The following is a 458691-nucleotide window of genomic DNA, read 5'->3' as shown; positions in this document are numbered from 1 at the left end:
CAAACAGAACAAAAGCAAACAAAGCACGATAGCTCCCTGGGGACAGAAGACTTATAAACCCTCCAGGATTTACGACCAACCCCTTCAGGACAGCAGCCAAGTGTCCCATGAGGTGGTGCTGCACCAAAGAATGATCTGACAGGTTCCAAAGAGTCAAATGCACAATATTTTGCAAAGCCATAAAATCTTGCAAAATAACAAAAATACAATAGATATAAACTACAGGGCAAGAGTACAAGTGTTCGCTTTAAGAGCTGGAACCATGCAGGTGAGCACCTGATAACTGGATCCTCACCAGAGTTTGAACCCTTCGGTACACAGAAGGGTTTTCCCCAGAAATTTCACAGACTGAGTTTTGATAGAAGTACACTTGCCAGATCCTCAGAAGCATCACCCATTCTCCAGGTGTCTGGAGAGAACTGCAAATGGCTCTCACGTAGTTTGAGCTGGTTCTCCAAGGTCTCAGGGTGAATTTCACCAGATGCAACCAAATCGGGCGACTCCCAGTGGGACAGAAGGAACCCAAAGTTGTGGGTAAGCAGAGCTGCAGCAAATACTGAGGAAACAACATAACAGCGTAAAAAATAATAAACATCTTTTTTTTTCTCTTGCTTTTGTTTTTTTCTTATTCAGATCAGCATAGCAATTAAAGAGAAGGTGAAAAACTCACCATTACTGAACATTTCATCATCTGTAAGCCGAGCATCCTTAGCATAGAGGACTCCAAAGTTAAAATTCACCGATCCCTGGGAAATAAAACCAAATATTGTATAATAAACAGTCAAACAGCAGACATAAAAATTTGTTTCCTCTAAGGACTTTCAGGTATGTATGTATCTTTGCATACATCCTACACATTAGAACATACACTTTATACCATCACCTGATACATAATATTTTACCTTTAAATTTTGATAGTATAGCATGAATTTTTAACTTAAATTGGCGATCTATTATTATTAAGTTGGTACTGAAAGTTATTTCTGCTGTCACATTCAAAAAAACATTTTTTTTTTTTTTTTACTGTAATGAGCAATTGATTTCAAAGTCATCACAAGCCCATCAAAATACAAAGCTGTATTCACTGGGCGGGTCTGTGAGCTAGAAGTAGTTAGGCTTGTACTTCCCTCTTGTTCTTCCAGAACCGATAAATCCTGTCAACAAAACCAGGATCTTTAGCCCACTGCTGTGAAAGATTCTACAAGGATGATGGTTTGATTTGTGTTTACAAGTTTTGATTTGAAATGGCCAGTTCAATGGATAAAGACAGTTTAAGTAGTATTACGTTACTATTATTATTATTTCTATTATTATTTTTACTATTACTACTTCTATTATTATCACCTGCTACTGGAAGAAACAAACCAGTCGTACCTATACTTAATTACTTTTATTTCCAGAAAATAACAAAGAAAAAGAACCAAACCAAAAAAAGTCACTTCCTACCTTTTATATCAAGGGATGAAAAATTTCTCTTGGGCTCTTCTCCAATTTATCAAGACTCATAGCACTGAAAGGCAAACAAAACAGTGCTTTATAGAAGGGCAAGTGCACATTTCAAGGCTGAACCACCAACCGATTGCAGTGACAGCAGTTACAACATGAATCGTTCCGAGAGCCTCTGTTAAATGCAATGTTCTGTGGAACTGCCATTTCTTTCCCAAAATACTAACTTCCAACACTTCCTAAACGTATTTGGTATTTTAAAACAACAGAAGTTAGTGAGACACTGTGTGGAGGTCAGGTTTAAATTTATTTCCTTCTAAAGCACAGAGCTCTGTTCCATCACCCTTCACTTCGGCTCTGCACTGAATCACGGTGAGCATTTGAGGAGTGCTCAATAACCAATTCTATTTCTCTCTTTTTCTAGTTCTCTCTATTCCTAAATAATTAAAGACAAGTCAAATTAAAAATGACAAGTTCAGCATCAAAGTCACACTTTTTCCCTTTGTCTGGTCAAGAACAGGCTCTAAATCCACTTAGTGCTGCCTGCAACGACTAAAACGTGCAAAACCATTTTTACATGTTTTATAGGTTTATCATAAAAGCCATGGAACGCAAGCTCTGAATTACAGGAAAAGGTACACAGTCAAATATCTAAAGGGATCACTTATTTGTAAATGCATACCTTGACAGAGATCGCACTGAGAACGTTTCTGTGGGACTCTAAGGGAGACATATTTTCTGAGTACCCTGTAAACAAGAAAAGCTAGGATATATTACAGGACATACCCCCTTTTTCTACATATTCAAATAGGATTTTTAATAAAAAGAACTCAGTTGGAAAAGAAAGAAGAAAACCAAGGTCATTTTACTCAGCTATATTTACTCCCGATTTAGAGAAAAAAAAAAAGTCACGGGTGCTGCAAAGAAAAAAAAAGTGAACCATAAACGCCTACAGTACAATTTTAAAACAAGTGCTTGGATAAAAGAATCTCATGGAACGTGAAGTAGAAAAAAAGTGAAACCACTATCAGACCTGCCTATTTTCTCACCTTTGTACAAGAAAATCCTAAAAGCAGTATAAAGTCACTGCCTAAAACCGGTCATGGGATGTAACCAAGAACAATTTAGGCATTTGCTAATCTAGACAGAAACCTTTTCTGGATGCTAGTGTCAAATCACAAGTTTTGTCTTTCAGAAGCCCGACAATGCTGGAAAGCACTTTCCCTGGGGCTGGGGAGGGCAGGGGCAGAAGGGGATGAGTTTGCAGATCGCACCTGTGCCATCGGAAGGATACAGCCCGCCTGCTCCCTGCGCTGGGCATTCTCCCGGCCATCTCTGGCTTTACCGCTCAGCGCCGCTCCATCCGTTTGCATGGCAGAAAGAGCCTCGAGCACTAGCGCAGGCAGCAGCCCAGTCATTCCGGCGATATCGCAGCGCTCTCTGCTCGCAACGCCCAACACGCGGCGGAGCCGCCTCCGCCCGCAGCACCGGCAGCAGCCCGAGGGAGACGGCCGCAGCTCGGGGGCTGCTGCGCCTCCGCCAGCCTGAGGGCAGCCGCCCCACCGGGACCGCGGGAGCGCCCGGCGCCGCTCGCCCGGGGCGGCTCCTGCAGCTCCCGGCCCGCGGCAGCAAAGCACCGCCTCGCCCTCCGCCATCGCTACCGCTTAGTAAGGCCGAAGAACCGGGCCGACGCCCCTTCCGCGCTGCTCAGCTCCGTGCGGGCGGCCAGACGGAGGCTTCGCCCCTCCGGCGTCGCCGCCGCAGCGCCGTCCCGCGCGGGAGAGGGGCCGGGAGCCGCCTGCGCACAGCCCGGCGCGGCCGCCTGGCACGCCAGCCACTCATGCGCCGCGTCAGCCGTTGCGTCACACGCCTCGCCGGCAGCAGGGCCTGCCGGGAGTTGTAGTCTCGGGCTGACAGCCACTGCTCCGTCCTCCGCCACCGGGAGCTGCAGTCCCTCCCGGGCATCAAACGGGTCCTTCGCCCCTGGGCGGGGAAGGACCTGAGGCAGCAACGCTCCTCCCGAATGCCCTCTCTTTTTCGCTCCAACTCTTTTTTCCTTTTTCACTCTGCTTTTCACCCCTTCCCTTCCCTCTTGTGGTCCTGATTCCTTTCCTTTCCTTCCCTTCCCTTTTTTCTATTTCTGATCTTGGTTTTCCTTTCTAGCTTTAGAATAAAAAAGCAGCACTAGAAACTTTCGGGCTACCTGGGAGTAAAAAAAACCTCCAAAACGAAAATGATGTAAAGAAAACTATTTATTCCCTGGGAGCCTGAAATTTTCTACTGCTGCACATGACATAGAGCTTTTATTCCTTCTTATAGAGAGTTGATATTTTATACTTACTTTACACAGCGCCCCCTGCCGTGTGCCCCGGAGACCTGCAGGGAGAGCGCTGCGGCGTCCTTCGGTTCTGTTTAAAGAAACTCGGCTCAATTCGGCTTGGTTCGGCTCTTGGTCTAAACTTGTTTCAGTTCGGCTCTTCGGCCCAACTCGGCACGGTGCGGCTAAACTCGGTCATATTCAGCACATTCTCTAAATGCGGCCAGTGTCGGCTCCACTCGGCTTTTGGTTCCAGTCGGCTATCATCGGCTCTTGGTGTAAACTCGGCTGTTTTCGGCCACACTCGGCTCTTCGGGTAAACTCGGCTGTTTTCGGCCACACTCGGCTCTTCGGCTCAAGTCGGCTCTTTTCGGCAACACTCGGCTGTTCGGCTCAAGTCGGGATTTTTCGGCCATCCTCGGCTCGCTGAGGGCGGGAGAGCGGGCATGAGAGGACCCCGGCGCAGACAGGCCAGGTTTACCCAGATGCCTGTCACAAACCCGCAGAAATACGCCCGCCCGCGGCGACGCTGAGCCCACAGCATGTATCGGATACGCTTCAAACGCCACAGAAAAATCCGTCGGGGCCGCCATGACGTCGGTATTCCATGCAGGCAGTTCACTTACACCCACCGGGGTCCTCCACTTCCCCGCCATCTCGAGAAGGTCAACGAAAAGTCCGAGACACCCGCGACACGCCACTCCCTACATGGCGGCCTCTCGCCTGCCTGCCGGCGCACGCCTGCAGTACCGCGCTCTGCCCACAAGGAGGCAGCACTGCCGCCCGCCCCAGACGGGGGCGCAGCGCGCCTCGGGGTTGCGGGCAGCGACGGCGGCAAAAAAGAACAGGGGCGACCCCAGACAAAAACTGCTCTGAAATAAATGCCAAAAACCTGCCTCTTACCCGACCAGAACCAAACAAACCGCCTTGCTTTAAAATCCTATTAAAATCAATTTGATAGTCCTATTTTTCGTATTTATATTCACATGCATATTTATAGTGGACATTGATGTAGCATGTAATTTATAAAATATATTCTGTCTATTCCTACTGTTTATATTTATTTATATTTTGTGGTTTTATAAATATCTTTCTATATTTATTGTATATTTCTATGTTAAAAGCATGATAGAAATGTAATTTTAATTATTTAAAATAAAATTCCCATACTAACTAAATAAATACAAAAAAGCTCTATTCTTTTAAACTATATTGAAATATTTTTATATTTATAGCTTGCATGACTATATTCCCATTTATATTTATAGTTTATATTTAAGCATTATATTAATCATGATATATAATATGTGTCCTATTCAAATAATAGAAATAAATTATTTTTTAAATTATGTACCATATCTACTGCTACAACTTATTTTATCTTAGATTTTTAATTTTATATTAGCCTTTACCTATTTATGATCTGTTTCTATACTTAGATTTCTACCTTTATATTATTTGTATCTATCATTTTTGTACTAAAACCCCTGCTTTTGCCAAATAAAAAACAAAACCCCCCTTTATGTTAAACTGCTTTAAAAAACTTATATCAATATGGTGTAATATATAACAAATGATAGATATGATAAACATAAAATTGATATAAATTTATTTATATCTATTTCCTATAATACACTATAATAAGATATATACAGTATTACTTGTATTATGGATCCTCTATGCAGATATTCATTTATGTTATTTTGTATTTTAAATAATTTAACAATTCTCTATATATTTGAAAGACATTTATATATTTATACTTTGGTTGCGATTTTTTCTGGGTGTTTTCCGGGTCTTTTCTTGCCCTCCTTGGAATTGTTTTTCTGGGTTTTCTCTGGGTTTTTCTTGCCCATCTTGGGGGTTTTTCCTGGGTCTCTTCATGCCCATCTTCGGGTTTTTTTTCTGGGTTTTTTCTTGCCCGTCTTCGGGTTCTTTTCTGGGTTTTTTTCTTGCCCATCTTGTTGGGCTTTTTTTCTGGGTTTTTTCTTACCCATCTTCGTCTGTTTTTACTGGGTTTTAAGCCAACATGGGTACATTCCATGTCAGTACATACAATATAACCCGGCTGAGGATTTTTTATTCTAACTTTAAAAATGAGTTGCAAAACCTGAAAAGCAAAAGTCATATACACAAGGTTAAATCCAGTCAGCATGTGCCCACACATGCAGAGACGAGCAGACACAGACAGACACAGCCACGTGCTCTCACACACACTGACACACTCTTGCCACTTACACGCTCACTGCGGCCCTTACCTGAGACGCTGAAGAACGTGCTGTGACACATCTTCTGGCTGCTGCTCCTTGAAGTAAATGGCAGATCCTGGGGAAATCAGCAGCCTCGGGGACCTGTGAGACAACAGGAAGGGTCAACGAGTGGCTATCTGACAGCTAGGACTTGTCCCCACTCTGGACCAATAAATTATCTACCCAAAATCCCACAAAAGACAGATGAACAGTAAAGCTTTTATAACTGTTCTACCTAACTGTGACTACGTGCCAGGGCAGGGCAGCTGCGTTCGTAAGTGGCACAATGTAAGTACAGACAGTATCAGCTGAGGCAAACACTGCAAGTGTACACAGGGTGTAAGTATACACAATAAAGGGTAACGCACTTACATGCTGTATAAGTACACACAGTACAAGCCAACATAGGTACACAGAATGTGAGTACACAACGTATAACCCAACATAGATACACATGGTATAGGTACATACAACATAAGCCACCACAGGTACATACAACACAAGCCAGGACTGGAGATAACTTCTGGAAGATGAATTCTTGAGACCTACATCCTTTGAGAAGATGGAACCGAGAGAACCACTGCAGTCACCTGAGGAGGTGCATCTGAAACAAAGTCAGGACAAAAGTCAAAGGGAGGCAGGATAGCTTAAGAGCTCCAGATGCCCTGTGTCCATCTACAAATCCCATCTAGAGTCCAACTACACCCCACATTACACATTCCAAGTCCCCGGGCCCTCTCCTATCGCACCAGGCTATGCGGCAGGGCAGAGCAGCCCCGGCACAAATGTGTGCTGACACCCGTGACACAGGACAGACAGGACAGGACACACAACGGGGACACAACAGGAACAGAAATCTCCTGGCAAGGAAAATGGCTGCAAGGACTGAGAGCATGCAAAAGGAGATGACTGAGTTCAAACTGACGGTGAGCTGATGAGGCTCAGAGAACACTGCAGGAAGAAGATGCTAACTACTGTTCTTGGAATCAATCATTCAAAGATGGATGCCTAGGAATCCTATGGTCAGAATCCTCTGCCTGCCCTCACATTCTTTCAAGCCCTAATCCACCATAATGGATCCAGGTGGGGCACAGCTGTCCGTACAGCTCAGAACAAGACCTGACAAGACATCTGACTGGATGCTTCCAAAGACAGAAGAGAGTCTGATGCCTGTCTGAGCTCCCGAGTCAAAAGTTCTATGGCCTGGGTGCCAGGCCAAGGAATGCAGAGATCACAGATGCTAACAATGATGCCAAGGTTTCTGACAGGCCCCTCAATGTGCTAAGGTAAAAGACAGGAGATACACAAACAACACATAATGCACAGCAGACAAGTGACACCAGACACACCGGGACTGCTCTGCCCTGAACACCTCAGCACTGTGATCAAAAGTGAGACTTGGCTTTCATGGGGCCTAAGGGGCCACTTCATGGACACCCCCCCACCGCCAAATTGGACTCAAAAACCCTTCCCAGTAATTCCCAAACCAGCACCCTGCCTTCATCCCCTCTGTGGGTCATAGCCCTCTACTTATCTCTCAGACATCTGGCGATGCCAGTCCGTGCCAGGTGCAAAGAAAGGCCACCTCGTCAGCTGGGAAGGTCCTGCTGTCACCGGGCCGGTGTCTCTCAGACAGCTAGATTAAAGAGAACCAAACATCAGTGCCTGATCTTGGCACCCCATCGGCCAAAACCCCACCAAGTCTGCTACTCACCCTGCTCCTAGGAAGGCCCGGCACCTGCTAACTCTGACCCTCTGCCATGGATGCAATGCATCTGCACCTGAAAGAAAGTTAGAACATGTGTCAAACACCACTCACAAGCTGCAAACACCTTAGGTCCATCTAGGAATAGCATCTAGAGCCCAAGTACAGCCCCCATTACAAATTTACACTCCCCAGGGCTTGTCCCATTGCAGCTGGCCATGCGGCAGGGCAGAACAGCTCCGGCACCCATATGTGTGCAGACACCCGTGACACAGAACGTGACAAACAGGGGGACATCAAACACCACACATCATGCTTGTGGTGAGGGCCTCGAGGGAAGAAGGCAAAAGGGACCCCAAAGACACACTAGGGAACACGGCACACCGGAAACCACGACACAAACCAGAGCTGTTCTGCACTGCCCGCCTGAAAGCTGCCATCAAAAGTAGAGCCTCTCCCTTTAGCTGTCCTAAGAGGCCCTTGGACAAGTTTGCTTTTCCCTCCGCTAATTTTTAAATCTGTCCCAAGAACTCCCAACCTGCTACACCCCCATCTCCAGGCCGTGGCTCCCAACTTATCTTTTGGATGATCGGTGATGGGAATCCACGTTGCACCTGAAATGAGTCTGCTTCAGAGAGCCTCGTGATGGCCTGTGAGCCTCTCGGTCAGCTACAATAAAGAAAACCAAAACCAAAGAATGAGTCCAGAGTTATGCGGGCCAAATCCCAGCCAGTCAGCTACTTGCCCTCTCCTGAGTGTGCCTGGCTCCCTCAGGCTCCAGCTTCATCCTGATTCCAAGGCTGTGGCCTTTATTAGGGCTGGCACCTGGGTTAGAGAAAGGCAAAGTTAAATGGCATTCCTGTGAGTGCAGTGGATGACTCTGTGTGCTCTAAGACATGGGAATGCCTCTGCTAGAAGCCTTGTGGGGGGGGCCCTCAAATAAACAAATAAACACCCTTTCTCACCCTGCTGCCTGCAAACCCCCTCCCAAGAACTCCTAACTGGATACCTGCTCACCCTCCCTCTCCCACTCACAATCCTCAACTCACCTGAAGCCTCAATCTCAAACATCATCCTTGACACTGGGCAGATCCCTCTTGTGACACAATGAATCTGATGAAAAAGGTGTTGTTCTTGAGAGCTGAGCAATAACAACCACTTCTCTCCACGGCTCACCTTGACTGCTAATATCCAGATTCACTTCCTAAAAAGAAAGACAAAGAACAGAGCTCTAACAGAGTCACCATGTACACTTCTGCTCCACAGACAAATGGGGCCTCACCTGCTCGGGGGAATCCCCTCACACGGGATGGGGCCCTCTGGCCCAGATTTAATTCATCTGAATCTGAAAAAAACGTTAGGACAAGAGTCACACTGTTGCAGGACAACTGAAGAGCTCCAGATGTCCTGTGTCCATCTACAAATCCCATCTAGAGTCCAACTACATCCCACATTACACATTCCAAGTCCCCGGGCCCTCTCCTATCGCACCAGGCTATGCGGCAGGGCAGAGCAGCCCCGGCACAAATGTGTGCTGACACCCGTGACACAGGACAGACAGGACAGGACACACAACGGGGACACAACAGGAACAGAAATCTCTTGGCAAGGAAAATGGCTGCAAGGACTGAGAGCATGCAAAAGGAGATGACTGAGTTCAAACTGACGGTGAGCTGATGAGGCTCAGAGAACACTGCAGGAAGAAGATGCTAACTGAATGATTGATTCCAAGAACAGTAAAGATGGATGCCTAGGAATCCTATGGTCAGAATCCTCTGCCTGCCTTCACATTCTTTCAAGCCCTAATCCACCATAATGGATCCAGGTGGGGCACAGCTGTCCGTACAGCTCAGAACAAGACCTGACAAGACATCTGACTGGATGCTTCCAAAGAGAGAACTTTTGACTGGGGAGCTCAGACAGGTATCAGAATTGCATCTCTGGCCTGCGTGCCAGGCCAAGGAATGCAGAGATCACAGATGCTAACAATGATGCCAAGGTTTCTGACAGGCCCCTCAATGTGCTAAGGTAAAAGACAGGAGATACACAAACAACACATAATGCACAGCAGACAAGTGACACCAGACACACCGGGACTGCTCTGCCCTGAACACCTCAGCACTGAGATCAAAAGTGAGACTTGGCTTTCATGGGGCCTAAGGGGCCACTTCATGGACACCCCCCACCTCCAAATTGGACTCAAAAACCCCTCCCAGTAATTCCCAAACCAGCACCCTGCCTTCATCCCCTCTGTGGGTCATAGCCCTCTACTTATCTCTCAGACATCTGGCGATGCCAGTCCGTGCCAGGTGCAAAGAAAGGCCACCTCGTCAGCTGGGAAGGTCCTGCTGTCACCGGGCCGGTGTCTCTCAGACAGCTAGATTAAAGAGAACCAAACATCAGTGCCTGATCTTGGCACCGCATCGGCCAAAACCCCACCAGTCTGCTACTCACCGTGCTCCTAGGAATGCCCGGCACCTGCTAACTCTGACCCTCTGCCATGGATGCAATGCATCTGCACCTGAAAGAAAGTTAGAACATGTGTCAAACACCACCACACAAGCTGCAAACACCTTAGGTCCATCTAGGAATAGCATCTAGAGCCCAAGTACAGCCCCCATTACAAATTTACACTCCCCAGGGCTTGTCCCATTGCAGCTGGCCATGCGGCAGGGCAGAACAGCTCCGGCACCCATATGTGTGCAGACACCCGTGACACAGAACGTGACAAACAGGGGGACATCAAACACCACACATCATGCTTGTGGTGAGGGCCTCGAGGGAAGAAGGCAAAAGGGACCCCAAAGACACACTAGGGAACACGGCACACCGGAAACCACGACACAAACCAGAGCTGTTCTGCACTGCCCGCCTGAAAGCTGCCATCAAAAGTAGAGCCTCTCCCTTTAGCTGTCCTAAGAGGCCCTTGGACAAGTTTGCTTTTCCCTCCGCTAATTTTTAAATCTGTCCCAAGAACTCCCAACCTGCTACGCCCCCATCTCCAGGCCGTGGCTCCCAACTTATCTTTTGGATGATCGGTGATGGGAATCCACGTTGCACCTGAAATGAGTCTGCTTCAGAGAGCCTCGTGATGGCCTGTGAGCCTCTCGGTCAGCTACAATAAAGAAAACCAAAACCAAAGAATGAGTCCAGAGTTATGTGGGCCAAATCCCAGCCAGTCAGCTACTTGCCCTCTCCTGAGTGTGCCTGGCTCCCTCAGGCTCCAGCTTCATCCTGATTCCAAGGCTGTGGCCTTTATTAGGGCTGGCACCTGGGTTAGAGAAAGGCAAAGTTAAATGGCATTCCTGTGAGTGCACTGGATGACTCTGTGTGCTCTAAGACATGGGAATGCCTCTGCTAGAAGCCTTGTGGGGGGGGGGGGGCCTCAAATAAACAAATAAACACCCTTTCTCACCCTGCTGCCTGCAAACCTCCCCCCGCCCACAATAACTCCTAACTGGATACCTGCTCACCCTCCCTCTCCCACTCACAATCCTCAACTCACCTGAAGCCTCAATCTCAAACATCATCTTGGACACTGGGCAGATCCCTCCTGTGACACAATCAATCTGCTGCAAAAACTGTTGTGCTTGACACAACCTGGAATTTCTGAAAGGTGTGCTCCTCCTAAAAACAATTAAAAACAAAACAAGAACAAAACCAGAAATTACAAAGGTGCTTTAACACCCCTAAACACAAAACCCAAAATTGTGAACCTACATACTCCCTGGATTCCATGCTGTTTTCTTCACAGTCTCTTCCAAGCCTCTGCTGCTTTAGATGCCCAGAAACACCTGCTGGAAACAAGCTGAGATGAGCTGAAAGAGCCTCTTCACTGAAATGAGAGGAGAACTCCTACCCCAGCACATCCCAGAGAGGGAATGAAGCCCCTCAGCCAAGGCTGGGGTTAATATACCCCCGATGGTGCCCGCCTCTCGTTCCCATGGCACCCACGAAAAGGGAGGGGGCAAATCCTCCCAGGTGTAAAAGCCCTCAGAACAGCTGCAGCTGTTTGGCCTCTCGACTCAATCAGGGGAGTAAAGGGCTTGTTATAGAAGAAAACTCTTCACAAAAATAACAGTGCTTTCTTTTTTGCAACAGCTACTTGGAGCAGAAGAACAGAAAACTGGTAAGACATAAAACTTTGTGGTTAGGTAGCATAGCTGGATAAATTGGGTCATTTGCTGTTAACTTACATAATTATTCTGTATTTAACCAAAGCCATCTAATAAATTCACACCCAAAACTCCAGCAGCCCAGCTGGCCCTACCAAATCTGTATGTTTATACATACAGTAAACAATACCAAAATCCCAGTAATACCTATGAGAAGTCTATGAAAGAAACCTATTGAAATTAATCCTACCTGAAATACCATCTATTCCTACCTGAAAACCCATCCAGAAAGTTAGCTTCACTCAAAAAACAATTTACACAGAGTTAATAATACCAAGAAATAACACACCATATACCACCAATGAATATAATAGTGAAGGAAAAAAACCCCACATTTTAAATTTTTTTTAATTTAAACTAACTTCTTTTATCAGCTAGAACAAAAGATTTTGCCAGGACTGTAACAACAACTCCTTCTCCTTCTGAAATGTCCCTTCTACTTCCCAAATTCCTTACAACTTCTGAGTTTAAATCCAAGCCAAAAGCAGAATTCGTGCACCTGTGCATTCAATGCTCCTGTCAGATTCTCTCTTTCCCTCCACATCTTCTTACACTTTCAGTCTTCACGCTGTCCTGCTGTGATGAGTCTGACAGAAGAACAGGCACATGTTAACAGAGCATTTCCCTCCCCAGAGCCGGTTTCCTCAGCGCATTTCACTCAATCCCAAGCCTGCAATGATGCACGCTCACCTGAAGCAGGGGGAGAAATCTGTAAAGGTCACTAAATACATAAAAGCGCATCCCCATTGTTCCATTACTCAGCAGCCCATCCGGCCAAGGTCAGAGCTCGCTGCCCACCGAGGACACGGCAACCAGCAGGGCCCTTTCTCCCACTCTCCAGCACGGACCTGCGAAGCCAGAGAGGAGTTTACAGAGACCGGGAGCCGGCGGGACGGGACGGGCGCCCGGCCCGACCTTCCAAAGCTGGCGGCAGCGAGGGCGTGGAGGGCCACGGCCCCGCTCCGCCTCCTGCGCCGCCTGCCCGGGGCCGCCCCGCCGGGATTGGCGCGGTTTCGGGGGCTGCAGCCCTGTTCCGACGCCGCTCGCCCGCCCCTCGCACTTCCTTCGCTCGGCAGCCGCGTCCTTCCGCCGCCCCCGGCACCCAGCGGCGAGAGGCAGGGCGCTGGCTCGGGGGGTGCAGTACCGCCCTGTGGCCACAGGGGGGCAGACTTACCAGGGTGTGCTATTTTCTCCGCCTTTTTGGCCGCCATTTTGAGAAGGTCAAGCGAGTCCGAGACACCCGCGACACGCCACTCCCAACACGGCGGCCTCTCGGCTGCCTGTCGGCTCACAGCTGCAGTACCGCGCTCTGCCCACAAGGAGGCAGCACTGCCGCCCGCCCCAGACGGGGGCGCAGCGCGCCTCGGGGCTGCGGGCAGCGAAGGCGGCAAAAAAGAACAGGAGCGACCCCAGACAAAAACTGCTCTGAAATAAATGCCAAAAACCTGCCTCTTATCGAGCAAGAGCCAAACAAGCCCCCTTGATTTAAAGCCATGTTTAAATAAAAGTTTTATTTCTATTTTTCATATTTATAGTCACACGCATATTTATAGTGAACATTGATGTAGCATATAATTTATACAATATATTCTGTCTATTCCTATTGTTTATATGTATTTCTCTGTGTTTTTATAAATATCTTTCTCTATTAATTGTATAGTTCTTATATAGTTCTTCTATAGTTTAAAACTACATTTCTAAAACACTTTTATTATTTAAAAAAAATCCAATTCTAACTAAATAAATACCAGAAAACCCTTCTTTTAAACTATACTGAAATATTGTTATATTTAGAGCTTGCATGACTATATACACATTTATATTTCTAGTTTATATTGATGCATTATATTTAGAATATATATAATATGTATCCTGTTCAAATAATAGAGATAAATTATTTATTAAATTACGTATCATATCTACTGCTAAACCTTGTTTTTTCCTTTTTTTTTAATTTTTATATTAATCTTTAGCTATTTATGATATATTTATATACTTAGACTTCTACCTTTATATTATTTGTATTTATAATTTTTATACTAAAACCCCTGCTTTTGCCAAATGAAAAACAAAACCATCCTTTATTTTCAACTACTTGAAAAATACTTTTATAATTATAATTATCATATCTATAATTTGTTTTATAAGTATAGTACATCAATTGATATATCTATTTTATATCTATTTCCTATAATATACTAAATAAGATATATACAGTATTACTTGTATTATGCGTAGTATCAATTGATGTTATTTTATATTTACAATTATTTAAAAATTTTATGTATACCTGCATATATTTGAAACACATTTCTATATTTATATTTGAGTTGGGTTGTGTCTATATTTATATTCTCTATCTACATATCTATAAATATACACAATACTCTAATTAAAAAAGATAATATCTTATTGTAACATATAATAACTTATGTTACAAGTAAAATTTTTAAAAAAAGATCAAATATATAAAAACAAGAGAGGTTTATTCCCATTTCCACACATCTGTTTTGTTTAAATGTAGTTATAATATTACATTAGAAATCCAATTCCTAAATAAAATTACAATACAAAGAGCATTGAATTGCCAGCAATATCTTCGAAAAACATCAAGATACCTCCAACAGCCAAAAATCTGCCAGCCAAAAAACCACAAAACACTCTTTTCAATAACAAATTCTCATCATATCAGAAAAATGGAACCAAGATAAAAGAAAACCCTATAGAAACACGCACAGCAAATTACAACAACTACTAAAAAAAGAAATCAAACCAACCTACTAAACCCCAAACAGTGCCACTGACCCAGAAGGTTACTAAAAAAAAATAAACAAAATTCTACCTCTACACTAACTCAAAGAATAACCAATCCTCTGTAAAAATAACAGCCGAACTACTTAACGAAATAGAAAAAATCTCAAGGACTAAAAACTAAGAAAACAACTACTCAATACTACATGAAAAGATCCACCATATAAATACCCATATTCCCAAAAAAAACCCGATGAACAACAATCAAATACATGAAAGAACAACAACAACAACAAAAAACAATCAAAAAAAAACCAACAACAAAAAAAGCCCCAAAACCGAATAAACTTTCATTTTCAACAAAAAATTTATACCTAACTGAATAAACCCATAGTGTCTCAAGCTATCAAAATAAAAATAACACCTAGAAACAAACACAAAGACTAAAGACAAACGTAACCATAAACAATGTCTCCCAAATTACCCGCAACCATAAAACATACACTACAATCAAACAAACCAAATAAATAAAAGCCCTGGAAGACGATAAACACACATGCAATTCGCGAGATTAAAAACCCGCTGCTATGAACGACACGACGCTACCTCAAAAGCCCACCGAAACAAACACTACCCGCTCACGCCAATAAAAGCCACCTCAACAGAATTAAAATCCGAACCGCTGCTTCGCGCTACGACCCGTAAAAACCATTGCGCGCCTTTCTAAACATAATACCCCGGCAAAAAAACCATATCCGACTACGAAACCCAATCCGAAACGAACCTTTATCATCCCCACCGGCACCGAGAACCGCACCACTCAGGAAGAACACCGTAGCCCTTAGCGTACCCCCGCTGCAAACCGAGCACAGCGATGCAATCAATGCCTTCAAAGCGCCTCCGAACCGCGGCACCGCCCCAGCACTGCGAGCAGCCGAAGCCCGCGCTCGCTGCCGGCCCCGGACGGAGCGCGGCTCCCGGCAGGAGAGCGGCTCCTCCGGCGGCTCCTCCGGCACGCGGGGCCGGCGCCGGCCCGGAGAGCCGCGCCCGCTGCGCCTGCCCGGCGGGGCCGGCACCGGGCCCGGGGGTGGCGGCGGCGCCCGAGCCCCGCGCCCGGAGCGGCCGGAGCGGCCGGCACCGCCCGGGCCGCCGCAGCAGCGCCCGCGCCGCCTCTGCCGCCCTTGGCCGGCCCGGCGCGGCTCCCCTCGGCTCGCACCGGCGCGGCTCCGCCACCGCCGCCCTTGGCCGGCCCGGCCGCGCCAAATCCCCCGTGCGCCCCGGCAGCTCCCCGGGCCGTGCCAGCGCCGCTCCCGAGCGGCAACGTTCCGGCCCGGGCCGCGGCCACCACAAGCGCCCTCCCATGCAGCGGCACGGCCCCATTGCAGCCCTGCAAACGCTGCCACAGCTGCAGCTTCCCGCAACCGAAGCCCGAAACTGACGCCGCAGGCGGGGCTCGCCTCCCTTCAACAAGGGCAAAGAAGTGTCCTCTCCCCTTCACGTTCGTCCCCTACGAGAGCACAAAAGAAGGGGCGCTCCTCAAATGAAAGCCTTCGACTGATGGCAAAGGGCCATTTCCACCTCCATTCAAACCCTTGAAAATGAGGGACACCACGGCTGCCCCCTCCATTTCAACCCTAGGGTGATGAAAATGGGGTGGCTGCCTTCAAACCAAACCCATAACACCACAAGAATACTTTTCCCATTCCCCTTCAAATAGAACGCAGGGATTCCCTGTCACCCCCGGGATACCCCCAACAGCCTGGAAAAGGCAGCTTTTCCTGCAATCAACGCCCTTAAAACCACAAGTGAAGAGGGATCCCCTCAGTTCAAACGCAGACAATAATAGAAGAGGAGCTGCTTCCTTCTCCTTAATCCCTTTCGTCCTCATAAGCTCCATTTCTGCTCCTGGGGAAGCGGGGAGGGACTGGCAAGATGAAATTGCAAAGGGGAAGGACAAAATTCCCCGCTCCAAACCCACACGGGCTCACCTATTCGGCTGCTGCTCCCCGGCACAAAGATTCGTCCCTCGGCACCTCCTTTAAGCGATGCTTGGACGTATCCAAGCGCGAATCCGGGTGTTCCCCTCGACCCTGGGAGAAGCTCTCGCAGTCCTTCCGTGAGACAGCGCCGGGAGCGCCCCATAAACCCCTCCACTCAGCAGCTCCATGCAAAAATGTACAGAGGCAAACTCTCCCCCCGTTAAAACCGCCTCGCAAGCCACCCCGCTCTCGCTCACACTGGCTCACCCCCACCTCATCATCCTCACAGCTCCAGCCACTCTCATGGGCTGCTCCGAGCCCTCATCATCCTCACACCTGGGCTGCTCCGAGCCCCATCATCCACGGGGCACATCATCACACCCCTGGGCTGCTCCGAGCCCCTCATCATCCTCACACTCACACCTGGGCTGCCCGGCCTCATACTCACACACACCTGGCTGCTCCGAGCCCCTCATCATCCTCACACTCACACCTGGGCTGCTCCGAGCCCTCATCATCCTCACACTCACACCTGGCGCCGATGCCACTCCAACAGCGCCTCTCCCTGTCCAGCACACAGCCCGCTTCTCACAGACACAGAGCAAACAGAAATCCGCTACGGGCCTTGGCTTTCCTTAGTCCGTCTGGTTCCACAATTCAAACACGTACGTGCACTGATGGCATTGAGGGAAAGCTTTCCAGTGCAGAAAACTATCATTCTGCTAGCACACTTTGATTAACCCTCAGAAAAAGCAGGATCAGCGCCAACTCCTAAGACCCCTTGGGACACCCAATGCAGCAGACGTCGAAAAATGGGAAAAGTCAAGCTTGGAGTGGAGAAAGAGAATACAAATACACCAGCCTTTTAAAAAAGCCTTCACACAGCAATAGTGGGAACCAGTCACATTTCTTCTTTCCTTGCTTTCTGTAATGACATAAATATGAAGTAAAAAAAACACATGAAACACAAGGCAGAGCTGGGAATTTACAGGTCTTTATTTGGCACTCTGGATGACAAGCGCCTCTTCCGGGACTGCGACACGATTTGGGGACTGGCAGAGAACGGAGGCAGAAGGTGCCAGAGAGCCCTTTCTATTGCCTCCAGCTCCCGCAGCTGTTCTGATGGTTTCGGGGCACAGCTCGGTCCATTCCTAGATAAAAACGCTAGGGCAGTATCTTCAAAACTGCTACCCATCTCCACTCGGAGTTTTCTGCATTCCTGTAAACAATGAGTGGATAGAGAGGGTTTCTCCCCAGATGAATTTAGAGACAAATTCCTATTCTTTACCAAGACCTATAAAAACGAATACCTTGACAGGTTTTAGCATTCTACACCCACCCCTCCCTGAATTTGGTGGCAGCTTTGGGTCCCTCTGGGGCACGGCCCCCAGCGTGACGCCCCTCGCCCGCCCCCCGCCTGCTCCTGCACCGCAGTGGGGCTCCCGCTCCTGGGGACCGCGGGGTGCCCCAACGGCATCAGAGCCCCGAGTCTTCACCCCCTTTCCCTGAGCCCCAAAGAAGGCACAGAACGAGTCCGACTGCCCCGGACAGCAGCGCAGCGCTTCCTCCAAGCCCTTTGCACACGTCCATCCCCGCAGAAAGGGATTCTGCTGCAACAAGAAAGCGGGGCGGCTCCCAGAAGGGCCGAGGTTCCTCCCCAGCCTCGCTGTCCCGGGCCAGGGGCAGCGAGAGGGAGCGGCACAGACGGCGGGCACGGCGCGGCACAGAGCGGCGGCCGCTCTCGGCGCCGTGCCGGGAAAGCCGCAGCTCCGGCGCTGTCGGGCCGGGCATTTGACCGGCACGGGGGGATCCGCCGAGAGCCTCCGGCCCCGTGCAGGGACTCCTGCAAGGGCCGAGGGACGCCGGGCTCCGGCCCTCGGGCCTTTATTCTCCGGCACCCCGAGCCCCGCGGCTGCGCGGCGAAGACGGAAAGGGGGCACGGGAAGAGAGCAGGGCATGAGAAAGGGCGCCGAGGGGGTCGGGCTGTGGAGGAAAGCTGCACGGGAAGGGAAACCCGGGAAGGGGGAAGAGGGAGGGTGGAGGAGGGAGGGTGGACAGAGGACGGAGACAGGGGGAACAGAAGGGAGTAGCGGGCTAGGGACAGGACAGGTAGGAGCCGGGCTTGTGGGGGGAGAGGGAATGGGGGAAAGGGAGCGAGAGAAGGCGAATACGTTGAGAAGGAAGGAGGGGTAGAGAGAGGGACAGGCGGGGAAGCCTCACAGAGCCCCGGCTGCACCCCGAGCCCGGCCCGGCGCCTCGCCCTGCCCGGGATGCTGCGCTCGGCGGAGCTCGGCTCGCTCCGGAGACACTCGGCTCGAATCGGCTCTGTGGCTAAATTCGGCTGTTATAGGCTAAACTCGGCTCTCTTCGGCCGCATTCGGCCGCATTCGCCTCTTCGGCGCGCCTCGGCTCGCTTCGGCCGAACTCGGAGCCGCTCTCCATGCGTTCGGCGCGCCTCGGCTCGGCTCGGCTCCCTGAGGGCGGGCAAGCGGAGCCGCCTCACGTTAAACTCGCCCGGCTCGGGGCTCTCCTGCTGCCGCGTCCCGCGGGCGGCCCGCCCATCGCACGGACACGACCGGGAGCGCGGGGCGGCACAGGGGCTCATTAGGCGGTGACCGCACTCGCGCTAATTAGCGCGCACGAGAGCAGCGGGCTCGGTTCGCCTGAGCTCGGCTCCGTTCAGGCAGCCTCGCAAGCCTGGCCTCGGTTCGCTCGAGGCCGTCAGGTTCGGCCGGTCCCGCCTTGCTTCGGCTGAGCTCGTTCCATTCGGCCGAAGGCGGCGTCGTTCGCTCGTGTTTTTACAAATATCTTTCTCTATAGATTGTATATTTCTATATTTAGATTTCTATTTCTATAATACTTTTATTCAAAATAAAGCTCCCATCTCTAACCAAATAAATATAAAAAAAACCTTCTTTCAAACGATATTGAAATATTTTTATACTTAGTATAATTATACTCCCATTTATATTTATAGTTTCTTTTGATGCAGTGTATTAAAAACTATATACAATATATATTTTATATAATATTATACATTATAATATTATAATATTATATATTATATATAATAATTCAAGTGTGCTTTATTTCAGTCTAACATCCCCACAAAATTCTTCTCACATCTCCCAACCCTGAAATCTTAATTTTCCCTAAAGCTTCTCATCATTAGCAATTTCCAAGTAACATGGTATTTTTAGAACATTGAAAAAATTTCTATAAATGTATTTATTTATATTATGTATCATATCTACTGCTACAACTAATTTTTTCTTATGTTTTTAAACTTTATATATATATATATATATATTTATTTATTATATATTCCTATACTTAGATTTCTACCTTTATATTATTTGCATTTATAATTTTTATAATCAAAACACTGCCTATTGACAAATAAAAAAACCTGATTTATTTAGCTATTTAAAAATATTTTCATGTTTATAATTTTTCTATTTATATTTATAATTTGTTCTATATTACATGAGAACACACCTGCTCCTGCACCCTCTCCTGGGGACCTTGGGGTGCCCCAATGGCATCAGAGCCCCGAGTTTTCACGCTCTTTTCCTCTGTTTAGAAACTACACTGGAACTTTTTTCTGGAAAAAAGACATTACCTAAATCCTGTCCCCATGTCCCAGACAGATAGATATTCAGTTATTAGTTGGCTGGGCAGCAGTTTCTTAAACAGAATGATAAGATGTGAACATTTTAGCTACAAGCAAATAGGCAAATCTGAACAAGGTACCGATGGCCAGCCACTCAAGTAATTTTGAAGCAATTTTTTAAACAATAAAATACTGCTACCACAAAAATAAAGCAAAAAGCTAACTACTGGCTAAGAAAAAATTAACTTTTGACAACAACAACATTCCAACCACACAGGCTTTTTCCCAATATCATACCTTATAACTACCTCTCTTGGGAATTCTCATCATGTATCCCAAAAGGAATAAATACCTTAGAGCGTCCTAAAGCAAAAAGTAGCACACATGAGCTCCTCACACTCCCGGCAGTGCACTGAGCTCCTCACACTCCAGCGCAGCGTGCACTGAGTGTGCAACAAATTCTGCTCAGTGAGGGTCTGCAAACAAAGGTTCAACTGATGAATTGAACTGATTTTAAAGGGAGGTTTTGTAAGTGCTGAAGCACAACAAAGAACAAGCAGAAACAATTCTTAAATAAATCTGCAAGTTTTATTTAGCATATATGCGAGTGATTTCCACCCTGTGGCTTCTCACTTTGATTGGTCTGTAGGTTCAGGAAGATGACAATGCACACTCTGCCTTCCCTGAGCCCCCACAGCAGCTGAGCGCTGCTCCGTGTGCTCAGATCGTCAGGAGCTGGATTACACGTACCCGGACGGACTGGAACTGCTCTGCTGCAGATTCAGGAGACGACGGCAGAGAGGGGCTGGCCGAGGCGCCGTCCGAATTCCATTTCTGTGTGACGAGAAGCGGTTTGTTCCCAACAGCTGCAACATCCCCGGCTCGCTTCCGTGGTGAGTACCGATGGCACACAAATGGCAGCCCGAGGAAATCGTGTTCTGGGCTCTAAGTGGCTGGGACAGGGTCTGATGTTTTGTTTTGTATCTGTATGACGATTAGTACGACAGGGCTCTGAGGGATGACATGGCAACACAGAATTAAAAACTCCTCGATAGAATTACATCGACTTCTAGGAAAAGACAAAAGCCTATCACCCTTCTGAAATCTACTTTTAATCCAAAGCACACGGATTGTCACTATACTGCACCTTCCAGCTTTTCAAAGCAGCTTACTTCTGAAGACCAGGAAACATTGATTTCTACAGAAACAATGGGCAACCCCCAGGCTAATCTAAGAGCTACTGTTTAATAGGGGATCTGCCAGCATGCCAGTCCAGCTTCAAGTGCACTTTATTTCAGTCTAACATCCCCACAAAATTCTTCTCACATCTTCCAACCCTGAAATCTTCTTTTTTCCCTAAGGCTTCTCATCATTAGCAATTTCCAAGTAACATGGTATTTTTACAACATTCAAAAATGTCATGCTGGACTGTGCTAGAGAGTAATCCACAAATACACAAATATAAGCTTAGCAAAGTTTGAATTGACTTGTCCAGAGAAAACCCTACAAGTGAACACCCACACCTGCCTACAAAGAGCTAACAAGCCCCTGGCAGCTACCAGCATCAAAGCACAGTGGATGTTTCTAATACAGGGTAAGGATAACAATATCATCTTTTGTTCTCTCCAGCTTGTTTTCCCTGTAGTCATATTTTGCTTCTTATGATTGTTTTAGTCTCTGTATCTTCTTGGACAGCACCGAGCCTGACGACAAGGATACGAGAGTCTTTCCCTGCCATACAGAGAGAACCAGGAAAACAGTTAAAAAAAGAACAGGGTAGTTTGAAATTCATACTTCCAATGAGAAGCAGCACCTAGCAAACAGAACAAAAGCAAACAAAGCACGATACCTCCCTGGGGACAGAAGACTTACAAACTCTCCAGGATTTACAATTCTAACGACCAACCCCTCCAGAACAGCAGCCAAGTGTCCCATGAGGTGGTGCTGCACCAAAGAACGATCTGAGATGTTCCAAAGAGTGAAATGCACAATATTTTGCAAAGCCGTAAAATCCTGCAAAATAACAAAAATACAACAGATACTACAGGGCAAGAGTACAAGTGTTCACTTTGGAAGCTGGAACCATCCAGGTGCGCACCTGATAACTGGATCCTCACCAGAGTTTGAACCCTTCGGTACACAGAAGGGTTTTCCCCAGAAATTTCACAGACTGAGTTTTGATAGAAGTACACTTGCCAGATCCTCAGAAGCATCACCCATTCTCCAGGTGTCTGGAGAGAACTGCAAATGGCTCTCACGTAGTTTGAGCTGGTTCTCCAAGGTCTCAGGGTGAATTTCACCAGATGCAACCAAATCGGGCAACTCCCAGTGGGACAGAAGGAACCCAAAGTTTGGGTAAGCAGAGCTGCAGCAAATACTGAGGAAACAAACATAACAGCGTAAAAAATAATAAACCATCCTTTTTTTTTCTTTGCTTTTGTTTTTTTCTTATTCAGATCAGCATAGCAATTAAAGAGAAGTGAAAAAACTCACCATTACTGAACATTCATCATCGTAAGCTGAGCATCCTTAGCATAGAGGACTCCAAAGTTAAAATTCACCGATCCCTGGGAAATAAAACCAAATATTGTATGATAAACAGTCAAACAGCAGACATAAAAATTTGTTTCCTCTAAGGACTTTCAGGTATGTATGTATCTTTGCATACATCCTACACATTAGAACATACACTTTATACCATCACCTAATACATAATATTTTACCTTTAAATTTTGATAGTATAGCATGAATTTTTAACTTAAATTGGCGATCTATTATTATTAAGTTGGTACTGAAAGTTATTTCTGCTGTCACGTTCAAAAAAACATTATTTTTTTTTTACTGTAATGAGCAATCGATTTCAAAGTCATCACAAGCCCATCAAAATACAAAGCTGTATTCACTGGACGGGTCTGTGAGCTAGAAGTAGTTAGGCTTGTACTTCCCTCTTGTTCTTCCAGAACCGATAAATCCTGTCAACAAAACCAGGATCTTTAGCCCACTGCTGTGAAAGATTCTACAAGGATGATGGTTTGATTTGTGTTTACAAGTTTTGATTTGAAATGGCCAGTTCAATGGATAAAGACAGTTTAAGTAGTATTACGTTACTATTATTATTATTTCTATTATTATTTTTACTATTACTACTACTATTATTATCACCTGCTACTGGAAGAAACAAACCAGTCGTACCTATACTTAATTACTTTTATTTCCAGAAAATAATAAAGAAAAAGAACCAAACCAAAAAAAGTCACTTCCTACCTTTTATATCAAGGGATGAAAAATTTCTCTTGGGCTCTTCTCCAATTTATCAAGACTCATAGCACTGAAAGGCAAACAAAACAGTGCTTTATAGAAGGGCAAGTGCACATTTCAAGGCTGAACCACCAACCGATTGCAGTGACAGCAGTTACAACATGAATCGTTCCGAGAGCCTCTGTTAAATGCAATGTTCTGTGGAACTGCCATTTCTTTCCCAAAATACTAACTTCCAACACTTCCTAAACGTATTTGGTATTTTAAAACAACAGAAGTTAGTGAGACACTGTGTGGAGGTCAGGTTTAAATTTATTTCCTTCTAAAGCACAGAGCTCTGTTCCATCACCCTTCACTTCGGCTCTGCACTGAATCACGGTGAGCATTTGAGGAGTGCTCAATAACCAATTCTATTTCTCTCTTTTTCTAGTTCTCTCTATTCCTGAATAATTAAAGACAAGTCCAATGAAAAATGACAAGTTCAGCATCAAAGTCACACTTTTTCCCTTTGTCTGGTCAAGAACAGGCTCTAAATCCACTTAGTGCTGCCTGCAACGATTAAGACGTGGAAAACCATTTTTACATGTTTTATAGGTTTATCATAAAAGCCATGGAACGCAAGCTCTGAATTACAGGAAAAGGTACACAGTCAAATATCTAAAGGGATCACTTATTTGTAAATGCATACCTTGACAGAGATCGCACTGAGAACGTTTCTGTGGGACTCTAAGGGAGACATATTTTCTGAGTACCCTGTAAACAAGAAAAGCTAGGATATATTACAGGACATACCCACTTTTTCTACATATTCAAATAGGATTTTTAATAAAAAGAACTCAGTTGAAAAAGAAAGAAGAAAACCAAGGTCATTTTACTCAGCTATATTTACTCCCGATTTAGAGAAAAAAAAAAGTCACGGGTGCTGCAAAGAAAAAAAAAGTGAACCATAAACGCCTACAGTACAATTTTAAAACAAGTGCTTGGATAAAAGAATCTCATGGAACGTGAAGTAGAAAAAAAGTGAAACCACTATCAGACCTGCCTATTTTCTCACCTTTGTACAAGAAAATCCTAAAAGCAGTATAAAGTCACTGCCTAAAACCGGTCATGGGATGTAACCAAGAACAATTTAGGCATTTGCTAATCTAGACAGAAACCTTTTCTGGATGCTAGTGTCAAATCACAAGTTTTGTCTTTCAGAAGCCCGACAATGCTGGAAAGCACTTTCCCTGGGGCTGGGGAGGGCAGGGGCAGAAGGGGATGAGTTTGCAGATCGCACCTGTGCCATCGGAAGGATACAGCCCGCCTGCTCCCTGCGCTGGGCATTCTCCCGGCCATCTCTGGCTTTACCGCTCAGCGCCGCTCCATCCGTTTGCATGGCAGAAAGAGCCTCGAGCACTGGCGCAGGCAGCAGCCCAGTCATTCCGGCGATATCGCAGCGCTCTCTGCTCGCAACGCCCAACACGCGGCGGAGCCGCCTCCGCCCGCAGCACCGGCAGCAGCCCGCGGGAGACGGCTGCAGCTCGGGGGCTGCTGCGCCTCCGCCAGCCTGAGGGCAGCCGCCCCACCGGGACCGCGGGAGCGCCCGGCGCCGCTCGCCCGGGGCGGCTCCTGCAGCTCCCGGCCCGCGGCAGCAAAGCACCGCCTCGCCCTCCGCCATCGCTACCGCTGCGTAAGGCCGAAGAACCGGGCCGACGCCCCTTCCGCGCTGCTCAGCTCCGTGCGGGCGGCCAGACGGAGGCTTCGCCCCTCCGGCGTCGCCGCCGCAGCGCCGTCCCGCGCGGAAGAGGGGCCGGGAGCTGCCCGCGCACAGCCCCGCGCGGCCGCCTGGCACGCCAGCCACTCATGCGCCGCGTCAGCCGTTGCGTCACACGCCTCGCCGGCAGCAGGCTGCCGGGAGTTGTAGTCTCGGCTGACAGCCACGCTCCGTCCTCGGCCACCGGAGCTGCAGTCCCTCCCGGGCATCAAACGGTCCTTCGCCCCTGGGCGGGAAGGCCTGAGGCAGCAACGCTCCTCCCAATGCCCTCTCTTTTTCGCTCAACTCTTTTTCCTTTTTCACTCTGCTTTCACCCCTTCCCTTCCCTCTTGTGGTCCTCCATTCCTTCCTTCCTTCCCTTTTTTCTATTTCTGATCTGGTTTTCCTTCTAGCTTTAGAGTAAAAGCAGCATAGAACTTTCAGGCTACCTGGATAAAAAATACCTCCAAAACGAAATGATTTAAGAACTATTATTCCTGGACCTGAAATTTTCTACTGCTGCACATGACATAGAGCTTTTATTCCTTCTTATAGAGAGTTGATATTTTATACTTACTTTATACAGCGCCCCCTGCCGTCTGTCCCGGCGCACTGCAGCCCCAGCGCTCCCTGCCGTGTGCCCCGGAGACCTGCAGGGAGAGCGCTGCGGCGTCCTTCGGTTCTGTTTAAAGAAACTCGGCTCAATTCGGCTTGCTTCGGCTCTTGGTCTAAACATCCTTTTGGCCAACGACTGGTAAACTCGTCATTAACATTCTCTAAATGCGGCCTGTCGGCTCATGGCTTTTGTTCCACGCTTCACTCGAACTCTGTCGGCACACTCGCTCTTCGAATCGTCCAACTCGGAATTATCTCACTGTCGCCACACTCGGCTCATGGCTCCAACTCGCTTTGAAAGTTATTCGGCCACACTCGCTCTTGGCAAAACTCGCTGTTTTCGGCCCCACTCGCCTCTTCGGGCAAACTCGGCTGTTTTCGGCCCCACTCGCCTCTTCGGGCAAACTCGGCTGTTTTCGGCCACACTCGGCTCTTCGGGTAAACTCGGCTGTTTTCGGCTACACTCGGCTCTTCGGGTAAACTCGGCTGTTTTCGGCAACACTCGGCTCTTCGGCTCAAGTCGGCTGTTGTCGGCAACACTCGGCTCTTCGGCTCAAGTCGGGATTTTTCGGCCATCCTCGGCTCGCTGAGGGCGGGAGAGCGGGCATGAGAGGACCCCGGCGCACAGAGGGAAGGTTTACCCAGATGCCTGTCACAAACCCGCAGAAATACGCCCGCCCGCGGCGACGCTGAGCCCACAGCATGTATCGGATACGCTTCAAACGCCACAGAAAAATCCGTCGGGGCCGCCATGACGTCGGTATTCCATGCAGGCAGTTCACTTACACCCACCGGGGTCCTCCACTTCCCCGCCATCTCGAGAAGGTCAACGAAAAGTCCGAGACACCCGCGACATGCCACTCCCTACATGGCGGCCTCTCGGCTGCCTGCCGGCGCACGGCTGCAGTACCGCGCTCTGCCCACAGGGGCAGCACTGCCGCCCGCCCCAGACGGGGCGCAGCGCGCCTCGGGCTGCGGGCAGCGAAGGCGGCAAAAAAGAACAGGGGCGACCCAACAAAACTGCTCTGAATAAATGCCAAAAACCTGCCTCTTATCCGACGTGACCAAAACAAGCTCCGTTCTTTTAAATGATATTTAAATAAAGTTGATATTTCTATTTGTCGTATTTATATTCAAGTGCATATTTATAGTGGACATGGATGCAGTATGTAATTTGTACAGTATATTATGTCTATTCCTTATACTATATTACGTCTATTCCTACTAATAATATTTATTTATCTTTTGTGTTTTTATAAATATTTTTATGTATTGATTCTATATTTATATTTTTGAAATTCTATTTCTAGAACACGTTTATTATTTAAAATTAAAATCCCTTTCTAACTCAATAAATACAAAAAACCCTTCTTTTAAACTATATTGAAATATTTTATATTTATAGCTTGCATGACTATATTCACATTTATATTTATAGTTTTATTGATGCATTATATTCATAACTACATATAATATGCCTCTTTCCAAAAATATACGGAATTATTTTTAAATTATGTACCATATATGCTGCTACCCCTTATTTTTCCTTATATTTCTAATTTTTATATAAATCTTTAATGTGTTTATGATGTATTTCTATACTTAGATTTCTACCTTTATAGTATTTGTATTTGTAATTTTTACACTAAAAGCCCTGCTTTGGCAAAGAAAAAACAAAACCATCCATTATTTTAAACTACCTTAATTTTTTTTATCTTTATATTTATCATAATATACAACAAATGATAGATATATCACATCCGTGTACTATATTTATACCTACTTTATATCCATTTCCTATAATATATTTTAATAAGATATATACAGTATTATTTGTATTATATATTGGATCAATTTATGTTATTGTATATTTACACTTTATTACTAATTTTTTATATATCTGCATATAGTTGTAATACATTTCTATATTTGCTTTTTTGTTTGGGTTGTATTTCCATTTATATTCTCTATTCATATATCTCTATACATACACAATGCTCTATTAAAAAATAGAATAACTAATTGTAACATATAATGAGTTATGTTCCATGTTAAATTTTAAAAATTGACCGAATATATAAAAATAACGTTGGCTCATTCCCATTTCTACACATCTATTTCTTTTGTTTCAATATAGTGAGAGTTATAATTGTATATTTAAAATCCAATTCCTAAATGAAATGACAGAACAAACAGCATCAAATTCCCACCAATATCTTCCAAAAACATCGAGACACCTCCAACAGCCAAACAAGCATCAGAGAAAAAACAAAGAACACTCTTGTCAATAACAATTCTCATCACGACCGAAAAATGGAACCAAAACAAAAGAAAACCCTACAGAAACACACACAGCAAATTACAAAAGGTACTAAAGAAAAATCAAACCAATCTTCCAAACTCCAGACAGTGTCACTCACACTGAACGTTACTTAAAAAAAAACGACAAAATTCTACCTCTATGCTAACTCAAAGAATAAAAAATCCTCTGTAAAAATAACTTTTAAAACCGAACTAATTAACAAAATGGAAAACATCTCAACCGCTAAAAACTAAGAAATTAACTACCCTAGTAAAAAACTCTTTAAAAACCCACCATATAAATACCCACGTTCCCAAAAAAAAAAACCTGGTAAACAATACTGAAAGACATTAAAAGACAACAACAACAAAAAAGAAAATGAAGAAGCCACCAACAAGAATAATCCCAAAAACCAAATAAGCCTAAATCTGCAACAAAAATATTATTCCCAACTGAATAAACCCATAGTGCCTCAAGCTATCAAAATAAAAATAACACCTAGAAACAAACACAAAGACTCAAGACAAACGTAACCATAAACAATGTCTCCCAAATTACCCGCAACCATAAAACATACACTACAATCAAACAAACCAAATAAATAAAAGCCCTGGAAGACGAGAAACACACATGCAATTCTCGAGATTAAAAACCCGCTGCTATGAACGACACGACGCTACCTCAAAAGCCCACCGAAACAAACACTACCCGCTCACGCCAATAAAAGCCACCTCAACAGAATTAAAATCCGAACCGCTGCTTCGCGCTACGACCCGTAAAAACCATTGCGCGCCTTTCTAAACATAATACCCCGGCAAAAAAACCATATCCGACTACAAAACCCAATCCGAAACGAACCTTTATCATCCCCACCGGCACCGAGAACCGCACCACTCACTACCGTACCTAGCCAAGCGTACCCACCTGAACCAACAGTAATCTGAAAGCGCCTCGAACCGGGCACCGCCCCAGCACTGCGAGCAGCCGAAGCCCGCGCTCGCTGCCGGCCCCGGACGGAGCGCGGCTCCCGGCAGGAGAGCGGCTCCTCCGGCGGCTCCTCCGGCACGCGGGGCCGGCGCCGGCCCGGAGAGCCGCGCCCGCTGCCCCTGCCCGGCGGGGCCGCACCGGGCCCGGGGGTGGCGGCGGCGCCCGAGCCCCGCGCCCGAGCGGCCGGAGCGGCCGGCAGCCCGGGCCGCCGCAGCAGCGCCGCGCCGCCTCTGCCGCCTTGGCCGCCCGCCCCCGGCGCAGGCGCGGCTCCGCCACCGCCGCCCTTGGCCGCCCGGCCGCGCCAAATCCCCGTGCGCCCCGGCAGCTGCCCGGCCGTGCCAGCGCCGCTCCCGAGCGGCAACGTTCCGGCCCGGCCGCGGCCACCACAAGCGCCCTCCCATGCAGCGCACGGCCCCATTGCAGCCTGCAAACGCTGCCACAGCTGCAGCTTCCCGCAACCGAACCCCGAAACTGACGCCGCGGGCGGGGCTGCCTCCCTTCAACAAGGGCAAAGAAGTGTCCTCTCCCCTTCACGTTCGTCCCCTACGAGAGCACAAAAGAAGGGGCGCTCCTCAAATGAAAGCCTTCGACTGATGGCAAAGGGCCATTTCCACCTCCATTCAAACCCTTGAAAAGGAGGGACACCACGGCTGCCCCCTCCATTTCAACCCTAGGGTGATGAAAATGGGGTGGCTGCCTTCAAACCAAACCCATAACACCACAAGAATACTTTTCCCATTCCCCTTCAAATAGAACGCAGGGATTCCCTGTCACCCCCGGATGCCCCAACACCTGGAAAAGGCAGCTTTTCCTGCAATCAACGCCCTTAAAACCACAAGTGAAGAGGGATCCCCTCAGTTCAAACGCAGACAATATAAAGAAGAGGAGCTGCATTCCTTCTCCTTAATCCCTTTCGTCCTCATAAGCGCTCCTTTTGTCCTGGGGAAGCGGGGAGGGACTGGCAAGATGAAATTGCAAAGGGGAAGGACAAAATTCCTGCTCCAAACCCGCACGGCTCACCTCTCGGCTGCTGCTCCCCGGCACAAAGATTCGTACCTCGGCACCTCCTTTAAGCGATGCTTGGACGTATCCAAGCGCGAATCCGGGTGCTCCCGCCGACCCTGGGAGAAGCTCTCGCAGTCCTTCCGTGAGACAGCGCCGGGAGCGCCCCATAAACCCCTCCACTCAGCAGCTCCGTGCAAAAATGTACAGAGGCAAACTCTCCCCCCGTTAAAACCGCCTCGCCCCGGCAAGAGCCACCCCCTCATCATCCTCAGCAATGGCCTCCACACAATAAGGCTGCTCCGAGCCCCATCATCCTCACACTCACACCTGGGCTGCTCCGAGCCCCTCATCATCCTCACACTCACACCTGGGCTGCTCCGAGCCCCCATCATCTATTTGTCATATTTATATTCGCTTTTAGATTTAGAATTTATATTACTGTATAATATTTATTATATTGTATATTACATCTCTTCATGTTACTTACATAGATTTCTATTTCTATTTCTTTTTAAATTCATAGTTTAGTATTACATCTTTAGATTTTTATTACATATTTCTCTATGCCGATTTAGATTTCTATAGTACTTATATTATTTAAAATAAAACCCCTGCCTCTAACGAAAGAAAAACCAAAGACACCCCTTTATTTAAACCACACTTAAAATTTTAAAAATAATTTTGTTTGTCATAATTCTATTCAGATTTACATTTGTAATTTTCATTTATTATATTTATAGATATCTTATAGATTGGAGAGAATACCTTTTTATATAATAATAGATATATTCTTCTTATACAACATATTTCTTTTACTTATATTTACGTATATTAAATATTTCTCGATATCGATATATATATAGGATATAATTGGATTTCTATTTTTATACCTTTTATGAAATCTCCAGCCTATACCCCAATAAAAGCCAAACAATCCCCAATTTATTTAAACTAGATTTAAACATCAATCCTGTCACGGCTGCATTGCACAGCAGTGCCCCGAGCTAATCTGACACTTGTTCATCTCCTGTACCTGAGACTGAACCCGCTCACCTTGATCGCACCTGGCAGAACCATTTTCGTACCTTTTCCTGGCATTTCTTGGTTTTTTTCTTGCCTTTTTTGTGGCCTCTATTGCCTCTCTTTCTTGCCTTCTTTCTTGGGGCTTTTACTCCCTTTTTCCTTGACTTTTTCTGGCATTTCTTGGGTTCTTTTCTTCGTTTCTTCTTGCCTATCTTGGGGGTTTTTTTTCTGTTTTTTTCTTGCCCATCTTGGCGGTTTTTTTCTCGGTTTTTTTTGCCCAACTTGCGTTTTTCTTTCTGTTTTTTTCTGGTTTTTTCTGCGGAATTTTTCATTCCCATCTTGTTTTTTGTTTCTTTTTTTCTGATTTTATTTCTTGCCCATCTTGGGTTTTTTTTCTGTTTTCTTTTATCGGGGTTTTTCTCGCCCATCTTGTTTTGTTTTTTCTCGTTTTTTTCTTGCCCATCTTGTGGATTTTTTCTGGGTTTTTTCTTGCCCATCTCAGGGTTTTTTTCTTGCCCATCCTTGGCTTTTTCTGGTTTTGTTCTTGTTCATCACGGGTTTTTTTCTGGATTTTTTCTGATTTTTTTTTTCTGGGTTTTTTCTTGCCCATCTTCGGGTTTTTTCCTAGGTTTTTTTCTTTCCCAACCTGGGGGTATTTTTCTGGGTTTTTTTCTAGGTTTTTTTCTTGCCCATCTTGTGGTTTTTTTCCTAGGTTTTTTCTTGCCCATTTTCAGGTTTTTTTTCTGGGTTTTTTCTTGCCCATCTTGTTGGGCTTTTTTTCTGGGTTTTTTCTTGCCCATCATCGTCTGTTTTACTGGGTTTTAAGCCAACATGGGTACATTCCATGTCAGTACATACAATATAACCCGGCTGAGGATTTTTTATTCTAACTTTAAAAATGAGTTGCAAAACCTGAAAAGCAAAAGTCATATACACAAGGTTAAATCCAGTCAGCATGTGCCCACACATGCAGAGACGAGCAGACACAGACAGACACAGCCACGTGCTCTCACACACACTGACACACTCTTGCCACTTACACGCTCACTGCGGCCCTTACCTGAGACGCTGAAGAACGTGCTGTGACACATCTTCTGGCTGCTGCTCCTTGAAGTAAATGGCAGATCCTGGGGAAATCAGCAGCCTCGGGGACCTGTGAGACAACAGGAAGGGTCAACGAGTGGCTATCTGACAGCTAGGACTTGTCCCCACTCTGGACCCATAAACTTTCTACCCAAAATCCCACAAAAGACAGATGAAGAGTAAAATTTCTATAACTGTTCTACCTAACTGTGACTACGTGCCAGGGCAGGGCAGCTCTGATCGTAAGTGGTACAATATAAGTACACACAATATAGGCTGAGGTAAACAGTGCAAGTGTAAACAGAGCGTAAGTACACACAATATAAGGTGACACACTTACATACAGTATAAACCAACACAGGTACACACAATATAAACCAATATAGGTACATCCAATGTAAGTACATATAGTATAAACCAACATAGGTACATACAGTATAAGTACGTACAGTATAAGCCAGCATAGGTACACACAATAGAGGTACATACAACATAAGCCAACATAGGCAGATACAATACCAGCCAGGACTTGAGATAACTCTCTGGAAGACGAATTCTTGAGCCCTGTACCCTTTGAGAAGATGGAACCTAAGGAACTGCTGCAGTCACCTGAGGAGGTGCATCTGAAAAAAAGTCAGGACAAAAGTCAAAGGGCTGCAGAATAACTTAAGTGCTCGGCTAAATTGGGCTGTAATCGGCTAAACTCGGCTATTGTCGGCTGCATTCGGCTGGATGCGCCTCTTCGGCGCGGCTCGGCTCGCTTCGGCCGAACTCGGAGCCTCTCTGTGCGCTCGGCGCGGCTCGGCTTCATTCGGCGACTCGCCTCCGCCGCGCGGCTCGCTCTTCGGCGACCGGAGCCGCTCTGTGCCGGCGGCTCGTATCGGAGACTGGCGCTCGGCGGTCGGCTCGCTTCGGCCGAACTCGGAGCCGCTCTGTGCGCTCGGCGGCTCGGCTCATTCGGCCGAACTCGGAGCCGCTCTGTGCGCTCGGCGGCTCGGCTGCTTCGCCGACTGGAGCTCTGTGCGCTCGGCGCGGCTCGCTTCGCCGAACTCGGAGCCGCTCTGTGCGCTCGGCGCGGCTCGGCTTCATTCGGCTGAACTCGGAGCCGCTCTGTGCGCTCGGCGCGGCTCGGCTCGCTTCGGCCGAACTCGGAGCCGCTCTGTGCGCTCGGCAAGGCTCGGCTTCATTCAGCCGAACTCGGAGCCGCTCTGTGCGCTCGGCGCGGCTCGGCTCGCTTCGGCCGAACTCGGAGCCGCTCTGTGTGCTCGGCTCGCTTCGGCCGAACTCGGAGCCGCTCTCCATGCGTTCGGCGCGCCTCGGCTCGGCTCGGCTCCCTGAGGGCGGGCAAGCGGAGCCGCCTCACGTTAAACGCGCCCGGCTCGGGGCTCTCCTGCTGCCGCGTCCCGCGGGCGGCCCGCCCATCGCACGGACACGACCGGGAGCGCGGGGCGGCACAGGGGCTCATTAGGCGGTGACCGCACTCGCGCTAATTAGCGCGCACGAGAGCAGCGGGCTCGGTTCGCCTGAGCTCGGCTCCGTTCAGAGCGCCTCGCAAGCCTGGCCTCGGTTCGCTCGAGGCCGTCAGGTTCGGCCGGTCCCGCCTTGCTTCGGCTGAGCTCGTTCCATTCGGCCGAAGGAGGCGTCGTTCGCTCGTGTTTTTACAAATATCTTTCTCTATAGATTGTATATTTCTATATTTAGATTTATACTTCTATAATACTTCTATTATTCTAAATAAAAACCCCGTCTCTAACCAAATAAATACAAAAAACAACCTTCTTTTAAACGAGATTGAAATATTTTTATACTTAGTATAATTATATTCCCATTCATATTTATAGTTTCTTTTGATGCAGTGTATTAATTATATATAATATATGTAAAGTTCTAGAAATGTATTTAAATTATTATTTATATTATGTGTCATATCTACTGCTACAACTAATTTTTTCTTGTTTTTAAACTTTATATATCTGTATTTATTTATGATATATTCCTGTACTTAGATTTCTACATTTATATTGTTTGTATTTATAATTTTTATAATAAAAACCCTGCCTATTGACAAATAAAAAAAACCTGCTTTACTTAGCTATTTAAAAATTATTTTCATGATTACAATTTTCATGTTTATATTTGTAATTTATTCTATATTACATGAGAACACACCTGCTCCTGCACCCCAGTGGGGCTTCCTCTCCTGGGGACCTTGGGGTGCCCCAACGGCATCAGAGCCCCGAGTCTTCACCCCCCTCTCCTCTATTTAGAAACTACACAGGAACTTTTTTCTGGAAACAAAGACATTACCTAAATCCTCTCCCCGTGTCCCAGACAGATAGATATTCAGTTGTTAGTTGGCTGGGCAGCAGTTTCTTAAATAGAATGATAAACAAGATGTGAACATTTTAGCTACAAGCAAATAGGCAAATCTGAACAAGGTACCGATGGCCAGCCACTCAAGTAATTTTGAAGCAATTTTTTAAACAATAAAATACTGCTACCACAAAAATAAAGCAAAAAGCTAACTACTGGCTAAGAAAAAATTAACTTTTGACAACAACAACATTCCAACCACACAGGCTTTTTTCCCAATATCATACCTTATAACTACCTCTCTTGGGAATTCTCATCATGTATCCCAAAAGGAATAAATACCTTAGAGCGTCCTAAAGCAAAAAGTAGCACACATGAGCTCCTCACACTCCAGCGCAGCGTGCACTGAGCTCCTCACACTCCAGCGCAGCGTGCACTGAGTCTGCAACAAATTCTGCTCAGTGAGGGTCTGCAAACAAAGGTTCAACTGATGAACTGAACTGATTTTGTAGGGATGTTTTCTAAGTGCGAAGCACAAAAAGAACGAGCAGAAACAATTCTTAAATAAATCTGCAAGTTTTATTTAGCATATATGCGAGTGATTTCCACCCTGTGGCTTCTCACTTTGATTGGTCCGTAGGTTCAGGAAGATGACAATGCACACTCTGCCTTCCCTGAGCCCCCACAGCAGCTGAGCGCTGCTCCGTGTGCTCAGACCGTCAGGAGCTGGATTACACGTACCCGGACGGACTGGAACTGCTCTGCTGCAGATTCAGGAGACGACGGCAGAGAGGGGCTGGCCGAGGCGTCGTCCGAATTCCATTTCTGTGTGACGAGAAGCGGTTTGTTCCCAACAGCTGCAACATCCCCGGCTCGCTTCCGTGGTGAGTACCGATGGCACACAAATGGCAGCCCGAGGAAATCGTGTTCTGGGCTCTAAGTGGCTGGGACAGGGTCTGATGTTTTGTTTTGTATCTGTATGACGATTAGTACGACAGGGCTCTGAGGGATGACATGGCAACACAGAATTAAAAACTCCTCGATAGAATTACATCGACTTCTAGGAAAAGACAAAAGCCTGTCACCCTTCTGAAATCTGCTTTTAATCCAAAGCACACGGATTGTCACTATACTGCACCTTCCAGCTTTTCAAAGCAGCTTACTTCTGAAGACCAGGAAACATTGATTTCTACAGAAACAATGGGCAACCCCCAGGCTAATTTAAGCACTACTCTTTAATAGGGGATCTGCCAGCGTGCCAGTCCAGCTTCAAGTGCGCTTTATTTCAGTCTCACATCCCCACAAAATTCTTCTCACATCTTCCAACCCTGAAATCTTCTTTTTCCCTAAGGCTTCTCATCATTAGCAATTTCCAAGTAACATGGTATTTTTACAACATTCCAAAATGTCATGCTGGACTGTACTAGAGAGTTATCTGCAAATATAAGCTTAGCAAAGATTGAATTGACTTGTCCAGAGAAAAAACCTACAAGTGAACACCTACACCTGCCTACAAAGAGCTAACAAGCCCCTGGCAGCTACCACATCAAAGCACAGTGGATGTTTCTAACAGAGGGTAAGGATAACAATACCACCTTTTGTTCTCTCCAGCTTGTTTTCCCTGCAGTCATATTTGCTTCTTATGATTTTTTAGGGATATCAGGTATCGGTTGTGCAGGGTTACGCACTGCGGAGGGATCTCTCGGTGATGCGGCCGTGCCCAGCTCCTCAAGTTCCGGCAGAGGGAGAGACGCGGAAGGATGCATGCAAGGTGCTGCAGTTTTTGCCCGCTGTGGTGCTGTGTATAGAGCCGGTGGTGGAGGAAGCGGCATGACCCTGACCCTAACCCTAACCCTGACCCTAACCCTAGCCCTTACCCCGCCCCCAACCTCACCCGAGGGCTCAACCCCACCCCGGGCCCCACCCCGAGGCCTGAACCCCACCCCGGGCCCCACCACGAGGCCTCAACCCCACCCCGAGCCCCACCCTGAGGCCTCAACCCCACCCCGAACCCCAATTAATCTTAAAATGAACCGTAACCCTTATAATTACCCCTTAAAATTAACCCTAATTTTTAAAATTACCGATTAAAACAAAGCCTTATCTAAGATGGCGGCCCCCACATCGTTACGTGATTGTTTTCTAAGATGGCGATGGTCACGTGACTTTGAGCAAGACGGCTGCGCCCATGATGTCACGTGGTGTCCGGTAAAATGGCCGCGCCCTGGGGTAGTTTCCGGCAAAATGGCCGCGCCCATGCCGGCACGTGGTTTCCGGCAAGATGGCCGCGCTCGTGCCAGCACGTGGCTTCCAGGAAAATGGCGGCGCCCATGCTGACACGCGGTTTTCAGTAAGATGGCGATGCCCAGCCGAGCACGCGGTATGGGGACAAGATGGCGGTGCCCAACCGAATGATGCCACTTCCGGCAATATGGCGGCCGCCATGACCGGATTTTTTTCCTCGATTTCTGCCGTATTTTTTGCGCTTTCCACTAGTTCCCGGTGGCCGGAATGCTGCTCCGGTTCGCGTGCGGCCAGGGGCGTCGCGAGGAGGGGCTTCTGGGGCGCAGCGGCGGCCTCTGGCCGCGACGGCCTGGTGACAGGGGGCGGCGCCCGGGGCAGGGGCACGGCGACGGGGGGTGGTGTCTGGGGGCAGTGCCGCGGGGACGGGCAGCTAGGGGCGGGGCAGCGCCCGCAGGCGAGGGCCCGTAGACAGGGGGCGGCGCCCAAAGGCGGGGGGGCCGGAGACGGCCGCTTTTACGACAGTCGCGCTTTACGGCAATTTTACGACAGTTGCGCGTTACGGCCCCTTTTACGACAGTCGCGCTTTACGGCAGTTTTACGACAGTCGCGCTTTACGGCACCTTTTACGACAGTCGCGCTTTACGGCCGCTTTTACGACAGTCGCGCTTTACGGCAGTTTTATGACAGTCGCGCTTTACGGCCCCTTTTACGACAGTCGCGCTTTACGGCCCCTTTTACGACAGTCGCGCTTTACGGCAGTTTTACGACAGTCGCGCTTTACGGCCGCTTTTTCAGTTCCTATGTTGTGTCCAGCCCCGATCCCAGACCCACAATGATGACAAGACCAGGCCCAGTGATTTCAACTCTTTCACCACTTCACCCACAAGCTTTATTTTACTGCCAGCTCTCTTCTTCCAGCTCCAGCTCTGTGTTGCTCCAGCTTCACATGGCAGCATCTTGCTCTTGGCCCCAGCTCGGCAACAATTCAGCTCCCGCACGAGCCTCTGGAAGCCCACCCCACCATCCATATCCTAGCCCTGCAGTGATTTTAGCTCCCAGCAGTCCCCAGCATTGCCACCCTGCATAGTTCTCCTGGTGCCAGAGCCGTTCAGTTGCCTTTGCCATTCAAGTGCCACCCAGCAGTCATTCAGCCACAAATTCAGCGCCCCCAAGAGTGCTCACCGGCGCAGCAATTCCTAGGATCGCGGTTGGCCAAGCTTGAGCCCCTTTCCTCCACTGCTGTTACATCGTCCAATACAGCCCTGCATCAGTAAGCTACAGTGACTCGGCCAAGAACAAACAGTGTCAGACAGCTTATTGCTATTGTGTTAAAGGGCAATTTCATCCACAATTTTGTAGACTAGGAGCAGCCAGTGATTCGCTTCGCTTTCACCACAGCTTATTTCTGCCAGCTCTCTTCTTCCCTCCTGTTGCTCCAGCTCACATGATCTTGCTCTTGCCCAGCCGCAAAATCAGCTCCCCACAGCCTCTGGAAGCCCACCCCACTCCATATCTAGCCCTGCAGATTAGCTCCACGGAGTCCCGTCACTTTGCCACCGCATTAGTCCCTGGATCCAGAGCGCGTTCAATCTAGCTTGTTCATTCAAGGCCACACGTCCACTAGCCACGGTTCAGCTGCCCTCATCCCGCATACTGATCGCGGGGTTTTAGGCCAGCAGCCTCTCATACTGTTCTAGTACAATCCACCCTGACATCAGCCAGTGATTCGGCCAGAAACGTTCGTACTAATTTAGTTGTTAAGCCATCAGCCCACAATGATGACAAGAGCAGGCCCAGTGATTTCAGCTCTTTCAGCTCTTCACCCACAAGCTTTATTTTACTGCCAGCTCTCTTCTTCCAGCTCCAGCTCTGTGCTGCTCCAGCTTCACATGGCAGCATCTTGCTCTTGGCCCCAGCTCGGCAACAATTCAGCTCCCGCACGAGCCTCTGGAAGCCCACCCCACCATCCATATCCTAGCCCTGCAGTGATTTTAGCTCCCACCGAGCAGTCCCCAGTCACTTTGCCCACCCCTGCATTAGTTCTCCTGGATGCCCAGAGCCGCGTTCACAGATCTAGTGCCTTTGCCATTTTCATTCAAAGTGCCAGCCCAGCAGTCCACTTCTCAGCCCCACAGAGATTTCAGCTGCGCCCCAAGAGGTGCCATCACCGGCGCAGGCAGTATCCTAGGATCGACGGGGTTTTCAGGCGCAAGCTTGCAGCCCCCTTCTCCCACTCCACACCTGCTGTTCTACTATCGGTCACAATACCCAGCCCCTGCATCCATGTCACAGGCCTACAGTGATCTCGGCGCAAGAACAATACAGTGTCAGTACAGGCATTAGATTGCTATGATGTGTTAAGCTGCAATTCCAGTCCCACAATGATGACAAGTGCAGCCAGTGATTCGCTTCAGCTCTCCCACAAGCTTTTTCGTCTCGTGCAGCCCTCAGTTCTATGTGTGTGCAGCCGTGCCACAATGTGACAGGCGCCAGTGATTTCAGCTCTTTCAGCTCTTCACCCACAAGCTTTATTTTACTGCCAGCTCTCTTCTTCCAGCTCCAGCTCTGTGTTGCTCCAGCTTCACATGGCAGCATCTTGCTCTTGGCCCCAGCTCGGCAACAATTCAGCTCCCGCACGAGCCTCTGGAAGCCCACCCCACCGTCCATATCCTAGCCCTGCAGTGATTTTAGCTCCCACCGAGCAGTCCCCAGTCACTTTGCCCACCCCTGCATTAGTTCTCCTGGATGCCCAGAGCCGCGTTCACAGATCTAGTGCCTTTGCCATTTTCATTCAAAGTGCCAGCCCAGCAGTCCACTTCTCAGCCCCACAGAGATTTCAGCTGCGCCCCAAGAGGTGCCATCACCGGCGCAGGCAATATCCTAGGATCGACGGGGTTTTCAGGCGCAAGCTTGCAGCCCCCTTCTCCCACTCCACACCTGCTGTTCTACTATCGGTCACAATACCCAGCCCCTGCATCCATGTCACAGGCCTACAGTGATCTCGGCGCAAGAACAATACAGGCATACAGGCTTGTTCTATGTGTTAAGCTGCATTCAGTCCACATGTGACAGTCAGCATGATTTCAGCTCTCGCTCTACCACAGCTTATTACGTCTTTGCAGCCACGTTCCTATTTGTGTGCGCCCGACGACCACATGATGACAAGTGCAGGCCCAGTGATTTCAGCTCTTTCAGCTCTTCACCCACAAGCTTTATTTTACTGCCAGCTCTCTTCTTCCAGCTCCAGCTCTGTGTTGCTCCAGCTTCACATGGCAGCATCTTGCTCTTGGCCCCAGCTCGGCAACAATTCAGCTCCCGCACGAGCCTCTGGAAGCCCACCCCACCGTCCATATCCTAGCCCTGCAGTGATTTTAGCTCCCACCGAGCAGTCCCCAGTCACTTTGCCCACCCCTGCATTAGTTCTCCTGGATGCCCAGAGCCGCGTTCACAGATCTAGTGCCTTTGCCATTTTCATTCAAAGTGCCAGCCCAGCAGTCCATTTCCAAGACCCACAGAGATTTCAGCTGCGCCCCAAGAGGTGCCATCACCGGCGCAGGCAATATCCTAGGATCGACGGGGTTTTCAGGCGCAAGCTTGCAGCCCCCTTCTCCCACTCCACACCTGCTGTTCTACTATCGGTCACAATACCCAGCCCCTGCATCCATGTCACAGGCCTACAGTGATCTCGGCGCAAGAACAATACAGTGTCAGTACAGGCATTAGATTGCTATGATGTGTTAAGCTGCAATTCCAGTCCCACAATGATGACAAGTGCAGGCCCAGTGATTCATCTTCACTCTCACCAAGCTTATTTGTTTGTGCCACCTTTCTATTTCAGCTCCCACTATGCCAGCTTTTCAGCTTTTCACTCCACCACAGCTTTATTTTACTGCCAGCTCTCTTCTTCCAGCTCCAGCTCTGTGTTGCTCCAGCTTCACATGGCAGCATCTTGCTCTTGGCCCCAGCTCGGCAACAATTCAGCTCCCGCACGAGCCTCTGGAAGCCCACCCCACCGTCCATATCCTAGCCCTGCAGTGATTTTAGCTCCCACCGAGCAGTCCCCAGTCACTTTGCCCACCCCTGCATTAGTTCTCCTGGATGCCCAGAGCCGCGTTCACAGATCTAGTGCCTTTGCCATTTTCATTCAAAGTGCCAGCCCAGCAGTCCATTTCCAAGACCCACAGAGATTTCAGCTGCGCCCCAAGAGGTGCCATCACCGGCGCAGGCAATATCCTAGGATCGACGGGGTTTTCAGGCGCAAGCTTGCAGCCCCCTTCTCCCACTCCACACCTGCTGTTCTACTATCGGTCACAATACCCAGCCCCTGCATCCATGTCACAGGCCTACAGTGATCTCGGCGCAAGAACAATACAGTGTCAGTACAGGCATTAGATTGCTATGATGTGTTAAGCTGCAATTCCAGTCCCACAATGATGACAAGTGCAGGCCCAGTGATTTCAGCTCTTTCAGCTCTTCACCCACAAGCTTTATTTTACGGTCTCTGTGCCAGCCCTACAGTTCCTATGTTGTGTGCAGCCCCGATCCCAGACCCACAATGATGACAAGAGCAGGCCCAGTGATTTCAGCTCTTTCAGCTCTCACCCACAAGCTTTTTTTATGCCAGCTCTCTTCTTCCAGCTCCAGCTCTGTGCTGCTCCAGCTTCACATGGCAGCATCTTGCTCTTGGCCCCAGCTCGGCAACAATTCAGCTCCCGCACGAGCCTCTGGAAGCCCACCCCACCATCCATATCCTAGCCCTGCAGTGATTTTAGCTCCCACCGAGCAGTCCCCAGTCACTTTGCCCACCCCTGCATTAGTTCTCCTGGATGCCCAGAGCCGCGTTCACAGATCTAGTGCCTTTGCCATTTTCATTCAAAGTGCCAGCCCAGCAGTCCACTTCCCAGCCACACAGAGATTTCAGCTGCGCCCCAAGAGGTGCCATCACCGGCACAGGCAATATCCTAGGATCGACGGGGTTTTCAGGCGCAAGCTTGCAGCCCTCTTTTCCCACTCCACACATCCTGTTCTACTATCGGTCGCAATACCCAGCCCCTGCATCCACGTCACAGGCCTACAGTGATCTCGGCGCAAGAACAATACAGTGTCAGTACAGGCGTTAGATTGCTATGATGTGTTAAGCTGCAATTCCAGTCCCACAATGATGACAAGTGCAGGCCCAGTGATTTCAGCTCTTTCAGCTCTTCACCCACAAGCTTTATTTTACTGCCAGCTCTTCTCTTGCACTTCCTGCTCAACATCTTCACGGTAGTGCCTCACAATACTACTTCTGCTTCTCAGGACGGGATCTTTGTTTTAGCTCTAGTTCTTGAGCTCAGATCACAGTCCTTAGAGCAATTTCAATTCCAACCATGCAGGTCACCTCCCCGCTCCACAATCCCTATCCCAGCCCCACAGGGGTTTTACCCCAAACCGTACCATATTTCTGTCTCCTCCAGCTCTGCTGCCTCAGCTCCAGTTCCTCAGCTTCCTACTGGCTGCAGCTAAAAGCCGCTCATGCTTCTCACTGCACCTTGGGGCTGTTGATAAGGCCACAAATCAGTTACTGCCATCGTTTCAATATTTCTAGAAGCTGTCGCATCCACCCACCCACCTCAGTGGCATCCCAACTCTGGGGACACTGGAGGCCTGAAGCTCAACATCCACCTTCCCCCTCACCGTGGCTCTCAGGCCAGCACCTGCACAAAGGCCCCCTCACCTCCCCTCAGGCAGCTCCAGGGGCTGGGAATAGCCACTGAACTCCCCATCCCAAAGTGCACCCTTGGGCTGGTTCTTGGGCCCTAGAACCCTCTGAGCCCCCACACACTCAGCCCCTCGTTGGTACCACAGGGCAGGGGCTGGGAACCCCCAGGCATAACCTGCAGGCCCTGTACTGCAGCTCCATGCCTTCCTCCCAAGGCATTTATCTAGCCCCAGCACTTCCACTACTCCACATTGTTTTGGGCCTGACTCATGCCAAAGTCATTATTCCACACCCTGGGGTTTTATGTGCCCACTGCTCTCACAACTGGTGTTCCAGCTCCAGTCCCACAACCCTTACCAAATTAACATGAGATATCTAGTAAAGAAAACAAATCAAACCAAAAAGATGTAATAAAACGAGCAATAATAAAATAACACAATAAAGAAAACAAAATTACAAGTAAAACCAAACTAAAGTAATAAAAATGCAAAAAGCAAGCTTTATTCCTCGTATTCTGAACATTTCTTTAAATCCAGAAACCGCGAAACGGCTACTTCCCAGCCCCCAGTGACAGCAGGCGGTCCTGCCGCCCCCCCCCGCGCCACTCCAGGCCCCACACCAGCCGCCGGCTACCCGAGCCACGCAGGGCGCGGCAGAAAGAACTGGACACGGCCGGCCCCCAGATACTACCGCAGGCGTCGCGTCCGTGCTCACCGGCGCTCCCCGGATCAGCTGGCGCGGGGGGCCCGTCCTGGCGCAGCGCCGCTCCTCAGATCGCGCATCCGCAGCTCCCGTCGCTCCCAGCTTCACCGCCGAACTGACGCCATTGCCGCCCCAACGCACGCTATTTATGCCCCAGGGCCGGAGTAGCCAGCCAATCACAACCCGAGGCAGCGCCTGCCGGCTCCACCAATCCTAGCCCGCCCATTCCCGCCGCGCTCGGCTCCGTGACTCCCCGCGGTCCCCTCAAGTGCTGCGCCCGCCGCCGCCATTGCAGTGGCCGCGTCAGCCTGCTCCCCGCCGCCTGCCCGTTTCCCTGGACCAGAACCTGATCCCGACCAGGACCTGAACTGGAAGCTCCCGGCCGCCCTTCCCGTCCGCAACAGCGCCTGCCGAGGCAGCGAGGACACTGCTCCGCCGGCTCCCAAAGCGGCGGTGGCGAGAGCGGGGCCAGTCTGAGGGGTCGAGCCGCCACTGAGCCGGCTGAGATCGGCGGGACCGCTTCCGGATTGACAGGGCGGCTGTGATTGGACAGGGCGGACTGAGAAAGGCGGGCCGTGATTGGCAGGCTTGGGAGCCGTCAGGCTGAGGCCCCTGGGAGCGTGGGGCGGAGCTCGGGCTGCCCGAAGGGCTCGCAGGCGCCGGGGGTCCCGCTCGCGAAACCCCCGTCCTCTTCTCCGGCCCTCTCTCGTGCCCAGGTCCCGGCGAAAAGACCCCCGCAGAGCCCCTACCGGAGCGCCCCATCGGCACTCGGGGCAGGGGGCGGAGAGGAGTGTAGCCCGGGAGGGATTCCGGGTCGTGTTTGCGACAGCAGGGCGGACCAGGGAGCGGCGGCGATTTGGTGAGGAGAGGGCTCGGGAGCGGGGAGGGCGTGCAGCGCCCGCTGCGGGCTCTGGGTGCCTCTTGTACCGCAGTGCTTCCACTTCTGCGGGCACTTGGCCTGCCCCGACTGGCCGAGATCAGCACCCTGGCCAAAGTTAAGTGCCCGCGTCCCCCTGCCCGCCCTCTGCCTGCTGCGGGCCCGCTGCTCACCCTCGTCGTCGGATGTTATAGATGATGAAACAATATTGGCTTTCACATTCATAGATTAGCTTTTTGCATTACAAGTATTTTGATATGGTAAAACTTATACTTACTTTTAACTGCTTTGTATAGTAATATGCCAGTTTATGTATGCACTGTATATTTCATATGAATAGTAGCGTGATAAATATATCGTAGGCTTTAGCAAAATGTTAAAATAGAAACTAAAATACTTCTATGTAGCTAAGTCAGAAAATGGTGTAAAGCAATTATTCTGTTTCTTATAACTGCAGACTGCCCCTACCAAGTGATAAGATAATAGTGACAAAAAGAGCTTAAGCATCCAGGAAGCATCTTTCGACTCTTATCGGTGTTATCAGGGAGTGTGAAGCAACAGGATAAAACTACAGGAAGAAATAAAATATGTAGACCTAATTTACAGAACGTTCTGCAGACAAGTCAGAGGTTAAAACCAAACAAGAGAGTTCCTGGAACATCAAAAAGTCAAAGGAATGTTTGAATAATGTGTAAGTTAATGAATATGCGTGTAACCTCAGCAATGTAACAGTATATAGTGAACATGATTTTAAGCTACCTCTGTGCTCTTTGGCTGTGTGCTAAAAGCATCCCAGTGCTGGACTATTTTGTCCTTTTACCCTTTATTAAACTTGTAAAAATTTTAAAGAGTGAACTCTGTTTATCACATCAGTGAAGCTTAAGCTGATCTGCATCCAGGTGTTTTGGGACCTGCTGGGGGAGGCCATTGAGGTAAGTGTGGGGCTACAGCAGTGGAGGCCAAGTAGTTCAACACCACAATAGCATAATCAGCATCATTAATTAATTTTGTGTTCTTCATGCAAGCCTCAGCCTTAAGAACAGCCTCTACTAGGATTAATAATACGCATAGTAAGTGTTACTAGTATTAATATTTAGGTAAGAATTGTTAGTGTTAACACTGGTAGTAAGTATGTTAGCTGGTGTTTACTGTGAAGCTCTGCTCTCCCACAGTATGACAAGATCCTGAAGCTGTCCTCGGGTGCACAGTTAGGTGAGCACTGCTGTCCTTACCACGATCCCCCGATGGAGCCATGCTCCAGAGACGGGCAGCAATGAATCTGCAGATGCCTTCCCAAGGTGACAGAGCTCGCCCTCTCTCCCTCCCATCTGCAGTCAGGGGATGTGAAGGCAACCATTGCTGTCCTCGGCTTCATCATCTCCAGTGCAGCCAAGCACAGTATAGACAATGAGTCTCTGTCAAGTGAGCTGCAGCAGCTGGGACTGCCCAAAGGCAGGGGAGGCCCTCAGGGTGGCTCCATGAGCCAGACCTGCTGGGATGTTGCTGACAGTTCCCAGCCCTGCCTTCTTCACACCCAGATGGAGGGCAGGCTGCCTGCTGTGCTGTCCTCCATCACCTCCCTTCTGTACCATCAGTTCCTGGGGGCTCCTCAGGTGCTTTGGTGAGGTTTGGCAGCTGCAGGTCTGGTGTGAGCAGAGGGATTCTTCTCTTGTCTCCCCTCATAAGCAAAGCATGCCAGCCAGTTGTGCTGTTTTACATGTGACTGACCCACAAAATTGCAGGAGACTGAGGACTTGTAACAGGTGCAGGACAGGTTCAAAAGGAACTTGGGACAAAATCTCTGTCTTTGTCAGTCCAAAGGGACAGCAGAGCTCACATCTGCTCACAATAATCCTCTGGAGCGTGGAGCAATGTTTGTATGGAAAGATGACTGGGGGTAAAATCAGTGGAAACAGAGAAGTTACATTTGTATCCTAACAGGAGCTATAATGGGACAGAAATTTTAGGGTAAAATACAGGTGCTGATCCCAGGATGGAGCTGGGTTAGCATGCTCCACAATGATTCCCCATACAACCATAGGGACCTGCTAAGGGGGGTGGAGTGGAATGGTGCACCACAACCAGGCTCTGCCAAAATCTTTGCAGGGGCAGCAACTCCATGGTAGTTTGAAGCTTATTAACTGCACAGCAAGGGCTATTTGGCATATGTAGGAACACTTTCCAACCTAGCGTCTGAAGACCAATTTAGAGGAGGCACCTCTAAGTCAAAAGCCAGCCAGACCTTATGGTCTTAGCACCATTCATTTAGAAGAAATCCTGTGACATTTGCAAATTTAAGAGGTGACACCCCCATTCAGACCATGGCTCCTGGGTGCGAACAATAGCTCTTTTCAACAGCAAGGAAATCTGCATGCCCTAGTGTCTCAAGGTCACTTCACGTGAGAGTCCAGAGACCCAAATCCAGCCAGAGTCCTAGTTCCCAGAAAACTTCTGTATAAGAAATCCTCCAAAGTCTGCAATTCTAGGAGTGGAAATCCTACAGGAAATACGAGGCTTCAGGCTCTAAATGGGATCTCTTTCCCACACAACGGAAAACTCAGCAAGCCCTTCTGGCAAGACCAGTTCACAGGAGGCCCACAATTCTCAAGGGCCAGGCTTGAGAGATCCAACTCCATGGAAGCTTTAATCTGAGAAAAATCCTGTGATGTTGGTACTTTTAAAAGGCAGAATGGCACATTTAGACCCCGGCTGATGCTTTGGAGAAATCATTATTTACACAGTAAATAATGATTTCATTCCAATGTCTGTAGGTCACTTTGGAAACAGCCCCTGAAACCCAAGACCAAGAAGAGCCATACTTCATGGCAGCTGCCATCTGGGAGGAATCCTATGACATTTGTGATTCAAGAAATTGAACCCAAAATTTCAACAGCTGATATGCAGATGCAAAAGACTGCTGTTTTCCTGAGATAAGAAATAGTTCAAACTTAACATTCTGAAGGAGTTCAGAATACACATCCAGGATTGCCATGCCCCCCAAAGTGCTACCTCCTGGAAGATTGTCTCTATGGTAAACCCGGTCACACTAGAAATGTTAGGAAGCAGAATCCAAACTACAGCACAAGCACCTGTAAGGAAAAGGTACCTCTGTTCATAAGATAGAATAACTTCCACCCTAATGTTTCAGAGTAAGTTGACATCAGGGCTTGTGGGAGGCCAAGGCCACCTACACCTTTACTTCCTAGAACCGCTGGTGTCAGGAATACTGCCATGTTTGCAGTTTTACAACTGGAAGAAAAACTGGCACTGGGTCGGGGGGCGGCAGTACTGGTCTCTGTCCACAAGGTGGCAGCAGTGCCGCCGGGCTCAGGCCGATGTACATTGGGGGCAGGCAGACAAGTCCGGCAAAAGTTGCCAGAGAACCCTTTCTATTCCCTTCAGCCCCTGCAGCTGTTCTTATGCTTTCAGGGCACTTGATTGGTTCATTCCTAGATAAAACTTATGTCTTTATTTTCAAAACTATTACCCATCTCTAGTCAGAGTTTCCTACATTCCTGTATACAAATGAGTGGATAGAGAAAGGGTTTCTTTCCAAATGAATTTAGAGATAAATTCCTTTTCTTTGCCAATACCTATAAAAATGAAAAACTTGACAGGTTTTATTATTCTACACCCACCCCTCCCTGTGAAATTTCTGGCAGCTTTGGGTCCCTCTGGGGGACAGCATCCAGCATGATCTCTCCTCATTCACCACCCACCTGCTCCTCCACCACAGTATGGTTCCTTCTCCCAGGGACCTTGGGGTGCCCCAAATGACATGAGAGTCCCGAGTCTTAACCTGCTTTTCCTCACCCCTAAAGAAGGCACAGAATGAGTCAAACTGACCTGAACAGCAGCGTGGCACTTTAGTCGAGCCCTTTCCACACGTACATCCCCCCAGAAAGGGACTGCTCCACCAAGAAAGGAGGGCAGCCCCCAAAAGGGATGAAGTTCCTCCCCAGCCTCACTGTCACCGGCGAGAGGCAGAAATAGGGAGTGACAGCAGAGAGGATACAGGAAGAAAAGGAAGAATGGGGTATAGGATGAAACTGACCACACACCCCCCAAAAACCAAAGCAACAACAAAAACAACAAAAACTAACAAACAAAAAACCACACCAAAAAAACAAACAAAACACTCTAAAAGAAAAAAGCCAAACAAAACACCCCTGGGATGGGTAGCATGACAGAGACGGATTAAAAAGGAACAGGGACAGCAAATGGAACACGAGGATTCTGTGAGGAACAACGGCACAAGGAGCACCACAGAGCCACAGAGAATAGAAAGGAACACAAGTGAGGCATGGAGGAGGACGGAGAAAAAGACAGAGTGCTACACACACAGCAAGGACAGCGCTACAGAGCCAAAGAGGGAAACAAGGACTGAGAGAGGAAATGACCATGGCAGGGGCAGGTGAGTGGGGGGAAGGTGGGCAAGGCGCAGCAGAGGAATGGAGAAAGAGCGGCATGGCCAGCAGGTCAGAGGCTTACCAAGAGAAGGGTACAATGAGGGAGAAGGGCTGGGCCGCAGCTGCAAACAGGTACAGGACAAAAGGACAGGGAGAGGGACAAAGAAATACAGTCACATCCAGGACAAAGGAAAAAGGAGAGGAAGAAAGGAGAAATAAAGAGGCGGGCAGGGAGGGAGAGAGACAAAAAGTAGAGGAGAGGGATTGAGTAATATTTACTGAATAAATATTGAGTATTTGTTTCTTGAAAGAAAAACAGAACAAGAGAGACTGAAAGGGAATGGGAGGGGGAAGCACACAGGACAAGAAAGGAACACCAAAGACACACTAGACAGAGAGAAGGGATAGAAAGTTGGATATAAGGCTGAAAAAAAACAGGAACAAACCCCAGGCCTTATTAGAGAGTGTGGCTGATGAATGTGTCAATAAACCATGAACAGAAGTGGTTACTGTCACAGTTCAGCCTCATTAATTATCATTTGTCTCTCGGCAGGGCCATAAACTCCCTGATAAAACATGAGGGAAAAGCTAAATGGTTGATGTGCTCCATCTTTCTTGGACTTGGTAAGCAGTTTTTGTTATTGGGTTGGACCACACATACACGAAACACACTAGAGTATGTTTAAATACAGTATAAACACCAGCAAGTTTACTTATTTCCTTCCAAGAGAACTACAGAAAAGTTATACTCAGTGGCACGGACATTCCAAATACTAGGAGTGTCTTTCATGAGAAAAAAAGACATAAGCTGAAAGAACTTGCCTCGGAGTAGATCAAAAAGTTCATTTAAACTCTGTACAGTAACCCGAATAAGCAGGCCAACTTGAAATTTGCAGGAGATATGTCTGTTAAAAAAAACTGAAGGAAAAAACTGAGGAAACAGCTGAAGCAAATTAATTTAAAGGTCAATTATATTTTGTAAGTCTCTGCATTTTTATTGGATATAACAAAACAGCCAGCACCACCACCACTGTGAAAAAGCACAGACGAAACCCCCATGAAATAATAAAAGATAAAGGAATTTGAGTGTAGCTAGAAAAAAATTAACTTTTTAAAAGCTAATCTATTTGAGACAGGCTCTACCTACAGACTTGTCCAAGGAAGAAAACTAACATTTATTGCATCAGACACAGATATATATATAACATTGCTCTAAACTGGGGAAAAAAAAAAGTGAATTTTACATTTCAAATGCTTTGCAAGCAACATTAAAAGTTAACGTGTCACAAGAAATTGTTTCAGCTACCCTCCCCTTCCACAAAAATCTTTTTATCTATAAGCCCTAGTAAATACATTCCATGGTCCCTCCATTAGGGGTGCACCTGTAAATTACTACAGTGTGATAAACAGAAGCAAATGGAGAAAAATGAGACACTTAAGCTGCTATATGTGGCTGTAGTACATCATCACAAATAGCTCAGTAACTTTTTATGCTTGCTGATTACTTGACCACAGTAGTTCTAATCTTGGCAACTGGCCACTGCCACTTCTACCAATGCAAGCTTGCAAACAAACAGATAACCTGAATCTTAACCATGTTCTCCATTGGTCATCTTTGCTTGAGAATAACTGGAGTCCAAATACCACCTGCAATCCTTTTTCAGCTCTCAGGAAGAGGCTAATAGACCTCCATATAGTGCCAGCTTTCTCTTTGCACAGGCAAAAAGAACTCAAGCCTCATAAAGCACACGGTTAGGCAAGCTAAGCATTCAGATGGCCTAAGTACACTCGAATATTAGTTGAATTGCTAAACCCATGTAAAAATACATTCTAAAATAACCTCTTTAAAGGGGATCTTCAAAGTTGGAAGACTATAAATAAACAAGAAACCAACTCCCTGCAGACTCAATCAGGGTTCTCAATTCCCAAGAGGTTCTTAGTCCTCCTTCATGATACATTTGACACAATTAGTACACGGTGCGAATATACTGATACATCACCACATTATTAAAAAAAAAAGAAGTTGCATGTGCAGGTTTCTATCCATCTCCCCTTTCACAGACTTACTGGCAGAGGTTTCAGTTACTTCCCATAAAATTTCTTATTCAGAAGAAAGATCAGAAGATTGACGTTCACTTTTGCTCTGTCGAACAACTTCATGACAGCAACACCTTCATACTGCAGCTGCAAGAGATCCTGCCAAAGAGAGGATCTTAATGAGTGAAGAATCGTCAAGAGCTGACAGAGAATGTATAAGACCCTGAAGTACAGTAGATCTTAAGGAATATCAACAAAAAAGTACACAGCATAACATAAAAAAGCAAGAGACATATTAAAGAGCCATTTTTACTGTGAAGAAAATAGTCATTCTAAGCCATTAAAGGTCTTGATTATTTTAAGCAGTGGGTTTAAAAAAATTACAAAAGAGAACAGAAATAGAAGACCAGCTATCTCCAGCCTTGTCATTTGCACAGTAGCCATAAACATTTAGAACATTAAGGTTTCCTATGTGCCTAATTCTATCATGTACCCATGAAACATTACAACATTCCACAGTGTCCCTTTCTAAAAGCTTTAGGGGCCACAGATCTCAGGGAAGTAGCTTACAGCGCTTCAATCTACGGCACAAAAAGAAATGGCATCCCAGTCAGTATGCATATGATGTCGATTCAACCTCTCAGGTGTTTATGTGGGCGGTCTTTCTAGTTATACTTTGCTTTGTCAGCAATGCACCTGCACTGATTTTATCTCACTGATTAAATTCTTTCCGCAACCCCACTCCTGCAAGTAACACAGTGGGTAGGTGTGGGCATATGGGTGGACGTGTGTGATGTTGTATCCCTTGTGCTGTCCTCTGACAACATCTACTCTATCTGCAAGGCAGCGCTACAAAGGCACAGTGGTATAGTAAACCATGTGACCTTGGGTAGCCCCACAAACCAACAAGTTAATGATCAGCTCTGACAGATTAGGACCGGAACATACTAGGGGAGTGTTGAAGTGAAGGGAGAGACTCATCCTTGTTGATTCAGCATCTGACTCCGATTTATTAATCAACCAGGCACTTTTTATAACAGTGTTAATTCACTTCATGCATATTGCAAAACCTGAGCTCCCAATAGGCTGTAGAGAAAAATTCAGCTCCTCCTTTTGTTTACAATACCTGAAGTTAGTTTATTGAAACCAAGATCAGTGTTCTCACCATGATATGAAAAGTTCTCAAAACCTTCATATCTGTTCCCAGACCGGCCATCTGTTCCCAGTAGCAGCCAAGGACAGAACGGTCTGAGAATCTTGTTGTTTATATAAAAGGTGGCTGAGAACCTAATTATTTACAGGATCAAGCCTGGGAAAGGCTGCTTTACAGCAGGCTTCTATCTTTCCCTCAGCTGAGTACCTTCATGGCCTCTTTCTTTCAGCCATGCTTAAACCAGGCTCTCCACACGGGAGCCCTCAAAGCAAATGAAAGGTGTGAGGCAGCTGTCCATCCCAGCAGCCAAGCTGGCATGGACTAACTGCAATGCATGGTGCTATACTGCGCACAATCTGTTTTGAAAGGCCTGAGGCTTCCACAACTAACAAACCTAAAGAACACCAAGATGCACAGGGAGTGGGGAAAGAAAGGGACAGAGACACCAGGTGTGAAAATACTGGCATGAGAAAAAGAACAGGGAACCGTGAAGTCGGCATGCCTGTTGTGGTGGCCTAGGTAAAGGCTGACACCTAAGGTGAACACTTAAGAACCGGAAACAAATGGGTAAGTGTAGAGTAGCAGAAAGAATACCAATACACAATGACTGGCTGAAGCCATCACACACAAGCCTAGGTGCCACAGACTCCAAAGCTCTCTGCTGTAGCAGGAAATTGTTGAAAATGCAAGTTTTTGTTTTGTGTGTGTATGTGTATACATAATTAAGAACACAGACCGACATCATGCTTTCATTAGCAAATAAACAAAAAGCAGTTTGTATGTGTTGCATCTGTTTCATCTGCAATAAATGGGTTATTTTTGAGAGCATTATTCAGACCATTTAGGCAAAAAATGTGTCACTGCTATTGTGATGAAGAGACTGGCATGGGAACTTACACGAGACTATTAAACAGGACAGTTCTTACCTGATAATGTAACATAAACGTTTCCATCTGTACACCCATGAATTTTGCTTTAACCTCAAAATCTCCCACTTCTTCTGTTGGACTGATTTCAAAAATCACGTTTTTAAACCTATGAAGTTGAGAAATGACAAATCACAGGGAGGGAATATATGAGATGAAACCTGAAGACAAATTTTTAAAAATTCTCTTCTTAACTCTTTATTCTATTATCCCCATTTGAAATGAGCCCATACAAGCCAAAGAGACTCAATACAACAATGAACAGAAGCCTAGCAGATTCTATGTCCGGTAAATCCTATCTTCACAGAAGCATAGCAGGAAACAGGGTCATTTAATTTAGTTTGAAAAATCTAAGCAGTCTACTTTAGTGCCGCATATTTATGCCTCATTTAGTGCACCGAGCACAAAGTATGACTCAGAGGTGAAAAAATTCTAGTAACAGCCAGCTCCTCTATATTCCACACAAGACATGCCAGCTTCTCAAGGCTAGCAAACTACAGCTGGAAAAACTCAAGCTAGCATAAAGCTGACTTTTCAGCAATGGAAGCTGTTAGGCATAATAACAATTCACCCAAGGAGGTACCCTCCCATAACTGTGGAGGTGACAGAGAAGCAGCTGGGGGAAAGACGATGTCATGTTTAAATCACATTACACTTCTCAATCAAAGAATTGCTTTGCTCCAACCAGAAAAAGAGAACTGAAGAGTGATCACTATGCAAGGTGTCTTGGCCCTAGGGATGCCAGCCTAGGTCATCAAAGCAACTTTTCCAGCTTCAATAACTAAGTCTACCAATAACACTAAAATTCAAATAACAAAATTGCGAGACAATGTCACACAGCCTCAAACAGATCTCAAAATTTCTGGTCCTTGACTATCAGCACCTAGACTAGTTCTAAGAAAAAGACAGGAATTCAGCATACCTATTTTCCTTTTCCTCCAAGAAGGTTATTTAGCTCTAAAGAGTTTTAGATACTCACTGGTTACCTTGCAGGTCCTCAATCTCTAAAAGCACTCCCTTCTCATGAAGTCGAGCTGCTGTGTATTTCAGAGAAATCTTTTTACTGTTTTTGCCTTTCATCTCTCGAGGTTTCTTGGAGACTCTGGGGAAAAAAGACAAACCAAACAAATTAGAAGGTCACAAGTAAAGACTGCAGTAAATTTTCAATTCTATTTGAAAGAGGGCATAGAATCAGTACAGCTAAAGAACTGTAACTAATGATAGATAATTATGTACTTCTACTAGTCAGTTTACCCACAAAGCACTGGTAGCCCAGATCAGATCCTTAATTTTCTACTATTTACCGCTAACATTTACGCAGAATAATAATAATAATAATAATAATACCAAAGTAAACAAAAACCAATTAAAAAAACAAAACCAAAAAAATTCCACCCAAAACCTAAGGATATGATACTTCACAAAAAGCAATACCATCTCTCATTAGGCAAAATGGGGTCTAATGACAACTGACATGGAGAAAAGCTGAGACTACTCAGAAACTTGCTTGTATTTTCATTGTGCAAACAAAAAGGGTTCACATTCTCACATCTGACTGGAGAAGACAACAACTTTTTTTTCCCCCCCAGAAAATCTAATTTGTCTAGCACTGTAACAACTGACTTCAATTGGCATAGAAATGGGGACAATTTGTGATCAAGGGTTTCCTTGTAGGTAACTATGTTATTTTCATTCTAATAAGGATAACAGGACAGACTGACTGAGCAGTGTCTATGTGGACAACAACGTTTGTACCACTGGACTCTCCACACTCTCTTCTCCCAAAGGGAACAAAAAATCTTTCAAGATTGTCTTTTTGACACCATTCATGGCAAGGGCCTCACCCTGTATTTTCTTACTGCTGCTGAGACCCTTTTGCTAAGACTATTGCTGTGGGAAAGAGCTTGGACAAGGAGCTTTGAGCAGACAGCATCATGGTTCTTCTTAGCAACACATGCTTTATTGTAAGAAGCACCTCTAGGGCCATGGAACCACCTGCTGCAGGTCATGAGGATCAAGACCATCTAAGGAATATGAAGGTGTGGAAGTCCATGGACCCTGATGAGATGTGTCTGATGAGACGGGTCCTCGGGGAACCAGTGGAAGAAGTGGCTAAGCCACTATCCACCATGTATGAGAAAATGTGGCATTCCAGTCAAGCTCCTATCAACTGGAGAAGGAAAATAAGGAAGATACAATCTGTCTCACTTCTGTGACTGGCAAGGTCCTCCTAGAAACTGTGCTAAGATACATGAAAAACAAGGAGGTAATTGGTGACAGCCAATATACCTTCACTCAGGTGCCTGGCCAATTTGGTGATCTGCTACAACAGGGTTAATATACCATTTCTGGATGAGGTTTTCAACTTCTTCTCCATTTCTGACTGACAATCATCTACCTGTATTTGTGGAAAAGCATTCAACAATGTTCCACACAACATCCTTGTGTCTAAACTGAAGAAAAAGGGATTTGATAGATGGACCACTTGACAGATAAGGATCAACTGGATGGTCACACTCAAAGAATTGCAGTCAACAGCTTCCTGTGAGGGTGGTAAGGCCCCGGGACAACTTGCCTGGGAAGCTGTGGCTACCCCATCCCAGAACTGTTCCAGCCCAGGCTGGATGGGGCTTGGAGCAACCCGGTCTAGTGCAAGGTGTCCCTGCCTATGGCAGGGCAGTGGGAACCAGATTGTCTTTAAAGGTCCCCTCAAAACCAAACCATTTTATGGTTCTACAGTTCCAAGATACTTACTTGCCCTTGCTGGCCAAGTTATCCAAGCAGGTCTTTATGTAACTTTTGTAATAATCTACTTGTTCTCCATAAAAAGTAGCTTTGGAGTTCAAGGCACTGTATGTCTGCTGCAGCTTCACTAGCTCCGCCTTTCTTCTCTGACGGTATCTACGCTGATTTCTGATATCCTACAGCACAAAGAAAGGCAGAGACTTAACAGTGATTTGTGCTCTCCAGGTGCTCAGAACCAGAGCCACTGAGTACTTGAAACACACAATCTGATTTTGCTTCAATGCAAGGCTTGAGCACTCACTTGCACTTGCCCCAGTTTAAGTGTCACAGCTTTTTCTCTGTTATGACTATTTGTGGAACTAACCAACTCTACACAGTTGCACCTTCTGTGGCTTTCTCAAACTTTAGTTCTGTTCTAGTTGCGATGACCAGAGTGGGCACTGAAAGCTCATGAGATAAAAGCTGTAATTCTGCCAGCACTGGAAAGTATCTTACAAATCGAGCTCAACAACCATAGCAGCACACAGACTTCATTATTTTTCTTTGTTAGACAGCGTTTAAGCATCACTTGCCTTAATATCTCAACAAGAAAACACTGCATTCATTGACTGATACTTTAATTTGTGACACGTATGATCTATAGTACAATTAATTCTTATCAAGTCCCTAAAGGTGATTATTTAGTTGGTTTACTTACGTAACATTTTCCAAATAGTTTTTCAGTAAACAATGTGATGTAAAATATATTGTCACTGTAGCAATATACAACAGTACTGGATCTCTTTTGTAAGTTTTTCATAGCAACTCCCCTCATAATTTAGGGATTCTTTAACAGGCACATTTAAATCAAAATAACAATTAGGATGTCTTAGAGTTATGAGCAAAACTTCTTTGAGTGACTAAGCTTGTAGAGGCACTACTTGAATTAGTGAAATAGAGCAGAAAAACACATCACACGTCAGGACCTCCCTTCCAAGCTATTAAATTTTTTCTTAAAGTATCTGAGAACCAGGCAATGCAGTTGTTTGAGAGAACAGAAACTCTGTATAAAAGTAAAGGACTTTCCACATGCCAAGAGGTGGAAATGCTGCAACAAAAGGCATGATTTTTCTCTATAAATTAGCTACTAAAAACCTTACTCTCCCTCTGAAAACTCATGCCAGTTTCACAAAGCTGGAAACTGGGAAAACTATCATTACTAGGAAACCATCAAATGGTATACCTTCGCAATGTCATTGATTAGTTCCTGGTATTTATTTTTGGCATTCACTGGCCCCAGTTCTGTCAACTTCTTCAGGCCTGCCTTGATTTTTTCTTTTTTTTCTTGGAGATTCAAGTTGCCATCTTCCTTTACAGAAACAGATTTTTTCATCTTATCAGGAGTTTTAGCATCACGAATGGCCCGTTTCTGCATAGCTCTATGATGCTCTGCTTCCTAGAAGAAAACAAAAACCTGCAAGTTCATAAGCAGATCAATTACAAGAAGACAAAAAGAAGCAGAGACAGATTGTCTGATCTCTGGCCTAACACAGGATAAAGAGTTTTTGCTTGGTGATTCCTGTACTGATTCAAATGAACATATTTTGATGAACACATTCTACACGTGGGGACCAGGAGAAGGCTATCTATCATCTAAAGTGGTCTTCTACATAAACAGTTTCTAGCAACTGGTGCAGGAGTAAGATTCACACGTACAATTTACTTCCACTGTACACCCTCCTGATTATCTTAACACTCTGCTCTATCATCAGTGGAGACAGCGTCACCGCAATACTTAAACGGAGAATCTCACATATATCTAGATAGATTATGATTTCCAAGTCTAAAACCAGCACAGACAAACAGCATCATACTTGCTCTGAGGTAGCTGAAGTTTCCAAAATTTCAGTCAGCGTCTCCCCTGGCTGGAAGCGGATTACATCAACAATTAAACGTTTTGTGCTGTAAAGAGATCAAGGATAATAGAAGAAAAAAATTTAAATAGAAAGACCTTTAATACTTTTCTGTTCTGCAACAATACCAATGCTACTGATTTATTTAAAGTCAGATTATTACTGGATAAGTACTCAGGTAGGCATAGGCTAAACTAGACCAGAACCCTAACAAGCACTTTACTTTTTGGACAGTGCGTTACTGGAAACCAGTTCCTTGAAAGGTTCCTCTCTGTAATATGAACAATTTGCTTCCCAAAACTTCTTCAAACAGCAAGGAGGCTACCCCATATATTAGAAGGTAGCCCCAGTACTGCCAGGTGGACCACAGAAACTGCATTCAAGGTGAATGATAACGCAGGTAGCAGCAACAGCCCATCTGTGCAACCAGAAAAGCTCTATAATATTATCCATTCATAAGCATGCTTCAGTGATCTATAACAGGTATCAAAAAACTCAGAAGGATTATTTTCTTATGTGGATGGGAGACAGGTAGATCTCAAGTGCAGCCCGGCAACAGACAGGGTCATTTCCTTGATTTGAGCTGAGATTTAATCACAGTCGGTGTCCACTGTGAAGCACTTCTGTCCTTAAGCCACACAATAAAACCAAATAGCATCTCTGTAGTCTAGCTGGAATTATTTTTGGAATCACAAAAACTGCATCGCATACACACCTTCCTCATCATCCACAACTTAAACGACTACCAGTGCAGCTGGTAAATCTTTACTTTTGAAAACAATGTGACCTTTGTCTGGTGGGTAGGAAAATACTGATGTATCATTTAAGAAGTCTGGTTAAAGTTATTTTTGGAGACAAAATCTTTTCATGGGAGATGATTTATCTGCCTACACCTAGTACATGCTGAGCAAAGATTTTTCAAACTGCCATCTGAGCAGGAATGCAGAAGAGGAGGTAAGCATGCTTAATGATAATGACGTCAGGTCACTGCTTTGTACATCTCAGCAATAGGGATTTGCTTAAAACCAGCCAAGAGTCACTGCTAGTTACAGGTTTTCCAGAATACATATTCTGGCAATAATAAAATTATTATTGCGGAAAGAATTTAATCGGTGAGATAAAATGACAGCCCATTGCTCTCTTTCCTTTAGGTTATAAGACCTATGCTTCTCAAAAAGGCTATAAGTCTTCATCAATTAAAAGTCATGCCACAGCATGGAAAAGGACATGACTACAATCTCAGTGTATCTGGAGTAACAGACCCCCCACATTTCCTTAAATTATGCCTCAATTCTCTCATTTTCACATGCTGATTAACTGGTAAAATTCCAGTTGCTCCTTCTTTTAAGTAACATATCAGGTAGTTATCTCCTACTTACTTCAAAAGAATTGTTCTTGCATCCATCTCTGCATTCTCATCACCAGGAACGTCAAATTTATTAGTGAGTGTGAGAGAAACCTCAGTCTTTGCTAGCATTTCCCTGTTGGGGTCATTAACATTGCCAGAACTTTCCCCTGCCAAGCAGAGAGAGTTTATAGATTAAATCACATTCTTTACCTTCTTGACTGTTAGGACTTCGTAATTTTTCCCATAACAGACACAGAGAAATTTGACTGATTCCTATACTGTCCAAAGGACACTTCAAAACCCAAACCAACTTTTAAAGACATCATCTTGAATATATCAGACTGTATCTTGAATATCAGACTTTTTCATAACAAATCTGAGAGAACGCACCAGCCAGAAAAGCACCACAAAGTCACCACTTTGAATGCCTTAAATATTTACATGCATTCCACACTCTATCTCAGTATCTCACTTAGAAGAGTGGCTTAACTGCCAAAAGTAGAAAACAAAAATGTTATGATGCCCATATGTCCATGTCCTCATCAAAATGCATGTTTCAAGGTAAGAGCAAAGAGCTTGTTAGCAACTGAGCCTATCATCATCTCTTGAACTAAGTAAGCTATCCCATCAAAAAGAAATTTTCTTCCTCTAACTGCGTATGAACTTTCACCAGAACAATAGTTGGTAGCTTTCCCCCCATTTTTAAAGGGTTGCAGAAAGATCTGACATATTAGCCACAGTGAAACAATGCACATAGGAGAAATGAAATGGGGAAGGAGGGCGAGTTCTAGCTAAACCCATGGTCTCTGCTTGTTCAGATAATGCCTCTTACAGTTCTTTGCCAGTGCTTGGAAGAAAATGTGCTTGCAATCATTCCTTTAGAAGATTCTAACCTTTCTGATCAAGCAACTTCAAGGTTAGTGTTTGCTGTCAGAGCATCTTCTCCAAAAACTGTGCCTGGTTTGCCTCCCTCCCCTCTGCTAGACTAGAAACTTCAAATAACTGCAGCACAGAAACCAATGAAGGAGAAAAACTTGTGCATCCTTCCAGTATGTGTTACATCCTGAAGCAGTAAACTGTGTCTCAGGTTTCCAGAACAGTTTCACAGATTAGCAGTGTTAGTTCCTTCTTCCCCCAGCCAGAAGAGAATAAAATTCTATTTTCCTTATGGAAAGTAACTCTAAAGGAGGGGAAAAATGTTACCTGTCCACATGCCAAAGACTCTTAAAGGAACACATGCTATTTAATACATTTATTACTGCACTCTGCAAGGAATACCTACAGGTCTCCAGTAAGGACGGATCCTTGCAAACAAGCTGGAACAGGGACACAAGCACAGAGAAATGGTTCCAGTGTAATGGAACAAAGAAAATATGTCAATATCCATCTGTCTTCTGGAAACTTCTAGAGTGGGATGAAGTGAGGTGGGTGGGGAGAAGAGAAAGAACCCCTGTTTTTTTTTAGGGCAGTAAATTATGCAGAGAAAATATACTGCAACAAATCTGCAGCTGCTTTTTAGAGCACGTCCTCCCGAAGGACCTGTGATGATTTCTTACTGTTTCTTTACTGCACTTTAAGTCATTTCAGGTACTATCACATATCACTTTAGCAGAATAAACTAGACCACCTATTAAAGACTCAATTGTAGGAACCTCTCCGAGATCATCCAGCAGCTCGTGAATTGGATCATTGTGCTCAGGAGCAATTGCATCTTGATGGTCTAAGAGCAACTAGATGAATAGAAAAAAACAATTACATTTTAACAATATATCCTTTTCTAGACAGTAGAATTTCATTACTTTAGGCTGGTATCTTTTAGAAAAAAATCACTGAACTCCAAAGCAGCAATGTCAATATTCAGAGCTGCATCAATATCACAATATTGACAAAATCATGACAATAATGTGAAAATACTCAAATGCTTTCCAAAGAAACTTAGTGAAGCTGTACCTAAACTACTATATTCAATAAACCAACAAGCTCTCACAAACTACAATCATTACAACTTTCGGCCTTGTATTTGGTACCTTTGTGTTTCAGACAGAAGCAGCATTTTCTTCACAAACACTGCTTATAAGGAGCAACTGTGACTAATGCATACTTACAGTGTGTGTGTTGATGATTTCACCGATAGAAATATAAATTACTGGTTTAGTGAGAGTCACCAAGTCTGAATATTCATCAATGTTAAATTTATCCTGCAATTCGGGAACCTCACAGGCAGCCTGAAAAAAACGTCTTCAGAACAAAAAAAGGAGAGAACACTCAGTATGACTCTGAGATATGTCAAGAGTATTACCTCCCTGTGACAAGTTCAAGCATAGACTCTCCCCTTTAAACTATGGTACACTATGGCATACTACAGTTTGCAGCTTTAGTTTAACACATCAGAAGCAAACTAGTAAATTCAATCATTGATACTGGCCATGTTGACATTTGCTCATTTTCAAAATTGACAGAACTGCCTTCAGTGATCTCATTCTCCTGCCTCCACTGCATTATCATCCTTTGCCCCCAACTACCTCTGGTTACCCTTTTTCCAAAAGACAGGAAATATCACAATTCTTAAACAAAAGCTTGCTTCAACTACATGAATAGCTAAATGCCAACCTGCTTTATTCCTGATCACCACTACATTTTCATGTGCAACCAGGGTTCACACAGGACAGAAGAATGTATGTCCTGTCCAAAGTACTGTAATAAGCATGCGCAAAAGCAACCTTTATTTTGGACACTTTAAACTCTTGACTTTGCAATCTTATGAAAATAGAATTCATTGTTCATAAATCCCAGGTATATATTTTATCTGCCATTGTCACTGATGCTCGTGGCAGTCTGGACTGAAATCTCTTTTATTTTAAATAGACTGCATATTTGACAAAGACAGAATTTTCCATATTCTAAATTTACTGTTTTCCCTTTTTACTTGCAATGTTACCCTTCTACAAACTTCCCAACTTAATTAGCTACGTTCTTTTACCTGAATTTCTGGTATGACTGCAACAGGTATTCATTAATGATGCTTAGATGAGCATTGTCTCCCATGAACATCTTATTGGATGCAGCATGCTGTAACATCTTTGCAATGGAACCAAGGTTTCTGCGTTGATCTGTCGTCAGCTGACCTCCAGCTGAAAGGTCGATGATGTCGAATGCATCTGGTGCAACAATAGCTGGATTCATGTAGCGATAATAGAGTAAGTTGCCCACAATCTGGGAAAGAAAGAAGAAATGTATCAATAAACAAAAGTACAGGACCCAACCAAATTTCATTGAAACTACTCTGTGTTTAGATAAATTATTTTCCTGTAAGCTTCTTTCCAACACAAAGGTTCTGCTGTACAGAAGCACACACCATCCCAAAAGATCTACAGTGTTAAAAAAAACCAATATCATAAAGATGCAATAGGGCAGTCAACACAGAGGAAAGCCTGAGCACCATCAGTCACAGGACAATACAGCAGCAGATATTCCTATGCGTAAAGATTTAGAACTGCAACTTACAAAAATGTACGGATAGGAGATACTGTAAGTTACCAATGAACTACTGATATGAGCATGAGAGAGTCTGTCAGGAGAATTAAATGCAACTGAATTAGCCTAACAGAGGGCAGAATGACCACGATATAGAGGAATCTGATAATGAAGTTTCAGTGTGGATCAAGAGCCGATTTTTAAAGAAGCATAACGCACTGGCTGCCATCTCTGACAAAGAAAAAATAGGGAAGAAGAACGGCACACCAAGAAAGTAAATTGAGGAAATGATTTTCCATTTCTTGTCCAAAGCCCTTCTCTCTTTCAGAATAAAAGCCTTCTTCTATACCCAGCAAGATATTCTGGCACAAACCCCTAGTTAGTGAGAAGCCATTTAATCCAGAAGTAAGAAAATCAGAAGTACAGAAAACAAATGGCATTGGATGCTTTGAAAATCCAATTTACCTAGTCAAATGTGAGCAAAGAACTACAAATAAAGATTATCACATTATCCATATGCTCACAGTATTCTTCTACCCTGTGCTGGATATTTTGCCAAAAGCAATTCTAGCAAGGAAAGGTATTAACTCACCGTGCTGATTTAAAGCAAAAGCTCTCTCACCACATGCTCATTTGCAGAAGGCCAGGTCACTGAACCTTGGCTTCACCTGCTTTTCATGTGACTAAAATGCATGGAAGAGATTGGGGTCTGAACAAACAGGTGAAAACACAGAGAAAAAACCTAGCCATTGGTAAGTCCCAGAAATTAGTAACTGGTTTCAGTCAGGCCATGTTTGGACAAGTGTTTTATGCAAGCCTCTGCTGTACTCTCACAAATTATGCTGTGGGATGTTAACAGTCTGCTGACCATTAACAGTCTGCTTACTGCCAGTAAAAAGAAAAAAACATCCATGAAAGAAATTGAATTAATGACATTTGAACTTGTGGGGCAAAAAGAACAGTATATTATATGAGAATCTTCAGTTGCTAAAAAAAAAATCTACAGGTAGGTATTGCACGCAACTGCAGTTTTGACTTTCATGTGGACAGTTACATTATTTCCATGAGGATTAACAAAATCTGCAGTTTTCCACCTAAATTTACAGATGGAAGAAATTAATTCACCTGCATAGAAAGAACCGATGTCTCAGAATGGGAAAGCACAGAACTAGAAGAGAGAAGAAAACAGCATTCAGATTGGTAATTATTTTGTAATGAAGCAGAGGCAGAGAAGCTTAAAGAGACGTTGTCAAGTATTCTAATAACCAAACTATATATTGTATTAAAAAGTAAAGCATTCATGGGCATAAATTCAGAATTTCCCAGAAGCCACAAAATCAACGAAATTTCAACAAAAACCCCGATGCTGTAGTCATCTAAGAGCAGCTAATATTAGGATCCATTTAGTTCTCCAAACCAACTGAAATGCAAAATACAAAACTGACCAGGCATCATGGGAAGCAATTCTACATATTGCCGACAAAATATCCCAGTGTGTTCCAGATGGGGCATTAAGAATTTGGCACACAGACTTTTTAACTTGTCTCTTTAAGGAAGGAGCAGCAGGCAGTGATCACACTAGTTAACCCAAGGTTTATTTTCTAGGAGCAACAGTAATCCCCAGGTCAAGAAACCTAAAGGTCCAAATGCCCAAGATACTAAAAACAAAACAGAAGCATCAGGATACTTCCTTCTAAACAATGCATTACATCTCAAGCGATGTGTATGAAGCTGACGTCAATAGCCTGATGTGAAATATTTTCTATCTGTAGAGGTAAATTAATAGGTTTACATGCGCTCCTCTCCAAACATACACCTAACAAGAGAGAAGAATGAGATGAGCTCGCCACAGCCAATTCGGCTGGCAATTATTTACAAAGGTGTATAGATCCTCACCTTCAGAAGCTCATCCTCACCAGCATCAGGAAACTTCTCATGCAGGGAGTCTTTTAGGACCTTGGCAATGAAACGCATTCCATACCTGAGAGAAAGAAAAGGTCAAATAAGACTGCTGCAAGCATGAAGACACCAACAACTTCACAGGGATAACAGTGGTGCATCAGACTCACGGGATTTTGTCCACTGAACTAATAATGGCAGATAGGAACTTGTCTGTCACTGTCCTCATGTTTCTGATTGAGGCATCCAGGCGCGTCCTCACCTCTTCATGACTTAGGGCTTGCTCAGGAGTAACATCATATGGCAGTTTGCTATTTGAAAAAGTCAGACATATAAAGGAGAGTATTAATCAGGCTAGTACACTTCAAGAACCTATAGCCTGAAACATATTCACTGCCAAAACCAGAAACTTATTTCACTTTGCTGCAAAAAACTATGCACTGCTTTTAATTAACTTGTTTGGCACCGTCAGAACTGAAATTCTTTTGCTTTTACTTCCTTTACTTTCCCTTGTGCTGGCCACTGAGAGAAAGACCCGGCTAACTCAAAATTGAATCTTTTTTACAGCATGCACACCAGGCAAAAAAAGCACTATTCATTATACATAGTGGTACTTCAGACTGCAAATTGGTGAAAATTAAAGCTACACATTTGAGTATTAAGATGATGAAAACTTTGACACAAGCAGAGCACCATCCATAAAATCAATATAACATGCTGCTGAAGGAATGGTTATCCTTTTTTCAATCAGCTGAAACTACTGCATAGTATTCCAGTGAGCACAGACAAATGATAATTCATAATGGTGTATCCTAAATCTCATGTATAGAGAAGAATCTGAATACACATCATCACTTCCATTTTTACCATATCCAGAATTTTGCATAAAGTGTGCAAATGTATACGACTGCTTTAGATATGGAGGAAGTCATTCATCTGTATGGCTTTTGCTTTTTTTTTTTTAATACATTAAAAAATCCCAATAACACAACAAAATCCTCAAGTCCTAGCAAATCACAACCACCGAAGAAAAAGAAACCAGAATGACACAAAATCACATAGCTGAATATGAATTTGCCATCAATGGCTGATATTAATTAGAAAGATGTTAAGACCAAGGAGAATTAAACACAATGTGATGGTTCCTGCCAGCAAGAGCGGCTTTGTGTGCTTGAGAACAGTACATGTTTGCACAGGCCAAGCATGACATGAACAGGGACTGACATGGAAACAATTCCCAAATACATTTTCTTACAATACATTATTTTACCTTAGAGGGCATCTCATAGCTAACTATCAAGTTAACATAGGAAAATACCAAAGAGCACTTCTTTCTCCATAATTTAATGACATTCCTGTTCAATACTCTCAGCACCATAACCAGAGTAAGAACTTTAGAACTCTCAGATGAAAGCTGTCTTGACAAGACAGTTGGCAGATGCATGCAGTGGAGCCAAGGAGGCAAGTTTTGAATGACTAACTGAGCAATGCAAAGCAGCTAAGCAATGTTTAGAAAAATACAGTATTAACAGGTCCCATACCTGGCCTCTCCAGTTTGAGATTCCATCTGGTTAACCCAAGACTTGTAAATATCCACAGGATCAGTTTTGATATTAAGTGACTTGTCATCGATGATTTCCTTCACAACTGGTGCAAGGATCTGCCTCAGGGCATTTTGACCACGGGCACCACGATTGAAACTTACCACCATTTTAATAACAGTAGGATTCCCAGTCACAATTTCATGTATCTGGTCTACTTTTGATCTGAAGAAGAAAGAATCCATATGAAATTTTAGGTATGCATAACTCTGTCACTGCCTACACTTCCCTGGACTACTGTTTCAAGCATAACTTTGGGGGTGGGGTGGTGGGGGGAGACACACATGTTTTTTAGAAGTTGTTATTTGTTTCAGGGCATCTTCATGCTTAAAAAGCATTCCCAAAAATGCTTGAGGGTAGTTCCTTAAAAAGTTCATTGCATATTCTTCCTCACAGCAAGTTGTGCCACTCTGCATTGTTAAGTCATGTAACTCAAACTCACACTTTGAGTTACAGTCATGTAAGTCGTGTAACACTGAGCACCTAAGGCCTAAGCAATCCAACAAAACATGTCTGAGGACAGCCAGAGTTTCTAACACTGACAGGAAATAGAAATGCCAAACAACAGAGATTTCAGACTCCTCATTAGTTTTTGTAAATCCAGGCAGCTTAGATTTAGCTCTCTCCCTGGCTCCTAAAGCCTGAGTTTGCACTTTGTTGGACATATTTATAAAAAGACACTGGAGAATTGAGATTAGACTGAATTTTAGAATGACTTTGCATCAGATCAGAAGTAGCTGCCATGTTGTGAAATCTTGATTGAAGTGAAAAGCCTTCATCTTCTATTGACATACTTGATTCTTCTTTGATAGACTACATTAATAGATATGAAATGGGAAAAGGACAGTGAAGGGACAGCTTAGCATTATCTGCATATAAGCACTAGACTTCACATGAAAAGGTGCCTCATTTTCAGGAACTGCCAAAACTGATTCAACAGCAAGAATGTGCCGTATGCTACCACATACTTGATCTCTTCCTGCAGTGCTGTTTGGAAAAGTCGCAACAACAGGTATTCCTCTCTTTGATTGGATGCATAGTTATACAGCGTGAAGATGACAGAATCCATGAATTTTGTGGATTTGTTTTGAGGCATCTGAAAAATCAGCTTGGCCAAGTAGGTTGGGTTAGTCTACAACAACAAGAAAAATTACTTAGTGTACATGTCCCCCTGGTGTTGCTAAAAAACGAAGGTGGCTCAAAACAGTTGCTGGCTGGAGTTGATTTTAAAGGTCTTTTTCAACCTTACTTACTTCTATGACAACTACAGTGCACAAGCAAAGACTCTGCTAAGACATATCACCTTCTATGACAAAAGGTTACCGAGCAGCGTAAGAAGTTGCTTACCTGAAGTAGGTAGAACAAATGCTGATAGGCTTCCAACTTTTCTCTCTTTTCTTTGCTCAGTGCTTTCAAACCTCCCCTTTGCTTGTTCAGCATCATCATGTCAGAGAGCTGTTCCTTGTTCTTCTTGGTAAGTTTTTTGCTATGAGAAACAACATCCTGGAAAGAAAGAAAAGGTACAAGATTTCACTCTGAGAAGTTTCAAACAAGAAATACTGGAAAACAGTTGCATCTGAGAGCTAGTTCTCTTGGATGTGGAAATGAAGGGTCAAGGAATGCCTGGGGCTATAAAAGTGAAGCATTGTTTGCTATGGCAGCAGTTTCTCCAACTGGAAGCATATGTTCTGCTTTGTTCCTGACTTTGTGAATTGGTCTGAAAGTCTAGATGGGCTAGTCACTCTTGGTAGCAATGACGATCAGAGCTGGTAGCATTCTGGCGACACTTGTAAATATTTTCCTTTTTAAAACTGGGCTTACAGTTTACAAATACTGTTCTATATTCACCTAGCTCACTACCTCCACATATTCTGACAGCAATAGCACTTTTCACTGCAATCATCAGCCCAACCACTGCAGCTTACTTCTAAGATAAGTATCACTACACCAATTGAGATTTTGCGCTCAGAGAAGCCTAGTGTAATGAATTCAGGACCACATGAAAAGTTGACCAATACTTCAGCTTGAAGAAAAGACAATGCTGTATCAGCAACAGCCCCTTTTTTTTTTCTTTTTTGGAAATGAATCACACTAGCCAAGCTTAGATAGAGGGCACTTCCTTTAACCAACAAGCAACCGAGCCTCACAAGCATGTCTCCTGCCTCCAAAATTACAAAATCACCCCCTTGGCTGACAAAATTACAAAATCACCCCCTTGGCTGAAAGCTTGTGGCATGTGACTTGTTTAACCCCAAAGGAGCAACAAAACAGTCTCAAAGCCATTCAATACAAAACCTGTTGCATTTGTTAGCTCAAGATAGTCTTGTTGCCTATTTTAGCTTCAGGACTTGTTTCTTCTCCTCCTACAGTTTTCTTTCTAGGGATACATACTAAATCAGTGGAATTAACTAAGAACGTACTGGGAGTAAAAACTAAGTCAGGGGAAATGTTTTCCACTGGGTCTGAGCAACCAACATCCAAGGCCAGGAGCTCTCCATGCCAACTACCACTGTGCTCAATTCTATGTGTAGCTGGTCTCCCAACAACATATTTCTTACCTGCAATGTAATTTTGTTTTTCACTAGCAAACCAATTTTGATGTCCATGAGATTGAGGTCATTTTCCAGTTGCTGATTGGATCGGATCAAGGTTACAACTTCTTCACGGAGTTTCATTAGCTCAAGCTCCTCCTGAAAATCTTGGTCACTCTGATCAAGCAAGTGGACAAATTTCCGAACCACAGCCATAGGTGGATTTTCAGCATTAACTAAAAACAGGAAAGAAAATAGACTACACTAGGGGATGGCAAACAGAAGTACATATATGCCTTATCTATGTTTAAACAGCACATCAAGGAGCACCCAGAGTCAAATTAGTACCCTCTTGTCTAACCAGCTTCAGACATTTTAATTCTCCTGTTTTGAGAAAATTGTAAGAGAACTAAATTGAGAACAAAGTATTAGCATAGGGTAGTACACACTGTCAGAGCTAACTGCAAAGCTACAGTTCTATTTTTCAGCAGGGAAAAAAAAAAAAGGCAGCTAGAATCAACTTCTCCTTCAGCCTCAAGAACTACCTACACCCTGCACTTCCCTATCAACTTCATCCCGACTGCTCCTCAAAACTGTCTTGATGTTATAGATCACACAGCCAATATCATAGTGGTTGACAAGAAGCTTGATGTGACCCAGCAACGTGCACTTGCAGCACAGAATGCCAACTGCATCCTGGGCTGCATCAAAAGCAGTGTGGTCAGGAGGTCAAGGCAGGTGATTCTCCTCCTCTACTCTACTCTAATGAGACCCCACCTGAAGTACTGTGTTCAGCTCAGGGGCCCCCAATATAGTAAGAAGGATACGGAGTTGCAGGGCTGAGTCCAGAGGAGGGCTACAAAGATGATCATGGGCTAAAGCATCTCTCCAATGGAGACAGGCAGAGAGAGTTGGGGAATCTCTTCTATGAATCTATGATCCCTCACAAACAGAGATTCAAGCCACAGCAGTTTTATTCTCTTGGCAATACTTACTGAGGGTTTTGTAGTCTTCTCGGGCTTTGTTTGCTCGAATAAAGGCTTGGATTTTTACGACATCATTTATCTAGGATTTAAGAAACAAAAAAGCACTTGACATCATTCTGGAAAGAGTACCAAAGTCAGGTACAGAATATATTTAACAAGGTAGCCTCTTACGTGGTTTCTGAAATACTGCAGACGATCTCTGTAACGTCTTCTGGCTTGATACATCCTGGTCATTGATTGAATCTATTGAAGGGTAACCAAAACACTCAGATTGAAAACTTATCTATGAAGCTCACTACCCCAAAGGCTTACCAAAACAGTAAGCAGAAAACCTGCACTACCTTTACTACTTGGTCCTTTTGTGCACGTAGGTAATCCAAACGGGTTTGATATGCCTTCCTTTGCTTGTAGCCACGCCATTGAGACTGAAAACAAAACAGGCACATTCACTTTACTTTTCTAATTGAACAGAAGTAATTGCAAATCTGAGCTTCTTTGGGTTCCTCAGCTTCCAACTGCCCTTTTGGCTAAATGAAACATGAAGGAGATGTGCTTGTCTTATCAAGAGACACTGTGTCAAGCATTAACTATTCTCCAAATGTAATCATGAGAGACTTGAAATTACACCATGAAGAGCCTGGGCCTTCTGAAGCACAATTAGGGGTCAAGGATACAGTGAAACAGTCAAATTGATAGAAACTGTTCTACATAAGGATCATGTGTTAGCTGCTGCTGCTGAGAACAATGGTGTAACAGTTCAAGCTTTCCCAGCAGACCCACTGCCATTCACACTTGGGAAAAGAACTCAGGCAAGGGGTTGGACTACACTTAAACAGAGAGTGTGTTATTTTAATGAGCTGAGAGTGGGTGTGGAGGTTTTGTTAAATATACAGCAGAGTATCTGCTACTTAGGCAGAAACAATTGGATATATACTGCTGAAATAATAAAATGGTAATAGGGTTCAAAGCAACTGTTGCATTTGCACATAATTCAGTTACAACATCACAGAATAATTTTTTTGTCGCTGTCCTGTAAATGCACCTGATTTCATGCTGAATTATGCAGCTATCCTCCAAATCCCTGGACAAATTTGAAGAAAAGCAAGAATACTGAAGACCATGTTGTTTCTCCTTAATTCATGATGAATCACAGCAGCAATGCATCTCATGGCACTATCACCATCAACACATAGAACACACTTCATATTTCCTCACTCCCGAAACATTGAAATGTATAAAAAAATAACCGTTAAAGTTTCCTCAAGTAACTTTTTCTCTCTCCAATTCTATGTGATTACTGGATCGATTATATATGACACCTAAAAGCAAATAATACACCAAAACTCACTGGAGAAGGAAATGTTTTTAGATAAGTTACAATATGAGGCAAAGACAATTGTGTGCTGTAATTACTTGAATTGAACAAAACTGTTAATAAGCTTGTGTACAGAAAACAACTGCAGAGTACAAGTTCCAAACAGAATTAAAGGGTATCACTACCTGAATGCAAGTGATTGCTGGGACTTGCTTCTTCAAAAAATTCATTCTTGAGTTGAATTCCTGGCGAACAAGATACCCTCGACAGCAAGCCTGAAGTTTCATAATCAGGTTCTCATTTGCAAGCCACAACTGTTCTCGGTTGTATGCTGCAGTGACTCCAGATATGGTGCTCTGATTTAATGTTATGATAGGAAGAGAAGCCAGAAAAAGAAAATGGAAATACAAAAAAAAAGGATGTTACATCAGCTTTCCATACTGTGCTTACAAGAAACTCCAAAGTTGTGTTTCAAAAAAAACAGTTACATGACGATCCCGTACTCTCTTAGTAACAGGATAAATTTTCATTAAATAGGACAAGGAGTTGTGACACACACAATCTGATGATGCCTAGCAAATCAAATGAGTTACTAAGTGAGTTAACATGACTATGGCATTGAAGCATTCTATCTCAGAGCTGCATTAAGGGTGGGAATGGTGAGAATGTCAACTTTCAAGAGAAGGAGCACGCGTTAATCTATTACTCTACCTGTATCTCTTCCCGTGACAGCTGAGTGTCATTTTGCACAAATTCTGCTGGTTCGTCCCATCCTCCCTCTTTGGTCCGCAGGTTATGATAATAATGATAGCCTCCTCTCACCCAGTGTTTCACCCACTCGCTGCCATTGCCCCCTGAGAGCAGAAACTGCAATTAGAAGTCTGAAACACTGACAAGTGTCTTACCTTTCACACATACAAATTTTACAACCAGGAAATTTCCTTTATAGATTATTCTTTCTCCAAACAAGGAAAGGGATGTTTCTGAATCCCTAATGACCTCATATGAGAGCTACCTAAACACAACGCATTGTATAAGTGGAGAACATTATACTACTCATATTTAAAAAAAAAAAAAAAAAACACCTTATTTCACAGAGCATCCACAGCTGCTATCTACAACACAGAATTTTTTCCTAGGGGCTTTTTTACCTCTAGTTCCAATTCCATGTACAATAATCTTGCATTTATTTCACTAATAGTTAGCTACTTAAGGTGTACCTGCCGTCCTTTTCTTAACTTCTGACAATTCTTGCTGGTACGTCTCAGCACATTCTGGAGTGACTCCGTACAGCCCAACATCAGGTGAACGCAAGGCACTCAGGGTCTGGCTAACGTCACCATGATCTACCGCTTCATTAATGGCTAGAATTCCTAAGGAGACTTGGATAAAACCAGAAAGCAAGTTAGCGCAGGGTCTCAGTAGCTCACAGCAAGCACAGAATGGCAGAACAGAGCAAGGCAACATGAACACACCCTCATAGCTGGGCTGTATGTAAGATATGCAAATTTTCAGTGTACATAAACATGAAACATAAATAAAAAACCAACTCGAGGACTTGCAGTATAGAGGCCTCTTCAGTACAGAGTATCCAGCCATGCATGAAACTGCACCTGACAGCATGTAATGGTGTGCCCAAAGTCCCAGTATGGTGCTGATTTATCACCAGAAGTTTTCAACATACACAGTTACAGCTCTCCTCTGATGTCTGTTTCAGTTAACAGAGTTTCTTCTGGCAGAGCCAGTCACAACTCAACAACCAGAGCAGTAATTACTTAATTGTTTCTGCAGACAGAAACAAAATTGTTATAATGACTGGGAAGCAACAACGGGTGGACCAGTCCACCTGCCAACTGCGTTAAGGAGCAAAGGTAAGTATCACTGACGGGTAGTACTCTTTGTATCCAAAAACCATGTGAGTGTTTGTCTGGTAATATCTAAGAGAACCAAGACAAGACAACAGTACCTCGCACAAATAAAAGGTAATGCTCACCAGAAAGCATCATTTCAACAGTGCATGTGAACACTCTCACTTCTAACCAACCACCCACAGACACACACAATTAGTCGCAAATGACAATCAATTTGAAAAAGATTGGTCCAACAAGGTAACGTAGTCTAATGGTCACATGCAAAACTGGAAAAAAATGCATATCCCCCCACAACAGAAGAAATTTAGTATTTGAAGAATCTGACATTCACTCCTCAAAAAACCACACCTGCACCAGAAGCCTGTAGGCTCTTCTGGTTTCCTTTGCCACATGTATATGACATTTCTAGCCCTCAACTTTTCCTTAAATAAGTGGTATTTGGCTGGTAGTGGGGATTAATTGCAATACTGTGCGATAATACTTACATCTCTGGGACTCCTCAGTGTCCTTGTTAGCCTTATGAATCCCATCCTGAATTTCATCTAGCCAAAGTACAGCTGTTTCATCCTGTGTGTCCTGAAGACAATACAACAAGAAAAATATACAATATCAGGAGAAAAGTATCACTATTTTTGCCAAGTAAGATAACCTACATTCAGAAACAGCCAAAAGAGTAGTTTTCCATAACAGAGAGAAAAATAAGTATTTCAGTCTTCCTAACTAACTCCAGCACAAGGATATAATGTGGATTTGTGACTGGCAGAGACTACTATGGCATTACCAAACTCAACACTTTCCCTGGACAAAAGAAATTCACAGGAAACAGAACAAACAAGAAATTCTATCAATAAGAATCACTCTAATAAGATGAGCAAACACAAGGCCAGGGACTTAGTGCCAGCTAGTCCTAAAGCCATACTAGCTAAGAGTATATGATTTTCCAGGAAGTTAGTCCTTCAACAGAAGGACTACAGAGAGCTGCTGATTCACATACATGTGCAGAAACTAATAAACCTTTTGGTAAGGTCACATCAGGCTGCTCATTTCCCTGCCCACAAAACTTCACAAACCTGTACAAACTGACAAAGCAAAAAGCATCGTATGTGTTGTGGATGGGTGTACACACACAGCAGTCAAAGCCATGTTTTAAATCTTTATTTTAACAGATGGCCTGTCAAGGAACAGTGATCACACAGTATCCTGTATTTTGGCTGGGAAATCTAGCCAAATGAGCTAATGTTACATGCAGAAATTTGAGAGGAGGAAAGGGACAAGTGTTTTGCAAGTCCCAAAATATACACAGAGAACAATGACCCAGCAGTTGCCAAGCATAAGCTTCTCTCCACCCACTGGTCCTTCCTGTAGGTAACTACCAAAAGAAATGCTAAGATGCAACTACCATCCCTCTGACAACTTTTCTCATACAAACAGAACATAGGAAACCTTTAGTTCTGGAAGGGAATAATAATCACAGTGCACAAAAGAACCACTATTTACAACATTCAAGGGCTTTAAGGCCAGACTTAAAATGAACATTTCCTTATGTGCTTTCCATATTTTAACCATTGTTTTGGCAGATCTGAAACTAACTGGCTAAATGATACTTCATTCAAGAGCTTAACATGACCTTCATAGACAGATTTCATCTGAAAGCCAAACAGTCCCACAAGAGTACCAGCAACGGCAAAATTCCTGTCCAGGATGTGGGGGAGAATCATCACTGTAACTATACTTTACTATGTATCCACAGAAGTCAAAACCATGTTGTGGCTTCTCTACAGTTTTACTGCTGCAAGGCTTTCTGCAAGATACACACAGTGTAACATACTATGGAGTCTACTGTTTTTTCCCCTCTCATCTCTCTCATCAGAAACATGCATGATATAGCACTCCTCAATCAAGTAAGCAACTGAACCACATCTTCAGGTGAACATTAATCCTTCTCAGCCCCAAGGTATAGAAATCACTAGTTCATAACAGTTGACTTCAGATTGTGGTTATTTTCCCCACATAGTTACTGTATAATATCATCTTTCTATTTCTGGAATTATTCCCATGCTGCTGGGAGAAGCCCTTTATTTATCTTATGTCTAAATAAGGTAATTTCATACCAACCCAGAAGTTACCAGCACAGTCTGGCACAAGTTTAAGTACAGGATAAAAAGATTTCATTGTTTCATTCTGACTCAGCGAGAGGAAATGCTTCAGCACAAAATGAATCCTGAGGAACATTAATCCTGTCAAGACCCTTGGGAAATCAGAATAGCATAGTTTTCTATTGTCATCATACTGGTTTACCTTTAGTCAAAAACAAAATGTTCAACACAATCCAAACCTTAGCCTCTGTACAAAATTGTGCATTGCTACTTGAACAATGAGCTCCACAGCAGAAAAAAGAAAACAAAACACCCTCAAGTCACTGAAAGCAGACATCTGCTACTTCTCTGTAAATAGATACGGGGAAAAAAAACCAGTGTCCCCTCCCTACTACCCAAAAATCAATTGCATACACACACCTGCACTTGTCATCCTTTCTTATACCTTGATGAAAGGTGTAAGATGAAACTTGCTCTTCCTCTCTTCATCTTCACCTTTCAATTAGTGAAAACTGCAACTATGTACATGTAGGTAGAAGATCCTTGGCTAATGACAACTTCAGCTCAAAAAAGCCATAAGCAATGGAAGTGTCATCAGGTGAACAACAGCATATATATTTTGCTGGTAGCATGTATGTATGTTGTTGCACATCTTTTTTCTAATTTATCACTTTACAGATTTTTCCACTTCCAGAAACTTTCTTTTTTGCCATATATATAACTATACTTAAGAGTACATTTAACACAGAACATGAGAATAAAGTACTTAAGCTTGCAGAAAACTTGCAAGCAGAAGTTCAGTACTCCTGGAATGAACATGGTCTCCTCACAAAACCAGATAATGAATATTATGTTTTCCACAAAAAAGATACGTACCTCACTTGGGACCCGAGTTTAGCTATAGCAAGCCACCATGTGCTCTTAATATCCTTACACCCATCTCCACAGTTCACAGATTGACACTGCTAGCTGAAATCTCTTTCTGATTGGTTAAGATCAGTTGAAGGTATGCAGAATGCCCACTTCTCCATTGCCAATTTTGATTCCAGACTTTCAAGACCAGTAACATTACAGCAACACTAATGCAAAGGTCTTTCAAAAGGTGCATTTAACTGCACTCACCTGCGCTTTCTCTCTCTTGGCTCGAAGTAGTGTATCTTGGTAATGCTGTGCTACCTTTGGGGCTACACCCTCCAATTTTGCTGCAGGAGTCTGTAAGGCTTGAAGAGTCTTCTTGGTGTCCCCTTCATCCAGAGCTTCATTAATAAGACCAATTGCCAAAATCCCTAGGGAGGAATGCAAAGGGGGAGGAGAAAGACAAAGTTCCATTCTTGGTTAACAATAATCACAAGCATTGCTTCAGAACAAAAGTGCAGTTAGTCCTTCCTAAATCAAGTAACAGCTCAGAACCACAGTATTTTTTCAACAGAAAACATTATGTACTAGCAAATAAACCAAAGCTATTTCTCCTCTCCAAAGTAGTTGTAATTCTTGAGCACTGCAATCAAAAAAATAAAGTTTCAAAGGAAAAAAAAAAAAACACCTCAGGGAGACCACATGCAGAGACAAAACTGAATCCTCAGACACCCAGCTCAGAGCTTCTAGAAAGCCCAAATGGCCAGAGTTCACAATATTCCAAGGTTATGGCTTGGAAAGAAATCTTCACATGAAACTAAGGCCCTGCATGGAATACCATTTAAAAATACAGTAACCTTGTATTTTAGAAAACTCTTTCATTAAGGACATATGTAGTATCAGCTGTATTATCACAGAAGTGGATGCTATTCAAGTACAGTAAAATTTACTGTTCAGCAAAATAAAGACCTTACAGTTAGCTAAATGCAAACAGAATCTACATCTATAGCAACTGATCCTGAAAATCATGAAATAACTCAGGTTGAGATGAATCCCCGAGTTCATCAGATTCAATTCTCTACTTATGGTTTGGTTCAGTGCAGAACAAAGAACTCTTTTAGATAAAAGAAAGGAGATCAGTGTGGGAATCTCCAACTCTGCTTGTATTCAAAGATTGTGACTCTTCAACACAAGACTCACAAAACAGAAGTTGATTAAAAAAGTAGAACACCTTGGGGAAGAGTTTACATTTGGATAGAGTAGAGATCAAGGAAGGATATATGCTGAGGACATTGCAAGAACTGCACCATAAAACAATGGCATGGTTTCTATCAAAAAACAGATACGATAACTTAAGAAAGCACACATAAGAAAAAAATACACTCATACACACACACACATTTATATACAATCACAAAGCTTGAGGACCTTCTCTGACTAATTTAAGTTATTCATAGAGAGAAGATAAACGTATATAAGGGCATATACGAAGCAGACCAACGAATTAGGAAATTTCCCAGGAGAACAATTTACGTCATTATAGGACTTTCTGCAGATTTTCTTACAGGACAAGGAGCGTTAAAAGAAACAGGATGTTGGGACTACACAGACTTTTAGAATTCCACTGTAACCTCTTACACAGAAAGGAAAAGATACTATAAAGATACTATAAAACTAGCACCGGTGTGCGCACCCGCAATGCGGCGCCCTGTTTGTGTGGTTTTAACAAATCTACTTAGGTGACCCAAATAGGAAACATAGTGTCTATTTGGAGATGCAGAAAACAAGTTAACCAAGACAGCAAGCTTTTAATTTAAAAGTTAACCCTCTCTAGAGTATAAGCTTTGCAAAGTGAAACACACCAAGTACAGAAACAAGGAGGGGCAGAAGACACCGGCTTGTCTCAGTGTACAACATAAACTTTATCATCACCTCCACACTTGTGACAAATCTCTCCCGCTTCATGATGCAAAGCTCCAAGCCTTGCTGAGATACTAAATATTATAAAATTATAAATATTACAAATATAGCTTCAAAGTTAGAGTCAAACTCAGGAGGCTCTCAGTACTGGTCATAAACAAAAATGAAGAACCCTTAATGAAAACAAGAAAAAAACCCACAAAATTAAACCATACGAAACATAACATCACAAGGGTCTAATGAAGAATAAGTTTGTTTAACTATACTATTTTCAAGGACTCCTCTATCTCCACTCTGGATTTTACGTCAACTAATACTGTCTTAGTGCAAGAAGAATTACTCCAGTTTTCTCTTCTGATAAAGTTTTCATAATTACACTCACACCCAGTCTTTTATCACTGTTACAAGACCATTATTAACATAAATACTACTGAGAAACAGAAAGTAAAAAACTTGAAGGGCTAGAAGCATAGAATTATATTAACACTCATTGACCATTTTCAGCTTGCAACAGTAATTTTTTTCCTTCATGAGTATATAATTTTCAGTATTCACACTTGCTGCATAGAGTGGTTTGGGCTGGAAGGGACATTAAAGATCACCTAGCTCCAAGGCCCCTTGCCAGGGGCAAGGCACAGCTTCCACTAGGCCAAGAAGACTACAGACCAGGCTGCTCCAAGTCTCGTTGAACCTCGCACTGTATATGTATGTATATACTACACCTCTCCCTTTCTCTTCAATATAGGACTACTGACCAATGCGTGTAAGTGAGTGCAATGCATTAGTGGTGATTCCTCGAGCACACCTTTTATATGATTGCAAAGAAACAGGCTTCCATGCTTCAGGTCAATAAGCCACCTAGGGAAACACTGAGCAGTGCGATTGTAGGGCGTAAGACACATGGTACAGTTGAAGGATTAACTTCAGAAGCATGGTCACTGTGAGAACTCAAATATCATTGTCCCTGCACCCAGGGAGCAGGAGTATCACCAGTGATCTGTGTTAGACACTTGCAACTTCAGAGAGTTTTTGGACATCTTCTGATTACAGAGCTAAATTACTGGCAACTAAACCAGGGAATGAAATACTGGGAAGGTAAAAAGACCAATGCAGATTAAAAAAAAACAAACAAAAAAAAGAATAAAAGAAAGAAGAGGAAAACCTGAACAGGGAAAAAGTAGCCATCAAATAAAAGGATAAGACTTCAAGAAAAATCTCTTCTACTGAATGCAGCAAATTAGGAAGAAGGATGGAGCACTCCAAGACAAGGCTACAACTAATTGAGAGATTTTGGTAATACAGCCTAAAATTGGGCAACTGAAGCAAAATGAGAAGATTCTAGACTAATCCTAGACGCTGACAGCAGACAATGCATTTCCAACCCAAAAAGAGTAGAAATTTACACTGGAAGTATTAATAAACAGCTTTGAAATACTGACATCAATACCACAAACAACAGACTGCCTGATCTCTCCATCAACAAAAAGTCCTGCAATCATGACTTTCATATTACAGAACACCAAGTCTTGTTCACAACTAAGATCTTCCTAGATATCTAATGCATAACACAACTACAAGTCAATCAATAACTTTTTGGATTGACATCTAATTTTAGCACTCCTTATAAGCTACAATCAGTCTACCACGAATTGAACAGAAAAACCTACTTTCATGTTCTTCATGCACAACTTTATTCACATGATCAACACATGACTGGATATCATTCCATGTGATAAATTCATTTCCTTCTGCACTTCTTTCAGCTTTCAGCTTCACCAAATCATCAATGTATCTGTCAGAAAACAAAACCCAAATCCAGTAAACATGACATTGCAACAATCTGCTCAGGGAGCACACAACCCAGCACTGAGAACTGCACACTAAGTGGGAGAGGTAACATGAGAGTTGAAACTGAAAATGGGGAGAAAGAGAAATGCTTGTGTGTGTGAAGGATATCAGCACAAATGTGAAATAGGTTCAATCAGACAAAACTGCCAAACAGAAAAAAAGCACTGAAATGCTGAGTATGAGTCCAGGGCAAAGAAAATGGGTGAGCTGGCATAAGTACTAGTGACAACGTAATGGTATTACAGCATGATTTTAATGTGAAATCCACAAGACAGCACAGGAATCAGACCAATAAGAAACAGTATTCGCAAAAACAAGATTCAAGATATAGCAGAGATTAAATCCATACTGCAAGAAAGAATGTAGAAATCATGTAAAATTTAAGAGAAGGAACAGAAAATTCATGAAGCCACAGAGCACCATCAAGGATAGCTACAATTCCTTTAATTACTCACCTCTGTGAGTTCTCATCCTCAATGTTTGTAAGACCTGTGACAGGACTGCTCAGTTGTTTCCACACTGTGTTCATATCCCCTGAATCCAAAGCCCTGTTAATCAGGGCCACAGAAGACAGCATCTCTACAGCAACAGACAGTTCTGGATGGGTGAGGTGACCCTGCATACAAAGAGGATAACAAATTAATTCTATTCACTCTATACAAACTATTGCTGCACACAGAGATCAATGGAGTAGCTGTCAGAACAGACATGTAACAAGGCAAAGAGACATCCTTTAAGACAACAAAGTAGAAAGGTGAGTATCATAAACAAAGCTCGATCACTAAGTAAGAGACTGAGGTAAAGTCTTACAAGGCCGATCAGATCAAGATCAAAGGATTAAACCACATCAGAACAGACTGAACACCAAAGCAGTTCTGGGAAGACTCCAAGACAGGTTTGTTCCAGAGAACGCATTTAGGAAGACAGACAAGGTGGACCCAGTGACCCATGCCAACTTTCAGAAATAACAGAGAAGGTGATACTTACTTCAGGGCTCTGTTGCTGTAAGGTGGCCAGCTCCCTTTGGTAAAGATCTGCAGCAAATGTATAAACCTCTGGTAACTGGGCCTCTGGATTCATCATTTCTGCCACAGTCTTCTCAGCATCACCCATTCGAATTGCTGAATTAATTTTGGCTACTGCTGCCAGTTCTAGAAATTCAAAGAGCATAAAAAAATGAGGAAGGCAGACAGCTGAGACTCCCATAATACTTACTAGCACTTTCATTTTACTCAAATACTTAACTAGAGAAAGAATAATACCCAAACTGCAGGGAAAGAGCCAAACTCTCAGATCCATACACCTCCTACACTAGTTAGCTAGTCTTCCATTACTGAAGACCATTAAAACACACAATGTTCATATTTAATACTAGTTCACCTTTTTGTCTGGTTATCAAGGGACTGTTTTACCATTTCACTATTCTGATAGTAAGAAGCCTCAATGCAAATTTTTGGATGGGTGAATCATACTGATTTTCTCTTCCTTTCTACCTCTATCCTGCTCAAGGCAGTAACACAGGCACTCCATATTGGGTACATGCTGGCTAACTTAAAACACCACAAGAAGGTAAACAAATGTGGACATCCATGCCTAACAAATAAGGCACTTCAAAGGCAGCTACCTACTTAATTCAGCATTTGCTATTTTCCTCTTGTATTCTAAATCCTCTCTCCTCCAACCTCTGTTACTCTCCTTTCTACCTATCACAAAGTAAATTGCTCCTGGACAGTAAGAGAGCTCGGTGCAGTCTCAGAAGCATCTATCAAAAACCAATCAGCAAATTATTGGCATTTTATTTGCTACCTGATATTTGGAAACAGTAATGGTTCTATAGCTCAATGTGAATGATCAGCAGATAAAACTATCTTTCACATCTCATGGAGCAATCCAGATTTTCTTCACAGATCCACAGCATAAAAATTCATAAAAGTATTCTATAAAAAGAGGTTATTTAAGATGGATGCAAAAATTCAATGTTTCTTAATTCAAATTAATGTTTTAATGCTGTTATCTCCAGCCACATTGTAAGAGTCGGATAAAAGACACTGCAAATAATTAGGGCAACCAACTCTCTTTCATGTTCTTAGCAGCTGTAAAATACTTAAAGAACATTCACAATGACCATTCATAATAAACCGAAATACTGTGCTGCTTCATTTTCTTGATCACATCCACAGTGACTTTGCTACAGTAATTTCTGCTGATCCTTACTTTGCTGGTACTGCTGCGCTGCCCTGTTAGCAGCATCCACTCCCAACTGCAACTCTTCCTTCTGCAGAGGACCTGCAAGGCCAGCCTAAAGAAAAAACAGAAACTGTAAGGGTGAAACAATGTCAAGTTCATTTCAATTACCTCAATAAAAATACTCCACTTGAACTTAAACCAGAAAGAATATACGTATGGAAATATGAAATTGCTCACCAGATTCTAAGTTCAGGTGTTGAAAGATTGTATATGTACAATCTGATCTTTTTTATATCAGAACTGCAGTCCCATGGACATAGCAATAAAAGGCAAGATTGCTTCCAAAGTGATAACATACTTAAGACAAAAGGCACAACTTTGAGGGAAAAGGCTCTCTGTACATGAGCTGGTTGCTGGAGTGAGTCTAGCAATTGTGCAGTTTGGCATTAAACAATCCATTAAGTAATGTTGCGTTTTACCTCTGAGCAACTATAGAGTTAGCAGAACATCAAAATGGAGAACATGCAGCATTGGCTTATACATACACGCTTCTTGGACTATTATGATATTACACAAATACAAATAGAAAATAAGTAGAAGGACTTTAATAACTTGGGTGGCATCACAGAATCACTGAAGCTGAAAAAGACCCTTAGGAGCACTGAGTCCAACCATACACCTAATACTGCCAAATCCACCACTAAACCATGTCCCTAAGCACCACGTCTTCAAGTGGTGTATGATAGTATTCTCCACAGTGAAAGCAGTTCAGGCTTATCTGATAGGTGTTTATAAAACACACGTATTCACATTATTTAGGCACTGACAATAGCAAAATGAGGGAGGACACACCTTAATTTTAATAGTTCTATACACACACAAGTTGGCAGTTTAAGGTTTGGTCTATTATATGTACACCTACATACAAAAATTATACTGGCCTTTCACATGCAGAGATAAAGCCTAAATAATAGGCTTACTCAATGCTTTCATCTCTTAACACTGACTTTTTCTAGACAACACTAAACCGTAATGCAGGTATATACCAAGTGATTAGTACACAGTTGTATGGTGAAAGGCAGGGAAAAAAACCTCACAAATCAGGGTAATCTATACTTTTCCATACCTCCTGCTTCTGTTGTCTATCACTCAAGAACTGCTTGAAATACCAATCGCAATTTTCTCGTAGCAATTCTCGAAGTCCCAGGGCTGGTGTTGCCAAAGCTTCATACAGTGCTAACGCATCTCCTCGTTCCAAAGCCAGGTCAATCTTTGATATGGCTGCATGTGCTAGCAACAGTAAAACAGAATCTTGAGAAAGTGCCATGGTTTACACAACCTACCACTCAGAAAGAAATACTCTTAGACCTGATAGACAACAAGTTGGGTATGTAATCCAAAAGGAACACTTCCAGAATCAATTATGAAGTCAATTATGAATTATTAGCCTGAAAAACAGGCTATTAAATGGCATACACTATTCAGAATGAAGAATTGAAGGGCTCAGCAACATGGACAATCCATTTCCAAAAGGAAGGGTTACAGAAGTCGTAGTGAATTAAGCTTACAACTATGTACTAATAATGACTAAAAAAAACAAAACAAAACCAAACCAAAACCAGCTAACAACAAGAAAACCACACAACTGAAGAAAACCAAAACACCCCACCACTAAAACAGCCCACAAAAACAAGGGAACTTCCTTGAAATTTTGTCAGCATTACAGAAAAAGAGGAGCACAGGTATCATTTTGAAGTATTCTTTTAATTAAGACTATTAGTATAACATTACACTTACTGTTCACTTTATTGATGTTTCCCTGAATCTCAGCTTGAGTCAGAAGTTCTTCATACACATCTCTCTCTCTATCTGAACTTTCTGAGGCAATCTGAAGATGAAATAAAAACTAATCAGGGTTTCTACAGCTTCCTTCTCCCTTACAGACCTTCTAACTGAAAAGGTCAGGAAGGGTAAATGTTGACCCATATAGAGCTGAGATAGGCCACACATACACTACCTCTACACATGCAAAAAGAAGCCCTAGACATAAACACATTTGGAGTAACTATAGTCAAACTCTGATACAGACAGCTTAGAACCACATCTTATTTCAATCTAATGGCTCTACTGAACACACAGTAGAGCTCCAGAACACAGAAAGCTGTACACAGAGTTAGGCATGTATTATACAGTATTCTAAAGCAACGTGGACCACTTCCAGCATCAGTCAGTTTTGCTCATCATTTCAATGTTAGAAAAACATATCTGTGAAAACAGAAGTATGCACTCCCAACAAAAAAACGTTGACAGGAATTCTGTATCTATGTGGCCCATATTTCAGACAGCTAAACAGACTAATGCAGTTAACTCTTGCCTGTTTCCTGCAAAAAGATAGGTTACTGGGGAACGTAACAGAATGCCAGGAGGAGTAAATCCACCTAAGACCACATATACATGACCTTAACACACATTCAGCAAATTCCCCACAGTTTACATTGCAATACAACATAGCAACGCACACAAATGGTTTGAAAGAAGAACTGAGCTACCCTATTTTTAGCATTGTCCATCTTGTCTTGCTTTGCTCTGTAGAGTGTGGCTTGGTAAGTGGATTCCAGTTGATCATCCAGATTTATTAGCATAGCATTAGGGTTCTTCATTGCTGTAAGAGTGTCAGCTGGAACCTGACGGTCAATTGCTTCATTAATGGCAATGACAGCAGCATGCACTGAAAAACAAGCCACAGTCTGCCACTTAGTCCCAAACAAAATAGCACTGTTAAAAATCAAGAAATCCAGAATCCCTTATTTGAAAAGAGCAGAAAAATCATCTGAAAATTAACTGGAAAGCAAAAGAATTATCAAAGTATATCTAATTTCATCATGGTTTTGTGTTTTGAAAAAAATAGCAGCCTAACTCCTAATTACAATATTTTAAGTAGTCAAATCATCATGCTCCAGAAAAAAGAAAAATACTCAAGGGAAAGAATAAAAACATCTTCGCAGTTTTCGAAAAGGCCTATCAGAAAGACTGTACTAGCCTTAAAACCTGCAGCATTAAAACCAACACTTAAATGATCAGCTGATTTGAAAAAATCAAACAAAATGCCATTTTTCCTTACATGCAGCTTCATCCACAGAAAGTTCATTTGCAAGAATTCCTCCAATCTTGCTGAAGGCAGGCATCTGAATGCCATACTTCTCCAGTTCAAGCCTCATATTACTGATTTCCTCCTCTGAAACATGTTAAATTAGTGTTACATGGCATTATCATTAACAATCCATTAGCACTGTTGTACTAACTGCTGCTAAAAAAAAAAATAGGACAGCTACAACAGATGACAATTATTATTTAAATAATACTTTGAATGTAACTCAGTAAGTGAAACAAAATAAATGAAAATGCTAAGACATTTTGCACACTCTCCTAAAATCTACATTTCTCCCAGAAACTCGTAAGGGAGTATTCCATAGCTTTTCTTATTAGAAAACAATGCAAGAACTCTCATGAGGAGCTGGAAACCGACTCCATTCTGTGGTACCTCAACTGTGGTTGCCAACAGGTCAGGAAAACACACAGGCAGTGTGTTTTCTTTTTCCCCACAAACAGGCTACACTGAGAGAAGCGAATGCAGTGCGTAAACACATGCGGTTGCTAAATATCATACAATTCTAAAAGACAGATGCTAAATATCATACAACTCTAAAAGATGGATGCAAGGCTTAAGCATCTTACCACAGAGACAAAAGCGTTCAGACATTGTTATTTGTGAAATAAATGTTTACAGTACAATAAATGAACCAATGACTGTCTAACTGCCTGTCTTGGAAGCTGGCAAATTAAGTTCTTTTTCTTAAATTACTGAAACTCCTCACAGCCATTAATTTATGATTTTATTTACATTAAGAATATCACAGCAACAATCCTTTAATTGACTTAAACAAGCGTTCAATAACTGATCTAGAAGGATATGAGATGAAGGCAGCATACGTAAGTGCTGGGGTTTTTTTACCTGTAAAGTCTACCTTGCCATACAAATCCTGAATCTGAGGGGCAAGACCCAGTTTAAAAAGGTACAGGCTAGAAAATAAAAGAAGCAAATAATTAGAACTAGGCATTTTTCCTTGTGGTTCTAGCAATGATACAGTTTTAGGAGATACAGATTCAAGGAGAGGTAAGCCAATATAATAGCTCATAATCACCAAGACAGTGAGCTGACTCTTCTCTTCCCCCCTTAGTGGAATGTAACTATGCCCACCACTATGAAGTCTTCAAAGAATAACAGAATGGTTGAGGCTAGAAGGGCACTCTCAAGTTTGTCTTGTTGAAGCTCCCTTTTCAAACCAGGTCACATAGGATCAAGTTCCCCAGGATCATTTCAGACGGCTTTTGAGGATCAAAAGAGTGGAGACTTCACATTTCAGAGCAACCTGTGCCACTCTTCGGTCAATCTCACAGATAAATGAAGCAGAATTTCACAGATAAATTTGCTGATGTTAAGAGGGACTCTCCTGTGGTTCAGACTATGCCATTTGCCTCTTATCACATCATGGGTCATCACTGAGAAGAGCCTGGCTTCTCCTTTGCATCCTCCCTTCAGATAGCTGCACACATTGTTGAGATTCCCATGGCACTATATGTTATATAAGCTGAATAGTCCCAACTGTCTCAGCCTGTCCTGATAGGAGAGATCCTCTAGTCCATTAAGCATCTTAGTGACCTTTCCTTAAACTCTCTCCAGCTGGTTTGTGTCTCTCTAATGCTGGAGAGCCCAGAACTGGACACAGGACTGCAGGTGTGGCATCTCTAATAGTGAAGTATTCACTAGGCTGATTTGGCTCACTAAAATAGGGTTAATGTATTCACTTGCGGCCTGATGAGAAATGGAATCGCTACAAAGGAGGGATGATCCCATACAGCTGCAGAAACATGGGTCTGGGAAAGAAAACCAACTCCTACTTTCTGCCTGTCATGCTAGCTCAACACAGATCACAGAATCACAGAAAGGCGTGGCTTGGAAGGGATCTTAAAGATCATCTACTTTCAACTCATCCCCCTGCCACAGGGAGGGACACCTTCCACTATCCCAGGCTGTTAAAGTCCAACCTGGACTTGAACACTTCCAGGGATGGGACAGCCAAAGCTTCTCTGAGTAATCTGTGCCAGTGCCTTACTATCTTCTTGGTTAAACGATGCCTAGCTCTGCCTCAGACAGCAGAGAGGGTGGGAACCAGAATGAAAAGGTAGTAATATCAACATACTTGACTGGCTTTTTTCCTTTAGAATCTGATTTGGCCCCTGCCATAGGCAAAATATTGGCTTAATTGATCTTTGCTGACCTGATGAGATTGTTCTGCTAGAAGACTTGCCGTCATCCAGCCTTCAGTTCAGCTGTCTGTCCTGTCACGTTTCAGCTTTGCAGAAAGATTTCAGAAGCAATCAAATTTCTGTCTAGTATTCCTTACCTGAGTGCATGAATACAATAGATACAGCGTGGCATGTTCTTGCGATCATAGATATCTGTTGTTTCTGGGTAGAATATCTAGAGATAAAACAAAGGTAGCTGTCTGAATTATATTCAATCTATATAGCCAAATCACATCAGCTCAATTCTTCCACATTACACTAGAGAAACAGCTCATGGAACACAACTCTTCAAGCTTCTCTGCCCTGGACCGATGTTTCTCCTAATGAAGTGTCAATGCTTCCTTTTGTTTCCAATGCACAAATCAGAGCTGTCCTTTTCCTGCCTAGTTCTACATATGTGAATGGGCAGAACCTTTCTTTTGTGCGTACACCAAGATACTGACTGGGTCATGAGGTATTAGCAAGAACCTCAGTGAAAGTCAAAGGATGAAAAAAGACTTACAGGAGAAGAGAGAAAACACAATTTTGTTTGGATTAAATGTGGTTGAGAAACAAGAGGAGAGACAGTTTCAAAGGGAAACTGGAAACCCAGACCAGCACAGAGGTGCTCTGCATACTATATTTTCAGTTAGCTGGACCCAAAAGCTTTCAAACACAAAGCCTTCCAAGTTTAACAAATGGCATTTCAACTATTTCAGAAGTCCTGATTTATTGTAACATAATAAAGTATGTTATTTTCCAGATATTTGAAGGTTCCTGGCTGTTGCCTATGAGAACAAAATAGCACTGCTCTTTCTGTAAAGGCAAGAGCAACTGAATGACCCTTAATTCCACAGCATCAGTTCGCTGGCTGTTCTGCATGGTAAAATACTTAAAGCACCAGTATCTCATGTAAATGTACTGAACCCCAACTTAGTTTCCTCAACATCTTCTCACACATTTACTTCCACCCAAAGCCTAATGCATCTGAAAAATCTTACCTCATACCTGGCACTTGATGCCTCTCCGTCTAAATCCCTCATTTCTTTTCACCTAACCACCCTAACAGCATATTCCAGTATTTTCTAATACCAAATGTGTTTCTGTAAGATCATCATAGATCCCAGGAAAGCTCAACTAGTAAATCACAAGTTATTTAAAAATCTTTGCCAAAACAAAAGTGTTCAATTTGCAAGTACATATGCAAAGAAAACATGCATCAACTTAAACTACACAATGCCAGTTTTGATGAGACTATGCATAACATGGCCACAAATAAACTTGACTATCAGCCCAATGCTACCACAGTTCCATGCACTGTCAGGCAACTGTGTTTATTAGCTCTGAAAAGTTTATCTGGCCATTTCTCTAGTCAAGTCAATCATTTATACTTGATTAAGCCATATCAGGAACATTTTCAACTTGACGTGAAAATTTAACAGGAAAGACTAAAGAAACAGAGAACATAGTATTTTCTGTTGTGCTGCTACGTTTAGCATTGACTTCTAAAAAAACTTTCACAATCAAACTGTCGCTGCTCAAAACAAGGCAAGAACGACATATTGCAGATATTATGCAAGATAAGTAATATCAGGGATATGGTACACAGGGATAAATTATTTTGCTCCTAGTCATTCTCACACATGTAGCAGAATAAAATCTTTCAGCAAGTTCTAGGAGAGAGTTTCTATAGGGACACAAATCTAGAAATTTAAGAATTAACTAATGTAAGTGTACTGATTCTTTTTGTAACAGTAAATGTTTCCACAGAATGCAAAGCTTTTCTGAGATTATTTATTTATTCGTATGTACAAGACAGAAGTTACCTTGGGGAGGCCAATCTCAGACATGGCATTCAGCCATTGGATCACATTATCTGTGTGTCGGAAGTGGAGACCAGTTGCCTGAAATAAAAACAGGCAGAAACAAGAGGGAGGGCACTTAGAAACAAAATATCACAGCTTTCAAGAATAGCAATGAGTTTCATTAACACAGATAGTGAAAACAGCATTTTTGCAGGAAAGAAGTCCGAACTCTTCTACAAACACTCATATTGACCATTTACAAGAAATTATTTTACCTAAGTACAAGCTTAGATATAAAGGTAAGAGTCCACCCACCCCCTAATTTAACCATTGTTCTAGAATGAAGGCAGAGTTTCTCAGGTAAGACTAATATAAATTAACTTTACGCTTATTTTCTCACAGTATTTCCATGCGTACATATTCCCATTTTAGATGTCTACCTAAAGAAGTATCCATGGTCAACAGTACTCACTTTATACCTAGTCTGTTCCCTGTCATAGATTTTCTTCACAGAAACCACTTTAGGGGAGAAAAAGTTTCCAAGTTTTGCCAGGTAGACTCCATTTCTCAATCCTTCTTCCAGCTCTGTTGTGGCAGGAAGCTCCTCATTCAAACAAGCCTCCATCCATCTGAAAGTGCAAAAACAACAAAATTTGTCATATCAATACATTTCTAATTTGTGAACAAAATCCCATGCCAAACAAGTCTCATGCTGCTGCTGCTCTCATACTCAAGCACACCATTCACTTAGCACTAGGGGTTGAAAACAGATATAACACTAACACAGAGTGGCATCATTAAAATGCTAGTCAGTAATACTTCAGAGAAAATATTAAGGAGAAGAGTTCAGAGTTAATCAGCCAGAGTTTCAAAAGTAATTAAGACACCATCTCATCTTCATGTTTCTGCTTCAGCCCACGACCTAGGTTGCACTGGTGTACAGATAGTGTGGCCAGCCAGTCCTTTTAACTAACTTAACTTAAATCTTCCCCTTGTACCGGTTTCTCACAAGCATTTCTTTACTCTCATTAAGTATTTGCTAGTTATTTCAGGACTTTGTGTCACTTACTCAAGCTCTTTTAAATCTCACAGAGAGGTCCTACAATGTTCACAGAATCACAGAACGGTTTGAGTCAGAAAGGACCTCAAGGCCTTTTTCATTCCAACCCTCTGCTATAAGCAGGGACACCTTCCACTAGACAAAGTTGCTCAGACCATCCAAGACTGGTCCTGAACACTTACAGGGATAGGGCAAGCCACAATTTCCTGGGCAAACTGCTTCAGGTGCCTCAACATCCATACAGTAAAGATTTTTTCCCCTTATATCAAATCTAAACCTACCCTCTTTCAGTTCAACGATGAGGTTCTTAAGTCTATCTTCCTATATGTCTTCTCCCATCCTACTATTACGTTTCAAGAACAGGGGAAAAAACATGGAACAGGCATTCTTCTCCTCATAACTCATTTTCCCTTATATTGCTACCTTTCATCTCATCAAATGGTATCACAGATCTCATGACAAAAATAAAGACTACAGCAAAACATTTTGAAAAAAATCACTGTTCTCAAAATAAAGGTGCATCTTGATATTTTTTCTGTACAAGCTACTGGAGGCTATAACCTGCAAGCTCAGCTACAATTTCACCTGAAGATGACCGGCTACCTGACCACTCTAGTCTCTAAAAAAGGGACCTGCACAACCACAGGCCATTTTCTAAAGTGTCTTACTCAGACCATGCCTCACTTGCAGCTGAACTCTAAAGCTCTTACAGGACTTGGACCAAATAAGATCACAGAAAGGCGATTTTCAAGACAACAGGGGTCCAAAAGAGCAACAGTCCGTAATACAAAACAGAGCTGACAGTATAACGTAAACAAAGTTAATAATTTGGCTTACAGGGATTATAAACCCACGCTACTGGCACTGATCTGAAACACAAGCAAGTAGTTGATCCTGCTGCAACCCAATGCACTTTAAATCCCAAATGAGACACCACTGCACTGTGGACTGCAGTCTGAGCCCAGGAAAAAGGTGGGGCTTGCAACCTAAAGCAGGACCTGGAAAGTAGTGTTTACCAGGAAGAAAAGGTTTCTGGAAACACCTGGAAAATATCTATACATAAAATACAGAAAGAAACTCAGTTCTTCTTAAAACTACTGTTTTTCCAGGTTTTGCCGCTTTCCTCTCAAAACTTAGTTGCTCTTGAATATTAAGTTCTAGAAAGATGCACATACTAACTGAATATGTGATAAACATGACATAAGTTTAAAAATTCTGGACTATTATCAAAAAGATACTGTCACTTGCATGCCACAGACCATTAGAACCAAAGATTCCTGAGAGGACACAGAGCTACTCAGATGCTGATAGAGTCCAAATCATAGCAACAGTTTTCACAACACCTTCCCAACTACCTTACCTGGAAAACAAAAAAAAAGACCAAAAAACATCCACTTTCTTCACACTAGAAGACCTAAAGTAAGTAGAAGGGACATGTGACCAAACAATTTAATTAGTACCTTGTGGAAGGGCACAGAGGCAGTGAGTTTTGTCTGTCTCCATAACGAAAGATAAATGGCCCATAATTAGAACATAAGCTATCTCAATGTACTCATACCTGTTTCAACAGGTTCTTAGGTGGGTGTTATTATAACTACAAAACCAGAGCAATTTACATACAGTAATGTTCCTGCTTGGTGTAGCATTCCTTAACCATTTGCTAAGCCAGAGGACAAAGCTATGTTTTCAGAAAATATCATTCAGTACCTTTTATATTTAAAAGCTTACATACTTGTATTAAAATTAACACCTGTCATCCTTAAAAGGCAGAAATACATGTGGAATTTCCAGATGAACGATACAAATACATTTCTCAATGAGCAGGGAACCCACGTGATGGGCAACAACCTCTACTCCTTTTTGACATCAGGCATTAGAACAATATGCCATCAATAAGCTTTTTGCAGAAACTTTCAATTATTTTCTGCTACTTCTGCTACTTGTTTCCACTATGCTCCCTCCCTCTCACCAGTACAGAAAACAATGTTTAACCCAGAATTGGTTTTTCAATCAAGTTTCATCACATGACTGCATAGACAGTACTGGACTTACAATTTTACTGAAGCTAGCTCTAATTAAAGTAGTAAGTGCACCTTTTCAATCAGTTAGTCATACTGTTACAAAATCCCCCTCCTAGAAAAAGATTCTTGAATACCTACATGCAGCTACTACCATGAACTGCAATTTAGAGCCAGGCTCTCCTGACAACACATGACAACAAAAAGGTAACATCAGGTATTGTTGGGCAGTCAGTCTCTCAAGTAACATTGTCTTCAAGCTTTCAAAGGAAACTCTGCTTCATTACCAAGGACTGGAAAAAAACAACATCATCATCTCAACTAGCAACTTTTTTATTCTCCCACAATCTGGCGTTATTGAGAGTTATGACAAATTTACACAAATGTGTCCTTATGTTTGAAAAGTATCGTAGGTGTAATTCAACCAGATCTGGAGTTTAGACACAGCAAAAACTTAACACTGATCATGTGGCATACCTTTTGCTCTTTCATTTGTGAAAATGTTGAGTCCGGCTAAACCTGAGACAATTTAAATAGTGTGGAAAATAAATAAAAAGCCACTCTTTTCCTCTCGGACTGATTATAGACAAGCCTGAGGAAGTATAACTAGCAAACCATCTCTCTGGAAACTGTTGCAAATTGAATAAACAAAAATACTAGAGTAGAAAATTTTAAAAATGGAAAAAGCCTCTAAAGAAGGCTGCTCATTTCATGACAGGACTACCATGCAGTATGTTCCAGCGCAAAAAGAAAACAGAGCAAGACATACAAAATACAGAAGGCATCAATAGCTGAAAAAAGTGATTTTATCCACCAATGAGGAAAGCTCACTTCTTGGTCATCATTAAGTAACAATAATTTCCAAGTAAAACTAATTATTTGAAGGGGCCAGAAATATAAATAACATTTTCTAACCTTCATTTCTCCTACCATTCCAAAACACAGACCTAGCCAGGGACATTTTTCAACTCTGAGATGACTCAGTGGCTCACCACACCATCTAAGTCTGCACCTGGTAGTCAGTTCCACTGTGCAGGCCTCAAGAGTGACATTATATCACTTCCAGCAAATAAGAACTCTAAGAATATAAAGTATGTAACCTTGACACATCATGCTGAAGAATAACTGGTACGATCTGTATCAGTACCAACACTGTTGGTTGAAGCTCAGTTCCACATCACATTCTGCTTACTGAATACCTCACCAGTTGCATTAGCAGGAAAGCTGCAAACAGAACCTCCATGTAAACTTCTGAGTCACTAGCTTGAGAGCACTGGCCACAGAGCTCCTGATCACAGGTCAGAATCATGTGAGTCTTCTCTTGGTAAGCATGTCAGTGCCACAGCAGCGCTTCTTTGCTTCCAGAGTTCCCCTACCAACCGCGTTTCGGAAGGTCGTTGTCTTCTTCTTTAAGAGGCGTATGCTCCATTTCCCCTGAATGAGGAAACGGAGGGAGACTGGAGGGGCACAGAGCTCAACTCTCTTTCCAGGGCCATATATGACTGTTAGTCTCCGATCTTCATAACACTGTCTGTATACCATACCAATGTATTTTAATTAGGAAAACAAGCCTACCTAAGCTTGTGCTTTACCAACAGAGTCAGACTGCCTTAAACGTCTCCTTCTCACAACCACGAAATAGGCAGGCTATTTGCCCAAAATCACATTCTTCAAAGACATTTTCAACACGTGATTTCCATGCACGTGCTCAGACTGTGAGTACAAATTCTTGAAATGAGGTCATTTTTGTGCACTTTTGAAGTGCCTGGAGCATCAATAAAATCAATACTGGAAACCTTTATGGTATAACTCTGCCAAATATCACAGTGCTAATGCAAAAGTTCCTAAAGTTGTCTAGTCAGGGCTAAAAAAAAAAAAAAGCATAAAACATATAACAATAGTTTTGCTCACAAGAAAATAAATGAAAAAATTGTTCTTGATCTGCCAAAGTTGGTATGAAAACCTTCAGCAGTAAAGACCCAAACATATTCACATACTTCAGTTTTTGGTAGTTACTTAGCTAGATTCACAATTTCAGGACAGCTACATTTTGAGCAAGAAGGACCTGTAACATGATCAACCTGTTTCTGTGTTGAAAACTACATTTATTTATGTGGAAAGTAGTTTGTTTCACAGGATTTCTGACATACAGTAAATAATATAAACCTCCTTAAGTAATAGTTTGTGATAGCATCTTATTCTTCATGTGGCTGCTGTAACAGGAGAATTTGGCAAAAATCTTAAGAGTGGCAGAAAACACACAAGAGGACAGAGCTCTGACAAATGGAGTTTCAGTGATCACAGTACAACCATCAGTCAGAAGCTGGAAATGAGACAGTGAATAATGCTAGCCTGCCATTTAATTCCTATTACAAAAATGACAAATTATGTCACACAATGACTTACAGCATACTAAGCATTCCATTCAGAACAACAAAACCTCAATAAAGAAAAACTGTCTCCCTTTCCCTAACTCCCCAATGGATTTGCTCACCCTCAGGGTCCATATTTGTATAATACATCAATTTTTTTTGTCCACCTTGTCTAGCACCCAGCACTGACACCATTTAAAGCACTATCATCTTTTGCCTCAGAACTGATCCTACAGAAACAAGGCTCACAAAAGAAGACTAAGGGACACCAGCATGTTTCAGACAGCAGGTGTCCTATCTAAAGGAAGGTACCAACAATACTTATTTAGAATTCCCTCTTCAAAGATCATAATCACATCCCAGGGAAGGGTGGAGGGAAGAGAAGCACAGGAAGGCTTTCACAGTGGTGCAACGACCAACACCCTGGGAAACAAGATCATCATCAAGAGATACAATGTTCAAGATCAGTCTGTTAAAGACTTCCAAAGCATGTAAATCCAAAATCACACTTGTTAACTCAGAGGACTTTGCTCATATCAGTATGACACATTGTCAGGTACCTTTACAACCATTAAAATTACACCAGTAATTACTATAAAACTATCAGGATTGTAAATTGACTTATTCTATTGAGCAAGATGTGTTTACTAAAACACATTTCACTGCTGATTGGTCTATTTCTAACCCTCTCTTTCTCTACCAAAAGCATCATTCTTAATTTCACTTTCAACTCAAACAGCTTTGAAAAATCTAACAAGCCGAAATAGAAATTTAGAGTTTTGTTACTTGCCTTAGAAAAGAAAAAGCTCTTGCTCAAGCAGGAAAAGGATGTTCAAGCTATCCACCCAGGAGAGGGCCATTACACCTGGCCCAACAAGGATCAGGAGGTCCAGGAGCTGCTGCCCTGACATGGAGGGTAACCAGTCATCAAGTTCTTCTCACATCTTCTGCACACCTTCTCAGTTGGCAACCAGATGGAGAATTTACAGGTTACAGATAAGGATAAACCTTTCCATATCCTTTGACAGTAAACAGCGATGACTATCTCTGTCCAGTACCACCTCCATGATTCACCAGCATTTGTTCACTACGCTCTGCCTTCAAAGGGGGTCTAGCAAAACCAAATGCAAACATGCTGGGATCTGGATGACCAGCAACTAAACCAGGCATTGTTAAAGAAAATTCATTCCAACTGTTGCACATCGTGCCTTCACATCTAGATGCTTCTGTTTGTGATCGTTTAGCCCTTCTTCTAATGCAATTCCCCAGAAATGTGCCAAGGAAAAGATGCATGGCCGCTGTAGCACCACAGCAGAGGAAAAAGCAGTGAGAGCAAAAGGCAGCGCCTTTTTTTTTCTTCCCAACAGTATCTGCATTAACCACCCAAAAGAATGTACAAAACTATGGCTTAAAAACTTTTTCACTGCTTACTACTGCAACACCACAGATATGGCATTTTTTTGACTAACCATACTATTCATTTTATTGAAAGATGAGAGCAAGACATAATTGAGTAACATATGTCAGATTTTTCCCAGTGATTGATGTACTCTTCCTGGCAACATGCAGCTGAACCAAAGACAGTACTGATACTCTGTCATTAAAATCTTTCCCTCTACTACTCCCTATCCCCTTAAAAGTAAATATGAGGTTCCTCTTTGCTTCCTTGCAAACACTGCCATAAACCTGTTAAAATTCTCTTAGCTGCTCTTGCTGATGAGGATACTGCTGCTCTTGCCATGTCTGATCAAAAAAAGATTGATCATTTGTCCTGGAGAGCTTTCAGATGAGTACCAAGCCCACAGTCAAGAGGAACATAATTATCAAACACACAGAAATCTTCTTCAAGATAATTGCCTTGATCATTTAGCATTAGAAACTAAATAGGCCTAAATGCCTGGAAGCTACAACATCACTGAAGTTATGACTCCTCAAGACCAACTTGATTTCTTGTAAAGAAGGATTATTAAGAAGCAGTTCACAGTACTTAATAGCCAAGAACTGTTAGCAACATCTGTTTGCTTTGGTTATTTTGGGCTGCTTTCTCCTTACATTATACACAGTACTCCTTCAGAAAGCACCGTCCAAAAAGAAAAAACCTGGTCTCTGAACAAACAGCTGTTTCTTTCCTCCTGGCCTGCTGTTCATTACCATTTCCAGTGAGTCATAAAAGAAGTATCTGAAGTGAGGCAAAGATGGTGGTACTCCACCACTGTCCTTTCTGTACCTCTCTCCACCCGCTTCTCAGAAAAAATAGTCATGAATGTGCATTCCAAGTCATTTCCAGTCCAGACAGCCACTCCCTGCAACTGCATGAGGTCACACGAAACAGAACAGGATCTGTAGAGAAATACCTCAAGTCCAAACAGGACCCGATAAAAGCCCAAATAAAGCAGTAAGAGCTAAGTAGAAGTTACTTCAACTTATAACTAGTGATAATAAAATATTGTCTATGAATACTCCTGGATTACAATCTAACATGACACTTGCATTTTGTCTGAGAGAAGCAGAAAACAAACAAAAAAACCCACCACAAAACAACACATATGAAAAACCAGTTCAAACAACCAACCCAAAACCAGTATCTGACCCAATCTCCAAGTGGAAACATTGATGAAGGATATTATAGTAAAACACCCTGACTCTTAGAAAAGGACCACAAAAATCAGGTTTCAGACTGCTTCTGTTCAAGACAAATATACCCTTACCCTTCTGTGAGAATGAGCTGACAACAGAACAGAGTATATTTTTGCAGTTTTATCTGCACTGCCACAGCTTTTCTATTCAATTACTGTGATTTGGAGAGAGGGAAAAACAAAAAAAAAAAAAACAAAACCAAAACAAAACAAAAAGTAAAGCAATCCAAACAAACAAACAAGAGAACATGGAAAAGAAAATTTGAAGTATTAAACAGCACTTTTCAATAAAGCCATTTTTCTTCACATAGCACAGGAATCCCTCTATTCACAATCTTCATTTTAACTCCAAATTTCATTTCAGTCTTTCACAATCTTGAGCAACTTAGGGAAGCAGAGTGTAACTTTCTCCAACTAGCAAGAATTAATTCCTGTTTCACAAGACTGTTGCACATTATTAACTGAAAAAACTACTAAATAACAATAGAAAAACAGTGACAGTCAAAAAAGACCAATCAAACAACTCTAATAATGCTTCTGATGTATGCTCATTAGCAGACAGGTCTTGCAAACATCTATAAATTGCCATAAATAGAGTACAGAAGTGCCCAAAGTTACATTGCACATGGGCCATCACATCAAACAGATGAGACATTCAAACTTTTCTATATTTTTTACTTCAGTACAAAATTAGGTGCTAGCCAATTATTATCTTCCTGACTTCTAACATTTAAAAAAACCCACTTTGCTTCTAGATGCCATATCCGTTGCTCGGTTAAAGGGCTAGCAAGCCTCTAACAATGCTAATCAGCATGTTGTTAACCACATGATTTTACTTGTCTTTATGTTGTAGAAGAAAAAATAAATACAAACTACAGTGTTTGAATGCAATACTATACTGTAATAATATAACATGATTACAGGGAAGAGGAGAGGAGTCATCAACTGCCGCTCTTCAGCTGCCTCTCACCCTGCCTTGGCTACCATCACCTTTACAACATCCACCTTTCCAGCTTCTGAGTGCGACACAGAGTACAACAGCTACCTTCCTTGGCTCTTAGGTCCTCCTCTTCTCCTTAGAGATATCATTTTCAATCTGACATTCTCTCGCCATGAAGAAAGATTATTAGCCCTCTCACAGCTCAGAGGGACTGTAATCAATAGTACAAGAAAAAGCCACAGTATCTAATTCAGATGCTACGTCTCAGTTACACTACTGGCAAAGAACTCAAATATAGAAAATCTCAGATCAAGGGCATTAATTTCAAACACACTGATCTCTTATAGTTCTTGTTTCATTGCTTCTGCTAAATAAACTCCTTACCAACAAAGCAGCCAAAAGCCCTCTTCTAGACTGCACTAGTAGCAATAAACAAAACTCGAAGGGCAATTTACAAAATAGCCTCTCAGGAAGGAAGAAAAGTTCCTGGAAGTAGACAGTGAACTCAAGCCTTTTCTCTCCCTTGTATATCTTAATTATTAAACTCAGAAGTCTGCTCCCCTCCTGGAGCAGATTTAATCTTTAACTCTTACGTTAAGTGATATGGCCTTCTCTATAGGAATCAGGAACTCCCACTCACATATACATGAATAGCCTGTATGCCACTAAGCAAACATGAGTTATGGGTTGGATAAGGGTTGAGGCTCTCCAAGCAGACCTTCCACTTGAAAAATACGTGCTCCTACTGCCAAGGTGGATACAAGGAAGGCTGTACACCACCACTTGCATTTAGAGCAGCACAGCTGTTTCTTCATTCTTTACAAAACATACTGGCTACCACTAGGCATTATTTGAAACATCTCAATGCTCACCCTGAGCCAAGAGTGAACACTTCTTTTTTCTGACAACGTGTGGCAAAAATCAAATGCCCAGCTGCTCAATCTCATCAACATCAAGACAACACTCAGAAGCAGAGACAAGATCACTAAGAACTTCGGAGTCAAAGCTGATTTATTTAAAGAGTAAGTACCCACGATTAAGCAAGAGCTAGACGAAAATATTAAAGCTGTTACTGTAAAATGTATTTTTGCCTGAGGTGGTTTTTGGGTTTTTTGCAGACCTGAGCATGGAATTCAAGTGAGAATCAGCACCTCCTCTAGCATTTACTCCAAGGTTGAATGCAGGAAGAATCCACAAGTGAAGGATCTGGGGCTCCTTCAAGCTTGGACAATTACTACAGTGCAACTCATCTCTTCCTGTTTGCCCCGCATTTGCTGGTAGACTTTGGATTCAAAGGGAAGGAGTTATTTTGAAACACAGTCAGATCTTGCTTACTACTTCAAACTTCATTCAAGTCTGTACGGAAGGAAAATTGTCTACTAGTAACTAAGCAGTCTCTGCGAATTTACAACAGTGATAACTCTCATAAAGTGCCTAAAGGACTACAGCATAAACTGCGTGCTCCATGTCCCTTCAAAAATATACTATAAATTCTTGGTAAAATAAAAGTCCTGGAATTCAATCCTTTATATTCTGCCAGTAGAACTGAGTTTGAACTTGTACAAACTCAGTACTTCCTCCTCAGTAAAGTCACTACAGCTGAACATGCCTGCTGTGCTAACACAGATTTACACAAAATTCATCACACAGACAGGGAAAATAAGAATAAAAGTTATTTCAATATTTTAAACAAAAATCAGAAAAAATCTAATTCAGCAGGATTGAGTGAAGAGTAACACTCAGGAAAACACAACAGACCATATAAATAAAAGATGAGAAACAAATGTCAGCAGCACAACTTCAAGGTGACAACTCAGCAAAACTCTACTATACCATAACATCAAGAAAAAGCAGATACCGTGCAACAATGTATGATACTACTTAATCCGTTGGAGTATACAAAATAATCATTGCACTTTTTCTAAGTATGCCCGCTAAGGCCCTGTTGGAAAAGTTTTCTCTCTTTTGGCAGTGAACTTCCAGAAAGACACTGAGTACCCAGAAAGCAGTCCGAGCAACCCAGGGAAAAGTACTACAGATCTATTAAATATATGGATGCATGGAGAAATATGCAAGAATTGAGGTCTCAGTGTGCAAGGAATATACACTGTTACAATTTAAATTTGTAAAAGGTTTCAGGTAAGGGGAAGGGAATAACTGTTTTTCATGTGCGCTGCTAAGCCAGGAGGCAATAGTGCACCAGACATATACAAGTTAGACGACGGGACACGATGCCTTTGGCTTTAGAATTAAGAGTTAGACAGGGTTAAGGGATAAACGGCTTTTTATCTCGGTATCTAGTAAGGATTTTTATGGTGCAATAATTCACCAAGGTGGAATAGACCAAAATGTACACACGCAGTAGATCACATATACAATTTCACAGACTTTGTAAATTAGTATATTTAAAAATTCTGCTTCAATGAGAGGTTTAAATGAACAGTGTGACATTTTCTTATCTTCAAGTATTTTCCCCCAGATGGACTTAATTTTAGTTTACAGGACATATTTTAGAGGGAGTCTTGGTTTTTCAAGATACCATAAGGTTTTCTGGCCTCCAAGTGCAAGGCCTTCAGGATGTTTGGTCTTCTGGCTTAATAGAATACCAGGATTATGCTAAGACATTAGGCTTAAAGAATTACAAGTATGCATGTTAAGAGTATTGAGAATATATAAGTGATATATAAAAAGAAAAGGTAAAAAATCATCATAGCATCAGGAGAACCCATCCAGTGCTAGAATTAAGAGAACAAACAGCTACAGAGCCCTTGTCATGAAGTCTTTGAGAACCTTAGAAATACACATCAGAGGTCAGTTGGTTTTTTTGGAGAGGAAGGCAGTTTCTTTGATTTTTTTGATTGGTTGTTCTTTCTAGCAAAACTATATAGCCACTAAGAAACCGAGACAAGAGGTAAGATGCATCCAAATTATTCCCTGTACCAAAGGTCACATCTTCTTTTAGAGCACCAGCAGTTTCAAAATCAATTATTCTCACCTCTTTGCTTCCTCCAGATGACAAAGGTATTCATAGGCTACATTCTGGCGTCGCCTTTCATCCATTTCCTCCGCTGTTAACCTCTCATTATCCAAGACAGCTGAAAATAAACAAAACACAGCCCTCAGATAATTGAAGATTGAATGTAGTGGAACAGGCACATCAAAAATCAGATCCAACCTCTCCCACAGAAACTCATCACAGTTGTTTTTCTTTAATTCAGAAAAGTAAGGATCTAATGACTTGTTCTTTACGAGCAAGAGAAAACTCTCCATTTCCTTATCCTTGTCACATAATTTGCCAGATTCCTTCTTCCTGATTTCTCAAATTGACTGCATCCCTCTAACAATTTCTTAGAAACAATCCTTTATTTTCTTATTTTCTTCTAGTTTTGCCTTTGTCTTCCTCAAAAGCCCATCAGTGACCACTTGTCTCCTCACCTATCCTCCAATTTTGATAGCAAAAGATTAATGAAGGACACAAATACGTATTCACTCATATAATCCCTTCTATATCTTTATAGTCCACCTCTAAAACAAGGTGGAAATGCTACTCACACTCCCTATAAGGAAGGGAATCATTCAGATTCCCAACCTGCATGCCATTTTAAGACCATGCTGAAGATCTACATAGGGGTAATATGCCTTAATCTTCCAGATTCTGTGTGTTCAAAGCCTCAGTGAAAAAGTCTTCTCTTCCCATACTTACATCTCATGTCAAAAAAAGAAGAAAAACCTACAGATTTTAGGTTTTATGAACCAATTTGACAAAGAGGAAATATCTCATACTGTTATTAAGCAAAGGTTAGCTTATACCTAAAATAACTTCAACAACAATCTGCAGTGCACTTGTGAGACCCCAGCAGGAACACTGCATCCAGGTCTGGCGTCCTCAGCACAAAACCTGCCAGAGGGCAACAAAGATGCTATGGGGGCTGGAACCCCTTTCCCAAAACGGTAGGCTGAGATAGCAGGGGTTGCTCAGCGTGGAGAAGGCTCCAGGGATACTTCACTGTGGCCTTTCAGTACTTAAAAGGAGGCTTATAAAAGGAAGAGGGCGATACTGATGGGAGAAGGGGGAACAGTTTGAAACTAGAAGTGGAGAGATTTAGACCAGATGATAGGGAGAAATTCTTGAACCAAGAAAATAGTGAGGCATTGGCACGGGCTGCTCACAGCTGTGGCGACTCTATCCCTAGAAATGTTAAAAGACCAGGTCCGACTGACTGCCGCCTACAACATCGCCCCTGCACAGCACCACGTTTTCTTCCGCCGTTGATCATTTTTGACGCAGTATCGTAGCACAGGCGAGCCCGCGCGTCGTACGCCAAGATCCCCCCTCTCCACAGCAAACCCAGGACAAGGCAGTCGTGGGACAAGGCGAGTCCGACGGGAGCGGTGTTTCGCCGGGCAAATGGGGTGTGGTCGCCAGAATCGGCGGGAAGGCGGAAGGCAGGGCCGCCCCCGCCCCGCCCGCGGCGGACATCTTGGGCGCGGCGCAGGGCTCGCCCACGGCAGACGACGGCGGCACAGCCGCGGGACGCCCCGTCGCTGCTCATCCACTGCCTTCTCCCAGCACTCCTCGCAAGCACTCAGGAGGACCGTCGAGCTTCCGCGAGCTCCCGCGCGGCACAGCGCCCATCTCGCGGAAGGCGCAGCTCGCCGGGGCCCGCGAGGAGAGCCGGCGGGGCGCACCGCGCCCGCGGGGCAGTCCCGGAGCCCGGACCCCGCGGCTGCCCCCATGCCTGCGGTGACCAAGCCTCCCCTCCCAGCGCTGGACGCTGGAAGGCACGGACAGCTCGGGCGGGGCGTCGCTTGGCGGTCACGCGGATTCCCAGACCCCTGGGGTCCCGGTACTCACAGCCATAGTGGGGCCGAGACACGGCCAGCCCGTCCACGTCCTCCGCCGCCATGGCGCTGCGCTGGGCCGAGGCTAGCGGGAGCAGGGCGCGGCTGTTCCTCTTCCTGTGCACCGGGTGTGGCGGAGGAGGAGTCGCCCCTCCGCGCTCTCTCTCCCTCTCCCCGCCCCGGCCGCACCCTAGACGCCCCCGCCACCTTCGGCCGCCGCTGGAGCGAAACGACGAGTTGCGCAGTTCCCCTCCGGCCGGACCCAGCCCCCAGTCTAGCTCGGCCCATCCCGTAAACCTGACGGACCCGGCTCGGGCGCCTTGTCCCTCCCTCTCACAGGGCCAGCGCCCTGGCCCTGAATCTTCCTGTTAGCCTCATTCCTAACACCCAGCTAAGCTCTCAAACTCCGCCGGCATATGCGGCACAACCCAGGTCAACCTGGTCATGACCCACGTCTTACCCTCTCAGCCCTCCCAGCCCAGCCATGTGCGCCCAGCCCATGTGAGCCCCACTGCGTGCGGTGCAGCCTCATCAGCTCAGCCCCCACGGCCCGGCTGCCTCCCACATGCTGCTTTGCCTAAGCCCTCTTGTCCTGCCAGGTTCCCCAGCTGCATTGCCCTTCACAGTAGCAAAACCTGGCCTTGCTAGAAGCAGCCATGCCTTTCCATCTAAGCATCTCTACTGACCAAACCGTGGTAACTCACCTGAAATGTCAGCCACAAGTGGAAGCAGGGTGCCCAAAAACAATAGCAATATCCAGAAGCACTGCCATAGGAGAATCATGCCCTGAAAATTTCCTTCCCCTCAGTACATATTACTGTTGCTTTGCCTATTTCTTGTTCAAGGGTCAGAGCACTGACAATGCCAGCCACCATGTATCCATTTTAATTAGTTCCATGAATTTCAGTGCCAGGACATACATTTACTACCTAAGCCCATATTAAGTAATTTAGAAGACCAATAGCCTCTGTTAGGAAAAGCATCACCAGCAGGTAAGAGACATCCTTCTGGCTGTGGATTCAGTTTCAGCCTCCCCAGTACAAGGAAGACATGGACATAATAGAACAAGTACAGTCAAATTGATTAAGGGTTTGGAGCATCTGACATATGAGGAGAGCACAAGAGAACATGCCAAGAATCAGTGGGCAATGGACTGAAAAATATAAAAAGTCCCATTTCAACAAAATAAAAAATGTTTGTATTCTGAAGGTGATCCAACACTGGAACAAGTTACCTGGAGTTGTGGAGTCTCTGCCCCTGGAGACAGTTGAAGCCTAACTAGGCATAGTCCTGGACAAACCCACTTGAGTTCACCTGGTATTGAGGAAACAAGGTGGGACTAGAGACTTCTAGAGGTGTCACTTCCAAACTCAATGATTCCATGAGCCCATCAAAAAGTACATTTACTTACTATATATACTTAGGCAACAAGCAATAGGACAAGAAGACATAGTCTAAAGCTGTGCCAGGGCAGGTTTAGGTTGGACATTATGAAGAATTTCTTCACAGGAAGGGAAATTGGAATGGGCTGCCAAGGAACATGGTAGAGACATCATCCCTGGAAGTGTTAGAAGAAAGATTGGACATGGCACTTAGTGCCTCAGTCTAGTTGATGAGGTGGTGTTCTATCATTGGTTGGACTCAACAATCTTAGAGAACCTAATTGATTAAAGAAAGACATAATTCAATGGTTACAGAAATAACTACATTGGGGAATGCCAGACATAAATTACAAAACAAAAAGTTTCATAATACAGTTAGGGTTCTATTTATTAACATTTGCATTACTTCACATGTGGCCACTTGGAAGTTATGCAATGAGAAAACATTCAAAATAATGTTTATATGTAGACTGTGGAATGCAGAATTTATTTTGTTCCCCCTAAAAATCTCGTAACATTTTTTGCACAGTGCCACAATCCTCTCTCAAAAACATCTTATTCTGATAAGAAAAATAAAACACAATTATTACATATCATGAAAGAACCTTTCTGAACCTCTTCAAGGTTGTAGTCAACGGTACCTCTAACAGCTCCCCTGATTTAAGATTTCTGGTGTTTGTTATTGACTCTGCAAGATGTTTTTATTAGGAGCTGTGTATTTATGTCTAATTTATTGCCTTTCCTGTTCCTTGTTTTTTTTTTTTCCCTTAATATTGAATGAGCACTAGTCAGATGGCTCTGCAAGTATTATAGAGATACCTATTTTTCTCTCATTTCAAAATCTGAGCAACCAATTATGTAAAAAAATCTTTTAAGTTTTTGGTCTTAATGACTAATCACTAGGCTTCCCTAAGGAAACCAAAATCCTTTAAATAAACTAGTGTTATCTGTTCTTTTGCAGGGGTTTCCGGACGAAATGTTTACTGTGATATTTATGTCAAGGATGCATAACAAATTTCTAGCCCAACCCCCCAGTCTTTATTATGACGCTAGAAGGTTTGTCAACAGAAAGACGATAGTTTTATTATACTCATACATGATAAACAATAATGTTGGGGCTCCCAATTTACACATAAAGCTGTACAGCTAAAGATAGTACGTGCCCATATTCTTGCTACATTTCAGACCTTATTGTGGCAAGCTGAACCGAACAGAAATTAGATGACCCTTAAGCTAAGCAATCATTTCTTCTAAATGAAGAAGAGTAAAAATGCACATAGCGAAAAACACTGTCAAAAATTGGGGGGGAAATGAAAAAGAGGCTGCTAAAAAATACTTTATTTAATAACTTCATAGTTTTCAAACTAGACCGTTTTGAAGTTTTGAAGACTACCTGGCATACGACAGGAAGTGAAGGAAAGCAAGATATAATAAAGAGAGAAAGGTAAAACTGGCATTGATAAAACACTGACAGATAACCTGCGAAACCGATAAAGAAACCTACTGAGGCATACCGAAACCAAGCCTACATAGAAGGCTGCGAGTTTGCTGTTGTCCTGAATTGGGACCTCTCGAACAGGCACTTGCCATCACAGCCACTCACGTTACTGCACCGTCCTCCTGCCGCGAGCCAAAGCCAACGCGCCTCTGGAGCGGTCGGGAGTGAGCGGCGCCACGGCACCCCCCGCGCGACACCGCTTACGGCGACACCGCTCACGGCGACACCGCTTACGGCGACACCGCTCACGGCGATACCGCTTACGGAGACACCGCTCACGGCGCCCCCTCCTCACGGCGCCCCCTCCTCTGGGCACCCCTCTCGGCACCGCTCACGGCGGCACGCTTACGGCACCCCCTCCTCGCGGCGCCCTTGCTCACGGGCTCACGGCGCCCCTCACGGCACCGCTCACGGCGCCCCACGCGCCGCGCTCCGCCGTTCCGCCCTCCCCGTCTCCTCGGCGCCCTCCGCCCGCCGTTCCCGGCGGCCCCCGCGCTGCTCCCGGCAGCCCGCGCGGCTCCGCGCGGCAGGATGATCCACGAGCTGCTGCTGGCCCTGAGCGGGTACCCAGGGGCGGCCTTCACCTGGAGCAAGCGCGGCGGCCTCCAGGTGTGGCATGGCCCTGGGCAAAGCCCACCCCGGCTCCCGACCCGCCTGGTCCCTGCCCCCCACCCTGCGCGGCCCGTCCGTCCGTCACCGCTGTTTCCCCTTCCAGGTGTCTCAAGAGCTGCCGTTTCTGCATCCCAGCGAGACCAGCGTCCTCAACCGGCTCTGCCGCCTCGGCACCGACTACATCCGCTTCGCCGAATTCGTGGAGCAGTACACGGGACACGTACAGCAGCAGGTGGGGGCGCCGGGCCGAGGTATTTCCCGGGAAGAGCGCGGCAGGTGCTAGTAAGACCAAGCTGCCCAGGACACAGGAGTGGCCCGTGGCCCATACGCGCGCTCGCACCGAGCAGAGCTCCAGAAAGCTCTCTGCGATGCTTGTAAGGGAGGGTAGAGAGCAATGAAGAATGAATCAAATGTAAAATCTTATTCTTGGGGACGTCTTGTAATAATTTCTGACCACAGCAGACTGGCCAGTGTTTGTCAATTGAGCAGAATGCTCATGACTACCTCCTCATGATTTTCGAAGACCCTTGAGATCCAAGAGGCATACCTAAGTGAAAAGAAGCACTGGTATCAGTGGCTCCCAGCACTTTCATATGTCCACAAAAGAGCTAAATATAAGTCTGCTCAAGTAACTCTAATTGTGATGAGGTTCTATTTGTTTTTCTGATCACTTTGTGGTGAGCTAAGCATTTCAAGATGTTCTGAGCACTGACTACTGCTGTGATACTGCACAGATACTACGTTACGCTTCAGAGTTGTGTGAGGATGCTGATGCAGATTTTATTGTTTGGTTTCAGGATCACCATCCATCTCAGCAAAACCAGAGTGGATTGCATGGCATTTATTTGAGAGCCTTCTGTACAGGTCTTGATTCAGTGCTGCAGCCTTATCGACAGGCACTACTTGATCTAGAACAAGAGGTAAAGGAGAGAGATACAGAACAAGAGGCTGTAGTGCTGCTGACAGATTGTGGAAACTTGTCATTTCTGCAATTAATATATGAGTAGTAGTTTCTAAAATTAAACAAGGTATTTTCCTTTCCACGTTAGGGATGCCCTCCTCTGAGAATTATTCCTGTGAGATGCCATTGTAAATTACTTTTCATCCTATTAAGTATTGTCCCCTCTTCCTTCAGTTCAGTAAAGGCTTCATCTTTGTCTGCTGTCTCAGACTATTGTGGTTTCTGTTTTCAGTTTTAGAGGTTTTGATTAATCTCTACTAGACTAGTAACTGTCATACCTTGGGTAGTGTCACCATCCAGTGGTTGTGATAATTAATCTTCTTTAATTGCTTTATCTTTATAGTTTCTGGCTGACCCACATCTTTCCATCTCACATGTTAATTACTCCTTGGACCAGGTATGTCATGTTATTAAAGAGGTAGTGTTCTTTGCTTGCTCTTATCCCTCATTGAGTCTATCTAATAAGAAAGTGGGTGGATAAACGAGGCTTATTCCATCATGTCATGCCATTTCTGTCTAATGCCTCTACATCTGTAGTTCCTTAACCATGCTCAGAGGATCACCTGCACTTCAACACAAAGCTAAGATCCTCTACCTTGACCCTCACACATTGCTCACTGACTGTGTTTAGCCTGAACTACTGCTGGAATATAGTAACTTTGTGCATCTTGGCCCAGTGAAGGGAAGACATACTTCCTGGAGAGTTGCATGTCATGTTTCTAATTTGTGAGGAAACACAGATAATAGTTTTATTAAATTATTGTGTTCAGCTGCTGTCCACAGTTACTCAAGTACAGGTTTTTTTCTCTCTTCCTTACATAACAACCTAAAGCAATATTTCATTTCTTGTTCTGCAGTTTCAGTTACTCTTCCCCTCTGTAATGGTCATGGTGGAACAGATCAAAACTCAGAAGGTAAAGTAAAATTGCAGCTAGTTTCTCTTAACAGATTTTCTCTTTAACTGACAAAGTAATTTCTGCCCCTATTCCAGACTTCTAATACTAGAAAATAATGTAGTTCCAGTAAGGATGCCCTGTTACTAGTTCCACTGTAACTATTGAGACTATTTTACAAATTCATTTACACTGTATTTGAATTTTTCCCTTATCCCATAGTCTTTGATGTGCTGAATTTTATAGGACAGTATGCTCAGTAGGTTGGAATTTTTCTCTTCTGAGACTGTTTTTTCTGGCTGTTGCCTGAAATAAAAAAGACAGAGGCTAATGTTTTAAGAATCCAGAGATGCTTACATTTTTTTAAGGGAAAGTATTGAGAGAAACTTGAGTGTAAAGCCACACATAGAAGACCTTTTTCATCACTACATGCAGCATGTTACACCTTTCTTTCTGCAAGACTGTGAAGGCATTTTTTTGTTAGCTGAAAGTGTATTGCTTAAATGTATAAAAAGGTCAATACCTATCCAAATAACAGACCTAGTGTAACCTTTTCTTTCTCCAGATTCATGGGTGCCAGATATTGGAGACAGTCCACAAACATAGCTGTGGGGGGTTGCCTCCTGTTCGCAGTGCTCTTGAAAAGTATGTAGATCCAGTAAAACTATTACTTCATTCTTCTGGAGTTAGTGTCAAAGTGTTTCTTACTTGTTGAAACAGTACATGCAAAACAGCCTTGGTATAAAAGTAGAAATAGCATGCAGGAGAAAACTGTCACCATCCTCATTATTTATCTAAAGCAGGCTTCTGGTGAGAATTAAGGCTAAGGGCTTAGGAAACTTCAGACCCAGGTTTTTCTTCTTTTTTGTGCATATCACTGATCTCTGATCTTTGATCCTTCAAAATTATAAATGTGACTCTGTGAATGTTCTGATATTTGTATGTCCTTATGGAGAAAGTCAAACCACTTAAAATGTCCTTTGAGTAGAAACAGCAACCACTGCAGACTTATACCTCTGGTATACTAGCAGATTTCCATGGAGAAGCCACATATTCACAGGATATGTTAGCTTAGTTTTGCACCTTCTAGTTTTGTCCACCCTTGTTTAAAAAAAAAAATATATATATATATAAAATACCACATTAGGCATTTAGTACTTTCCATACTCCTTGGCTGACCAACTGGACTTTCTGGAACAACTTACAATGAGGTTTTCATTATTGTGTGCAAAAGCCTGACTGACTGTTTCACATGACCTCAGGATTCTGGCTGTGTGTCATGGAGTCATGTACAAGCAGCTCTCTGCCTGGATGCTGCATGGATTGCTACTAGACCAACATGAAGAGTTCTTTATCAAACAAGGCCCCTCTTCTGGAAATGTCCCTAGCCAACCTGAAGAAGATGACGATGACTTAGGAATTGGGGGTCTTACAGGAAAACAGCTACGAGAACTGCAGGACCTGGTAAGATCTATGAGTCATAACTTGGCATCTTTGGTTCTTAGTGAACTAAAGATGTGTATTGTATTCTACTTTGGTGCGAGCTATGCTAGACTATAATGAAACCTTCTAGGATGGTAAAGTGAAATAATACTGTAATAGGTTGCTGCTAGGCCTAAGGGGCAGAGACCTATTGTTTGGCACAGCTGGATAACTCCACGGCAGAAAGCCCTATGGATGGAATAGACGCTGATGTCAAGTAGTGGGAACTGCTGCATGCCCACTGCTCTTGACTGACTGGTTCCTCATTCCTTATGGTCAACACTGTGATCTGTTTAGCATAGGCAATGGTGATAGTGTGAACAATTCAAGAAACAGGGTGTGGGGAACATGGCTGTTGATTTGATTTGCACACTTTCTATGGGCACCTGGGTCAGGTGCCTTTCTTGTACAACCATTAGCTGTGCAAATGTTACATAACAGGTTAATGCTGCTGACATTACTGGTAAAAAATGTGTTATGTGAGAGTCAAGGGACTGCTAAGCAAGGGAGCAACCTGCCGGCAACTGGTGAAATGTGGTAACACTTCCTGTAGATGCTATACAATTAGAGTGCCCTTTTGCAAAGCACCTTTCTCAATGGAGTAGTCTTCCACACTGAGCATTTGAATAGTGTCTGAATAGAGGATAGTGTGGAGCAAGTGTGGAGCAAGTTCAACTCAAAATTTACCCTCTAGTGAGGGTAAATCTACCCTATGGTGAGAAAACATTTCATGGGCACTTATGGAGTTAGTGTGGTACATGCAGCTTTGCTGTAACTACACAGAAACTGTGTTACATACTAATTAGGTGCCCTGTGCCAACAGTCTCTGCTGAAAATGGACTACACCCAGAGAAAAACAGGGAAAAACTTTAAAAGGCAGTTAGTGGAAAAATCTGTTACTTCACTATATTGGATAAAGAAAGTGAAAATTGTTCAGTCTTCTAGGTTCATGGTGGAAATTGCAGACTAAGCAACTTCTTTCTTCAGTATTATCGACTAACAGCATTGGCAATTTTTCAAAGAGTAAAATAGGAACTCTGAGTTTTAGTGGAATAGATCAATGAAATACTTGGGTACTGCCTCATCTAAAAGTGTTGCTAGAATCTTAAGAATTGCCAACCTGTTAACATCAATATACAAATTATTACTGAATTTTCCTATTGAAATAAAGAATTTTGTAGATGGCAAACATTCTCAAAACCGTGGGTGATTTTTTTCTGGATTACGGAGCACTGAAACTAATTCTGCAGTAACAAGAAAGCCAGATGAGATTATTAATATTGCATTCATGAAGGAAGATCCTGCCTCCATACCTGGAGTTTCTTATTAACATTCAGAAAAAAAATTAATAACTTACTGTATTGTTCTAAGACAACTTTCACAGGAACTGAGAAAATTGCCTTATCTTTGCTAGTAATCCTTTGGATCTTTATCCTATTTGCTTACTAGTGGAAGTGTTTATATTTGGCCTGTATCACAAGTGTTCTAACAGTGTTGAAACATAGGAATGGGTGTAGGGGAGGATTATTTTTGGTAATGCCAGTTAACATTTTTATGGCAGCAAAGGACTGATGTTATGCGTTTGCAATAACACTCCTTTTTCTTATGTATCATAACCCTTCAATACAGCCAATTTGTTGCAGTTCCACAGAGTTTTAACTTTTTTTTTCCCCCTTCTGCTGCACTCTGATGGAACCAATATCTCCAGGGAGATCTGCTAGCATACCAGAAGTATAAGGAAGATTACTGGCTTAGTTAAATGATACAAATCAGTTCTGCTACCTTTCTGCTTACTTCCAAAGCTCTTAAATGCCCCCTTCACACACATTCCCCTTTATACACCTTTTCTGTCTGGTTTCCTGACACTGTTTTGCACTTGATTTTTGTTTTCCCTGGTGTCTCTGGCAGCGCTTGATTGAGGAGGAGAACATGTTAGCTCCATCTCTAAAGCAGTTTTCTTTGAGAGTAGAAATGCTGCCTTCATACATTCCTGTACGGGTTGCTGAGAAGATCCTCTTTGTGGGAGAATCTGTTCAGATGTTTGAGAATCAGAATGTTAACCTGACCAGAAAAGGTAAGGAACATCTTTCTTGCAACCTTTGCTCAGTTATGAGTAACTGACATGTAGTTTCCAAAATGCCACATTAATTAATTCCTCAACAGTCACTGACTATTGGCCATTATTCTTCAGACTGTATGGATAGTTGTGCCGGGACAGAGCAGTAGTCCCAGTGTTCTGCTTCTGATTGATTCCAAGGGAGAGGTGTAAAAACAGGATGAGTAGATTAACACTTTCCAAACATAGTCTCTAGGTTTCCAGCAGCAAGTTACTATGTGATTTGCTCTGCGTAAGGCAATTGCAAAGGCCTTGATTTCTTTTCAGTTTGCATCCCTCTCCCTAAAGACTGCAAAATGACACAAAGGCACATCTTGCTCTGTATATATTGCAGAATGGTGTCATGGGATTAACTTGCATCCACAAACATGAGAGATTCACTTGCAAGGTAGTCCCAAAGTTGCTATAAAAGACAAATTATATGGAGCCTTAAAGACAGCAAGGGAGAGAAATTTCTAGGTGATAGTTCACTTTGAGAGCTTGAAAAGTTTACATTGAAGGTGGTTTGTGAAATATATTTCTACGCCAGTGGGGGAGGACTGCTGTGGTGGCACTACCTTGAGCATACCTATGCAAAAGTACTTCAATTACTTGAGTGACATTACAGAGAACAAAGGACCAATTCAGGTGGACTGTTTTCTTGCAGTAGCAGAAGCGGGGGGGGCGGGAAATTTGTCTTCTAGCTCAGTTGGTTAAAAAAACACAAAGTCCCCAAGTTCAGGCAGTAGGATAGATTTGAAAGAGGCAGGGGTAAGGGAAGACCCAAACCAGCTGGGTAATGTTGCAGAAAAGTTTGTGGGTTTGAAGATCTAGCTCAGTCCTCGAAAAAGGGCTTTTAGCAGCAACCATTTATGTAGAAAATATTTGGGGGTTTTACTGATACCACAGCACTGCCGAGGCAAGTAAATATACTGCAACTGTACATGCAATAGTAATGTTATACCTTTGTTCTTGTACTTTAAAGCCTCCTCTTCACGTTCCTTGCCAGACCTGAAACAGTGCTGCCTGGAGAGCCTTTCTGTTCCTCTGTTCTGTCTGCACATCTCCAAATGGCATCCATTTTTACTCTCTGAAATTCTTCTCATTGCTGCACAGGCTCCATCCTAAAAAACCAGGAGGACACTTTTGCAGCAGAGCTACATCGACTCAAGCAGCAACCGCTTTTTAGTTTGGTAGACTTTGAATCAGTGGTTGACTGGATACGGAGCACCGTTGCTGAGGTGAGCATCCTAGGAAGGGTAACTACTATGCAGGCTGAGAAGCTCTTTTGTTAAGGACTTGGAAGAAGAGGGCTCGTCAGTGCCAGTGACTGAACAAACATTTCAGTGGTGCAGCTGTTCTAACTGGTCTCAGAACTTCTAGTCACAAAAGGTCATTAACAAATACTATGCTCTTTCATGAGGGAAAGAAGGGAGTTAATGGTGGTTTTTTTTTATTTCACTTGAAATTATTTCAGAACTTTTCATTTGCTTTCAGCATAATAGAGGGCATCTTGCTGGGCACATGCTTTGGCAGTTTTTAATCTTTTTTTCACTTGGGGCAGGGAGGAGAACCTAAGAAAAGGGGGAGGTTAGAGAATCAAGAACAAAGCTGGAGTAGAACTGGTTTCATAGAAATTTGCATTCTTTTGCCACAGGTCTTCAGGTTTCTTAGGCAGAGTTTTTGCCAATATATATCAAGAATTTTAACTGGTAGCATGAACTGCTACACAGGACTCTGACTGTGTTCTGTTGTAGTTTATATAGTATTTTGTATAGGTGCTCTTTTTGTATGCATCGCAAGTGTTTTAAGACAGCAGCTACTCTTCTCTCTGAATGGCCAAGATAATTCTGAGGGGAGATTTCTGTTGTTTCATTTGATTTTTGTATTTTCACTAGCATCTTTGGAAACTGATGGTGGAGGAATCGGATCTACTAGGACAACTGAAGGTAATGCAACTGCTACTTTATTTTTGCTAAAGCAGCTGTTTCTTCTCTTCTTTGTTTCTTTCTATTAAATACTTTGCTGCCTTACACTCTGGGCTTTCTTCATTTAGGTAAAGCTGTTTTCACTTTCCAGTCTCAAGATTGGCCAGGTTCTATCACTGTATGCTCAAAGACAGAGTTAGAGGGATGTGTACTTTGCATCTTGAAGCAAACAAACGCAGCGTAGACTTTTTGGTCAGTGAATGAAATTCAGAGCTGTGTTTAGAAACAGCACTTGTCCAAATAATAAAAATGGGTGCAATCAGCTAGGATGCTTAAAATTTCTGCTCAGTTTTTAGTATGTTAGGTACAACAAACTTATCTCCACAGATTATAAAAGACTTTTACCTTTTGGGAAGAGGTGAGCTGTTTCAGGCTTTCATAGACACCGCACAGCACATGTTAAAGACACCACCTACGGCTGTAACGGAACATGGTGAGTGTTGCTTATTTGCTAACCAACTGGCCTCATTGTGGTATAACAGGAAAGTGGTAAGCCATGTCCAGTACAGAAGAGTTCTGTCTTAACTCTCTAGTTTTGAAACTACAGCACTTGTGAATGAGAATGTCCCAGAAAGTGAGTGAAAACAATCTCTCAGAAACCTTCTAATGGCAGGTATTTGAAACTGTAATTAAAAGAAAAGAGTGTCAATAGTGCATCAATTTTGTCTTTTAGGACCAAGAGTAAATAATTAATGGGTGCAAAATTAGCACTAGCTGCATCATCTTGTGCTGATACATCTTCTCTTGTTGTCAGATGTCAACATTGCATTTCAGCTGTCTGCTCATAAGGTACTGTTAGATGATGACAACCTTCTTCCTCTTCTTCACTTAACCATTGAGTATCATGGAAAGGAACATAAAGGTATCTACTTGCATTTTTAGATGTAAATTAAGAGGAGAGATGGTGACCTTGTTCTTAAATTGATTACTTACCCTTCTCTCAAGTTAAAGAAATGCTAATTTTTACCCTTTACTGCCCTATGTGTTGGCCTAGACTACTTTGGCTCCTCTTAATTCTTTTCTTCCTCTTTTCCTTGCCATGGTTGCACTGACTGAGAAGATGACATAATTCAGCACCTTATTTGTTTTTAGATACTTCCCAGACTCGTGAAGGGCCTTCTCGGGAATTATCTCCACGTGAAGCCCCCACATCTGGATGGGCAGCTCTGGGCCTTTCTTACAAAGTTCAGTGGCCACTGCACATTCTTTTTACTCCTGCTGTTCTCGAGAAGTAAGTACTAGGTGTGGTCTTTTTATATTCATCTGTATGTTCCCTGATGTGAGGCATTCACTAGTGTGTTGGGGGATTTTATTCTCTATGGAGAGAAAGACAGAGCAATTGCTCCCTGAACCTTAAAATGGTTCATTCCATTTACTCGTATTGAAAGTACTTGTAATGACAGTAAGACCTGCAAGATGCTGACAGATCTGCATTGATTTACAAACAGCACTACTTTGACAGTGTTTTCATTGACAGCTCCCCTCCTTACACTGAAACTAACTTCATATTTTTTAGGTCACTAATCAGTACAAGCAGAAATCTTGCTCTGCAAGATGTGCCATGGGGCACATGGGCCATGACCTGACTGGCCCTAACTATTGGCAGTCACCGCCTGTTTCTTTTTCCAGTCTTGCATTGTTACATTCTCCAATAACTCCAGTAGCACTGAACTCCAGTACTCCAGTAACTCCATTTTCCAGTAACAGAGGAAGATTTTAGTCTTAAACAACTTTGTACTTTTGGTTGTAGGTACAACGTTGTGTTCAAATACCTGCTGAGTGTGCGACGAGTTCAGGCTGAGCTGCAGCACTGCTGGGCTCTCCAGATGCAACGTAAACACCTAAAATCTAATAGAACAGATGCCATCAAGTGGCGTCTGAGGGATCACATGGCTTTCCTTGTGGACAATCTTCAGTATTATCTGCAGGTCAGTATAACAGAGAAAGATAAATTGTATCAGTTAATCAGAAACTGGGAGAAATGCATGGAGGGAGCACTGAAGACCTATCTCGAGTTTCTGATTCCTTGTACCTTAAGGAAATCAGGATTTCCTTTGCAAGTCTAGAGATTCCTCCAGACTACTGCTCCAATTACGAAGTCTTTGGACTTGTGAATCAGTGAAATGGAGGAGTTCTTTAGTAGCTCTCTAATGCTACTAAATGTTTGTGAGAAACCACTCATCTCTGAAGGATCATCATTAAGATACCATCCTGGTTCCTTCTCTAGCCTCTAAGTAAACTCTACTTTGAGTGAAGTTTTGGGCTTTTTTGTTTGGTTTTTAAAGAACTGAGAGGGAGCCTGGATTTCTAAATTCTCCACAGTAATGTGGCTGAGCTTTTGTACTGCAGCCTTTGCCCTAAGATTCCGAATAGTATCTCCCAGTATAAAATTCAGAAATTACTACAATCAAATACCTTTGTCTACATGCTAGCTATATACCTTTCCTTCGTTAAAGCTATATACCTTTCTACTTAGATATTACTTAGGCATCAAAAATTGTTGCATACCCCACATTATGTACTGCTATTGTATATAATTCATTGATCAGCCAAAGAGAAGGGGATCCTCAGCCTATAACATAAAGGTAGCAATAAGGAAAGTAAATTTCTTATTCCAAACTTCTGGCTGGTCTGAAGCGCTCCCAGTTCCTCAAACCACTAATGAGGTATCTTCATATACTCATCAGGTCGATGTACTGGAGTCTCAGTTCTCACAGCTTCTGCAGCAGATAAATGCCACAAGAGATTTTGAGAGTATACGATTGGCTCATGATCATTTCCTAAGTAATTTGTTGGCTCAGTCTTTCATCCTTCTAAAACCTGTAAGTAGGTCTTGTTTTCACCTTTTTCTACCAATTTTCCAAGTGCCCTAAGAAACACACCTTTTTTAACAGATATGACAAATCACATCTTTAAAACAGATCAGTGATAATCTCCTGCAGACTACAATTCTAGGAGTTAGGCAGGTATAAACTATAACTGATAATTGAATTAAGATCGTCTATTTTACAGTTGGTGAGTGTGAATGCTGTATTCCTGGCAATTCTAAGTCAAGCTTATTTCAGTGTTCAGTTAACTTTAATAATTTGTATTTTATCACTATGTTTTTATCACAGGCTATTTTATTAAAGAAGAACTAATGAGCATAGTGCTGGGAACTGTATTCCTGAGGGATTCACAGATATGGGTTAGACTAGGAAAAATTTCATCTTCTACTTAAGAGAAAAGATTAGTTGTGATGTTCCTGAGTGGACTTAGGGTGTTTTTAATTTCATTTAAAAAAAAAAAAAAGTTAGAAGTATTTTTATAAACAGCATCACAAAAACATCTGCAAAGAAGGTTAGTTTCAATGAAACACAACGTCTCTGTGCTCATCTATGAGGTTATTATAGAATAAAGATGTCAGAATAGTAATTACACAGTCAGATAACTGATACAATGGAAATTCCTAGTTTAGTGAACAGTGAAAGAACCACAGCTCTTGTTGGTCTTTATCCTGCCTTCTTAATCCCAAAGCTGCAGTGATGACCTGCTGGTTAGATAGAGAAGCCAGTGTTCAACTCCTGTGCCTATCTGGATGGTTAATTGCTGTTTTCCCAGAAAAGTCAGCAAAAGGTTGTGGGAGGGGCAGAGGGGAGATGCAGCATAACATTTAAATCCTTTTTCCATAGAAAACTTTTTTAAAATGCTGCATCAATATCTTCCTGAATAAAAAGTACAGTATCAGAAACATCTTTGTTATGAATGCTACAACTTTTCTGCTTTCTCTCTGTGTATGAACTCTGTTTCAACTATTAACTTGTACTTTTTATTCCATGTAGGTTTTCCACTGCTTAAATGAAATTCTGGATCTTTGTCATAGCTTTTGTTCTCTGGTCAGTCAGAATCTGGGTCCCTTAGATGAACGGGGAGCTGCACAACTCAGTATTTTGGTGAAGGTGAATTTGTTTCTGTGGATCTGTTCTCCTCCCATGCAAACATTTTAACTAAGCAGTTTTCTTGGCTTTAAAAGTTCTAGAAGAACTGTGAGTGTAAGCCAAGACCCTCTATGTAAGTGCTTGTAATTATTTTACCTAATCAACTTGAGTTGGAAATTCTGTGTGCACAGAGAGGCAGAATGAGGGCAGATACTGGAATAGAAAGGAGGCAGAGGTTGATACCTCTACACCTCCTTTTGTATAACTAACATCTAGGAGTTCTTGTGGCTCACAGCTTACCTTATCCTGGACCACAAGCATTGCATCTCTTGTAGTGATTCTCTTCTTCAGGCTGTTATAGGACTGGGTAGGCAGAAACAGAGATGAGATGCTTGTTTTCCTTCTCTTCTGAGAAGGCCCAGAATTGACATTTCCAAATTTGTAGGGATTCAGTCGTCAGTCATCACTGCTCTTCAAGATTCTCTCTAGCGTTCGCAATCATCAGATAAACTCCGACTTAGCTCAACTGCTGCTACGCTTGGATTATAACAAATACTACACCCAGGCTGGAGGAACCTTGGGCAGGTAGGAATATCTTGAGGGCTGCTTGTAGCATTATCCTGAGGTACTTGAAGTACAAAGCCATTTTTTATTGATGGCTTCTAATTATTATGACTTACACTAAGTGTTGATAAATACTATGACAGAAAAATAACAATAATAAATCAGCATATGGTAATTTTTGGGTTTCATATGCTTTCTTCCCATTGAGTTTCTTTTGGCAGAAAGTTGAACAAGCTGCTAGCTCATATTGGCCAGAAAATGCTGGTGTGGGTTGGTAAAGGGAATTACTTTCAACATGTAGCTAATATTGTACCTTTCTCTTGCAGTTTTGGAGTTTAAGCACTGAAGGCCTTTGCTTCAGGCTGTGACTAGTGATGCATCAAGCACTGGAGACTGGCGCTCTTGGACAGTTGCAGAGTTTGCGCTCAGATTTTTCTTTGTAGCCGGCTTTTGCCTGATGAAATGCTGTTTCACAGGGAATTGGCAGGAATTGCCTCTTATCTGAGGCTGCCCAGCAATTACAGAAAGCTATTCTATTTCTTCAAGAAATCAAAAAAATATGCTTTCTGCAGCCCTGCATATACTTATAGGTGCTTCCAGGGAGGCAGTCTGAACCTCTTCAGAAAGTGAAAAACCAGAATTAGATGTCTGGACTCTTCAGCTGGACTGTGTTCCACTTCAAGTTTGAGTATGGAGGAATTAATCCTCTTCTAAGTTTTGGCTGTATTCAGAAGTTCCACTTGTGTAGTAAGCTGATTTACAGTACACAATGTCTTCTAGTCAAACACCACCAGATAAATGAAACAACAGTAGCAATTTTCAATTGAGGTGAAGGGGGAGGGAAAAAGAAATATTTTTTAAGTCTCTAGTGCACTAGTCTAGTATATGTGCATAGATCAGGGAGACACTGTGGGCTTTCTCTGTACAATTTAATAGTTTATGTGCTAAAATTACACTTGCCAAGACAGGAGCCTTGCCCTGTTTGAGTGGAAAGGGCTGGCAGGAAAATGGTAAGGAGATGCTTACCTGGGATGTTCACCTGTGCTATTCTCATTCCAGACGATTTAGAATGCTACTAGTGACTACCCTACTGAACCAAAATAAAAATATCTTGTCGTGCAATTATATGGAGTATTGTCAATGTCTGCACCCTAGTGAAAAGGGAATATGTATGGCATGGTCTTGTCTGTCACTGAAGAGCGTGATCTGGCAGGAACTCTTGCCTGTTACTAAGATTTCCTAGCCTTGCTATAATGAACAGACCCTTGAATGACTGGCAAAAGAGAAGCCTCCAGTCCATCACTAGGGTGTTGTAGCAGGTTTCCCAATTTGAACACAAATGCTGCCAGGAAACCAGCCTGCCCCTCAAAGGGTTGGTATTTGCACACAGCTGCAGCTCACACTGAAGTTACATGTCCTTGGGGGGAAAAAATCCTCTCTGCTCACTCAGGAAGACACAGTAACAACAGCCAGCAAGTATAAGACTTGGCACCTTCCACACATTACAGTTGTTTATGGTAGGTCTGCACCTGATGCAAGGTTTAAAAGCCCTTGACCATGGAAAAAGCTAGAAAGCCAGAGAAAGTGTTGAAGGTTGGATGTGGGATTTATAGACCAACACAGTCAACTGTCTGAGCCATGAAATGATAGAAGAAGGAATACACATTGAGAAAAACTTTACACTTTTGAAGCAAGGGACTAAAGATTGTATGAGGATGGAGGGAGGGCTTCAGCCTATAGCACTGTTTGTGTGAAGAGCTTTTGCCTTTATACCAGCTGACCCCTAAGATGTGAATGCAGACGCTCAAAAGCAGATGATTTATCCCGTTACCATTTAAAGATACACACCGTTTACATACTCTTTGTACCTCTTGTGTCTATCTCTAGCACTCACTTCAGCAGCACCTTAATGAAATTAATAGAAAATAAAAGCTGGAGCAAACTGGAGGAATACATGGTGGTATTCTTGCCAACAAACAGAAATGCTATGGCCCTGAACTTCTGCTAATGGAAAACACTCTTTCTCTGTAACTGACTTTGTGTTAGCTCAGGCTTTACTCAAAGCAGAATATTAGTGATATTTAGCTCAGAGAAATGTAAGCATTTCTTTTTTCTCTGCACTCCTTTCCTGAAGGCATTGCCCTGAGTAAGTTTAGATAAATGAGGAGTACCAGCAGATACCACAAGAGATCAAACATTTATTTAATCATAAAAGTCCAGCAGATAAAACTATATACAATAATCCATGCATACTGCCCAATTCACAAACATTTAAAACCTGTTTAAAACACAGTCTGCACAACAGTTGGACAGCAGGGCAGAGTTCACTCAGTGAGGGACATAGTCATGTTTGTATTTTGGATGCTGCTTGTAGCCTACTCTCTCCCCAGCAATAAGACTCTGGATCACCCACTCTTGTGAGACAACAGGCAGCCGTAAAGCTTCTGCACACTTCAAGACACCAGCTGGGCAGGAAAAATCAGTCACCACCACATCATAAACACCCAAAGCAATATCTGTACAGGAGGAAAGACAGGCATCTGTCAGGTGAAGAAAGGATTTTGCTCTGCAGCAGAACATCATAGAAGCACCGAATGCTAAATTATTTGATTTGAGAGGGACCTTAAAGCTCATGTCATTCCACCCTCTGTCAAGAATGCGGACACCTTCCACTGGACCAGGTTCCTTCAAGCCCCATCCAACCTGGCAGCTCAGTGTGTTTTGCCACTATGAACCACTCTTATGTCTTCTCATTCCTAGGCACTGAATTCTCTTTGTAAAAGTTAAGACACACCTACAGCAGCCCTGCACCTCACAAGAAAATATTCCTTTTAGTCCAGATAAAAATAAGGGGAAAACCAGTAGCCAGAAGTATAGGCACGACCCTGAGTCCTGACCTCAGGCTGTGAGTGCTAGGGCCTACATCACATACGGAGAGGGAGAGACAGCCCAGTTCAGGGGGACAAGAGAAGCACAATTTGAGACACCAATTTCCCCCTTTCAACATAGGCTGGAAGCTGATGGCTTTTGTCTGAATTGCTGCAGCTTCTCTGCAAGACAGGTGTCCTAGATGTAATCTATATACAGATTATATTTGAGTAGTGAGCATTCACCCTTTGCCTGCCTTTCTGCTTACAGACAACCTTGTAAACCATCCCACATGGTTTTAAACCATACTAAAGACCACAGTGGCATAGGACTCCCTGAGAAACTGGCAGTGAGTACCTTTGTTGTGAGCACGTGAGTAATGCTGTTTAACAGATGCTGCTCCCCCTGTCATGAGAATTTCAGACCACAAATCCAGGAAGTTCTCTTGCTGGTCTGACACCAGGAGAACCTTCAGGTTATGGAATGGGTTTTCTCGTGGGTGCCTGTAGAGTGAAGAGAAATGCAGACTGGTAAGAATATCCAGTAGCCTCATCACCTGATTTGCTCCCATGTATGTTTTTTTAGTATTTTGCACACCATGACCCTCTCTTACCACCCTTCCTGAAGTACTTGGACTGACTATCCTTTGTTTATAGAGACTAACACAGAGCTAGACAATATTGGTGGGGTATGTGCGCAGCAGCCTATATCCAAAGTTAAACTGAGCTCCTCCTAATCCTGAGCCACCTTTTTTGTGCACATTCAAATTACTTCCACTTTGATGGGGCTGAGCAGGAAGACCTCAGTCTCCTGCCCAAAAGTCTACAGTTATCTACAAATTTGTGTCTGCCCCTCAGCTTGTCTAAGGAGTCTGACATCCTCTGTCATCTCAGAACAGGCTAACTGGATTAGACTCCACAGAAAATGCAGAAGGTAGCTTCAAAATGTATCAAGGAAAAAAGAAATTAACATAGTATTGTTCTCCTTTATCCATTTCTGAGCAATTAGAGAAATTAGCCGAGGGTGTGGGAAGCCTTGTCTGAATTCTGCCTTCCTCATGACTGACACCTTCCTTACTTCCAAAGAGACTGGTTTTTGTGTATATGGCACCCAAATGTACCTTGGCATTACAGGTCATTTTAAGTCCAAAGAAAGAGATGGAAATGCTGCTCCTATATGGAAGGGAAAGTATAGGGAGTCAGTACTCAGGTCAGCTTCAGTATCTATAGCTATTCAAGAGCCTCCCAAGTGGAACAGGTCTCTCCAAGAGTCTGTAGACTCAGATCATGGTTATTTGGCACTCACCATTCTAGCAATTTTTGCTCCTGGAGGCTATATCCAGCTGGCAAAAGGTAATTCCGATAATTTTGAAGCTGATTAGCATGACAGCTATCATGGACCCAGATATGAGACACGCAAGGGATCCCTCTGGCAAGGCACAGCAAGTATTTCTGAGTTCGACAATGCTGGTCCGCAATTAAAAGACACTGGTATGCTGCATTACACTTCAGGGGAGAAAAGAAGGCATGTAAACAGGAGGCAATGCTTGCAAAAAATCCCCCCAAATTATCCTGATGCTAAACAGGTTAAAGAAGAAAACAACTGAAACCTTGATTTTTCACAGCCATATTATGTGAAAGGTGAATTAGATAAAGCTAGTACCAATTTCAGAATCTGTTTAATCATATCCTATTCCAAGCTCTGCAGTTGCTCTAGGCAAAAACTAGTAGTTTTTGTATCATAGCTCTTTTCTAGTTCACACAAAGACCTTTTAGTCTGAGACTCAGTAAGTCACTAGACAAGTTTGCTTCCTCAAGTAAGATGTTCCAAAAACAATTTACCCTCTTTATTAAAAAAAAGTAAAAGCCACACTAAATTACAGCAGTTGTCCAAGTAGATCTGGTAAGTGAAGAGCTCACCTATGGTGAGACCACTCCAGATCTCGAGTACTTCATCCACTCCCAGGTTCTGCAGTATACCAAAAACATCAGACATGCCGAAACAGGTCCAGCCAAGGACCACTAAGAGGCCTGGGCACTGGAGCACCTGACATACCAGAAGAAGCTGAGAGCTGAGCTTGTTAAAGATCAAAAAGGGAAGGCTTGGGTGGTCTTTGTAATGCACATTTATGACTGATATGAGGGTAATACAAAAGATGCAGCCACACTCTTCTCAGTGTTATCCACTCAAAGGACAAGAAGCAACAGTTACAAACTGAAATACAGGAAATCCTTTCTTTTTCCCCTATTTGGATCAAGGTGCCCAGAAAGGCTTTGTTGTTTCCATCCTTGACAATACTCAAAACGCAACTAGACAAGGACCTAAGAAATCTGCTCTATTTGAACCCACTTTCAGCAGAGCAGTTGGACAAGATAAGCTATAGAAATTTCTTCTAATCTCAACTATTCTGTGACTGTTCTAGATTAGTAAGTGAACCCTTACCTGGGTTTCATTGAAGTCTTCCAGGATATAGCCAGCTCCTGCTCGCAGCTGTTGTGCTATGTAATGTTTATCATACGGAGTCATCTCTAAAAAATCTACAGCAGAAAGTTCAATTTTTGATTATAATCTATCTGCTTATATTCCTGCATCTTAGTCTACAAAGCCTTCATCTATTCCAGTAAGGGATCTCAGCTATACTCCCAAGAATTTCTAGAGAAAATCATTAAAAGAGTCAAGGAAAAAAAAAAAGGGAGGGGGGGCAGCAGAAAGGGCAACAATACACCAGTAGCCAGGTGAGCACTTTGTCACTTCTTTGACTCCATGAAACATGACACCAGCAAAGGCTAACTGGAGCAATCCATACATGCTTTCATGTTCTCTGCTTGCCAGCACTATCCTTTAGCTCTCAAAACCTTCCTTCTTACATTATACTATTCTGACACTGATGATGTCACTAATTTTCACCTTTCTTAGCTTGCTGAACAAGCCTATGATCATCATCAAGGTTTGTCACATCTTAGGCCACAAGTTGGCTAAGTCAGAGACTGAATCTTAGGTCCTTTCTGGAAAGGATTAAAGAGCAAATGCCTGATCAGACAGTATCCAGCATTTTTCCTAAAGACACAGCATCTCACTTGAAAATGCAATGGGTAAGATTTGCCTCACCTTCTTCCTCCTCACTGCTCCCAGTGGGACCATCTGATGGCTTCTGGTGGTCGACCAATTTGTCACTTGGTGTTGCCATGGTGAGAAGAAAGGCATAGCCCAAAAAGAGGGTCTTATTGTGGGGCAAGGGCCCATGGTCACTGTCCAGTACTGGGGGATCTGCAGCATTTACACCTTCACAGGTGCTTAAAAACTCTCCACCTCTCACAGCCCCTGCAGAGAGACAGAAGCACCATGAGTCTTCAAAGATATGTCTTACCTGAGGAACCAGTTCAACTCAGATATTTTACTGCAGGAGACACAGAGAGGCAGGATTGGGCTACAATTACACTAAGCTAGGTAGGGATCTTTTATCCTTCTGGATCTTCAAATCAAAATATGAAGGACTAATGGGACAAGTTTGTAAGTCTTAACAGCATCCTAAACAACACTGACTGCTGTGAGGGGTCCCTTTAACAGCTTTCAGGACTGACTAAAGAAATAAGAGAGAGACCAACCACAACATTAAAGTCAAAAGGCAGAACTTAAAAGACGGCAAGTAAATACTCAGACTACGCTGAAAGTATCTCTGGCTGCTGAATGCATCCAGGGAGAATCAGCCTCAAACCATGCAGGGAAAAAAAAAAGCAATCTGATCTACTTTTTAGTTATGGAAAGCGGAAAGATAATTACAGAAAAAGTAGTGCTGAAAAAACTAGATGAATTCAAGTTCTCACCAGAGTTTATCATTGCTGACTTGCGGCCACGTTTCACTGGGGATCGTTCATCTTCAGAAGCAAGAAGTTTCCTTTTCCCAGACAGTGAGACTGGTGGGACACGTGGACTCTCCTGCCCTTTACGAGTGGGAGTTGTGCTGCTGCTGGAAGTGCTGGGAGAACCAAGGTTACTACGTCGCTTCCTCTTCCCCTCCACCAGATTATCTGCAATATAGTATGCAGGAATTAGTGACGGGCTGTCACCAAACTCCACAAGCTTTCAGCCTACCTATCTGTACAGAAGTGGCAGAACTCAATAGTACCTTGAACATACATGCCACCACCCTCTGACAGAGGAAGGCAAGAAAAAAAAATATATCTTTCTTCCCAAGTCCTGTATCCTGCTTGTCTGCTTTCCTCTCAGTACTGCTGGGACTTTATTATCAAAGCAGCCATCCACCAAGTTTACTTGAAGTACAGCAAGCATCACTGTACTTGAAGCAGACCACTTTCCACAAGCAAGTCAATACCACTATGTCTCTGAGGGCAAACAACAAAAGGATCTCAAAAATCTCACTATAAAGTACAAAAAGCATCACTGAATATCCAAAAACATTTAAATATTGGCAATTCAGATCAGGCACTAGAGTTACCTCAAAGGCACAAGACACAGAATAGCAGTCAGCAGCTCAACAGCACCTCTCCTTACCAAGACTGATGTCAGCTGCTTTGGTCACAGGGGTGACAGGTTCATAAGGACCTAGCCCAAACTGCTCCCGCAGCTTATTTCCTTGTTCCTGAGACAGGATAACAGCCATTCGTTTATACCACTTCCTCTGGCCTTCCTTTTCAATGCAGTAGTATAGCTCTCCAGACTCCTTCCGGTGTCCCTTCACCACACCTGACAAGACAGCAACTAACAGCTGTTAGCCAACCATACCCAGGCTTCTCATCCTCCTGGAACAAGCACCCATTCCCCATCACATTCAGCAACTCAAAAAACCAAGTATGAAACTCAAGCACTGCTCTTACCTGCACTGAAGTACTCGTCCTCAGAGAGTGCAGTCACCTCTGTCTCCAGTGGGATAGGATCACAGAGCAAAATATCTTTTCCTAGCACATCACAGTCATATCCGTCATCAAAGCGCAGCTTGTACTTTCCTGCTCCAACATCTTGGGTAATTGTCCCCGAATAAAAGTACCCATTTGAGGACCACTTTGCTACAACCTTGAGGCCCACAAAGCTGCTCCCAGTGGATGAGTCTGCACAGTCCAAAGGAACAGTCACCACTTGAAACGGGATTTCTGGAGAGTCACTACGGCGTAAGGCACAGAAGCCAGAAGTGCCAGATTTCTCTCCTCCATCTGGCAGGCGAACTGAACGAGTACATGATTTCTGCTCAGGTGATGCTGTAGTTGAGAGATCCTCCATACCTGGCAGTCCAGCTAAATCTCTGTAGAAAAAAGCAGCCCCATATAAGAGAGGGGAGAAGAAAAAAAAAAAAGACAAAAAAAAAAAGACAAAAAGCATTCCCAGAAAGATCTGAAAAAACAATTACTAAGTACTAAGTATTACTGGAGGAGGTGCTTGCAGTTGTTATATGGTATGACCAGAAACTTCTGAAATACTCAGTACTCCTTTTCCTCTAGGACATTAAGACAGAAGTTCCCTATTCTCTTTCTTGCAATAAATTAAAGTTACAGTCTCCATTTTCCAGGGTACCTTGTTCCTGTTGTTCGAGATGGTGGGCGTCCTCTTCTTCCTCGTCCTCGAGGTGTCACAGGTGCTCTGCCAGCCTGACGAGTGCCAGGCATACAGTCCTCCTCTTCCTCACAAGGCAGTGCTCCTGTTTGGCTAACTCTGAGTGGCGATGCAGGCTGACCAGCTCCTTTCCTAGGGCTAGAGAATTTATGAGTTAACTGTTTTGAGGAGAGAAGCCAGTCCACTAGGATCCTCCCATTTTCTTGACCATCACAACACATCCAGAATTTTGCCTCTTTGCTGCAAAGTAATGGCTCACAAGAAAACAAGCTACTCCTCCAGGAAGAACAGATGCAAAAGCAAATACTACCTCCTTAATTCTGTTCATCAAGCCAGATCTTTTTCAGAAAAGCTTTTATTTAGGGCTACCCTGCTTCACACTCACAAGCCAGATACCTGTTTCTGCAAAACATCTCTTCCTCTTTTCCTAAGACTCTGCACTTACCTCAATTTTCCTAAGATGCCTCTGCCAATGGGTAAAGCAAATTCTCCGGTTTCTGTCCCACACACTTTCCCTTTTACAGCTCCAGTTCCTCGCCCTGAGATGCTGCTGCTGTGTGTGGCAGAGTGACCACTGCTTCCTCCACTGGATGTACGGTGGAGACTTGAGGCCTTAGATGAGAAAGAGCTGACATCACCAAGGTCCCCTGAGGTCAGCGACGAGCCCCCTGCAGTTCTTGAAGGGGACATGTCGGTCTCACATTCCTGGCTCTCCACTACAGGCTCCTCAGTTTCCTTAAAATAAGCAAAAAAGAGGATTGTCTAAGATGATACATGTAGGAGTGACAGGGGGTCACGCACAGTAGGGACGGACAGAGACGAGACCTCTTTGAAGCCAAGTTGTATAACTTGCAGTTTATTACAAAGGGCGTGGGTGCAGGGCCCTGCTGCGAGCTGCCAGCCGCAGCTCAGAGCGGGGCCGAGAGAAGAGAGGCTTAAAGTGTAAGAGAGTCAACGGCAAAGGTTTAAGAGTGGAGAGCATGTAGAAAGGAGGGGGTGAAGAAGTGCAGAGGGAAGACAAAGAGACAAAGAAAGAAAAGGGCGTGAAGAAGAGCGCAAGAGCAAACAAAGAGATAAGGGAGAAGAGAGATAAGAAAGCACGAAAAGAGAGCAAAGTTCTCGTTACAATACAATAAACCATCTTCAGTGTTGAATATTCAGATTCTCATTAACCAATCTACTACAGCATGCATATCTTATAACATTTCTACACAACTTATAAGAATCACTATATTACCATACTACCTTTATGTTTTAAACCCTAAATCTTATTCTTTGGGCCCCGTCTGCCAAGCTGCAGGGCTTGCTTGCAGAGGGAATTGTTTCCTCCAGGGAAGATAACATTCAGCTGGTTACATCATTGTTTTTCAGCAACTAAGGTATCTCAAAGGTTGTTTTCATTTCAATCTCGCTTATAGTTTCTATATTCTCAAAATCTTTTGTCAGGCAGTCATATTTAAAAGGCTTTCTTTTTTCATCCTCTCCAACAATACAAGTGCTAGATCCTTTACAGTCACCAGTCCAAAGTGCAGACAAGCTGACACGACATTCATGAAGCTGATGACAGCCACATAAACTCCAGTCTGGGCCAATCCATGGTAGACAGTGCATCTCTCACTACATGTTTGCAGCTGCTCTGTATCAAGAAGTCTCATTAAGATCTCAGTCAGCAGAGTTGAGGAATGCTTTCAGTGCAGGTAGCACAGGGCTGCAAGTGCAAGCTGTATGTTGAGCTCTGGGGGGTGAGAGCCCCAGGCAAAAGGTCGTGGGACCTGGACACTGGGAGGCACAGCAGGAACAGAAAACCCCCAGACCTTCCTGCATTTTTCCAGCTTAGACTGTAAGGGTAAAAAAGCCCAGGGTGCCCTTTGTTTGAAGTTTCTCCTTGGAGGCACCAGCTCAGGTGTTATTGTTATTTAGTTATTGCAACAAGATTAAATTATTTTAAGGATCCAGATGTCTGAGACTCTGCCATGGGAAACCTGGGGTCCAGTCCAGGGTGAGGAGACCTGATCTAACTGTGCGAGTGTGGGGCACGCAGGGACTCGAGCAGGGCACCCATCAGCTCTGTCCACTGTGAAGGGGCCTCAGCCCCAGCTCAGGTGGTGACAGTTGTGACTGCAAGAGTGGCTCCTGGATGCCTGGACAGGGAAGTTTCCTTAGCAACAGGGCAGAGCTCAGCTTTGTATCCAATTGGTCTGGCTTTGAGTAATTCCCATCCCTCTAGAGTGTGAGACTGCAACAAATACATGAGACATTAGGAGCTTTGGGTTGCTTATAATCCAAGATCAGCTTCAGACAGCTTGTCATCTGGAGTTACTAAAGCTTTATGGATATAAAAACATGCATCTACAGAACAATGATATCAAGTGTTGGTAGGTAAAGCAGAAACGGTTATATGATTGTGATTACACCAACTATGTAAGCATATTTCAGGACGCTTAATTCTCCATTTTTATGTTACAGTAAGTCTTTTGTTGAGTTCTTTGGGACTTGAACATGTCTTGAGAACACATGGCATGAAGAATACCAGCATCAAAACCACAGTTTTTGCTGTTCACTAAATGGCCTGCAAGTCTGCTCATGAAGAAAGCCTTGGCATCACAGCACACAGATTTGTTCATTCAACTTGTTTCCTGCAGTCATAACATGCTCTCACTTTAACTACTTCTACTTTTCAGCAAGTATCTCATCCCATTTAGCCACGAAAACAGGAACTTACCTCAACTACCTTTCGTTCCACCTCTGCACCATTGATGTAGTAGACGTCTGTTATAACACGTGTAACGACAGTGCGCACTTCTCGAATGGTTCGCACGTGGCGACGCTGAACATGGCCTTTGGGTGGGTGAAGAAGGTTGAATTCCTCTTCTCCCTGTAATAAAGAGGGTACAGTAAAATCAAAACAGACCACAATAAAAAGCAAACTATTTCTGAGTAGGAGTACCTCTGCAGTACAGTTTCCTCATACCATGCTAAAGTACAGGAGTAGGGAACCTTTAAGCATCTTGTTACAAATTAATGCAACACAGGAGACCCTAAACAAAGGAGAACTGAATGCATTCTGCTGACAAGTAGAGGAAGAGAAATCACAACAGTCCAAGGAGGAAACAGCAAACTTGTTTAGCACGGCTTCTGATACTCTTTGACTCAGTAGACTCCCACATGTATCACATCAATCTTGCACTGTCTTTTTATGGCCCTGTTTATCTCCTATTTCCCACAGGACACATTAGTCTTAAATGATGTTTAGCAAAAAATCATCTTTCTAGTCTTTCTATTGATAAAAATAATCAACCAACCAATCCAAACTTGTCACATTTTTCCAGAAAATACATATGGAGACATTTGCTTCCCAAATTCATGCTGTCCAATGAGTATTGCTACCTTAACATTTGATTCAGGACAGCTTGTGACTTTAACATTTTAAAGTGGCCCCTGGCCTTTTTTTCAATAGAGAACCAACTGTTAATGAATCTACTAGCTGAAAGGACACTTTAGGGTCTGTCCTAAAGCAGTTAAATACGGGCAGCCCTCATCCCACCTGACTGCGCAAAGAGTCCGTGTCATCTCCAGAGGTGTTGACAAGCTTTTCCCCGCTCTCGTCGGTTTGAATGTTCACATCTTGTTGCCCAGGTTTTTGCCCAGACATACTGGTTCCTGTTTCCACCTGTCTACAGATTTCTTCTGATGTTTGTGTTGCTGTTGTAACAGTTGTTGGGGTAAAAAGACAGTCTGCTGTAGTTTGGATCCCTTTATCCTTGATGTTTTCCCACCTCTCTTGACTTTGATCAATTTGAACAGCCTTACTTTGTTTTCTCAGCATTCTTCTCCTATCTTCTGCCTGAGTGCTTGCAACATCAGTCTCCATAGACTCTCCATCCTCTGCACCAGAAGACTGCTGATGGCAGTCCTGCTGCATCCTCTGAGGAATTAGGCTCTGTCCACCACTGCCGTCTGCCTTCTGTTGTTGGTACTGCCAATCACTAGGATTGGTATGTAATTCAGCATCTTCTTGTGTGCCCGGAAAAATTAACCGATCCCCCCTGCAAACCAGTTACACACAGATCAAAACTACTGATTTAGAAAACAAGACAACCAATATGCTGCCACTCAAGTAAAAACAGTATTAAAAAACCCCCACCTTGGCAGTCACTCAACTGCTTCTTACAATTGCACAAAACTCAGAGAGTTCAAATAATAAAAAAATCTTTCAACACTTCTCAAGTGATACATAGGGTGGTAAAACATATGGCTGACACTGTACAGAACTAAGTGCTTTTTAAAATACAGATTTTCTTGCTACACTACACACATTAGGCACCAACTATGCAACTTCCCAGAAGCATGTCATCTTGAAGTTACTTCAGGCTCCTCCAGTGCTTAACTGGCTTGAAACTGATAATCACAGGTAGCAAGAAGACCCAGCAGCATAAACACAAACGCTGTCTAATGTTTTCATTAGAATTTGTCTGCTCTGCCAAAAGTACTGCCTCTGCCAGGTACTATATGGGACACTATACTGATCCAAACTAGAAGTACGTATATGGCTTCCCTTGGGTACTTGAGGATTTTGAGGAGTGACTGTTCTCCCTTCTGGTTGCGCCTTGCCCAGCGCTGGAACTCCCTATTCGTTATGGTCTTTAATGTAGCTGTTGAAATTCAGGTTACTCTTTCTACATAGATCTCACTGTCCCATCGAAAGACAGAATGGAAAACACTGAAGAAGCAGATTTCTATTTCTAGTTCTCCAGGCGGCACCCTCCTCACTGTAACATACACAGCTGTACAGTCCTTTGGAAGGGGGACAATAGCAACAGCAACAACAAACCATCAAAACTGGTCAGAAGATCTTAGAGGAGACAGAAAAGATATTTAAACAGCCTTAAATATGGTGTCAATTTTCTCAAACCCAAGACTTCACTGAAGTATATTAGTCTTCTGGGATCACATGGCCACTCAATCAAAAGGTAAGCCTGATAAGCAAGCGAGACACAAACATACAGATTTAGTATACTTACCCCATTGTCCCCAACCTTCTAAGTCACCCAAAGAAAATGGCTTAGCACAATTTCTTTGATGTAGAAAATGCACACCTGAATATAAATCCAACCAGGACTGGCAGGCAAAGACTGTGAGGAGTTACCTAAATGGAGAAGTGGAAAGACCATGACCTCTGGCCTCATCCTCTCGACGAACTTCACAGACACGACTAAACACAGATGATGCTTTCTGGGAGCTAGCAGTGCAGATTTAAGACAAACAAACAAACAAAAATGCATCAGGAAGTGAGAAAAACCCTCATACAGCAAAACAAGAATTCTCTAGCTCCTCGTGAGAACAGAGTATTGAGCTTGTTGACCTACACAGCCACAGAATGACTGATATGATCCATCTCAAAGATCAAGAATGAAGCTGCAATTGCACAAGCATTACTGTCATTTCTGAAGACACCCTAACAGCCAAGAGCAATGGAACAGTTCCAGAAACCATTGTGTGGAAAACTGCAGCACCATCAAGAGTTTCAGCATCTAGTGCCTCTGGTACCCACCAGTTAGACCCTTTATGGCTTACTTCTCAGGAATTTCATGGCACCGTAAGAATATTGGGAATTACAGTCATAAAGCAGACCCTGAGAGTTCATATTCATCCCATACCTATAAAGGTAACCCATCCTCAACCAGAGAGAAATTACTATCACCCATCCTCAGCATTGAGGCATGATTACCATCTAACAAGCAATCCTGTAACAAAAGATACTGACTTTATTCCTATGTTTTCTCATTACTTCAAAACACTACTCTTCACTCTGATTACTATAGGACACCATCTTTCTTCCTACTGAGATTCCTGTTAGTATTTACAAACATTACTTCCTGCAAGCTAAATCAAGCAATGCTAGACCTTAAATTTGAGGTAAGATTGATACATACAAATCAAAAGACCAAGGGAAAAATTCAATGTTTTGGTCAAAATGTTAACCTGTGATTTCTGTATATCCATGAACTGATTATGAGTTTCTATCAGCTTTATACCAAAAAGACAATTCTCCTTCAGAACTTCTAAGGTTCTTGGCAGAAAATTGCACCATGAAAGACAGCAGAAACCCATATATTTGAAATTTAGGAGACGGATAAGGCAGACTTGCATTCTGGACTGCACAAGACATGAACTTCTGGCTTTGACTACAATCTAATGGAGGCAAAATGCTGACATTGGTAGGAACCACAGAGCCCATAATGAACAAACAAGTGAGGTTCCCACTGTGCCTATGCAATTAAAACCTGCTGCAAGAGCTATAGACTTAATATCACATCTACTGCTAGAATGTTCCTTGCTTCTGTGTCTCCTAATTTTTTTTCCCCTACAGTTGATAATATGTGGAGAAAGGATCTACCCAGACCTTTGTATTAACTCTGCCCAGCAAGAAGCCCAGTTACCTAGCAGCAGCCTCAGCAGCAGCAGAGGATCCATCTTTCCTGTCACTGGCTGCAGGCTCTGAAACAAGAAGGAAGGGAAGGATGATTTTGGCATCATCTAAAAGGACTCTCTCAACCTTTCCTAGCTCCATACACTCAGTGAAGAGAGGTTGAGTAACACTGGACAAAGGATGCCCAGGCTTCCCCATCCAACTTCTCAGAACAGACCTAAATTTCTACAAGTTTTAGACTATTAGACTGAATGCCACTGTTCTGGTTAAAATCCTGTCAAACTTTTTTTTCCAGATTATGGGCAGGTCCAGAGAAGCAACAAATATGATGAGATGAACTGGAGAATGGCTCCCACAGAGACAGGCTGAGAAAGGTAGGCTTGTTCAGCCAGGAGAAGAGAAGGCTCCAGAGACACCTCATCGTGGCCTTTCAGTACTTAAAAGGAGGCTTATTTAAAAAAAAAAAAAAAAAAAAAAAAGCTAAAACAGTTTTAAATTAAGAGACAAGAGATTTAGATTAGATGTTAGGAAGAAATTCTTCCCTGTGAGGGTGGTGATGCACTTTCACATGTTGCCTGGAGAAGCTGTGGCTGCCCCAACTCTGGAAGTGTCCAAGGCCAGGCTGGATGGGGCTTGGAGCAACCTAACCTAGTGGAAGGTGTCCCTGCCCATGGCAGGGAGTGTTGGGACTATGTGATCTCTAAGGTCCCTTCCAATCCAAACCATTCTATGATTTTCTTATATTTTTTTTTTTCCCCACCCAACACAATCAAACTTCGCTTCCTATCCTGTATACCGTTGCCACTATACATCACAATTTGTAGTCTGCTGGAAATACCTTTCCTCACAACAGAAGCCTCTCCTCTCACTTCATCCTTGCTTAGAGCATTGCAGAAACAGAGAAACAAATTTAAGTGACACTGACCAAAAAGAAAAATGAGAAAAATTACAGGGACTCAGAGACTGCCTTGGGGAATGCCATAGAGAGGTTCTGAGTTAGGGCTGAGATCCAGTAGGACTCATACACTTCAGGTTTCATCCTCTTACTTTCCAAGCTGAACGGCAAGGACTCCTCGCTCCCATCATTCACAGGGGTCACAAGGTTCATTCGCAGAGAAAGTTTTGCATCCAACTCAGGAACCACACCAGACTCTCCTTTCTCATATACTTCTGACACATCTGCTGATACCACTGCACTTTCCATGGTGACATCGTTGGTCCGCATTGTGCCCTCTGCTGTAACATCACTGGTTGCTATAGTGCTGTCTGGGCAAGTATCATCCACTGAAAACAGAAAAACAAAAACAAGAAACAAGAAGTAGCTACAGTCATTCACATTGCTGGGGTTGAGGTCTTAGTTTTGGTTTGAAGACACTTCATTGCATGCATTATTAGTAATGCTGCAGTAGTGGAAATTCTAGAGATCTGAAGCATGAAAATTCTGTAGCAGAGGTATTATCCTTAGTTTATGACAGAATAATTTACTATGATCCAAGCAGAACAGACTTCTTTTTATCTAGCACATGCACGGTGCTGTTTTGTAAACCTAGCAGAGAAAGTTCTGATAAAAGATGATGAATACTGGAATCTTCTTTTGGTCTAAGCTCTTTTGGAACTCAGAAGGCTCTCTGACATTCTTTAATGGAGTTGTATTCAGGACCACAGTGAGTGCAAGGAAGACATACTCCATACCACTCTGTACTCAGGGAGCAAACACCTTCACTAGAGACTGAGAAAACATGACAAGGAAACTGTAGGGAAGGGATAAGCCCTCCCCCATTGAAGGGGAATGTAGCAATTTTTTGCCAAGGCAGGTTTGAGTTATCCTAATGCATACTGCACCAAGAATCAAAAGCTTCCAGGCTTTCACTGCAGAACACAGCCATTTGGGTCAAACTCACCAATTGGTGTGCTGTGTCTCCTGGGTCCCATTTTGAGATGGCCAGTAAGAGGTGGTGTTATGCTAGTTAAGGACTGAATGACATCACCTTCCTTCGGCAAAGTAAAATGAAACTGGGTTCCTAAAAGACACAGAGCACCAGAATTAGAAATTTAGAGGATCTACTTTAGTTCGAGTATCAAAAGCACATATTCACTGTGCTGTGGAAATAGGAAAAAGCATAACACTGGTGCTGTATAAAACCCCCCTGAACAGCTGCTGTAACTGATAATCCTCACATTTTATGTGAAAAATCTCTCCCAGTGAAAATCTAGACTGTGGTCAACTGAATGCAGTTGCTCACAGGTGCTAGATAAAAGGGAGACTAAATATCCTAACATGAAGAGGACTTCTACAGAATGCAGCTTTGCCTCACAGATGCTCAGGATTTTCCAAAGAAGATGAAAATGAGGTCAAAAACAGAAATGAAGATTAGGACAAAAATGAACTGGAAAAGCTACATGTTGCCTGAACTGATAACCTAAAATGTACTCAGAATGATGGCTGAGGTGGCCTATCTCATCAGGGAAACCATGCCTTGGTGGATTTACTATGTGCAGATGTTGCAGGATTTAACAAATAAATAAATCAAAAACCTAGTAAAACACTCTTTTGCCTTATTCCATGCATTTACTTGCAAACTTTCAATGTTATAGAGAAGTAGCTTGCATAATCCTCTCATAGAAAAATGTCCCATCAGCAAACAATTATGTATCATCTGTTTGAAAACTCTGAAAACCATCGCCTATCTGATTATCACAAGCTTTAAAGACATGGTTGAGCAACTGCAACATCCTGAAGACCAACCCAAGAACTTCACTGTATTTTTGCAGTGGGTAGGTACCTTCTAGCACAATGGTACTCACACATTGTAAGGCAAACCGCCCCTCCTCATGAACAGTTTATGAATGCTTGCCATATTATGTCCTAGAGCATGTCACCATTTAAAAAGTCTTCTATCTAAGAACTGAAGCAACTCAACTGAATATTGATTTAGCTACCACAATCCCTTCTAACCTATAAATCCACATTTGGCAGGCTAGTAACAAATGATCACTAGAATTTATGAACTGATCACCAGTACAGGTGATGACCAACAGCATATTCTAATTATTATACCAAGGGATACCATGAAAGGGAATACAAGCAAGCTTTCAGAAGAACTGAAAAAAATGTGAATGCCTCAACTAAAATTTTAAATGTTTTCATTCACATTGAAGTCTCAACTGTTCTATCAATGAAAAGAGTTAATCAAAACTCTTAATAAAAAAAAAAAAAAAACAAAAAATCAAAACTCTTAAAAAAGTTAATCAAAACAGTTAAACTTTTCTTACATTCTTATGACCATCAACCTGTAACAGATTCAGATGATCCATTTGGAATTGAATATGGCAAGGGATGTCAAAAACAAGAAGGGTTTCTCCAAGAACATCAGCAGCAAAAAGAAACCTAAGGAAAATGTGGGTTTGTATCACAGACATATTTTATGAAAAAATCCTTTTGCTAGGATCTTTTCTCCTGAGAAACTGGGAAGCTTCAGCTCCTCCATGTTTTGCTGCTTTGGAATGTGATTTGGACAATTGTTTACCCAGCATGGGAAATTGTTTTTGCTTGATGACCAATGACAGCCACCTGTATCGAGGCTGTGAGCAGTCACAAGATTTTATTATCATTCTTTTCTATTCCTTTGCTAGCTTTCTGATGAAATCCTTTCTTCTATTATTTTAGTATAGTTTTAGTATATCATTTTCTTTTAATATAATATATATCATAAATAAATCAGCCTTCTGAAACATGGAGTCAAGATACTCATCTCTTCCCTCATCCGGGGACCCCTGCGAACACCACCACAGGTTTGCAGCTCAGTGAGGTGGATGCCATGGTGATGAAGAATACAGAGAAGACGGAGTTACTGAATACCTGCTTTGCTTCAGTCTTTACTAATAAGCCCAGAGGCACAGAAACCCAGATCCTGGAGGCAAGAGAGAGAGTATAGAGAAAGGAAGGCTTTCCCTCAGCCAAGGATGATCAAGTTAGAGATCATTTAGACAAATCTGACACCCACAACTACCCATATGGGCCCTGACAGGATGTGCCCATGAGTGCTATGGGAGCTGGCAGATGTTACTGCTAAGCCACGCTCCCTCATCTTTGAAAGGTCATGGAGTATAGGAGACACCTCAGGACAGAAAGCCAGTGTCACTCCAGTCTTCAAAAAGGGCAAGAAGGAGGACTCAGTGAATCAGGCACTGTTGCACCTCCGTCCATGGAAAGATGGAACAAATATTCCTGGTTGTCCCCATTAAGCACATGGAGGAGGTTATCAGGAGTAGTCAGCACGGATTGACCAAGGGGCAATCACACTTGACCAACAAGATTTCCTCCAGTGACGGAATGACTAGCTGGGGAGATGAGAAGAGAACAGTGCACGGTGTGTCTACACTGCCTTCAGGAAGACTTTTTTAAATTGTCTCCTGAAACATCCATATAGGTAATCCCAGGAAGTGTGGTTTGAATGAACAGACAGCAAAGTCAATAGAGAACTGGCTGAACAACAGAGCTCAGAGGGCTGTGATCAGTGGCACGGAATCTAGCTGGGAGGCCTGCAGCTAGCGGTGTCCCCAGGGGTCACTGCAGGGTCCAGCCTCAACTTATTCATCAGTGACCTGGATGAAGGTACAGAGTGCACCCCTAGCAAGCCCCCACCTAAAGTTTGTGCTTACTGATTTATGCTTCATAGTTTGTTGATAAGGGATTAGACTCCTAAAATATTTATTATGAAAATAATTATTACAATAACAAAGCTGCTTTAAGAGTAGAGGGATGCTCTACAGCTCTTCATACCTTAAGGACTGAGTGATGTCAGGAGAGCAAATACCACTCTACATACTTTTTCCACCATGCTTCATGAGTCTGAAGGCAATTAAGTAGAGTAGGCCAAAAACCTGAACTCTCTCCTAACACCAATCAGCCCTTCAGCATAATACAAATGCATAAAACACAAACAAGAATTAATTTTGGAATTAATTTTCTTTAAAAATTTGCTATTAGTTCCCTTTTAAAAGCAAACACAGCCAACTGTGATGTGCTTAAATTGCATTTAGGTTTGTCTAAGAAAAAAAAAACAAAACATTTTCAGTACAGTATGAGAGGTGAAATATTATCCAAAGTCAAACACAATTCTGTTTATTCTCTCTTAAAAAGGAAGTTTTGGACTGTGAAAACTGTGAAAGACAATACTGAAGTGGAACCTGACATTTAACCTTGTTATGTAACTGCAGCTATTTCTCTTTATCATCATTTTAGCAGTGTACTGCCAAACTTATTGTTGTATTTAATAAACCCTATACTCTTTTAAGTTTGAAGACCAGAACTGTTCTCCTGACTATGCCAAATTGTCTTAAAAAAACTGTGTTTAAAGATGAAGCCAGCTAAGAGGCACAAACAAAACAAGTGTAATATCCCACATCTTGTATAATGACACACAGCATGTTAAATTATTTTAATGGGTCACGACAATACCTACTGAGCCAAAGCTTACATGAGAGTGAAAAGCCATTCCACTTTAAAAAAAATCTCAAGAAAAAAATTGCTTTACTAGCTTCTAGCTCAAAGTTGTTCTGTACACCCCCACAAAGAAAATTCTCCACTGAAAATGAAGGAAAAAGAAAAGGAGACCTACAAAAGGGAAAATACTGACTACACATACTCTATTCCTTTCAAGGACCCTGCTGTTGTTGCTTCTTGAGTGGGGGAGAAGTCAGAAAAATCCCTGAACATTGCCAAGGTCACAGCACTTTCAGTTCTTCAACCCACCCTGCATTTCTACCTTAAAGCAGTGAGAGTCAGGAATGAGAATTACACCACAGGGGAAACCAGCAAAGTCATGTTCAGCATATAACACAGTAAGGTATAGTGCTGCTCAACGTGCATCCAATAGCAGTGCTCCCTGAAAACACTGAGGATTGTATACAGCTGTCCTTGACATTACTCAAAATATACACCTGTGAACTACTAACCTAAATTCACTTACCACTGGAAGGACTGGGGGACTTAGAAGTTGCCTTCTCCTGTGGCTGCATTTGCTCCTCTTGCTCCAGATTCCTTGTTGTAACAGTATCCTCCATATTCTTCTGTACGGGATTCTCATGCTGAACCATGTGTGTTTCAAACCCTCTCTCTGGAAGTGATGGCTGATTGCTTATTATCACTACCTGTCCCACTTCTGAACAATCGGGATGGTTTTTGGCACACAATGCCACTTCTGACTGGACATCACTCTTCAACTTTGGAAGCAAATCGTGTTGTTCCAGTAACTCCCCTACAGAAGGCTTAGCTAAAACTTCATTAAGCTTTGCCTTGTTGGTAGTCATTTTATCCATACTCTTTGCCTCTCCAGCATCAAAACTGCAACCTTTCAAAGCTGCTTTTCCCTGACATTCTGATCCAACCTCTTCTAATTCCTTGGCTACATTTTTGCTATTTTTATAAGAATCATTCATTTCTTTATCTTCATGACACTGTCCTTCCCTTTCAAGAATAAACGTATGAGAAAGTGTTATATTAACAAGAGACCTATCTTCCTTTATTTGCTTCTCTTTTATTTGCAGTTTCTTTTCTTGTTCTTCACACTGAGTCTCAGGAACTGCCTCAGGCTTGGAAGCCTCTTGAGCATAGGACAAAATCTCAAGCAGACCAGACTTGTCTGCAGCAGCCTGACTTCCAGAAATACACTCAATCTCCCGATGAACTGTAGAGGCTAATGGCCCCTCTTCTCCAACACCTGCACTAACAAACTGTCCTACAGGCATTCCTGCAGTCTCTACATCCTCCTTTTTTGCTTTTTCACAATTTTCAGAGGGTGCTTGATCATTTGCATTCACTTTTAGTTTTATTTTATCATTGTCCACAAAACAGAGTCTTGAGTCTGAGGCCTTGCATTCAGAAATCCTCTCTACCTGTGTGGTCTCACAGTCTTGGGCCGTGTTCAGAGAGCCTGAACTGACGTCTGTATTTGTGGGCTGGCTACATGCACTTGCAGAAAGCATCAGTTTACAAGAATCAGGAGGTTGTAACACAGAGTCGTCTGTAGACATCTTTGACAAAGCATCTGTAGATCCAGAGAGATCTCCTGGTAAGCATAAAGGGGTTAAACCAGCAGTTTTTTCTTCTCCATGCTTATTCTCTGGACTCTGAGTTGGAACAAAGATATCCTAAAATGAGAAAAGTGGGACATGGAGTATTAGGGCATCCCAAGTAGGACTGTTTATTATTCCTAAAAAATTACACTAGATTATGGATCAGAGCAAGTTTAGCACAAAACTACATATTAAAAAACAATCAATGAAAACAAAAAACATCCAAAACTTTTTTCTCCACACATTTATGAGAGCCATAATTGGTCTGGTTTTGCTGAGAAAAATTATCACCAAGAATTACTATTTAGTGATCTTTGGCAAAGTCAGACACAATCCTTGGTATCTTTCACTACCAAATCACAAAATACAGGGCCAGTATGGCAAATTAGTAGCTATTTTTACTCGAACCACCAAGGGTTTCAGAAAGAGCCTCTATGATATCTATATTATATTAACACAAATGCTGTTTTCAGCTGAGGAGAAGCACTGCTTCAACTAGTGAAGCTTCTAGCAAGTTCACGACATTCATAATATTTAGGTATAAACCCACAAACTGTCTGTTAAATACTTTTGAATAATTATAATTTCCAGAATCAAAATACACAAAGGAAACAACAGCAAGAACAAGAAACTTGAAAAATGCAGTAGACAAATTCTAGCTTTGTAGAATAAAAATACTTTATTATGGAACAGCTTCCCTTTCTCCACAAAAATTATGCTAAGGTCTTGCCCAATAAAAAACTAATTTATGATGCAGTTTGAGATGCAGGATGGCCAGTTCAGCATAAGAAGGCAGCACAGTCAAAGTCAACAGCGTCTATGTTTTGTAACTCACTATGCCCTCTTAAGCTGTTCTGCATTTTCTCTGCAGGAAAAACTGCCACACAGTATAACTAATAAATAATTGCAACTGGTGGGAACAGCTTAGTAGGGAAGCTCAACATAAAAGAATAGAGGTTGACTGAAACACATCTTCTGCCTCAGCCATATAAAAACCTCAGAAAAGCTATATACATGGACCCCTACATGAGAGAACTCTGGTTGTGATGGCATAGCTAAAGATCCAGGAAAGAAGGTTGGAGCACTCTGGGACACTGGAGTTGAAGCCTGTGGCTGAGCAAGAGGTCTTGGAGGGATACAAGGGACGGCCACCTCCACCAGCATATCTCCTTTCTGCTTTTGCATCAGCTCTCTTCCATCTGCAGGGATAGATATATCCATCTGTTCATCTGGTTTAAATGAGCAGAAAAGACATTAGCACTAAATTCTTGTGTTATGTCGAAGTTTTTAACATCTTATTAAAAGATTTGTCTTCAGTGGTGTATTCAACTTTGTAAAATCTTGTCTGCAGCAGCATTCTTTTCGTAAAGGGAAAAAAATCAACAAAAATATCTGTATTCTTACTGTCAAAGGGGGAAGCAAGTGTTTTGTTACAAATTCATATGACTATTTTGCTACAGGTCTAGAACTTCTACAATTAAAAAAAAAGTGTTTGCAACTTATAAAGAAAGCATTTTTCTGAGGTATTTCTTTTCCTTTTGCTATCTTTATTAAAATTCAATTACATTCAGACCCCAGCTAAGAAAATACCTGTTATAACAGTATTTCACATTCTGTGACAGGAATCTCTCAGAAAGGAATATTTGATTTTGTATCATACTCAAAACCTGCAGGCATGGATATCTTATCCTTGATGGTAAATGTGTGCTTAGAGCAAATATTTAACCACCAATGTATCATATAGAATAATTTCTCTTTAGGCAACACAATTTAGGACACACACTTGTAGCACATGAAAGGTTTTACAAATATTGTGGAAGTTGTCTATATTAAGGTAAAATAACCTATTATGATGCAATTCTTATCTGTCCTTCCTATTGCCCCAACAGTATAGACTTAATACAGGTTTCTGCCTGTAGCAAGAATGGCTTGTTCCTAAAGAAGATAATTGCCAGAAGAAATCTGTATGCTACACAAAGAATTTCCGATCTTTTAAATGAAGGGTCACTAGTCAACAGTACTCATTTGATTATGATAGCTATGCAGGAAATATCAATAGCAGATAGAGAATCCTAAACAACAGAGTCAAAAATACAGATCTCCATCTACTCCTTCACTGTTCTCAGTTCTACTTTATTCTTTAAACATAATTTTAACGGATTTTGAAAAGGCTGCAAGCTCTGATAAAACCAGTGCACTAAAACACAACCACAGACAATATGCAGAAAAGCTTTACCTTCTGCTTTCCCCTGTTCAGTAGGACTGCTGGGGACAAGGGCACTGGCTCCAAAAGAAACAGGAGGAGTAATAACCAGGCCTGAAGAGACACTGCAGACCAAAAGGAAACAAGGAAATGAAAACCACACCTTACTAAAAAATGCATTAAGTTCTCCTATCAAGCTCCAGCATGCCACAATACAATTCTTCTCATGAAAGGCAAGCGTCAGGTGTTCACCAGTAAGAGACTAGTGACAGTCAGGGATCAGATGGCCACCATTAGTTCATTTTATTGCAAAATAAGGCCATGCTCCTCTCATAGTGCAAAAATTAAAAACACTGATTGCTTAAAATCAAGCACAAGTCCTTGAATAATGAAGAGAGTAGGGGGAATGCACTACTGCAACAAAATTCTTGAAAGAGCTCGGGGATTTTTCACTTACGTGGAATCACCCTCCTGTACAAGGAATGCCTGCCCAGAGAGCTGCAGGACTTGCAGACTGCGGGCAGGGGTGCACGCCAGAGAACTTCCCTCTTCCACCCTGGTTATCAGAGAGCCACTCCCTGAAGTTACTTTGAACAAAAGAAAACAAAGACAGAAATACAGCCAAAAACCACAGTGATCAGAAAATTCTGAGGAATTAAACTCATGCTATTGCACAGCTCCTTTTCAGATAGGCAACAACAAGCTGATTTTCAGAGCTGGTGAAGGACTGCACACGAAAGTTCAGTATGTGAAATGTGAGCACAAAATAGTTAAGATGAAAAAGAAAAATCTGAATAGATTTTAGACTGTACAAGTGTTCCTACCTGGGACTTAAAAAAAACCATCCCTAATGGCTCCAATACCAGCACACCTGATCCAGCACTAAAATACAAATACAGGCAAGGTTCTTGTAAGAAAGACACCTTGCACTGACCACTGACTTGGCATGAGGAGAAGAATGTTACTGAACCTTCTGGATACAGAAGGTTCATTCACAAGATCAGGCCAGAACAGACCCCACTGAGCAGAAGTTTGCCTATACTGCCTACACTACTTATCCACACTGGATAAGTAGTGTTACTTAGGCAACAAGTACAAAGGCAGAGCACCATTAGTTTCAGAAGATGGTAAAAGTTGGGTTTTGGTTTTGCTCTTCGAGGGGCGCAGAAATAAAGGAAATTTAATGTATTTAACAAGCCAGTAGCCATTCTAACAGAAAGTGATGTTTAGATATTGTTCCATACTATAGTGAATGAGGCTGTGGCCTTTTATTTCCATAGTGTTTTCAATTTTAGCAGTAGTTACACGAAAAATACTCACAGTGCTCTACACCCTAAAACACTAAATGTCTGTGAAGATCAAGTAGGTATGATGTTTATAACTAGCTCTGAGATGGACATTTTGGTTCTGCTTGTCTATTGTTACCTGTTGCATGATTCTCAGGAAACATCTCTTCCTGTGTTGACAAGATATCTGGCTCCTCATGACCAGAACCAAGGGATTCCTCAGTTTTACTGGCACCACTGACAGGCGTTTCCTTTCTGATGTGCTCTTCTGCTTCCTGCAGAGTTCTGAAAATGCAAGACACAGTCTCTGACCTGAGAAATTCAAAACATGAAGACCACAGCATTGTAAAGGAAAATCTATCAATAAGAGATAGAAGGTGTTCACTCATGTATAACACAGGGGAAAATAGGAAAGAAGAAAGAAAACCAGCTTCTCCTGACAAAATACCACCTTCATCCTTGATAAGTTATACTTCCAGAATAGTTTTTCACATTTTCCACCAATCTAAGCAATGCTTAAATGGAATGCAGATGTTCTACTGACTTCTAGTCAATGCAGTCTAGGTATTTCACTTCACCTCTTGAACATAATTTTGTAGCAAAATACAATAATACACGATGAACTAAATATTATATAAATTTTATGCCAGAGAGAATCAATACTATTCAACAAATTGAAGTTTCACACTTAAACACCGTTAAAACAAAGCTTACAATAGCAAATATGCAAAAGCATCCTGGAATACCACCACTTAGCCTCCATATTTCTCCTGTGCAGCAAAAGCCCATGCTACAGCAATTAAGTTATTTCACGATAACTTCTGTGACTCAAAATGAATTATTGCTTCTAGTATATTCCAGTCATACCATTTCAGGAAAATTACTGGCATATTTTATTATGCCATGAACTTGCCCTTAAAAACAAACCTATCAATATCTTTGTGTTTAGGAGTTTGACATCACATCTTTTCTCACCAGGGAATACTAAGAGCACTCCTTAGTCAGCACTGCCACAAGAAGGCCTCAGCAGTATGTCATCTTTCCCTTTACCTTTCTCTTTTGCCTTGAACCCTCTTCCATATCTAAAAATCTAGTTAAAAAACTGAACAAATCACCTTCTAGAATGCCCACAAACTGCCACAGCATATGTCGCAGTTGAGACAGCCACGCTACACAGCATATCCTCATACAATTTCAGAAAGCTTCTACCCATACAAAGTAACACCACACCACTTCAGAAGGCACCCACAGGGGACGAGGCTGGGCCGCAGCCCCACTGCACTCCCAATTACCACAAACTGTGTGCCTACAGCAAACAACCTACAGAAAAGACAGACTGCTTTACCTTTCAGACTTCTCTGCTGGGCTTTCCAAAGCAGTTTGTGCTTCTGTGCTAGAGTCAGTTTCTAAGTTGTCTGCACAAAATTCTAGAAAGAGAGATAAAAGAAAAATACCTGGATTAATATACAAATAAGAAAATGTAGGTCTGTAATTTACACAAATACCAAGGCAAGCCTTATAGTTAACAAAATTAATTTTGAACGATCTATGATAAAAAGAAGGAAAAAAAACCAAAACAGGATGAAGTTTTTACCAGGGAGGGAATTCAGTATCTGATTGTCTAAATATTTTGGAAATCAATTAGGAAAGAGAAGTGAAAGAATCATTGAGAGCACTTGGACAGGTACAAGAAAGCAAATTAATTAGTCCAAAGGAAAGAGGGGGCAAAATTCTTTGCAACTACCAGTGAGGGGTGAACTAATTTTTGGAAACTACTAGTACCGTATTTCCTGTCAAAAAACGATAACATTTAAAGAAACTAGACAGAATCTACATAGCAGCAAGAAGACATCTATGATCATTTTCACTTACCATATTTAGACTCATTCTTAACAAGTCTGGAAGAAACGACAGTGGGTCCAGAGTGGAGCTGATGCCTAGCATCTCCCTCACTGGGCACCAAGTCACTCTCAAAGTCCTGGCTCTGCGACAGCTCTAGAACTCCAAACTGGACCTGTGACATGCCTGTATCTAACATCAGACATCCATTACAAACATACATAACAAAAAGAAAAAATCAAGGGCCATCCATCACTTCTACAAGGGCAAAAGATATACCCTCTAACATGCAAAGTATTTAGGCTGTTAAAATATGGTATCACATAATTAAAATATGGTATCACAACAGGGACAGTGGCCATTAACTCAAAAATCTGTATTAATCAGCAAGGGCTTATGTAATGCCATTAGGAGCTGCAGCAGACTTTCATTCCATGAATAGAAAATAATCTTGATAACACACAGCCTGTGTCTGAAAATCCTCTGATGACAATGACCATTATGCCAGTTCATAATAAGGCTCCATTTCCTAATGATCACAATGCATCCCTGCTTCTTCTAAACCATCTTCAATCTTGAAGATCCATTCTAACAATAATAAATCAACCTTCTTTTCGTTTTGTTTTTTTTTTTTTCCAAACACCAAAGCATACAAATAAACTTTCAGAAAAGGATGCCAATTTCTGACTTACTACTACCGGCACAATTACCCCTGGTGAGACAAGTGAGTCAGCTCAACTGAAAAACTGCACAGACGGTTGATCCAATTCCGAAAACCCAAAAAACCGACCTGAAATGGGTTAGTTACCTTCTACACACGGCGAAGAAGCACAGTCCTCAACATCACCTTCGCTTCGTTCCCTGGCCTCTCCAAGGGCACTGCAACAGAGAGACTCGCTAACGTCGCGCAGGGGTTCCAGCAGGCCGCCTCCCCGCGGCTCGTTCCGAGGGGTCACTTGGCACCGACCAGGCGCTCCAAGCCCTCCGCACCGCTCGTCCTGGCCGGGGCCGAGCACGGCCGCTACAGCAGCGAGCCCGCCTCTCGGCCTCCACGAGAGAGACTGCAGCAGGCCAGAGAGGCGGCGGCCGAGAGCCGCCATCTGGCGCGCCCCACGTACCTGCTCTCCCGGTCGGGCGCTGGAGACTCCTCCGCCGCGCAGCGTCGCGGTCCAGAGGCGCTCGGGCGGCCCGGGCCCTCCATGGGCTCTGCAAGCACAGCGCCGTCAGCGCGACCGCGGTACCGGACCCACCGTGACCCCGCGCCCCGCCCTTACCTGCGAGTCGCTCCCGCAGCGCCCGGCTGCCAGCAGGACCGCGGACGATGTCCTGCAAGAGAGAGGCGGGGACCGCGTCAGAGCCGGGCCGGGCCGGGCCGGGCAAGGCCGAGGGGTGCTGCCACCACGCCAGGCGCTCACCAGCACGGGGCTCGGGCTCCGCCAGGCCGGCAGCCGGCGGGCCAGCGCGCCGAGCCTAGCCCTCTCCGCGTCCGCCTCCGCGTCCGCCTCCGCGCCCTGGGGCTGCGAGTCCTCCACGATGAGGAGGGGCGTGCCCTGCTGCGAGAATCCCGGGTCCAGCTGGCTGCTCCCGCCGCGCTCCATGCAGGACGCCGCAAGCTGCGGAACCGGGCCGGGCCCTACGCCGCCCGCCCGTCCGCCGCCCAACCCAGCCGCACTTCCCGCCGCCGCCATCTTGCCGCGCGCCGATTGGTGCGCGCGACCCGTCCGCCCCGCCGTTACCGGGGAGACGGTGGGGGGGGCGGACCGGCGGGAGGGCACCGAGAGCGCCCCGGGGCGCCGCCGCCCGCCCGGCCTCGCCGCCAGGCCTCAGGAGACACAAAGAGCCTCGCGCCTTCCGTCCGCGGAGCTCGCTCCAGGGCGAATGCATCGACCTCTCGCGCATGGCGGGCCAGGGGGCGGCGGAGGTCCGGACCGGGTAGTGCCCGCACGGTGCCCTCCCGATCCCCTTTCTTCTCAGGTACAAAGCAGCCCCGTGCTCGGGCTCCCGCACGGACCGAGCATCGCGTACCCCGAACAGCCACCATCGGGTATGTCCTTTCTTGGATATCACGGGAGAGTGAAATCCTGTTAATTTCCTTGTGTTTATATGACTAAACGGTTATCTAAGAAGCCTTAGATGTGACTGTATTGTTGTCTTTCCAGCATTCACCTTCTTGCCTAATAAACAGTGAGTTCGAATAGCATAATTTAAATCTACTTTTGCAAGTTCTGTTTTTTAATTTCTGCACCTCTCTATATTTTATAGATGAAAATTCTGTACATTTTATTTTACAATTTGTTGTAGAACCAAAACCACAGAATCGGAAAAAATGGTACCTGACCTGAAAGAAACTCTTATTGTGCAACGTTATAGATAAAAGGTTGTACATAGCAAAACACTGTAAATATGAGTATGTTACAAATTTTGCGTGTAATGTGAAATCCAAGTTTGCACATGCATGTTAAGAACATTAAAAAGGCTAAAAATATTTGCAATTGCTACACAGGAGGGATGCTTTAGTGGCTGATTGTTCAAATCCCAGAAGATGCTCCTTTGTATATTAGAAGATACTCTAGCATGTATATTAAGCTGTATTATTGAAATGGGTTTTTTTTAGAAGTGTTAACAATTACCTTACAAAATTCACAGCGGATACTGAAGACTAGAAACAGTAAACATGCCAGCCATTTTCTCAAAATTCCTTTCAAATTCTTGAAAACTTTGATAACAAATCCTCAGACAAATTAGGTTTGTATCTGGAAGACAAGGAGAGGAGTTACCAGCCTACACAGATCGCTAAAGACTGTGGGATTGATGGGGGTGGCACGGTCGGGATGGACGGAGACCAGAGATCTCTGCAGCCAGGTCTGGAACTTGCGGTTCATTGCAAAGGGTGCAGGGCCCTGTTGGGATTTGGGGTTTATTGCACAGGGCCTGGGTGCAGGGCCCTGCTGGGATTTGGGGTTTATTGTGTTTATCTACCTGCTGAGAGCCGCCAGCCACAGCTCGGAGCAGGCCCCAGAGAAAAGAAGAGGAAAGCGTAAGAGACTCGAAGGTAAGAGAGTAAAAGGCAAGAGCTAAGAAACAGGAAGCAAGAGTAAGAGGTAAGAGCTAAGAGCATAGAAAAGTAACTAAGTTCCCGTTACAATACAATAAATCATCCTCTGTGTTAAATATTCTAATTCTCACTAGCCAATCTAGTACAAGATACAAATCCTATAGTATTTCCATACAACTTATAAGAATCACTACATTACCATACTGTGCTACATTTTAAACCCTAAAAACTCCTTTTTAGACCCCTTCTGTCAAGCTGGCCGAGTCTGCTCAGACCCTTAGACCTGCCTGCAGGCAGAGGGTATTGTTTCATCAAAAGGGGATTACCTTCAGCCAGCCACACCATTGTTTTCTTGTTCAGTAACTAAGGGATCTCAAAACTTGCTTTCATTTCAATCTCGCTTATAGTTTCTATACTCTCAAAATCTTTTGCCGAGCAATCATATTTGTAAGGCTCTCCTGTTTCATCTTCCCCAACAAAAGACAAGGTGCCTACTGTTGGTCTGATACCTTGTGTCAGAGCAACAGGACATACGCGGCAGAGTAACAACTTTACTATAGTAAGTTGTATCTATATGGGACTCTCATAGGCAAACTAGGGAAGCATAGAGGTGATGAAGTTTCAGTAAGGTAAGGAAAAAACTTGTTTGTATTCATCCTCAGAAAGTAATAATCCTCAGTTCAAAACAAGTACATTTAAGTGAAGGTTCAAACATTAGCATGCTGTTCCTAGTCCACTGTTTTCTTTAATCACTTTGGTCACAAAGTAAGTACACTTATTAATCCACAAGCAATCTGAAATTGAGAGGTTCTAGAAGTACTAGAAGGAAGTTTTTTGAAAATGGTCAGGAAAATGGACAAAGTACAATGCAGGTAAGAACAATTTTATATAAAATTAAATAACTGCACAAATTCAGGAGGGGGCTGCTGGGCTGTATGGTTTTTCTGCAAAATAAAGCAATGGGGACTGTAGTGCCTCACAGAGCGAGTCAGTGTCATTCTGCTGCCACAAAAAAAAAAAAAAAAAGGAGCAAACAGCATTATACTTGTGTATAGTATGCAGACCTTAGATGCATGAAGTAATTCTTTTACTCTCCACTGGTATGGCATAAGCTAAGCCCTGCATCTAGTGAGAAGATGGCAAAAGAGTTGGCTATCATAATATTCTCCAGATAGAAAAAAGTTGATGGCAAATAATTTGTTTCTTAATATTCACAGTTTAGAGGACAACTGAATTTGCTTTCATGAACTGCAAGTAGGTGTAAATTAAAGACTAAACAGAAATAAGCAAAAATATTTGAAAAGTAAGCCTAAAGAAGTTCTAAAATTTATGCCATTTCTAACATTTAAGTTGGGGTTTTTTAAGTAAAACAAATGGGTATAGTTGATCTTGGTCTGAAATGGGAAGTTGAACTACATTATCTCCAGAATCTCCTTCCAGTCTTTTTTTGCAATTCAGTACTTTTATATGAACCAGAATAGGACAAAATTGAAAACTCAGTCCAGATGGACAAATTTGTAAATGCCAAATCTGTGTGTGTTTTAAAGCTGACTGCCCATTATTTGTGTCAAATTTGTAATCCCACTTTTCCCAGCTTTATTATGCTATGAAAATAAATGCTCTGCTTTGTTTATAATATACATGTCTTCATTTAAGTATTTTTCCTCAGCAGATAGCCTTTTATCTGAGTCTAATTATAAACTAGGAACAGGGCATGACTACCTTTGTCTAAGAAAGAATAAAAGAGCAAAATGAATCTTTGCTTCCTTTTGCTTCAAACAAAACGTGTCCAACACCAGACTTCCAATGATTGAAAGGATGGTGACTGTCTGATTTTTCATATTTGGAAGATTTCTCCAAATTTCTTGTATCTTACAGAATTTGCAATAGCACGCTGAGGCTGTAATTGGTTTTCATCCAAAAGCTCCTTTCCAATGCAAACCACTAACTATGGGAGCCAATAAGAAGGACTGCTACTCCTCATTCTCATTTCTTGCACTTTGAATCTGGTTCTCCATGTCCCAATGCAGCCCCAAGCCTCATCTTCAAAACAGTGTTCCTAGAAAAAGGACCAAATTCCAGATCCTGATTTCAAATGAGAATTAGTTACAACAAACGAAGATACTCAGCAAGATAGCTAAGCTTGCTAAAAGACTAAGGATGCTACTTGTATTTGCAAAACTAGCTTTATGTTTTGTGCTGTGTCTTGCAATTATTGTGATGCAGACGCATTTAAAAGCTTCCCGGCCAATTTCCGTACGCACTGTTCTCTGCGCCATGACTTTAGAACTAACAGTGCCTGGCATTGACCGCTGTCGTGGGCCATGAGTCCGGCCCGTCGAGCTACCGACGGGAGAGCCACCACGAGCCGCCGGCAGGACACCCACGTCCCCGGGGGAAGCTGAAGCGACCGCCGCCTTCCGCAGTCGCTCCCGGACTGCGCGGAGCTCCTCGGAGCGTCCCGTCCCGTCCCGTCCCGCTCCGCCGGGGCGCCCCGAGTGCAGCGGCCGCGGCCGTGGGGGGCTCCCCAGCGCTCCCGGGCCCCGCCGCAGGGCTGCTCGCTCTCCCTACGGCACTCTGCGGAGCAACAGAACTCGGGTGATGAACACGGCGGCAGCCAGACTCAGGCCGCTCCCTTTAGCTGCTCCGGGCCGACGAACAAGACTGACGTTGCTCCGCTGACATCAGGAGGGCGCCGCCGGCGGGACCGGCCCGCGACCCGCCTGCCGCCCCTGTACCGCCCCGCACCGCCTCGGGCACCGCCCTCCGCCCCGGGCACCGCCTTCCGCTCCGCCCTCCGCTCCGCCCCGGGCGCAGCCTTCCGCTCCGCCCCGGGCACCACCCTCCGCTCCGCCCCTGTACCGCCCCGCCCTCCGCTCCGCCCCTGTACCGCCCCGCACCGTCCCAGGCACCGTCCTCCGCCCCGGCCACCGCCTTCCGCTCCGCCCCTGTACCGCCCCGCACCGCCTCGGGCACCGCCCTCCGCCCCGGGCACCGCCCTCCGCTCCGCCCTCCGCTCCGCCCCTGTACCGCCCGCACCGTCCCAGGCACCGCCCTCCGCCCCGGGCACCGCCCTCCGCTCCGCCCTCCGCTCCGCCCCGGGCACAACCCTCCGCTCCGCCCCTGTACCGCCCCGCCCTCCGCTCCGCCCCTGTACCGCCCCGCACAGCCTCGGGCACCGCCCTCCGCTCCGCCCCTGTACCGCCCCGCACCGTCCCAGGCACCGCCCTCCGCCCCGGCACCGCCTTCCGCTCCGCCCTCCGCTCCGCCCCTGTACCGCCCCGCCCCGCCCTCCGCTCCGCCCCTGTACCGCCCCGCACCGTCCCGGGCACCGCCCTCCGCCCCGGGCACCGCCTTCCGCTCCGCCCTCCGCTCCGCCCCTGTACCGCCCCGCACCGTCCCAGGCACCGCCCTCCGCCCCGGGCACCGCCTTCCGCTCCGCCCTCCGCTCCGCCCCGGGCAGCTCCCCGGGCACCACCCTCCGCTCCGCCCCTGTACCGCCCCGCACCGTCCCGGGCACCGCCCCGGGCACCGCCCCGGGCGTGGTCCTGCCCCCTCCGGCAACTGCTCTTACCGGTAACGCAAGGTATATGTGTCCTTAATCTGTCGAAGGCTGCCCACACGAAAGCGTTCACCACATGAATGCCACAAGAGAACGCTCAGATATTCCATCATGCCAGACGGGGCTGCGGTTGCCAGACCAAATTAACTTCGCAAGCGTTCACTTTATTTACATGCACATCACTTTCTCTGAACACTAGCAACCTAGTCAATCGCACAAAATGCACCACGAAATACTGCAATTAAGTTATTTCATTACAAGCTGGGATCGTGCAGTTTGTCTGCACCTTCTTCTGGAGAAATGTTGAAATGAGTGCTTGACTTAACTGAGCAGGAGAAGTTGTGAAAACACACACAATTATGGTGGAAAGTGTGGCATCATCATTTCTTTGCAGTGTTCAGTAAGGCTGCAGGCAACCTACATGGACAGTTTAGTCTGCAAAAAATGTCAGTAATGTCCGATTTTTTAGACTTGTACTTTGCCTGACCATTTCAGCTGTATTATTTTGACTTTAGTTATGTGGAAAGATGAAACAAAGAGGTACAGATTCTCGACAGTTTGTATTCAATATTTAATTGATTAAAAATCACCTTGGCATCAAAGAAGGACTGCCATAAAAGTACAAATTAGTACCTTTCAATGCCTGATAAACATGTCTTTTAATTCCAAAGCTGAGTCACTTGATGCGAAGACTATACCTGATAATTTCATCGGCCCTTATATCCTGGCCTTGATCAGAGCTTTGTTCCAAATTGCACAGGAGATAGTATCTTGCCACACTTTCTGTAAGACACAAATGGGAGGAATAGGAGTAGTACTCTGATTACCCACGGGATTAAACAGAAGCAAAAATGTGGTTTGGTCAAACTGAAAGGCTTAGCCCTCTGTTTCTCCATCTTACAACACATTCTGGAAGTGTCAGTATAAACAACCATAAGACTCCATCTGTATATAAAAGCATTATCAGTGCTGGTTTCTTGTGCTCCATGTAGGGATGGCTGTGTTCACCACAGGAGATCAAGACCTGAACAAAGTCCCTTTAGGTAGTCACCCAATTTTTCGCTGCTTCTTAGAAATGTCACAGCCAAAATGATACTATATTTCACCACCGTTAAGGGCGTTATCCTCTCTTGGGTACTGTCACAGGTCTCTGATTCCCTGAAGTATTTTTATTCACTTGGAAATTTTTAGCTGGCAAGCACAGGAAGTAATCCTTCCAGGCTGAAGGACTGAGGAATTGAAATCGTGTAGATTGTTCTTCTCACAGTATTATGAAAATCCTTTTTGCACTATTTTGATCCTACTTTCTAAATCTCCTTTTATAAAGGTCATTTACCTGTGACTCGTTGTCCTTCCGTTTGAAGTAATCCTTTAGTCTGCTTTTGCCACTCTCCTTCTGTGGTGTTTGTCAGGACCTCTAATATCTGCATTCAGCACAGTCAGCTTTTGATTTTCATGATGGTGCCAGCTACTGCTGCAGTGCATGAAAGCAGAAGCTTACACCATAATTTCTATACAGTTCTATTATATGGTTCTGGAGTGTGAATTTACAGGGGAAAGGAGGAACTCAGTAAATTGGAAATACCGAATTTGACTGTCTCATGCAGTGCACACACACTGAGGATACAAGCCTTTTCTACTGCAATTCTACCATGGCCACAGATATCTCTGATTCACATTAGAAAGCAACAGAAATACCATCATTCTATTAATTGATGGTACAGTAGAAGAATGCAAATGGATCACATTTGCAGAACTAGTGTTTTAATTGTAAAGTCTTCCCCAAATAGTCTCTGTTTGGATATTCTTTCTAAGCTTCCACTCCAGTTTGCATGTCTCCTGTTTCATTTCTCCTTGGCAGAAAGCCAGCTGGAAGAGCATCTCTGCACTGCAGTGAAAAGCTGCAGCTCTGGAAAGCTACCATGTCAAAAACAAGCAGCAAGTACTAAGACTGAATCACCAGAAAACAGAAGGTACTTCTATCAGCTGGTATGAAAATATCTGAATATTTTTCACCTTCATGTGTTGTTGTCATGTTTTCCCTCCATGATCTACAATCCTACTTTCATGACAGAATTCAATGTACTAGCACTAGAATTTATTTTCAGGTTTACTAATTTATTCACTTATTTACCTGTTCAGTGCAGTCCTCTAAAACTAAATTATTGCTGCGACGCAGGTTACAACACACAGAAATGCATGAAACCCTTGTGATAAAGTAATTCTCCCTCTTTACAAGGTTTAGTTCATAAAATTCATAGCCTGTGGTGTCACCATAGTTTAATGTGAAAAAGACCAGTTGCATCATCTCCTAATTTATCTAAAACCTTTTGATTTAAGATTTTAATTTGAGAAAACTCCATAAGCTAGTAACATCAGCTGTAGCCTGCAGAGATAATTGTTTTATATTTGTCTCCCTTTCTGTGGTTGGTTTCTTTTCCTGACTATCTTTTGTCAGAGTCCTGTGACACTGTAGGTCCATATATGATTGCCAAAGTGCCAACTTTCTGAACCTTATGAGGTTTCAACTGCAGTCTTGGTGGGCACAAAAGAACGAAAGAGAGCAGGATGCTGACTTCTCTGCCCATCAAGTTTATAAACTATAGCTCACCTGTGGAAATCCTGTGCACTGCAGGGCAGAACCTGACACTGGTTTAGGAAACACTGCATATTATTGCTGACTTGTGTCATTTAATAATCGCTGGATCGCTTTTCCAGACAAGGACATCAGCACAGGGTGGTTCTTCCTTTTTTGTCAGGAAAGATACGAATTTTTCTACCTGAAACTACTTTTTGGTGGCTCTCCCTTCATCCTGTAGAAGTCTCATACATTGGGGTTGCTCAGTTTTTGCACATAACATGATAGGATCACCAGGGTTAAAAGAGACCTTCAAGATCACCCAGTCCAACCATCCATCCAGCACTACCACTGTAACCCCTAAACCACATCGTGCAGATACAGATCCAGATACCTCTTGAACACCACCAGGGTGGTTACTCCACCACTTCCCTGGGCAACCTGTTCCCATGCCTGGCCACTCTGACAGTGGAAACACTAATCCAGATCTCTTATGTCTCAGCTTAAGGCCATCGGCATTGAACTTCTTTTCAGCAGTGGCTGGCCAGAACTGTGAGCAACAAGGACTTGTGCCCAAAGATATGGCCTCTCTGGCCGCCCCAGATAGTGAGAACTCCTGCAGACACCATGGCCTGCCAGTACAGTCATGGACAGCTCACATCAGCTTTGCACTGGCAGCTAGCAAAGCTCAGATTGTTCTTGTAGCTCATGGGTCTGGAGTCTGGGAAATCCCATTATTTATCCTTGGAGATACACTTGCTTTTAATTGAACAGGTTCTTCTTAGAAGGAAGAACCACCAGGAAGGGACCTGCTCATGGCCAAGCAATGCAGAAGAGATAAGGAAAGTGAATGATAATACCAAGCCTTGAGTCTTTAGAACTGCTGTCTTCTATGGCTTTATTGCGAGTATTGGAACAACTCAACACCAAGCATTTAAGAATCTCCGTGGATTTCTGTATTTAAGTGACTAAATTCTAAACTAAACTATAAGCCAACACCGCTTCGCCCTTAGTTTGTTCTTTCAAAGGTCTGAGCCCCGCTCACGGTTTTGAGCATCCGAACTGGTCGCTGTACCGCTCTGTCCATCGTGACGGAAGGAACTAAGACCCTGCGCCGTAGCGCCGGCGAGAGCTCACCGGCAATCGCCGTGCCGGCACGACCTGCCTTGGGCGGGCAGTGCGGGTGCAGCAGGTCCGGGTCGAGACAGCGGCAGCGGCCGGGGCAGCCGGGGCCGAGCGGAGTGGCCGGGGCCGAGCGGGTCCGAGCGGGTCCGAGCGGGGCCGAGCGGGGCCGAGCGGGGCCGAGCGGGGCCGAGCGGGAGAGCCCCAGGGCGGGGCGAGGGCGAGCTGAGGCGGGGCCCGGAGGGGCAGGCCACGCCCCCTCCCGCAGTAATGCAGGACCACGTGCCAGCTCGGCCAATCAGCGGGGGATTCGGGGCGCTTTAAGAGCCGCGCGCCAGTGACCGCGCGCTGCAGCAGCGGCCGCGGCGTTGCCATGGAGACGGCGGCGGGGCCGGTCGCCATGGTCACGGCGGCGCCGCCGGGCGGTGGGCGGCACGCGCTGCTGGCCGTGATCGGGGAGATCGGCACGGAGCCGGAGCGGGGCGCGCTGCGCGGCGCGCTGGAGCGCGGTGAGCACTGCGGCGGGGGCCGGGGCCGGGGCCGGGCGGACGCCATCCCTGCCCCGAGGGCCGCGCAACTGCGCGCCTGCCGCGTCGTCCTCTGCCGCCGCCCGGGACGAGGCGGAGCTGCCGGTGCCCTCCCCGCCCTGCGGCATTGCCGTCTGGCCGCAGGGCTTCATCCGACTCCTCCCGGAGGGACGGCGGCGCAGGCCCGCGGGCGGTGGCTGCGGGGAGGGTCGAGGCGCTGTCGGGACCGCGGGGCGGGGGCCGAGGCTGAAGCTGTGCGGCCCGGAGGGGCCCGGGCGGGGCTCGGATCCCCGGCGCACTGCGGGGCCGGTCTCTGCGGCGTCAGACGGCATTCCGTTCTTTTTCTCCCCTGATCATTGCTTTATATGCATTAGTGACTTGTAACTAACGCAGTTTTCGAACGTCTTAAAGCTTAAAGACATTTCATGGTTCTCTTTCCCCTCAGTCTTTATTTTATTAGTGCTTTGGAAGATTGCATCTTATTTCCATCTTACCCCAAAATTCTGTCTTGTTGGAGGAATTGTCTTGCTGCACTGTTCACTGTGGTCCCAGGGACGGCTGTGGACAGGGTCCCTTGTGGTATGGCCTCTCCCTGTCTATAGAGCAGCTGCATGGGCCAGGGTGACACACAGTGAACTGCTTCAGGAATTACACAATTCAGGATAGGTCTGCCATAATATTTTTCTCCTCTGTTATCAATATTTTAGTAAAATCCTGAGGTCTTGGCAATGAATTAGTCTTTGTATATTAGACACAGTGTTGTTTAGAAGTAAGGGGGAAGAAGGTGCTGAATGACAGTTCTTCCCTTGTGGCAGTTTCTGATAGTTTCTGACCAAAAGACAAAGGAGAGCTGATCAACCACATCAGGACCTTAAGGGAACCTTTGTTCTAATAAGCCGCTAGTACACCTTTGAGAAATAAAGTAACAGCTTTCTGACTCACCTTCACTCTTCCCCTCAGCTCCCCACTTCCAAGGCACTTTGGTTTGAAATAACAGTCATAACTATTGGACAAACTGTGTTATTCAGAGATAATTCTGTGACTGTTTTCTTCCCAAGAATCAGCATTACTGCAGAACAGATGGACAGTGCAATTTAAGAAAAGGGTGGGTGCAAAAATGTCAAATATTGTCCAATTTCTTCACTTCCTGATTCACTTTTCCAGCTATCTCTGTTGGCAGGCCACTTTGTTCATGAGGAATATTTCATTCCCTTTTTCAAGGGATGGCTTCAGGAGTGGTAGATCTGATTATGACCATCTGGCCTCTGAAAGACCTTCTTTGAAGGGGCCCCTCTTGCTTCCTGCCCAGCAGGATGATCATCTTCGCTTGGCACTTCACTGAGCTGGTGTGCCAACCTACATCCTTATCCATTGTCTGAATCTTTGAAATGGTGACAGATCAGACTGGGAACTAAAGGATTTCACCCTAATTCTGCAGTCACATGCCAGAGAACTCCCATTGCAGAGGAAAAACCTGCTGTTTGACACATGAATTGTAACTGCCACAGTAGAAATAAGTTCTGCAGTTGGCCTTGTCTGACTAGAAACCTGCTGAAATTCTGCCAAATGTAAAAACTTCTTTCATTTGCATCGGAGAGAGCCATTTCAGCAGTATTAGTAAGTTACTGGCAGTAGAAGTGAATCACTCAGAGCTGGAAACCCGGATTTCAGTCTCTCCTCTTAAATGGAATAGCACCTCCAGCAAGTTAGAGCTTTCCCCACTGTGAAATGGGAGAATGACCTCTAGTTAAAATGGACCAATATTTGCAAATTGAAAGATATGAAAAATGAGAATAGTTAAAATAACAGCAATCTTGAGACCTGTCAATAGTCAGTATATTATGATGTTGTAGAGAGCTGGACTCTTGATTGAGGGAGTTCAAGCAATGTGGAAATGATGATTCCTACCGAAGTGTTAGCTGCTGTAGAGGGCTCATGTGAAGGTAGAACAGGTTGCTGAGCAGTGAATATAAAATGGATGAAAAAGCTAGGGTTTGTTTTGTGTCTGTTCTGTTTGCCATGGCACCCTGTCTGCAGAAAAAAAACCAAAACCAAAACAAAACAAAAACCACAAAAAAAAACCCAAAGAAAAAAAAACAACAAGCAAAGAACAAAATCAACAAAAATCCAACAAAAAAAAGCCACAAACAAACAAAAAACAAACAAAGATTTTTTTCAGTTGATAAATCTCTTACCCTGACTGATATAAAAAGTATGCTTTTCCAGACTTCTTTCTATACCTTGGTTCAGAAGAATACAATAGTGGTTACAGGGCATTATAGGAACCTGCTCGTTTCCAGGTGTAGAGCTTTGTAGGCTGTGACCTTGTGAATCTGTGGGGTATCTGAACAACATTTTCCTCAAAATACTGTCTAATAAATACTAGTTTTATTTTTCTGTTACTGTGTTACTTTTGTCCAATTTTGAAACAATATCCAGAAGACTAGATCTGGTATTGGGGAGAAAGGCCAAATCTTTTAAGCAAATTACCTCAGCAGGAAATAAAACATTCACAAGGGCATAAAGAATGAGATTGAAAACTGATGAGTCACATGGTCCCTTATCTGGGCTTTGCATTTGCAAAGAGCTGGAATATTTACCCTTATTGTGATACAGTCTGCACTCTCATGGTAGAGGATTCTAATCAAGGCTCATGTGCCATGGAGTGATAAAGTGAAATTGTGACAAATTTATAGAGATTATAGGTAAATTCAGACTACCTGTAGGAAAGAAAATGTTGAATAAATTGTTGCAAGTATGAGAACAAGTGAGATAATTCCACTCTTCCCTTTCTTGCTCTGAAAGAGCACCTATTCCTTCTGCAATCTAGAGGATGTAGCAATGCCTCAAATAGCACTTATTGCTGCAGTAGGACACAATGACCATGACACAGCAGCTAGTCAGCAGGATTTGCCCTGCAGAGTGCCACCTTGTTCCTGTCCGGGTCAGAATGCTCATGAGTACTGCATTAAGATTCTCTTACACTGTTTGCTTAAACAATTATGCTCTCTTGGAGCGTAGGATAGGAAAACACTTTGTCCATCTTCTTGCTCTATGTGTTTTGTTTATTTGTATCCCATGTCCAAATTGAAAGGGTCAGTGCTGGTAAGTTGTTTGGTTTTCTGGGTTTTTTTTTTCTTTTTTTTTTTCCCTGAAGGTCAGATGATTTAATGAGGAGGTTTTTGTACAGTCTGAAGTGAATGCTGTCAGTAAATAAGCATAATAAATAAGCTTTGTTACTCCGCTGTGTCAGCTGTCACCAGAAAAAGAAACTAAGCTCAAAGTTTTTTTAACTGCTGTAGATTCTACAGGCCTTGAGACTACTGACCTGTGTGATGCAATGCCTACTGTGTCTTGGTATGTGTAGAAAGCTGGAGTGTGTATCCTTGGGGATCCTCTCCCACCAGTGGCCAGCAAAAGCTGTTGGACAACATGGAGAGCTAGAACTGCAGTAAATGGGAATGATATCTCCATGGAAAATTAACGTGGTTACTTTGAAAGAAAGTAGATAATAGAGGCAATAAAACTTTGTATTTTATGCAAGAGAGATGGTGAAAGAACTCTTAGTGAGGACTGCATTAATAAATACTGGAGCTGAAATTCTTGTTTCAGTTAACCTTAGAAGTCTGTGGCATTGGCCTTCAACGTCTGAACATCAGCAGGCATCAGCACCAGATGCTGGAGTAGGGATTCATAGTGATATCCTGCTTTTGTTCATTGTGGCACAGTGTAGAAGAGTCACACCATCCAGGAAAGGTTGCTCCCTACTGGGGTGTGAAAATCTGTGGTCTGTAGTGTTTGGTGTCCTCCAAAATGTGCACCTGCTCACACTGAGGTCTGAAGGTGACTTCCCCAGTATGGCTTGGTGCCACTTGCTGTGGGAGCAGAAGCATCTTCCTGTTGTGATATGAAGGCTTCTAGCTGGCACAGATTATAAAGATTAAAGAACAGACTCAAATGGTCTCAGTGGGATCAGGGTCTTTGAAGGAGTGATTAGGCAGTGCGACTTGGAGGAGTGGGAGGCTTTTGTGGCTTGGAGGATGCACAGGCTGTAAGGGCAAAGAAGCTGATGTCTCTGGGCTTTTCAGCAGCAGAACAATGCAGTAGTCCATCTCTGCCGGTGACCAGTGCTGGAGAGTGCAGATGTAAAACTAACATCATGTATTTGTTTGGTTAAGCGGTAGTGTAATTCATTTGGCCTCATCTCTTGTTGGTTTCCCTTGCATGAAGTCCAAGTTGAATGGAGACTTGCTCACTGCATGTCCTTCATGGAACACTTCATTTCTTCAGGAAGAAATGTCTTATGCAAGGTAAGTATCTTATGGTCCTCTGCTTCTGAAGACCTTTTCCATCCTAAGGATGCTCATCTAGTAGAGCATCCCTGGTCTTTGTGTGTCCTGCTCACCTTTCTTTCTCCACTTCTGTTTCTGGAGTAGATGTAATGACAAGGACAGCTTACTTTTTCCTTTTTTTTTTTTTTTTAAACAGGAATTCGTTCCTGGAACATTGATCCTCTGTACTGTGATCTGAATCATCAACTGCGGCTCTTTGTAAATCGACATCTGGCTCAGTTTTCTTCTGAAGTCAAAGGTCAGCTTTTTGGTTTATATGCATTAACTTCTAACTCTTGTTTTGAGTCTGGGAAAAAAAACCCAAAAACAACAACAAAGAATAAAACTGATTGTGATTCAATTAGCAATTTGTTTGCCCAGGATTCTGCAGGGCTGAATGCGAAAGATAAACAGTCTTAACAGTGTGTTGGATGCAATTAATTTACCTTAAAATTACAGACCTTACTACTGAGAATAGAAAAGTGTGCAGCTTTAATGCCTATTAAACTAGTTAGAATCTATCTATCTATCTATCTATCTATCTATTGATCTACCTATCTATCTATCTTCTGTATCTTATTCAGATGGCACAAAGTAGTTTACTTCATAAGCTATTTATTATCAGCCCCTTCCTCTGAGGTTTTAAAATATGTTTTCATATGCACAAAAGGTGTTGCAAGTAGTGTGTAAGAGTAGCCAAATGACCTTTTGGATTGGTCTTTTTGAAGCTCCATTTCCTGAGAAAAATGAATAAGAGCATTATAAAAATGGCACCAACCATTAGAAATTGGGCTTTCTTAGCTTGTGAAAAGCTTGAACTCTGTTTATAATACTTTTATGTAACATATGTTAAGTTACTATAAGAAGCACAGATGACACTTGCAAAACCTAGTTTATATAAGACCATCTTATAGTTCACTGTATGTTTTACACTCTTGTCAAAGCTTCTGAGTTTTTTCCACTGGGGAAACTGTTCTCCTAATGGACAGCTGTGAAGGAAAGTACCTGGACTATTCTCAAATGTGCCACTGACTGAGAGGTCTCACCTTCTCTGTGACTTTTTAACATGGAGATGGAATTTTTCTCTCCTTGCAAGTTGGAGTGTGCATGTGTGTACACTTATGGGATTAAAAAAAACAAGTGTGTGAAACATATAATTTGAAACACTCAGCAGATCTGTCTCAATTTGAAGTAGCTGTAACAGGGCCTATAGTATAAATAGACTAGAGCACTAATAAATTACCATGAGTATAACATTTGCCCAAGAATTCTTATAAGTCAGAGTTGAAACATCTGGATTAATGTTAGCAAAATGTTTCCTACTCACTTCCCCAGTGTAGTCCCCACGGAGCAAGGGGTGACGAATGTGCCCTAGCTTTGTTCCTGAGGAGCAAAAGATGATGAATGTGTTGGCAGTCTATGAAGGGGTTTCTGTGGTGGATCTGGGCAACTGCAAGTCTGTTAACCAACTGTCAGACTTACTGAGCAAAACAGCAACTAAAATATAAGGCAGGATTAGTGTCTATCTTGGAAGACTCACCATTGGTTCTGCAAAGGGAAGTTCTGCTTTTCAAATGTGTTGTAGTTCTTCAAAGAGATCAGCAAACATGTAGATGAGTGATTTAGTCCACCAAGCAAAAATATTTGGGAAATCTAAGTCTATGAAATCTGTTTAAGAAAGCCTCAATGGCTTGGCCACAGAATTAGGGGCCAGGCTTTGGTATGCAGAAGTTACTGACAGAAGGACGGGTAATCAGAAGCTTTTCTTGATATGCACTGTGTGTAGAGACTTGGTCCTGAACTGAAAGCTTGAAGCTTAACCTGGTGTTAGTCATGCTGCCCTCTTCTTTAAAGCTTTATTTATTTACACACCTACAGAATTTCCTGTGGGACTATACATTCCAGCTAGCACTACATAGTGTCTGTTTCCTCTGGTACATTTCTGGGAAAGGAAAAGCGTAGCTGCCTCTCAGCTGCTTCTGCTTCCGACGTACTTAGCATGAGAGATGTGAGAGATTCTGGTCTGGGGATCCTAGTAGGCATGGATTGACCTGAGGACCAGAGGTACAACTATAGGGGCTCCTTGGTTTGTGGCAAGTGTGAACATCGGGCACTCACAATTTCTCTAATAAATCTCCCTGGCAGCCCTTAAGGCCAGAACAGCCAGACAGAGAAAGGCTTTGGGATTAGGGGGGTCTAGAAAGAAGCTTTGCCTCAAGTCAGATATTTGCACATTTCCTGTGTGGACCCATGCTTATTCAATAAGCATAGATTTTGAAATGCAGCAAGATGATCTGTCAGAGACAAAAGGAATGTGTGTGAGAATAATAGATACAATTTAAAATGTGTTAAGCAGCTGTATGGGATTGAGGAAAATAATGACAGTGTACAGGAAGATTGTGTAGGAGATAATGTATCTTGAATGCTGAATGCTGGGATTATCATGCTATAATCCCAGGATTTACTTGATGGTGGTAGATCTTGAATGCAGACAGGTTTCTCTCAGTGACAGCAGTAAGCTATGGTTATGGCATGGTTTGTGGGGAGGAAGTGGGAAAGACTGCTACAAGAGAAATTTCAGGTCACAACTGATAATACAATCTAGAAGAAGCTTCTTAGTCAATCTTAGATCTTGTACAAGAAATTATATTTTGCATAGGCTTGGTCTGAATGCTGCAGTCTCCCACCATTGTTACTGTTAAAAGTTCATTATCTCTAAAATATATTTTAATTTCTTTCAACTACAGAAAAGAAATATTTACTGAATGTGTCTGGCTCTATTTGACCTGCAGAGCCTAGTTTTAAAATGAGATATCATTAAAACATCTACTAAAGTTGGTAAAAGCAGTGTTTTTATATATGGTCTTACATGGTTTTGCTTTTGTGCTAAGACACCTCCTCTGGACATTACACATCCTCAGAGTTCTTAAGAAGCTGAACAGAATTTTCCCCTCAATATTCAGCAGAGGAGCTAACAGAACCACAGCAGCTGTGAAAAACTGATTCCTTCACAGGAATGATGCTTCCCATGAGAACATGGAAGATGGGCCTCATGTCGTGCATCTGATGCCAGTATAGTGATGCTGCTTTGGCAGGCCAGGGAGTTGTCAGCCTTCATCTCAGTTTGCTGCTGTATTTCAAACTGTTCCTTTGTTCCTACCAGTATTTTGAGCTTCTCACTGTGACACCCAAAAGGCTATGCTGTGAAAATAAGAAACCAAAGCCCTGGTGAGCTGTTTTGAGCTTTAGCTCAGCATAGGTCCAGCAAACACCAGTTTCTTTTGTTTGTGCTGTTCTGCCCAAACGTTGTTACTGACTGAAGGGGCAGGGGGGAGCTAAAATTAATGTAAGTTTGGAAAGGTTTTTCCTGTGTTTTCCGCAGATAGTTAACTTTCCAATTTTGCGAGTTTCTTAGCTCAAAACTCCTAGAGTTGAAATCACCCCAATTGTGAATTAACTGGTTGCATTTCTAAAGTTAGAACTTGCCTTACTAAATTGTTACTCTTGCTTCTGAAACCAGATGCTGTGGTTAAATGTTGCTGGCAGTTCACGGAATTCAAAATGTTGAAACACATGTGGAGGCAAAAAATAACTGGGTTTATCCTGGACCAATCTTTGTTATCCTTCGAGGACAGAGGAGGGAGAGCACTGAGCTGAGCCACTCCTGCTGTGCTGTCTGCCATATAGGATATCCGAGGGGTCAGAATCTGTTTGAATGGACCTTGAGGGAAGATTAACCCTTGAATTTGATAGAAAAGGAAAATAATGATGAGATCTTTGGGAAAGGGTTGGGCCTTCCTTCAGGACACAATATAAAACAAGCATATTTTGGGTTTTTTTTTCCTTTAGTACTTTGTGTCTTGGTGGGTGTGATTGGTTTTTTATTGCCCTTTAAAATTTACCTTTTGTTTGTTACATTTTAAAAAAGAAATGTTGAGCCTGGGCTGTGCTTATGGTAGTAGCTTGGAAATAACTCAACAGTTTTGATTTCTTGGGCCTTTTTTAAATGGCTTTGGTGGAATACATTCTGAATTGATTTGAAATGGTGGAGTTTGCTCCAGTGATGTTGGTCCTCATCTACAGGACTTTTTAGGATGGTCAAGGTGGATGACACCTAAATTTCTGATGGTTAAACGAAAAAAAAGATCTCTGAACAACACAATAGGACAAGGACACATATTTCTTTCAGATGACCTGATCTCAGTGTTTCCTTCATAGTTTTGTAAACTAAGGCCTATTCTGGATTTTGTCTGCCTTCACTTTGACAGTAGCTAATGTGGAAATTGACAATGACTATTTACAATGTTATGTGCCTTCAGGTAAGTGAATGGTTTGAATTTGACTTAATCCTACTTCCTTGCCTCTGAAATTTTAGTGAGTACTAATGATTCTGTCGAAAAATCTGCAGTAGACAGACTTCTATAAAGAAAATTCTCCTGGGATCACTGTTATAAAGATGGCATTTGCTTGCATTTTTATTCCTATTTCATGGGGATGAATAATTCAAAGTGATTATTGATTTCCCTTCCTCCCCTCACCACATCCCTACCCCCTATTTGTTTGTTTTCCCTCTCTGGCTTCATCTGAGCTAGATCTTTGCAGGAAAGCATGTGCTGCAGTGCTGATCTTATAATACAGGAGAGCATAAACTCAGGAGGGAATATGCCTGAAATGAATGTCCTGTTTGATCCATGTCTGAAGAATATTTGCATATTTCTCAAATTTTTCCTTTTTCTTAACTAAGCAGATTACAAGCAGAAAGTGTCTAGAAACCATTACATCCTAAACACGCACACAATTTACTAGCATTAGTTTGTAGGGACTAACATTTTATCTGTTTAAATTTAAAATATACCTGAAAGAGCAATATCTGTTCTGTAATAATGGCATATGGTTATTTCTGTGGTGTCTTTGCATTAAGTAGCAACTAGATCCTGTCACTGTTAGTTTTTTCTAGAATTTTCAGCTTGTCTTCAAACCTGGATTCATTTTGAGAGAAGTCTTCAAACAATGCCTGTTAAAACTGCCTGAACCTGACAGGTAATGGGTTCTACCGCCTCACAAAATGTGTCAGAGCTGTTTTGTATTGCTTACGTAAAAATGTCTGCATGTCTACATCTTGGTTTCCAATTCTAAATGTTATACAAAAAAATGAAGCACCTCTGGTGGTTTTATGAACCTGTGGTATGGGTGAATAAAAAATATGCCTCTTTTTAGGCAAGTCATGTCTAGTCAATGTCACAGCCATGTAAACATGGAATTATATACAGAGTGTTGTCAACCTTCCCAACTGTATGTTGTCTTGGCAATTTTACTTGTGCCACTGCCAGTACTAAATTCCACTCTGCCCTCTCCACAGCCTTCCTTTTGGTTTCTCTGCCAGCCTTAGCTCCTGCCTGCCATTTAGCAGCACCTACATTATGATGCCTGTTGCCTGTTGCCTCTCTCTTAAGATTCTGCTGTGATTTTTTTGTCAGAGCTGTCCTACCTTGTCAGTAGAGCATTGCAGCATTTGCTGCCCAAACAACAGGCAGGGCACCTGATGTTATTTGTGCCTCTGGAATGACACTGCTCTCCATAAGGGTGTTAGCAGCCTTTGCACCCCTGTGCAGGCCTTGAAGACAGAGTTAAAATAGCAGGTTCCCAGGAATCCATTTTTGGGGCAGCTGGTACCTTTTCCAACAGGCTGCTGTCCGGTTCAGGGCAAGAATGGGATCTGAGGCAGTTAAGCATGACTGGAAGGAGAAAATACCCTCTGCACAAAGAGAAACCTTGCACTAGGATTTGGCTCATGTAGCTCACATTGCCTTGGTTGCATTTCTTTCTTACTTCCAGTGGCAGACCTGGCTTGTCCCTTCTCCTTTGCTCTCTGTGTCTGATGGGCAATGTGGGAAGCTTTGGTTGTGACCAGGGGTGCCTTCATGTAGGCTGAGAAGTGCAGCCAACTCTAGCGCTGGCAGAAGGCGTGATAGATATGTGCTGCTTCTTGGAAATGCCCTGGGAGAAGTCTCTTCTTTGAGCTCAGTGTAATTAGGAAAACACTAGGGTTTGTCCCAGCGTCACTAAGCAATCACTGGGATTTGATCCTGTCCCCCTCACTCTTGTGCCACCCTCTGGGTGCTGAGGAGCTGAGCTGCACTGTGCAGGAGCACACTGCTGCTCTCACTGTGCTCTGGGATTCGCCTCAGTCCCTCTGCTCCTGTTCCTCCTGGCCTTTTGGTACTGCTCGTGTTTGCTCCAGTTTTACAGCCTTGATTTATAAACCTCCTTATCCTTTCCACTGAGAGTTCTAGACAGGTCATCTTCCGTTGTTTTCCCTAAAGGTTTGCAGTTGCTGAGTTAAATTAGGATCACCATTTTTAAAACCTTATTTTCTGGGGCAAGAAGGACCAGAATGTTGCCACTGAAAACTCACAGGGTTCCTGAATTTGTTTAAAGTAGGAATTGGAAAAGAGGTTGGTAGCAGGTGCACACAGTCTCTCTGGGCCTGCATTAGGGATGCTATTACCACAACAGTAAAACCTTACTTGAAGAAGAAAATGATACAAAACTAAATGGATTGGATGACTTGAGATTCCCACCTTTAAACTTTTAAAATTCCACATTAGGGCTGTTAATTCTCAATAGCTCAGATAATAAACACTTCTTGGGCCCTGCAGCATCAGAAAGATGAAAACATCATTCTCCAATTAAGGAAGAAAAGCCTAAATATGTGATTGTATTGTAATAGACAACAACAACAACAATAATAATAACAATATACAACTGTACCTGCAAAGCTACCTAAAAGAATAAAATACTTTAGGTATTAAAGGTTACTTTAAATAGAACTACACTGACAATCAAAGGGTTGTCACAACATTTCAGAAATGGTTATTTAAAAATAAGAAAACTTGACAAAAGTGGGAAACACCTTTTTGGTCAGAATTTAAGCTAACATACAGATTAAAAAGATACATATACCTGTAAATAAGAAAGGAGATAGGAAGACTCATTGAACAGTTGCAGAGAAAGATACAGTATTCAACAAAAATGAGTCCTTTAAATGCATCCTAGTACAGCCTGTAGAAAAGAGTAAAAATTGCTGTAAAAATCACTGTAAAAATTGCAGAAATTAAGATAGCCAAGAGAATTTGGGGAGTGATTTGCCAAAGACTTGAACAAGTCATTGGTTCATTTGTTTGATTGAAAGCAGATAGCGTGTGGAATCAGTAACTGGATAGTCTAAGCAAAGCAATCTTCCAAATGCAAACAAATCCTTGTGCTTCTGGGCAGTTTTTTCTGTCCTGTGTGCTGTCTGCTCTTGGATGTGCTGTGATTGCCTTGTGCAGTGAGAGCTTGAAAGCTGGGATGCAGACTAATGGAGAGGTCAGTAGGACTCTGCATTTCACACAAAGGTGTGGGGAAATAAATATATTTTACTCAAAATAATATCTGGGCTATGTCTGGGTCAGGCCATGGTTATTCTTTATCCCAAGGTTCTCAGAAGATAGTATATTCTTGATTAGAATATATTTTCTTATTAAAGCCTTTGGCCTATAGTTTTTTAGAAAATCAAATGTTTTTGAGCTTGAGATGGTAGGCAGCTTGGAGTTTTCGTTTAGAGAAGCATGATCTTTAGACTCACTGTAAGACTTATGCTTTAGCTGTAGTTCTTGATATCTCATACATCATAAAAACATACAGCCTTCATTTAAATAAAACTGTTTTAAACATCATAGTAGAGAAAAACATGGAGACATGACCATGGCATTTGAAAATAACAGAAAAACATTTCAAGAACTGGCTTTTTATATTTATGCTGGCCTAGGGAAAGACCCTGTCTATAGCTTATTATTATTTATGATCCAGGATATTCCTGTCAGTGTGATACTGGCTAAGGTGTGTAGTCATTAAATAAGTGTTCACATTTTTAACAATTTAATTCCATGTTTAATTCCATATCCTAGTCAGAAAGGAACTACACCTAACATCACAGGAAGCTTTGTGGCCTTTTCAAAGCCATGAGGACAGGGAACAGCCTAAAGACAGGGTCTTTGTTTAAAACCATAGTTGTCAGTTTGACAAAATGGAAAAAAGTGGTTTGAGGCTTTTTAGCATAAATAGGGAAACCCTCCCTGTCTCTTTCTAATTCAATATGTAAAATAAATCTATCCTTGGATCATAGAATAACAGTGTCTTTAACCTTTCATGTTTGAGTGGTTGTTGGAGTTGAACCTCAAAGAGCCTCATCTTAGCAGTGGTCCTGGTGCCTGCTCTGTGAGGTTCCATAACTGTCAGGTGAATCTCCTGATCTCCTAAAGGACTGAAGAAATGGAAATTACCTTGATCATAGCTCTAGGTCTTCCTGGTAGAAGCTCAGTGCCCTTTTTTCAGGAACTGGAAGAGCCTTGAAGATAGGTGAGTGCTTCCCTTACTAGTTCCCTTTTGCTTCTGATGACTATTTTTAGGTTTATTGCTAAATGTTGTTTTCTTTAAAAGCTAAAAAGAAGAGATTATCTGCAGCTGCTATCTGATCATATGAAGGCAGTGGGGCTGCCTCAGAGAACATGTGTGCAGGAGGCTTCTTAGGCCACTTAAATAACAGGTGCATGGTAAAAGCCGCAGCTACTTTAAGAACCTCTTCAGTTTTGAGAAGTGTTTTGCTGGTCAAACAGTACACAAATGCCAAGAACTGTGCTTTGTGAAAACCACCATACCTTGTAAATTACTTTTGCTTTGTAAACATCCACTTGCAATGTATAAAAATATGCATTTCAGTTTGCTGGGGTGTGAACATGTAACTAAGAGTGGAAAGTGAGAGGGGAAACTAGAGACAGTAGATGCACCTACCTTCAGACATTAATTTCATAGAGATAGCTGTTTCTGATGTAAATTCTCAATAGCAACTGGACGATGCAAAATTTTTGTGACATTAAGAAGTATTTTGAAGCAAAAGAAAAAAGAGCACGACATATTGTTGAAAAAATATAGTTTCCTTGTAAAATAAGATCATGGATGGAAGATAACAAATTGGTCTGTTTATATATTAAAAAAGTTTTAATGCGTTTAAGGATATCCAGCTAGTTCATACTTTAAGTTGTACTTGTGTGAGTGTTAATAGGAAGGGATTTTGAAACAATTACTAGTATCAGGAAATGTCCTGATTAGACAGTAAAATCTAATTTTGCTGCTTGAAATAGAATATATCAATATTAAAAAAAAATCAATGCAGAAAGAGATCATGCTACTCCAAATATCCTGCTAGGGGCTAAATTTGATCACTGTTGTAGTGGGTGTAGAAATGGAAAAGGCTTGTAGAGTTGTGTGTCATTGTATGAAATGGCCTGGGGTATATGCCCTTCCTGAGTGTGCAATGGGAGCTGCCCTTCTGGAGTGCTCTGAAAAATCTGCTGATGGCAGTGCAGTTTCCAGTGTGGGTCAGTTCCAGAGCAGACTGTGTGATCCCCTCCCTTCCTTCCTGCACCATTGGCACTGCTCTCTGAAGTGACAGACATATCGCAGTGTTGTGGGTTCATTAGAAAAGACCCCAAGAACTGCCTAAGGGGTGAAATTGTCCCTGGGCTACCCATCTGGGGCAGTTCTTGCACTGAAGTGGATGATGTTAACTCAAATATTAAGAAGCCTAGCTTATATGAAGCAGTAATAGCAAATACATCCTCCTGCTTTGTCTTCAGCACTCCTACATAGCAGCACCTTTAAGGTAATATCCTTTGCTCACCTGGTGCATCTTTAAACTTAAAAAGGGGACTGCACATTTGGTTTGCAGTCATCTGCATCCCCACCTCTTTACTTGGCTCTTTACTTCTGACTCGTTTTTTACTTTGACTATGCAAAACTCTTCAACTAGTGTTATACTGGTTATAGTGGGATGACAGGTACAATGGGTAGTGATAATGACCCCCTCTGTTTCAAAGAATGTCCATTGTAGTGCACAGGGGACCTATAGTGTGGAGCTATTTTCTTCATAGTTTGTCCTTTGAGAATATTTTAACCTTTGGTCTTTTTAAAATATGATGCAAAGTTACCTGTCCAAAACATACAGAAATTTAAGATGTTTGATCCAGTGCATTGATTTTTCCTCAGGTTTACAGATATTTGCCACTGATTGATGTCATCTGAAAGCTAAAGAAAGGAAGGTTCTGATTTGGGGTTTTTTAAACTTTTAAAACTTAAAATTCTGTGATATTTCTATTTCTGAGCATTGCATCGTGTCTGACAGTCCTTCCAAAACCACTGAGGGAGACCTGCTGTGCAGCTGACAGGCGATCTCCAGCTTTCACATTAATTCTGGAATCTAAAGTAAGCCAGCATCATGTGTAAAGCAAGCAGGGCAGTGAGAACGATTTCAGTTTTTGCTGTGGGGAAAAAATCAAAAAAATCACTATTGCCAACTAGCACACCATGAAGTAATCTGTATATTCCAATGCTGGACTGGGATGCCTGCAACCAGCAAAGGAGAAACAAGGAGGCACAATTATTTGCAAGTGCCTTGGAGCTGATGCTGATTATGAAACAAGTTGCGAGGTTCTCAGAAAACAATGTAAACATTTATCTGAAAACATGCTGGAAATAGGTCTCCAGAGGTTGAATATCTGGTATTCTTGCCTCACTCATTGGCATTCATTGTCTGTCCAGTGTGGTCCAAGCTCACCACTGGCCCGTGTCCGTGCATGAGCAGCCAGGTGCTGGTGTGTGGTGCCAGGCACATCTGTCCCATAGCAGGGGTGCTTCGTGTCGCTCGTTTTTAACTGGAGGAGCAGCTCTGCAGCTGGAGTCCGACGTCAGGTTCCAGTTTGAGACAATTAAGCCGAAGGCGCCTAAGGTGGGATGGAGAGCAGCCCTCCGGGAGCCCGTGAGGACGGAGAGGCCCGTGAGGCCCAAGAGCGATGTGAAAAGCGTTCTGGCAGCGCCGAACCCGTGTTGGCCGGGCTCTGACCTGTGTCGGGTATTTGGGAGCGCGGGCCGCGGTTTGACCCTAGTCGGGTGTTTCGCAGCGCGGGACCGGAGCTCGGTGCGCGCCGTTGCCCGGAGATCGAGAGCCGGGGCCTCTCCGGGCCGGCCGCGGAGCAGCGGAGCAGGCCAGGCCGCCCGTGGGGGGCCGGGGCCGGCGCTGCGGGCGCTCCGCGGCGCGCAGAGGGTTAAAGCGTGCGCTCGGGTGGGGCCGCGGCGGCGCCTCCCCCCTCCGTGACACGGCACCGCTCGCCGCAGCCCGGGCCGGGCCGTGCCGTGCCGGCGCATCCTCCGCGCTCAGCGCAGCCCGTCGGCGTCGCTTCCCGGCAGGATGGTAGGTGCATCTTCCTTCCCCACCGGCCTGGGGAGAGCAGCGAAAGGTGCCGGGGCGGTCGGGAGTGAGGAGCCCCGGTATCGTGGAGGTTGCGGGATGGAGGCGGCGGCGCTTTGTTCGCGCTCGGATGCTGCTCGTTGCTTTGGAAGACGTTGGTCGGCCGGGGAGGACGGGCCCTTCTGGGGAGGTAGCGGGGGATGTCGGTGACGGCAGGCGGACCTGTCCGGGCTCTGCGCTCCTGTGCGCGGTCCCGGTGAGCTGCTGGGGCTGCGCAGCCCCGGCAGAGTCGCAGGTGAGCAAACGCACCTGCGCGGAGCGCTCATAGCGGGTGCGGGTTTATTGCCTTGGAATTTGGGGGGTTGAGGGGGATTAGTGACAAGAGGGGAAGGTGACTGCGGATGGAGCTTGGAGTTTCTATGATCTGCGGACCTTCCCCCTTCTCAGCTGTTTGTGCTCGAGTATAGGAACAAAACCCAAATTCCCCAGCTGCTCAGCTGTTTGCTGCGCTTGTGTCCTTAGCTCAAACACAGAGAAGAATGTATGAAGATGGGTTTAGAGAAGAATTTGGAGAAAGTATTCTGCCTGTCAGGAACGTAAGGAGTCCTGCATCATTATGTTTTATCCCAGTATAGTTTTCTGACCCTGAGGATGGTGTGCTGCTGGAGAACGGAGGAGGTGGTACAAGGCATCTCACAGATGCTGCCTTTGGGCAAGGCTTGGTAAAAGACAGCATTAGCTTCTGTATCACCGTTCAGCTGATGCTGGAATGAGGCTAATACCAGGCAGGAGGGGGGAGGGTTGTTAAGGTGGACTGTCGCGCTATCGATTTGATGGAAGAGAGATACAAGGCCTGTCTTCTTTTGCAATTTCTCTGTCCTTTGGTGCTGCACACCAGCATATGAGTAGTCTTGAAGTAGCTGAAGTCTGACTTCAAGCTTCACAACACTACATGCTTCCAATACAGGAAACCAAAAAGCATCCAAATGTGTCCAGTAGGTGGGAGAGAAAAAAGGGAAGGTTCCCCTAAAATGTGAGTCATGCAGCCTTTCTGTGGCAGCAGAAGGAGAAGATGTGGCCAATCTTGGAGCTGATTTTCATCCTAGTAGGCTATAAGCAGGGACTTTGTGCTTAAGAAGTGAGAATAACAAAATGCTTTCTTTTTCCTAGCAGTAGTCCTTTGTCATCCCTCACCTTGCTGGACTGCCCTTGTAACACAGAGGGATAAGGGGCCAGCTGTCTCTTTATCATTAGCTCTCCTGCATTACCAGTGGTACTGTGTGATGATGATACTGCTGCAGTCACAGACACATGAGGTTCTATTTTAATAGGGTATCTCTGGCATTCGTTAGTGTCGCCACCAGCAAGCTTCTTGGTAAAAGTGTTAAATTATCTGTATGCTAGAGCTGAAATGTGTTGAAGTATTTCAAAACATGGCCTCTTCTCTCCAGGGTTCAGAACTAGAGGAGCAAGAGCATGGTTTGGCACTTTGCATAGACTTGGGTATGTGACCGTGAATATCTGTCAGACACTGTTGTTTTGGCTAAGAGGGAAAAAGAGAACAAGCAAAACCTTGTAAATCAGGGAGGGAGCAATGAAAAGAAGTCAGTAGAGATACCAACAAAAGCTTTCTTAATATAGAAGAGAGGGGGCTGCGAGCGATCAGACTGGGACTGTCAGTGATTCGGGAGGGGAAAAGGAGGGAGCTGTAATCACTGTGTCATTGATCCTACAGTGAGCTCGGAGGGGAGGAGCATGGCTGCTGCACACTCACACACGCAGAGACACACGCACACACACACTGCGGCAAATTCTGCAGCTGGTGCCTGCTGGCTTGTGACTGCAGAAAAAACAAGCTCCGGTTCAAATTCTCTGATCTCAGAGACGAGGCTGTTTCTATTCCAAGTTGCTCTGGTTCCGCTGTGAAAAGCCCTGCAGGCTGGGCATTGTTCCAGAATGACGGGAATTCCTCTTTCTTCTGATGGGGTAGGGGCCCTTTTGCTGTGTCAGGTCAGTACCCTCTCTGTCTCCTTGATGGCTTCACACTGGTTGGCTGCATCCAGACTCTGTTTCTGTCCTTACAATTTCTCCAGCAAGTAGTTACTGAGTTGGGACACATTTTTTTCTCCTCTCCTTTCCTTTTCTGTGATCTGGCAAGGCCAGGCTGTGAGACCTTCTGCCCTACTCCCATTCTGCAGATAGCGAGATGTGTAGCTTTGCAGTAGTTTCTTTCCTGACAAAACAATCTACCTCTTGTCATGTCCTTTTGCCACTCTTCGTCATTGTCTGTCATGCTGGCATACCTGAGTCACATCTTCAGCAGGTGTGGTGGTAAAAGGATGGTAGACTGGATCACAGGAGCATGGTGAGCAATTGCCAGCTTTTTGGTGAAAGCAAGGAAGCTGCATGTATGTGAACAAGAGGTGCAATGTGTCTCCAAGGGGCATGGCTGGACACCAGGGGAGGCACAGAACAGTAGTTCCTCAGCACGAGTTTCTGTGGGATGTGACTTGTGCTCTTTGTACATGGTCAGACACAGACCTTCCTAGGTAACTTCTGGGATGCATCTTGCAAAGGAAGAAGAAACTCAGAAGCAGATAAAGATGCAGTAATAGATTCTTGTGATAGGCGTCTGAGTACAGAGATCTTGGTGGACGCTGCTTCTAGCAGAGCCCAGGGTGCTTGCGACAGGCATTATCACAGACTTTCCACTGCTCCTTGATGGGCAGAAGAGAGGGCCCTCCAGACCTTGAGAGGAGATGCTATGGGAGCAGTTCAGGTAGTCTGGTTAGTACACAGAGACCCGACAGTAGCAGCTAGCTTAAAACACAGGGAGTATCTTCCAGCCTGGTAGGCAAAAGTACCTGGGGAAGAAGGGCAGCTGATAGAGACCCTCCATCAGCCCAGAAACTGTGTATGGAAGGAAGGAGAGCAAGCTATGTGTAAATGAATGCCTAAAATTTATTCTGGGGGGAATTTACTGAGGTGGAAAAAATATTTATTTTTCTTTCCCCCTCAAAAATCATGAACGTGGTGGACTCCAACACCAGCACAGTAGCTGTTGACAGGAAAGATTAGAGAAAGTATTGAGATAGTTTGGTTCTAACTTCTTAGTTTGTATTATTTTTTTCTCCATTCCCTTAGAGGTGCTTGGGTGCACAGTATGAATTCCTCTTACAAATATACCTTCTATATTTGCCGTAAACACTTTCCTTCTAAAACATTGAAAATGTTTCAATTAAACATTGGAATTAACAAGCTTCTGCCAGTTTTTTGCGAGCTGGTGGAGCAGGCAGGGGATCAGGGTCAGTGCCTCCATGGGAGCAGTGCGCACCTGCTTGTCCTGCACTCCACCTCGCACACCAGCTGGCAGCACGTGGCTGTCCCTGAGCACGCTGCCACTTGCACAGTTGGGAGCTTTGGCTCACAAGGGGAGCTGAGAGTAGGGCAGTGGACAGCAGGGAATGTGGAGGAAGCTGGGATTATGGTGGTGGAACAGAGCAGGGTGGACACACAAAAAGCAGCCTTCATTAGTTCATGCTTTGCTGTGCCTCAGCTCTGTGGCTTTTTACCTTTGCTTCACACTAAAGAAATGGAGATAAATTTCTACATGTGGTGACTTTAGATCAGTTTTCTTCCTCTCATAGCTTCCTCTCCTGGATCTCAAAAGTTAGTATTGATGGCACAGTTAGTTATGTATCCAGCTCTTCAGGAAGTTTCTGTCCTTCTGATGCCTTATTCACAGATGAACATGAGCACTAATCTCCTTGGCCAGCAGGTTCTTAGTTCTCCTGAGACAGCCCTTGAAGTCTTGCTCAACCGATTTCTCAAATGCATAGAACATTACTGGGTTGACTTGGTTTTTTGGTTTTATTTTTTAATGAGGAATACAATTTGGATTAATTTCTGCGTTTCTGAAAAGCAGCATTATCTCAATATCAGTATTTGGAAAGATATTAGTGAGCCCTTTCTTTCTTTGCTTTTGAAAGTAAAGGCTTGAATATTTCCTCCAAGAAGTTGAAGGCTGAGAATCACCAGCTAAAGGAGTCTTGCAAATCACAGAGGGGCAGGATTCAATATGCATATCAGTTATCAATACATAGCTACAAAGCTACTGAATAACATTTGTCTCTCTTTGCACATGTTACTGTCACTCATGCACCTTCTTGCGAGGCACTGAAGTCTTTGGCAATGTGCTAGAACCTACCTCGGGGCTGTAAAAGTTCAGTGCTGTTTTTCACAATGTGCTATAGCTACAAACAAACTGTGTTTAAGAAGCATGGCAGCATAACTGGCTTCCTCTATTGACTTTCAAGCTGAGAAATTCAGTTAATTGCTTTTTCACTTTGCTAACCTTTTATTTCACTGATATCACCTGTCCATTCTCTATTAAGCTTCAGTGTCAAAATTTTAAGTAATTGAAGAGAAAAACTAGAAGGAAAAGACCATTAGTAGCTCCCTGTTGAAAATTGTCTGAGGAATGTCGGTGTGTCCTCAGAAACTCCAGATGTTCTTAGAAGAGAAATGGGCAAGAAGCCAGTGATTTTTCTTCTGGGTGACTAGATTTATGTTCTGAAAAGCTTGCTTAAAATGGACTAAGAGGGGTAAGTTAAGTTGCAGCACATAGACAGAAATGCAGACACTACCCAAGCCATGTAAGAAGTCAATGGCCTCCATCAAAAATTACTCCTTTGCACAAGGGTAAAGCATTGGATAGGGTGGCTCTCTGCGCCTTTGATCCACGTAGCGTCTTTCTGAAGAGTCAGCTTGCAGGCTGGTAGGTATAATATGTGTTTTGGCCCAGTTCTTGGTTGCTAGATTTATGTGTCAGTTTCATTTGTTACGGCTTTTCTTTCTTGCTGTTGGTTCACACTCAAAGGCAAAGACCATTGCTAAGGAAGAGGGAGGCATCGGAGCAAGAAAGGCTTCCATGCCCGCATGGATGTGAGGGAACTGAACAAGTACGAGGCCCTGAGAGAAGCATTTGTGGTGATGGAAGCCTCTCTTGGTCCTTTTTATTCTCCCTGGTTAGTAAGTTCAGTTCCTGATTCCACTGTGTAATCTGCAAGCTGAAAGGGACCTGTCTAGATGGGGTGGCATTGGGAAGCAGGGGCTCCTGAGGTGGAATAAGACTTGAGTGAGCTTGTTTCAAGCAGACTGGTGAGAGGCAGTGGCTGAGAGGACATAACGAGGGGAGGATGGCCTGGACTACTCTGCTGGAAACCGCCTTGGCTGCTTGCAAGGCCCTCTCCCTTCACTTCTAAATGGACAGGCCCTGTGTTTGCTGGCACAATGGAGAGGAGACCTTGAAGTTCTCCACTTTGAAATAACTTTTTGTATCATATTCATTATTGTTGTACTCCACCACAAACCAAATCCCAGGAACACAGACCACGCAGAGGATCTATCAAGGGTCACCTAGATCCAGGAGTGCAAAGTCAAGATGCAACAAAGAAAGCTGTTGGCAGAGGAGAGCTGCTTTTTCTCAAGGGCTAGCAAAATGCAGTCCTGTGCTTCACCAACCACCTCAGCCACTTGGAGTTCACAGCTGGTTTAATATCTGTATCTTCATGGGGGCTGACATCCAGCAGGTCATCCTAAAAACAAGCAAGAGAGAGAAGAAAAGCTACTTGGAATGAGACTGTTAATAGTATGCAATAGGGATGAGGTTTAAAGAGTCCAAACAGTTGCTGTAAGTCAGAGGCAGGACTCTCTTACAAACATATGGCATCTCAGGAGGAAATCTCAGAGTTATTTTCCTGTGTGTGCAGTCATCCCCTCTTTTATACAATTAAGTTCTCCCTACCTCAGGCAGTTTATTGTCATATTGATCAGCTGAGGAAAAAAAAACCGATAAATAGAACAGATCATCATGAGCTGCTGTGCCTCCAAGCCAGTCAGAGTCAGTATTACCCAGATACTTCTCAACCAAGAGAAACATGCAGTTTTCTTCAGTCTGTGCTATGTTCTTGTTGTAAGAGCATGTGTTAAGGGATGCATATTCTTATAAAAATTAAGAGATATTAAGCTATCTAACTTCATGACTTACAGGAGTCTTCATCTCTGGAACATGGAACAGGATATCTGCCTCATGCCAATGGGAGTGGTTTTATGGAACTTCTGTTTCAGGGACTTCAGCAACTCCTAGCTGAAGTCTAGCTGACACAGGAATGGGAAACATTAGTTTGGTTTCCAAAGGGATCAGCTGTAATAAGTCTGTCAGGGCTTGGTGGAGTGAGGACACCAGATACGAGGGTGTCTTAAGTTGTGTTCAGATTTTCTTTTGTGGATTTAGCTGGACACATTTAAGAAGTCACAGCTTCAGCTGCTCACAGCTGGAGGCCATGTCTCTGTGCAGGGCTTCATTCCTGGTTTATGTGAATGCCACACACTGTTCCTCAGCAGAAGGATACAAGGCCTACATGAGTCAGCAAAGCTGCTGCAGGGAACAGAATATTTTTGTGGCCAATCTAGCAGCTGACAAACTAGGTAAAACTGCTCACCTTATCAGTTGTCTCAGTGGTAGTATAACTTCCAGTTGCAAGGCAGTAAAAATATGAGAAATTATTTCCAAAGTGAGTACCTGCATCTTCAATTAGTGGTTCTAAAATGGCTGAGCTATCAAATTGCTCCTTAGCATAAGAGTGAGACAGTATGTGCAATTAGGGAGCAAAGAGATGGTTGCTATGGTTGACATGGTATAGAAATAGAGGTTGCCTGGGAGAGGAGCTCTAGATGGCATGAAAATACCACAGGGAGGAGGGAAGATGGGAAGCACAGGCAAGTGGTTAGCAGAAATATCTCCTGGGATGTGGCAAGTGCCCACAGCCTCCCACACCTTGAGGAATATTTCATTTCCTTCTCTGCCCTGCTGCTGGTTCACCTTTGTAGTAAATGCCCAGGAGGCAGTCAGTCATTTCACAGAGCCTGCTCTTACCTTAAAGCATGAACAATTCTCCTGGCTTGCAGTAATGGTATGGGAAGGTGAGTTATGAAATATCTCCAGCATTACACATAAAAGGAAACCTGAGAACACTTTCAGATTCCTCAGCCCTCTTCATCCTGACAGATTCAGCAACATTTCTAGAAACCAGATCTTGTTCTCCTTCACTGCTGCCTGGTCCTCCCAGAGATATTCTTCTTTCTACTGGCTATGTTCTTCCTTTCTCTGTCTATCCTAGTATGGTTCTCAATTAATTTTACTTTTTCACTCTGTTCCTGTTGAAAATCTTTTTTTTCATTTGTGGAGCTATCTTGCTGACACTGTCTCCTTTCTTTAGCTTCTTAAACTAAGTTCTCTGATTGCAGAGTTCTGCAGCTCTTAAGGCTTTTGCTCTGCCTCTGAGCTGTTCTGAAGTTTGCTTTTTGTGTCCCAAATCAGATGCTCTCTTCTTTTGTGGTGTTAGTACCTCACAGCTCCCCTTACACTGAGGGAGCTGGATTGCAGCAGTGTTTTGTGGGAGTGTATCTGTGACTGGTTGTCCTGTTTGTCCTCCTGGAGACAACTGTGCGGTGTTGTGGTTGGAAGCTTGAGGTAAGCCCTCAGAGGAGCTCAGAGTGCGTCACGGCTCTGCTCTGGCTCCCTGGTGCTCCTGCCCGTGCTGAGTGCTCCTCTGCTCAGCACTCCTGTCAGGGCTGGCTGTAAGCCCTGCCGCCCTTTGGTCCAGGTGCACAACAGCAGAGCGGAGACCCTTGGTGCATGTGTGGGCATCGTGTAGAGAGGCTGCTCCTCTACCTTCTACTCAGCTTCAATGTCACTGGAATATGAGCAATAGTGGTCAATATGCCACGTGTACCCCAAATTCCCCTCAGTCTGCAGCTGGGATATTAGCCGAAGCCAAAGCCAGTATCTGGAGATTTGCCCTTGTTAACAGGCATGAGTTGGTGTGGGTGTGCATTCAGTCTGAATAGAATGCTTTGCTTCATAAAGATGTTTGAATTATCTTCCTTCTCTCTGCACACTGCTTTGAGCTTTCCTGTGCTTTGTTTATTCAGTTCCTCCAGAAAAGGCACATCTCCTATTGCAAATCCACAGGACTTTATTTCAGTAGTGCTGTGTTTTTAACTGTGTGACTTGGTATCTCAGTGTGAAAAATCATCAAACACTATTTTGAAATATTCATAAAAAATAAAAACTCTTACATATAGTAATACCTTCCTGCTTAAACACCATTGACTTCCCCTCCTTTTCTAGGTGCAGTTTAAAATCCCTCATTTAATGCTCTGGTTGAATCTGTGGCCTGTTTGGTGATGGTTTCAACTGCTCCACAGGCAGCATATGGCTCTCTTCCCTGGCCCTCCTTGACAGGGGCTCAGCACTTTGCTGCAGTTTCTTGCCTCCCAATTTTCAGATTATTTTCATATTTCTGTTAAAAATATGTTTCCCTTTGCTGGTACACAATGAATTTCTCAGAAAATCACTAAAGATTCCCTTTAAGGAGAAAGATTTTTTTATTTAGCTATTGACAAATAAATATTTCTCTATTTCTGCGGCGTGTTTGAAGACCCAAAAATAGAAAGTATATAAAATAAATCTTAACAGTAGATTTTTTTCAGACTATGAGAGGCAGAGCACTTGCTGCTAGACCACAAAGCACTATCTGAAGCCAGAGTCTCATCATTCTCAGATGCTGAATCACACCAGCAAGCTAAAACTACAGCACTTTCCCAATAATCTTACGAAAATAAGCAGCTACTGCAGCTATCACATGTTGTGTCAGGAGGGAAGGAGGCAGTGAGACAGCCCTTTTGCTGTGATCCCTAGTGATCTGCCTAAGCCCTTTGCTCTGCTCATCTCTGGAAAAGCAACAACAGCTGGATGTGCCCAGGATTTCTGGGATTGCTGCATGGCCTCAGGCTCCAGAAGGCAGTGGTCAGGCACCAGTGTGCACAGCAGCCACCCACCTAGGACTCAGAGTGTCTCTTAGCCTTTGCTGGGGGGTTTCTGCCAAGTTCTACCTGTATCCCTCACCTGATGTCTCTCTCCTTACCTTGCCTGAGAGTCTCCTCTCATCTGGCAAAACACTGCCATTAAATGGCAAGGAGGAACAGAGGGGGACTTGTCCTGTCATTGTGATAAACACATCCAGGTCTATTCCTGGGGTGCCGGAAACTGCGTTCGAGTTCCTGAGCTGGAACCAGCTCATGAGGACCTGAATGGTGAATCCACAGTTGTTGGCTATGTACTGGCTGCCAAAGCAGACTTGTGTTTATTTTTTAACACCTGAGCATACCTCACTAGCTGGCAGAGCTCCTAGGTGTGTGTCAGCCAGAGCTGGTCCCACCTGCCAGCTGTGCACTGTTCAGGCTGTCTGCTCAGTGCTTCCAGCAAGGGCACGCTCACTGCTTTCCCACCTGCCAGCTGTGCACTGTTCAGGCTGTCTGCGCAGGAAGGAGCTGTGCAGTGTGATGGTGCTTCCAGCAAGGGCACGCTCACTGCTTTCCCTCGCTGCTGGGCGGCGTGGGGCAGCCCTGCTCTGCCACAGCGGAATGGGGCACAGGGCTGTGTATGTGCGCAGACCCTGCCCAGAGCTCAGTGCAGAACCTTGTCTGCTGTTCCTCTGGCCTTTACAATCTCCCACCAAGGAGCTGTGGCTTGCCGTACTTGGTACAGTCCTGGAGTGCTGGTGAATGACTGTGTTGTTTCATTCTCTGAATGGACACCATTTGGGGCTGGATCCTTTTTCTTCCATTGGCACTGAAGAAACTGCAGTTGGAGGCCTCACAGCCTCAGAATGAGAGAGACTGTTACTATCTCTGTTATTATGTAATTTCAGAGTGAAGGAAATGGCAGTCTTTCAGCTTGCAATAGCTCTGCAAATGCATACACTACAAGAACCCTATGCATGGTTTCACTGTCTTCAGAGATGGATTTTGTTCAGTAAACATCAGGAAGACCACATGATCCCAGGTTCAGCTCTTTGCTGAAGTGTAGCAAAAAGGTACTGAGCCATAGCAATATCTAGGATCTTCTTGTTAGAGTATTTTCAACAGTGTCCCCTTGAAGAGGGATGTTCATGTCAGCTAAGACAGCCAGAAGTGAGGTAGAGTTGGTTTTTAAACACTGTAGTTTGTGAGCCTTGATAACATTTTCAGACTCCAAAACTTCTGTATTTTTTATCAGTGTATTATTGGTGTTCACTTTACAGGTAGAACCTGGCCTGATAAACCTAAATAATTTTAGGGACAAAGAAGGGGGGAAGGGTGTGGGAAGGCCTAAGAGAGGTAATGAGGGATAAAGAATGCATCTTGGGTGGGAAGGGGCTGATTCCTATATGGTCAGACAAGCAGTCTCCATCCTCTGGATGGCAAAGATGTGGGAGCTCTGCAGCCCAGATTTGGACCTGCTATCAGACAGGTACACAGACTGGTAAGTGAGATCTCTGCCCTGAGTTTTCTTTTACTGGCTAAACAGTCCCACCTGACTTCTCCTCTCATTGAGATGTGCCAGTCCTTTTGGCTGCTATGTTCATTCTGATTTGTTGTACTGGTCAGAGCATCATGACTGATTTCAGCACTGTCACCTGAAAGTCACCCAGTGCTCTCACCTAAGGCATCATTTCACAAAGGTGAGAAACCGGGTCCTGCTGCCCTGACACTTGATCTCTGATTTCAGCATGGTGAGCTCTAAGTGTGGTTCTTCCAGTCATGATTAACAGAATAAGACCTTTGAGATTTGATGGTCTGAAAGATTAAAGAAAATAACAAGCAGCATCTTGCATAGCCATCCTTGACAGCTCTTCAGACTAGCTCAGAATTTATTCTGCAGCTACAAGGGCTTTAGGTGTTTCCATTTAAAGCAGCAGAACACAAGGATCTGTGCTGTCAGCATGACCTCCTTTTCTGCCTCTACAGCCATCTGTCTGTTTGTAGGATCATCTCTCTCTCTCAAGCATCCTGTTTGTCACAGTTACCCCAGTGCCCTGTCCTTTCTTCCAGCCTAGCCTGACCTCCACAGAAGAGACCTCTCTGCCTGACTGCTGAGCACTAAACCCACAGCATCTGCTCCCCTGTTCTCTCCCTCTGCCTCTTTGCAGGTGCAGCCCTGAATGGTTAGTTCATATCCACTCCAGAGCCATGTGGCTTTGCTCTTCGCTTGCTATCCTCTGCCATAACCAAAGAAATTCTACACTCAAGGGACCATATAGTCAGAATATGTTATTTTGAAGGGACCCGTAGGGATCACCAAGTCCAACTCCCTGCTCCTCACAGGTCTAGCTAAAATTAAACCATGACTAAGAGCATCATTCAAATACCCCTTGAACTCTGATGGGCTTGGTGCTGTTGGCAATTCCCCAGGGAACCTGTTCCCATGACTGCCCACTCTCTTGGTGAAGAACATTTTCTAATGTCCAATCTGAACTCTGTTGATGCAATTTCATTCTATTTCCTCATGTACTTGTGCTGGTCACCAGAGAAGGGAGATCAGCAGCTTCTCCTCTGCTGCCCTTCTTCAGAATGCTGTGAACAGCAACAAGGGTACCTCAGCTCTTCTAGTATGTGAGCTACACATAGTAATGCCATGAGTCAAAACTACTTAAAAGACAGACATCAAGTTAGCAAACAAATATATGGTCATCTTTGTGTGGCATTCAGAGGTAAAGTACAAGGGCTTCATGATTTCCACTACTAAATACAAAGTTGATCAGTACAGTAGTGATGAAGAGACACGGAGATGGCTAAATTTATAGATGATGCAGTTACTGACATGTAGGAAAGTCTGTGAGGAACTTCAGCAACTAAATTGCACAGTCATGGTGTCCATTAAATTCATTGTCAAAAAAAAACAAAGTCAAGCACACTAAAGAAATTAAACCTTCTAGACTCCCTAAAAGCACTTAATAGTTTCATGGCAGGGTGGAATTTGGATTTCACTGTGTATCCTAACTGAAGATCTTTATTTGGTGCAAAGCTGATCTTAGGTTATGTTATGATGCATAAAAAATAGGGTGGGGAATAATACAGAAAATACAATAATGACACCCTGTGAATCTTCTGTGCTCCTTCTTGTATACTTCTGTTCTTGCTCATCCTAGTGGCCATAGGGATAGATGATAGCAGTTCCTACGGACTAAATAAACTCTGCTCCAAAGAAACCAGTGGTAAAGACCAAGGGCTTTCTGCCTTGGTGGGGGCATGATGGATGGAAATATTTCCTGCAAGTGCATGTGCACAAGGATCATTGCAGAAATCAGAATGTGCCTGAATACACAGAGTGAGGGTTCATACAGAATGAGAAACACAATGCTACTGAAGAGAGGATATTTATTTAATGTAGCAGCTTCTGAGTATAGTTGGAGAGGGGTCAGGGATCCCTGACAGGGTTGCACAGGGTCAGGGATCTGTGTTCAGAATGTATCTGGAGATGAGCTGTGTCCAGATATTTGTTCCAGGTAAATTGAAGACAGCAGTCTTCAGGAGCCTGAGAAGGATATTCTTGAACTGGTCAGTGGAATGGAGGGATTTTCTCATTTGCAATGCACACATTTCACTGTGATGGAGCTCTAATAAGGACAAATGCCAGGAAGTGACCTGAACAGCATACTTCAAGCCCCCATATCTGCAATGTCAGTCATACCACTACACATTCCTGGTGCATATGGTTTTTGGCAGTGAGAGGAATGATGTGCCAGGCTGTGTGTTTAAATCCTCTGTCTGTGCAGCTGCTACCACAGGCTGTACAGAGAAAGTGGCCAGCAAAAGGCTTCTCAGCCTGAAAAGCACTTGGATTCACAGAGCCCTTAGCCGGGCATGGGCTGCCTTAGGGCACTGTATTGCTGCCTTACTCACAGTTTGCAGCTCAGCCTGGAGTTCATGTGCTGTTCTGTTTTGCCTCTGAATTTAGTTAAAAAAGAGTTTGGGGTATTGGCGTGCATGGGTCCATTGGTATGGAGGGAGTCCATGTTTCTGGAAATGGCCTATCTGTACAGCTCTGCTCCTGGATCGTTCTGAGAATCAACTGCTGCAACTGAACAGAGGGAATCTACCCTGCAGTATGCCAGGAGCAAAGTTATGGAGGGCTGCAGTGCTTCACAATGTCACAGAATTGGCTAACTGTAGGCTGGAAGGGACTTCTTGAGATTGTTTAGTCCAATCACATTTGTTTAAGAAGGGTAAGCGAAAGCAGATTTCCCAGGCCTGTATCCAGTTGTGTTCTTAGTATCTCTGGAGATGGATGTTCCACAACCTCTTTGTACAACCTATTTCAGTATTTTACCACTCTCATAGTAAAAACAGTGTTTTCTTGTGTTTAGATGAAATTGCCTATGTTTTAATTTGTGCCTCACATCCTGTCACTGAGCACTACTGAGAGTGCCTATCTTCCTCTGCTTCATTCCCTCCCATCAGGTATTTATTTATTCATATTGAAAATATCCCCCCCCCAACACACACACACTCAGCCTCACCTTGTAAGAAAAGAATTTAGTCCCTTAATCATCCTCACAGCTCTTCACAAGACTCAGTCGTTCCCCATCTGCCAGCAACTGCTGGCCCTGCAGCTTGAGCCTTCTCTTTCTTGCCCATCTGCAGGGGCCATTCCCCGGGGGTGAGGGGCTGCCAGCAGAATGCTAACAGCCAGGCTTTGTTCACAGCCTCAGCTGCCTGGGCTGGGACCATGGCATGGCACTGAGAAGCAGTGTTTTCATGCCTGTTAGTGCTGCAGCTGGCCCTGCCACCAGTGCTGCCTGGCCGGCCAGCAGCCCGCAGGCCGTCCCCCGCAATGGCAGGGCCTGGAAAGGTGGGCACAGGTGGGCACGGTGACCACACTGCCCAGGAGCCCTCCCTGGCGTGTGGCACGAGGCAAGGCTGCTGGTGGTGGTGCTGTGCTCCACACAGGGTTCCCCGGGTGATGTGGGTCACCACTGCTAAAATAATGTCTGGGCTGTGCAGGCACCACGGTGGCAGAGGCTGCGTCACTTTATGCCAGTAGCAATGTTGACTAATGGGGGCAGATCACTGCTGTTCTGGATGCCCTGAGCAGCAGGACTGGAGATCTTGGCATGGGAGGGCTGTGTGGATGCTGCACTGTGGATCCATGGAGATCCAGGGTGCTCCTTGTCAGCTCTTCTGGGACATCAGCAATGCCCTCACAATTATCATTGCCTCAAGGATTACTGGGGCTTTGTTTCTTCTGGCTGCACAGAATGCCCCAGGCCCACCTTCCTGGGCCCTCCTCCCACCTTCCCATGCCCATGGCTCACTTGCAATGTCCCTTCTGGGCACAGGAACTTGCTTCCCAGTGTCTCCAGCCATTCCACATCAGTGCCAGAAATGCCACTGAACTCAATGCATTTTGCACAGTGATGGTTTGGTTTTAGTCCAGAGGGGTGATTTTTAGCCAAACTGAAAAACAAGTTCAGAAAGCAGCTAGAGATGCTGAGTACAAATAATTCTGCTGAGACCTTAGCTCTCTTTGGGCTGAAAGCTACCTTCTGGGCTTATCTGTCTGATTAATTGCTAGAAAAACATTCCAGTAAAGTGAGTTTGATTTAAAGCTATGCTTGAATATTGACCTTCCATCCTTCCAATCCTTTCCATCCTTCCACCAGATTGATAGAGCTATTTTAGAAGAACTGAGATCTGCCTAAAAAGAGGCAATGGGAGGTTGTGGAGGGTGGAAAGAACATTGTCAGGAAGCAACAGTTGTCTGAAAGATGCAAAATAAAAATAGTTGTTCATTTTCAGTGAAGATCTATGGACCTCCAGTCTACATGAGGGATTAAAACCTATGAAAGTCTTAAAGCCTATAAATTATATATTATATATTATAATTATAATTATATATTATAGAACTTAAGTTCTAAGTGTCTTGGCTTTTTGAGTGGATGAAAGGTCCAGAGGTAGGTATGAGCAAAGACTGTAATCAGAAAAGGTTCCGTGCTGCCTGCAGTGACCAGGGAAGCGCTGCAGGAAGGTGCTGTATGCTGTCCTGCATCCCAGAGCTGTCTGATGTGGGCACGCAGCAGTGCCTCTGCTCCTAGCTGTCAGTGTGGCAGACACTCATTACCCTACTGTCTAATAATTTAATGGGGCCCTGGAATTTGGGTAGCATTTTGCCAGATACCTATACAATGCCCATGGCAAGGTGAGCACACAAATTGCTTTTTTGCATTCCCAGGATCTTGTTTGCTCTTTGGCTTCTCTTTTTTTTTTTCTCTAAATATATAGAGAGAGCAGAGTCCTGTCTTGTTTCCTATTTGTGCCTCTGACAGAAGAATGAGAATTCTTGTTGTCTAGGTACTTCCCATAGCAGCAGTTTAGGAGTGCACATTTGGATTAAACAAAAATGCTTCATTAAAGAAAAAAACTGTTACAAATGAGTGGAGACTTGTTACCAGTGAGAGCTGAGTTGGCACCCACTGACGGGCTCACAGAGCCCTGCCCTGGCTGGGGTTGGGACAGTGCTAGAGACACCTCTCTGTGGGAGCTGCAGTGAGGCAAGGCACTTGTGTCTGGAAGGGGATCATTTGTGTGTGCCAGTGTTTACAGACACAGCCAGCTGGCACAGGCAGGCAGCTCAAGGTGCCTGGTTCTGTGGACTTCTGAATATGTTGGAGCTGAGCGTGCTGATCCAGAAGCAGGATTTCTTTCCTTGTTGTTGAAAAGAGTTTGTTCTGTTTTATGAGACTTGGGTATCAAACTGGGTCTTGAATACAATCTGAAGCCTTGCAAACAAACCCATGCTGAAGCGGAACTTTTGAGGCTAAAATGTCATTAGCTGGATGCTGTCTCAACAGCTTCTCTCATCCTGTCTAATCCTTTTTCTTTCCTCAGGCCAAAGAACTCTCCATCACCGGAGTGACACTCTGGACACAGTGATCCTGGTAAATCCTAATGTGGACAGCGTCGTGTCCGAGGTAAGGACCAGATGTGCCATCCAGTTCTCTCCACATCAGCTCTCCTGCCCTTGCTTGCAATGGAGGTCATGATTAGCAACTTTGTACCTTCTGGAGAGTGCAAACCTGCTGCCAGTCTGCTGCAAGGTGTGGTGAAAAGGCCAGGTGTTCTGGTCTTGCCAGTGATCAGGATATACACAGTAGCTCTGGTGTGACGTGCGGCTGTGTTGGGCAGGCAGTAGCAGTGTCTGCCCTCCTCAATAAGCAGCTTCCTTGTCTGTAGAAAACGTAGGGTTTGGCTATTTGTGAATAACGTGGTCATCGCCTGTCATGGGATTGGGATTCTGGGTGCTGGTGTGCAGTACAGGTGAAATCTAATGGCAGCCCTCTGTCTCATCTCCTGTCTGGATAGGTCCGCTCCCTTGTGTGTGATTCATCAGCCCACAAACTACTGATCCTCTGTGGTCAGAGCTCAGACCAGGAAGGAGACTTGGTCCTGCAGACAGGGACCTTCACTTACCAGAAGTTTGCTGAGATACTTTCGGATCCGGAGGTGAGTGTGAGCCGTAATCCAGCACATCCCTTCCTGTTCAGAGTTCACGGTAGAATAATGCAGCCTGTGCCCTCCTTCAGGGTAATCTTCAGGCAGATTTGCAGACAGATGGGTTTGCAATCCAGCAAAAAATTGCATACTAAAAATAATTCATGTTATTTTCTTGGGAATCTTGCTTTAACTCTCTGTCTTAAGTTTTCCAAGGTGCAGGCATGGGTGATTCCTTTAAGTGCTCAGCTTGAAATAACCTTCCAGACTGGCTCTGCAGGGGACAAATGCCCAAAATTTCTTAAAGTGGGTCTTAACATAACTGTGGGCAGTTTCCAAAAACATTAAGAATATCAAAAGAGAGCATGGCTCTATGCATTGATTTTCCACGGGCTTTCAAACTATTTCATGTACGCCCAATGTTTCCCATTGGTAAAGTGCTCATGGTACCTTCAGTATTTCTGCATTAACTGGCTGCAATTTTTTTTTTAAGTGCTGTATAGGTCTCAAAGCTCTATTTGACCTTTATTTGTCTGTGTTTATCCCATTAGGTCACCCAGATTCTCAGCAACTCTGATTCAGATACCAAGACCTCTCTTACTGTGTCGTGCGTGGGAGAAGGAGCCTGGAGCAACCTTGGGCATCCTCGATTTCAGGACATTATTAATCTGAAACTGAATCCTGATCCAGTTCTGCCAGAAATGGATGGGGTGTCTGAATTTGCAGAATATGTCTCTGAGACAGTTGATGTACCGTCTCCATTTGATCTCCTGGAGCCACCCACCTCAGGGGGTTTTCTGAAGCTTTCTAAGCCCTGCTGCTACATATTCCCTGGGGGAAGAGGTGATTCTGCTCTCTTTGCTGTCAATGGGTTTAACATCCTTGTGGATGGCGGCTCTGAAAGGAAATCATGTTTCTGGAAGCTGGTAAGGCACCTGGACAGGATTGACTCAATCCTGCTCACCCACATTGGTGCAGACAACCTGCCTGGCATCAACGGGTTGCTGCAGAGGAAAGTTGCTGAGCAAGAGGAGGAACAATCCCAGGGCTCTACCAACTACAGTGACTGGATGAAAAACCTAATTTCTCCTGAGCTAGGGGTGGTTTTTTTTAATGTTCCTGAAAAGCTGAAGATGCCTGAAGCCTCCATGAAAGTAAAGAGGAGCATCGAAGAAGCGTGCATGACACTGCAGTATCTCAACAGACTGGGCATTAAATCAGAGCCTCTCTACAGGGTGGTGAGCAGCACCATCGAGCCCATCACACTCTTCCACAAAATGGGCGTGGGTAAGCTGGACATGTATATACTGAACCCTGTCAAGGACAGTAAAGAAATGCAGTTTCTAATGCAGAAATGGGCTGGCAATAGTAAAGCAAAGACTGGCATCATTCTTGCAAATGGAAAAGAAGGTGAAATTTCTGTTCCCTATCTCACATCTATCACAGCCCTAGTGGTATGGCTACCAGCCAGCCCAACTGAGAAAATTGTAAGGGTTTTGTTTCCTGGAAATGCTCCTCAAAATAAGATATTGGAAGGTCTTGAGAAACTCAAGCACCTTGATTTTCTGAGGTACCCAGTGGCTACTCAGAAAGATATCACCTCTGGAATACCTCCACCTGTGCTGAAGCAGACCAAAATTAAACAAAGAACTGACAGTAAAGAGAGTCTTAAGTCTTCCCCCAAGCCATCTGTGACAAAGCAAGTCAAGAAGGAAGAAGCAGTTGAGGAGGGGATTAAGGAAGTAAAACCAGAAGTTGTAAAGGATGCTAAAATTGAAAAAAAGGTTAAGGAACACACAGAGAAAGTTCCTGAGAAACCTGTTAAACATGAAAAGATAAAGACAGAAATAAGTGATGCTCTCAAAGCTGAGAAAAGAAAATTGGCAAAAGACAAGGTTGGAAAAAAGCATCTCAAAGAGAAAGTATCCAAATTAGAGGAGAAGAAAGACAAAGAAAAGAAAGAGATTAAGAAGGAGAAAAAGGACTTAAAAAAAGATGAGGGAAAGAAAGATGAGAAAAAAGATTCAAAGAAAGAGGATAAAAAGAAAGAAAACAAACCAGAGATCAAAAAAATTCCTAAACCAGACTTGAAACCATTTACACCAGAAGTAAGAAAAACACTGTACAAGGCAAAACTTCCAGGCAGACTCAGAACTGAGAAGATCAAAGTAAAACCTGAAAAAGAGCCTGAAAAGGTACCTGCTGACCTTAAGACATTACCAATGGAGAAGGCACCTGTACAAGTGGATCCAGGAGAGACATCCATGGTGGAACAGAGGTTGGTCCTGTCTTCACCAGAAGATCTTACAAAGGACTTTGAGGAACTGAAGCATGAGGAGAAAGGGGCCTTGCAGCTGACTCAAGAACGATCTGATATGGAAGTTAGTGATAAGATTATGGCAGCACCTGAAGCAGAGATAAGAGACTCTGTTGATATGACTGGTCAGAGTAACCTTGAAGTGGATCTGATTTTAAAAAGAAAGACCCCTGACCAGGGAGTAACTACTATTGGTATGGAAAAAGAATCATCAGCAGAGGAACTGGCAGTCCATCACTGGGAGCTGAGGGGAGGTTCTGCTGAAGCAATAGAGGATGAAAGAAAAACAGTAGATGAAAACCACGACATAAGATACTGGGGGGGAAAAGCTGAGCAGGGCAAGGACATCGAGGTGTTTCCTGACAAAGAACACCTGCCATCGCATACAGACCTCTTGGCAAAAGGTGCTCAGCCCCCAGTGTTCAGAGAGGAAGAAAAGGAGGAAGAGGAGAAAATCTCTTTGGACAGAAAACAGAGGGAAGCAGAAACTTGTGAAAAGTATATTGAGGGGACACAGGTACAGGAAGAGGATGAGAAGGAAAAGAGAGAAGATGTGATAGAAAAGGCAGAACTGGAAGAAAAGGAAGAACAGCATATGAAAGCAGAGGAGAAAATGGAGAAGAATAGAGAATTCTGTAGGCTGAATCAGGATGATAGGGAGGAAAAACTGTTTACTATTACAGAGAAGGAAAGAGAATTTAGTTTCATGGATGAGAAAACCAAGTTACTTGAAAAGGACATAACAAAGGAAGAGTCATATCTGAGCAGCCTGCCAGTCCCACCAGGAGCAACAGCAGAACATGTTTCTTATATCCAAGATGAAACTATCCCTGGCTACTCAGAAACAGAGCAGACCATTTCTGATGAAGAAATACATGATGAACAGGAAGAGAGGATCCCACACTTGAAGTATGATGTCAATGCCTATAACATATCTGTTCCTGACCATCCAGGCTCTTTTGAAGCAGTACACAGAATACAGGCCATGCCTCCTGCTGACCTTTCTGCCAAGGGCTATGCTGGGCAGGAGTCTGAAATCCTGGCATATCCTACAAACATTGTGGCAGCACCTCTAGCTGAGGAGGAACACATATCTTCTGCTACCTCCATTACTGAATGTGACAAGCTTTCATCTTTTGCAACATCCGTAGCAGAGGATCAATCTGTTGCGTCCATAACAGCACCACAGACCGAAGAGACTGGGAAAAGCTCTTTACTTCTGGACACAGGAAACAGTATGCCCTCTTCTCGGACTGAAGCAACCCAAGGTCTCGACTACGTTCCCTCTGCTGGCACCATTTCTCCCACATCATCCTTGGAGGAAGACAAATGCTTTAAATCTCCACCCCCTGAAGATTTCCATGCATTAGCAGAAGGAGAGAGGAAAGTGGAAACTCAAAAAAAGGACCTTCATGAGGAGGCAGAAGATGAAGAAGATGAAGAAGATGGGACTCCAAATATTGAGATGCCTGATAAACTCAGAGGGCATTACAATGCCCCTGTGTTTGTTCCTCCATTATCCCCTGGTAATGTGATAATCAGTGTTCCCACACAGGGGATGCCCTTGTCCACTGAGGAGGCGCCATTTTCCCAGGCTGACTCTGCAGAGGCTGAAGAGCGCTGCACCAGCCCCGATGACAGCACAGTGAAAATGGCCTCTCCCACTCCCTCCGGCCCCACCAGCGCAGGGCACACGCCCTTCCACCAGTCTCCAGTGGAGGAAAAGCTGGAAACAGTAGATTCAGATCTGTTTGAAAAACAAACGGACGCTGCTGCCAAGAAACTGGAAGGCCAAAGTCCTGTTGTGGTGAAGGGAGCCAAGGGTGAACCTCTCAGGGAAGATGAGGCATCTGTGGCTAAATCCAGACACGAAGGAGAAGTGCCTGGGCCTGTGCAGCACGAGCAGGTTCTGAGCAGCGATGTTGCAGCGTCTCCTGAGGAGGAGGCTCAGGAAGCACCAGCGAGGAGGGACGAGCTGCCCTGGCTCTCCTACCACAAGCAGGACACGGTGGTGATCGGGGAGGACGAGCAGCCTCCGAGCACGAAACCAGAAAAAGAGCAAGCAACTAAAACCGTGACAGAAGGGTTAATGGGATTTCCAAAACACTTGTCCTTTGAGCCATTTGCAACCACAGGAGCTTCTCCAGGAAATGTGGATCTTCCACAGTTCACAAGCCAAAGCAAATGTAAAAATGGCAAATCTTTGCAATTTTCACCAGATGGCATCAAATCACCTTCTTTTACAGAAGAATGGATTGGTAAAGAAAAATCCTCAGATATTTCCAAGACAATTACTACTGAAGAAGGAAAACTGCTATATTTAACAGGAGACACATCAGAAGAAGAGAAATCTTCTCATGCTTCTGTTGAAGATATTTCCCCAGAAGAGACCAAATCCATTTCTCTCACTGAGAGTTCCAGTAGAAAAATCTCTTCAGATGTTTTTATTAAAGGACTTTCTCCAGAAGAAATCAAAGCTCTTAGTTTCACAGAAGAGATATCTGCAAAAGAAAAAACTGTGTCCAAGTGCACTGACAAATTCTCTTCAGAAGCTGTGAAATCCACATATTTCATCGACCAGAGCCCAGCCACACATGAAAAATCACTGGAAGTTTCTGCCAAAGAACTGAAAGAAGCATCAAAATCTTCTCCTTGCCCAGAAAGTAGTTCAGTTAAAGGCACATCACCCAGAGATTCTTCAACTGAAGAAATGTCTCCAGATGACAGCAGTTTATTTTCTGCATCAGAAAAGAGCCTGTTGAGGGGAAGAAATGCAGGCTTGGACTCTCAGGAAGTATCTCCAGATGCAAAGAGCTTTCATTTTACAGAACGTAGCCCAAGTGAAGATAAAACATGTTCACACATTTCTACTGAAGACATAAAATCTTGCAAGTTCAAGGAAGCTCAAGAAAAAAAATCTCCGGAAATGGATAAGTTTTTCATGAAAGATTTAAGTTATGAGAAGAAAGTGTGGTTTCCAGAAGAGGTAGAAGAGGTCCCTGTTCAGGGAACGCGGCAGAGATATGACAAAGAGAGGGAGTGTACATTCTTGGATGAGGTACCAGAATTTGAAACAAAATCCCTTCCTAAACTGGGAAAGGAGGAGAACCTGCCTCCTGCCTTGCCTGTCAGCCATACCTGGAGAGAGGCAGAAAGGGAAGCATGGGGTTCTGCCTTTGGGTATCTTGAGGAAGGCAGAGACAGTGGGAGAGGAGAGCAATTACCCAGTGAGGAGGATGAGGAGCTTCACCATGCTGAAGACAAACCCATGCTACTGCAAGCAGAAACTGAATGTTTAAAGATGGAGTCGTTTGATTACAAAGAAGACACACAGAAGGGTGCCCAACCTAAGTCAGAAACAGGGAAAGTGGATGTGATTCCTGCTGACATCACTGTCCCAGAAAGAGCACAAAGGGAAGGTTCTCCTCTATCTCCTCAGTATATCCCTGGTGAGGAAAATCAGGCCAAAGCTTTAACTGGAAACAAAGAAAGTCAAGAATTGTTGTTGACCTCTAAACAAGATTGCTCCTGCTTAGACAACGAGGACAAAGCTGTCCTAGATATCTATGCAAAGTCACTAGACCAAGCTGTAGCATTTCCCCTGTCTGCAGTGAGAAAAGAGACAGAGGCACCTCCAGGAGCAGACAGGCCCTGCAAGTTAGATCAGTGCAAGCCACATTTATGGGAGGATGTCCCATCAAAGGCATCTGAAAAGAAATCAGACATCAGTGATTTGTATCAGGAAATAGATTGCAAATACAAGTCAGATAGCAAGCAAGAGGATGACTGCAAATCCACTGAGGGTCTGTATGACTCTACAGGAAGAAAAGAGCAGAGAGCAGCAGCACCTTCTCTGTTGCAATCTACAAGAGCAGCAGAATATATTGCAGAGTCCACAAAAGGGAGTGCTGAGCTGTCAGGGCAGTGTGCACACTCCCCTCCAGCACAAGGCCCAGGTCAAAAAAGCAGTGATGCTGTTGGCAGTGCTGGCGCTGTGGGTGCTACCACCCAAGAGGTGTACCCTGCAGAGACCTACTCCAGGAGCTCCCCTGGGCCTTATTCCTATGAGGAAGGGGTCTGCACACAGAGAGATGATGACACTTCCACAAGACAAGAACCAGAAGAAAGAGAACCAACTCCCTACCCTGATGAAAGAAGTTTCAAGTATGCTGACATCTATGAGAAGATAATTGTGTCTGGAGTGGGACCCTCTCCCTTCACAGCCATGGGTGCACACAGCCCAGGTCACACTGACAAGGTGCCAGTGACAGCACTGAACTCTCAAAAAGGTCAAAATTTTCATGTGTCTGCAAAGGAAGAAGAGTCCTGCCTTTATACCTCAGCTGAGAAGGAACTGTCTTCTCCAGCATCCCCTAGGGATAAAGCAGATTCAGTCTTTGACTATAGAGACATCCATGAAAGATATTTGCCCTTGTCTGAAACAGGGAAGCCTAGGACATCAGAAGGACAGGAAAAACTGAATGTGTCTTCTGCTTTACCAGGAGAACTGGACTCTGCACTGCATCCATCATCTGCGAGCGCAGCATTTGCCTCTCCCACCGTCGCAGCTGACACCTTTTATCAAGGAAAATCATCTGCCTATATGGATGCTGGTTGTCCAGATGAGAATATCATTTTGTCTAGCCAGGAGCAGGTATCTTTGTCCCTGAAATCTGAAATCCCAAATCCCAAAGATACATACTATGAGAAAGCAGGTCGAGGGGAAGAAAGTGCAAGTGACTCAGAGCTAGAAAAAGGTGCTAAGGAGAAGTCTGAAAAGGAATCTAAACTGCACAGCCCTGCTGAAGCTGCAGGCACCGTCTATACACACATCTCAGCCATCAGCAACTTCCCTGTCTCAGACCCCTTCCTGCAGAGCAAATGTCAGGAGCCCCTTTCACCCAGCTCCGCTGCCTCTTCTCCCTCTGGTCCAGGCTGGCAAGAGAAATATGAAAGTAGGGCGACTGCATCAGCTGCTGTTGTGGAGACATATGTCGCTGGTTACAGTGACGTGCCAGACATGCACAGAGATGAACAAACTTCAGAAATGTGCCATGATTCTTCACAAAAGATAGAGGTTGGTGAAAAATCCACAAAGGAATCCCATTTCTGGGTAGCAGATTATCCAAGTGCAGCAGTGGCCTCCGAGTGCCAAGAGCAAGCCATATACCTGAAATCTGCTTCCAGCAAACAAACAGAAGTATATGAACAGAGCCCAAGGGTAGAGAGCAGAGGGATGGATAGCTCTTCTGGATTTGAAACAGCCAGCACATTCAGACATAAGCAAACCTCAGTAAGCCATTTAGGGGATATTTCTCTTTCTTTAGAGTCTCCTTGTGCTTTGCTGTCAGCCCAGGGAAACAAAGATGAGTACTTGGAGGTTTCTGAGAAAATCAGCAGCCTTGACTCATCTTTTCCTAAATTCTCACCGCTGAGTCCATATGAAGAAGACAAGGTGTTCTCCAAAGGTGTGGAGAAAGAGTCTGTGACCCAGCAGCAGCTGAAAGATGACTCTTCAAGCCTGTCAGAGGAACCCTCATCTGAGGCCACCACTCCTGTGATACAGGCTACAGCAGAAAGTTTCTATTCCCATATGCTTTCCACATCCACAGGTGCAGGAGTGGAATCAGGTACAAGGAGTGCTTGGGATGTGTCTCCACTGGTTCCAGATAATGCTGTGAAAATACATACAGCTGAAACCAAAGACTTTGTCTTTGCTGAAGAACATGGGTCTGCATTTCCCTGTGGCATGAGTGACCACACCTTGCCACGCAGAAAAGAGTGCCAGGGCTCAAAGCCCACACCGTTCTCTGCAGAGCAAGAGCAGCAGCACTGTGGTAGCAGCCCAGAGCAGAAGGCACCGTTTGCAGAGCAGCCGTTGCCTCTGAGATCTCTCCCTGATGTGCTGGCATCATTTTCTCATCATCAGTACAAAGATGAAACCACAGCTAATGGTCCAACAGAGGTGAGCACTAGTCTGCCAGCTTTCCAAAGCACACACCATGCAGCAGAGGCAAAAGATGAAAAAACATGTCCTGATTCTGACAGCAGTTTTTCTCCATGCGCGGGCAAAGAGGAAACAGAGAGGCAAAGCCGTCCTTCCTCTCTGATGTCCCCTGAAAACAGTTTCCAGCCATTTTTCCCAGATGTGCAGAGGGGTGAAAAAGCAGAGGACTGTGGAGACGCTTCCCATGACATGGAGACCCATTTAGGAGGCAGTTCTGATTGCGGACAGAAATTTTCCGCATGTGAATACAAGCAGAGAAAGGGAGAGCTCTCTCCCTCATTCATCAACCCGAGCCCCCATGAGCTCTCTGAAGACAGTGACCTCTCAGAGGAGGAGGGTCACCCTTCAGTGCAGGGGAGACCACCCCACACTGGCAGCAGTCCCATGCAAAGTGCCACAGTGGAGGAAACCCCTCCAACATCAGTGAGTGATTCTGGAACCTCCCAGTCAGACTCCGATGTCCCTCCTGAGACTGAAGAATGTCCATCCATCACAGCAGATGCCAACATGGACTCAGATGAAGATGCTGATTTCCTCCCAGTGGACAAAGCTGTGGGGAATGCTCATCATGCCAGTTCTAGGTCCAGCCATGATCCTCAGCCTGTTCCAATGGTAGATCCCCATCCCCACCCTCCTCACCCTGATGTCTGCATGGTAGACCCTGATATGTTGCTAAATGAGCAAAGCATGAGCAGAACTGATAAAATTTCCAAGAAAGACATAAAAGAAAAGAACAAAGGTGTGAGGAAGCCTTTGAGCAAACCCAAATCTTCCTCACCTGCCCGAAAATTAGATGTGAAAGGGAAACGATCACCCACTCCTGTGAAACAGTCATCGGACAAATCTCCAAAATCTGTCACTGCCAAAAAAGAAAGAGATGGAGGAGAAAAGCCCAAAGCACGTAGTGCGCTGATGCCAGAGGATGAGTTATCCCGGAGTAGTCACAGCAACCCTGGCAAGAGCCTTGTTAATGGCATCAAAACAAATCCCGGTAAGAAATCCTTCCTGAAAATGCATTATCTCTATAGGTCCAACGCCAAGAAAAGCACTAGGTTAAATACAGCAGAACAGAGAACAGATCTTCCCAGACAGGCATAAAAAGTTATAAGCAGTGATAAGGTTGAGATGTACAAAAGGTTGATATGAAAGTGCAGTAGAGTCCTAGGAGCAGCAGCGATTCACAGGGATGGCAGGAAGCCAGGATGGACAAAGACTACTGTAATGACCTAGGATAGCATACATAGGCCATCAGAATGGGGGAGGGTGTGTGTCTCTGTGTTTAAGCAAATGTAGGTTATTGACAAAAATTAGGACTAAATATTAATTGGGATGACAACTCTGCATAAGTTAATAATGGAGATTTTTGGTTCCCTCCCCCAGAAAAAAGCTTCTGATCCTAAAGCTTTCCAATCCCTCCCCCCAAAAAATAGCAGAACTTCCTTTCCCACCCAAGACCTGTCACAGCACTGGCCCAGAAATCCATCCAGGTCACCTCTGAGCAGCAGAGCATGGATAAGTCTCAACTTCACTGCTGCAATGGAAAAGTCTTTCTGGAATCCACTTCCTTCTTTGTTAATCTGTTTGTCCCTTGCCTCTTGTTTCCTGTTTTCCAAAGCTTCCAATAGTCCTAAGAGCAGTTTGTCAGTGCCTATGGGTCCACCTGTCTACGTGGACTTGGCCTACATCCCCAACCACTGCAGTGGGAAGAACACAGATCCAGAGTTCTTCAAGCGGGTTCGAGCATCTTATTATGTCGTGAGTGGGAATGATGCAGCCAACGGAGAGCCAAGCCGTGCAGTGCTGGATGCACTTCTGGAAGGGAAGTCTCAGTGGGGAGAGAACCTGCAGGTAGGTCATGTTAATGTAAAGCGCTGTGTCACGCTTTTTATGTCACAAGTGCTCAGAGGAAGATGGGTATCACATACCCAAGGGAGTACACCGAGAGGAAGCAAATGGTACTGGGCATATCCTGTTTTGCAGTCTCAGCAGAGTAATTGCTTGTACTGATAAGGAGGAGAGCACCTGCAAAATGGTATGAATAGAAGCAGATATGTCCTCTTTTCCACATCCTCCTGAGGGAAGGAAGCATTGAGAGATCATACACTCATCCGTACCTACTGCAGGATGAGCGTATCCTCAAGCAAAATCAAACACCAACACAAGCTGAATTTTCATCAGTGTCCCACACCCAGTGGCATCTCTTGCTAGCCTGGCTTGCTGAAGATTTTTCTGACATCAACTTACTAATAGAGCATTTCAACAAGAATGTTCTGTAACACAGTTCTTATTTAGGCAGGCTTGCAGGACACCCAGGTGGGCACTCCTGAAGACATGTACAGAAAGGTATAAATGTTCTTCCAGATGAAGCAGCCCCATATTTCACGGTCCCTGAGTTGCACGCTGGGTCAACGGGCACATAGTGTCCATTAAGAGTGACACTGCCAGTATTGTTTCTTTTCATACTGAAGGATCTTTCTGAGGCTGTTTCTGGAGCTCCAGAGCTCTTCCCTGCACTGCAGCCATTCTCATCATTATGGTGTCAGTGCTGCCAGTTTGCAGCCAGTTCAGAGCCCCATTGTGCTGGTACTGTATAAAATAAAGCTCTGCCTCAGAACCCGACATCTGAAAGACACTAAATAGAACAAGCAGTACCAAGGGTACAGTGTTCCAAAATTAACAAGAAATTTTAGCCGCAGCTCCTATGGGCATTCTTTGTTACTGCAGTTGTTCTCAATCATCCCTGCTGCTTTCTTTTCCCAGGTGACATTGATCCCAACACACGATACTGAGGTAACACGAGAATGGTATCAACAGACCCATGAGAAACAGCAAGAGCTAAACATCATGGTACTGGCAAGCAGCAGCACTGTTGTGATGCAGGACGAATCTTTTCCAGCCTGTAAGATTGAATTCTAGATCTTCCACATTTTGTGTTCATCCATTGATTCTTCAGTCACCGATGCAACATGAGAGACACCATCTAATCACAGTCCAGTTCTTCTCTGGTTTAGTCCTCTACATGGTTCCCATTTGTCAGGCAATCGGGTATCCATCTTGCTCAGCACTGGATGCCGTGAGGAAGAAGTGCAGGGCTCTGTAATTTTCTGGACTGAGCTAAGAGTTTGTGCAAGAGCAGTTGCAGGCCAGGGGCACTTTCACCTTCCCTGCTTTATTCTGCTGCCTGTACAGTTTCTGTAGACTATCTTGGCTGCCTTGCTGCTGTGAGAGCTTGTTCTACTCTCTTCCTGGCTGCCTTGCCATTTAACCTGTAGCACCGTGAGCCTCACCTTTCTGGTGAGGGCTGAAGTGCTGCTGCTGCATGCAGAGTGCATGGGAGGCAGGGGGCAGAGGTGAAATCTAACTTGCAAAGAAATTGCACCAGGGAGACGAGGGAAGACAAAACCCTCTGAACTGTAATGTGACAATGAAGGTCATTCTTCCATCTCCCCTCCTAAGCATACAGGAGGTGTTCTGGGCAAGGGGACCTGTGCTCCTACTAGGCACGACCACACATGCCAGCTTGGCAAATTTGTGTCCCAAGTACTCACCTGTGGCATCCTGCAGCACCTGTTTGCTGTGCTCAGGGAGCTGGGATGAAGGATCACGGCAGTGGGAGGGGAGGGTTCAGCACATTCCTAACCTGCTAACTTGAGCTTTGCACACACAGCAGCCAGCTGACTCCTGCACACCAGCTGTGTGGCAGGAGGAGGCACAGCGAGGCTGTGGCGTAAACAGTTCCACACAAAGAGCATCCAAACGCACAACTACAGCCCCCTCAGCAGCAGAAGGGCTGAGGAAGCCTTGGCCACGCTTGGCCCGGGATGTGGAAGAAACCTCCCTGTGCCAGGCCGGTGGCGAGGCAGCTGAGGGCCTGCGGGGAGGCTGGGGCCCTGTGGCTGTGCTGTGCCAGCCTGCACGCAGCAGCCAGCTCCTCGCTGCCTGTGTGCCAGGCTCCAAGCCTTAGAGTTGTGTTCAAGCTTTTTGTTGTCCCCCCAAGTGTCCAGGATGTGGGGAATACAATTGTGGTGTGAGGGAAGAGAAGGCCCTTCCCAACATACTCGGGAAAAAGTAGTTTAGCAAGCGTAGTCATTCTCAGTTCCCTCACACTGTGGCAGGGATGTGTTGACAGCGCAGGTGAGGTGCTGCTCATCCGTGTGGTGCCACCTTGCAGCTTGCTCCCCGGCCTGTGCATCGCTGTGGGTGTCTGTCCTTGCTCTCTGACGGCCTGGCAGGAGCAGGAGCGTGTGCAGTGAGTGCATTGTGGTGCTGAAGAGCCACCCAGACCCTCCTTGGCACACAGACCCATTTCAGTGTGGGAGACACGTTCTCCCAGCAGGGACTGGGGTGTTCAGGTGCACCAAGCCTGCAGCATCCACGAGCCTTTGCCACGTCCCAGAGAACTGACAGAGGCTCTTACCACAAAGATAGCTTTTCTGTAAGACAAAGAGAGTGGCAGCAGGCTGTGCTCTGGGAAAGAAGGAGTGAGATGGAAAGCTGTGCTGCAATGGTTGTTAGTCAGCACAAAGTATTTCCATCTGCTGTGACACCCACTGTGCTTGGCCCTGAGCAGAGGGCTGACTCCACCATGAGCATCCTCGGGCCCTGTGTTGCACTAGCCTGGGACACTTCAGTCACGGTGCTAGCTTTCTGGCAGGTGACATGAAGAAAATGCTGCTTAGAAACCTGCTCCTAGCACTAAAATGGAGTTTCTAGGGAAATGGTCTATTTTACATTTTAATTTATATATTTATTTTTTTAACTTTAAGCTGCATTTTGTGTTAATATTTTAATTTATACATGTTAACATGGTACCATGTGCTTTTAGTGTCAGTTCAGAGGTTTTCTCGGTACAAATACTAACATGCTGCAATTTAAACAAATGAAAAGACCATAGAGAACTTGTGGGCAGCAAAAATGTCTCTGCAAGGCGGTGTCTAAAACCCAGCAGCTGTGGGACAAGGCCTGAGGCCAGCAGCCTCCCCAAGGCACAGCCAGCTCTTTGGCTATGGCCCCTGTTAGGAGCATGTGAGCTTACTCAGGGCTTTAGCTAATTCCTGCCCTGTGCTGTGTTCATTTTAACCATGGAATCACACTGTGTCTGCCAGCATAATAAATGTCATTCTCTGCACCCCGATGGGGTCAGCATTCATGAATGTTGGTTCTGGCAACTGCAGGCACTGAAACACCTGCCCCTGCCCCTCCCTGGAATGCTGGGGGGCTTTGCCTGCTGTGCTTTGGGCAGACCCTGGCCCACTCGCCGCGGTGGCAGCTGCAGGATGCCAGGCACCAGAGGCACAAGCATGGCCCTCACTGGCTCCTGGGATCCCTCTGCGTAGCTAGATGTAAAAGCTAATGCACTAACTTTAGATAGACACACACATGAATGTTTTCTCAATTTTAAACTTGAAGCAGTTCTGACTAAGCAGCAGTAATAGTGAGGCTTTGTGAGGTACCTGCATCCTCCAGGCAGGAGTGTGGCCACTGGTGGATTCCAGGAGGAACGCTGCCCTCCATGCTCTGCTCCTGCCCTCTGCAGCTCTGCTGCTTAGCTACCTTTATCCTACACCAGTTTGCTTCCCTGTCCTCAAGGCTCCACATTTTTTTTCAGTTTTTGTCGCAGTCTGTTCTGCCTTGAGCTTCTCTCACTCCCTATCTCCCTCTCTCCCCCACTCCCTTCCATCTTAAAAAAACAATGGGGAAAAAAGACTTAGGAAAATGCTGATTCATAGAGTCTGGCCCTGCTCAGGCCACAGGAGCCAGCACGACCCACCTGGAGCCGGAGGTAATACAACACTATAGAGAGAAACAGTTAAACTCTGCTTTTGCTTGTTTCTGCATGTGGGCAACAACGCGTAATCTTCCTGTATGTAATAGGTAAAAAATACTATTTTAAACCTATAATTAAAAAAAGTGAACGTCTTAACTGTATTGAAATGGCATCTTGTGCTCCTAGCTTCTTCTATGCTAAATGTTTTAAGAAGAGAGCCCTGATTCTTTTCTTCAGCATCACATTTCTATTTGAATTTAGTTCCTTGAGTTCTGTCCTTTTGCCCATTTCCATGTGAAACACTGTAACTAACTGCTGTCAAGAGAGGAGCCCAACACATTAAAAATAAAGCCACATTAATTGCGAATGAGAACATCTCCAGTGGTTTCCAGCTGTTCTTTCCGTGAGCCCACAGCCGTGGCTGCTGTGCCACCCTCCCATGCCTCCCAGCTTAGGCGAGCCCCAGCTTTTCCAGCAACACCCCACCTTCACCAGCAGCTGCTGAACTCTGCTGTGACCTGGAAAGGGACATGCACACAAGGGCCCAGAGCCTGCCCGGGACAGCCCCTGGCCCCAGCAGGGTAACTGGGTCCCTCCTGGGGCACATCTGGGACAGCTGGCCAAGGGCTGCGGGGGGAAAGCAGCTCCTGATAATGCAGTGAGGAGCCTGGCGTGGCCTGTCTGCCATGCAGCACCATCCCTCCTCACAGTTCCAGAATCATGCATTCCATTGCGGCCCTCCACCCGTCCCTGCACTTCTTGGCAATGGCAGCTCTGCCCAGCACTGCTGGCACTCTCTGAGCTGCAAGGGTCTGTGGCAGGCAGCACACCTGCTGGCATGGCACCTGGGCACAGACATGCCAGGGACTCCATGCCTGACCCACTGCAGCAGCTGGGCTTTGGCACCTCTGCAGAACTTCAACCTGACCTCCAACAAGGGAACGATCTTCCAGCTCCTTACCAGAAAACTGGGACAGCTGCTGCTCTGCCTGTGGTGGAACGCAGTCAGGAGAGGCTGATGCCCAGTTAGTTCTGTTCCTGCCTGCCTGTCCTCAGAAGGAAAAAATGGCACAGGTGGGTGCTAGGAAAAAAGAAAGCAGATTCTGTGCTACAGTCCTCAGGAGAGAGGCCATCATTGCCCCAGACCACACCACAGCTAGTGCAGGCCCTGGTGGGGACCTCAGGGCAGCTGCCAAACCCGGTGCTGATGGGAGGAACCATGAACTGTTACCATAAACCAGGAACTACTTCCACACACAGCTACTTTTCAAGTAAATGACACTGTCTCTGCTAACCAAGGTCCTGTGACTGCAGTGCATTTCCCCAAGGCGTGCAGTGACGAGCACCAGGCTCTGTAGGGGTCAGCACCTGAGGGCCACAGCCCCACCCCAGAGGGCCCTTCTCCATGCCCCCCTCAGGAATGAGCCCCTGCAGCAGGCGCTCGTGGGCCCTTCGTGGCAGCCACGCTGCCCTGGCACTGTCCCCAGACAGGAACACACAGGTCCTGGCAGGAGACGTGGCTGCCAGAGCAGTGCTGGACACACCATTCCAGTGTCCTCATTCTACCACAAACGCCCCTGAGACCTGGCAAGCCAGGAGCTCTTCCCCAGTAGGACCAGTTCTCCCATGTAGGAAAAAGGAGGTTTTTTCCCTGGCCTGGAGCCTGTGCTTTTCCAACAGGTCCGACTCCAGCCACAGCTGCTCTTCCAGGACAAGAGAGCATGAGCAGGGCTCACTGTTCCCAGCACCTGCAAGCTTTGGCACATACACACTGCTGCCAAGTCAGCATCAGAGACAGAGAGACATTGGACCCACAGCATAGATTTACTGTGAACACACATTGTCACAACACAGCATAGAGATCTTTGGGCACAGCTTCACAAAAACAGAGATCCTAGCTACAGACAGACACGCAGACTTGTCCATAAATACAGGAGGAGTGGGAAGCACAGCCCCGGCCGGCACTCAGGATGCGGCAGGGACACCCGTATCAATCTTGCCCTCAGGCTTGTGCTCACAAGGCATTTACATAAATATCCATTAAATACTTTTCATTTTATATAATAAAGATTTCTCCTTATTGGTTTCTAATAGTCCTGAATTATCAAAATAGCAGTTTCTTTTAATCTCTGTCACCAAGACCTCAGAGCTGTACCCTGCCTGATCCCTGGGGACAAGAAAAAACAACTGTGTGTATCTTCCCTGCACACCTCTCTCAGGCTGGATGCCCAGGCTCCTGCCAGCCCCAGTCCAGCAGGGAAACATCCAAGGCCACGCCAAAGGGATATTTCCTTGCAAGTGGCAGTCAAACCTGATACCTCACTACCCTTCTTTTCCACACTCATTCAGAATGCTTTCTGCTTTTGCTAGTTTTCCTACCATGGACTCTCTGGACCTGATTTTGGTGGCCAGCAGTGGGATTTCGGAGAGGAAGAAGGAAGAAACAGAGGAGGTTGGTGGTTGTGATGGATCTGATTAATTTGGGCCCAGAATGCCTTTCTCTGAAGGCTGTGGGCCAAAGGGTCAGGAGGAACTGTCCTCTTTGGACTTACCACCCTAAAAGCCTTGGCTGTACCAGTCCTCTAATGCTGCTGTCCCAGTGAGCACAAAGCCCTTGGGACACCAAGGCAGCACCATGTCCCTGCTCCATGAAGGTGCCATGCCAGTACCCAGACTGCATTGTTGTTCATTTAACGAGGCAAGCATTCTTGCTGAATGGCAAAGAGCTGGCTTGTGGAGGAGCAAAGCAGTCTCTTCCACACCACAGAGCCCTGTAGCCCTGGGACGTGGCTTCTTCTCTGCTGTGCACCGCCAGCTGCGTGAGGTGCCGTGCAGGAAGTTGGGCTGCTTTCAGGCTTAGAAGTGCTTGCAGTGTGCTGTCCAGTAAGCCACTAAATTTGCTGATCCTTCTGACACAGCAGCTGCAGTTCCTCCACATTCTTCTCAGGAGTCAGTGGCTGTACCTGGCACAGGTGACCAGAGAAAAGCTGGTCTGACAGAGCACTGTCCCCCAGCAGCTCCTTGCCTGTATGCTCTGGGTCCAACGTCTCTCCCAGCAGCTCCTCTTCACAGGGCACCAGGATCTCCTTGGACAGATCCAGGCCAGTCATTCCCCTGAGAGACCCCTCACCTGGCTTTGCTGTCTCCCCAGCCAGCCCCAGGTCAAATCCTTCACCACACTTTGGGTTTCCTATGTTACTTGGCTCTAACATTTCCCCAGATGATTTTTCTTCATCCCGCTCTCCCATGCTCTTCTCTTCTGGGTTAGCATCCTCCCCTGCCAGCTCCTTCTTGCACAGCTCCAGAATCCTGCCTGGCTCTGGGCCCTTATTCCAGATCAGGGTCTCTGGGGCACTTGGCTCTGCTGCTGGCAGCCCAGACACACCCTCCTGCACGTCAGGCTCTCTGCGTGGAGCTTGACTCTCCTCCTGCTCAGGGGACTGGCTGGTCAGCTGCTCCTCACTTTTTGGGGGGCTGATGGAAAGTTTCTCAGTGAAGCTGAAACGAGCGCAGCTGTCCACAGAAGTTGGGGAGGATGGGCCTGCACTGGAGACGGTGCTGGAGGGGCCACTGCTGTCTGCAAAGAGGAAGAAAAACCTTAAAACATGTACCTGGTATTTTCCCACCCGAACTGTCACAATCCCACAGTTCTGCAACCAAGAGGTGAGGGCTGTCTATATGCCGTGTGACCTGTCAGGGGCTTGAAGCTGGTCTTGGACATTTCTGACAGTTCAGCTGATGAAAACCCAATCACACAGAGTACACTGCTACCTTTTAATCCAGTGCTATATGTTGGCATACAGCCAAGAGCAGACTGTTGTTACAGCACAAAATGTGAAGTGTGATGTTTCGCTTCAAAATGCAAACCAATTTATTTCATTCCCTTACTATTACAGAACAATCCCAGCTTCAACTCGCTCCTCCTGGTTCCTGATACACACAGTCCCTGAGTATTGAGAGTCAACACTAGAGAAAGAAATATTGATTCTCTACTAATGCTTATTCTTGCCTTATATTGCACAATAAGCAAAATTAGAGCAATACCTAGATTGTATCTAATCCAATAAAGGAGGAGAATGAAACCACTGTTTTCAGCCAGACTGGTTTCCTGGCCTTGCTGACTCCACACCCTTCCCTCCCTGCCCGCTGCATCTGCCCTGACCGAGTGCGGAGCACACTCACACCAGGGGGGTTTGTCCGAGCGCGGGCGCAGCGGCAGCGACGACGACGACAGGATTCTCTGGGACATAAAGGGGTCTCCTGGGATCTGGCTCCCAATCATTGAATCAAACAGAGCTTCAGGGAAAAAAAATACACAGATCAGTAATATTCCTACAGACATAAAGGAACGGCTCATAGCCCAGCAGTCACGAGCGGGTGCTCTGGGAACAGCTAAACACCAGTGCCAATTCAGAGCCATGCCAGCCCATCAGGTCCTGGGAATCTGAGGCTAAGATTTCCAGAGCTGGAGTCAGTGTCCTCATCAGCTAGAGACAGACCTGACTGATTATTTGCCATGTAAGCGGCCTAGGATGGCTCTGAGCTGGGTCCCGTGGCTCATTCCTGGGCTGGAACACTCTGGGACAGGCTCTAGGGGCTGCACTGCTCTGCAGGGCTGTCAGGCTGATCTGTCCCAGGAACGGGAAAGAGCAGGCGTGCTCCTTGCCCTGCCAGAGCCCAGGCAGCGAGCAGTACCTGCGGTGGAGTGGGCGTGCGACTCGCTGCAGCTCCGGCACACGGCCGTCAGGAACTCGTTCACCTGCCGCAGAGACAGCGAGTTGTGCAGCGTCTCCAGGGGATAGATGGTGGGAACCATGGAGCAGCCCTCAAAACCTGCAAAGAGACCACGCAGAGAATGAATAGAGGAAACAGCAGGGAAAACCCATGCAGGAGCAGTCATGGCTGAAGGAGCTGGGCACTCTGGGAATCAAACAACAGGCACACTCAGGCCTCAGGTCATCTCTTCTAACCCAAGAAAATCACCACGAAGCAATCCCATGCAAATACAGATCTGAAAGCAAGCACCTGGGTACACATGGAGGGGAAAAGAGGAAAAGTATCTGGCAGCTGCCATTTTTGCTGCTGAGCCTGGGACACTTAAAATACACAGCCATGATGGAGAACTTGTCACACAGCTTGGCACAGTGCCCCCTCTTACAGAAGCCAAACAGAATCGAAGTGGTGCCAACAGAATTTCCATTAAAGAGGTCCCACCGCTGGTGACCCCTGGCTGGCACAGCCCCCTCTCCCCACAGCAGGGAGCACACACTGCAGCAGCCACAAGGAGCCACAGAAACTCCCTGTCACAGCAGCCCCCCATGCACCCCGACACGCTGTGTCCAAAGGAAGGGCTGGGTAATGAATTATTTGTCCCTTTAACTAGAATTCACTGCCAGCAAACCCAGAACGAGCATAAATAGGCATCTCAGCGTGTAATAGACACTTTCTCAAAGCTGAGCTGCATCACAACCATTCAGAATAAATCCTTTGCTGCTCAAGCCAGCAGAGTATCATAGCAAAGCATCTTCCCCTTCATCTCAGCTTCCTGTAAGTGCCTTATGGAACCAAGCCAACCTGAACTGTCAGAGGAGCAAGGAAGAAACAGATGAGTCCGTGGGTATATGGAATGAGGCTGCCCCCTGCTCTGTTTAATGCCTCTCTCAAGTTTAATGGCCTCTCAACTCCTCAGGGTTGGGCTTCCCATTCTGTGGCCCCCCAGTCTCCTCCAAGGACCTCAAAAAGACTCTGGAAAGAAACTGTGTTTGCTTCTGCAGAGAAGGAAAAATACTTTGAAATGCAAAAAGTAAGAGAGTTCTTGATGCAATCTGTAGCAAGATGTCTGCCCACCACACCAACAGGACAAAACTGACCCCTGCAGCTTGGCAGTACCTCAGGAGAAGCCCTGGAGCACCTGTTTGTGCACTGCAGACAGTTGTTCCAGTCACCTCCAGGACAGGCTCTGCTCCAATATCCTCACCTAACCCAGGTCTGCAAGAGGCAAGGAGCATGAGCCATGAAGGTGCTCACTGCAATAAATAACAGTTGGTGGAGATAAAGAATCCTCCAGAGAGTTCACAAGGTTACCTACGCCACAAAGGACCTACAAACCTAATTCAAGACAAAAAGGATAACAAATCCTCGGCTAGGATGAAGAAACATAAGACACAGAAAAAAGACCACATTCTTGTGTGTGTTGCTGAGAAGTCCTGAGAGTGGAAGTGCTGAGCAAGGAAGAATGAATGTCCTCTATTTTCTCAGAGGCCTCCTGGGAGACAGAGCTAAACAAAAAAGGTGAGGGCAAATCTTAAAATAGTCACGGGACATAGTTGTGGAGCAGCCCAGTTTGAGGCTAATGTCATTTTACAACAGAATCTGGTCTGAGAGGGGCCAAAGTTGGCTCAGGTATTGGGGTCTCCAAAGAAAAAAGGAAGTTTAAATATAAGATAGGGCAAAGCAATGTTACAAGATACACTGGGGGCACCAATGGGGATCTGAGTGCTTGGGCTCCCCTCTAGTAAGATGAGGAAATCAAAGGTCCAGCAATAAAAGAAACATTAGACACTGACACACAGCTGATGTGAAATCACATACCTGTATCCCCAAAGTGCCAGGTGCCTGCTCATGCAACTCTGCCCAGCGCTGTGGCACTGCACCACTCTTGAGCAAGCAGAGTAAAATGGCCAAAGTTTCCTCTTTCAAGGTGGAGGAGTACTGTGTTCAAGGAATCCTTTCCATTTGTGTACAGGACCCCACTCCCTGCACACCTCCCTGGACCTGCTGAGCTGCTGGGGAAGAGGCCAACAGTGGCTCACACCACCAGGGCACAGCTAAGGCAGCAGCTGCCACTACGGATCACAGTCCCGATGTGTCTCCAGTGAAGGCTCCAACCACTGCTGCACCACACACATTTAGCAAGGATTCTCACCTTTGGGAAAGGGCAAGAAAAACAAAATGTGACAGGAACCATCCTTGACTGTCAGTTACCCTGTGCTGACTGTGCAGCTACTGCTGATGCTCCCCCAAAGTCTTTCCTGGGCCCTGAAGGGCAGGAGTCTGTGATGCAGGCAATGGCACGAGAAACTGGACACAATTCCACCCATTTTGTACCAACATCCAAGAGCAGCCCACAGAGGAAGTTCTGTGTGCCAGTGTTCTGCTTGCCAGTTCTTCTGGACTGACAAAGCACTTGTCCAGTCTCAGCACAAACAAAAGCACTTGTCAGGCTCCTCTCTGACATGCATCATCAATCCACCCCTATTCTCCTGGACGAACTTCAACATGCCACATGTATATTGTATATGAAGGATCACAAGTCTAGACAGCACATACGACTGTCTAGTCATGGGCTCCAAACATCAGGGACCCAGAGCTCAGAATTGCTATGGACATCATCTGTCTCTGCTGTATTCTCGTTTCCCCTTGAACTCAGTTAAGCTCCCAACATCGCCAGGTACTGTGGTACGGAGCTTGGAAAAAACCCACTTCTGTCCCAAGTACCTCAACTCACGCCATTAGAAACCTTCTTGCTCCTGGATCTACACAAAACTGTGGTCCCCACCCCTTCCCTCAGGCCACTCAGACCACTATTACAAACAGCCTTCCCAGATTTCTAATTTTGCAAATTTCTACCTCTTCCACCTTGTCTCAAGTGACAATGGTCAGATCAGAGCCCACTATTTCATATATGAGTTTGGGGCTGTTTCCCTTTGTAATTTAAATTCATTTACACTGGACATCACCACTACTTTCCTGCTCATCATCACAGGACTGCTGTCTGTCCACAGCTGACCTTTGGCTTCAGTACCAGTGGGATTCATTACCAATATGAACTTACTTCACACATTCTTTATCCCAGCTATGACCACACAGGTTCCCAGACATTCCTTCAGGGCTCCACTGTTGATTTTTCCAACTATGGATGCCAACTGCATACTTTTGACTCACTGATTCTATCTCCTAATTCATGTTTCCTTTGTGTGGATAGAAGTACAGTGGAAAGCCAAGAGAGGACAGAAGAATGCAGTTTTCACAAGGAAGAAACCTGGGCTGTCAACCATGTCTGCTCTGAGAAGAGCCTCAGCAGGAATCCCAAACATATCAATGAACTGTGGGCTTGCTGATGGATGGGAAAACAGCATGAACTCGATGCTGGATATTTGATTTCCAGCTGGGAGGGCTGCTGCACTGTAAGGAGTTGGGAGCACCTAACGCCTGTGTTGGGGCAGGACGCAGCCCCCACCAGGTGCTGCGTCCAAAGCACTGAGCTCATTTTCTCTCCCCACCCAAGCTCACAAACAGGGCCAAGACTTACAGCAGGGAAAGCTCAGCCCTTGCTCTGGAGCAGTCTGCTGTGATCCAGCATCTCTTCCCTTGAAGCAGCTCTTGCTCCTCTTTAGCATTTGTTGCCAGGAGACCAAGGAATTGTCCTAATTACATGTGAAAAGCAACTAACTGTCTCCAAATCTGTCTGCTTGACAGAAAGGGCCATATCAAGGGAAAAACAGACGTAAGAAAAATTCTCATCTTCCAGGCTCTGAAAATGCTTGGTCTTGCTGCTTCACTACATGGAAGGCTGCACTGTCTGTGCCCTTTCCACCTGTGGGTCTGAATGGAAAGAGGGGTCCATGCATCACACCACACAGCTCAGCAAGCCACATGCTCCGAGCAGCTCCTATGGTGCAAGTAAACCTCAGCAGCCAGCCCCAGCTCGCTGCCTCCTTCAGGGAGCAGCAATCTTTCTGCCTTTATGAGAAGCACCAAGGCCTCCATGCATCAGACTCCCCGTCTGTGACAGAGGCTGAAAAACACCAGAGAAACAGCAGCAAGCTTTGATTGATAACATCTGGGTTCAGTGCTGAAGTTGCCTACCTCTTCCCACCAGAGACAGGACACACTGAGAGGCCCTATCAGGCAGGAAAGATGCCATGCAGTGCAGCCACACAGAAGCTCAGCTCTACCCTGTCTTAACTCAGTCTCTCTAGATACAACACACCCAAAAGCACTTGCTTCCCCAAAATTTCCACAGCAAGTTCACTCAGCTTGTGACCAGCTGCAGCACCTCCTTAATCTCTTCCTCTACTCTCACTACCCACTTTGGTTCCTCCATTACTAAGGGGGCACTCTGTGGCAGCTCACCAAGAGCTGCACAGAGCATCCTGCCAGCGGGGCATCCCATCGATAGCAGATCATCAGCTCCCTGAAGGGAGCTTAAGGCTTACTCTGGCTAAAGGAAGGAGGCAACAAACAATTGCCAAAGATGGAAAGAGCAGTTACAGCCACATGGGGAGTGGAGGCTCTGTGTGGAAAGGCTCCTGCCTAAGGCTCCAAAACTGCTGGTACAAAAGCCCACACAGCTTGCTGGAGCAGCAGCCTAGAGACCTTTGGGATTTGGTGAGGGAAACACTTTCCTTTTTCAGAAGCAAAGCATACTTTGCACTCTCAAGCAGACAGTGGTCCCTGCTCAGCTACAAGAGCATGGGACAGAGGCAGCTGCAGCGTGCAGTACCGTAAAGACACTCCAAGTCATCCTGCCCTGAGATCAGCCAGCTCCTGAAGAGGCGCAGGTGGTAGGAGCACTGCTGCAGGTGATGGGCTAGGGTGGCATCCAAGGAGATGGTCCGGCTCGCGGCACAGTCAGAGGAAAAACGGCGTAGCAACTGGGCAACGTGCTGGTGCTCCAACACATCTGGAGGAAAGGGGCCATAGAGAGTGAGAGGAGAGGGGCAGGTACAGCTGGGGGACAGAGAAACTGCGGAGATGTGGGCAGGGAGCTGCCAGCACCAGGGCCGCTGGGTGAGAAGGACACACGCCACACATTAAGCCAAATCCCTCCCACAGCGAGCAGGTCAGGAATGCCCGTGAGAGTTCTGTTTCCCCAGTGACACCAGGGCAGACCAGACTCCCACCCAGCCCAGGCTTCGCCCAGCTGCAGCACAGGGCACTGCCTGAGCGCGAGGGCTCATCTTTGTAAAGGAAAGGCTGACAAGGGAATAAATTTCAGGACACATTCCAAGTCCAATGCAGTTCAGGTCTGGCTAGATAAAAGGATCAGGCTCATGGCCAGATTCGCCCTTCCGCAGCTCAGATGAGAAATCCAGAGGTGCCAAGACTGCCAACAGTGTTTGAGTCCTGCATCCAAGCACAGCCAGGCACATCAGCATGGGGACAGAGCAAATGGCCCAGCATCAAATCAGCAGAGGCTGTGCAAGGCACTTCAGGAACAGCAGGGTCTGACTGAGAGCAAAGTGCTGAGAGTGCAGCAGAACAGAGGGAGCACAGAAGCACTGACTTTCCTTGTCTTTGAGAACAGCCCTGTGCAATCTTCTGTGATAGCCTCGCATAGCAGACAAGATACCAGCATGCAGGCATGCCTTCTCTCTATACACAGCCTCAGGACTCACGTCACCCACCCAAGACTTGTGCGACCAGGGTATAAACTATCTGGCCTGATGCTATGCTTGACCACTACCGTGGTTCACCCATTCCATTTCACCACACAGAGGCAGCTCTCCAGAAACAAAATCCAGACTCAGAGCTAGGAACACTTTTTGCATTCAGTTTTTTAAGTGCTTCATGGGGTAAACATCCCTTCTGCTCAAAGTAGTGCAAATCCTAGACCAAATATCCCTGATTTTGAGCTCTCACCTGCTGGACCCCTGTCTTTTTTTCTTGATTAAGAAGCTCTTTGCCATCAAAAATACTAATTGGGCTTTTGGGAGAAACATGATGCCCAGTTTAACCAGATTGTATTTGGAGCAGGGGCAACTGCTTTACAGCGTGTCTTACACAAGGCTGGAACTTAGTACAACCTTTGCAGGAAAGATAGAACAACACACCCTGCTGACATAGACCATATGAGCTCCAATGCTGTCCAGACATACAGACAAACCAAGCAATTGGCCACTCTGGGAAAACCAAAGCCAAGCAAACACAGAGAATAGGCTCCCTCTAGTTATTTGAAACAGTAAAGCCACAGTGACTTGTCCTTTCCCATTTCATCCTTCCCAAAACTTTCATTTTCAGAACAGTCTTCTGAATTTCATTCATCTTCCAGATTACACCAAGCAGGATGTCTTCATACTCGCAAGCTGCCTTGATCACATCAGGCAGAAATACTTGGTAGTGTTCAGTGATCTCCTTTGGTTCCAGCTTGTCTCAGCAGCAGGAGCCATGCAAGAGGAGGGGTGCTGCGAAACCTCTTTAAAAGTATCTGTGCAAGAGCTGGAGAGTAAACACTGGTTCAAGGCACCTGCTACAGCAGGGCTAGTGGCCTGTAACCTCACAGACTCACACTCTGGTTGTCAGGCAAGTAGCAACATGGAGGAGAGACAGAATTAGCAGAAGCTCTGTCCGACACCTGTCCGACACCTGTCACCAAACCTTTCCAGAGGGACAGGCAGGGTGGGATGGAGCAGGTGATGCCACCCCAGGTAGCATGATGCCCATCCCCTCCCCCAAGCCAGCACCTCCACCAACAGCAGACGAGTCAGAGCTGTGGAGAGACACATTGCACAGGGTAACGTCTGCAGGAAAGGAGAGCCCACCTGTGCCAACATCACATGCTTGGAGGAACCACAAGACCAGCCTAACAGAGATGTTTCACAACAGGAGGCTACCAGCACTCCTGACATGACGCACCAGGTGCACTTCCTTCTTTCCCACCGTACACGAGGCACTTCCAGGTGACACACAGCTGTCCTAATGTTATTCTTGTTTTCATTCTGTAAATCTGCAGTGTAGGAACTGAGGACCTAAGCTGCTGATGCTTCATGATATGGAATGAGCATCAGCCCCCAGTCCAGTGGTATTTTCCCCCTGATCCCCACCCTCCCAACAAGGAGCACGACAAAAGGCCTCAATGTCACCGCAGAGTTAAAGGCTACTTTAGCAGCACACTCACAGAGCCATGGCTTCTGCCTCTTCCCCTGGGACAAGAACACCTCAGGGAAAACAGAGGCACCACTGAGCAGCAGCAGGGTATGAGTGAGCACATTAGTCACAAGGAGACAATGGAGGAAGGTGGAGCATGTTTGGACACCAGATACACAAACACAAAAAAACCACAAGAAGGCTGAGAGGAGAACGTGTGCAGAGAAAAGTGAACGTGAGCATGGGGTTAGAAGTGTGAGGGAACATCAAATCCAGAAAGCAAACATACCATTAGTCGGATGCTTTGCAAACGACACAGAAAATCGTTTTACGGCTGGCATAGACAAGAGCTCTGAGGAAATAAAAACAGATCATCTCAGTTAACAGCCTGCTTCAAAGGATCTCCCGACCTTCATACACCTGATTACGCTTTCAGGTTCGCCTTCCTGACCCCCACAACAGCTGCCCCCACTGGCACTGCTGTGGCATTCAACACTCTGCCTGTGGGCCCACCTGAAGCATTCTGCATCTGCCCAGCCCTCGCACCACCCTGCCAGGGTCTCCCCAGCACGCACACTCAGCCACACTCAGTCAGCAGCTCACAGCTTCCCACCACAGCAGGCTCAGCCGGTGCAGAATGCAGCCAGGCCATGCTCACAGCCACCAGAGCACACGTCCCAGCCAGCAGCAGCACCACAGCAGGACTGTTCTCAGCATTCACCTCTGCCCAAGGAAAACAAACACTGTTCTGCACAGGGACTAAGCAGTCCAGCAAAGGTACAGCTCAAAACAACCTCTTAATGCAAGCTATATAGAGCTATTTATGAATTTAAAGGCAAATCACCTGAGTAGGGAAGAAGGAAAAGACCCATGAAGACAAGCCTCTACAGTTCTCTAAAACATTTCAGTATGGGGGAAGCTTTGGGATACACCTGGCAGAGTGGTCCTCAGGCTTCTCCTGGCCATGCCCAGGCCAGGCCGAGCTCTCCCATACAAATCAGCCATCAGAACGACTGTGCAAGGACAGACATTGTGCATCCAATGGGTGCAAAAAGATAGGCTTTAAAGGACATGGATTGGGCTCCACATGCACACACACACACACACAAAAAAAGGCTGGAAGCTTTGCTTTTTTCCCCACACTGGAAATTCCTCAGCTATAATGAAAAAGAATGGCCTGGATCAGACCATCTATATGTGGGATTTGATGTGAGACCCCAGGCAATCATACCTTTTACTGCTATTGGGGATCTTTCAGGAAATAGTAGAAAACCCTTTTATTTCTCTTTCATGTTTCATGCATCCATACTCCCTAGTGCACAGGATGTGTATGTCTACACCCTTCATCAGTGCACCAAAGCATGCTCCATACTCCCAATGTGCTCCTACATGCAGTGGCTTGGCCAAATAACGTATCTAAAATCAACTCTCACTGGAACTTCCTCCTCTAGTGTACCAGCCCTAAAAATTGTTTTTCTTTCTTTAAACTCAACAAACAGCATGACAATCTTCCCTACACGTGCAAGCCCTGGAAAGTGTCTGTCCTGCAGCTGCAGTCAGCTGGTGACCATCTCCAGCTGACCCACACCTCCCCTTGCCCTGAGGGCACAACAACTGAAATGGCACTGACCCAGTTTGCTGGATCCCTGGCTTCAGGCAAGCCAGCCTGTAACCACAACCATCCACGGACCTTCCCTCAGCTTGAGGTTCAGAAAACTTCCTGCTGAAGTATTCCTTAGCCCTCCTCCAGGCTCCAAGCATAAAAGACTTCAGAAATAAGGGCCCTTGAAACTTCCCTGGAAAAAGGCAAGTTTACACTGGTGAAGTACTGTATGCCACACACTGCACCTTGAAGTGTCACAGCCATGAAAAAGTACCAAAGAGTTCACGCAAAAATGTGCTGCTTTTCAATGCCATTAGTCTAAAGAGTGTGGAACAGGTCTTAAAACAAATGTTCTCCAAGAGTCTGCTGTAGCTGCAGTGCCACTGACTGCAACCATGTGTAGTGATGTTTGGATTCAATTCCATTGTTCAGCACTGCAGTAGTGCCCACTTAAGTGAAAACATGCAGATCAAGGGCTCATTTCACATTCCAAACTACTTTCCCCAGAAGCTAAATGTCCTTCTGCCTTCTCCTTGTTTTCCTAACACCTTCCCTCCAAATGCCCTTACTGCAGCAAGGCACTGACAGCACAGGGTCTCAGGGCATGCCAAGGAACATGAAAACAGAAGCATAACATCAAGATTTATAATTCTGAGCTGTGTTAGACACATGCTAGGCAACTAAGTTTGCATTTTAGGTACTTGAGGGTACAAGTGCATCTCAGCACACAGAGATGCAGTTGGGATTTGGTGAGGGAAATCACTTGTCACTGAATTTAAGCTTAGCAGGAGTCCATGGCCTCAAATGCCTGTAGCCTGCTCCAGGCATGTCCTGCTACACAGCCCACAGAGGCACAGAGCCCAGCACCAGGACTGAGCAGGGTTCTGTGCCCAGCTGGACACACAGCAGGCTCTGATGCTTTACCCTGAGAATCAGAGCTGCCTTGGGCTCCCACTCCTTGCAGAGTCAGGAAAGAACAGCTGCCAGGGCCTTTGCTGGCCTTTTCAGAGGCTCCACTGTGACTCATATCCTGGTTTTGTGCCAAACACCATCAGCTTATTCTGCAACCAGAGTAGCCAGTACTTGCTGCCTGGGGCAGCTCAGACTGGTACACTGGGGCTGAGAACACTCCCATGTCACCCTCCCTGCCACCATCATTCACAGCCCAATGTGTGGCTGGGAGTGCCCTGAGGAGGGGAGAACCAGCTCAGCTTTCTCTTCTACAAGAAAAGCAGCACACGCAGCTAGGGTACATAGTGGCACCTACAGAGTTCCAACAGGGATGAGAATTGGACAACATCTTTCCATCCTGATTTGCTAGGCCATTTTCCTTGCCTCAAAACTGGACAAAAATCCAGATGAACCAACCTCATGTCTTTCCCAAACTACTCCCTTAATCCTCTTCCCCCTTTGAAAACCAGCAATGTTAATGTTCCTTACAATCTCAATAAGAAAGGCACTCAGAATCTGCATTGAGTAAAATATCAAAAAGATAAGACATCCAATAGAGACAACCTTACATCCATCCATTCAAATGCTGGGAAACCTTAGGTGGATTTCCAACCTTGTCAGAGTATGCTGTGCAAACCCTGCCCACGGAGCTCCCCAAATCAGTGCCCCAACAAATGGTATGTGAATCGGTACTGAAGAGTTTGAGCGAGTGTCTTTCCTAGCAGGACCACAGTGGACACTTGCACTTGTGCATGACACCCTCCAGCTGCTCCAGGGCAGCCCAGCCTGTCCCCTGTGCCCCAACTTCCCTGCAAATAACAACGCTCTGCTGCTCCCTGCGCATTGCACCGAGTGCTGCGGGCAGGCCAGGGTGCAGCTGCAGCACCTGCAGCCATGGCATGGAGTGTCTGTAACCCTGGTCCCAATGCCTTCACCACACTGGCTTGCTGACCTTCCTGGCAGTTTTTGCACAGCTGCACAGAAACCAGACTTTCCAGTACTTCATCTGCAGTACTTCATCCACGGCAGCTCACTCATCTCAGGCGTATTGCCCTTGGCTCCAGAGAGCTCCCTCAGACTGCCACGTGCTCAGCCTCTCTCTAGTGCCCACCTTAACCATGCCCAAGCACATCATTCTGTCTTTGGGATGGCTCCACCTTCCATGGGGCAAGGATTACTGCCCCAAAAGAGCTTCATTTTAGCATCAGCAAGATGATCAAGGTAAGCAAGATGATGTGATCTGCTGGATTGCCCTTCCAGGACAAACTGATTTAATATGTGGACCAATAAATTCCCCTTCACAACAGCCAACTACTATTAAAACATCAGACCAAAATCACGCCCCAGCAATACCACACATGAGCCTAAAACTCCTCTCACAATGTTAGGTCCCTTCTGTCCTAGCAAGAATCGTGATTTCTTGCGGCATGGTAAAATTTACCACTGTAGATGTGATGAACGCATACATTGAACTGTCACTGTTTTCAGCAGTCCAAGCCTGTGCCACAGGCACATCTTGAGACACCAGTGTCCACAAAGTACCGCCCTGCTGCCAGGGAACACACATACCGTCTTTGTATGTCAGGCTGCTGGCAAACTTTTTGCCATGGCTGCGTGCGTAGTCCTGGAGGTTGGGGGCACTGGAGGAGCCTCCCAGCACAGTGGTGCTAAACAGCCCGGTGCACTGTGACCCTGGAAAGGCAGGGAAGGTGTTAGTAACACATACCCACTGCATGCAGCGACAGAAAAGCAGGGTTAGTCAAAGGATGAAGGATGAACTGGCCACTTCACAAGCAATTTCAGGAAAAAACATGACGCCTGGAAGCACAGGGAGGCCATGTTCTCCATTCTAAATTCCACAGTGCCAAATGCAGAGCAGGTAGCCCAAACCTCAGCACCAGGGAAGTTCCTAACTTCATCCAGAGGTTTACTTCCATTTGGCTTTCTTGCCCTCACCTAGGGGAAACACCTTCACCCCTTTTAGTCAGCAAAGCCAAAGCTACACACTGATGCCAGAACACTCAGGATGCCAAACCACTGATGTTCATGTCACAGAGGTTCATTGCTCTTTGCCCTTTCTCTTTGGAAAACTCCTTTTTGTGCAGAACACTGAGGAGAGGAAAGAACTGTCTGATCTGTGGATCAGCCAGCGTGGATTCGTCTCCAGTCAAACAAGCAGAGAAAGTACTGTGACCAGAGGGCTTGTTCTCACAAGCTTTCCTTCACAGACAGACTTTACTCCTCATGGCTCACTGCTCCAGCACAGGAGCAACGGGCCCACCAAGAGCCTTGCAAGCACCAGATGTGCACACAGCATGGAACTTGACCTACCCAGAGTCAGGGAACACGGCATGCAAGGTGGAGGGCAACCTCCTTCCTGGGGCTTTGCCTTTGCTTCTCCAAGGCACAGTGCTCTGAACACTGACTTGGCTTCCCGTGATATTTAGTGAACGCCAGGCATTTGAAAGAGGATTCTTTCAACTGACTGAGGAAAGCAACTGTGAGTCGAGACAAAACCTCATTATGGGCCAGACACAGCCACTGATTGGCTGTAGATTCCCTGTAAACAGTCCTGCTGCTGCATTCTGTACTGACTGCTCAAACCAACATTACTCCTGCATACAAAGGGCTTCCAGAAACAAGCAGATTGATCTGGTCTGCCACAGCAAAAACCTGCAACACAGAACAGTGCAACTGTTACTGCTCTGAAAGAGAACCTGCCTATACTGGAAACTGCTCTTGATTCTAAAATATGGCAGCATAGCATGATTTAGGTTGGAAGGAGACTGAAGCTTCTTTCCCAACACCCCAGGAGGACCAGCTCAGATCAGCTTGCTAGGGTTTGTCCAATCAAGTTGTCCTCCAAGAAAGTAAATTTCACAATCTCTCTGGACCCCTGCTCTAACATCTGGCACATTCACGGTGGGTGAAAAATCTGTTCCTCCTAGCTAATTGGAACTTCTTGTGCTGCAGCTTGTGTTCATTGGTTCTCCATCAACAACCACAGGGCTTTGGGGATAGTCTGTGTCTGTTCTCTCTGCAATCTCCCATTTAGGTGCTGAAAGAGCATTAAGGTCTCCAGTCCCCACAAGCTCCAATCTGAACAAGCACAGCTCTCAGTTTTTCCTCCAATGCCATGTGCTCCAGGCTTCTCACCCATTTCCACTGCCTCCCAGTGAGCTCACAGCCCTGCCATAGCCCAGGGAGCCCAGGGCAGGACAGCAGAGCTTCAGGCACGCATGAGAGGTGAACAGAAAGAGCCAAAGCCCTCAGCTGGACAGCTGTGCTCCAGCTGATGCAGCCAGGCATGCCTTCAGCCTTCCCTGGTGTGAGGACACACTGCTGCTTCACATCCACTCATTGCTCTTGGGGACCCCAGCTCTGTTTCTGCAAAGATCCTTAAGCCAGAGCTTCTTTGGAGAAAACACAGAGATCCTGAGCATTAAAATGTTCTTGTATAAACTCAGGCTGAGCTGAGGACATCTGTTCCTGGGCGACCAAAAGGGTCCTTGTGGCAGTGAACTGCAGCTGGGGCCCCACTGTGACCCTGCTGGTGGCTTTCCACAGCACAGACCAGCACATACGTGCCCTTGGACTTAAAGGAACTCTTGCCTGCAGAGTCACTGATACACAAACCTCAGAAAATTTTCTCCTAAATGCTTTAAATTGATGCAAAGTGCTCACTCAGCATGAACTGGAATCTGTTGGAATGAAAATGAAATTTTGTCATACATCAGACAGGACGATGCTCCCAATAGCTCTTCCATGGTTTAAAAAAAAAACAACAACGAAAACCACCCAACAGATGCATTTACTGGCAGATAAAAATTGAACTTTTTAGGACTGTATGTCTTGAGCAACCTTGTGCTGTTAATCATTAAGCTAGGGATACCCCAGTGTTTCTGCTCTCCTGCTGCAGACAGAGGCATTAAGTCAGAAGAGAATTTACAAAGATGACTTTATGGACAACAGCAATTGTCTACAGGGAACTCCACAAGACCACTGCACCCAAGTAACCACACACACACACACATCCTAAAAACACAATGGCCATTTGGATTTAAATGTAGCAACACTTGCTAGGAATTACTGTACGTGCTGGATATTTACGGTGCATGTAATTGTCACGTGTTCATTCAGTATGTCAGATGTTTATTAGTCATTCTTGGTTCCCCTCTGGGAATCTCAGCACAAGGCTTTGTGCCACTGGCAGTGTACCATCTCTACTGCTCAAATAGCCAGCAGTGATTTTACTCCATTTTGAAGGGTTCTTGTAAGCAAAGAAAGGTACTGAAACATCCCTAGGCTTTTCAAGCTAGAAGCACATTCACTATGGCAAACAATCCACAGCACTGCACTTGATGCTGCCCAGAAAAACCTGTCACACTCCAAAGCACAGACAAAGCAAGGTGCAGCCACCTATTTTCAAAGAAGGAATTACATTTTTTTAAATTACAGTAGATGCACCATTCTGGAAGGTATAGCAGCAGGGCAGAGCTATTGCAAGAGCTCCCTCGTGCTCCCTCTGCTCCTGCATGCCTACACATGGGAGCTTACACCAGGACAGATATTCCATTTTCCAGAGAGAATGACAGCCAGGCACTGACTGACAAGGTCAGGCAACAGGAGGTGTGCTCAGCTTCAGAAAACTCAGAAACAGCAGGTAGTGCCTGAATGAACCCCCCTCATAACCCCCCAAAGCTGCTGAGACAAGTATTAAAGCTTCCACAGTTCTGTATTATCTCTTAGAGAGAGAACACATTTCAAATCATAAAGGGGCAAGAAATTAGATTTCTAAAAAACAGGCAGGAAAAGAATCAGGAAGATTCCTTGAAGATCTTGACTTGTACAGGTAAAGGGGCACGGCTCTTCCTAGCAGGCCTCAGGTGAACAAAAACTCACAGAAACACAGATATCCTAATCACCAAGTGTTGTGCAAGCTGGTGGGGTACAACAGGTCTTTCCTGCTCAATCCTTCTGTGCCTGCAGGACACTACAGAGGAGAACCATGGCTGGGCTGGAGGTCTATGGCACAGATCAGATCTATCAGCTCCTGCTCAAGGTTTTGTCCCTGCAGAGCTTCACAGGTAGAAGAGCAACCAGCACAAGCTTCCCAGCAAGGCACATGAAGCAAGACTCTGAAATCAAACCTGCCAGGATCATATCTCAGATTTTGTTGTGAAGGAAAAGTAGTACTGTACAAAGGTGTAGAAAAGCAGTGGTCTTCTTCTCTATTGCCAAAACAGACATTCCTCAAAAACCTGGAAAAGGCCCTAGTCCAAGGGCTGTAATAACTGCTTTCCAGAGCCCAGGCCTTCTGGTAGTCGCACATTCAAACAGTAAAACCAGTTTGCAGTACCATTTGATATACCCAGTAATTCTCCAGCAGATGCACTCCTTGAGTATGTGCCATTTCAGAAATTCCCATATTCATCCATATGGACTCACAAAACAGCTACGGGTTTCTTCAAGCCTAAGCATGGCAGTTTGTCACAGCTCACTGAATCTCACAGTGGCACCAGAAAAAGCAGAGATAAGTGAAATAACACATTCAAAAATTACCCTGGCCAAGGATACTGTCCCTTTATGAAAATAACGTACATCAGTCATTCCTATTTAGATTTTTCCAGCTGGTTGGACGCATTAGCTGGCAGGCTCCAGGGATACCTTCTAACCACTCAGAAGAAAATACTCTTTCCTTCGTAAGAATTAGATTCCAAAGAAGCTGCCCATTCAAAAGTGGCAAAGAAGTGAGCAGGCCTTTCAGTAGTCTCTTAGCTGCAGGTTTTCCATATAATAGATTGATGAGTCAGAACTGCTGCAAGTCTGCAGCCATGCTACAATGCTAAGATGGTTTAAAGAAAAAGAAAGTGGGCGTGATTTGGGCATTATCACCTCCTCTCCTCAAGACACAGGTTGCACAGCCATCTCTGAAGCTCATGACAGCAAAGACAGCTTTTCCAGTTTCAAAACGGCTCTTGCTTTAGCAGAAATATTTCAGGAATAATTTCAACTGTTCAGACATAGTTTAGGTTAAGATGACATGGAATAAAACAATCAAGGACAGAGATTGTCAAATGCCCTGAAATATTCTCTTCCACTGGCTGCCACAAGACGACGGCTGACCAAGGACTTCGGCTCAATTAGAGAGCTATCAAACATTCTGTATGTGACACATCTGTTCCATACAACAGATCTTTATGAAGCAAAGGTAGAAACGGAACAGTCTCACACGAAGAACAGCTTTGCAGATAAACTGATGTTTTGTAGAACAGAAAGCTCACAAGTTCTCACCTAAAATCGTCTCTTCCTTTGAGAAACGTAACAAATGAGAGCAACAGAGAAGCAGAGGCAAGCCTGCAGGTTTGCAGGCAGTTTGCCCTGTTGTTCCTGTACTGGAAAGGATGAAAAGTCCATCTTGTGCTGCTAGCAGCTGAAGAAGTTTGTACAAAAGGTACCGACTGAGACAGTCTCTACAGTGGTCTCAACAGCAACACTGAGAGAAGACACGAAACACACAGAGGCATACAAGGAACTCAAGCCAGATGTGTATGTGGAGACACAGACTAATGCCCATGGAAATAGAGTCACAAGCAAGTAGGCTGGTTACAGGTCAGGTACAGTACCTAATCCACTTTGCTTCATCTCAGAAGACTGCCTGGAATAAGTGCTGAAGAGGCGATAACCTCCTGATTTAGAAGAAGATTCAGACAGCACCTGCAAAGACACAGTGTAAATAATCAGCACCATGCTCCAAGTTACCCACTGCTATCAAAGCCTTTAAACATCAGTTGAAGGTAAAGAAATGGATACTTCTTCCTTAAATCACCATTTTCAAGAAGCACAAAGGTAGTCATATGCTAGGATTGTGATAATGAATGCTCAATTGTAATTTCAAGATTTTGTTGGATTGTGGAACAATGGAAATCTGTAAAGTAGGACAGGACTCATGTAGTGAGCATCTTTTCTCCCAAGACTCTTTCTGAGATCCTTGGGACTCAGACTTCCTTCTTTAGCAGCAGGAAATCATATCCCTTTTAACTCAGTATGTGCCTATCACAAAGAGCCTCTGAGTGCTGCACATTGTGAGAAACATACAGTGATGGAAGACAGCTAACAAATACGTCAAACATTAACTCTGCTGTTTTCTGGTTCAGAAAACTGATGGCAAAAATGCCTGTGAAATCCCTCTTAAAGGAGGGACAATTCCAGAGCACTCTGAAGGTAACAGTCACCTGCTGACTGTGACACTGGCCTTGTGAGACAGAACAGCCTGGAAGGAGAGATGTTAGAACAGTAAAATTAATTTTGTTACTTCACCAAATCAGTGAATGGGACAGTTCTAAGCCCTGATAGCTTAAACACCCTGGATGAATCCACCAGTGAGCAGGGACCCTCATCAGCATGAGATCTTAGATGGGATGGAGGAATGTGAAACATGGAGCTGCCTTTGTGAAAGGCAAAGACTGGAGCTTAACAGAAGGCAAGATGTCATCACAGCTTGGTGGTGAGGTTGCATGTAATCTTATACTGGCTACACCAGTGCCTCTGTAGAGCATGTAATCCAAATAATGCTAGTGTTTCTCAAGCATTTCCTTACTTGCTCTTCAGTTTCTCTGGCCTGTGTTCCTGTCCTTCCTCAATGAGGAAGAGTTTCAGAGCTCTGCCCTCCACAACATCCCTCTTTGCCTTCTGCAGATCCTTTCCCAGAATCAACTCAGACTCTGGCATGTTAAAAGAAATGCCAGGAAACCAAAACCAAGCAAAAGGCCTTTGCAAGAAGCAGGGCAGGCACCAGGAGCACGGTTACCTCCATGGATCCTGTCTTGCGGCTCCTGACCAGCGGCGACCGGCGCTGGATGCTGACGGGCTCCGAGGGCTGCGGGGACTTCTGCCGAGCGCAGTCTGCCTCATCGCTGCCCTTCTCACGCGAGAGGTCCTCCAGGCTGCCTTGGTCTGCCTTCTTTTCCTCGTTCTGCCGTAAGGAAACACTGCCCTTGTGTCCACAGGCACGGGGCCTCTGCCCGCGCTGCCCCACACCAGCTGCAGGCTTGGAGCTCCTGCTGTGCCAAGCTCAGGAGGCACTCACAGTCCCACAGCCACCCTGACAGACCCAAACGGGACAGACACAGCGTGCCAGCTCCCTGTGCACACCACCAGCAGGGCCAGACAGAGCAGAACAGCGCCCAGGTGTCCCCTGGGGCTGGCAGCTCCTGCCCAGGTGTCTGCTTACCTCTGCTGAGGCCGGTCGAAAGCCAAACCCCGTGGGTATGTTCCTGTCCTCCTCACAGCCTTTGACACCAGGGCTGAAGTGCAGCTCCACATGGAAACGCTCCTCTGAAGAGGGGTCCTGTGAACACATGTCACAGGGAATAGGTAAAGAACAAAACCCAGTTAATCCTACCATCAGCCCAGGCCAAGGTCCCACCCTGCTGTGCTGGCCAGCACGCATCCCAGGCCCATCCCTTGGAGGGAAAGCAGAGGCAACAAGCACGAACAGAATGGCTCCAGGTTTGTCCCAACCAAAAGGACAGCCCTCATCAGCACCCAGCTGAGCCATTCTGACTGTTGCTATTTTGAGACAACAGCCACAGAGGAGTATAACACAATCAGGCTCTATTTATATATGTACACACACATATCTCCCTAAACCCCAGCTCCTTCTGACCCACTCCTGCTGCAAACCCAGCATATGCCCGCACAGGGGGAGACTGGGTCCCCCCTGGACCTTCAGTCAGGCTGATCCAAGACTTAAGCAACTGTCTCCAATAATAATTTTTCATTAACCTTTTTTAAAGGAAGACAGAGTTTTTACAGTATCTGGCACTAATGATATAAACCCATCTTGGCTGACTGACACATCCACACCACTCATGAGAGCTCTAGTCACATATTTTTTGAGAAGCATCACTTCTAACATTAGAAGCTCACACCAGCTCTGTGAATACAAAGCTCTAACTCTGTAAGGTGTGGGCTAAGGGGCTGCTCCCCTCACCACTACAACCTCCTGCAGCACAGACCCAAGTCACAAGGTCTGATGATCAAGACATGCAGTTTGGTGGCAAACCTACTTACAGCCAGCACCCTCAGCTCCCACATTCTAGCTGTTTATTAAATGATTCTCTTTACTTCCTGAAGATACCAGTTTACATTTCCCTAACTATACCAGCACACTTTCAGAATAAAAAATAGTTCACAGATGTGGAATTTCTGGATATTTTCTAGATATATTTCAAAAATACAAATCAAATGTCACTCAAATATATTTATTTTTTCCTACTGCTAACTTGCAATTAATACTTAAAAACAGCAAATAATTTTGACTAGAAAATGCTTTAAAATAGTCAGTATTAATTACATAAGTTGGGTATTATGCTCAGAGTATTACTGCTCTTTCTGCTTACATGCAACAAGCATTAACTAGGTCACTGCCTCCCACACAAACTAAAAACTAGCAGTTGTGTTAATGATCCATCCATCTTTGTCCACAAGCAGCAAGAGCTCAAGTTACAGACTTCCAACTGAACTCATCTCTGAGGACTGCCTTGCAACGGGGCAGGAAGCATTGTATCCTACTGCTCTATCCCTCACCTTGTTGTTGTCCTCGTAGAGCATGATAACAATCTGGGTCATGTAGTTCAGCTCTGAGATAGCACTCAAATAGTCCATGGCTCTCTTCCACTGCTGGTCTTTGTTTTCCTGATGTATACACACAAACAGTCGCATGGGATAAGCAACAGCAGACACCTTGCAGCATTCAGTGAAATGGGACTGAGAGAGCTCCTCTCTCCACAAGGTAACATTGTCAGGACAAAAGCACCTTGCTTAACTTGCATGAAGAAATGAGCTTGCCATGTGGTGGGGTGCCTGCAGTCAGGAGCAGCTGCACAGAGGGAAGCCACAGCTGCCCAAGCCGCCCTTGGCAGATGGGAGCTGCAAGGCGCTGACTGGAGACAAGCAGAGCCCACAGCAGGCTCCCAACACAGCCATTCTCAAACTACAGAAACGAGCACGAGGGATGAGCTTGTGCTAAATAAGGGACCAAGTGAAACGCTGTCACCTGACGCTGAATGAAAAATGTGGAGACAGGCTGAAGCCCTGGGCTCCACAGAGCAGGGCAGCCCACCCTTCACTGCCCCCCAGCACTGCCACGAAATGGGCACACCTGAAGTGCCACCCATGATGCTGTGGAGTGAATCACCACGTTGATGGACATGAACTGAACCCTCCATTACAAAGAACTCAGATGCAGCCCAATATCCCTGTGTTGGCAACACAGCATCCTTGGGCACCCGAGTCAGGGAAAAGGGAGCATCTTGTTCAGTGAGTGATTTAGAGGCGCTTTTCTGATCACTGTCTACAGATATGCTAAGCTGCCACAGACACCAGAAATCATGTCTGTAAAGCAAGCCCAAACTCTCAAGGCATTTTAGACCACGCTTAAAAATGGGAAGGTAAATCAAACAGTCTCTTTAAAGCAGAGCTTTTCTCAGGGTCTGCATACCAAATCATTCAGGAAGCAGGTGAAGAGAGAGCAAGTGAAGGGTAAGCTGGATGAATTAATCTCTAAAAACTGTCATCTGCCTCTCTGGTAGAGAGCACATCCTGTGAATTTGCAACCTTGAGTTGCTTCCCCTGTAAGAAAACTGATTTTATTGACTTAGAATTGATATAAAGACTACAAATACAGGACTAAGCTCTTAAAATAAAGGGTTGAAGGAAGCAGGAAGGAAGAAATTCAATCATCTCCATTGCCTCATACTGCTCTTCTCCTAGGCAAGTAAGCGGTCTGCCCAGCTGAAACTAGCAGGACAGATCTTGGAGAAAACATGTCTCTGTGCAAGCAAGGAAGGCACTGAGGAAGAACAATCCCCCTACAAGCCAGAAATGCAGGAAGCTGCAGCATGCAAACACAGCAGAGATGGAGCTGGCCCAATGCCACTGATGCACAGCATTCGTGGCAGAGCTGGCTAAAGGGGCAACCTACAAACGTACACTGTCTGCCTTGGAAAAGGCTACTGGAAAAAAGCAGGGAGGCTTACTGTGTGAGCACTGTGGGACACTTACATCCAGAAGGCCCCCGTAGCGGAAGATGCTGAGCAGGGAGTGCACGTGGCTCTCACTGGTGAAGTACAGCCGAGTGCGGACGTGGCGACCCGGGGACAGAACTCCTCTTGAGTACCTAAACCAAAACCAGCCCACAGTCACTCACCTGCCAATCAACTGCCATCTGTCACACATCACACTTCTGTACACTGAATGCAATGACACAGCGCCACACTGAGAAATGTCAAAGGCAGCAGGACAGAACAAACAATGAGAGTGCTGGGCACAGGAGCAAAACATTTTGTGAAATCCTAATGGAGACACACAGTAGGTAGCTCATCACTCTACAGTGGCCCTGTGCAGGGAAATGCATGGATGAGGCATCACCATCCAGCTACAATGGGTACAAGCCTTTGTGGCCCTGCACTTCTGGTATTCTGTCTCAGTGTGCCTTCTCCATCTGCCTTCTAGTTCTGGGAGCACCAACATGCCTTCCACCTGGAGTCCTTCAGTGTGTGCTCAGCACCTCCTTCCACAACAGTACACTCTTCTGGCATGGGAACCACCCCTGCTCCACAGCTGCCCTCCCCACTGCCAGCAGCATGCAGCACAAGCCTTACAACGGATGTAGTTTGTTGACAGACTCATCTTCATGAGTTCTCTGTAGGTCCAGCTGGATCTTTTTAATGAGAGGAAGACAAAAGCCAATAGCAATCTCCAGTTTCTCCTCCTTATTAATCCCATATTCCTGCAGGAACAAAATAACAGATACCCTGAGCCCTGGTTCTTTGCCAGATCCTCACATAAAAGGCCACTTCAGTCCGCAGCACCACTGGTTAAGCAAGGACAAGAAGAGAAATGTCACTCAACACTTTTCACTTTCTTTTCCCTCACGTATTGCAGGGGGTAACAGAGGACTGAGACTTCCAAGAACCCCAGTTATGTCTGGACATGACTATCACTATCCTCAACAGCTGAGAGTGCAAGGACCATGAGCGAATCTCAGATCTCATGACACGCAAACTTATACCCTGAGCTAGCATGAGCATTAAAGCAACAACTGCTATTAGCAAAGATATAAACTGCAGTGCTGCACTGAAAACAGCCAGACTGCACATCACCAGCAACACTGAAAAGGTTTAGACCACTTCTGCTCTACAGGGGCAGCTGGACCTTGCTGGCAGAAACTCATCCCATATAAAGTAAACTTTGTCAGAAGCAACTCAACATTGGACACAGAACAAGTCCTAGTTTGACAAGAGTAACAAACTTGTCAGAACTTTAACACAGAAATCTCCCTTCACTTCCACAACCCTACATGTGGAGAGGATGGAATGTTGCTGTAGCACACACACACAGCTTGGAGCTGTGCTGTGATGCACTGCAGCAAACATGGAAAAGCTGCTGCATCAGCTGCTCATTACTCTGACCCTGCCAGAATCCTCAACCAGTAGCTCAGCCCTGCCACATTTCAAGTCATAAATGGTTCTGGCCTTATACAAACACTGAGACAGATCTGAGAAACACCCTACTGTGACAGGCTGCCTTGGCAGTTAATGTGCAAGAGAATCGAGACAAAACACAAAGGCAAAGGCTCAGAAATTGGTGGCACAGGCATTGTCATACAGGCTCTACCTGGGGTATGATCACATCTGCCAGGGCTTTGGAGAGCTTGAAGAGTTCAGTTGTGCCTTCCAGTTTCAGTGCACAGTTGTGCTGTACATCATACTTGATGCAGTCATATATATCAGGGATCTTGCTGATGTCATAGCGCCCATTCTTCATGCGGAAATCTCGCTCCAGCTTACTCCAGCGTTGCAGCATCAGTTCCAAAGTCTCACTGTGGTACAGCTGCAGGTCTAAAAAGCAAAGAACAGCAAACAACATTCACATCCTAGAGCCACAGAATCACAGAACCCTGGTTATTGCTGCAGAGATTTCAAGGGCCAGCTGTGACTGAGTTCTCCCAGCACGAAAGGGCTCCAATTCTTGTGTCACCCACAGGAATCCTAGTCTGGAAAAGTCACTGGAACTGTTGCAGGAGTTTTAACCTGCAGCAACAGGCTACTTCTGAAATGCTTGAGAAAAATGAAACCATTTGCCTAGTTGCTTAGGTCTGCCATACATGCACATATAATTTCCTTTACATTAGAGCTCTCTTTAACAGTAATTGAAAGCTGAGCCTTCCACATCAATAAGCACATAGCGAATTACACTTTACAGTTCCTTTGCTACAGACAATCATAAGCCCTAATGGTATTTGGGAGCTCTGAAGATGTAACAATAAATTAATCTTTTCCACTTCTGTTGCTCACCTGCAGATTTTGGGTCCTCCAGACGTTTTCGTATCTGGGAGGTGAGATTCTCAATCAGGGTGAACACCTGGTTACAGACCTCAACTGGGTTCTGGATAAAGGTCATGGAGTTGAGCAGAGAAGCACTGCCTGTAGGTGCTAGCTGAAAGAAGATTCCAGCAGACATTAGCCAGTCTTCACAAATGGGGAATGAAGAATGTCTGTCTTTTGCAGCCATACTGCTTTCTGACTTGGGACAAAAGCTGTGCTCCCAGCTGAGCACAATAAGCTGGCCTATTCTTAGGAGCAGTCAGGCATCTTAAAATCTTCCTCAGGATCAAACTCAGAGGGAGCAAACAACTGCTCCCATTAGTCTGGACCTCCCTCCACCTCCAATATCCACTCTTGTCTCATTTTGCTTCTGTGCTTGAGCAAAAGTGCTTCATTTTAAGTAGTTCTTTGAGATGATAAATATGTTCCTTAAAGGATTTCAGTCCAGTAATCACATTTCAGAGTCTGGGAAAAACAGTATTTTGGGGACTTGCTGGAGAAGCAGCAATAGTGCTTTCACTGGTTGTTGTGCTGTATGCAGCGCATGCTCTCCACTCTGCAGCCATCAGAACCTGACAGGACACACAACAATTTGTAACCAAAAGGGCTGCTCACGTGTGCATAGAGCACGGATCTAGAATGCAGTGAGACACAGTCCCTGCCCACAGCAGCTGGCATTGATCTGAGCAGCATGCAGGAGCTCCTCCAGCACACTCACAAGAACAAAATGAACCGGGAATTATGAAGGGAGAAAAAGGCACCATGATCAGTCCTGAAGGGGACAGCAGAGCAACACTGAGGACTGTCACTCCAGGAAGGACAAGAGCTATTAACCTGCACACTTCCATACATATCCTGCCATTTTGACCAGAACTGATCTCAAACTAACCAAACCACTGTCCACATACCAGACTTCACATCAAACCACTGCAGCGATGCTATTCTCCTTTCAGATACAGGGAGCAATGAAGCCACACTGGTGCTTTACCTTTTCATAATCCTCTTCACAGAACTCAGCATCCTTCTGCATGATTTCATGTAGTCGAGCCTTCACTCTGTGCTGACAGCTGCTAAGAGAATCACTGTCACTGTCCAGCAGACCATTCATGTTGGCACTTTTCACCATCTGCACCAGGATGGGGGTCAGCTCTCCTTCCAGGGCCAGCAGACCCTAAAATCACACCACATAGGACAAGATTTCAGCAACCAAGCAACAAAAATTCTGGTGGTTTCATGGCCAGAACTCAGGCAACTTAAGCGAAATCTCAACTGTCATTGAAGGGCAGTTTTACAGCAACACCCCCTCCAGTCAGAGATGACTCTGGCATGGTTCTAGAGCTGTTCAAGCAAAGGACAGCTCTGCCTGTGGCAGCCCCAGATTTATCCAGGCAACTATTGAGCAGGCTCAACTATCAAGCAGCTCAGTTTGCTTGAAAACACAGTGAATGCTCCAAAGACCAGCTAAGGCCACCGCAGGATTCCCCTTGGCTTTAGCTGCAAATGAACCTGTCTCCACCCTATACCTCACCAAAGACATTTCATTTCCCTTTTAAATTCAGCAGGCAAGGAATAACCCTGGGCAGCCACCCCAGAAACATTCATTCCATAGGCAATCAATACTCAGCAGCACAGCTGGTGTGCTCTAAGATCAACCATCAGCAATAATCCATATGTAACTCCTTCCTGACTGAGAGTCCTGTCCTGGACAGGACATTAAAGGTGACAGGTGTGTGCAGATACACCAGATGTTCAGTACTGCCCCATACACCTGCTATTAGCCCAGTGTACCCCAGTCCATCCAACACAGAGGAGGAAAACTCCTTCCTCATCACCAGAGGTTTTCCTTTAGAACTGGCATATTTTAAGAGTAATGAACAAATGGATGCCCAAAAGAGAAGAAAGACCTTTGCAAAAGCTGCTGCTGTCATCTGAACTCTCCCCTCATCCGAGGCGTAGATCTTGAGATCATGGCGATAAGTGCTGTGCAGCCTGAGCAAGCCACAGCCAGGGAAACCAGCATAATCGCCTGCAACCAAGGACAACTCAAGATTTATATTCTCACACCTGCAAAATTACCAGCTGAATATATTGGTTTACACAAACAAACTTTATTGTAGTAACAAAGTTATGTAGAGAACCAGTCACTTGCATAGGCAGCATTTATGCTGCTCCAAAATAGACAGTTCTAGCTAAACACAAGGACTAGAAATGTAACAAAGTCATTGCTTAACTTGGGAAAGTTCATTTTGAGGAAAAAAATGAGCATCCCCCAGTTAAGTCTGATGCTGCCCAAATTCTGCAGCAAACTCTACTGAACACCCTGTAGTAGTTCTGATAGCCTGAATACCCTGGTGCAGAATGAAGATGCAAAAAAAAAAAAAAAAAGCACTTCCTTCTGCTTAGTTTCTGCATGAGAGCAAATCCTGCAGCCCTCAGAACTGCAGGGAGGGTGGTTCAGCAAGGAAGTTTCCAAAGCAGGTCCTGTACGGCTACAATTACTTTGTGGCACAAATTGCCAGTTTATTTCTCATGTCTGAGTCAACCACAAGAGTCAGATCAGAAATGGAGGAAAGTAATTCATGAAGCTCTCGAGTCTGACCTCCAAAGACAGTGCAGTGGTCACTGTTTGCTGCTACCTGGAATCCCAGGGCAATTCTGCACAGTACCCAGTCACACTGTGTGACAAGACAGGAACACTAACTACTCCCAGCTCAGAGCGCACAACTCAGAGAAACACCCTGACAGACAGGCACCAGCCACAAGTCAGATGTATGTCTTGGGAAAGCTGCCAGGCTCTCCCAAGACACACTGAAGTTTAACAGCAGACCTCTTGGGTCAGCTTAGGGATCTGGGTACAAAACCCACCTGAATTATTTATCCCTACCACGCCAACTCAAAAGAACAAAAACTATCCCAGAGGCTGTATACAGCCACAGACGCCTGAGCAGCCCTCGCCTGGGCTGGGCAGGACCAGAGGCACCTGGCCAGACTCACCTTGGCCCCCAGGGTACATGCAGCGGAAGGCCCGGCCCAGCTCCTCAGCCTGGACTCTTCCTGCTGGGGTCAGCTCCCCGCCCCACTTCAGCACCAGCAGCAGCGAGGGGGAGGACTCCCGGCGAGCCTCTAGGAGACAAACAGCCATTCACCCCATCAGAGCTCCTATCTGAGCTTGCCGAGGGAGGAAGAAGAGGCTGTCATCAGCACCTTGCACACAGCTCTCAACACAAGCCTGACCCAAGCCCCCCAGGAAACAAATCAGCAAGTAGGAAATTCAGAGTCACTACTGTTTGAAGGATGACATTCATAAAACTGGAAATGCAAGCCCTGTAGAGCCAGCCAGGGTGTACTGGAATCCCTGCAATCCTTCCTATGATGTGAGCAAAGATAAGATATGGGTCACCAACTCTGCTAGCATGTCCAGAGGCCTATACACAGATGGTAGCTGCACTCCCACCTGAACTCTGGGCTTAAAGATCAGGTTTAGGTAGCACCATTAGGTTTCTTTACCTTCATCTTCACTCGCAGCTTTTGGATGTCCATGAGGAAGATAGGTCAACTGAACCTTACGGTTAATGCCAGAAAAATGTCCATACCTGTCACAAGGGATGGAGAAAAAACCACTGAAACAAATCAACTCCACCCAACCTTTGCCCAGAGGCCCCCAGGCAGTACACAGCAGAAGTATAGCACAAGCAAGAGACTTTCTGCTACAACACCCATAGCCATGGAACATGATTTTTGTCATCTCCCTGTGACCCAGCACAGACCCCCACAAAAAGCCAAACAGCTCCCTCAAACAAAATTCAAAGATACATTGCTTTACTCTTCTACCAAGAGCACTCTGTGCTGTCATTCCTCACTATGGCTTTAAACTCTTATCTACATCTTTAACAAGTGGATTAATGAGATCACAGAAAAAACCACTCTGACAGATGCTTTGAGGATAACCATGATGAGCAGAAAGAGCAGAGGAGGTGATCACAGCAAAAAGTCCTCCTCTGTGCTCCAGAGACATGGCCTGAACACAGATGCTGACTGTGTGTGCCATAGCCAGCTGCAGCCTGAGAGGAACCCTGTTTTGTTTAGAAGCTGTCAATATCACCACATTTTTATTTTGACTGTACAAAACCTCAGAGGACATAAACATCTTTTCATGTTTTCCAAGCTCTTTTTTGCTAAACTTTTGGCACCAGGACAACTTTATTTAAAACAACTTGATTCCAATCATATCAAAATGCTTCATATCAACATAGTCCATCTAGGACCCCAGTTCCTCTCCTGCAGCAAAGAAAGCTCAGTTTTGTCTCAAGTAGTTTAGCCAAACACCACACACGCTTGGGACAAGGATCAGCAGGGTTTTGATGTCAAGGAGAAAAAGTGAGGAACATGGTGCCTTTGCTGTACAGTTACTAACAGGGCACAGAGGAGACCCCCATCTCTGGGCACCAGCAGCACAGCTTGTTTCCGTATCATCCTTTGAGGCAAACCCGCAGTGCCCTGAGGCAGGAATGCTTACATCTCCAAGACACTCTTCAGCTGCTCCAGCTTGGATTTCCTCTCCTCGATTTCACAATCACTATGGGTTCCCAGCTCCACCACAAGCTGCCGTGCAATGTCCAGCACTTCCTGTTGGGAAGCAGAGAGCAATTCTGCCTCAGACTCACCAGTGTACTCCTGCAAGGCCTCCAACAGCTTCATCCAGAAGCAGGTCCATTGCAGACACTCCTCAGAGGCATGTCATTTCATAAGACACAGCTCAGGCAGGACAAACTTCCACACTGCAGTTTGCTTCATCCTCATGCTGTACTACAGCCCTGCTGAGAACCAAGCAGGTACCTCCAACTGCCCCACTCCTTAGCATGGACCCATCTGTCACCAGAGGCAACCACAGCCTGGTGGGCAAGCTGCATCAGGTCATCTCCATCCCACAGTGTGCGCATCAGGCAGCAGAAGTTCCCATTCTGCTCTCCTGCTGTCACCCAGCTGAGTGGGCCCAGGGTGCAGAATGGGACACAGAGCATCTGTGTGACACACTGTTGTCCTTTTGGAGGTCTGTACCCTCCCAAAGAATTGCTTGGCACCAGGATCTGTATTTCCTGCATATCCCACGCAGTAACCCCAGAAGGCACTTCCTCACCTGTAGCTGCTCTGGTTTCTTCAACTTCAACTTTCCTGTCTTGTAACCATCATATTTCTCAAATAATTCAAAGAACCTGAACAGACAAAAAAGAATGCTGATCCATTTTCTGCTGTTTCATAACACAAGGAGGGTCATTCCCACATGTGCCTTCAGTCTCTATTCTTCAGGGGGAACCAGCAGGCTGCTGGCTCTTCCCTGTGCTTCAGAAATTCTGAAAAAACAAGTGTTTTTCAAAATACAACCAGTAAGCAGATACTAGCTTCCAATTTAGTGAGGCACTTCCCTTTTCAGCATCTACCACACCTTCATTCTCCCTTCCAGTGTTCACACAAAAGGTGTCAGGATCCTTGTGGGGAAAGGATCTCAACTGGTCAGAAAGCATTTGCTTGGATGGGCCAGGAAAAATACTGCCTCCTATGCACTCAGCCCTCTGCTCCTGCTTCTGCTTTAGAGAATAGGCCCTCATCCTTTTCCAGGAGCAGAGCACCTTTTTCCCTTGGCTCTTACCGGGGATGTTTCACTTCCATCTTCATCTTCTGCTTCGGGGTGCGATCTCCATGACGGATGACTGCAATAACACAGCGAAGCTCCATCCTGGGGAAAGGTAAAGAGGACAAATGTGCCCTTACACTCCAGAACTGCCACCAGGAAGGAGCTTCCTATTGCTCATTCAGTTCCATTCTTCTGACACCTGCTTTCCTCAGCAGGGCTAGAATTTCTCCCAGCCTAAACCAGACCCAAGTGCCACAGCTGCAGAGGGAGTCAGAGCTCTGCAGACACTACTGAGGTGAGGGGTTTCATACCGGTGTACAAGTACGCTGAGGATCACAAAGAAACTTTTGCCTTTGATCTTTTAGCCTTATGTGCCAGAAAATCAGTAAGGTCAAAGGTATCAAATGAGGGGCTGCCAAGCATATTGGTAATGATGAATGTTTCAACTAAGTGTTTCCACCTATTTCACTGGTAGCTCAACATGCACTTTCTCCATGTAGCAGCCAGCTACAGCATCTGTCCTGATCTGTTTCCTGTCCTGATGAAGAATTTGGACCTCTGAAAGCCATGCAAGCAGTTTCTGTTATTTCTTCAGTTACTGCTCATTTGCATTCATTAAACCTACAACTAATCTCCAACCTATCACAACTTCCACGTGCATAGCTAAGCCTTTCCACAGGCATTTCAGGGTTGCAAGCAGCACAGCAGCTGGAAGATGCCATGCTGCTAGTGGTGTCAGGCCCTTGGACAGGGTTTGTCACACTTTGTCCCTCACACAGTCATCACTGGCACCTTTTTGAGAAGACAGCAGGTACTCACATGGTGCCTGAAGTAGTGGGGACAATGGGGATGTCTTCTGCCTCTGTTGGGATGGACCAGGGGATATGAAACTGGGGAGCCAACTCCCTCATGATTATATTTCTGAAAGAAATCAAAATACAACACTCACAAGAAAATCCATTCCCTTAGTTCTCCACCTCCTCCTTAGCAGTCCTGCTGGAAGATGTGAAGGGAGCCACAGAATTTCCCCTCACTTTCATTGCAGAGACACCTACCACACTGTGGGCTAGTTAGGGCACCCCAAAGGGGTACCAGTTTTCCCCACATCACCAATACCACAACTGGGCTCAGCGTGCAATGAAAAGTCCTGGAAGATATATATCTATATCTAGCTGTAGACAAAGACAGCTAATGCCATTGCAGGCAGGAGCTCCAGGGCTTGAAAATAACCTGTTCCTCCAAGAGCCAAGCTTTCACCTGCTGAGCAAGTGACTCACATGAACCACTTGCAGACTTCTCTGACATACTGACCAAGACTCCATATTTCATTTTACTTTGCTGTGAGTTACCTTACCACCTTATCAAAACTCAGATTGCTCATACCCAAGGATTTTGGCACAGTCATCATAATACTTCATGGAGTTCTTCACAAAGCTGAAGCCATTCACATCACAAACAAAGGAGTGGCCGTTGGCCCGCAGGAGGTCGAAGCCACACACGGTTTGCTGCAGGAGGAAGCAGAGGACAGGGCACTTGGACACACAGGAAGGAAGCAGTGGGGGACAGCAGCGACCCTGCCAGCAGGGCATGCACAGACCCAGCCAACGCTGCCCAGCTCAGCCCTGCTGGTGCTACAGCCATCCTGCAGTCCATGCCCACCTCACAAGCCTAGAACAAGTGTGAAGACATGCTGTTAGTCAGCCCTTTACCCCCTTACTGCTGAGTGAAAGGCCCTAACCACAAACCCCCAGAGGAAGCCATCAGGGCCAACCCCCGACTTCCCAGAGCTCTAAGGACCTGAAACAGAGCAGCTCCTGGATATCCTGCTCTTCCTTTGAAATCCAATAATTTTGAACCAGATTGACAAGCATGGACAAGAAGTGCAGTAGGCAAAGACACCCATCACTAAATGGAAAAGGCTACAAGGTAGAAAAGAGACCAAATCTGCATCAGCCCAACCACATGGGGTGCCAGTTGCAGTGGAGCAGGAACAAGGAGTCCAGTGCTTCTTCCACTGATACTGCTGAACATGTCATGGAACCATACCTAGACTCTTACTCACTCTACCCAACTCTAAAATAAAACATTAATTTGCACCAGAGCCATATTAAAAAAACCCAAGAACTAAAAAAACCCCAAACCAGACAAACAAAAAGCCAACAAACAGAAGAACCAAACACAAGTACCAAAACACAAAAAAGAAAAGAACCCCAAGAAAATAAGACCAAATTTTCCACATAAACAAAAGCAGGAAATAAGTCAAGACAGGATGAGCGCAGGTCAGATAGAGAGCATGCTCAGGATTCAGTATTGAATGCTCAGATGTATGTGGGGCACCAGGCACCGACCGGCCCAAAGGGCATTTGCTGCAGGCCCTCCTGCCGTCCCAGCCACCTCTGCCCAGCAAAGTGCCACAGCCAGCAGGACCAACAACTGGCACCAGGCACGGAGGACTGCCATGCCTGAGACATGCCAGGATGACAAATTTTAATCCCAATCCTGACACATATCAGACATTTGTGGAGTCCTGCTTGCACAGGAAAGAAAATACGGACCTTAAAGGCTACGCAGACTTTACGGGCAACGAGTTTCTCCATGGCAGTCAGCATGACCGGGTAGCGAATCTCCTTGCCCTCGCTGTCCCGCTCCACCTTCCCGTCCAAAGCAGGGGATTTGCGAGCCTCTGCATGGGCATAGTCCGGCCCCACCGTGTACACCTGCAGTGGGAGTGAGCACACCTGACACAGCCACCACCACTAACTGCAGCTTCCAGCAGGTATTCCTGCTGCAGACGCAGAAAAGGAGATGAGATGGTCTCACACATTCCTCCTGGCGTGATCCACAGAGCACCCGCTCCCCACTTTGGGGGTCAAACTGCGCAGTCAGCACCTCAAAGCCTGAACACACATTCCAGAGCCTATGTAGGACTAAGCAGAATAGCTGAACTTTCAGCTCCCCCAAGCCTGACAAAGGAAGGCACCAGGCCAGGCTTTTCCTCACCTTTACATCAGTGCCATCCGTAGGCATGAACTCCTCATAAATGTAGGAGCCTGTCTTCCTCACACTGCTCTCTGGGGAGTACACACTGCTCCGGCTTCCAATCTGAAAGCACAGAATAAACACCTCAGGGAGGAGCACGGGGATCCTTTTCTTAGATGGAAGCAGAAAAGCAGAAGTTTCATCCCATAAGTAGAGAATTTAGCAGACTTGATGGATCAGCATCTCAGGCTCCCCAGATGTTACAGCACACTTATTCATGGAGGACAAAAGACACCAGAATGCAGGCAGGGGGAATGTCATTTTCCAGGCTTTAAAGAGGAGAAAAGCTATTATAGACCATTAATTTGTCTCCAATCACTTCAAGGACATGGAACAAAAAAAAGTGAAAAAATACTGCAAGGTAAGGAGCCTAACAAACATGCAAATGAAAATAAATTATGACAGGTGATAATCCAACCAATTTAATTTCCTTCTAGAACCATGACTGATTTTATCAACATCAAGGATAATGTTGTTTTCATCTGTAGTAAGGCTTTGGATACAGACTCAAGAGGGATACCTGTATCTTACCTAAGGGAACAATCATTTTAGGTTTATTCATGCCAGATGTGTAACTGATTGAAAAAAAATATATCACACCTATTACTGTTCACTGGAAAAGTGGGGGACATGAGTAAGGCAGATTTCCTGTGAAATCCAGGAATAAATGCTGCTTTTATCACGTGTGCAAGCTACACTAAATGGGAAGGGCAAGAATGATGTTAAATGAAAGGAATGTAGGTTTTTTGAAAAATTCATCGTGATAAACCCAGGAGAAATCAGCATGCAATTCAGAAAGGGACACGGTGCTCCATGACTACAGGATAAATGTCACCAAGAGGATGGGGAAGGTGAAGTCAGCACTACCACTAAAATATGTCCTTTTGTGGTTCCCAGGTAGATGCACTTGAACTCAAAGTTCTAAGAAGGTCTAAAGTTCCCCCCACAAAACCCTCCTTTGCCCTTCCCCTGCCCCAGCACTCCCTCCTGAAGCCACACGAGTCTCAGATCTGTTGGTTCCAACAGCAGCTCTGGAGACCCCTCCTCACCTTGCGGAAGAGCCGCTGGCTGCCCCCACCTGCTGATGTCGGGTAGTAAATATACACATTGTGGTCTTCAGCACTGACTGGCTTCTCTACAAATGGCTTTGGGAACACAGCTCCGTTTACCTCCACGTGGTCCTCTCCTTCCACCAAGTTGCACTCTGAAGACAAAGCACAGCAGCAGCTCATCGGGAAAGGTGACACAGTCCTAGTGCAGAGCCACAGCCCCTTCCAGGCCCATCAGTCGGTTTTGTGCTGGGACCTTTGCCCACAAGAAAAACCTGGGAGACTTATGAGTCAGGCCTCCTTGAGGTGACTGCCAGTATCTGTCCTCTGCAGACTATCCTAAACAGCAGAGTCTGGGGAAATGGCTTTCAGTAGAAGGTGGACACTGACCTTCTGGTCGGTCAGGATCTCGATTGAGCACAGCATAGCGGGGCAGGTCTATCCCCTCTTCCTGAAGGATCCGATACACTTCACGCCTGTGGAGGACACAAGAGCATCAGAAGAGTTTAGAAGGTCCTCAGTACACACCAAGGGAAAGACTTCACTCCCACTGATGAGAAACACAGTCAGATGAACACAAATACGCATCAAGACTGCAGGTACTTCTAGCATATGCTCTCTGGCCGAGTCCCACAGGCTACAGGGCTTGCTGCAGTCCTGCTCTGGACACAGATGGCCCACAGTAAATTTCTACCTGGCCTAAACATGGATGCTCAATTATTAGCATGTGTCCAAAGCACAGCAGCACACCCAGTACACACCACCTGCCCAGACCCATCGTGTTGGAGAGTGCCCTGTCATGCCAAGCTGTCCGGTGCCCAGGCCTGGCAGAAGCAGCAGGAGCCTTCTTTCATCTTGTGCCAAGGGGCAAATCCCAGTTCTTTCACTAGTTACACCTTGGGATGCCTGCCAGCGCCCACACAACACTGCTTGCCACCCCAAAGACAGGGCAGGAGGTTTAGGATCTGTTAGGAGCCCTACTCACACACAGCCAAAGCAGCCTGGCTATAAGGGCCCGAGTACACGGCTGCCAGTGGCCTCTACCAACAGGTGACTGAGAAACCTCACGTGTCAGAACAACACAGGTTCCACAGATTCTGACCCAACCTTGCTCCCAATTTCTGACCCAGAGCCCCATCTCACCATTCAGCTCTCCTGCTTAGAGATTAGTCTTTTTGCTTTAGTCGTGGCAGCCTTGTTCTGTGAGAACTCTTCCACTCCCTACATCCCAGCCACTCCTTACAAGACATTTACACCAGAAAACAAAGCATGATTTTATATGGTCTCAATGGTTTTACCCTAAAAGCCATTCCCCTCCATGCTTTGGAGAAACCCCAAAAAGCCACTGCTAAGGTCCCCTTCCTCCTCATCTCACTCCTTTGTGACCAGAAAAATTAAGATTCCACAGCATGCTGAGGAGAATCAGAGGAAGAGGGAAGGGGCTTTAGCGTCCCACAGACACCCACCTGTCCTGGATGTAATACTGCATATCAAGGTCGTTGATCAGAAATGGCTTGCACAACTTGGCATAAGCAACTGCCTTATCCAGGGGGAATCCTGAAATACAGGGTGAGGACAGAGGGGAGGGCTGAAAGGAAAATCCCTTGTCCACAGCTCAAGCAGGCTAAGGACTGCTAGAGATGTGTTACCTTTGGAGTGGAAGGATATCAGGCAGTCACAAGAGGGCCAGTTTTCTACCGGTTCATTCAGAATAACATCTTCCCCCATGATCACCACTGTGATGTACTCAAACTTACACAGACGTTCCAGAATCTGTGTCATGGGCTTTGACTTGGACTTTTTGGTCATGGCACAGATTCCCACCACAATCTGCCGTTCTGGAGGCTGACAGAGAGGAAGACAGAAATCAGTTTAGTAGTATTTAATATAACACTGAATAACGGCCAAAAGCAGTCAGGAGCTAGAGATCATTTTTTCTGCATCGTGCTCCTGGAGGTTATAGAAAAAATGAATGTTTCCTCTCTGCAGAGACACCTTTGCCCTTTTCACACATGCCAGAGTTCTCCCCAAAAATTTCCCTGGTGGAACAGAAAGACTTACAGGAGTGTCAGGTGAAGTCTCTAGAACAAAGGAATCCGCTAATTTTCCCAAATCAGATCTGCAAGCAAAAAAGCTGGATTTCCTGAGGCAGTGAGTACAGCAGCATGACGTAATGTGTCCTGTCATCAATGCCACTGCCTGTCCCCTGCAGTCCCAACTACCTGCAGCCCCAGCAGGAACCATGCAAAACCTGGCTGAGACCCAGGGATCCCACACAGGTGCTCCAGCCCAGAATGCTGGGACCTCCTTACCGACTCCTCCTCTTCGTCATCTTCAAAGAAATCGGTTTCGTCTGTCTTCATGTTTGATCCCAGAAATTCTGTCTCATCATCTCTGGAACCAAGAACAAACCTGGGAGCAGAGTTCTCTCCCTCACTGGAGGTCGTCAGGGACGACATTGCAGCTTTGGTGGGCGACCATCCCGCTCTGGAATCACAGAGTGCAAAAGGGAGAGGGGTCAGAGGCAGCTGCACGGTGAAGCAAACGATGGTGGGGAGGGCAGGGACTGAGCCAGCATGAGGGAACCCAGGGACAGTGCTGCCCAGCATAAAACGGGGAACAGAAGACATTCTCAGGGTGGGAGGGGATTTGGAATTCTGGATCAATTTAGATAAGCAGCTCCACTTTGCAATTAACCCCCTCGCACTGGGAAAGCGTTACCACCAGCACTGAAATCATGTAACCCTTACAGTGATGCATGTCCAACCGCTGCCTAAATCATGGACAGGGGACACTCTTGCAGACTCATGTGCCCAACAACATCAACTGGGACTCCAGAAGTCAGGATAAAGCTCAGGTCAGTGACAGTGATTTTCCAATTGCCAATTTTCATCCCTTCAGCTCAAGAAGACCTACAGTAACAGAGAGAACAGTTTGAGAGGTGAAGGAGTTTGCAGGGAGGAGGAAAAACAAGTGAAAACTCTATGGCAGGGAAAGAGGACACAGAGGGAGCATCAGCAACAGTTTGGGTAACAGGTCAGCATGCCTGGGTTTGCAAGCTGGCACAGAAACACAGAATACACCAAGTTGGAAGGGATCCATCAAGTCTGAGTCCAGCTCCTGGCCCTGTGCAGACATCCCAAAAACCCCACCATGTGCCAGAGAGCATTATCCACAGGCTTCTTCAACTTAGACAGGCTTAGTGCTGTGACCAGTGCAGAATGGAGCAATCACCTTCTTTGACCTGCTGCTGAATATATGCTATGAGTCAGAAACACCAGGAAAGGATCATGTCCTCCAGTGTCACCTACAAGAGCAGCCCTGCCTGCCTCAGAGGAGACAGAGTCCGAACACACCATTCAAGTGACCTATCCATGCAAGGACACAGCTGTTCACCGTTGGCCTAAGCTCCACCCAGCGTCAAGCAGGCATCTTTCACTGTGCTTTTCCTTATTATAAAGTAGCCAAAAGCATTCCTCCTGCATAAGGATCCACCAGGGGAGCAGACATCGACCCAACAGAAACCACACAAGGGGACACAGCAAGCCTGGACTTTGTACATACCACACCAAGGACGATCTCCTCCATCCCAGTCCCATGCACCCAGCCCGGTGCTGCTGCTGCCACAAAACCCTCAAAGCACAGCACACACCTGGCACTGAAACACCTGGAGCAGCACGAGTCAGAGCTGATACTCACCATCAGTGCTCGCTGCTAGTGGGAGGAACAGGGCTGGCAGACCAGGCTCTAGAGGTGTTTACTGTGCACTCCACATAGCCCTGCTATCTCCAGAGGAGGACAAGAGTAGCATTCCCAACATACTCAGGAACCATTCTCATGCCTGTGTCCTGCTGCCTCAGCATACCAGTGCAGAATGAACCCTTAGCAGGTATACCATCAGCTTGAAGGCTGATGATTTAATGAAGTGAAGCAAACCAAGCAAAAGGAGGAAGAGGGTTATTTTCTCCAATCCCTTAATCTCCCCTCCCTCCTGGAAAAAAACAGATAAGCAGCAGGAAAACCTTTGCCCCAAGAACTCAGAAAGCAACAACTTCTCTATATTCCTCCTCCTACCCCACAGACAAAGCCTCTTCCTTGCTCTGTAGCTCTGTTTCAAGGCTGTGACACATCATACTCACATCAAGTAAAAACTCAGAGCCTCACTGAAGCTGACAGCCACTGATAGCACAGGCGTGCCCATGATGTTAATAAGGAAAGCCTCATGATTTCAGGTGTGAGGGGAGGGTTACCTGGAACCTTCTTCTAGTTTTTCTTAAAAGTACATTCCTTACCATAGACTTATACCAAGCAACTACAGACTGTTGATGAACAAAACTTTTAGCTACAGGCACAACTAAGGCATTAAAAACTCAGACTGTTGCTCTTAAATGGACACAGGCGAGCAGAGTTCTATTCTGGTATCTAAGGACAGTGACAGGAAGTTTGCCCACCATACCTGAGCCAGCTCTAGTGCTGAACTGGCACGGGGCCCATATGCCAGCAGGGTGGCAATGCCATCACAGAACCCTTACAGGCTCCTGCACAGCACACAGCCCACACTTTTCACACAGGAGAAAGTACATGCCAGTCGCTACACCCGGAGACTTTCCTGCACTTACAAGAAGGGCAGCTGTGATCTGCTGCACAGTCATACCAAAGGTTACCAAAATTACCCCATCAGCAATCCAAATCTGCTGACACACAACCCTAAATGGAGCCACAGACCTTGCCTCTGATGGCCTGGGACTGTTTCAGCTCCCTAGACTGCCCTGTATTAGAGATAAGAAACCATATAGGAAATTGTTTTCCTGTTCCCCAGCAGATCATTCTGGTGCTGTTCAGATAAGGGTGCTAATAGAGTAAAGAAATTCTTCGTGCCCTACTTCTGAGGTACCAGGCATTTAAGGTGAGAATATGTGATAAGGTCTTGTATTTTGTACTCAGTGTAGCATTAACCAGTCAAAGAGTGGGCTTGCATTGTCAGGGTTTTGTTTCATTTCATTTTTTAAACACAAGGTGCAGATGCAGGTGCAGTCCCTGTAGTGCTGGGCTGACAGAAAGGAACATGACTTATACCACTGCCAGTGGCAGGAATTTGGGATTACCCTGGCAAGCAAAAAGCCTGCAAGCATGCTCCAACTTAGAGACCCACAGCCTAGCCAAGCCAGCCAAGTACATGCAGGATCACGACTTCTAAAAATACACACAGCTGGCATTTTAAAACACTTATGCTGACAATGTCTTGTAGAACTATCTGAAACCACTGATGGCCCTACAACCAACCAACCAGACCAAAAAAAACCAACCCTGAAAGCTTAGGCCCTGAGCAGTGAAGTACCTTTGCATGCATGACCACTAATACACCTCTGCATGACCAGTGACACACGGAGAGTTACTTCCACTGTTACAAGGGCTGCTTGCACTAAGGTTAATTCCATACTTTAAAATGGTGAAAGCTGTGCTCCTCTCATGGGCACCTTATTGCTTCAGAACAGAAACATCACCTGTCCTAGGGCTAATAATTAAAACTATTTGGACATGGTGTATCAGGGAAATCCCTCTGTTCTGGTAATACAGGCGTTCGAGGTGTTCACAGCCAGGAAGGCGCAGCGGTGCTCAGCGGATGCCAGCAGCGCTGCCGGGGAGCCGGTGCGAGCGGCGTCCGATGCTGCTCGTAACGAAATATTTAATCACACTCGTGGGACCTGTAGAGCGTGAAACTCCTCAGCACCGGGAACTCCTCCGCCACGGCCGCTATCACTGAGGGTTTACTGCGGGGGGCTGCTGCCGCTCTACCCCGCGCACACCGTGGCGGCTTCACAGACACCGGCCCGCCAGGCTCGGGAGAGACAGCGGCCCCGGAAAGCGGGGCAGAGGCACAGGCGGGAGCGAGGACCAGGCCCGGAGAGCGGCGCGACCTCAAGCAGCCCCGCAAAGGGCGAGCCGCCGCTGCCCGGGGAGCGGGCAGGCACCAGCCCCACGCCGGCACGCACAGGCCCCGAGCGGCCTGGACGAGCCTGGGCCGCCGCTGCGCCCGAGTCCGGCGGAGCTGCCGCGCCGCCCGAGGCCGGACCCAGGCCCGGCGGGCACAGGCGAGCGGCGGCGGCGAGCCGGGGGGGCGGCACGGGACCGAGCCACGTCTCGCCATGGAGCCGCCGCTGCCGCCCACCTGGCGCTCCCCGACAGCCGCCGACAAACAGGGCCCAGCAGCGGCGCGATCGGCCACCCTACCCCTCCCCGCCTTGCGCTTTGCTTCACTTTGCTCCCCGACCCGGCCCCGGCCCTGGCCCCTCGGCCGCCCCTGCCCCCCCGGCGGCAGCAGGGGGCGCCACGCCAGGCGCCGCCATTTCCCTCCGCTCACCTGCGGCCTCCAAGCGCACCCTGCGCTGCGGGCTCTGCCGCCGGCCAATCACCATCTGCTTACGGCCGTAGGCAGCCAATCGGCGCGGAGGAGGCGGGCCGGCCGGGACGCGAGCGGGCACAGCATGGCGCCGCCTGGCGGCGGCGGCGAGAGATGCAGCGCGGCCGGGCGCACGTGGGCGCGGGCCCCCACGCCGGGCCCGTGCTGTAACGGCAGGCGCGCGCCTGCACCGGGGAGACAGGCGGCCGCAGCGGCCGTACCGGGCTGGGCGCACGGTTCTACCGGGCGGCCGCTTCCCGTGTCCCAGAGCAGCGCAAGTCTGCGCCAGCAGCTCCCGTCCCTCGGGGTTCTGCAGTAGCCAACGCAGCGCACTTCCGGGGCCCACCGGTGCGGCCCCGTCGGTGTGGCGGGCACTGCGGGAGGGCTGGTGACCGGCGAGAACAGGCCCCCCGACCCCGCGACCCATCGCGGGCCGCATCCCGTCGAGGAGCCGCGGTCGCCGCTCCCGGCTTCAGGTGGACGAACTTTGACCCGGCCGCCCCCGCCCGCCCGCCCCAGGGCGCGGCGAGGGGCTCCGAGGAGTGGGTCCCGGTGCGGAGCCGGCCGGTCTCGGCGCAGCCGCCCCTCCGGCGCTGTCCGGCGAGCGGTGCTGAAAGCGGCGGCAGCCCCGATGGGGCGGGGCGGGGCGGGGCAGCCAAGCAGGTGGCGGTGCCGCTAGGCCCCCCCGTGCCCCGCCGGCTCCCCGCCCCCGCGCGCCCCGCCGCCGCTCCCGTTCCCATTCCCATTCCCGTTCCCATTCCCCTCACGTCCGCTGTCCGCCCCGGCGCGCTTGCTCCGCCGCTCCGACATGGCCAGCACCTTCGCCCGCGCTCTCTCCTCTCGCCGCTCCGCCGGCCTCCTGGCCATGGTGGGCGCCGGCTCTCTCGCCGCCGGCTTCCTACTCGCCCGGGACTCGGTCAGCGCGGGCCACCGTCAGCGTCGGCGATACCCGCCCAGGTAATGCGCGCGGGCTGCGAGGGCGCACGGGCGGGGACGATCCCTGCGGCACCGGCACCGGCACCGGGGGCGGGCGCGGCGGCCGCCCCCCGGGTCGAGCCTGGGCGGCGGGTCCCGGGGCAGCTCGTGGGGACGGCGCGATGGACGCTGCTCGTCCATGGCGGGAAGGACCGGGAGGCCCTGAACCGGCCCCGGGGCCCCGGGCCGGGAGGGGGACGGAGCGGCCGCAGGGGCTCAGCCGTGTTGGATGGATCAACCTCAGGCTGCTGGTCAGCGGCCCCGCCGGCCCCCGAGGCGCACAAGGACACCTGCACAGCCAGGGAGCGCGGGTCCCGGCTCTGCGGGGTTCCTCGGGGTTGCCGCGGGCCTCCTTGGCGGGAGCCGCGCCGGCAGGGGCTGTGAGGGCTGCGGGGGCCGCCCGGGCACATTCCCGTGTCCGGGGGTTGGCTCGGGGCGCTGCGGTCCGGGCAGGGAGCCCCGAGCTGCCAGCTGCCCTGGGTGGTCCCAGAGTGCCAGGACGAGCCGCTGCAGCCGGGGACATGGGGGAGCGGGAGGGGACAAATGCTTGACAGTACGATTGGGGTCCCGGGGGACTTCCCGTGATGACCGGAGGGCAGAGATTGGGGTTGTTTGGGAGACAGCAGTGCTGGGACCGCCAGTGCCGGTGGGGACATACCCCAGGCTCGGCCCAAGAGAAGCCAGGGAGACTTTGCCAATGTCCTGGTAGGAACGGGATGGAGCAAAGGGTCCATTTTGTCCTGCTGGCAGAACACCGAGGATTTCTAACTGTGGGAGCTGGTGTCAGAGCAGCCCCTGGCCCGACCTCATCTGGCTGTACCAGCCTTCCCACGTGCCTCCCTTTGGGACAGGGACTCCTCTATTGAAAAGAAAAGCTTTGCTGGCAGGTCCTGCCTCTTCCCTCTCTGGGCCAGTTTTTAAAGGGAGAGCTGGAGGGGCCTGTGGACGCTGAGCAAACACAGCCCCATGTGTGGATTTTGGATGACAATGAGATGTGCAGTCAGGAGTTGTGGGAGGTGGGCACAGGGTTGAGCTGGGCCAAGTGGTCGCATACACAGCCACAGGCTGGCTTAGGGGTGCTTTTGAGGTAATGCTGGCTCTGCAAGAGCCCTGGCTCTATTTGCACACCCAGCGCCTGATCCCTTAAGCCAGATAAGTGTCACAGCTGCAGTACAGTGCTAAGGTTCAAGCTCTAGACCAGAAGCTTTCACGTCACTCCCCTCCAAATGGCTCTTTGTTGCCCCAGGAAGCCCACGAGGGCCAAGTGCCTCACATTCTCATGGTTCCACTCTCCATGGCTTGCCATGGCAAGTGGGGTGGAGGAGACAGAGGCTGGTCCTGCCCAGTGTTTGTGCTGCCAGCCCTGAGGACCACAGAGCAGCACGGTGCCAGACAGGACTGGGCACAGTAACTACCTGTGCCTTACAAGGGCTAGGCAGAGTGGGAACGGCGCAAGGGCCAGAAGGGGAGAGGGATGTGGTGGCCACCAGCCAGTCCTTGTGCTGGCAACAGCTGCTTGGCTTAGCACATCCTAGAGGCAGGCCAGGAAAACGAGGACTGAGTTTTCCTGCCCATCCCAACACCAGCAGAGACTGTGCACAGGGAAGGAGCAGGGTGGGAAGGAGGCAGCACGTTGCTGCTCCGAACACCAGCAGCTGCTGCCATCCCTGCACCAAATGCCGACAGTCAGAGCGGTGTGTTGCTGTGCTGCATTGCAGACTGGGAACCCTGGGCATGTGGAGGGCTCGCAAGGAGCTGGCTCTGGGGCTCTGGCAAGCTGCGTTGGGCTACAGAAAGTCGGGGACAGAAATTGACTGAGTTAATAGAATTACAAGGGCCGGATGTTATTGATTATTTACCTCCCAAGAGGGGGATGTTTTCCAGCTTTCTGAACAACTGCAGAGACACAGACATAGGTCAGGAGGGGATGAAGTCAAGGTGAGGCTGTGGCTGAGAAGCTCTAAAATGAGCCTCCTGGGGGGTTCTGTTCAGTTAGGAATGGTTTTGTGACAGTGCTGACACTTGAAAAGCACCTGGATGGAACCCTAGGAGTGAGCTGCAATCCCTCTCTCTGCAGCTGACTTGCCCGAGGATTTTGCCCCTCCAATCTCTAAGTTAAAAACCGAGAGACATTGGCGGCAGCCCTGAGGGGTCTGAGCAGCACTCTGCAGCCTCCTTCCATAGACACTGTGGTACTGATGGCCACGCTGGGAGGGCACAGGCACTGCCACCCCTGCCTTCTGCCACGGGGGTCCCGTGACAGGCATGGCCCGTCATTTGGGCCACCACGATGGGGCTCCCTGCAAAGCCCCTCCAGACAAAGCCCAAGCCCCTTCCTCCCTGCATAAGCAAGCCTCGTGCGTGGCTGCCTGCCAGCTCCCAGCTCCATGCCATGACACAGGCTCTGCTGCTCACCCCACACACCCCCACACCTCTCCAGAGGCCCTGTGTGCCTGCGACTGCCTGGGCTCCTCAGGCCGGTGATGGCAGGAAGGGCACTGGTGGCTGCCACATTAGAGGTGAAGAGCTGTGGGGAGGTGCAGGTGGCTGTCACTTCTGTAGAAGCTGCCCAGTCAGTGGACAATGGAGCAATAATCCCTGCTGGCCGCTGAGCAGGCCTGCTCTGGGTCAGGCACCTGCCTGCTCAAGGGCAGAGAGGGCAGCTGCAGCCCGAGGTCAGGGGCAGGACGGCAGGCTGAGGTGAGCACAGGACAGCGTGGGCGCCAGTGCTGAGCTGCACTCCTGGCACACATCCACGCCTCCAGCCTCTGCAGCTGGGCAGGAGCCACAGTACCACAGAACTGTGGAATCATGGAATCACTGGGCTTGGAAAAGACTTTTAAGATATCACTCGGTGCTGTGGCACAAAACAAAATTTTTGTGGGAACAAAATAGATGGTGCTGAAATGGTCATAATTTTAAAACCAGCCTTGGGGACTAAAACCAAGGGGTCAAAGCAGCCTGGGTGCAGCATCCTGACACTATGCCGAGGACTCGTGGACACCCTGAGCACATGGTGGGAGCATGGTGCCACTGCCAGAGCCCTCCAGTGCCCACCTGGACACAGCCCCCCCCAGCAGCTCTGTGGCACCACGGCGAGCACAGCGCCAGGTGCTCAGGACCTTCACCCCAGCATCACCCAGCTGCTCCTGGCAACACCCATCCGAGTTCAGGTGCTCTAGAAAAGCTGAAGAGAGGTTGCCCCAGTTTGCTGGCTGTGGTCTGGGGCTGTTTGGGGTGGGTGCACTCCAACCAGGTGCTCAGTCAGCTCTGCAGCAGGCACAGCACCTGCAGGCAGGAGCCTGGAGTCCCACAGTTTGCATGCTGAGCACCTCAGGGAAGGTGTAGACAGCTGTGGCAGACACCATGCTTCAACCCACAGCATTCTCCTGCCTGCTGGGAGTAAGCTGGCTTTCCTTGGGGACCTCGACTGCTCCTGGGCATCCTCTGTCACTCAGAAAGCACAGCAAGTGGTCCCAGCATGCCCAGCAGCATGACCATGCTTGAGCAGTGGAGGAACCTGCCCAAGGGTCCCATTCTGGTCAGCAAATGCTTTTTTTACAAGCGTGTCACTCAGGGGAGACAGTGGCCAGCAGATGACAGGGGCAGAAGCAGTGAGGGAAGCCAGGGCAGGCTGCATCCCATGCATGCCAAATCAGCCTCTTAGCTGGATCATTTCATCAGGGCACAGGTGTGTGTGGGGGCTGGGAGCAGCCCTCAGCCCCCTCAACCCTGGGACCAGTTCTTGTCTGGAGCAAATGCCTCCTTCTGCTTGTCCAGGCAGCAGTGCTAGTGCTTCCCCACACAGTGCCCTGGGAGCCCTAGCTCCCTTTGTTTCTGCACAGCACAGGAAGCCATGAGCAGTAGCCAAGCTGTGGGCGAAGGGCCACATTCCTTGGCCTGCAGACACAGGGGAGGAGGCAGTGGCAGCCACAGGGCTCTGCATTGCAGCACAGGATTGGTGCTGGCAGCCACAGCCAGTGCCCAGTGTGAGCACTCAGCCCAAGCGCAGGAGCGAGCACAGGGGGTGCCGGGACTCGCTGCTAGTGCTGATGCCTGACTTGCTGCCAACAACCAGACCTGTGCCAGCCCAGGCACCTTTCCTCCCACATGGACCCCCACCCCAAGCTATGTCACCCCCAAAGCAGCATCTCTCAGAAGGGCGTCCCCAGGAATGCAGGACCCCCTCCAGCCACCAGTGTGGTCTCCTGGGCTGACAAGGGCCGGTCCCGTCCCACTAAGGTGAGTGGAGGCACCCTCCAGAGAGATTGGCCAAGGCCAGCGGGTCCTGCCCTGCCAATTTCCCTGTGAGTGCAGAACAAGTACAAAGTCTGTCTAAAGTGGGAATGAGGTCAAGAGACAGCCTCCCTCTAAGCTGATTAGAGGAAAGCATCCCCCTAATACAATAAACTGCACTGGGACTGTGCTGTTCCCACTGGCTGCAGATCAGGGTCAGCCAATCTCCTGCCCCACAGCATCCGGGGGGCAGGGGTCCAGGGGTCCTGCAGACTGCATGTCCTCCTTCCCCTGCCCACTGCATCAGCAGACCAGGAGCAGCCTCTTTCCATTTGAGCTGGCATCAGGGCAGCCCCAGGGAGGACAAGGGGAGTGGGACCCCACTCTGCAGCCCAGCTGCCCTGGCAGCTCAGTGTGGGGATGGGCTCACGTGGCCCCACTGCTCACCCAGCAGGTTCTCCCGCTCTGGGGCCCTACTGTGTGTTTGATAAGGAGCCGCTCCCTAAGGACTGGTCCAGATTTGCCTGTGGACTCTTGTCTTGGTTCAGTGCCAGCCCTGGGTTTGGCCTCTCCCTGCCGTTGCCCTGCAAGGCCTGCAACTGCCTCCCTGCTCCCAGTTGCTGTGGATAAGCAGAGTATTTGACTCCTCCCTGAGCTCCCCTGCCCACACCTGCGCCAAGAGTCTCTGTGGAGCACAGGCACAAGTGCTGGGGTCCCCTGGCCCCAAAGAACTCCTTGGTGTCTCCTCTCACAGCGCTGAGTACCCCGACCTGCGGAAGCACAACAACTGCATGGCCAGCAACCTGACACCAGCCATCTACGCCAGGCTCTGTGACAAGGCAACCCCAAATGGCTGGACCTTGGACCAGTGCATTCAGACTGGCGTCGACAACCCTGGCCATCCCTTCATCAAGACTGTGGGCATTGTAGCTGGTGATGAGGAGACCTATGAGGTGAGTGGCAGCCAGGGCCTTGCCTGCAGCATCCAGAGGAATCCCAGTACCCATGGTACAACCAGCAGCCTGGGTCATTACTGCCCACCTCCTCTTGCCCAGCCTGAGCAGCTGGAGAGGCCCCTGGAAAGCCTCCATGTGCTCCTGCAGGACACAGGGCTCTTTTGGAGCAGCTGTTGCTGGAGCCCTGCAGCCTCCTGCTCCACTTGCCCTGTGGATTGCCGTTGCACTGCAGGACACACTGTCCCCCACACTGGCAGTGTGGCCCTGCCAGGCTTGTGGCAGGGGCTTCATGGAGCCCTGGGTCTGCTGTACATTGTCCCACTTGTTTCCAGGTGTTTGCCGACCTGTTTGACCCTGTGATTCAGGAGCGGCACAACGGATACAACCCCCGCACCATGAAGCACGTCACAGACCTGGATTGCACAAAGGTGCAGAAGCTGGACAGCGGTGCTGCACGGGGTGTCCTTCCTTGGGCCTTGGGGCTGGGCCCTGACAGCCCCAGGGCCACCTATGAACAGCCTGTGGCTCCTGTCTGTTCCAGATAAAGTTTGGCCAGTTTGATGAGCGCTACGTGCTCTCGTCCCGGGTCCGGACCGGGCGCAGCATCCGCGGCCTGAGCCTGCCGCCGGCCTGCACCCGTGCCGAGAGACGCGAGGTGGAGAAGGTGGCTGTGGACGCCCTGAGCGGCCTCACCGGGGACCTGGCGGGCCGCTACTACCGCCTCAGCGAGATGACCGAGTCGGAGCAGCAGCAGCTCATTGATGTGAGTCAGCGCAGCTCCCCAGCAGCCCCCCGGGTGCATGCAGAGCAGGACCCCTTCCTGGCACTGCCTCTCTGGCAGGTTGCATCCTCTTTTTACAGCTCTGCTGTCTTCAACCGGGAGCCCTGCCCTAGCAAGGCAGCCCAACAACACAGTGCTGCTCAGCCCTCGTGAGCCAGGAGCTCCCCAAACTGAGCCCCAGCAGCTCATGGCCACCTCTGACTCTTGCCTCCATTTCCCTGCCCATGCCCAGAGGAAGGCAGGCTTGTTGCACTCAACTGGTGCCCCACCAGCCCCTGGCACAGGGTGTGCTGTGCACCAGCAACCTTCTGCCTCCCAGGCCAGGAAGGCAAGGGCTCCTGCCCCTGGGTGCCCTGCCTGGGAGAGCTGTGGTGAATCTCCTGCATGGCAGATGGGACCAGTACGACAGGGAGTACTGGAACAAGTGAGGGTGCCCTGGCTCCAGCCATGCAGCCTGGGTGAGCCCATGAACTCTGCCTCCCTCCAGGACCACTTCCTCTTTGACAAGCCGGTGTCCCCGCTCCTGACAGCAGCAGGAATGGCTCGGGACTGGCCTGACGCCCGAGGGATCTGGTGAGGTTCTGCCCTGGCAACGGGCAGCAGGGCAGAAATGGAGGGGACGCACTGCTCCATCCATCTCAGCCCTGCCACCCACGTTTCCCCTGTTTGCCACGCCACAGACCCTAGCACATGGCACCAGTGCCCCTGGGCCGTGCTCACCATGGGTTCTGTGGCCTCACCTGGGAGCTCCGTGCATCACTGTCAGCAGTCTACTGTTCCCTACATAAACACAGCACTGTACTGGCAAGAGGGACTGTGGAGCCAGTACCAGCTGCCAATCCTGCCTGCTCTCACCATCCTGCAGCACCTTGCACTCTAAGGCTGCCAAAAACCCTCTGATTGCCTTCTGCTCCCTGGGCAATCCCCAGCACTCCTCCTGGCTTCTGCACACTCTATGTGACACCAAACCTGCCCTGCCACAGCCGCATCTCACTGCTCCCTCCCAGCATCTTTGCACAGCCATGCAACATCCCACGCTCCTGCAGAGCAACAGCCAGCACATTTGTCCGCCCATGCCGCCCTCGCTGACGCTGTGCCTTCACATGGAAAACATCTCCAGGGCACAGACGGTTCCCAGCTCCAGCTGCACCTAGCCCAGCCCTCCAGAGCACGCTCCATGCCTCACAAGCCCCCTCCCACTGCCTGCACGGTGCAGGAGCCGCGCTCCCATCTCCAGTCCAGGCTGGGTCACCACCACGCTGGCACCCGCCTGTGCCCAGGGCACTGGAGACAGCTCCCATCAGCAGCAGAGATACATGTGCATGGGCACTGGCTCATCTCCAGGAGCATCCCCTGGCTGCCGAGACTGGTGCATTCAGCACGTGGGAACCAAGGGCAGCACTGGTAGCACAGTGGCAGGGGCAGAAGGGGCACAGTTGAGTGGGCAGAGGGTCTCTGCAAGCTGCCAGCACAGCCAAACACTGCCCTGTCCCTAGGCACAACCACCAGAAGACCTTCTTGATCTGGATCAATGAGGAGGACCACACACGTGTCATCTCCATGGAGAAGGGGGGCAACATGAAGCGCGTTTTTGAGCGGTTCTGCCGGGGCCTAAAGGAGGTGAGTGTCAGCTTCTGCTGTGCCAGCCCCATAAACAGGCAAAGAGGGGCAAGCAGAGCTCCTGTGGTGCTGGCCCTCTGCTGGGTGATCCTTGGCCAGGGCTGAGCGACTGCTTGTGCCTCTGACTCAGGTGGAGCGGCTAATCCAGGAGCGAGGCTGGGAGTTCATGTGGAATGAGCGGCTGGGTTACATCCTGACCTGCCCCTCTAACCTGGGCACGGGGCTGCGAGCAGGCGTCCACATCAAGCTGCCACTGCTCAGCAAGGTATTACCATGGCCAGTTTTGTGGTGAGCCAGGCTGGGACTGTGGGGAGCTCAGCCACAAAGGTGCAGGACAACATGGGACCCAGCCTTGGGCCACACTCAGGTTCCCCTAGGAGGCGTGGGGTCCAGCCCCTGCCTGCATTCCTAGCCAGAGAGGCCTGGGTGTGCTTAGGGCAGCACTCTGGTAGGGCTGGTGACCCACTGACAGGAGCCTGTGAGCAGCAGGGGCCCACACCAGGGAGCATTCGGCCACAGAGCCCTGACTCCCCTGTTGCTGGTCCTGCTGAGCACTGACACTTTCTCTGGGCACCAGGACAGCCGCTTCCCTAAGATCCTGGAGAACCTCCGGCTACAGAAGCGTGGGACGGGTGGTGTGGACACTGCAGCCAAAGGCTGCGTCTTTGACATCTCCAACCTGGATCGTCTGGGGAAGTCAGAGGTGGGTGCCAGATAGAGCTGGGGAGGGAGGTTCTGGAATGTGTCTGCATGAGGGGCCCACAGTGCCCATGCAGCCCCAGGGCCGTGTGCTGGGGCCAGCGTGTGGGTGCTGGGAGTGGCAGTGCCTGCCCTGCATGCAGCAGGAGTGGCCAAGTGGTGTGGCTCCCAGGATGGTCCCTCAGTCACCACATCTGTGCTTGTGCAGGTGGAACTGGTGCAGCTGGTGATCGATGGTGTGAACTACCTGATAGACTGTGAGCGGCGGCTGGAGAAGGGGCAGGACATCCGCGTCCCCCCGCCGCTGCCACAGTTCCGGCACTGAGCGGGACCACGGCAGCGCTCTGGGACCCAGGTCCCCCTTAGCTTGTGCGATCTCTGTGCCCAGCATGTGCTGCATCCTGTAACCCTCAACGCGTCAGGTCAGACCCCATAAACGTGCGCTGCTGTAGCTGTGGCTCCGGCTTCTTCTTACCCCAGCACTCAGCACCCCACTGACCTCCCAGCCCTGTCCCCCTGCAGAGGCACCACTCGGGTTTCCCCTCCATCACAAGGCTTCACAATCACCACACATGTGCTCTGAACGCCCTGCCCCATCCCATCCACCCCGGCCACCTCCCAGCTGGTATCAGGAGCAGTGCAGCAGGGCCAGGAAGCACTGCATGGCCTCAGGTCCCACACTGAGCAGCACACTCTGGAAGGTCTCTGGCAAATGAAGGCACTCCAGTGGGAAATGTGTCTTGAGCACCCAGGCAGTGGGAGAGCAGGAGCCAGTGGGCCCCATGGTCCTCAGGATCCTGGATGGGCTGCAGCCAGCCTACTTGGGATGGGCAGTGCCTGCACCATGATCTCAAGGGCATGGCACCCTTGCTGTCCTGGAGCAGGTCCTGGAGCACAGGCTGCAGGAAAGAGCAACATTGCACTGCCTGTGCAATCTGCACCTTCCCTCAGGGCTTCTTGCTCAATGTCCCATAGCTGTTTGTGGCAGGCTTGCTACAAGGATAAGGATGCAGGGACAAAGGGGAGTCTTCACTCTGAGCCATAGCTCTGACCCCCAATCCGGGGGCTGGCCGGTCCCAGCCACTGGTGGCTGAGCAGAGCACATGCCCCAGTCAGTGACCGGAGCGGGTGTCAGTGCTGGGAGTCGTTCCCTGTGCCCGTGCAGTATCGAGGAACGGCTCTAGAGCGGAGGGAGCAGAACCGGCCCTCGAGCACGCATCTCCCCGCGGCGGCTGCGCTCCCGGAGGCCCGTGCTCACTCACTGGGGTTGGGGTACCGCAGTACCAGCAGAAGCAGCATCCCCGGGCTGGCAAGGAAAGCAGCCATTCCTGCGTCTTACGGGCAGTAGGAGCGAGCGAGAGGTCCCGCAGTGCTCGCTCCGGCAACTCCCGCAGTACGGCCCCAGAGCCCGGCTCCAGCCCCCGCCGCTCTCGCGTTCGCTGCGGCTCCCAGCCTTCCTCCGACACCGGCAGCTCCAGAGACCCCCGTCCCACAGACCGCCGAGACAACTTGTGACACACCTGATACCTCCCCGACACGGGACCCTGCCCGGTCCCTGCCTGCTCACCCCGCTGCGGCCGCCGGGGCTGGACGCCAGACGGAGCCGACTGTCGCTGGCCTCGGTTCTGGGCGCTAATCCGAGGCCAGCGCCAGCCCCACCACCGCAAAGGATGCCGAGCTCGTGCATTATTGATGACGGGAACCCGGCACGGGCGGAGGCAGCCGGGCGGCAGGGCACTGCCCGGGGCCGCCGACACCGCCCGGGGCTGCGGACACCGCCCGAGGCCGTGGACACCGCCCGGCGCCGCCGCCTCACGCCGGCCGGAGGAGAGGCCCGGGCGGCGGGCAGCGCCCCCTGGCGGCCCGGGGCGCACGGTGCTGTCCGGGGCGGGCCGGGCCTGGGCCCTTTGTCGCAATAGCGACGATGAAGTCGGAGATGTCAGGCGGGTTGTCCCCGCAGCCCTGGGGCCGACTGGCTGATGCAGCTCAATATTGGTGACAAACACGCCAGAAACAAGCCGGGCGGCTGCCCCGTGCCGGAGGTGAGCTGATGAGGGCTGGTCGCAATCATGAGCTCTGGGGATGCTAGGAGCAGTTGCTAAAACTCAGCCGTCAGCAGTAGGGACTTGACGACAAGGCAAGGACAGGAGCCCGTGGCCTCTAAGGAGAAACGGATGGTGAGGCGGAAACGGGGTACCGAGAACGTTTCCCCAGTTGATGCATTGTCCCCCGAGGCCCACCTGAGCTGCCCGGCGCGCTGCAAAGGGAGGTGGCGCTAGGTCAGTGAGGATCGGTTTTTGTGCAGGGACAGCCCTAGGCCCCGGCAGGACCGGGGCACGGTGCTGTGAGGTGGGAGCAGGCCGCACCTGGTCAAAGCTATGGGTGAGCATCCTGGCAGGGGTGCCACAGACAAAGGACGTTCCGACCGCAGAGCCCAGCAGAAGGTGCAAGTGCCGACGGATGGGGTTACGGGGTAAAGACCCACTACCACGTTTGGCTCGGGGCCAGGAGAACGCCAGACTGTCCCAGGGCCGGAGCGGGAGGGGTGGTGGGGGAAAATGCGGGGCTGCGGTGAATCCAGCAGGCGAGCCTGCAGCGAGCCGAGCGCTGTCGTGCGGCATGTGCTGGGCACGTGTCACTGGCACGGCGCGATACGGCCACGGTTGGGTTAAGGTACATCCATCCACGGGGTCAGCACAGCTCCCAGACACCGAGAGCGCACTCGGCAGAGCGCGGCCTCGGGGAGCCTCCGCGGCCTCGGGGAAAGGACAGGCGCTGTGGTCGGCGCGACACAGCTCGGTGCGAGGGGACTGCACAGCGGGTCGAGGACGGATCCAGCGCACGGCCCCAGCCCGCCCCCGCCGCGGCCCGCACATCGCCGAGCTCCGGCGGCCATGAGGAGGGGCGGGGCCAGCGCGGACACCCCGCCCCGCTGGCATGTGCGCCGTGACGTTCCGGCCAATCAGGAGCTGCCACACGGCAGATCCGGATGCGGGGGCCGGACTTCCGGCTGCGGCCCCGGCGCTCCCTCAGCTGCCGCTCCCGGCCCCGCCGCTCCCGGACCGCTGGACGCGCCGCTCCCGCCGCTGCCGCCGCTATGTCCGCGCCCCGGCCCCCGCAGCCGGCCCTGCCTTCCGCGCTGCTGCTGTTCCTGCTGCTTGCCATCTGCGCCCGCGCTTCCGACGTGGTGGAGCTGAGCGATGCCGATTTCGAGAGTGGCCTGGCCGAGCGCCCGGGGCTGGTGCTCGTGGAGTTCTTCGCGCCCTGGTGAGGGGCCGCTGGGGGCAGGGGGCCGGGGGCGGGCCGCGAGGGGCACCCGGCCGGTCTGACTCCTTTCCGTGCCTCTAGGTGCGGACACTGCAAGCGGTTGGCGCCGGAGTACGAGTCGGCCGCGACCCGGCTGAAGGGGATCGTGCCTCTCGTGAAGGTGAGCGCGGGCTCCCGCCTTGGGGCAGACTCGGGGGCGGCCAGCGGCCGCATTCTTGCTGTGCAGGCCTGGCGGACGCCGTTTGTTTGGTGCCTCGGAGCCCTGAAATAACGTGGAAGGCGGTCCTTGCAGGGCCGCGGCCGCGCGGCTGGTGTGCACAGGGTGTGTGAGGGTTCGCCCCAGCCGGGGAAATGGCCCTGCTCCGAGCTGTGTGATGAGGCTGAGAGCGAGCACCGTGCTGCACGTACCCACTGAGGCATCCTGACTAGGAGCTTTCTTTTCTGCACAGAGCTCGTAGCGTTTTCTCAAATCAGGGTTTCTCTCTTCCTTTACGGGAAGTGGCATGGACTCTTGGCACCATGGCCTCCTGCTCAGGTCAGCCTGTTTTCTTCAAATGTTATATGAACTTTGGGACTGACAAGGGGCTGAGAAATTCCATGTCATTGATTGCAAGAAACTATCCTTTCTAGTTTTTTTTTTTTTTTTTGTGTAGTCTGGTCGAATTTGAAACTATTTAGTCTTTGCAGTGTTTTCTCAAATATTTTTCTGGGCATCTCATTTCCTGTGCTACTTCTTTCCTAGTCTGGGCTATTGAGCACCAGGCAGTGTGTGACAGATCCCTCTAGTCCCTTATTTGGGATGGGTGTGTTAGGGCTGGACCTCAGTCTGAGTAGCAAGGTTTCTTTTCCTTTAGGTTGACTGTACAGCAAACTCCAACACCTGTAACAAATATGGAGTCAGTGGATATCCCACATTAAAGATTTTTCGAGATGGAGAAGAGGCAGGGACCTATGATGGGCCCAGAACAGCAGGTAAGAACTGTTTGGCAGTGTCTGGTTTGCTGATCTGCTGCAGGAGGCAGCATGTAACAGCCAGGGATGCAGAGAAGGTTCACACCTACACATACAGCCCCCAGTCCCTTACTCTCTCCAGAACTCTTTGTGCTGACAAAGCCTGGGATGTTTATTTTCCCTTAATGCTCTCCTTTAAAGGTGAAGGTCTCCACATTAGCTCCTAGTTCCCAGGATGCTAGAAAGCTCCTGTGTGAAGCTGATGGCAGCAATCCTTCAGTTCACATATTTATTGTATGGGAGATGTGTGTGGATTCTGCAGAAACAATTTCTGGTCTAGGAAGCTTGAAAAATACCTTATGAAACTTGGTATTGATCCCTTTAATTATTTCACTAATCTTTCAAGATGGGATTGTCAGCCATCTGAAGAAACAGGCGGGACCTGCTTCGGTGGCTCTGGGTTCTGTGGCTGAGTTTGAGAAGTTCATTGGCGACAAAGATGCTTCTGTCGTGGGTGAGTAGAGGTGGTGGAAGGAGTGGGCTCTGGGAGCTGGTGTGCCAAGAGCACAGGCTGCAGCAAATGAAATTCCAGATGCACATGAACAAAACCACTGCTGGTAATGAGAGCAATAAAGCCTAGAACATGTATCCAGAGGGATTTTAAAATGTTCAGCCTGGGAAATTTTCACAGCTTAGTTGGACAAAGCTCTGAGCAACCTGCTCTGACTGGGGCTCGTCCCGCTTCAGGTGGGAGATTGGATTTGAGGACCTTTGGGTATTACCTCCAAATTTCTTTCTTTTCTTTTTTTTCCCTTGGCCATCTGGCTTCGTTGGCTCCCCTGGCACCACAGTATATGTTTTCCAAAGGTTGTTGCTTTCTTGGCTGGCTGACAACAGGTAGCTTTGGGTTGTTTTGGGTGCGTTTGTTGGTCTGGTGGCATCAGAGGGCTGCTGGCATTGGGTGTCTGTGGTTACACGTGGCAACAGCAGATGGTGCAAATCAGGTGCCATCTTGTAGGTATAACCACATGAGTATTAACCAGCTTTCCTAAACTTACCGTTGTTAAGTGCCAGTGGTTGTTGCACAATCACCAGTGGATGTCTGGGTGTCCAGGGACAGTTGTCCTTGGCTGAATGACCAATTTGGGCTTCTCCTGAGTAACTTTTCTGCTGCTGGAATGGGGGAGGTGCAGGGAGGTCCTGGAAAACAGTAAACACCTCAGCATGCACTGAAGGACTGGATTCAGGATTGATCCAGTGCATTGTAGAGAGAAATGCTGGGACCTGCAGAGGGTCCAGAGCTGGGTTGGTTTGTGGTCACAGTCTGCCTTTCTGCTGCAGGCTTCTTTGGTGATGCATCTGGGGATGCTTACTCGGAGTTCATGAAAGCAGCCAACAGCCTCAGGGATAACTACCGCTTTGCACACACCACCGAGGAGCAGCTGCTGCACAAGTACAAGGAAGATGGAGAGTAAGTTACTTAATACAAAGATTTCTTCTTATTTAGGCATTTGGAAAAAATTCATGGATTCCACTTAAATGGTTTCAGTTTCTAAACATAGCTTAAGGTCTGGTTTCTTCCCCAGCTGACAGTGGTGTTTCTTTTGAATTGAGATAGAAAGGTGTAAATGGTCTCAGAAGTGTTTGTGTCTGCCTCTGGGTCAAAAGTATCTCAACAGAGACATTTTGTTTCCATATTCCTTGTTATGGTGAGAGTTTTGTTTCTCATTGTGGCCTGTCTGAATCATGAAGAAGGCACTGACAGATACACTTAATGCACTAGTGCCATCAAGAAACTAGACGGTGTTGTTTGAGCTATGAATGGTGAGTGGGGATTGTTACTGAGAGTGGGTTTTTGTCTTATCTGGCTGCTGTCCTTGGACTCCCAGGGACACTTTGAACTAATTGATAATACCTGTTTTCCCACAGAGGCATAGTCCTATTCCGTCCTCCACGCCTGACCAACAAGTTTGAGGAGAGCTCTGTCAAGTATCCAGAAGACAAAATCACCAGTGGAAAGATCAAGAAATTCATCCAGGAGAACATGTGAGTGATTTCTCATCAACAAATGTGACAGACTGGCCCCAGTTGGCTTTGGCCCTGTCAGAGCTTGTTTTTTCATTGCTGCCACCTCTGCTGCATGTCTTGGCACTGCTTCCCTTTGGGGACACCTTCCTGAAATCCTGATGTGGCTGTTGGCATACACTCTCCGTATTCTAACCATTCTGTTTAAAAACTGAACCTGTGAGAGCTGTGCTAGCTTTGGCCTTAACTGGGTCAGCTCTAGCCACTGATGTGGCAGGAGATGGAGATTTTTCTCAGAAAAACCTGGTACAGGAATGAGCAAAGCACTTCTTCCTGGGGTCTGATTGTCACTGACATTTAACTCCTGGGTGGGAAGCAAGTGTGCTGTGTCAGGCCTGTTCTGGGGTCATGGACTCTGCTAATACCTCTCTCATTGACAGCTTTGGCATCTGCCCTCACATGACTGAAGACAACAAAGACTTGATCCAGGGCAAGGACTTGCTGGTGGCATACTACGACGTTGACTATGAGAAGAATGCCAAGGGATCCAACTACTGGCGCAACAGGTGGGAGTGGTGGGGGTGAATGGGCCTTGCACTGTTCCTGCCTTGCTGCGGTTCCAGAGCTTGGGTGACAGTGCTCTGAAATCCTGTGCGATTGCTTCTGGATCCCTGGTCCTTAGGAACCTAGACCTTACCCACAGACTGCCTCACTGCTGTGCTGTGCAGTTCTGCCCTTCGTGCCTGAGAGCCTGGGCTCACGCAGGTGGGGCATGGAAACGTGCAACACTTGCCTCAGTCACCACAGGCACGAGTCTACTGGTCTGCTTCTCAGCACCATTTCTGCAGGACTTGGCTCTGAAGAGCACATTGTGCCACTGAATTCCTAGTCTGATGTGTATGTCATCTTGAAGGGTGTTACATCATGTAGAAGAAAATGTTCAAAGAAATAACGCTTTGGGGTTTTGTTTATTTTTTTTCCCTCAGAGTTATGATGATTGCAAAGAAGTTCTTGGATGCTGGCCACAAACTGTCTTATGCTGTTGCTAGTCGAAAAACCTTTGGCCACGAGCTCTCTGAGTTTGGTCTGGACAGCAGTGTGGGTGAGGCCCCCGTCGTTGCCATCAGAACTGCCAAAGGAGATAAATATGTCATGCAAGAAGAGTTCTCGTGAGTTCTTGAACTTGATGGTAATGGGTCTGATTTGATGGACTTTGGTCTAGAGGTCTCTGACCAGATGATACTTTGTTAGCTTTGAGGAAACAGGAAAGCTGGCTGTTGCAGCTGGAAGAAGCAATTGCTGGGTCAAAATGGCTCCTACTCATGTGTTTTCCTACTCTTTAGAGAGCTTGCAGTCCCTGCTGTTATATCAAGGGAGAGAATTTAATTCAAGATCCTGAAATTCTGGTTAGGAATTAGGGTGCAACAAAGGGCAGAAGAATTCATTGTACCTTTCCTTTTGAAAAAAAAAACCTGGAGAATGCTGGAATGCCTAAAACTTTGAATGGGATGTGTATCCAGCCTCCTGTCAGAGCCCTTAAGGACATCACTGCACTTGTTCTGGGGTCTACTAAGCCAGCTCCAGACTGGTGCTGTCAGAGATGCAGGTGGCATCTGTTGTGTGGGTGGAAGTAGCTTAAATAAGCCTTGAAAGTTTCCCTCTCTCATCCTGTGTGTGAGATGATGGCTGTAACATCACTTTTCTTTCAGCCGTGACGGAAAGGCTCTGGAGAGATTCCTGCAAGATTACTTTGATGGAAACTTGAAAAAATACCTGAAATCAGAGCCTGTCCCTGAAAGCAACGATGGCCCTGTGAAGGTGAGTGCTGCTTATGGCTGCAGAGACACTGCTCAGCAGCAGCTTCCTGTGCCTGTGTGAAGTGCTGGGAGTGAGGATGGTGGCAGCTCAAGAGGCCTCTGTGCTGACAGACAGAGGAATTACCCACTCCCTTGTTCCACTGCAGCTTTCTGAGGTGAGGGAGACATGCAGCTTGCAGTTTGGGTTCTGTTTTTTTTCTCTCAGCATAGTAACTGCTGCTTGGCCCCAGCAGTTAACGTGCTTTGTGAGTGCAGCAGCATCCAGATTTCCAGGGCTTACACAAAGGCCTGCCCTCTTGGCTTACGCTCAGTCCTTCATGGCATGGTCTTCCTGTTGGTTGTGACTGCACTGTTTAAGGGATTGCCCTGTTTATTTCATCATTGGGATCTGGTACAATTCCTGCCTTTCACCCTGCCAGGCAATTCTGCCCTGAGTAACAGCATTCCCTGGCCTGGCTTTTTGGTGAGAGCCTTACACAGGAGTGCGAGTCACGGGATTCACAGATGTTTTTGGGGCGATGGGGACGGCCTCAGCCAGTCCTGCTGATTGCTTGCTGGGATTAAAAAGAAATGGCTTTATCTTCCCGCGAGGACACCGTATGCAGACCTCACTTGGAGGTAGTGCTGGTAACTTACGGCAGGTTTTTACCTGCATGGTGCAGATGAGGAGTGCTGTGTTTGGTTCTGCTGCTTGCTGTGCAGGTGTGGGAGACCCAGGCTTGGGTGGAGTGTATGGAGCATGTCATGTCATCGCCTCATCTCTGCCTTGGAAGGAACTAACTGGTGTGATCAACCCTTACAGGTGGTGGTGGCTGAGAACTTTGATGAAATAGTTAATGCACAAGACAAAGATGTCCTGATAGAGTTCTATGCACCGTGGTGTGGCCACTGCAAGAACCTGGAGCCCAAATACAAAGAATTGGGGGAGAAGGTAAGTGTGAGATTCTTGCAAATGCGAACTAGAATTTTGCAGCACTAAATGATCCTGCAGGTCGTTTCCAGCTTCTGTGGTAATGGGGTGTAATTGTGCCTCCCTGAGGATTACAAATTTTGGTTTCTTTGCAGAGTGCAGATATCTTGCAGCAGGATCTGTGGTAGCAACCACACTGGTATATTTAGTCTGTGTTATTGGCTAGGGCACAGGAATATTCTAGGATTCAGTGACTGGCCTCAACTGCCCAAGTTTCTTTTTGGCTCTTTTCCCTCTGCATGATGATAGTCTCCCATGTGGTGAAGGTTGGTGAAGTGGCATTCCCTATGCACTGTCCTCTGACACCACTGTCTCAGATCATGCTGACTGCTGGGTTCCTGGATTTTGGAACTGGTTACTGATGGGTTCTTTCTACCCACAGCTCAGCAAAGATCCCAATATCATCATTGCCAAAATGGACGCTACAGCCAATGATGTGCCTTCTCCCTACGAAGTCCGAGGGTAGGTGTGACTGCTGTGACACCACGTGTCAGTGCGTGAGTCTGACTTCAGGCACAGCACTGAAGAGCTGAAAGAGCCTCATGGGGAAGGGTGTGGGGGTTGCCAGGCAATAGCTAGGTGACTGCTGGGCAATGGCTTGATGTGGAGAAATCAAGAGTGAAAACAAAATACACTGATCTGCCTGGCTTCTCCAGGATTCTGGTGTCCTGGCTCTGCCTGGAGGCCCATCCTGCTGCTTTGGAATCTGCTGAGATTCTGTTCCTGGCAGTGTGAAAACAAATCTGGGCTTGCTATTCCAAAAGCGGTTCAGCTAGCAAACTCGAACCTGTGGGTTCATCCAGATCTGCCAGGCTCTTGAAGGCCACACCTGGTGCCTCAGAGCCACTGAAGCTGTGCCATGTTAAACCAGGGCAGTGTGGGGCGTGAGTCCCTTCAGTTGGGGCTGGTCTGATAGAAATCAGAGCATCTCAGGAGCTCATGTGTTTCTTCTCTCTCCAGTTTCCCCACCATCTATTTTGCTCCAGCTGGCAAGAAGCAGAGTCCAAAGAAGTATGAGGTGAGTATTTTGCTGTTCTTGATGCTTTGTAAAGAAGTGAAGAGCATCCGGGTGTTCTAATTATACTCAAGCCTCTTTGGAGTTGGGGGTGGCACCGTGTCCTGTTTCCCTGGGAACACACCTGATGGTACCTGCTGGGAGCGTTGTACTTTAGGTTGTAGGCCCTGGGGAGACTCTGCTTGCAGTCACCTGGGTCTCCCTCCAAGCACCTGAACCCCCCTTCAGGAGAGGGGAGGTCCATCGTGGGTACAGCTCCTGCCTGACTGTCATTTGTTTCCTGCAGGGAGGCAGAGAAGTGAGTGACTTCATCAGCTACCTGAAGCGGGAGGCAACCAACACTCCCGTGCTACAGGAGGAAGAGAAATCCAAGAAATCCAAGAAGAAGGTGAAGGAGGATTTGTAAAGTACCTACTTGCCATCTTGTCAGAATGAGCTCTGTATGAATTGGGGAAGCGCTGGTCAGTCTGGGGCCAGTTCTGGGCTGTGGAGAGCCAGTGGCCATGGGGGCCGAGGGGCCCCAGCTGCTGTATCTAGTAATGTTTAATTTTCTGCCGTCTCTTAGCTGCACTGTTGTGGGGCTCCCCAGGTTTGTTTTGTGGTTTGGGAGGGGGTGGGGGTACAGTTATTTTCTAATTTTTTTTGTACATTTGGAGAAGTGAAACAATAAAATGACCCCCTTAAGACCAAGTGTCCCTGTCCTGAGGAAGCCCATCAGACCTAGCAATGGGATCCTGTTCTTCATAGGCAGCAGCTTCCTGCTGCAAGTTGTTCCCTACAGTGAGCCCTCCTAGTCACTGACTTTAGCTTTTAGCCCATTATCCTCTTTCCTCAGCTGCCTGAGCCCCTCCAGAATGTAGCAGCAACAGCAGTCCCAATGTTGGGCTTCGGGTGCTGCATTTACACACGTTTTGGACAGGGGAGCTGTGGCCACAAGTGCCTTTGCTGTGTGCTGCCCTGGTGAGTTCAGGGTACATGGTGCATATTGTGGCTGTGGGATTGCAGCAGCGCAGGCACACAGAGTAGGCAGGCAAGGGCCTCACTCAGCAGCAGCAATAACTCTGCTTTCCAACTGGTGCAGGAGTAGTCAGCTCCACTGACATCTGACAATTACCCATGTAACAGTAGTGCTGCTTCCTTGGTGGGCAGGACGGTGCTCTCCATCAAGCCAAGGAAAGCCAGGAAAGTGGTTCTAGTCCTGTCTTGCAAACAGGATGGCTACAGCCCTTTCAGTGAGGCCTGCGTGGAGAGCAGGTCCTGTGTAAGGGAGAAGCCACCACCCAAAGTAACACATTCCCCCAAAGCAGGGAATGGTGCTTCAGGGTAGCTGGAGCAGCTGGCACTGCTTCAAAGACTGGTCCGGATGAGCAAGGAAAAAACAGCAGCAACAGATTGTTAGAATCAGGCTTCTGATGTGAGACAGCCTTGGATGGAGATGCTCACAGTGATTCTTCTCCTGCTGATAGCTGGGATAGGCCAGACCCGGCCTGCAGCCTCGGTACCGGAGATGCCCGGCCACGGCATTGCCGGGAAGGCGCGGCGGCGGCGGGCGGTCCCGAGGGGCAGGGGCGGGCGGCGGGAGCCCTGTGGCGGGGCTCGCCCTGGGCCAGCTATTTTTGCCGCCGGCGCGGACTAATCCCCTGAGCCGCTTCCCGGCATTAGGTAACGGCGCGGCGCCATGCGCTCCGCGGTGTCCCCGGCCCGGGCAACCCCCGGCAGTCGCGGCGCGGCGGGACCGGCGGCGGCACGCCCGGTGCTGCGGGCTGGGGGCCGTGGGCAGCCGCCGCCGAGCCCCGGGCGGGCCCGGACCGAGGCCAGCAGGTAGCGGCGGGCGGTGAGGAGGGCCGGGGACGGACATGCCGGGCCCGTCGCCCGGCGGCTCCCCGGAGAGGGAAGCAGGGGCCGGCGGGCGGCCGCGGGGGCCTGGCCGGGACCGGCGGGTGCGGTTCCGGCTGCCTCACACCGCCATCGCGGTGCCGTCGGTGCGCGAGGAGGAGCAGCTCTTCTACCGGCGGCTGGAGGCTCTGGCAGTGCCGGGGCCCGGCGGCTTCGGGCCGCTCTTCGCTTCCGACGGTTGGAGCGACTTGACGGGTGAGCGCCGACGGGCGGCCTCAGGGCCAGCCGGGCCGGCGGCCCAGGCTAGGACGGCCGGTACCGGGGAGAGTCGAGCAGGGAGTGCCAATTTCGGGACTCCCGGCTCGGCTCTCAGCGCCTCCTCCCGCGCAGAGGACCGGCTGCTGCGGAAGCGCGTGGTGCGGGCCGGGCCGGGCGGGCCGCGGCCGTTGCCGGGCCAGGAGGTGTCGGTGAAGGTGCTGGGCGCCTTGGAGGACGGCGGGCTGGTGGAGAGGGACCCGCGGCTCATCTTCGTGCCGGGTCACGGGGACGTCGTGCAGGTGAGCCCGAACCGGTGCGCGGTTCAGTGCCCTGCTGGCTCAGCGCCGCCCTGGGCTCCGACCCGCCAGCCCCGCCGTGCCCGCCCACAGGCTCTGGAGCTGGGCGTCCCCACCATGCAGCCCGGGGAGGTTTCCTTCTTCCTCGCCGCTTTCCCCTACGCCTACGGCCGCCCGGGCAGGTAGGGCGGGGGAACGAGCAGGCGGGGACTGGAGCACGCAGGGGGCGGGAGGGCAGACGGACCGGGGCGGGCGGACAGGAGGGACAGGCGGGGACAGGAGGAGCAGAGCCGGTGGGGCCGGCAGAGCAGGGGACCGGGGCGGGCCGGGGTCGCGGGCAGCCGGCGCTGTACCAGCAGGGAGCCCGACGTGCCGCCCGAGGCGCCGCTGCTGTTCGAGGTGACGCTCCTGGAGGTGCGGGACGGCCCCGACCCACAGCCGCTGCCGCCCGCCGTCCGCCTGCGCCTGGGCTCGCAGCGCCGGGAGCGGGGCAACTTCCACTTCGCGCGGGGTGACTTCGCCGCGGCGCTGCGCTCGTACCGGCTGTCCCTGCGCGCCCTGGACGGCCCCACCGCCGGTGAGACCGGGCGGGAGGGAGGGCCCCGGGCTGCGAAGCTGGAGCGCTGAGGTCGCCACTCGCCCCGCAGCTCCGCCCGGGCCCGAGGAGGAAGAGGAGCTGCGGGAGCAGCGCGTGAAGTGCCTCAACAACTGCGCGGCTGCCGAGCTGAAGCTGGGGCGGGCGGAGGAGGCGCTGGCGGCCTGCGAGGCGGCCCTGCGGATCTGCCCCGACAACGGTCGGGCGTTGCTGCGGCGCGGACAGGTGGGACTCGCATCGCCCCGCACCGTCCCGCTCCGCTCGGCCCGGCCGTCCAGCCACCCTCCGCTCCTCTCCCCGCAGCTGCTGGCAGAGCAGGGCCGGGACGCAGAGGCGGCGCTCGTCCTGAAGAGAGCCCTGGAGCTGGACCCGGCCAGCAAGGTGCGGGATGCGGGGTGCGAGGGCGGGCGGTGGTCCCACAGCACCTGGTACTAGGAGTGACGGGGAGGAAGAGGATCTCGCGGGAGTCGGTGGGTCGGGTGTCCCACCGCAGCCGCCCCTCGTCCGCAGGTGATCCACACCGAGCTCTCACGGCTGGCGAAGCGCCAGAGCCCTCCATCCAGCACCGGCCCGCAGAATCCCCGCCACGACCCGATGCCGCCGCCGAGCCCCGCGTGCGTAGGCGACCTGGGCTGTGCAGGGACGGATGCCCGTCCCGTACCCGGTTGGCGCGGATAGCGCTTATAGCCGTCCCTCCCTGTAGAGCCCCCGCACCGCCCTCGGCGGAAGGAGCGATCTGAGCGGCCCCGCAGCGCCCCAGAGCCTGACCGCGGAAATAGAGGAGCTCTCGTACCATCCTCCCCCCATCGCCACCCACTCCCTGGGGCGGGGAGGGCTGCGGGAGGGGCGGGACGGCACCCGCCCCCGTTCCGCACCGCCCGTCCCGCACCGCTCTCTCCGCGGGCGGTGCTCCCGCACGCCTCGTGACGTCACGGCGGGGGGCGGTTCCTCCTCGTCCGCATCCTCTCGCGCGGAGGCGGCTGCGGCGCGTGCGCCCAACCTTCCGCCTTTTTCGCCCCCGCCGGCAGAAGGGAGGCCATAGCCTGCGGCCAATCAGGCGGGGCCTTGCCGGAGAGACGCGCCAATGGGAGTGCAGCGGGGGGTGGATCGGCGCAGTGATTGGCTGTGGCATCCCTTAAAGCGCGGCGCGGGGCGGGGCGCGGGGGGGGTCAGTGCGGGACGTGGCGGTGGAGTGGAGGTGGGAGGGAGCGGCGCCATGACCCGTGAGTTAGGGGGGAAAGCAGGAAGGAAATGGGGTTGCGGCTCACGAGTGTGGTGGGAGGCTGCCCTGGGACCCGGGAGTGCGGCGGGGCCGGGGTCAGGGGCCATGCCGTGATCCGCCGGCGCGCCGGGACCCGGCCTGCGGCCAGCGGTCGGGCCGGGTGTGGGGGGTGGCGGCGCGGCCCGTAAGCACGGCCGGGCTGCGCTGAGGCGGCCGCGCTTGGCAGGCGGGAACCAGCGCGAACTGGCGCGGCAGAAGAACCTGAAGAAGCAGAGCGACTCGGGCAAGGGCAAGCGGCGGGACGACGGGCTCTCGGCTGCCGCCCGCAAGCAGAGGTGAGCGCCGGGCCGGCCCGCCGGCTTCCCTTGCCCCGCTCCCTGCTCCCGCCCCGCGGCGGTGCCGGCCCCGCCGCCAGCCCCGCCGCGCTCCCCGCAGGGACTCGGAGATCATGCAGCAGAAGCAGAAGAAGGCCGATGAGAAGAAGGAGGGCAACAAGTAACGGGCGGCCGCGCCGGGCTGCCGTCCCAGGGCCGGTCCCGCCGGCAGGATGCCCCGCGCCGCCCCAGGCCGGGTCCCGCCGGGACCCCCGGCATCGCCCCGCGCCCTGCGCCGCCGTCCCCTATTAAAGTAGCTGTGGAGCCCTGCACGCTGCGTCTGCTCGTCCGTGCGCCGGGCGGGGGGTGGGCGAGCAGGGGTATTGCCGGCGGAGCAATCGCGTCCGCGGAGAAGGACCGAGCACGGCCGTGGCGGAGTCAAGCGGCGGCATCTTGACGGTGAGAAACAAAGGTGGGGTCGGGCCTGGGCGGCCCTTGGGGCAGCACTCGGGGCTCAGCGCGGGGCTGAGGGCCGAGCGCCCCGGGGCGGCTGGGAGAGCTGGCAGCGTCGAGGAGCGAAGCTGGGCGGCACGGCGCCGGAGCGGGCCGGGGCGCAGCCGGGGCTCCGGGCCGCTCGGAGGGCGGCGGTGGAGAGATGGCGGCCGGGCCTGCGCACCGGGGGAGAGCCGCGCTGCGGCACGGCCGGGGCGGGCCCAGCTGTGGCTGCCCGTCCGGCAGCAGCGCGGAGCCGTGCGCCTGGCGACGGGGTCCAGCCCAGTGCTGAGGCCGGCGCCGATCGGCCTTTTCACCTCCCCGCAGGGCCGTAATAGTGGCGTCAGCCCCAGCCGGCAGCACGGCGACGGGTCCCGCGGCAGCCTGGGCTCCGAGCCGAGCCAGATGCAGCGCCGCCTTCCACCGCGCCGGTGCCGTCCTTGGCGCTGGTCTCGCAGAACAGGCAGCCCGCAGGCTGGGGCTGGCAGCGGGACCCTGGTTGCCCCGGGGGCCCTGAGGAGCTGCTGCTCGCCACGGCCAGCGGCCTCTGGTCTGTGTGCACCCCCTCGGCCAGGCCAGGCCGCAGCTCCGTCTTGTTCCCCACCAGCATCAATGGCTGTGACTGCTCGACTGCAGGACAGAAGGGTGGCATGGGGCCCTCTGGGGCTGCCCCAGAGGGCCATGCCAGTGCTGTGGCAGGCTGCCCAGTGGCCTGTGCTTGCAGCAGGCATGAGCAAGGCATTGTTTCCCCAGAGGACAGCCTGCGCTGCCTGCAGCACGGGGGTCTAGCAGAAACCCCCATCCGGGTCAGGCTCTGTGGGGACTTGCAGCAGTGCTGCTGACTCGGGGTGTTTCACAGAGCTGGCACCCCCTCCCTCCATCCCCATGGCAGCAGCCTGCGCAGGACAACGGCCTAGGCTCAGTTCAGAGTTTTATATAAAAATGTATTCAGGCAGGTATTTACAGTGAATGCACCACAGCAGTGGCAGCCAGGGCAGAGTCCTGCTCCCCCAGTGCACCCAGTGAGGCCGGGGCAACCAGGCTGCGGGCTGAGCACCTGCCACCAGCTGGCTCTGGCCCTTTGGGTGGCCCTGGCATCCACCTCCCATGTTCCCCTCAGGCTCTCGGGTGCTGCTGTCTCCTGGGACAGGGGGTCAGGGAAGGCCAGGGGGACCAAGCAGGGCTAGGGCACAGGCACGGGGCACAGCAGGGACCAGCCCTGGGCGCAGTTTGTCCCGGCAGGGGCTATGTGGAGACGCTGATGCGCTGTGGAGCACGTCGGCGCCGCACGATGCGTGGCCCTGTACTGCTGCGCCGGTGCTGTGGGGAGCCGTGGAGGCAGAAGGGGCTCAGCAGCAGCCACAGGTAGAGCAGGACACAAGCCCAGCACGAGGACACCTTCACCCAGAAGGTTGACCAGCTGCCATGTGTGAAGGTGGTCTCCAGCACTGCGTTCTCATAGCTGGTGGGAGAGGGCAGGGCTGGGTACCCAACGGCTGCCAGCACAGGGGGTTCCAGTGCCAGCTGCTGCCACCAGATCACCCTGTGTCCCAGTGGCCACGTGCCCCTGGGCATGTGCCTTCCATGGCCACTCAGCCCTTCTTGCTGCGCTGCACGGCTGCCACTGGAGCAGTGCAGGTCTGCGGGCACAGAGTCCTGAGTAACCCCAGCAGGTGCCAACTCAGTGATACTGGCACAGCCTGGCACAGAGGTTTGGAGTGAGAGCAGGGAGGGCTGGGCAGCAGCACAGAGCCCTACCTGAACCAGTTGGTGAGTGTCATCATAACATAGAGCGAGGCAAGGAAGAAGACAAAGTGGAAAGCTGAGTAGCTGTAGACCACCCGGTCCTGTTCATCCTCGATGATGAACTGTCCTCTGGCGCTCTCCTCTACTTGGTCACATGTCTGGTCAGTGCCTGGGGGAGTGTGGGGACATGGCACTCCCAGGCTGGGACACAGGCTCTGTCCACTCCCACACAGACACTGCACTCACCTCTCAGCTCCTCCTCCATCTTCTCAGGGCAGCAGAAACAACAGGAAGGTTTCTGCAGGGAGAGCAGAGTGCTGACTGCCCAGCCCCGTGGCCAGCATGGCCAGGCTGAGCCCTGCCTGATGCCAGGGCAGGTGGTGTGGGCAGCCCTCTGTGCTTTGCCAGACAGACCTGCCCCTCTCTGGGGCTGGGACAGGGCCTTGAGGTGGTGGGTCTGGGGCGCCCTTAGCAGGAGGACATGGAGCACAGCTGCATCCATACTCACTTTAAACTCAAAGCTGTAGACTTTGACCATCCAGAGGGGCCCAAAGACCTCAGCGAGGTACGAGGCTTCATTGCTGTGCCCAGGAGAGAGGCAGAAATCATGGCACAGGCACACATCACGCTGTGCTAGGCTCCCAGCCTGCCCCATGGATTCCCAACGCCACAGGAGCTCTGCTGTGCTGCCCGTGTCCACCCACCAATGCCCCGCCTGCTCCTGCCCTGCCGCCCCTCGGGACAGCCCCGGCAGCCCGGCCGTGCCCGGGCAGGGCGCACGCACCATGCGAAGAGCACGCAGGCGTACATGATGGCAGCGCCCAGCACAGCGACGGTGGTGTCCTCTGTCTGCAGCTCATCCTGCCCGACCCCCGGGAAGCACACAGTGAGGTTCTGCCCCTTGTACAGCACTGCAAGGAGGTGGACGTGAGACGGGCATGCATCACGGGGGGACGGCTGGTGGTGGACAGGGACACCCACCTCTCTCTGGGGGGCGGCTGGACAGTGCAGAGAAGGTGAGGTACATCACATAGCAGCAGATGATTGAGGACTGCAGCAGCCCTGACCGCGGCTGCTCTGCAAGAGTGCAGACAGAGGTGTTACTGGAGTTCCTGGAGTAACATGAGCTGGTGGCTGGGGCTCTGAGGGGGCCCTGGGAAGTCCTCTCCTGCCACTCGCCCATCCAACGCCTTGTGCCAAGGTAAAGGAAGGGCCAGGAACCCAGAACTGGGTTCTCCTCCAGTGCCCCGGTGCTGGCCCTGAGCTGGGGCCCACAGTCAGCACAGGACACAGCTGGCCATGCAGCATGGCAGCCCCCAGCACGCTGTGCTGTGTGGTACTCACTGAGCCGCACACACGGTGTGATGGAGATGAAGGACATGATGCCACAGAGGCTGCCATTGATGGCAAGCAGTGCTTTGTTGAGGTGGCAGGCGGCTGGGTGGGTGTAGAACTTGTAGAGGAAGGAGAAGGCGGCAGAGGCAAGGGTGTAGAAGGTGGCCGTGGCCAGCAGCACAGCCAGATACCAGCGCTTGTCCTGCGCAGCTCCTGTCAGCCTGCAGAAGAGTGGATGAGCAGTGGCAGGGGACAGCTACCCACCCGGCACCCCAGCACTCACCAGTTCTTGTTCCAGGTGTGTGCAAAGGCTGTGATTAGCACCAGCTGGATGAGGATGAAGGCGAAGCCCCCACAGACACCTGTGTAGTGCCAGGCTGGGGGAAGACGGCAGAGGTAGAGATGGCACAGGGCAAGTGGGGCACAAAAGGGGTGCCCAGGGTCCCAGCTCAGGTAGGGTGGGGACACACCTTGGATGAAGTTCTCCTCAGGGATGAAGAAGCTTGCGGCCCAGAGGCCCACCAGCACCAGCAGCTTCAGGAGCCAGAACCTGCAGGGCAGGTAACGTAAGTAGGACAGAGCCCCTGGCAGCCCCATCCCAGGACACTCTGTCCCAGCCCCATGGCCCATCCTCACCCGTTGTGGAGCTGCGCACGGCAGTCAGAGCTGGAGCGCACGTTGAGCAGCAGGGCAGCCTGTGCCAGGTGGAAGCAGGCAGTGCCAAAACAGACCCGGTACACGGCCGAGGAGCCCACCAGCTGCTCGCAGTCTGTGCCCCCAGGCAGGTGTTGGCACAGCACCACTGAGAAGGGCACCTGGCAGGCATGGTGGTTGATGGGACAGGGCCGCTGGTGCGTCCACCCACCATCCCCCAGTGTCCACGGCATCCAGCACATCCAAACTTTCAATATTCCCATCATTCCCAGTACCTTTCTCAGTACCCTGGGACTGCTGGGACCCCCAGCATGCCAGACAAATCCTGCATCTCTGGTACCCCTGGCACCCCTTCCCGCTTGGCACCTCCAGCACCCTTGTCACTCCCAGCAGCCCTGTCACTATCCCACCATCCCAGTATCCTCAGAATCCCAGTACTCCTGATGCCCATGGCAATTCTGGCATGCCCAGTGCTCCCCTGGGTGCCCTGACGTGCCTGGCACCCCAATACCCCCAGAACTCATTGTACCCTTGAGACCCCCAATACTCCTGGTACCCTGGGTGTCCCAATTCCCTCTGTCACCTTCTCCGTGATAGCCTGGGCCACAGTGCGGGACAGCATGAGGCAGCACACAGCAGAGGCCAGGACGTGCAGGAGCGTGTAGAGGATACGCGTGCTCGTGGACACGCGGAGCCCGTGACAACCGCAGCAGAGCTGGGGAGGGGCAGGGTCAGTGGGGATCCCAGGGGACCAGCGCTGCTCCCCAGCCCGGCCCAGCACACCCTGCCCGCCCAGTCCGCTCCCCGTCCGCTCCCAGCCCCGCCGGACCCCAAGTCCCACCTGGAGAAGCAGCGGGTGCAGGAGGGGCCCCCGTACCGCTGTGCCCGCCATGGCCCAGCTCGGCTCTGCTCAGCCCCCGCGGCGTTGATGGGATTAGGGGATTGTCAGCTCGGCCCGCCCTGCCATCTGCTCGCTGTTCCCTCCAGGCAGCCACCCCTGGCGTGCTCAATGGGCACTGTCCGGTGACTCCTGGCCTTGGGCATCCCTGCCCTGAGCCCGGCCCTCCTTGGGCAGGGCAAGGCCCGAGCAGGTGCCCTGGACATGAGCTTGCGTGAGGGGCACCTGTGTTCTGCACATGGCGTCTCCCTGATCCCAGAGCGGTACCATACAGCTGTGTGGAGGGGCTGGGGGATGCGGAGTTTACTGGAGGGGGGTGCAGCCCCGGGCACAGAGGCACCCAAGGGACACAGGTACCTCGCTGGGTAGCGGGGCGGCGTGAAGCGCATCCAGCGGGTAGCAGGCTGGCCCAGGGTCGGCAGGAGCTGGGGACAAGCAAGGGGATGCAGGGGGCTCTAGGCTGGGGCTGGCGTCGCTTTTCTTCAGCCGCTCCACAGCCACTCAGGCTTTGTGCGGGCAGAGCCCTGAGACGGCGGCTGGCGGGGCTGCGCCTGCAGCGGCGATGACACGGATCTCCCGTGCCCCCCGCTAGCGCACACAGCGCGGGGCCAGGCCCGGCCCGCGGTGTCCCCACGGCGGGGGGTGACATGCCACGGGAGCGGCGGGGGCGGCAGCCGGGGCCGCGCTGCGGTACGGCCTCCGACGGCCCGGCACCGGGGCACGGGGAAGCACGGCCACAGCCCGGCCGCCGCCGCGGCTGCCCCGTCCGCCCATCCGTGTGGGGGCGGCGGCGGCCATGTCGGGCTGGCTGACCCGGCAGTCCCGGTACGCCGCCAGGGGGCACTCGCGGGCAGCGGCGGGGCCGCGCCCGCCCGGCCGGCTCCGCGCCTCGGCAGCGCTGGCGGCCCGCTGCTAGCGAGCAGCCCGGAGTGCCGGCACTGCCAGCTGCGAGCTGCGCGGAGCCCCGAGGGCGCCGGGGAGCGCTGACCGTGCCCGCTCGGCGGGGCCGGGCCTGGAGCCGGCCCCGCCCGTGCTCCGTTCTGGCGGCGCGCGCCGCTCGCCGCCCCCGCTGGCGGCGCACGTGACCGGAAGCGGGCCGCGGCGGCGGCGGCATGGCGGCGGAGGGCGATGTGGAGCTGGAGCTGGAGACGGAGCCCAACGGCTCCGGCGGCGGCAGCGATGGGGCGGGCGGGCGCGCGGCCGAGAAGCCGCGGAAGCACGATAGCGGCGCGGCGGACCTGGAGCGCGTCACGGACTACGCGGAGGAGAAGGAGATCCAGAGCTCCAACCTGGAGACGGTGCGGCGGCGGGACGGGACCGGGCCAGGGTGGGAGGCCGGGCGCTGCCTGCAGCGGGGCCGAGCCGGGCGCTGACAGCCGCGCCTGCACGCCCGTGCCGGTGCCGGTGGCCGTGCCGCCGGCGTGGCGCTGACCCGCCCGGTGCCGCGCATCGGGGTGACCGCGCTCGTTCTGGCAGGCTATGTCGGTGATCGGAGACCGGAGGTCCCGGGAGCAGAAAGCCAAGCAGGAGAGGTAACCGTCCGCGCTCGCTCCGGGGCAGTGCCTGTCTTGCAACTTGTCGCCACTCGGGACACGACCCAGGCATCTGCTGTCCTGTGCGACATCCCGGCCTCTCCCCGGCCCCCTGCCAGCCCCACGCTGCTGCGAGGGGTCGCTCCTGCCCACCTGACGGCCGAGGGAGCACCGGGGCAGGGGCCGGTGGGGACTGTTGGTCACCGGAGGTTTATCCATCTCTTGCCGTAGGGAGAAAGAACTGGCAAAAGTGACCATCAAGAAGGAGGACCTAGAGCTGATTGTGAGTACGGGCGGGACCCCAAGCAGGCTGTGACATGCCCCAGATTTGGGTGCACCCACGGAGGAGGCCGGGGCATCCTGCCCTGAGGCCGGTCCAGTGTCCCCATGGGTGGGTGTCCCCCAGGGCCCTGCGGGTGCTGTACGGGGCTGTGTCTGTTTTTCTGCAGATGACAGAGATGGAAATATCGAGGGCCGCAGCGGAGCGCAGCCTGCGCGAGCACATGGGCAACGTGGTGGAGGCTCTCATCACCCTCACCAACTGAGCTGGGGGGCCATGGGCTGCCAGGCATGGGCCTCTTGCCATACCAATAAAGGCACTGGTGGGAATGGGCTGTCTTTGTGGTCTACACAGTGCTGAGCACATGCCCCTGGCCCTGAGTGCATGGTACCCACAAGTGGGGCCCAGTCATGTGGCATTGTGTTGGCAGTGCCAGCAGGGCACCCCCTTGACAAGAGCAAGACAAAGTGACCTGCCTGAGCAGTGAGATGTTCTGCTCTCCCCCTCTTTTAATCTCTGCCCCGCGACAGTACAGGCTAGACAGGCCCAGGCACAGGCCTGAGGCAGTGGTGACAGCTGATCGTGCATGCCCTGCCCAGGCTGGTGCCTCCTGTGCTACCCCAGCTCACCATGGCTCACAAGGAAGGCACAAGAACAGGATGGCCATGTCTTTAAGAACAATGGAGCCAGAGTAAGAAAATCCAATCTTTAATCAAACCCTCCCACCCCATACAGGTAGAAAAGCCAAGCCCTGCAGGACCATGGTGAGGAGATAGGGTCACCAATGACCACCTCAAAACAGGGCCCAGACTGACACCTGGGACAGTACAAGCAAGGGGCTGTAGAACAGAGAAGTGTAGAAGTCCTGTAATTCTTCCAGAAGTGGATGTGCTGAAGCCAGGGGTGGTGCTGCAACGTGCCAGACACTGCCAAGGCTCCACAGTGGCCGTTGCTGGGACATAGTGTGGCCACCAGCCTGGCCAGCACCACAGGCCATCATCCTCCACACTGCGTGGGCAAGGAACCCTTCGGGTCTGCTCAGCACAGGGAGTGGCACACCTCATCTGGGTAGGCATGGTACAGGGAGGGGAAGGGCTTGCCACCACAGGAGTCCTGGAACATGTCCCTTCTGGCCCTGCCCAGGCTCTGGCAGCTGGCAGAGCAGCGCCCTCCTGCCAGCATCTGCCACACCAGACCCTCCAGCCCGTGCTCCTAGGTTGTTTTCCGTTTCTTGGCCGAGGGTCTCTCAAAGACATCCCGCACCCCCGCTGCCTTCTGCTTAAAGAACTTGGTGTTCTGTGCACTCTCCTGGCCCCAGGCAGAGTCAAAGGAGGTGGTGTCCTGGTCCACCAGGTGTGTGTACTTCGTCCGCCCCGAGCGCCCGAAGTTCTTGACCTGGGGAGCAGAGGAGCTTGTGAGCAGCTGTTCAGGGGGATGCAGGACCAGCTCCTCCCACCTGCCCACCCCCTGGCATCCAGGCTGGGCACCCTCTGCCAGCTTGACACGCACCTGCATGACTTTGGGCAGGATGGTCTTGTTGAAGTGGTCCTCGAGGGTCGGAGCACTGAAGTCCCTCTTGTACACCTCTTCATCTTCATCCTGCAGGAGGACACACCTGCTTAGCCTAAAAGGTTCCAGTAAGTCTTGCCAGCAATGGGGGAAGCTGCCTGAAGGTCATACTGCTGCTCTGCCAGGGCTGCCACAGTACTTGCAGCCCTATTAACTCCTGCCAGAGTGGGAGATGTGAGCTTTGTTCCCCAGGCTGCTTCTCCAGTGGCCTGTGCAGAGCTGACTTGGGTCTGTCAGCAGCAGCACAGGGACAGCTCTGCAGCTTCAGCTCCATTTCAACTGGGAACCCCTAACCTGACATGCTCTGGTGAGGTTACTCTGGGTCAGCTTCAGCCCCGTGGTGCCTCTGAAGGTTGGTTCTTGTCCCAGGGCACCGTGGGAGAGGGGAGGCTCCCCACAGGGAAAGGTGGCCCTGTGGTGTCACACCCGCAGCCAGTGCAGCCAGGCCTAGCCCTAAGCACACTCACCATGAAGAAGGCGCCGCGGTGGTAGTACTTCTGCAGGAATTTGTATTTGCCCTTCACTGCCTTGTTGGTGATGACTTTGCCATTGGCCCGGAGCTCAGCGCGGCGCTCCTCCTCTGTCAGGTTCCGCATACGCTCGATCTCTGCCTTCTCCTTCTCCATGCTGGGTGGGAGAGAAGCTCCTGAGACCCTGTGTCCCCACAGCATCTCCTGGGAGAGAGGCTGCCCCAGCTACCACCTGAGAGCTTACACATTTACTGCTAGGGAGCAAAGGCACCCTGAGGGCAGGCAGGAGGAGCTCTGGGCATTCAGTCCAGCTGGGACCCTGCTGCCAAAGGGCAGCTGAGGAAAAGGTGCTTTAACTGCCTGTGGGCTCTCAGCCTCTAGCAGACAATACTTACGCTTCTCGTTCCTCGCGGTCTCGTTTGATACGCTTCAGCTCACGGACTTTCCAGGCCTCATACTCCTCCTCATCGTTCTCATCATCTGTGTCAAGTGCATCCAGTGCTGCCAGTGAGCGCTTGTTCTCCTCCAGCTCCTTCTTTGCTTCCTCTTCTACAATCTGCAGTGAGGTCCAAGCTAAGCTTGCTGCAGTGACCGCCCCCTCCGGCCTCCAGCCCACCCCTCCGCACCTTAAGCGTGTACTTGCGCCGCTCCTCTGCCATCCTCTTTGCCTCCTGCTCCAGCTCCTTCTGCTTCAGAGCTTCTGCTTCTCTCTCCTGCACTGTGATCCGGTCCTTCCTGAGAGCAGAGCCGTGACAGCCTTCAGCCCTCCCATGACCCAGTGCAGTGGCTCAGCCTCTCGCTGGCTCCCACACCGCAGCTGCTTTTAGCCTTTGCCCTCTCCAAGGACAGGTCAAGTCCCAGGGCTCTCCCCTTCCTGGGGACTACCACGTCCTTCTGCCACCGTATGGCCTTACCAAAGAGCTTTGGTCAGACTCTGCAGCCTGATGTCACAGCAACCCAATGTAATTGATATAGGGCTGTGGGAGCAGGGATTGTTCCTTGCTCCCTAGCTGTGCCCTGCCAGGCTGTGACCATCCCATCCCACCCCAAAGAGGTGAATGGCTTCCTCACAGTGAGAAGAGACCGTGGCTGCAAGGTCTCCTAGGGCCCCAGCTTCTGACTACCACAATCCAGGGCCAGCCCATGCACTTCCATCACCTACTTGCGAATAAAGACCGGTTTGAGGCGTGGCTCCATTTCATCTTCGCTGTCCGTGTACTCCTCATACTCAGATTCTGACTCAGACTCTTCTCCAGACCGACCCTCATCTTCCAATTCCATCACTTCCATCTCCTCAGTTTTCCTCTCCTGTGCTCGCTGACGCATCATCCCACGCCGACGCTCAATCTCCTAATGGGGACAAGCACAGAGCAGTCAGAGGCCAGCCCTGCTACCACTTTTCTCTCTCCTGTGAAACACGTCATGTCTGGACTGTTGGCTTTGAGAAGATGCACCTGCCTCTCTGGATGTAGCGTGGCCTCCCCCAGTGTCCTGTTCCATGCCAGAGGATGGTAACCCGCCAGTTAAGTCATGGCTAGGTGTGACACTTGTCCAAATACATCAGACAGCCCACATATCCATGCAAAGGGCAGTTCCAGCCTGTGCCCTTCCAGCTTTCCTAGGCCCATTATCTGGCGCTGCAAACACACCTCATCATCAATCTCTTCCTCCTCCTCTTCACTGGTGTCCTCCCGTTCCAGGCGCCAAGCTTCTCCCCCCTCCACTTCTGAATCGCTTTCTCCAACCACCTCAGGTTCCACAATCTTGCGGTGTCTTGCCAGCCTGCAAGAGACGCCAGTTACACATGGCACTTGGGACACAGGGGGCTACAGGAAAGGGACTGTTCGCACATCACTTCTGACAGTAAGCACTGGGACTGCCAAACACGGCCACAGGGATGTGTTCCCTCAGGAGGCCACAGTGGCTGAGCACTGGCAGCTCTTCCCTGTCCATGCTTCAAGGAAGAATGGAGTTCGCAATAAGAAGACTGTTATTGAAAACAAAACCAACCACAGCTCCACGGGAGGCAAACAGCACTCAGTGGTGTTTTTCTGCAGATGACAGAGATGGAAATATCATGGGCAGCAGCAGAGCACAGCCTGCGTGAGGGCAGGTACAATGTGGTGGAGGCTCTTATCACCCTGTGTACACTTCATGAGACACCATCCTTCCTCGCTACCCTGAGCCTCAGCACGCTGCACTAATTTCTATTTTGGTGCCTGTTTTTGATACCATCCACACAAACACACCTGGGCATGGGCTGCACCTGGCTGGCTCCTGGCTGAAGAGCAGCCCCAGGCACAGTGCAGCGTGGATATGAGAAGTCACAAACACTCCTGCACTGGACCATGTTCCCAGCTCCTGCCCTGTGCAGTTTCTCCCTGTAGCAGAGCAGAGTGCCAGCCCCCTGGCCCCAAACAGGCAAAGGGAGCTCAGCTCTTGCCTGACCCAGCACTCACCGCTCCTCCACGTCCTCGGCGATGCGGTTCTGGAGACGCCGGAGCCGGGGGTCGTTGGCCAGTTCCTCCTCCTGTTCCTCGGGCTCGACTTCTTGCTCCTTCGCCTTCTTGATGAATTGGAACTCCTCATCCTCCTCCTCCGAGGACTCCATGGGCGCGTAGTCGGGCCGCTTGCCCGACACGTACCGCTTCACCTTCACCTTCTCCATGGACAGCTCGCCTGCGGACGCCGGGCCGTCAACGGGGGTCTCGGCGCCGCGCCCCAGCCTCCCCAGCCCCGGCCCCGCGCCCATGCGGCCACCCCGCCGAGCCCCGCGCCCCCAGCTCACCCTTCTCGTTGCGGACGGGCACGGCGCCCGCCGTGGACTGGATCGGCGGCTGCTTCATGAGGGCGCTGGGGACCGACATCGTGGCGGCGGGCGGGGGCCGGGCCGGACCGGGCCGGGCCGAACCGAGCGGAGCCGCTGACAACGGCGCCTCGAGCGCTCACCCGGAACCGGAATCTCTGCCGCTTCCGCCGCGACCGGGACCGTCCGGGGCCCGGAAGTGACGCTCGGCCGGGGCCGCTGCTCGGAGCCTTCTCCCGGGCCCGCGGTTCGGCTCGGCGCGGGGTGTGCTCGTCCCGCGGCTGGGTGCCAGGGGGAGGGAGTCCCCGCTCCTTTCGCGTCCGCCGTCGGCCGGGAGAGGTTCCGTTCCCTCCCGCACGACGCGGGTTTCCCCCCGAAGGGGCGTCAGGGCGAGGCACCGGCCGAGCGGCCATCGGCCGGCGGGGGCACCGGGCAGCGCCGCGATAGCGCTCTGCTGCTCGCCCGGGGGCGACTCGCCTGGCTCCTCCGGCCGTGTGTGAACGGCGCCGGGACTCGGCAGGCCCGGCCGTCCCTCTGTGCAGGGAGCGCTCCGTGCGGGGCTGGAGCTGGGCCGGCCGCTGCTGGAACGCCGAGCGCTCAGGGTCACCCGCAGCTCGGTGACCGGGGGAACGTTCCCCGGCACATTCCTGTGCCGAACCGCCCCCCAGAGCCGGAGAAAACCGCCGTCCGCTTTGGCGCACAGCGGGGCCGGGGGAGCTGCGCCGTGCCCGCTGCCAGCGCGGCCGCTCGGGGCGGAGCGGGGCCCGGTGGCCGCGGCCGCTGCTGCAGCCGTGCAGCTCCTCCGTGCGGCGTCCGCCCTTGCACCGGCCGCGGCCCCAGTGTCCCTGCTCTGCCCGCTGCCAGCCGGCTCCAGCAAGCCCCGGGCAGCAAGGACAGACAGCTCCTGCCCCGCCGCGGACCCCGGAGCCCCGGCCTGGCCAGCGCCGGGAGGCTGCGGCGGGGCAGGAGCTCCGCCGTGCTGCTCGGCAAGGCTGGGGCAGCTCCCGGGAGTCCCCCTGGCGTGGGTGTGGTAAAGTGTCTGTGGGGAAAGGCTGCGGCCACGGCTGCTGCTTGGGGATTTTCCATGAGCAGCCGGGCGCTGCCTGTGTCAGCAGGTCTCAGCTGCCGAGGGCTGCGCGGTCCCACGGTGTCGGGGAGCGGCTGGTGCGGGATGTCCCTGGGCGCACATCCTGCCGCAGAAGATAAGCATTTCTCTTAAGTTGGTAAAACTGCGTCACAAGCCACTACTGCCACGTCTGCCACTTTCTGCCTGCCACCTTCTGCTGGCTTCTACGAAGAAAGGAAGAGGAAACCCTCTTATCTTCCATGAAATCTGCTGGCTGGCAGGGAAATTTAGGAAGCAGGGGGGCAGAGCCATGCTTTAACAGTTCACTGGCAGTAGCAGAGCAGGTGCTCTCGTGCTTGTGTGGCAGAGGCCCTGTAGGGTGAGGCCAGCTCTGGCAGCCAGGAAAGGCCAGGGCACATGTGCTTTTCCAGTTGGTGGGTCAGCAGTGGAGCACAATCCGTAGGGGAGTGCAGGGAAGTGCTTTTCTTTTGGTGTCCTTGGTCTGGGTTGGGAGATGTCCCTCTAGCAGCGTCTCCTGCAGCCAGTCTAGGGGAGAGCAGACCCAATTTTTTGCAGCAGTACCACCCTAGTCTGGTCCCAGAAGTGGCTGCAGAGGTCCCAAGGCCACCACGGAGGTTGGCTCTCACCTGGGGGACTCTCCTTGGCCTACAGAGATGCCAGGGCTGGGCAGATCCAGGCATGGGGGCAGGTGGGCCCAGTCCCCTGCAGCACTGACTCAGTCCCTGCTCTAGTTGTGGGGAAGGGTGTCCCTGCAGTGCCCTCCATACAGACCTGTTTCTGCTGCAGGCAGAAATGATGCCGTGAAGCTGGTGGTTTGCCTGAGCAACTGAGGCATTGGTGCCCTTATAATCCTAGAGCACCTACAGCCTCCGCCAGGAACGAGCAAGAGTGGATCTGCGTGCTTGTTGGCTGGCCTTTGCACCCAGGTGACAACCAGAGCACCCACTCTGTGTTTATGTTGTTAATGTTGAGGGTTGTCACAGTGTGTTCCCAGCTGGTGACTCCTGTGCCACGTGGCAAGGAATAAGCTTTAACAGGACTTGGAGGAGCAGTTGGCCACAGCTATGAGGAAGCTTGGGGATTGCACACAAAGCAGATACTGTCCCATTCAGGTGAAGCTAAACTAAAAGACCTGGGCAAACAGGAAAATGCCTTCAAGCCTGGCTCACTTCTGTGGCTCCAGGTGCTGGAGGCCATGGCAGGAAGATGCCCCTCACTGTGAAGTCTTTTGCCCCATGTTCCCTTTCCCCAGTGCAGTGGCTGCTGATATCTTGGCCGTGCAGCGCTTGGCAGTTGGCAGCTGGGCTGCAACAGGGTGGGAGGCACTTCATGGGGCTGAGCCCCCCATTCCTGGGCTGGTGTGAGGCCATGGAAGGCTGGCAGATGTTCCATGAGTGAGCCTGGAGCACGGGCCAGTCTGCCCCTCAGTGCTGTGCCAGCCACACCCGCTGGTCTTTGGGCCGGGTTTGTGTGTCCGTGCTTGTGAGCAGCCCCTCCGCAGCCCACAAAGCCCGTGGGCACATGGCATTCCTACTGCTGGGCTGCAGGTGGGCTCCCAGCCTGGCGTTCCCTGCCCGTGTGTGCGTGTGTCCCTGTGCGTGTCACTTGTGTGCAACGCCCCAAGCGCCACGGGCACCTTATGGACTTAGGCTGGGCAAGGCTGTCCCTGCACCTGACCAGCAGGTGATGACAGGGTGCTGTCGCAGGACAGGTGATGGAAGGGCACGTCCTGCAGCCCAGAGCAGGGGCAGAGCCAGACTAGGCTGTGGATCGATGCCTTGGCAGCATTAGGGCTGCTGCTGACAAAGCCTAAGGCAGATAGTTACAGACCTCACCTTGAGCAGCTGCTGTTTGTGTCTGCAGCTGTATTGCAGGACAAGGTCAGGGTGTTTGGGCTGGGCCCGAGTCTCTGCATGTGGCCACAGTGAGATGTTGTGTCTGGGAGTCACAGATAAATAGAGCTGCTGGAGCCAGCTGGACCTTGTGGAGCAGAAATCCTGCCTGTGCCACGGCAGTCCCATTTCCCTGGGCACTAAAGGGCCTGCTGTTACTATCCAGTGTGGAGGGGAGGGGATGGGCTGGAGAGACTCCAGGGAAAGGGACAACAGCCTTAGCTTTGGGAGAGTGTGAGGATGTGTGCAGGGAGAAGGCTGGACAGCACAACAGAGGGACTGTGGGCTCACCTCTGCTGGCATGGGGGCGCAGAGCAGGCTTCTCTGTGCTGGGTAAACCTTCTGGTGTTTATTTGGTGCATCCAGAAGTTTCTGCCTGCTTGGTTTTCTCTGCTGGTTTCTCTGTGTGGGCTCTCTGCCCTTTTCCTGCTATTGCCTATTCATTAGCTGCTTTCACCTGCAATCCTGCAGGTCCCCCAGACCATGGTCCCCAAGTGTGAGAGAAGGGTTTGTGATCCTGGCAGATGTGTGGCAGTCGCTGTTTCAGCCCCCGGCTGCATCGTGGCTGGGGGCAGAGAGGGGTGCCCGGCAGCCCTGAGAGGCGAGTGGGGCACAGCGGCTGCTCAGGTCCATGCTGGGGGCCCTCTCTGCTCCTTCTGCAGCTGGGCCCGGGGCTGCTGGGGCAGCGGGTCTCCTCCCCATCCTGGCACTGTGCCACCTGCAGCCAGGTGCTTCCCGAGCCAGGCGTTTTCTTTGGCAGGGCTGTGGGGTCAGCGCGGGTCCCAGGCCGTGGTTTGCGTAAGAGCGCGGTGCTTCCTGCCTGCCTGCCCCGCAGCACCGCGATAAGCCCGCGCTGACAAGGGCCCTTTGTCAGCTCCTCTCAGCACCGGGTGTCACAGGGCCGTGCAGCAGCTCCTCACCTGCCTAGGCACGGCTGCCAGCGCCCAAAGGAGGCATCCAGAGATAAGGTTCACGGGTGGGGCAGGCAGCCCGTGTCCCGTCCTCCCTCCCACCACCGCTCTGGACTCCAGCTCCGGCCCTGCCCCTGTCCATGCACCCTCCATATAACCCCATGGGGCACAGCTGGCTCCCTGTGCCCCCACGGGCAGGCCTGGGCTTGCCAGCTACAGGGACGAGTCCTGAGCATGCTGCAGTGACACTGCGGGGAGTGCTGCCTGTTTGGTGGGTGCCTTCTCCCCCTGGTGGGACCGTGGCCCTGAAGGTGGGCCTGGGGCACCACAGCCCCTGTGGCCCAGCTGAGTACCGGCAGCCAGGGTACTGCCCTGCAGAACTAACCCAGTTTAGCACAGCAGCCTGCCCTGTGCTAGATTTTCTGGGCTGTTCTCAGCATCTCGGTTACCAAGGTGACTGTTTCCTGTGTGATTGCTAATGCTTCACGATCTCGATCATGGTATCTGAGTGACTTCCTTTTCTCTGTAAAGAGCACTAGGACCTGCTCCTGCCCCGGGCTGCCAGACTCATCGCAGGTGTGGAGGATTCAGGTCAGTTTGGGTTCAGGTCACTTTGGGATCTGCTGCATTTGTGTTGCTAATGACATGGTCCCGTGCTCACCGTGGGTTGTTCTTTACAAATGACTGAAGCTGTGTTTCACTTCTCACCTTTTCTCCTTGGTGGAAGTCTCTCTCTTGAAACGGGGCTAATAGATTTTCCTTGTGTTATTCTTTACCACACAGTTTTTCTGTCAGGCTGCTGCACACAGACCTGGGGTTGCAGCCCCACGATACGGACCTCATGGGAAGTGCAATTCCCTGGTTGGGGAACACTCTACTCCGGGGTCTGCCAGGGCTGGAACAGGCTAATCTGGCGGGGCTCCTGTCCTGCCAGCCCCGTGTCACAGCATAACGCATCACTTGCTGCACCAGGTGGGAGTTGGGCATCTTCTGCGTGCTCTTCACTGCAGGCGCCCTTACACCGCCGGTCACTGCCGCGGGCCCGTGGCGGGGGCTCACGGCTCTCACGGCGCAGATCCGGGTTTCCCGCCTGGGCTGGCATAGGGTTTCCCCCGGGGGGCAAGGACAGCCCCACGCTCGGCTGCAAGAGAGGCCGTGCAGAGCCCCGGGCTGTGCCCGCTACTGGCCACGGGGAGCGGCCCCGCTACTGGCGGGCGGCGCGGAGGGGTTGCTGGGGGTCCGTGTCGGACCCGGCGATGCAGCACGGGACGGAGGGGCGGGCGGCGGTGACGGCATCCGGCGGCGCCCGGCAGAGCGGCGGCCGGGCCGGGCCGTGCCGAGCCGAGCGAGCCGCGCGGGGCCGGTGGCTCGGCCGTCGGGGCGGGGCCGGGCGGCGCTGACAGCTGCGCGGCGTAAACAAGCGGCCCCGCCGGCCGCCCCGGCCGCCCCTGCCTGGGCCGGGCCCGGCTCCGGGGCGGGCGCTCCGGGCGCCCCGCGGCGTGACGCGGCGCCGCCGACAGACGGGCCCGGCTGCCGACGGGACGGAGCGGAGCGGGCAGGCCGCGCGGTAAGGACGCGGGACCGGCATCGGCCTGGGGTGGCTCGACCGGCCGGCGACCGCGGTTTGACAGCTGGGGCGGCCCTGCCGGACGGGACCCGGGCGGCGGAGGGGCCGGGGCCGGGGCGACCGGCGGGGCCGCAGCCGCTAGGCAGCCCCAGGCTTAGGGCGCTGCTGGCGGGGGTGTGCGGGCCCGGCGGTCCCCGGGAGCGAGCGGGGAGCCGGGAGGCCGCGCTCGGAGCTGCGGCGGGGGCAGCCGGAGCCGCCGCCGCGGGAGACCGAAGGGCAGCCAGGCCGCCTCCCGCCCCGGCCCCAGCCCGGCCGCCGCCGTCCGGAGCTCCGCCGCTGGAGCCGCCCCGTGCGTGCAGGCCCGGGGCCGCCGGGCTGCTCCCGTGCGGGGCTGGCTCCTTGGGCAGCGAGCGCGGGCCGGGCCGCGGTGCGGAGCCGGGAGCGCGGCTCCGGGCTGGGTGCGGCGGCCGGGCCGTCCCAGCACGCGGTGCTTCGCTGGCGACGGGTCCGGCGGGAAGGCGCCGCGGGGTCCGGGCTGTGCCCCGGCGGCCAGACTGTCCCCACGTGCAGCGGTCACCGCCGGAGCGGGACGGCTGCTGCCGTCGGGACCAACGCGGGGAAACAGCCCGGCCTGGGTGTCCGGTATTGGCACGTACGCTGGTGGACCACGGCAGATAATTTTCCATTGTGCCGTACCGTGCTGAGGGCCGTGACAGTCCGGCACCCGGGGCTCCCGTGCAGCCTCCGGCGGGTGCTCGCGGCTCTGGGCCATTTTTCGGGGCGGTCCGGCCAGGGGCTGGCTGAGGTGTGGTCGCTGATGGGGAAGCCCCGCTGTGCCAGGGTCACTGCACTGTCTGTGCCGTAGCCTCTGGCGGGGTCTCCGGCGCTGCTCGGAGCTCTCTCCTGTGGCGGTGCCGCAGGCTGCCAGCTCGCTGTGGCCGCTTCTGGATGGAGGGGCTTGTGGCTCCTCTGGGCACTGCCGGCTCTCACTTTTCCAGCTGGCCAGATATTCTGCTTCAGATTTCTGAAGCATGACCAGGGTCCCTCTGGAGCTCCGAGTTTGAAGCTTACCCTGGTACCATCATGTCATGGGCTCCCTTACACTGAGTGGGTCATTCCTTGCTCTTTCCCTACAAGTTATTGCATTTGCTGTCCCAAAAGTGTGAGCAGTTCCTGGGCATCCCTGGGTTCATGCTGGAGGTGACGGTGTGCTCCTTTTCCTGGTCCTGGTTCCACCGGGTTGCGGGGATGAGTCACACCGGTGTCACCGTGTTGTGCTCCATGAGGAAGGGCAGAGCTGAGCTGCTGCTGGTGACAGGCAGCACAGTGCTTGCCATGGCTGCCAGGCACTGCCTGGTCAATGGCTGTGGAGATGACAGCCTGCAGGTTTGCTAGAGGTCAGGAGCTCCCCTTGACTTTTCTCCTTCCAATCTCTCATTTTGCTGGGATTCCTTGCACAGCACCTGAGGACATCTCCTTTGGGCTCCCCTTGGGACTGGAGAGGCAGGCCTCCCGTTTCAGTTGCTCCCACCTCTGTACTCAGATAGTCCCATCCCAGCTGGAGCAGGGGTAGTGGCAGCAGGAGGCACAGCAGTCTCCCTTGCCTTGCCTCTCCCGTCCTTTGGTGCCCTCCTCTCCTCCTGGTTAGTTCTCTGTGTTTATAAGCAAACATTGGGTAATAGGCAAGGTAAACAGCACCTCCACGCAGGAGCAGACATGGGCACACGGCCAAGGCAGGCGGCTCCTCGGCTGTGGGTGTGCCATGGGGGCAGCAGGCGCTGTGTGCCAGGCCCCCTTGCCCAGGGGCTGGCCCACGTCTCCGCGAGGCGCAGCCTGCCCTCCCGAGAGCTGAGGAAAGGTGCCCTGGGCATGACCTCTGTCCTGTCTCTGCAGATCGCGCTTCTGTCCTGGATGGTTTGTTCCTGTGCTTCTGTGGGCTTGGCCCCATGTGGCCTTGGGCTGAGCTGGGACCAGTAGGGCAGAGAGGCCGCTGTGCCTCGGAGTGCTGACGCTGGGAGGCCGCTGGACCTGCTTCTCCCAGGACCCTCCTGCTCCTGGGACCCTCCTGCTCGCCAGCTCGAGGAACCCCGTTACTCTGATGGATCTGAGGCCCTGCTCGCTGCTGTTGCTCTGGACTCTGGTGGTTGCCCTCACTCTCCTGGACCAGGAGGTGCTGGCCCAGCATATTTACACCAACACCTGGGCTGTGCTCGTCCCTGCAGGACCCCAGGAGGCTGACAGGCTGGCCAGGAAGCATGGATTCCTCAACCTAGGCCCGGTAAGTCTCCTGCTTCCCCTTCTCACTGAACTAGTGTTCTCTGACGTGGTCTGGGCAGGTGCTGAGCTTTGTCCCAGAGCTGGCTTGGGGCTTGCTCTTTCTGGCAGCAGGACCACTGTGTTTGTGCCTGTTTGCTGTGGCCTTCCAGCATCTGCTGCCTTGACTCAATGTTGGCAATTACCTGTATGGAGCCAGGGTCTCCCCCTGTCACTGGGACCGCTGGTGACATGGTACGCTGCCTGCTGGATGGGGAAGGAGGAAAAGCCCATCCTAGCGTGAGGAGCTGGCCTGGAAGTGCTGTGTGATGAGGGATGGGGAAGGCTTCCAGATTCCACTGTTGCTCCCCACAGCAAGCTGCCCAGTGCAGCAAGGCCTTGGTTCAGTGGGACAGCAGCAGCGTCTCTGAGCTGTCCCCAGAGGGGTCTGACAGCAGCTGTGTATTCTTACTCCTGAGCTGTCCTTGACAGAAGGTGTGTCAGCAGGTCTCCCCGGCTCTCAGCTTTCCCTGCTGTCAGCCAGCGACCAGGCAGTGTGCGTGGCTGTGCTGGGAGTGAGCTGTTTCTCTGGGAAGGAAGTGCAGGGTGAAATCCCAGAGGAAATTGCACAACTGTGGCTGTGGTGTCAGGACCTCGCTGTGCGCAGCTGCTGGGAGCAGTGAGAGGGTGGCTGCTGCAGGAGCCAGCAGGACCTTGTCCTGCCACCCAAAAGGAGCCCTGCATGGGCACTGGGTACTCTGAGCCCTCTGGGACTTGTGTCATAGGAGTGACCTGTGGGGGTTGTGGCTAGAGCCCAGTGAGGGTGTCTGTGCTGGGTGGGCCACGGCATTGCCTTAGGCAGCTGCTGTCAGTGTGGAAGTGGCTCAGAGCAGGTCTCAGGGGAAGGAACTTGTCAGGCCAAGGCAGCTGCCATGCATAGAGGACTGGGAGAGTGGCATGTCCACCAGCCTGGATGTCTGATGAGACAGACCCCTGGAGTGGAGATGGGGGTGAGGTACCATCAGCCTGCTCCTGGCAGTGCTGCCCATCATGCTGTGGTGCCTGGTCCCAGGCCTGGCTGCCAGGGCCAAGAGACACTGCTTCTGTGGCTTCATCTCCACAGTGCAGGGCCTTGTACTTCAGTTGAGAGCCCAGGCTGTCATAAGTTCCATCCCTGTGAGCCACAGAGGCTCTGTGCCAGCTCTGCCCTTGTCTTCTCCCCACACCGTGGTTCTCCACCTGGAAGCTGGCACCTCTTCCTGGCTCCCCGTGCCCTCACAGCAGTGAGCCTGCCCTTGCAAGCAGAGCCCCACATGCTGCAGCAGCCCGGGCTGTAGCAGGAGCTTCTGGTCTGGGCATGTTTTCTCCCGTTCTGGAGCCTGCCCCACTGTCTGCACTGTGGGACGAGGTTTGCTGGCCAGGGCTTTGCAGACGGGTCGTGGCAGTGCAGTGGGAAGAGCGTGGCTGGAAAGAGCCTGGGGCTTTCCCTTGCAGGCTTCTGGACTGCTGTTCCTGGGGGTGTGTGCCACTGGGACAGGGTATGCAGCCAGGCTGGGAGTGGGGGACTGGGTGCATCTGGCAGTGCCCCAGTGAGAGGAACCCAGTGTCCTTCTCTGAGAGGATCCTGGCCTCAGCCTGGGCTCAGGACACTGTCCCCAAAGCTGTGCTGTCCTGGCATACCTGTGGCTATGCTGCTGCCTATGGAATAGGAGCCAGTGGCACTTGGGCAGAGGGCCCATGACTGGCTCTAGTGACCTTGGGGAGGGCTTGAGGAGGGCACAGGGGACAGTGAGGAGTCGTGGGTCAGAGGTGGGGGCTGCATGTGGCAGTGAGGTGGGTTTGTAGGGGTTTGCACTGCTGGGATTGTGCCGAGAAGGGGGCAAGGGCATTGCCCCCCTGCTGGGATTGGGGTCACTGGGGAGGGACACTGATGGAGCCATCCCTGGGCTGTGCTGACAGGACAGTGCCATCCTGGGAGGGGGTGGTCCTGTCTCCCACACCACTGGGCTGCAGGTCCAGCATGTTGCTCCACTCCAGGGGCTGTGGTCAGGCATGCAGGCAGCCTCCTAGCCCTGGGGCTGGCCAGGGTCGTTGTGAGCTCTGGCCAGGGGTCAAGCAGCAGCACTGAACTGGCACCAGGGACACGTGGTGCTGGGGGGTGGCTTTGTCCTTGCTGAGGACAGGGACAGTGAAGATTAGGGTGGAAGTGTGTGGGCTGGCCAGCTCCAGGCTGCCACCACAGTGTCATTGCAGACCTAATCCAGGTGGATGACCAGTCAGAGCTGCACTCTGTGTGCAGGAACAATCTGGGCTCTGTCCATACCCCGGAGGGGGTGAGGGATGCTGAGGGAGAGCAACCAGCCTGCATTCCCCCACCAGCCCTGTGCAGAGGCTTTGTACCTTGACACCTCCTCAGGGGCTCTGAGCTGACAGGCACCCTGGGGAACACGGTGTGCCAGAGGAACGGGGCCAGGGTTCGGGATGAAATGCGTACCTGGGAGAGCTGACTGCTGCCCTGGGCCTCAGGGTGCTCAGCTGGGTGCGCCTTGCTTGGCCCAGTCTGTCCAAATTGGCAGCACACCTGGAGAGCTGTCATAAGCTGGGGAGGTTTGTTAGCCCCAAACAGACGGTTTTGGGGCAACCTGAGATGGAGGAGGGTGAGATGTCTTCGTATTCCTAGAGCCCTTGCAGCCCAGCCCCTCCAGCTCTGGCACAGCCCGGGCAGCTGGATCCTGCCTGTGGCTGCTGCCTGGGCTTTGTGGCTCACAGGGAGCTGCTCTGTGTGTGCTTGTTCCCTTCTCCCCAGTTGGGGCAGGCTGCTGGGCTGGGAGGCCCTGGGCAGCCAGGGTGGGGCCACTGTGTCCGTCAGCCCCAGGATGTGCGAGAGGGGACACGGAAATGACAGCACTGGAGAGGGTTTGGGGTTTAAAAATAACCATCTGGGCGGCAGAATGGCCTCCTGGCCCCACCAGCTGTCCTGGATTCCCGTCCTGCCCCAGCTGAGCTGTGCTGGAGTCCCACTCTGGGCTGTCCTCAATGGGACTGGAGCTGGGGTGAGGACAGCACGGCTGCTTGGCAGTGGGAGTTGGACCCCCCTGGGCTTGGATGCCTGCATGCCCCCTGCTCTGCCCCACTGAAACTGGCTGTGCCTCAGGTAGAGGGTGGCACTGGGTGGGTGTTCCAGTGGGGCACCTGGGGAGAAGCCAGCAGCCTGTCCAGAGATACAGAGGCTGGTACAGACCCTGCCCTGGCTAGGATCTCCTGGCGTGTGGGGCCTGGAGCCACTGGGACCTTCTTCCAGGAGGAGCTGGGTGGCACTGGGGGAGAAGCAGTGGGTTTGTCTCCTGAGCCTGGCGTCTCTCACAGGCTGATTCTGAAAGGCCTGTCCCTCTCTGCCACTGCTTGCCTGGGGCCTTCCTGCTAGGGCAGCAGTTTTTTTGGACAATGTTAGACTTGCTGCCATGTGGGGACCTGCAGGAGGGTGAGGTGCACAGCAGTTGCATTTCTGCTACTCCAGGGTCTTCCCAGCTGCCTTGTCCCCAGCTGCCACAGCTTCTCACAGGCGGTCCTGCCCAGAGTACCGGACATAATACCAGGCGCTCTGGAGTGGGGCCCAGCCCGTGCACGGCCGCCCTGGAGCTCACATTGCACACACGAGGTGTAGAGGACTGGGGAGACCAGGCTGTCAGGGCTGTCCCACGAGCAGCATTTCTCTGTTGCAGATCTTTGGTGATTATTACCACTTTCGACACCGCGGCGTGGCCAAGCGTTCCCTGTCGCCCCACCAGCCCTGGCACAGCCGCCTGGCCAGGGAGCCCCAGGTACGAGCGAGCAGGGCCTGACTTTGATCGCGGCACTTCACAAAGGCACGTGAGCCAGTGCTGGGCATGGGACAGGGCCATTCCTTGGCAGGGGGGCGTGGGAGCCCACCCCGTGTCTGGCAAGGGCAGGGGGTGGTGGAGCCAGTGTCAGTGGCCTGTGGGTTGTTGCAATGCCCGGGCCCAGGAGAGCTCTGTGTGCTTGGGACAGGACAAGGTGTGCAGGGCAATAAGCAGATTCCAGAGCAGTGGTGTGTGGGGGCTGCTGTTTTCCCCACCCTCTGGCTTCAGCCCAGGCCCTGGAAGGTGTGTGGTGTGGCGTGGCAGCTCTTGGCAGCCCGTGTCTCAGCAGAGCTTGGCGCTCTGACCGTCCCGCTCCACTGGAGCACAGCCTTGCAGGGCACAGCCAGGAGGGGGGCCTGGAGGGGCCGACTGGGGGTGGCAGTAGCTCTGACAGGTCCAGGGCTCTGCCAGGCCAGAGCTGACTGAGCTTCCTGGCGAGAGCCCCTCCAGGCAGGCTGAGGGCTGGGCTCATGAGGGTTGGCGAGGGACCCCACACCTTCTCTGCCCTCAGGTGCAGTGGCTGGAGCAGCAGGTGGCAAAGCGCAGGACCAAGCGAGACGTGTTCATGGAGCCCACGGACCCCAAGTTCCCGCAGCAGTGGTACCTGGTGAGTGTCGGGTGAGAAGGAGGCCTGTGCCCATGATTGTGGCTGCGAGCTTGGGGACACAGATGTGGCAACCTAGGAACTGCTGTCAGGCAGCAGCTGCTGCTCGGCTGGCAGGAAGGAGGAGGAGGAGAAGGGGGAAAGCCTGAGGCAGCCACCCCTGCTGTGTTATGGGAACACCCCAGGGAGGAGGCTCTGCTCACAGAGCTGTGGCTCCTGGCTGGAATGCTGAGAGGGCGGGTGGGGTACCCAGGGCTGGACTAGGAGGTGCAGCCTTTTGCCTAGCCCAGGAATGGGTCCCTGCCTCTGCTTCCTGGAGCTTGGGCACAAGCCTGATCTCTGCAAAGGGTGCCTTGTCTGTGGGACTCAAGCATAGGCTGGGGCTCAATCTTGCTTTCAGAGCAGCCCTTCTCAGCTAGTTGTGCCCAACCTTGTGCCCGGGTCCCTGGGGTTCCCTGTCACAACCCACGGAAGAGCGGGGTGAGAGCTGGGTGGGTTTTGGGCCTATCACAGTGGCTATGTCTGGGTGCATCTCCTAGTGCCAAGGCTTCTCTTGGCAGTACAACACAAACCAGCGGGACCTGAACGTGCGTCAGGCCTGGGAACAGGGATACACGGGCAAGGGCATCGTGGTGTCCATCCTGGATGACGGCATTGAGAAGAACCACCCTGACCTGGAGGCCAACTATGTGAGTTTGGGTGATGGTGCAGGGTGGAGTGCCGTGGGCGCTGGTCTGGGCAGCTGTGTCCATGCAGGGCAGCCCCAGAGCTGTGAGGTACAGGGCTGGGACATGGAGATGGGATTGGAGCCTGCCCACCCTGCTCAGCAGCTCAGCCTCATGCCAGGGAGTAAGGGCAGTGGGGCTTGGTGGCTGAGGTAGACAGTCTCCAAGTGTCCAATTTGTTTTCCAGGACCCAGGGGCAAGTTTTGACGTGAATGACCAGGACCCGGACCCGCAGCCTCGCTACACGCAGATGAATGACAACAGGTGAGGCAGGAGGGAGGGCCGAAGACACAGAGCCTAAGTGTGGCAGGGACTTGGTGCAGTGCCACCCCACATGGGCCACTGGGAGCTGTGAGGCTGGTGGCATACTTCTGCCCCATGGGGAACCCTTCACCTTCACCTCCCTTTCTGACCTGAGCAGCATCCTTTTTCTGCCCAGAGCCAGTGTGGGCTGTTCAGTGCCCTGGCTCTGGAGCAGGGGGGCAGATGGAGGAGCCTTCACTGGCTACCTGGTCAGAGGGGACAGGAGGCAGCCCGGGTGGGGGTTGCAGGGGCCGCAGCCTGTACTGACCCCTGTGCCCCTCACACCCTATATGAGCATGCTTCATCCTACTTTGGTTGCAGACATGGCACGCGCTGTGCTGGGGAAGTGGCTGCTGTGGCAAACAACGGCATCTGTGGAGTTGGCGTGGCGTACAACGCCAGGATCGGAGGTGGGTGCTGCCCTGCGCCGGCTCCTGGGGGTGCTGAGCTGGGGCCCCGGGCCCTGCTGGCTGCGGCAGCCCTGTGGCAGCCCGTGGCACAGGGGGCAGCAGGGCTCTGGGGTTCTCAGCGGCGGCACCGTGGCCGCTCTGCCCCGGCCGGTCGCCGGTGACATTTGCTCTCTGGCCTAGGAGTGCGCATGCTGGATGGGGAGGTGACCGATGCTGTGGAGGCCCATTCCCTGGGCCTGAACCCCAACCACATCCACATCTACAGTGCCAGCTGGGGCCCTGAGGACGACGGCAAGACTGTGGATGGCCCGGCCCGGCTGGCAGAGGAGGCTTTCTTCCGTGGGGTCAGCCAGGTGAGAAGGAGGGTTTGCTGGAGGAGTACTGGCCTCGTTCCTGCCCTCCTCCCGGGTCTCCCTTCCCTCTGCCTGCCCTGGGTGTTACCCTGGCCCTCCCGGGATGAGCCATCTTCCAGCCCATCTCTAGGATCAGGCTCTGTTAGTTTTTCTTGTTCTTCCTGTGTGATGGCTCTGAGTCAGGACTCCTCCCGTGTGGTGTTATCTCTGTGAGGGCTCCTGTGTGAGATGCTCTCTCCCTGCTCTCCCAAGCCCTCTCCTGGTTCTTTTCTGGTTTTGTGTCAGGTGCTCAGCCTCGCATCCTCCACCCGTCATCCCCCACTGTCCCTTTGTGCTGTCAGTGTTGCCCAGCTGGTGAGCTGTCATGTTCTGCCCAGGATTCCTTACAGAGAGATGCATGTGGTGTCATGCTGACTCTGTCACGTCCTCTGCGAGGGTAGCTGCCACTTTTGGGTGCCAAGACAGGGCCAGGACTTTGTTCTGGGCTCCCCCAGCTCTGCCAGGCACTGCAATCCCTCACAGACAGAGTCAGGCCAGGTGACTTCTGAGCAGAAAAAGACTTGGGCTCCTGGAAGCCTCACATTGTCTGGGCCTCCTGCTGCCTGGTGTGTCACACACTGGACAGCCCTGGAGTCTCTGCCGAGGTGCTGGGCACCCTCCATAGGCACAGTGGTGGTGAGGGCGCCCATGTTGGTGGGCTGTGACTGGGGTGTCATGCTGTCCCCCGTGTCCCAGCTGCATTTGCTCTGTCTGTTCGATTCAGATTGGTGCCACCCACTTGTCCCCAGCTCCAGCCTGGGGTTTCCTGTGTGTGGCACTGTTGGTGCTTGCCCTCACCCTGCCTCTGTTGCTAGGGCCGAGGCGGGCTGGGCTCCATCTTCGTCTGGGCGTCTGGGAATGGGGGCCGCGAGCATGACAGCTGCAACTGTGACGGTTACACCAACAGCATCTACACGCTGTCCATCAGCAGCACCACCCAGTACGGCAACGTGCCCTGGTACAGCGAGGCCTGCTCCTCCACCCTCGCCACCACCTACAGCAGCGGCAACCAGAACGAGAAGCAGATTGTGAGTGGGGGCTGCTGCTGTCCGCAGGCCAGGGGCTCAGGGGGTGGGATGTGCCTGCAGCATTTCCTGCCCTGGCTCTCCTCCTCACAGGTGACGACTGACCTCAGACAGAAGTGCACTGAGCTGCACACGGGGACGTCAGCCTCAGCACCCCTGGCTGCCGGCATCATCGCCCTCGCCCTGGAAGCCAAGTAAGGCATGGATGGGGGCGGCTGTGTCTGCCCCATGCTGCAGTGGCACCTGGACGTGGGCCTGCCTGGGGCCAGCAGGAGCCAGCACTGACCCCAGCTCCGTGTCTCCCTGTAGCAAGAACCTGACGTGGCGGGACATGCAGCACCTGGTGGTGCAGACCTCGAAGCCGGCTCACCTGAACGCCAATGACTGGGTCACCAACGGCGTTGGCCGCAAAGGTACTGGGGCGCTGGGAGGGGGAGCGGGGTCTCCCAGTCCCACAGGTACCGCTGGCCTTGGGGTGCTGAGGCACAGTGCCCTGGCAGCCCTGTGGCATGAAGGAGGCAGGAGGGCCCAGGGAGCAAGCAGCATGGCCAGGCAAACATCCCTCCCTGGTCTCCCGCGGGAGCGGTGCTGACCCCTTCTTTGTCCACAGTCAGCCACTCGTATGGCTACGGCCTGCTGGATGCTGGGGCCATGGTGAGCCTGGCCAAGAACTGGACTACGGTGGGACCTCAGAGGAAGTGTGTCATTGACATCCTTGCAGAGCCCAGGTATGGGCTGGTGAGCCCAGGAGAGGGTCACTCAGCATCTGTTCTGCACAGGAGCTTGAGAGCCTCTGGGCCCAAAGCAGGGAGTGGGGAGAATCTCGAGGACTGAACTGCTGCTGAGACCCTTGGAGCATCCTGCAAGAGCCTGGGGAGAGCTGGGAAAGGCACCTCCAGCCATCCCGCTCTGGCGTCACTGATGAGCTCCCTGCTGTGGGGCTGGGCCAGTCAGCATGGGCAGACCGGGGCGCTGCGGTTGGGGTGCAGCCAGCACGAGTCATCCTGGACAGAGGGGCTTTTCAGGGGGCAGACAGAAGCTCCTTTGACTCCTGCTTGGCTGCTGCTGCCACAGCGCAGCATGTGCAGTCTTGTCTGTGGACAGGGCACTCCCTCGGGGCTCCTGGGTGGGGAGATCATGTTGCTGTGCACGAAGGGAGCTAGGGCTGGGCCCTGCCCTGACCGCCCTGGGGAGCCAGCCCTGTGTGGCTACAGCAGGCACATCCTGTGCTGGCATCGTGGGGGGAGCGGCCACAGGCCAGCAGCAGGATGGGGACGGCTCTGCCCATCCCATCCCTGGCTGGGCCGTGCAGGGTGTAGCTGGCCTGCGGTGTGTGAATAAAGGGCCTATTCAGGGCTCATGTGTGGCAGCACTGGGCAGCGCAGTGCCCTCCCCTCATGCCCAGGAGCTGGGGCACCCCTTCTCCTGCCTGCACCTATCTGGGAATGGTACTGTGGTGGTGCCACTCTGACCCACTGTGGATTTGATTGCTGCTCTAGCTGTCCTGGTGCCCAGTCCCCAGGACAGCTGCAGAGCCCCACAGCAAGGAATGGGGACTGTGGTCTGTCCCCCGGTCTGGGACTGGCCTCACACTTGCCTGTGCTCGGCAGGGACATTGGGAAGCGTCTCGAGGTACGGCGGAAGGTGGATGCCTGCCTGGGGAAAGCCAACTACATCAGCCGTCTGGAGCACGCGCAGGCCAGGCTGACGCTGTCCTACAACCGCCGGGGGGACCTGGCCATCCACCTGGTCAGCCCCATGGGCACCCGCTCCACCCTGCTGGCTGCCAGGTACGTGCTGGGCTCTGGCGTGCCCCAGGCTGGCCCCTGGTGAGTCTGGGATGTGTTGACAGCCACATCCTTGTGTCCTTGCCTTTGTCGCTCAGGCCTCACGACTTCTCGGCCGATGGCTTCAATGACTGGGCCTTCATGACAACACACTCGTGGGATGAGGACCCCTCTGGGGAGTGGGTGCTGGAGATTGAGAACACCAGTGATGCCAAGAACTATGGTAGGGGTGTGCTTCCCTGTCTGCTGCCTCCCTCCAAGTCTGAGATGTGAGCTGTGTAGTCACCCAGTTTCGCCCCCTGCTCCTGAGCTGAGGGGCCAGTAAGGGGCCATCTTGGATGTTTAGGGTGGTGTGGCTGGGGAGAGGCTGGACTTGGGCATGTGGGATGGTACTGCAGCCCCTCTGGGGCAGTCCAGGCAAAAGGAGACCCCGTGCCAGCTCACCTGACCCCCTGCCCCTTGGGAGTCCTGTGCAGGGTCATGGCCCCACAAGAGACGCTCTCCCAGGTGGTGGGCACAACCCTGCTGTGCCCTGGCAGCCAGGATGGGGGACCAGCGTGAGCCCCCTCCCTGTGCCTGTCATGGGCACGTCTTGTGGGCACCTCTGTGGTGCTCACCCTGCGTTGTTGCAGGCACGCTTACCAAGTTCACGCTCGTGCTGTATGGGACGGCCACCGAGTCCCCCAGCCTCTCCAACCAGCTGGAGAGCAGTGGCTGCAAGACCCTGACCCCCAGCCAGACCTGTGTGGGTAAGTGTGGGGACAGCAGGGGGGGAATGCGGGTGTGGGAGCCCCCAGCTGACCCTGCCTGTCCCACAGTCTGCGAGGAGGGGTACTACCTGCACCAGAAGAGCTGCCTGAAGCGCTGCCCTCCCGGCTTCGCACCCGGCGTCCAGAGCACGCACTACAACCTGGAGAACAGCGTGGAGCCCATTGCACCCCACCTCTGCCTGCCCTGCCACCCCTCCTGTGCCACCTGTGCGGGACCTGGCCCCAACCAGTGCCTCACCTGTCCTGCGCACTCCCACTTCAGCAGCCTGGACTTCTCCTGCTCCCACCAGACCCAGAGCAGCCGTGCGTCCCCCGCCCTGGCAGACGGCGAAGGACCAGCTGAGGCCCCCCCTCCGGTCAACTTGCCTGTCCTCATTGCCAGCCTCAGCTGCATCCTCATTGTCATCATCTTTGTCACCATCTTCTTGGTGCTGCAAGCACGCTCAGGCTTCAGCCTGCGGGGTGTGAAGGTGTATGCCCTGGACAGCGGGATCATCTCCTACAAGGGGCTCCCCTCCGACATCTGGCAGGAGGAGGGTCCCTCTGAGTCGGACGGTGAGGATTATGAGGCCCACAGCGAGAGGACTGCCTTCATCAGAGACCAAAGTGCCCTTTGATGAGCCCTCCTGCCCCTCCCTCCTCACTGCCCAGCACTGCAGGCCTGGGGCAGGTGAGGCTGAGGGGCCCTGGACTCTGCCCCTGTCCCCTTCCTGCACTGCAGCAGCCTGGGGCTCCCACCCACTGGCACCATCCCTCAGCCCTAGTCTGGGTGGCCAGGCATGGTCCCGCAGGCACCATCCCCAGCACAGCACCGTCCCAGTCTTGCACCATCTCTCCCGGCCCTGCGTCCATCCTGTGCCCCATGCCGGGGTGTTTGGTGGCAGTGGGGCCCAACGCTTCCTGGCCCTGCACTGGCAGCAGTGTCTCCCCTGCTGGGTGTATGGCTGCTGCTTGGGATCTTGTGAGTTCTGCAGGATGGGCAGCGTGTGAAATCCCTGGGTTGCCATGGCTCAAGGTGGGCTGGCTGTGGCAGGGCTGAGCCCAGCCAGTGTCACAGCATCCCCCTGCCCCTCCCACCCTCAGCCCCTGCAGGGCTGCGTCCCAGGCTCAGTTCATTGTGTCCCAGCTCCCTGCCGCCTCCCCTGGGCCTGTCTGCTTCCACCCGTGCCCTTCGACAGCAATAATGGCCAGGCCTCAGCTGCTGCTGTCCACTGCCTGCCCATCCCACCGCCGCTGCCTGCAGCGGGTAGGAGCCCTGGCACCGGGGAGCATCGGGCTGGGCACCGCCTGACCCTGTGCCCATGGCACAGCCCACAGCCTGGGCAGGGACCCCTCGCACAGTCCCTGCTTTGGGGGGCTGCCTTGGGCCCCTTGTGTTCTGCCCCTGGGGAGGGCTGTAGGTGCTGCTGGCTGGGACCGTCAGGTAGCGCCAGTGCCAGCACTGCCCCAGCTCTGCCTGCGTCCTGCCTGTGCTGGGCAGTGCCCGGCATTCCTGCAGCCCTAGCCCCCCGACGTGCCTTGCCCCCACTTGGTGACAATCTGTTCTGCTCCCCGCTGGAGCCCTTCCCCTTGCTGCCCCTTCCCCGTGGGCTGGGGGGCAGTGCCACGCGCCCCTTTGCCGTCCGCCGCCGCACACCGGGGCCAGCCGTGGATGGAGCCGCTGGCCAGGGGCCACAGGACTATTTTTCTATAACAACTTTTTGGTGCACAGTAATTTTTTCTTGTAATTTAATCGGCCAGGAGCTGCCTCCTGAGCCTGTTTTTAATTTAATGGATGTGGATATAACGCTAGAGAGACTGAGTTATTAAATGTTCAGAACTATGCAAACCAGCTCCGCTGCCTGTGCTCTATGTGCCGTGGGTGCCCGGCTGGGGCAGTGGAGACTGTGGGCCTCAGGGGCACCCAGATGTGCTCTGCAGGTGGGCTAGAGCCTGCAGACCCTCCCCCAGCCAGGCACTGCCCTTCCCTGGCTGTGGGCAGGAAATGTGGTGGGGACGGGCAGGGGATGTCCCTCACGTGAGCTGCTTATGGGGACGTGCATCGAGGGCAGTTAATTCAGAAACGGGCTGTGTGGGTGTGTGGGTGTGTGCGTGTGAAAAGCCTGGGGACTTAGCACCCCTTTCCCACAGCACAAGGCTCAGTCCCTTCACCACAGCCTGGGCCCTGGCTGCAGCCCCCGTGTTTAGCTCCACCCTGGTGCAGGAATGGCCTGGCTGGACCTGGGACCCACTCGTGCTGTGGCCAAGCTGCAGGCACAGCCCACCGCAGCCTCACCGAGCCCCACAAAAGAGCCTGTTGTGGCTGCGCTCCCTCGCAGAGGCAGCTCCTCTCTGCGGCGGCGCTCGGCCTCGCTGTGCCTGGGCCGCAGCGGCTTCCTGTGGTCAGGAGCGAGGTCCCCGTGGCAGGCGCAGCCTGCAGCACGCTCACCCTGCTCTTCCTCTTCTCCCGAGGCGGGGCTGGGGCCGGGCAGCAATCTGCCTTCCAGAGAGAGCTGTTGCCCTTGCGGTCGGACGCAGCGCCGCCCAGCCCTGACCGCCCAGGGGCAGCCTGGCCAGGCGGGGAGGGGATGCTGAAGGGATGGTGGTGGTGGGAGAAGCAGTACGGTGGCAGCCCTTCCTTGGGGCTGCTCCAGGACCCCACATTGCTCTGCTGTAGGAAGGCGAGTCAGCAAAGCTCCCGGCTGACTTCCTCTAAAAGTGGAATCGGCCCGGCAGTGTCCTGCAGGTGACATTGAAACTCTGGCGCCGGAGCCTCCCGGCAGGAGGCCCAGTGTGGCAGTCACAGGAGGCCCAACAGCCGGGCGGTGGCTGGGCTGAGCTGAGTGGAGCTGACCTGGGCCGTGCCACTGGGCGGTGGCAGTGGTGGTGGCAGCTGCCAGGGCTGGGCAGTGCTGCCGTGGCACCAGGGAGGCCCTTGGAAGGGGAGGTGCCCAGTGTGGTCCTGGCTCTGTGGCCGCAGGCTGGCAGCAAGGGCTGGGGCATGGCACTCTGCGTGTCAGTCAGTGGATGCTCTGTCCTGCAGCCCTTCCCTGTCACAAGGGCCAGGCTTGGGGATGGTGACAGGGTGGCCACAGTTCAGTGGGGCTACACAGAGTCCTCAGGACCCCCCAGGTCCTGCAGTCTCTTGGAGACACAGGGACATGGAGTGGGGCTGGGAGCCAGGCAGGGCCAGGCACAGCTGAGGGGCTTTGCTGGGTGGGGCTGGCGCTGAGCGAAGGCTCCACAGGAGCAGCGGAGCCCTTGGTTACAGGGCTGGACCTGCTGGTGTCAGGCCCTGGTGGGAGGCAGCTGGGAGGTGTGGAGGGGCTGGGAACTGCCTAGCTGCAGCAGAGCTGTGTGCTGGCTGCTGGCGTGGGGGCTGGCAGGGAGGGCAGGAAGCGCAGGAAATCTCGCAATGGCTGTATGGTCAGCACTGGGTTTCCTGTTCCTCCCCAGGAGCCAGAGCTGCGCCGGGTCCACACCGCGTCAGCCCCGGCCCCAGCAGGACGCCGGCAGCAGCCTCACAACGAAGACCCAACACCAAATGTAGGTTGGAAGCACTGTGCCCTGGTGAGGTACTAGCAGAGAAAGGGGGCTCCTTTGAAAGGTTGGGGGGCAGGTCTTGGTGAGGTCAAGGGCTGTGCCAGGAGACATCCTGCACTGCACAGGGAGGTGCCCCAGCACTCTCCTGCTCCTGCTGCACTCTTGTTTCAGAGCAGGGCACCCGGGGACTGCCACTGGGATCAGTTTAACTCCCAGTGGCCTTACTGGAGTCCTGCATGCTGGAACATACCCAGGTTCCGCACCTTTCTCTGCGGCTCAGCACCCTCCTCAGCTTCTGCTGGCTTCCACCAGTGCCCCAGCCCCAGGGAGCTCCCACACCGTGGGCATAGGGGTGGGAAAGGGCAGGACAGGACTGCAACTGCCAGAGAGGAGGGGCTGGTGCTGCCAGGGGCGGGGGGTACAGCCGTGCTGCCCTTGGGGAGCAGTCTGTGCATGGCAGAGGTGACTCTGCTGTCCATGGCTCCACACTTCCTCCTTCCCAGCACCATCCCCACAGGCCCCAGCTCCCACAGAGCTTGGAGCACTCATCCTGCCGCTTTGAATAGGCTTTGCAGGGCTGTTTGCAGTGGGTGGGGAGGGCCATCTCTGCTGCACAGACCGGACGATGGGGTGGGAGGGTGTGAAATGCAAAGCCCCCGGCCGCTGGCGCAGGCAGCGCAGGGTGGCAGCTGTGGCTCAGGCTGTCCCGGTGCCCCACAGCCCCCTGGCTGCACAGCGGTGCCATGGGCTTTGGGCCGGAGCTGTGGTGCCCGCAGGGGCACAGCGCGCTGCTGCGGCTGCAGGACGGGGAGCTGCGCCTCCTGGAGCTGATGAGGAAGTGGATGTCACAGCGGGCCAAGAGTGACCGCGAGTATGCAGGGATGCTGCACCACATGTTCTCCCAGCTGGAAAAGCAGGAGAGCACTTGGCAGCTCCATGGCAACCACGGTGGTCACATCGAGAAGGTAGGGATGCCTCAGAGCAGGACGGCGCCCTGCAGAGCCCGAGAGCTGCTGCGGGAGGATGCCATCTCCACGCCATCCCTGACTCCCTTTCCTGCAGTCCTGGTGGGTGCTGGTGAGCCGGACAGAGACGCTGAGCCAGATCCTGCGGCGGCACGCGGAGGAGCTGGCAGCGGGGCCGCTGGCCAAGCTGAGCCTGCTCATCCGCGACAAGCAGCAGCTGCGCAGGGCCTTCAGCGAGCAGTGGCAGCAGCTCAGCCAGGACTACAGCCGGGTACGTTGGAGCCAGCAGGGGAACAGGGGAATGTGCTGGACCCGCTCCCTGACCGTGTCCCTCTCCAGACGACGCAGCAGGAGATGGAGAAGCTGAAGGCACAGTACCGCAGCCTAGCCCGTGACAGCGCCCAGGCCAAGCGCAAGTACCAGGAGGCCAGCAAAGGTGCCAACCTGGCCCCTGTCCCCTGCGTGACCTCCCAGCTTCCCTTATGGGTCAGGGATGGCTGGAGCACCCTGCACTCCGTGAAAACTACAGCCCAGCCTGGAGCGGGTGGGGGTTCTGGGGTTGGGCAGCATAGAGGAGAGCCCAGCCTGGCCCCCAGGAAGCCAGGCAGAAGCCTGGGGGCCTTAAGACACCACGCTGTGGGAGATGGGCATCTCTGTGTCACACTGTGACCACCCCAGGCTCGGTCCCTCTGCCTGCCCTGGGACCCTCTCCCAGCCCTCACCCTGTGACCCCTGCCCCGGCGTTGGGGCAGGTGGTGTGCTGGTGGTTGGGGTTTTCCACAGCCTCTCTCCACAGACAAGGAGCGCGACAAGGCGAAGGAGAAGTATGTGCGCAGCCTCTGGAAGCTCCATGCCCTCCACAATCAGTATGTGCTGGCTGTGCAGGCGGCCGCATTGCACCACCAGCACCACTACCAGCGGGTGCTGCCCAGCCTGCATCAATCCCTCTACGGTCTGCAGCAGGAGATGGTCCTCGTCCTGTAAGAGCCCTGCCTGCCCCGCTGCCCATCCCGTGCCCCACTGCCCATCCTGTGCCCTGCTGCCACCCTGCACCCCACTCCAGCCCCCTGGGCATGCCCCACGGCCCCCCAGAACCAGCAGTTCTCCCACAGAAAGGAGATCCTCAGCGAGTACTGCAGCATCAGCAGCCTGGTACAGGAGGATCTTTTGGCCATTCACCAGGAGATTGCCAGTGCCATCCAGGCCATCGACCCTGCCACTGAGTACAGCAGCTTCATCCAGAGCCACCAGTATGGCTCCACGCAGCCGCAGCCTCTCTGCTGGGTACGGCCCTGCTGCCTCTGGCTGGCAGCGGCCAGCAGGGGCAAGTGGAGGCACAGTTGTCCTGGTGCCCACAGGTACGAATCTGAGATGCCACCAGCTGTGTCCTTTGATGAGAGCCTGCTGGAGGACACAGAAAACCTGGTGCCGGGGGAGCTGCAGTTGAATGAGCTGACCCTTGAAAGTGTCCAGCACTGGTGAGTGGGGCTAGCCGTGGGCAGGGCAGGTGAGGGGCAGGGGCCAAGCCCGCTGTCGGCACACATCTCTTGCAGCCTGACATCGGTTGAGGAGGAGCTGGTGGCCGCCACAGAGGCCGTGAGTATCAAGGAGCAGCAGATGCAGGAGCTGAAGGCAGAGATCCACGACGAGGAGCAGGGCCGGAGCCCCGGGGAGCGGTGAGGTGCAGCAGAGGGGGGCGAGGGGCCCGGGCAGCGGGTGCTGACCGTGCCCTCCCCTCGCCAGGGTGCACCTGTTGGGCAGGCGGCAGGGGCTGCACGAGGCGCGGCAGCAGCTCGAGGGCTGCCTGTGTGCCCAGGCCAAGCTGCGGGCGCAGCGGGACCTGCTGGCCAGCAAGCTGGCAGAGCTGGGCGCCAGGGAGCCCCTGCCTGCCCTGCCTCTGCCAGAGGATCGGCAGTCCGTCTCCTCCACGGTGAGTCGGCCTCGCCTCCTGCGCCCCGGGAGCTGCAGGGATGGGCTGCACAGCTGGTGCACAGCCCGTGCCTCCTTCCAGGAGCAGGAGCGGAGCGGGGCCAGCGCGCTGGAGACCCTCAAGAACCACATCACAGGCATCTTCAGCCCAAAGTACTCGGTGAGTCCCTGGGTGCCTCCCGCCACGCTGCTCTCTGCCCAGCTGCCTTGATGAGCCTGTCCTCTCCTTGCTGGCCACACAGCCTCCCTTGCTTCAGCACCTCCAGATTCTGCTCCCACCTGCCCTGGGCACAGCTTCCAGACACTCCTGCTGCCCCGCCTCTGGCACAAGTCAGGAGTGTGCATGGCTGGGCTCACCTTGTCTCCTTCCAGCTGCCACCCCCCGTGCCCCTCATCCCAGACGTGCAGAAGCCGCTGTGCCAGCAGGTCTGGTACCACGGGGCCATCCCACGGTCGGAGGTGCAGGAGCTGCTGACCTGCCCTGGGGACTTCCTGGTGCGGGAGAGCCAGGGCAAGCAGGAGTACGTGCTCAGCGTGCTGTGGGATGGGCAGCCCCGGCACTTCATCATCCAGGCTGTGGGAGTGAGTGACCATGAGTAGGGGGGATGGCTGGGGTGGCCTTGCATGGCCAGGCACGGGTTCCTGCCCATCACCACCTCCTGGCCTCCCTCCCTGCAGAACATGTTTCGGCTGGAGGGTGACAGCTTCCCCACCATTCCGCTGCTGATCCAGAACCTCCTGCAGAGCCAGCAGCCCATTACCCGCAAGAGTGGCATTGTCCTGGCCAGGGCTGTGCCCAGGGTGAGACGGGCACTGGGGAGGAGGATGGGGCCCCCTGGGCAGGGGCAGCTCTGCCTGGCCCTTTCTCCTCTTGATGGCTGGGCTGAGGGCCACAGGCATGCTGCTCCAGGTAGACAGGGGAACCTGGACCTGGGCTCTGCCTGAGGGGGGCCTGCAGGGCTCTGTGGGCCAGGGGCAGCTCACGGGTGTCTGTTTGCTGCAGGACAAATGGGTGCTGAACCACGAGGACGTGCTGCTGGGGGAGCGCATTGGTCGGGTGAGATGGGGTGCTGTGGGGTCTGCAGGAGGGCAGGGCTGTCCTCACAGGTCTGCAGGAGGACAAGGGTTGCCTTGGGCCGCACGGTGAGCTGAGCCTGGTGCACCTGTGTCTCGGAAGGGTAACTTTGGGGAAGTGTTCAGCGGACGCCTGCGTGCTGACAACTCTCCCGTTGCTGTGAAATCCTGCCGGGAAACCCTTCCGCCTGAGCTCAAGGCCAAGTTCCTGCAGGAAGCCAGGTCCGTGTGGTTTGGAGTTTCTCCTGTCACATCTGTCCACTCTTGGAGCTGTTGGACGCTGCTGGGACTGCAGCACCTTGGTGCTGAGGGCTGTGTCCCCAGGCCGGCTGGGCAGAGTGCCCTGGCGATGGCAGCAGGTGGCTTGTGCCCAGAGCAGCCAGGCCCCCCTACACTCACAGTGCCATCCTTGTCCCCACAGGATTCTCAAGCAGTACAGGCACCCCAACATCGTGCGGCTCATCGGCGTCTGCACGCAGAAACAGCCCATTTACATCGTCATGGAGCTGGTGCAGGGTGAGCGCCCGTCCCCGCGCTCCCACGCACCCACGCCTGGGTGAGCTGCCAGCGCTGCCTGGCACCCACCGCCTCTGCAATCTGGGCACAGGGGGGGACTTCCTGACCTTCCTGCGCAGTGAGGGTCCCCACCTCCGCGTGAAGGAGCTGGTCAAGATGACAGAGAATGCTGCCGCCGGCATGGAGTACCTGGAGAGCAAGCACTGCATCCACAGGTGGGCCCTGGCAGGACGGGGAGCCCTGGGATCCTCACCACCCCATCCCGTGCCAGGTGGAGCCCCAGGGACAGCTGGGCACACGGCTGATTGCCTGGGGCTGTCTCAGGGACCTGGCTGCTCGCAACTGCCTGGTGACGGAGAGAAACACCCTGAAGATCAGTGATTTTGGGATGTCACGGGAGGAGGAGGATGGCATCTACGCCGCCACAGGGGGAATGAAGCAAATCCCTGTCAAGTGGACGGCCCCTGAAGCACTCAATTATGGTACAGGATGGAGCCAGGCATGGCCTGGCACCCCGCAGCTGGCACTCCCACACACCTGTTCCTGGGGAGGGAGGCAGAGACCCTCAGCACCTCAGCCCTCAGGAGCACGGGCATGGCTGGGCAGTGGTGACACACGTGTTCCCTGCCAACAGCATTTGTCCTGCCCCATGTCCCCAGGCCGATACAGCTCAGAGAGTGATGTCTGGAGCTTTGGCATCCTGCTGTGGGAAGCCTTCAGCCTGGGTGCCGTCCCCTATGCCAACCTCAGCAACCAGCAGACACGGGAGGCAGTGGAGCATGGTAGGGGACACGGCTGGGGCTGGCTCCTGAGAGCCACCATGAGCTGTGGGTCCAGCACTGTGGGGCTGTGCCTGTGGGATGGGCCAGACACAGTGGGATGTGGGGTGTGAGGGGCCGGTGATCCACGTCCCCATCCCTGCTGCCCAGGTTTGCGGCTGGACCCTCCCGAGCAGTGCCCTGAGGAGGTGTACCAGCTGATGCAGCGCTGCTGGGAGTATGACCCTCACAAGCGGCCCAACTTCTGCACCATCCACCAGGACCTCGTCGCCATCCGCAAGAGGCAGCGGTGACAGGGAGCACCAGGGGCCCTGGATCCATCCCACGGCACTGCTGGGGACACAGCAGAGCCCTGTCTGGGCAGGGTGGCTGTGTGGCGCTTGAGCCCCAGGGCAGGGGCTCCTGCATACCTCAGGGTGGGCTATGGCAGCCAAAGCTCCTGCCCAGCTTCGTCTTGTACAATAAACACATGAGCTCTGCAGCTGTGCTTCTAGGAGCTGTGAGGGGACACGGACCTGTACTGCACTGGGACGTGGCACTGGCACTGAGACACTGTAATGGTGCACCAGGACGGGTCACTGTGCCAGGGCACGCGGTGCACCAGCATGGGGCACCAAAAAGAAGTTACCAGAATGGGGTCCACTTAGACAGGAATGGCGTGGGGAAATACTGAGACAGGTCACTGGGACAGAGGGCTGGAACGGGACCCTGGGACAGGGCACCGGGACAGGGATCAAAGACAGGCTACCGGGATGGGGCACCGGGATGGGGCACACCGGGACAGGGTACCGGGAGGGCACCGGCATCTGAACTCGGCTGCGGGGTTGGGGGCGGCTGCTCCCGCGGGCCGGGCCGTGCCGTGCCCGTCCGTTCAGTGCCGCCCCCGCGTGGCCCGGCCGGTTCGGTGCCGGTCGGTTCGGTGCCGCCCCCGCGGGCCGGGCCGTGCCGTGCCGTGCTAGTCGGTTCGGTGCCGCCCCGGCGGGCCGGGCTGTGCCGTGCCGGGCTGGTCGGTTCGGTGCCGCCCCCGCGGGCCGTGCCGTGCCGGTCGGTTCGGTGCCGCCCCCGCGGGCCGGGCCGTGCCGTGCCGGTCGGTTCGGTGCTGCCCCCGCGGGCCGGGCTGTGCCGTGCCGGGCTGGTCGGTTCGGTGCCGCCCCCGAGGGCCGGGCCGTGCCGTGCGGTCGGTTCGGTGCCGCCCCCGCGGGCCGTGCCGTGCCGGTCGGTTCGGTGCCGCCCCGGCGGGCCGGGCTGTGCCGTGCCGGGCTGGTCGGTTCGGTGCCGCCCCCGCGGGCCGGGCTGTGCCGTGCCGGGCTGGTCGGTTCGGTGCCGCCCCCGCGGGCCGGCGCAGCGGGCGGAGCGCGAGGCGGGGCCTGGCCTGGCCTGGCCCATCCCGGCGGGCCCCGGCGGGCGATGTGAGGGCCTGGGCCGGGCTGCGGCGCCGCCCGGGGCGCGGACGGGGTGGCGGCGGTGACACGGTCGGTGCTGGCCCGGCCTCTCCCGGCCCGGGCCGTCGCCGCGGGGCCTCAGCGCGGCGGGCCCGGGCGCTGCCCGGCCCTGCGGGGCCGCGCGGCCTCTCCGGCCCCGGCCCCATCTGCGGATATAAATATCCAGCATCGGATTAAGCCAAGTAGGACGCGGTGAGGGCTCTTGGAGGAGGAGGCAGGAGGCCGCGGTGCGGGGCTGCGCTGTCCGGCCTGGCTCCCCCCCAGTGCCGGCGCAGGTGAGTCCCTGCATACCTTCGGGATGAAGCTGAAGAAGCAGGTGACAGTGTGTGGAGCTGCCATCTTCTGCGTGGCCGTCTTCTCCCTCTACTTGATGCTGGACCGGGTACAGCATGACCCTACACGACACCAGAGTGGGGGCAATTTCCCCAGGGTGAGTTTGGAGGGTCTGGGGTGAGTGAGAGGGGTCCTGGGATGGCAAACAGGGACATTCAGCCAGGGAAATTAATGAGAAGCTGGCCCTGGTCTCTGGGCATTAAGGTGCCAGGGCCAAGACTGGCTCCCCCCAGCTGTGGGTGACCTCTTGCCCCTTGCTGTACCCCCAGAGCCAGATCTCGGTGCTACAGAACCGCATCGAGCAGCTGGAGCAGCTGCTGGAGGAGAACCATGAGATCATCAGCCACATTAAGGACTCGGTGCTGGAGCTGACAGCCCATGCAGAGGGGCAGCCAGCATTGCCCCAGCACGCCCTGAATGGCTCCTGGGTGCTCCCCCCTGAGAATCGCCCAAGTTTCCTCTCTGTCTCCCCACAAGACTGCCAGTTTGCTCTAGGGGGCAAAGGACAGAGCCCAGACCTGCAGGTGAGTGTCTGGTGGCTCTGCTAGCATATGAGGAGTCCATACCTGGCATCCATGGAGTCCTAGCTCTACTCTTTCAGGGGCCACAGCACTGTTTCCTACCCACAGATGCTGGCTGTGTACTCCCTGCTGCCCTTTGACAACCAGGACGGTGGTGTCTGGAAGCAGGGCTTCGACATCACCTATGAGCCCAACGAATGGGACACAGAGCCCCTACAGGTGTTTGTGGTGCCGCACTCCCACAATGACCCAGGTGAGAGGCAGGGGCTGGCCCAGCTCCTGCTAGGGAGCAGTGCTGGCAGGGAACCTGGGCCCCCACAGTGACCCCCACCTGTGCTGCCAGGCTGGATCAAGACTTTTGACAAGTACTACTACGACCAGACACAGCACATCCTCAACAGCATGGTGCTGAAGATGCAGGAGGACCCACGCCGGCGCTTCATCTGGTCTGAGATCTCCTTCTTTTCCAAGTGGTGGGACAACATCAGTGCCCAGAAGCGGGCTGCTGTGCGCAGGTAGGGCTGCCCCCCTGGCCCCAGTGCCCCCCTAGCTCCCAGGCAGGCTGAGAGCAGGGCGTGTGTGAGGGAACGGCTCTGGGGACTGGAAGGCTGCCATGGGCCCTGCACTGCTCAGCATGGGGTGCCCTCAAACTGCCAGCAGCCTCCCAGTGCCATCAGATGTCAGAGCCACTGCCTTGTGGAGGGAGAGGTGGGAGAGACACGTCTTGCCCTGGGCCCCTCCCTGTGCTGATTGGGCTGGGGAACTTGTGTGCAAGGCCCAGGGCACCCATGGAAGGGTGGGAGACCTGGAGAGCAGGATTGTGTGGTGAGAGAGGGTCCCCTTGTGTGCCCCTTGCCCTGAGAGCATCGGGGATGGAGGACACAGTGGAGGGAGAGTGGGCTGTGGTTGCCATTGGGCTGTGGAGGGATGACTCTCTGTGTGGGGACAGCATGACAAGGGGGGAATGGCAGTGGTGGCTGTGGGGGCTGCATGTAGACTGTAGGTGGCTCAGGGCAGGACTCTGCAATGGACATGTGGCTCACGCAGGGCTCTGGTCATATCTTGGGTGTCCCCCTGGCAGGCTGGTGGGCAATGGGCAGCTGGAGATGGTGACGGGCGGCTGGGTGATGGCTGATGAGGCTAATTCCCACTACTTCGCCATGATTGACCAGCTGATCGAGGGGCACCAGTGGCTGGAGAAGAACATTGGTGAGAGCTGGGCAGATGGTGGCTGGGGGCCTGACAGGACCCTCCTCACGCGAGGTGCTGCTGGCCCAGCATGGGGCTGACAGGTCTCTGTGCCCCCAGGTGTGACGCCACGGTCGGGCTGGGCCGTAGACCCCTTTGGGTACAGCTCCACCATGCCCTACCTGCTGAAGCGCTCCAACCTGACGGCCATGCTCATCCAGCGCGTGCACTATGCCATCAAGAAGCACTTTGCTGCCACCCAGAACCTGGAGTTCATGTGGAGACAGACGTGGGGTGAGGGGCTGCCGGGAGGGGACTGCAGAGGGGGCCCTGTGGGGCAGGTGGCAGCAGAGAATGGCTGCCAGCTGCTTTTCTGTGCACATGAGCCAAGCACTGGGAGGTGATGCCTCTGCCCTGTGGGACAGAGTCAGGGTGACTTTCCACCTGCCCCCAAGTCCAGCAACACACTGGGGGAGACTGCTGTGCCCTCTGAACTCCGAGGTCTGCTTTGTCAGACTGCTGTCTTTGGGCCCCCCTGCTCAGGGACAGGCACGGGAGAGCTCTGGCTGGTGCTCACCTGTCCTTGGTCCCACAGATCCAGACACGAGCACGGACATCCTCTGCCACATGATGCCCTTCTACAGCTATGATGTGCCTCACACCTGTGGCCCAGACCCCAAGATCTGCTGCCAGTTTGACTTCAAGCGCTTGCCTGGGGGCCGGATCAACTGTCCCTGGAAGGTGCCTCCCCGCGCCATCACTGATGCCAACGTGGCAGAGCGGTGAGTGCGGCAGGGGCAGGGGGCACGCCACTCCCAGCCTCGTGGGAGCCTCATGCCCTGGCCCCCACACAGAGCCCAGCTGCTGCTGGACCAGTACCGCAAGAAGTCCAAGCTGTACCGCAGCAAGGTGCTGCTGGTGCCCCTGGGAGATGACTTCCGCTACGACAAGCCGCAGGAGTGGGACGCCCAGTTCCTCAACTACCAGCGCATCTTTGACTTCCTCAACTCTCGGCCTGACCTCCATGTCCAGGTATGTGTGGAGAGCTCTGTGGAGCTGGGGGCAGCAGGAGGCCACGGCAGAGCACAGTTGGAGGGGTGAACAGTCCTGTGAGGGGTGATAAGAGCCCCCACTGCAGGAGCCCCAGCTCAGGGCTGCACATGCTGTCTTGCAGGCACAGTTTGGCACGCTCTCTGACTACTTTGATGCCCTGTACAAGAAAGTGGGTATCGTGCCAGGGATGAGGCCACCTGGGTTCCCAGTTCTGACTGGGGATTTCTTCTCCTATGCGGACCGGGAGGATCACTACTGGACAGGATACTTCACCTCCCGGCCATTCTACAAGAGCCTGGACCGGGTGCTGGAGGCCCACCTCCGGTGAGGGGCAGTGGGCTGGTCCACGGGGCACAGGAGGCGTGCAGGGGGCACGGGTGAGGGGTAGCCAGGCAGTATCTGGGAGCTCAACAGTCCCTGGTCTGCGCCAGCTGCCAACACACTGGACTGGTACACAGAGTGCTAAACCCTCACCCAGTCCCAGGACAGTGTGTGCCTTTGCCACCCCCCTCCCAGGCCAGCCCCCATGGTATTGCAGCACCAGGGACACTCAGTGACTCTGTCCCTGTGCAGGGGGGCCGAGATCCTGTACAGCCTGGCACTCGCCCACGCCCGCCGTGCCGGTGCCGATGGCAGGTACCCACTCTCTGACTACGCCCTGCTGACCAACGCCCGCCGCAACCTGGGCCTCTTCCAGCACCATGATGCCATCGCTGGCACTGCCAAGGAGGCTGTGGCCGTGGACTACGGAGTCCGGTGCGTGTGGGGACCAGGGCGCCCTCAGAGCCTGTCTCAGACTGGGGCTGGTGGGCTCAGGGCCGGCAGAACGGCTAGGTGTGGGGATGCTGTGGGGAGGTTCTCCCTCTCCCAGGGAGATGCAGAGGGTGGCTCACTCTGCCTCTGCCTAGGCTGCTCCAATCCCTCACCAACCTCAAGCGCGTCATCATCAATGCTGCGCACTACCTTGTGCTGGGGGACAAGGACACGTACCGCCACGACCCAGCTGCGCCGTTCCTTGGCATGGTGAGCAGCACCAGCCCCTGCCTCCCTGCACTCTGGCACACTGTCCCCATGCCCCCAGAAGCAACTCGGTGCTGCAGAGGCCAGGAAGAGAGCCCCAGATTGTGCCCATGTCCTTGGGCCCAACTGGCAGGGGCATGGGGCACACTTCAACTCTTTATTACTCCTCCCCAGGATGAGACACGCTCCAGCCAGGACTCTCTCCCAGAGAGGACAGTGGTCAAACTGGGCACCTCACCTCGGTAAGGCCTCCTGCCTTGCTCTGGGGACTTATGGGGCTGTGGGGAGGCAGTGAGGGAGTACCTGTGAAGCTGTGGGTAGGTGCAGTGGATCTGTAGTTAGTGTGGGGCATGGGACATCTGGAATGCTGTGAGGCTGGGATGCCAGCCCTGTGTTACCCCACACAGGTTCCTGGTGGTGTTCAACCCGCTGGAGCAGGAGCGCCTGAGTGTGGTGCCAGTGCTGGTGGACTCCCCGCACGTGCGTGTGCTCTCCGAGGAGGGGCAGCCCCTGCCCTCCCAGCTCAGTGCAGTGTGGAACTCTGCCACTGATGCGGTGCCCAATGTCTACCAGGTATGGGGTGCCCCACACCCACAGCCCATCTGTGCCAGCCTCCCATCCTGCACACTGCCAGGACACAGCGGCAGCCATGCTCTGTCCCTGCCCCACAACACCAGATCCCACAGCCGCCAAACCTCCGGCTCCCCATGTGTGTCCCTCCTCAGCAGCAGCCCTGCAGTGCTGAGCAGGGTCTTTGCCCCACTGACCCCCAGTCGTTCCTAGAGGCGGGGACTGGCTCAGGTCCCCATGCTGCCTGCAGGTGTCTGTCCTGGCCCGCCTGCCTGCACTGGGGCTGCGTGTGCTGCAGCTGCACAAGGCCTTGGACGGCCATGCCACGCCAAGGTCCTCCACGCGCCTGTACCTGCACGGCCGGGACGTGCCCGTGCACAAGCCCGAGGCTCTGCCCCTGCACGTCTTCCCAGCTGCTGCTGATGACTTCTGCCTGGAGAACCAGCACCTGCAGGCCTGCTTCTTGGGGCGCACGGGCCTGCTGCAGGTGAGTGCGGGGCTCTGACAGGGTGTGGGGTGGGGGACAGGAGGGGTACATCCGGCTGCTTCATGCTCTTACTGCTGTGCTGGCACACACCTGCAGAGCCTGCGCCCAGCTGGGGAGGAGCAGGCACACAGGGTCAGCAGCGAATTTCTCGTCTATGGCACCAGGACGTCCAAGGACAAAAGCGGGGCCTATCTCTTCCTGCCTGACGGCGAGGCCAAGGTACAGGGTCCACCTGTGGAAGGCAGCTGACAGCTGTGCCCGTAGGACTGTCCTCAGGCAGCAGCGTCAGCACAGCTATCCCTCTCCCCAGCCCTACGCTCCCAAGGACCCCCCAGTGGTGCGGGTGATGGAGGGTCCCCTCTTCTCAGAGGTTTCCAGCTACTACCAGCATGTCCAGACCGTGGTGCGGCTGTACAATGTGCCAGGTGAGGGCTTGAGGCTGTGCCAGGTGTTGCTGGCCCAGGGAACTGGGCCATGCTGCCCTTGAGGCTCAGCCTCTCACTGCCTACCCACAGGGGTGGAGGGCCTGTCCCTGGATGTGTCCTGCCTGGTGGACATCCGTGACCACATCAACAAGGAGCTGGCCCTGCGCTTTAGCACTGACATTGAGAGTGATGACACCTTCTTCACGGACCTTAATGGTTTCCAGGTATGCAGCAGGCTGGGGAGGGACAGCAGCTGCCCACAGGGGGACAGTGCTCTGGCACCAGGCACCGTGGGATCCACCTCTGGCCACTGATCTCTGTTCCTTGGCAGATCCAGCCCCGCAGGTACCAGCGGAAGCTGCCTCTGCAGGCCAACTTCTACCCGATGCCTGCCATGGCCTACATCCAGGACATGCAGAGTCGCCTGACACTGCTCACAGCCCAGGCCCTGGGGGTCTCCAGCCTCCACAGCGGTAAGCTGGGCTCTGTGCCTTGGGGACGTGCTGTGGAGCTGGGGCTGTCCTCCCCAAGGGAAGCAGGGGAGGAGGGTGCTGCAGGCTGGGCAGGGTGCCCTGGTCCTGCTGTCGCTGGGGGCTCTGTGCTGTGGGGTGTGGCTGGCGCCTGGTAAAGCCTGGGCTGCAGGGACTTGCTCTCCACAGGCCAGCTGGAGGTGATCCTGGACCGGCGCCTCATGCAGGATGACAACCGGGGCCTGGGCCAAGGGCTGAAGGACAACAAACGTACCTGCAACCGGTTCCGGCTCCTCCTGGAGCGCCGCAGCACTGCCAACAAGGTGCTGGCTTGGGCAGCAGGGCTGAGAGCCCAGCCTGCCTTGGGATGGAGCAGGGTGGAGGCATTTGCAGAAAGGCACACGTGATGGGATGCGGTGTCCTCTCCCCTCTTGTCCCATTATGCTGGCACTGGGCAGGGATGGGCCTGGAGCAGGGGGCATGGGGAGAGCAGGACGTGCAGTGGGCTCTGTCCCTGTGGAGCCACGTTGCCCTCATAATCACAGTGTTCTTGTCCAATCCCCTCGCTGCCCTCTATGCGTGTGCTGTGCCACCCATCCAGAGCTCCGGCTTCTTTTCCAAACTGGTCTCCATGTTTAAAGCCTTGAGCTTCCCTGGCACCAGGACTGGCAGCCCTGAGGTAATGGCCAGCCTGGCCCTGCTGTCTCTCCCTGTCTTGTGCACTAGCTGCTAGCCACTAGTCTAGCCAGGCTTGTAGCAGGTCTGTAGCCTGACCGTCAGCTAGCTGGGGTCCTGTTTGGTGCTGGGGCAGGGGGACCTGCCTGGGCAGGGGCAGCTCCATGTGCACTGTGCTGGCAGGTGCCTGGTCTCAAGGCGCTGCTGGAATGGAGGTTCTTTGGGCCTTGCCCAGGCTCTGCCCGCGTTCCTGGGCCCACACTTGACCCGTGTGCTATTTGGCAGGTGCAGGATGAGCGCCCCATCAGCTTCCCCTCCCTGCTGAGCCACATCACCTCTGTGCACCAGAATGCTGAGGCCTTGGTAATGCCGGTGGCACTGGAGAAGCCAGCCCTGCCAGCCCTGCGCTCCTTCGTGCCCCTTGCCACCACCCTTCCTTGTGACTTCCACATCCTGAACCTGCGGACGCTGCAGGCAGAGGTGAGCCACGGCCCAGGGATGGTGGGACTCTGGTGGGGTGCTGCCCCTGCTGTCCCCAGTGTTGTGCCTCACGCTCCCGCTCCCTGCAGGATGACTCACTACCATCGGCTGAGGCAGCACTGATCCTGCACCGCAAAGGCTTCGACTGCAGCCTGGAGGCCAAGAACCTGGGCTTCAACTGCACCACCAGCCAGGGCAAGGTAGGGCCAGGCTGCCCCCACACCTCCTCTGGAGCAGCTGGGCTGGGAGCTCAGCATGGCAGCCATGGCACGTGTCAGGCTGTCCTGGGCACAGTGCTGCCCCAGGCATCACATCCTCACCTGGGCCTCCCCACTTCCTCCTCTCTCCTCAGCTAGCTCTGGGAGGCCTGTTCCAGGGCTTGGAGCTGGGCTCCCTGCAGCCCACCTCATTGACACTGATGTACCCGCTGGGCACAGCCTCCAACAGCACCAACATCCACCTGGACCCCATGGAAATCGCCACGTTCCGCATCCGCCTGGGGTAGTGTCAAGCGGGAGAGGAGTGGAGTGGCTGGACAGCACAGGAGCAGCACCAGTGCAGCAGTGGAGCCTGCAGGGCCAGCAGACTGGCAGAGGCTGTGCTGCCACTTTCTAATTTATTAGCTCCGTGTTCTCAGATAGATTTTGGAATGAACTGCTGTGGCAGGGCTGGAGCTGACGTTGCTGGACACGGTGCCGGGTGGGCCGAGCGTGGCTGGGGAGGGCTGCAGGCTGGGCTCTGCTGCTGCTGGTGGGACACACACTGCTGCCCTGTCACAGGCAGGCTGCCCACGAGGGTGGCTGGGGCAGGGCCCGTGCAGGGCTCCCCCTGACTGGCGGGGCAGCAGGGGGAGGCCAGGAGCACCCGCGGTGTTGGGCAGCTGCCTGAGGAAGTGCTGTGGACTTGGGACTGACCTCTCCTGGAGCACATAGGAAACACAAGGCTGTTTCCAAGGGCCCTGGTGTCCGTGTGGTTTGTGGCTCTCACTCAGGGAAGCGGGAATGGTGTGCTGTGGGGAGACAGGGCAGCACTCCGAGGCAGGTGGGGGCCAGCCAGGAGCCCCTGGCACCTGTGAGAGGCTGGTGGCATGGCCAGGCCCAGCTGTGCCTGGGAGCAGGCAGTGCCTGGTGCTGGGCAGGAGCCAGGGGCTGGGAGTCAGCTCCTGGTGCGGACAGCAATGCCTGGGTGAAGCGTGGGAGCGCCTCCCCCAAACCCAGAGCCTTTAGCCCCGTTTCAGAGCAAGGCTGGCGCTCTGCTCTGCTGGAGCTGCAGTGGCTGAGTCGCAGCTAATTACAGTGTCACCAGAGCATCCTCCTGGTTGCTGTGGGAACCACAGGCCATGCTTCCTGGCCCCCTGGGGCTACTTACTTCCAGCAGGGAGGGCATTGGGAAGGACAGGGTGGGGTGTGGAACTGCCTCAGCTCTGGCTTGGGTGGGTTGGGCTGAATGAGCTTAGAGGTCTTTTCCAACATAAATGATTCTGTGATTCCACAATTCCTGCACAACTCCCAGCACATCCACATCCCATGGGTTTGGCCCCTGAAAGCTCAGCACCTCGCAGTGCTTGCCCTGTGCCCTGACCTGGTCCAGTGCCCTTTCAGACACCCCAGGATGGGCCCAGGTGCCCAGCTGGGACCCTGGACACGGCAGCGGATGCCCTGCATCCAGCTGGGGAGGGAGCCTGCCATCCTGGTCCTGGCCCCAGAAGCTCATTACTGATGCTCCCGCCTCCAGCCCGGTCCCTGCGGACAGGGGAGTGCAGGAGGCTCTAATGGCTCTGAGCGGCTCTTGGTGGAGGCTCGATGGAGGCGGGAGCAGGAGGGGCTGTGGTTTCTGCCTCCACTGGAGCCACAACTGCCTCTGCCCAGGGCTGGCCGGGAAGATGCTGGATGGGCACCTGCTCCAGCTGCTCCTTACCGCTGCTCTGTTGCCCAGCATCCTTGGGACAGGTACAGCCCCATTCCTGCCCCTCCTGCTCCCTGAGCCCATCCCTGATGGGGCCTTGTCCCCTGAGGGTCGCTCCCCGACAGCGGTGGGGGTCTGTGCTGGGAGGCAGTGCTCTGCAGGGAGAGGTGGTGGTCCATACTGGGGATGGGGGCCCAGGTGTGGTGGTGCTGGGGTTTCTCCCACTGCCGCACTTCTGTGGGGTCTAAGTGCTGTCCCCACAGGGGACACTGGGAGGGGTTCAGCACGGGGGCTGGGGGCTGACCTGCTGTCCTGGGCGGTTTCCCCTCCCCTCTGCCACCATCACTGCCCTTGTCCACGTTTGCCCTTGCCGAGGCCTCGGTGAGCACTGGAGGTCACGGCATACACAGGGCCATGGCACCAGAAGGCAGTGCCAGGGGAGCTCTGCTCTGCCGCTGCTGCCTCGTGGGGTGTAGCCCCCTCTGAGGGGTGAGCTGGGCCCCCCATGCCATGTTAGCCAGGCTCCCTGGACTGCTGAGCCCAGCCCAGCCCAGGCCTGCTCCGCTGCATCGCGGCACAGAGCATGGTGTGGAGCTGGCAGCCTGTCCTGCAGGCGCTGCACAGTTTCCACGTCCCCGCAGTGGGGGCTTGTTCCCTGCCCTCTGCAATGCCCTGCTCCCCGCTGCAGTCTTGGTGCAGAACCTGCACCTCTGCGAGGGCTACGTGGGCCCTGATGGCCGCTCCCACCCCGGCTTCTACTGCCCGCGGCTGACGGACCCGCCCGGGCACCGCTACTGCTGCCAGCCCCGCCTGGACGCTCTCAAGTCCTGCTGCTCTCAGCTGGCCCTGGAAGCCCTCACTGGAGTGAACCTCTCGAGCCTGGCTAGCCCCGGTCTGCTGCGGTGAGCAGGGCTGCAGCTGGCTGCGCTCCTGAGGATGGGGGCCCCTCGGGACACCCCCGGCGGCTTCTCCTGGCTGCTGGGGCAGGGGCTGTGGCGTCCCTCGGAGCCCACAGGGGCCCCGGCTGGCGCTCCCCGGTATCACGGGAGGGTCACGGCTGAAGCGCCCCACCCCGCAGGAACCCGCTGGCCCTGCCTTTCGTGGGGCTCTATGGGCTCCTCGTCCTCGTGCTGATGGCCATCGACCTCTGCCACTTCTACCGGAGCCGCCGGTGCCGCCTCCGCCGCCTGCTGCCCCGCGGCTGCTGCGTGCCCCGTGGAGCCCCGCGGGGGCACCCGGCCCGCACCCGGGCTCCGCACGGTGCCCCCAGAGTGACCCGGCCCGGCCAGGGCTGCTGAGGGCGGGCACGGCACGGCAGGGGGGTACACAGGGGGGGCTGGCACCCGGGGGTGCCGCGGGACGGGAGGGGAGGGGGGTCACTCACATCCCGGGGGGTGGATGGGTGGAACACGCGCACCTCAGGGTGCAGCACGGGGGGTAGGACGGGGGGGACACTCGAACGGCAGGGTTAATAAGGGGCTGTACGGGGGACACTCGCTTTCCGGAGCTCAGTACGGGGCTGTACGGGGTACACTCGCTCTCTGGGGCTCAGAGCGGAGCGGCGGGCGGGTGCGGGGGACACGGGGACACACACGGGGCCGCCGCCGGTCGGTGCTGGCACCGCCGGGCCGCGAGGCGGCGCTGCAGAGTCGGCCCCGCCCGCCTCCGGGCGCGCCCCGTCACGTGACGAGGGCGGTGGCGTCAGGGTTCCCCGGGCGATCCGCGGTGACGTCACGGGTGCGGCGCGATGGAGGAGCCGGTGAGCGGGGCCGGGCGGGACCGGCCGGCGGGTCCCTGTTCCGGGGGGGTCACTGTCCCGGGGATCTCTGGATCCGTGTCCCGAGGGATCCCTGTCCCGGGGGTCCCTGTCCCGGGAGTCCCTGCATCCCTGTCCCGGAGGTTCCTGTCCCGGCGGTCCCTGTACCGGGGGTCTCTGTCCCGGGGGGGGGGGGGGGGTCACTGTCCCGGGGGTCCCTCTCCCGGGGTCCCTCTCCCGGGATCCCTCTCCCAGGGTTCCCTGTCCCGGCGGTCGCTGGATCCGTATACCTGGGGTCCCTGTCCCAGGGGGGTCCCTGTCCCGGGGGTCTCTGGATCTCTCTGCCGGGGGTCCCTCTCCCGGGATCCCTATCCGGGGCTCCCTGTCCCGGGGCTCCCTGTCCCGGGTCCGTGCGGGGCCCAGGGCTGTGTCCCAGCCGGTGCCCCTCGGCAGGTGACGGCGGAGCAGCTTCGGGCGCGGGGTAACGCGCTGTTCCAGGCGGGGGATCACGCAGCCGCCCTCGCTGCCTACACGGAGGCTCTGAGCCTGAGCGAGGCCCCGTCGGAGCGCGCCGTGCTGCACCGCAACCGGGCCGCGTGTTACCTGAAGCTGGTGAGTGCTGGGCGGGTGCGTCCCCGCGGCCTGCACGAACCTGCCCGGCTGGCTGGGGCTGTTCCCAAGCAGTCACAGTCTCTCTGATCTCTGGCAGGGAATCTTTGTCTGGGGCAGGGGGTGGACACGAGGAGCTTTAGGGGCTTGAGTAGACCAGAAGTGCCTGAAAAGCACGGGGGGCGGTAGGGCTCCCTGGACACTCTCTGAGGGTTGTATTCTGGGAAAGACAGGGTGTCCCACTGTGCTGGCTCCCTGTCTCCAGTGATGCTGTTCCCATCCTGTCCCCAGTCCCCAAAGTTAGGAGTGTGGGCTGCGTGCGGCTTGTGCCAGCAGCGCTCAGGCATTTTTCTCTCCTGTCTGTGCACAGGAGGATTACGCCAAGGCAGAGGCCGATGCCAGCCAAGGTACAGTCGGTGGGGCTGGGGAGCAGCCTGCAGGCCGCCCGTGGGGCGCTGGGCAGGCGCAGGGCCGGTGAGTGACCGCTGTGCGCAGCCATCGCCGCGGACGGGCGGGACGTGAAGGCGCTGTTCCGCCGCAGCCAGGCGCTGCAGCAGCTGGGCCGCATGGACCAGGCCGTCAGCGACCTGCAGCGCTGCCTCAGCCTGGAGCCCCGCAACAAGGCCTTCCAGGAGGCCCTGCGTGCCCTGGGCAGCAGCATGCATGAGAAGGTCAGCGGGGCGCACTGGGGCTGCCGGCCCGCTGGGGCTGTGCCTGGCAGGAGAAGGCGGGGAGGGCTGAGCCGCTCTTTCTGCTCTGTTGCAGATGAAGGCCATGGCCTGCACGGACTCGAAAGTAGAGCAGATGTTCCAGATCTTGCTGGATCTTGAAGAAAAGGATGCGGAGAAGAAGCAGAAAGTCTGAACTCAGGGAGTGGGGTGCAGTGCTGTGGCTGGGAGGAGAGGAGGGGAGGATTGTTGCTCCTGGGCAGTGGTGGCTGAGTGGTGCTGCCTGGGCAGGCTGGGCTTGCTGCCCACAGAATGCTCCCCAAGACAGGGGTGGAGAGTGGGTGCCTGCAGCTGCTGTCGGTTCCTTGTGCAGTGTGCTGCTGTGACCCAGACAGAACTCTCCTTCCCCAGGCTGCACAGAACCTGATCGTGCTGGCACGAGAAGAGGCTGGAGCAGAGAAGATCTTCCAGAGTGACGGTGTGCGGCTGCTGATGCAGCTGCTGGACACGGCCAAGGCTGACCTGATGCTGGCAGCCCTGCGCACGCTGGTGGGGCTGTGCTCCGGCCACCGCTCTCGTGTAGGTGCCACCACACCCCAGGGCTGGGCCCGGGGGAAAGCCATGCTGGGGAGGCTGCAGAGGGACACAGGGGAGCTCCGAGATGTTACCTGCCAGGCCTGAACTTGTGAGAGGAAACCATCCTGATAAGGGGCTGGGGAGCGGCAAGGCTTCCCCAAGGGCTCCGGAGGACAGGTGTGCTTGTACCTGCAGACCACGGCCATCCTGGCGGAACTGGGGGCTCCCCGTCTCGCGGCGGTGCTGGGTGTGGAGCACGAGCAGGTGTCCCTGGCGGCCTGCAACCTGCTGCACGTCATGTTCGACTCCCTGAAGGAGGGGCTGCAGAAGGACTTCCGTGGGAAGGAGGATGCAGTGGTGCTGGGTGAGTGTGGGCTGCCCTGGCTGGCTCTTGTATGGGGACAGCCCCAGGTAGGTGCAAGAGGTGCCGTGGGGGTATTTGCTGCTGCCCTGTCACTGCTCCCTGCAGCAAAGCCAGGCTCTGATCCAAGGTTAACAGGAGGCAGAAGCCCCTGGTCATGGCAGCATCTCTGCCAGCTGTACCACGGGGGGTGTGAGGCCATGCCCAGGGTGCTGACTGCTGGGCACTGTCTTTTTTGGAAGATTCCTCCAAGGACCTGAAATTGCTGATCAAGCACCTCCTGGAGCTGCTAGTGCTGGAAGGGGCCTCAGCGCATGGCCGTGACAATGCCCTCAACCTGCTCATCAAAGTGGTGCCCAGGAGGTCACCAAAGGAGACCAACAACAGCCTGAGCCTCTGGGTGATTGATCAGGGTTAGTGGAATGGCTAGCAGTGTCCTGCTGGGGCTTTGTGCTCCTCTGCCCCAGGTCTGCACATGCCACTGTGCCCCTCACTGGGCTGCCTGACCTTTCCCAGGCCTGAAGAAAATCCTGGAGGTGGGCAGCACCGTGTGCGGCAGCTCGGGCAGCCTGCCCGTGACGGAGAACAGCCGCATGAGCACCTCTGTTCTGCTGAGCAAACTGTATGAGGACCTGAAGTGTGATGCCGAGAGGGAAAACTTCCACCGTCTGTGTGAGGACTATGTGAGGTGAGCCAGGGTGTCCTGGGAGTGACGGGGCTTTTGTCACCTGCAGCCTGGCAGCACCTGTCACCTCAGTGCTAAAGCTGGCTGGGGACCTGCTGTGGGGAAGGTTCAGCAGGTGGGGCAGGGAGAAGCAGGTGGATCATGCTGACCCTTTCTGGTGGTCTTTCCCTGAAGGAGCTGGTTCGAGGGGCACGAGCTGCCGGGAAAGCTGCGGGCCATTCAGACAGTGTCGTGCCTGCTGCAGGGTCCCTCAGATGCAGGGAACAGGGTGCTGGAGCTGGAGGGCATCATGGACAGCGTGCTGTCCCTCTGCGCCTCTGTCTGCGAGGCACACCAGCTGGTGGCCGTGGAGGCGCTGATCCACGCGGCCGACAAGGCCAAGCGCGCCTCGTTCATCACGGCCAACGGCGTCAACCTGCTCAAGGAGATCTACAAGCACAGCGAGAGGGACAGCATCCGCATCCGCGCCCTCGTGGTGAGCAGCTGGCACAGGGTGTGGCAGGGCCCTGGCTGGGCTGTGGGTGCAGGACTGCCAGTCACAGTGCTGCTCCCCGCTGCTGTGGGTCCAGGACTCACATCAGGTTGCCTACATGCATTCCTGCTCCCACACTCTGTTCCTGGCTGCAGGGACTCTGCAAGCTGGGATCTGCTGGAGGCACGGACTTCAGCATGAAGCAGTTTGCCGAGGGATCCACCATGAAGCTGGCCAAGCAGTGCCGCAAGTGAGCGGGGCCGGGCGTGGGGAGTGGGTAAGGTGCCCCCCAGCTGGGCTGCCTGCAGCTGGGCTGTGCACAGCCCCACAGCCAGGCTCAGGGAGCACTCTCCAGGTGGCTCTGCAACGAGGCCATCGATGCGGGCACGCGGCGCTGGGCTGTGGAGGGCCTGGCCTACCTCACCTTCGATGCAGATGTCAAGGAGGAGTTTGTGGAGGACAAGGCAGCAATGCAAGCCATGTTCCAGCTGGCCAAGGTGCATACCAAGAGCTGTGGGATCAGGGAAACCAGGGAAATGTACTGCAGCAGGTGTGGGGCTCATGCTCGGGGGGGTGTGTGGGACAAGCTGGGTGGGCTCCAGTCCTGGCTGCTCCTCCCTGCTGTGAGTGTGACAGGTGCCCACTGTCGCCGCAGTCAGAGGACAGGAGTGTGCTCTATGCTGTTGCCTCCACGCTGGTGAACTGTACCAACAGCTATGACCACGAGGAGCCGGACCCGCAGATGCTGGAGCTGGCCAAGTATGCCAAGCAGCACATCCCGGAGCAGCACCCCAAGGTGAGCAGGGCAGGCTGCGCTTAGGAGGAGAGTGGGTGGTGGGACAGCCTGGGCTCCCAGTGCGGACACGGTGTCCTTGAGGCCCGCGGGGGGGTCGGGCACCTGCGCAGGTGCTCCTGAGCCCAGCGTGCCCTGCCCGTGGCACAGGACAAGCCCGAGTTCGTGAAGCGGCGCGTGCGGAAGCTGCTGACGGCCGGCGTGGTGTCGGCTCTGGCCTGCATGGTGAAGAGCGAGAACCCGGCGCTCACCAGCTCCTGCCGGGAGCTCATCTCCAGGTGGGACAGAGCGAGCCGGGTTCCCAGCCTGCCGGCATCCTGTTGGTGAACTTGCGTGCCTGTGCTGAAGGCCAGCTCCTGGACAGCAGGGAGGATGTCCCGGAGTCTGGTGCAGCCTGGGCCCACTGTGACGATCCAAGTGCTGCAACCAGTCCCACTTGGTCCCTAGAGTGTTCCTGGCACTGGTGGAGGAGGCAGAAGACCGGGGTGGTGTGGTTGCTCAGGGAGGAGGCAAGGTGAGAGCATGGATCCCCTGTGCTTCTGCCCTGCACTGCTCCGGGGTGCTGGCGCTCTGTGGTTTAGCAGGGCAGCACTGGCTCCCTTGGACACGAGGCTGGGGAAAGCTGTGGCTGCCCTGGTGCTGTGGCCTTGGCTGCAGGACAGGCTGCTGTTTCTGCCCCCAGGCTCTGATCCCACTGTCCCTGGAGGGCACTGAGGTGGGGCAGACCAAGGCAGCGCAGGCCCTAGCAAAGATCACCATCACGTCCAACCCGGAGATGGCATTCCCTGGGGAGCGGGTGAGTGCTGGGGCTGGGGGCTGCCAGGCAGGGGCTCAGCTGGGAGCAGCAGCGGGCATTGACTCAGTGCCACGTGTTCTGTCTCCCCAGATCTATGAGGTGGTGCGGCCCCTGGTCAGCCTCCTGCACCTGCAGCGCTCGGGCCTGGAGAACTTTGAGGGGCTGATGGCCTTGACCAACCTGGCTGGCATCAGCGAGAGGCTGCGGTAGGGATGGGGGAGAAGGGGCTGGCTGTGCCCTGGGGGGCTGCCCTGGGCAGGGAGCGCTCACTGCCCGCTTGCCTCCCAGGCAGAAGATCCTGAAAGAGCGCGCTGTGCCCATGATCGAGGGCTACATGTTTGAGGAGCACGAGCTGATCCGGCTAGCCGCAACTGAGTGCATGTGCAACATGGCCATGAGCAAGGAGGTGAAGGCCGGGACGGGCTGGGGTCTGTGCTGGGCTGCTGGACCACCGCACCCCCCCGATCGCTGCTCTTTCCCCTGTGCAGGTGCAGGAGATGTTCCTGGCTGAGGGCAGCGACCGGCTGAAGCTCATGGTCCTGTACAGTGGGGAGGAGGATGAGAAGCTGCGGCGGGCAGCCTCGGGCACCCTGGCCATGCTGACTACCCTGCATCCCCCCATCTGCAAGCGGATTCCCCAGGTGGTGAGTGCACCCTAACACAGCACCCCGTGTCCCATGTTCCCTCCCCACGGCGGCCTGGAGCTCTGGCCCCAGAAGCCAGGGCAGCCTGTCGTGTCTTGGGCCCGACTCTGAGATGGGGCTGTGGGGGGGAGCTGGAACCCTTCTCTTGGGACCCGTGATGAAGTTGGCCCCGCTCCCCTGCAGACGGTGCACTGGCTGGAGATCCTGCAGGCCCTGCTGCTGAGCCCCAGTGCGGAGCTGCAGCACCGTGGCGCCGTGGTGGTGATGAACATGATGGCAGCTGCTCGGGAGGTGGCCGAGCAGCTCATCGCCAGCGAGATGCTGGAGATCCTCTCTGTGCTTGCCAAGGACAAGGACAAGCCGCGGGTGGCGCAGGCGGCCCAGGAGAGCCTGGCACACGCCGTGGCTTACGGGCTCATCAAGCCCAACCCCGGGCTCGCCTGAGGCCCGCGGGTCCCGCACGCTGCACACGCTGCCCAGGCCGAGGCTCACACGCTGTCCCAGGGCCGCCCTGGGCTCCGGCTGCACGCGGAGCTGGCTCAGCACTGCCCGGGGCGGGGGCCACGCTGTCCCGGGGCTGCCCCGGGGCGAGGGGAGCACCGGGCTTGCCGCTGCCTTTGCCACCGTCTGCCTTAGCCGGGAGGGCTGACCCGGGGCGGGCCCGGCGCGGCGGAGCCAGGCCCCCCCGGGAACACTAAAGCTACTCTTGGACCACGGCCCGGCCTCCGTCCGTCTGTCCGTCTGTCCGCCCGCCCCTCGCCGTCACGTCCGGCCCCTCCTCTGCCGGTTCCGCCCCGGCCATGGCGGCGCCCGCCTGCCTGTGGCTCGTGTTCGGGTTCAGCCCCGAGGAGGCGGCCGGGGAGCCGGGCCCGGGCCCGGGCCCGTGGCGGCTGGAGGCGGGCCCCGAGGGCATCTCCCGCGTGTGGCCCGCCTGGAGCTACGTGGTCGTGGAGACCGGTGAGCGCGCCCGGCCCGCCCGGAGCCCTGGTCCCGTCCCTCCCGCGGGGAAGCGCGGCCCTTGGCCGGCCCGTGCCCGCTCCCCCTGCCGCTCCCCGGCATGGCGGGTCCCGTCCCCGCCGTGCGCTGCCGCGCCGGTCGCCTCGGTTCGTCCTGTCCGCCCCTTCCCCTGAAGCCGGTGTCCCCGGGATGGGACACACCAGCGCTCCCATCGCGCCGGTTCCCCCGGGATGGGACCCCCCAGCCTCCCATCGCGTCGCTTCCCCCGGGATGGGACCCCCCAGCCTCCCCTAACCCTAACCGCGTCGCTTCCCCCGGGATGGGACCCCCCAGCCTCCCACCGCGTCGCTTCCCCCGGGATGCTCCCCGCCGGTGCCCCGCTGACGTCCCCGTCCCGTGCCCCGGGCTGTGCCCAGGGCCGGTCGCTGAGATGCCGCCGCGGCAGGCGCGGGGCTGGAGGTGCGGAGCGCGGGGCTGCGGCGGCCGCTGCCGGGCTGGGCCGAGGCGCTGCCGTCCGAGACGCACCTGGTGCTGCGGGGCGCGGCGGCGGCCGTCGCCTGGCGGCGGGAGGCGGCGCTGGGGGCAGCGCTGCAGGGCGAGCCCGCCTGGAGCCGGCCGCTGCCCCCGGAGCCGCCCTGGCGCCGGCCGCTGCCGCTCCTGCCCGGCGGCTTCGCCACGCCGCGGCCGCCCTTCTTCACCGCGCTGCCGGCCGGCGTGCGGGCCCGGCGGCTGGTGCTGGGCACGGAGCACGCCCTGGCGCTGGGCGCCGCCGGAGAGGTGTTCTCCTGGGGCGGCGGCAGGTGAGCGGGGCTGAGCGGGCACAGCGGGGCGGCGGGTGGGCCTGCTGGAGCTCCGGGACAAGCGCGGTGCTGGTGGGAGGCAGAGAGACCGCTGGGGATGGATGCAGAAGGGATACGGGGGAGTGCAAGTGAGAGGGTGTCGGAATGGGGGTCGCCTCGGGGGCTGAACCCCCATTAGCCTGCACACACTGCCTGGGGCCAGCATACGCCTCCTGCCTTTCCCCTGGGGTGGACTTGGGAATGTTACCTTACAGCTGACAGAAGCATTGGGGTACAGCTGCAGGTGCCCAGTGCTCCCCCACCCGCTGATGGGATCTGTCCCCCACCACAGCCGGGTCCCCCGGCACAGGCATCCCAAATCAAGGCTTCTCTTGGGGGGTGCTGGCCTCGCCATGCCCCCGTTCCCCCTGTGTCCACCCTCGCTGGCCCCATGGGCAGCCCTGTCTCCTCTCTAGGCGCTGGGTCTCTGGCTATTCACTCTGGCCTCTGCCCTGACTTTTGGCTCCCTCAGGGCAGTCTCCGAGGGTGCTTGGGTCTCTGTATGATCATCAAGGTCCTTGCTCTTTTTATGAGGTGTAGATTGGTTTGCTTAGTCTTTTATTAGATTTTCTGGCTCTGGAATGCAGCATTCTAGGCTTTGGGGGGTTATAGGTGTGAGCTCTTGGTGTTCTCCTGGGTTTTCAGTTTAGAGTAGGTTTGAACAGTTCTAAGAAAAAGAAAACTCCTAGTCTAGGGAACTTCACTGCCTCAGCTAGCTAAACTAACTAAAAAGCAAAGGAGTGCTTTCTCCTGCTGTCTGACAACACAGTCTAGGAGAAGGATATGGGGGAGTGAGTGCAGTTTTTGAAAACAAACTCTGTTTCTTTTTTACTCCTTTTGCTCTCAGAACAGTCTTTAAAGCGCAGAACTTAATATCCAGCATAAAGAGAACAGGTGGCGGGGGATACAAGCACGATAAAGTCACTCTGGGACAGGTGTTCATTCGGGGGTGGTCTGTGTATTTGCTGCCCAGTCGGGTTTTCCCAGAAGGTGCTGCAGTGCCACAGGTGCCCTGGATCCCTGCGTTCTGCTGGTGCCTGATGAGGCTTGGCTCCGGGAGCTGGTTGTTCTCAGCTGTAGCGTGGAAGGGTTGCTCTGTTCCTCTTTGCTGCTTGAGACAAGCCCAGCGCTGCTGGTGTGTCACAGAGCTGCGTGCCCTGGCCCAGTGCCCTCCCTGCTGTCATCGCTCAGGAGCGTTTCCCTCCCAGTCCCTGCTCCCCGCTCTCTGCCTCTGGGCTAGCTGGTGGCAGACACAACACTCAGCTTTCATCAGCAGTTGTTGCTTTGCCAGCACTGCATTATTTGGTCCTTCTTCCCTTCAGAGGAAAGGTGTCTACACGTGGGGATGTGTACTTGAGGATTAGCTTTTCTGTAGCTTGGTTATTCAGCACATCTGAGAATCCTCTCACGCCTGCCTGTGCCAGTGTGTCCCGCAGTGTGACAGCTGTGCTGTGTGATAGCCGGGTGCTGGCCCAGCTCACCCCTTGTAGCCCCTCTCCTGCTGCTGCCTGTGGTCGGCGTTACCCTCTCGTGAGGGAGTGCCCAGAGCCACTTTCCTGCTGCAGCAGGCCCTTCCGTGCCCCTGAGCTCTCAGTGTCTCTGCCTCAGTCCTCTGCAGATTCCGTATGGAATGTGAACATTCCATTCCTTTCCATTCCACAATGTGAACAGCCTTTCCAGTCCTGAGCTGTCACACTGAAGCTCCCCAGACCAAACAGGCTCCACTCTGCAGCGGAGCTGCTCCTCTCACCCCTACAGCTCCCACCAGCCCCTCCTGCCCCATCTCTGACGACGGCAGCCCCTGGTGCTGTGTCCCACTGCTGCCCACGCACCCCTGGCTGTAGCTGCTGTTGTGGTGCGGGGCCTCACGCTCCCCCTGGTGCTTGGCATTTCCTGGGGTTAATTCTGCTCAGCTGTGGCTGTTCCCTCAGCTGCTCGGGCTCCGCCAGCCTGGAGCGCGGTTGGTGGCAGCAGGAAGGGCTTGGTGGGGTCTGTGGGCAGGAGCTGTAGGCGGTGGGCTGTGTGTCTGTCTGTCTGTCAGTCCGTGTGTGTCCCTGCAGGCACGGGCAGCTGGGCCACGGGCAGCTGGAGGCGGAGCTGCAGCCGCGGCTGGTGGAGGCGCTGGCCGGGGTGCCCATGCGGGCGGTGGCGGCCGGCGGGTGGCATTCGGCCAGCGTCAGCGGTGAGGGCCGGGCCGGGCCGGGCTGGGCTGGGCTGGGCCGGGCTGGGCTGGGCCGGGCCGGGCCGGGCTGGGCTGGGCTGGGTGGGACGGCTGGGCACACTGCTGGCAGCACATGGCCTGGGGGGACCTGGCTGTGTGGGGTGTGGGTGTCCCCGGAGCACCCAGTGCTGCCACAGGTGCGGCCCAGGCTAAGCTCTGCCTGATGTGTTTTTCCCCCACCGCAGAGGCAGGAGACCTGTACATGTGGGGCTGGAACGAGTCGGGGCAGCTGGCCCTGCCCTCCAAAGCGCTGGCAGAGGAGCGAGCGCGGGATGAGGACAAGGGCGCAGGTGGGTGCTGGGGGCATTGACTCAGTGCCATGTGGCCGGGCTGAGGGCAGGGGGCCGGGTTCCTGCACAGCCCTTGCAGGTCAGTGCAGGGCCCGTGCCATTCAGCCGCCTGTGAGCAATGCTGCTGTCACCTCTTGTGCAGGGAGCACCAAGCTGATGCCCTGCCAGGAGCAGCTGGCTGCCCAGGATGCTGCATTCATCTCCATCCAGGCGTTCCCGGCACTGCTGGATCTGCCACAGGACCTGGAGGTCAGCATGGTCAGCTGTGGCTCCCGACACACAGCCGTGGTCACACGTGAGTGTCCAGCGGGGCAGGGGACAGTGCCACTGGGGGCAGGGGCTCTGAGAGGTGCCAGGGCTCACCGGGACCCTCGGGGCAGTGCCCCTGCGGGCAGGGAGCACTGTGGGGGATGGAGCTCACTGGGTGCTGCCTGATGCTGCTGTCCCTGTTGCAGGAGGCGGGGAGCTCTACACCTGGGGCTGGGGTAAGTGGCACCCCTGCTTTGGGACTGTACAGCCTCCCTGGGAGCAGCTTCTGGTTCCTGTTCTCTCGCCCTTGGCTCTTCTGTCGCTGTACTATTCTGTCTACACTGGGGCTCTTGTGTTCCCTCCCCACAAACACCAGGAGCAATTGCCCTGTGAGGCCCCAGTGTCATGACTGTTTGTGCAGGTAAATACGGGCAGCTGGGACACGGGAACAACACCAGCTGTGACCAGGCACGCCGCGTGGAGCACCTGGTGGCCGAGGGGCTGCGGGTGGAGGAGGTGGTGTGTGGGCCCTGGACCACCTATGTGCGTGTGCGGGAGCATTGAGGGCCCCAGGAGCTGTGGGTGCTGCAGATGGGGGTGAGGGCAGGCTCTGCTCTGCAGGACCAGCTCCAGGACCGCTCTGTGCTCAGGGCAGGGCAGGCAGCCCTCCTGCGGCACAGCCCTCCTGAGTTCAGCCCACAGTGACCTGAGTGACACGCTGGAGTGGGGCTGCAGCTGCATCAGGGCCAGGGACACCCTGGGGCGGGCTGGATGTGTTCATTAAATTCACTTTTCCATCAGGGCTGCCGTGTTGGTGTGTGCGAGCCATGTTCCAGCATATCGGGCTCCAGTGAAGCTGTCCTGGGGCGGGGACTGCACGGGGCTGTGCCTGGGTTTGTGTGAGCACGGTGCTCGTTCTGGGGAGTGGCACAGACAGCAGCGCTGGCACAGAGCTGGGGCTGATTCTGCTCCTGTGGGGCGTGCAGAGTAACTCGGGGAGACTGGGACGCACAGCACCAGGGGGCGCACAGCAGGTCCGGACTGAGATGCGGCTCTGGCTCGGCACGGTCCGGACTGAGGCTGCGGCCGTGGCTCGCCAGGGCACGCTCGGCTTGCGCAGCCTCTCCCGGTGCGGAGCGGATCGGCTCTGCAGCCCGTTCGGCCAATCAGGGCACAGCAGCGCTAGCTTTTTCAGCCAATCAGGATTCGGATTGGACTGCTTCTTCAGCCAATCCGGATGAGGATTGAAAGTTCGAGGTTTTTGTTTTTTCTTTGTTAGCCAATGAGGAAATGATAGGGACGGCTCCTTGTTTGCCGAATCACCGCATGGATTGAAGCGCCAGCTCTTTCAGCCAATCAGAGCTCGGAATTCCAGTTAATTTGGCCAATCCCAGCACAGATTGAGGCCGCTGGACTTGGCCGGAAAAGCGGCAGCCCTGCTCCTGATTGGCTGAGACCCCCCAGGCCGCGCCCCGCGGATCTGTGCTGCCCTCGCCTCCCTCGCTCCGCGCAGGGTCCCCCAGACGCGCCCGGAGGCTGGGGCTGTACAAGGACTTTATTTACAACATCTAAAATTTTTTATTTAATAAAAGCACATTTCTAAAGCAGCAACGGATGGGAGCGTTATCCGGGAGCGGGAGCTGCTGCAGGCCCTGCATTGCTGTCGGAGCAGGGCTGAATCACGCGGCATTGTTGGTGGTGGAGTTGAGAACACGGGAGATGCTTTCAGAGCTGGAAGCCTTTGAGAGGTGGCGCTGTGGAAACAAGCGGGGAAACGAGAGGGATGAGGGAAGGGAGGGGGCTGCTGCCTCGCCGCTCAGAGGGGACAGAGAGAGGCAGGCCAGGCCGCCAAAGGGAGATGGAATATAAATTGTATTATGTAGCCAGTGAACATTAATGCCTTTCTTTACTGAAATGTATAAAGAGTAGAAAACTTTTGTTAGTGTCACACAATGGTAAATGTCTGGCTCAGCCCAGCCCGATGGGAGGACAGAGGCTGTCCCGGGCCCCCAGGGTCCCCCACCCTGAGAGAGGAAAGCAGCCCCCCTGGAGCTGTCCCTGCACGGCTCTGTCCCCAGCGCTGCTCAGGGCCCTCTGCCACCAGCTCTGCCAGCAGCTCTCCATGGGGCAGGGGCAGAGGGGACACAGGGGGACACACGGGGGGACACAGGAGGAGCAAAGGTCCTGTGCTGTGCAGTGACAGGGGGGTTAGAAGAGGTGAATTACCGCAAACTCAGAATAGGTGCTGGCAACAGAACTAACGCTGTGGTTATGCTGGGCGGGGGCTCTGGGGGTGCACCCACCACTCGGGGTGGTTCTGTCCAGCTGCAACACATTCTCCTTGTTCTGCTCCCTCAGCCTGCGTCGGGGGGGCTTCACTGCCGGGTGGGTGGGGGTCCGGGTCCGGCTGAACTGTGGGGAGAGGCGGCAGTTATGGGATGCAGGAGCTGAGCACAGGCAGGAGAGCTGCGGCAGCTGCAGCGCCCTCCCCTCTGAGGAGCCAGAGCAGGGTCAGGCTCCAGGGGCTCTCCGGACTCTGCGCTCCAATTCTGGCCCCTGAAACATACAGCACAGAATCACAGAGTCCTGCAATGATGTGGGTGGGAAGGGACGTTAAAGCCCATCTTGTTCCCCTCCCCTGCCATAGGCAAGGACGCTCAGCCCTGTCTGGCAGCCCACACACATTTTGAAGGTCCCTCAAGCTGCAGGCTCAGCACTAAGGAACAGGTGTACTAGAAATATAGGCTAGACTAAGATTTTCTGGAGCACTCCTCCTCCTCCCTAAGGTCCCAGAAACAGGATGACAGCAGCCCCACAGAGCAGACTGCAGACAAACAGGGGCTTCTGTCCCCCACGGGCTCAGCAGGGGAGGCAGTGAATGGCGGGGTGACAGCAGAAGAGCGGCGCCACCTCAGCTCACCTGTCCCCTGCAGCCCAGCCCCGGCAGGGAGTCCCCAAGGCCCCTCACCTTCTTCCCGGAGGGCGGCAGCCGAGAGGTGGGCGAGTGGGCGAGGGCTGCCCCAAAGGCTGAGCGAACAGTGGTGTTGGACGTGGTGCTGGCGCTGGAGGTGCCGTGCAGCTGAGCAGAGAGCAGAGCACACGTCACACAGGACACCTTCCCTTGCCCTGCGCTGCAGCACCCGAGCCGTCCCCACGGGGCCGAGGCAGCCCGAGGCTGCGCTCCAGGCACGCCCAGCCCAGCGCCTGCAGGGACATTTTACCTTGCTTACTTTGGCAGGTGTGTGGGGGCTGAGCATGCGCCGCTTGATGGGCGTGCGGGGGGCGCTGCCGTAGAGCATCTCCGCCTCCATCTCCCGGCTCTTCTTGAGGTGCTGTGGGACACACCTGCACTCACACACTGAGCACCGGGGCTGCTGACGGTGTGACACCGCCAGGCTCCCTGCTGACAGCCTGGCACGGCCACGCAGCAGGAGCTTCAGCACAGAGCCACACAGGGCCAGAGCCAAGCGTCACCTCGGCCCACTCAGACGTGACAGTGCTGCCGCTTCCAAGCTGGGAATGAGCCGGCAGACCCCAGGGCAGTGGCTGGGGCCCAGCAGGGACAGCCCTAGGCTGGCATTCTCAGGCTGGAGCCAGGGACACTCCCTGGTAGGAGCCAACATGCTCAGCTCTGTACTCACCCGCTCCTGCTTCTCCTTCTCCTTCTCCAGCCGGTACTGCTGCCACTGCTCTGACACATACTCCACGAACTGCTGCCCCTTCACCAGGAAAGGTCCCTTGAACTCCTCCTCCCAGGTCTGGACCTTCCTCTCCAGCTCCTCCTGCAGCTGATCAGGACACGAGGGCAGTGTAGGGGCTGCCCTGACCGCAGGTGTCCCCACACCCAAGGATCCCTTTTCCTCTGTCAGTGGGACCACAGGTCCTTCCCCAGGGCTGGACCTACCCTGGACAGCGTCTTCTGCAGCTTTGCTCGCTGCTTCTCCTCCTTCAGAAGGTTTCCTCCTCGATTGGTGAAGCGACTGGGGTCATTTGCTTTACTCTGGTAGAGAAGGGTGGTCAGGAGAGGCACAGACACACCACCCAAACCCCTCAACCTCACAGGTGAAGGCCCCAGAGGAGCCAGCCCTGCACAAACACCCCAGTGCTCGAAACACAGCACCTCATCCCTGCACTGGCCCCCATGGCTCCCCAGTGGCTCCCTGCTCCTTCCAGAGCGCTGTCCCAGGGGAGCAGAGGCACAGCCTGACCCACGGCTCCCCATGCTTCTGCCTGGACAATACCTCCAGCTCCAGGAACAGCTTCCAGTTCTCCTCCCACTTCTGAACAGCCTGAAACAGATCTTTGTGTCTTTCATAGTAGATCTTCATCTTTCCCACCTCAGCATCATGCAGCTCGAGCAGGGTCTCTGTGTAATCCTCTGGAGGGGCACAAGAGCCAGGTCAGGGGGCTGCTGGAAGCCCTGGGATCCCTCCCCACGTCTGCCTGCCCAGCCAGCACCCACCATCATAGAAGGGGCTGAACCTTTCCCTCTGCTCTTGGCTGTAGAAGCATTTGTCCCAGTAGTCAGCCAGCTCTGCCCGGATGGCGTGGATGACAGATTTCATGTTCTGCAGCTTCAGCTCCTCCAGACGGTCCACCTCCTGCTGCAGCTGCCCCGGAGCAGAGCAAGGTCAGCGAGGAGAGGGGAGAACAGAGGGGAGAACAGCGTTCATCTTCTGCATGAGCCGCTCTCTAGGGGAAGCAGCTGCAGCACCAGCCTCCAGCTCCTCTCTCCACAAAGGCAGAATTTCCCCGCTCCCCTCAGCCCTCACCGAGCAGCCAGGAGCACGAGAGCCCCCGGGGCTGCTGCCCCAGCCCTGCCCCGTGAGCACAGCAGGGTCTTACAGCTCTCCTGGTGCGGGCTCTGGAGCCGGCCAGGTGCACGGCCGAGGAGTCTCTCTGCTCCTGCGGGATCTGCAGCCGCTCCCAGAGCGCCAGGATCCGCGAGCGCAGCTCCGCGCACAGCGCCTCGTTCAGGGCCCGCCGCCGTTCCAGCTGCACGCGGGAGGGAAGGCAAGGGGAGTGTGGGGTCAGCGCAGCCTCCGGCTCTGCTGCACCCACTGAGCCTCACTGGTGTGCTGGGGCTTCTCCTAAGCTACACCCCACTGGCTCCTTCCCCTGTTCCTATGCCTCAACACAGGTGCTCCTGAGGCTCTCCCTCCCTTTTCCCTGACAGAGCCTCAGCTCAATACTGCCTGGAGATCAAGGTCAGCAGGGAGGCCAATGGGGGAGAGGGGCACCTTGGGGGGGTGTGTGTGGGAGAGGAGAACACCTGACAGCACAGCTGAATTAAACATCTATGGATATTATGCCAAAGCCTTTTTTGCTTCTTTACCCTGGACTTTACTAGCAGCAATTCAAACTGCAACACACCGTGGCACACGAGAGCCCCTCAGTGGCCCTGGAAGCGTGCTCTAACACACAGCAGCCTTGCCAGAACCCAGCAGCTGCTCTTACATCGCGGTGGCAGCCCCAGTACTGGCCCAGAGCACTGCGTACCTGCTGCAGCAGGTTCTGGAGGGCCATGATGTTGTCCTCAGACAGGCAGAACGCCTCCTCATCCTCACACACCACGTCCCGCTCGAAGCTGGTGTCCGGGGTGTGGTCCAGCTCCTCCATGAGCAGAACGATCTGACGCTTGTTGCTGACAAATTCTTCCCGCCTTTGCTCCTGGGGTGGGGGCAGTGTCAGAAGCAGGGGCCCCCTGTGGGCGCCTCAGCGACCCCTGAGCCCCAGGCTCACCTTCAGGGTGTTGAGGGAGGCCACGTGGCGCCGGTAGCGGTCCAGGTCGTCCAGGCTGGGCACGCTGCTGGTGTCGATGGAGAACAGGGCTGTGCACAGGATGTCACACAGGGCCCGGTCCTGCTCCTGCAGGGCCTTCAGCTCCTGCTTACGGTCCCGCTTCTGCTTCTGCAGGACCTCCACACACGTGCGCAGGTTCTTCTCCATCTGCAGGATGGTACTTTCCTCCGTCTGTAAGAGGCCAGAAATCAGCTCTGTTCCACACTTTGCCAGCACCCAGCTCATGCTTGGGAGTTTTTATACAAACACCGCAGCCACCAGGCCTGGGTGTGAGTGAGATGTTCCCCAGGAAGGTGCATGAACACCAGCAACATGCCAAACAAGGTGCTGGAGAGCACCACACAGCCACCTCCCAATGCCTGGCCTGTGAGGAGCCACAAAGCCCTGTCTCTACCAAGCACCCAGAAAAGCAGTTCTGAATAGATATTTGCCTTCTGAGCTCTGGCCTCTTGGGACACCCAGGCAGAGCCCAGGATCCCCCGCCTCACCTCAAAGGGGCCCAGCTGGAGCTCCCGGCACAGGGTGTCCAGCTCCTTCCTGCACAGGGCGATGCTCTTGAGCAGACGCTCCTTCAGGCTTTCCTCCTCCGCCACCATCATGTCCAGGAGGCTCTGCACACGGGTGTGGTTAGAGGCAGGGCGTGGGAACCGAGCGCGGCCACGGCAGCGGGACCACGGCGAGGGACCCGCGGCTGGGCCCGAGCGGGTGTGGGGAGCGCGGCAGGACGGGGCTGCGCGGGGCCAGGGCAGAGCGCGGTAACAGCCGGGCAGGGACCCCCGGCGCTCGCGGCAGCCCCGGCCCCGTGCTGAGCCGCGAGAGAGAGCGGCGCTGGGTGGGCTCAGGCCGAGCCGCTCGGGCCGCGGGCTGCCGCTGCATGCAGCAGGTGCGCGGCCCAACAGAAGAACCGGCGGCCCTCACCTTGATGTGCTTCCTGACGACGTCCGTGCGCTCCAGGCGCTGCTCCTCGGGAATGCCGATCTCCTCCCAGATGTCCCGCAGCGCGGCCAAGGCGCGGTTCAGGCAGGACACGGCCTCGTTGGCCAGCGCCTCGCTGGGCACGGCGGGGCCGTCAGCAGCACGGCCGGGCCGGGGCCCAAGAGCCGGCGAGCCCCGCCCGTCCCGCCGGCATCTCCCGCCGCGCCCCGCAGCGCCTCCGCCCCGCCGCGCCCCAGCCCCCCGTTACCCCCACCGGTTCATCCCCGGCTCCCGTTCCCGACCCCGGTGTCCCCCCGTTATCCCGGTTATCGCGGTTATCCCGGCTCCGGTGCCGCACCTTTTCCTCACCGCTCCCCGCTCCATCGCTGCGCGCCGCCGATTCAAACTGACTGGCTGCCGCGCCGCCGCGGCCCCGCCCACAACCGCCACCCGGGCCGCGCCCCCGAGCCGCCCCCAGCCAATGGCAGTGCAGAGCCTTGGGCGCTGCCAGCCAATCCGAAGCGAGACCGCCGCCGCGTCCTGAGCGGTAACGGCGCCCCCGCGCGGCCGCATTTGGACACCGCACCGTGACTGCGCCCGGGCGGAGCCCGCGCGTCCCCGCCGGGCCCTGCGCCGCGGCATCCACCGGGCCCGCCGGCCGCAGCGGCCCCGGCATCACGGCTGCCCCGCGGGTCGCGCTCGCATACAGACAGGCGCAGGCCGGGTCGTTGTCAGCAGAATCTTTACTGGCAGGCTGCCCTCAGGGCTCAGGCCTTGGCCTCGATCATGGCCTCCATCATGCGGGCGCTGTTGGTGATGGCCGTGGTCAGGAAGATGAACTTGCACCCTGCAGGAAAGGCCTGTCAGTGCCCCAGCCGGGCAGCGCCGGCACTGCCAGCCCCGTCCCCGCGGGCTCCAGCCTGAGCACGGAGCACAGAGCACGGAGGATGGAGCGTGGAGCACAGAGCTCCAAGCACAGAGCACAAGGCATGGAGCACAGAGCTCAGAGCACGAAGCCTGCCCGGCTGCGGGGCAGCCCCGGGCTCCTGCCCTGCCCGGGCCGCTCGTACCTCTCTCCTTGCCCAGGAAGCGGAGCGCCGCGATCTCAGAGAAGGTGCAGCCCCCCAGGAACACGGCGAGGATGACGCGCTGGCAGTCCCAGGCGGGGTTGTCCTCCACGGCGCTGTCTGCAGAGGGAAGGGCACTGTAGGCCATGCCAGCCCCCACGAGGAGGCCGAATGCCAGCGGGCAGCCCCGCTGCCCCCAGCCCCACTACCTGACACTGAGAACTCGTTGCCGTTGAGCAGCCGCACGACCTCCTCCAGGCCCTGCCAGCCGCGGCGCTCCAGCACCTGAGGGACAGCACGGCAGGGTGGGCTGGCTGCGGGGCAATGCTCGGGGGGCTCTCGGGGCACACGGCCACCACCAGCCCTAGCCCTGGGCACTGCCGGGCGCCCCAGAAGGAGGCAGGGCTGAGGGGATGTGCCCGGCTCTGTCCCACGGCAGGTGAGCTCACCTGCTCAATGATCTTGCAGCTCAGGGGCACGTAGGCCCCGCCAAAGACATAGGCCATGTCTCGAGGCATTTTGAGGTCATACTCGCCATCCAGCCGAGGGATCTGCAGTGACCGGTGCAGGGGTGAGGAGACACAGACACTCGGAGCACGGCTCTGTCCCCACCGTGCCAGAGCCGAGCCAGCATCACATGGCCTGGGTGGGCTGTGCAGCAGAGGCCAGGGACAGAAATGTCCCTGAAATGTCCCAGAAATGTCACCTTGCCGGCAGCCTAGGACCCCTGCCCAGGATGGAGGACACGGGGCTGCCTGCCCAGCGCCACTGCAGTGTCTGAAGGGGCAAGGAAAGCCCCAGCACTCGCAGGGCCAGGGCAGAGTGGGGAGCTGGCAGTGGCCCCCAGCCCCAGGAGAAGCCCCCAGGCTGCCTGGAGCAGCTGCAGCAGCTCTGGCCCTGAGCTGTGTGCCCCTGGGGTGCCAGGCCTGCAGCCTGGGCACGGGCTAAGCAGAGCTCTGTGCTCTGTGGCACTGTGTCCAGCCAGCAGCCCTTGAGGACGTACCAACCCCAGCTTCTTGCTTATGGCTCGGAAATTACTCTTCCTGGCCAAAGAACTGAATGCATCCGTGATCTTTCCTGGAAAACATGACAAGGAGAAACATCTTGGGAGGCTCTGTCTGGACGGCGGAGCCAGGCTGGCAGCGCTGTGCAGAGCTGTGTGCTCTGGAGAATGCCGTGGTGCTGCCAGCCCTGGTGCCCCAGAGCAGAGCCCCCTGTCCTGCCCTGTCTGCAGCACCATCGCTGGCCGTGTGCCTCCAGCCAGAGCTGGGCCAGCAGCTCCCCTTCCCCGCTCCAGGACACGGGGCAGGGGCTGGCTCACCTGCAGCACGGTCTGTCACCAGCTTGCTGACTTTGCTCTCCACGGCTGTCAGCGTCTCCCCGGCTGCCTGCTCGGTCAGCAGCCCGATGCGCTTCAGGTTGTGGAAGGTCAGCAAGTGCTCGGGCCCGTAGCTCTGCGAGCGGGAGCAGCATCAGATCAGCGTGGGCCCCTCTGTGAGCACAGGCAGCACACGGGCTGCCCCTCTGGGGCAGGGCCCAGGCTGCTCGGAGCCCCCAGCAGGCACAGGGCAGGGGCAGCCTGGGGCTCAGGGGGGCTGTGCAGGCGGGCAGGGTCCGTGCTGGGGCTCACGTGCAGCTGTGCACCAGGGCCCAGCCCCTCGTGGCCGGGAGCACGGGGAGGGGACCCCGCCCGGCCCAGCTCTCGCTCACCTGCAGGTACTGGGTTTTCAGGGAGCGGTAGTCCTTGGGGATGAGACCTGCGGGGAGCAGCGGGTGAGCTGTGTGCCGGGCTGGGTGCCCTGCTGGCCCCGCAGAGCGCGGCACTCACCGTTTTCAGTGATGGACAGGAGGCACATGAGGCGCAGGCTCTCGACGGGGGACACCTGTGGGAATGGGGTTAAGGGATACACCTGTGGGAGCAGGGTCGGGGGGCAGCGCGGTGCTCCTGCTGCAGCCAGCAGCCCCTGCTCTCACCTGGCGGTCGATGTGCTCCTCGATGAAGCTGGTGCTCTCACGGACGTCAAAGCCCTCCAGCAGTGCTGTGGCAGGGGCACGGGCAGCGTCACGCCAGGGCTCCTGCCAGCCTGCTGGGCTCTGCTGCCCTCCCAGCACCCCAGGGAATGGCCCCCAGCCCACCACACAGTCCCTCTCAGAGTGCAGCCTGACCCTACTGAGGAGCTTGGGACACCCCCGAAAGAAGGGGCTGCAAGGACAGGACCATACAGGGCACACCAGGCACGAGGGTGGGCCTGGGGCCAGCGAGGCCATGGCTCAGAGTGGGGCAGGCACACAAGGAGCAGCACTCACAGTGTTCAGCCTTGATGGTCTCCTGGAAGTCCTGCTTGGTTTTCTTTTTCATGATAGACTCACAGGCACCGATATCTACACAGCCAAGAGACACAGTGCCTTTGAGGGGAAAGCAGCCCCTGCCCCGTCCCTGCCGGGCACACCCAGGGCCCCCTGCCCCTGCTTTGCCCCCAGCCCCAGCAGCACAGCCCAGGGCCCCTCCTGCCCCTCGGTTCCTACGCAGGCTCAGCAGGCGATGCTCCTGCTTCAGTCCCTTCAGCTCCTGGGACACAAAGTCCTTCATCTGCTTGATGTCCATGCCCCGGCGCCGCTGCGAGAGGGAGAGCAGGGGCTGTGCCCAGGCTGCACTGGGGGGTGCCCAGGCTGCACTGGGAGGGTGCCCAGGCTGCACTGGGAGGGTGCCCAGGCTGCATGGGGGCTGTGCCCAGGCTGCACTGGGGGGTGCCCAGGCTGCACGGGGGCTGTGCCCAGGCTGCACTGGGGCGGTGCCCAGGCTGCACTGGGGGATGCCCAGGCTGCACGGGGGCTGTGCCCAGGCTGCACTGGGGGGTGCCCAGGCTGCACTGGGGCGGTGCCCAGGCTGCACTGGGGCTGTGCCCAGGCTGCACTGGGGCGGTGCCCAGGCTGCACTGGGGCTGTGCCCAGGCTGCACTGGGGCGGTGCCCAGGCTGCACGGGGGCTGTGCACCATCCCAGGGTGACACTCACATCGTACTGCGCCTGCAGGTTCCGTGACTTCTGGCTCAGGAAGCCAAAGACGTTGGAGAAGTGCTCGTTCCGGATCTGGCTGAACACCTGCGCGAGCAGCACAGCTGCCAGGGCCTGGCCAGCTGCAGCCCCGGGGCAGAGCCAGGGCCAATGCCCCCCACAGCCCACACAGCCTGCTGGCAGTGCCACCCGTGCCCCAGAGCCCTGGCTGGCAGCACAGCAGCCCGTGTCAGCGTGTCCCTCTGAGCCAGGCCACACCAGGTCTGGGAAAAGCTCCTCAAGGGTCAGCCCTGAGGGTCCCCCCCAGCTCAGCAGAAACTCTCTCTCTTCCTAGGAACTAGCACTGTCTAACCAGCTACTGTCTTTTAATAAACAGCCTGGGAAAATCATTTTTGTAACCTGAATAAAGACCCAAGTGGAGTAATATTTTCATTGTCAAATTCCATAGTCAAATACCAACCTGAATTGTGGCCAGGATGGAAAATTACTATGAACCTCGTGAATCAACAGGAGGGTCTGCTGTATTCCTTTCCTACCCTTGGGATTCCCCCCTCATTCCCCACCTCCACCTCCACGGAGATATTTTTGATTTGATTTTGGTTTGGATGCATTGATTTATAATTTTTTTTTCATCTGTGTGCTTTAACCATTTAGAACTTTGCCAACGAATTTTGTCAAGCTGCAGTTTTATATTAAACCTGGTTTTGCGCATAGCTGTGCTGGGGATTCCCTTAGTGACCTTAAAGCACTCCTCTGTGACACAGCGCTGCACGCAGGGACTCTGAGAGGTTCAGGAGCGGAGCTGCACCAGGTTTCTGTGCTCTCTGTGCCTGAACCATGCTCCCAGGGCCCAGCAGCCCCAGCCACTCCTGCTCAGCCTTAGGGGGGAATGGTTCACTCTGCCTCCTCCCACCAAGGGATCCCCCGAGCCTTGTGAGGACTCACTTTGTCCTGGGAATTGAGCAGCACTTTAATACTCTTGTCAGAAGAGGTGACATCTGGCCCAAAATCCACACTGCCTGCAGGGAAAAGCCAAGAGCTGCTTTGTCCCAGACACAGCAACATTCCCACATGCACGAGCCTTGCTGCAAGAGGCAGCACAGACAGGGGATGCCAGCCCAGTCTCTTGGGAAAAGAGAGGATGACCTCCAGCAGCACACCTGGACTGTCCCTGTGGGAACAGCACCGTGCCTGACAATGCCAGGCACAAACCTGCACAAAACTGCTGCCCGTAGTCAGAGCCCGTGTGTGAGGAGCTGTCTGGGAGTGCAGAGCCCCGTCTGGAGTGCAGAGCCCTGCTGTGAGTCAAGCTTCTGGGAGTGCAGAGCCGTGCTGTGATGCAGACCTGTGGAGTGCAGAGCCCTCTGAGTGCAGAGCCGTGCTGGAGTGCGAGCCTGTGAGTGCAGAGCCTTTGGGTCCGTTGGAGTGCAGAGCCCGTGCGTGTAGGTTGGAGTGCAGAGCCCCGTGCTGGGAGTGCAGAGCCCGTTCTGGGAGTGCAGAGCCCGTTCTGGGAGTGCAGAGCCCGTGCTGTGAGTGCAGAGCCCCGTGCTGTGAGTGCAGAGCCCGTTCTGGGAGTGCAGAGCCCGTGCTGTGAGTGCAGAGCCCGTTGCTGGTCGGATTGAGTGCAGAGCCCCGTGCTGTGAGTGCAGAGCCCATTCTGGGAGTGCAGAGCCCGTTCTGTGAGTGCAGAGCCCCATTCTGGGAGTGCAGAGCCCCGTGCTGGGAGTGCAGAGCCCCGTTCTGTGAGTGCAGAGCCCGTGCTGTGAGTGCAGAGCCCGTGCTGTGAGTGCAGAGCCCATTCTGTGAGTGCAGAGCCCGTTCTGTGAGTGCAGAGCCCCATTCTGTGAGTGCAGAGCCCGTTCTGTGAGTGCAGAGCCCGTGCTGTGAGTGCAGAGCCCGTGCTGTGAGTGCAGAGCCCGCGCCCTGCCCTCGCCCCGTACCACACTTGATGCGGAAGGTGTCATCCACGAGCCCCTCGTAGACCACCTGGGAGCAGAGCGCTGTCACGTAGTCGGTGTCTGCAGGGAGAGCACGGCCGGGCTGCCCTCCCGCTCCTCCTGCTGCCCCAGGGGCTCTCCTGCCCCTCTGGGATGTGCCGCCCCTGCCTCAGCCCACCTCTGTCCATGAGGAACACGTGTCCAATCTCGGGCTTCCTGCCCTGCCCTTCGCCGTCGCCCTCCTCCTCCAGGTCCCGCCACAGCTCGTAGCTCATCTGTGAGGGGCACAGGGTGCCAGGGCAGGGCACAGCCCGGGCTCCCAGCCAGGGCCCGGGCACACAGCGGGTCTGACGGCCAAGGCCAGGCACCAACACTCCCACCCTCAGGGCACGGGGCTCCACCACGCCCAGCGAGCTGCAGCCGCCCCTGCGCTGCCCACCCTGGCACACGGGACCCCCACGGGCAGTGACAGCTCTGATGTGCTGTGCTGCCCCATGGCTGACGGGGCCCAGGACCCTGCCAGCCGCAGCCCCATGGGCCCCCCGTGCCAGCCCCACCTTGGCACAGCGGCCGATGCCGTGGGTCTTCCCAAAGGGGCCATAGAGGGAGTTGAGCAGCTGCAGGGCTCTGGCGACGGGGTTGATCCAGCGGTGATCTCCCTCCTGGCGAGCAGGCAGGCAGTGTGGGCAGCTGCCTGGGCACGGCTGCCAGGGCAGGGCTGGGAGCTCCATCCCCGGCACACGGCGGAACTGCCCCGAGGCTGCCCGGGCAGGGCAGAGGGGCCAGCTCGGGCTGAGCCACCCCTGCCCAGCAAAAGCTGCCCCTGGGAGCAGACTGAGGGCTGAGCGGGGCACCACACACGTCCTCCTGTCCCCAGCCCCAGAGAGGCAGAGGGACAGGAGGGGCTGTCACCCCCCACATGTCCCACTGACCAGAAAGTAGTCACGGAAGAACTCGGGCAGCTCCATGCTAATGATGTCCTCATCCAGGGGCAGCAGGTAGAAGGACCATTCATCGCAGGTGACATCTGTGTGCGGGACAGGGACAGGGGACACTTATGCAGCCCTGGGCAGGAACAGCCCCAGGAATCAGAGCAGCCCCAGAACAGGGCCTGTGGAGCTCCAGACAGGACGGGGGCAGGACCCTCTCTCCTCTCCTCGGGCAGAGGAGAGGGGCTGTGCTGCGTGGGCACACATTGGCCTGCAGGCTGGCAGCCAGCCTCGAGAGAGCCCGTGTTCCCTGCCCACACGGGGATCCCAGCACTGGGATGTCACTGGGATCCTCTGGTGTCACTCCCCGGACCAGCCCCGCAGCCCCACTCACCACCAAAGACCCCCTCTTCCTCCAGCACCATCTCGCAGGCATAGAACTGCAAAGGAAGGAAGGGGAGACCCTCAGGGCCAGGCAGGCTCTAAGCAGGAAAAGGTCTGCAGCGGCCCAGCGCCTTCCCAGGGTCACAACACTTGGGTTTACGCAAACATTTCTGGGTTAAAAACTAACAATTTTTGGTGCCTACAGAGGAGTGGAAAGTGCAAATGGGCATCACCGTGGGTCCTACTGACCTTCTGGGGGCTGAAGATGATTTTGTACTTCCTGCTCCTGCCCGACATCTTGTCAGCGTTGACGATATCTGTGGACACCCCGCAGAGCCCCTGCACAGCCGCCCCCCGCCCGGCCCGGCTCCCCCCGGCCCGCAGAGCCCCTCGGGCGGAGCCCCGGCCCCGGCCGCGGCCCGGCCGCACTCACCGGCGATGAACCTCATGGTCCTGACCCGCGGCCGCACCAGGAAGCAGAACCTGCACCGAGAGGGGCCGCTCGTACCGGGCCGCGGGACCCTCCCTGCCCTGCCCTGCCCGGGCACTCACTGGTCGCTGGCGCCGGGGGCCGGCCGTGTCTCCACCTTGTACAGCTTGTCCACGTCGTGCTGCTGCGGGGACAGACGCGGCGTGGGCGCGGGCGGCGGCGGGCGGCGGGCGCGGGCGGCCCGAGCGGCCCCGCGGTACCTTCAGGATGGACACGTTGGCGATGCGGTCCAGGGGGCTCATCAGGTCGGCCTCGATGAACAGGTCCTTCTTGCCGGGCAGCTGCGGGCAGGCGGGCATGGGCGGGCACCAGGCGGATGCCCCGAGCCGCGTCCGCCCCGGCTCCCGACCCCCGCCCGGGGCCGGTGCCGATCCCGCCGACCCCCAGCGCCCGCCCCGGTGAGGGATGCCCGCCCCGGTGGGGGATGCCCCCGGACCTGCTCCAGCAGGTAGACGAGCTGGTCTCGGGCCAGCCGCTTCAGGATGCCGAAGTCCGGCGGTTCGGGCGCGTCGCGCCGCCCGGCGAGGGCCATGGCGGGGACCGCGGCGCCACCGGAACGCCCGGGCGCGGGCGCGGAGCGGCCGGAACTCGGCGGCGGCGGAAACCACGCAATACCATGGCAACGCAGGGACGCCGATCTGTGCGCACGTTTATTATTGGCGGAAGCGGGCGCGGCCCGGTCACGTGGGCACGCCGCGCGCCTCGAACAGGCGCTGCAGCGCCCCCTCCAGGGCCGCGCTGCTCCCGCGCAGTCCCGACACCACGCGCGCCGCCCAACGGAAGTACTCCTGCACGCGCTCCTCCGACCACCCTGCGGGGACACGCGCGACGTCACTTCCGGCCCCGCCCACCCGGTCCCGGTCCCACGGAGACACCGGCACAGACACACCAGCATCGCTTCGCCAGCACAGACACCGCCACTGACACACACCGGCACTGACACCGGCACTGACACACACCGGCACAGACACCAGCACAGACACACCGGCACACACACACCGGCACTGACACCGGCACAGTCACACACCGGCACACACACACCGGCACAGACACCAGCACAGACACACCGGCACACACACACCGGCACTGACACCGGCACAGTCACACACCGGCACACACACACCGGCATCGCTTCGCCGGCACAGACACGGGCACACACACACCGGCACTGACACCGGCCCCGCCTCCCGCCCCGGCCCAGCGCGGCCGCGGGGCCCTCTGTCCCTCGGCACAGGCAGCAGCACCAGCCGTGCTGCGGGCCGGGCCCGGCGGGGCCCGTGCCCGGAGCCGCTGCACTGCCGCCGTGCTCCCCGCGCTCCCGGGCCCGGCACCTTGCGGGGTGCAGCGGTTCAGGTCCCGCAGGTTGTGCAGCTTGTCCGCCAGCTTGACCAGCTTGGCGCGGCGGCTGCAGGCGGCAGCGCGCTCGATCTGCAGCCGCTTGCGCTCCATCTTGGGCAGGCTCTTGTCGTCCGTCACCTCCTCCACCACGCGCCGCACCTCCGCGCCGAACCGCTCCTCGATCTCCGAGAACGTGGTGTCCGTGTCCTCCACTGTGTCGTGCAGCAGGGCGGCCTGCGGCGAGCAGGGGACCAGGGGGCTGCGGGGAGCGGGCCGAGCCGCGGGGAGCGGGCAGGGCAGGGCAGGGCAGGGCAAGCGTTACCTGCAGCACCACCATGTCCGTCACGCCGGCCTCGTGCGCCAGGATCCTGGCCACGGCTGCAGCGAGAACGGAAAGGTGGGAGGAGGCGGCGGGGAACAGGCAGCTCCGGGCCCGGACCCGGGGGCTGCGCCGCACGGTGGGCAGCGAGGCTTCCCCGAGGCCAGCCCTGGGCAGGGCACACCCCGCGGGCCCGTCATGCGCGGTGGATCCGCGGCTGGGCAGGCTGGAAGGTCCCGGGGGCTGGCAGTGCCCCCCAGGTGGGGCTGTCCCCTGGCCTGGCGGGGGCGGCTGCGGCACGGCGGCCCCTCAGCAGCTCCCGCGGGCCCCAGGCACGGCAGGGCAACAGGGGGGCGGCAGCCACACCTAGAGCCGGGGCCGCCGTGCTTCGGCAGCTCTGCCCCCATCGGGCCCAAGGACACGGGACAAGGGACACGGCTGTGTCCCGGGACCAGGGCGAGGGGCTCCCGGGGGCTGGCAGCGCGCCGGGGCAGGAGGGGTGCCAGGGTGGGAGAGAGGGGCCGCGGGGGGCTCCCGGGAGCGGGGCGCGGTGCCGGGGGGTTCCGCACCGATGGGGTGGTTGATGTAGGGGGTGCCCTCGGGATCCTTCCGCCGCTGGTCCTTGTGTTTCCTGGCTGCAAAGTCCACGGCCTCCAGCAGCCGCGCCGCCTCGGAGCCCATCCCCAGGGCCTCGGAGCCCATCCCCGCCGCCTCGGAGCTCATCCCCGCAGTCTCGGAGCCCGCGGCCGGCGCGACGGAAGCGGCACAGGCGGAGGCGGGCCCCAAGTGCATTTATTGCGCGCCGGGCCCCGGCCCGCCCCAGCCCCGCGGCAGCCGGTACAGCAGCGTCCCGTCGGGGGCGCGCACCTCGCGCCTGTCCCCCGCCCCCCGTGCTGGTGCCGGTGCCGTGGCGGCGGCGCTCAGCGCCCGCTGGTCCTGCCGCAGGCGGCGTTGCGGAGAGGGACAGCCGCGGCTCCGCAGCACCCGCCGCACCACGTCCGTGCTGACGCCAAAGCCTTCTGCCAGGCGCTCCAAGGGCCACTCCTCGGGCAGCTCCCGCCGCAGGAACCTGCGGGCACGGGCACGGTCACCGGGCGCTCACCGGGGCGGTCGGCAGGCGCGGCCCGCCCGGCCCCGCGCTCACCGCAGCTGCTCCATCGCCTGCCAGGTCAGGACGCGCTCGGGGGCTCCGCGCCCCCCGCCCAGCTCCCGCCGCAGCCGCTCCATCCGCGCCGCCGCCCGCCGCCGCCGCGCCCTGCGGGGAACACGCGTGAGCGCCCGGGCCGCCGCACGCCCCGCCGCGCCCCGGCCGCTCCGCACCTCTGCGTGTCCTCCAGCGCCGGCTCCGGCGGCTCCGGGTCCCCGGGCCACGCCGCCGCCGCCCGCCGCGGGGCCCGGGCGAGGAGCGGCACGGCCCGCAGGGCGCGCCGGAGCAGCCCCGCCATGGCCCGGAACAGGCCCGGGGACGGGCGGGGCCGGCGCGGGAGCGGCCCCGGCGGGGGGAGCGCGCTTCCGACGGGTCCTGAGCGAGGTGGCCTCCGGAGGGCTTCAGCGTAGGCGGCTGTGCAGCGGGCAGGGCACAAGCACCAGTCTCCGGCCCTGGCAGGGGTGAAGGCAGCCGGGGCAGGTGGCCGGAGCCGTGCTGGGCCCAGGCTCTAGTCAGGGGACTCAGCAGCTGACTCCAGAGTTGATGGAGGCGGCCAGCAGCTGTGCTGGTTTCATCCTGCAAGTCCTGGTTCTCACGCAAGCACACACGGGCGGAAGGCTGAGCCCCTGGCCGTGTTACCTGTGCTTTTCAGGCTGTGAATCTGTGGGGCAGTGGCACGGGGCAAGGTGCCGGCGTGGTGTGACACACTGGCACGACGAGGCTCTGCCGCGGTGTGAGGTGTGTGTGTGCTGCGCCTGAGCGGCAGTGGCGGCGCGGAGCTCCACAGCACAGCTGGAAGTGCCATCACATGGGGCCTGCTCGGGGCTGGCTGGGGACGTCGGGGGACAGCTGCCCCCATCGGAGGATGACCGACTACCAGCGTTACCTGCAACAGCACAGATGGTTGTGGGGCCGTGCAGAGCCAGCAGTTCTGCAGCTCAGCAGCCCCCACTGCCCTTCCCGGTGGGGCTTGGTCCTGGCAGCCCCTCCTCTGCCCCTGCTCCCCGGGTCCTGAGGCTGCAAAGTGGGTGAAGCCGATGCCAGGGAGCTGGGCTGGGCAAGGCTGGAGGGTGGAGCACGGGCAGGGAGCAGTGTGCTGGGAAGAGAGTGGGGGCTATGCTGTGTCACCGTGTCCCCTCTGACGCCCAGGACCTAATGCACCCCTTTGACTTTCCTGGCTTCTCACACTCCCCCGTGCCTGCACATCAACCCTTGATCCTGGGAAACCACCCATGGTTCTTCCCCGTCCCTGCAGATGGGATCTCCAAGCCTCAGAGGTTCCCAGTGGTAACCAGTGCCCCAAGCAGAGCACGGTGACCCTTTAGCAGGGTCCCAGCATCCCTGAGAGCTCCATGGAGCCCACCCGTTCCTCCCAGCCTGGCAGGGGTGTGTACTTACAGCCTTCAGCCTGGCTGGCGGTGCCAGGGAGGCACTGCTCCCTGGGCTGCTGCCCCCGGGGGTGGGCGCAGGGCTGGGGGAGCGCTGCCCCCGCCGCCGGGCCCTGCTGCCAGCCCCCGCCCTGCGCCCGGGTGCCCCTGCGCCGCGCGTGGCACGGGATGCTCTGGCCTCGAATGCAGAGGGTGTCCGAGTCCTTGGGATCTGGGCCTGCCATGTGCTGTGGCAGGCCCTGGGCTGCAGGGCTGGGTAAAACCCTGTGCGCCAAGGGCCGAGCTGGGACTCCCAGGAATGAGAAAAGCATCATTAATTTGTGGGCGTTGTGCTCCTCAATGACATCCCAGGGAAACAGTAGCTGGAAGAAGGGAAGGAAAATGGCCATGGCTTACTTCTGTAGGCCTTGGCAGGAGATGGGAAAGAAGAGTCTCTAGTCACACCCAGGTGCACATCGAAGCATCACCCCGCACTTTGTCCCCAGGTATGTCCCCGGCACCATTCCAGACTCATCATCTGAAGGCACAGCAGCTGATGCGCCTGCAGCAGCCCCCATCGTGCCCCAGCAGAGATGCTCAGTGCCCAACCCTGCTCCAGTCCACTTCTGTGTGGGGTAGCTGTGGGCAGTGCCGTTACCTGGCTCTGGAGCACACAGGGTCTCTGGGTTTCAGCCGTGGGGAGCAGCTGGGAAAGCAGCTCAGTGATGCCCAGCCCTCGGATCTGCTTCTCACGCTGCAGCAGAGCATTCAGTCTCCTCTTCTCTTCATGTTCCACAATGTTCTGGGGCTTCATGGAGTTGTACTGCACACGCTGCACCTCAGCAGAGAAACACCTGAGCTATAGCAAAGCTGAAGCTGGGATAATGCACAGGTGAGACAGCCATGAGCTGCTCCAGCCCTGGGCACAGTTACAGTCCCAGGGGGGACAGAGATCCCAGTGAGAGCCAAAGTGGAAAGGCACAACACTGGTGCTTGCAAGTAGTGCCAACACAAGGCACTACTTGTTGTTGACTCTGAACTTCAGGCAGGGAGTCAAACCTGGAATTTCTGCTCCATGGGTGCACCAATGGCTCAGTGCAGCTCCCAGAGCCATATCAGTGACTTAGAGAGCCCACAGACAGTGCTGACACTGACGTACCTTTCTGTCCCATGACTTGGTGCTTCTGTAGGAAAGGTGGGTTGTAGGAGTTGTGCCTTTATTCCTCTCTGTTTTCTTCTTCCTGATAGCTTCCAGCTTTTCATTTTTCAGGCGCATCTCCTCCAGCTGATGCCTGCCACACAACAGCACAGTCACTCACAGCTCAGAGGGTTCTGGGGCAGATTTCAACCTTGGGACATTTACTGCAGGCCCAAGTTCTATATGAATAGCCCATAATGGAACTGTGCCAAGAGAGGGAATGGGAAGCTTGTAAAGAGACTTCTAAAAAGAGAGATGCCCTTGGATTAGGCTGTGTTTGCCAAAAGGGAGGGGGACATTTGGGAAATGGTGTCTCCATGGTCCAAAAGTCAATGGACTACTGCCCTTTCCTCTCTGGAGTCCATCCAAAAGGAGCCACTTTGCTGTGGTGCCCCAGCACATGCAGGCTTATTCCTTTCCCCTCCCACTCTTCCCGCTTTCTTACACCTGCCAAGCACCAGAGTTGCTCCCCAGGAGGGGTCAGGAGCAAGTGGTCTCCATGCCACCTGTGAGAAGTGGCTTCCCACAGGAGCAGCATACCTGGCATGCTCTTCTCTTGCCTTGGATGCTGCTGTATCCTGGAAGAGGGACCTGCTCTGCTGGAAGAATGGCTCGTACTTCTCTGTCCCAGGTGCTGGGTAGATGCGCCGGAAGCCCCCCAGGTGCTCGTTCTCGTAGGTCTCAGCCTGTGCCAGCCAGGCAGCCTGGCTGCTCTCCTGCTCCCTGCGCCTGCAGCGGGACGGAGAACAGGGAGCTGTGAGGGAGGCTCTGACGCAGGCAGAGTGCGGGCTGATGTGCTCAGCATGTCCCAGGATTGTCCCAGGACTCCTGATGGAAACAGCAGCTGGAGAGAGCCACAGCCTGCCTGCCAGGCAGCAGGCTCACTGACCACGGGCTTGTGAAAGGACATAGGGCAGACAGAGAAATGAGAAACCCTCAGTCCTGGAAAGGACCCCTGCCCTGCAGAAGGGTATCCCCAGTTCCTGAGGCAGGGCTGTGGTTCCTCATGTGAGCATCCCTGCCAGCCCAGGATGCTGGCACTGCCCATCTCCAGCAAAAGAGATTACAAGCAGGTGCAGCCTGGGGAGAGCTCTGTCAGGGCCCGGAGCACAAGGTGTCACAGATCTCCTGGCACCCAGAGAGCAGCCGCGGCTCCTCCTTGCAGGACGCTCGGAGGCTGCACAATGCCACGGGCTCTGGGAGCTTCCACAGCCAGCCCGGGTGTTATCGTGCTCTGTCGTGCCTGTCTTTGCTCACTGGGACCTGCAGCAGTACCTGGACTCCCAGGGAGGCTGGCTGGCCTGCAGGAGCCGTTCCTTTACCCGCCGCTTGTCTTCCTCCAGCACCTTCTTTCTGTCACAGGCGTGCACATTGATCAGGTTGAAGGTGTCACACAGAAGGGCATCCTTCACCTCATGGTCTAGCTGAGAATCTGTGTTGAAGCTGGGAGAGTGGTTCACCTGCCAAGACAAGCAGGTAACCTAACCTGGCACCCCAGCCACGGCCCGGGATGCTCTGCTCCCTGCCAGAGACAGGAGCCACACACAGCACTCTCTCCTGCCCACTTGCGCCACAGGTCACTGGATCCCACCCCACAGGGGGCAGCTGTCACAAATTCAGGGTGCTCCCAGGACAAGGGGTCTGAAGGTTTGGGAAACTCCCTGTTGTTAGATGGTGTGCAGGAAATGGGTTCTCTTGGATCCTGCTCACAGCAGGTTGTTTGGCTTCAGAGCCTGGTTAATTCTGTGAGCAAGGTGGCCCTTTTGAATCAAACAAACTCCCTGTCCTAGTGGCCCAGCTCTGAGCTCTCCACTCCTTCCTCACCTCCAGAAGCCATGGCTTCAGCCTTCTATCCAGCAAAATGTCAAAGCCCAGGATTTCAAAGCAGGCACAGCCAGTAGTGCGGTTGGAGAAACAGCTCTGGTAATGATGTTTCAGCACAGGGTGAGCTGAAATCAATGTCTTTATAACAATGTCATCAATATCTGCCCAGAGCTTTGATGTGTCATAGTTGTGCTTTGCCATCCAGGCGTTCAGGGTGGACAGTTTCCTGTGTGGGAACAGGGGGTGGTAAGGGCTCAGCTGTGTCACTCCAGGAAAGCTGAGGTAAACCTGTGTCCCCAGGCAGTGTTCCTGCAGTGCTGGGACATGCCAGTACCTCTTGCTGCCCACCATGTCGTCCGTGTTGAAGTTCTCATTGTGTTTGTTGATTGCATAATTGGTCAGGTGCATGCAGATGTCACCCTGGCAGGGAACCACAAGAGATGTTTGTTCACTCTGAACCACTGAGCAAGAACAGGAACAGCCCCAGCAGATACTCCCATGTTCTTTTCTGCCTGGAGCATGGGCAGAGTAGGAATGGTGTGGAACTGAGCATTCTTATCAGGGCCAGAAGCAGAACATGCTGCCCAGAGACACCAGGGGTGGGGAGAGGCTTCACTCTGTAGGTTTTCAAAACCTGATTGGGTGAGACCCTGAGAAACCAGGTATGAATTTATTGTTAACCAGGTTTTCAGCATGAGGTTGGAGACCTTTCAAGGTTCCATCCAAGCAAATAATTCCATGATTCCATAGTAATGCCAGTGAACAGCCCCAGTGTGGGGCCTTGGGGTAGATGTACTATCCCTCCTGAAACGCCTCCTGTGAGGAGGAGGAAGGAGCATAGAGGAAGAACAGGAAAGCATCAAGCTGGGACTCCTGCAACCCCCAACACAATACCTGCCTTTTCAAGGCCTGGAATGCCCCCAGAACAAGTTAAGGACTGATACCTACAGATACTATATGAGTTTTTTTAAAACTTCCTCTTTACCAGGTTTCTCGTGCTGTTATCGATGTACCTCATGGTGGCAAACCGGGCCAGGCCCTCCTTGTAGAGAAAGATCTTCAGTGGGTCACAGGATGTGACCAGCACATAGATGCGCATGTCAAACTTGAAGCCATCGATGAGGAAGGGCTGAGAGGAAAGAGGCAGGAGCAGGGGTGAGCTGCGGAACTGCTCCTCTGCCTGTGCTGCTCAGCAGAGGGACAAGCTTTGTCTGTGTCCCCGATGTGCCACAGCCACACCAACACCTCCAGCAGACCTGAGGAGACCCGGGGAGCAAGGGGGATGCTGGAATCCTCCCCCAGGACCATGCCAGTACCTCAGAGATGTACTGCTGGCAGATCATGCGCTCCCCGTGCTTGATCTCCTCTGGGTGGTGGGTTATGAAGATCCCTCTTCCCTGGCAGCTGTTGTCAGGCTTGCAGATGTATGTTCTTGCTTTCCTCATGGATCTATAGGCAAGGAAATCTCCGTAGCTGTGCAAGGGAGAGGTGACTATCACCAGCTGCCAAAAACACCCCTCTGAACTCTCTCCTAACAGCTGGGTACTGAAACCATGGTGCTGCAGGCCAGCACACACTGAACTTCTGCAGGGGATGAATTGAACTCCCATTCCTAATCTGCAGGAGTCACAGATTGGTTCCTGTGTGACCCGACCCAGCCTCCCCATCCCTCCTTTTCCCTGCACACATCTCCAGCTCTGCTGGGAGGTTTGCAGAAGAGGTCAGGGTGGTGTGTGCCAAAGCAATGCAGGTTTGGGCTCTGATGCCCAGAAAGAGCAAGCCAGCAGCCTCCCTGCCCGTGTCCCCTGTCCCCAGGGCGCTGTCCCACACCACTCACTCGGCTGGCAGGCACCACGTGCGGGGGAAGATGTTGTACTCCTTGGGGAAGAGCCGGAGCATGCGGTTCAGGTTGCGAGCCAGCAGGTCCTTGCGGCACAGCTCGATCATGCCTGGGAAGTGGTTGATTTTCTGAAAGTGGTGCAGAAAAACCCCGATCAGCGGAGCCCTGCGGGGATGGATTCTCCCAGCCCCGCGGAGAGCCTGTGCACGGAGAGCCAGCAGTGAGAGGGAAGCCAGGCCTGTGGCTGCCTTGAACTACTGCTGGGGGGCGAGACTTGCTTTATCTGGGCTTCACTACTGATTTATCTGCCTATTCCATCTTAGCCCTGGAGCAGCATAAAAGCTGTTTATTTCACAGCACATCACAGGGCTGGCACGCTGCTGCTCCCACCACAGCTGCTGAGTGCTGCTGATGACACCGGCCAGGGACATGGCACAAGCAGAGGCATCTGACCCTATGCCCTGGAGCCGAGGCACAGATGGCACAAGGCACACTTTGGGTGCTTCTGTTCCACAGACAGCCCTGTGTCCCGAGCGATGCCTGCTGGGCAGGTGTTCTGTTTACCTGGAAGCGCTTCATTTCCATGAGGCGCTCCAGAGTGACCGTGCTGTCCGTCCAGTACACCGTCCACTCCTCGTGCTCGGCCGCCTCCTTCAGCCCGCAGTGCTGCGCCGCCCGCCGCACTGTGCCAAGGCAAGCAGTGACAGGGCCAGCCGGGACCACGGGACCAGGGAACCGGGGATGGGGTGTGAAACACACCTCGGCCCGAGGGGCTGCACACGGGGACTGACACCCCCAAGGCATGGAGCATGCAGCTCTCCGGGCTGCAGTTCCCCTCTCAGAGGTACAAGGTATTGGCATAACCCCTTGGAAGGCATCAGGAACACCAGTTTTATCTGGCCAACCCCCCAAGCCTCTGGCTGCAGGTGTTCTGGGAACTCCTAACCCTCTGATCCCACCTGTCCTGAGGTGCCAGGGTCCCTCCACAGTGGGATTGAACTTCCCCTGGGTTTTACACCTCACAGGCAGATACAAGTGTTGTGAAGGTGTGAATTTAATCTCCCAAATCAAAGGTCTTCCAGCAGCAGAACACAGCTCTGCAGGAAAAGGTCTCTGCTGGGATGGTTCATGCTAGTGCAAAGTATGAATTTGGCAGGACTGATGGGGATCCATGCACAGCAAGATCCCTTAGCAAGGTAGATTAATAACAGCCCTCAAGGGCCAGGAGTTTGTTCTTTGAAGGTCCAGCTCGTGGAAGCAGAGTGGGAGGGGAGAGTGGACCAGCCCCCTGGGGTCACCAGGGATGAGCAGCACAGGGAGAGGCTGCAGGTACAGATCCTGCCTGCTCACCACCAGCTTCACCCTAAACAGCTGACAACCCTCAGGTCCTGTCTCCAAGCCCGGGTGCTCCCTTGCACTCTAGCTGACAGAACCTCTCTTGCCCATTTTAGCAGACAGCTGGCAAACACAAGTGTGGGGGATGTTGAGGGCTCGCGCTGCTGTTGCATTTTAAATTGGGATAAATCTGTCCAAAGTGTGACAAACTCCGGCAGCAGTGAATAAACCAGCGGGAACGGGGTGCCAGCAGCGCTGCTGGCTGGGCAGCGCCTGGGGAGCCTGCGGGTCCCCGTCCCTCTGACTTACCGCTGTCGTACTTGCAGCCGCTCAGGTTGATGGAGGGGACACTAGAATAGAGACGAGATGACAGCAGCTCAGCGAGGCACCGGGCAGGGCACAGAGTGGGGACAGCCCCGATGCCCCACGCACACAGAGCAGCCCGACCGAGCCAGCCCGGCTCGCTACAGCCCTAAGGAGGCGGGCAGGGCGCTCCTGGGCACGGAGCCGTGCCCGGCTGTGTCAGACAGGGGATCCTTGGGGCACTTCCAGGGAACACTATTTATTTTGGGTCAGCGGAACCCGCACCGGCTCCCGGGGGCTGGGGAGCGCCGGGCACCGCCTGGGCACTGTGCCACGGCTGGGCTGGGGCCGGGACCGAGCGCGAGTGAGGCAGCGGGAGGCGCCGCCGGGAGCGGCCGGACGGGCTCCAGCCGGACCCTGCCGGGGGCTGCGGCCCCACACTCGCCTGCGCCTCCTCCGCGGCTCGGGTCCGGCGGGAGCAGCGGGACGGTACCGGGGGGCTGCGGAGATGGGCGCCCCCTCACTCGGAGGGGTTTCCGGGGACGGGCCCGGGCCCACGCTGCCCCTGCCGCTGCCGCCCGCCGCCGCCATCGCACCGCTCCCGGCTCCGCCGCGTTCCCATGGCGACCGCACCATAGAGCCGGCATGCGGCCAGAGCGGCCTCGCGCGGCCACGTCACCGTCACTTCCGTGTCCTCCACCCGCAGCGCCCCCTGCCGGTCCCCGTGCGCTCAGCTCTGTAGCGGCCCAGCCGCTGCTCGTGCTCCCGGTTCAGCTCCGGCCGCCGTCCGTGCCACCGTGTCCGCGCTCCGGCCGCCGCCCGTGCCCCCGGTTCAGCGCTCTGACCGCCGCCCGTGCCCTCAGTTCAGCGCCCTGGCCGCCGTCCGTGCCCTCGGTTCAGCGCCCCGGCCGCCGCCTGTGCCCCTGGTTCAGCGCTCCGGCCGCCGCCTGTGCCCCTGGTTCAGCGCCCCGGCCGCTGCCCGTGCCATCACCGCTCCAGCAGCCGCGCCAGCTCCCCGCCCAGGTGCAGCAGCTCGGGCTCGGGCAGCAGGTGCTGGCGGATGGCGCTCAGGGCCTGCTCCTCGGTGATGTCCCGGTAGAGCGGCTCGGCGGGCAGCGGCAGCAGCCCCGCCAGCTCGCACAGGGCCACGGCGAAGGGCTCGCCCGCCTTGGGGCCGAAGAGCGGCCGGCGCGCCCACAGCAGCACCCGCAGCCCGCGGCCGCCCCCGGGCCCCGCCGGCGGGTCGCCCCGCGTGGCCAGCACGTTGCAGGCCAGCCCGGCGGCGCCCAGGTGCTCCGCCGCGCGGCACACGGCCCGCGACACCGGCTCCAGCGCCGCGGGGCCGGCGGCGAAGAAGAGGAAGGCGGGGGCCGGTCCGGCGCGGAGCAGCGCCAGGCGCGGCCCCAGCGGCTCGGCCGGCGCCGCCTCCAGCGGCAGCGGGCGGTCCAGGTAGAGCCCGTGGAGGTGCAGGTGGTTCACCGAGGCGCCGCCGCCCAGCCCGTTGAAGCCCACGCGGAAGCCGGGGTGGGCGCTGAGCAGCGCCGCCTCCAGCGCCCCGCGCAGCGCCGGGGCCGTCAGCGCCTGCGGCAGGCGCCGCGCCGGCTCGGGCAGCAGCAGCACGTGTCCCCGCTCCAGCGGGCTGGCGTTGATCGCCACCAGCAGCGGCTCCGGGCCGCCGGCGCGGCGCAGGCGGAACAGCAGCTCGGCGGGGCGCAGCCGCGTGAAGTTGAAGGCGGCGGGGTCGAAGGGGTCGCGGAGGCTGCGGACGGGCTGCGGCGGGCGGCGCTCCGCGCTGCGCTGCTCGTTCAGCTGCGCCACGAGGCGCACGGCGCCGGGCAGGACGCGGGTGGGCAGCGCTCCCAGCCGGTACCGGAACAGTCCCCGCTCCATACGGTCGCTCCAGCCCGCCAGCAGCACCCGGTCGAACCGGGAGGGCGCGGAGCCCGGGTCGCCCCAGCCGGCTGCCTGCAGCACGAAGTCCTCCTCGCTGTACACGAACTCCTCGGGGCTCGGTTCGCCCGGCTCCCCGCCCGCCGTGGCCGCCATCTCCGCGGTGGCGGGGCCGGGAGCCGGGTGTGCCGGGCGGGCGGGGCCGGCGGTACGTGCGCGTTTGCCCCGCCCGGGGCGGGCAGCTCCGCGGCGGCGGGCGGGGAAGCGCGCAGGGAAGCGGCGCCATGGGCGGCTCGGCCAGTCTGATCCCGCGGGACCTGCTGAGCGAGTACCAGGTACCGGCACCGGGGCACAGGGCCGGCTGCGGGGCCCGCCTGGGCTGCCCTGCCTCAGGCCTTGGCCCCGGCCCCGGTGCTGAGCCGTGCTGTCCCCGCAGGAGCTGACGTTCCTGAGCAAGCAGGAGATCTTGCTGTAAGTACCGCCGTGAGTGTCCCCCCGCCTGCCGGCCCGGTCCCGCGGGGCTTCAGCCTCTGCCGCGGGGCACGGAGAGCTCCCGTTCCGCCCCGCTGAGCCGGGAGGCGCCGGGGCACTCCCTCGGAGCCGCTTGTGACGGGGCCAAGGTCCGCGGGTGCTGCCGGTGACGCCCTGACCCGGGGCCGGGGCCGGCCCGGTGACCCTCCGGCAGCCCCGGAGCCGGGTGGGCGGCAGCCGGACCGGCCCCTCTCCCTGCTCCGGTGGGAGCCCGGCCCGGCCCGGCCCGGCCCGGCCCGGCAGAGCCGGCAGGAGCGGTGGGAACGGGCCGGCCCGCCCTGGGGAGCGCGGCCGGTGCCGGACGGGCACCTCGGTGCTGCCACCCTCGCACCACAGAGCCGCTCTCTTTGTTGCCTCGTAAAGCGCCTACAAGAGGTTCAGTGAACTGCTGCCAAAGGAGGAGAGGGAGAACGCCTGCTCCGCGCGGGTCCCCAAGAGCCAGATCCTGACGCTGCCTGAGCTGCGGGTATGGTGCCTGGCACACCCGGGACATTGCTGCTCCGGGTTAGGGCCCCGTGCACCCAGCACGGCCTCGCTGTGCCAGCAAAGAGCTTCCCTGCCCTCATCGAGCAAGTGATGATCCCTGCTGTGCCATGGGGGATCCCAAGGGTTCCTGCTGTGCCACGGGAAGCACACAGGACAGGTTTGACTGTGCTGTGGGTGATGGAGCAGTGGCAGAGCGGGGCACCTGCTCACCTGCAGCCACAGCCAAGGTGTGCCTGATGGGGCCAGCAGGGCCCAGCCCTGCCTGAGCCATTCCTGTGTCCGCAGGCAAACCCCTTCCAGCAGCGCATCTGCCACGTGTTCTCAACCTCAGAGGCCGAGGATGACAGCATGTCCTTTGAAGACTTCCTTGATATGCTGAGTGTCTTCAGCGATTCTGCCACCTCTGACGTCAAATCCTACTATGCCTTCCGCATCTTTGGTAAGGCTGGGGACAGGTGCTGTGTTCTGGGATCCCTGCAACTGGAGGAGGCGGGAGCAGGGTGATGAATTGACATTCAGGAGGGCGGGCAGTGCCCTTGGAGCACCCACGGGGATGGTGGCTTTAGGAACTCCCTGTGGGAACAGCTGGTTTGGCATGGTGAGGTGCATGGAGGGTGCAGTGCCGGTGTCTGTGGCTCCCTGGGGTCACTGTGGCCCTGCCAAAACCTACCTTGTCTGTCCCCACAGACTTTGACAACGATGGGATTCTGGACAGGAAGGACCTGGAGCAACTGGTGAACTGCCTGACAGGGCAAGGCGAGGGGTCCCGGCTGAGCAGCGCAGAGATGGAGCAGCTCATCCAAAACGTGAGGGCTCCCAGCCAGGGCACGGGCCCTGCAGAGCCCCGGGCACAGAGCTCACTGCTCCCCTTCCCCGCAGATCCTGGAGGAGTCCGACATCGACAAGGACGGCACCATCAACCTCGCCGAGTTCCAGCACGTTGTCTCCCGCTCCCCCGACTTTGCCAGGTGAGGGTCCCCAGAGCCTGGCTGGGGCTCATCACCCTCACTGCTCACTGGCACTGGGGCACAGCTGTGGTGCACGAGGGCAGGGCTGCCCTGTGCCAAGTGTGCCGTAATGCCAGAGCTCTGCATTCTCTGCTGGCTCTGCAGAGCCTGTCCCAAATGGGCATTCTGGTCCCTGCAGCGCTGGGTGCTTGTAAACCCTTTGTGTCAGCTAGCAAGCAGGTGCAGATCCTGTCATATCTCTTGCAGCTCCTTCAAGATTGTCCTGTGAGCCCCTGGCTGTCCAGCAGCACTCCTCCAGCTCCTCCAGTTCTGCTCCAGTTCCTGCAGCTCTCTCTGGGCTCAGCCATTTCCTCTTTCAGGGAGCACAGGCCCGGGCCCTCGGTGGCCAGGCTGTGCTGCAATGCCTTGGGCAGGAACCCTCCTGCTCCCCTCAGGTGCCTGCTTGGCAGCAGGGAGTCCCAGGAATCTGCCTCTCCTGCGGCTCCTCTGCTGTCCTAGCATTAGAATTTGAATCCCTATGCATTCCAAGGGCAGCCCTGCTCCTGCCTGGGGCCATCTGCACAGCACAGCCCCTCTCTGCCCTCAGGACCAATTCCTACCTTGTGCCTTCCAGCAGCAGGCAGGGAGCTGCCTCCCCTGCCAGCCTCTTCTGCCTCTCCTGTATTTCTGGGAGCCTGCCTGCTGCCACACGGATCCATTTCTCTGAGCAGTAACTGAACGTGGGTCCTCTGAGCAATAACCAAAAAGTGGATCATTTTCCACAAGCAATAACCCAAATGGGGGTGCTTTCTCTGAGCAGTCACCCAGGAGTCACTGTACAGGTGCCACCCCAGAGCAGAGCTGTCCCCCCACGGCTGTGCTCAGAGCCTGCACTCCTCCTCCTCCTCCTCCCTTTCTGTTTTTGCCCTCTTCTGGCTCCAGCACAGCAGCTGCTCTGCTGCCCTGGCCTCTTCCTCCCCCAGTCCCTGTGAGGACACAATTAAAGGGCTCTGGTTTCACCCTTGCTCTTTGCTGCCTTTGTCTGGCTGTGGGACGGGTGCCACCAGGGTGTTGGGGACATGGGCTCCTGCCAGCCCTCTCTGCCTGCCGCCAGCCGCCGCTGCAGGGGATGGCTCCACGTCCTGCTCCACCACAGCCCTTCCAGGGCCACGTCCTGCTCCACCACAGCCCTTCCAGGGCCGCCTCCTGCACTCTGGGGTCCTTCTGGGCAGCACAGAGCTCGGTGCTCAGGCCGGGGCACGGAGGGGAGCCCTGGGCAGCGAGTGGCACCGTCCCTGCAGGCAGCAGCAGCAGCAGCAGGGTCCTTGGTCCTTGCTCAGGATCCTCTCTGCCCTGCCAGGGCTGCGGTGGGTCCGGCTGGCCCCGCGGAGCCCTGTGCTGGGGCAAAGCAGCCGCTGGCTCTCGGGGCTCTGGCGTGGCTGTTTCCCACACGGCGGCTCCTGCTCTGGCGCTGCCAGCCCTTCCAGCTCGCTGCCCCACGGTGCTGACGGTATCTGCCCACCGAGGCCCGTGCCCCTGCAGCCCCGGGGCTGTGTCTGTTGGCAGCTCACCAGCCAACGCCTCCAGTGGCTTTTTTGATGTCCCAGAACAGGCTGTGCAGGAAGTGCAGCGCACGGGTCCAGCTGGGAGCAAGGCAGTGCTGGTCCCTCGGGGGAATCCTGCCTGGACACGCCATCTCCGCGGAGCTCACCGCTTCCCCAGCCTGTGCTGGCACTGCCGGTGCTTCCCAGCTGCGTGAGGGCTCAAAACCACCACTGGCTGCAATCCCAGGCCTCGCCCTCAGCCACCACGGAGTCAGGTCCTGCTGGCAAAGTGTGCAGGGTCAGCCCACAGCAGGGTGGGATGGGGACGAGGACCTGATGCTCCCTGCACGGGCAGTGGGTCCCACATGCAGCACAACACTGTGGTCCTGGGAAGGGGGCTGTCACAGCCTCTCTCCTGCTGGGGGCTGCCCTCCTCCCAGCCCCAGGCCCCCAGTTTTCTTACTCCTGGTCACCTCTGCCTTCTGTTTCTCATGGTGCCAGGATGGCATCGCCCCACTGCTCTGTGCTCCCGCACCACAGGGCCTCCCTGCACCACCCTGCTGTGGCACGGGCCTCAGGCACAGCCCAGGGCTGCCAGGAGGTCACAGGGACACAGCCACTGTCCCTGCAGGGCCCCGCGTGCCCTGGCCCAGTGCTCAGCCGAGCACGGAGCTATGGCCAGCACAGCCCTCTGCCCCGCTGGAGGCATGGGCAGATCTGCCTCTGACTGCAGTGAGAGCCAGACCTGGCTGCTCTCCACGGGGCCGTTGAGATGGCTCTGCCCAAGGAACCAGGTTCTCCAATGAGCCCTGCCGCACGCACGTGTCTGAAGGACTTTATATAAAAACAACAGACGTTTCCACACACGCATGTGGGGCCGTGGGGGTGTCCCTGCCCACCCAGCGCAGGGGAAGCTGTTCCCAGCTCCCCTTCCCCGGACACAATTCACATTTTCCACATATCAAAAACGAACCAAGCACAAACACACAGCACATGCCGCGGGGCTGGCGCTGCCCAGCCACACACGTGGCCCTGGGTCCCCAGCGGGACGTCACAGTGAGTTGGGGCACGGGGGGTCTGCGGCCGCCCCTCCTGCCCTCTGCATAGAGGGGTCAGGGCCCAGCCCCAGCAGCCTGAGCCAGGAGCCGTGCCCATCCCTGCAGCAGGGACGCCGGGCTGGAGCCGTCCTGCAGGGCCCTGGAGGGCACGAGGCGCCCCTCACACCCACAGGTACCGAGGTGATGCCAGGGAGCCCGCCAGGCTCCAGGCCCCGCTGGCTGGTGGGCGCTGCCGCAGAGGGTGGGTGCCAGGCTCTGGGCATGCACACACAGACGACACGGACGCTGGCAGTGGTGCATGGTCCAGCGAGGCTCAGCAGAGCAGAGGCAGTGGTGAGTGAGGGCTCGGCTCTTGTCCCTGTCACACCACCGAGTCCTGGATCTCAGAGCCCAGGCGCACCCGGGGTCTTTGGCAGGCAGGAGACACCTCCACAAAGCTGTCACGGACGTGGAGAGGCCTCTTCTCTGACTCAGAGAAGGTGCGTGGGGGTCCTGGGGGCTCATGCACGGGGGTACTGACGATGTAGTTGTCCTGCAGGGCCTGGTAGCCCTTGTGCTCAGGAGCCGTGCTGGGCAGGCTGCTGCCATTCAGGGGCAGGCTCTCCACCGGCTTGCGGGGCGGCTTCTGGTGCCTGCTGGGGTCGCCGGGCTCCAGCAAGGCCTTCATGCCGTCGCGGTGCCGGTGCAGCACGAAGAAGGCCAGCACGAGGACGGCGGCGGCAAAGAGCACACACATCACCAGGAACTCGGTCCAGTAGGTCTTGCCGTCCAGCCGTGCTGCAGCACTGCCCACCGCTGAGGTGCTCCGCGATGTGCTGACCGTCTCCAGGGCATCACGGCCAGCAGCCACCTTCCTGCCAGGGTCTGCTGGCCCGAGGGCTGGCTCCTGCACGCCCACGCAGTAGCTGGCCATCAGCTTGCGGAAGCCCTCCTCCAGTGACCAGCACTCGTAGGTGCCTGCACGCTCCGGGCTGCCCACCAGAATGAGGGCCCCGTCGGGCAGCACCAGGTAGGAGGCGTTGACAGGAGCCCCGTTGTGCAGCCAGCTCCGCGAGGCCAGGTTGGAGAGCAGCCGGCACGGCAGCGGCCGCACCGCGTTGGGAGGGAGCTGGATCTGCTGGCACGGGGAGCCTGAGGCTGCAGAGACAAGCCAGTATCAGCGAGGGGACCCCAGCCGTGGGCAGGGGCTGCTGATGGTGGAGCAGGAGTCTGGGAGATCCCCCTGGACACACACTCACAGCAGCACCAGTGGGAGCTCACCTGGGGGCAGGAGGATGCGGGGACGGGGCTGGGAGGCGTTGGCCGGCTGGCAGAGCCGCTCCGTGTCGGCATCCTCGATGTCCTGTGCCCAGAGCCTGGGAACAGAGGGAGGGCAGGGCAGTGGGGTGCCCTGGGGTGGAGGGGATGGCAGAGGGTGCACACTTACTGTGGGTGTGCCGGGGGATGTGGGGTGAGCCTGCGGCAGGCACCGCGGCTCCAGGCACAGAAGGGGTCCCGTGCCAGCACACATTCCCCACAGCTGCGGTACAGGCTGCAGTTGGCAAAGGGCACCTGGGCCACTGCTGTGTAGGTGGCTGCGTACACAAGGCCCTGCGGGAGGCGACACGGTGGGGTCAGCAGGGTGGGCTCCTGCACACCCCTGCCTTCCCAGGTTTCTGTCCCCCAGCCCACAAACGGGACCAGCCTCAAGCAGGCAGAGCCCCCAGTGCCCCCCTTGCCCCAGCTCCTGCCTGGTCCTGGTCCAGCAGCAGCTGGAGAATGGGCTGCCCGTCAGGGAAGAGGCGGATCTCCTCAATGATGTGCACGCCGTGGTTCACCCGCACAGCCTTGTGCAGCCGCCCGTTGTCTGCAAACAGAGGGGCCGTGCTGAGCAGGGCCGGGGCGCAGGGCACACAGCCCGGCCTGCCCAGCCCGCCTGCACCCACCCGTGCCCAGGAAGAGGACGTCGTAGGTGCCGCGCAGGCCGGGCGCGCGGTGCACGCCGATCTGCTGGTAGCGCTGCTGGCTCTGCAGCAGCAGCGGCTGGCTGCGCACCGGGCTGTCCATCAGGAAGTGGTCCTTGATAAAGTTCAGCACCCGATCTGGCATCTGCAGCGATGAATTGATCTTCAGGTGCCGCGTGTGGCTGGTGATGCACTGCAGGGAAAGGAAGGGGCTCGGAAGGGCTTGGGGAAGCGGCTGGGTACCATGCTGTGACAGCCACTGGGAGCAGGAGCGCAACGGGGCAGTGCTGCGTCCTGCGCTCGGGCAGGTGCCAAGGGGCCACCTACCATGCCCGGCCGGGGCTCTGGCACGGGGCCGGTGTCCGTGTACCACTGCTGCGTCTCGCGGTTCACCTCCTTGTAGAGCCCGCCGAAGGCGCGCTGCACGCTGCGCATGGGGAAGGCGCAGACGGCCGAGCTGCCCAGCCCACCCTTGTTCCTGGTGAGGACGGGCACAGCAACGGCAAGATCAGGGCCTGGCCCTGCCAAACCCCCCATGCTGCCCTGGGTCCCCACCACTCACCACTGCGAGGTGAAGACACCGTAGAAGAGCGTCTCCCTCCAGCGCAGCTCACCCGGGGTGAGCACAAAGATGTCCTGCAGCACGTTGAAGGGGAACCCGTCCTCAGGGTGTGAGCAGAGCAGCTGTGCCTTCAGGAAGGTTGTCCAGCGCCGCTGCAGCACGCGCTCCCCGCCCTGGTCCCCCTGCGTGGCACAGCGGGTCAGGGGGCGATGCTGTGGTCACAGAGCACCCCACAGGGCACCCCACACGCTGAGAGAATGGGGGGTCCAGGTATGCAGGATGGCCCCACATCCCCCCACCCCAGCAGCGAGTTACGCCCCAGGCACAGCCCCCACACCCCCCTGCTGCCTTATGCCCACCTTGCACACACGTGCGATGCGGGAGACGATGGTGTTCTCAAAGTAGTCAAACTCCTTCCCAGTCTCGCTGAAGAAGAAGTAGACCTTGTCGTCGTCACCCTCAGGGTTGCCGGCAGGGAGGCTCTCCCGCAGGTAGGCTGAGCCCACGAACGCTGGGTCTGGGGGCACGAGCACCCTCAGCACTCTGGCCCCATTCCTTGCCTCCCTCGCTGCAGGGGAGAGAGACCCCGAGCAGCCGTGCCAGCCCTGGCCCTCACCCTCACCTTGCAGCCAGTTGAGGGAGTTCTCGGTCTTGAGGGCGATGCGGCTCTCCTGGCTGCGGGAGATGGTCGGCTCGTTGCCCTGGAAGTTGCTGACGGTCCCGGCGTAGAGCTCGCCGTCTGCCAAAGACACGTTCCTGCTGGGACCTGCCACGCACCGCCAGCACGGCCCTGCGTCCCACTGGGGCCGAGATAGCCTGGCCTTGGCACGGCTTGGCCGGGCAGACGCAGGGACAGGAGGCACGGGGAGGAGGGCAAAGGTCCCAGGGCGCTGCAGGGAGGGCGAGGGCTCCGGGGGCCACAGGAGGAAGGGCGAGGGTCCCAGGGTGTCGTGCCTTACCGACCATGACAGCTGTGGAGCGGTACTCAGGGTCAAAGGGGCAGCGTCCCTTCCCGTCCTCCAGCACCACCTTCCCCGACGCGTCCCGCTCCAGGCTGAAGTGCTGCACGTTCTGCAGCAGGAGGAGGCTGTGAGCCAGCAGCACTTGTCCCAGTGCCAGGGACCCCAGTGCAGGGCCCTGACGGCACGGGGGGACCTGCAGGGGACCCTGTTCCTGTACTCACAATGTAGGCACAGGCCGGGCTGAAGGCGCAGGTCCCACAGGTGTACAGGTGGGTGCTGTTCAGCTGCAGCAGCAGCTTGATGTAGTTGTGACAGTCCCTCTGTGGGAGTCAGAGGACCCAGCTCAGCCCTTGGCTCAGCTCTCACCCACACCCACCCCGCACAGGGCACTGCCCGTACCCACCACTGCCCCCGATGCCTGCTGGCAGCGGGGCTCACCTGGGGGTCCTTGCCCTTGAACACACACTGCCTCTTCTTCTCCTCATCTGCACTCCACAGCAGCTGTGGAGAAGGGACAGTCACTGGGAGTCCCCTGTCCCTGTCTGGTCAACCCACACCCTCCTTGGGCTCGTTCGTAGCAACCACATCCTCCCCACCTCAATCATCCTGCTCTGGGGCGGTTGGTCCTGAATACACGATGGCTCACACAGACCCAAATGCTGGTGGGGATCCCCTGCACTCCAGCTGGGTGCCCTCTCCCTCCCCAAAGGCCACCCAGCCCACCCTGGGCTCACCCTACGAGCTGGGGAGCTGGGCTGAAAGTTGCTGGTGTTGAGGGTGAGGAGCAGCTCTCGTGCCCCCAGGTAGAGCGTCCCACCGTCCGGGCTCAGCAGCAGGGCTGTGTAGTTGGACACGCCAGGTGCCTCAAAGCGCCGCACCACCCTCTCGGCCGAGTCTGTGGGGCAGAGCGACAGGCATCAGCCTCGTGCTGGCACCTCGCCCCAGGACCCTGCACCACGGCTGCTCCTGTCCCTCTGCCCAGCACCTCGGCCATGCCACCCACCCGGAGCAGCCAGGGCCAGACCCAGCTCTGCCCACAGTGCCAGACACACCGCAGCGCACTGTGCAGGGCCCTGCTAGTGCCCAAGGCTGCCGCGGGGCACAGGCACCTCCTGGCCCTGAGGACGCCACAAGAGTCCTGCCTAGCACTGGGGCAGCTGCTCAGCCACGTCCAGCCCTGGAGCTCAGCCCTGCAGCATGGGAGGCTCAGCCCAGCCCAGGCCCACAGGGACCCCAGCCTCACGGCACGGGGAGATGAGCGCTGGGAGTATCCTCGTGCCCCAGCGCGCAGGGCTCAGCCTCTGCAAAACAGAGGGCTCAGCCCCGTGCTGGATGTGGGGCTCAGCCCTGTGCTGCCCACACTACCCCACGGGGCTCAGCCTCTGCAAAACACAGGGCTCAGCCCCGTGCTGGATGTGGGGCTCAGCCCTGTGCTGCCCACACTGCCCCACGGGGCTCAGCCTCTGCAAAACACAGGGCTCAGCCCTGTGCTGGATGTGGGGCTCAGCCCTGTGCTGGGTGCAGGGCTCAGTCTGCTGCTGCCCACACTGCCCCACGGGGCTCAGCCTCTGCAAAACACAGGGCTCAGCCCCGTGCTGGATGTGGGGCTCAGCCCTGTGCTGGATGTGGGGCTCAGCCCTGTGCTGCATGCAGGGCTCAGCCCACGCTGCCCACACTGCCCCGTGGGGCTCAGCCCGTGCCGGACACAGGCCAGTGGCTGTGCTGAGTCCATGCTGAGTCAGGGAGCGCCCGTCCTGTCCCGTCCCATGCCGTCCTGTCCCGCGTGGGTGGCCTGGCCCCGGAAGCCCTTCCTCTCCTAGCGCCGCTCTGAATCAGATGGGCCTGGCTGTGTGAGCGGGACACGTCGGGCTGACTCACGCTGCCAACTCCCTGACCCTCGGGGGACTCCCTGACCTCCCTCAAGCCCCTGCCTGCTCCCAGAGCCCCACCAGGACAACAAACCCAGAGCTCCTGCCAGGCCCTGCCTGGTGAGAGCCACTGGGAGGGATCGAGGAGCTGTGGGGCAGTGGCGAGCACCCCGTGGCTCTCACCTCCCACTGCTCCACCAACCCCAGGTATCTCTAGATGGGGCAGCATCCTCCCCGTTCCGGGGAGCTCAGCTGGCCCCAGCACCAGCTCTCCACAGTAGTGCAGAGAGGAGGAAGCTGATGCCCCAGGGCATCCTCTTGTGAGGGGCCCTGCACCCTAGTGGCGGGGTGATGCCACCCGTGGTGGGCACGGCAGCGGAGGGGCAACAGGGCCCCTGTGCCTTGCAGAGCTGTGCCGACACGGGGAGCTAGCTGCTGGTGTGGCTGCCAGGGACCTGTCAGGACAAGACCTGCTTCTTCCAGACAAACCTGCTGCAGGCACATCCAGCGCTCCCAGGGGAGCAGCTCCCAGCTCCTCCCTCCCACCGACCGCAGCCCCACGTGGGCAGCTCCATGGGAGCCACCGCCGGACACACACCGGCCACCGGCCCCTGCTCCCCGCCCAGCTGCCCCGCCTCGCTGGGGTCCAGGCCGGGATCCCCGGGCACTGCCCGGGGCTGCAGCCCCACAGCTCCCACAGGTGTGCAGAGCACGGGGCAGAACCGGTCTGTGCAGGCAGGGCCGGGCAGCGTGGCTCAACACGGCACGGCACAGCACAGCGTGGCACGATGCCGAGCTGCTTGTCTCACCGGGTCCCAGCCTCCTGTCCAGCTCAGCAGGTCCCACATCTGCTGGAGCCACCACGGCCGCGGCCAGCGGTCATGGGAGCGTGTGGTGGGGCCACATCTACACCAGAGAGCTGCAGCACGCTGAGCCAGGGAGTGCTCGCAGCTGCCCAAACCACGGCACCCTCCCAGCGCAGGACGGGATGGGCTCTGCCGGCCGGCAGCAGCTGGATCCAGCCACTCCTGGCAGCGCAGCCGTGGGTGGCTCCCCCGCACGGCACAGCTGCCAGGGTGAGCCCGAGCAGCGCGCCCCACGCCTCGCCCAGCCCGTGCCAGCTGCTGGGGGCTCTGCAGGGCAGAGGGGGCTGCAAACAGGCCCCCCACTTGTTACAGTTCTGCCTGGCCTAGCACCCTCCCGGATGCTCTGCCTGGCCCCTGCCCAGTGCAGCCCCCCGCACTCGGGCCTCGCAGCTGACAAGTGCCTGCAGAGGGGCTCAGAGCTGTCCGGAGCTGAGCACGGCACAGAAGGGGCTGTGGCGCGTCCCCCACCCCAGGGACACCCTGAGCAGAGTGCCCCGGCCGGCTCACCCGCCCCATCTGGTACGGAACCCGGCCGCCACCGCTGCCCTGCTCGCGGGGCACAAGTGCTCGGTCCCGGGTGCCCCCGGCACACCCACCCCCGGCGCGGCTCTGCACGGGGCTGCGTGACCGCACACCCCGCATCATCCCGGGGCTCTGCCCCAGCCGTGCTCCGTGTCCCGCTGACGGAGGGCTCCCGGTGTCCCCGGGAGCTGGGGGGCTGTCACACGGCGCTTCCACGCGGCGTCCAGAGCCCGGGGGACGCGGGACGCTCCGCCGCCCCGGAGCAGACGCCAGCCGGAGCCCTCGGCGGGGGCTGGCTCCCCTCCCCGGTGCCGGCGGACCCTCACCCACCGAAGGCAGCGGACACTCACCGTAGGGCAGGCTGACCCGCGGGACAGGCTCCGGAGCCGCCGAGAGCAGCAGCGCCGCCAGCACCGGCAGCACCGGCCGCGCCGCCATCCCGGACCGAGCCGCGGGGCTCCGCCGCGGCCGCGAAGCCGCCCGGGCGCTGCAGACCTGCGGGGAGAGAAGGGGCTCAGCGGCTCGGTACGGCACGGCCCGGCCCCCGCCCCGCCCCGCTCCGCGGCACCGGGCGTACAGCCACAGGCGGGCCGCGCCCGGCGGACCGAACCGGCCCCGCCCGAGAGCTCCTGATCCGCTCCCGAGCCGTACCCAGCCGCTCCCGGGCGCGCCGACCCGCTCGCCCCCAGCCCGCCGGTGCCCCGGGCGGGGTGGGCCGCTCGGAAGAGGAGGCGGGCGGTTCCCCGCCGGTACCGCCCCCAAGCCGCCCCAGCGGGACCCGGCCCCAGCCCCCGCCCCGCGGCCGCCACGGTCCGGAGGGAACGGGGCTTTGTCCCCGGGCTGGCGGCAGCCAGGGACTCCCCGCGATCAGGGAAGGCCGGTGGGGCCGGGACCCCGGGGGGTGCAGGGGGGCTGGCTGGGAGCATAGCTTGCTGTTCCCGGAAAAGCTGTCCCGGGAGTGTCCTGCCCTCCTGGGGACAGCTCGGCCCCATGGCCGCTACCAGAGCCGCCCCCTTGCCCCTCAGCTGTGCCCCACGGCCACACTGCCGGGGCTGGGGGCTCTGCTCGGCGCAGCCCAGCGCTCCCTCGGGAGCCACGGGGTACCACGGGGTGCCTGAGCCAGCCCCACCACGGGCACACCTGGCCGGCACCGGTGCCCCCACAGGTAGCACTCGGTGCAGGCGACACATCCCTGCCAGCCCCTGTGCCCGCGCCAGGGGTCCCGCCGAGCAGGCAGCGCTGGGCACGATCTCTGCCTGGCCCTCGGGGGGCTCTGTCCCTGTCCCTGGCTGGGGCGTGGGCAGGGGCTCACCGAGCCCTCAGAGCACTGCCCACCCGGCCAGCAGCACCCACGCAACTGTTATTAATGACAACTCCTTACATCGCCATGGCAACGGGGACGGGGGGACAGAGGGATGGGGTCCGAGGATCCCCCAGGCAGCACACTGGGGCCAGGGGACCCAGCGCTGCCCTCCCAGTGTGGGGTCCGGGGCAGAGCTTCCCGTGTCCTTCTTAGTCAGTCCCAGCCCTGGATTGCAATGGCGGGACCCCCTTGGAGCCCCCTGCCCAGGAGAAATGCTTCCCCACACCCAGGACAGCCGTGCCCACACTCTGTGGATGCCTCTGCCCACACTCCCGGGACAGCCGTGCCCACACTCCCACACTCTGCCCGCCTGGCACTGCCGGACGGTGCCCACTCACAGGTCATACCTGATGTCCAGTGCTGGGGCTCTGGGCTGCCCTTCTGCCCCAAATTGACTTTGCTCCCTTCCTGTTCCCGCTGCTCCTGCTGTTCCTTCCCAGGCCCGGGACAGTCCCACAGCTCCACCCCAGCCTTATCAGCAGCACCCTTTGCCCGGGAAGTGGCACAGACGGACGGGACTCAACTCGCCCAGCCAAGCACGTCACCCTGAACAGGGTGGGAGAAGGCACTCACCCTGCAGCCATGGACCCCTGCCCCACATCCCACGGCATCTTGGGGGGCTCCAGGGACCTGGCTGCCACCTGTGCACGGCCGTGGGAGGGTTGTGTCAACACCTGGGTGCGATGGCATGCAGCTAGGACAGGGGAGCCCCCGTGGGGAGGGCAGCTGCTCTGGGGTGAGCAGGGAGGGCAGGAGCAGGAGAGAAGGGAAGGGAAGGGGCAGGCAGAGAGGAAAAGGAGGGCAGAGCAGGCCGGGAGGGAGGGCAGGAGCCGGCAGCAGAACCAGGCCAGAGCCTGTGCCTTTAAGCGGCACTCCAGCGCTGCTGGCAGCCAGGGCTGTTTACGCCAAACTCCCATTTATCTCCTGTCCTGCCCACGCAGCTGCCAGCAGGGCAGTGCCGGGGGCACCGCAGCTCCCTGCCCCGCTCTGCACCCCGGCAGGCCCGTGCGTGCCCCACACCCTGCTGCAGGCATTGGCACGCACCGCTGCGGCGGCCGTGCCGCCCTCCCTGCCCACTGCTGGCAACGGGGAAACCTCTCTGGGCTTTGGGCAGCACCAAAACCCGTGCCCTGGGGTCAGCAGGCAGGTGGGGCAGTGGTTTCTGCACCGAATTCCCACGCCAGCGCCCGCACCCCACTCCCACTGGCAGTGGGTGCCCGGGAAGGCGGCGATGGGAGCGGGCGCTGCTGCTGCCTGCAGAGAGCGGGACGGGCTGTGTGTGCCTCACCGCTGCTGCTGCTGCTGCCCACCGGCTCCAGCTGCCCCCGCAGCCTGCCCCAGCACGGCCCTGCTCGGGGACCTGCGCCCGGCTCGCACGCTGCCCACGCAGCCGGGCTCTCCCCACCTCGCGGGGCTCACACGCTCGCCCCCGGCTCGGCTGGCTGCGGGAGCTGCCAGACAGCAGCCGGCAGTGCCTGCTCTGAGCACGCACACGCACGGAGGGTGAGCACGCACGCTTGCACACCTGCAGAGAGCCGAGGGCCCTGCACAGCCACAGATGCTGCAGCTCCAGCTGCTCAGCGCCGGCTGCCCGCACACCGCGGGTCTCCCTGCAGCGGGGATACCCGGCCGCAGCTGGAGCGCTCTGCAGCATCCTGGCAGCTCCGACAGCCTGACAGGCTCCCCACGGGCCCCGGGCATCCCCCATTCCACGTGCACCGGCTGAGACACCCTGCCTCGCCAAGGGCCTCCCTCGGGGCCAAGCTGGGCTGCCCCCCACATCTCTGCCCACCGTGAGCTCAGACCCTACTGCCAGGACCCCCTGGCTGGGGTAGGGGTGGTGGCACACAGCCAGCCCCACGCTGCCCCACAGCATCCCCTCTGCCGTGGCAGGGCGCTATGGGGCACCTGTACCCAGGGTACTGAATGCCCCACAACACACACCCGTCTCATTGCTCCCATCGCTCCTGCACAATGGCAGAGTCAGTTCTGAGGACAAGGGGGTATCCCCACAGTCCACCTGTCCCCTGCGATGCCAGGACCAGTCTGTACCCTGCCCTGCCTGCCTGCGGAGCTGCAGGGTACACAGGGCCCCCACTCCTTGCTGGGCAGCCCTGGCACAGGGCAGGGAAGAGCCAGCAGGAACCCCAGCCACGGAGCACCCTTGTGGGGCAGCGAGGTGGTGGACTCTGAGCACAGGTGTGTCAGCTCCCCGGAGCGCAGGAATGGAGGGTCCAGGCTCAGGGATGGGTGTCCCCTTCCCAGCCAGTCCTGACTCCACAGAGCCCAAACCAGCACTGGTCTCCTCAGCCCCACGGCACCCTTGGTCCTGTGGCACCGTCGCTACCCTTGCCCTGGTGCTCCTCGGGGTCAGAGGGGGTGCCAGCCCCTTAAGCAGCCCCAGGCCCATTTGGAGCAGGCACTAGGGCCCAAGGGATGACCCAAAAGCCCATGGGACCCTGACCCTCCCTGCACCCCAAGACCAGGGGCTGCCTGGGCACCAGCAGATCCTCAGACGCTGGGGCCACATGTGTGGGACACACAGCACGTGTGCCCCCGCAGGTGTCGGGGCACATCACACCCGTGGGACACGGCGCACACACGCGTGGCCCAGTCCCAAGCGGGCTCTGACACGCCTGCCTGTGAGCAGCTGTGACGCTGTCCTGAGCGCCGTGTGTGTGCCTCCACACCCTCGGCCTGCTGTGCGCACACCCGGCACATGTAAACACACGCAGAGAGGTCACGGGGTGCTCACACCCTGGGCGGCAAACACCGGCCTGGGAACAGGCTGTGGGAACGGCCCGGTGCAGCTGCACCCCGCACACACACAGACACACACACAGGCACAGACACACAGAGACACACACACACACACACACAGGCACACACACACACAGACACACACACAGGCACACACACACACAGAGACACACACACACAGACACACACACACAGACACACACACACACAGAGACACACAGACACACACACAGGCACACATGCACACACACTTACACAGGCACACCCACCGGCTCAGTCACACAGGCACACCCAGGTGCACACACAGCGATGCACACACATTGTCACTCACACATTGTCACGCACAGCCACACAGCAATGCACACACATTGTCACTTACAGTCACACAATCACACAACGACGCACACACATTGTCACTCACACACTGTCATACAATCACAGAGCCACGCAGCAATGCAATACACACACATTGTCACACACACACACAGACGCACAGTGATGCACACACACTCACACGCTGTCACTCACACGCACAGGCACACAATCGCACAGTCAGTCACACACACAGTCAGTCACACACGGTCACACACCCGCACGTTCTCACATTCACGCACTCCCAGCCCCCCGCACCCGTCCCTCGGGGACCCCCGTGCACGTGCACACGCGGCCCCTTGCACGGCGCGTGCCCGCGCACCCGCCCGAGCCCGGCCCTCGCACACGCGCCCCGCGGGCGCGCCCGTGCCTTGCACACTCGCTGCTCCCGCACGCCTCCCGCGCCCGGTGCCCGGTGCCCCCCGCTGCTCACCCGCTCGGCGGCTCCGAGGCGCGGCGGGAGCCGCAGGCGGCGGGGGCGGCTCCGGGGTGTTCCCCCCGGCGGCGCGGGGCGGCGCGGGGGCGGCTCCGGGGGGCTCCGCCCGCAGCACAACAAAGGGCCGGCCCGCCCCGCCCCGCCCCGGCCCGGCCCCGCCGCCGCGCCGGGGGCCCCGGGCCAGCGGGGGCCGGGGGAGGGCTGCTCCCGCCCGGGAGTCACCCCCAATGTGGGGCGGGAACTGCAGGGGGCTGTCGCTGTCCCCACGGTTCCTGGGATGGCACCGGCCCTAAAGGGGTCCTGCCCAGCACTGAGTGTTTCAGCCCCAGCACACTGAGCGGCTTCCAGCACCATGGGGCTACTGGGGAGAGTGGTTTGGGGGGCAGCACCCACTGGGGGCCCTTCCTGAGGGTCCCTGGTAGCAGGGGTGGCTATGGGGACACGTAATGCCTGTGTACACGGCCCCAAGCATCATGATGAGATCCCTGTGGTGGTGGCAAGCTCAGGGAGTTTTGGGGTAATCCATGGGACTGGGCACCTCATGGCAATGTGTAGCTCTGTGTGGTTCAGGGACAGCATGGCCGTGGGTGTCCCCACAGTGGCACACAGAGCTGGTGGCTGGCAGCTGAGTGCCAGCAGTACCCAGAGCTGCTGGGATCACGGGCACTGAGACACTGCCTGTGCTGGCCTGGCAGAAGTGCCCAGGCAGGGCCACGCTGGCAGCCCCAGGAGCTCAATGGTCGCCCAAGGGGGGACACAGCCCCCAGTCCAGCCCGCAGGCCAGCAGCTCTGGGCAGCACTGAGGGCTCTTGTGTTTGCGGGCAGCATGAGGGAACATGGCCCTGTCAGCCCCTCGGTGCCCCCTCCACGGGCAGACACACACAGCCCCACACCGTGTCCTTCTCGACCTCTGGCTGGGCCCCAAACCTGCGGGACCTGTCTCCCCTGAGGTGCCGGCCCCGCAGCCAGCCCTGCCGGCCCTCTGTGTCCCCAGGGTGGCCGTACGCTGGAGCGGAGCAGCGGGAGGTGGCGGGGCCGTGCAGGGACACTGGAGCGGTGCAGCGGGAGGCGGCTGGGCCGCGGCCCGGGATGCACGGGCGGTGCCGCTGTGTGGGGCCTGCTCTGGGCCTGTGCCACATGGCCGCCCCCGGGCCCTCCTCGCGGGGACCGTCCCGGCGCTGGCCTGGCCCCGTCCTGCCGGCGCTGCGGTCACTGGGCGGCTCCGGCCGCGGGGCCAGGGCCAGGGCAGCCGGGGGGCAGCCCCCGAGCAGGGCCGGCCGGGGCGGCGGGCCGCGGCAGCCCGGGCCGGGCGCTGGGAGCACGGACACGGCGGAGCCCGGCCCCCCCGGCAGCCCGCGGCTCCTGCTCTGGTTAATGTTAAAGCCAGCCGACGTCAAGGACTGCCGCAGCTCCCCCTGCCCCTCCGCCGGGGGCTGCCAGCTACAGGGCTGTTTTTCCTCCCGGAGCAGGCTCTGCCCGTCCCATGTGGCTAAAAAAAGCCATCGGCTTGGCTGGGACAGCAGGACAACAAATTCCCAGCCCGAGCAGCCTCCTGGCAACCCTGGCACATTTCGTGCACCTTCTTGGGGTGCCCCTGGTGTGCATCACCCCCGTCGTCGTTGTCATCACGGTAGCTGTCCTCGTTGTCGTCGTGGTCCTCCTCCTCCTCCTCCTCCTCCTCGTCCTCCCCACGCGGGGCCAGGCGAGGTGAAGGTCCCTGGTGGAACAGTGGCAGTTGCCCTTGTCCTGCTGGATCCAGCTGCCGAGTCACGCGCCAGCCCAGCCGGGAGCAGGGACGCGGCTTCCATGTAGGGTCAGGCTGTGCACGCACGCCCCCAGCCCCATGTGCCACTCCAGTTTCACACGGGGATTTGCAGCTGGGTTTGGTCCTGGTTCTAGGAGGGTTTTTACAGCTGGGTTTTTGATCCTGAGCGTGTCTGATGCCGGTTCCACGAGGGGTTTTGCAGATGGGTCTGGTCCTGGGGGGTGGGGCCATTCTCAATTCCACGAGGGATTTCAAACCGGTGTCTGATCCCCAGGTTTCGTTTAATTTCTGGTCCCAGGCAGGGTTTTGCAGCTAGGTCTGGTCCCAGGGGATTTTGTTCCCTGTTCCACGAGGGGATTTACAACCGGATCAGGTCCCGGGGGAGTTTGGTCCCCATTCCACGTGGGGTTTGGCCACGTATCCGTAACCCCGACGTAGCCAGGGATGCAACATCCCTTCGGCGGGAACGGGGGTGCTGAGGATCGCGGCCGCGCCGAGCTCCGGCGCTGGGGCCGGACGCGGCCCAGGCCCGACCCCGCCGCGGGACCCCCCGCGGGCCCCTCGGAGCCTCGCGGGGCCCCACGAGGGGAGCGGGGCTGTGTCCCGCCCCGGGGCGGAGAGAGCCGCGCCCCGGTGTCCGCCCCGTCGCGTCCGCCCACGCCATGGCCGCCCGTTACCTCCGCGCTGCCCCGGCGCTGCGCCGCCTGCCCCGCTGCCCGCCGCCCGCCGCCGCCGCGGGGCAGCGCCGCCACTGTGAGTGGGGACACGGGGGGACACCGCGGGGCTGTGCCCGCCGCGCCCGGGGAGCGCGCCGGACCCACGGGGGGGCGGCTCGGATTCTTTAGGGGGGCGGTGTCTGAAACGGGATCCGGAGTCGCGCGTACCGACGGTCCGCGGGCCCCTGCCGACCCACGGCGGGTTTTGTAGCTAGGTGTGCTCCGGGGGGGTGGTCCCGGTTCTGCGGGGGGTTTCACAGCTGACTTTGGTCCCAGGGGAGTTTGGTCCCGGTTCCACGTGGCGTTTTACACTCCAGCTCGTACCTGGTCTGAGCCTGGTGCGGGGTGGGGTCGCTCAAGGTCCCGGATCAACGCGGGATTTCACCCCCCAGAAGGGTGCCAAAATCCTGGTCCTGGTGCCACGCAGAGTTCTGTTGCCTATCAATGCTCCGGTCCCACTCAGGGAGGGTCACCTCTGCTCTGGGTACCGCGTGGGGGTTTACAGCCTGATGAGCCACAGACAGGTTTGGCACCCAGAGGGGTTTAGTCCTGGTCCAGGATCCACACAGGGATTTGCACCTCGGTTTGTGCCTGAATCTGGCCCCAGGGGATTGCACCTGCTCCTGGTTCTGGTCCCATTCTTGATCTCACTGAGGCGTTGGAGCCCGGCTTGCACGTGAATCCCACTGTGGGAGGAATGTGTCCTTGTCCCTGTCCCCCTCACGTGGTGGGTTTTGCACTCTCACCCCCACTCCAGCAGTGGTGACCCCAATAACGGGCCTAGACCCCAGTGGGGCTTGCCTGTACCTGGCCCTGAGCCAGGTGGCACCCACACCTGGCTGGATGGAGCTGTGTGGTGCCCACAGGATGCCCTGGACCCACACAAGGGTGTGGAGCCGTGGGACCAGGGGTGCACCCCTCACACCCCCCACTGCTCTCCAGATGCCGACAAGCGGATCAAGGTGGCAAACCCAGTGGTGGAGATGGATGGGGACGAGATGACGCGGATCATCTGGGCCTTCATTAAGGAGAAGGTGATGGGGGGCGTGCCCCCGGGGAGCTGGGGGGTTGGACGGGGAGCTGGTGGTCCCTGTGCTGCCCTCTGTCTGTCCCTCCCGCCTCCGTCCCTCTGTCTGCAGGAAGCAGGTCGTAAAATGGGCACAACTACCAGAACGACCTTTAAGTGAGGCGGTTCCGGGCAGCAGGGGCTGTCTCACACAGAGAGGCCTGTTCAAGGCAGGGGGGATCATCCTGGTCAGCAGAACCACCTGGGGCAGGGGGAACCAGCTTGGGCAGGCAGCCAGGCTGGGCCGGGATGGGTGCCAGGGCTGGCCATGCCGTGGTGCTGCTCCCCAGGCACCCCACACTGTTCCCCCCTTCTGACACTCTGCTGGCCCCTCAGCTCATCCTGCCCAACGTGGATGTCCAGCTAAAGTACTTCGACCTGGGGCTGCCACATCGGGACAAGACGGATGACCAGGTCACCATTGACTCAGCGCTGGCCACGCAGAAGTACAGCGTGGCTGTCAAGTGCGCCACCATCACGCCTGATGAAGCCAGGGTGGAAGGTGGGCAGGGGCACGGGGCCGAGCTCCCGTTGCAGTGGGGGGGTGCTGGCAGCTCCGTGGGGTGCTGAGCCTCCTGTCTGTGCCCCCTGGGGTCAGCAGTGCCTTCCCACTGCCAGCTCAGGTTTCCGGTGGGTTGGGGCTGCACCATGCTCAGTGCTGTGCCCCTCTGCCCACCCTGGGGGCTCGTGGGTGCTGTGGGGACCCCATGGGCCTGGGGACACACTGACCTGTGCCCTGTGCCAGCCACAATCTCATGCTGGCTGTCCCTCCCCTTGCAGCAGGGTCTGGCAGCAGCCCGTGGCAGTGGAGCGGGGTGCTGGCAGGAGCCATGTGCTTCAGGGGGGCTGGGGGGTGCTTCAGGGGTCCCATCTGCATGCCCCACAGAGTTCAAGCTGAAGAAGATGTGGAAGAGCCCCAATGGCACCATCCGGAACATCCTGGGGGGGACGGTGTTCCGGGAGCCCATCATCTGCAAGAACATTCCCCGGCTGGTGCCCGGCTGGACCAAGCCCATCACCATCGGCCGCCACGCCCACGGTGACCAGGTGAGCCAGAGCACGGCAGGGAGCTGTGGCTGCCCAGCAGCTGCCTCCGCCCCTGCCTGACCCTCTGCCTGCCCCCTCAGTACAAAGCCACCGACTTCGTGGTGGACAAGTCCGGGACATTCAAGATGATCTTCACGCCAAAGGATGGCAGCGGCACCAAGGAGTGGGAGGTGTTCAACTTCCCCGGCGGCGGCGTGGGCATGGGCATGTACAACACGGACGAGGTACTGCTGGGGCTCAGGGGGCCCTCGGGCAGCGTGCCTCCCACCCTGGGGATGCCAGCTAGGGACAGGGTGCCACGAGGCTCTGTGCTTCCCTTGCAGTCCATCTCTGGCTTTGCGCACAGCTGCTTCCAGTACGCCATCCAGAAGAAGTGGCCGCTCTACCTGAGCACTAAGAACACCATCCTCAAGGCCTACGACGGGCGCTTCAAGGACATCTTCCAGGAGATCTTTGATAAGTATGGACCTGGGGGGGGATCTGGGCTGTCCTGGGGGTGCTGGCAGCGAGACCCACGTGGGGTGAGCGTGGCTGACCCTGGCTCCCAGGCACTACAAGACGGAGTTTGACAAGCTGAAGATCTGGTACGAGCACCGACTCATCGACGACATGGTTGCCCAGATGCTGAAATCCTCCGGCGGCTTCGTCTGGGCCTGCAAGAACTACGACGGGGATGTCCAGTCAGACATCCTGGCCCAAGGTGGAGCAGGGTAGGGTGTGGTGGGCTCTGCAGCGTCACCCCCGCAGCTGTCCTGACCCCTGTCCCCCCGCAGGGTTCGGCTCCCTGGGGTTGATGACCTCTGTCCTGGTGTGTCCGGACGGGAAGACCATTGAGGCCGAGGCCGCCCACGGCACTGTCACCCGCCACTACCGGGAGCACCAGAAGGTGGGCAGAGCCTGTGAGCTGCCTGTGCCAGGCTGCCCAGGGCAGGGTGTCCCCAGCAGACAGCTGACCCCTTTCTCTGCGCAGGGCCGACCCACCAGCACCAACCCCATTGCCAGCATCTTCGCCTGGACGCGCGGCCTGGAGCACCGCGGCAAGCTGGACAGCAACCCGGAGCTCATCAAGTGAGCAGGGGGTGGGATCCCCGGGGAGGGTCCCTGCAGCAGCTGCTCTGGTCGCACCGTGGCAGCAGCTGTGCAATCTGTGCCCCAAACCCGTGCCCAGGTTTGCGCAGACGCTGGAGAAGGTGTGTGTGGACACCGTGGAGAGCGGGACCATGACCAAGGACCTCGCTGGCTGCATCCACGGCCTTGCCAAGTACGGGGGCTCTCAGGGCACAAGGGGGGCAGCCACCTGCACTAGGGCAGCGTGGCTACACAGGTGACCGTGCGGGTGGGGGGACCCTCTAGGGTGGCCACAAGAACAGCACAGTGACCACAAGGACGGGCTGGCCCTGCAGGGCAGCCTTGAGAGTAGGAAAGTGTCCAGGAGCTGGCTGGGCACCGTGGCCACAGGTGGTAGCTGCTGGCCTCTCTGGACAGTCCCCAGGGACTCAGGTTGGCTGTTCACTGCTGACTGGGTTGGGCAGGGGCCACATGCTGGAGCCAGGGCTGTGGTGCCTGTGGGAGGAGGCAGGCAGGGACCCCCCCCAATCCCTGTCTGCCTCCACAGTGTGAAGCTGAATGAGCACTTTGTGAACACTACCGACTTCCTCGATGCCATCAAGAACAACCTGGACAAGGCTCTGGGCAAGAAATAGGAGACAGCCTCTCTATCTCTGGGATGGATGGGGTTGGGAGGGCCCAGTGCCCTCCCCAGCTCCCCAGCACAGCTCAGGAACAGTTGAATAATTTTTCTAAAGTTTTCTTAGGAGTGTTTTTAAAGCCTTTGTAGCAGGGGACTGTGGGGTGGGGGGGTGCGTGGGGGTGTGTGTGTGTCCTGCCCTGATTCATGTACCCCATAACGGTTTGGTGCCATTAAATATCTCCCCAGCCATGGCACAGCACCTGGCACAGCTTTGCACTGCGCGCAGGGGGGGCACCCAGAGCCCTCAGCTCAGCCTTGCCAGCCTGGGGGGCCGTGCACTGCAGCATTTTGGCATTGGCCTGGGGGCAGCGTCTGGGGGTCCCCAGCCCTGCCAGGCTCAGCAAGGCACTGTGGCCATCTCCATCCTGCCCCAAGGCTGGCAGGGGCAGTGGGCTGAGTGACCCACCCCGGGGCGTTGGGGATGGGGCAGATGGTGCTCAGCCACTGGCACAGTGCAGGGTGTGTGGGGTCAGCACAGGTGTCCCAGCCCCTGTGCCCTGGCTGGCCCCTGGCTCCTGATGCCTGCCAGGACCTGCCCAGCTCTGGGTGCTCCTGGGGGATCACGCTGTGGGTGCTGTGAGTCCTCTGCCCCACAGCACACAGTGAAGAGCCCAAAGAGTGGTGCCAGACTCAGCACTGCCCCAGCTGCTTCCCTGCCACATCCCTGGGCATGGAGGGGGCAAACCCCACCTCACAGGCTGCCCCAGGGAGAGCCAGTTCCTCTGCCCAGGACCCCACTCAGCCCCTCACAACCCCCTCTCCCCACACAGACCACACAGCTTACACGGGTTTACAAAGCACATTGGTTGAAGGGAACTGAACTCAGTGAAAAGATAAAACCAACCACGCGGCACATCTGAAAAAAATAAATTACTTTCAAAATACCATCATTTGCTGGGGCTGGGCTGGGTTTGCCTCCCCCGGCTCCACCGCTGGCTGCAGCTCCAGAGCCGGAGCTGTGGGCGCTGACTGCGCCCTGAGCTTCTATGAAAATACTCTGTTCTGCATCCCAGGGCCTGGCACAGGGCTGAGAGCCCCGGGGGAGTGGGAAATGCAAACCCACCTCCTCAGCGGGCAGGGCTTCTGCCCGTCAGGGGAACCCCTGTGCAGCGAGGGGGGACCCAGGAGGTAGAATAATTAGTGATGCTCATCATCTTGCTCCACAGCAGCCCCTTCCATCCTTACTCATTCAGTGATCTGCTGGGTCACGCCTCCCCTGCCTGCAGCTTCAAGTCAGCAGGTGCAGGGTGCAGGCAGGGGCAGGGGGGCAGCAGCAGAGCCAAGGCAGGTCCAGCAAAGTCTTCTGGACATCCCTGTGTTCCCCAAGCCCAGTGGAAGCCATCCCTCCAGCTCTGGGGGACCTGACTGGGTGCTGCAGCCCCTCTTAACCCAGCAAGCCCCCACAGCCCCACCAGCCTGGGCTACAACATGTTGTAGTAGGCCATCTCCTTCATGGCCTGCTCGGCCAGCGTGTGCTCGTCTGGGGGGTTGCCCACGGCCCCGTAGCCGTAAGAGTTCTCCTCCTCGAAGTCGTCCATCTCCTGCTGGCCATCCAGCTCGGTGTGGTCAGCCCCAGCCAGCTCCATCATGGCATCTAGGAGTCAGCACAGGGACACGGGTGAGGCACCTGTGGGGAGGGCAGCTGCCCCTGCCTGGGCCTGGAGCCCACAGCTCCCCGGGAGCCTCAGCCCTGCAGGATCCGGGTGCCTGTGGGGCAGCCCTTGGGCGAGGAGAGCGAACCCGCCTCGGCCAGCACGGCCCAGCCCGGCTCCAGGGCTGCGGGGCAGTCACAGCGCCGTGCTGGGGACCCACCTTGGCTGTCCAGGCTGATGTCCATCACCCCGTGCTTGACCTTCATGTGCCGGCTGAGGTTGCCCTTCAGGTTGAACTTGCTGGAGCAGTAGGGGCACTTGAAGGGCTTGCTGCCGGCGTGCAGGTGCATGTGCCCCAGCAGGTTGTACATGCGGTTGAAGGACTTGCCGCAGACCTGCCGGCAGCGAGCCCGCGGTCACCCGAGCTGGCCAGGGCTCTGCAGCACAGGCCTGGCCCCCAGGCTGCCCTGGGGCTCCCAGCAACAGTAACGGGGCTGCTGCCCCCCTGCAGCCCCTCCTGCCTCAGAACAATGGGGCTCCCTCCCGCTCTGCATGGGGATGCAGGGCTGGTGCTGCTGGGAGCTCCAGAGCATCCAACACTGCTCAGAGAGAGGCACTGGTTCTCATTCAGCAGCAGCAACGCTCCCACCACAGCTCAGAGCAGATATTCCATGCCCAAGTGAGCAGGGGAGGCATCACAAAGCACTTCCATGCCCGAGGGCTCAGCCTGGCCAGACTCCTGTGGGCACAGCACAGCAGCACCTGTGCTCTCACACCCCAGCTCCACCAGCCCCAGCCCCACCGGTACCTTGCACTTGAAGGGCTTCACAGGCGAGTGCACGATCATGTGGGTCTTGAGCGTCTGCTTCTGCACGAAGGTCTTGAAGCAGATGTGGCACTGGTAGGGCCGGACGCTGGTGTGGATCAGCATGTGCCTCTTCATGTTGGCCTGCAGGGTGAACTCCCGCCCGCACACCTCACACTTGAACTCCTTCACGCCCTGCTGGGGGGAGAGCTCGGGCAGACCCCTGGCACACGAGGGGTGCCAGGAGTGGAGAAGGGACCCCATGGGCAAGGGACGGGCTCCTTGTGCTGAGCACAGCACGGTGCGTATCTGAGAGCCCAGCCTGGCCTGAGCCCAGCAACGTGCAGGGGCTGTGGGTGGGGGCTGGACAGGCTCTGTAAGTGCAGCTGAGGGCCAGCTCTGCTCTGGGGCTCAGCCCAATTGCTCCCCATTAACGAGCCCAAGGAAAAGGGCAAGTACCCCCACACACAGCCTGCCCAGAGGGGCGGTGACAGCTCCCAGACAGGGCTCCCCACATTACCCTGCAGCAGGTCTGAAACTGCCTCCCTGAGGAAGGGAACCCCCAGAAGGGCAGGGGCTGGGTCCCAGGGATCCCCTCACTGCATGTCAGTGACCCCAGCTAACGCCAGCCACAGGTGCTACTGCCCACCTGCACCACCCACCTCCCCCCCGAGACTGGGGGCGCTGGGACACTCTCCTCCACCAGCACCCGCATGCAGAGCTGGCACATCTCCTCTGGGCACGATGAGGGCAGCACCCCAGAGGAGCCTGAGCCCCTACCTTGTGCGTGAGCGAGTGCTGCTTGAGGTGGTGGATCTGGCTGAACTCCATGCCGCACTCGGTGCAGACAAAGGGCCGCACGTTCTGGTGCTTCAGCATGTGGTTCTGCAGCTGGCTGCGGTAGTGGAAGGACTTGCTGCACTCCAGGCACTGGTAGAGCGTGGGGCCCTGGTGCGTGGCCAGGTGCCGCTTCAGCTGGGTGAGCGTGGAGAAGTCCAGGCCGCACTCCACGCACACGTGGCAGCGCCCGCTCTCGTGCTTCACCTCGTGCGCCTTCAGCTCGCTGGGGTAGGCGAAGCCGCGGCCGCAGAAGCGGCAGCTGTAGGGCTTGATGTCGGTGTGCAGCAGCATGTGCCGCTTCAGGTGGCTGGTCTGCGTGAAGGCTTTGCTGCACACCCCGCACTTGTGGGGCCGCGTGCCCTGGTGGGTCAGCAGGTGGGTCTGCAGGTGGCTGGGCTGCTTGAACAGCTTGTTGCAGTGCGGGCAGGAGTGGGGCTTGATGCCGTTGTGGCCCAGGATGTGGGTCACCAGGTTGTACTTGGAGGTGTAGGACTTCTCGCACATGCGGCACTGCCAGCGCTTCTGGCGGTCGCCCGCCTCCACCAGGTAGGAGTCATCGATCTGCACGTTGATGTCCAGCCGGTCCAGCTGCGCCTTCCTGCTGTGCTCGCTGGTGCCGCCGGCCGCCTCCAGCTCGCCCGGCTCCTGCCAGACACAGCCCTGCTCGCTCTTCACCTGCTCGGGGGACGCCGGCGTGGGGGCCTCGGCCTCCCCGGGGGACGGAGCCCCCGCCTCGAAGGTGCCCGCGGTTTGTGGGGCCCCCCCGGTGCCGCCGGCCGGGTCGCTGCCCCTGCGCCGGCGCTCGCTGCCCTCCGGCTCCCGGTGCCGGCGCAGGTGCCGCAGCCGCCGGGGCTTCCTGCTGAAGGTGCCCAGGTCGATCATCTTCACGGCCCCGCTCTGCACCGCCGGCTCCTGGCTGGGCTCTGGGGGCTGCGGCGCGTGGCCGTGCTGCCCCTCGCCCTCCTCGTCCCCGGGCACCGACGCGCTGTACGGCGGCTCAGCCTCCACCTCGGCCTTCTCACTCTTGACCTTGGGCATCAGCCTCACGGGCGGCCTCTTCCTCCTGCGGGCATGCTTCTCCAGGGAGCAGTCTGCTTCCAGGGCGTCCTCGTCCTGCCCATCCCCAGGCACCTGCTCCTCTCCCTCGGGCTCCCCCGGCTCCGCGGCGGCATTGTCCAGCTGCTCCCCGGCCAGCCCCGGGAAGAAGCCGGTGGGGGTGACGGTGGCGCCGAGCAGCTCATTGTCGGACACCAGGCCCAGCACGGCAGCCTGTGCCAGGGACAGCACCACCACGGCGTCCGTCTGCGTCCCGCACTCGCTGAACCGATCCATCTCTCGCCGCCGGCCTACGCTGTCATGGCTGAGGGGGAGAGACACGGCCCTGAGCCCCTGGCACCCGCCAGCACGGACACCGTGCTCAGGGGCTCAGCCAGCCCTCACTGCCCTCCCCAGGGAACCGCAGCCCCACAGCGGTGATGTCCCCAGCACCACAGAGCCCAGGATGTGGGGACACAGCGGCCCCAGGGCTTCCCACTGTAGGGCTGGGGCGAGGAGGGGAGCTGGGATCCGTGCCCACCTTCAGCCTCTCCGGATGGGCTGTTACTCTGGCTGCTTGCGTGCCCTCAGGCTCCTAGAGTGACTCCAGGGAACCCAACAGTTTGGGAACAGCTGAGTGTGTGAGTGTGGCTCTGAGCCCCAGCAGGAGCAGCAACAGCACAGGGAGCATGAGGGACGGGGCCCAGACCCACCCGGACAGAGCCTGGCAGTGGGGCTGGCACAGCCCTGGAGGCTGGCACGCTCACCCAGTGCCACCACAGCACCCTCCCCCAGTGGGGACAGCCAGGGGCTGCCGCTTCCTCCTGCTGAAGGAGTGTTCTCCTAAATACAATTATGCCTGCAGCTACAACAAAGAAATCTTGCGGGGGAGGTAAAACGGATAAATTCTGAGCCGGATCCTGTCACAGTCCCAGGAGAACCCCAGAGCATGAGGAGATCGTGGGATGAACCTCCACCTTGGAGAAGGGAAAGCCCACAGCGCTGGGCAGCATCCCTGCAGCCAGCTCGGCTAGAGGGACACCGAGCATGGCTGGGATGTCGGCCTCTCTCTCCGTGCTGCAGGCAGCTCCTGCTCCTGCCCAGCCCAGGAGTGTCCCCTCATGCCACTGCCCTGCGCCCCCAAACACAGCATGTGGCAGGGGAGGGGATGGGGAAGGGACGGAATGGGGAAGGTCCAAACCAGAGTGAGAAAAGACAGAGAAGGGAGCAGCACCAAGCACAGGGGCCTGGCCGCCCCCAGACAGAGTACCGGGTATCCGGGGTACCGGGTCCCTCCTCAGCTCCCTGCCATCTGCTGTGCCACCGCGGGGCTGGCACTGGGCACAGCACGGGGGGCTCCTGGGCCCGGGTCAGGGGGAGCCGGGGCCGGGACCCTGCCCAGGCCAGAGCTGCCGGGGGAAGGTCTCAGCCAGGTACCCCGCCTGCCCGGGCACCCCTTCCTCCCGGCGGGCAGGGACACAGCGGAGGGGACATGGAGAGGAAGAGGATGGGGGCGGGAGGAGGAGGAGGAGGAAGGGGATGAGGGGAGCACCAGTGCGGAGGCAGCGAAACAAAGCGCGGAGTGGGGGAGGGCGGCGGCGGGAAGAGGAGGAGGGCTGGGAGGAAGAAGGGCGATCAGTCAGGGAGGCGGCAGCTGGCGGGCACGGAGCAGCCCCGGGGCCGCACCCCGCCAGCTGCGAGCCCGTCCCGCGGGGCCCCGAGCTCCCCGCAGGCAGGGGGACACGGGAGGGGGGACACGGGGTTGGGGACACGGGGTTGGGGACCCAGCTGCTCTCCCCACGAGCCCAGCAGGGCAGAGGCGTGGGTCAGTGCCCCCCCAGCACGGCCATGGGTCTCTGCCCCCCAAAACAAGCCCCCCGAGACGAGAACAACGCACCCACATGTTCCCCAGAGCAGTACAGAGAACCTTACAGCCACCCCAAAACAGAGGCTTTTAGGGGAAATAAGTGCGGATTCCTGCTCTGGGCAGCGGGAAGGGGCCGCGCTGCCCTCTCAGCAGGAAAGCCGAAGCCTGCGCTGCACAAACCTCTCGGCGCTGGTCTCCATCGCGCCCCGAGCCCGGCACACGCCGCAGGAGCTTCGCCCGGAGCCGCAGCTGCACAAACAGCACCGGGAGCAGGAACAGGGCGCAGGCACCGCCGCACTTCCCGCTCTCACTTCCCTGTCCGCGCCGCGGGACTCGCCGCGGCAGCTGGAAACACCATTTCACCATTGCCCAACGCCCCGGCACTGAGGGGGGGTCACGTATTCCGGCTGTCCCGGGACAGCGCTGCCCGCCCCGCTGCCAGCCCCATCACCGAGCAGCAGCGTGCCCAGGCCGGGGCACGCCGAGCCCCGAGCGCCGCACGGGCTCCCGTCCCCAGCGGGGACACCGGCAGGGACCCCGCAGCTCCCCCTGCCCGGCCCGGTGCCTGCTCCCCAGCCCCTCAGCCCCGCGCTCCGGGCCCCTCCGTGCCGCTGCTGGAACCGAACGCTGCTCCAGCCTCAGTACCCGCAGCTCTGCAGGGCCGCCCTCTGCGCCAGGCGCGGCTCCCTCCGGCTCAGGCCCCCACTGCCAGCCCTGTCCCACGGGGGGGACACAGGCAGTGCCCGCTCCCAGCCCACTCACCCACCTCCCCTGCCATGCACCTGGGCCAGCACTGGGGCCTGCGGGCCCTGAGCGCTGGGGTTGTGAAATTTGGGGCTCTTTCTTCATTTCTCCTCCCACTCCAAGGTTTAGTTTTGGTGCAATCTCTGCTCCCGTGTTTCCCAACACATCAGGGAAGATCCAGCTCTGCCCTGGCACATCCTGCAGACCCTGCCCTCCCTTGGCCTGGCTGCCCCCTCAGAGTCTCCACCAGCTCCTCACTCACCACCTGCTCACCCACAGTAGGTTTTTTTCATGGCTTTCACTTCTTTGTGCTATTTTACTTCTATTTCCCTCTCTTGCTCCATGGTTAGCTCCCCAAACACTCACTTCTCTCTCTCTGGGTCTCTGGCAGCAGCATCTGCACACCAGGCTCTCCACTCCCAGCACATTCCTTGCTGGATTCAGATTTCCCAGCCACCAGGCTAAGTGCTGTGTCTGTGGACACATTTCCCTTCCCTTTGCTGTTTTACCTCCCTTGGTTTCACCCACCTGCCCAGTCCTTGTGCCACCCCACCCGGCTCCTCAGCGAGCACCACCACTCTAGAGATAAGAGCCTGGTAAATCCCCAGCTGGGCAGCATGGATTCAAACATTTCATCTGGCCCACAGCAGCCTCACCTTGGCACCCACAGCTTTGCCTGTAACACCTGAGACCCAAAGGGTCTGAGCTAAGGGAGCACCCACAGCCCAGAGCCACCCAAGCCACGGCTCCAGCGCAGCTCTGGGGGGGAGCACGGCCCCAGCTGCCCCCCAGCCTCCAAGGAGGGGCTAGTGACCAATTAATGACCAATTAGTGACCAATTAGTGACCCTTGTTTGCCACCTGGCCCCACTCCCAGCTCCCCTCAGCAGCCCAGGGGCAGCAGCACCCACCAGCCCTCACCCAGCCATTGCTGCAGGGAAGGGAGGCCCAGTGCCCAAATCCAAAGGGTTTGGGGATGGATTTGAGCTCTCCCAGGGAGCAGCAGCCCCCGGCAGGCAAGCAGGAGCCCACCCAGCCTGGCAGGGGCAGGGCAGTGCCCAGTGCCAGTGCCCAGTGCCAGTGCCCAGAGCTGGCACCTGCAGCACTTTGTGTCACCCGACCCTGCACAGCTTCCCAGGCCGCCTGACAAGCCCGGTGCCACGGCACAGAGGACATTTAGGACCTGCTCCTGGCTACCCCCATTGCAGGATCCCCATTGCAGGGCCCCCATTGCAGGGCTCTCACTGGGGAAGGGGGGAGTAAAACCTGTTCAAGACTTTTTACCAGAAAATGGCTGATAATGTATCTGATATTTGTGAGAAAACCTTTGATTTTATTTTCCTTTCTTTCTCAAAAGCAGCCTTCATTTAAATTTAATAAAGGGGAAAAACAGGCTTTCATCTTGCCTGCAGATTTCACATAAAGCTGCTCAACCCCCCACAATTCCAAAAAGAAAAATGTTGTTCTCCTGAAAATTGCAACTAAAATTATTCTTAAACACGACCCAGCACGTCTGCCCTGCCCCAGCCCAGGGATTTGGGGGTCACCTTGGCTGCACTGCTGGCCCTGGCTCTTGTTGGTGCTGTGTGCCAGGGGCTGACCCACACAGTGGCACCACACACCGTGGCAGAACTGAAACTGGCACTTCTTGCCCCAGAACTGACCCTGGTGCAGAGGAACTGCTGGAAAAATGAGCCAAAGCTCTGAGAAACGGGCAGGAGCCGCAGAAAACAAACACCTGTTTAAATTCAGTCAGTGCCTCCACACCAGATACTGTCAAACTACATTTTCAAAGGAAAACTTTTGTTTTAAGGAAAACTTCTCCAGAAGAAAGAAACCTGCACTGTCAGCGGCTCAGGGAGCCACAATCCCCAGGCAGTGACACCACAGTGTCCCTGAAGCGCCTCTGGGTGCAGGAGGAGCAGCCTCTGGGGGCTTTGGCTTCACAGGACAAGGGACACAACCTGGGGCTTGCAGAGGGATGCTGGCAATGTTTTAGTAAACATTCCACGGAATTGGGATATTCTCACTCTGATCTGTGTCCATCAGCCAGAGGTGAATATTTGCCCCTTTGAAAATGTGTGGTTATTGGCAAACTCTCACTGGGAGGGAAAAGGGAATGGTTCCAAACAGCCAGAGGGTTCCAGTGCGGCAGAACAAGTGTGATGAGCACAGAGCTGCCTGGTTCCTCCATTATCTGCCCGGGATCCGGGATCCAGCCCTGGCACTGGGGTGAGCGGGTCAGGCTAGGGACAGCAGCAGGGGCTGCAGCTGCTTGCTGCAGGGGGACAGAGCTGCCATCCCAAATGCTCTTCCCACACACAGGCACCTGTGCCGAGCTGTGACACCCCCTCCTGCTTCCCGTTCTGCTGGAAATTCCCCTTTTCCTGCTTCTGACACTGGGGCTTTATCCCTCTGTGCCTCCACCCCTCTGCCGCTCCATCCCTCTGTTCCTCCATCCCTCTGTTCCTCTCTGTGCTCCCCCATCTCTCTGCTCCTCCATCCCTCCATCCCTCTGTTCCTCTCTCTGCCCCTCCGCCCCTCAGCCCCTCCATCCCTCTGCCGCTCCATCCCTCTGTTCCTCTCTCTGCCCCTCCGTCCCTCCATCCCTCAGCCCCTCCATCCCTCTGCTCCTCCATCCCTCTGTTCCTCTCCGTGCTCCCCCATCTCTCTGCTCCTCCATCCCTCCATCCCTCAGCCCCTCCATCCCTCTGCCCCTCCATCCCTCTGCCCCTCCATCCCTCTGTTCCTCTCTCTGCTCCCCCATCTCTCTGCTCCTCCATCCCTCCATCCCTCTGCTGCTCCATCCCTCGCTCCCCACCCCCCGTATCCTCTGCTCCTCCATCCCTCCATTGCTCCCTCATTCTTCCCGTTTCCCTGGCAACGCCCATCTCGCGCCGAGATCTGTCCCCTCTCTCCCTCTTATCTTTCTCCTCTCTCTTTCATCTCTCTCCTAATCTCCCTCTCCATTCTGAACCTCTGTCCTTTGCTTCCTTTCTCTCTCTCTCCCATTTCATCTCCTCCAATGCCTTCTCTATCTCAGGGTTACAATTATTTGGATCTCACTTTAAAGGAATGATCTGTTTAATTAACCACGGGCCCTGGCCCTGCTCTGCCCTCCCGCAGCCCACACCCAAAGGTGGCCAAGGACAGTGGGGTGACAGTGCCCTGCACCCTCCTGCAGCCCCTGACCACCCTGACCTGCAGCCCCTCTGGCCCAGCCTGGACTTCTCCCAGAAGAGACGGGACAGGTGATCCCTGAGGGCCCTCCAGATGTGGGAATCCCTGACTCCATGATCCCAACACAGCCAGCACAGAAGTCAGCAGCTGTCCCTCCAATTCTGTGTGACAGCAAAACAAGGGGAGACCACAATCCACGTGGAAAAGGTGTTTCCTGAAAACCAGAGTCCTGGCTGCATCCATTGGGCAGGGGGCAAGGGAAAGGGGAGGAAGGCAGGTGGGTCTGGGGGCAGTGAAGGGGCAGGGAAGGGAGCCTGGCTCTGACTCGGGGTCCCTCCATGGCACCCCTGAGTGGTGGCACAGCCAGGTCCCTCCATGGCACCCCTGAGTGGTGGCACAGCCAGGTCCCTCCATGGCACCCCTGTGCGGTGGCACAGCCAGGTCATTTCCATGGCACCCCTGAGCGGTGGCACAGCCAGGTCCCTCCATGGCACCCCTGTGCGGTGGCACAGCCAGGGCCCTCCATGGCACCCCTGAGTGGTGGCACAGCCAGGTCCCTCCATGGCACCCCGTGCGGTGGCACAGCCAGGAGGCCAGCAGAGCAGGCCTGTGGCCACCAGAGCTGTCCCTGCTCAGGGAGGTCTCGTTGGGAACCTTATATGGGCTGAGCCAGGGCAAATGCTGGGGTGGTCTGTGAGCAGGCAAAGGTGCACAAAAACCTCACCAAAACCTCACCAAAGTGCATCAACACCCCTCCAAAGCCCCACTGAAGCTGCCCCAAAGCCGCCGGCGGTTCATGCCCAGAGTGGTGCCCAGGCAGGGAGCGTTTGGGAAGGGGATTCCTCTGGGCCCCACCTGCCTTCCCAAGGAGCTGCTGTGCCTCAACACCTCCTCCCTCAATGTGCACAGCAAACTGATCATGCTCCAGGCCTGCCCTTCCAGCCCTCCTGCCCTCCCAGAGCACAGCACCAGGGCAGCGGGGACAGCGAGCAGAGCTCTGGGGGCACCTGGAGCAGAGACGGCCCAGCCTCACCTGCTGAGGCTCACCTGCTTTCCTCAGAGCCACGGGACCCCCGGGCCCTGGGCAGGGCTGTGGGACCCCTCCTGTCACTGCTCTGGGGAGCCTGGCACCTTGTGTCCCTCTGGCCTGAGCGCAGGGACCGGGCACACTGAGGGGCACCCACACAGCTGGCACCTGCACAGCTGGCACCTGCACAGCTGTCCCCTGCACAGCTGGCCATGCACAGCTGGCACCCGCACAGCTGTCCCCTGCACACCTGGCCATGCACAGCTGTCCCCTGCACACCTGGCACCTGCACACCTGGCACCTGCACAGCTGACCATGCACAGCTGGCACCTGCACACCTGGCCATGCACAGCTGTCCCCTGCACAGCTGGCACACCCCTCGTGTCCTCACGGGCTCCCTGTGTGAGCCCCCCACTCCCCTTTGGAACAAACCCTCCCTCAGTCCCCCTGCACGCAGGTGTGTGCTGCAGCAGAGAGCCCCAGGAGCTGCCCTTGGGGATCGTGGTCACCTCATCCCCACAAACGCTGCTGCCCCGAGCCCAGAGGCAGCAAGAGCCTCCAAACCAGGTGAGGGGTGTGGGGAGGCTGAGGGCGAGGGGCTGCTGCTGCCTGGAGCCCCTCTGGCAGCACAGGCCCCGGTGCTGGGGTTTGGGACCAGCAGTGAATGGTTCTCCAGGAGCAGGGAGGGCCCCAGCCCTGCCTTCAAAGGCTCCACACAGAACCCCGGCTCTGCCTTGGAAAACAATTTTTGCTTTTAAACGAAATAAACAGGGAAAGAAAAGACTTTCAAGTTCCTCCTTGCTGCAACGGCTTCTCCCCGGCACAGTCCCTTTCCTCTCCGAAAATAGCCGAGCTATTCAAAAGAGATGCGAGGAGAAAAAAAGGAACTGAATAGAGGAAAAGGGAAAGAAAAAAATGGAGCCCCAAGGGGGTGGAGAAAAACAGAATGAAAAGACAGCAAAAGTAAAGAAAAGGGATGAAAAATAAAGGAGGGGGAAGAGAGAGACAGACAGAGGAGCTTTGAAAAGAAAGAATGCTGCCAGGCTGAATACAGGGAGCAGGAAAAAAGGGCCCTGAAAAGAAAGAGCCGGCTGGAATGACCTCTCATTCAGGGCTGTGCCAATCACCGCCGCGATGGAAATCCTTTCTTCTTCCCTGCATTCTCTCTCTTTCCAGCGGGGGCAGAGGGAAGAGGAAGAAAGGGGAGCTAATTCTCAGCATAGCAGAAAATAAATCTGCTCTTTGCGGAGCCCCTGAAAGGCGCCGAGGCGCTGACAAACCCAGCACTCACACACACACACAGATGGGGACAGCACGAAAGGGACTCAGCAGTGGGACTGCCTTCACCACCTCACTGTCGGCTCCTCTGGGCAATGCAGGAGCAAACACCCCGGGCAAACCAACCTGCAGGAACGAGTGTGAGTCCAGGTCAGCCCAAAGCCTTGCAGGAAGGATCAGGGCTGGCTGTGGCAGAGGCAAAGCCAGGCCCTGGTGCTGTGCTGGGCCCTGCAGGGAGCAGGGGGCAAGCGTGGGTGCAGCCCCTTTTGCCCTGAAATCCCTGCCAGCACCCAGCCCTGCCTGGAAGTCCCAGCAGGGCTGGGTCTGTGCGCCCAGCACTGCCCTGCTCCCTCGGCATCCTCTGCAGAGGCAGGGTTAACAGAGCCGGGGTGTGGGATGGACCAAAGCGCCCAAAGGGCCCAAAGGAACCGAGGTGCAGGGCAGAGCAGGGCTGGGATGGGGGACAGAGGGAGATGGAGCCCCCGGGACAGCAGGTGCCCTGGGACAGAGCCAACAGACCCGGGCGATGCCACCCGACCCCAGGGCAGCCCGGGCTGAGGGTGACAGGAATGCCTGAGCCCCTGTGGCACCGGCCCTGCTGAGCTCCTGCTCAGGCTGCGGTTAATCACAAACTGCTGGGACTCTGGGGCAGAGCCATAAACGTGGCCAGAGCTCTGAGGAGACAACACACGGGCAGGAGGAGCTCAGGAATCCTGGAGTGTGCTGCCCAGCTGGCTGTAAAAGGGGAAAATCAACCCAAAATGGTACACATGGCAGATGTCTGTCACCCCAGAGGGAACACAGGGATGCGAAAGAGCTGCTCTGGTGCAAGGGAAGATCCCCACAGTGGGAAGGGTCTCACTCGAGGGTGTTACTTTCCAGAGCATCTCTGCCCTTATGCCTGGAACAATTTCAGTTTTGGTATTTCCATGTGTGGAGCCCTTCCATTCTGCAGGACAGTGGCTCCTGGTTCTGTCCCTGTGTCCCCAGGCTCTGTCCTGTGCTGGGCTGCGAGGACAGAGAAATGGAAACCCAGGGCTGGCACAGATCCGGGCACCAGGGGCACTGAGGAAGGTGAACACAGCAATACCTGTGCTGAGGGGTTCAGTGTCCCAGGAGCACCCCTGAGCCCTGCAGCCCCGATGCTGCCCCCAGAGCCCAGCCCCAGCACACAGGAGCCTCAGCACAGCACAGGCAGCTCCCACTGCTCTCCTGCAGCTCATCCCAGCCTGGAGAGAGGGATCCTGCAGGGCTGGGGCTGCCAGGGCTGCTGTGCCCACAGCCGGGCATTGCTGAGCTCTGCCACCCTCCTGTCCCTAAAGCAGGGCTGCAATGCCAGGGCTGCTGTGCCCACAGCCGGGCACACTGAGCTCTGCCACCCTCCTGTCCCTAAAGCAGGGCTGCAATGCCAGGGCTGCTGTGCCCACAGCCGGGCATTGCTGAGCTCTGCCACCCTCCTGTCCCTAAAGCAGGGCTGCAATGCCAGGGCTGCTGTGCCCACAGCCGGGCACACTGAGCTCTGCCACCCTCCTGTCCCTAAAGCAGGGCTGGGTAATGAGTTAATCACAGCTGAGGGGCGCTAATTTGAGCGTGATAATTAACACTCAAGCGGGTAATGTGCCACGCGTGTGCCTGCTGGAGGCTGTGCTGGGGAAGGCAGGGGCTGCAGGGCAGGGACACCCACACACAGCGAGTGCCACCTCGCACAGCCCCAGGGGAACACAGGGCAGGGAACCAGAGCTTCCCACCACGGCAGGAGGAGGCACGGCAGCAACTGGGGCGCACTGAGCCCCTGGCACCCCCGCCAGGCTCTGGGCTGCCCACCTGGCACTGCCCCGCTCCCACTGCCCAGCAGCACGGCTCCCTGGCGTGTGCCCCCGTCACAGAACAAACCCAGCTGCACAGCTGCCAACACCACTTCCACTTTCCCATCCCCAGGGTGGGAAACGTTTCAGATCCCTTTCTGCACAGCCGAGCAGGTCAGGGACGAGTGTTTGGAGGCTGGGCTGGACAGATGGAGCAGGAGGCACCGGACAGAGGTCCCTGCTGGTGGCAGTGCATGAATTCCCAGCCAGGGCTGACCCAAGCCAGGTGAGGGGGACACACATCCCCTTACGGCCCAGAGCCAGCTGTGCTGCTGCCCCCACAGCACCAGGTCTGTCTGCATGGCCAGCACCTCTGAGACCCACAGAGCAGAGCCCTCGGCTGCTGCTCACAGGGCCAGGGTGAAATGCAATTCCCACTTATTGCCCGCGTGCTTTTGTGGGTCATCATGCTGCGAAAGCTCCTGCAGGGCTCCTGACTCCGGGCAGAGGCCAGGATTTTACACAAAAATACACATATTTACCTTTTGCAAAGGAGTTGGAAGAACGGGTCTGGCACTGCTGTGCAGAGTGTCAGTGGCTGGACAGGGCACAGGGACAGAACCCGACACCCCTGGGAGCACTGTCCAGGGCCCTGCAGCTTGGGGCTGTTCCTGAAAACAGAGCCAGTGCTGGGTGAGCCTGGCCTGGGGGCACCGGGGGCACTGGGGGCACTGGGGGCACTGGGGGCACTGGGAGGCACTGGGGGGCACTGGCATCTGCTCAGCCAGCCCAGGGTGTCCCTGACTCTCCCAGCCAGCCCAGGATGTCCCCAATCCCCCCCAGCCAGCCCAGGGTGTCCCTGGTGTGCCTGGTCATCCCTTGGGGAGGCTCAGAGCAGGCCAGGCTGCCCTGAGGCTTCTGTGATCTCAAAGGTCCTGCCAAACCAAAATGGTTCCAAGGAGAAGCTCTCCCTTCAGAGCAGCCCCCCACGGGCTGGACAAAGGGAAAGCTCCCACCCCTGTTCTCCAGCTTGCTCCTGGGCTCCAGTGCTGAGCCCAGGGGAACTGGAAACCACCCAGTCCCCAGTTTAACCCCCAGGGCAGGGCTGGGGCTGCGGGACATGGGGAGGGCCCTGGGATGGTGGGTGTGGGAACAGACCCGGGGTGAGAGGAGGGGAAAGCAGCCGGGAGCTCACCAGGATTAAAACTTGAAAGCGAAAGAGGGGGAGAGACAGAGCTGGTTAAACCGGGATAACACGGTGAGAGGGACAGGGTGCCAGGAGGGAGGCAGAGAGGGGAGAACGCCTGACACCACAGAGAATGGGCATGAGACAACGCTGCTGCTGCTGCTGCTGCTGGGGAGAAACAGGAAAGACAAATTTAGAGGCAGTGCTCTCTTCCTCTGGAAGCTCTGCCCGTCCTTCCTCCCCGTTCTCCTTGTCCAGGTCAGCCCCAGCACGGGCAGGACGTGGGCTCCAGCCTGGAGTGGCTCTGAGGGCTGGGGCAGTGCCAGCCGTGCCCGGGGGGACCTGGGCAGTGCTGGGGGGCTCAGGGACAGCGAGGGCTCTGTGCAGCCCCTCACCGTCCCTCCCTGTCCCACCCTGGGCTGCTGGTGGCTCCCACCCGCAGGCCCCAGGAAATTGCTGTCCCACAGCTCCACATGGGGCTGGGCACTGCCCGGGCACCTGGCAGCTCCCCACGGAGGAGAAGTGGAAGTAAAACAATGAGCAGGGCTGCGTGCTGCTTCCTCCTGCCCACACTGCCCAGCACGGCCCTGCCCGTGCCAGTGTCTGCAGAGGGGACACCTGCAGGGTGACCCAGGGCTCCTTCAGTGCCCAAGGGGCTCCAAGAGAGCCAGGGGGGACCGGGGACAGGGACCTGGAGTGCCAGGAAGGATGGCATCAGACTGACGGAGGGCAGGGCATTGTCACAGGCTGCCCGGAGAAGCTGTGGCTGCCCCAGCCCTGCTGGTCCAGCTGGATGGGGCTTGGAGCAATCTGGTGATGGATCTCCAGGGCCACAGGATGCGCCCTGTCCCACCAGCCCTCCCTGCTCTCACAGCCACGGCGCTCCCAGCATTGTCCTGGGTTATCCCTGGAGCCACTCTGGAGAACATTCACCCGAACTTCCTGCCAGTCTGTCTTTGCTGTGCGCAGCAGAGCGCCCAGGCACTGGTCACTTTAACTAAAACCTGTGGCACTCGGCAGGGAACATTGCCCAAGCACTCTGAGGAGCAGGAGGTGACAGCACAGGACACTGCAGAGCCACCCACAGGTGCTGACACACTGTTCCTGGTAATTTGCACCAGAAATACCCGACTGTCACTCAAACAACAGATGGACAGCTGCAAGGGAAGGCCAGGAAGAGTCAACACATGTTTCTCCCCTTTCATTTAAAGTTTGGGGCAGAAAGTTCATCACTGCTTGCTCCCTTCGGGGGGAGAGCCCTCTGTTGAGGCTGCAGGTGGGGGAGCAGAGCAGCCCCTGTGTGCAAACACAGAGCCCCAAACACGCAAACACAGACCCCCATGTACACACAAACACAGACCCCCATGTACACACAAACACAGACCCCCATGTACACACAAACACAGACCCCATGTACACACAAACACAGACCCCCGTGTACACACAAACACAGACCCCATGTACACACAAACACAGACCCCGTGTACACACAAACACAGACACCCATGTACACGCAAACACAGACCCCATGTACACGCAAACACAGACCCCCATGTACACACAAACACAGACCCCCATGTACACACAAACAGCCCTCCTCCACAGCTCTGAGCAGCACCTCCCTCCCCTCTGACACGCACATTTCACCGTGCTTGGGCTGAGGGAATGCAGGGCACGGGCTGTGCCAGGGCTTCTCCCACACCAGCCCCACTGCGACCCACAGCCAGGGGGAGGAGCAGGAGGGGAGGGGTGCAGGGGGCTGAGGGGAAAATGTGGGACGGAAGAACAAAGGGAGAACAATGACCATGGTCTCTGTGCCCTAGGCCAAGCCCTTTGGGAAGGGCATGACCCATCCTGAGGGCTCCAGCCACAGGCAGCACACAGGGACAGGATGGGCACTGCTGGCACTGCTGGCACTGCTGGGCACTGGTGGGCACTGCTGGGCACTTCTGGCACACCCCATCCCAGCCATCCTGCCGCATTCCTCCAGCCCCACCGCCCCACCTCCGTGGCACCCGTGCCCTGAGCAGGCAGCTGGGCATTCCAGGAGCTGGCACCTGAGCCCAGACAGGGGCACTCTGTGGGGCTCGGGGAACCAGGTCTGGGAGCGGGCGGCAGAGGCCACAAACCCAGCAGAAGCCCCCCTGGCACAAGGCTGCCCCTCATGCCCGCCCCGGCTCCGGGCTGGCAGCCCCAGGGACGTGCCCAGAGACGGGGCTGAGCTGGGCTGACTCCTCCACCAGGAATCACTGAAATAAGGGAGGGCAGGCAGCCTGTCTCTCACGGGCTGGGATGCTGGCGTGCTCCTGGCAGCACAAACTCACTGCTTTGGAGATTGCTCAGCACTCCCAGCCGGAGAGCAGAGCCAGGCAGTGCCTGTGCTCCTCCCTGTCCACACTGAGATTCCCAAACTCGCTGATAAATTAAAATGGCCCAGTAACACTGCCCAAACAAACACCTTCTCGGGGATTAAACCAAGCCCAAAGTGCCAACATGAGCCGTGACCTGCACCACCAGAGGTGCTCCACTCCCTGCTGCAGGGGCCCGTGTGTGACCCTGAGGGGCACCCCCAGGTGTGGGGCTGTGCTGGGGTGCAGCAGAGCTCCTGTTTCCCCTTTTGGGGGGACACAGTGTGACCCACAGAGAGGGCACAACGCAGAGCTGCTCGAGGAGAGGGGCTGGGCCCAGGCGAGGGGACGTGCCTGTTCCAGGCAGTGAGGACATTGTCACCAGGGTGGCAGCAGGGCACGGGCACACCCGGCCAGCACTGCCCCAGCTGCTGCTCCCCACGGCCAGCCGGGGCCTGGGCACCCGTGACGATGCCTGGAGCCTGCCCCCAGCCCAGGGTGTGTTTGTGCAACCCTGTGGCCAGCCTGGGCACCCACAGCACCCAGCTGTGCCCTGTGGGAGCCGCCTGGATCCACAGCTCGGGGGGGAACAGCTCAAACCGGGGCTAGCAGAGTGACCAAGGCAAGCCTGGGAGAACCGTGTGGGGAACAGAGAGTGGCAGGGGACGGACACAGGGCCGTGGCGTGGGGCAGGAGCCGGGTGTGGGGAACAGAGACTGATGGAGCTGCAGGCTTTGGACGTGGGGTGGGGTCAGGCTCCACTCCAGGGCAGGTCAGGCAGCCCCTATTCGCCCTGGTCACCCTTCTCTTCCTACCCAGCTGCTCACAAGAAAAATCCTAATGCCCGACTAATTAATTCATTATAACTAATTTATCCATCACACCCTGTTAAGGCCAGAGCTCCGGAGGGCTTTCACACGGCTCCCCGTGGTCCCTTGTTTGGGCGCAGAGCTCAAAGGCCCCCCAGTCCCCACGGAGCCCCCGGAGCACCGGGAGCTGCCACATGGGGACACCCCGGGGTGCTCCGGGGCTGAAGGGGGAGCGGGACCCGCCCGGTGCGGGACCGGCCCGGAGCCTCCCGCGCTCCCCGCAGCACTCCGCCGCCGCGAACGGGGGCCCCACCCGGGACCGCTCCCGCTGGGGGCTCGCAAACCCCGGGAAACTGCGGGAACTGGGGCAGGGCCGGGGAGCGGGGCCGCGGTGCGGGGCCCGGCCCGAGCATCGCTCCCGGTGCGGGGCCCTCCCGGTGCTCCCCCCGCCCGCAACAGGTCACGGCCCCCGCCCCGCGCCCTCCCGCAACTTTCCGGGCCGGGAAAGTTTGAGCGCGGCCACGGGAAAGTTCCGGGGGGGTTCCCGGAGGGGCGGCGGACCGGGAGCCGCCGTCCGCGCCGCTCCGCCCGGTGCCTCCCGCCGCCATCGCTCCCGGCGCGGCAGCGCGGGGCAGGACGGCGGCGGCGGCACCGCGGGGTCCCCGCGGCTGTGCCCCCGGGAAGCGGGGCCGCTGGGTGGGCTCCGGGGGCACGGGGGGGGTCCGGTGAGGACTCACCGGCGGCTCCACGGGGCGGCGGCGGCGGCTCCGGGCCCGGCGCTGGGTGCGCAGGAAGGAAGAAGGAGGGAATGAGGCAGGGCTGACGTGAAGGGATGCAAAGCAGCTCCTCCTAACTCGCCCGCCCTTCATCTTCCTCCCCCTCCTCAACTTGCCCGAGCACGGCGAACCGCCCCCCCCGCTGCAGCAGCGCCGTCCGCCGGAGCCGGGGCCGCCCCCGGTACCGGTCCGGGGGGATCGGAGGTGGGGGCAGCGGGCTGGGAGTGGTCCCTGTGCCCACGCTGACCCTGCATTGTGTCCCCTCCCGCAGCACGGGGCCCATTCTATACCTCACCCCCCATTTCGGGGGCTGTGGCCGCACGGAATGATGCCGAGGAGGGGGTGACCTCCTCAGGACACCCAGGTCCAGCTGGGCGTCGCTCTCCTCCGCCATGGCGGTGGGAAAGGTCATGTGCGGCCCAAAAAGCTTGTAGGGATTGATGGCAAGGACTCCCCTCTCCCCCAAAAGGGGAGGAGAGGAATGAGGGGTGTCACAGGAATTGGAGGGGTTTGGGGGATGCTGTTCACCCGACACAAAGAGGCGCAGGGAAAGGCCACGGGGGATGGCAGGAGGCGGCCAGAGCAGGGAGCGAGATGGGATGTGGCGTGGGAGGGGAGCAGGAGATTCGGAAGTTGGAGGGTTTGGGAAAGGGGGTGCTGCTGGCTGCCCCAAGAAGGCAGAGGGAGAGGCTGGGCTCCGTGGCTGCGGGGATGGGGTGGCAGGAGGCCGCTGGCCCCCAAAGGGAGGGATGGGGTGAGATGTGGCACGGGAGGGACAGTGGGTGGCAACAGCCAAGGATCTGCGGGCTGCAGGCTTGGCTCCCAGTCGTGAGGAGGATGAGGAGGAGGTAGAGGAGGAAGAAGAGGAGGAGGAGGAGGGTCTCCTCCCCACAGCAGAAGGAGCGTGCGGAGGCAGCCGTGATTCGGCTGGTGTGTCGGGAGATTCTCATCTCCATGGAAGCAGGTGGCGCCGGCCGGACTAATCGCAGTAGAGTCAGTCTCCACACGCAGCCCTTTGTCTGGGCTCACTTCTGCTTCCCTGGTTTGTTTTTTTTGTGTGTGTTCGTGGTGAAAACTGAGCTCCCTGCCCTGTTCCCGCTGCCCCTGCCGGTGCTCACACCCCCCCGCCTGTCTGGGGCCGCCCAGCATCCCGTCACGTCCAGCTGCTGCCCGGCCCGGAGCCGCCGGTGTCGCCGGTCCCCAAACGCCGCTTCCCTCCGCAGTGCCCGGCCGGCCTCGCCCCGCACGTGGCCGCAGACGGCTCTGCCCGCACAGGGATTTGCCCAGAGGGACGGGGCGCAGGAGGCTCGCGGCTCTGCATCCCGGGGCGCCCGGGCAGGGGCTGTGCCTGGAGCTGCACCCGGCGGGGCACCGAGCGGGGCACAAAGCGGGGCACGGAGCGCGGCACCGGGCAGGGCTCGGGTGGGACGCGGGGCGGGTAACAAAGCGGGGCACGGAGCGGGGAACAGGGCGGGACGCAGAGCGGGGCACGGAGCGGGACACGGAGCGGGGAACAGGGCGGGACGCAGAGCGGGGAACAGAGCGAGGTGCGCCGTGTGACCCGGCGCGGGAGCGGGAGCGGGACCCGGAGCGGGCCCGGGCCGGCCCCGGCACCGCCGGCTATCACGGAGCCGCTGCCCGTCCGCTTCAGCCAATCAGAACGCGGATTCAGAAGGATGCGGCCACCTCAGCCAACCAGAACGCGGATTCAGACGGATGCGGCCACCACAGCCAATCAGAACGCGGATTCAAGAGGCTGCTGTCTCAGCCAATCGGAAGAGGGAGGCCCGGGGCCGCAGCGCCGCAGCCAATCAGGACGCGCGGTGTGCCGCCGCCGGTCCCGCCGTTCCTCCCGTTCCCCTCCCCGTTCCTCCCCGCCCCGCGCGGCGTGCACTGACCCTGCTCTCCCTGCCCTCCATGTCTCCCGCCGTGCCCGCCGGTCCCGAGGAGCCGTGTTCGTGCCCTCCGGGTTAGGGCCCGTGGCTAGCGCCCGGTGCCCTGCGGGACTGCCCCGCCCTGTTCTCACAGTCGCCAGGGCAAGGCGTTCCTGCGGGCCCTGGCCGGTGTGTGCCCGCGCTGGGGGAGGCGGGACCGGGCAGCGGCCGGTGAGCTCTGCCCCGCCGGTGCCCTTCGAGCAGACAGAGTCGCTGGCCCTTTAAAGGAGGGCGTGGTCCAGCACATAGCCCCGCCCCTGCGCGCTGCGCCGGTCGCGGCGGGGCTGGCGCGCCCCCTGGCGGCGCGCGCGGGGAGCAGCGGTCGCGGTGGTCCCGGTGGTCGCGGCGCGGGCAGCGGCCGCCGCATCCCGGCTCCAGGCCTGCCCGTCCGCCCCGTCGGGCTGCGAGGAGCCCGCTCCGGCGGCAGGCGCGGTGCAGCCGCGCGGCGCCCCCGCCCAGGAGCGGCTTTGGTCGCTCCCGCGGCCCGGCGCTCCGCAGGGTCACCCCGGGCTCAGCCCACCGGAGCCCGGTGCGCTTCCGGGGCGGCCGAGGGGCTTCCTGCGGTGGGTGCGCGGCCGCGGTGCTGCTGCCAGTGCTGTTCCCGGCCCGGCCCGGCCCGACGCGCCGCCGGGATGATCAACGCCATCCTCGTGTTCAACAACCACGGGAAGCCGCGGCTCGTCCGCTTCTACCAGCACCTGGTGCGCCACCGGGGCCGGCACCGCGCCGGGGCCCCGCTGGGCTGCGGCGGGGGTGCTGAGCCCCGTGCGGGGCCGGGAGCAGCGCAGGGCTGGGGGCGCCGTGCGCTCGGCGGGCTGGGGGTGTCCCGGGAGCAGGGCGGTCGCTGCGGCACCTGCCGCTGCCCTGGCCGCGCCCTTCGGGATGCCCCCGGGGGCACCGGGACCGGCGTGTGGCCCGGAGCCGCGGGTGCCACGGGCGCCCAGCCACCGTCTCCTCCTGCAGGCAGAAGAGGTGCAGCAGCAGATCATCCGTGACACCTTCCACCTGGTGCTCAAGCGCGATGACCACATCTGCAACTTCCTGGAGTGCGGCAGGTAGCGGCCGGGAGGGGCCGGGCCGGGCTGTCCGCACCCCCGAGTGCGGGCTGTGCCCCTCAGCCGTGCCCCTGTCCCCGCAGCCTGTTCGGCGGCTCCGACTACAAGCTGATCTACCGCCACTACGCCACGCTGTACTTCGTGTTCTGCGTGGACTCCTCCGAGAGCGAGCTGGGCATCCTGGACCTCATCCAGGTGCGTCCCTGCAGCGCCCAGCTGCCCTGGCACCACCCAGGGCCGTTTCGCGGCCGTGCCAGCCCTTCTGGAAGGCCTGAGAAGCCCTCGGGGCTGTGGTGGGGAGGGGCTGCACGCACGCCCTGAGCTTCTACATGGCTCCTTCACCTGGGAGCAGCAGGGACGGCAATCTGAAGGAATGTCTTTAAAAATAGACACATAGAATCATTCAGGGTGGAAAACACTCTTGGGAGCACCAAGTCCAACCATTAATGCTAGGATTCTGGAATCCCGGGTTGGAAGGGACCTCAGGGATTGTCTGGTCCAGCCTTTCTTGGCAAAGCATGGCCTAGACAATTCCCAACACCCTGGCATGTGAATAATACCCAGTGTTGGGGAATCCCTCTCTTCCTCATGGAGATTATTCACCTGCTGTTTGTTTGGAAAAAATTTTCCTCTTGAGCCTTACTGGAATCTCCCCAAGAGGAACTTGTACCCATCATTCAGTGTCTTTCCATGTGCCTCCATGCATGACAAGAGTTTCCAGCTTTGTAGCCACCCTTTGAACACCAGGATATGGGAAGAAGGTGCCCCTGAGCCTGCTTTTCTCCAGGCTGAGCCCCTTTCCCCGCTCCCTCAGGAATTCTGCAGCCCCTTCCCGGCTCTGTTCTGTGCTCTGGACACGCTCCAGCCCCTTAAGGTCTCTGCTGTCAGGTGGGGCCCAGAGCTGGAGGTGCCCCAGCAGTGCCATCTCAGGGGACAGGCACTGCCCTGGGCCTGTGCCCACGCTGGGGCTGACACAAGCCAGGTGCCAGTGGCCTCTTGCTCACCTGGACACACCTGGGCTCATGTTCAGCCACACGCATGCCTAGGTCCTTCTCCAGCTACCCAGTCCCTCTGTCCCGTGCCTGGAGCGTTCCCCGGGGTTGGTGTGACCATCTTGCCTGGTCTCTGTCTCTCCCAGGTGTTTGTGGAGACGCTGGACAAGTGCTTTGAGAACGTCTGTGAACTGGACCTCATCTTCCACATGGACAAGGTGGGTGCTGGCCTCGGGGCTGCTCCAGAGCTGCATTTCCTGGGCTGGGGCTGGCCAGGAGAGTGTGGGGATCCTGTATGGGAAGCTTTCAGCCGTGTTCTTTGCAAGGCACTCACATTGTGAGCTCCCCAGGAGAGAGCCGAGGGCTGGGCTGCCTTGGGCTGGGTGGCACTGGATGTGTGCTGCACAGCCAGCTCTGCTGCAGCTGGCAGCCTCTGCCCTGGGCCCGGGGCGTTCTGCCTCTGCTCCAGGCCGTGACACCTCGTGGGAGTTTACATTGTGCTACAGCTGCCGGGAAAGAAAGGGCAGGAACAATGGGAGTGTTTGGAATTCAGAGTGCTGGGTAAACTTTGGTTTGAGCGCAGCCTGTAATGCTTCCTCTTGAGCTGGATGGAGATCTGGGCAGGAAGCGTCCTCTTAGATCATGTCCTGGGTCACAAGGCTGAAGATGGCTGGGATAGGTAGCCAGGAATAGGCTTGAAGCAGGGAGAGGCTTGGCTGAGGGTGCACGCTTGTGTTGCTGTTGATCAAGATTTTCTTGCTTTGCTGGAGACAAAAACATATCAACAAAAAAGAGCACTGGGAAAAAAAAAGTCAAAGGAAGTAAAATGTTCCGTTTCCATTGGTGATTCCAACTGGGGAACTGGCAGAGAGGGGGAGTGAGCAGGTCACGGGCATCTCTATGTTACCAGCTGCTGAGGTCAGGCTTTGGTTTCACTGTTTGCCCTAAGTGTTTATCAGAGCTGGAAGGAGGGCCGAGCAGCTGTGGGAGAAGTGTTGGCAGCTGCCCAGGTAACCTCTGCCCACAGCTGGGGCAGGATATGCCCGTGGGTGCTGGCTGTGGGAGCGGCAGGGCCCAGCAGCTTTTCACTCAGCCTTACTGTCAGCCTTACATGAGCTCTGCATGTCAAACATTGAGCCCCACAGTCAGCCTGCAGCCCTTGGGCAGGGCACATCGCACCCTGGCCAGCAGCAGTGGGCTCACCCTTCCTGACAGAGGAACATTCTCAGGAGATGGGAATCGGGGGTTTCTGCTAGACCCCAGCTCGGTCACCCAGGCTCTCCCAGCCCTTCCCATCCCATGCTCCTGCTGCTTCCCAGCTTTGGCTCAACTCTTGGCCATTATCGGTTGATCTCTTTCTATATTTGGCACATGTTTATTTCTCAGATGTGCTCATGTTCCTGTGCTTCCCGGAGCTGGGTGCAGAGGGACAGCGTTTGGGGTGCTGGGAATGTGCTGGTGTGTCCTGCTGGGCCCGGGCTGCCACCCCTGGGATGCCCAGGCAGGCCCACGAGTGTTTCCCCAGCCAGGGCTGTGAATGTCTCCCTGGGCAGGGGTCCAGGTGCAGCTTTGGCTGCATTCTGTAATTGTTTTTTGTCTGAAGTTCCACCCTGCACTACCTGCAGCACAGGGCCATGGCACCAGAGCTGTGGCAGGCCTGGGGTCCTGCTCCTGCCATGGACTGGTGGAGGGGGGCATTGCCAGTGACACCAGTGCTTGTAGCTGCCGGTGCTGGGAGCCCCAGCCTCAGAGCTGCAGGCATGCCCTGTCCAAGGGGATCTCAGGGTGGGCTGTGCTCAGCTCTCAGCCCTGCTTTCCACCTTGGAGCGGAGTGTGAGCTGCACTCAGCAGCTGCAGAGTCCCAGAGGGAACACAGATTTCTCAGGAAGTGTTGTGCTTTGGCTTGGAAAACAAAACTTGCTCAAGATTTCTGCCCTGCTGGTTTGGAGCCAGCTTGGGCTGAAGCCAGATCTTGAAGGAACGTTTCCCGATGCTCCCATATCCTTTTAGGCTGTGGGAGCCACTTGCTCCTGCTGCTTCAGCATGCACTGGGACTGGGCTGTGGGATGGGGGTGCCAGAGCTGCCTGGGCCCACCCTGTGCCCTGCTGATCCCACGCATGTGCTGCTGCTGCAGGCACTGTGGGAGTGGGACAGGGGCTGTGGGGAGCCTGGGCTGGGTCACCGCAGAGCTGGGACTGCCCCTCCGCAGTTGCTGGGATTACACATTCCTGTTCTTTATTCTTCCCGGCACTGTCCTGAAGTTCACAAGGTGTCACAAGTGCAGCCTGGCTCTGTGAAACCATAAAACAATCTCATAACCCAACCGTGCTCCTGTGTAGCCTCTTTCACGGAAGTATCTGGGACCCATAAATCCATTATCTGTGCTGGAGGCTCATTGGGAACTGCTGACTGTGCAGGCAGTGCTGAGCGGAGCCAGGAGCGGGAGCTGAAGGGAGTTGTAGCCACCAGTCCAGCCTGGCTGCCACCTCAGGGCTGATTGCAATTTCTGGGATTGCAACTCAGCAATGTTCCTTTCCCTGTTCTGGGTGTGTGATTGCACTGGCCTTGCCTTCCTGTTCATCCTTGAACTCGAGGGATGCCAGGAAAGGAGCAGACTCCCTTGGCAGCTGTGTGCTTTTTCTGTGCCCGTGTCACAGTCTCGACCTTCCTCAGAGACAGGGGAGAGAGGCCAGGCTCTGGCCTGGCTTTCTGAGGAGAAGGAGCTTCTGGGGAGAAGTGTCCTGCCCCGCTGGGTCATCCCTAGGACACATTCCTTCTCTAACCTGGCCCAGGAGGGACCAGCCATGTGTCCAGGCTGTGCCAGTGGAACCAGCTGCATGTGGCTGCTGCGGGGGCCCGGTGGGTGGGTGTCATCTCCAGTGGGGTGCAGGTGGAAAGTGGAGCTTTGGGGCTCCCCTTGGCAACCCTTTTGCTCTCCAGGCAGCTCAGAAGGGGGCAGGGGTAGATTTGTGTCCCTTGGCGAGATGCTGGCCCCTGATGAGCTCCCAGGAGCGGGCCCTGAGCCTTCTGTTCCCTGTGTCCCTCCCTGGCAGGTGCACCACATCCTGCAGGAGATGGTGATCGGCGGGATGGTGCTGGAGACCAACATGAACGAGATCGTGGCGCAGGTGGAGGCCCAGGGCAAGCTGGAGAAGGCAGAGGTGAGCGGTGACACTGCGGCTGTGCCCCTGGGAGCTGATGGAGCCTGGGCTGTGAGGGGGTGGCCCATGGGGACGGGGGTGGGCGTGGGGGGTACCCAGGGTACTCCCAGGGTCCGCCTGCCTGAGCCCTCAGGGCTGGGGACATCCTGCGCAGCGGTGCTGGTCACGAGTGCAGAGAGCTGCCCGTGGAAGCGGTTCCTTTGTCAAGGATAACCACTGAGGGTTTATCGTGAAGGGGCTGTGGAGGGGGGGCTCTGGGGTGGGACCAGTGGTCACGGTCCCTCTGTCCCCAGGGAGGCCTCTCAGCTGCTCCTTCCCGCGCTGTGTCGGCCGTGAAGAACATCAACCTGCCCGAGATCCCCCGCAACATCAACATCGGGGACATCAACATCAAAGTGCCCAACCTGTCACAGTTCATGTGAGCAGCCCGTGCTGGGGGCTGCCTGCTGAGCAGAGCTGGGGTCCCCGGCTCCTGCCGGGGCTCTGCCCGTGTGGCACACAGGGCCCAATGGTGGCTGAGGGCAGGCAGCAGTGACAGGGCTCAGAGAACGGGGTGGGGGGCTCAGAGAGTGGGGTGGGGGGTCCCTCCCTCTGCACCTGGGCCCAGTTCTGTTCCCTGGTCCCCCAACAAGGAGGCTGCTCTTCCTTCCCCTCCCTCCCTGCGCACACGCAGCCTCTCCTCGCTGTGGGGAAGAGTTGGTTCCTGCCTCTCCTGGGGTTCTTGGGATTCCTAGAGGTGAAAGTGTGCCTGTAGTGGCGGCTCTGTCAGGAGCTGCAGGTTGTCCCCTCCGCCCTGGTCCTGCTCTCTGTGATGGGCCCCGGCTGGGTGGGGTCACTCATGGGAGCTGCTGTGTGCCCTGGGGACAGTGTGAGGGGGACATGCTGGAGCGGGGATGTGGCAGCAAGAGGGACAGGAGCTGAGTGCCTGGGGGGCTTGCAGGGTCAGGCCAGGCTGGGGCTGCTGGAGTGTGTCCCTGTGTCCCAATAAACTGCCCCTGAAGCCGTGTCTGTGTCTGCTGTGGGTGTGCGGGACCTGTGGGGCTGGGCTGCTCTGAGGCCGGGGAGGAGCAGGGTTTGTCCTGGGGCTCACAGTGACCCCGATGGGCTCTGTCAGCCACGTACCCCATGCCCCTGGCTCCGCCGAGGCTCCATCTGGCCACCAGCCCTGGGGCTGGCCAGGGGCCCTTCCTCGGCTCCCCAGCTGTGCTCCAGGTTCTGCCTCCACTTCCCCTGGCAGGGAAACCGTGACTCTGCCGGGAAGGAATTTCCCCTCCCTGCAGCTTAACCCTTCCCCAGCTGGCCACTAGCCACATAAGCACTCCTGGAGGTCAAGGAGCTGGGCAACCTGCTGTGTCCTCTTCCCTGCTGGCTCTCCTCTTCCTCTGCTTCCTCCTATTCCTCCTCCTCCTCGTCCTCTCGTAGGTGCCGGCGAAGGGTGCAGGTGAGCCATCGTGCCGGGGCCATGTGCTGGGGCTGGGGCGCGGAGTCTGGCAGGACTGGGACAGTCGGAGGGAACGCTCCGGCTCACCTCATGGCCAGGGAGTCGCCGAGCTGCTCTGCGCCAGGCCGGGGTGCGGGGCTGGGCTGCCGTGGGCAGTGCCACAGCACCCCCACCGCTGCGGGCAGTGTCCGGCCCCACGCCACAGCACCCCCACCGCTGCGGGCAGTGTCCGGCCCCACGCCACAGCACCCCCGCCGCTGCGGGCAGTGTCCGGCCCCACGCCACAGCACCCCCACCGCTGCGGGCAGTGTCCGGCCCCACGCCACAGCACCTCCGCCGCCGAGGCTGTGTCCGGCCCCACGTGCTCCCTGTGCAGCGCCCGGGGTGGCTCTGCGGCAGCTCGGCCCCGCTGCCCGGCCTGCAGCTGGGCTGAGGCCCGCTGCGGGGCAGCCCCTCTGCCGGCCCGGCCGCTCTCTGCTCCCCGGCCCTGGCTGAGGCTGGCCTGGGCCGGGCCGAGCCCCCAGCCCGGGGAGCCCCAGCCCCGGAGTTGCAGCGGGTGCGGAGCGGAGCGCCCGGCGCTGGCCGTGCCCCGCTGTGCCCGGAGGGGCCGCGCTGGCTGGGTCAGCAGGCGGGCCCACAGCAGCAGCGAGCGGGACATGCGGCCTGCCAGGGGCTGTGGGGGACAGCGGCTGGCCGCTCCGAGCTGCCGCATGGTGCTGACGCCGGGCATGGCTCCGGGCATGGCTCCGGGCCCCAGCCCACCGCCTGCCCCGGCTGTGCTGGGCTGTGGCACCCGCGGGTGCCGGGCTCGGCCGGTTCGGTTCAGCCCTGCCCGCCGGAGCGCGTTCCCAGAGCCAGGCCCGGTCCCCGGCCGCCTTTTCCCTCAGAACTGCCTCCCGGCCCTGCTCTCCCTCCGCGCTGCCCCGGGCCGTGCCCGCCCCGCCGGCCGGCAGACACGAGGTTAAGGGGGCGAGAGCTGCGGGTTGCTGCCCTGGCGCTTCGGAGGAAGCTTTCCTCCCTTGGGAGCCAGAGCGCGGGGCCGGGGCGGGCAGGCGGGGCGGGCAGAGGTCGGACGGGCAGCAGCACGGGCAGGGCGACCCGCGGGGCGCAGGAAGCGGCAGCAGGGCGGGCGGGACCCGCTGGCCCCGGCGGAGCGCAGGAAGGTGAGCGGGCACCGTGCTGCGGAGGCTCGGGGTGCACAGCCCAAGCGGGGTTCCGTGGAGTGCCTTGGGCTGCACCGAGCGGGGCAAGGCGCTGCGGGGGCTGTGGGCTGTGCGGCTGGCAGTGCGGTTCGCGTACCTGGGGGTTATGGGGCCCGTGTGCAGTGCGGGACTTGGGGGGGTCTCTGGGGTGCATGGCGGTGTGGGGGCTCTGGGGGTGTCAGCCTGTGGGGTGTGTGAGGCCAGAGCCCCAGGGACCCCGTGCCCACGGGGGTGACGCCCAGCATCTGTGCCGTTTGTGGGACAGAGATGTGTGTGCTGCTGGCTGGGCTCCAGAGAGGGGTGCACTGGGGTGGGGACAGAGTCCTGCAGGCTGGGGGAGTCAGGTGTGGGTGCTGTGTCTGCTGCTCCCCGGTGACTCCATCCAGCCCCTCCCCAGGCCAGCCAGGGGGATGCCTGCGTGCTGTGCCCGAGGGGCTGTGGGGAGGGCCAGCAGGCCTGGGACAGCGGTGTGCAGAGTGCCTGGCACCCTCCCGGCCGCCTGTGGGGGACTGTCCCCAAAGCCTTTGGCCAGAGCCAGGCTGGGGACGGCACTGAGAGAGCCAGCAGTGACCTCTGTTCTTGGGGCATGGCTGTGCCTGACAGGGAGGGCCAGGAACACCAGCAGCATCCAGAGTGATTTGTGCCAGGCACGGTGGCCCTGGCAGGTGCAGCTGGGTGCTGTCAGGGACAGGGCAAGGATTCCCTGAGGACACCACTCACTCATCCTGGTTTGCCCTTTGCCCCAGCTGTGGCTCCTGGCAACACCTGCCCATATCTCCCTATGGAGAGATCGATTAGATCCTGAGAACAGGACTTCCTATTTTTTCCCAGTGTGTCACAGGTGTCACCCCCACCCTGGGTGGGGACCTCACCTGTGCCCACTGGGGCTGGGCTCACAAGGATGGAGTTTGACCCCGCTGCCTCCAGGTGCACGACCCTGGACTTTGAGAGGGCTGTGGGCAGAGGGAGCTCCGCCCGAGTGTCCCCCCCACATTCCCCCGCCGCTGCCAGGCCCCGTGCGGCACCTGCTTTCCCTGGGTGGGGCTGCCAGCCCTCGTGCTGCGCCTGCTTTCCCTGGGTAGGGCAGCCTGTGAGCTGTGCCCCGCACGCCAGGGCAGCCTGGACCCTCTGGCAGCGGCTCAGACCCTGTCACTCAGGGGTGAATGGGGTGACACTGAGTTTGCGTCTGGGCTTGGCTGATGGGGACGCACGCTGGGCCCCGCAGCATGGTGGGGATGTGGCTGCTGGCTGTGACCACCTGCTCTGTCCCTCCTTCTGCAGGGCCTGGCCAGCGCTGGGGAAGGACTCCAGGGGTCCAGGCCCACAGCTCCTGCACGCTCCCCGATGGTGCCACCCCCCATTGCCAGCTCTGCCCCTGCAGCAGCGGTGCCAGGCCGTGGTGCTCCTGCCAGGCTGGGGGGCGGGCGGGTGGAAAGCTCATCCCAGGGTCTGTCACCGCCCTGAACCCCATGGCCATTTAATCCTTCACCCATTAACTTGGACTAATAAACCTCGTGCGAGCGAGAGGCTAAAAGCCGTGCTTGCACCAGCACCGTCTCTGCCAGTGCCACTCCTGCTGCTCGCCATGGCAGGTGGCTTCTTCATCAGCAAGACCGTGGGCATCGTGGCCATCGTGCTGGGCCTGGGGGCTGTGGCCACCATCATTGCACTCTCGGTGGTGTACGCCCAGGAAAAGAACAAGGGGATATCAGATGTGGGCACCAGCACCACGGCCAGCCCTGTCACCAGCACCAGCACCAGCACCAGCACCAGCACCAGCACCCCTGCCCCCAGCAACCCCTGGAACAAATGGAGGTTGCCAGCCACGCTGAAGCCAGAGTTCTATGAAGTGTCCCTGCAGCCCTTCCTGAAGCCTGATGCCAACAACATGTACATCTTCAAGGGCAACAGCAGTGTGGTCTTCCTGTGTGAGGAAGCCACCGACCTCATCCTCATCCACAGCAAGAACCTGAACTACACCATGCAGGGCACCTTCCATGCCACCCTGCAGGCAGAGGATGGTGGCACACCCCCTGCCATCTCCCGCACCTGGCTGGAGACTCCCACCCAGTACCTGGTGGTGCAGCTGAACGCTCCCCTGCAGCAGGGCAAGCGGTACCGGCTGTCCAGCAGCTTCACCGGGGAGCTGGCCGATGACCTGGCTGGCTTCTATCGCAGCGAATACACGGATGCCTCTGGCAACAAGTAGGTGGAGGGCAGGGGACAGGGTGGAAGCCACAGGGCTGGCCCAGTGTGGTGGTGGGAAGGGGCTGGCACAGGGCAGTGGACAGCATGGGCTGGTGTTGGGGCTCCTCTTCCACCAGGACCATGGGATGAGAGTGTGGAGCCTCTGTGCTGCCCCTGCATCCTCATGCCGCCCCGGTGGGGATGGGAGAAGGGGGACTGGGGGGTGCGGCCTCCCCAGGGACCCCCAGGACTGATGGGGCTGGCTCACAGGCAGGTGGTGGCCACCACGCAGATGCAGGCGGCTGACGCACGCAAGGCTTTCCCCTGCTTCGACGAGCCGGCCATGAAAGCCAACTTCACAGTGACACTGATCCACCCCTCTGACTATGGGGCCATTTCCAACATGCCTGCCGAAAGTGAGTGGGGCGGGGGGACTCCACTGGGGGGCTGGGGGCCTGGCAGGGCTGTGGGGTGATTCTCTGATCTCTACAGACACCACGCAGCAGGAGATTGATGGAGAAATCTGGAATGTCACCAAGTTTTACACCACTCCCCGGATGTCCACATACCTTCTGGCCTTCATTGTCAGCCAGTTCGACTACGTGGAGAATAAGACAGGGAACAACACACTGGTAGGATGGGGTGGGGTGCACCCCCTGCCCACCTGGGTGGCTGAGCCTGGGCACTGATGAGTCCTGCATCCCTCCTCTCCAGATTCGCATCTGGGGCCGCCCCGAAGCCATCGACGAGGGCCAGGGCGCCTACGCTCTCAATGTCACTGGTCCCATCCTCAACTTCTTTGAGAAGCATTACAACACGGCCTACCCGCTCCCCAAGTCTGGTGGGTGCTGCGGGGTGCCTGGGGCACCGTGTTGAGGTGCCCACTGCAGGGGGGAAGATGGTCCAGCGTGCTGTCAGCGGGGCACTGACGGGACCCCTCCACCCCCAGACCAGGTTGGCCTCCCCGATTTCAATGCGGGCGCCATGGAGAACTGGGGGCTGGTGACCTACCGGGAGAACTCGCTGCTCTTCGATGCTGTGTACTCCTCCATCGGCAACAAGGAGCGGGTGGTGACCGTCATCGCCCACGAGCTGGCACACCAGGTACCTGCTGCACCCCTGGCCCCCCGCCCTGACTGACGGCTGGCGGCTGAGGCAGTGCTGTGCCCTCTGCAGTGGTTTGGGAATTTGGTGACGCTGCGGTGGTGGAACGACCTGTGGCTGAACGAGGGCTTCGCCTCGTACGTGGAGTACCTGGGTGCTGACTCTGCTGAGCCCAAGTGGAACATTGTGAGTGCCAGGGCGATGGGCGGGGGCGGGCAGGGGAGCAGGCAGCCCAGGGCTGCCCCGGTGCCCGGCGGTGCAGTGGGGCTGAGCAGGGTGCTGGTGCCCCCTCTGCAGAAAGACCTGATGGTGCTGAACGAGCTGCATACCGTGATGGCCACCGACGCCCTGGCCAGCTCCCACCCGCTCTCCTTCCGCGAGGACGAGATCAACACCCCAGCCCAGATTAGTGAAGTCTTCGACAGCATCGCCTACAGCAAGGTGTGCACGGGGGCTCTGGGGTGGGGATGCACTCTGGGGTGCCCCTGGCTTCTCTGACCTGCTGTCCCTGCAGGGAGCATCGGTGCTGCGGATGCTCTCGAGCTTCCTTAGCGAGGACATCTTCAAGGAGGGGTTGCAGGTGAGGTGCTGCTGGTACTGGGGGGCAGCGAGCCCAGTGCAGGCTGGGCATCCCGTGGTAGAGACCTGCCTGGCTGCTCTAGGGGGGTCCCACACCCCAGACTTGCCCTTGCTCACCCGTCTCTCCTGGTGCTCTCCCACAGTCCTACCTCCACAACTTCTCCTACAGCAACACCATCTACTCTGACCTCTGGGTCCATCTGCAGCAGGTAGGCGGGGGCTGGTTCTCCTGCAGCATCCCCGACCCTGGCTCCGGGGGGCTGCCAGGTGTGATGGGGTCCCACGTGCTGGGTGAGGGTTGCAGCGCTGGCCGTGCCCCACGCTGGCCGTGCCCCATGCTGGCCGTGCCCCTGGCCCTGGTGACCAGCGGTGCTGCCATCCCCGCAGGCGGTGGACAGGAACGAGGTCCAGCTGCCTGACACTATCAGCAACATCATGGACCGCTGGACGCTGCAGATGGGCTTCCCTGTGGTCACTGTCGACACCAGCACCGGCACCATCCGCCAGGCCCATTTCCTGCTGGACCCCACATCTTCTGTGGACAGACCCTCTGTCTTCAAGTGAGTGTGGCAGGGCTGGCTGGGAACTGAGGGCTCAGGGGATGAGGGCCAGTCCCACCACCTGTCTGTCCCCGGCGCAGCTACACCTGGATCGTCCCCATCACCTGGATGACAGGCAGTGGCCGCGAGAACACCACCTGGCTGACCAAAGACACAGGTATGGCATGTCCTGGCCGTGAGTGGGGGTCCTGCTGCCGCCTCCACTGCCACGGCACTGGGCAGGGTTCCCAGGGAGGCAGTGGTGCTGGGGGCTGAGCCTGGCCCTCCCTGGCGAGTGCGGGTGCAGCTCTGGCACAGCCTCCTGTTCCCTTCCCAGACACCAACAACGACTTCAAGCTCACCAGCCCCGACTGGCTCCTGCTGAACCTCAATGTCACTGGGTACTTCCGTGTCAATTACAACCAGGAGAACTGGAATCAGCTCGTCAAGCAGCTTGACACTAACCACTCGGTACACGGGGCGCTCAGGGCTGTGGGGTGGGACCCCATTCACACCACCCCGCTCTGGCTGCCCTGAGACACTGACTTTGCTCTCTCAGGTCTTCCCTGTGATCAACCGTGCCCAGATCATTGATGACGCCTTTAACCTGGCCAGGTGAGCCCTGCCTGGTGGTCTGGGTGCCCCTGGGGTGAGGGGCTGGATGGGGTGTGTGCCCTGGGGTGGGCAGTGCCAGTGAGGCTGGGGAGGTGACGCTGCCCTCACCCCTGACAGGGCCAAGTACGTGAACGTGACCTTGGCTCTGAGCACGACACGGTTCCTGAGCCAGGAGAGGGAATACATGCCCTGGCAGGCAGCACTCACCAACCTCAAGTACTTCAAGCTGATGTTTGACCGCAGCGAGGTCTTTGGGGCCATGTCGGTGAGTGGTGCCAGCCCCCCGTGCTGGGCGTGAGGGGCCAGGATTGCCCCCACAGCAGTGTGGGTGCTGCTGCCAGTGTCACTGGGCACTGACCCCCTCTTGCCCCCAGGCATACATGAAAAAGCAGGTGACCCCTCTCTTTGAGCACTACAAGCAAGACACCAATAACTTCAGCATTCCCCTCAGGGATGACTTGCTGATGGTCCAGTGAGTACCGTGGCCCTGGGGCTGGGCTGGGTCCCTGGGGTCTCCCTGGCTGCGCTGGGTAGGGGGCACAGCCCTGCCTCGTGCCAGCACTGGCCGGTGGGTGCCCTGTGCCAGACCCCAGCCCTCACGGCCTCTCTCCCCCAGGTACAATGAGGCCAATGCCATCAGCACCGCCTGCTCCTACGGTGTCACCGATTGCCAGAATTTGGCTGCCAACTACTTGCGCCAGTGGCAGAACAACAACAACAGCAACCCGTGAGTGCTGGGAAGCCGCGGTGCTGTGTGTGGGGTGGGGATGGGCACGGCGAGGGGCTCCTGGCACCCACGGCTCTCACCCCAACAGGGTCCCGCCGAACCTGCGCTCAGCCATCTACTGCAGCATGGTGGCCACGGGCGGGGAGGATGCCTGGCAGTTCCTCTGGGGGAAGTTCCAGGAGGCCCGTGTGGTGTCTGAGGCCGACAAGCTCCGCACAGCCCTCGCCTGCAGCCCCGACCCCTGGATCCTCAGCCGGTGCGTGTGGGGTCTGGCTGGCCCCGCGCTGTGTCCCCACCAGCCCATCACCCTCAGCGTGTCCGCTGCCCCTACCAGCCCCTGAGCCCCTCATCGTGCCCCTCCAGGTACCTGCAGTACACCCTCGACCCTACAAAGATCCGGAAGCAGGATGCCACCTCCACCATCAACAGCATTGCCAGCAACGTCGTGGGGCAGTCCCTGGCCTGGGACTTCATCCGTGCCAACTGGAGGACGCTCTTCACCCAGTGAGCACCGCAGGGGCTGGGGCACCCCTGTCTGCCTGCCCGTGCCCCTTGGGGGTGGCACTGTCCCTTCCCCTGTCCCCTCCCCCTGCCTCAGCACACTTCTGCTCTCCCAGGTATGGCGGCGGCTCCTTCTCCTTTTCCAAACTGATTTTATCTGTGACCCAGCGCTTCTCTACAGAGTTTGAGCTGCAACAGGTGAGGCTGGACCCCAGCAGGTGCTGGGGGACCAGGGACCCCAGCCTTGGCAGAGCTGTCCTTTGCCAGCAGCCCTTGAGAGGAGATTTCCTGCCCCTTGTGAGCCCAGGTGTCCAAGAGGCTTCTGTCCCTGTCACAGGCTGCTGGGTGCCTGCTGGGGTGGTGGCAGGGATGCTCGGGATGTCAGAGTGCTCCTGGGGGCTGTTGGGGTGCTGCATGGGCTGCTGGAGGCTGTTGGGGTGCTCCTGGAGGCTGCTGAGGTGGTGCTGGGGGCTCTCAGGGTGCTACTGGGGCTGTCAGGATGATGTTGGGGGCTGCTGAGGGCTCACAGAGGCCATTGGGGTGCTCCTGGGGGCTGTAGGGGTCCTGCCAGGGAGCAGCTGAGAGGTGCTGGGGTGGTGCTGGAGCGCTCCCAGGGGTGTTCTGGGGGGCGTGCAGTGCTGCTGGGATCTGCCCTGCCTGCTGCAGCCCCGTCTCTGCCTGGCAGCTGGAGCAGTTCAAGGAGGACAACCAGGACATCGGGTTTGGGTCGGGGACGCGGGCGCTGGAGCAGGCGCTGGAGCAGACCCGCGCCAACATCAAGTGGGTGGAGGAGAACAAGGCTGCGGTGCAGAGCTGGTTTGAGAGCGAGACCCGGACCAAATAAGAGGCGCCTGTGACTCCCTGGCCTCCAGGACGGACCCTCGGCCGCTCCAGCCCCCGCACTGCCAGGAATGGGCTGATGCCTGCATGATGGGCATGGGGAACTCGGGGTCTTGCCAGGGGGAGGCCAGGCTGGTGCGCTCTGGGCATTAAATAAAATCTTGCCCAGTTTCCAGGGCACCCTGTGGGCTGGGGCTGTGCTGTGGGGACTGTGACACACCGGGTAGGAAGTGCCAGGGGCCCTGCAGGCCCGGGGCAGGGGCCAGGGCTGTGAGCCCCCGGGCTGTTAGGAGCCTGGTGCTAAGTGGCTCTGGGGCTTCACTGACGCCAGCCCCAGCCCCTCTGTCTGACAGCTGCGTGTGAGCTCTCCTGCTGGGCCCTGCTCTGGGGGACTGGCACAGGACCCTCTGCCTGCGCTGCTCCGGGCAGGTGCTGCAGGCTCGGGGCAGGGCCAGGCTGTGGCAGGTAGGAGGGACTGTCCCTCATGGCCACCCTGCAGGGACAGAGCTGCCTTTGGGCTCAGGGAAGGGACGAGACCCCCAGGCGGGTGGGAGCTGGGGTCAGCGGGGCTGGGGACGGCCTAGGTGGTGAGTCCCTGTGCCGCCTCAGCCCTGGGACACATCCGGGCTGCGTTGGGGTGGGAGTGGGCAGCACCTGGCTGTGTGTGTGGGGTGCAGGCTGAAGGGTGCTCCCAGCCCGGCCCGTGCTGGGGTGCAGCCAGCAGGTCCCGCAGTGAGGAATAGGGGAGCAGCTCTGCAGGGCGGCTTTAGGGAGGATCCTGGCGTCTGTCCCATCCTGTGCAGCTCTGCAGCATGGCCGTGCCACTGCCCCATGGCTCTGCCACTGCCCCGCTGCCATGCCGCCGTGCCCGTGTGGGCTCTGTGTCCAGGGCTGCAGGCAGCTCCAGCCCCACAGTGCTGGGGTGCAGCTGGGCAGGACGGGCTGCAGCAGGAGCTGGGGAGGTGAGCCTGGCTGGGGCCCAGGGTGCTGAGCTGTGTGAGGCGAGTGGCTGTGGGACAGCCCACCTTGCAGCCACCCCACGAGGACCATCCTGCACCCCAGCCTGCCGGAGCAGGGGCTGGGCCGGGGAGGGTCTTTGGGTACCTGGTGATGTGAGGGCAGCTGGGACCCAGGTGTGGGGATCCTGTGGTGCCCTGTGTCCATCAGTCCTGCCCTGGGAGGCTCCAAGCAGCAGCAGGAAAGTGCCCCATTAGCTGTGGCCGTGGCACATCTGTGGGGAGGCTCCAGCGCAGGGCAGCCGGGAGTGCTCTGAAGCTCTGGCAGGGCCCCTGCAGCAGGGGCATAGGGAGTGACCCTCCATCCAGCTCTGGAGCCCCAGGCACCTCTGTGGTGCAGAGGGGAGACCCCAGGCAGCCGTCCCCATGCCGGGAGCCCCGTGCAGCTGCGGGGGGATCCCCGCCATGGCAGGTGACCCCCAGCACACCCGTGTCCGTGTCCTGGCACACCCAGGCCCCGGGGACAGAGGGGACGGAGGGGACAGTGCCTCCCAGCAGGGCAGAGAGGTGGCTGGTGTAGTGGGTGGTGAGGCACAGGGTCTCGATCCTGGTGAGGCCAGGTAGTGCCTCAGGCTCTCCGTGGGGCCCCCGGACCCCCTTCCTGCCCCGAGGGGACGCAGGGGACTCTGCCGAAGGAGCTGGGGGTGCGGGCTGTGTCTGGCCCTGGCTGGGCACGGTTCTGCGGGCCGTGTCTGGGGGTAACCCGGCGTTATTTGGGCCGGGGGTGCGGGGTGATGCCTCTGCGCCCACCTGGAGGTACCGAGCTCCCCCAGCCTCGCCCCGCTCCGGGCGGGCGGCAGGAGCCTGGGAATGCCGGGCCCATTTGCAGAGGTGTCAGATCTGACTCCTTCGGTCCTTAATTGGCCCTGCCGGCGCTGGGAAGTGTGTGGGGACCCATTCACACGGCCGTGAGAGATGCTAACGTGCCGCCAGCCCCGCAGCGGATCGCCCCGCACCGCAGCGCCCCGCACGGCAGCGCAGCCCGGGACTTGACCTTCCAATGCCGGGGGCCCGAGCCGCAGAGTCCCCTGCCCTGCGCCCAGCCCCCGGGTGCTCGGCAGCGCCGACCCTGCCCCAGGCACAGCCCGGGCACTGTCCCTGCGAGCGGTGCCCGTCCCAGAGGGACAGAGGGACAAGCATGAGCCCCGGACACCACACAGGCTCTGCTCCGGGGTGGCGGGTCCCCAGCGGGCACGGAGGTGTCCTGGGGGGCTCCCAGGGGCAGGAGGGCTGGGGGCTCAGGGCACACAGCCTGAGCTGGGCGCTGGCTGAGCTCTGTCGCGGTGCCCTGCACCCTGCTGCACTGAGAGGGGCTGAAGGGACGGGGGAACCCACCCTGCTCCCGGGGTCAGGGGCTGCAGGGTGTCCTGCTGTCACCAGAAGCTGGGAATCAAACCCTCTAACACTGTAAGTTCAGTATTAGAAAGTAGCATCGCTTTATTTCAGTGCTGGGTGTGCAGGGGATGTCTCCTACTACCAATACCACAGCTGGCTAACAGACTAGTTTAAAGCTTTGTAAGTTATTAATTACATTTCCCAAAACTCATCATGTATGCTAAACAGTCTCACAAATTCCTTTGCATATTTATATCACTTTTGGGGGCTTATTCACATAAGAGTAGGGGTGTTTGAGGTTCTCTGGTGCTTGTTTGGGGAACACCCCATTCCTCAAATTATCTGATTTTGGTAATAGGCCAAAACCAAAAAAACCATTTTCTTTGAATACATCCCAGCTCTGTGGTCTGGCTGAGATATATCTTCTTACCAGTGTTGGTCAGGCCCAGGCTCTTTAAGGCTGAGATAACCACTTGCACACATTAATACAGGACTAAGCACTTCTGGCTGAAGCTGAAGGAATTCACAAGACTTAGACACTCTGTCAGAACTAAAGATTTTCCCAACGCTGCGGGGGCTCTGACCCCAGGGCCGGTGCTGCCCCGGCCCAGCCGCGCTCCAGCACTTGTGCAAACAGGGAGGTGGGAAGCGGCTGCGGCGGGTGCAGAACTCATTACCCGGGAGCTCATCAGCTAATGCGGCCCAGGAGGGGGCCGGCCGGGAGGGGCCGTGCCGGGCCGGGCCGTGCCGGGCCGTGGGGCGCCCCTCGGACACCCCTGCGCCCCCTGACTGGGCTGGATGCTGGAATGGGGCTGGTGGCCTCGGGTGGGCTGGCTCCGTGCTGGGCACTGCTCACTGCACACACGGTTTGGGGGTCCTGTGTCCCCACTGCATCCCCTCAGCTGTGCCCCCAGCTTTGTGGGGATCCTGTGCCCCTCACGTTCCCAGGGCTCTGCACACCCCGGCTGGGGTGTCCTGCACCCCGCAGTACCAGTGCGCTGTGCACACCCCGGTTGGGGGGGTCCTGCACCCCGCAGTGCCAGCCGGTGCACACCCAGTTCGGGGGTCCTGTGCCCTTCATGTTCCAGGGCTTTGCACACCCAGTTCGGGGGTCCTGCACCCCGCAGTGCCAGCCAATGCACACCCAGTTCGGGGGTCCTGTGCCCCCGCGTGCACCCCCAGACCAGGCTGTGCCCCAGCTCTGGGGCCCGTGCCGTGCCATGCCCGTGTCCCCTCGCTCCCTGATGGATTTTCCGTGCCTCGGCGGGGCCGTTTCCCGGGAAACCTTCACACCCGCCGGCCCGACACCTGCGGGGCCTGGGAACGCGCCGGGGGATCTCCTCCCAGCCCCGGCCCCCCGCACCCGCCCGAGGGGCTCCACTGCCGGCACCGGCCCGAGGGTCCGCCAGGGGCCGGTGGGACACCCGCACCCCAAAACCGGCTGGGGGTGTCCCACGGAGCCACAGGGGCAGCAGAGGGAGACACGGGGACACGCCACCGCTGACCCACTGCAAACCGCACTGAAGCCCCATGAGAGCCCCACAGCGGCCCAGGGCACCCCCTGCACCCCCGTGCTGCAGCCCTACTGCAGCTCCCGCGGCACCCACCGAGACCCCGCTGCAGCTCCCCCGGCAGAGCCATCGAGGCCCCGCTGCAGCTCCCGGGTGGGTCCCGGCCCCGGCCCCCGCCCCGCGCGGGCCCGAGGGGCAGCACCGAGCCGCTTCACACCTCTGGGGTGAAATTCGTCACCCCGCGTTCACAGCCGCGGCCGGGCCCCCCCAGGCCCCCGGCCTTTGAAGTGCTGCCGCTGCTGCAGCCGCGAAGGTGCCTCCTCACACCTCCGGGCCGGCATAAAGGCGGGCGCCCGGAGCCGCCGGCACTCCGGCCCCAGCCTCGGCGCTGCCATGGCCCACGGCACGCTGCCCGCCGTCCCGCCGCAGGACTGGGCCGCGGACCCGCAGGGCTACAGCAGCAGCTCTCCCGCAGCATCGCCCGACTCGTGCGGGCTCGCGTCCCCCGCCGCGGCCCGGGGGCCCCGCCGCGGGCACGGCAGCCGCCCCCGGGGCAGGAGGGCGCTGCGGGGCGGCGCGGCGGCGGGGCTCCCGCGGCAGAGCGCCAGCGAGCGGGAGAAGCTGCGGATGCGGCGGCTGGCGCAGGCCCTGCTGCGGCTGCGGCACTACCTGCCGCCCGCGCTGGCCCCCGCCGGGCAGACCCTCACCAAGATCGAGACCCTGCGCCTCGCCACGCGCTACATCGCCCACCTGTCCGCCCTGCTGGGGCTCGGCCGGGGCGCGCCGGCCCCCCGACACTGTCCCCTGTGCCCCCGGGGCCTGGGCTGCTGCCAGGACACGGAGCCCCGCGGTGCTTCGCCGCCCGGCGCCGCGGGCTGGGGCTCTCCTGCCATGGCGGGGATCCCCCCGGAGCTGCACGGGGCCCCCGGCGTGGGGACCGGTCCCTGGGGGTCGCCGCTCTGCAGCCCTGCTGCGGGCACTGCCCCACAGGTGCTTGGGGCTCCGGAGCTGGGCCTAGAGACCTGGGGGTCACCGCCCTACACCCCTGCTGCAGGGACCCTCCCAGAGGCACTCGGGGGTCCCAACATCGCCATGGAGACCTGGGGGTCTCCCTCCTACATCCCTGCACCCGGGACCCTTCCAGAGGTTCTTGGGGTTTCCAACATCCAGACGGAGACGTGGGGGCCACCCCCCTACCTGCCCGCAGTGGGGACCTCGTCAGAGCTGAACAAGGCTGTCACCTCCGCTGCGTCACCCTGGCTGACCCCTCCCCGCTCCGCAGGGGCCGGGGCCCCCCCGGATCTCCCCGGTGATGTCCTGGACACGGGACTGCTGCTGCCAGAGTTCGTGGGCACAGGGACAGTCACCCAGGTACGTGCTGCTGGGGACTGGGGTGACTCAACATGGGGCTGGCGTGGGGCAGGGATCAACACCCTTGGGGCGGCCTCAGAGTGCTCCTGGTGTGGGGCAGTGCAGGAACTGCTTTTGGGGTAACAGCGGCCTTGTCTGGGGTAGGCAATGGAGAGCGGAGCCCTGCTCTGTGCAGGGGCTGAGGTGGGTCCCCCAGCCTGCCCCATCCTTCCTGGTGCTTCGCTCCATCATGTGTGTGGGGATCCCATTAGTGGGGACAGAATGGAGTCCCTTGTCCAGTGGCTGGGCTGTCACTGCCACGGCCCCAGCCCTGCCTGCAGCTCTGCCTGGCGCTCACCCTGTCCCTGTCTCTCCCCAGGATGTCTCTGCAGAGGACCTGCTCTCACTGCTGGAGGCTCTGCTCCCAGCACAGCCCCGGCACTGACCCGGGTGAGTCCCCGGGCCTGGAGCACCCGCGATGCCCGTCTGGAGCCCTGCAGCCTGGGGACACGCGGCCCTTGGGGCAGCTGCAGGAACAAGCTGCCCGTGGGAGCCTGGAGCTGTGCTGGACGCGCCGGGCACGGCTGGATGTGAATAAACCCTTGTGCCCTCTCTGAGTGTCCATGTGGCTGTTCTGGAGCTGGGCACCGAATGGGGCTTGGCATGCCCAGGAGAGCCATGCCTGGCTCTGCTCGCGGGACTGCAGGGCTGGGGACTGAGGGGCAGCCAGCTGGGGGAGCAGCCTGGGGGAGTATCAAGAGAGGCACTCCCCCTGTCCTGGGGCCGGACCCCCGGCCAGGGAGGGCTGAGGATCCCCAGCACCCCCCAGGCCCAGCCTTCCCACCTGGCAGTTCTGGGCCTGTGGGAGCCCCCCATGCAGAGTGAGAGGGGCAGATTTGGGGTCCAGCTCGGTGTGGGGGTGGGCCTGAGCCCACGGGCTGGAGACCCGGCCAGGAGCCGGTGACGGGGACCCTGTGCCCCCAGCCCCCTTGGTGGCTCCCTGAAGTCTGGGGTCCCCATTAGCAGGAGGGTGTTGGGACCTGGCAGCCATGTGCTAATGTGTCAGGGGAGTATCCTCCCCGCTCTGGGGTCTGGGGTGAAGGGCGGGGGGTTAATGCACCCCATGGAGTGTGAAAGGACTCTCTAATGAGGTTAATATCCTCTGCTGGGGCCGAGGAGGGGCGTGACAGAAGGAGACTAGCCTTTGAGATGCAAAGCAGCCCCCTGGCCTGCCCTCCCCTAGGCTGCAGCCCCTGCTCTCCAGCCAGGGCTGAAGGGACCTGGGCTCCAGCCAGGGGGACACTGCCATGGGGTCCCATGAGGAGGGACCTGTGCGTCTCTGGGCCCCCCAAATGCTGCACCTCAATGCAAGGAGCCCTTGTGTGCTCTGATTCCTGGCCCTGGCAGCAGCAGTGCCAGACCTGGAGGGCACTGGCAGCACCCCCTGGGCTGAGGGGCTCCCTCCCACAGATGTGGGGCTCATCCCACTGTCTGTTCCCATGCGAGCACCACGCATGCTTACGTGTGTGTCCGTGTGCTGTGGGTGGCAGAGGAAGGACCGTGCTGTTCCGAGCTGCTGGCTACGTCAAGGACCATTCCGAGCTGCCAAGGGCGCCCACGCCAGAGCAGCAGCAGCAGTAGCAGCAGCAGGTGCTGCCTCTCTGCAGTACCTGCCCCGGTACCTGCCCCGGTACCTGCCCCGCTCCCCTCGTGCCCCCAGCAGATGCAGGAGCCCTCAGCACAGAGCCTGGGCACTGTGTGAGCACCAGCCCTGCCATGGCCTGGCTGGGGGATGCCAGGCAGGACTCCCTGGACGCAGGTGAGGCGGGGGGAATGGGGTGTCTGCTCCTGCAGGCTCATTGTTGGGCTGGGTGGGGTCCCTGTCCCAGGCAGGATCATGAGGGGCACTCTGGGCAGGAGGGGGCACAGCAGTGATGGCCTGAGGTGGGGGCGTGTTGGGGTCAGCTGCCATTGTCCTCCTCTGCACTGCTGGGTGCCAGGGACCCTGGTATCTCTGGGGGCACGGAGGGGCTTTGGGGGCTGCTGGAGGCTCGGGGGTAGAGCAGGATGCAGCGAGGCAAGGATGGAACACAGGGAAGTGAGCTCAGAGACGCCATGTCGGCACTGCGGCCCTGGGCAGGGGGCTCTGGGGGACAGGACCACAGTGCTGAGTGTGGCCTGCCCCACCCAGAGCCCCCTCAGGGCTGCCGCTGCCCCTCTGCCTGTTGTGGCAGGTAGGGGCCGTGCAGAGCCGGGCCCTGCGGTGGGGAACAGCAGCACGGAGCCCCCCGGCACGCCGGCCCCCGGGTGGGGCTGCGCCTGGAGCCCCCCCGAGCAGAGGGGCGAGGAGCCCCTGCGGCTGCCCACCTTCTCTGCGGCCGCCCAGGCGCGCGTGGCCGTCACCTTCGGCCTGTTCGCGCTCTCGGCCGCCTGCAACCTGGCCGTGCTGCGGGCGGTGGGCGGCCGGGGCAGCGGCCGGCGCCCGCACATCCGCCTGCTGCTGCGGCACCTGGCCGCCGCCGACCTGCTGCTCACCGTGCTGGTCATGCCGCTCGACGCCATCTGGAACATCACGCTGCAGTGGCGGGCGGGCGACCTGGCCTGCCGCCTGCTCATGTACCTGCGCCTGCTGGCCATGTACGCCTCGGCCTTCGTCACCGTGGTCATCAGCCTGGACCGGCAGGCGGCCATCCTGCGCCCGCTGGCCATCGCCCGCGCCCGCGCCCGCAACCGCGCCATGCTGCAGGCGGCCTGGCTGCTCAGCGCGGGGCTGGCCGTGCCGCAGGTACCCACCGGGCTCTCTGGTAACACACCTGCCCAGCCCCGTGTGTGGTGGCACTGTCCGGGCTCGCTGCCAGGGCCGGTGCCGCCGTGTGACCCGCAGGGAGGGGATGGACAGCCCCGTGGGATGGGCACGCAGAGCCGGCAATGGAGTGGCTGTGGCAGTGCCCCCCTCGCCCAGCTCTGGGGGTGCCCCAGGCCCCTGCCAATGCCAGGGTGGTAACTGGTCATTCCCCCCGAGGCTGGCTCTGTCCCTGTGCCCTCCCTGGCTCGGGAGGCACAAACCCCCATCACCCCCAGCCCACCTCTCTCGTCTGCAGCTGTTCCTGTTCCACACCATCACCCTGCAGCCCCCGCACAACTTCACGCAGTGCACCACGCGCGGCAGCTTCCCCCGGGCCTGGCACGAGACCCTCTACAACATGGTGGGCTTTGCCTGCCTCTTCCTGCTGCCCCTGCTCATCATGGTCTGCTGCTACGCCCGCATCCTGCTGGAGATCTCCCGCCGCATGGGCTCGGGCCTCTGTGAGTGCCGGGCAGCCCCGCGCCGCCCTGTCCCAGCCCTGCAGGGACCCCCAGCTCTCCCCCGGCGCGGGGGCCGTGTCCCAGCCCCGTTTCCCCCGCAGTCTCCTCGCGGGACGCGTCGCTGCGGTGCTCCAGGAACAACATCCCGCGGGCGCGGCTGCGCATGCTGCGGATGAGCCTGGTCATCGTCTCCTCCTTCATCCTCTGCTGGACCCCCTACTACCTGCTGGGGCTCTGGCACTGGTTCTGCCCCCGCGCCGTGGAGAAGAGGATCTCGCCGGCCCTCACCCACGTCCTCTTCATCTTTGGCCTCTTCAACGCGTGCCTGGACCCCATCACCTACGGGCTCTTCACCATCCCGCTCCGGGGGGGCTGGGGCTGCCCATGCAGGCACGGCCCCCCGGCCCAGCCCCCCTCCCCACCCACGGGCTCCTTCCGCTGCTCAGCCTCCTCCCTGCCGCCCCAGCCGGCGGCCCAGGGGCTGGGCAGGCCCCGAGGGGCTGCCAGGGACCCCTCGTGCCACAGCAGCTCCCTGTGACACCAGCTGGGGGCCGCGGGGCAGGGGGCCTGGCGGCGGGGTCAGCACAGCTCCATGGGGATGGAGGCACTGCTGATCTCTCTGCACCCAAAGTGCCTCTGGGGGCTTGGGGCTGGTGGGGTGCCCCCGTCCCCTCTCCCTTCTGTGTGCCCTGAACAGCAATAAAGTGTCCTATGGCCACCTCTTGTCCCTGCCGTGTCCCCCGCTGGGAGCTGAGCTGGTGTCCCCAGAGCCAGCACCCTGACCATGGGGGTCACAGCTGCCCTGTCCCCACCGTGGGTGGCTCAGGAGTCCCCAGGCCGGGGCAGATTCCGGGCCATGCCAGCCTGGCCAGGGCTGGGTGCTTCCCTCCCTGTGCATCCGCACAGAGGGCGCAGGGCTGGTCCTGCCAGGGCTGGAGGCAGTGCCGGGGTGCTGCTGCTGCTGCTGCGGGCTGCGCTCCAAACAGGAGCTGCTGGCTGCTGCCCAAGGCTGTTGGGAGGCACCGGGGGCAGCTCTCCCGCCCGCAGCACTGCCCAAGGCCACGCTGCCGGCACAGCCAGCACGGGGGGGGAGCTGGGCCAGGGCTGAGGCTGCCCGGGCCCCTCACTGTCCCCTGAGCATCACCAGAGCTGCCCTGGCATCCCCCAGCCCCAGGGAAGGGACCCCCGAGCTGGGCTCTGCTCGGGGCCCCCCGTGCTCCCCTGGCTCCTCAGTCCCCACTGCGCAGAGGGAACCCCATCCCAGCCCACTGACACTGCAGCCTCACACAGGGCACACACAGGGCTCCTGCTCCTGCTCCTGCTGGGGGGCAGCAGGGTCCTCCTCGGGCCCTGTGCCAGGAGCGAGCTCAGCTGTGTGCGCAGGGGGCAAGGCAGGAGGGCGGGCAGAAGCTGTGCCCAAGAATGGCAGTGCCAGCCATGCTTGCAGGGATTTATTTGAAAATGGCAAAGGAAAAGTCTAGTGGAGTTGCTTCAGCTCTGAAAAATGATCTCACACCTGCTTGAGGGCTGGAGGGCCAGCACACCAGTCACTCCAGGGGTCTTGTGGGGCTCCAGGGAATGAGGGGCTGCAGTCCCAGGCATGTGTGGGTCCCCCGTGCTTCTGGGGCAGGGATGGGCTTCCCTGGCACGTGTGGGGGGAATGTGTGAGGGGGCTGAGTGTCAGGCACGGACTGGTGTACGAAAATATCACCTGGTACAGACACACCACCTGCTGCCAGCCTGAGAACTGCTGCGAGGGGAGGAGCTGGCAGAGCCAGAGCCACCCAGCAAACAGCCTTCCCTTGGATGCTGCTGGTGCTGTGTCCTGCTGCTGGGAGCACCCTGCCCGCCACAGGGCACCTGGGGTGCAGACACAGACCCCCCCCAGCCCATGGGCAGCTCTCCTGGGGCTGGGGGCACTGGGGGGTGCCAGGGGGGCCAGGGCTGCCCCTGCCCTCGGTGGCTGCACAGGGCTCCAGGGGCAGTGCGTGGTCACGTCCCAGTCATGTCCCAGTCACATCCCAGTCAGTCCCAGTCACATCCCAGTCCCATCCCAGTCAGTCCCAGTAAAATCCCAGTCCCGTCCCAGTCCCAAGGGTGCCCCGGTGCTGTGCTGTGCTGGTCCCCCCTGCTCCCCAGTGCAGCCAGAGAACGGGGACAGGCTGGCCAGGCGAGGGGACAGGGTAGGCCAGACGATGGCAAATGGGAGGTGATGCTGGGGACGCCTGTCCTTGGGTGGCTGTGTCACCAGCCCAGCAGTGTCACCCCCTGTCCCAGCCCCGCCTGTCCTGGCACAGATCAGAGGCGCAGTGTCTGTCCCGCTGCCCGCTGCACTCGGGCACAGCCAGCAGCTCTAGGTGCCAGCTCCGCCGCTGCTGGGTCTCTTCTCGGTGAAGAAGCTCTTGAGCAGCACCACCTGCCCGATGCTGACCACGAAGAGGATGAGGGTTTCCCCCACTGACCAGTACGAGACGCGGCCATTGAGCTCCTCGGCTCGGCTCCTGTCCTGCGCCTCCCGCAGCCGGTAGTGGGTCTGGGAGTCGATCACCGCCTTCAGCATCTCGTGGATGGTGACACAGGCAGACTCCAGCTGGGGACAAGGACGGGAGCGCCCTGTCACTCCTGACACGGCTCAGCTGAGGGGGCCCAGGGCTGTGCCAGGACGCTCAAGAGCAGTGTTTGCGTGGTAGGTTCCTGCCAGAGCCCATGCAGGGTGGTTCCCCACTGGGACAGAGTACCCACGAGGGCACCCGGATGCCCAGCCCAGAGCGCACACCCAGGGATGGAATGGCTGATGCAATTCCCTCACGTGGGATGGACACGGCTGCTGCAGAGAGGGGAGCCCAGAGCCAGTACAGCCCCCGAGCCAGGCAGGGCAGAGGATGTGGTGTGTGGTGGGGCTGTTGGCCGGCGGTTGGCACTTCTGCATCCAGTGCAGGAGGAAGGGGACACGTCCCCAACTGCCATCCCACAAGGCTGCTTGGGGCTGCAGCAGGACCTGCCTCCCTCCCTGCCTCCCTCCTGGGACCCACCTGTGTCAGGGCAGTGACGCGGTTGTTCATGTCAGGCAGGATGGGCGGCTCGTCGCCCACCTGGAAGTCGAAGTAGACGATTTTGTGGGAGAAGGTGGAGAACTCGTTGCTGAAGCAGAAGGTGTAGACACCCTTGGCCTCGGTGTGGTGCGAGAAGCTGTCGTACTGCTTCTTGGTCTCCTGGTAGATGGTCTTGCCGTTGGGGTCCTCCACGTAGCAGTCGACATCATAGTGCCCTCCGCTGATCACCTGTGCAGGAGATGCATCTCTGATGGTGGCACACGCCCAGCAACGTGGCAAGGGCCCCCTGCCCCTGCCCAGCCCCACAGCTGTGTGAGAGGCCAGCGGGCACCATGCCCATGGGATGGGGCCCAGCCAGGGGAGCCCTGGGGAAGTTGTGCGCCACGGTGCCAGCAACTCAGCTGGGGTGCCCATGGCTCAAGTGGGGTCCTGGAGACAGGGACAGCCCTCATGACCCAGGTCAGGGGCGTCCACGGCTGATGTGGGCACATCCCAGGCCTGGCTCTCAGGTGGGCACTGCTGGGCATGGAGCTGGGGCTGGGAACAACTCCTAGCGCAGCATGGAGGGAGCTGGGGTGGAACTGCAGCCCTGCCTGGGGCCCTGCAGGGCACAGGATGGGAGTGTGGGAGAGGCATGGGCAGGTGGCACGGGCAGAGACAACAGCGCACACACGGCAGGGCTGTGGACAAGGGGGCACGGGCAAACACATGGGCAGGGGCACAGGCATGGGGCACAAACGGGGCGGAGGGACCCGGGCAGGGGATGCAGGCACGGAGCATGCAGGGCTGCAGGAAGGTACAGGCAGGGTAGTACCTGATAGTCGAGGGTGAACTTGACGCCGCCCTCCAGCTCCTGGTGGAAGCAGCGCTGGGCGCTGTCGGGCAGCTCCAGCGTCAGCTCCGTGCCGCCGGCCCGCAGCGCGCCCAGCAGCGCGGCCAGGCACAGCGTCCGCACCGCGCCCGGCATCGCGCCCGGCACCGGCACCGCACCGAGCCCGGCACCCGCAACCCGGCACCGGCCTCGCACCGGCTCCGCACCGCCACCGGCTCCGCACCGCCACTTGCACCGCCCCCGGCACCGGCACCCGCAACCCGGCACCGTCCCCGCCGCCGGCGCCGCACCGCCCCCGCACCGCCCCCCTGACGTGGCGCTTCCGCTGCGAGCGGAACGGAGCGGGGCGGGGCGGGGCTGGGCGGGGCTGGGCGGGGCGGGGCGGGGCGGGGCGGCCCCTCCGGCCCCGGGGCGGGCACCCACGGTGAGCCCGGGAACGTTCACCGGCCCTGGGACCCCCCGGCATGTCGGGGCCGGGCACTGCGGGAGCCCCGGCGGTCCCCGCGGCGCTCCCGGGCCCCGTGCGGGCGGCTGGTGCCGGCTCCACGCGAGATCAGCCTCCGTCCAAAGCTGAGCGCTTTATTAATGCAGTGCAAAACCAGTGCACGAGTGTCTGCACGGCCACGGCGTCACTCCAACACCTGCCCCTGCCCCCTGCGCGCGCGCAGTCCGTGAATAACCGCGATCGTGGAGCGATGGAGGCTGCGGGAGCCGCGGCTCACGGCCGGCACAGCGTGCGTGGGGAGCGGCGTGGGGCGGGGGGCCCGCGGGGTCTCGGCTCTGGCGCCGTGCCTGCGGCTGTCCCGGCGGGATGAAGCGCCGGGCTCAGCCCGTGTCACCCTCGGTGGGTTGGCATCCCGGCTCCCCGCCGCTGGCAGAGGCTCCCGTGCAGCCGTGCTGTCACCATCCTGCTCGGGGGGATATCCAGCGCTTCCTGCATTCAGAGCTCCTCGGCGCGGCGGGGAATGAACCCCCTGAGGTTCAGACGCTTCGGAGACGAGACAAGCCCGTCCCGGCCCGCAGCCCACGGGGCTGCGGCGGTGCCGGGTGTGCCGAGCCGCCGCAGCTCCGGGAATCCCGGAGGTGGAGCACTGTCTCCCTCTCCCGCTCCGGGAGAGCACCGACGCGGTCCGTGGCCGCACCGGGGTTCCGCCCCTCGAGTCCCCGCGTACTGAGCCCCTTCCCCTCCTGGAAGGCACTTCATGAACGCCTCGGCCCCAGAGATCACCACCGGGGACTCCGGGATTCGGTGAGAGAACGAGCAGAATGTAAGAAAAGCAGATTACAACTAGTGAGGAATAAGTGAACTGCAGGTGGGATCCTTGGCACGGAGCTTGGCGATCTAGGACGGTGTGGGATCGATGTCCCGATCAGCCCGCGCCCGATTCAGCCCCCGGACTCAGGGCTGAGCCCCCTGGCCACCAAAGTGTCCCCGGAGCCAGTGCCCACTCTGTGGGACCCGTCCCGTCTCTGCGGGGACAGCACGGCCCTGGCCACCTCCCTGTGAGCAAACGGGGCACGGCTACTGCGCCACGACCTCCTCAAAATCGGAGAGGTGCCGCATCTGCTCTGCCTGCATGGAATGTCTGCGGAGGAGCTTCCTGTGGGCCCTCAGATCGCCCCGCCTGGGCGAGCCGGGTGTGAGGGGCACCAGCGGCTTCAGCGCAGCGGCCAGCGGGGAGGGGGCTTTGCTGGAGCCGATGTCAGGGATCGGGGGGTTGGGGTTCACGTTCAGGGGGGGCAGGTATCCTGGCCTGGCGTGCGAGATGTGGTCCAGCAGCAGGGTTCCCGACCCTCGCCGCTCCAGCAGGCCGGGCGGCCGGCGGCGGCCGGCGCTGGGCGATGTGCCGGTGCTGCCGCAGGGCGAGTCACCGCCGCCGTCCGGCAGGGCCAGCTGCGACCCGCTCAGCCTGCGCCTCTCGGACGGCGCCTTCCCCGCCTCGCCGACCGCCGGCTCCCCGTTGTGTTCGGTGCCCGGCCTCCGCCAGAGGGGAGCGTCCGTCCCTGCGGCGGAGCTGGCGGCCGAGCCGGTGCTCTCCGGCTCCTCCGGGAGCGTGGCGCTCCGCGACAGGCACGGGTGGGCGCCCGGGCTCTTCTCGTGGGAGGCTTTCCATGCCAGCGGCCCCGGTGCCTGCTCATCCACTGGGGGGAAGAGGGAGGGGTCCCTTCCCTTGCTGCTGCTGCTGCTGCGGGCGAGGGGGGGCTTCTTGGAGAGCGAGAGGTCGCCGAAGCCCGTGATGACCTCGCTGTCGGCGCAGGGCCGCGTGTCGTCGCGGTGACCGGAGGCCGCCAGCACCGAGGGTGCCACCAGACCCCAGGGCTCCGAGCGCAGCCGCTTCAGCCGGGGCAGCTGGGCTCTGCGGGCAGTGCCAGCTCGCTGGCCCGGGGAGGGGGGCTCGGTGTCCGCAGGGTGAGAAGGGTGCGGGGTGAGAGCGCTGCTCTCCTTCTGGGCAGGGGAAGGCGCTGAGACGGGAGTTTTCAGGTGGGCACTGGAGGGGGCTGCGCTCTCCTCGAGGGGAGCCTTCTCCTTGAACTCCAGCGCCGGCGCAACGTTCAGGTACTGCTTGGCGGTCTTGGTGCCGGAGGCTGATGTGTCCATGGTGATGATGATCACCTCCTTCCCCTTGGCTCTGCAGGCATTCAGGAGGTGCTGCAGCACAGCCTTGTCCTCGGCGTTGATGGCGTGGACCAGCGCTGAGGCTCCCGAGTGGTCCTCGAGGCTGGGGTCTGCCCCGCTGTCCAGCAGCAGGGACACCACGTCCCCCCCAGCCCCGCGGATGCAGGCGTGCATCAGCGCCGTCTTGCCAGACTTGTCCTGGATGTTGGGGTCGGCTCTGTTGTCCAGCAGGTACTTGACCATCTTGGCCTTGTGGCTGCTCTGCTGGTCCACGTGCGTGGTGATGCAGGCCACCATGAGCGCGGTCTCGCCCTTGTCGTTGCTCTCGTTGATGTAGGCGCCGCCCTCGAGCAGCAGCCGGGTCAGGCGCAGCCGGCCCAGCCACACGGCCTTCAGCAGGGAGTGGCCCCCCAGCTCCAGCTCCGTCCCTTCATCCATGGCTGCTGCTGCTGCTTCCCCTGGGCGATGGCAGTGCTGCCTGTGGGGGAACCACGGGGAAGAGGTGAGCCCCACTGCTCTGTCCCTGCCGTCCTGGCATGCCCAGCTCTGGGCCCTGCCCCACGTCCCACTGCCCCTGTGGCCGTGTCCCCCACCTCGTGCAGCAGCTGCCCGGATGGATGCTTGGGTTCCCCAGGAGATCAGGGAGCTTCTGATGGTCTCCACCGGCCCGCTGTGTCTGGGGGGCCCCAGCACGGAGCCCACGGAGACTGTGTGAACTTCCCTGATGGCTTCCTGGGCTGGAGCCGGGATCTCTGCCTCCTCACTGCCGGAGGGGAGCAGAAGCAGCCACAGTAGTGCTGTCTATTGTGTTTCTACCGCCCCCTGCTTCTGCCGCCCCTCTGACCCCGCTGCCACCGCTCCTGCTGTCCCTCCCTGCCTCGCTCCTCAGAGTGCTCCTGGAGCCCCGAGCCGTGGGTGCCCCCAGAGTGGCCCTGGAGAGGGCACAAACCGCCCGGCACTTCCCCACCCATCCCTCCGTGCCCTCCATGGGATCCTGCAGCCCCTGTACTCGCGGTCAGTGCTCGCTTTGCTCCCAGCCCTTCCCAAAAGGGCCCACGGTGCCGCTCCCTGCCCGTGAGCTGCCCACGGCCCCTTCCCGTGGGGACCCGGGGAGACCCGGGCGGCGGCTCTGCCCCGCTCCGGCCGGGACTGGCGTCCCCCGCGCCCCTCCGAGCCCCGTCCATCCCTCTGCCGCCGCCGCCGCCGCCCCCGGCCGCGGTGGGGATGGTGGGGCGCGCACCCCGCCCGGTACCTGCTGCCGGTGCCCGCGCCGGTGTCCGGTGCCGCTCTCCGGCGTTGGTGCCGCTGCCCCGTGCGCTGTGCCGGTGCCGGTATCGGTGCCGGGTGCTCCGTGCCCTGCGCCGGTGCCGGTATCGGTGCCGAGTGCCGAATGCCCTGTGCCGGGTGCCGGTGCCGGTGCTGGTGCCGATGGCAGTCGCTGGTGTCGGTGCCAATCGTTGGTGCCGGTGCCCGGCGCTGCGCGAGGAGGAGGGCGCGGGGGGCGGCGCGTCCGCCCGCAGGTGGGTGCGGGGAGCGGCGGGCGGGGGTGTCCGTGTGCGGGGGGCTGCGGGGGTCTGTATGGTCTGTATCTGTGTGCGGGAGCTGTATGGTCCTTGTCGTGTGCGGGGAGCTGTAGGGTCTGTATGGTCTGTATCTGTGTGCGGGGAGCTGTAGGGTCTGTATGGTCCCTGTCCGTGTGCGGGGTTCTGCGGGGTCCCTGCCCGTCTATACCCACCCGTGGGGGGTCTCTGTGCGTGTCCCTGCTCCGGGGGCTCCCCAGACCCGAGCGGCCCCGAGCCCGCGGCTGTCCCCGCCCGGAGCAGGGCAATCACGGCCCCCGAGCCCCTCTGATGTCGATGACAGCGCGGTTTGAGCGCACGCCTGGGGCAGCCCGAGCGCGCCGTGCAGGGCCAGCTGGGCTCCGTTCTGCTGCCCTCGGTGCCACCCCTGGGCACTGTGCTGCCTCTCTGGCCCTCCTTCGCCCCAGACCCCGCAGCCGGGCAGGAGCCTGCCCCCCATCAGCTTCCTCCGCCTCCCTCGGTGTCCCTTTCGGAGCAGTCCCGGCACAAGGGGAATTCGGAGGAAGGGGGAAATGGCCACAGATGCCCCGACCACCACCCTGACCCCCGGGGTTCTGCTCTTCTGCAGACCCATCACAGCTGTGAGGGTGTTTGTCATCACACCCCCCTCATCACATTAACATTTGGGGAAATTTCTCTTGTGATTAATAAAGTATAATCTAATATTGCAGCGCTCTTCATTCAGAGATGATGACAATGAGAATCAGAGCCAGTAGAGAAATTAAGTCAGTCTTACTATGTTAGGGAACATTTGGCAAATCTTATGGCAGGTTCCTCCTGGCTTGGTAACGCAGACACTCTGCAGTAGCTGCCTAAACTGGCCATAAACCCCCCCAAAAATGTGTTTATCTGTCCATTTTCTGATGCATGAGCACACCACTTTACTTGTCAAAAATAAACACATTAACTCCTAACAGCAACATAACATAAACACCTTGACAAAATAAACACCTTAAAAATAAACTCCTGCAACCCACAAATTTAGAAGAGACAAGCTGGTGGCAGGAGGAGCCCAGAGGAAGCCACCACATCCCCCTGGTGAGGGGGATCTGCTCCCAGCGTGGGTCAGGGGTAGTGACAAGGAGGGAGGAGGGAAGGTGCCTGATGATTGCAATGAGGAGAATGCTGGCAGTAAGGCTTGGGGAGAATGTTGGCAGTAAGGCTTGGGGAGCCCCCTCCCCTGCAGGACCCCCTTCGTGCTCTGCCCCCTGGCTGCTCCTGTGAGCTCTCACCCCTGTGCTGCACCCCAGGCTGGCTGCTCCTGGCTGGAAAGCAGGAGTCACCTACCCCTGAGGATGTTAAACCCCAAGAATTCCCTTTCCTGCTCCACCAGCGTGGCCTCACAGCCTCCAGGCGTCCCTGGGTGGGAGATGCCCCAGCAGGGAGGGGAGCCTGGCAATGCCAGCTCTGTCGTGCCAGCCCTGGGAGGGGAGCAGGATGGCCCCTGCCTGCTGCCAAAGGGGCTCACATCTGCCCCAGCCGTGCCCTGGCTTTGCAGAGCCAATGTGTCCACCTGTCTTCATCCTCCCTGTCTTCCTCTGTGCCATCCCTGAGGATGCCATGGCAACAGGCTGCAGGGGTGGCTGCTGGAGAGGCTGCAGCTCTGTGCGGGCTCTGAGCCGTGGGTTTGGTCTCAGCAGAGCCTGGGGGCAGCAGGACGGGCTCCAGACACGATGGGTTTGGGATGGGGTGGCTGTGAGGTGGCTGGTGCCACCTCAGGGAGCTCTGCCCACACGGAACAGCCCTGCAGGGTGTGGAGATGGCGATGCCAGTCCCCTGTGGCACGGGGGGCACCCAGCGTCCTCACCTGGGCAGGACAGAGAGGGCAGAGGTGACAGAACTGTCACTGCAGAGAACAGCAGAGGTGCTGGGTGCTTTGTGGGGCCATCCCAGCTCTACCCCACCTGGATGAGCAGCCAGGGAGCTGCCACCCCTTTATTGGAGCCTGCTGACGTTCTGGTTGGGGTCTGGCCCTGCCTGGAGAAGGGGGAGCTGTAACGGGGGAGCTGGAGAAGGGGGAGCTGCTCCTTGTCCCCTCTGGTGGCTTTGCCCGGAGCCATGGTGAGCCTTGCCCGGCGCGGCAGCACCTGGGGAGGGCTGGGGAAGCAGCAGCTCAGCCCAGCCCGGGGCTCCTCAGTGAGGGATGGAGCAGGACTGTGGGACCCCTCACTCATCCTGGGGCACCTCAGTGAGGGACGGAGCAGGTCTGTGGGACCCCTCACTCATCCTGGGGCACTGCCGAGGGCACCGGGCTGGCACACGCCTCTGGGGGCAGAGGGGTGTCCCAGGGGACCTGAATGGGTGATGATGCAGTGGGGACTGATGCAGGGGGTGATGCAGTTGGGGGTGATGCAGTGGGTGATGCAGTTGATGATGCAGCGGTGATGCAGGGGGTGATGCAGTGGGTGATGCAGTGGGTGATGATGCAGCAGGTGATGCAGTGGGTGATGCAGTGCTTCTGGAAGAGCCTGCATCACCCAAAAGCAGCTGCATCATCACGGGGAGCGGCACTGATGTCTCTATAGCAACCGTGGGGTAAAAATAGTGCAGCAGCTTCAGGGAGCTGTCAGGGCCTGGCAGGGACTGCTGCTGGCATGGGTGCGTGGGGAGCAGGGCTCAGCAGGGAGCAGGGCTCAGCTTCCCTGGTTTATCCCCAAGCCTCATTTTAAGCAGGAGCTGGAGCTTTCTGGGGCTCTGACAGCCCAGGGAAGGGGGAGCAGGGTGCTCTGGCTGTGGGGCTCTGGCTGTGGGGCTCAGGCAGCGAGCAGAGCAGCACAGAGCCCCTGTGCTCGTGCCCTCACTCCCTGCGTGTGCCCCGTCCCTGCCCTGGCCTGGCTGGGAGGAGGGACAGCAGTTTGCACAGCAGGGGCTGCAGGTGCCGAGAGCAGAGCAGAGGATTCCCCGTGCCCTGATCGCACCTGAGCCCTCCCTGCCGAGGTGATGAGCTTGGATCCAGGCTGGATCTGTGTCCCTGGATAGCTGCACCAGCCATGGGCCTCTCAGCTGGCTGTGCCTGCTGTCCCCTCTCTGAGCTGGGACCTCCATGCCCGTCCTGAGCGGAGTTTCAGCCTTTCCTGTAGGCAGCAGGGTTTGGAGGTGGCTGGCAAAGGGATCTCTCCAGACTCTGCTCCTCAGTGTGGGGAGCTGGTTTGGCTCAGACTAGCAAATTGCGGAAAGGTCTGGAAATCAGACTGTGGTGGTTTGTGCCACTGAGCAGCCAGAGCTGCTCCCCTTGGTGTCTCTGGTGTCAACATTTGCTCAATGCTGAGCCTTGGAGGGTGGCAGCTTGTGTCCCTTGCTGGGCCCTGGGGATGCTGAGGGGCCCTGGACCATCCTCCCTCAGCGGCAGCAGGGCTGGAGCTGTCCTGGCGGGCAGAGGGGCAGGGGATGGTGTTTGTGTCCCTGTCCCCTCCCTTGGCTCCTTGTGCCCCCAGGTACCCCCGTTCCCCCTCGTTCCCTCTCCAGTGCTGCCGTTGCTGTTGCCTTGACAACACATCTCCATCCCTACCCCGTTTCCCTCTGTGATCTGCACATCCCTGCGCCTCCCGTGGGCTTTCCCCCGGGGGTGCTCCCGAGGGGCAGCAGAGCCCCCTCGCCTCAGGAGCTGGAGATGCCCTCGGTGCCAGGGCGGAGATCAGCTCCTGGCAGGAGGGATGAATCTCTGCGGGCGGCACGGGGGATGAGGCCTCTTGTGCTGTAACGGTGAATCACCGAATCCCAGAATGGCTTGGGAGCTCCTCAAAGCCCATCCAGTGCCACCCCTGCCATGGCAGGGCCACCTCCACTGTCCCAGGTGCCCCAAGCTCCATTCAGCCTGGCCTGGGACATCCAGGGATGCAGGGGCAGCCACAGCTGCTCCAGCCAGGCACAGAAGGGATGGAGTGACAAGGCAATTTGTGTGATTATTTACCAATTGAGGTGACAGTGTGCTGTGATGGGGCAGGGGGAAAACAATGCTTGGAATCTCTGGGTACTGTGTTTATTGCTTGTGGGAATGGGCAATAAATTCCTTGTGTCTTTGGGGTTATTTTGGGGGGGTTTCTGGGTTTTGGATAGGTGATTCCCTGCCCTGAGCTCCTGGAATCAGTGCTGCAGCTCTGGGACACAGGCACTGAGGTCCAGTGTGTGCCTTGCCATGGGATGGGGATGCAGCTCTCACCCAGCATTGTCCTGTATTTCCTTAATATTATTGAACTAAGTTTTATAAATATTCATGGCATGAAAATCAATGCAAAAATATTCCATTGTCTTATTTTGCTCTTTTAATTTTAGAAACTCGTTTTCTCTCGAGGAGCCATCACAATGCTCTTTGGGTTGTGTTTGACTCCCAGTTCTGGGGAATCCCCGCAGGGAACAGCAGCAGGAAAAGGTCAGTGCCTGGTCCCCGGGCATGGCAGAGGTGTGGGGCTCCAGACTGAGCTGGGGTAAAGCCCAGGATCTGAGCTGCTGGATCCTGCCTCAGCCAGAGCTGGGGGATGAGATGTCTTAGGGAAAGCTCTGGGGATACCTCAGAGCTCCTTCCACTGCCTAAAGGGCTCCAGGAGAGCTGCAGAGGGACTGGGGACACAGGGGCTGGAGTGCCAGAACGAGGTGGGATGGCTTCCACTGCCGGAGGGCAGGGATGGGTGGGATGTTGGCAGGAATTGTTCCCTGGGAGGGTGGGCAGGCCCTGGCACAGGTGCCCAGAGCTGCTGTGGCTGCCCCTGGATCGCTGGCAGTGCCCAAGGCCGGGCTGGACAGGGCTTGGAGCACCCTGGGATGGTGGGAGGTGTCCCTGCCATGGCAGGGGCGGGATGAGCTGAGCTTTGCGGTCCCTGCCATCCCCAAGGGCACCGCACCCCTGCCCCGGGGCGGCCCCGCAGCCGCTGCTCCGAGCCTGCCGGAGCCGAGGAGAGGCTGAGCGGAGGCAGGAGCAGATCCGAGTTTGCACTGCTCGGAGCGCGTGTCGGAAGAGAACGGATCCGTGTTTGATGACAGAGCGCTGCAATAACCTGCAATTAGCCGCGCTCGGTGCCTGCGGGGGCGGCGCTCCCGGCAGCGCCGGGCTCAGCGATGCTGCGCCGTGCCCGGGGCAGTGCCACTGGGGCTGGCAGCGCCCCTGGGACCCTGCCCTGTGCCCTGTGCCCTGTGCCCTGTGCCCTGTGCCCTGTGCCCTGTGCCCTGTGCCCTGCTGGGGCTCGGCTGCTGCCCTCCGTGTGTCACCCCGAGCCCTTGGCTCCCGTGTAGCCATTGCTGGGGCTGAGGCAGAGCTGGCAGGGACAGCGACACGAGGGACAGCGGGATGTGCACACGCGTGTCCCCGCGGCCGCCCCTCGCCCCGTGCCCCAAGGGCTGCATCCACTTTAATATCTCCGCCGAGCGAAATTTCCTGGTGCGGCTTTCATGTCCGCCGGGACACTTATGAAATATCCGGCTGCTGTTTTTGTCTGAAGCAGTGGAATTTCCTATTCGGGACTTTAATATCGGGGCTGCGCGCTCGGGGCGAGCGGCGGCGCTGGCTCAGCCCCCGCCCCGGGCCCGGCTCCGCGGGAATTCGGCTGCCTCAGGAGTTTCCCGGTGCCGCTAAGCCGCCTTTTCATGGCTGATCGCCCTCCTGCCGCGGGGCAAAGCCAGATCCACACTGACAGCCCGCCGGCGGCTGTTTGCGCAGGGATCACACGGGGTCCCGGCCCCCGACCAGCCCCTCATGCACAACGCACATCTGGGGCTCCGGGCGCTCACCCACCCTTTTGGGGCTCCCGGTAGCTCCAGGCACCCGCCCCGGCCAGTTTGGGGCTCCCGGAGCTCCCGGTGCTCCCCAGGGCAGCCCCCAGTGCCCAGGGATGCCGTGACCGCCCCGGTTCTGTCCCTCAGCCGGCTCAGGGCGGGATGGTGGGGACAAACCTCCCTCCATTTTGTGCGTCCACCCCCACCTCCACACCTCCCTGGGCAACGGGAGCAGCCGAGGGGCTGCCTGGGCTGTGTGTGGAGCAACCCTGGGACCCCCGAGCGCTCGGAGCCCACCGGTGCCAGCCCGGTGCTGTGTGTGCCCAGAGCTGGGGTGTGGCGCGGTCACATCCCGCCCGTCCCTTGGCCATTGACGGGGGGGTGACAGAGCCTGGCCCAAATGCTGGCCCTTCCCTCTGTGCCCCAAGGGTTTGTGGCAGGGACTGGCTGCGGCACAGCCCTGGATCCCAAAGGGCTGCAGAGGGAGAAGGGAGCAGTGCCTGGCACACGGCAGTGTGGCACCACTGTGGCAGTGTGGCACCACTGTGGCACTGTGTCAGTGAGCCTGGGGGGCTCAGACTCCCACTCTGGAGCTGAGTCAGTATCTGGGCCCAGCCAGGGGTCAGGAGGGGCCCCAGCTCAGGAGCAGAGGGTTTAGGGGTGCACCTTTAGGGGGTGGGTTTGGGGGTGCATCCCCTCCCCAGGCCATGTGCCTGCAGTGCAGCTCTGACATGGAGCTGCTCCTCCACTTTTCTCCCTGCCCTGATGCCTGACCTGGGAATTCAGGGGGTCTGGGGGGCTCGGGGATGCCCTGCAGCCCTTGTCAGGCATCAGGGTGTGCAGGGAGAGCAGGGCAGTTCTGGGGGTGTCAGTGCTTTGGGGAGCCCCTGGGGCTGCAGCAGTGCATGGCTGTGGGGCTGCAGCGGTGGGGGCTGTGGGGCTGCAGCAGTGCATGGCTGTGGGGCTGCAGCCGTGGGGGCTGTGGGGGTCACGGGGGCCAGGGCAGCCCCGGTGTGGGCTGTGCAGCCCATGAAGTTCAGCCAGGCCAGGCTGTATCCCCTGGGGAAAGAAACCTCCTCCCTGTGCTGGTGCTGGCTCTTTCCTCCCCCTCCAGCCACGCATCCATGGGCAAGCACCCCAGAACTGGCATTGTGCTGGCACTCACTCTGCTGAACACCTCAGTGGAGGAAAGGTCTGACAGGTGGGAATAGCTGGAACACTGGGAAAAGGAGGATGGACATGTGGAGGGATTCCTGGGTGCTTTAGAGCATCGGTTTGCCATGCAGGGCAGCCCCTGTGGGACCCCCGGCAGCCCCGGGCTGGGTGGGACATGGGCTGCAGCCCCCCAAGGGAGCACAGAGACCCCCTTACCTCATCCCAAGGGGGACGGGGGCTCAGAGACCCCCTTACCTCATCCCAGGTCCGCTGCCCTGGCCCCTCTGCAGTGCTCATCATTTCCTCCGACTGCCGTGGCTGGAGATGGCCGGCAGGAACTCACCTAGAAACCCAGGGAAATGTTGGGAATAAATGGCTTTAAACGGGCACAATTGGAGGCACAGGAAAGCACAGGAGTCTTACACTCATTGCTTACTTTTATAATGATTCTTTACGTTGATCCCAAAGAATTCCCAGCTAACTTCACTGAAACACAAAGCAAACGGTAACGCATTAAAAAGCATTTCAAGACCTTTTCCAAAAAGATGCATTTTCCTGCTGGAGACCTGCTGCAGATGCTGAAACGGAAAACCCCGGAGTGACGGGACCCGCCAGGTTTTACTGAAAAAAGATGTTTCAGTATCCCCTGCGTTTGCTTTGCGGAGCTGAGCGCACATCTGGAGCTGCCCAGGCACGGACGGAGCCGCAGCTGGAGCCGGGACAGCCCCGGGATAGCGCGGCGGGACGGTGCTCGTGTCACCCGCATACCCTTATCAGTTCTCCGTCCAACAGTCAGAGTGCAGAAGCTGGGCTGGAAAAGTGATAAGGGCACGAGAGCGGCCTCAGAGACTCCCGCGGTGCTGCCGGTGCATCCCGCGGGTCCGGCCGGTGCGGTGCGGCGGGGCCGGTGAGCTCGGGGTGCCCCGGTGCGGCGGGGATGGAGCTCGGGCTGTGCCGGTGCCGCTTGTCCCGGTGCCGCCGGGGAGCGCGGGGTGCCGGGGCCGGTGAGCTCCGGCTGTCCCGGTGCCGCTTGTCGCGGTGCCGCAGCCCAGCCCGCCCGGCGGCCCGCAGCGAGTGCCCCGCGCCCTGCGCTCGTCTGCTCCGGCCCCCCGGACACTCCCCATGCACAACTTTCATAAGCGAGTCCCCTCCCTGCGGGGAGGGCCCGGCCCCCGGGGCTGAGCCGGCACCCGGCCGCCGGGGCGCGGTGGGACCTGCCCGCCGCCGGATTAAGCCGAATAAATCGCGGGGGTGCAGCCGGGCGGATTCGTCTGACGCTGCAGAAAGGCGCCCACAGCCGCACGGACCCCAGCCCGCCGTGCCCCGGGACCGGGGCTGGGCTGTCCCACCCCGAAGGCAGGAAAGGCCCAGGGCAGGGGCAGGGAAGGGTCTGGTGCCCCTGCTCCTGCCCCAGCTGCTCAGAGAGGTGTTGGGGCACCTGTGCCAGTGGTGACACCCTGTCCGTGCCCCACGGCAGTGTCGCCGTGTCCCCACGTGCAATACAGCACCTACACAGTCCTTCACATCCCCCTGAGCAGTTCCTCCCGTCACACCTCAAGGAGAGCAGCTGAGCCTGGTCTGTCCTGGGCAGTCATGGGCATCCCTGGCCACGCAGCAGAGCCCAGGACACGGCCAGCCCTGGCCAGCAGCACCCTCACTCCATGGCCCCCTCACCCTCACTCCAGGCCAGCCCTAGCCCCCAGCACCCTCACCCTCAGCCGCAGTGCAGCCCCGGGCTGGGCCGTGCAGCCCCGGGCAGGTGGGTCCTGCCGTGCCCCGGGGCTCTCGGGGCGTTGGCCGCGGGCAGGAGCGGCCCCGGGCCCGCAGGGGACTCGGGCTGGGCCGGAGATTGTCCCGCTGTGAGTCAGCAGCGCCAGCCCCGGAGCTGCCCCAGGGCTGGGCCGGGCCAGTTGTCCCCGCTCAGCTGCCCTGCCCTGTGAGCTGTGGGAACTCCTGCACGTGGGGGACACCAAGGCCTGTTGGCTGTGGGCTCTCAGTGGCTGTGGCCACAAACCCTTCTGGTTTTGGTCCAGGTTTATTGGCTGCTCAAAGAACAAAGATGGGGATGGGGCCAGTACACCTGGCCCGTGGGGCAGGGAGGGATCTGGAGCCTGTGCTCCCTGTGTCCCCCGGGGCTGGGACACTGTCCCTTGCCCCACCAGAGCCACCCCACAGAGAGGGAGATGGTGACAGTCGTGTCCCCTCTGTTTTGGATGGTGTGAGATAGGGGGGTTTGGCAAACCAGGGCAGCAGCAAAGGGCTGTGAGAGCATGCCACTGGTCTAAGGGGTCCGTGTCCAACCAGCACCCCCTGCCCCAACTCCCCCTGCCCAAAGACCCGCGGCTGCAGCCAGGGCATGGCCGCAGCCCTTCTCTGAGCTGTGAGGATCCCGGGCAGCGCTGGGACAGCCAGCGCTCCCGGTGCAGCCGGCCCGGCCCGCAGCGCTGCCCGCGGCTCCCAGGGCGCTCCCACCTGCCCAGCGCCCCCGGGCACGGCGGGAAGCGCGGCCAGACAGGGCCCGGGGGCTGGCTGCGGCCCGAGCCAGGGCTTTGATGTCCCTGAGCGTGCTGGGCAAGCACAAAGCGCAGCGCGGCCGCGGGGCCCCTGTTGGTTTGGGTGATTATGTAGCTGAGCGGCTCCGGGATGTGAACATCCAGTGCAGAGTAAACAAGGCTCATCCCCAAAAGCGCTGCTTGGCACGGGCGCTGGTTCCCGCGGTGGCAGAGGGGCTGCTGTCCCCAGGGCACGGCAGGGCAGCAGTGGGGCCGGGTCTGAGCAGGTGGGGCTGTGACAACCACGGGGTCCCAGAGCTGAGCAGGTGGGGCTGTGACATCCATCGGGTCCCAGAGCTGCAGGGCCGGGATTGTCCCACCATCTCCTGTCTCTGTGGCAGTCACGAGGGGCTGCAGCCTTGTGTGCCAAGCAGAGCCCTGTGTGTCTGCCCTGCTGCTCCCATCAGCAGGTTCATTTGTGCTGCCTGTCCCCCATCTCTGTTATTAAACAGTGAGAGCTCTCCCGCTGCCGCTGGAGGCCGGCGGGGGCGGGAATACCTCCGGGGTGGGAGGAAATTGCGAATACCTCCGAACCATCCCTGTGCCTGCTCCGAGCAGCGCTGGGAGCCCTGGGGGTGTGGAGGGCCCGGCATGTCCCTCCAGCACCGCGGGCGATGTGCTGGGACTGGCACCAGACTGAGCTTCCCCAAACTCCGGCTTAGCTCTGTGCCCACTGCTTGCCACACCACCTCGTTCCAGCCCCCTGACACGGGCAGGATCTTACCCAAACCTCCCGCCTGGCCAGGCGGCTCCAAAACCTGCCCGACCTGGCCTGAAACGCTTCCAGGGAAGGGGCAGCCAAAGCCTGTGCCCTGGCCAGGTGCCCGTGGTGGCGGTGGGGCTGCACTGCTTCCCGCAGCCGCTGGATGTCACCTGCAATATGGGCCGGATGTCACCTGCAATGTGAGCTGGATGTCACCTGCAATATGGGCTGGGTGTCCCCTACAGTGTGGGCTGGGTGTCCCCTACAACATGGGCTGGATGTCACCTGCAATATGGGCTGGATATCACCTGCAATATGGGCTGGATATCACCTGCAATATGGGCTGGGTGTCCCCTACAGTGTGGGCTGTGCGGGCACGGCTCAGACCCGCACGGCTCTGACCCCACACATGGCTCAGACCCCGCACATCTCACTGCTCCTCCTGCTGCTCTTGACACCACACTCACTCCACGAGGCTTTTTTCCCCAGAGGGTGAATCATTCCCTATTAAGGTTCATTTTGGCATCCACATTGCTCTGCTGTAGTGGGATGCTGCCTTTTAACACTCAGGTTTAGGAACTGCAAGGCAATCACAGAATCCTGGAATGGTTTGGGTTGGAAAGGACTCCATGAACCATCTCATTCCACCCCTGCCATGGCAGGGACACCTCCCACTGTCCCAGGCTGCTCCAAACCCCATCCAGCCTGGTCTTGGGCACTGCCAGGGCTCCAGGGGCAGCCACAGCTGCTCTGGGCACCTGTGCCAGGGCTGCCCACACCCACAGGGAAGAATTTCTTGCCAAGGTCTGACCCAAACCTGCCTATACCCAGCTGTTTGCCAGCCCGGTGCCATCCCAGCCCGGTACCCTCCAGCCCGAGGGGGCAGAGATAATGCAGCCCCAATGCCAAAATTGCTTTTCCCAAGCTCAGCCGGGTTTTTCCAAGCTCTGCCCCTGCCGGGTTTCCAGCAGGACTCTGCAAGCGCTGGCTCGGCACAGGCGGGGCTCGCTGCGGCCACCGGGGCTGGGGCTGAGGATGAGGATAAGGATGAGGATGAGGATGAGGCTGGGGCTGAGGATTAAGATGAGGCTGAGGATGAGGCTGAGGATGAAGGTGAGGCTGAAGCGGGGCTGCTGCCGGCGCCGGTGCCGGCGGAGCGCGGAGGGACAGCGGCGGCACCGGGAACCGGCCCTGGGGGCACGGGGAGCGCCTCCCCCGGTTCCCGCAGCAGGAGCTGTGCGAGGGAAGGGAATGGAACCGGTACCGCGATCCCTGGGACAGAGGAGCAGCGCCGGCCGCTGCTGAGCTGTGCCGTGAGGGGCAGGTGGAGCCAGAGCCAAGTGCTGCAGCACAAAGTGCTGGGGCTTGGGAAAACGTGTTTTCCCCATAACCTCCTACTCAGCTGTTGCAGGAGGAGGGTGAGGAGCTGCAGCGTGCCCGGCACTCCGACTGCCCCTCAGCATCGTGACTGCGCAGGGGTCGGCTCCGGGAACATCGGGAAGGAGAAACCAGGGGATGTGTGTCCAGAGCCCCGTGCCGGCACTCGGAACCCCCTGCCCTGCACTCAGAGCCCCCTCCCAGCACAGCCCTGAAGCTGAGGCTGAGCCTGGGGCTGAGGCTGAGGTGGCACTGGCGCTGTCCCAGCCTCCCCACTGACGCCAGTGTCAGGGCATCCTCGGCGTTCCTGGGCTTTCCAGAAGAATGCAAACGCAATAAGGGATCAGAGGTCAGTGAGCAGGAGAGCAGGGTATTTCTGGAAAGGCCGGCAGCGGCGATTGCTCACAGCCCGGCGCACATGGCTGGCACTGGCTGGGCTGGCACAGGGACAGCACACCGAGGGTGTGCCCCACACTGGGATGGCAGCACCCGGCCCGAGTGCACAGTGCTTGTGGGGACAGCCCTGGGTCACACAGGGTCACCCTGGCCTTGGGTGGGCCCAGGGAAAGGGAGGCACAACCTGCCGGAGTGAGACCAGGCGAGGGCACGGAGCTGCTGCAGGGCTGGAGCCCCTCTGGAGCCGGGCTGGGGAGCTGGGGGTGCTCACCTGGGGAAGGGAAGGGTCCAGGGTGAGCTCAGAGCCCCTGGCAGGGCCTAAAGGGGCTTCAGGAGGGCTGGAGAGGGATTGGGGACAAGGGGTGGAGGGACAGGACACAGGGAAGGGCTCCCAGTGCCAGAGGGCAGGGATGGATATTGGGAGATTGGGAATGAGGAATTGCTCCCTGTGAGGGTGGGCAGGCCCTGCACAGGTGCCCAGAGCAGCTGAGGCTGCCCCTGGAGCCCTGGCAGTGCCCAAGACTGGGCTGGAGCAGCCTGGGACAGTGGGAGGTGTCCCTGCCATGGCAGGGGTGGAACAATGGGGTTTGTGAGATCTCTGCCAGCCCTCACCATTCTGGAATTCTGTGATTTGGCAGCTGTTTTGCCCTCTCCCGAGCTCAGAGTGTGTCTCACAGGCAGAGCCTGTGCACAGCTGTGCTGCAGGTGTCTCTGGAGCGGAGCTGAGTGAGCGCTCCCTGCACTTTTCCAATTACAAACTGGATCAGAGTCAAATATTCCGTGGGATAAAGGAGTATCCTGACAATGGACCCACATCACGAGGAGCTGGTGCAGTCAGACGGTCCCTCCTCATTTCAGGGATGCTCCTTGGCTCACGAGCCAGACTCCATGTCCCAGGCAAAGCCCCCTGTGCCCCTGCCCCATAGGATAAACTGTCCCAGTGCCTCCAGCCGGGCACAGGCCCTGGCAGTGCCACCCTGGGGTGGGTGACCCTGAGAGCAGCCCTGTCCCCAGCCCTGTCCCCATCCCTGTCCCCAGCCCTGTCCCCATCCCTGAGCCCCAGGGACCCCGGCTGCACGCGGGCTCAGCCCACGGGCTCCTCTCCTCGGAGCCTTCGGCGGGGGACGGCTCCTCCTCTTTCCTCATCCCCATTTATTTTTGGCTCCCAAGTTGTCATAAATGATTTGAGCTCAACAGTTTTTAAAATTTGAACTCCAAACAGCTATTTAAAGCCTCGACAGGATGCAGGAGTGTATTAGGAGATTATTTTTAGAGCCTTTCTTAGGGTGAGAGGCTCGCTCAGCATCACTTGCTCCCCGTGACGGACTGAGGCCAGCGTGGGAGCCCCTCTGAGCACCGTGGGGCTGCCGGGGGGATGTCCTGGGTGGGGAACGGCAGGACCCCCACCCTCAGTGCCAGGGGAAGCCAAGCAGGCACAGAGTGCCCGGTCAACAAATGCCTGGGATCAAGCATTGCACAGCAAAAGGGATTTGATTGGACAGGGCTTTGAATGTGCTGGTCGTCAAAGTTCTTGTGATTAATGTAGCAGTTAATTAGCGTGGTGAAGGTTTTAAAACTTCTGTTAATTAGAGGTTGATGTTACTTTGTGTCCCAGTGCTTCAGGATGGAGGAATCATCCCAAACAACACAATCTCTGTGCACTGTTCCATTCTGACCTTGTGCACGTGGATTCTCCTCCCAGTATGCACCAGTTCTGGCGGCCTCACACATTTAATTCCTTGATTTTATTTTATTTTATTTTATTTTATTTTATTTTATTTTATTTTATTTTATTATTTTATTTTATTTTATTTTATTATTTTATTTTATTTTATTTTATTTTATTATTTCATTTTATTTAATTTCATTTTTACTTTTTATTTTATCCTGACTATTGTTCTGAACTGGGATATTATTTTGGCCTGCATTTAATTAGTCATAATTCAGAGGTTTTCATAAGTCACACAGTGCACATGCTGAAGTGCTAATGAGGCATTTCCATGCTGAATCACCAACTAATGATTTACCAGGATGATTTTGTTATTAAATCCCAACCCCTGGCTCTGGCGAGCAGCGCTGGGAGACGCCTGTTTGCTAATACACGGAGACAGTGGAATGCAAGCAGAAAATATTATGAACCCGTCATCAGAGCGCTGACATATTGATGTGGCACCTGCACCTGCCTGCAGGGCTTTCCGAAAGCCGCCGGTGAGGAAGGCTGACAGATTGGTGATGTGCAGAGCCGGGCTGCTCCCGCACTGCAGCCCCGCTCCCGCACGGCCGGGACACGGGAACGCCTCTGCGGAGGGGAGGGAACCGCGGGCACCCAGCACATCCATCCCCCTGGGGTCCTAAGGGGGGCTCAGGGGGCTGGGCTCCGCACCGCCCTCCCTCACCCTCACCATGGTGCCACTTCCAGGCATGAGGGCAATCGAGCCCATCCTGGTACCCGGGGCATCCTGGTACTGAGAATGCTGGTACCCGAGGGCATCCTGGTACCCAGGGACATCCTGGTATCCAGGGGCATCCTGGTACCCAGGGACATCCTGGTATCCAGGGACATCCTGGTACCTGAGGGCATCCTGGTACCCGAGGGAATCCCGGTACTGAGAGCATCGTGGTACCCAGGGACATCCTGGTACCTGAGGACATCCCAGAACCCAAGGACATCCTGGTACCCTGGTGCATCCCAGTTCCTGAACCCATCCTGGTACCCAAGGACATCCTGGCACCTGGGAACATCCCAGAACCCGAGGACGTGCCGGCACCCCGTGCATCCCGCCTGGCTGAGGGGGTGGCAGTGAATGCTCCCACCAGGTTCTGTGCCAGGGCACCCAGAGCATCCCAGTGGAGATGGGGCCAGGGCTGGGGGCTCAGCCAGGACAATGGGTGGGAAGGGGGTCCCTGCTGCCCCCAGGGTGCTGCCCAGGCTGTGTTTGGCCAGCTGTGCCATATTCCCGTGCCGTAATTCCCGGTGCAGGAGCGGCGCCCCGGCGGCCGCGCTGTGTCCCACTGGCAGCAGCACAGACACGGTGGCACTTGTCTCCTCATCCTCCCCTGTGGCAGGCTGGGGCTGGCGGCGGGGCCAGAGCCGTGCTCGGCAGGCTGCAGCACAGCTGGTGCCCGCGCCTGCCGGGGAAGGGAAGGCAAGGTGAGCGAGGTGGAATTGGGAACCGATTCGCTGCTGACATCCGCACGCCGCAGCCCGGCGGCTCCTGCTGGTGCAAACATCTCCACGGGGGATCGGGGAAGCGATGCATTTAGAGGGATTCTAGCAAGAAATTGCAGAAATGCCTCCCTGGGGCCGAGGTAAAGGGCTGTTAGCGGCGGTGTCTATTCATGAGCACAGCCAGCCAGGGAAGGATGAATCCTGCAATTGTTCTGGGAGCAGAGCGGGGAGGTGCATCCTTTTCTCTCCCTGCTCCACCTGCGCTGGCAGTTCCATGGCCGAGGGGAGGGCAGGCCCCGTCCCAGGGGCTGAGGAGGGTGGGGAAGTTTCCTTGGAGTGACATGGGGGCTCGGACCAGCCAGATGGTTTGGCTGCTGCAAGAATCCGTGTGTGCCAGGGAAGTTTGCCCAAATGGACGGGCAGGGAAGATTCTGATTAAAGACCTGTTTCAGAATCAGCTGATCTAGATGGTGAGAGGGAGTATTTAGTGGATCAGTAGTGTTCTGTTTTGGGCAAAAGGGCAAAGAACTGATAGAACACTGTCATTGTCCCTGGATTGTGTACAATTGTGCAGGTGAATAAATCTGTGAATCCCAGCACGGTTTGGGCTGGAAAGGACCTTAAAGCCATTTCATCCCACCCCTGCCATGGACACCTCCCACTGTCCCAGGCTGCTCCAAGCCCTGTCCAACCTGACCCTGGGCACTTCCAGGGATCCAGGGGCAGCCACAGCTGCTCTGGGCACCCTGTGCCAGGGCCTCATCACCCTCACAGCCAGGAATTCCTTCCCAAAACCCCATCTAACCCTGCCCCTGGCAGGGGAAGCCATTCCCCATGTCCTGGCACTCCAGACCGTTGTGAACAGTCTCTCTGGCTCTCCTGTACCCTCCCAGCCCATGGATATTTGGGGAGCAGTGGCTGTGCACGGTGTGCCTGTGCCCTGAATGCTCTTCTCCTGCCCTGGCACCTCCAGCACACATTCACCTTCTCTTTTGGAGAACCTTGTCCCTCCTTTTGCTGTTGCTGAGCTCCTGGGACAGGGGCAGCTCCCAGCTCCTGGCTGCCTGCCCAGCCTGGGTGCTGGCCCCACGAGTGCTGCAGCGGCTTTGGTGGGACCCCGAGCCCCGTGGGGACTTTGGTGGCACCATGAGCATGGCGGTGGCATTGGGGTGCCCCCGTGGTGCACCAGCCAGGGCTGCATTAACCCTTTCCACAGCCCGGGCAGTGCTGGCACCCTGCGTGTGCCGTGGCCGGGCAGGGCGTGCAGAGAGCACAGCAGGAATGCAGAATGAGATGAGATGTGACAGCCCATCTTCCTGGGAACATCGCTGTAATCTGCACCAGAATGTGCTCGGCCAGCCGGAATCGCCGCCAGCCCAAGCCCGGTGCCCAGGCGGTGCCAGCCCCCGGGTGGTGCCAGTCCCAGGGCGGGTCCAGTCCCAGGGCGGTGCCAGCCCCGGGGCGGTGCCAGCCCCCGGGCAGTGCCAGTCCCCAGGAGGTGCCAGCCCCTGGGCACACGGGGGTGGCGGTGGCGGGGCTCGGGCGCGGCCCCTGCGCGGTGTCCGGCTGCCCTCCCGCGTCCGGGGCCGGGGCCGGCCCCGCTCCCTTCCCGAGCTCCGGGGCCGGGCTCCGGCCGGCTCCTTGCAGCCCCAAAAGCGCTGAACCCGAGTGCACAAACACTCCCTGACCACGAGGCTGCTGCTGCTGCCACAGCTGCTCTGCAGAGAGCGAGGGTGAGCCCTGCCCTGCGCTGCGGGGCGGGGGATGAGGGATGGATCTGCTGGGCTCATCTGGGTCAGGGCTGCCCGTGCCCACCCTCAGGAGCATCTCCAGGGGATGCTGGGGAGCGGGCTGGCAGTGGGGCTGGCAGTGGGGCTGGCAGGGGGCTGGCAGTGGGGCTGGCAGTGAGGATGGCAGTGGGGCTGGCAGGGGGCTGGCAGCTCCGCCCGCAGGTCTGGGCTGCCAGGGACTGCTCCAAAGTGTCCCTGCACTCCTCAGTGTGTGATCCTGTCAGATCAGGGACAATCCTGGCCTGGGAGCCCGGGCACTGTCCCAGCAGCATTGCTCAGGGTTTGGCTGCAGCCATTGCTCAGGCGCAAGGCGTGAGTTTCCATCCACAGCAGAGCAGCTGGGGCTGCCCTGGATCCCTGGCAGTGCCCCAGGACAGGTTGCACATTGGGGTTTGGAGCACCTGGGGCAGTGGGAGGCGTCCCTGCCACGGCAGGGTGGCACTGGGTGGGATTTAAGGTCCCCTCGACCCAAACCAATCTGGGATTCGATGGAACTTCTCAAGCATCGGTACTGGAGCCTGGGGGCGGACAGGCTGGGGCAGCTGCAGGAGAAAAGCCATTCCTGCCCCACCAGGCTGCCCAGAACGTGATGAGGCCATTCCTGCCCCCCAGGCTGCCGGGAACACGGGATGGGGGGCCATTCCTGCCCCCCAGGCTGCCGGGAGCACGGCGGGGCCTTGGTGACTCCTGTGCCAGCACCTGGGAGAGAAGGAGGCGCAGAGCAGCGGGGAAGTGGCCGCGAGTCACCATGGCAACGGGGATGGAAACATCACCAAAATGTGTCAAACGAGGGGAATGACAAAAAATAGAAACGCGGCGTGGTGTGGGCAAACACTGCAGCTCCACGGGGCTGCTCCCGACAGCCCTGGGCAGCCTCCCCGAGCTGTGGTGGTGGTGCCACCCTGTGCTGTCTCTTGGGGTGTCCTGTGCCCCCAGAGCAGCCGTGGGGGGACCCCATCCCCCGGGGCAGCCGGGCAGCCCCCGGCCCCTCACCTGCAGGGGACACGGGCCCTGCAGTGCCAGCCCCATGAGGGCACAGCGGGCACAGACACGGCTGGCACCTCTGCATGAACCCGCACAACTAATTAATCTGTAATAATAAGCCATGTGCCTGTTTCCAGCTGTTTTGGTTTTGGGGGCTTTTTGGAAGCAAATGGATTTGTAACCAATTTGTGCTATTTTATCTGTCACTTCTGCTCCCAGGATTTGTAATTTTAACGCATGACATCAGTTAATCACAATTCTCTTCCAGCAATAGTTTTAATTAAAACCACTTTCCCCTTTTTTGGCTCACTCAGTGCTGTCACTGAGGGCTGCAAATGAGATCACAGGCTGGAGGTTGTTGTTGCTGCTGTTTTATATTCACCACTGACGTTAGGAACTGGGGAGGAGCAGGGATGGAGTAAGGATGGAGCAAGGATGGAGCAGGGATGGAATAAGGATGGGGCAGGGACGGAATAAGGATGGGGCAGGGATGGAGCAGGGATGGAGCAGGGATGGAGCGGGGATGGAGCAGGGATGGGGAAGAGATGGAGCAGGGATGGAGGAGGGATGGAGCAGGGATGGAGGAGGGATGGAGCAGGGATGGAGCAGGGTTGGAATAAGGATGGAGTAAGGATGGAGCAGGGATGGGGCAGAGATGGAGCAGGGATAGAGCAGGGATGGAGCAGGGATGGAGCAGGGATGGAGCAGGGATGGAATAAGGATGGGGCAGGGATGGATTTCCAGCTGGTTCCTCACCCATCGCTCCGCAGTGACCCTGCCCGGGCTGAGGGAGCTCCGTGCAAGCGCCGGAGCAGGAGCAGCTTTGTCAAATCATGAGCTGTAATTGCCTCCACTTCACGGCCCACATCACACGCTGCTCGCTGCGGACACGGCTGCTGCATCCCAATCCATCCCCGGAACGAGCAGCTCCGACACCTGATGTGCTGTGCAGGTCCAGCCGTGCTCCGGCTCTGACAGCGTGCCAACAGCTGCCCGCAGCAGCCCGGGGCCGGTGCGGACCCCGACAGCCCGGTGGGGACGGGACAGGCTGTGCCCCAGCCCGGTGTCCCCCTCCCCAGCCCCGACCGAGCCCCAGCGCTGCCGTGTCCTGGCACTCCCGATCGGCTGTGGCACGGCCCGGGGTCCCAGAGCGCTGCTCCGCGTGGGGAGGCACCCAAAATTCCAATTTTGGGGACCCCCGTGCCTCAGTTTCCCCCCAGATATTTTCGGGGAAAATGCAATTTTTGGGGGTCTCTCCGTGCCTCAGTTTCCCCTGAGATATTTTTGGGGGGGAAATTCCATTTTTGGAATTTTGGGAGAGGCACGCTGGGCCCCCAGACCCTGCTCCGGGTGGGCTGAGCGTGGCCCAGGTGTGCCCGCAGGTGTGTCCGTGCCGTGCCGAGCTGCCCCTGCCCGAAAGGGGGTCCCACCCTCCAGGCAGCTCATCCTGCCCTGGCCAGGGTCCTTCCCTCCCATGGGGCTGGCTGCACCTTCCCCAAGGGACGTTGTATAGCCAGGTAGGGTCGGTCTGTCCCACCAGGCAGCACTGACAGAACCAGAGGACACAGCCTCCGGCTATGCCAGGGAAAGGATAGGGTGGATATTAGGGAAAAAAAATTCACAGAAAGAATAATAAAGTACTGGAATGCTCTTCCCAGGGAGGGGGTGGAATCAGCATCTCTGGATGTGTTTAAAAAAAGACTGGGCATGGCACTTGATGCTATTGTCTTGTTGAGGTGTTAAGCATAAGTTGGACTCAATGATCTTAGAGGTCTCTTCCTCAATATTCTGTGGTTCTGTGATTCTGTGATTCTGTGATCCTGTGATCCTGTGGTTCCATTATTCTGTGATTCCATGATTCTATTATTCTGTCATTCTGCGATTCTGTGATTCCATTATTCTGTGATTCCATTATTCTGTGATTCCACTATTCTGTGGTTCTGCGATCCCTCACAGGCACACTCGGGCACTGCAGGTGCTGCCACCCCTGCTGCTAACGCTGACCACCCCTCCAGCTGCCCTTGTCCCGGCCTTACCTTCCCACTGGATATCTGATTTCCTTCACTGTTGGCAGATTAATTTGCTGGGTTTTTAAAAACCTCCCTTTTTTCTAGACTGTGTTTTAGTTACCCGAAGTGTGGGGATGCTGAGGTTGGATTTCCACCTGCCCCAGCCCTGGGCCCTGCCCTGTGCCCCTGCTGGTTGTGTGCACGCCCAGGGATGGGTCCAACGGGTGGCATTTGGCTTCCGGAACATTTTTAACTTGGAAAATGGGAAAAAAATCAAGCGATGACAAGCGTATTTATTTGTGCAGCCAATGCTGCCAACGGCAGGGGTTTAAAGGCGTGTTTTTGCCATTTTCTGAAGTCAGTTGGAACAGAGAGCCCGAATCCAACACAGTGACACCTCTGACGGTTTGGAAGGGCTCCTTCAGCTGCAGCAAAGCCCAGCAGGTTTGACATTTGAAACTCCCTCATTCCACTGCCAGGCAAAACCTAGGCCTTTGCACTGTATTTTTCCTGCTGTTTCTTAGTGCAAGAATTCCTGCTTTTTCTGGTTTCACACCATTATGAACACACTAGCTCAGGGAAAAAAAAAAATTCTGCTGTAATGATAAAATTGGCTGTGGAATAGCAGAAATCTGGCTTGTGCATGTGGTGCCAGGCTCTGGGGAGCTCTTGGATACCAGGGCTGCAGTCATTGTGTCACTGTTCTCAACACAAAACCATCGGGAAAGTGGGATTTTAAGGGATTGTTTGATGTTCGGCTTTTCAGGATTAATTCCTGAACTGAGCAGCAATCCCTGAGGTGCAGCCATGGGCAGGAGGACGCTGTCCCCTGTTCATGCTCCCCTCCTGCTCCCCAGAACCCCCCGTCTGAGGGGCTGGGGGTTTGTCCCCTCCCTTCAGAGCTGTCAGCCGGGGACCCTCGCTGCCCCAGCCCTTGCTGCGGCACAGAAGGAATTCTCCTCCCTGGGTTCAGCCTGGGACAGCGGGAGAGAGGCAGAAGGAGCAGGGGGAGGAGTGCAGTGCAGGGCCGTGGGAGGGATGCAGCAGGAGGCAGCGATGCAGAAGGATGGAGGAGGGTGCAGCAGAGGGTGCAGCAGAGGGGGCAGTGCAGACCCTGACCCCTTCCAGCCCCCTGCCCTGCTGCTGCCTCCACTCCGGGCACTTTGCCTGGGTTTCTCCTCCCGGGGCTGGCACAGGTCCTGCCGGCTCTGCTGAGGCTGATGGACCAGTGGGAAACCCCGGGATGGGATCAATGGGCACAGCAGCTCCAAGCTGGTGTGAGCTGAGGGCTCATTAGCGCTCATTAGTCCTCATTAGCAATGGGCTCCCAGGTGCATGAGAGGCAATTCACCAGGCACGGGCAGCATGGCTGGGCGTGTTTCCGGGTCATTTTCAGGCATAAAAGGGCAAACGCTGCCCAGGGCATGCAGGGGGCTCTGTGGGTCCTGGGATGTGTTTGTGGGTGGGTGAAGCTGCTGCACTGGCACCACCTGGGCCAAGAGCTGGGCATTCCCTGGGGAATCTCCCTCTGCAGCTCCAGCTGGGCATGGAAGCTGATCAGGAGCACCAGGAATCCTGTTGGAAGTGAGCTCTGCACAGCCTGCCCAGGCCAGGTGAGCTCTGTGCTGTGTGTGCTGCCAGGGGTGCCCGTGCTGGGCATGTCCAATGCCCTGGAGCAGTGGGATGGGCTCCCAGGTGGGGCCAGCACCTGCCCTGAGTTGGTGCCCCGCTGGCACCCACTGCTGCCCTGTTTTGCGGTTTTGATAAGCAGGTTAGAGGGAAGCAGGTCGCTGCTGCTGAGGCTCCTGGGTTACATAAACACCGGTGGAGTGAGCCAGGTTGTGCAAGAGCCTGGCTTGTGTGAACGTGTGCTGTGGTTTGGAGAGACCTGAAGGCAGGGACCTGGAAACAGGTCAGTTTAGGTGAGATGTGAGGAAGGAGCATTTCCCAGTGAGGTTGGTGAGACACTGGCACAGGCTGCTCAAGGAAGCTGTGGCTGCCCCATCCCAGAACTGTTCAAACCCAGGCTGGATGGGCTTGGAGCAACCTGGAATAGCAGAAGGTGTCCATGCCCATGGCAGGGGTGGGATGGGCTTCAGGGCCTCCTCACACATCCATCCTGTGATTCTGTGACACAAGGCTGCCCGGTAGCAGGGCACAGGAAGGCATCCCTCGGCAGGAACGGCACACCTGGAGTCCCTGAGGATGGGAGCTAACACAGCCCTGGGTGTGTGTGGGACAAGGGCGGCCGGGCTGGGGAGGATCTGGCCTGGGCACGGAGAGCAGCTCAGGCTCTGTGTGCTCTGCCTCGGGAAGGATGCCTGGGAGCAGGAGGGTCCCAGGACCCAGCCCATCCCTGGCACGGCGGGAGGTGAGGTGGCATCCTGTGGGAGGGAAACAGGGTGGGACAATGCCACTGGCTCTGTCGGATTTGAGCAGCTCTGCTCTCCCAGAGCCGCATTTCACTGCTGAGTGCTAACTGGGTCAGGTAGGACGAGCTGAGCCGTACCTGTCCTGCAGCAGTGGCACAGCGCCCCGGGGTGCCACCGAGCGGGGACAGAGCCCCGGGGTGCCACCGAGCCGGGACAGGGCCCCGGGGTGACACTGGCGACACCAGCAAGCGGCAGCGCCGGAGCGGGGCCGAGGGTGCAGCAAAGCCCTCGGGCACCCCTGGGCAAACCCCTCGGTGCCTCCATCGTGCCCAGCCCTGCACAGCGAGCAGATCCCCCGGAGCCTGTTCCTCCTCTTAGGGCTGAGCAATGCTCCTGCTAAAAACAGGAATGCTGCTATTTTAAATACCAGCTTGGGATGATTCAGTGTCTGCTCAGGCAGACACGAGGCGATGAGGACGTTGGTCTTCAGGCCTTGTTTTCGGGGAACCTCTTCCTGCCGTGCTGGGTGTCCCCAGCCATGTGGAAACCCCAGAGATGGGACAGACGTGGGACAGGCTCCAGCAGCTCCCCTGGGCTGGGACCACAGGAGCAGCTTCCAGGAGGGGAGAGCTGCTGACCCCTGCGGCAGCATCGCCTCCAAACCCTCCTTGGCAGCACAGCCTCCAGTGTCCCTGCAGCTCAGCAGCTTCCTGTGCCCTCGGAGCGGGATCTTCCCTTCCAAATTTTCATCCTTTTGCTGCTTTTCCTCGTGCTGCGTCACCAGCGCATCCTCAAAGTGCTGGGGTGTCCCAGCCCTGGTTCCTGACCCCGCTTTCTGTCCTGGGGTAAAACCCTCCCTGCAGCACTGCCAGAGTTCTTGCATGGATAATATCACCAGGAGCAGTCGGCTTTAGCAGAAAATTCCCTCTTTCAGCCGTGATTGATTTGGATTCCCCCCAGTCCTGGTTTCCAGGCACCAACGGCTGCTGGAAACGCTCTCCTGGCGACAGAAAATCCATGGGAAGGCAGGCAGGCAGCCTGATGAAGTATTCATGGGGATTTTCATCACTGGTTTTACCCACTGCAGGAAAGTCAGCTTTATTTTTAGTGAAGGATGGATCCAGCAGAAACACAGCAAAAATTCTCCATCTCCCTGGGAGCTGCACGGGGGCACTGAAGAGGGTCTGTGCCCGGGAATGGGAACCAAACAAACCACAACAAACCCTCTCCTAAGCGTTCCCTGGCCAATTCTGGGCCATGAGGACACCTGGATGGGGCTGTGGCTGATCCTCTGCTGCCCCAATGCTGCAGGCTCACTCCTGCCGAGCCCCCAGTGATTCCCATTCCCTAACCCCCAGCCTGCCTCTGTCCAGAGAGAGCAGGAGGATCAATCACTGCTGATTAACTTGCCTTATCCAGAAGAATCTCCCTGAACTAGCAAATGTTTTATTTGTTTCTATAAAGGACAGGAAAACATCCTCAGTGCCAGCCCCGGGGTCCCAGTGCCACTGAGCCCTGATGGGATACTCACATCTGGCTCCAAACGATCTCACAGCACATTTCTGAGGCAGCCAAGCTCAGCCCCTGCCTCCCCTGGGTTTTCCCACTGCCTTTTCCCCACGGGCACTGCTCACTGCCCAGGCAGTGCTGAGATGTGCTCTGTCAGCAGCAGATGCTTAATCTGTTTAAAAATAAACCCATCACTCTCCTGTGACTGATGGGAATCTGTTACAGCAAATCCCACGGTAATGAGGAGCCCGGCCACGGCTGCCAGACCTCAGCACCTCCTTCCCTTCCCTTCCCTTCTTTGCAGGGCTCCAGAGGAGGGCTGGGGTCCCTGTGCTGAGGCTCTGGAGCTCCCCGTTCCCTGCCCGTGTTTGTGCCCCTTTCCTGACACAGCCACAGGTGACTCCCGGCAGGCACAGGGGCTCCTGGGGCTGTCCTTGCTGGGGCAGGGTGGCCTGTGCTGGTGTCCAGGGATGTGGCTGGCCCTGGGCTGCCCACGGTGCCCTTGGGGAGGATAATCCCAGTGCCCTGTAAGCAGCTCGGGCTGGGACTCACCGGGAGCCGCAGCAAGTGGGGCAGGAGCTGGTTTGGTGAGGGACCCTGTGCTGCTCCTGTGACACTGGGGGTGTGACTGTCAGCTGCATTTGGGGCCTGCTTCACCCCCCAGAAATACAAAAATGTTTCCTGTGGCTCCTGCAGCTCCTTGGGCCACCACCTCACAGCAGGTACGCGAGTGTCTTGCTGAGCTCCCAGCTGGCTGGGGGAGAGACAGAGAAAGGATTCCTTGGTGGCAGTTAGGGATGAGTCAGTTCCAGAGGTTTGGACATTAAATCCTTAATTAGTGACGGACTTTGGTGTGCAAGAGCCCAGCAGGGCTGTTCCCAGGGGTGCTGGCAGCAGTGGCAGTGCTGGCCTTGCCCCCCCAGGCCAGTCCTGGTGGCCCTGGGGATCACCTGCTCGGACATGGCGTGTCCAGCCCAGCACAGATGGTCCAAGGTGACCCAGCCCTGCCACCAGCACCTTCCACGTGTGCCCAGCCTGGAGCCAGGTGAGGCAGCCAGACACGGGATGGGGACGGCTGTGCCTGGTGACACCTTGTACCTGCAGGGACAGCAAACACCTTCAAAATCCCAAATCCTTGGCACCCGGGGGGCTCAGTGCTGTTCTGCTGTCAGGTGGCAAACCCAGGTGTGACAGCAGGGACCCTGGCCTGCAGAGTGCAGCATCACAGGGCTACAGAACCCCCTCCTGGCTACAGCGCCTTCTGAGGGCCTGCACAGCACAGCAGTGCCCCAAAATACCCAAAATACCCGTTTGCCACATCCAGCTGGGATGCACAGACCCCTCAGAGAGCCCCAGGCACAGGCAGTCCCAAAGGGGGTTGATGCCCATCAGGCCAGGGCAGCGTGCAGAGGCTCCCTGAGGCTGGCAGGGTCCCCGCAGTGCCAGCCAAGGCAGGGCTGAGCCCCTGGGGCTGCTGAGCCCCCGGCTGTCCCTGCAGGGCCCCCAGCCAGCCCTGCCTGCCCTGCTGCAGCGTGGGGAGGCAATTCCATCCATTCCATTCCCCTCCATCCCTCGGAGAGGAGCTGGCACCCCGGGCAGGAGCTCGGAGCGCTGTCAGAGCCCTCCCCAAGGCTCGGGAGCGAGGGAGAGCTGCTGGCACCGATCACCAGGCTGTCATCCCGGGCGCTGACACTCCCAGGGAACAGCTTAGCGCTTCCGAGGGCTGCTGGAACAATTCTGCACCGCACGATCGCAGTCCCAGAGCGCTGACGTTCGGAAATGTCAGCAGGGAGGTGATCTCTGCAGCCGGGCTGCCCCGGGGCTGGGCACGGCACAGGGTGTGGTGCTAATGATGGATTGCGCTAATGAGCCCTTGAGCGGTGAGGAGCCCTCGGCTGAACATCCCCGTGCCCCCAGCGCTGCGGGCAATGGCACCGAGCCTGCCCAGCGCCAGCGGGACCCCAGGGATGGGATGCAGCGTCCCCTTGCTGTCCCGCGCCAGCTGTGGCCTCGGGAGCTGCCGCAGGTCCTGCTCAGGGTGTGCATGGGATGGGAGCCCACAAGAGCCACTTCCAGATTTGTTTAACACTCTGTGAGGAGCAAAGAAGCCCCAGCAGTTAAAGCACCTGGAAACCCTGGCAATCCGTGCTGTGGGCAAACTCCGTGACCCATGGGCAGCACGCCGAGGCTGGCCCTGCTGGCCCTCAGAGGTGTGAGCAACACTTCCCTGGGCTGCTGGGCCAGGAGGGTCACTCTGCAAAGCCCTCCCCTGAGGGATGCCACCTCACCTCAGCAAGCACACCTCCCTTTGTGCCAGGAATCAAATTTTCCAC

General features: G+C 54.0%; 35 protein-coding genes across 65 annotated transcripts; 19 read left to right on the top strand and 16 right to left on the bottom strand.

Annotated features, from left to right (window-relative positions):
• The first annotated feature begins 11751 nt into the window (after positions 1 to 11751).
• On the top strand, positions 11752 to 13444 carry LOC135452057 (uncharacterized). The gene is made up of 2 exons (XM_064721796.1): positions 11752 to 11846; positions 12526 to 13444. The coding sequence occupies exon 2, from the start codon at positions 12568 to 12570 to the stop codon at positions 13324 to 13326; it is 759 nt and encodes a 252-aa protein (XP_064577866.1). The 5' UTR covers positions 11752 to 11846; positions 12526 to 12567; the 3' UTR covers positions 13327 to 13444.
• A 35955-nt stretch (positions 13445 to 49399) lies between these two features.
• Positions 49400 to 102417, bottom strand: IQGAP1 (IQ motif containing GTPase activating protein 1). Its single transcript, XM_064721918.1, has 38 exons — positions 102206 to 102417; positions 100346 to 100445; positions 88797 to 88953; positions 88346 to 88423; positions 86639 to 86715; positions 85186 to 85253; positions 84295 to 84408; positions 83723 to 83901; positions 82971 to 83061; positions 82300 to 82463; positions 81201 to 81285; positions 79974 to 80137; positions 79442 to 79602; positions 78806 to 78930; positions 75486 to 75649; positions 72753 to 72843; positions 71617 to 71778; positions 71108 to 71250; positions 70582 to 70752; positions 69423 to 69506; positions 69253 to 69324; positions 69091 to 69160; positions 68123 to 68331; positions 66912 to 67067; positions 66533 to 66696; positions 65505 to 65729; positions 64134 to 64274; positions 63961 to 64045; positions 61571 to 61803; positions 60696 to 60828; positions 60218 to 60320; positions 58622 to 58757; positions 57204 to 57291; positions 56573 to 56785; positions 55360 to 55526; positions 53585 to 53707; positions 52606 to 52714; positions 49400 to 50685 (listed from the first exon to the last, which is right to left on the bottom strand). Exons 1-38 carry the CDS (start codon positions 102255 to 102257, stop codon positions 50572 to 50574), a joined length of 4971 nt encoding a protein of 1656 aa, XP_064577988.1. The 5' UTR covers positions 102258 to 102417; the 3' UTR covers positions 49400 to 50571.
• A 3155-nt stretch (positions 102418 to 105572) lies between these two features.
• Positions 105573 to 118706, top strand: TUBGCP4 (tubulin gamma complex component 4). Its single transcript, XM_064722239.1, has 18 exons — positions 105573 to 105681; positions 105788 to 105916; positions 106482 to 106604; positions 106989 to 107042; positions 107503 to 107559; positions 108104 to 108183; positions 108801 to 109002; positions 110929 to 111094; positions 112232 to 112356; positions 113014 to 113064; positions 113431 to 113536; positions 113858 to 113965; positions 114196 to 114334; positions 114854 to 115031; positions 115791 to 115925; positions 116925 to 117041; positions 117466 to 117605; positions 117911 to 118706. The coding sequence occupies exons 1-18, from the start codon at positions 105604 to 105606 to the stop codon at positions 117921 to 117923; spliced, it is 2001 nt and encodes a 666-aa protein (XP_064578309.1). The 5' UTR covers positions 105573 to 105603; the 3' UTR covers positions 117924 to 118706.
• Positions 118707 to 119762: 1056 nt separating this feature from the next.
• TP53BP1 (tumor protein p53 binding protein 1) lies at positions 119763 to 146555 on the bottom strand. Of its 4 annotated transcripts, none has more exons than XM_064721846.1 (27): positions 146268 to 146555; positions 146127 to 146178; positions 145971 to 146058; positions 145661 to 145731; positions 144886 to 145044; positions 144359 to 144440; positions 143153 to 143298; positions 142185 to 142314; positions 141761 to 141852; positions 140551 to 140753; positions 138420 to 139599; positions 134349 to 134468; positions 133495 to 133731; positions 132458 to 132515; positions 131164 to 131256; positions 129562 to 130063; positions 128740 to 128892; positions 126463 to 126752; positions 125979 to 126155; positions 125288 to 125709; positions 124965 to 125156; positions 124277 to 124480; positions 123561 to 123773; positions 122895 to 122989; positions 121758 to 121957; positions 120810 to 120955; positions 119763 to 120100 (listed from the first exon to the last, which is right to left on the bottom strand). In XM_064721846.1, exons 1-27 carry the CDS (start codon positions 146538 to 146540, stop codon positions 119913 to 119915), a joined length of 5766 nt encoding a protein of 1921 aa, XP_064577916.1. In that variant the 5' UTR covers positions 146541 to 146555; the 3' UTR covers positions 119763 to 119912. The 4 variants fall into 4 exon arrangements, with proteins under 4 accessions (XP_064577916.1, XP_064577918.1, XP_064577917.1 ...); XM_064721848.1 differs by having other exon boundaries at positions 140551 to 140723; XM_064721847.1 differs by having other exon boundaries at positions 144886 to 145038.
• An 8961-nt stretch (positions 146556 to 155516) lies between these two features.
• On the top strand, positions 155517 to 202156 carry MAP1A (microtubule associated protein 1A). Of its 2 annotated transcripts, XM_064722596.1 has the most exons (7): positions 155517 to 155678; positions 160185 to 160286; positions 187086 to 187168; positions 187560 to 187700; positions 188240 to 197003; positions 197628 to 197860; positions 198773 to 202156. In XM_064722596.1, exons 1-7 carry the CDS (start codon positions 155543 to 155545, stop codon positions 198926 to 198928), a joined length of 9615 nt encoding a protein of 3204 aa, XP_064578666.1. In that variant the 5' UTR covers positions 155517 to 155542; the 3' UTR covers positions 198929 to 202156. The 2 variants fall into 2 exon arrangements, with proteins under 2 accessions (XP_064578666.1, XP_064578667.1); XM_064722597.1 differs by lacking the exons at positions 155517 to 155678; positions 160185 to 160286 and adding an exon at positions 171204 to 171314.
• A 1428-nt stretch (positions 202157 to 203584) lies between these two features.
• PPIP5K1 (diphosphoinositol pentakisphosphate kinase 1) lies at positions 203585 to 245716 on the bottom strand. Of its 6 annotated transcripts, none has more exons than XM_064722599.1 (31): positions 245674 to 245716; positions 242063 to 242224; positions 241625 to 241799; positions 240962 to 241157; positions 240779 to 240869; positions 239703 to 239788; positions 239313 to 239467; positions 238225 to 238326; positions 237780 to 237941; positions 236608 to 236729; positions 236044 to 236145; positions 235240 to 235326; positions 234730 to 234805; positions 234109 to 234218; positions 233100 to 233185; positions 232587 to 232715; positions 231497 to 231618; positions 230581 to 230763; positions 229563 to 229704; positions 228883 to 229106; positions 227868 to 227995; positions 227269 to 227383; positions 225793 to 225900; positions 224435 to 224551; positions 224012 to 224176; positions 222828 to 222918; positions 217771 to 217893; positions 213937 to 213999; positions 206475 to 206612; positions 205962 to 206075; positions 203585 to 205356 (listed from the first exon to the last, which is right to left on the bottom strand). In XM_064722599.1, the coding sequence occupies exons 3-31, from the start codon at positions 241769 to 241771 to the stop codon at positions 204671 to 204673; spliced, it is 4170 nt and encodes a 1389-aa protein (XP_064578669.1). In that variant the 5' UTR covers positions 241772 to 241799; positions 242063 to 242224; positions 245674 to 245716; the 3' UTR covers positions 203585 to 204670. The 6 variants fall into 6 exon arrangements, with proteins under 6 accessions (XP_064578669.1, XP_064578668.1, XP_064578673.1 ...); XM_064722598.1 differs by lacking the exon at positions 245674 to 245716 and adding an exon at positions 243012 to 245396; XM_064722603.1 differs by lacking the exons at positions 242063 to 242224; positions 245674 to 245716 and adding an exon at positions 211285 to 211464 and having other exon boundaries at positions 241625 to 241793.
• Positions 245717 to 246388: 672 nt separating this feature from the next.
• On the top strand, positions 246389 to 255430 carry LOC135452165 (creatine kinase U-type, mitochondrial). The gene is made up of 9 exons (XM_064722015.1): positions 246389 to 246669; positions 251678 to 251876; positions 252212 to 252307; positions 252421 to 252642; positions 253148 to 253233; positions 254157 to 254280; positions 254411 to 254545; positions 254858 to 254983; positions 255188 to 255430. The coding sequence occupies exons 1-9, from the start codon at positions 246521 to 246523 to the stop codon at positions 255302 to 255304; spliced, it is 1254 nt and encodes a 417-aa protein (XP_064578085.1). The 5' UTR covers positions 246389 to 246520; the 3' UTR covers positions 255305 to 255430.
• Positions 255431 to 257973: 2543 nt separating this feature from the next.
• Positions 257974 to 265710, top strand: PDIA3 (protein disulfide isomerase family A member 3). The gene is made up of 13 exons (XM_064722203.1): positions 257974 to 258246; positions 258328 to 258406; positions 259101 to 259218; positions 259604 to 259711; positions 260539 to 260668; positions 261127 to 261243; positions 261663 to 261788; positions 262209 to 262391; positions 262932 to 263040; positions 263842 to 263970; positions 264392 to 264471; positions 264970 to 265027; positions 265311 to 265710. Exons 1-13 carry the CDS (start codon positions 258077 to 258079, stop codon positions 265428 to 265430), a joined length of 1527 nt encoding a protein of 508 aa, XP_064578273.1. The 5' UTR covers positions 257974 to 258076; the 3' UTR covers positions 265431 to 265710.
• Positions 265711 to 266880: 1170 nt separating this feature from the next.
• Positions 266881 to 268167, top strand: LOC135452452 (peptidyl-prolyl cis-trans isomerase FKBP8-like). The gene is made up of 3 exons (XM_064722531.1): positions 266881 to 267115; positions 267251 to 267596; positions 267774 to 268167. The coding sequence occupies exons 1-3, from the start codon at positions 266881 to 266883 to the stop codon at positions 268039 to 268041; spliced, it is 849 nt and encodes a 282-aa protein (XP_064578601.1). The 3' UTR covers positions 268042 to 268167.
• Positions 268168 to 269103: 936 nt separating this feature from the next.
• Positions 269104 to 269877, top strand: SERF2 (small EDRK-rich factor 2). Its single transcript, XM_064722594.1, has 3 exons — positions 269104 to 269232; positions 269458 to 269566; positions 269667 to 269877. Exons 1-3 carry the CDS (start codon positions 269226 to 269228, stop codon positions 269728 to 269730), a joined length of 180 nt encoding a protein of 59 aa, XP_064578664.1. The 5' UTR covers positions 269104 to 269225; the 3' UTR covers positions 269731 to 269877.
• Positions 269878 to 270996: 1119 nt separating this feature from the next.
• On the bottom strand, positions 270997 to 274955 carry SERINC4 (serine incorporator 4). Its single transcript, XM_064722070.1, is given in 13 exon segments — positions 270997 to 271499; positions 271796 to 271972; positions 271974 to 272015; positions 272017 to 272081; positions 272292 to 272364; positions 272568 to 272694; positions 272765 to 272860; positions 273128 to 273339; positions 273402 to 273495; positions 273589 to 273668; positions 273755 to 273933; positions 274356 to 274487; positions 274614 to 274955. Coding segments are annotated over 13 exon segments (1545 nt in total). The 5' UTR covers positions 274665 to 274955; the 3' UTR covers positions 270997 to 271282.
• Positions 274956 to 275542: 587 nt separating this feature from the next.
• On the top strand, positions 275543 to 276811 carry HYPK (huntingtin interacting protein K). The gene is made up of 4 exons (XM_064722348.1): positions 275543 to 275968; positions 276147 to 276202; positions 276434 to 276485; positions 276652 to 276811. Exons 1-4 carry the CDS (start codon positions 275783 to 275785, stop codon positions 276745 to 276747), a joined length of 390 nt encoding a protein of 129 aa, XP_064578418.1. The 5' UTR covers positions 275543 to 275782; the 3' UTR covers positions 276748 to 276811.
• A 363-nt stretch (positions 276812 to 277174) lies between these two features.
• MFAP1 (microfibril associated protein 1) lies at positions 277175 to 281495 on the bottom strand. The gene is made up of 9 exons (XM_064722346.1): positions 281310 to 281495; positions 280981 to 281200; positions 280171 to 280303; positions 279684 to 279871; positions 279148 to 279256; positions 278917 to 279077; positions 278519 to 278678; positions 277992 to 278081; positions 277175 to 277877 (listed from the first exon to the last, which is right to left on the bottom strand). The coding sequence occupies exons 1-9, from the start codon at positions 281386 to 281388 to the stop codon at positions 277695 to 277697; spliced, it is 1323 nt and encodes a 440-aa protein (XP_064578416.1). The 5' UTR covers positions 281389 to 281495; the 3' UTR covers positions 277175 to 277694.
• Positions 281496 to 285570: 4075 nt separating this feature from the next.
• On the top strand, positions 285571 to 300762 carry FURIN (furin, paired basic amino acid cleaving enzyme). 2 transcript variants are annotated; one of them, XM_064722345.1, is made up of 16 exons: positions 285571 to 285808; positions 288678 to 289062; positions 292760 to 292858; positions 293430 to 293525; positions 294083 to 294211; positions 294435 to 294511; positions 294872 to 294960; positions 295141 to 295313; positions 296168 to 296380; positions 296471 to 296571; positions 296687 to 296790; positions 296988 to 297105; positions 297988 to 298167; positions 298263 to 298387; positions 298797 to 298913; positions 298983 to 300762. In XM_064722345.1, exons 2-16 carry the CDS (start codon positions 288883 to 288885, stop codon positions 299549 to 299551), a joined length of 2370 nt encoding a protein of 789 aa, XP_064578415.1. In that variant the 5' UTR covers positions 285571 to 285808; positions 288678 to 288882; the 3' UTR covers positions 299552 to 300762. The 2 variants fall into 2 exon arrangements, with proteins under 2 accessions (XP_064578415.1, XP_064578414.1); XM_064722344.1 differs by lacking the exon at positions 285571 to 285808 and adding an exon at positions 286659 to 286784.
• On the bottom strand, positions 286939 to 287817 carry LOC135452451 (transcription initiation factor TFIID subunit 4-like). Its single transcript, XM_064722530.1, has one exon. It carries the CDS (start codon positions 287815 to 287817, stop codon positions 286939 to 286941), a length of 879 nt encoding a protein of 292 aa, XP_064578600.1.
• Positions 300763 to 302377: 1615 nt separating the features above from the next.
• On the top strand, positions 302378 to 308193 carry FES (FES proto-oncogene, tyrosine kinase). Of its 4 annotated transcripts, none has more exons than XM_064722343.1 (19): positions 302378 to 302459; positions 303177 to 303421; positions 303519 to 303692; positions 303770 to 303857; positions 304218 to 304401; positions 304534 to 304671; positions 304780 to 304899; positions 304975 to 305097; positions 305165 to 305351; positions 305433 to 305510; positions 305723 to 305932; positions 306029 to 306151; positions 306354 to 306407; positions 306528 to 306646; positions 306846 to 306940; positions 307032 to 307155; positions 307265 to 307422; positions 307600 to 307722; positions 307870 to 308193. In XM_064722343.1, exons 2-19 carry the CDS (start codon positions 303200 to 303202, stop codon positions 308010 to 308012), a joined length of 2463 nt encoding a protein of 820 aa, XP_064578413.1. In that variant the 5' UTR covers positions 302378 to 302459; positions 303177 to 303199; the 3' UTR covers positions 308013 to 308193. The 4 variants fall into 4 exon arrangements, 3 of the variants coding, with proteins under 3 accessions (XP_064578413.1, XP_064578412.1, XP_064578411.1); XM_064722342.1 differs by having other exon boundaries at positions 303761 to 303857; positions 304975 to 305094; XM_064722341.1 differs by having other exon boundaries at positions 303761 to 303857.
• Positions 308194 to 309115: 922 nt separating this feature from the next.
• MAN2A2 (mannosidase alpha class 2A member 2) lies at positions 309116 to 317340 on the top strand. 2 transcript variants are annotated; one of them, XM_064722113.1, is made up of 23 exons: positions 309116 to 309591; positions 309764 to 310018; positions 310124 to 310268; positions 310359 to 310530; positions 311097 to 311224; positions 311324 to 311497; positions 311799 to 311985; positions 312058 to 312235; positions 312378 to 312580; positions 312830 to 313012; positions 313165 to 313279; positions 313451 to 313518; positions 313684 to 313849; positions 314097 to 314333; positions 314430 to 314552; positions 314644 to 314758; positions 314849 to 314982; positions 315090 to 315231; positions 315418 to 315551; positions 315830 to 315907; positions 316189 to 316383; positions 316473 to 316583; positions 316736 to 317340. In XM_064722113.1, exons 1-23 carry the CDS (start codon positions 309460 to 309462, stop codon positions 316886 to 316888), a joined length of 3528 nt encoding a protein of 1175 aa, XP_064578183.1. In that variant the 5' UTR covers positions 309116 to 309459; the 3' UTR covers positions 316889 to 317340. The 2 variants fall into 2 exon arrangements, with proteins under 2 accessions (XP_064578183.1, XP_064578180.1); XM_064722110.1 differs by lacking the exon at positions 315830 to 315907 and having other exon boundaries at positions 309119 to 309591.
• A 44-nt stretch (positions 317341 to 317384) lies between these two features.
• Positions 317385 to 319586, top strand: LOC135452450 (protein shisa-like-1). The gene is made up of 3 exons (XM_064722529.1): positions 317385 to 317424; positions 318977 to 319190; positions 319367 to 319586. The coding sequence occupies exons 1-3, from the start codon at positions 317385 to 317387 to the stop codon at positions 319584 to 319586; spliced, it is 474 nt and encodes a 157-aa protein (XP_064578599.1).
• Positions 319587 to 319994: 408 nt separating this feature from the next.
• UNC45A (unc-45 myosin chaperone A) lies at positions 319995 to 326364 on the top strand. Its single transcript, XM_064722163.1, has 20 exons — positions 319995 to 320047; positions 320498 to 320656; positions 321024 to 321060; positions 321149 to 321324; positions 321419 to 321511; positions 321733 to 321900; positions 322093 to 322261; positions 322501 to 322671; positions 322775 to 322946; positions 323118 to 323418; positions 323571 to 323665; positions 323771 to 323912; positions 324071 to 324211; positions 324359 to 324486; positions 324656 to 324722; positions 324891 to 325004; positions 325095 to 325210; positions 325293 to 325410; positions 325493 to 325648; positions 325832 to 326364. The coding sequence occupies exons 1-20, from the start codon at positions 320036 to 320038 to the stop codon at positions 326090 to 326092; spliced, it is 2796 nt and encodes a 931-aa protein (XP_064578233.1). The 5' UTR covers positions 319995 to 320035; the 3' UTR covers positions 326093 to 326364.
• Positions 326365 to 326434: 70 nt separating this feature from the next.
• RCCD1 (RCC1 domain containing 1) lies at positions 326435 to 331811 on the top strand. 6 transcript variants are annotated; one of them, XM_064722179.1, is made up of 7 exons: positions 326435 to 326605; positions 327051 to 327405; positions 329505 to 329626; positions 329851 to 329955; positions 330098 to 330250; positions 330411 to 330440; positions 331484 to 331811. In XM_064722179.1, the coding sequence occupies exons 1-7, from the start codon at positions 326449 to 326451 to the stop codon at positions 331537 to 331539; spliced, it is 978 nt and encodes a 325-aa protein (XP_064578249.1). In that variant the 5' UTR covers positions 326435 to 326448; the 3' UTR covers positions 331540 to 331811. The 6 variants fall into 6 exon arrangements, with proteins under 6 accessions (XP_064578249.1, XP_064578247.1, XP_064578250.1 ...); XM_064722177.1 differs by having other exon boundaries at positions 330411 to 330625; XM_064722180.1 differs by lacking the exon at positions 331484 to 331811 and adding an exon at positions 331006 to 331470.
• Positions 331745 to 337570, bottom strand: PRC1 (protein regulator of cytokinesis 1). Of its 4 annotated transcripts, none has more exons than XM_064722166.1 (14): positions 337280 to 337570; positions 336925 to 337057; positions 336495 to 336617; positions 335947 to 336177; positions 335704 to 335874; positions 335050 to 335199; positions 334667 to 334814; positions 334446 to 334582; positions 334109 to 334204; positions 333846 to 333992; positions 333426 to 333536; positions 333173 to 333283; positions 332431 to 332616; positions 331745 to 331958 (listed from the first exon to the last, which is right to left on the bottom strand). In XM_064722166.1, exons 1-14 carry the CDS (start codon positions 337561 to 337563, stop codon positions 331884 to 331886), a joined length of 2103 nt encoding a protein of 700 aa, XP_064578236.1. In that variant the 5' UTR covers positions 337564 to 337570; the 3' UTR covers positions 331745 to 331883. The 4 variants fall into 4 exon arrangements, with proteins under 4 accessions (XP_064578236.1, XP_064578238.1, XP_064578237.1 ...); XM_064722168.1 differs by having other exon boundaries at positions 332467 to 332616; XM_064722167.1 differs by having other exon boundaries at positions 333435 to 333536.
• A 76-nt stretch (positions 337571 to 337646) lies between these two features.
• VPS33B (VPS33B late endosome and lysosome associated) lies at positions 337647 to 345363 on the bottom strand. Its single transcript, XM_064722173.1, has 23 exons — positions 345179 to 345363; positions 344943 to 345023; positions 344805 to 344866; positions 344686 to 344735; positions 344502 to 344569; positions 344263 to 344308; positions 343872 to 343966; positions 343497 to 343601; positions 343118 to 343214; positions 342943 to 343020; positions 341948 to 342021; positions 341003 to 341089; positions 340515 to 340605; positions 340296 to 340370; positions 339963 to 340027; positions 339817 to 339871; positions 339699 to 339745; positions 339310 to 339442; positions 338992 to 339065; positions 338438 to 338539; positions 338198 to 338273; positions 337992 to 338108; positions 337647 to 337768 (listed from the first exon to the last, which is right to left on the bottom strand). Exons 1-23 carry the CDS (start codon positions 345272 to 345274, stop codon positions 337689 to 337691), a joined length of 1854 nt encoding a protein of 617 aa, XP_064578243.1. The 5' UTR covers positions 345275 to 345363; the 3' UTR covers positions 337647 to 337688.
• A 16-nt stretch (positions 345364 to 345379) lies between these two features.
• Positions 345380 to 347191, bottom strand: HDDC3 (HD domain containing 3). The gene is made up of 4 exons (XM_064722183.1): positions 346969 to 347191; positions 346403 to 346458; positions 346074 to 346314; positions 345380 to 345553 (listed from the first exon to the last, which is right to left on the bottom strand). Exons 1-4 carry the CDS (start codon positions 347189 to 347191, stop codon positions 345423 to 345425), a joined length of 651 nt encoding a protein of 216 aa, XP_064578253.1. The 3' UTR covers positions 345380 to 345422.
• Positions 347174 to 347851, bottom strand: NGRN (neugrin, neurite outgrowth associated). Its single transcript, XM_064722187.1, has 3 exons — positions 347720 to 347851; positions 347544 to 347654; positions 347174 to 347468 (listed from the first exon to the last, which is right to left on the bottom strand). Exons 1-3 carry the CDS (start codon positions 347842 to 347844, stop codon positions 347192 to 347194), a joined length of 513 nt encoding a protein of 170 aa, XP_064578257.1. The 5' UTR covers positions 347845 to 347851; the 3' UTR covers positions 347174 to 347191.
• A 330-nt stretch (positions 347852 to 348181) lies between these two features.
• Positions 348182 to 356282, bottom strand: TTLL13 (tubulin tyrosine ligase like 13). Of its 2 annotated transcripts, none has more exons than XM_064722164.1 (14): positions 355859 to 356282; positions 355420 to 355460; positions 354340 to 354458; positions 353773 to 353903; positions 353252 to 353408; positions 352921 to 353064; positions 352270 to 352355; positions 351936 to 352161; positions 351387 to 351571; positions 350652 to 350840; positions 350073 to 350205; positions 349572 to 349745; positions 348945 to 349296; positions 348182 to 348432 (listed from the first exon to the last, which is right to left on the bottom strand). In XM_064722164.1, exons 1-14 carry the CDS (start codon positions 356047 to 356049, stop codon positions 348182 to 348184), a joined length of 2379 nt encoding a protein of 792 aa, XP_064578234.1. In that variant the 5' UTR covers positions 356050 to 356282. The 2 variants fall into 2 exon arrangements, with proteins under 2 accessions (XP_064578234.1, XP_064578235.1); XM_064722165.1 differs by having other exon boundaries at positions 356047 to 356282.
• Positions 356283 to 356400: 118 nt separating this feature from the next.
• GDPGP1 (GDP-D-glucose phosphorylase 1) lies at positions 356401 to 357474 on the bottom strand. Its single transcript, XM_064722182.1, has one exon. It carries the CDS (start codon positions 357457 to 357459, stop codon positions 356401 to 356403), a length of 1059 nt encoding a protein of 352 aa, XP_064578252.1. The 5' UTR covers positions 357460 to 357474.
• CIB1 (calcium and integrin binding 1) lies at positions 357474 to 360293 on the top strand. The gene is made up of 7 exons (XM_064722186.1): positions 357474 to 357638; positions 357740 to 357774; positions 358198 to 358300; positions 358606 to 358759; positions 359008 to 359126; positions 359200 to 359288; positions 359535 to 360293. Exons 1-7 carry the CDS (start codon positions 357588 to 357590, stop codon positions 359554 to 359556), a joined length of 573 nt encoding a protein of 190 aa, XP_064578256.1. The 5' UTR covers positions 357474 to 357587; the 3' UTR covers positions 359557 to 360293.
• A 1326-nt stretch (positions 360294 to 361619) lies between these two features.
• Positions 361620 to 375575, bottom strand: SEMA4B (semaphorin 4B). Of its 3 annotated transcripts, none has more exons than XM_064722159.1 (15): positions 375103 to 375575; positions 368943 to 369087; positions 366071 to 366231; positions 365775 to 365837; positions 365558 to 365656; positions 365334 to 365445; positions 364997 to 365113; positions 364734 to 364891; positions 364375 to 364556; positions 364140 to 364290; positions 363795 to 364005; positions 363600 to 363715; positions 363296 to 363459; positions 363130 to 363224; positions 361620 to 363006 (listed from the first exon to the last, which is right to left on the bottom strand). In XM_064722159.1, the coding sequence occupies exons 1-15, from the start codon at positions 375517 to 375519 to the stop codon at positions 362231 to 362233; spliced, it is 2967 nt and encodes a 988-aa protein (XP_064578229.1). In that variant the 5' UTR covers positions 375520 to 375575; the 3' UTR covers positions 361620 to 362230. The 3 variants fall into 3 exon arrangements, with proteins under 3 accessions (XP_064578229.1, XP_064578230.1, XP_064578231.1); XM_064722160.1 differs by lacking the exon at positions 375103 to 375575 and adding an exon at positions 373521 to 373598; XM_064722161.1 differs by lacking the exon at positions 375103 to 375575 and adding an exon at positions 370303 to 370449.
• Positions 375576 to 375891: 316 nt separating this feature from the next.
• Positions 375892 to 379924, top strand: IDH2 (isocitrate dehydrogenase (NADP(+)) 2). Its single transcript, XM_064722174.1, has 11 exons — positions 375892 to 376041; positions 376947 to 377038; positions 377407 to 377572; positions 377957 to 378117; positions 378198 to 378341; positions 378441 to 378577; positions 378666 to 378817; positions 378891 to 379003; positions 379088 to 379185; positions 379286 to 379378; positions 379733 to 379924. Exons 1-11 carry the CDS (start codon positions 375951 to 375953, stop codon positions 379818 to 379820), a joined length of 1335 nt encoding a protein of 444 aa, XP_064578244.1. The 5' UTR covers positions 375892 to 375950; the 3' UTR covers positions 379821 to 379924.
• A 727-nt stretch (positions 379925 to 380651) lies between these two features.
• ZNF710 (zinc finger protein 710) lies at positions 380652 to 387714 on the bottom strand. Of its 3 annotated transcripts, none has more exons than XM_064722172.1 (5): positions 387407 to 387714; positions 383045 to 384464; positions 382268 to 382462; positions 381680 to 381854; positions 380652 to 381461 (listed from the first exon to the last, which is right to left on the bottom strand). In XM_064722172.1, exons 2-5 carry the CDS (start codon positions 384434 to 384436, stop codon positions 381289 to 381291), a joined length of 1935 nt encoding a protein of 644 aa, XP_064578242.1. In that variant the 5' UTR covers positions 384437 to 384464; positions 387407 to 387714; the 3' UTR covers positions 380652 to 381288. The 3 variants fall into 3 exon arrangements, with proteins under 3 accessions (XP_064578242.1, XP_064578240.1, XP_064578241.1); XM_064722170.1 differs by lacking the exon at positions 387407 to 387714 and adding an exon at positions 386187 to 386533; XM_064722171.1 differs by lacking the exon at positions 387407 to 387714 and adding an exon at positions 386187 to 386467 and having other exon boundaries at positions 382268 to 382459.
• A 13688-nt stretch (positions 387715 to 401402) lies between these two features.
• On the top strand, positions 401403 to 407307 carry AP3S2 (adaptor related protein complex 3 subunit sigma 2). Its single transcript, XM_064722184.1, has 6 exons — positions 401403 to 401793; positions 402056 to 402147; positions 402231 to 402342; positions 403286 to 403357; positions 406194 to 406301; positions 406595 to 407307. Exons 1-6 carry the CDS (start codon positions 401725 to 401727, stop codon positions 406721 to 406723), a joined length of 582 nt encoding a protein of 193 aa, XP_064578254.1. The 5' UTR covers positions 401403 to 401724; the 3' UTR covers positions 406724 to 407307.
• Positions 407308 to 407418: 111 nt separating this feature from the next.
• Positions 407419 to 416216, top strand: ANPEP (alanyl aminopeptidase, membrane). 2 transcript variants are annotated; one of them, XM_064722158.1, is made up of 21 exons: positions 407419 to 407742; positions 410226 to 411149; positions 411402 to 411547; positions 411624 to 411763; positions 411846 to 411972; positions 412081 to 412235; positions 412308 to 412421; positions 412533 to 412676; positions 412750 to 412815; positions 412958 to 413023; positions 413202 to 413374; positions 413455 to 413531; positions 413691 to 413824; positions 413913 to 413968; positions 414086 to 414233; positions 414343 to 414440; positions 414585 to 414695; positions 414784 to 414951; positions 415059 to 415199; positions 415313 to 415394; positions 415882 to 416216. In XM_064722158.1, exons 2-21 carry the CDS (start codon positions 410530 to 410532, stop codon positions 416038 to 416040), a joined length of 2925 nt encoding a protein of 974 aa, XP_064578228.1. In that variant the 5' UTR covers positions 407419 to 407742; positions 410226 to 410529; the 3' UTR covers positions 416041 to 416216. The 2 variants fall into 2 exon arrangements, with proteins under 2 accessions (XP_064578228.1, XP_064578227.1); XM_064722157.1 differs by lacking the exon at positions 407419 to 407742 and adding an exon at positions 408812 to 408905.
• A 6807-nt stretch (positions 416217 to 423023) lies between these two features.
• Positions 423024 to 425168, top strand: LOC135452253 (putative gonadotropin-releasing hormone II receptor). 2 transcript variants are annotated; one of them, XM_064722196.1, is made up of 4 exons: positions 423024 to 423067; positions 423483 to 424033; positions 424350 to 424554; positions 424656 to 425168. In XM_064722196.1, exons 1-4 carry the CDS (start codon positions 423025 to 423027, stop codon positions 425090 to 425092), a joined length of 1236 nt encoding a protein of 411 aa, XP_064578266.1. In that variant the 5' UTR covers position 423024; the 3' UTR covers positions 425093 to 425168. The 2 variants fall into 2 exon arrangements, with proteins under 2 accessions (XP_064578266.1, XP_064578265.1); XM_064722195.1 differs by lacking the exon at positions 423024 to 423067 and having other exon boundaries at positions 423252 to 424033.
• Positions 425169 to 425990: 822 nt separating this feature from the next.
• Positions 425991 to 428708, bottom strand: TMED3 (transmembrane p24 trafficking protein 3). Its single transcript, XM_064722269.1, has 3 exons — positions 428422 to 428708; positions 427587 to 427835; positions 425991 to 427144 (listed from the first exon to the last, which is right to left on the bottom strand). Exons 1-3 carry the CDS (start codon positions 428572 to 428574, stop codon positions 426908 to 426910), a joined length of 639 nt encoding a protein of 212 aa, XP_064578339.1. The 5' UTR covers positions 428575 to 428708; the 3' UTR covers positions 425991 to 426907.
• A 289-nt stretch (positions 428709 to 428997) lies between these two features.
• Positions 428998 to 432699, bottom strand: ANKRD34C (ankyrin repeat domain 34C). Of its 2 annotated transcripts, XM_064722267.1 has the most exons (3): positions 432309 to 432699; positions 431650 to 431819; positions 428998 to 431534 (listed from the first exon to the last, which is right to left on the bottom strand). In XM_064722267.1, the coding sequence occupies exon 3, from the start codon at positions 431492 to 431494 to the stop codon at positions 429962 to 429964; it is 1533 nt and encodes a 510-aa protein (XP_064578337.1). In that variant the 5' UTR covers positions 431495 to 431534; positions 431650 to 431819; positions 432309 to 432699; the 3' UTR covers positions 428998 to 429961. The 2 variants fall into 2 exon arrangements, with proteins under 2 accessions (XP_064578337.1, XP_064578338.1); XM_064722268.1 differs by lacking the exon at positions 431650 to 431819.
• Positions 432700 to 458691: the final 25992 nt, after the last annotated feature.

Source organism: Zonotrichia leucophrys, chromosome 10 (genome assembly GCF_028769735.1).
Source record: "Zonotrichia leucophrys gambelii isolate GWCS_2022_RI chromosome 10, RI_Zleu_2.0, whole genome shotgun sequence".
Classification (NCBI taxonomy): domain Eukaryota; kingdom Metazoa; phylum Chordata; class Aves; order Passeriformes; family Passerellidae; genus Zonotrichia; species Zonotrichia leucophrys.
Note: the sequence above shows the minus strand (reverse complement) of the source record. Positions and strands in the feature narration are given on the sequence as shown.

Bases quoted from the DNA above. Each gene is read 5' to 3' on its own strand.
- LOC135452057 (XM_064721796.1), top strand. From the start codon at position 12,568: ATGATGCACGCTCACCTGAAGCAGGGGGAGAAATCTGTAAAGGTCACT.
- IQGAP1 (XM_064721918.1), bottom strand. From the start codon at position 102,257: ATGGCGGCGGAGGACGTGGACGGGCTGGCCGTGTCTCGGCCCCACTAT. The intron at 100,446-102,205 runs GTGAGTACCGGG...GTTTATTTTCAG, and splicing joins GTCTCGGCCCCACTATGGCT to CTGTCTTGGATAATGAGAGG. The intron at 60,829-61,570 runs GTAAAAGAACGT...TTTGTTCTGAAG, and splicing joins CAGTCATACCAGAAATTCAG to ACGTTTTTTTCAGGCTGCCT.
- TUBGCP4 (XM_064722239.1), top strand. From the start codon at position 105,604: ATGATCCACGAGCTGCTGCTGGCCCTGAGCGGGTACCCAGGGGCGGCC. The intron at 107,043-107,502 runs GTATGTCATGTT...CTTGTTCTGCAG, and splicing joins TTAATTACTCCTTGGACCAG to TTTCAGTTACTCTTCCCCTC. The intron at 114,335-114,853 runs GTAAGTACTAGG...TTTTGGTTGTAG, and splicing joins ACTCCTGCTGTTCTCGAGAA to GTACAACGTTGTGTTCAAAT.
- TP53BP1 (XM_064721846.1), bottom strand. From the start codon at position 146,540: ATGGCGGCGGCGGGAAGTGCGGCTGGGTTGGGCGGCGGACGGGCGGGC. The intron at 121,958-122,894 runs GTAAGGGTTCAC...TCTCCCCTGAAG, and splicing joins AAGACTTCAATGAAACCCAG to TGTAATGCAGCATACCAGTG. The intron at 120,956-121,757 runs GTGAGTGCCAAA...TTCACTCTACAG, and splicing joins GAGCAAAAATTGCTAGAATG to GCACCCACGAGAAAACCCAT.
- MAP1A (XM_064722596.1), top strand. From the start codon at position 155,543: ATGGAGACGGCGGCGGGGCCGGTCGCCATGGTCACGGCGGCGCCGCCG. The intron at 187,701-188,239 runs GTGAGTGTGAGC...TTATCCCATTAG, and splicing joins AGATACTTTCGGATCCGGAG to GTCACCCAGATTCTCAGCAA. The intron at 197,004-197,627 runs GTAAGAAATCCT...TGTTTTCCAAAG, and splicing joins TGGCATCAAAACAAATCCCG to CTTCCAATAGTCCTAAGAGC.
- PPIP5K1 (XM_064722603.1), bottom strand. From the start codon at position 241,771: ATGTCGTCCCTGACGACCTCCAGTGAGGGAGAGAACTCTGCTCCCAGG. The intron at 211,465-213,936 runs GTATGTTTGCTT...CCTTTCCTCCAG, and splicing joins TGCAAAGCATCCGACTAATG to ATGTGTTGGAGCACCAGCAC. The intron at 205,357-205,961 runs GTGAGTGTGCTC...TCCTCTTTGCAG, and splicing joins CTCGGACAAACCCCCCTGGT to ACAGCAGTGGCCCCTCCAGC.
- LOC135452165 (XM_064722015.1), top strand. From the start codon at position 246,521: ATGGCCAGCACCTTCGCCCGCGCTCTCTCCTCTCGCCGCTCCGCCGGC. The intron at 252,308-252,420 runs GTGCAGAAGCTG...TGTCTGTTCCAG, and splicing joins CAGACCTGGATTGCACAAAG to ATAAAGTTTGGCCAGTTTGA. The intron at 252,643-253,147 runs GTGAGTCAGCGC...GCCTCCCTCCAG, and splicing joins AGCAGCAGCAGCTCATTGAT to GACCACTTCCTCTTTGACAA.
- PDIA3 (XM_064722203.1), top strand. From the start codon at position 258,077: ATGTCCGCGCCCCGGCCCCCGCAGCCGGCCCTGCCTTCCGCGCTGCTG. The intron at 261,789-262,208 runs GTGGGAGTGGTG...TTTTTCCCTCAG, and splicing joins TCCAACTACTGGCGCAACAG to AGTTATGATGATTGCAAAGA. The intron at 264,472-264,969 runs GTAGGTGTGACT...TTCTCTCTCCAG, and splicing joins TCTCCCTACGAAGTCCGAGG to TTTCCCCACCATCTATTTTG.
- LOC135452452 (XM_064722531.1), top strand. From the start codon at position 266,881: ATGCCGGGCCCGTCGCCCGGCGGCTCCCCGGAGAGGGAAGCAGGGGCC. The intron at 267,116-267,250 runs GTGAGCGCCGAC...CCTCCCGCGCAG, and splicing joins CGGTTGGAGCGACTTGACGG to AGGACCGGCTGCTGCGGAAG. The intron at 267,597-267,773 runs GTAGGGCGGGGG...CTGTACCAGCAG, and splicing joins GCCTACGGCCGCCCGGGCAG to GGAGCCCGACGTGCCGCCCG.
- SERF2 (XM_064722594.1), top strand. The intron at 269,567-269,666 runs GTGAGCGCCGGG...CGCTCCCCGCAG, and splicing joins GCTGCCGCCCGCAAGCAGAG to GGACTCGGAGATCATGCAGC.
- HYPK (XM_064722348.1), top strand. From the start codon at position 275,783: ATGGCGGCGGAGGGCGATGTGGAGCTGGAGCTGGAGACGGAGCCCAAC. The intron at 275,969-276,146 runs GTGCGGCGGCGG...TCGTTCTGGCAG, and splicing joins AGAGCTCCAACCTGGAGACG to GCTATGTCGGTGATCGGAGA. The intron at 276,486-276,651 runs GTGAGTACGGGC...GTTTTTCTGCAG, and splicing joins AGGAGGACCTAGAGCTGATT to ATGACAGAGATGGAAATATC.
- MFAP1 (XM_064722346.1), bottom strand. From the start codon at position 281,388: ATGTCGGTCCCCAGCGCCCTCATGAAGCAGCCGCCGATCCAGTCCACG. The intron at 279,078-279,147 runs GTGCGGAGGGGT...ACCTCACTGCAG, and splicing joins GGCGCAAGTACACGCTTAAG to ATTGTAGAAGAGGAAGCAAA. The intron at 278,679-278,916 runs GTAAGTATTGTC...TCTCCCACCCAG, and splicing joins GACCGCGAGGAACGAGAAGC to CATGGAGAAGGAGAAGGCAG.
- LOC135452451 (XM_064722530.1), bottom strand. From the start codon at position 287,817: ATGCTTCAGAAATCTGAAGCAGAATATCTGGCCAGCTGGAAAAGTGAG.
- FURIN (XM_064722345.1), top strand. From the start codon at position 288,883: ATGGATCTGAGGCCCTGCTCGCTGCTGTTGCTCTGGACTCTGGTGGTT. The intron at 296,381-296,470 runs GTGAGTGGGGGC...TCCTCCTCACAG, and splicing joins ACCAGAACGAGAAGCAGATT to GTGACGACTGACCTCAGACA. The intron at 296,572-296,686 runs GTAAGGCATGGA...GTCTCCCTGTAG, and splicing joins GCCCTCGCCCTGGAAGCCAA to CAAGAACCTGACGTGGCGGG.
- FES (XM_064722341.1), top strand. From the start codon at position 303,200: ATGGGCTTTGGGCCGGAGCTGTGGTGCCCGCAGGGGCACAGCGCGCTG. The intron at 307,156-307,264 runs GTGGGCCCTGGC...GGGCTGTCTCAG, and splicing joins AGCAAGCACTGCATCCACAG to GGACCTGGCTGCTCGCAACT. The intron at 307,723-307,869 runs GTAGGGGACACG...CCTGCTGCCCAG, and splicing joins ACGGGAGGCAGTGGAGCATG to GTTTGCGGCTGGACCCTCCC.
- MAN2A2 (XM_064722113.1), top strand. From the start codon at position 309,460: ATGAAGCTGAAGAAGCAGGTGACAGTGTGTGGAGCTGCCATCTTCTGC. The intron at 312,236-312,377 runs GTATGTGTGGAG...GCTGTCTTGCAG, and splicing joins GGCCTGACCTCCATGTCCAG to GCACAGTTTGGCACGCTCTC. The intron at 314,334-314,429 runs GTGAGTGCGGGG...ACACACCTGCAG, and splicing joins GGCGCACGGGCCTGCTGCAG to AGCCTGCGCCCAGCTGGGGA.
- LOC135452450 (XM_064722529.1), top strand. From the start codon at position 317,385: ATGGTGTGCTGTGGGGAGACAGGGCAGCACTCCGAGGCAG. The intron at 317,425-318,976 runs GTGGGGGCCAGC...TCCCCGCTGCAG, and splicing joins AGGGCAGCACTCCGAGGCAG to TCTTGGTGCAGAACCTGCAC. The intron at 319,191-319,366 runs GTGAGCAGGGCT...CCCACCCCGCAG, and splicing joins GCTAGCCCCGGTCTGCTGCG to GAACCCGCTGGCCCTGCCTT.
- UNC45A (XM_064722163.1), top strand. The intron at 321,512-321,732 runs GTCTGAACTCAG...CTCCTTCCCCAG, and splicing joins ATGCGGAGAAGAAGCAGAAA to GCTGCACAGAACCTGATCGT. The intron at 325,005-325,094 runs GTGAGTGCTGGG...CTGTCTCCCCAG, and splicing joins TGGCATTCCCTGGGGAGCGG to ATCTATGAGGTGGTGCGGCC.
- RCCD1 (XM_064722177.1), top strand. From the start codon at position 326,449: ATGGCGGCGCCCGCCTGCCTGTGGCTCGTGTTCGGGTTCAGCCCCGAG. The intron at 326,606-327,050 runs GTGAGCGCGCCC...CCGCCGCGGCAG, and splicing joins CTACGTGGTCGTGGAGACCG to GCGCGGGGCTGGAGGTGCGG. The intron at 327,406-329,504 runs GTGAGCGGGGCT...GTGTCCCTGCAG, and splicing joins TTCTCCTGGGGCGGCGGCAG to GCACGGGCAGCTGGGCCACG.
- PRC1 (XM_064722166.1), bottom strand. From the start codon at position 337,563: ATGCCGCGGCGCAGGGCCCGGCGGGGACGCGCGGGCTCCGCCCGGGCG. The intron at 333,284-333,425 runs GTAAAATGTCCC...CTCTCTGCTCAG, and splicing joins CACCTGCCAAAGTAAGCAAG to CTGCACGGCACCTCCAGCGC. The intron at 332,617-333,172 runs GTGAGGGGCCTT...CTCTCCCCACAG, and splicing joins TGCCGCCCTCCGGGAAGAAG to TTCAGCCGGACCCGGACCCC.
- VPS33B (XM_064722173.1), bottom strand. From the start codon at position 345,274: ATGGCCCTCGCCGGGCGGCGCGACGCGCCCGAACCGCCGGACTTCGGC. The intron at 344,570-344,685 runs GTGAGTGCGGCC...GGGTGTCCACAG, and splicing joins GACCATGAGGTTCATCGCCG to ATATCGTCAACGCTGACAAG. The intron at 338,540-338,991 runs GTACGTCCTCAA...CGGTCACTGCAG, and splicing joins TAAGCAAGAAGCTGGGGTTG to ATCCCTCGGCTGGATGGCGA.
- HDDC3 (XM_064722183.1), bottom strand. From the start codon at position 347,191: ATGCACTTGGGGCCCGCCTCCGCCTGTGCCGCTTCCGTCGCGCCGGCC. The intron at 346,459-346,968 runs GTGCGGAACCCC...TTCTCGCTGCAG, and splicing joins CTACATCAACCACCCCATCG to CCGTGGCCAGGATCCTGGCG. The intron at 345,554-346,073 runs GTGCCGGGCCCG...GTGTCCCCGCAG, and splicing joins GAACCGCTGCACCCCGCAAG to GGTGGTCGGAGGAGCGCGTG.
- NGRN (XM_064722187.1), bottom strand. From the start codon at position 347,844: ATGGCGGGGCTGCTCCGGCGCGCCCTGCGGGCCGTGCCGCTCCTCGCC. The intron at 347,655-347,719 runs GTGCGGAGCGGC...TGTTCCCCGCAG, and splicing joins GCGCTGGAGGACACGCAGAG to GGCGCGGCGGCGGCGGGCGG. The intron at 347,469-347,543 runs GTGAGCGCGGGG...CCGTGCCCGCAG, and splicing joins CAGGCGATGGAGCAGCTGCG to GTTCCTGCGGCGGGAGCTGC.
- TTLL13 (XM_064722164.1), bottom strand. From the start codon at position 356,049: ATGGTGCGGTCGCCATGGGAACGCGGCGGAGCCGGGAGCGGTGCGATG. The intron at 355,461-355,858 runs GCGAGTGTGGGG...TCTCTATTCTAG, and splicing joins GAGCCGCGGAGGAGGCGCAG to TGTCCCCTCCATCAACCTGA. The intron at 353,065-353,251 runs GTACTGGCATGG...CTTTCCTCTCAG, and splicing joins GCCAGCAGTACATCTCTGAG to CCCTTCCTCATCGATGGCTT.
- GDPGP1 (XM_064722182.1), bottom strand. From the start codon at position 357,459: ATGGCGGCCACGGCGGGCGGGGAGCCGGGCGAACCGAGCCCCGAGGAG.
- CIB1 (XM_064722186.1), top strand. From the start codon at position 357,588: ATGGGCGGCTCGGCCAGTCTGATCCCGCGGGACCTGCTGAGCGAGTAC. The intron at 357,639-357,739 runs GTACCGGCACCG...CTGTCCCCGCAG, and splicing joins ACCTGCTGAGCGAGTACCAG to GAGCTGACGTTCCTGAGCAA. The intron at 359,127-359,199 runs GTGAGGGCTCCC...CCTTCCCCGCAG, and splicing joins TGGAGCAGCTCATCCAAAAC to ATCCTGGAGGAGTCCGACAT.
- SEMA4B (XM_064722159.1), bottom strand. From the start codon at position 375,519: ATGGCCCCACCCCCCAGGACCAGACCCATCTGCAAAACCCCTCGTGGA. The intron at 363,460-363,599 runs GCAGGAGCTGGG...CGCCTCCCGCAG, and splicing joins TGCTGCTGGACCAGGACCAG to GGCCTTGTGTACGCAGCCAC. The intron at 363,007-363,129 runs GTGAGCTCCCAC...TTGTCTCTGCAG, and splicing joins CCGCATCCTCCTGCCCCCAG to CCTCAGGCTCCCCGTGCCAG.
- IDH2 (XM_064722174.1), top strand. From the start codon at position 375,951: ATGGCCGCCCGTTACCTCCGCGCTGCCCCGGCGCTGCGCCGCCTGCCC. The intron at 378,118-378,197 runs GTGAGCCAGAGC...CTGCCCCCTCAG, and splicing joins GCCACGCCCACGGTGACCAG to TACAAAGCCACCGACTTCGT. The intron at 378,578-378,665 runs GTATGGACCTGG...CCTGGCTCCCAG, and splicing joins TTCCAGGAGATCTTTGATAA to GCACTACAAGACGGAGTTTG.
- ZNF710 (XM_064722170.1), bottom strand. From the start codon at position 386,206: ATGGAGACCAGCGCCGAGAG. The intron at 382,463-383,044 runs GTAGGGGCTCAG...CTCTCCCCCCAG, and splicing joins AGCACTCGCTCACGCACAAG to CAGGGCGTGAAGGAGTTCAA. The intron at 381,462-381,679 runs GTGGGTCCCCAG...GCTGACTCCTAG, and splicing joins CATCAGCCTGGACAGCCAAG to ATGCCATGATGGAGCTGGCT.
- AP3S2 (XM_064722184.1), top strand. From the start codon at position 401,725: ATGATCAACGCCATCCTCGTGTTCAACAACCACGGGAAGCCGCGGCTC. The intron at 402,343-403,285 runs GTGCGTCCCTGC...TGTCTCTCCCAG, and splicing joins GCATCCTGGACCTCATCCAG to GTGTTTGTGGAGACGCTGGA. The intron at 406,302-406,594 runs GTGAGCGGTGAC...CTCTGTCCCCAG, and splicing joins GCAAGCTGGAGAAGGCAGAG to GGAGGCCTCTCAGCTGCTCC.
- ANPEP (XM_064722158.1), top strand. From the start codon at position 410,530: ATGGCAGGTGGCTTCTTCATCAGCAAGACCGTGGGCATCGTGGCCATC. The intron at 412,422-412,532 runs GTGAGTGCCAGG...CCCCCTCTGCAG, and splicing joins CTGAGCCCAAGTGGAACATT to AAAGACCTGATGGTGCTGAA. The intron at 413,024-413,201 runs GTAGGCGGGGGC...CCATCCCCGCAG, and splicing joins TCTGGGTCCATCTGCAGCAG to GCGGTGGACAGGAACGAGGT.
- LOC135452253 (XM_064722195.1), top strand. From the start codon at position 423,332: ATGGAACACAGGGAAGTGAGCTCAGAGACGCCATGTCGGCACTGCGGC. The intron at 424,034-424,349 runs GTACCCACCGGG...TCTCGTCTGCAG, and splicing joins CGGGGCTGGCCGTGCCGCAG to CTGTTCCTGTTCCACACCAT. The intron at 424,555-424,655 runs GTGAGTGCCGGG...TTTCCCCCGCAG, and splicing joins CCGCATGGGCTCGGGCCTCT to TCTCCTCGCGGGACGCGTCG.
- TMED3 (XM_064722269.1), bottom strand. From the start codon at position 428,574: ATGCCGGGCGCGGTGCGGACGCTGTGCCTGGCCGCGCTGCTGGGCGCG. The intron at 427,836-428,421 runs GTACTACCCTGC...TCTCCTGCACAG, and splicing joins AGTTCACCCTCGACTATCAG to GTGATCAGCGGAGGGCACTA. The intron at 427,145-427,586 runs GTGGGTCCCAGG...CCTTGTCCCCAG, and splicing joins GCGTCACTGCCCTGACACAG to CTGGAGTCTGCCTGTGTCAC.
- ANKRD34C (XM_064722267.1), bottom strand. From the start codon at position 431,494: ATGGATGAAGGGACGGAGCTGGAGCTGGGGGGCCACTCCCTGCTGAAG.